Source organism: Panthera onca, chromosome A1, assembly GCF_046562875.1.
Source record: "Panthera onca isolate mPanOnc1 chromosome A1, mPanOnc1 haplotype 2, whole genome shotgun sequence".
Classification (NCBI taxonomy): domain Eukaryota; kingdom Metazoa; phylum Chordata; class Mammalia; order Carnivora; family Felidae; genus Panthera; species Panthera onca.
In genome coordinates, this window is record NC_138339.1 from 192,118,604 (window position 1) to 192,695,319 (window position 576,716).

Consider the following 576,716-nt stretch of genomic DNA (forward strand, 5'->3'; position numbering starts at 1 on the left):
TAAAAATATTGAAAAGAATTACTCATAAGCGCACATAACTTGCTTCAAATATATCAGGTTTCTGGCAGCTGACCATTGGTATTAATGCACTGTTCCGGAGCAATCAAGGAAGATTCTTTAGAACTGGCTGTAGTGGGAACCTAATTGCGACAGATTCCCAGTAACCCAAAGGGAGCTAAAATGGTCAGCTCTACAATGATCTGAAGCAATGATAACGTCTAACGCAGCAAGTACAACTAATTTAATTAATTCGATATCTGCTAAGCAGATAATGTGTGGACCGAGGTGGGATTGCTCACAAAGTAGACAGACTGACATAAAGCAGGAGTTCTCTTAAAGGGTTGAGAGGGAGGAAAAGGTGTAAGTATAATGAGGCAAGAAAAGAGAGAGTATAGATAAGAGAATAAGTTATCAGGCCCCTGAGTTTAGATTAGATATGGAAGAAAATGAAAACCCGAGGAGACTGACAAAATTGTGAGAAAAATTGGGAGATTAAGCAGCTGAATGTCTCAGTACAAAAAAATCAGTGCAGTGGATGTAATCAGTGAAAATGCTACAAGGGAGGGGCACCTGGGTGGCTCAGTCCGTTAAGCATCCAACTTCGGTTCAGGTCGTGATCTCACTGTTAGTGAGTTCCAGCCCGCATCAGGCTCTGTGCTGTCAGCTCAGAGCCTGGAGCCTGCTTCAGGTTCTGTGTCTCCCTCTCCGCACCGCCCCCCACCCCCCCCCCCCCAGACTCACACTTTATCTGTCTCTCTCTCAAAAATAAATAAACATTAAAAAAATTTTTTTTAGAAAATGCTATAGGGATCATGATTGGAAAACAGAAAATGTGAGTTGAAGGTTTCAGCACCAAAGCAGTCCCTGGGGATGAGTACATACCCTGAGCCATCATGGGCATGGAGTGGAATGAGATTGCCGGTCACTGAGGTGAAGAGGACAAGGCACCATGAGGTTAGAATATTGGGTTTGTCTACATGGACAGACAAGCCATCCAGAATAATGGCTGGATGAGGGGTGAAGACAAGGAATGTCAGTCAGATGAAAGGTTTTATCTATTTGTAGAAGGCCATCTATGGGGAAGCATAAAGGGTACTCAAGCTAAGTGGTTTAACCTCCACAGGACAAGGGGTATTTATGCAACAACGGGAGAACAATGCATTGGAGCGGTATTGGGCACGCCTTCCCCCTCCGTATTAGTCACACATATGTACCAAAGTTTAATGCTGAAAAGGAGAAATGATTAGTTTTAGCTTAAAGGGTGAAGGGAAATGGTATTCTTGGGAGCAAACCAGGTTTAGTTTTTTTGTTTTTGTTTTTTAATTTTTTTCTTTTTTACACTTATTTATTTTTGAGAGACAGAGTGAGACAGAGCACAAGTCAGGGAGAGGCAGAGAGAGAAGGAGACAGAGAATCCCAAGCAGGATCCAGGCTCTGAGCTGTCAGCACAGAGCCCGATGCGGGGCTTGAACTCACAAATTGTGAGATCATGACCTGATCCAAAGTCAGACACCTAACCGACTGAGCCACCCAGGCGCCCCAGGAGCAAACTAGGTTTAAATCAAATCAAGGAGATGTAATGAGTCTTGTGTAAAGATGAGTAAGATGATAGAATTTTTCTTCTTTATGAAATAGAATTTCTTGAAAACGTAAAATATTACAAGACAATTGAATAGTAGGAGGCTGGCCAGGGGAGAGGAAACATAGAAAATCATCAGTATAAAAAATATGAAGAGAATAGATGGCCTGAGGAGTTCCATTTTTCCCCAAAGGTGATAGGTTGTGAGGCACAATAAGTTAGCAAGCGTCAGATTTTCAGGGAAAATTAAGGACAAGTACTTGGAGGCCTGACTCAGGCAGAGCTTCAGGTATGTCCTAGGAAGGGAGGGTAAGCCTTCCGTGACTTTTGTTCTGGGATCATATGTGAACCTAATTGAGAATTTGTGATGTCTCTAAGGAAATTCTAACTCAGAAATTACATAGTTTTGGGGTGCCTGGGTGGCTCAGTCGATTGAGTGTCTGACTCTTGGTCTCAGCTCAGGTCATGATCTCACGGTTCGTGGGTTCAAGCCCCACATCAGGCTCCATGCTGGCAGCGTGTGGAGCCTGCTTGGGATTCTCTCTCTCCCTCTCTCTCTTCCCCTCCCCCACTCACGTTTTCTCTCTCTCTCTCTCTCTCTCTCTCTCTCAGAAGATAACTAAACTTAAAAAAAAAAGAGAGAGAGAGAGAGATAGTTACCACATACTTACTTTTGGTAGAAACCTCCCGGTGAGAAGGTAACTTAAGGTTTTGAAGGAGTGTGGTGTGGCCTTGATTGGGTCTCATCCTGCAAGGCTGCTGGCAGCATCAATCAGAAATGAGAGCCAGGAAAAGGAGACTTTCAAAGACATAGAAAGGTCAGAAAATCATAATCACTGTGTCTGACACAGAAAATAGGAAAAAGTGGGGCGCCTGGGTGGCTCAGTCGGTTAAGTGTCTGACTTTGGCTCAGGTCATGATCTCACGGTTTGTCAGTTTGAGCCCCGCATCAGGCTCTGTGCCGACAGCTCGGGGCCTGGAGCCTGTTTCAGATTCTGTCTTCCTCACTCTCTGCCCCTCCCCCGCTCATGCTCTGTCTCTCTCTGCCTATCAAAAATAAATAAATGTAAAAAAAAAAAATTTTTTTTAATAAAATAGTAAAAAGTATTTGTTGAATAAATTAATATGATTGTAAGTTTTAACTTACTGTTATTAAATAGAAACATTGGGGCTCCTAGGTGGCTCAGTGTTTAAGTGCCTGACTCTTGATTTCAGCTCAGGTCATGATCTCACAGGTTCATGAGATGGAGCCCCATGTCAGACTCTGCACTCACAGTGCAGAGCGTACTTGGGATTCTCTCTCTCCCTTTCTCTCTGCCCCTCTTTTGCTTGTTCTCTCTCTCACTCTCAAAATAAATAAACTTCAAAAAAAAAAACTGGATATTTTGGTAACACATTTTCAAATTGCTTAAAAGGACTAGAAGACGTACTTGTGGGGGCACCTGGGTGGCTCAGTTGGTGAAGCATCTGACTCTTGGTTTTGACTCAGGTCATGATCTCACAGTTCATGAGTTGGAGCCCCGCATCGGGCTCCATGCTGACAGTGCGGAGCCTACTTGGGATTATCTCTCTCTGCCCCTGCCCCTACTTGCTCTGTCTCTCTCTCAAAAAATAAATTAAAAAAGAAACAGAAAAAGGACAAAAAATAAATGCTTGTGATTCTTTCTGGCTGCCCTGTATCTGAGCCCCTTCTCTATGTGGGAGAGTTCCCATATTATAAGTTAAAGGTAAAAACTAATGCAGCTCCTCATTTTTCTAGCCTCCCTTGCAAGTCAAAAGCATGCATGAGACCCACGCTCAGCCAATGAGAGGCAACTTGCCAGGCTTTACTCTGGGATCTGGAATGCAGAACAACAAGGAAATATTTCTTCTGGCAGGGGCTTTGGGGGACAAGATTCATCTCCCAGAGCAGTATTGGTAGCAATGGCAATGGCAACACCTAGGGTTCCATGCTGGTGGCATCCACAGTGTGAGCTGCAGGACATCGTGCTCTGTGACAGTGGTAGCTGTGTCAGAACTAGCTGACCCCCACCCCCCACCAGTTCCGCATGTGATTTGTGCCATCGCTCCTGACTACACATCCTCTGCTCCTGGTTTCTCATCCCCACATGATTCCTCCCCAACATCCTTTCAGTAAACCCAGTGTCTCCTTAAATCAGATAAATTAGGTTTCTTATTTTGGCAATTAAAAACCCAACTGATCCAGATACTGGATCCAAAAATGGGATGCTAAAATGAGGAATTGAATAAATGGAGGAGGTACTGTACTTGGTAGTGAAAACACTGGGAAGGTGGTGACTCTTTTTATGTGGTTGTGAAGCAGTAAGTTAAACTACCTGTTGCCCTTAAACACAGATCATGGATGAGACAGTGCAGGCCTTGCTATTGGGGGAAATGGTAGGAACATCAATGGATGCTTTCCAGTGAGGTTCCATGGGAAAGAAACAAGTTAAGACTAAGGACGAACCATCTTAAAGAGGGGAGCAGCAGATCAATTTTAGCCAAAAAACAAGCTTAATCTTCCAGACCCGTCTTAAGCAATTTTTATAACGTTGTTTCTGCCTGACAAAGAGAAAAATCCAGATGGCCAAGATTGGATTATGGGTATTGCCTTCCCACCCAGGGTTATTGTTTTAAATTGCCTCAGGGCAGAGGTCATTAATCTGAGGTCCAGGAGGACAGGCATCATGTAGAAGTCCCTGGCATGGAGTCAGGAATTCTCAGACTCACAGTCTATTTCTAGAAAAGACCGTTGGCTGTGTTATTATCCCATGGAGTTGACTGGAAGCACCTGAAGCCTACTGAGTTCTTACAGGAATTGTATTACCAAAGAAAGCCCAAGGTTAATAAACAATAGCCTGTAACAGGCAATCCCTGGGGTTCCTAAATTCTCACCAATAGGACACAGATTAGTAAGGCTATGTAGCCCTAAAGAAAGAGCATGTCCCGATGTTCATCTCCAGAATTGCCATAAAGGAGAAATGTATTAGTCTGGGTGGGGTGAGTGCCATAACAAATAGACCCAAAATGTAAATGTCTCAAACACAATAGAAATTGTATTTCTTATTCACGCAACCAGACTGAGCAAGTGTAGAGGTAGATGGCGCAGCCTTTATCCGTGCAGTAATTTAAGGATCCAGGCTGAAAGATGTTCTACCATATTGAACACATTCTCTCAAGCTAATCTTATCGTGAATCTCCATTTCAGTAAGCCAGAAGGAGGGGGAAAAGAGGGCACAAAAGCATAAATGGCAGTGGTCTTATGAGCCCAGCCTGGAGGTGACACATGGCACTTCCATTAATATTCTATGGGCTAGAACCCAGTCCACACAGCTACAGCTAAGTGCAAGGAAGGCTGAAAAAGTGGCCTAAGGGTGTGCCCAGGAGGAAGAAGATATAGGTACTGGAGAGCAGCTAACCATCTCTGCTGCAAAAAAGGAAAGAAGACCATTCCTGATAGCAGATCGTAGCTCTACAATTGAGTGACCTCTCTCTACTGCCAGAATAAGAAGTCCTTGCTATTGTTATCCAACAGAATGTAAATGCTATGAACCAGTGACTGCTGTCAGTCACTTCCCGTTGTCTCCTTTTCAGAATCAGAGTGGATGGGGGCAAGGGGGTGAGTGGTGGATGGGTAAAGGGAGAATTTGTCCCATTTTGTATTGGCTATGCTAGTGATGAAAATTTGTTTTTAGTCCTAGCTAATGGACCCATTAGTCCACAGACCGTGATGGAAGAAGTTAAAAATAAAAGCCCAGAAATCCTGGATATAGGCTTGGGTGTACTGACTAATGAGACTTCTGGCAATCTTTCTTTACGGAGGAGGTGGGCACATTTTATATAGACGTGAGCATTTTCACCAAGGGTGAATGGTATGAAGGGTATATATTTAGATGTAAGTTGAATAAAGGGTGGACCTGAAGAGGGATTTTTAATTTCCAGCCCAACATCAATTTCCCTACTCCCTCCGTTCCACAGACCTAAAATTGTGTTCACATAGCCCATTCTCTCCTTGATTTCATTTAGTCAGTGATCATCTCATTCCCTTTGCCTGTGGTATAGGGAAGCGTATGTGATGCAATTCTGGCCAATCAAACATTAAGGGAAATCTGCTGGATGGATTCAGAAAAAAAGATTTTACTACTAATAAAAAAAGACTCATGGGGAAAAAAGAATCTCTTTTTCCACTTGACCTTGTTATGCATGCATACGCTATCTGGAACTGTGCCTACCGTGTGTGACGATGAAGCGAGCTGTACTGAGGCTAAGTCAACAGGAGCAAAACAAAGCCAAAGATGGAAAGAACCTCAGCTATAATCGTAATGTTATTGAGCCACTCAAGTAACTGGTTTTGGCCCCAACACATAAGAGCCTCCAGACCTCTTATTATGTGAGATAATACATTTTTATTAGTGTTTAAGACATTTCAAGTCACGGTTCTGTTACTTTTAGCTGAAAGCCTCCTAAGTGATAAAGATCCTTTGTGCTATATCCAATCCAAACATCTCATATCACACATGGGAAATCCAAGGCTTAGTGCTTTGTCATAGAAAATACCTTGTTTATATCTGATAAGTATACACTATTCTATGCAGATGACAGTAGTGCTAGGAGCACATGAGTGTGTGTGTGTGTGTGTGTGTGTGTGTGTGTGTGTGTGTGTTTCATGAGGGTGATAAATTTAGATTGATCTATCTACATTTTCTCAAACAGTTTTCCTTATAACTGGGAACATATAGTTGATAGCCAGTTGGCTGGGGTCAATAGTATAGTGCTTGGTTATAGAGTAGATTGAAATTAAGTCAGAGTAGAACATGTTGTCTTGGCCTGATTAGGATGATGGGCTAACCATCAGAAGTTATGCTCACTCTGAGAGTAAATAACTTCATTACAAGCCCTCTATCATGGAGGGACTTGAGAATTCTCCAAGGTTCGATTTTCCACCAACTTTCTTGCTTTGGACAAATAAATAGCAAAAATAAGCCTTTGCAGATGTGGGTGGCTTACATGGTATTTTAAGATCCAGTGTTTGTTTGGGGGGATTTTTTTAGCAGCTGAACATTTCCTATGAATGTTTCTAAATTCATGCAGATAATTTTCTTCCCATTCTATTATATTATACTCTACTTCCACCTTTCAGTTATTGTGAATATGTAATGATGAAAATAACTACCATAAATAATGCATTGACTTTTTATATCTTCTTTCCAACAAAGAGAAAAATTCACACTGAGCTGCAGGGGAACTGGGTGGCGGCTACCGCAGTATCTCAGTCGTCAAAGATGTATGAACCATTTGGAAAGAAGCACTTTTTCCTCCTATCTAGGATGAGATGGGAGGGAATAGGTACAGTAGCCATGTCGACGTCTCACAATCCCATCCCTCCCCACCCTCATTTTTTAACATGAGCAATCTCCAAACTGGATGTGCCGAACATCTGGGGGTGTCAAAGCAGGCTTCTTTTCCTTTCCCTTCTTTCTCAAGAGTTTAAGGATTCTCAGGAAGACAGTGGAGGCAACATTATAGATTTGCACAACCTTGGACAGAAAATGTAATCGTTTTACTCCTTGAGGCAAGGCATTGATTAAAATCTTAGCTCCCCTATGCGACAGGAATGGATCATTCTGGAAACAATATAGGGTGTGGAATCGGGAGACCTGAGATGAAGCCCCAACTCTGCCACTAATGAGCTTTACTTTATAACTTTGCTCAGGTAGCTTCACCAATCTCTAAAATTAAGACAATAATAGTCAAATTATGTAGTCATTCATTTCCTTATTTTCTCATATATACCATCTTAAAACATTTGAGGTAGGTTATGAAAAATTACATCTTCAACAACAACCTGAGGCTGATAAAGCAGAACAAAGGAAAGAGAGAGAGCCATGCTAACTACAAAGATTGACACAATAGCCATACATATTCATCACATTCGAATCTGAGGTTCCTGGAAGCCAGGGTGTGAAGGGAAAAATGAGGTTACATGTATTTGGTTTTTATTAGGGAGAGTGAACATCAGCTCGTCTGTGGACATATAGCATTTTCCTGGCACTGGTTCTCGAAGAAATTGAAGCCTTATAAAGATAACAATACCCACTCCCAGGGTTGTTAAGTGCATTAAAGCCTTTAGAAATTGAAAACTATTATTTAACACTAATTAATATATAAGTATTAATTAAACATATTTCCAGAGACTAAAGTTGAAAGCAGAGAGCAGAGTTTTAACATCTTAATTCTTTTCAGTGGAAAGATTTCTTTATACTCTATGCTTTCCTGTCTTCTTGAGCAGATCACACAGAGCATAATATCACTTGTAGAAGAGATTTGAGAATTTGTCATTATAAATATTAATGGTTGTGGTTTGCAGTATCCGTAGCCATGAATGTAGATACGGAAGGAATTATGTAGTGTATAAGGATGACTGGAAAGGACCCCACCAATGGGTCTGACACTGGCTTTCTAGGACAAACAAAATTACCAGTATTTGTTTGCTTTTCAACAATTTGTCGTAAAGGTGGAGCGAAGGCCATACAGCAGTTGACCCCTTGGGCAGTGTAACACAGCTGCTTCTCTGTAAAACTAATTAATGAACCTAAAGTTGAAGCAAGAAGCCTTCTCCCAAGTGATTTTCTCACCCCCCAGACAATCTGCATGGTCACTGTGTCTCTTGCTTGTCAACACCATGCATAACAATATTCTTTGTTTCCGCATCTCGACTCCAGGGATGGTCCAGGGATGTCTTCTCATCAAGCTGTCCTCTTTTACCTCACTGACCCAGTTTGAGGATGCAGTGTGGAGGAAGAGCTTACCTCAATACTGGACAACAAGAAGTTGTCCAGGAGCACACGGTACAGTTTGTTGTAAAGCCTGCCCACAGCAGTAATAACACCTAACAGTTGCATATCAGTTTAAAAGCTCAGTTAAGCCCCCAACTCTTGGTTTCGGCTCAGGTCGTGATCTCACAATTCATGAGTTTGAACCCCGTATTAGGCTCTGTACTGACAGTGTGGAGCCTGCTTGGGATTCTCTCTCTCTCTCTCTCTCTCTCTCTCTCTCTGTCTCTGCCCCTCCCCCACTCATGTGCATGTACGCTCTCTCTCTCAAAATAAATAGACTGAAAAAAAAAGCTCACAGTCACTCTGTGTGTTAGTTATTATTTTCTCTATTTTTCAGATAGAATAAGACATATCTGGATTTAAATCCTGCCTCTGTTCCTAATTAGCTATGGGAGCTCAGGCAAACAGGTTGAATATTTTTATGAATCAATGTCCTCACCTATAAAACAGGAATAAAATACCTACGGTGTTGGGTAAACAGTGAATGAGGTAATATCTGTGAAATACCTTCAGAGTGTCAGTCATAGAGTAGGCACACAATAATGTTAATTACCATTATTATGTTATCTAAACAGAACTCTCCCGGCCACACAAAAAAAACTTACAGTCATGTTCCATTAAAATCTTTTCTCAGATAATATTATTTTCTTAATAATATTTTGATGTGTAATTTGCATTCATGGATAAAATTGGTTTAAAAAAAAAAAAAGGCAGTCCTTAAACACAAACCTATGTCTCCAGAATAAGTATAAAATCTCCTGGGACTCTTTCTATGAAGTTATCAAACTGTGATTAAATCACTGAGAAGTGTTTCTGTCTCCTGCCATGGTTGGCTTATACTCTGTACTCAGTAAGTAAATATCAGGAAACTACAATACTCCAGAATTAGGAATTTTAATCCCTAACATTTTCATATTTTAAGAACCTTGACCCGTAATGCACAAAATCTTTTTTATTTCATTCATCCCAGAGTCCTCAGACTGTCTTCTAGGTATCTTCTGGGTTTGATATACCAAAATAGCCTAGCTTCTTCAGCCTGGTAAATTGTTTAAAGGTGATTTATCTGAAAATAAGCCAGAAGCATTCTTTAGCAGCCTCCTAATATGCTGAGTCTTTGTCACCAGTTATTTCCTTTTCTAATAGCACGCCTCATTTTAAATTGCCAGCCACAGCCTGGAGAAAGCGCACGAACCGTGGTCCCAGTGTTTGCTGGGATCGCCCGGTCTTTTCAGCCAGCACCAGGTCAGGCTTGGGGAGCGCTTTGATCTTTTCACTGCGAGGCACATGGTCTCTGTGTCAAATATCACCAGTGGCACTATTTCACAAGCCGTTGTACCCAAGTTGGCATGAGGACTGGGCAGGAACTAAAACTCAGAGTCAGGGATAGATTCACACAAGTAAACACGGAGAGCCAAGCACGACTGTGCCAAAAGAAAGTTGTCACCCAGGGAGCAAGATAAGATACAGAGCCAGAGTCCAGTCAGGGGTCAGAGGGCAGGAACAGGCCTCGTGGCACCTAAAACTGCCATCCTCTTGCTAAAGCTGTTCAGATTGGACCACCTGTGAGTAGAGGGTCTCACACAGAGGGGCATGCAGTGTCTCACAGATGCCGCTTACAGCGGCGATGACAAAGGGTGCATAGAATTTGAAGAGCCGCCATTTCAAAGCGTCGCTGTGTTATCAGGCAAGTACACGTAAAACTCACTGGCTTAAGGCCAGTTCATCCAATGATAAAGTCACCTATTTGCATATGAAATGAAATGTGCCTTTTAGTTTTGATATAACCATTCTAACCAACCTTGGAAATTTTGGGATTCTGATAGGTTTCCAATTTGTCTAAGCATTCTTTCACTTTATTGTCATATTTTAGAAACTTCCTCATGATAGCTTCATAGATGATTCATTGAATGTGTCCTTTGTATCTTGCATTCTTTAATGAGTGCTTTTACAAAGTATATAAATAGATTAAGTAAATTAACAAATACCCTGTGTTTGCTCCCTTTTAATGAGATAGCACTGTTTTGATGATAATAAAAGATCTGTTATGATTTTATTATGTAGATGTCAGGAACAATGGAGTGCAATGGAGGATTAAATTCAATGGAGGATTAAATTAAACATGAGATTAAGTATAAAATCATAGTACCTGGCATATGTTAGCTACTTGGTTAACACAAATTCCTTTTAGAGAAATGAGAAATTCATTTTCACTACCAAATTGACTTAGTTGGTATTTTATAGACCTCAGACTCACAGATTTTTGCTAACTTTTTATTTCACGTTGAATCCTACCAATCTGCTTTTGCTGATGTAGAGAGGTGGGAGAGGAGATGAAAAGAATAACCTTCTACTTCAGAATCAGTGAAGTCCCCGTTTAGTTATTTCCCTAACTCCAGTTAGAAACAGCCTCTGGGAAAAGGAGCTCTTTCCACTTGACCCTATACTGGTTCCAATGCGCCTAATACCAAACCTCTAGCCTTCTGTCCTCTCCCTTCTGGCTTCTGTAAGCAAAGGAGGGAGGTACACCAGATGTTCCAAGGCTTGCCTCTCCCCACAGGAAATGCTGTGGGCAGGGGAGCCAATTCAGTTATGCTCTAATGCATTCTTTGCTTGAGCACCTCTATGTGGTAGCTGGCCAGATGCAGAGGTGACGAATAAAGGGAAAAGAATAAATAAGGCCCAGAACCAGGGTGCATGTATGGATGTGGAAGAAAAGACTGGACTTTATGATGCAGAGGTGACGAATAAAGGGAAAAGAATAAATAAGGCCCAGAATCAGGGTGCATGTATGGATGTGGAAGAAAAGACCGGACTTTTTGATGCAGAGGTGACGAATAAAGGGAAAAGAATAAATAAGGCCCAGAATCAGGGTGCATGTATGGATGTGGAAGAAAAGACCGGACTTTATGATGCAGAGGTGACGAATAAAGGGAAAAGAATAAATAAGGCCCAGAATCAGGGTGCATGTATGGATGTGGAAGAAAAGACCAGAATTTATGAGAATGAAAAGGTTCAAGGTGAGCAGAGAGAAGGATCAATACTTAGTTCTAGTTTGGTGAAAGAAAAAAATATGGTTTTGTTTGCCTACACTTGTTTCTGCATAATTACAAAAGCACAGTATCGGCCGCAAATATCCATGAAGAGAAAGAATGGACAGAATCACAGCATGTGTAGGGCAGGGAAGACTGGGTGATGTAAATCAATGAGATAACCCTGCATCCGTGGGAGAAGAGCTAACTGTGTGAGTATAGATCTGGAAGAGGTTAGAGAAGGTATGGAAGAATACCAATGAACTCTTGTGTCAAATGTGCAGTGCTGTGTATTTGATATTAGAACAAAGTAGATGGTGAGTCAGAGTCCGAGAAATGGAACAAAACTGAAGGTAATTAGTAGACAAAGAAATGTAGGGGGAATAGTACAGAAATAGGATAAAGATAAAATAAATCATGGAAAGAAGTGTAGAAAGGGGAAAATATATGAAAAATGATATAAGGAGGACTTTTTATTGGTTTCCTCACAGGAGTGAGCTACTTAGGTAGGAGTGATCATTCCAGCCTTCAGTATCTTTTTTCTAGCAATTACTTGTTAATAGCATTCTTACTCATAATTTTACTGGAGGCTTTCAGTCTCCTAATCATTCTCAGATGAAGCATTGAATTTGTGATCTTTAAGAGCGTCTTTTAGTTTTTAAAAAGAAAATGTTTACATATTAGTCCAATATCCTATCCAATCAATACCTCCTAAACTAACAACCACCAATTAACTGCCTTCTCTAGATTTTGCCCCTAACAGTCTCTTAACTATCACAAGTCTTCCTGTTCATTGCCCACCCAGTGGTCATCATCTTTTTCCTCCCTGTTGAGAGAAACATGATTCTGCAATGGGCAGAGATCTCATTTCAGGCAATGTAGGATCCTGATTTAGCCCCAGGGAATGAGTCATGATTGGTCTAGGTCATTTTCAATAATTTCATTTTCTTCCATTAGTGGTAATGTCCAGAAGTGGGATATGACCCAGTTTTGGTCAATGAAACATCAAGTGAACCCGGCATTTCCCTTTTAATTTCAAAAGGAGCATACAGGAGCTTTTCCCTTCCTGTTTGTGGAACTGATGAAAAGACATAACACCTGGAGATGTGGCAGCTATTTTGCAACCACGAGGCAACAAGTACAGCAGGATGGCAAAGTTGCAAGATGGAAAGAGTCAGTCTCCAGATGATCCCATGTGATAGCTGTAGGCCACTTCAGCAACTGCCAGCTACCAGATGTGTTAGATGGCTACTATTTAGCTAGATTTTCTGTTATTTGAACCCAAAAGTATTAGTCTGTCAATCACATCTAGACTGGACCATCAACTTATAAACTTCGCCATGCTTTTCAGGCCTTAAAAGAATACATTTGTTTGCTAGTTAAAGAAACTATTTAAATGAATCATCTCAAAACTAACATTTAAAGAAATAAAATAGCACGTTCACTTGTTGCCATAGATCCAGACAGCTTAAACATAACAAATTGTCCTACCTATTTTCATGTGTTATCATTCTCTACTGGGAATATTAAAAAAGGATCTACAAGAAAATTAAAATGAGTAAATTGAAGTAAAAACCTATGTACATGAATAAATACAGATATTTAAAAATAACATTCCCACGTTGACTCCTAATGAATCATTTTATAATAATACATAAAGTCATGTCTTCTTCGAGAGCCAAAAGGTGATAAATATCTCTTGTTTTACCCAGGGAATAAATGGAGAGGTTAAGCGAGCTGTTAGTGATTATTCAACTAGGCAATAATAAGCAGGACTAGAATATAATCCTTTCAGATCAAAGTGTTTCCGAAATTCTATCATACTGACTTCGAAAGGATACATAGAAGCACCATCATATTATTGAAATCTGTTCACCAGAAAGCAGGGACCAGACGTGACCCTTTCTGAAATGCACCTGTTATCTTCAATTCTTCCCTCCTCTCTTGTTCTTTTCTTATGCATTATACCAATATTTCTTCTGTCATTTTTCTTTCTTACTTTCTATTTTATTTGTTTCCTCTGTTCTGATCACCTAAACTTTCCCTTCCCTCTCCTTCTGATTCCCCATTCTTACTCCACTTACTTCCATTTACTTGTATCTCCACTCTGCCACCGAATCCTGTTTCAAGTCACCTAGCCACTCACCCACTTTCTCCTCTGAACATAAACTCATAGGACTTTAGCAACTTGCATTACTTTCTTTGGTTGTTTCTATTATTTTTTGCCTGTTTTTCTAATATAGTCTATTTTCATTCCTAATCCTTTTTCTTATACATGCTTTTTAAAATACACACTCTAGGGGCGCCTGGGTGGCTCAGTAGGTTAAACGTCTGACTTCAGCTCAGGTCATGATCTCACAGTCTGTGAGTTCGAGCCCCATGTCGAGCTCTGTGCTGACAGCTAGGAGCCTGGAGCCTACTTCAGATTCTGTCTCTTTCTCTCTCTGACCCTCCCCACTTGTGCTCTCTCTCAAAAATAAATAAATGAAAAAATTTTTTTTTTAAATAAAATACACACTCTAAGTTTGTAATTATTATTTTATTCAGTATACCCTGCCATTTTCCAACTTTAGCAGAGCACTAATACTCTTAACCACCTCTATCCAATGCCAAGGCTGACCCACAGATCTTTGCCAGACTTTGAAAATGCTGAGAAGTAGAGTGAAAATAAGCAAACAGAGTCAAAAGAGGTAAGAGCAATGAAGGAGAGAAATAAAAGAGAGGCGCAAATAAACAGCATCATATTCGACTATTTCAGAGATACATTGTTTGACACACAGAGAAGAAAACGGGCAAGCCTCCAGGTTGTTGGGATGGACTGCTGGAGGAAGGCACAGAGAACCCCAAAATTAAGCATCTGGCTTAATTTCAGAACCACATCTGAAAGAACTGGAGTTAAAGGTTAAAGATAAAAGAGATGTTTGTCAAGGTCTCTTCATTGTTGATCAATCTGTGTTGCCAAATAAGAGGGTTCTTTGTAGTGTCATTCATCCACTGTGTTTGACAGGGGGGAGGACATTGGACATGCCACAGGGAGAAGGAGAATATTATTTTGGTGGGAGTAACAGCTGACCTGAGCATATAACTTACATCCTTTACGAGGGAAGTCCAACGTTCCTAACTTTGTTGCAATTACAGGTTTTATTGGTTGTGATTCTGCGGTACAAACCTATCTTTTGGAAATGGAAGTAATGTCTTTGGCTGCCACCTCTCCATCTTCACCCCAGCACAGAATTTGTATACTTTATTGAAATGAACTCTACCTAGGGGTGCCTGGGTGGCTCAGTTAGTTGAGCGTCTGACTATTTTTTTTTTTAGGCTTATTTTATTTATTTTTGAGAGACAGAGAGAGAAAGAGAGAACACAGGAAGGACAGAGAGAGAGGGAGAGAGAGAGAGACAATCCCACTAAGGCTCCATGCTGTCAGCGTGGAGCCCAATGTGGGGCTTGAACCCACAAACTGTGAGATCATGACCTGAGCTGAAATCAAGAGTCACATGCTTAACTGACTGATCCACCCAGGCATCCTGAGCATCTGACTCTTGATCTCAGCTAAGGTCTTGATCTGAGGGTTGTGAGTTTAAGCCCCTCATTGGGCTCCACACTGGACATGGAGCCTACTTAAACAAAACAAAACAAAACAAAACAAAACAAAACACCTCTACCTAATAGTCAAAGTATTTTCTTACAAAAGAACTTGCTAAAATGATAGAAATAAAAACATATTGGTTTAAAATACAGTAAATTAAATATCCCATCTCTAGATTAATCAGGGAATGAAAAGAACTACTTTGAATATTTCTCATGACTGCCCCTGACCTTTGAGTCTTTATCGCTGAATACTTTTTGGTGTGTGGTTTGCTCATACACATGGAGTGTTTGGGAGTGGGGAGGGAAGAGGTGGGGAGGAATAAAAATTAATCTCTATAACTAAACATACAACCCATATTTCCATGGGCCACCCTTGGCTGGATCTAAAATTAAATTACTCTAAAATATGAGTAATCTGCTAATCTCGTAGGGATGCTATAACAAATTGCTACAAACGTGGTGTCTTAAAACAATAGAAATGTATTCTCTCACAGTCTGGATGCCAGCGGTCTGAAATCAAGGTGTTGGCAGGGCTGGTTCCTTCTGGAGTCTCTGGGGGAGAACCCATTCTGTGCCTCTCCTCCAGCTTCCGGTGGCTTCTGGCAACCTTTGACATTCCTTGGCCTATAGCTACATCACTCCAATCTCCTTCATCTTCACATGGCCTTCTTCCCCTGTGTCTTTTTGTGTGTCTGAATCTTCCTCTCCCTTCTCTTACAAAGACACCAGTTATTGGACTTAGGGCCCACCCTAAATCCGGGATGATTTCATTTTAGAGCCTTAGCTAAATTACATCTGCAAAGACACTCTTTCCAAATAAGGTCACATTCTGAGGTTCCGGATGTACATGAATTTGGGGGGATGCTATGCAACCCACTATAGGGTATAGCAACAATTTTTTAAACATGGCTCACCACAGATGAACAAACTTGCAAAATCTCTAATCCAGCCACCATTCCCAAGTCCTACTAGTCCAGTTTAATGGCACCCCACCAGCTTATATCCAAAACACTCCATGAAGGTTTCAAACGGACACCCAGGCTTCATACTACAGACATTTCCCACATGAACAGCATGGCCTCGATTATGATCATAATTGTCCCCCATGGTTCCATCATGGCTGCTCCTCTGCTCTAGTGAACGCCTGATGAAGGGGCAAGAAGGAACTGTTCCTTCCTCGTGCCTATCAGAACCTTTCGAATGTCTCAAAACAGCAAGCCTATGTGCTTGTACTTTAAGTCAGTTAGAGCAGACCAACACCAGACTCAAATTCAAGCATTCTGGGTAAAAAGTTCTCTTGAGTTAACTACTGATAATTACTCCTCCCCACTCTCTTCTTCCAGTGTGTCCCACCTTTTACCTCCCCCAATCTCTGTAAACTCCTTCCCTTTCCAGTACATATACTTCTTTTTTTTTTTAAAGAATATCTTTTTTTTTTTTTTTCCCAACCTTTACTTATTTTTGAGAGACAGAGCATGACCAGGGGAGGGGCAGAGAGAGAGGGAGACACAGAATCTGAAGCAGGCTCCAGGCTCTGAACTGTCAGCACAGAGCCTGATGTGGAGCTCAAACCCAGGAACCACGAGCTTATGACCTGAGCCGAAGTCAACGCTTAACCTACTGAGCCACTCAGGCACCCCACGAGTGAACTATGTATTCTGATTTCTGAAGGTGGGGCTGCAGGGAAGGAGCCAAAACCTTAAGTGTCCCCTCATTTTTTATCTCCCTCAGCTCATTTGACACTTACAAAGACACTTTATTTGTTCTATGCTCTCTGTTCTCTGGAAATGCCTAGATATGTACATGGATCAGGCCGAGTACTTCCATAAAAACATAGAAGCTTCACGGTAGATAAGTTTCTTAGTTCCCTTATCTTAGATAAGTTTCTTAGTTCTCTTCTCATCCCAACAAAGAATATACAAGAATGTATCCCACTTGCTTATATTCAGGGAATATCTAGTTCCAAGATGACATAAATAGGATGGGTATGAGAGATCTACTAGCTGACTATTTTAAACTGAGTTCCATTACGTGTTAGCGTGTCCATGAGGTCTCCATGGGTCTGGAATATCCTCTTCAGGATACAGAAGAGACACATTACACATACAAAGAGCATGGGAATGCATACTATCATGCCATAGTCCTACACAAAAGAAGATACATTCTTTACATGTTTGAGTTGGATGTCCAGTTCTCTCTGGGGAGCTAATTCACATCAACCAAATAGCAAAGCATTGAGAAGCCAAAATGCAAATATACTAATTTAATCTGAAACATGTTAACTGCCAGGTAGACTGTAATGCTCACGTTGACTAGAATAACACCTTCTCAATAGAAACGCCACCCTGAGAAATAAAGGCAAAATTAGAGGATATCTAGTGAGTACTGAATGAAGATAAAAGACACTGAATGACATTCAGGCACACAGCAACTCCTCTACCTTGGGGTTATACATGCCTCTCAGATTTCTCAGTTGCTCCAGAGTGAGCTAAAGAAATCATGGAACATGTGTTTTGTCCAGCTCTCAATTTTCAATGTTCTTTATTATTATTTTTAACATTTGTTAATGTTTATTTATTCCTGAAAGAGAGAGAAAGAGACAGAATGCGAGCAGGGGAGGGACAGAGCAAGAGAGGGACACAGTATCTGAAACAGGCTCCAGGCTCTGAGCTGTCAGCACAGAGCCCAATGCAGGGCTCAAACTCATGAGCCATGAGATCATGACCTGAGCTCAAGTTGGACACCCAACCGGCTGAGCCACCCAGGTGCCCCTCAATGTTCTTTATTATTATACAAAAGTTCCTGTGACTCAAATGGCACTTAGCATCAGAATTTCTGGCATTATTACGTAACTCTATTTTTTTTTTTTAATTTTTAGTATACTTTTAAGATTCAGATTTCCCTGATGAGAATTTAGGAAGGTATTGTTATCTTACCTCTAGCATACTCTTATAACCCATCTTAGTGCGATGTCACATTTGGGGGGGGGGATACCCTTTGCAAAAGGCTAAACTCATTCATTTGTGTAATTTAGTTCAGTCAGACTGAAAGGTAAGCACCTTCTTGGAATCTGCAGGCCTGTGTATTTACCACGTAAGGTCTCAGGTCTCAAGGACACCATGTGGTCTCCAGTAAACTCAAACCCTAGAAGGAACATGGTCATTTGGGACATGCAAAGGACTAATATTCAGGATATCTGGGTTCTGGTCTCAACTCTGCCTCCAGGTACTTAAAATGTAGGAACCTCATGCCTGTTTCCTCATCCTTAGGCATAGATAATTGGGACAGCTCATTTTCTAATCCCTCTGACTAGCATGCGTAGGTACTCATGCTCGTTGAATCAATGAATCATCTCAAATAGTTCTTTCAAGTCTAAAAATTCCGATAAAAACTTGGTGAATTAAAATCTAGATTGGTGAATGACTTTTTTACAAATTCGGGTTTTTTTGCTAACAGTAGTTTTCCATTTATTCCTTGTGTGAACATTCATTGCAAACTACACATGTGTCAGGCAAAGTCCCTGACCATGAAGAATTGACTGCCGTTGATAATTTCAAGTTTTCCCCTCATTTTCCATATACTTCGTACTGAACACTCTATCTCTACATATAACCTTCTATTTATTCTAATAATCTAACAGTCTCTCTTTATGACCAGCTCCTTTTCTACACGTCTCCCTTTCGTGATTGTCCCAAGATTGATTTCTCTCTGGGACTCACTTGTTCGGAACTCTTTTTTTTTTTCTCAAGAAGCCTGCCTACTGCTTTCTAATCCCAGTTCAGAAGTCCAGGAAGAGCAGATTCTAACAGGAAAGCAGGAGCCTGAGTGAAGGATCCCAGTAGCTTTCCACTTACCTAATCCTGGACCGTGAATCGTGCGTATCTGCAATACCGGAAGGTCACCCTGACTTCTCCATCCTAGCGTTAGGTTGCTCCAAGAACTCAGAGTGACTCCCAGCTCTCCATCTTACACTGTCTGCAAATCCCCTACAGGGTGGTTGGGAAGGAATCCAGCCAAACATCCTGCAGCCGCACATGTGTCTTAACTCATACTCCGGCCCCCGCAGCCTTTACAGGTCGCTGCCCTCACGCGGACCTCCCCGGACCACCCACAGGGCCCTCCCCTGAAGCCCTGAACATACCTCCCCGGCTCTCCCTCACCTCTCAGTCATGCCCGAACATGCGCAAACTGTGCTCCGCTTCTTTCCACCAATATCACGAAGGAGATTTTAAAGAGAAACATGATTTTAAATGTCATAACATTTTAAAACCGAGCGAGAACGAACCAACAAAGTGCGGCAGAAGCAGCAGCAACACACAGTAATGAGCACAAGAATGAAGAGGAGAGGCACAGGAGACTGAAGGGGCCGGCCGGATCTATCGCAGGGAGAGGCGTGGGTTCTGAGTCGGCCTGAAGACTACCATCTGAGACAGCAGAAGGTCTACACACTCAGTGCCTTCCCTGGTCACAGTTAACCAAGACCCGAGAAGCCCCAAATCCCACATCACTTACTTCCTGTGCTTAGCAGTTTTCTCTGATCCAAACAATTGGCCTGTCTGAGCATGCTGACCTTCTCTGTTCTGTATCTCAGGGTCAGGAGAAGGATTAATAACAGGTCTGGGGTGCAGTTTGGGAGTGGATCCACGGGGAGCCTAAGGGATCAGGCAAATTATGGCCGTGAGTTGACTGTCTCCAGTGGCCACTTTGGGCTCCCCTTCTTCCGCCCTGTTCCAGTACCTGTGTCCACCACATACATCTGCTCTAGCTCAGGTGGGTGTGCACAACCAGCTCCTTCCCCAACCCAAAAAGGTAAATCATGGCTATAAGAAAACATGTGTTTTTTTTTTTTAAATATAACAATTGTTTCTTTATGTAATAATCTCTTGATCATTAGAATACTTTAATTTTATAGATGCCTTCACCCTGATATAGGTCTGCAGGATCACGTGAACTAGCGTTCGACCCTCTGAGCCCTGCCAGTTCTGTTTTAGAAACGTGTCACAAAGAGGCAATTGGGAAAACACAAAGGTACAAATACAAGAGTATTTATTACAGCATTTTATATATTTGCAAAATTTGATGAATAGACCAAATATCAATTGATTGATAAAATATTAAACATATATACAAGACACCGTGCAGTCATTAAAAGTACCTATATTCATGGATAAAGTCCCCTGTGACTCATTGTTAAATGCAAAAAGAAAGTCAAAAAGCAACATGCACGACCCCATTTATGATAAATATATACTGATAGATGGTGGCACAGAGAAAGGTGCTAACCCAAATATTGAACACTCCTTGTCAAATTTCCAAAGTGGAATTTCAGGTGATTGCAACTTTTTCATTTCTATCTTGCTGTATTGTTTGAATTTTCTAGTGTAAAATAAATAGTTTTTTAGGACTAGGGGGAAACCTTAATGAGCTATTTTTATTTTGCAAACAGGAAAAGGAAGAGCCTATGGGCTTCCAAATGGGATAGAAGTAGGTTCACACCCTCACTCTCACTAGCTATGTGACCCTGGGCGTGTCATTTAACTATGACATGAGCCTCCTGCACTCCACCTGTGTAATTACACCTTACTTACCACAGTGTTGCTTCAGGACAATATGACATAGTAGTGGTAAAATGCTTTGAAATGTTGTTCAATGTATCTTTCTCTTCTTTAACTCCTTTTTTATGCTGGAGCCCTCCTGCCACTAAAACTAGAGAGGAAAGCTGAGGCATGTCGCCTCAGGAAAGAGGAGACATAGGAGAAAATAGTGAGAAAAATACAGTGAAATCAGCGGTCACATTTTTGTGTTTGAATTCTAAAATAAATTATTGAAGTTTTTAGGAGACAACAGACTTGAAAAGCAAAGGACTATTTTAAAAATTTCATTGCATGCTCTTTTTTGTGCTTTGTGTTATGAGTATTACTTTTGAAATAAAATGCCTTTAATTTTAAAAGAGAATAGGTGATCTCAAACTTCCAAACAAATCTCCAAATAAGCCAAGTTCTATTATTTGTTACAGAGTGTAACACTTCATTCCTTTATTCAACAAATACTTTTTCCAGGCACACTTTTCTAGGCACTGAGAATGTAGGAGTGAGAAAAACAAACAAAAATTCATACTTAGTAAAATATGCAATACATTCTCTCTCTCTGTCTCTCTCCCTCTCTCTCTCTCTCTTTTTTTTTTTTTTTTTTTTTGCTTTGATTTCAACAAGAATTTATTGAAAACTTAGCACATAACCACCAGTGTTAGATTATACTAACAAAGTTTGTTAGGCAAGCCTTTTACAGTTGGTGACCTCTAAAATGTGATGAATCATTGGAAGCTCTTTTTTTAGTATTATTAATGTAGAACATTTTCTTTTTTGTTGAGATATAAATGACATACAACATTATATTAATTTCCGGTGTACAATATAATGATTCAGTATATGCATATATTGCAAAATTATCACCACAATATGTCTAGGTAACATCCATCACCAAACATAGTGATGTTTCTTTTCTTATACTGATGACTTTTAAGATCTACTCTCTTAGCATACTTTCTTCTGATGCATACATTTGCAGAGGGGGAGGTGTAGAGTGGAGAGGATGTGAAGTAGGTGGAACTAATGTATTTCTGGTGGGTGATTCTAAATTGATTCAACTCCTGTGGAAGATAATTTGCTATTATACTGCACAGTGGAATATCTGGGTACTCTGTGACACAGAAATTCACTCCTAGGCATATTCCTAAGAGACATGCACACATGTATCATGCACACATGTATCACGAGACTTATGCAAGGATACCTGTAGCAAAGATGTTCATAAGGGCAAAAAACTAGAAAACAACCCAAATGTTCATGAACAGAAGAATGGATTAATAAACTCAAGCATTTTCAGACAATGATGCGAATAAATAACTACAGCAACATTCAATGTTATGGCTAAATCTCTGAAAGATAATTGTGGCAGATGGTATTTTTCAAAAGCTGGCCACAATGTATTCCAGTCTCAAATGTTCTTCCAGAAACTCATCACTCCCCTCTCCACAGTCGCCCAGGTCAACAGGTAGAGTTTCTGTTCCCTCCCTTTGGATTTGGGTGGGTCTTTATGACTGCTTCAACTCATACAAGACAGATGCTTGGTGACTCCTGAGGGAAGGTCATAAAAGCCAATATAATTTCTGGCTGGCCCTTGGATTGTTGAGCTGCCTTGTATGGGATCTGACAACCCTCATGCGACCAGACCCCATAGAAAGAAATGGAGAGAGGAGCCCAGAGAAGCTCCACTTGCTCTAGTCCCCAACATCTCTAGTCTTCCCAGCTCAGACACCAGAAATGTCTGGTGTCTCGGAGATGACCCCAGCTCTAGAAATTACATGGCTCCTAGCACATGGAACCAGAGCCTCCCAACCATGATTTTCTTGAACTCTTAATTCCAGACACACTGGGAGATGTCCATTTGTGTCCATCAACTATAAATGATGGTTGTTTTACACCAAGTTTTGGAGTGATGCATAATACAGGGATAGATAACCAGGACAAGGACATTAGGTAAAAACAAAGAACAAATCCCAGGAAAGTTATTACAGTCTGATGTCATTTTCTTAGTGCTCAGAAATGAGTAAAACAAAACAATAAAAATTTATTTTAAAAATCATTGGAAAGAAATACAGTGTGTTCTAGATTTTTTACAAATGTTTTTATTTATTTTTGAGACAGGGACAGAGCATGAGCAGGGGAGGGGCAGAGAGAGAGGGAAACACAGAATCTGAATCAGGCTCCGAGCCGTCAGCACAGAGCCCGACACGGGGCTCGAACTCATGGACTGTGAGATCATGAACTGACCTGAAGTTGGACGCCCAACCAACTGAACCACCCAGGCGCCCCAGTATGTTCTAGATTTTGATGTTAGTTTCTGATTTTATTGTGCTAGGATTAGAGAGTTACTTGTATTATGCCTACTTTTCAAATTCATGAAGGCTTTCTGTGTAGCATAATATGTGACCAGTTTTTATGAATACAACTTGAGCACTTGAATGTATATTTGTTATTTTCAAGATACAATATTTGACATTTACATCTGTATGTATATATTGGATCTACCCTACTTATTATAATACTCAAGTCTTATAGACACTTAATTTTGATTTGTGAGAAAGGAGAAATAAGGACTTATACTGCTACTATGTATCTGTCTATTTCTCATCAGATCTTTGGAAATTTCTGCCTTGCTTTGGGGGGGAGCACAAATATTCTACCTGTACCTCCACTGTGAATTATAAAAACCTTCTTGGGTGGCTGAGTCAGTTAAGTGAGTCGACTTCAGTTCAGGTCATGATCTCACGGTCTGTGGGTTTGAGCCCCGTGCCCGGCTCTGTGCTCTGTGCTGACCGATCAGAGCCTGGAGCCTGCTTCGGATTCTATGTCTCCGTCTCTCTCTGCCCCTCTCCCACTCACATTCTGTATGTCTGTCTCTCTCTCAAAAATAAATAAACATTAAGAAGTTAAAAAAAAGAAATTTTGTATCCCTAGACTACTGGAGCTTGTATAATTATAATCACATAATATTCCTAGTTTTCCATTTTTTAGGTAATATCTACTAACTTTCTATTATGAGCAATGATAAAATTAGCATGCTTGCTCTTTCTCTCCCCTCCTTCCTCTTTATCTCTACTGCCTTTTCTAATGTTTAATATTATGGCTACAAATGCTAATATTTCTATTACTTGATCTGTCAACTTTAAATGCTATCTCTTGATTCTCAACTGTTACAGATGAAGTAATCAGTAAACTTACACTAACTCCCATTCTACCACCCCCCTTTCCTCTCCAAAGTTTCATTACTTAGATAATTACTAACTGGTCATGGCATATAACATATATCTGGTCAGTCACCAGGTTCCCTCACATTTGATTTCGTTTTTGCCTATAGTTAAACAGATTCTGTGCCCCCTGCTTACACATCTGCCAGTCTCCAAAGGTATCCCCAGGGATTTCATTGGGACAATATTCCCTGTGCTCCTGCATATTCAAACAGCCTGGACAGACTTTGGTCTTTATATCTGAAGGATAGTTTGGCTGGATATTTAATCTTTGGCTGACATTTCCCACTAGGAGTACTGTATATGTGTTTAAAATACCAACAGTTCAATGCATGCTATTTTTCTGCTGGGAAAATTGGCTGTTCTTTTATATATTTTTCTTTCTTAGAATATCTTTTCATGATGCTATAGCACTTGGGCATTTTGCTGGAGGTCATGAAGACTGGAAGGCTACACTGGGGGACCCTCCCAGCAGAAACTCTTCTGCTCCTGAACTAAGCACAGAGGTAGACTATGTTCTGCAGTTATGGCTCATCTGTGTGACTCCTTGTTTAGCCCTATGTCTTTTGCTTATCCGAACCAAGCGGATCAAGAGGGCCTCCACTATAGCCCTGCTCACCCCAGTTCCTGACCCATTCTTGTAAACAAGAGCCATAGTGTTTGTGCTTCAGTGAGAACCCCTATCTTTGGGAGGTGGTCCAATCTGAGCTCTGGTATGCTCTGGGCTTCCTCTTTCTACTTCCTCCTATGGCTTTTGACCATTCTTACATAATTTTAAAGATAGTAGATTATATATATGTATTAGACAGTAGATTATATATACATGTGTATGTGTGTGTGTGCGCGTGTGTGCGTGCACGTGACTGCATGTGTGTGTGTGTGTGTGCATAATTCATGAAAAAGTAAGCTTGCAAGGTTCATTTTTTCTTCCTTAGACTTTTGCCTATTTCCTAGGAGAAGAGGCAAAAAGCTGAATTATGCAACCCTTTTGTGTCAATATTGTGTCAGGTGTCAAAAGCACTTTTGGTTTGCAAGAACGGGACTTAACAAGAAAGAAAAGGATTTTTGGGTTCTAAAGATCCAGAGCTTATTTCACTCAGGGCATATATTTTTTTGATATTACACATTATACTGTAGAAAACTCAGAGAAGAATCAGATGGCTGGAATGAATTGATTTGGAGGAAACATGACTAGCTCACACAGAGGCCTCTGAGAAGTGCCCAGAAATCTGTCCTAGTTTGGAAACTAAATTCTGAGTAGAAATAGCAGCAGAAACCTTCTATTTGAGGGAGACTCTCAGAGAAGACAGGACTACAGTTTAAGTTCCCAAGATCTGACTTGGGAAGATCTGTTCTGGAGCAGGGGTCTCCAACATACCACCTGCCAAATGGGAAAGAAACGCTGAGGAAGTTATCTATGCAAATTGTTCCCATATGCAAAGACGTGGCACAAACAAGAGAGAAGCAAGAATGTGCAGACTCTGAGACTAGAGGCCACAGACATCAGTAACTGATGCCAGGGCACTACAGCAGAGATGACTCAGGTGAGCTACACGTCACTGGAGGCCAGCAAGTTCAGAAGGCATCGAACACCCCTCCCCAATGACAGGATAATGCAAAAGCAACAGCTTTCCTCCCAACACAGATTATCCCAAAAGAGAAGGAAGGAGAGAACATGAATTTAAAACTGACTGAATATTTAACTTGATTTGGCCAGACCTAAGTTGTAAATGACTGACTCATCTTGAATTACTCAGATTCTGTTTTTGCCATCTCCAAAATGGGAGGTACAGACTGAGTTAATTTCACTTGTAGAGAAATAAACACTATTAGAATTTTATACACATAGGTTAGTGACTGCAAAATTTTAAATCTGCTGCATGTGGGGCCTTGCCTGAAATTCCAAGGAACACTCATGCAAGGCATACTTGCACCATGAACTAATTCAAACCTTAGATAAGAATGGGAGCAAGTCAGAACCATGATGCTATGAGAGAACTGTTTGCAGAAAGCCAAAGTGTGGAACCCCAAACTGTGATATTAATTTCACTGAGATGATATTGATAGTCAGCAGAGAAAAACAAGGGGAACGGCATAGGAAGTTATATTTAGGGCCATCAGCTCTGACTCTGAGATGCCAAAGAAATAAATCTCCTATTCTTGGAGGCCAATTCTAGGGGTACCAACTTCGGCCATAAAAGTGGCAGCGGCAGTGTATTTAAAGAGTTTGACTTTGGAAGATGAAACGAGATCCCATATTCATGCTGTGAGGAGAACCCACACCTTCCATTGGAGAAGGTAAATAGACCAGGGAGGACCTTGAGACTCTGCAGAGTAAAGAGCACCATGATGTTGTAAGAGCCAAGGACGGATCAATACCTATCATCTCCTTAGCCAGGCTGCCAGGACACAGTTTAATGGACAGTTACTATTCTTGGGATCCAGTGGACATCCCAGAAGATTTAGACTGGGATTCCATACATCATCTCCTCCAATCGTAAGCAAAGACATTTGCCTACCCTTAGTTATCCCAATTTCAAGCTGGCTTCTTCTGTAGTATAATCTACCTAGGAGGGGAAAGTGAGCACAGAGAAATCTTTGGGAGAGCAGTGATGATCCCATAATAGAAACAAGTGACAACTTCACTCATGATCCCCATGTAACTCCATAATCTCAGAAACTCTGGGAAGTAAGTTATGGGTAAACAAAATTTGAACAGGGACGTAGCTATGATACTCTTGGACAAATATTTTCCCCCCTAGGGATGCAAATATTTATTAGGGGGATAAAAGAAAGAAGATAATGTTTTTGAAAATTAACCAATTCAGTTTATTTTTGCAGTCATTCTTAAGTTCTTAATGTTTTCAAGAGTCTATTTACTGAATAAATAATATTTATTGCTTCAGGAGGGGTTCAGATCCAATTTAGAACAACAACAAAGTCACCATTTCATTTTAGTTTGAAAGGAGAAGTTTAAAAATCCAGGGTAGGCAAGCAGGAAAGTAAATTGACAAGGGTCATGTCTGCAAACCCAGGACAGTGGGCAAAGGTTCAGGGGGATTCTAGAACAAAAGGGCAATAGCTTGGCTTCCCCAGGTAAAGCCCATAACACTTTGAAAGCTTTAAACCCAACATTGACCCAAATGCTGTTAACTAACAAAGCTGAATACAGGTCTCTGAGCTCTTGAGTTTTTGACCTGAGTGTGGCGTTGAGTGTGAGGGTGGGGGCTTGCGCTGAGAGGACAAGTGTATTAAAGGAGACTTCGTGTTTAGAACAAAGAAGATGAAGAAAGCATGGTCTGACAACCCAAGGCCATTGGAAGGGTATGAACTCAACAGTGTATGGGCCAGTAATTCAAGTTCTGGCATGACCAGCTATAAATTGCTGGACCGCGGGAGCACAGAGGATAACACCTGGATCAGATGACCTATACCCAGGCAGAAACGATATTTTTACCAGCCCCTCCTTGAAACCCTTTCTCACCAGGGTCTTAGTTCAACTCCTGGCTTCAAATAAAAATTGAGGGAGAATCACAAATTGATTTGAAACCTTAAATTGACCACAGTGAGTTCAGGAATTTACTAAGTAGACTTGAATTGACAATACAAAAATTTCCACCATCAGAGAGACTGGAAATTCTTAAGTAGTTTCAGTTATCATGGGGGGAAAAAGCATTTTCATCTTTAATACCCAGATTTTGTGACTCTGTGAAATTAAGCCCAATATATACATTAAGAGTAACAGGTATAGAGCAAACATGTAATAAATGACAGCTACTAATTACTCTTGTATTATTACACTTTTCCCATTTTTATCTGCACTTTATGCCTTGGTTTTATCAACTTGTATTCTTAAGAACCCTCCATAGGGGCGCCTGGGTGGCTCAGTCGGTTAAGCGTCCAACTTCGGCTCAGGTCACGATCTCGCACTCTGTGAGTTCGAGCCCCGCGTCAGGCTCTGTGCTGACTGCTCAGAGCCAGGAGCCTGTTTCAGATTCTGTGTCTCCCTCTTTCTCTGACCCTCCCCCGTTCATGCTCTGTCTCTCTCTGTCTCAAAAATAAATAAACGTTAAAAAAAAAAATTAAAAAAAAAAAAAAAAAAAGAACCCTCCATAAAAGCAAACATCTTTAAAATGTCCCGTTTGGGGCGCCTGGGTGGCTCAGTCAGTTAAGCGTCCGACTTCGGCTCAGGTCATGATTTCACGGTTCATGAGTTCAAGCCCCGCGTCGGCTATGTGCTGACAGCTCAGAGCCTGGAGCCTGCTTCAGATTCTGTGTCTCCCTCTCTCTCTGCCCCTCCCCTGTTCATGCTCTGTCTCTCGCTGTCTCAAAAATAAATAAACATTAAAAAAAAATAAAAATAAAAAAAATAAAATAAAATAAAATGTCCCGTTAGTTTATCAGGTGGCACAAAAGTACTGACAAATAAAATCTTTGGTTCTTAGGGAGGTAATACAAGTATGGGAATGTGGTGGAGTAAAAGACTGATGTTTGAGAAAGGAGCATTCTAGAAAAATTTATTTAGTTAATCATTTTGCCTGGAAAGGAAAACAAGCTTATCTGGCCCCAAGTCACACATGAATTATTTGTAGTAAGATGGCATTTAAATAATTAATAATGAGAAACTTAGCTTAATATTCCTGCTAACCAGCCTGTATTGAGGAACAAATTTTTAAAAATGGCTTGGGAAGTCCAGGATTAGAGTAAATGTGTTGGGTGGTCTTGCAAGCTATTTTCATCACATTGTAGGAGTCCAGTGGACTGCTTTTCTCTCCATTAAAGGACTGTACCAGAGCATCTATTTATATTCCAAAGTCAGGCCACCCTCTTTCTTGGAAAATACTGTCAAAAATGAAACACTCATCTATTATGAACTGCCTGTTTTTATTTCCTGGGGGTGTCACCACTCTTTACTTTGTATTTATTACCTCATCCTTTTCCTTTCAGTGTGCATTTTTATAGCATTGCAAATTAATTACAGATAATTTTTTATTCCTAATATTTTTGGTTGGTTCATTTTCTTAGCGTGTAAAGAGCTATCTTTGTTTTTCACGCCATTGCCATAATGAATCTAAGACTCACCAGAGGTAGGTTACTTCTGTCAAATCTACTTCCCGAATCGTGTGTTTATAAGCTTCAATCATTTCCTGGTCAGGATTTCTTACTGTTTCCTTTGACTTTTTCCAACATTTGAGGATCCTTCTTAGTTTGGGGGAGCTTTGTCTATTGACCGTAAATGCCTAATCACATTTTATTTTTACCCAGTTGGAATTATAATTTTAAATGTAAATGGTGGTATGAAAATGCCCCAGAGTACCACTTTTTTCATGCTCTCAAGATCTAGTTTTTAGAGCTACTAATCTTCGGTCTTTGGTCTTCCCTCAGACCCTAAACTAAAGTCCGTATCTACACTTGTAAAATGCCTAAATGACTTTATATTCATATAACTGTGAATAGACTCATCACCTGTTATAGATCCTGAAATTAGTAATTGGGGACAAGCAGTACTATTTTATTATAACTGATTAATGATGCTACTAGGAATCTTGTTTTTTGATTCATAGAAACAAAGTTTTCTTGTTAAAAACGCCAATGCTCAATGTATGAGTGTTAGCCTTTTCATGCATGATGATATTTGGGTAGGAAGAATTCTTTCACCATATAGTAGAGAGGTATTCTTTGATTCATTTAATAATGAATTCAGTAGATAGTTCTGGAGTGCCAGCTATATTCCAGGCACTCTTCTAGGCATTGTGTGTACATTAGCAAATAAAACAGACAAAAAGATCTGTCCTTACTGAGATGACAACCTAGCTGGGGGGGAGATGGAATGTAAAAAAATAAAAAATAAGTTATGTTAACTGTTGATGCTGATATATGGAGAAAAAATAAACCAGGGAACAGATTTAGGACAATGTAGGGAAGAAGTTGCTATTTTTGAAAAGGTTTCAAAAGGGAAGTTCTGACTGACTGGGTGAGCAGACAACCAGGGGCGAGGACATGCACAGGTGTTGATCTAAGCGCCAACCCCTTGAAGCAGAGGGAGTAGCAAGTGTATAGCTGTGGGGCAGGATGGCCTCGTGTGTTCAGGAGTAGCAAGGAGGCCAGAGTGGGTGAAAACTGGGAGGGAGAAGAGTGAGAGATGGGATGTGGAGAGGTAGCAGGTAACCTTGACACACTCTGGCAGTCTTTGCAAAGACTTTGCTTATAAAGAGTGAGTGGGACACCATTGTGGGAGCATTGAGCTGAGGAGGGAGGAGGTCAGATCTGACTTAGGTTTTAAGACGTTCTTTCTGGACAGTATCCTGAGAAACGTCTGTAAGGAGGGGAAGATGGAAGTGGGGAGTTGATGCCGGAGGATTCTGCAATAATCCGGGTAAAAGAGGAAGAGTCGTACCAGGGGAGGTGGTGAGAGAATAGCAGACTCTGCATCTAATTTGAAAGTAGAGTTGATTGCACTTGCTGACTGACCACATGCCAACTCTGAGAAATGATATTAAGATTTTTACCCTAACAGTGAGGGGAAGGAAGTGATTGCTATTGACTGACATGGAGAAGATGAAAAGGAATGGATTTAGGGCTAGGGTCTGGGGCTCAGTTTTATACAGTGTAATTTTAATTGTCCATATGCATATGAGTTTAGCTATAGAGTAGAATGTGGACTATATCAATCTGAAGTTAGGGGCCCCTTAATATACACATTTGAGAGCTATCAGGATATTAATAGCATCATTGATGGCATTTAAGCCAGAAGACCAGATGAGATCTCTAAGGGAGTAGGAGAGATAATTAGGAGACCCAACAGCGAACATAAGCACTCCAATATTGGAAAAAGGAGAGGGGAAAGAAAAGAATGAGAGAATATGGCGTTCTGGAAGGCAAGGGAAGAAAATGTTTCAAGGAGAAGACAGTGCTAAACTATCTCTTTATCAGTTAATATTAGTGTTAAACTTCACCTTCTTGACGTATCTGGACCAAGTTCTGCTGATAGGTCAAGATGATGAAGACTGAGCATTTGCCACTAGTTGTGTTTACACGCTCGATTTAATTTTTGTTGACCTTCACATACGTAGTTCGAGTAGAGTGGTAGGGATGAAACTGAATTGGACCCAAGAAAGTACAGGAGAAGTCAGAGTACAAAAAAACTAGAGAACTTCTTGGCAGACTTTCGTTATCGTGAAGAATAGAGAAATGGGGCGGGAGCTGGAGGAGACTGTGTGGTCAGGAGAAAGATTTTTGAATTTTTTTCCTAAGACTTGGCAAATGTCAGGATGTTGTGTGCTGAACAATTGAGCAGAAAAGGAAAATCTGGTGATGCAGAATTGAGGAGACAATTATTGGAGCAGTCTACATGATGGGGTGAAAGATAAGGGGTGGAATGCTGGATGGAGGAGTTGCCTTTACATGGGAGAATTGACAGTCTATTCATGGCATCATGAAGGAAGGTGGAGCTGTAAGAAATGGGTAACTGGGGTGTGAAAACATATGTGGAAAATCCACTCTTGAGGGCTTCATTTCTCTCATGAAAATAAAAAGCAAGGCTATCACTGGACAGTGAGGATGGAAGATGAGGTTTGGAAGTTTGAGGTGAGACAGGTATAAAAAAGTCACTGGGGGGCGTCTGGGTGGCTCAGTCAGTTAAGCGTCTGACTTCATCTCAGGTCATGATCTCAGGGTTCATGGGTTCGAGGCTCTGGATGGGCTCTGTGCTGACAGCTCAGAGCCTGGATCCTGCTTTGGATTCTGTGTCTCCCTCTTCTCTCTGCCCTTCCCTGCTCTCGCTCTATGTCTCTCTCTCTCAAAAATAAATAAATAAATAAATAAATAAATAAATAAATAAATAAAATAAGTAAACATTAAAAAAAAAAAAAAAGGTCAATGGGGTCAGGATATGTCCCAAGGTTGTTGGGCAGTACTTACACCCCAAAATAGCATTTGGGGACTCACATTCCTTGAGAAAAATATTCCCAGATTATCAAAAGATGTGTTTGAAAACTGGGTAAATATTTGGGGGACCTATTCTATACTATGTTGACTCTGTCTTTTACAATCATAGTGTCAATTAACAGCAAAACAGCTGTTGAAAAAACAGCTGCTATAGCATCCTCTTCAAAGAAATGTCTACTGTTGTATAACCAAGTTTTTTCCAAATGTTTGAGAGCACAGAACTCTTAGGGCAGCAATACCTATTAGCCTCTTCCAGAACACTGTTCCATGGACTCCAGCTGGAAAATCACTGCCACAACTACAGCATCATCAAAGGCCATCACCAGTGCCCTGGAGAAGCTCTTGAAATCATCACTATTCCATTTACAAGGGGCAACAACCGAAACTAGATGCACAACTTAAGACTCTAGGTAAATAGGAAAGAGCTCACTAATCTTTTTTTGAAGTTCCTCCTTCATGGGCCAGAATGGGGGTATAAAACACCTTCCATAATAATTCAGTCTAACGGGAAGAACAGTGTGCTAAGATCCAGGAACTCAAATCTGCCATGCACAGACTGGGAGATCCTGGCAAGTATCTACATTTCCACAAACAGGTTTCCTTCACCCATTGTGGGTACAGAATGCACAGTGATTAAGAGTACTTACCCGAAGGACATCTATGTAAAAGCAAATCTCAGCTTCATTTCCTACTAGCCTTGTCACCTTGGAAACAAGTTAACGTCTACGGATCTCAGTTTTCTTCTTTGTAAAATAGAGAAGATATCCCCTCCCTCACAGGCTATTGGGAGGAATAAATGAGATAAAACACATCAAGCACTTAGCACATTGATTTTTTACATGCGTACTGTAACACGAGAAGGCAGTAACTGATAGGGAGCACTTCTCTAAATTAAAAGTCCTCTGAAATTGTAAAGCAGCAGCATTGGTTCTCTATTAACGATGTGGCAAAAGAAATTAAGTTAAGAATGTTTTTAAAAGAGAACACATAATACAGATGGATTTGGTTCTTAAAAGTACGAAGCTAACTCATTTCTCGTCACCAATATTCTTAATCTGTGTTCTCCCCGGGATTCTGACAACAGGCTACATCAGACCTGTATTCAACTCTTGCAGCATTATTGCAGAAAGAAATGACTTTTCTGTTGGGGATAATAATAGTAATAAAATAATATTATTTTAGATTTGTGGTTCAGCATTTCCTTTACAAGCAGGGATTGCTCCTAATGGGAAAATAAAGGTTACTAAAGGGTTAACTGACTTAGTAAAGGTCAACAACATGGCACAATCATTCCACTCACAGAGCAGGCAGGAAAGCCTGTTTCTGACATATTTATAACTATGGTTAAGATGTGCGTTTAATGTTCTTTTTTATTCAAAGGTCTCTGACCATTTAAACCTTTCCTCTCTTTAACTTAGATGTGCTTTGCTAGCCATTAATGTCCTTTAAGTACCTGCTTTATGCTCACTCTAAGATAGGGCCCTACCAATTTTGAAAGAAATCTACCTTGACAAAATTCCAAAATAATGACACCATTTTTTAAAAAAACGAAACAAACATGTTTGAGTTACATAAAACTTTCCTTTAGATTTGAAATGTCAAAGAATTAACTTGCTTGCATATTGTAATAAGATAATGCTTAGACTTTGTGATGCTAAGAATAAGAAATACTTTTGCATATAGGTTTAAAATGTGCTTGAATATGTCTGCTCTTAACCTTGGAACCTGATCCAAGATGAGGTTCAGAAATAAGAACTAAAAACCTCAAGTCTAGGGTTTATTGCCAAATCCGTAGAGAGTTGTCTATCTCCTTTCTAACTTTGATGCTTCTAGATAAAATGGCAAAATATTTCTTTGCTGCTTGATTGCATGTTAGTAAATAAAAGTGATATTTGTAAGTATTTTAGGGGTTAAATTATATAAATATTTTTATTAGTAAGAAGTGCGGGTCCCAGATGTAGATATGCACGAATGGACACAAGTCAATACACGTGCACAAAAAGAGATAGAATTACGTGTGGTGTGCGTCTAGATTTTCTCAGCAGACCCCGCCATATGTTTCTTGTCTAGGGGGCTGCCCAGTGAACTCATGCATGTGGATAACAGTTCTAGCAGGCAAAAAGCCATATAAACAATGAGCATAACTCATAATGAAACAAAGAAGCATGCTAATAGCAAATTGTATCCTTATAAACCACTACTCAACCAAACTTTTTAATGAGTACTTTTGATAAATGAATAAATGATGTGTTAATATAATCATCCCGTTGAAAAATAATCAAATGTTTGATGGTGAAGGACCACATAGCATTTTGCCCTGTAAGAGGTGATAGTCACTTCCCCTCCTTGACTTTTGCCTGTATTGTAACCTCTCTGGAGTCGGCCAAGACAGTACCAAGCACAATGCCTGAGAAGCAGTGGTTAAGTTCTACGAAATATCTTATTTTGCCATTGCAATAGGAAAGAACTGCTTCTGGTTTCAAAACAATGAAAAAATATTAAACCCTTTAAAATTCAGGATTTGAATTCTTTGTCATTTTCTGTAATAACTAAAATGTGTACTTTCTGCGGAGGGTGGGGGAGGGAGGGGTAGTGTAACAAAGCTATAGAGTTTCATTCATGCAGGAACATTTTTATATGTTAAAAGTAAGCCTTATGCTTCACCTGATGTTTTCTCCTGAGAAAATACAGTCGCCCTGCTTAATTCAATGAGGAAAATATTTAATAATTGATGAGGATTTGTGGAGTTGAAAATTGTAAACAAGGCAGTATTTCAATACAACAGCTCTAAAATAACTAAATGGACTTCCTCTGTTGTATTTATTTACCCTTTCTATAGCACCTATCATCTTAATACTTAGGCATAAAAGTACCAGGCGTAATGTGAGGATGAAAATATTATGATTCCATCTAATTTTTCTCTCTTGGTAGTTAAAATATAGACAGTGTTCAGCCATACATTTATTTCCCCACGTTACGCTGCTTAGCTTCTGAGACTAAAGAATTCCTTACGTACGACAAATATGCAGTGATTGGTGTGAAAGAAATATGAAGGTGAGACACTGTATTTTAGTTCAAGAATCAGTAATTTGTGTAAATACAAATAATCTATGAATGTGTAGATATAGTAGCAATAGCCACTGGCCGTCAATTCAATTTTCTTTGCCTTGGTTTCATGCTCATTTTCAAAGACACTCTCTCTCTCTCTCTTCTCATGAACTTCACAACAACCAGTTGAGTTCCTGAGACCCATTCCCCTGCTGGGTCTGCCGAGGTTATTCAGCCCTTTCACGCTAATGAGATACATGGAAATGATTTATAGCATAACAATTAATAACAGATTGTAAAAAATCCTTTTAAGTGTTGGTTTGAAGATAAAATGATCTTAAAGCATCAGATGCCTCAGAATCCTCGTCTTTGGTATGAGAAGCGTATTCCTTTCCAATATTTAGTGGGTGCATACTCCATGCCAGGGCTGCGGCAGCGAACACAAGAGAAAACTCCTGTGCCCTTTGGAGCTCCCACTCTAGTGGAGGGAGGCTGCAGAGGGAGAGACAGAAGTAGGCAACAACAATAAAGCAAAATATACAATATTAGGTGGTGGTAAGTGCTGTACAGAGAAAGTTGAAGCAGAAGGAGGATCAAGAGTACTGTGGGGCTTGTAGCTTGTAGCAGTTTGGCAAGGCCCACCCTGAGGAGGTAGAAACAATAGTTCAAAGGATTCTTGTGGAAAAAAAAAAAAAAGGAAACTGTCTGCAGTGTGATTTGAGCAGTGTGTAGCCCACAGTAAAGGGTTAATAAATGCCAGTTGGAACCAGAGGTAGTGATGTTGAGTATTGTTTTGAGGAAGGCTTTTGTTTGCTGTGTTCCTTCGTTTGCCATGGCCATTTGTATCTGAAATTAAGAATGGAAGTGTTATTTGGATATCGCCTTAAAGCTTCAAAAAGCTAATTTGTAAACTAGCTAAAAACACAGAACTGAAAGATCTAAGTCTTCCTGGGTAAGTTATGCACAGTTTGTCCCTGTCTTAAAGAGAGAGAGAGAGAGAGAGGAAAAGGAGGAGGAAGGGAGGAAGGAAAGAAGGAAAGTTCTTTAGTTAAGAGTCTTTTTTTTAAGAATAAAATTGTTTTAAGTCACACGGTTTAAGTTATTTGAACTTTATATTTATTCTAACTTGCAAGATAGGTCAATTAAAACAGATGTATGTCAAATCTAGGAAGATACTAATCTTTGCTAATTGGGTTGACTAGATTCATTTTATTGAACTAATGTATAAAAATTTTATACATTCCTCCAGATTATTTTCCTTTACAAACAGCCCTATTATTCTAGTAGGTGTATTTTGATAGTAAACAATAAGTTATTTGCATTAAAGCAGCCAAGAAACTAACAAAGCTAATATAAAAGGAAAATGAGTAATTATAGGGTACCCACTATGTGTGGGTGTGGACTAAGCAATTTGGAAGTTGCTTTCATTTTTCTTTCAAAAATTTTTGAGGGAGGGCGCCTGGGAGGCTGGGTTGGTTGAACTTCCAGCTCTTGGTTTCAGCTCAGCTCAGGTCATGATCTCAGGGGTTGGTGGGGAGCCTGCTTGGGATTCTCTCTCTTCCTTTCTCTTGGCCCCTCCCCCACTCATTCTCTCTAAATAAATAAATAAGTAAATAAGTAAATAAATAAATATTAAAAAAATTTTTTTGAGGACTTGGGTGTTGGGTGCTGACTGAAGCCCTGGGGAGACAACTGAAGAGTGGTCAGACACATTCTTGCCAAATCTAGAGCTTACAGCCTTCTAGGTGAAGGTATGTAACGACCTCATTAGTTCTTCACGTCCTTGTAAAAAAGGTGCCCTCCCAGTTGCACAGGGAGGAAAACTGCAAGCAAGAAAATGAGCCAAACCGTCAAGAGTCACTCAAGGGTCAGTGATGAGACCCAGAATCAGTTGAGGACTTCCGGTTCACAGGTGGAAACCCTTACACCGATGACTCAGTAATATTTGAGTGTGAAATACAAACGCAGTTGGTGTTTACCTTTCTAATTATGGCTTGTTTATTCAACTTTTAAAAATTAATGTTCATTTCTCGATGCACATCGATGGAGTAGAAAGATGAGCCATAACCAGACTATGCAACTGGGCGAAGCTAAGCTGGGATTCACGTTTTGCCTTAGGTAAATCACACATGGATTAATCTGAAATAACTACATTATGGTTTGTGCACTTCGATGACTTTTTAAAATCACATTGTGTGGAAAAGTTCATGTAAAGGAACATCGTCAAATCTTTTTTTTTCTAAGTTTATGAATTGATGTGTTTCCAATGATGGTGTCAATAACTCATAAGCTTAATGGCATGTTTTTCTTTTAGCTGTCTGCCACCAAGAAGTCCATAGAGAGCCTCAGCAACATAATGGTTTTCATCTTAGGACTGGAACATTCTAAACAGTTACATAGCAAAAAGGCACACACTGTCAGTTGACTGGCCCAAATTCCATCTGAGGTGCCCTAATCCACGTCTACTTTCCTGTGATTGATTTTCATGAGACCATGTGACCCAATAATGGCCAATGAAATATAAGCACATGGTAATGGTAGGTGAGGCTTCTGGAAAACTTTCTAAAAGGAACAGACTTGGCCTTAACTTTGAGATTTTTTTCCTTCTTCCTGCTGTGGTGAGAAAAAGAAATTATGCCTTAAGAAGGGGAGCAGGAAAACAAAATGAGCTCGGGGAGCAGGAAAACAAAATGAACTTGGAGTCTTGGGGCACCAAAGATCACCTGCACGGCCTCCAACTGTGGCTGCCTCCCTTTGGGCTTTTTGTTTTGTTGAAGGAGGGGTTGGGGAGGAGACAGGGCAAAAAATATATATCTTAAGCAGCCATTAGTTGGGTTTTCTGCTGTTTGCCAATTAAAGTAAAGCAATACTAATCAGTGCTGATCTTCAACTTCCTTTCCTATCTCCTTTCCCTGTATTTTCATTTCTTGTTCTTTTATTCCCAAGTTTCTGACTAGGTTTTAATTTTTTCTCTGTATTCTTTTTTATCAGTTCTCTAATATACCATTTTACTTTCAAATTTGATAGAATGGATTTTCTATTTCCGTGACTTCCAAATTTATCAAAACTGTAAACAAGCTAATATTCCTGAATTCCATCCTTTTAAGACCCTTTTCTTTTTCCTTCTTATCAAGGCTTGAAATATGAGACAGAGCTTCCCATTTTCCTTCCCAGGGTGCACCCCTTTCCCAAAATAACAAGTTGTTGCATTTTAGTTTGAATTTGTAATGTCTTTTGCAGCTGTTGTAACGTTCATTTCCTATTGTAGTCAGACTCATCTCAGCCAAGCTGTGGCAAGAGAAATTGATTCAGCCCCAGACTTCTACCCACTGTTGTCAAGTTCAATTTCTACGAATCAGGGAACTAAAATTCAAGCCATTCTTGTTTTCAATTTAAAGTTTTTTATTTCAGAGTACCACCCAACTAACCAGAACACCACCCAGTTAGCCAGAACGCAGGGAAGATGGTACTCTCATATATTATGGTGTCCTGGTAAGTTGGTAGAATAATTTTGAAAAATAATCTGGTGAAATGTTTCTAGAACAGTAAAAACAAATTCATCATCTTTGCTTTGGTAACACAACATAGAGGACACTTCCGAAAAAAAAAATTTTTTAAAGAAGCTAAGACGTTCACTATAATGTAAGTATGATTGCAAAAATTTGGAGAAAATCCTAATGTGGTGATAAGTTAAATAATAGCAATTCACTACTAGGAAAAATGATTATGAATACTTTGTCAAAATAAAAAATATGTCTAAAAAATTGCAATAAAATAAATCCCAGGTCAGAAAGACATAGTTATTCCTGTAAGAATAGGAGAGGGATATGACTGGGTTGACCAGAATGGGGGGCTTAGAGTATTGGAAATATTCTATAGTTAAGCCAAGAAAAGGCCACAGGAGCATACCTTAACCTACGTATGTTGTATATTACTTTACACACATGACATAGTTCATATTAAAAATAAAATTATCTTTTGAAGAAATTTTTAACCTCCACGTCTTTCCCCACAGTCTTCTTAATGTTTCCTAACAGATATAACTTCATCCAGAGTATTATAATTGTACTTCATATTATAATTATTCATTGCTTTTATCTAAGCTCATCTTCATATACTTATAATACTGAGGCTAGTGTCTTGTATATAGTATGAAATTAAAGTATTCTGTAAACTATGTACACTGTAGATGAATTGAATTATTTCCATGGTGGCGTAATTTTTACTTATAAAAAATAAAAAGGCAAGGATAGCTATAGTTCAAATCTGATATGCCTCGATTTGCTATATTTAAAAAATGCAAACTATCTCTATTTACCACATTATATCTCCAACATTTGCAGTCTAAAAACTTGCAAAGTGCTATTTTTAAAAACAAATTTGCTATGAATTTTCCCTCTGGTTATGAAAAATTAAAATTTTATTTAATACAATTCCACTCAAAGGAGAGTGAAAAGTAGTATAATTGAATAAATATGAGAGGGACAATGCAATTAGGTAAATATGTTCCAAATTTGGTACATTTCTGTATGTAAAAACTTCTAATTTAAGGGAAAATTACTTGAGGAATGTTGCCTGGATCCATGTTCAAAAGGTGTTTGTCAACACATTTCAGAGTTTTGCTTATTATTTTTAATATGTGCACCCAAATGGAAACTCAGGTTTTCAGGTCTATAATGTTTTAATGTAGGTCATTCTAATTCTATTTATTTTTTAATTAGTTCAACAAACATTTCACTAATCACCCACTATGTGCAAAATAGTGTGAGGGGTAAAAGGAAGGCTAAATAAATGGCTAACTTACAGCCCTTTTCTCAGATGGTTACCTGTCTAGGGGAGCCAACAATATTTAATGAAAGCAGAAAAGTGTAAGTACCTAAAGAGTAAGTGAGGGAATTAACATTTGCTGGATGCCTACTTGGGCCAATATATTTCACACTGGCCCAAGTAAGGATCCAGTAAGTGTTAATCCTTCAAAGTATGGGAAATATTATTTACATGGGCAGAAAAAATGGAGAATCAGAAAGGCACTCTTTCCATTACGTTAACAGAAGCTTCAAGAATGGAAAGATAATTTTTTGATGAAGAGGTGGGATATATAAAATGTGTGCAGGGCGTCATGGAATCATTTTGGGAAGATTCCAGAGCAGACAATGGGGGTGGGGGCACTGAGCCAACTAGTAAAGGCAGCCAGGATGGATGGCGCATGGCAAGGTGTTCACCTGGGTAGAAGGTTACAAGTCTGAGATATATGAGAACCGAAGTGGGGCCCTTAAATGTCATGGTGTTGTTTTGACACTAATTTGTGTCACTTTGGGTTTTTAACTATAGATGTGCCATAATTAAGGATTTGCTGGAGGCGAGGTGGAATGGAGCTGAGGGAAGGAGGCCAGAGGTTCAGAAGTGCACGATGGGGAGGCGCGTGGTGGTAGCCCTGAAGGAGACTTGACTGCGGAAAAGAGACAACATCCGAGGGAGTGATGATCAAGCTAGAAGGACCAAAAACCGTATTGACTGCAACAAAACAAAGTTATAAAATGTCATTTTCCTCTAATTGCCAGACGGCTCCTCACACAAATCAAAACATGCTGTTTACCATGTAATCACATAATATCACCAGCTGTTTGCATTCATAGTAAGTCCTCTTACATGCCTTTCTCAGACTTAAACAGGAAAATTCCCCTTTGCTGAACATTATTGCCAAAATAGAACACATGAAGAAAAAAAAGGGCATTGAAACCTAGCAATACATATTCACTTCTGGCCCTAGGACTGTATTTTAAAATATATGAAAGCTTTGGAAATCACTTTTATTTTCACTTTGAATCAGCTCTAATCTTTCAACACAGCTTTTACTTCTGAAAATGGACTCCCATTTCCCCCCATCCCTGCCTGGAATTACATTCGTGTTAAATCATCCATGCAATCTTTGGCATCGCTAATCCTAAGGCTTAAGAACTTTAAATATACATAGATACTGAAGAGAGTCTTTACCTTAGAGAAATCAGGGTGTGGTGCAAGTAATACTCTTAATATTGTAAAAGAGTTTTCTACCACTGACACTAATTTTTCAAAATGTATCACCACTGGTGAAGTGGAAGTAAGATCTGACAAAAAGTTGCAGGTAGGTAACGTTTATTTTGACATTAGCAACTTAAAATCTCTAGTTGCAAGTTGTGCCTTATCACGTACATTGAATGAGATAGATGATCTGCTTTGGGGGGTGCTTGTGTGTGTTCTTCTCTTTTCTAGGATAAGATGTTAGGTAGAATACCACGGTTAAGAAACTCCGAATACCTACCTCCGTCCTCCTCGTTAATTCATTCTTCTTTTAGCATTTGCGACAGTGAACACTAAGTAAAATAGAAGTATATGAATTTGGGGAAATGAGTCATCTTTGACCCAAATTATCCTGGGTTTAAACAGAACTGAAATACGATAAAAGATGGGATTTGAAAGATACTTTCAACACTTTTTCTTTTTTTTTTAGAGTTTGTTTGTGTGTGTGTATGTATGTATGTATTTAAAAAGAGAGCAGAGATGGGCAGAGAGAGAGAGAATCCTAAGCAGGTTCCACACTGAGCCACCCAGGAGACCCTCAACATTGACATTTTACGATGTTGTGATTTCAAAATTTTTTTTGTGTGGCCAGAATTATACATTCCTGGTAAATTAATTTTGCCATGTTTACATTTCCTGATTTTTCATATTCTTGCACACACAGGGAAGTGGAGGGTAAGGGACTACATGTAAAGATATGCACATATTTTTGCTAAGCTATGTATGCTATTTTCCTAACTTCTCTCCTTCTGTTCACACCTTAGTTTGTTTTACCCTAAGTTCTATACAGGGAATGAATTACATGAACTGAATTGGAAATGTATGCTTGTACACAAACACACACATTTACTCCAGTATCCTAACTCCCAGTGATGACCACCTTCTTCATTCTTTGGTTTTGATCTTCTGCTATCTTTTCCCTTGCCTCTTTATATCTGGAGAATTGCCTTAATCAAACATTTCTATCCTTTATCTGTCAACAATTATAAAAAAAAAAAATCTGCAAATATTTTTTCCCCTAACTAACTTGATGTAGTTCATTTTTTCAGCCACATTACCCAGAGTCTGGATATTAACCTTGACTTTCCCCTAATTTCCTTATCTCTCTGGAATGGAGTCTTGTACTTTTTCTATCTTTTGTCATTCTATTAACATGCCTGTGGCTGTTGCCAAAAGGAGGGAGTGCAGCTTGGAATGCTTCTACACGTGCAGAAAAGCGCTGGCTACAGAACATATTTATGGTCAGTCCGCTACTCAGCTCTGAGAAAGAGCTGTTAGTACAAGAAGTGCCACGATGACATAATTTCTTACAGCATCCTTCACTCTTACAGTTAAACTCACTTCCTTCACTCTCTGCCCCACCTACAGGGAAACTTCACAGTGTTTCTAGTAGAGGCAAGTTTTTCATTTAAACATTGTACATTTGTCAATGTTCTACCATTTTTCAAACTTGTCTTTTCATGTTTCATCCAGATGTAGTGCAGTGTAAAGGGCTGTTTAACCTGATTAGCCCAGGGGATGGGGTCCGGAGCCCCTTCCCCCCCCCACCCCCCAAAAGAGACTCCACCCTGCTACCGCCCTTCTGCGTGCCCGCCCCATTTTGCTCCAGGGTTCCTGATTCCTGCCCCACCCACGTCTTCAGCCGTGGGCATCCCTCGCCTTCCTGCTCTCCCCACAGCTTTCCTCTTCTCAGATGACTTCACTTAAGGAGTGGTCCACGATTTTAAGACACTGTTACACTTATCTCATTTGTTCTTCTCCGGAACCCTAAGAGCCGGGCAGATCCCTCCTCGCAGTCCTGTTGTATGTCTAAGAGTCAGGCCCACTGACTCATCCCGTGTGGACTGGAAGTGGGCTGCTGTCGACTCAGCGTCCAGGCGGGACCACCTTTCCCATCATTCCTCACGTAGAGTGTGGCAGGTGGCAGAGGCCACACCAGGCGGTACCCTGCCTTTGTTTCCATTAATAACGCACACCCGGCCTTTAGAAGTGTTTGGAAAATGCCACACAAAATGTAGAGCACGGCTTTTCCTGGCTAGAAGTCGTTCCTTTGCTCTCATTTCCTGTTTCTCGGCCTCTCCCTTGTTTCTCTTCCCACCCCACTTCATGCCACATTACTGCAAATCTTGCTCTCCCTAACATAAACTTCCCCTTCGCAGCCTTCCCACCGCCGGGGCGGTTTCCCGCGCGGGGCGGGCTCAGGGGCACCGCGCAGGGGTGCCTGCGGGCTCGGGAGCTCCAGCGCGCTCACCTAGGTTTGCAAGAAAAGTGGCGCACGCATCTCCACCGCTGACCGCAGCGCCTGGCCAGCCCACCCTCGCACCCCGCCCGTCCGCTTCCGCCCCGTCTCCTCCCTGCCCCCGCCGACCCTCCGGCGCGGCGCTGACCCCGCGCCCTCCGAGCCGCGGCGGGAACGGCCGCCCCGCCGCTGCCTCCACTCTCCCGCCCCAGAATCCCGCGGATCCGCTCCCCCAGGCGCGAGGGCGGGGAGGGAGGGGCCGCAGGGGAGAGCGGCTAGGGCTCCGCTCCCGGTCGCCCGCTTCTCGTGCCTCCCTCCTGGGGCGCAGGGCCGGGGGCTGGACTCCCCTACGCCGCGGCTAGGAGCCCTCGGGGCCTCGGCGGGGGTCTGGAGCTCCAGCTTCCTACCCCTCCTGCAAGTTCGCCTGCTTTCCCGAATAACTAGCGCGGGCAGGCACCCCTTCTCCCGGGTTTCCCGAGCGAGGCATGCGTCTCCCCTGCCCCCATCCATCCCAAGGTGAAGCACTGGGAGGGAGGACGCCCCCGCTTCGCCCACAACGTGCGCTGCTCCCGAACCCAAACAATGATCCCTCTCCCTTCCTCGCCCAGCCCCCGGCCCGCCCCACCCCCGCGCGTACCCCGGCTCCGAGGGCACCGCCCGCCCGGCTGCCCCTGCTTTGGACCCCATTGTTGCCCGACCCGGGCGATGCCCGGCGCCCGGGGGCGGTCCCCGGGAGCCGCCGCGCCGCCGTGCCCGCAGCCTCGGCCGGCCGCTCGAGCCGGCTCCGCCCACACCTTTCCAAGTTAGCTGGCGGGCGAGCCGCGGGGACGGCTCGGGCGCCCGGCCCCCTCCCTGCACGCCCCCACCCGGGCCGGAGCGGGGAGGGGGCGGGGGGCCGGGCGGGCTGCGCGCTCGATTTGCCTCCGAATTCTCTCCCGAAGGCTGCCTTGCGCGCTCAGACACAAAAGAGGGGACTTTCTCGCGGCTCAGCGCGAGTCCTCGCCTGGCGAGTTGCAATCCGGGGGTTCCTCCCGCCGCGAGGCCCCGCGGGCCCCCCTCGGCCGGCGGCTCCCAAAGCTCCGTTGGCCATGTGTAGGTTATTTTGGGTGCCGCAGCAAGGTGGTGCAGGTGAAAGGGAAGCGCGGCCGAGGCCGGGGGGCGGGGGCAGGGGTGGGGCGGGGTGGGGCGGGGTGGAGGCTCCGCGGACCCACCCCCCAGCCCGGCGGCCCGGGCGGCGAGGCGAGGGCCGGGCAGTGGGTGTTGCCTTCTACCTCTGCGAGCGGGGAGGGGTTAGTTTCCCACAGGGGATTTCAACCATCACACTCAGAGCCCGCCTCCTAATCCTCGGGCGGAGCGGCTCGGGGGCCCCATTTTATGGCAATAAAGCGACTTAGCGCCTGCTGAGCGAGCCCCTCCCCGCCGCCGCCCCCGCCCTCGGCCCCACCCCGGGGCTCGCCCGCAGCGGCGGGGCTTTGTTTCTGGGGAGGAGGACCCGGAGCTCTTTTGTTTGGGGGTTTGGTGTTTTCACCCCCCCCACCTCACCTCACCCCACCCCACCCCACCCCCCACGCCTCTCCGGTTTCCTGAGCTGCGGGCTGCAAGGGAGGAGAAGCGGCGTCTTGCAACCCCCTCGGCTGGGCCCCGGGGTAATTCGATGCGGGCCTGGCGAGGCTCCCCACGCTAGACCGGGGCTCGCGTCTCGGCAGCCTCCACCCACCGGCCCACCCTACATTTAGCGCATCATGTGATCCGGGTAAGTCATTTGCAAGTACAACAGTTCCCTGGGTTGCCCCCCATTCATTTCCTGAGAACTGCAGAGAGCAGCTGAGAGGCTCTGCCTGTGCGTGTGCGAGTGTGCGTGTGAGTGTGCGCGGGTGACGCCGTGTGTGTGCGAGAGTGAGTGTGTGCGCGCGCGTGTGTGTGCGAGAGAGAGAGAGAGAAAGGGAGAGAGAGAGGGGGACTCTGTGTGAGGGAAAGAAAACAATTTCTCCTGCTCTGCAGCTTCTGTTCAGGTCTGTGCCGATTCCGTTTCTTATCAAAATAAACAACCCCCTCCTTTTTTTTTTTTTTTTTTTTTGCCATCCCAAATCAGACCGTGTTCTCTTAACATGTTTTATTTTCCTTCTGTCATCTGCTCAAGTTAAATCATTTTGGTTGGTCTGTGTTCTTAAAGGGGGAAAGTGTTGGGAAGCGGGAGGGGGCCGAGGGAGGGCGATGCTATTGCAAAGCAAGTAGCGTCGGTCGGATATGTGAAGAAGAAAGAAGGAGGTTTCTCTCTCCACCCCCCTCCCCCCGCACCAATTTTTTTTTTTTTTTTTTAAAGAACTTATCAAGTACCGTGAATTAAGCAAATGTTTTTCTACCCCTGGTGGAATTGTTGGTTGCAATGTTTGCCTGACGGTTGCCAAGGATGGGACATAAAACACCCGGGCTGAATCGGGGAGGCGGGGGTGGGGGGTTGTGGAAGTAGTTTGCCCCCAGGAAGAGAGCGAGTTCGGTGAATAGCTGCCGCACCGGGGCTGTGTGGGCTGTGGGTGTGCGCTGGAGAGAGTGGAGGGGAAGGGGTTAAGGCGGAGATGACACTGCTGGCATGAATAGTGGTCCTGGTGCTACATTCATTATTGTCTCTGGTCGTAATGATGTGTAACTGTCACTTGCTACAGTGCCTGGTCCGCGGAAGTAGCCAGGGGCTGGCCCGTGGCTGTTATTTTCAATTACGGGGGAGCCGGCCGGAGTTGACAAGGGGCAACTTTGCACGTCCACCCGAGCCGGGCAGCCCGCGGAGCTGGCCTGGGAGCCCTTTCTAGCCTCAGAAGCTCGCTCCCAGGACTCGGACTTGACCTCCGCGACATTAGTTGGTGTTCGTGTTAGATGCTCCCCTATGGGGAGAATCAACCCTGCTTTTGTTGGGTAGAGAGCTGCGTATTAGAACTTTGAAAAACTTTTATCTTTGGGGAAAAGGGTGGGGTGCACTCAACAGTTCTGTTTCGAAGTGCATTTGAGGCAAACGCTTGGAAAAAGTACCAATTCCTTTGTTATATGCCCTGCGGCTTCCCAGCCCCCCTTCACCCTGCGCTTCGAGTTTTGCATACTTTAATAGTAATACCCTTAATTCAGCTGATAAAAACTGACTGTGTTGAGTTAAAGAGTGTTAGTACAACGGAATGTGTAATCTGGATAAACAGTTTGTATGGTTAATATCGTCAGCTCTCTAATTTAACAGTACAGATGGTTTAAGTATCGTTCTGTATGGATTGTTTTAAGCAATCCCACTGGCTAATAGAATTCTCGGCCGAGCACTGGGATATTTTATTGTAAATCAGCTTTAATATTCTCTGTTTCCCGGTCACACCAGGGAGGTGAGCAGGTCTATTTACATTTGGTGCCTGTGCATCCAGTGGCCTCAGTAGACATCTGTCAATCAAATAACGTCATTGTGCAAATCCACCTAGACGCCTCCAGGCCCTTTTCTTACTGGAGGAGAGAGTTGTTTAGATAAGTAAATGCTTTGAAATAAATTTGGTGTCTTTTAAAAGGGAGCCTCTTGTGATGGGAATAGGAGTGGTCACTCTGGAAGAGTGGGTGTATTCCATCATGAAACAAATGCTCTTTGGAATTGGCATTTAATAAAAACAGTGACTCCCCCCCCCCCCCCAAAAAAAAAAAAAAGCCTGGTTGTGCTGTTTGTAGACCTCATTCGCATTTTGTTTACATTCTTTAAAACCACGCAGAAATTGGTTGCGATAAAGGGGTATACTTTTAGGCTAGAAGATGTTTAACTGTGGAAGCTTAGTAGACATGGGATGGTGAAGGGCAAACATTTCAGTTGCATAAGTTGTATCTTTATCGCTGCAGCCTGGTCAATCGATTGGAGACTAGCTTGAGTATGGTAAGCTTCTTTGAGTTGGGGAGGGAGCAATTAGAGCATAGAAGTATTGGCAGAAATTTGTAATGCATTTAGGAGAGAAGTTTATTATTCTTGTCTTGTAATTCATAACTATTATGAAGTATACCGAAGCTGGTGAAATTTGGAAGTTTCAAATTTATGAACCAAAACCATGTAACTAATATAGTTGTGTCAGATACACAGAACATTCTTGAGGAATTTCTGTTTATTTTTGAGTTGCTTCAGTTATTTATCTATTACTTAACGATGCATATTTAAAAGAAGCTTCGGTCAGCTAAACTTTATTTTGGAATGCTTTGTATTACTATTTATTGAATGAAAATTGTTGTGCCAGTGGGCCCTTAACATATATTTTTTTTCTCCAGAAAGTTCTTTTTCAGTAACTGAATGTCATTTGGGAGAAAACTGGTCCTGGTGTAGCATTTGAGACCTTGACCTTAGCAACTTTTGGCTGGTGGTTGTTTACTACAGCTGCAGCCTCTGTGTGTACAGAAAGGGAAGGGACTGCAAACACCAGTGTGCTCACTCTCCCCAGGCCAAGGGAAAAACAAATCAGGATGCGTGATGTTCATTCATTCCGAAGAGGGTGCATCAGGCATAGAATAGCAGTAGTGTTCTGGTCATTTAAAAATATATATGTTCCTCGGGGATTACTTCCCTGCCTCCTGTGAAAGGTAAACAAGCACTTGAACAGACTGAGTGAGTTTTAAATGTTCTATCATGAAGCAGGCTGTTATCAAGTGAATGAAATAATTTGGTCTTAACCATAGGTGTGGTTTTTTTTTTGTGTTTTGTTTTTTTCTTTTTCCTCTGCAAAGAGGACGTAAGTGCTTAGGCCTCTAGGCCTACACTGAGGGCATTTTGAACTCAAGCCAGTGTTGGTTAATCTAGAGTACTGAATCGTCTTACCAGTGAGGTGATATTGTTAAGCAGTTGCACATATGAAGGTCCTCGGTGTTTTCGCCATTGTACAAAATGGAAAGTGTGGAATTTCATATTTATGTGTGAATTTCATTAAGATAATCAATTAAATTGGGGGTGTCAAATGGTTTTCTTTAGATTGTGAGAGAAACAGTCTTCTTAGAGGGTTTACTTCATAAATGTAACTGTAGATGATTTGTGTATTGATACAAACTAGTTGTATTCTACAAAACTAGAGGTGCAGACTTACTTGAAAAGTTATTTGTTTTGGATAAGGAAGTCTTCCCGCTTGTGCTTTCACGCTGATTAATGAGCAAGAACTAAAAATCTCAAAACTGCTTTATTTAACAGTTTTATTTAACACCCATGGTTATCTTTTTCCTTGTAGAAAACAGCTTTCATTTTTATAAATAATTTCTAAAATAGGTTGCGGTTGCTTGCCTTTATCATTTATGTTTTGAAAATGCTGTATGATAGTAGGGTGGTAATATCTGTATTTTTGCCCCCTGTTCACTTATTTTCTTTTATGTTTATTTTTCAGCTGACAAATTACGCACAGCTTTCAGTCTTTAGTATGTACAAGATGTAAGGGTAAAAATATTAAAATTAAATCACTGGCGACACCCTATAAACCACAGCCTTAACTCATCCACCACAACCACAGCTCCCAAAATCAAAACGCAAGTAAACAGATGGGCCTTGCCCTATGCCCAGGAGGTCAACAGCCCTGGGCTCTGTGAGATCTGCTGTATTTCCAGATCCCAAACCCGTTCAGGGAAATGTCTGACTTCAACAGGCCAGAATTCATTTTCAGGGCCTGGACCAGCCACACCCCATCTGATGTCAGCTTTTGAGTTCTTGTGGCTGAGAACACATGCTGTGGATTAAATGGTTACTTTCTCTATATATTCTCAGTAATTATGTTACAAAAGGATTTTTCGGTTTTGGGTGTTTATTTCCATAAAAGTGGCTACTTGAGTAGTCCTGTTGCTCCATAAAAATTTGTTTGGGTCTGGCAGTAGGCTACAGGATATTCACCCAGAGAATTCTGCTCTTGGCGTGGTCTTTCTTCCTGTCTTTTTCTCCAGTGAAAGTCATATACTTCTGTTGCTGTTTCGTGGTATATTTTTTTGATTATTAGCATAATTGGACTGGTCTGAAGAGTATTGCTTTTTAGGTACAGATGGGGTAGCAGGAAGCCTTTGCTGCTGTACTGCTGCATGGAAGGTGAGAGAAACCATTGGAGAGCTTTGGGATAGTTTTCTCCGTCCCATCAGAGGTAATAGAAGCCCAGCTATTACAGTTTACTGGCCTAGACAGCCAGGAGTTGTGTTCCCAGTGCTACAGTCACAACACCTGTGGGTTTTTAGAATTATTCTGGGCGTAATGTATATGTGTATATCACATGTATGTGTGTTTGCTATTTTACGTATATTTTATGTATATATATGCATGTATATAGTATTTATGAACGTGAGTTTTTATATTCTGTATGTTGGTATATATCCCCCTGCACCCCTGACGCTACATATATTACGAGCAAGAATTACGGTAAAAAGTCCCCCTCCTCCCACTTGTATACAAAAGAAGGAAAACACACAGTTTGTTTTTTCCAAATCCTATGTTTAGTAATAATGTTCTCACTTGGTTTTGAGTTTAGGAAGCAAACTTAGAACGTGAAAACAGCCTTGCCCCAAAGAAAACAAACCAACATAACTAAATGAGAAACGAGATAAATGATTGTGAAAAAATGAAACAGCTAACTGTAAAGAAAATATTTATTCATTTCACAATCCGGTATCTGCTAAGATTATATATCCTGGAATCTGGACTGATTGAGGTGGCAGAGATATCACAATCTGAAGCCGGGTCTCTTGGTTACTAAAACTGGACGACCTTGGTTAAATTTCTTAACCTGAGTCTGTAAAATGGGAAAAATAATAGACATTTTACAGGGTTGTGGTGAGGGTAAAAGAAGATAGTGTGGGTACGAATCACTTTGTAAAACTAGAAAGTACTCGTGTGGCAACTGATTTGACAGGAAAACCACTCCCTCTCCATCCCCCACATCCCTACAAGGGATGAACTTTCCAGCCTCTCTAAGTGAGCATATAAATTACACTTATGGAGAAGGAATTTCCGAGTGTGGGTAGAAAACTTCTGGCAGTCAAAGGTCATGAATTCCATTCCTGTCTCACCAGAGATTTGCTCTGTGACCTTGAGAAAGTCATTCTTAAAAAGTTTCTCTGTAGCTGGTATGAAACTTTACCATTAACATTTGTATAATGCAGGTGAAGTATCTGAGCTTTTCAAAAGAATGTACATGAAAATACAGTTCCCATAATGATTTTACAGAAAACAGAAAGTGAAGATCAAGAGTGATTTCTTAGAGATTGTAAACCTCCTTCAGTGAGTCCACTAGTCATTAAAAATACCCTTATTTTTTTATAGAATCATTAATTTTGTGCTGTTATTCTATAATTTAGAACAGTCTTATTGAACTGCAAATCCCTAATTAAGCGAAGATTCTGTTGATTAAGCTATGTCTGATTTATGGCTTAAGCCAGAAATAAAGCGTCTTGGTTAGACTCAAACATTGTTGTAACACAATAAATGCACAGCCAAGAGAGGTAAATGATGGAGATATTACATGGATATTTGAAAATTTATTGAACATATTTTATTTATGCACACATTTTTTCTGCTGTGTACATTTCTTTACACACATACATTTGAGAAAATTAACAATATTAATTTACATAATTTCTCCCCAGCCACATTTTCTTCAGTTAAGAAACAAAAAAAAAAATATTTTTTCACACTCTGTGTAAACACTATTCTTGGAAGAGCAAAGAAATTGACTCACACTAGCTCATCAATAGAATTCATTTTAGACTCTTTCTGTGTCACACATACACCTTGCCTAACTCCTGTTCCTGTTACAACTATCACTGTAAACATCACTTCCTCTGGGATTCTTGCCATCCCTTACTTTGCAAAGTACTTGAATAAGAATATTGAATAAGAATAAGAATTCTGAATAAGAATATTCAGGGTTCCAGGCTGTGTTCTATGGCCCTATAGTACATGCTGTTTTTCTGGTGCAACTGCTTGTTGATTTGCTGGTCCCCTCCCAATAGTAAGCCCCTTGAGAGCAGGAAATGATTCTTCTTCATAGTTACTGTACTGGCTTCTCACCCGGTGCCTACCATAGTGACAGATCGCACAGTGCTAAAATACTTGTACAAGGAACAAATTAAGGAGTGCAATCTCTGTGACTAACCCTCCAGTAGCCAGTAGCCCAGTGCCAGTATCATGGATTTTTCCTTCCTAAGTCTTTTGATCTCTCTCTAGCTAAGCATATTAAACTCTATTAGCCATTCCACAATTCACTACCTTTTCCTGCCTTTTTTTTTTTTTTTTTTTTTTTTTTTCTTTTTCTCTTCGCGAAATAAAGCTTTGTGGTGGAGTCAAAGGGTGCTGGATTTGAAACCTCAGGCTACTCGGGTTTGGCTGTCTGACTGGACAAGTTAATTCTCCAAGTCTCCGTTTACGTATAAGTAAAAACAAAAACAAGAACAAATAATGTCAACATTGCAGAATAGTTTTGAACACTAAAATTGTGGTAATGTCCATAAAGTGTCAGGTGTATAGAACCTTGTACATATTTAGTGCTCAATAAATATTAGTCTGCTCTAGGATATTGGTGCCTCTCTCTCTTTCTCTCTTTTTTTTGTATTATAATTTTTAATTCCAGTTACTTAACATACAGTGTTGCATTAGTTTCAAGTGTATGATATAGTGATTCAACACTTCCATACATCACCCAGTGCTCATCAGGACAAGTGCCCTCCTTAATCCCTGTCACCTACTTAAACCATCCCCCCTCCACCCTCCCCTCTGGTAACTATCAATTTGTTCTCTACAATTAAAAGTTTGTTTCTTGACTTGTCTCGCTTTCTCTCATTTTCCCCCCATTGCTTATGTGTTTTGTTTCTTAAATTCTGCATATGAGTGAGATCATACGGTATTTGTCTTTCTCTGACTGACGTATTTTGCTTATTGTTTTACTCTTTAGCTGTATCCGTGTTGTGGCAAATGGCAAGATTTCATTCTTTTTTATGGCTGAGTAATATTCCATTATACACACACACACACACACACACACACACACACACATACCACTTCTTTATCCATTCATCAGTCGATGGACACTTGGGCTGCTTCCATATCTTGGCTTTTGTAAATAATGCTGCTATTAGTATTCTTGTATTCTTTGGGTAAATACAAGTAGTGTGATTGCTGGATCACAAGGTAGTGCTCTTAAAAGCAGCCATTCAGAATGAGTAGTAGCAGCAAAATAAAATAACTACTCTTTATTGTTCAGAAGTTAGGTACTGTGTTTTTCACATGTTAGTTTATTTGATATGTACTCTTTACTACACAGGTATGTATGGTTGACTTTCAAATAATTTACACTTTGAATACTATATGTGGAAACCCCTAAAGTACCTTCTATACACTGGATTTTGACTTAAGGATGCATTGCTTTATAGCAGTTGTGTGATGGTGCTCACTGCCCAGTAAGAGTTCCCCTCCCCCAATGACTTTGCTATTTTTGACAGTATTTTAAAAAATAATTTGAAAATTTGGGGCACCTGGGTGGCTTATTCTTATTCTTATAAGCATCTGACTCTTGGTTTCGCCTCAGGTCATGATCTCACGGTTCATGAGTTCGAGCCCCGCATGGGGCTCTGTGCTACTGGTGCAGAGTCTGCTTTGGGTTCTTTCTTTTTCCCCCTCTGCCCCTCTGCCCCTCTCCCTCTCTCTCTCTCTCTCTCTCCCTTTCCCTCTTTTGACTCTGAGAGTGGGTCTCCTTTTTTTAATTTTATTATTATTATCTAAAAAATTTTTTTAATGTTTATTTATTTTGAGGGAGAGAGAGACAAAGTGCGAGCAGGGGAGGAGCAGAGAGAGAGGGAGACAAATAATCTGAAGAAGGCTCCAGGCTCCAGGCTGTCAGCACAGAGCCCGACGCGGGGCTTGAACTCACAAACTGTGAGATCATGACTTCAGCCAAAGTTGGACGCTTAACCGACTGAGCCACCCAGGTGCCCCAAGAGTGGGTCTCCTTTAAAACATGAGTCTGGTCCCTTGACATATACAATTTTTTTAAGTTTTCAGAAGTGCATCACATATTAAAATATGGGATTCCTCTTTTTATTCATTAAGTATTTGTTGAGTACATATGTATGATATTACGGTTTCTATTTTATAGATGTAGGGGCTGATTTTAACCCAATTAATGCCAATAACCATGATCAATAGCCAGTTAGCTTTAGAGTAGATTTTTTTTTTTTTTGATGTTTATTTATTTTGAGAGGGAGAGCAGGTGGGGGAGGGTGGCAGAGAGAGAGAGAGAGAGAGAGAGAGAGAGAGAATGAGAATCTCAAGCAGGCTCCATGCCCAGCGTGGAGCTTAACACGGGTCTCTATCTCACCACCCTGAGATCATGAGATCATGACCTGAGCCAAAATCAAGAGTCAAATGTTTGAGCCACCCAGGTATCTCTAAAGTAAAGATTTGAACACTGGAAAGCCGTTGTGTTATGCCCTATTCCCTGTATTACTCTTAACTCCCTTCAGCAGTAAGTATGATAGTCCAGATTTAATCTTCTTGTAGAGTAGAGCAAAAAATGGGAGTATTAGATACTGTATTTACAGGCTGTTATTTGTTTGTAGATACTGACCTACTGCACTTACTAGCATATTTACCTCAATACAGAAGCCAATTTTGTGATGGTTGATACATGTGCTAAAACAAATTGTGAGACCTAATCCAAAAAATTGCTTTAGAAGGCAACTGCTATAGGGTATATCAAAGTGGCAGCAATAGACCAGTAACTTCTGGCCAGTATGCATTCTGTCATTTGATAAAGCTGTTACAGTCAGAGGCATCATACGAGTAACAAAAAAAACATTATCTCTATAAAAAATGCCTTACCCATTTGACCTACACTTATTTAGCTCCTATCATGTAATCCGGAATCATGTATGGAAATGGATAGGGCATTATCATTGATTAGCTGAAAATCAAAGAGGGAAGGTGAGACTTATGTGGAAACTTACAATACAAAGTAAGTTGTGATACATGGACCAAGTTGCTTAAAATTCATGGGAAAAAATTCCTTGTATCTGGGAATGAAAGGTTTTAGGTTTTTAGTGGATATGGCAATAATTCTTCATGGAAAATGTTTACTTTTTATGGAAAAGAAAAAGCAAATCTGCAAGAATAAGAAAGCAAATTAAAAACATTATTTTGGCCACTGTGGTGGTTTCACACATCCTTTTCTGTTATCTTTTAGAGCTGATGGCTTTATGGTGTTTTGGCAAACTTTTATCATTTGCCATAACACGAGAATATTGTGATTCCCAAAATTAGATCCTGGGATGTACTTGGCTAGTAGGACGTGCAGTGTTATAATGAGTTTAGAGAAGGTTTATTTGGGCAAAACAAAATAATAATGTTGATCGGTTAATAAAATTTTAAAAATACACTTTATATGGGGGCATCTGGGTGGCTCAGTTGTTTAAGTGTCAGACTCTTGATTTTGGCACAGGTCATGATCTCAGGGTTCATGAGTTCAGGCCCCATGTCTGACTCTGTGCTCATAGGCAGAGGCCACTTGGGGGTTTTCTCTCTCTCTCTCTCTCTCTCTCTCTCTCTCTCTCTGCTTCTCCCCTGCTTGTTCTCTTTCTCTCAAAATAAAGAAATAAACTTAAAAAAATAAGTTAAAATAATGAAAAAAATATACTTTATGTGAGGCTGTGTAGTCAAATTTTTTTCATATTGCTAAATTTAAGCAATGACCAAAAACTTTGAATATAGGAATAAGAGGTTTTGTTTGTTTGTTTGTTTTTAACATAAGAATAATGGAAGGAAAAACTTGGAAACTGATCAGTTTTCCGATCAAGAAGGTCGGAGTCCATTGTAATTTATCAGAGGTCTTGCTTGAAGGCATATTTAGAAAGAAACTTTACATTAAAGTGGTTGGTTATTTAAAGTGACATCCTCTGGAATGTGCATTAGCTTTCTGCGTTAGGTATAAATACAGAACACTTAAAGAAACACAAAATATTTCATTTTGAGATAATACATAACCAGAAGGAAATTCACTCTTAATGAGTCTATAAAGAGCATTGATGGAATTCTTATTGTACGCTGAGCTCTCTATTGAATATATTGGGATTATACCAAGGCTCTAAGCTGAGGCAGTTGTTTTTATTTATAAATAGCTTGGTAAATAAGACACTTTAGAATACTTGAGAAGTATGGGATAGCAAAAAAATATATATATATTATATTACATATATTATTATATTATATTATATATATATATGGTTAGTGCTTTTTGGTTAGTGCTTGGTGGTTTACAGAGTTGTTTTTTGATAATCTTATAAGGTAGATTGGACACATGTTATCATTTTATTCATGAGGATATTAAGGTCATCTGAAGGTAGAGTAACTAGAAGGTGGCCAAGTTGAAACTAGAACCTTGATTTCCAACACCAGTAAAATAATTTTTTCCATTTCATCTGATTGCTGTCTTCCTAAGTTTCATTTAGTTTAAGATAGTCTCCGTTGCTCAAAGGAGGTGCCAATGTCTAGTGTCTAGCTCATGTGAGATTCAGTGAATATTATTGGATGAATTCTTTTTCCTTCCAAAATGTACTTTGAAGGGGCATAACAAAAAACCCATAATGCTCAGAAAGATCAACTTAATTCTAGAAGACACTGTGCAAATAGAGGCATGAATACTCTGAAGAAAATTAGGGAGGTGGTTCATCACTTACCATGTACCAGTGCTTGTGCTAGGTGCTGAGAATACAACAGTAAATAAAACCTGGGCTTTGTCTCAGGTATAAACAGATCAGGAGGAACCGGCACAACTAAACCCAAAGAGAGGGCCTTGCTCTAGTATATTTCGGTTTATTTTATTTTCATTTAGATCCTTAGTGTGCCTAAAAATAGTACCTAGATATTTTTAGATTTATGTTTTAGTTTCTTTTAAGTACTTTTATCTTATCAGAAAATCTGTTTCCATTTAAGCATGTGATTGTCTTAGTTTTTTTTCCTTTTGAAAAAAATATTTTGCATTTATTGTACTTAAAATGTGTATGATACACTTAAACGCCATTATCTCATTTAATGCTTGTAACCAACCCAACGTTAGGTATTTATTTAAATTAATTTATTATTACTTTTATGACTCAGGTTTTCAAAGGACAACAGCTTAAGATCTGTGTTCCCAGGGATAAGCTTTGTTTTGCAGAAACTCACTCATTGAGCAGTGTTTACAAATATATTCTCTCTCTAATAAAAGCATGTGTTTGAAAACTTCATTTTTTTCTTTCTTCCTTTCTTTTCCTTCTTATCTTCCTTCCTTTTTACTTAGCTCCCCTTGTAGCTAGCGGTAACATTCCATTCCCCCATAACCCATGTTATCGGGACTATGTGTCTTTTTTACTGTTCTCCATATTCTCAGTGTTATAAACACATTCACACAAGGTTTTTTGATCACTGATTATAAAAATGGGATTATATTTTGGAGACTATTATCTACTTTCAAAGGGAAATACTCCCACTCAACCGCTATAGCTCTACTCCATTTACAAAACAAAAACAACTGTTGCATGATACTCTAAAGTATGGTTATTTCATAGTCTAGTTAACCATTAATTTACTGATGGGCAATACTTTGTTTCTACCTTTTTCCACTAAAAGCAATATTGTAATACATATCTTTATAGCTATACTCTGACAGACCAATGCGATAGATTCCCAGGATGCAGTTATGTTCTGCTTCAAAATGTTGCCACATTGCTTTGAAGAAAAAGGCTGTAACAGTTCATGTTTTTACCAGTAATGTGGGCAAAACCCTTTCCTTGAAAGTCCATCAGCAATGGACTTTTCCAGTCTGATAGTTTTGTAGTAGTATCTCATTGTTACTTTAAATTAGTATTTCCTGACTGTTGGTGACCTTGAAGATCTCTTCCTATTTGTAGCTACATTGGAATTGTTTTCTAAGAATGGCCCTTTCATACTTTTTGCTCATTTTTCTACTTGGTTGTTGTCCTGTGGGAGTTTATATATTATAACTATTAACCATTGGTCTGGTACCTGCATTGCAAATATTTTTTTTCAAAAACTGATCTTTTGGGGCACTTGGGTGGCTCAGTCGGTTAAATGTTCTGTTCTTGCTCTCAATTCATGTCTTGATCTCAGGTTCCTGAGTTCAAACCCTACATTGTGCTTCACTCTGGGTGTAGAGTCTACTTCAAAACAAAACAAACTGATCTTTTCTGTTTAAGAAGTATCTTTTGATGTGTAACATTTTTAAATTTTATGTAATCATTCTGTCTGGTTAACTTTTTTTTTTTTTTTTTTTTTTTTTTTTTTTTTTTTTGAGAAAGAGAGAGAGGAAGAGGGAGAGACAGAGCATGAGCTGGGGAGGGGCAGGGAGAGAGGGAGACACAGAATCCAAAGCAGGCTTTAGCCTTTGAGCTGTCAGCACAGAGCCCCATGCAGGACTGGAAACCAAGAACTGTGAGATCATGACCTAAGCTGAAGTCTGATGCTTAACCGACTGAGCCACCCTGGTGCCCCTGGTTAACTTGTTTTTTTCAGTGTTTTCTCCATTGGTAAAACAGATGTGTAATCTACACTTAGATTGTATTTTTCTTTCCACTTTGATCTTATCTTTGATGAACTTGGAATTTGTAGTTATATGTGCTATAAGAGAGGGATCCACTTTTATTTACTTTCAGATACATAACTGGTATCAGCACCATTTTTAAAGTAATGTGTCCTTTTACAAGTAAATACAAATTCCCTAATTGTATTGTCTTATGTTCTAATATATCCTATAATACTAGATTTTTTTCCTTTTAAAACAGTAGAGTGCAAATCTAAGGAATATTTCATCCATTGTTCCAACTTCCCTGGGCAAAAGATACACAAAAACTCTGTTGTGAATCTAATTAGAATTGCATTAAGTTATATATACTCTGGGAACAATTAACATTTTATTTATTTATTTTTATTTTATTTATTTACTTATTTTTTATTAAGAATACTTTTATTTTTATTTTTATTTTTTTCAATATATGAAATTTATTGTCAAATTGGTTTCCATAACATTTTAATACTTTTAGTGCAGAGTATCATCCCAATTCAAGAACGTGGATGTCCTTCTGTTTATATCATTTTTCATGTTTCAAAAAGATTTTAGTATTTTATTTGTAATAGTTGTTTCCTGTTTACTTGAATTTAGTTATAAGTAGTTTTATAGGCTTTTGGCTATTTTGTATTTATTGAGATGATATATGATTTTCTGTTTTAGTCTGTTAATTTAGTGAGTTAATTGTGTTTGATTTGTGTGTGTGTTGCTTGATTTTAAATGTTGTGTCAGCCTTTCATTCCTTGTGTAAGTCTTACTTGTTCTTGATGTGTCATCTAATTATATATAGTTGTATTTGATTTTCTTATATTTTGTTAAGAAATAAAAAATATATAAGTTCATGGGACATGGTGGTCAGTACTATTTATTCTTTTTAGTTTCTCTATCTGATTTTGCTTTCAGGGTTATTCCTCACCTCCTAAAATAACTTGGGAAGTGTTTTATCATCTTCTGGTTTGTTTTTTTTTTTTCTTTTTTGGAATACTTTGTGTGGAATTATTTCTTCCTTAGATGTGTGGAAGAATTCACAAGAGGCTCCATCTGGTTTGGAGGGTTTTTTGTTTTGTTTTGTTTTGTTTTTTTCTTTCCTTTGTAGGAAGGTTTTAAACTATAAATTCAATTTATTTAGCACAGAGCTATTCAGATTATATATTCATTTGTGAATGAAACTTCTTAGTTCGTGTTTTGAAGGAATTTGGCTTTTTCATCTGAGTTACAGAATTTATTGGCATAAAGTTGTTTATATTGTCCTATTCTTTTAATGTTTTTAGGATCTACACTGACTACTTGTTATACCTGATGTTGGTGACTTGTGATTTTTCTCTTTTTGTCTTGATCAGTCTGGCCAGAGGTGTATTAATTTTTTTGATGTTCTGAAAGGGCCAGCTTTTGGTTTCATTATTTTTTTCTCCAACTTTTACTTTTTCTAATTCTTTATTATTTCCTTTCTTATGCTTGTCATGGGTTTAATTTGTTCTGTTTTTAGTTTTTTAAGATGGAAGCTTGAGACCTTTCTTCTTATATAAGGATATGATGTTATAAATTTTACTTTGAGCACTGCTCTTTTAAGTTTAATTCAGTTCAAATACTTTCTGATTTCCATTGTGATTTCTTCTTTGACTTTAGATTGTTTAGAATTGTGTTTTTTAATATTTAGATACTTGGTGATCTCACAGATATCTTTCTGCTATTGGTTTCTAGTTTAATTCCATGGTTTTCAGAGTCTGTATGATTTTGATTCTTTAAAAGTTTTCTGAGATTCGTTTTATCACTCAGTATATGGGCTGTATCAGTAAATATTACATGTACACTTGAAAACAAGGTTTCCTGTCATTATTGGATAGAGCATTCTATGAATGTCAGGTTTATATTTTATAAATATGATTGAGCTAAGTTGGTTAATAATGTCTTCAAGTCTTTGTCAACTGATATTTTTCTCTCTTCTGTCAGTTATTGGGAAAGATGGGCTTAAGTATTTATTTATTTATTTTCAATATATGAAATTTGTCAAATTGGTTTCTGGCTTAAGTATTTAAAATACAATTGTGAATTAATCCAATTCTCTTTTCAGTTTTAGTACTTTTTGCTTTATGCATTTTGAAACCTTTGTTATTAGGTGCGTACATATTTAGTATTGTGTTTTCTTGGTGAATTGACCCCTGTAATATTACTCTTTTTCCTTTATAGACAACATATAATTCTATAAGTTATAATTGTACTATATGTATGTATATACACACACACACAATTATATGATATATCATGTAACATGTAATTGGGTGTGACTTTTTAATCCACTCTGTCTCCAACTTTTGTTTAGAATGATTTGTTAGCTTACATTAAACATTTTTATGTGATTGGTTTTCTATGTACTAACTTGCTATTCGTTTTGTATTTGTCTCACCTGTTTTTTGCTCTTATTTTTCCATTTCTAGCCTTTTTTGGGCTTGATTATTTTTTAGTAGTCAATTTTATTTCCACTAATGGCTTATTAGTTATATTTCTTTGTTTTATATTTTTAGTGGTTATTTCCGGGTTTGCAATATACATCATGAATTTCTCACAGTCAAATGATATAATAGCACTTCCTGTATGATGTTAGAATATTACAACAGTATACTGCCATTTTTTTCTCTCCTGTTGATGCTATTTTCCTAATATATTTTAACTTGCACATGTAATAAATCATATATTTCTTAGGTATTTGCTTTAAAGATTTAATTCCCTTTAATAGTGATTACAAATCAGAAGAGAATTTTTTTATATTTATGGATTTTTTTAAATATTTCAAAGGTTCTTTATTTCTTTGTTGTAAATTTCTATCTAATATCGTATTACTTTTGCCTAAATAAAATATTTCTTGAAATGTAAGTCTGCTGACAGTGACTTTTCACAGTTTTACTTATCTGAAAGAGTCTACTTGCCTTTGTTTCTGAAATATTTTAGCTGGGTTTGAATTTTAGTTTGACAGTTTTCTCCCCATTAGTTTCAAGATGTTGCTATATTATCCTCTAGCTTACATGGTTTCTGAAGAGATGTCCTTTGTCATTCTGGGTTTTGTTCCTCTATATGTAATGAATGTTTCTCTTTTTCTCTGGCTGCCTTCAGGATATATATATATATATATATATATATATACACATACATATATATATATTTCTTAATTTTTTTTAATCTTTATTTATTTTTGAGACAGAGAGAGAGTGTGAGTGGGGGAGGAACAGAGAGAGGGAGACACAGAATCCAAAGCAGGCTTCAGGCTCTGAGCTGTCAGCACAGAGCCCAATGTGGGGCTCAAACTCACAAACCTTGAGATCATGACCTGAGCTGAAGTGGGACGCTTAACCAACTGAGCCACCCGGGTGCCCCAGGATATATTTTTTTAACTCTGGTCTTCATTGAAACCAAATGTGCGTAAGTATGTAGTCATTTGTGATCCTATTTTGGGGTTGTTTTAGCTTTTTTGATTTGTAGTTTATTGTCCCTTCTGATTTTTGATAGGTTTATTTCTGTTATCTTTTTGAGTATTTCTTCTGCCCCCTTTTCTCTCTTCTCTTTCTGGACTATTTTGACAAGTACAGTAGTCTACCTCATGTTGTCCCACAAGTCTTGGATCCTCTGTAGCGGCCACCCCCCATTCAGTTTTCAGTCTGAATAATTTCTATGGTCTAGCTTCACATTTACTAATTCTTCCTGTTGTGGTCAGTTTTTTGTAAACTCAGTGAAAGAATTCTTTGATAAAGCTAATTCTTTGATGAAGCTATTTCTTTAGCATTTTCATATCAGTTTTTAAAAATTTCCACCTATTTACTGAATTTCTTCATGTATGCATGCTGTTTGTCTTTATCTCTAGATTCTTTTACATTTAATCATAGCTATTTTAAAGTCTCTCCTTGATAGTTTCAACATCTCTGCCATCTTGGCATCTGATTATGTTGATAGCTTTATATCTTAACAATGTGTAACTTGCTTTGTTTTTGTGTCTTGTAACATTTGATTGAGTCTATGACATTATGTATAAAAGAACAGCAGAGACTGAAGTAAATCATTATGCTAAGAAGCGGACATATCTCATATTCTGCAAGATACTAGTGTCTGTGCAGGGGGAGGATGAATCAGTTTGGTCAGTAGATGTGCTGAGTTTTTACTTGGTCTTTGCTCTTGAAGTCTCTAGTGATGTGATAGTTCAAGTTCCTTCAGGAATTCATTGCTTTTACCTTGACACTTCTGTGAGTCCTGGAATGTCAGAATTTTTCTTCTCTGTGTTCCTGCTATACCCTCAACTTTTGGTCAGCTCTGAACTCCAGTGTCATAGGAAACCTCCTTTTGTCCTTTTTCTCTATCCCAGCAGGTAGTCTGGGTGGAGGTGCAGATGGGTGGGAGGTGGGGAGGGGGGGGGGTCTCAGTTCTTTTACACCAACTTCAGCCTTAGGCAAGCCTGGTATACCTCAGTCTGAGTTGAGACTTTGAAAGCATGCCTGTACCTTCTTGTAGTGGCCAAATTGTGTTGTGTCAATGGCAGGCTTATGTTTGTGTGTGTTTTCTGTATACCAGTATGTCTGACTCCATTTTTGAATCATTTTAGAATTCTGGGCCTGAGTGAGTTTTCTGCCTTATCCCAGGAGCAGAGGAGTTTTACCTAGTGTTCAGTGCAGTGGCAAGTGTGTGTGAGTGCTCTTATCCAGCAGCTGCTTTTTTTTGAGCTTAGGGAAGGGGATAGTCAGAGAGTCTAGTCTCTCTTCCAGTGGCTTCACCTCCTTCTCTAGCTGTAGTCCATCTTTGCATGGAAGAAGCAGGAGTATTTACTGTCCTGGCTCCTGGGGCAGATGGCTTTTGCTTCAGTTGATAGTAGAGTCTGGGATGAGGCCAGTTTTTATCCTTGTGTCCCAGTGGTAGCGGATGTCTCCCTTTGTACCCCCTTTCAAGGCAGGGCTTTCTTAGGTCTGTTGTTACATTCTTTTGTCTTAGTACCTGGAGGAGACTTGCAAAAAGAGCAGGGTGATGACTGTGGAGCGTCTGTCCTTGCATCAGGGGCTTTCTGGAATACTAATTGACCGTGCTAGCCCATACTGAGCTTTTAGGAATTTGATAAAATTTTGGTCGCTTATATATATGTTTAAAAATTAGAAGAAAAAAATTTTTATTGCAATAAAAAACAACAAAAATACCATCTTAACTGTTTTTAAACCTACAGCTTAATAATGTCAATTCTATTCACATTGTGCGAAAGATCTCAACTTTTTCATCTTGCCAAACTGAAACTGTATACCCATTAAAAGCAACTCTATTTCTCACTCTCCTGAGTCCCTGACAGCCACCATTCTACTTTCTGTTTCTTACTTGCTTTTAGGACTGTTCATTTTTTTTTTTTTTTTTTTCATTATTATGGCCAAAGGCAATAGCCTGTTTCTCTGTGAAAGGGGCTTGTTACCCACTGGAACCTATCACCTGGTTGCCTTGTGACTTTAAAAGTCTTTGGCCTCAGAAGCATGATTTTATAGGATATTTATCCTAAGTATTTTCCTTCTCCAGTTTACTTTAAATGTGCTTGATTTATTTCCTTTTTTTTTTTTTTTTTGGAATGCTTGTTGAATTTTATATAGGTATTTTTAAAACTCATCTGATAAATCATCTTTCTCATTTAGTTGACTGTTATAAAGCATTGTAAAAGTTTATTTATTTATTTTTGGGGCGAGTGCAAGTGGGGGAGAGGCAAGAGAGAGGGGGACAGAGAATCTAAAGCTGGCTCTGTGCTGATAGGCTGACAGCAGTGAACCTGATGTGGGGCTTGTAGTCACAAACCGTGAGATCATGACCTGAGTCGAAGTTAAATGCCCAACCAACTGAGACACTCAGGTGCCCTTGTTATAAAGCATTTCATTAGAGGATTTATTAACATTGAACTATCTTTGCATTAGGGGATCAAACCCTGATTTTTCATAATTTATTTTTGTATAAGTTTTCTTGATTCTGTTTGATAAATTAGAATGATACTTAGAATATACACATCTGTATTCACAAGTGGGATTGGTCTATAGTATTTTCTTTGCTATTGAATCATATTTTTATACAAATATTTTGGTGGAGGATCACCTGGGTGGCTTAGTTGGTTAAGTGTCTGACTCTTGGTTATAGCCCAGGTCATGATCTCATGGCTTGTGGGTTTGAGACCTGCACCGGGCTCTGTGCTGACAGTGCAGAGCCTGCTTGGGATTCTCTCTCTCTCCCTCCCTCCCTCCCTCCCTCCCTCTTTTTACTTAAAAAGAAATAAATATGTTGGTGGATACATAAATTGAGAAAATATTCATGTCTTTCCATGAGCTACATTTAAAACTGTTCCTTATAGGCTAGTATTAAGTGCGAACCATTAGGTCATGGTTTTTACTGTTTTTTTTTCGAGTGGCAGATATATATTATTTTTTCTAATTTCTTCTCTGTACTTGTCCATTACAGTTGTCATCTTCTTTTTTGGATTACGTTTTGGGTAATAAATTGCTCATGTGGTTTTTTGGTTTTTTTTTTAATTGATTGATTGACATATAACTGACATAACAGTTTAGTAGTTTTAGGTATACAACATATGATTTGCTGTATGCATATATTGCTAAATGATTAGCACAAGTTAACATCTATCACGACACAGCTACAATCGTTTCTCTTTCTTGTGATGACACTTTTAAGATTTACCGTCAGCAACTTTCAAATGCAATACATTATTGATAACTGTAGTCACCATGCTGTACATTGTATGCCCAGAACTTACTTGTCTTATAACTGCAAGTTTGTGCCTTTTGACCATCTTTATCCATGCCATCCACACCCAGCCCCTGGCAACCACCACTTTGTTTTCCATATCCGTGATGTTCATGTCCGTCTCTACTCATTTGCTTCATAAGCTTTCAAATTTGTTGCCTTAGGATGGCATTTACTATTCCCTACTATGTAATTACATTTCTATCGTAAAGCTTATGTAACTTTAAACTCCTAATGTCTCTTTTTTAACTGTTTTTTTAAAAATGTTCCGTAAGTTTCTTTGCTATTTTATTATGCTTAAAAAAAAAAAAGCTTTTGAATTTTGCTTCATTTCTACTGCTTTTATTTTCTCTCATGACTTTTAGCTCATATTTTCTTAATTATTTGTCCTTTTTTTTTTTTTTTTTTTTTTTTTTAACTTAGTTCTTTAAAAGGTAAATCTTGGGGCACCTGGGTGGCTCAGTCGGTTAAGCGTCCGACTTCAGCTCAGGTCACGATCTCGCGGTCCTTGAGTTCGAGCCCTGCGTCGGGCTCTGTGCTGACAGCTCAGAGCCTGGAGCCTGCTTCCGATTCTGTGTCTCCCTCTCTCTCTGCCCCTCCCCTGTTCATGCTCTGTCTCTGTCTCAAAAATAAATAAACGTTAATTAAAAAAAAATAAAAAATTAAAAAAAATAAAAGGTAAATCTCCTTTTAACTATGACGGCATTCAAGTTAGAAATACTGTTCTGACTAAACATCCTTTGCTATATTCTATGCTTTTTTTTTTTTTTTTTGGAAGAATTATTCTTTTCATTGTTTGTAATTTTTGTGATTTTTGTTGTAATTTTATTTTAATTTAACTTATAATTTATAATTGATTTCTTCTTTGAATCAAGGATTTCTAGGACTATGTTTTAAAATTTCTGAGTATTAACTATTTTTAGGTCTTCATCTTGTATTTGTATTTAAATTTTGATTTATACTCAAAGACTTTGTTAAATAGTCTCATTTTAAAATAACTATATTTTTCTTTGTATCTATATGATTTGTTTTTAGAAATGTTTCATAGAGATTTGAATAAAAGTATTTTCTCAACTGAGGAATGTGATAACCCATTTTTCACCTGTTAAATTGAGTTTAACAGGTTGAAGTGAGTTGATTTGTTTTAGGTTATTTTAAGTTATAACATTTTTTTCAGTTAAATTGGATTAATTTGAAAGGTGGTGTATTAAGTTCTACATTCTGATCATGTTTTTGTATCTTCATTGGATTTTTAAAATTTATTTTTTATTATTTTAAATTATAAAATATAAGCAACATAAAATTTACCATCTCACCCATTCTTAGCGTACAATTAAGTAGTGTTAAGTATATTCACATTGTTGTGCTGTGCATCTCCAGAACTTACTCATCTGGCAAAACTGAAACTATATACTAATTACACTACTCCCACTACCTGCGCCCCCCCCCGCCTCCCCGGCAACCACCATGCTACTTTCTGTTTCTAGGAGTTTGACTATTTTAGATACCTCTTATAAGTAGAATCCTATGTTGTCTTTTTGTGACTGGCTTATTTTAGTTAGCATAATGTCTTCACAGTTTATTTATGTGCGAGCGTTTGTCCAGGTGTCCTTTTTTAAGGCTGTATAATGTTAAGTTGTATTTATACCACATGAACATGTGTGTACAAATGTCTTTTGAGTCTCTGCTTTAAATTCTTTTGGACACGTAACCAGAAGGGGAATTGCTGTATATTGTAATTCTGTGTTTAATTTTTTAGGAATTGCTATACTGTTTGCCGCAGCACCTGTACCATTTTGCATTTCCATCAGCAGGGCACAGGGGTTCCGATTTCTCTACATTCCTGCTAATACTTGCTATTTTCTGGAATTATTTTTTTTTCTTTTGATAATAGCCATTCTGATGGGTGTGAAGTGACGTCTCCTTGTGATTTTGGTTTGCATTTCCCTGATAATTAGTGATGGTGAGCATCCTTTCATTTGCTTATTGACCATTTGTATATTTTCTTTAGAGACATGTCTATTCATTTACTTTGCCCATTTTTAGTTTTGATTTTATTGTTGACTTTTAGAAGTTCTTTGTATATTCTGGATATTAACCCCTTATCAGATACGTGATTTGTAAATAGTTTTCTCCCATTCTGTGGGTTGCCTCTTCACTCTGTTGAGAGTGTCCTTTGAGGCACAAAAGCTGTTAATTTTGTTTTCGTCCTGTTTATCTGTTTTTTCTTTTGTTGCCCATACTGTTGGTATCATGTCCAAGATCTCATTGCCAAATCCATCGTCATGAAGCTTTTTACTTGTGTTTTGTTTTGAAAGTTTTGTTGTTTTATGTCTTCATTAAATTTTTTATAGCTTTACTTGTATGTTTATTTGTGTATTGTTTGGTACATATAACTCCATGACATTTCTTAAAATTATTATTCTTTTTATTGAATGCCTTTAAAATGAAACTTATCCTATACTGATGTTCATATTGCCATTCCTGTTTTCTTTTTGAGGAAGAGTTTAACTATATTGGATTTTACTCTACCAATCTATTTATTCTGTCATTAGCTTTTCCTTTTTAATTTGTTTTGTCTTATAAAGTAGTGTTGTTGTTGCTTTTTTTCAGTATCTAGGGTTTTTTTAAACTCATTTTCCCTGCTTTTTAACAGTTACATGTAACATAACAACCATATACTTTTTCTCAGTTATGATTTTTTAGCTATTTTTCCTTCATAATTCCTTTTGTGAATTTAATCAAAGTGGATATTTATTTTCTTTTATTTCCTACATGACTCCTATCAATTTGGAGGATGCTCTGTGCTTTACCATTTGACTAATCAATAGTCCTTCCCCAGCTTCATGTTTATAGCCACTGTTAGCTCATACAGTGCTTTGTGTGAGAAGGAAAATGCACCATTTCCTTAAGACTACTCTGATTGACAAAAAATTGTTGTAGTATACTGCCATCCAGAACATTTTGCTAACAGATACACAAATCTCCGAGGTCTACAATATGAAGGACTCCCTCTAAGATGTGATGCCCTTGGCTGGATATAACTTGCTGTGATAAGAGTAGGGAAAATAGATTTTTTACTACGTTTTATAGCAAGGTGACTGCCAATTTTCTTACTTTTTCTCTTTTGTGAGTTTTCATTATTTTGGTCCCCTGGTATGGTGAGGTATACTAGGGATGCTTTATTCTAAGAATATGCACCTATGGATATTGTACTGCTGGCATTATTTCATAATTCTCTAGAGATTTCTGTGTTAATAGAAGTTCATTGGTTTCTTCAGTTAATAATATAAGCCTTGGGGTGCCTGGGTGGCTCAGTCGGTTGAACGTTCGACTCTAGATTTTGGCTCGGGTTACGAGTCCAGGACTGTAGGATCGAGCCCCATGTTGGGCTTGGCAGTGAGCATGGAGCCTGTTTAAAATTTTCTCTCTCTCCCTCTACCCCTCTCCCCTGCTTATACTCTCTCTCTCTCTCTCTCTCTTCAAAACAAAACAAACCTTGGGCAGAAAAATTATTTCAGTCCTAATTACAGCTTATAGATGTTTTGAACTTGTTATCTTAGTTTTTTTTAAATACATATGCTTTAGATAGCACACTTTTTTGATGTTTATTTTTAATTTTTGAGAGAGTGCACGTGAGCCTGAGTGGGGGAGGGGAGGAGAGAGAGGGAGACACAGAATCTGAAGCAGGCTCCAGGCTCTGCTGTCAGCAGAGAGCTCAATGCCAGGCTCGAACCCACAAACCACGAGATCATAACCAGAGCCGAAGTCAGACGCTTAACCGACTGAGCCATCCAGGCACCCCTTGTTGTCTTAGTTTTTAACCCTAATTTGAAAAGCACAGCAATCTTTGATCTCCATATTGTTAAAATATTTTCTGAAAAGTCTTACTATAAAATCATAAACTGTGTGCTCGGAACACTCACAGTCATGGAAATCAACTAATTTTCATTGAGTGTTTATAATGTGCCTAAGATTGTGTTTAGATCTTGCCTTAGTTTGCTTGGGCGCTGGGTAGTTTAAACAACATAAATTTATTTTCTTACAGTTCTGAAGAGATCCAAGATCAGGATCAGTTCCTGGTGAGGACTTTCTTCTTGGCTTGCAGGTGGCTACCTTCTCACTGTGTTCCTATATGAAGGGGGTGGGGGGGCGGAGAGAAAGGGAGGGGAGGGAGCTTTGGTATCTCTTCTTGTAATTAAAGCCCTATCTATGACTTCACAGGCCATATTTACAAATACAGTTGTTGCCTTGGAGGTTATACTTTCAACATAAACGTTTTGGGCAGACAGACGTTCAGTCTATAGCAGATTCAGAGCCTAAGTTCTTGAAAAATAAGGCATTAAGTCTTAAGTTTACTGTAAGAGTGAGTTCTTAATAGTTTGACTTTGTGCCACAGTCATAAAATTATACATTCATGGCCATATGTAAAGAATTTAAAGAGATCAAAACCTCATCCAGAGAGCATCTTGAAGAATTACCACGTATTCAAGAGTATTGGTTTGTGGGGAAGGATATATAACCCTGGGCTTTTCTTCCTAGAAGTGAAGAAATGGTCTCCAAACATACGCTGTTGGATACCATGTATAGTAATACTAAGGACTTGGCAAGAAAATGCTGTTCAAGCTTCTGGCTGTGCCTCAGTGGCTGCTTTTCAAACAGAGCATTGGCAAAAATGGGGAGGAAATAAAGATTTTCTTTTCCCATTTTGGGGGGATAGGTTTTGTCTAGTATATGTTTATTTTATTTGGATCTAAAGCAATATGAGCATGTATTTACTGTATGTGCTTGGTAGTGGATTGAACGGTGGTTGTTAAGAAGAGATACCTCCCTGTCAATCTCACCAAGATCTGAATGTTATCTTTTTTGGAAAAAGGGTCTTTGCAGATGCAATTAAATTAAGAACATTGAGATGAGATCGTCCTGGATTACCTGGGTGAGCCCTAAATCCAATGACAAGTATCCTTGTGAGGGTCAGAAGAGAAGTCAGTATGAAGACTGAGGCAGAGTTTGGAGTAGTGTGGTCACAAGCCTAGGAACACCAAGGAATGCCAGCAGCCACCAGAAAAGCTGGAAGAGGCATGGATTCTCCCTTAGGGTCTTCTGAGAAAGTGATTTTTGGGATTCTCGCCTCCAGAGCTATGAGAGAGTGATTTCTGATTTTAGCTACCAAGTTTGTGGTAATTTGTTAGGGCAGCCACAGGGGACTAATCCCTACCCACTGTGAGGAATTCTTTCTGCCAAATGTGAGGGGTCCAGAATTGAGCAAGACAAGTCCTTGCTACCAGGAATGCAGACTTTTTTGAAAAGGAAACAAAAACATAATTACATATTACAATAAATTGAATACTCTAATTTGGTATAGGATGTTCTGAAAGCATTGAAGGGTACAGCTACCTTGGTTTAGAAAGTTTGGAGGATTTTTGAGGAAGAGACTTTTGATCTGGGTTTGAATGAGGAGTAAGAGTGTACCTGGACAGAGGGGCTGGAGGGAGAAATGCGTATCAAAGGGTGTGCCCTGTTCCTTTAACCCCCCTGTGACGTGAGCACCTCATCTCAAATCTTATTATCTTCAATTAGAGTAAAGCACATTGTCAATTTGAGGCTGCCTTATCTCATACTCTAGTAGTATGCCTCGGTGGTAAATAGAAAAGATAAAAAAAAAAAAAAATCACCCTCCATCCAGGTCCCATCACTTATTCTTCTGGCTCAGTATGAAATCAGTGGCCTACACATGAGGCCACGGGTATAAAGAGCTGCTTACTCTGTGATGGGGCAGGGGAAAGGGTTGGTAAGCTTCTGTATAAAGGGCCAGAAACTAAATATTTTATTTATTTATTTTTTGAAGTAAATATTTTAGACTGCTGTCTACATAGGGTGTCCAGGGCTGTGCATGTATATGTATATGTGTGTATATATATAAATTTTCAAAACACACATATATAAATTACAACTTTTTAAAAATATGTTCTACAACATACATATTTGTTGAATATGTATGTTGAAAAACTTTTCTTGGAGAGCAGGCCTTACAGAAACAGGTCCTGTGCTCTATGTGGCCTATAGGCCGCAGTCTGCTGACCCTTGTTCTGTGATATATTAAACTAGGGCTTTCTTTTTCTTTGTAAAGGAGAGTGAAATATTTCTGCTGTAAAGAAGAGATATAAATATGAACAACTTAAAATCTGAGCCAAGGTATTAGCGATTTAAATTTACGACTTTCTAACCTTAAACAAATATTGAACAAGCTTACAAATGGCCAGGAAATTTTCTTTAACATCTTAAGTTTTCTTTAACATCTTTGCCCCTTTAATAAATGGAACTTAAAAAGCATATTTCAAAGATTCAGAAGAAGAGGAAGCATGACATGTTAATGTTTCTCTAATAACACCACTTTCAAAGGCTACATTTCTAGTTTAGTAACTAATAACATTTTAAAAAGCCCATTTCTTTTTCATTAGCACAGATGTTTTCCTATGCGAGAGGTATTGTGTTTTGAAAGATGCTTTAACGACATTATGTTCTTTAGGATGTAATTGGACATTTTCGCTCGTCTTAGGAGGGAACTTTCTTTTTTAGGCTTTTTTTTCCTTCTTTTTTTCATTCATAGCTCCTGAAACTTCCCAAAGTGCTGTAGCTTCAGAAATTGCCAACAAATTATTTTAGGATTATTTTCAGTTCTCTTAAGGTAAGCTACTATAGGTATCTCAAAGATGACTTAATTTTAGTTCCTACAAAGCAGTTACAAATTAGGTGTTATAAAAAACTTTACTTTGAGCCTAAAATGAAAAGAATATTAAGGATATTTTCAAAAGATGTCTTACAGGTCAGACTTTCTTTCAGGCTATAGTACAGTTCTCATCTGTTCTTTTTTTTTCCCCACTGGGTACATACAGTTCAAGTGGATCAATAAAATTTGCTGAGGCAAAAGGTAATTTTGAATACAAATTGTATTCTGGAAGTCAATCTGAGATACAAAATTAGGATGCTTAGCAGTCGGTCTCTTGTGTTCCACGTGGTACTTGTATCTTATTTCTAGGTTACGAGCCACCGATTCCTTACCCTCCAACTGCTTGCTTTAGCTGCATCTCTCATCCCACTGACCTCCTTTCAGAGAAAGATCTCAAGTCATTTCGGTTTCATTCAGACCAACTGTGATATCATTGGTGAAGTCTGGCAAAACAATTAGAATTTTTGCATTTGTTGAGTGGATTACAGAAACTGCAGTCCATCTCCTTGGCGTAGACTAGGCCATTAGGTTGTAACACGAGTTATTATTTGTTCCCATTCCCCAGTCTAGAGGAAGAGACCAAGCACATTGGATGACCTCTAGAGTTACGCTGTGATAAGAACTGTAGTCCTGGCCATAGAGGGAAAGTCATGGTAACTCCTAAGAATGCTCTGTGGAGGGATGGCCTATGAGCCACACCTTGATGGGTGGGTTGCTTTTGAATGGGTGGAGGGAGAGGAAAGGGCTGTCCAGGAACAGGAAGCAGCTTGAGCTCAGGGTGAGGCAGGAAGTGCTGGGTGTGTATAGGGCTGAGGTCCACTGTGGCTGATTGAACCCACAGAAATGCTTTCTTTGGAAATATACAATGCTTTCATAGATTTAAGCCAGCAGAGAAACTTGAGAGACTTCACTTTAAAAATTTAGATTTCCAATTTCTTTTGAAAACTTTGAATATTTTATAACCATTGGTTGAAGCTTATCGTTATTCCTTGGTCCCACATTATTTTAATTACTATATTTTAGTCATTTTAATGTGGATTAAAGTCTTCCCTCCCCCCCCTCCCCCCCCTGCCGCCAAATGTCTTGGCTACTATGGCCACTTTATTCCATATCACTTTTTTTTTTAATGTTTATTTTATTTTAGAGCATGTGAGCAGGGGAGGGGCAGAGAGAAAGAGGGAGACAGAGGATCTGAAGCAGGCTCTGCACTGTTAGAGCAGAGCCCATTGTAGGGCTCAAATCCATGACCTGAGCTGAAGTCACTTAACTGACTGAGTCACCCAGGTGCCCCTGTCTTTTTTTTTTTTTTTTTTTTTTTAAGTTTATTTATTTTGAGAGAGAGGGAGGGAGAGAGCGAGCGAGCATGAGCTGGGGAGGAGAAGAGAGAGACAGGGACAAGGAGAATCCCAAATAGGCTGCACATTGTTCATGCAGAGCCTGAATCAGGGTTCCGTCTCACAGACCATGAGATTATGACCTGAGCCGAAATCAAGAGCTGGTGTTCAACCCACTGAGCCACCCAGGTACTCTAATTCCATAGGACTTTTATAATTATTTTATTTTACTAGAAATATGGTATGTATTTATAGTTTACTTAAACTTTGTTTTATGTTGTTTTTCAGTAAAACATAGATTTGAGTTCTATAGATATTTTATATTTGTAGTTGCTATTGTGAATGTACCCCTCGACCTTTTATATTTTTTAACTAGTCATTGTTGGCATGTTTTTGTAGGAAATCCCCATTGTTTGGATTGACATTTTTATTATGTTAAGGAAGTACCCTTTTCTGTTTTCCCTAAGAATTATAATCAAGAATAGATTTCAAATTTTATCAAATGTTGGGCATCTTATAATATTCCTTTTTGACATGTTAGTGCTTTGGATCATAGTATGTGGCTTTTTAGTAGTAAATTAGTAAGCTTCACATGTTTTTCTGTGTTCTAGAGTAGTCAGAGCATCAGAATGATCTGTTAAAAGTAATTTTGAAATCTATCATCTGTTCTTTGAATATTGGGAAACTTGATATCTGTATCTTTTTAAAATAAGTAATTATTTAGGTTTATTCCCCCCACTGCATCCCACATAGTCTGTTCTGTAGCATTGATCCATTCAGATTTCCTACTTCTTTTAAATCAATATTGATTGATATTCATGGTTACCTCTAAAATAATGTTGTAGTTGTTTTCAGATTTGTTAGCATAAATGTAAACATGTATTTAAAAAATTTCCATTTGGTGGTTAAAAGCAGTTCTTCATTTCATGATTTGTGTATTTTATATCCTTGAAAATTAGTTTATGTCTTACCATTTAAAAAATATTCAAGTTTAGTACTTCTGTTTTCTGTTGCATTTCCTAATTGGCTGTTTGAGTATGGTTAGAGTTTAAATTTAGTTATTCTTTTTCTTTCTTTCTTTCTTTCTTTCTTTCTTTCTGGAGAGAGTGTGTGAGCATGGAGGGACAGATGGGGGGGAGAGAGAGAGAGAGAGAGAGAGAGAGAGAGAGAGAGAGAGAGAGAGAGAGAGAGAATATGAATGAATGCATGAATGAATGAATCTCAAGCAGGCTCCACCTCAAGACCCTGCAATCATGACCCGAGCCGAAATCGAGAGTCGGATGCTCAATGACTGAGCCACCCAGGTGCCCCTAGTTACTCATTTTTAGTTAAAACTGATACTTTCTGTGTTTTAGGATTCACTGAAAATTGTTTGCACACAGTATATGAGTAGTTTAGATAAAATTGCCACATATATTTAAAAACAATGTATGAACTCAATGTAAAATTTGATGTAAAGGTGCTAACCTTAGTCTGTTGTTCTTAAAGAGTTCTTGGCTTCTGGAAGAAAGATCATATGTAAGTGAACATTTAGAGTTTTTCAGTTGTAGAGCAGTCAGTAGGAATTCAGCAGCCATCTGATACCCTAATAGTTTTGAAAAAGTTGATCTACGGAGATTCTCAGGAAACCGGGGTGATGTAGACATAGGTTAAGTTATTGCTACTGTTCCAGAGCACAGTGCATGTACTCAAAGAGATGGGGGGACATACTTCAGAAGAATGTGGAAAGAGCCTTTTGATAGGATCATTACTGGATGAGTATGAAGTGTCTGTGCCATCACAGACATGTGGATGCATTTAGTTTCTGAGATGGCTGATGCTATAAGAAGTAAAGTGTTAAAAAAAGGTGGGGTGGGGAGGAACAAAATAGCACATGGAAGATTGAGCATTTTTATCGAATGGAAAGTAAAGGACTATATGTAGAGTGGATAAGCCTAAACTTTGTTTTATCAAGACAAATGATCTAACATATCTCATAACTAAATATTTTTGTGAGAACAATTGCTTTTTCTCTTGAAACTTGTATAAAATGTATTTGTCTCGACTGTTTGTTGACCGGAATCTCAAGGCCTATATGTGGGCATTTCCACTTTGATGTCTTCTCTTTGCTCCTCAGCAACTCATGTTCTGACCAAGTGGATGCATCATTTTTCAGGTACAGGGCAAGTTTCAATGGCTTTACTGGGCTTTCCTTGATTTCTAGTGTCTGATAAGTGGTTTATTTCTCTAAGCTTTTTTTTTTTAATTCTTTAAATTGGTATACATACCTAGAGATCTCAGAGTTAAATAGGTAGAACATGAAATGATCTAAAAAGTGATGAATGAACATTCCTTTTTTATTTTTATCTCAATAGGGATTATTATCTTGAAATCCAACATATTTCTTTAACTTAGTGGTACTGTAATTACAAATTTTGATTGGAAAGTGTAGAGAAAAATTGCATAGAGACTCTTACCTGGAATATTTGCTCTTGGAAATGGAATCCTGAATACACATGTGTCCCATGTAGCCATCTTTAGCCTCTTTTTGTTCGAGTTGTTTTGAATTGGAACTAACTCCCTTGGCGAGGGTGTACTGTCCTAATACAGAAAAAGAATAAGAAAGTCTTTCTTGAATTGTTTGGCTTGGCTCTGTTATATGGTCAGTGGAGAGATAGTTTGAGTTGCTACAACACCGTATTGTCTTTATAGATAGAGAAAAATGCCTAACAATACTTGTGTTAGAGCAGATGTCTAATAATCATTTGCTTAGCATAATAAAATTATCTGTTTTCTAGATAGTTTTATTTTGTCGAATGTGACTTAACTTATGGTCTTCATAAACCAGTGAAAAATTCATAATTTATGTGAGCAGTTTTGTAAGTATGCATTTATTTTAACTCCAGAAAATGTCATTGCTTATCAATAATGCGAACGTTTTGAAAAAATGTTGAAAAAAAAAATGTTCAATTTGAAAATTGAAAAAACAATTTATGTCTTGAAATGTAGTGTTGAGTAAAAGAAATGGGAATTTAATTATAAAGTGCCCTAAATTAGTCTCACTTTTATTATGTTAGAAAACTTTTCATTTCCTCTTCTAGTGAAGTGTATTAATCAAGACATCACCAATATTTAAATTAATAAGTGAACTTTTCAGATAATTAAATGAAAATTTTATGTTAAATATTTAAATGCAATTTTAATGTCTAAGATGTCCAATTAAAAAATTGATATAGTTGTTGAAATACCTGTATTATCAAAACAGTCTCAAATATCAGTTTAGATAGCTACTTGTTTAAGACTCTGAAAGCATTTCCTATATACAGGTAAAGCATAGATGAAGCCTTTAATAGCTAGTAAGCAGCAAATGTGATTATGAAATATAATTGACTATGAGTGCCTTGAGGACAGGGACAATGCTTTATAAATAGCCTTGAATTCTTAGCTACTGTGGTACAAGCTATATAGAGTAGGGGCTCAATCAAGTGTGTGAAATTCAATTATACCATTTCTTTTTAAAGCTGACAGAAATTGCTATCTCATAACTACCTTAATTTTATTACAATAAGAGGTGATGCTGAGAGCATCAGTGTCTGGACTTGAGTTCCCCTCCCCACACACTGTCCTTACACATGATATGAAAGGCGTTTTCTCCCTCTCACTTTACAAAAGCCTTCTTCCTCCTCTCCTTGGGAGATAATTAGGCACAGTGTGTATTAGTTTTTATCCTTTTATTTTCAGTGCTTGAGTATTGAATTATTTGAACAAGCACTTCATCCTTTTATAGAAAAGGTCCTCCTTCAGAAGCTGTGTTTCTGTTAACATGTTCAGGTTGGAAGCCAAGTAATGCTGTCTCCTGCACTTGTGCCCTTGGTGAGAGAAGCCAAGAAGTCATCCTGTGTTTTCCATAGGAATCTATGAGTTTACTCTTTTGTCAAGGACCTTTTCCCTCTCCTCTCTACTTTTCCTTCCCCTTGCTGGCTTTCTCAGTACTTTTTTTCTCTTTGCTTTGTGAATACATTTACAGTAATGTCAAATTATTCTACTCTGTATTGTATGATGCTTCCAGTTAGACTATTTCAAATATGGTAATGATGTGATTTTAGTGTTTTTGCTTCTTCCCATTTTCCCTTCATTAATCAGGTTGATATTTTTCAAAAAATTTAAACAACTAGTCTGGTAAAGTTGGAGATAATTTGGGACAAAACTAAATTCTGTTTTGGAGATTTAAAATTCATTTAGTTGTAGTATTTCTAGAAAATACTTGAATTTTAAGAAGTCTGAAATGGCTAAGTAAGTTACTATTTTTTTTTTTTTTTTTTTTTTGGCAGTATATCTCCTGACCTTATGTTTAGACCATCGGAACTGCATAATTGTTACCAACTTTCTTAAGAGAGTTATGAATACAGTTATCCAGTAAACCTTGTATTTATTTAGTAAAAGAACAGGTGTCTTTGACCAGCATTGAAACAGTCATTTCCTTATGCTGCACTTGGCCCTGGTGATGTACCAAATATAATGGTGACTCAGTCCACTGTGAACTATGCAGCTTATGGTCCAGTAGAAAAGACAGACATCCAACAAATAATTTCAGAAATTAATTAAATTAATACTATGGGTAAAGGGCTATTGAGGAAAAGTATACGGTGCCACTATGGAACCTATACAGAGCACAGCAGTGGTCCTAACCTACTTGAGTAATGTTTACTCATCAAGTTTAAAGTATAGGCATCTCTTCACCATATTTCATCTCACAGTTTCCAATGTCTGTTAGTTTTGGTGATTCTCTTTTAAGTTGCTAGCCTATTGCTTCTTGAAATCTAATGAATTTAGGAGTCAGTAGATTTAATTAGGAAGACTGTGTGTGGTCATGAACTTCTACACTGAATGAGGAAAATGTTTTCTTTATAGAATATTATTGACTCCAAAATTATATATTAGCTATCTCTAGCTATATTATATTTTCAGTCTGTGTGACGGGGAAAATGGTGATGCCATGAACAGAAATAAGGAAGCTGAGAGAAATATAGGTGATCTGGAGACAACAGTAAAAGCCATATCTGACTTGACCAAGAAAGTCGGGTCCTGATCACTCAAAACCTTAGGTATATAGATTCACTGAAACCACATGGTATTGAATAGCATGTAATCTTTAGTGATTCAGAGGACATGCAAGTCAAGAAATTTTGGTACCATATTCATCTTTATGAATCTCAATTTATGTGAATGTGCAGAAATGTCAGGCTGTAAAGTTACGGTTGAATAAATGTCGGATAACAGAACATGAGTTTAATCATTCAGTGAATATCTCTACCTGTCCACAGAGGAATAATGATGTAGTACTCAAAACTCTCTGGAAACAAAATGTACAAATCATTGAAATAATGTAACAAAAATATGTTCAACTGTGATGATTCACAAGCCCCCCAAAAATACCTCATCTGGGAATTTTCATTATGTGTATATGCTTCTCTATTTTTGAATGGGGTGTGTGTGTGTGTGTGTGTGTGTGTGTGTGTGTGTGTGTGTGTGTCTGCCTGCCTGCATGTACGAACGTGTGTTTTAATAACTGGGTAAAATAATTTTGTGACCCAGTTTTGGAAGGGTAATTACCCCACTGGAAAAAATGGCTCTGAGTTTTAAAAAAAAAACTTTCAAAAGTTTATGTATTTTTGAAACAGAGAGAGAGAGAGAGAGAGAGAGAATGAAAACATGAGTGGGAGACACAGAATCTGAAGCAGGCTCCAGGCTCTGAACTGTCAGCACAGAGCCTGACCAGGGACTCAAACCCATGAACCGTTGGGTCATGACCTGAGCCAAAGTTAGACACTTAACCGACTGAGCCACCCAGGCACCCTGCTCTGACTTTTCTTGTATTAAATTCACTTTTTAGGATCTATTGCAATGTTATGTTTTAGCTAACTCCATCTACTTCTAACAAAACTTCTATCATTTGTCTTAAACTATTATGTAAACTGTGATGCTGTGATAAAGTAGGTCTCATTTTGTGATGATGAGTTATTTGTGTAATCATACTTTATTTGATAGTATCATAGTAGATCAAGCCTTTTGAAACTTGGCAGAATTGAATTATGGCTCATCAATACATATTCATAGTGGTTTTGAAATTGTCTCTTTCATTTCAAATCCTTTAAAGGAAAATGAAACATTTCCTTAATTTTGATTATTTATGTTTTTTCCTCAAAAAGATCCACAAAGTCAACACAAATAGCACATTATAGCTTCACCAAATACCTCTAATTAAAAATGTGGACTTTGGGGGCGCCTGGGTGGCTCAGTCCGTTGGGCGGCAGACTTTGGCTCAGGTCATGATCTCGCGGTCCGTGAGTTCGAGCCCCGCATCGGGCTCTGTGCTGACAGCTCAGAGCCTGGAGCCTGTTTCAGATTCTCTGTCTCCCTCTCTCTGACCCTCCCCCGTTCATGGTCTGTCTCTCTCTGTCTCAAAAATAAATGTTAAAAAAAAAAAATTAAAAAAAAAATGTGGACTTTGTTCTTCAGAATTCTCTGTGGGGTGTACTTAGGCTATTTAGGAGATTGTCTGCTTGTTAGTGACCGCTGATAGCCAGCATATCCCTGCTCCTGCTACACTCTGCTATTTTAGATTCAGAGTACCTTCGAATGGGCATTTTTCATGCTGCATTGTTGATATTTCTTAGCAGCTGGGTTAACGTCATTGAAATTGCAAAGTTTTCAGATCAAATCGTTGTTTTAATTTGACACCATGAAGAAACCCTCAAACGACCAGCTAAAAGGATCTTCCTAGTTAATAATCTTAGAAAATTAAAAACAAAAAGGAAAAAAAATCTTCAGTGAAATTTTGTTTTCAACATCTGGTGTGAAATTATACAGTGTCCTAGAAGTAGTTTTCCAATAGAATTTTTAGAAATAAAAATTTTTAAAATTATCTATTTAGAAATAATTTCAAATTTATAGTAAGTTGTATTATCAGTACAGTTGTTAGCATTTCACCAAGTTTGCTGCCTCATATGCCTCTGTCTCCCATTATCATTGGTGTCTTAATGAGACATTTGAGAGCAAACTCTGGACATGATGCCCATCATTCCTAAATTCTTTAGTGTATTTTTGCCCAAAAAAAGAACACTCATGCATAACTACCGTACATACGATGAGTTCCAAAGTCAGGAAGTCCACACTGATACAACACAGCCATCCAATCCACAGATTTCGTTCATATTTCACCAACTACCCCATTGCCTTTCCATTCTGGTGAGAAAGCCATCCAAGGACATTCACTGCAGTCAGTGGACATGTGTCTTCAGCTCCTCCAGTTGGGAATATTTCCTCAGTCACTTCGGTTTTTCATGTCTTTGACAGTTGTGTAGGATACAGGCCTTACATTTTATAGGATTATCCTGAGCCATTGATGGTGTTAGTTTTGATCATCTGGTCATGTTAGTGCCTGCGATTTCCCTTCCATAAAGGCACCATTTACCCTGTGTAATTGATTAGTGCTAAAATTATACCAGTATCCCTTTCCTCATCATAGTTCCATCCACCAGGCTTGTTTTCCATGAATGCTTTGCCTAATCAGCCACTGCAGTGATACTTGCCAAGTGGTGATTTTCATTTTGTGTCAGTTCTACTGGTAATGTGCTTTGTGGAAGAGCCTTCCCTTTTCCCTCACTGATTTATTTTTTCATGTATCGCAGATTCCTAGTTCTTTCAATGGGCTACGGTATGTTACTATCCTTACTTATTTTGATGCTCATGTATATTATCCCAGGCTTGGCAAATGGAAGTCTCTTCTAAGTAGCTCATGTGTCTTTTGGCCCATCCTCATCAATTTTTGAGTACTTCTTTATTTTGGGGCACAGTAGGTAGTGACAGTCTCACCTTGTGCTAGCCCCCTCTTTGTAATACATTATCTCTCTTCAGGCACCCCGTGTTCCTGTTAGTAGAGAATGGTACGTAGAAAGTAAGACTGGGGTGGGTAGTTGTAAATAAATGGCTTCTGGCTTTTGTCTTCCCCTCTGTAAAACAAAACAAAACAAAACAAAACAAAACAAAACAAAACAAAGGCACAAGTAAGTGGACCCACACAGTTGAAACCTGTATTGTTCAAAGGTCAGTTGTGCTTCTGATTTCAATCCAGCATTTCAGAGTTCTTTTTAGTCTTTGCCCTTTCTGTGTTTGTAAATACTGCTCCAGCGGTAAGAAGTCTAGGCTTAGCCTCAGCGTATGTTATTTATTTGCTTGATCATTTTACCAATTTCCCCTATCCTCTCTCTCTGTCTTACTGCCTGATATCACCTCACCCTCCATTACTGGTGCCCTGTGTCCTTGGTCTCCAATGGTCAGCTGCCAGCATGCCTCTGTGCTGCTCCGTTCTGTCCCTCCCCTCTCCAGGACGTTGGAGCCACTGCGCATGCTCACCTGCGCATGCCCTCCCCCTTCCCCCACAGCACTCCTTGTCCTCTAAAGCTGCTAGGCACAAATCAGTGTTTCGAGGTTGAATTCATACCATTGTATGCTGTTAACACTATTGTTAGAATGTGTGTATGTGTTTTGTTTTCAGTTTACATCCACCCTCAGCCCACCCCACGTACTCTGAGGCATCACGCGAGGTATACTACAGAAGTGAAGAAGGTAGACACAGTCTCCATCCATATGGAACCATGACTGGGGGGTGAAACCATTGAATTACGGATGATGATAAATGTTATAGAAGTACATTGGAAGTGCTTTCCTAGTACCCCTGTACTTAATGTTATCTTTGTCCTCCAAGATTTACTGAATGAATTACTTGGCATTTGTGGTGTGAGTATATGTATATAGCTAGGTTCAAGGAGAGGCTGAGAGAGGTACAGAATCTCTGAGTATAAGGCCATTACTCTCATGTGATGGTCTCACATAGTCTTCCTCTCTTGGTCGGAGGGTACTAGCTCATGTTTCTGAATAAGGTGAGGTTCATATTGTATAAGTTTATATGCTTTTGGGGGTTGGTGTAGGGCAAAGAGATTTCTTTAAAACCATTTAGAGAATAAGAATTAGGAATATAAGTCCAACAGCAGAACATGAGTCATCAAAATAGCCTTTTCTGACATTCAGAAAGTAAACACGTTAATGAAACGTCGCTCATTTGTGTTGTATAACATGGCCTATGGCATGCAACATTATCATTTTAAAGATTTGAAAATATTAAGTGTTCTGTGTGAACTTGTTTACTTGTTTGCTTAAATACAAACCTTTTTATGTTTTGAATACAATTGCATAATAATAGTGCAGAACTATATAAACTGCCTAGGAAAGTATTTTCTAAAAAATGTTAAGCAAGCAATGAAGACTCCTTGCATAAAATTTGAAAAACAAAGGTTACCAGAGTCTAATTTTTATGATGGCTCTTTCCTGTGATGTTAACTAAATAAATATCTGAGAAGTACACATTCCTGTCTTGTGTCAAAACCTACATATGAGGTTTGGTAAAGCCATTCATTATTCAGTCTGAGAACTTGAGGGCAGTAGGTCTGAAGAGTCCCGGAAGCTTGAAGGAAGTTCAGAAATTGTCTGTCTTCTGAAGACAAAAGTAAAGTGACTTGTCCTAGGTCTTTGTAGAGTTTGAATGCAATAGTGCCAGGGTCCTAGATAGGAATATAGCTGTTGGGACGCCCAGTCAAAATCTGTATCCCAGGACTCAGTGCTTCTGGAGGTGGTGGTGGTGGTGGTTTAATAATCATGATTATAATGATGTTTGTAATTATTATTATTTGATTGGGCTAGCAGTTTGTAACACCAAGCTGCTGCCAGGAGGTAAGCAATACTGACGGTAATTACCTGGATCATTTTTAGCACTTAATTAAAATGGGCCCGGTGTCCTCTCATTATCTGATTTCAAGATTCTGAGCAGTGAGTTCAGCATTAGCTGTGAGTGAGAAACTGAAAATCTGAATTACCTTTAGTGTTATGATTGAAATGATTACATTCTTGGGACCAAGATTTCTGGGATTCTAGGAGGAGGTGAATGCCACAGAGAGAAATTCAGAGCTGAGTGTCTAAATATCATTTGATAGTAGAAGCTAACTGAGGCTTATAAAATTTAGTTGAGCTGCTGGTTGCTTCCATTTCTTAGTTTCTTTCTTTATTGGGTTTATATGTGTCATGAAGGGAAGAGAATAGAAAATTGAGTTCTGAAGATCTGTGTGTAGGCCAACAGATGCACCTAGAAGTCAAAAGGAATATTTTTTAAAAGTACTTGGAGGAAGCAATTTGTGGAGTAGGGGCCTCAGTATGGAAAAATAATGAGTTGCTGCGTTAGAAAAAAGTTGCTTTGCAGACATTTAAATCCTAAAACACATGAATATATGTATAACATTTATATTTTAAAGTATGCTGTGTGGTTAAGTGTTTGTGAAAATACTGGAAACTTAAAAATGTGTTAAGAATGTTGGGATGTACTGTCTGAGTCTTGTTAGCTCAGCAGCATATGTAATATTCCGTCTTTGGGCCAAGGTTGTGATGCCTTAAACGTTACTGTGATTTAATAATAGTTTTTAGAAATTTGAAACTGTTTAAGCAGACTCTACACTCCCATTTACAACTCATACGTGATGTGATTTTGTGCCCCAGTTTTCCTCCTGTTTTTGGTTGTTAACTAAAGGAAAAAGCCAGAGCGAGCTTTAGTATTACAGATCCAGCAAAGGGTATAGTACACACTAATCACATTCTCACCGTTAAAAGTTCGTCCACAGATGTTTGTAGAAGTGATACTTCATTGTATTTTCTGAAAATGCCAGGTATCCCTGGAACTCTGAGAGCTCGCCAAATTAATTTATACTAGTCATAAAATCCTTGAGAAAACACCTGTTTCACCATCTCTGAACATGGCTCTCGCAGACTCTTTAAGAGCTTTGAATTTGAACTCAGAAATGTCTGACTTGTTGTTGCTTATGAATCCAGGTCTTTAACTTTTTTTTGCATCACCTTTTACATAATGAATTAAGCTTAAGGCCACAGACGGTGTCGGGCATTTCCTGAACTTGGTCATAAACCCCTTTCTAGTTTTTTAGAGTTCTCTGGGCAGAATTTTATTCTGTTTGCTCCTCCATCGTACCATTGGAGAAGAAGCAGGCTGAGAAGGTGGTGTTTTGGCTCCCTTCTTGTTTTGATTTTCAGTGATCCTGGAAGGTAATTTTTTCTTCTAATAAGTGGTAACCGCATGTGTGAGCCAAGGATAAAAGGAAAAATGACACTGGTAGAGTTTTCTTGCCGTAGGTATAACCTACTTAGTTTCCTAGGAAACAGAAACATGATTTACAAATACTGATTTGAAAAAGCTTGAAGGAAATCCCAGGCCATTGTTTCTGCCTTTAAAATAGTTTCTCTGAAGAGATCAAGTTAAATAATTGAATCTTGAATGATCACATTTTATTTAGAATGTATCTTGTATATTGAGAAATTCTTAATTTGGATTGAGGTTCATTATGGTTGCAATATTTGGTACCCATCTCTCATTTTTCTGTGCTGGAGAAATCGGCGGGCAGTAGACTCTCCTCACCCACCTTTTGCTTTTCTGAGCCCTGTACTGAATGCCAATGAAATGATCCAAAGGAAGATAAACTTAATTTAAGATGCACCTAAGAGTTTAGTTAGAATGTTGAACTCTTATAGTCCATTTTGTGGAAAACTTTTGGAGTTGTTTGAATTCTGCTGCTTTCAGTATTACCAAATCAGATGGAGTCTTTAAGTTTTATAACTAAAAGGGGAAGAAGAGAGCCACCAGAAACAGCCTCTGAGCACTTGTCAGCAAATTAACGTAGCTAAGAGGAACTGCTCAGGATCTGTGTAAAAGTTGAGCCTCTTCAGACAAAAAAAGGCTTGCTCGTAACCTGATGAAAGATGGTAGGAATCTGGGTGGGGAAGCCTACCTTCAGGGGATCCCATGAAGGTGTAAGAGGTACAGGGTGCGTTTTTGTGTGTGTGGAACTGGGTGTCCTTGATGGCATCACAATACCATGCTGAAGAGAACTCAGCACACCCAGTGCTATCCTGGAATCTGATATGTGCCCTGGCAGAGGTCATTCTCAAAGTAACCAGTGTTCAAAATGGTAACCTCAAGTCACTAAGAATAGTTAGTTGTTTTCAGCACATTCTTTATAAGCAATTGGAAATATGTAATATTGTTTATAAACATTTAAAAAATTACAATAAAAATTATAATACTTAAGTGTTCATTGTATCAAAAATTCAGCCATTTTCGAGGACTTATTCCTTGAAGATTCCAAATATTTGAGGTTTTACTAAATACAGTTTTATTGTCAGTAACCCCTGACATTTCTTCTTAAAATTTTTTAATTAAAAATTTTTTTGAACGTTTATCTTGAGAGAGAGAGTGAGAGAGTGTGTGCACACCCTAGAGGGGGAGGGACAGAGAGAGCGGGAGGTACAGAATCCAAAGCAGGCTTCAGGCTCTGAGCTGTCAGCACAGAGCTGGATGCGGGGCTTGAACCCTTGGACTGCAAGATCATGACCTGAGCCGAAGTTGGAGGCTTAACAGACTGAGCCACCCGGGCACCTCTAACCCCTGACATTTCTAATCTGAAATCCCATGTGGGGTTTTTACTTACATCCCAAGAATCTGGGGGGGGGGGGGGGGGAAGGAAATGAATTGATCTTTTGTGCAACCTGGAGATTTGAAAAAATGTAAACTTTTCAGGCTGGAGAATATATGATTAGAGTCTATAAAATGCAGACCTGTTGATCATATCTCAGAAATCTGTATTAGAACTGAGTTCTCCCATGAAATCTGAACAATATTAAGTGTAAAACAAGTGAAAGAAATAATGCTGCATACAATGAGTAGAATAACTATAAAATATATTATGTATGTGAGGTGTTTTATATTGAAAAAATCATCAAAAATGCTTTAAAGATATAGGCAAATCAATAGGACAATGAATATAAAAGCTTTTTTGGTTGTAGAAAAAAACATTTACTGAGTCCTTCCTATGTGACAGGCATGGTGCTTCATCTGGGGGTTCCTGGCCCAATCCTTTTCCCTTAGACACACAATCTGGTGAGGAGATAACTTATGTATGTGATATACATGTGCTCTATGAAGGAAGGCACAGAGTCCTTTGGAAGCCCATTGTGCTCAGATCATTTCTTCCCCTCCATGAAAGTTACGTGCATATGCTTTTTAAAACCTATAGTTTTCTAAATATCTTCAGATTGTATATATTTAGTCGTAATAAAACTGTCCATTTGGTTTCTCAAATGGTGAAGGATTAGAGGATACATCATTTGAATGAACATGATTTTAAAGTTTTCATGCTGTGTGTGTGTGTGTGCGTGCTTGTATGTGTGTATGACAGATATTTAGGAGTATAATTGTGTGTGTGTGTGTGTGTGTGTGTGTGTGTGTGTGTGTATATATGAGGTGTACTTAAAATATATAAAATTATATACATCAGAATCTATATACTGATTTAAATTCTGGAACTGCATACTTGTGTAACTTAAATCTAGAATATCTCTTAGCTGGCTTTTTTTTTCTCATTGTTTTTCACTTACATACCTAATGAGGTCTGAAATATTTGGGATAGATTGTCCTTCCCCAAGGAGGGAAATTGATATGCACGTGTTTTTAGTGACTAACTTATGTTGAAATCAAAGTGGTTGAAATAGTGGATTGCTATTTAAGTCAGAGTAATGCACCTTACATTAATTTGTATTTTTATTTATTTTACATACCTAGAAAAATTGACCTGAGGAATAGTGTGTTCATTATAGGCCCTCTCACTATATGTAATTTTTAGAATCCATTCTTGACTACATTTTCTTTTTTGCATAGGATATATTCTGAAAAACCTTACAATTAGAAGTTTATAGCTAGAATGCTCTTTAAAAACTAATTTCATCTAATTCCTTCAAGCTATTTACAAGCAAAGGACAATGACTATATTATGGTTATTCATAGTTTACAGAGTTAGTTTTTCATTGAATGGAACTCCAGCTTTGCCCAAATCTATGACTTCCATATTTTAATTTCTTTATTCTTTGTTTGATGTTATTTTGGGAACTAATGTCAGCAAAGGAAGCTAAAAAAGTTGCAGTGGAATCTCCATGAGATCTGGGACAGTTTTTAGATTTTTGTAGATATTTATTTCACTTATATAGATAAGTGGGAAGTAATTGTGAGAACTAAGAGACACCGCATATCATTTTTTCATGTAGATGGGAGAGGGAACAGGAGAGACCTGGTTTTGATGAGGAAAGAGCATGCGCATAGGCAAAGTAAGTAAAATAACAGAGTATTTTGTGTTAAAGAAAAATGAGGAGACAGAATGTGTTACCCAGAAATCACCTTTCTTTACCATGTTTTGGGTATATGCTTGCAATCTATCCCAAAAAGATGATTTTTGCCTCCTAAAGATGTCCATGGTGATTTTTTTTTTTTTTTTTTAACAACTTCACTAGCGCGAATGAAACAACCACTACCTTTGCTACCACTATCCACTTTACTTTTTAGCAGGCATTTACCTCAGGCTGGTTGGTGGTGGTAGGTTATGGAGCACTATTTTGTACTCCATGAGGGATCTAATGCAACTTTTCAAGTACAGCAACAATGTGGTGAAAACAGTAATGCAAAAAACTTAACCTGAGGAGCATGCAGATTGGATATAATGGGGGAGAAACTAGAGTCCAAGAAACCAAGTAGAAAGTAAAAATTGTGGTCTGGCCTAAAATAAGGGTGTTTGGGAATGCAAGCAGTAGATAGAATTAAGAGCATTTCCTGAAGAGTATTTTGAAGCCAGAGAACTACAAATATAGAGAAAGAGGGAGAGATTGGATGGTGAAGTTTCAGGGATGGGTGATTTGGAGAATGATGATGCCATTCCCACAGGGTCATTGTGGGAGAGGTGATTTGGGGTTATATTCTGAGTTCAGTATTGCTTAAATATAAGCTGCTAGTGGGGCATCTGAGTGCATGTGTACTCAGTCATTGGGATTAGGGAACTGGAGCTCAGGTAAGATTTTTGATCTGGAAAAAGACTTTTGAGCATAAGAGTTCTGGGCAGAACTTTAAGACATGATTCAGTACAGGGGTGAGGAAGATAGTTTGCCTTTATTCAGGAATAGCTATTTCAGCACTTGCTTCCAAGATTGTATTTCTGGTCCACTTATCCACTAGCATTTCCTAACCGTATGATTCAGGCAATTAAGTAAGATGTGTTTGATTATGAGTAAAGAAAATGAATTCAAATTGGCTTTAGTAATAAAAGGGGCTTTGGTTGCCTGATAAGAGAAAGTCCTGAGTTAGGTAGGTCTTCAGAATTAGTTTGGTTTAACATCTCAACAGTCTTTCTATCTCTCTGTGTCACTTTTAACTTCAGGCTGACTCCTGAAGTATACAGGAGTGAGAAGGAAGGTGTCTGTTGTTTTACTTGGAGAGTGAGAAGAAGTTGGCTTCTGGCAGCTCTCTTCAGAAGGTGAGGAAGCTTCTTTCTCAGGTGCCCCTGTGATAAAGATGCCATAATTCACCACGATTGTGGAATATTTTTCCATTCATACAGATCTTCTTTAATTTCTCTCAACATTGTTTTGTAGTTTTCAGAGTATAGGCTTTGTAATCCATTTGTTAAATTTATTCTCAAGTATTTCATTCTTTTTGATGCTATTGTAAATAGAGTTCCTTTTTAAATTGAGGTATAGTTGACACAACACTGTATTAGTTTCAGATGTACAACCTAACGATTCGATGTTTGTATATTTTCTAAAATGATCACCACAATGGCTAATTAACATTCCTTATCATACATAGTTACAGACTTTTGTTTTCCTTTGAAGGTAACTTTTAAGATTTACTTGGTTCGCAGTGTTAAATATGCAATATGGTATTATTTACTAGAGAGTAGAATTGTTTTCTTAATTTCATTTTTGGATTGTTTATGCAAGTGTATAGAAATAAAATTAATTTCTGTGTATTTATATTATACCCTGCAGTCTTTCTGAACTATTTATTCTAAGTTTTAAAATGGGTTCTGTAAGAATTTCTGATACACAGGATCATGTATTTGTGAATAGAGTTAGTTTTACTTTTCCCTTTCCAATCTGAATGGCTTTTATTTTTTTTTCTTGCTTAATTGCCTTGGCTAGAACTTTTAGTATAGTGTTGAAGAAAAGTGAGAGTAGATATTCTTGTCACTTTTTGATCTTGGGGAAAGCTTCTGTTTTTTCACCATTAAGTGTGATATAATCTATGGTTTTTGGTAAATGGCCTTTCTCATATTGAACACATTCCCTTCCATTCCTACTTCGTTGGGTATTTATATCATGAAAGGGGATTGGCTTTTTCGGATGTTTTTACTGCATTTATTGATATGATCATGTGGTTTTTGTTTTTTAGTCTATTGACATGGCGCAATACATTAATTTTCACATATTAAACCAACATTGTATATGTGGGATAAATCTCACTTGGTCATGATATGTAATTCTTTTTATATGTTGCTGGATGTGGTTCCACTGGTGTTTTGTTGTGGATTTTTGTATCCATATTCATAAGTGATAACAGTATGTAGTTTTCTTGTCTTTTTTGCAAATAATTCATTTTTAAATGCCTCTGTTTGGATTAACAGTGGAATTTTCAACAGGTTATTGATATTTTTTATGGACTTATCAAAGTACACACTTATTAAATAACATGGCTATGAATTAACAGTCTACCATCATATTTTGAAGATATATATATACACACATGTATATGTGTATATATACATATACGTGTATATATATATATATATACACACACACATGTATGTGTGTATACATATATACACACACACACACACACATATATATATATATATATATATATATATATATATATATATTTAAGGATTGGGACAAGAACACAGTAACATCTGTTTTTACAGGGGAAATACAGAATCTATTTTATTTATGAACCTAGTGTGTTTTCCACTTTTTTTTGCGTGGGTGGAAGTGTTTATTGACTGTGTGAGTATATGTGTGTGTGTGTGTGTGTGTGTGTGTGTGTGTGTGTTAATAGACTTATTTACCCCATCATATACCTGAAAAGCAATGGATATATTACAATATGAATAAAATAAAAATGAATTTTATGGAAATTAAACTTGGGTTTGTATTTAGAATTTTATTAACTTTTTTTGATAACTAAAGCATGAGAGTTTTACAAATGATAATTGCACAGTTGCACTAGAGGTGGTAGAATAACTTACTGCATATTATTTTTTAAGAACTTTGGACACAATACAGTTGTTTATAGCACAGTCTAAAAAATAAAGCCTATCTTGAAGCATCCTCATATGCATACAATTGAAGTTTGTATCTTTTTTTTTTTTTTAATGTTTATTTATTTTTGAGAGAGACAGAGACAGGATGTGAGTGGGTTAGGGGCAGAGAGAGAGGGAGACGCATAGTCTGAAGCAGGCTCCAGGCTCTGAGCTGTCAGCACAGAGCCCGACGCGGGGCTCGAACCCATGAGCTGTGAGATCATGACCTGAGCCGAAGTGGGACGCTCAACTGACTGAGCCACCCAGGCGCCCCTGAAGTTTGTATCTTTAATCATAATTACTTGTAAGTGATTGTAACACTTCAAAGAACTTTCACGTTTGTTATCCTATTTGGTCATCATCAGAGCCTTTTAAAAAATAGGAAATACTCTGATTCTAATTTGTCAGACAAATTCCGTTGTTGAAAGACCTTCAGGTTACAGATCTGTATAGTGATCTAGAATACCGGAAAGGTATTCGGAATCCCAGCCATATACTCTTTCTTATAAATCAAGTTAAGTCCATAAAAGTATCAGCTAAAGAACATATTCTGATTCTGAATGGCCCTCATTTTTTTCTCTTAGTCCTTTGGCATGCTAGAGTAGAAACAGCAGCCACCAGCATTTTCACTAGTGCAGGAGTCTCTGTGGTGGAGTACATTTCCCCAAAGGATGGTATTCTTAGTGGAGTTTCTGAACAGAAGGTTTGCCAGATACTAAGAGTTGTTTGCTCACCATCTTTCGTGGAGTTTTTAGTAGACCCCTTTCTGCTTAGGGTCCCGTGGTGTCGAGGGAGAACAGGACCGTGCTTTTGTATCTGGTCTGTAGGATATCACTCCCTCCTATAATCATTCATCCTTGTGAAGTTTCTAAGAATACGGGGTATGCTGCTAAAACTACCCTGGATCTTGCCCTCATTAGTGTTCTTGTTAAAAATGCACCTGGGTGTAGTAACAGGCAGTGCTTTCTTTTCTGCTCCTTTACTGTTTGTGCATTCAGCGGGGGCTTCCTGTAGAGCCCCCTTCTGTCTTCCTCTTCACGGTGTACTGGGAACCACCAATTAATTCTGTAGTAGTGCCTTACATTACAGAGGTTTTCATTTGACGCTAACAACTGAAGACCTTACTGCCTCTAATTTACAGATAAAAAACCCCTGAGGCTCAAGAACAACGTGACTAGAAGCTTAGAATGACGTGACCGGAAGAGGGTGGCATGAACTGGTCTAGAAGCCTCACTTCTATCAGATAATAAGCTCCTTGAGAACAGGGAGTACATTTTAATCAGCAGTTCAGCTGCAGCACTTAGCATGTTTCTTGGCCTAGACATGTGTTCAATAAATGTTGAGTCCCTGATCCCGGGCCGAGTGGTTGACCCCAACTCTGCTAGTGTGACATTGCTTATGCAGATGATTCTGAACACTTACAGAAAGTTGAGGCTCTCCTAGGGCCCAGGGGCCTCAGCTACTTTCAGAAGTGAGAACATCCTCCCAGGACTTTTTTTTTTTTTTTTAAACCACGTTGCTGTTCTGTCTCTGACCTGCGCAACTTCAGCAGCGGACCTGCGTCAACATTCACATCATGTGTGCTTGCTGCTTGCCAAGCTTCTGGTCCCGTGTGCTTCCGATGGCCGAATTCATGTGACTCCTGCTTCATGTCCGAACTCCCATCTTGGGCTGTGACCTACTCCTTGTCCAAGAAATCGTGTTGTCGGAAACTAACTCCACGTGACGTTATTGCCAAACAACATCCTAGTTCTTCTCCAGCATCCCCAGTGGCATGTAAGAAAAACGTGCTAGGCAGTTAAGTTTTGGAAGATACAAGGAGAAGTTGACATCTCTAGATTTACATCTTTAAAACAAAAATGCTGCTGATCATCAGTCAGCCTCTCCCTATGCCTAAAACATCAGTGATTTATTTAGCTCGGCATTTTAACAAAAATTGGCTTTTGAAATTTAAACCTCTTTTATATTTACCTCCGTATTAAAAACTCCATATAGCTTTCATAATTTTTAATGCGTAAAAATACAAAGCAGGCTGAAAGTAAGATTAGTTTAAAATCTACTTCAACTTTTCCCCATTGAGGGTAATCGTTTGCTCAGATTATGATTTTAGCAGGCACCAACAGTCTCTGTTTCCATACAGACACTTGGCTTTTGGCTTGGATGCTATATGATGGTGTAGTATTTTTCAGTGTGTGTTCCACTGACAACTTGCACCAGATTTACCAGAAGTATGTGTTAAAATGCAGATTCCTAGGCCTAATCCAAGGGGACTAAATCAGAACATTTGAAGGTGGAGCCCAGGAATTGGCATTTAAACAAGCCCCCTGTTGATTGTGCTGAATCCCAAAGTTAGAAGCCTGTGGGCCAGCTGAGGATCCAAGTCAAAGATCTTGGATTTAGTCCCTCCACCACTGAAGGCTCTTTGATATTTATACTTTGACCTTTGTAGCTGAAAATAGGAATGATGGTAACAGCTACCTCAAGGAGGTGTGAGGATTCGGGGAATTATATGTAATTAGTGCAGTGTCTGGGATATCACAAGCCTTCAAGAAATGCTGCTACTCAGGCTTGTTGTTACCAATACCGTTGCACCCAAATGATACAATAGCTACGAGGATTCGTGCTCCCTTCAAAATGAGGATAAGCTTGTTACCAGAAAGACCACTTCTGAGAGTTAAGAAGTCAGTGCCAGATGTTGGCAAATGATGGCCCACAGCCTGCTTTTATAAATAAAGTTTTATGGGTGCACAGCCACCACGTTTGTTTAAGTATCGTCTGTGACTGCTTTGGACTCTGCCTTACAAAGCCGAAGATACTTACTTTCTGGCGCTCAACAGAAGTTAGCTGACTCTTGCTCTGTTCTAATGTGGACTTTGGCGAAAGCTTCGACCATGTCAGTCTGTTGTGCAGAGGCAGTCAGGCGTGGGTAATAAGAGAGAGTGCTGGGAACAGTGGCCACGCCTGCTGCCTCAGATCCTTAAGAAAAGCCAGCCCTTCATTGTGCCTTTCTGCCACTGCCTTCTTGCTCCACCTAAAAATCAGTGATAGGGTCCTGTGCCATTTTTGTATCTGGGAAACCAGAAGGGTGAGTACTTTGGAGGCTCTCAGGACTGTGAGTTGTTATGGTCCCTACGAATAATAACACAGAAAGTAAAACAGCATATGGCGAACATCTAGACAAAACACAGTTGCATACCCTGGTGGGCTTCCTTACCATCGAGTTTGAATTCACACCATGCGCTAAAAATGTGTTGTTGTTCATCTCCCATCACCTATGAATTAAAAGCCAAAACCAAACCACACCCAACTCTCAGAAAAGAAAAAAAAGTGACACAGAATTGTAGAAGCATCTTGTAAACAATCACAACCTAATTCTCTAAACCTGAAACTCTAACTGGAGATAAGATTGTTGAAATTTGTGGCTACATTTCACAAAATAAGCTAACCTCCTAGAACTTTTGTGAACAAACTTTGTATCGTGCCCAGGCATACAAGCAATGATTAATTTATGATGTTTTGATATTTCCCAACACTTTTTTTTAATGTTTATTTTTGAGAGAGGGAGCGAGAGAGAGCGCATGAGTGGGGAGGGACAGAGAGAGAGAGGGATACACAGAATCTGAAGCAGGCTCCAGGCTCCAAGCTGTCTGTGCAGAGCTGGACATGGGGCTCGAACTCAAGAGCTGTGAGATCATGACCTGAGCCAAAGTCAGACACTTAACCGACTAAGCCACCCAGGTGCCCCTTTCCAACACTTTTAATAGGAATATTTCACTTTCCCAAAGGTACTAGTTATATTCTTCTTGCATTAGGGTCTAATGTTGTCATGGGCTCTAGCTGAGAAAGAACCTCTGGACTATGGGTTTATATTCAACCATTAACATAATTTTGTATGGTCTTTGAGGCAGTGTATATAAGGTATCCCCATTTTTTCAGTAAAACCTTGGTTTGCAAGCATAATTCGTTTAGAAACATGCTTGTAATCCAAAGCGCTTGCGTATCAAAGTGAATTTCAAGAACCATTGGTTCAGTTGTGATCATGTGACGTTTGGCGTCACGAACTACTCACGCAAGACCTCAGTGCAACACCTCGCTCGTTTATCAAGTTAAAATTTATTAGAAATGTTTGCTCATCTTGCGGAACACTCGCAGAACGAGTTACTCGTATTCATGAAACTACAGTAGACATCTAATCGTCAGCCAAAATGTTGTGAGAGATCAAACAGAACACTATTCTGTGTTCTTTTGGGTTTGATTATAGGTGTTTTTCTATGTATTCTGCAGTGTTTTCTGTTTTTCTCTGCGTGTGTGTCTCATTCCTTCTTCACTTGGTCCCTTAACTCTATTCTTCCCCTTGTCCTGTTCCTTTAACGGGTACGTAGTGCGTCTCTTGGGTCCAGTATTTATGCAGTGTAACTAGCACAGTTTCTGACATTTCTCTTTAAAAAAAAAAAAAAAAAAAATCCTGCCAAACAAAAATTTTTTATGTGCCCTTTGATTAATATTTTTATTAGCTTGCTGACTCTCTAATAAGAAAAAAAGTTCCCATCCCCTGTTTTCTTGGCTTCTTTGTGTTGCTGGCTCAGAGTGTTTTATTGTTTGATGGAGTAGATAAAATTCCCCTGATGTTTCCTACTCACTCTAAATTTGGAATACACCTACAGTATTCTTTTAGGCTTTATTGTTTCCTAAACCATCTATTTAAATGCAGTCCTAAAGCTTAAACGGAACACTGTTATTGTGGCTAAAAATAATATGTGTAATGGAGCAGTAGATTTGACTTCATTACCGTCTTCATAACCATGCAAAAGCCACCGTTCCCACAAAGCACTCAGTAAGGTCTAGTGATTATTAAATTTTGCCAGTTCCATAGTAAATGTATAATGGGTTACTTGCAGTGATTTGTAAATGGAATGGTGGGAAGAACTTGACCTTTAAAATTCAGTAGGGCCTTTCTGAAACCCTAATGTTTAGAGCAAAGGCAGAGGCATCCATAAGGACACTAGTCAAGGGGAAAGCTCTTGCCCATTACCGAACAGAATAGTATCTGATACACTCCGTCTATAGCAGAAGGAGGAGCTTTTAGTGTATTATTTTATATTGAATGTCTGTGAACCTGAGACTGTTTGTAGCTCTTTTATAGGGAATGGTTGATTTAATGTTCTTATTTAATTTTCTTTTTATCATTTCTCAGAAAAAATTTTATATTTATTCTAGAATTAAAAAAAATTATTTATTTTTGAGAGACAGAGAGAGAGAGAGAGAGAGAAATAGAGAAATAGAGTGTGAGCAGGGGAGGGGCAGAGAGAGAGGGAGACACAGAATCCAAAGCAGGCTTCAGGCTCTGAGCTGTTAGCACAGAGCCCGATGTGGAGAGTGCTTGAACTCATGAACCTTAAGATCATGACCTGATCTGAAGTCAGAGGCTTAACCAACTGAGCCACGCAGGTGTCCCATCCTAGAATTTTGTTTGCGGTTTTTTTTTTTTTTTTTTTGATTGTGAGACAAATAAGTTTCTCCAGGTTAATTGAATTTAAATTCTGGTGTTTTTTTAAAAATTTTTTTTTAACGTTTATTTATTTTTGAGACAGAGAGAGACAGAGCATGAATGGGGGAGGGTCAGAGAGAGGGAGACACAGAATCCGAAACAGGCTCCAGGCTCCGAGCTGTCAGCCCAGAGCCCGACGCGGGGCTTGAACTCACGGACCGTGAGATCATGACCTGAGCCGAAGTCGGCCGCTCAACCGACTGAGCCACCCAGACGCCCCTGTTTTTTTTTTTTTTAATTGAAGTTTTTTTTTTAACATTTATTCATTTTTGAGAGTGAGAGAGACAGAGCATGAGCAGGGGAGGGGCAAAGAGAGAGGGAAACACAGAATCTGAAGCGGGTTCCAGGCTCTGAGCTTTCAGCACAGGGCCGGACACGGGGCTTGAACTCACTGACTGCGAGATCATGACCTGAGCTGAAGTCGGACACTTAAGTGACTGAACCACACAGGTGCCCCCAAATTCTGTTTTAATAATGAACCTCACATACTTGCTCAATGACATTAAAGTAGATGGTTTTGCCATTTGAATTATTCTATTACACTTTTATGATCCTGTACTTATGTTCTTGCTTGTCCCCAGCCTAAAATTCCCATCTGCCACTTCTTCCTCACTATATTCCTTCTTCTAACTATTCCAACTCTCAAAACCTGATTCCTCGTTCATATGCCATCTGCTCAAAGAAGCTGTCCTGCTTTGCAAAGTCAAATGAATGAATTTGGGTTTTTTTTTAAATCTTAATTTCTGTACTTATAGAGACACTTTGTCTAGACTTGTATTTCATAGTTATTTTGTTGGCTGTCAATGATAGGCGTTATGTATTAAGTTGAACCATATGAAATTACCATTATTCAATTGTTTTTGAGGTACAGACATGTCAAGTTCATATGTCTGAACCTAATACTCATATCAACATTAACTGCACAAACCTCTGAAAATAAAGTATGGTCTGAGTTTATTAAAACACATTTTGGACTTGGGTTTATGTCTGTATCCTAGAGTACTTACAGAGTTTTGTACATAACAAATGTATTAAAGAATGTTTGTTGGAATGAAATCAGTTGGATTGTCTACATTACTGTTACTCTTTATGAGCTAACTAATAATTGCTTTAGAAATGATGCCTGTTCTCTGGGGCACACTGTTGTAAAACCAGGATATTAGAGGGGTGCCTGGGTGGCTCAGTCGTTGAGCATCTGACTGTTGGTTTCAGCTCAGGTCATGATCTCCTGGTTCGTGGGTTCGATCCCCATGTCTGGCTCTGTGTAGGCATTGCAGAGCCTGCTTGGAATTCTCTCTCTCTCCCTCTCACTCTGCCCTTCTCCTGCTTGTGCTCTCTCTCTTTTTCTCAAAATAAATAAATAACACTTAAAAATTTTTCTAAAACCAAGATATTTGAGTCCACTGTGTAATTTCATCTATTACCCACTCATTTCAGTGGTCATATACCTGAAGTTAAACTTCTTGTCTGAAAGTCACTGTTCCTCATGTTTTAGTTGTACACTATATTGCCTTTGTCGAAACTTTTTTCTTTACTTGGTCTATACTTGCCTTATTTTGCTTTACTTATTGCAAAAGTAATACTTCTTTCATTTCTAATTTTCCCCTCTTAAAAATTTTTTATCAACTTACTTCTTGGTTTGAAGGACTGTCAGTGCCCCCCACCTTGGAAAATGTTCCCTGGCTTGCTTTGTTTTATCATGGGAAAAAAACCTTTCTTTTGAAGTTATATTTTGTGCTTGCTAAAGGTCCAGTTAAATCACAGGAGATAAAAGCTGTACTGACAACCTTGGACATTCCCTGTCCTTTGCCAGAAATAGCAAACTAGATACTCATCTTGTACAAAAATATGTGCATGTTCATCCTCACTTAAAAACATCTTGTCTTGGGTCATTCTTGCAGCAAGTGGGAGGAGTCTAAGCCCATAGTGTGGAATCTGGGGGTTACAGGACATGAGGTAGGACTGGAGGGGAACAAAGTATGGTGCTGAACAAATGGAGAAAATGGTGCTTTTTCTTTATTGACAGGCTTTTTAGTTTTCAATACCGTACAATCTTTTTCTTAGCTCCTTACAATACCATACAATTTCCTCAAGATAGGTTTTTTTTTTTTTTTTTTTTTTTATCTCACTTAGGCTTTTTTCCTAACTGGAAGAAATTTTGCATGAGAAAATGAGATTTTGGAATTACAGAGAAAGTTCAATCTGTGAATATGTTGAAATATTTTATAGCATCACATAGAAAGATATTTTTGTGAATTTCTTTTGTCCTTGAATCGATGACTTTGTAGTACACTAATTAGGTAGAGTTTGTGATCAGCTCTCTTACAAGTTATGAGGCATGTATAGACATTTTTCACTTTTAGACTCCATTACTTGAGGTGTTTGAACATGAGACTATGGTCTATACAGTTAAAATTGGTAGTTTTAATAATCAACTAAGGTGACTTATTTTCTGATAAGAGTGGAGTAGGGGAACAGGTTATTGTAAATCTATGGGAGGAGTCTTTTTATGCCTGTATGTAGTGATACATATATGTGCGTTTCTGCTGTTCCAATGAATAATTCGTTAAAATGGACTAGATCTTACTGAGCATGGATTGTAAACTCAGGGGTAGAGATCAATGTATTCCCCATGCCTAGGATGTTGTCTTGCGTGTGACAAATCTGTAATTATTATCTGTTGAGTGAATGGTTGAATTGATAAAATATCTGTTGGTTGCCTAATACCATGTTTTGAGCTCCTAGGAACAGAGAAACAACGTAACACTAAACATAGTCTTTAAGGTTGTAAATTAGAAGTAGAGACAAACATCAATGCATATTAATAGAGAGAATGATTAGTACTGAGATCTGTAGTGCTCAAAGTAATTTTTTAATAAAAAAGGAGATAGATGGAAGAGGCAACAATAGGGATAACGTCATTTTCTAAGTACCGGACACCTACTTTGTACCATTTATTGCACTAGGTGTTTTATAGGTATTATCTCAGTGCATCTTCGTGACAGATCTGATTATTATCCGTGTTAGTCCTCCATGTGATAATCGAGGTTCAGTATCATTCTCAAGATCACCTAGCAGTTAAGTGGCGGTGCTGGGTTGTAAGACTTCTGTCTGCCTCTTTAACAGTACTACTGCTTTATTGCTTTGCTAGTTTTCTGGAGCTGCCTGGACCAGGAGTGACCCAGGTTGGTAGTTGGGTACCAGAGGCCCTCTGGACACCTGTAGACCTAACAGAAGCCATTGAGCTCTTCCTAAACCAAAAATGTAACACAAATACTGCTGTCACTGGAGCTGGGCTCCACCCATTGGACTGGGTTCCGTGCTGGGAAGAGGGAATACTACGTAGAGACTTTAAGGGGCTTCCTTTGTCTCTGCCCTCGTCAATATCAGTGTTAAAATCTACACACTTTTAGTGATATCTTCAAGCTGGCCAATTCCCACTATAGGCAGTATTTTATGTATACATACAAACAGTTGTTAAAAACAAAGTGTGGTATTAATCATGGCTGCCATTGTGTTTGAGTTGCTTATAATTAGAGAACTGGTATAATTGATAGAGCTCTGCCAGCTGGTTCTAGATTTCTCACCTGGGGAACTTTTTACAAATACAGTTGACTCTCTTTTTTTTAATGTTTATTTTTGAGAGAGAGAGAGAGAGAGAGAGAGCACATGCTCACGTGAGTGTGTGTGAGAGAGTAGGGAAGGGTGGGGGGGGTAAGAGGATGTGAAGTGGGCTCTGTGCTGACAGCATCGAGACTGATGGGGGGTTCAAACTCACAAACTGTGAGATCGGACACTTAACCGACTGAGCCACCAAGGCACCCCAATACTGTTGACCCTTGAACAACATTGGTTTGAACTGCACAGATCAACTTCTGCATGGAGTTTTTTTTGATAAATACAGTGCAGTTCTGAAATGATTTAACATTTATTTTTCTGTAGGTTACTCTGTTGTAAGAACAAACTATATAATATACATAACATACAAAGTATGTGTTCATTGACTATCTAAAATATGTTATTGGTAAGGCTTCCAGTCAGTAGTAGGGCATTAGTAGTAAAGTTTTTGCGTAGTCGGAAGATATACTTGGATTTTCAATTGCACGGGGAGTTGGCTCCCCTAACCCCTGGGTTGTTCAAGGGTCCTCTGCTTTAGTACCTTAGCCCAGTCTCCAGAAAATCTAAGTAGGTTTGTATGGGGGCTAAGGAAATCAGTCAACCTATTTATCTATTCAGATGATTCTTGATTTTTTTTTAAGTTTATTTATTTTGAGAGAGAGAAAGAGAGAGAGGGAGAGGGAGAGAATGAATTCCTAGAAGGTTCCGCGCTGTCAGCACGTAGCCTGATGCAGGACTTGAACTCACAAACTAGGATATCGTGACCTGAATCAAAATCAAGAGTCAGATGCTTAACTGACTAAGCCACACAGGGGCCCCAGATGATTCTTCTTTCAATTTTTTTTTTTTTCCATCTAGTGATTTTTAAGCATATAGGTCACATTCTCTCCTGTTTCCTCCTCACACACTTTTTAACATCTCTGAAGACAGCTTAATATTGTGTAATAGTTTAATTGACACAGTTTTTGTTTCTTGCATATAAGATAGTGGTACATATTACAACTGCTGGGAACTTCTAGTCAGTGATGGCTGGGCAGGTGATTTCTATAAGGGAAAATGGTCACCTAGAAAACATTCATTTAGGGATGCCCTTACGATTCCCAGTGTGTAAATGTTTTAATTTAACTAAAGAACAGAGAAGCTATTTCATTTCATTAATCAGTACATTCGAATCATTACACTGAATGATTATGCTTCATTTATTTTGTGTCAGAATGTTTTCCACACAATAATAGAGAATAAAAGTGCATCATTAATTATAGCTGAGCAGCTCACACATGTATGGGTATATATATTTCCATATCATCACACAATGAAGGAAATGTAATATAAGAAATAATTAATCCTTACCAACGAATTGAAGATTCAATTAAATAGTAGTATTAAATTCACCGTCATTTGTAATCATGCCTTGTAACAGTTTTAAGTAATGCTTGACAAAGTTTGTAGAAACATTTCCATTTGCTTGTGTCTTCCCCTTCTAAATGGAAAGCTTTTTTTTTTTTTTTTGTAAGAACATGGTTATCTTTTGGGGGCAACAGTTACTTGTTTTGGAGAAGAGTGTAACTTTTTTTTGGAAACAGAATTGATTCATTTGCAGAGCTTCACTGGGATGGGATTTCTGAAAGAGAAGGACTAATTACCGTAAAAAAGTTGCAATTCTATGCATGGAAATTTGGATTTGCTCCTCTCATGTGAATAGGGACCCTTCCTGATAAGACCCTCTGTGTCATGTGCCCTTTTAGTTATCAGAACTTCAAAGCTGCTTAATAATGTTTCTTCTAGTTCTTTCCCTTTCCCCTGGCTGGCTGGGACTCTTGTTAAAAACCCACAAAACAAACTAACATACAAAATCTGCTTGCCGTACATAATTACAGTATCCTAAAAACCCTCTGTATCTTCCTAGGTCCGAAAGGGGCAAAAGGACTCCAGGCACCAGTCATTTCATTGGCTGCACTTATTTTCCGGAATAAAGTAGAGGACTTAATTTATAGTTCAGTAACTTCTTTTTTTTTTTTTAATTTTTTTTAATGTTTATTTATTTTTGAGACAGAGAGACAGAGCATGAACAGGGGAGGGGCAGAGAGAGAGGGAGACACAGAATCTGAAACAGGCTCCAGGCTCTGAGCTGTCCGCGCAGAGCCCGACGCGGGGCTTGAACTCACGGACCGTGAGATCATGACCTGAGCCGAAGTCGGATGCTTAACTGACTGAGCCCCCCAGGTGCCCCTAGTTCAGTAACTTCTAAAGAGGCAAATATGTCTCTCCTTTATAGATGAGAAAATATGGAGATGGGAAAAATTTAAGCAGTTTAAGAGACGCTACAGGGAAAAGTGGGTGGAGAACAAAATTTTAGAGGTTCTTGGAACACGTCATAGACTCTCTGAACTTGGTGATCTCTCTTTTTGCAACAAAGCCAAAATAATTTCAACACTATTTTTTTAAACACCAAACAGTTTTCAAATGGTTTCTTAAACATTGCTTCAGCTTACTATTATAATGAATTTCTGACTTACAGTTTTTATAGCAATTTTATAGTTTGTCTAAGAATACTCACTTCACAAATGGTGGGGTCATATCTAGACCTTGGAGGCTTAAGACATTTAGGCCCAATTCATTTCCATCACATCACACTTAGTGATTCACTGATAATCACATTTTTTTTTTTTTGAGTTTATTTATTTTGAGGGAGGGAGGGACAGAGGGGGAGAGAGAGAGAGAGAGAGAGAGAGAGAGAGAGAGAGAGGGAGAGAGAGAGAGAGACGCACCGCAGGAGGGGCATAGAGAGAGAGAAAGAGAGAATCCCATGCAGGTTTTGCACAGTCAGTGCAGAGCTCAATGTGGGGCTTGAACTCACGAACCATGAGATAATGACCTGAGCCAAAATCAAGAGTTGGATGCTTAACAGGCCAAGCCACGCAGGTGTTCCACTTAATCACATCTTATCCCCTGCTCCCCAGTTATGACATCATTAATTGCAGTAATTTAATGTGACTTTTTATAATGTCACATTTTTGCTCCAGGCTGTGATTTTTTAAAAAAAATGTTTAATGTTTATTTTTGAGAGAGAGAGCGAGAACACGAGCATGGGAGGAGCAGAGAGAGAGGGAGATACAGAAACCGAAGCAGGCTCCAGGGTCTGGGCGGTCAGCACAGAGCCTGACACGGGGCTCGAACTCACAAACTATGAGATCATGACCTGAGAGCCAAAGTCACATGCTTAACCGACTGAGCCACCCAGGCGCCCGAGGCTGTGAGTTTTAAAAGCTGTTGAAGCCAAAATTCTTTCAGTATGGCTTGCACCCTTGATTTTAGGAGAATATGAAAAAGAAAATGAAATTTAACATTAAAAATGGATTTATACTAATAAAACAGCCACAGCCCATGTACAATTATGAAAAAACTCATTTCTAATTGAGAAGATAAGTCCACTTAAAAAATTTCTTTTATATGTAGAACAACTTTATTGACATAGTTGGCATGCTGATTCAACCTATCTAAAGTGTACAATTCAGTAGTTTTTGGGACAGTCACAGAATTGTTCAGTGTACCACCATCAGTTTTAGAACATAAAACCTACTTTTAAAAGTGGAGGTATTCAGGTATATCCTGGTTCTTTTCAATTTGGGCCTGTTATGAATAGAACTGCTTTTAAAAAGTATAGGTAATTGTAACAAAATAAGTAATCTTCAAATTAATGTCAGAATCATGTGTTTGAAAACTTTTAATTATATTGTAATTATTTCTCAGCTATTTAGAGACATTTTATGTCGGTGTGCTGAGCTGGGTATCTAAAGTTTTTTTGAAATTTTTGGTTGTATCAGTGTCTAGTGTTTCTCCATTCCTGTTTTTGGTCATGTTTGCTTAAACAAATGAGTTTCATATATTACTGTACAAGCTATAAACATACACATGGTTCTTAAATATAGGTTGCATTTTTGTTTTAGCTTGTCAAGTTCATAGTAGACCCTGGGCAGAAGACTTTATCATTATTTACGGAACAGTGGTTCTCATTATTTGTTGCAGATTAGAATCACATGAGTATTTAAAAATAGTAATACCTTTACCTCCTCCTTGACGATTGTAATTTAATTGGTAATTTAATCCCACACGGGACCCAGGTGCCAATAGCTGGCATATTTAAGTTTCCTACATAATTCTCATGTGTGGCCAGGATTAAAAACTTGTTTTAGATTCTTGTTTTCAAAACGTTTGCAGCAGGAGCCTGAAGCTTAATTTTTCTAAACTCGTTTACTTTTCATTTATCTGTCTCATATCTCAAGAAAAAGTTGATTAACTCAAAGCTGGATTAGAAAATGGGGGGAGGCCCTGACTGAGTCTCCAGCTAGCACCTCTGAAGTTCATTTGCCACTTTGTTCATCTTTGTGTTCTCAGTTCCAGCAAATGCCTACTCTGCCCAAGTTCCTTACTTGCCTGCCTTCCTTTTCTTTCTTTCCTTTTCTTCCTTTCCTTCTTTCTTCGATATTAAGTGCCTGCTGTCTGTTCCAGCACTGTTTTATATCCCGAGGACATAAACACAATTTGGAATCCTTCTTACATTTGAGTTGGCAAAAGATGCGTCATAAATATTTGTTGAATTGAATAGATTCACACCTGAGCCCTCTTGGCATACTGCTGTGCTGTGCCTCAAATCCTGTGTAGAAATTATGATTTTTTTGATATTCCAGGAACATTCCAAGCATTGTCTGTCACTTCCTCATTTGTTTGTCTGCTTCCCTGTTACATTCAAGGACATCCCAAATCTAGCCAGGCTTAAACCATCAGGATAAAGTTGGTTAGGACGTGTAATTCAGGTCCTCTATCTCCATGTATCCCAGACTCGCATGGAGACTCACAGACTCACCTACCAACAACTGAGTTTTGGGTAATCTCAGAGTCAAGTCAGGTGATAAAGACCAGATGCTGTGACTTGTGGGTTGTAAGTCAGTGGAGGCTGTCCTGAGGACTTGTACAGCCTGACTACCAGGTCTTAGAACCCTGTGTTCTCTTCATCCCCATGGCACGTTTTATTTTCTGGGAGCAAGGTAGAAGGGGGACATGGTGTGATCCTCTACCAGTTTATAAATTCTCACTGGGTTGATTATCTCTCCTACGCTTGGATATTTCAGAGTTGACTTACCCCAGAAAAAGAATACTTACAGGTAGCAAAGTATCCTCGCGAGTGCACCTGCACTCATGCACCCCCCACCCCCATATTTAAGAATGAGAAAACAGTAGCAGAAGACACAGTATTTTGTTTTAGTTTTTAATCATTGATTTTGTTTTTACTTATTTGTAGCTTTCTGCAGCCTCTCAGCATGTAGAAAATACCTTCTGAATACGATTAAACAGGTATGTGGTGCTGGGTGATGAGTCTTGTGCTGCTGCTAATGGAAATGTAAAATGGGGGGTGGGGAGAAAGATTGCAAAATTTAACAACACATTACTTCTTGTTGAGCCTTTGGTGCCACTCTTGGCATTATTAAAATATACATGAAGTACTGAATAAATGTTGACTAGAGTCATAGCATGCCCCGTGTTCTTAGGAAAATATTTTAAGAAATACATTCTGCCTTTAAAGCGAAGTAATGAAAGCTTAGGCATTGAGGTTTTTCCTTCACACTGCATTCCCTCCTGAATTCTTGCACTTTTTATTTGGGCTGTTTGACTTGTTTATTTCATTTTGCAAATAACACAGTCTCTGGACATGTGTGTATTTGTGTGTGCCTTTTCAAGGATTTGGTTTGTTTGAGAACTATAAGTATACCAAAGGAGCCTCTGTGGCCACCTTTAGAACAAAGCTTCCTAATTTCAGTGTCATTAAGTTAGCAGCTGGTGCAGCTGAATTCAAAGGCACATGCATGGTTATTGACTGTTTTCTCTGAAAACAGCCTGAACAAAGCATTTCCTTAAGCAATGTTGAGCAGGATTTGGAACTTCCTATGCCTCAGAAAAGTCTTAGAAAGGTTTATGGAATTGCAAAGGTCAACATTACTGCATGTGATTCACCTCTACCCCCAATCCATGGTATTTGACTCCTTTAAAAAAATCTTGTGTTTTAAAATCATATGGTCAGAATCCCTAAGCAAAGGAAAAAAAGAGAGAGAAAAAAATACAGTTAAATCCAGTTATATCAGTTACTCTTAGATAATCCTTAGTAATGGCATAGGAGTGTGATAACACACATGCTAGTTAGTTTAAGAGCAAGAAAGTTTCAAAAGTTGTAGCTTGCACTATAGCATTGATAGGCTACTCTTACATATTATGTTGTTTAGTTTCTTGTATATAGTTAAGGAGAGTAATCTTTTTTTTTTTTTTTTTAATTTTTTTTCAACGTTTTTTATTTATTTTTGGGACAGAGAGAGACAGAGCATGAACGGGGGAGGGGCAGAGAGAGAGGGAGACACAGAATCGGAAACAGGCTCCAGGCTCCGAGCCATCAGCCCAGAGCCTGACGCGGGGCTCGAACTCACGGACCGCGAGATCGTGACCTGGCTGAAGTCGGACGCTTAACTGACTGCGCCACCCAGGCGCCCCAAGGAGAGTAATCTTTTATATAAATGTGTATTCTATGAGTATCTTGGAAATGGTAAAGATCAGGAGTTGGCAAGAATTCATGCATTTTTATCAAAGTGATCATGCTTTTATTTTTTATCATAATGTTTTCATTAATTTTCTTTGAAAATATTGACATATAATTGACATAACATGTTAATTTCAGGTGTACGACGTAATGATTCAGTGTTAGTATATATTGTGAAACGATCATCACAATAAGTATAGTTAACATCCATCGCCACGTACAGTTAACACATTTGTTTTTCTTGTAATAAGAACTCGGAAGATAGACTCTCTTAGCAACTTTTGAATATACAATACGGTATCTACCTTTCTTTTTTTTTTCTTTCTTTCTTTCTTTCTTTCTTTCTTTCTTTCTTTCTTTCTTTCTGAAAAAGAGAGCAAGAGCATGAGCAGGGGAAGGGGGGAGAGAGAATCCCAGGTAGGCTCCATGCTGCCAGTGCAGAGCTTGATGGGGGGCTTGAGCTCACAAGTTGTGAGATCATGACCTGAGCTGAAACCACGAGTTGGATGTTCGACCAACTGAGCCATCCAGGTGCCCCTACAATACAGTATTTTTTTTTTTTTATTTAAAAAAAAATTTTTTTTTTAATGTTTATTTATTTTTGAGACAGAGAGAGACAGAGCATGAGCAGGGGAGGGGCAGAGAGAAAGGGAGACACAGAATCTGAAACAGGCTCCAGGCTCTGAGCCGTTAGCACAGAGCGCGACGTGGGGCTCGAACTCACGGACTGTGAGATCATTACCTGAGCCGAAGTCGGACGCTTAACCGACTGAGCCACCCAGGCGCCCCAATACAGTATTTTAAACTATATTCACTGGCTGTACGTTACATCCGCAGGACATGTTTGTTTTATAATTGGAAATTTGTATCTTTTGACCACTTTTACCCATTTCTCCCACTGCCACACCCTACGTTGTGTTTTCAATGAACATCTGCCATATACCAGACTCTGTTAAGTGCTAATAGGTATAAAAGAAAGGCATGATAATATGCAAACACTTAAGTAATAGTAAAGATGGAATGTAACTTGGTGAGAAGTTAGGTGGCATGGATCTGCTTTCCTCTTATTTCCAGGTAAATTTGTATTTTCAGATAAAATTTCCTTTATAGAGAGAGAACTCAGGTTGAGTTGAGAAGGCTGAACACTATTTCTGCATTTCCATAATGTAGTGTAAGTTTTTGTGGTAGATTGTTCAGTTCTAAGGGGAAGGAAAATTTGGGAGGTGCTATTTATTAGATTGACATTGTATTTTACATTCTTTTGTTTATACGTGAAGAGTTGCTCATAGTTTTCCATCAGCACCAATTTAAAATCATTATACAGGGTCAGAGTCCTGGCCAGTCAGGGAGAGTCTTGTCTCTGATGACGCCATGACGTGGTTGCCCTTTTAACATAGCCCACTGACATCTTGATGTCTTAAACTACCACTTGTTTCTGTTGAGTCATTTTAGTTCACCACCCATTAAAAATAATTCTCGCACAGATTAATTTTATGTAGGTTTGCTACCTGCCATGTAAAGTAGTGATTTTTCCTTTTGTATGTGTTATTTCTTTTTCTTTCTGGTTTTAATGAAATATACCCGAGTGTATCTCTGCCAGCATTAAATGGTATAAATTGTATTATAAAGTCCCTGGAAATTAGGATCCTATAGATTATTTGGCTTATGTTTCTAGACCAAAACACTATATCATTTTCATATAGCTCTCCCACATTGTCATAATCATTAAATTGTTACGTAGGTGTCGTGTGTCTCCCTCTCTCTCTGTCCCTCCCCAGTTCATGCTCTGTCTCTCTCTGTCCAAAAAATAAATAAACATTAAAAAAAAAAATTAAAAAAATAAAAAAAAACATGCATTATTTAGTAAGGTCTGGTGGTTAATACTATGCAGAGCATCACAACTCTGTAAAGGTGTAATGCTGTATGTTTTAGTTTCAGCTCTATTTGGATAGTGTTTATGTTTTATTAATATATTTTTTAATTTTTTTAAATGTTCATATTTGAGGGGGGGGGGGGAGGGTAGAGAGAGGGAGACCCAGAATCCGAAGCAGGCTCTGGGCTCCAAACTGTCAGCACAGAGTCCAACGTAGGGCTCGAACTCATGAACTGTGAGATCATGACCTGAGCTGAAGTCAGACACTTAACCGACTGAGCCACCCAGGCACCCCTGTTTTATTAACATTTTATGTGTTTCAAGAGTGTATTAGAAAAATATCTTTTTTGAGTTGTTCATAGTGACTTTTGGGTGCTAAGTTTATTAATAACTTGCCACCCATGATTCTATAAACATGTACACTGATAATTTTTCCATCATGAAATGACCTTGTGTTTTTCCATGAGGGAAATGTTCCAGACCCACTCCCAGAGTCTCAGGAGGTCCCCTGTATTGCCCACAGGGAGAGTTTTGAAACTTCACTGCCTTTCTCATTCCTTCTACCAAACAATGCCATTCTCACTGTCACCCGATTAATGTCTGTGTCCTGGAAACAATAGGTGTCTGTAGGTCAAGAACATCTCAGCTTCTCATTTGACCAGTTTGTAGCTCTGTCACTATCTAGTGCTATGCACCTCCTTCCCTCCTGCTTGCAGGCAGGTAAGTTTCTCTGGGTTAGGGGTGCCCTGACATCAGTGCTCTCAGAATCTGGTTACTTCCTGGCTTTTCTGAGGTCACTGCCATCACCATGTCTCCCATGTCTGTTTTCATCTCCATTGACTAAGCTCAGGCTTCTTTTGCTAGTAATCTCTTAACTGCTAAGTACAATAGTTTCATTGGTGATCTTATTTGACCTTGCTTTTGTTTTTGACATGGTTGGTTACTTCTTTAACTTCCCTTTCCGTATTATTTCCACGTTCCTGCTTGTTCCTTTTGGTTACTTGTTAGTCTCCTGTATTGGTTACTCCTTCTCTTTTTGGCCCCAAAGTTGGTATTTGGAAGTGTGTCATCTTTCTCTCTCCTTTCTTAGTGTGCCCATTTGTTTCTGCATCTTCGAATTTTATCCGTATGGTCATGAGTCCTAGAAAGACACCTTCACCTCTGGATTACTAGACCTGGAAGGCCAACACCCTATTAACTATCTCCATCTGGATATATAATAGCATTTCAAAATCATCATATTCACAACTGTGCTCTTTATGTTTCTTCAGAAAGCTTTCATTTCCTATTTTTGTTAATACATTTTTCACTGTCAGCTGCTAAATTCCCAACCCTTGATTCTCAATTTTTTTTTTATTAAAAAAAATGTTTTTAAATGTTTGTTTATTTTTGAGAGAGAGATAGAGCATGAGCAAGGGAAGGGTCAGAGAGAGAAGGGGAGACACAGAATCTGATGCAGGCTCCAGGCTCTGAGCTGTCAGCAGAGCCTGATGGGCTCAAACTCACCAACCATGGGATCATGACCTGGGCCAAAGTTGGCACTTACCCAATTGAGCCACCCAAGTGCCCCTTTAATTCTTCTTTTTTAATGTGTATTTATTGTTAGAGAGAGAGAGAGGAGTACAAGTGGGGGAGAGGCAGAGAGAGAGGGAGGCACAGAATCCGAAGCAGGCTCCAGGCTCTGAGCTGTCAGCACAGAGCCTGATGTGGGGCTTGAACGCCTGTATTGTGAGATCATGACTTGAGCTGAAATCGGACGCTTAACGACTGAGCCACCCAAGCGCCCCAGATTCTCAATTTTTGACTTGTTTTCACTCACCCTTCTATCTATCATCTGATTTTACCTCCTTAGTATTGTTCTGCTGTGATTTTATTTTTTTTAATAGATTATTTTCATAGTCTCATAACTGGTATCTTTACTTCCATTCGTTTTCTAAACTGCTTAGAAAAGATGCTGGGCTGAAATACAAGTATGACTCTGTCATTCTTTTGTTTAAAATATAATGATTCCCTGTCATTTATGTCTGAAACTTAGATAACTTCGTACCTCACAGGTCAGCTCCTGCCCTACCTTTCCAGCCTCTTCACAATTTGGGAACTTTGGTGTTAGGGGACCCCCAGCACTTTTTAGCACTGCCCTGCTTTTGCACATGCGCTCTGTCAGAATGTGTCTTCCCACCTAATACATATCACTTGTACTCTCTCTCCTGGCCTCATCTAAAGTCTGTCTGATCCATTGAACTCCATTGCTCTCTAGACTACGTTAGATTTTTTTTTTTTTTGACACTTAACATTTACTTATGATGCTTAGTATAATGGATTGTTATTATTTGTTAGCATTCCTTCTACCCCATTAAATTTTGGCTTTTTGGAGGGCCAAAACCTTTTTCTTTGTATTCACAGCCCCTGTTATAGTGCTTGGCACATAGTAGGCATACTAATAAATACAGTGGAAAGAAATAAATGAAAGAAATAAAAATCAATAGTTGGTCAGTTAGTCAAAAAAGTTGTAAGAGTAGAGGAGCATAAAAGTGATATACACATATCAAATATTTTATTCAGACATAAACTTGCAAATATATACTTTCTGACAACCTTTGATACAAGGCCTCGACTTTTTCTCCCAGTGTGGATCCACAGATGTTTCTTACCAAAACCAAACCCATAGTGGATTGTCTATTTTTTCTGACTTTGAAGTAAAAACTTGGGCACGCTCTTGCAGTTAATTATGATTAATTTTTCCCATTGTTGTACAATTATGAGGCCCGTACCTTATTCAGTGCCAGTTTTTAAAAAATTGTATCTTTTATGAACTAATCTTTGGAAGTTTTCCAGGCATTCAAGTTGCTTTTTATAGAAACCCACAGGCATCTTTTCATCCTCCTATTTCATTTATTTAAGTAACGCGTCACTTAAGAAAATCACATAAGGTGTGACTGCGTACGCAGGTTTAGGATCCGTGCTATTCTTACTAGAAGTGCGGTTCAACTGATTGCGGGAGAGGTTCTCAGCCTGCTCAAGAAGGAGCCCGCTGGTCGGACTGCTCCTGGGGCGTCAGTCAGTGTGACTTACAACGGGAATGGAGATCGTTGGTTCATCTGAACAGTTGAGTGGAAGTTGGTTAAAAACATTCTACCACGTTTGTCAGAGTGATGCTAAAAAGATGCTTATGTCTGTTGGCATTTTTGTGACTAGAAAAGTTTAATGCAAACTTGCCTGCTTTCCTGTGCATTTTCTCATCCACATCATTTATAAAAATGTTAGATGAGACCCCTTTGAGCACCCGTCTGCTTGGAGTCCTGCTTCTGCGTCTGTCTCTTGGTCATTGGTCTACCGCTTTAACCGCTGCAAAATGTGATTTTTAGAACTGGTCCTTGGTTTCTTCCAGTCTGTTGATTGCTCTCAAGTAGAGAGAGCGCTCGACCATGTTCTATCATTAATTCCTGTTTGTTTTTTGTCCCTCAATACGTTGTTTTCTTCAGTATTTGGAAGGTCTTCGTTTTGACAGCTCTGTGGCTGGGCACCCTGTTAACATCCTTCTGTGGAGTGGCTGGTTGCAATTAAAATTTTATATTTGAGCCAATGGTTTACAAATTCCACCTTGAGTTTTTAATTCTGTGATCATGCCGATCAGATTTTTGTTACATCTAGTTTAATAGTTAGGTTTAGACTGTCCCTTAAGTTAATTACTGTTTGATTTAGTTCCTGCAACCTGTTTCGAAATATACGTTGATATTTTCAGTATTAATACTTCTCCTAATAAAGACCACAGAAACAGTTACTCAGTCTCTCTCTTTTTCTCTCTCATCTAAAATATATGCTTCACAGAAAATCTTACTTTGTTTCCAAAGGTGTTATCTTTTTGAGCAACATTTTTTATTTGCTTTGGAGCACTTTGAGAGGTTACTCACAAATTCCTTCTTGTCAAGCCTAATTAGCAGTTTGTCCTTGACCTGCTAATTTTTGAGGGTTTCCCTGTATTCCTTGATAGGGCTCATCCCAGATTGTGCAAAGCAGTTGGCTATTTATGTCCCCTCCGACCCTGGGCTTTAAACTTCCACGATGGCTTGGTCATTTTGGTCCATAGCAGATGTTTATCTCTGGCTCTGGCTTAGGGCTTTAAGATGGTCTTCAAAGTACTTATGGTTTATTTTCTTAAATCTGCGTGTTTCCTTTTTTTTTTTTTTTGCAATAATGTCCCATTTGTAAGGGTTAACTAGCAACCTGTTACAGCTGTCTTCCAAGACTGGGGTGATGGTTTTATCTGGTTTGGCAGGACTTTTTCCCAATGGGCAGCTGTTTTTGATGTTTTCAGTGATAGGTCAAACTCTCCTGCCTGAGACCCAGAGGTATATATTCAGATTGCATTACCATTTTCTTGGTGGTTTTTTTCCCCCCACTATGTTAACTAAAACTGCGAGACTATTATCTAAAATGATTATAAAAGGAGTATCTCATAGTTTGACTCTACCGGCTCTTTCTTTATAATATGTATATGAGTTGGTAATGGCTAGATTTCATAATGAAGGGAAATTATTTATGGATGGAGAAAGCATACTAGACTATTAGAGCATGTAGCTTAAGAAAGCAAGTGTTCAAAATATTCACCATCTGCTTCAGTAGACTTTATTAGAATAACATAGTATGGTCTGAAACCCTCCCAAAGGCCTCTCCATTTCCCCTTCATAGTCTCCTCTGCTAAGTATTTTCTCTGGGTCCACAGGCCTTACTAGACTGTGGATGTGCAGAGGCCACATCACCCACAATGCGCCTGCCTGGATCTTGCAGGACTTCCAGCCCCTTTTAAAATCTCCTCTGAGGGGCGGGTCCTCAGGGCCGCCTTCTGTGTACTGATGAATCTTTCCATCAGTTAGTTACCAGGAAGAATCTCTTGCATTTCAATCTGTATTTGGGTTACTAGTCTACTCTCAAAAATGAGGCATAATTCCTAAACAGGAAACATGCAGCTTGAAGAAAATAAACCATAGGTACTTTGAACACCATTTTTGAAGACCTTATCCATAGGTATTCAGGGCCATTTAATGTGTACTGATGAATCATTCCATCAGCTAGTTACCATGGAGCGTCTTCTCAATTTCAGTCTCTTGCTCACTTCATAAAACTTCTGAGAGAACTTCTCCATTGCTAATTCTAACTCCAGTAAGAACGCTAATTTTGTATATTTAGAAGGATCATTCAGAGTGCTCTGAGTGGTCAACCCTTGAGCAGAAGAGGGAATGCCCCTTGAGGTCACACTCTGTAGCCAGGGTCCTAAGCAATGTGCCTCAGGCACTTTCTCCACATCACTCCTACACTGCTTTATGGTCTCAGAAAGTGGATATTTGTGCTGAAGCAAGGACACACAATACCGTTCTGAGTCTCTGGTGGCTGTGCATATCCACCCCCTTACCCGATAATATGGAGCACAGTACAACACAAACAGTTCTAAAATCCTCACCTTTGAGCCAAGAAACAGAAGTTTTCATGCAAATGGATACCAGAGGGGTCACCAGATTTCCACGTCATCATAAATACCTAGATATGTGTCATTTCCTGTGTAGTCCCTAGACACTGTGATGGAGGTAAATGAGAGTCCAGATAAATTGCTACATAATAGAAATATTAATAACTTTGAAATAGTCACGAGTGTCTTTCACATTTGAATTTCTCACTCTGAATAGTTTGAATATGAATGTGATTTATTATATATTTTAGTGTATGTGTGTATATACTAGGATGTAAGAATGTGCATATGAATTAGATACATGGTGGTATAGCGTGTGGGTATGTATATATATGCAGTAATACAAAATAGATTGATACGTATACGAGTAAGTTGTGTATATGAATCAAACAGTGCGGTGTACATATGTGTATATATGCGTGTTGTGTTTGCATGTGAATCAAACACAGGATGGTATAATGTATATGTGTGTATGAACTCAACACAGTGATACAATGTGGATGTGTGAATCAGACACAGTGTATGTGTGCATGTGTTTTTGTGTATGATTCAGATACATGGTAGTATAATGTGTGTGTGAGAGAGAGAGAGAGAGAGAGAGAGAGAGAGAAAGAGAGAAAGAATCAGACTCAGAGTAGTATAATTGGATAAGATGCAGGATGTGGAAAAAACCATATAGATTCCAAAATAACAACATCTATGTGAGTGCACAAATCGTGCGATCTTTCTAGACATCACTAATAAAAACTGAGAGTTTTACTAGCTCTAACTAAGGTCCTTTATGGTTTTGAGATTTGATGGTTAGTGTCGTCACTGTCACAGACTACCTAGCCCATTCTATCACTGTGTGAATCATTATATCTGTAATGACATTTAGAGTTGACCTTTCAGCATTCCGAATCTCCATTGTATCTTTGTTTATTAGCCTCTGCAGGAGAAAGACATAATAACTCTAATTTCATGATTATTTCTCTGAACTATGCCCAAAAAGGTCCTGGTTTTTATAATTAAGGGAATCTAATGCTTCCTTGGCTATACTATCAAAATCAAATTTTCTAAATCGTTGCATTAACATAAAGAAAAAATGGCAGCGATCGTGTGTCTTCTTGTTAAGGCTACGTGGCTATATAATACCTAACTAAAAAATCTTTGAGTGAGTGAAATCCGTGAGGGCAGTATTTGTCTTTGTTGGCTCTGGATAGTACTTGCCACATGCTGGATACTTAGCAGATATTTATGGAGTAAACAGATCATTGTAAATTGCATTTGAAAAATTCATTCTCATATATGTGCCCGTGTGTTCTCTCAAGATTCCTTTCTGATGTTTAGGTTGGGACTACTGGAGAGAGGTGATTTCCTGCCATCCTGTCTGCAAGAAGACAGTGCCATGGAGATGCCGTTTGTGACAGACATAGAGGGATTGAGGGGCAGTGAGAGAAGAATGTTAGTGCCTTTCTCTCTTTTGGGAACAGTGATTGTACCCCTTTTAGAGGAACCATCTTAAACCAGTGAACCAAATTATTTCATTAGTTCTATGTCCATACAATCATATGGGGGCTTTTTCTCCAGGCATAAATCTTATGTCCATTGGGCACTGAAGCAGTTAATCTAAACGCTCTCTTTTGGAATCGAAGTGCAGTGTGGACGTAGCACTGAGTTATGTTGCCAGAACATCAGAAGGTCCTTTTTTTTTTTTTTTTTTTCTATAGAATATTCTCTTACTAGCATGTGGTTACTCTAAAAGGAAGTGAAAAATTCTATAAGGGAAAATTATCAACATTATAAGAATATTTGGTGATCCCATACAGAGCACCTCTTCTGTTGCATGAATGCCTTACACATTTTTCTTTCAATTTCAGAAACCATTGACACATTAATTATTAGGTGTAGTGGTAATTAATTTTTACTTTGATACTGTATGCCAGCTTTCTTGTGGCAAAGGAGCAAACATGAGAAATAATGCTTTAAAAGTCTGATTATCGGTTATCACAGACATTCTTCAGGAAGATATTTGGCCCTAAAATGAATGAAATGAGAACATGTTACATAAGGTTAGTATACCTAGCAGTTTTGATGTCCTTGAAGTTTAGCACAAAAAATGCTAATACAGACTGGGGTGCCCGATACTGGCTATAGGTTGGCTCTTTTAGTTCAGGCCTCTTTGCAGGGTTTTGAAATTTTTGCATGAGGTTTGTATTGCACTTAACCTTACAAAGGAGGCTTCCTCTGGAGTCAAAATGAAACTGAATATTCATATTAGGGGTGGTGGGGAAAGAAAAAATGTCCTCCCGTTAGAAGCAGACTGCCTGAGAGTTCTGCCAACTGGCCTGTTTGTGAGAACTAGTGAAGTCATCAGTGCAGAGCTATTTTAATACACTGACACGGTGCTTCAAGGCAGCTGGAGGTGCGGCACAGAGGAAGCTCTGAGAGAGAGGTTTGCAGAAGCAGAAAATTTTCCTGCTGACTGACAGCATCAGCATTTCACACCGGCTGGGACTCTGACATCTCTGGGAAGCGTGAGGGCGAGTGTAATGGCCCAGGCAGAAGGAGGGGAAGAGGAGTTTTAGTTATTACAGGTTATCCGAAGCAGTGTCTCAATATCAAGATGCCAAGACTGTCCCACAGAATGGGTTGCCATGGGTAAGGAGAACGGGATGGCAGAAAGCTGGAGATGAAATCTTTTGTTTATAGAGCGAGGTGGTTTCTTTTTCTTTTTTCGTTTACTTGAAAAGGTTGCAGATGCAAAGCCTGCCCTTTTGCTGATGCAATCCTGTAGGAGATTGAGCAAAGTAAAGGAAGTGGGATATATATATATATGTATAATTTATCAGTATCTTGAAAACAAATGGATTACTGTGTTGGACAGGCCCAAAGTGGGAGAATATCCTGTTAGGTTGCATTTTCAAACCCTTAAGAAAAAGATCTATCACTTGTGAAGAAAAAAGTTTTTAACCTGAGATGCATTTTAATTTTCGGATTTTGAACTCTGCCGTGTGGACCCTGTCATTCAAGATCCTTCAGAAAAGCATAAATGAGTATTTGATTAGAGAATCATCTACCGGATGCTATTTTAACCACTTCCGAAACCATCTAAAAGTGTACACAGAGCCTCATCCCTTTAGAGACTGAGAAAAAGTCCACATACATCAACCAAATGGAGGTAAATTCAGACATAATGAGATACTGAGTTTGAGGGTGAGAAATGAACTCTTTTTCAGCTTCACTGATGCAGGTATTTTCAACCCCCAAAGTAAGGTGTTCTCTGATTAGTAGCTTCTCCTACAACGGGGAGTGAATCAAAGCAGACACTCTTTAGCGTGAGGGCACTCAGGGGTCACGACTGTGAAAAGCTGCCATGATTCAACCCCAGTTGAGCAATGGGAAGCCAGAGACAGGAAGCTGCCTTGTTTATTAGAAGTAGGGTAACCACAGTCTCAGACAACTCAGGAAGATTCTGCTGGCACTTTCATTCTGAACAGCAGGCCCTGGTGCAAAAGAAAAAGAAACAGCCAAGGTATTTGGCATAGATGTTTCTATATTACTGACACATGAAGAGCTCCTGTGTACTTCTTAAAATTCTTAGCTTCACAGGCACAGCCCTTGACGTTTCTTATTCATTGTTAAAAGTTTAACAAAGCTCTCCTATAAAGTCAAGGTTCAAGACACCGCATGGCCTTCATTTATGCAATGTGAAATCCAAGTAATGTAACCTTTATTTAGGTGACTGCTTCCTTCAGACTATTCCAAAAGACTTTTATCCAGAGATTTCCATCATGTTTCAGCAGGAAGATCAAAACTGCCTTGGGATTCCTAGGAAGGTGGGGGAAGGGATTGCAAAGTAATTTTTTATTTGACAAAATTTGGGGCATCACTTGGAACTTTTGCCCTTACAGATGAAAAAACTGAGACCCAAAAGTGTCTTTCTCACCTGAAACCTCACAGCCTAGGAAGTATCTTGGAAATTAGATATATGAATTGAATTGCAGATTACTATATGTCCACTAGTAGACTTGCCGTTTTGGGGGCAAATTAAGAAACAGTGCAGGGGGGTTAGATTAAGGCTTTCTGGGATGTAATTTATGCTTTCTCTGATACTTAGAAGGTACTTGAGGATTCATGAGATTTGGTGTAGTTTTTAAATGTTGGGCTTGAAATCTATCTCACCCATTATTGCTGTGGGACCTTGGACAAGTGACTTAATGTCTGTGGGCCTCAGTTTCCTCATTTGTAGGGTAAACTTAATAATAGAACCTATCTAAAAGGATTGTTGTGATGTTTCGAAAGAATAGATCTTGCATACCTTAGCTTGGTGCCTGGTTTGTAGAAAGAGCAAAAGAAATGTAGACTTGTGATGACTAATATTGTTACTTTGTTGTTCAGTACTTCAAGGCCCTTGTTTGAAAGATGCATTTTCCTTTGTGTCCTCTACACAGGGGACCAAGGTCTAGATTTGGCCCGCTGCCCTTACCCCTGCGTCCTGGAAAGTTAGTTTCCCTTCTGGTGGACTGAAATAAATGCTCTGTAAGGAATAAAGATTGAGAAATTAAAACCTGTGAATAGAGATCAATGAACATTTCAGAGAGAGTAGATAATAGGACTAATAGCCCCGAGTTCATAGTGGCAGGTTTCATTCATGGTCATTTTGTATGTTCAGATTTCCTTTTTCCTTCTACATCTAACTCTGGGCTGTGTATGGATACACACATACTTTCATATATTTTTATATGTTGCTTTTAAGTGATCAAATTATGAGAAACATTCCTTTGTATCTGTTTTACAGATGAGAAAACTGAGGCTCTAAGAAACTTAAAATAAATTACATACAGTTAGGAGAGGTGGTTCAGTTGGTTAAGTGTCCGACTTGATTTTGGCTCAGATCATGATCTCATGGTTCGTGGGTTTGAGCCCCGCATCGAGGTCTGCGCAGACAGTTTGGAGCCCGCTCGGGACTCTCCCCCTCCTCTGTCTCTGCCCCTCCCCCACTCAGTCTCACTTGTGCTTTTTCTCACTCAAAATAAGTAATTAAACTTGAAAAAATTATGGAGGGTGAATTCATCCACTGTTTCATTTTTTTTTTTTTTTTTTAATTTTCTCCCTCCCTGTGTCCCCATATCTCCTCTCATTTCATTTCTTCCTTCTGAGTGTATATTCTTGGCTTTTTTCCTTTTTGCTCTTTGTCTTTCTCTTTTCCCTTTGCATGTTACCATTCCCCTCTTTTATTTTCCTGATTTCTCTGATGTATAGCAAAAATAACTTTGAAGACGTTGCTGTCTCTAATAATATTTGAATTCTTATGCTAGTCTTAAAAGCAGATGATATGTTTTCTCTCAGAGGTGTTGAATTAAGTTGCAGTTTGTAGCAAATGATGTAACTCGTCTCTCTTGTGTGTCCATGACTAGCTGATAGGAAAAGTAATTTGCTACTCCTCTTTAAGAGGTGGAGGCAAGTCATTGACACAGCTGGAAGATTCGCTTCTTCAGTGATAGATAATTCAACTTACACTGAGTGTTCTGGTTCTAAAAGACGTCATAGTAGCCACCCTTTTGATTGTTTTGAATCTGTCTTTTTGGTACAAAACCTGCTGTAACCTGCTCTCTGAGAGTCCAGTGAAATTAGCCCGTTTTCAGAAGTAATGGGAGGAGGTCAGGGTTTTCTCTTGGTCTATGGGGATGGGGTGGAGACTGTGGACAGGAGGCCCCTGAGCTCTGCTTGTGTCTCACCGTCTCAAACTGGCTGTCCCTGTTGCACTTTGTACCTACCCATGCACACACACAGCCCCTTGCCCTGGCTTTTTTTTTTTTTTTTTTTTTTTTTAATTACAAAGACCATGTGGAATTACCTTTATGAAGACAAGGGAAATAGAAAAGTTAGATGTTCAGGAACAAAAAGCTTGAAATTGGGTCCTAGACCATGTTAGTAAAATTCCCTCATCAGTTTTCAACAGCTTGGGCCTGGCAGCCCAGCATAGTGTGTAACCCTCTTTCTTGCTCTCCTCAATGGCTCCCAGCAACTTGAATAACTGTGAGCTCTTAAGTTATGCAGAGTATTACAACTTTTCTCTGGCTCTGATGACCAGACCCAGCTCTGGACCTCCTTTTGCTCATGTGAAGACCGTATTTTCTGAGTCTTCTGTTTCCTTCTTTACTAGGCCCCACAATGGCAGGGGAAGAATGCAGACTTCTGTTACACGGAGTTGAATTTCACTCCCCTTCCCTCCCAGAGGAGGCAGACATGGCTTCTCAATATTTTCCCACTCCTCTTTTACATGTAGAATTATAGCCAAAACAAATTACGGTCATCTTGGCTTTTTGGTTGACTAGATTTTTGGTGAGTTGGAGTTGACTGTAACTTTGAAAGAACATTTTTTAGTTTGACAATATAGCTGGGTAGCCCAGTTTTCTTTTTCACAGATTACTTTTCTGATCCTGTTTGTAGACCAAAGCATGGCAAATACTTGAACAACTTTCACTTCTATCTGTGTAGGAAACTCTTCATGTTAAATAGGATTCTTCTACAGTCAAAGGGGTATACTGCATAATTTCACACCTAGTGCCATATAAGTTGGATTTCTTATTCATCACACACCATATGCGGTGTTATTAATCTTTACTGTAAGTAGAATGACAAGTGAGCAATAAAAGCCGGCCTTAAAAAAAAAAAAACACACACTACCAACAAACATACAAGAAAAAAACTCCCTAGCAGATGCTTCCGGAAGAAGTGACAGTCAGTGAAATGTGGGTTACATGTATGTTGCATAACTGATGCACTGATGTGTATGCTCAATATGGTCCTCGGTTTTCACTTCAGATCACAGTGTGGTCTCCGTTCTTTTCTCCTTCTCCCTCTCTGCTCTCCCTTCCTTCCTCCTCCGCACTTCCCACAGCTCTTAAATCCTATTCAAGCATCTTCTCTGGGTGGGAACCCCTGGACTCTTCTTCCTCTGCCCTCTTCCAGGCGGATGTTGCATTTGTCTGTCTGTGATCCCAGGCACACTCATCTTCGCTCAACGGGGTTGAGAATAGCCTTTGAAGGTGGTTGGCACTGCTCGAGCGAGATGGTTCCTGTTTCCTCTGCCTTTCTTGTACAACCCAGGGTGGCTCGTGGGGTTGTTTTGTCTGTTGTTTTCCATGCCTGCTCTGCCAGCTGCACCTGGAACTTGTTCCCGGGCCTTATGCATGAAACCGTTTATCCTGGCCCTAGGGTTGGTGCTTTAGAGCTGTTGCCTCCTGGCCGCCTACTGCCTAGAACAACTGTGTTTAGGGTAAATTGATGCTGTTGTTTTTCTTCCAACTGTCACCATTGCTTATCCATACCCTTCTCTGTTAAACGAAAAATATTCCGTGGACACATCTTGACTGTTTCATGTGCTGAGGCTTGGTGAGACCTGCCTACAGAGAAGTTAAGACCAGCCCAGAGGGAGAAGGGCTTTGTTATATCAACCATGGGGAGTAGGTTAATGGGTGCTGATTATGCCCACAATTTGTTTCCATACTCTGGGGATGAGCATCATATGTTCACGGTGATACAGAAACCAGAGCTGCTGGGGTAAGCCTTGTTGCTTTCTACTGCATCTTGTAAAGAACCAGGAAATTACAATTTACAACTATCTTCAAATACTCTGATGGCAAGGCAAATGCCTTGCACTGATTTGTTATTGTAGCCCATCAGCAGAAGGCATCATTTTTTCTTCTCCTTCTAAATAAATTGTGTTGCAGCCAAGGTTTTGCTTTTTAAAGACATTTAAGTGAATGGAGTAGCTTTGAGAAACTGATGTCTAAATTTCCAACTTTTGTGTTGCTAAGACTGCGAGGCATTTTGGTGAGAATGCACAGGGCAGAATTTGACTTATTAAAACTTCAGGTTAGCTTGCCTTTGGTAGTTTTTCTTAACATGATTTTTTCTGTCACTTTTAAAATATTTTTGTAATGTTGTCAATCGCTGGTATCCTGGGACTTGAGATGTTTTGTTCATTGTTGCCTATTCTGCTAAATGCTCTGGAGCAAGAAATTTAACTTTTGTCTTAACTTCCCTGTCCATAAGATGTTAGTTACTATGCTTATTCCCCACTTTTTCATAGGGATGTCAGGACGCTTTGGCACCAATGTCATGTGTAAATACAAAGTATAATATTTTAATGGAATTTTAATTTTCTTTAATGTCAAATCTTTGCTCACTGATTTTTAGTCAGGATAGATGTGCAGTGGAAATGTTTAAGCTCGTGAGTCATATTTCTTAGTAAGATCGTAGACCTATTCCTTATGCTTTGAGAAATGGGGCAAAAGCAATTCTATCAAGAATGGAAAGTACACTATCCAGTGAGTGAAAGACCCTGATGTTAACGTATTGTGTACGTTATACATAATGTATAATATGTAAAATATGTAAAATATATGAGCACACTGATGTGTCCAGAATGACACGAATGGGGAGGACACACAGCTGGGAGAAAATGTCTAGGCAGGGACACCTGGGCTCCAATCTTGACGCGGTCTCTCATTAGCTGTGCACTCCTGGGTAAGTTAGGGGTTGTTTTCTTATTTGTAAAATGAGTCGTTTAAGCTTGCTAATTCCAAAGTTCCCTTGTGTCATCTTAAAACCAAGTTTCTATTCCCTGCCCTTCCTTGCCAGCCTCTCCTGTCAGTGTCAGGTCTTGGGGCTGGGCCCACTGCAAAGGAGCTGATGCAGAGATGTCCGTGAGTGCCACACTCTGTGGGACGTATGTTGCCAGTGAAAAAGGAGTCCAGCTCCTGATGATAGTGCCTTTAGTGTTGTTGTTGTTGTTGTTGTTGTTTTGTTTTTTGAGAGAGAGAGAGCGAGCGAGCGAGCCAGTCGCATGTGCGTGTGCATGCTCGCAAACAGAGGAGAGGCAGAGAGAAAACCTTAAGCAGACTCCATACCCAGCTCGGAGCCTCATGACTGTGAGATCATGACCTGAGCCAAAATCAAGAGTCGGATGCTTAACCAACTGAGCCACCCAGGAACCCCTACCTTTAGTGTTCTTTAAATAATATTCTGTATCATGTATCCATTACTTTTGGCCAAAGTGTCTGGAAGCTTACATGATGACACTGAGTTAGTTGCTTTGACTTCTTTTTGTGAATTGTCCTAGCTGCTTTGAGTAGCCTAGTGGTTTTTAAATTTTGGAGTTAGGGGTCGACTTAATATGTTTTGTTTTTAACCCACTTTGGTCTAAGAATTTTGATACTGTGAGTAGTCTGAAATACCCCTTGAAGGTCTACTGGAGCAGTTTCAAATTCAGCATACTACCTTAATCATGTTTTATAGGATGGAATACATGGAAAATTTACTGGGATTGGAATTTTATTAAAAAAATATGACTCACGTTACTTTTCTTACAACTAATAAAGAAACCTTTAAATGTGCATAGCAACATTCTGTACTCTTTAATCCCACAAAGTGAATTTATCTCGTTTCTCAATGAATATGAGTTTCTAGGTCCCATTTTACCCTTTACCCTGAGCAGAATGCAGACGTGCTACAAGAGTTTCTTTTTCCTCCACCTCATTTTCCCTCTCAACAATGTACTAACAGGACTTTAAGCAATATTTTTAGCATTTTTTTTTGTTCAACGAGATTTATGTGATAATGTTAAGCTTTATAGCCATTCCTTTTACTTATGGAACATCTGTTGTGCTCAAGGTCCAGCATCCAGGTGTTTGACCTCCACTTTTTCTAAAGCATTGTCCTTGCTGTTACTGAAGCCAGTGGAGGCAGTATGTTGAGTGAGTAACAGCACCAACCTCTTACTGCTTGCTTGGCTTGTGGCTTTGAGCAGTCTTACCTTCTCTACCCTGGTAGGATTACTGAGAGCATTAAATGAAATAGTTGAGAATTCTGTCTATTACAAGGAATATGGGGGCGCACAGGTGGCTCAGTTGGTTGAGCGTCCAGCTCTTGGTTTCAACTCAGGTCATGATCGCACGGTTCGTGATCTCACGGTTCATGTTGGGCTTTGGCACAGACAGCGCACAGCCTGCTTGGGATTCTCTTTCCCTTTCTCTCTGTCCCTCCACTGGACAAGCTTGCTCGCTTATTCTCTCTCTCTCTCAAGATAAATAAACCTTAAGAAATGTAAAATATTACAAGGAATATGTATTAAATATGTTATGAAGTATGTTTTGATATAGTTTTTCACCACAAATGGCCGATGAAATTTTTTTCGCTATAAATATTTTATTTAATAGCTTATAGAAGATAGTAAGTGTACTTTGATACTTAATCTAAAGTGTACTTTGATGCCTTAATTTAGGTGTTGCGGTTTATTTTAGCAGGTATTTGAACATGCTCATTATGAACATATGGCCAAAAAAACCAAAAAAAGTCTAGATAATAGAGTTTCCTGATTGATGCAAGGGCTTTCTCCTGTTTAGGTATAAGTTAATATACATGAGCTTTCTTACTGATTGCTGGTATGGTGATGGTAGATGTAGAGTATAAGGCAGCCAGGGAAGACTCTGGAGGTTTTAGAGGGAAAGCAAGACTGTGGGTTGGCAGAGGTGATGAGAAAGGCCTAGAGCCAGGGAGTAGAGTATATTGGGTAGTTTATGAGGCAGAAGTGAGCAGAGTACATGCAAAGGAGAGAAAGCTAGTTGCCCTCCAACTTTTCATATGAGCCATAGTAATGGGAGAAATGGACAGGTACCAGGAGGGCTGACTTTATCTAGAGGGGGTGCATTTGATTCTGTTTAATTTATTTCTCATGGCTGTGATGTTCAAATAGCATTCACTTTAACACTTTGGAAACTGGAATAAGAACTTGCTTCAGGGGAAGAATTCTTCCTTTGAATTGTGTGTGATGTGATCTGGCCAAGATGGTGGAGTGTGGTGTTGGGCAGTGTAGATAGTCTGCTTCCTTGGAAGTTAACTTGATTCTCAGCTTTGATGGATGGACCCGTTGTTATTTCCTTTCCATGTATCAAAAAACTTATTTTCAGTACTAGTCTTCTCATGAGTGGGGCCAGTAGAAAAGCTTAAAAAAAAAAAAACTTAGAATAATTGATTAAAAAATGTAAATTCTCAGAATTACCTGATGGGAAGCAGGTTGGCAAACCATAAAAATGTGTATCTGCGGCACTATTTCCTAGAAAAACTTACACAGTATGTACCATGTTTCTGATATCGTTTAATCCTCACAATTACTCTGAGAAGTTACCGTATCTTCCTTTTTTTTTTTTTTTTTTTTTTTTTTTTTTAATACATAAGGAAACCGAGGCATTGAAAGGTAAAATAATTCGTTTTGGGCCACACACTTAGAAGGTTTGAGAGCCAGATGTGGAATTCTTATCTTCTTATTCTACTTGTCTTTTCTTTTTATTTGACCTCACTTCTACTTCTTTCTACTTGATCCCAATTCTGTCTTTCTCTCTCTTTCTCTCTTTAGAGGTCCGTTTGGTGTGAGTGGTGATGGTGCTTTTGATCTTCTGATGATAGTGGACTCCATCCCACTCCTCAGTCCATGCTCCACCTCCCTTCCTGGTACCCTAAGGCTCTTCCCCTGTTTCGCTGTTTCACTTTCTTTTTCTCCCATCCCTCCCTCTGTTCCTCTCTTTTCTTCCCTGCTCCTAACCAGCAGCCAAGCACACTCTCCCAGGTCCCTGAAATATGTCCCTTGATATGGAGGAGACCTTGTGGAGTTATCTGTGGTGTTTGTAAGTGTGTGTGTTTACTTTCTACAAGTGGTTTTATGCTATAAAACTCATTTCCTTTTCTTACAGTTCACCCAATTCTGTAAGTTCCGTTTATGTTGCTATTAGTTCTCACTTCTGGGTAGTATTCTGTAACATCCATCTACCATAATTTATTTTTCCATTCCCTAGTGGAAATCTTGAATGCCTTTAAGTCCCAGTACTACAGTCTTGCCTGAAACATTTCCCAGAATGTGTCCTTAGGAAGAGTGAAGTTACCTGATCATAGAGGGCATAAACACACTTCATTTCATTAATTACTGCCATATTTTTATTTTTTCCACAATTGCTGTACTAGTTTAAATATCTACCAGCTGTCTGTAAAGTTTTCCCTTTCCCCAAACGACTGCCCAAACTTGTTATTATTCTCTTTTTTAATTGTCTTCATTCTGATCAGCATAAAGTAATATGTGGTATTTTGATGTGTATTTACTTCTAGTGAGTTTTCACTTCTCCCTCAGTCTCTCTCCCTCATTAGAATATATCTTGCCTTTATTGAAATTCAGACCCTTATTCTTACTTGAATGGTTGAAATGCCATTCTGACTGGAGTCTCTGCCTCTCACTTGCCAACTTCCCTGCTTGCTAAGATTCATCCTCTTAAACTTGTCACATGGGTCCTCTGCTCAGAATCTCTAATGGGTTCACATCCTCTTTGGTGTCAACTCTTCTTGTGTAAATTGCACGCCCCACCACACCATGTGGTTGGACTCAGTGTGTTCTCGGTCTTGACCCCCGTGGCTCCCTGTGACCCCTGATACGTATTAGGTCTCCTCACTGTTCATTACTCCACGTGGAATACCCTCCTGCTTCTATCAGAAATCTTCTTCGTTTTATCTTTTAGTTTTGATGTTCATCAAGATTTTGTATGCACATAGTTTACAAAGTCAAAATTGACCAACAGAGATTGTGAAGACAAAGCAGCAATTCTTTGCTGCCGCCCCCCGCCCCCCCCCCCCCCCCCCCCGCCACACTGTTTTTCCATCCTCTAAGGAAATTTTCTCAACTTGTACAGGTTCTTTTGATTTTTAAGCATTGTATCTCTAAATAACCTGTTTATATTGCTTTTTCTTTCTTTTATTTCCTTTAGTGTTAGCCTTATCTGTGGACCTCCCAGTGTGTAACATGTGGATTTAGCCCTTTTCATCTCCATTCCCCCACCAAGCACACAGCTTTCTTGTCTCTCCAATGTAGTTGACTCAGCCTTGATGAAATCAGTGTTAAATGTTTACCTAAGTATACCTCTAGAGGTGCTTCTCACACTTGTGCTATGATGATTACTTTTCCTTTCCTATAGATTTTATCCTCTGATTTTGTTTGCTGAGTTTTCTTTTCTTTCTTTTTTTTTTTTCAAGTTCATTTATTTGTTTTGATAGGGAAGGTGCAAGTGGGGGAAGATCAGAGAGGAGAGAGCAAGAATCCCTAGCAGTTTCCATGCTTCCAACGTGGAGCCCGACATGGGACTCCAACCCACAGACCTGAACAAGACGTCAGACGCTTAATCCACTGAGCCACCCAGGTGCTCCATGGTTGCTGAATTTTGAGCATTCTCATCCCTGCTTAATCCCCCAGTTGTCTGATACTTTTCTCTGTGCATTCAGAGTCACAGAAAGTTGTGTCAGATCCTTGGGGCGTTCAGCCCTACTCTGCCTTGTGCACAGCTCTTGGCCTGGGGTCCCACGACCATCCTTTCCTTTTTTTCGTGCCCTCTGTCTCCTATCTTATGGTTCCTCCTTTGTTTGCTCCTTTCTTTACTATGCGTATCCTCCTAAGGAGCAAGATTGTAGGAGAGGTACATTTTTGACATCTAGCATGTTAAGAATATCTTTACCTTTGTACTTAATTGATAGTGTTGTCAGATCTGGGATTCAGGATTGAAAATAATTTTCCTTTGGGGTTCTGAGGGTATTCCATTATTCTGCCTTCTGTTTGGATGCCATTATGACCCCTAGTACCTTTGTTAATGGCCTTTTCTCCTCTGACTCTTGAGTTTTCTGTCTCTGAAAACTTGTAGTGTTCTTGTTCTAAATGTTCTGAATTTCTCAGTGATGTGCCTCTGCGTAGCCTCTTTTCTTCAAGTTTTTCAGGGTACTCAGCTGGTCCTATCATTTTGTAAATGACAAAACATAAATCCTTGTTTTACAGATTTTTCCCCCAAATACAGAAATCTCTTTTTACCCAAATTCACTCATTTCCTGAGTTCAGATAAACAAGCATCTGCGTTGGGACATGTCAGAGGATCCAGGGTACTGTTTCCTCCAAAGAGTTCCATCTCAAAATTTATTTTCATCACCTATTCAGTTCTTGAAGTAAGAGAAGGAAAATGGGGAGCAAGGGGGTCTGTGGCTGATGCCGTCCCCATCTCCATTTTCAGTTTTCTTTTTAACTCCCATATTCAGATGTTGGATATTATGGAATGATATTCCAATGTTTTTATTATTTTATTCCTATTTTCTTTTATTCTACTTTGTGATAGATGGTGTCTTCATAGTCTTCCCATCCTTTTATTTATTATCTCCCTTCTTTTACTACTATTTTTAATTTCTAAAACATTTTTTTGTTGTTTTGATTCTTAGAGTAATCTTTTCAAAATGACATCCTCTTCTTGGTTTCTGAATGCATTGATAATTGCTGTCATCTCTGGTTGGAGCACTCAGCAGATTCGTGGACACTCTCAGCAGAGTCACCGGCTGTGCTACCGACTTTTGAGCCCCTGTGGCAGGAAATATCTGTAGGCTTGATTCTAGGGCTAATTAGGTTCTCCATAGAACGACCTTCCAGACTCCTGCCAACAGGAATAGGCCAGGCATGAGGTTTGCAACCTGAACAAGAAGAAAACTGGACATCTCAACACACTGTTCCCTCTTTCACTGTGTTCTCTACAGGATTCCTTCATCCACGTGGTGTCCCTCATATCTCAGTAGAGGCCCCAGGTTTTACTCTATACAGAGAATAAACTGCTGGTCTTCTAGGATTAGGAAAGGTAGACATCTAACTGTGTTCACTAAGGTAGTATATCTGGAGATTAACTAATTTTTAGAGGGATTGCCAACCATTCTCCCTTGTTTTAGCTAAATTTTACCGCCATTTTTAGAGTCATATGGAGCTGACAGCTTCCCAGATTTTGGAAGGTTTTTTTGGATAAGTCATATTGCTTCTCGGTTTTCCTCACAATTGGCCTAACTGTATTCAGCTTTCTAGGGTCTGTTAAATCATTTACCTTTCTTCCATCTGTTTTTTTGCCTTTCCAATTCTTTTTTCCTGTTATTGACTCATCTCACATTCTATGCCTAAAGAAAAATCTATTACTTCTCATTTTATTTGAATTGGGAAGAGAGCGAAAGTCAATGTGTATAATCAGTCTGCTTTTTCTTTACCCAAAAGTCATATTCTTGTTGGCCATTTGAATTTCCCTTTCTGTCAATCATTTATCCATATGTTTTACCACTTTTTTCTATTGAGTTTCTTGTCTTTTTCTTTAGAGAATTTCTCTATATAGTCTAGATTTTAATCCTTACTGAATTTGTAACAACTTTGGGCCACATGATAAAGCTCTACTCCCACAATGTTAATTTTCTCACCTATGAAATCAGATATTAATATTGCTGAACTCTAAATGTGTGTCATTGTCGTGTGGGATTTCCAGAACATAAGTACTACAATGATTTGATGCCTTAATGTTTCTCTTGCTCCCTTTTTAAAAAATACAGTCATTGAAAGAATACCTACTATGTAGCCATAGGATTTATGTGAATTGTCTTGGTTGGAAATTATAGGACCCCAGCTGTGGCATAGACTGATTGTCCACACAATATCTATTCTTTCCTCTTTCTGTGATAAGAGTTTTTTTACTTGTGTGCCTGGCTGCCCAAAGTAAAGCCTTTGTATGTGGCCAGGTGAGTCCCAGCCAGTGAGATGTAAGCAGATGTAAGTAAGCATTCTCTAAGCCTCCGTCTCAAGTCACCCAGTGCACTCCCTTTGCTTCACCTCTTCATCCTTTCTTTATTTCTGTTGTGTGGAATGTCGATACAATGGTTGGAGGTCTAGCTGTCATAAACCACCACTGGGTGAGGTCAGACTCTGGGAATGGTGGTGTTTTCTATAGGACTTAGGGGAGCAGAATTGTGTTCCAGCTGTTGACTGCCTGACTTTGCATTCCAAACGCTAGAGACAGAACTACTCCAGTCATGCCCAAGCCACCGTCCTTTTAAGTATGCTGACACTCGCATCTGTATCCAACCTCAGCTGATACCCCAACTCAAGCTCGCTTAATTCAAAGCCAGTTTATTGTTTGTTGGCTCACGGAATGGGTTCATCCACGAGGTGAAGGTGTTTTTAAGTACTGCATTAGGGAGCAATTGAAATGATGTCACTGGTACTCTGTTTCTGTATTCATTTTTCAGGTTTGTTGCTTCTGCTTTATTCTCAGATTATTAAAATGTGACAACAGTGTGGCTGCTGATCGAGTCCACTATAGACCTTTTATATTCTTAGAAAAAGAGCAAGCAGTTTTTTTGATGACAACATTTGGCTTGGTCACCCATTCCCTAAATCAACCAAGGTGACCAGGGGGAGAATACTCGGTTGGGTTACACCAGGGTCATATGCCCACTCCTGGCTTGGAGGGGAGGAGACATCCTTACCCAAACACGTGGACTCAGCGGAATTTCTCTGGGCTTAAGGAGAGCTGATTCTGAAAAGATGCTGGGGAGAGACATATATGTCTGGTTGCATGAGATCCAAGTAAACTTCCTATAACTATGATTTTCAAAACCAATATGTATGTTAATTTCCGGTCCCCCCCCCCCCCCCCCCGTTTTTTAGCAGTTCTTTCCAAAGAAAGCAAAGAATGTTAAAATAACTTATAGGGGAATCAATGACAGTAAAGAGATAAAAAATAAAATTAATAGCTCTAGTGGCATAGCAAGGAAGTAGAAGTATTCTCTGCCTGTCTAGAAACACAGTAGTAAGGCGAGGAGATGAAAGTAGCTGCGGTACAACAATCATCATCATGTTTTCTGCACAGAGATTATTTCTGTTAGTGCTAAACATTCCTTGGTAGAGTGGTTACAGTGTATCTCTGCACGTGGTCTCAACTCTAGGCAAGAAGTGACCATCCTGACGTGATTCATTTCCAATTCATAATTTCTTTTGGGTAACTTCTTTTTCTCCTGCCATCCGCTTTGAAGGACCCGCCCAGTGTCGTACCGGAACCTAGTTTCTTTTTTCAGGTGGGAAACAAATCTCTAGTAGCCTTTCAAAATAAAATGCGATCGGTTGTTTCTTTTTGTAGCCTGTGAACAAAGTACTTCCATAAACTTCTTTTGTACCTTTATTGAGATAAGGTATAAAAAAGTGTATATACTAATTTGATGACTTTGAATATATGCATCCGCCCATGATACCATCACCTTAATCATTGTAATAAACATATTCATCACCTCCGTGAGTTTGCGTCCCTCTGCTTTTTTACCCCCTGTTTTGTAAGAACACTTAAAATGAAATCTACCCTTTCAACACATTTTTAATTGTATTGCTGACTGTACTGTAATGTTGTGCAGCATACCATATTGTACCACACCTTATTGTTAATTATATGCACTATGTTGTGCAGCAGATCTCTAGAACTTACTAACCTTGTGTATCTGTAACTTTATATCCATTGAACAACAGCTCCCCTTCCATAACTTATTTAAAAAGTTAGCCTTGTTTAGAAGGTGGGGCAGGCGTTTTAAAAAATAAACTTTACTTTTTTTAAGGTTTGGATTTACAGAAAATTGTGAAGAAAGAATTTTCACACTCCCCATACCCAGTTCTTGCTATTACTAGTGTTTTACATTAGTATGGTATATTTATTACAGTTAGTGAACCAACATTGATACGTTTTTATTAATCTGAAGTCTATACTTGATTCATATCTCTTCAGTTTTTATCCTTTGTCCCTTTTCTATCCCAGGATTCCATCCAGCATCCCATGCTACATATGGTGGTCATGTCTCTTTGGCTTCTTTTGGCTGTGACAGTTTGTCCGACTCTCCGTGTGTTTGATGACCTTGATAGTTTGAGAAGTACAGGCCAAATAGTTTGTAGAATGTCTCCAAGTGGTCTTTGATGCCCTTCTCATGATTAGTCTGGGGTTACAGGTTTCAAGAGGAGGACCACAGAGATAAAGTGCCACTGTCATCACATCAAATCAGTAGTACTGACTGTCAAAATGGCATCACTGTCAATGACCTTGATTACCTGCCTGAGATAGAGTCTGTCAGGGTTTTCCACTGTAAAGTTATTCCCTTTCCTTCTTCCTTACTGTTCTTTGAGTTTAAGGAGCCCCTATGCGTTCCTGACACTTAAGGAGTGGGGAATTCTGCTCTACTTTCTTGAGGATGAAGTATATACAAAAATTAGTTGGAATTCTTTATAGCTCATGACGTTTTCTTCTTATTTATCTGTTTGTCTGTCTACACATTTATGTAAATATGGACTTGTGTATATTTATTTTATACTTTAGGTTATAATCTAATACTACTTTATTTTGTTGTTTAAATTGTTCTAGGTTTGGTCATTGGTAACTCTTAGTTGGCGTTTGTATCTCTTTGACAAACTGCCATTATACCCCCTCCTTCCTTCCTCCCTCCCTCCCTCCCTTCATTCCTTCCTTTTCTTTCTTTTCCTACTTCTCTACACTCTAGCACTACAAGATGCTGCATAGTCATCTTGTATGTCTCCTGTCTCAGTCCTAGAATCAGCCATTTCTTCAAGGAGCCCTGGTTCCTGTCATTGGAGAATGGTTTTAAAAATGAAGATCTGGCTGTTAGGTGTGCTTGCAGTTGATGAGATATTGTAAAGCAGGCATTTAGTTATTCATTTTGTGGATACAGAATTAGAGATCCCAAATAGTACTGCTTGGTAGAGGCAGAGGGTAAAAGCATGTGTAGTCGGACTGTAGAATAAGAGGCCTTATTTCTGGGTGGTTTTCCTTTCATTCCTTTGCAGTTTGGGGACTGATAGGTTTTTCTCTTTCACTGATCTTTTTGTGAGGTAGTTTATTTTCCCCGGGCACTCTGATGAGTCATTTATCTGAGGGCAAAGTATAAGAAGGTTTTTTATTAATGTTTTGACTGGAGAAGTTATTCATTTATTGACCACATGGTTGGTTTTTTTTTTTTTTCATTTTGCCAAAAAGGCATAGAAATGAAATATGATCTGCTGAAAAGTATTGTGTATTGAATAAGAATGGATGCAGAATTCCTTATAAGATTCTCTATAAACATAGAACACTTAAGGAGTGTTTAATGGATATAGTGTTCTCCCACTCTCTTCTTTCAGCCTAAACAGCTGTGAGGACTTGCCAAATTTATTATAACTAGATCCATTGCCCAGTTTTTACAATTTTAGTCTTTATTGAAGACATAAATATTGCCTTGAATAGAGAAATACAAACCTTCCTCAAGGAACTCTTCCTAAGAGAAAATCTAAACCCACAATGTCTTTGTACAGTATCTACTGCTTGTGTTTCTTTGCATTAATTAATTACTCAGTGCTCTTTAGATAAGGGAGCTGGGTAGCTTTTGCTAGTTGTCATGGTTGAGGACCAAGAAACTCATATAATTAGAATTTACTATATTTTAGTAAAGTATCAAGAATCACTGAAACCATCACGAAAACCAAGAGTGTACGTATGTACACACACACACACACACACACAGGTAAATTTACATTTTCCCAGCGGTAACTGCTCTGTGTTTATCGGGAAGTTGGAAGGATTTTTGTAGTTGTCTCTGTTTCATTGCTCCTGTGTCATCACAGAATGGCCCTCGATCAAGCTACTGTAAATTATCGTTTCCTTGTCCTCCTTCCCCACACCCGTATTTAGCCATCGCTAAACATATTCTATTCTTTTGAAGCATTTGGGTGCATTAATTTTTGATGTTTGAAATGGTTTAATCTGTCAGAAAATGAGGGTCTTAATTTTATTTTCCTTCTGGCCATTAGTGGGATAATTAGAAAAGCTTGAGCAGCACTAGACCCTTATTTCATCCAATCTTTCAAGTTTATAGACTTAATGAAAAAATAATATTTCATGAAGGAAATCTCAGTTTAACCTTGTGGAGAGGTTTTTCATTCAATTAGTCAGACGTTACTTATCATGCATGGAATCTTATTTACCTTTCTTCCTTCTTTTGTTGTTGTTTTTTTTTAATTTGGATAATCTTGAGAAAGATCTTGACCGATCTTTGCTGCTTTCTTGAATCTCTGATTTGTATTTTACTCTTTTTCTTCTTACTTTGCCGTGTCTCCTGACATATCCATGTACTAGAAAGTCTTCCTGCCAGTGGAGATCATTGTGCTGTCTCAGGTTTAATTTGTGCCTCAGTTAATGCTTTGCTCATATTCATTTAAATGCTTTATGAGTTCCTGTTCTGTGAAGCACAGATCTTATCTGTTTGATTGAATGACACATTGCAAATATTTAATGTTACATATTTATGAGGTCCTTCTGAATTATTTTATTACTCTTTTGGACATACTTATCAGGTCTTATTTAATTGATGTTAAGACTCAGCAATCCATTAAGTCTTTCAGTCAATTCAAGCTCTGGCTGGTAACTAGGATTCATAGAACCCTACCTCCAACATTGTTCAACATAGCTGAATCGAAACAGAGATCCTGTGCTGGGTTTGCTTCTTTTGAGCAATCTTTGAGACTTCCTGACCTTTTGGTATCATTGTTACAGTAAAAACACGGAATATTCCTGGCAGGGAGAGATGCTACCAGGTCAGATCCATTTTCAGAATTGGGTCCTTAAGCTGCTAATTGCACGTGACAGCTTATGTATTAAGAATTAACCAGTAGATAATCTCATTCTAAATATTTAAGTAAGTTATGAATAAACCATTACGTTACAGAAAATAATAATAGCAAACACTTACATAGCACTAACTTAGCACATACATGTTTTATATGAGGAAGATACAATGTTACAATCTTTATTTTGCATATAATGAAATTACAGTGCAGAAAATGTATATACCTTTCATATATTCACACAGTAACACGTGTGGAGGCATGATTGGACCAGGGCATTCTGACTCAAGGCTGAAAAACTACTGAACTACTGTTTTGCCCTGGGGACTTCCTACCTCACTTTTGGGATATGTATATACGTGTGTCACTCAGCAATCTGGGGAATTCTGTTACTGTATCTTTGAATTTGGATCCTTTTTCATGAGGTTGAGCTTTGGATACTGGTGATTTTGATAATGAAGGTTAGGAAATCACAGTTGCTGTAATCAGCTGAACTACTGAAGTTCCTGTCCTCCTACTTATCAAAACGTTAGCCCCGTTTACATAGTGCTTGCATTTGAGAATAAGTCGGTATCTTAACATGAATATTCAAGGTCAGTTCCATTTGATACATGTTTATTTGTTCTTCTGTGTACAGTGCCCCAGCTGAGGCACAGTACTCACAAAAGAGCAATTAAGATACATCCTTGACCTGGGTGTGACAAGGGCAATCTTACCCTTACATAAATAATTCCATAATAAATAGTTAGGCGAGGGAACAACACTGCAAGGCTTATGAATCATACAGAGCATACTGTGGGGGTTCATAGATTAGGTAGAGTTAGGTTTCTTTGAGGAGGTTGCTTTAGAGCTCAGTTGTAAAGATGAGATTTCTTTTAGATACCAGGTGGGAGGAACAGTGTGAGCAAAGGTGCTATAAGAAGGAAAGGTATGCCAAAGTAGTATGAGTATGTTTGTTGGGTAAGATGTGTACGTGGCAGGGAATAACATTCGAGATGCGGTTTGCGTTGTTTTAATTTTTTTAGTGTTTATTTTTGGGAGAGAGAGAGAAAGATTGAGCAAGCAAGCTGGGGAGGGGCAGAGAGAGGGAGACACAGAACTAGAAGCAGGTTCCGGGCTCCAAGCTGTCAGCACAGAGCCCGATGCGGGGCTCGAACCCACGAACCATGAGATCATGACCCAAGCAGAAGTCAGATGTTTAACCGACCAAGCCACCCAGGCACCCCAAGATGCAGTTTGTGTCGTATTGCGGATTTTATTTAATGCCATTCTGGACGTGGTGGCAGTGCAAATAGAAAAGAAGGGCTCAATTTGAGAGTCATTTTCAGAACCTACAGGACTTGGCAACTCGCAAATGGGAAAGATCTGGGTGGAAGAGGAGGGGTCAAGGATGATGTCAAGCTTTCAAAAAAATTTTGGAGAGGGTGAAGGGAAATCAAAAGAGCAGGTTTTTGTTCTGGTCTGCTTTGCTGAGGCAAGGATTGTTAGATACTCGGCATGAACCGTTTTTGACTATCTCAGTCAGCTGTTAGAAACCTGGGTTGTATGACTTAATATTGTACGTAGTGTGTGTTTAGGCAGAGAGGGCAGCTCTCAAAGAAATTGTGGAGAAAACGCTTATTAATAACCATAGCTTTGTTATGTAGTGCAGTCAGTGTATCTAAATGAGGTACTCAGAGTGTCTCTTATTCATCGTAAGTGGTTTGAAAACAAGGGAGAGAAGTTGTAGGCATACTGATATTAGCACTGAGTTCATAGTACTGGAAATTGATTTTATTCCCGAAACTGTTCTTGCTTGGTAGGCTCCTGAGGTTCCGGAATCTGACCTGATCCAGGATTGTAGGCGTCCAGTGTATCTACTCAGGCATCAGTTGTTTCCAGGAGTGGTGGGTGGTACAGAGCATGGGGCCTACCTTTCCCTTTTCCTTGTAGGTGTTCTCCATGATGGCAGGAAGCTTGTCGACTCTGGATGACCTGTTGAATTTTTAGCATTTGGCACTATGCCTGGTACATGGTAGACTCAAAAAAAAAATTAAATAAATAAATAATAAGTGAAGTGATGATAAGTTGTTCCCATAGTCTGCGACAGATTAAGTTTTCACAGACGTAATATTCTAATGGCCTTTTTTTTTTAAGGCAAAGTTTATATGAAGGTACCTATATGTCTGGTTTACCATTTATTTATTTTAATATATGAACTCTTTCAACCACAGTGTCCGTTTAGCACCACACTCAGGTTTTGACATTATTGAGTTTGGGTTTTGAACAAGCCATATACTACATTCTTTATATATCAATAGTGGTAAGGCACAATTTTATATTGAATTTCTGGACGGTAGGTTCTCTGTGAACGTTTTGGGGAATTACAGGGTGGTGCTGCGTGTAAACTGACAGTTTCACGTGTAGGATTTCCATCTTTGCCTCCTTCCTTAAGTCCAGTGATCATCCAAGCTAAGTCCAAAGATATATGTAGAATTTTCATCTTTATCTTAATGGTATTACGTTCTTGAAACCTAACGTTGGTCCTTTATTTTTTCATTTTTGCCTATTTCCAAAAGTAATATTTTTGTAATAAATCTTCAGTAAAGCTAAAGCCTAATAATAGCATTATTTTCTTATTTTTAAATTTTTTACAGAATTATGTTTTCTTATGTCACATTTTTCAGATACAACATTAGAAGTGTGGGGGAACCTCAGGATCTGATTACACCAACTTGGCAGAAAGATTGACAGATTTAAAGTAAAGTATTGAAATACCGTTAATTCAGAATTAATCAGAATCAGAGAGAAAGTATCTCTTAAATAAAAGATCATATTAATTTAAAATGGAGTTGTCTGCTTTTACAAAACTTGTCCAGGGACACACATAACATAGAAAGTGAATCCATGGCTGTAGTTTGAAAAATAGTAACCTCTATTCCAGGTGAATGTTCTTTCATTAGTTACAGATGTTTAAATTTTAGTATCAAGGGGCACCTGGGTGGCTCAGTCAGTTAAGTGTCCAACTCTTGATTTCAGCTCAGGCCACGAGCTCACGGTTCTGGCCCCGTCAGGCTCTGCACTGGGTGTGGAGCCTGCTTGAGATTCTCTCCTTTTCCCTCTGCCCCTCCCCTGCTTGTTCTCTCTCTGTCTCTCAAAAAAATAAAAATAAAAAATATCAAGCATTTTTTCTTCTCCTGGGAGGCTACCCTCCCTCAGTTCCACATGCTTTAAACTAAGCTGTAAATTTTCCTTGAAGAATTTTAATAACATCTCAAAGATGTATCTCAAAAAGGAATTGAAAAGGAACATTGAGGTTTTGAAGTCAAACACCACCCCCCTTCTTATGAAAGTATTTACCTTATTGTAACTGAACGTTCTTTGCTCTTAAGATAGAAATACCTTCAGGAAAAAACTTCTCTTAAGGGTTGAGATTTCTAATGATGTCAACCTTAATTAATATGACCATTTTATACTGACCATACATAATCATTTATTTCATGAAGGGAACTGTGATTGGCAAATACATTTGCTTTCATGTCAAGCTTGACTATGATCTGGACCAATTACAGACCGTTATGTGTCGTCTTTATATGGAGCACCATTGTAACCTTCGCTTTCCTTTGTACACAACTTTCTTAGTGGACATCTGGGCTGTGAATTCCTAGAGATCAAGGAATATAATCATTTTAGTGTCTGTAGCTCCAGAATGTAGAGCAGTGCCAAGCAATAGTATATGCTTAATAAATGTTGGTTGAATGAATACATGCCTGACTAAATGTATGTATGTATGTATGTATAGCAAACAGTGTTTGCAACTGACAGGCTTTCTTCTCAAAAAATTTTATTTTTAAGTAATTATAAGTTCACAGGAATTCTCCCCCAATCCACCCCTACATGCAGGGTGATCTCATATCTTTTCACCCAGTTTCCCCCACTGGTTGCATCTTGTGTGACTGTATTGTATCTGAGCCAAGATATTGGTACAACCTGCAGAGCTTATTAGACTCTGGCAGTTTTACATGTGCTTATTTATGTGTGCGTATGTGTATAGTTCGTGCAGTTTTGTCACAGGTATTCATGTAACCATCGCCACAGTCAAGGTACAGAATGGTTCCGTCTCTGCCAAGCTTGCTTGTGCTACCCTTTCATTGGCTACCCCTGCCCCCAACAGGTTTTTAATAGTGCTGACTTTGTGCCTTACATTTGCTTATGCCTTCACCATGGCCTAGAAGAGAATTATGTTTCCGTTCGGGAAAAGAGAACAACAGGGATAGCATTTGTGACTATTCTCCAGTCCCTGGGTCATTCCTCACCCATGACTAGTTTACACGTTTTCTGTTTTAAAGAAACATTACCTTAAAGTTGGCTTCTCCATAATTGTGAACTGTCAACATTATCATAATGTTGTTCTCCTTAGTTGAGACCTAGAGACCACGGGATCTTTTCATTACCCGGAAAATGCAGGAGGTTGCAAAATGTAAATAGAATGCTAAAAATGGGGGTCTGCAGTGTTAATGAGTTAAATATTGGCAAGTGCGTCTTAGGAAATGATTTTAAGAGCAGAAGTTGATGCATTCTCATGTGCAATGAATTGGTGTGTCCCGTGGGTTTTAGCTGTGGCGACTGGATGTCTTGTGCGTAATTGAGGGTCTAAGGATGAACGCATGCACTTGGCCTAGGGTTTCTGAATGGGACCTTATGTGTTGAGAGGAAATCCATTCCTTCAGGTGAATTAGCAGGTTGGGTCGCAGATATAACCTCACATGTTTATGTAAGTATAAGGACACTATTGATATAGAAGAAGAAAAACAGATGCTTGTGGAAGTTTTTCTTTTAGGAAGTAGCTTGGGGTTTTGAAAATGAACATCTTTTACTCTCAGGTCACAAAGATAAAAATTGACACCATGGCAAAATTGACATCTGGGCTACAAATTCATCGACGCGAGAGCTGTCTTGTCTTGGGAGAGAAGGCACTGTCTCTCCTCTTCCCTTACCTCCTTACTCTTTCACATTTCATTGTGCTGGAAGATCCCATAAGGGAAGTTTTTGGGGATTTCATCTTTGGGAGGGAAAGGGTCTTTCCCAGCTGTCTGCACTTAGCACTTTTCTTCCTTCATCGCCTCTCCTGCCCCACCCTGCAGCTCCTGCTGGGGCAGAAGCTAACACGAAAAACCTGTTTTGTTAAGAAAGGCCTCCAGGCGCCACTCCCCTGGTCTTGGGATAGGAAAAATATTGCCACCTCCTCAGGTTTAAAAACCTCCAGCCTACCTTGGGAACGCTGTGTTCCTGTTGGGCATGTTCTTGTGTTTGTGCCCCATGAGCGGATCTGGGAGCCTGCAGGTGGGTGTGGGGGCACCGGCTCTGGGGTAGTATCTGGCACGGCCTTTAAAAATAGCTTGTTTTCATTTTTTGGAACATAACCTCGTGTTCCAGTTTACTAAAATCAGTTTATTTAACTCTTACATTAGGCACCGTGGGAAGTTAAAAAAGCTTTTATCTTTGAAGAACTAACGGTCTCTTCAAAGGATTTATCTACAAGTGGGAGAAAAAGAGATTTGCCCATAATGCCAAATAATAGACCGTGGAGTATTTACTGACAGAATACATTGGCAACATGGTCTGAGTGCAATCTGTGAAGATTTAGAGAACGTGCATTTCGAGATGGTTCCTAAGGAGGTGATGCATGCTAGGCATTGAAGAAGGGAGCACTCAGGGAAGCTGGAGGTGGGGTTGGGCTGTGTGCTGCGGCAGCTAATATGTGCCCACCTGGATGAGTGGCACGTATCCTGGGTTCAAGTTCTTCCACTTAGTAGATTTGTTAGTTCAGGTTGAGTCTCTTCCCTGAATGGAAAATCTCTGCCCTACACTAACTTGTGAATACTCAGTGTAATAATGTTTATAAAACAGCTCAGAAAACTGCAAACCCTGTACAGATTTGTGTCACTGTTCTTCGATTACCAGTTTTCAACATCAAATGTTTATATCTTTTGTATATAATTTGAAGCTGCAGAGCATCCGAAAGGATGCTGATATTTACATATTTTTAAGAGCATGAAATGATACAGAAATAACACTGTTCAGGGGCATCTGGGTGACTCACTTGGTTGAGCATCTGACTTCGACTCAGGTCCTGATCTCGCAGTCTGTGAGTTCGAGCCCAGCATCAGGCTCTGTGCTGGCAGCTCAGAGTCTGGAGCCTGCTTCTGGTTCTGACTCTCTCTCTCTCTGTCTGCCCCTCCCCTGCTTACACTCTGACTCTCTCTCCCTGTCTGCCCCTTCCCTGCTTACACTCTGTCCCTCTGTCTCTGTCTCTCTCAAAAATAAACATTAAAAAAAAAAAAAAAAAGGTAACACAATTCCGATCATTCTAGGATGAAATATATATTCCCTTTTCAGCCTATCCGGAATGAATTTTTAGAATGACCATGAGCCTCTTCAGCTTTTCTGAAACTGTGTAAGGAAGAGTGGTTACTTCCAAAGGAGGACTGTATGCCAGCTTTGTTTGGTTTCAATCTGACTTTCCATTTTTGTTAGAAAAATAAACACATGTACACAAACAAGACAAACTCCACTTCCTCCCTTGAGCACCTATTCATGTGTCCTGCAGTGAGGATCAAAAATGGTCATCTCTGCTGTGGGTCAGGGAATCAAATTAACAAAATAAATGTATCTTTTCCAACTGAGGTCTGCTACAGAATAAAGGGGAAAATTCTGAGCGCTTTATAATAGGCACCTTGTGAGGCCATTTTCCCTGAGGAAGTAATTTGAGTACAGATGTAAAGTAAGCTGTGGGATAAATAGGCCTGGAAAGCAGAACAGAGGTAGATGGACTGGGATAAAAGTTAATTGCTAAAAATATGAAGCCAGCGTATATGATGTGCCTTTTTATAGTATTCTCCTCTGGAAGCTTAGATAAAGCCGCTTCTATATCATCCTTAATACAGTGGTTTGGCTCGGCATTATGCTTTGTCCAACCTGAGATATTTTCAGAAATAATACTGTAAGATTTCAAATACATCTCCCTAAATACTTTGCCTCATAAAAACTGAATCAGAGTAATATATAAAAGGTACTGAAATAAGATTTAGGTGAATACCTTTATAAATCTTGTATGGAGAAGAAATTTCTAAAAAGTGACACCAAATCCATAAATCGTAAATTAGAAATAGATATATTTGACTAAAACATTAAGCTCATCTGTATAATAAATATTTGGTAAATTTAAATGACAAGCTATAAACTGGGGAAAAAAAACTTTGCAATATATGTGACAATGAAAATTGCATATATAAATTTTTTTTAATTTTTTTAAGTTTATTTATTTTGAGAGAGAGAGTGCAAGCGTGAGCAGGGAAGAGACAGAGAGGGAAAGAGAGAATCCCAAGCAGTCTCCACACTGACAGTGTGTATCCTGACATGGGGCTCCAACTCAGGAACAGTGACATCATGACCTGAGTTGGGATCAAGAATTGGACGCTTAACAGACTCAGCCAGCCAGGTACCCTGAAAATTTCAAATTTTTTTTTTTTAAAGAAAAATCTTTTTTAATGTTTATTTTTGAGAGAGAGAGAAAGAGAGAGAACGAGCGCGTGCATGAGTGGGAGAAGGGCTGAGAGAGAAGGAGACACAGAATCTGAAGCAGGCTCCAGGCTCCGAGCTGGCAGCACAGAACCCGATGCGGGGCTTGAACTCACAAGTGGTGAGATCGTGACCTGAGCCGAAGTCAGACACTTAACCGACTGAGCCACCCAGGCGCCCCTTTGACAATTTCATATTTTTAAGGAAGAAACCTCTTAACGAGAATAAGGCAGCTGCCCCAGTATAAAGATGGGAAAAGACCTAAACAGGGATTTCACAAAAGAAGACATACAAATGGCCAGTAAACCAATGAATTGATGTTGAATCTTACCGGTAGTCCAGGAAGTACAAATTAGAACCATTTTTTTCTGCTGTTCGAATGCGTAAATTTAAGAGATGGCCTTTCCAGATGTTGGGGAGGCTATAGTAAATATGCATGTATGTGCACTTTTTAAAAAAATTTTTTTTTTTTTAATGTTTATTTATTTTTGAAACAGGGAAAGACAGCATGAACGGGGGAGGGTCAGAGAGAGAGGGAGACACAGAATCCGAAACAGGCTCCAGGCTCTGAGCCATCAGCCCAGAGCCCGACGCGGGGCTTGAACTCACGGACCGTGAGATCATGACCTGAGCCGAAGTCGGACGCTTAACCGACTGAGCCACCCAGGCGCCCCATGTATGTGCACTTTTGAAGCATGTTGTAAACTTCTACTTTCCTGTGGAAGTATATATAAACATTTAAAATGTGAGTAACCTTTGGACCAAAAGTTCTATTTCTAGGAATTTATTCCAAAACTATAATTATGAATATGTGCAAAGAATTGGCTACAGTTAATGTCCACAGAGTATTGTTGTCATTAAACATTGTGAAGCAAGCAAAATGTCCAATAAATAAATATGGTACATTGATAGAAGGAACACTGGTCTGCTGTTGAAAACAAAATCTTGGGGTACCTGGCTGGCTCAGTCAGCAAAGCATGTGACTCTTGATCGTGGGGTTGTAAGTTCAAGCCCCAGGTTGAGTGGAGAGTTTACTTAAAAAAAAAAAAAAATACTGAATTTATTGACGGGCAAGCTTGTGAAGTATTTTCAGTTCAAGGAAGCAGATTACCAAATGGCATTAATATCAGGGATATACAGTTGATCCTTGAACAACATAGGTTTAGGGGCAGCAATGCCCTGTGCAATTGAAAATCCACATATAACTTTTGAGTCCCCCAAAACTTAACTGCTAATAGCATATTGTTGACTGGAAACCTTCCTGATAATATAAGCAGTCAATTAACACAAACTTTGTATGTTATACGTATTCTATACCTTATTCTTACACTAAAGTAAGCTAGAGAAAAGAAAATGTTATTAAGAAAATTGTGAGAGGAAACGCATGTGTGGTACTGTATTTATTGAAAAGAAGTGTGTGTGTGTGTGTGTGTGTGTGTGTGTGTGTGTGTGTGTAAGTGGACCCATGCCGTCCAAACCCATATTGCTCAAGGGTCAACTGTGTAACAGCATTGAAAATCTGTACGTTGGATACTTTGCCAAGTGCTTTACATGGATTATCTCATTTAATAATCACAACATTGCTCTGAGTAAATAGTATTGGCCCCATTTTACAGGTGAGTAAACAGAAGCATCAGGAGGCTAAATACTGCAGGCCACACCAATAGGGAGAGTGGAGCCACAACTTAAGAGTAGCTGCTGGAATTTGTACTTTTGTATATGTGTATGCATGTAAGAAAGGGCATATACCAAATATGGTAACGTTGCTTACTCTTTGCTACTACTATTTCAAGTGGTTTTAATTTTCTTATTTATACTTCTAGGCATTCTTTGAGGGTTTTAGAATATGCACATTGTATTTTTCCAATCAGAAAAAGAGGGCAAAACTTTTTTAATGTTTGCATTATACAAGAAATAGTAATTTTTAGAAGGGCTGGCAGTGCTAGTTTTATTTTGTGTCGTGCGTGTCAAGTTTTACTCAACGAAGAAGAGATAAGACAAATATTTGAATGGTTAGCATATATAGTTGGCACTTTTAGTAACAGGGCATTGCAGTCTAGGAAATTAGTAAATGATGTTTTCTGAGGCATTATTTAGGGTTGATACAAAAAGTTGAGTTTTGGTTTTTTTTTTTTTACAATTTTTTTAATGTTTATTTTTGAGAGAGAGAGAGAGAGAGAGAGAGAGAGTCACAGAATCTGAAGCGGGTTCTAGGCTCTGAGCTGTCAGCACAGAGCCTGATGTGGGGCTCAAACTGACAAACTGTGAGATCGTGACCTGAGCCGAAGTCGGATGCTTAACTGACTGAGCCACCCAGGCGCACCACAAAAAGTTGAGTTTTAAAGAATAAAAACAATGGAACATTAAACATATATCATATTTAAAATTCAGATATTTTTTTGGAAAACCAAAAAAGAAAAAGCGTCCATATAAACGTAGTTCTATTTTTTATCAATAAGCTATCAAGTATTTACTGAATACCAAGAATTTCCAAGGATAAAGAAGTGTCAGATGCAGAATTAACAGTCTTGTTGTGGAAACAAAACTTCAGACCTAGGTAATCCATATTTATGACAGTATAATCAGGAAGTAAATTATAAGCTTTGGTGAACATACTGAAGAAATAGGTCTGAGTTGGAAGGGTGGGGCTGTATATAAGATGGATAAGGTTGAACAATACTCAGGTGAAATATGTTGGGACATGGAGAAAGTAAGCATTGAGTTGACACTGAACACTGGATAGGTGGTAGCCGAGGGTGGCAAATGGCAGGATCCAGAATAGCCCAATGGGAAGAGGCAGTTAGTTCAGTCATGGTCGCCTAGGAGTCATGGGCAGTACAGTCAGCTGAGGCCAGGTTATAGAGAGCTTCCATGGTGAAGCATTTCTGTAGAAAATTTGGCAGATTAAAAAAGTTTGTTTCAAGACCTTCTCTAAGGCTTAATGATACTGGTTTTCCAAAAGTTTCTCTTCAGTTATATAGATACATTAAGGGAAAGTCCTTCACTCAAGAAGAGTCCATGTTGAACAGGTTTGAAAGTTCCTGTTACACATCACAGGGTTTTGTTTTTAGTTTTCAAACTGTATTTTTAAAATATATTAAAAGTGTTTTGTGGATTTTATGGAAGAAATAAGGAAACTGATCAGTTTGATTGGGGTTCTGCACACTTGTGAACAGAATTCTGATTAAGAAAGTCTGGTCTTGATGGACCCTTGGACATCATTTTGTTCGACTTCCCACCTCAGTAAGGAGATTACTTGGCTCATAATCCTCCCCAAAGGTGATCGATTATTTACAACTATTTGCCTAAAGTAATGGCTAGAAAGAGGAAGATGAGGACTTGAGTTTGTTGCTCAGCCCAGCATTTAAAGTAGATTTTTTTAATCTGTGGAAATATGTGTATTTATAACTAAATAAAAAATTTCAAAGCACACTTTTTTTAAATAAGATTTGTGCTTATTGGAAAACAATCATGTGGAATACTAAATTACCAGTTAAGTAATTTAATCTTGAAAATGCTTTTTAAAAAATCTTCTAATCTTTTACTGCAACATGGAAGAACATATTTAAATCTCTTAAATTAATCGCCCAAATTGAATATTGCTTTTTTTTGTCAGTGACTTTATATGTATTTTAGTTAATTTTGTTAAGTAACATAAATGTCACCTGATTTTTTGGTATGACTGTAAAAATAGTACATACTAAGTAATATTGCTTATATTCTACTATTTTGCTATTTTATTGTTGTTTTAATGTTCTCTTTATAGATGAAAGAAAATTACATCCGTGACTCAACAGGTAGCATATTAAAGATCTATACAAAAAGTGATAAATTCTGCCTTGGTAGAGGATCACATTTCTTTTACAGCAATGATTTAAATCAAACTGATTATTTTTATTAATGAATGTTTGTGTGCCTCACACAAGTAGATTATTACCAGTAACATATACACATTCTGTAAGTAAACTAAAAGAGACCTATGATTATTGTTTCTCATAAACCTAGAAAAAAGATTAATCCAGTTCTCTGTACTGGAGATCCCCCCTGTCAAACTGAATTTTATAGTCTGCTTGATACTCAATATGCCGTGTATCGTAGGCACAACTGGTCATTTAGAACAAAGTAGAACACACCATGTCAGTATTTTTTGAATGTTAGTTTAATGAACGAAGCCATTCAAACAAAAGAAATTCCAGGAATGAATTTTAAGTCACATAAATTAGGAACTACAACAGCATCGCTAGACTGATTGAGTAAATAAGGAGAATTAGTTATGGAAGGCATTCTGCAGAAAGTGAGCAAGAATTTTGAGAGAGCATAAAGGTGGAGGTTGGTGGACCAGAGAAAGTTTCCCTCTGGAAGGAATGGCGGACTGTGGAGTCTATGAACACATGAAGACTTGAACTCTCCCTAATCCTTTGTAGTTCCAGGAGGTAGCATAGTGCCTTGTACATGTTGGTACTCAGTTCTTCCCTTTTTCTTCCTTTCCTCCTTCTTCTCCTTTTTATTAAATATAGTGCTTTCACATATTGAAAGGGTAGAAAGTAGATTTTAACAACTTAAAGTACAATATAGCAGTTCAAAATTTAATTTGGAATTGCGGAGAGTGAAGTTGAGTCCTGCCTTAATCACGTGCTTTTATCTCTGTGATGTTAGGCAAGATTTTTACCTTCAAATTATAGTTTGCTCATCTGTAAGGTGGTGTAACAAGAGTACCTATATCCAAACTTGGAATTTTAATGAGACAAATCTTGCAAAAGCCTTTAGTACTGTGTTAGCTTAAATGTTGCCCCCAAAGAAGAGAGGTGGGGACTTGGGGGGGGGGGTGCTACTTTCGTGGTTTCCATTAACATGTAAATGTATTCTTGATGGTCTGCCCTAAGTTTCTAAGATGTGATGCTAAGTGGCTTGAATGTTATCTGTAGAATATGATTATTTTCTCTTTAGTTTATATGGATTGGAAGTGGGCCAGATAAAGGGAGGGGGTGGGAGGTGAGCAAATGACAGACAGGTTTTGTTCTCGAACAGTGGAGCTGTTTGGACTTTTTATCTCTTCCTCATGCAGGTGTTTTAAAATTTTGGTAAGGGCCATCTTTTTGTTGTTGTTGTTAAGGGCCATCTTAAGGGAGGGTGAGATATCCTTGTGCTAATGAAAGGAATTGGTATTTCACTGGACACAAAGATACAGAGTGGAAGCAGGTAGAGGAAATATGAGGCAATAATATGGCAGGGAAATCCTACAGTGCTGGGCAAGCACTGTCTACTACTCTCAATTCTTCTCCAGTGACTTCTTTTCAGAAGAAGTCACTTGTATGCTTTATCCCAAAGAAGCATCCCTTCGATCTTCAGTGGACTCCTGTTGGTAATCTCCTCTTTTGTTTTTGGTTTTCCAGTAAGCCCTCCAGCATCCTGGATAAAGCAAATGCACCCTCTTTTCCACTGTTCAGCCCTGCCTGGGGTTCATTCTAGTGCCAGGGTCCAGATCTCTGAGGGCATCAGTTTCTTTGGGTGATTCAAGACAAATAACGACTTAAAGCATTTAATGTAATATAAAAAGGTCTGTGGAGTTTTGCGGAGAAAATTCAGATCTATTTTTGAGAACGTACAGCATTCCAAATCACTTTGACCTCTCCGTGGATGACTCAGGGTCTATCTGCAGCACCTTCCTTCCTTTCCATGCTTTTCCACCCACTGCCTTTCCCGGTTGGCCTTGGTTGTGCATTTAAGTGTGGTCGAGAGCTAAGACTTGGTGAACCGTGCTTTTAGGAAATAAAGTTACAGAACTGAACTCATAGGGAACTGCATGTTTTACTTAGGAAGGGACCTATCTGCCCAGGAGATAGTTGGAAGGTGCTGCTAACATTGGAATGCAAGGCCCTTCCTAGAGGCTCAGACTCAGCTGGTGCATAGGTGAGACGTGTGCATAGAAAACTACTTGGGAACAAATAGTAGGAATGATACTGGGTACCCGAGATGCCCACATCCATGAATAGGTCTTCCTACATACTTATAAATCTCGAGTGGCTTCCACACTAAATAAAAAAATAAAAAGCATATCTCACCCAGTATATTCTGGTGAATTATTCATGACGTAGCTATGTCTGACCTAAGGGGAAATATGATCAGGAGACGTGCCTGTATTAATTTTATGATTTTGAAGATAAAGTTTCTATGTAGTTGGAAACACTTAATAGGAAACACATTGAAGATGATATAGATGACCAATCATGGTGAAATTTTCTTGTCCTCTATATAGTTAAGCAATTCTTCCATTGTAAGAGCTGATTAAAAATAAACTGAGGAAAGCAAATCTAGTGGGATTATATAAAGAAATATAAATAAAAGTCCTGGTTTTATGTGGTTTATAAGTTGTTTTTTTTTTTATTATTTTTCTTTTCAGCTATGGAGAAAGTAAGCAAGAAAGGATCAGAACTTGGTTCAAGTCCCAGGTTCACCCTGTATTTTTGGTTGGATGTCCTCCATGTAACCTTGGACAAGTTTTATTTCCTATGGGACATTCAGTTTCCTCATCTAAAAAGTGCAGTTACTAAAAGCATCTAATTAGTAGTCTTGTATGAAGTGGTAACTGGGTAAAACATCTAGCAAGGTGTCTGGAAATCAGTACTCAGGGAATGTTAACTACTACTAATGTTAGTGAAATTTGTGAACTCCTTTTTTATATGTCATCTATTATTGCGGGTTATTTCTCTAGAGTTTTGTAATTGGTCATGTAACTTATGTTCCTTTTAAAAAATTTTTGAGGGGTACCTGGGTGGCTTAGTCGATTAAGCATCTAACTCCTGATTGACTCAGGTGACTCAGTCATGATCATGACTCAGGTCATGATCTCATAGTTCATGGGTTCTGGCCCCACATGGGGCTCAGCACTGATAGCATGAAGCCTGCTTGGGATTCTTTCGTTCCCTCTCTCTGTCTCTCTGTGCCCCTCCCCAGCTCATGCTTGCTCTCTCTCTCAAAATAAATAAATAAACTTAAAAAAAAATTGAAAATGTTCTCACTTTACTTTATATATATAAAATAAGCTTATATAATGATGTGATTCTCATATACGTTGTAATTTTCTGCAGCACCTAGCACAGTGCTTTCTAAATTCCTGTTAAAGTGAGGACTAATTGAACATTTTAAAATCTTGATGCATTTCTATGTAAGAACCATGTTTGTTGTATTATTTATCATATTAAGACAAATTCTATGAGTGACCTTATTAATCTTTATATTCTTTTCAATAAACGTTGCTATCTGAAATCGATTAATATATTATTTATTTTTTTATTACTTTTTAAAGTTTATTTTGAGAGAGAAAGAGAGAGAGAGCGTGTGTGCTCGCAAGCAGGGGAGGGGTAGAGAGAGAGAGAGACAGTGAGAGAGAGAGAGAGAAAGAGAATCCTAAGCAGGCACTGAGCTGTCAGTGTGGAGCTCAATGTGAGGCTTGATCTCATAACTGTGAGATAATGACCTGAGCTAAAATCAAGAGTCACATGCTTAACCAACTGAGCCACCAGGCACCCCTATTAATATTTAAAACTAATATTAGGAAATATGCTTACAAAAATTTATATTGTATCTCTAGTTTCTTAGGAAAACATTACAACGTTTTATCAGTAATGCAAATTAAGGTGGGGAAAAAACTTTATGCAGAACACCACACTACACTTACTCAACAAATGTTTTCATATATTTTATTCTTCTTCATATGCAGGTCATTTTTACTTAATACTGCTTTTTTCCTATTTTTATTGATTGTAGCTTCTAAATGGCACCATAATAATCTTATTACATTGATTTACCATAATTGGCCATTTCCTTTTCATGAACTGGTTCTAGTTTTTAGGTTACAAATAGTGTTTCAATGAGCTTTTTACACACAGTTTTTCCTTCCTTTTTTTTTTAAGGGAGGAAAGAGGATTAATTCAGGAATGTTACTAGTGTGTCAAAGACTGTCAACTATTTTGATTCTTGAAACATAAGTGCTTGTAAAAGGGTTCTGGGTAGTTGGTGTTGCCAGAGGCAACCTAGGAATAAGGTTGTTTCTATCACTTCCTATCAATGGATGTAATGGGCATTAGTTGTAAATTGGCTGATTTAATTGATTCCAAGTGATATCTCACTTTTTCTTATTTCTTTACAAGGGACAGATAAATTTTAAAGTCCTTGAAGTTTAAAAACAAAACAAAAACCAGCCTTTAAAAATTCATTTCCGGCTTATAGATCCAATTACTGATTGTTTGACTTAATGTAACGTTTACTTTAAATTCTTATTATCTAAAGCTCCAGTCACCAAATGAAGAATTGGAAACCGCTGTTTTGGTTTTACGGGCATTTAAAAATAGCCTTAGGGGATCTTTATCTTGCGTTTTACTATTAAAACCAAATATACAGAGTTTTTCTCCTTAGCTTGCTTTGCCTTTTACCCAAGATGTAGGAGGACAGATCTTAAGTATTTACCTCTCCTCTCAAGCTTCTCCCCTCCCCAGCCCCAAAGGGTGGACTTGGTAAATGAATGTACATAATGGAGTAAGGGAATTTCCTTGAGATGCATAATTAGATGGAGAAAAAGGGGGGTGAGGGTGGTAAAGAGGAGAGTGTGAGAGCTAAAGAGAGAGAGAAAAAAAAAAGCACATTAGGGAGGAAGCCCTGAAAGTATGAAGGGAATAGATTTGCTTTGAGTTTCCATTGCCTTCAAACTTCTTGGCAGATTCCTCTGTTAGCTGCGAGAAAAGCTTTCCTTAGGTTTACTGATACACAGTTGATTTGTATTTTTGGTCAAACTAATTTTCCATCTCTTTGCCATTGCCCATTTCTTTGGTGGTTCTTGATTCCATTTTATTTTCAAGTAAAGCCCTGACTTGCTTGTTCTGTCTGCTCTGCTGTGGATGCAGTCTCAGCCCCCGTAGCTTCCCCTCCGTGTGAATTTGCACTTCGGTGTGGCACTGTTTCCTGTCAGAAACCTAAGGCAGGCCCCTGACATTTCTAGGTGGCGATTCACACAGGAAAGAACCTGACAAGTTTCACAGGGCACCTGACTTCATTGTGGGACAAGCTGATCGACATGGTGCACAAATGGGTCCCTCCTTTCTACACCGTTTGGCTTCCCGTGGGTCCTAATTTAAAAATTGCGTATCCCAGAAAACAAATGACAGAAGATTAGAATTGATGTTTAGATTTACCTGGATAGAAACCAGGGTGAATGATAGTGATATTTGCTTCCAGGTCAAGTGAACATAAAATTTACTGTTTCAGCCATTTTCTTTGTATGTGTTATTTATTTGGCAGGTTCCAGCTTTCCATATTGTGCAAAGCACTTTTCTAAATATTGGAAATTCAAAGATGAATAAGACCTGATACTTGTCCTCCAACAGCAAAAGTAGAGTTAAATCTGTGTATTTTCGTGTCTAACTTGGAAATATGTGCAAGTATATGTAAGTTACAGAGATGTAAACCATTCCTTCCCTATTTTATAAACACATCAACCTTTAAATCTCTCTTTATTTTTATTTTTTAATTGTGGTAAAATATACATGACATAAAATGGACCTTTTAGCCATTTTTAGTGTCTAAGGCGATTCTTATTCACTATGTAATTTAAGCTTCAAGGAGAATTATATGAAGTTTAATTTAAAAAAGCATGAAGCTAAAAAAGAAGTTGATTTGCAAATCTTTCACTTTTTTTTTTTTTTTTTGGAATTAAAATAACTGGTTTTCTTTCCTCTTCCGCCTTTCTTTATTTTTTACACATATATTTTGGTAGTTGAACTGTTGCCAAGTTCCTTTAAACCTGTTTTTCCTCTAATGTCAAAATCATTTCTTCTTTTTCCGTAAAGTCTTAAAGATAGTTTTTTAAGCTGCGTTTGCAATCCATGTGTAATCATTTATAATAATTTTATAAAAATACAAATATGAAATTGACATTTGTCGAAATGTTTCATTTGACAGTTATTAATAAAGTCATGTTTTGAATAAGGGTACCCAAACTTCAGCTGTTTTACTGGGACCATTTTAGCAAATCTAAATTATTTAAGGGAGTCACATTTGCATTTTTCCAAATACTATTTTCTTTCCTATCATGGGGACTCTGGAAGACTGATTGTATGTGGCAGTAATCAAACTGGATGCTTGATGTGCATACTTGATGTCTTCATTTAACTGTTTATCTGTAGACATTTGTTTATCTCCTCACATCAGTCCAGTGCATTTCATTGCCTTATTCATTGCTTATTGATTGATGATATAATCTACATTATTTTGTAGTTATGACAATGACTGTTTATGAAAAGGCAGAGCATGAATTTGTGTGATTCTCAATTCCCTGGAGTATCTTTCATGCTCAGTATATGTTAGTAAATTATTAGGGGTTACATAACCACGTGGCAATGAAATATCAGAACCTTTGCAGCTACTTAGACTATTCATGGATTTTTTTTTTTAACCTATGAAGAAACTGAAATGTCCAACGTGTGTAATTTACTAATGTTTATAGCCTGTTAGTTGCGCAATTAAGAACCGACTTTGAAGCTATAGCAGTAGATGGGGCATCGGATGTATTTGGATCCTTCCTCTGGGTAGGTCAGCAGCACAGATTATTCTTCTTGGAAAATAGAAGTAGTTGGGATGGAATGACATTTGCATAAAGGCACTTCCTTTTGCTGTCTTTGAATTTGTTTTTTTAGACATATGGTTTCAGCTTACTCTAGTTATTAAACTGCTTTCAGCTTCTTTCCAAGTACCAGAGCCAAATTGAACGATTTCCTCACCTGTATTTTAAAACACTGCTGTCAAACTTAGCAAAGGCAAGCAATAGAGATGCCTTCTTGTGTTTTCAGTTTATTTGCATTTGCTCATGACTTCTAAGGTATTTTAAATTCCCAAAGGAGTTTGCTTGCTTTTTAACTCTATTATATATATAAGTTGTTACCTGAAAGGGTCTGCAAGAGATCAAAGTAAATGTCAGCCTAGTAAACAGAAGAGATTTTTTTCTCTTCGAGCTATGTTATAAAGGGAGATTTCTTTCACCTTATTTATGCTGAGAACTTAATGTAGTTAGACACTGAGTTATTAAAGTTTGGGAAGAGTCAGGGAGGTGGGTGCTGTTTTGTGTAGAGTCTCAAATATTTGAAGTTTATTGAAGCTTAAATAATTTAATCTATAAAAATCTAATTACTTGGGCCTTTTACCAATTTCCTATGTTTTAAACTTTTTATTTTTCTTAACGTATTTTCATTCATAAAAACAAATTTGCCTAAAATAAATAATTTCATCTCTTTAAAGTAGTGTTTAAATGAATAGCACTAACTTGTTTATATTGCCAATTATTTTATAAGATACTTGTAAAGTCAAAGAAGATGAAATACATCTGGAGACCAAAAATTTCATTGGAAACTTTGTACTGCATGTATCGTCTACATGTTCACTCTCTCAAATGCCCATGTACTCTTCCTGCTGTAGGCCAGCTGATTGCTGCTTTTATCACCGGGGCTGTTAGCATATCACAAAGAAATTTTTGAGTTTGACAAAATGATACGTGTATTCGTCTATTGCTTTGGTTTTTGGGAAAACAAAAACATCTGTTGCATCTATAGCTAGTGAAAGACAATTAAATGTATAAACCATTAAATGGACACAAGGTGCTAAATCAAGGAGAGTTTACTATCTTGCTGGGTATTGGTTAGAATATGAAGTTGGAACTCAGGAAGTATTTTCTCTGAAATATGGTTGGTGATTGGGTATGAGTTTGTTAGAGATTGTTTATTCTACAAAGCATACTGCCTCTATAATGCCCCTTTCCCTTTACAATATAGTACTATGATTATAATCTTATATATGACAGTGTATCTATTGGAAAATGCTTGGATTTTTATATGAAAATTTTGGGGCATTGCTATAGCACTGACAGAAATATGAATATAAGAATTTCTAAACCATAGGGAACTTATTATTTTAAAAGCTGGACATTGGAAGAAGGGTTCCATTGCATTGGTGGTGATAAACTGTTAGGGCTTGAAATCTCTTTCTAGATCAGTCTCTTAGGGACACTCTTGACTCTGACTGTATTTTCTATACCCCTTTTATTTTCTTTGAGGTTCCTAGAAACTTGGCTAATCTACCTGCTCACTGTCAACAGCTGATGCTTCTTACCTATAGTTGCTATTTCCCCCCTCTTTTCCACTGTACTGGGTTGAACAGTGTCTCTCTGCCCAAAATTTATGTCCTTCTTGGAACATCAGAATGTGATCTTACTTGGAAATAGCGTTGTTGCAGATGTAATTAGTTAAGCTGATGTCATACTGGAGTAGGTTGAGCCCTTAATCCAATATGATTGGTGTCCTTAGAAGAGACATAGGCACATAGGGAGAACACCATGTAATGGTGGAGGCAAAGATTGAAGTGATATGTCTTCAAACCAAGGAACGACAAGGATTTCTGGCAACACCATTAACTAAGATAAAAGCATGGAACACATTCTCCACTAGAGGCTTCAGGGAGAGCATGGCTCTAATTACACCTTGATTTTGCACTCAAGCCTCCGGAACTGTGAAAGAATAAGACACTGTGGTTATAAGCCACCTAACTTGTGGTACTTCCTTACAGCAGCCCCAGGAATCTCCTCCATCGGCCAATTAGAGGGAAAGTTCAGTCCTGAGTTTCTCTACTACAGGCTTGTTTTTGAAGCAAGTGTTGAATGAAGTAATTTTAATATGTGTTCCTTAAGGGTTAGTACTAGAAACAGTATAAAAGTTGAATGTAAAATAGGGAAGGTTATAATAGTTAAAGGAATTCCAAAAAAAAAAAAAAAGCTAATGATCAATAGATCAGAGAACATTGGTTTTTCAGTCTCAGCTTTAGTTTAGTATCAGGGGAAGTGTTTCCATTCCCTGGAGATTCTAATTTTGTTGCTTTAGGATGGGGTCTGGGCATTTGTATGTTTAAAAGCCTCCCAAGGGAACCTGGGAGTATACAGCTAAGGTTGAGAATTAGGTCTAGAGTAGTGGTTCTCAGTTCTGGCTCCACATTAGGATCACTTGGGTAGCTTTTTAAATTTTTTTTTTTAAGTTTATTTTTGAGAGAGACAGAGATAGTGTGAGTGGGGCAGAGAGAGAGGGAGAGAGAGAGAATCCCACGCAGGCTCCACGCCACCAGCACAGAGCCTGATGCAGGGCTCAAACTCACAAAACTGTGAGATCATGACCTGAGCTGAACCCAAGAGTTAGATGCCTAACCGACTGAGCCACCCAGGTGTCCTGGGTGGCTTTTAAAACCTGTGGCTACCTGAGTGCCAACCCCACAGATTCTCTTGTTATTATAGGTCAGGCATTCAGATGGCTCAGAAGGAGTTTCAGAAGCTCCTAGTGAATTCTAATGTGTAGTTGAAGTCAAGAAATATGGCTCTACAGGTCTTTATGTTCCACTGAATAGCAGGGATACTTAAGATTTAAGACTTTTTGAGGTTGTGTGTGTGTGTGTGTGTGTGTGTGTGTTTGCATGCGCACGTGCAGTGGATAGATTTAGATAAAGTTAGTTTCAACAGAACAGAGACAAATTCATGATCTGATTCTTCCTTCTTCACAATGCATGGCTTCCCTGAACATCTTCGAGAAAGAGGGGGCCAATGAGGTGTGTGGGGTTGGGTGTGTTGGGGGTTAGAGTTGTCACTAGTGGCTGTATCTGAGTAGGGGTGGGGGTTGGTGTGCTTTTTAGATTTATGTTCTCCCTTTTTTTCTATGTACCATTCATTGTCTTTTCTACGACTGGAAAACCAGCCTTGGACCCAGCACATTAAGGAAACAAGAAAGAAAATGTAGAGTTGAAAAAAGTACGGAAGACGAGTGGATTCTACAAAGGAAGAAAACAACGGGAAAAATGTCATCTGGCAGAGGTGGGGACGCAGAGAGGTAGTATAGCCAGGGGGTGGCTATTTAATTAGGAATGTGAGGACTACCCACCAATTTTGTAGAGAGGTGACTTAATGTGTGTGTATGTGGACATATGTATGTACGGATATTTATCTGGCTAGGGAATAATATTCTTTTGTATGTAGAAATGTGTGCATACAGTAAGTTGTATTCTTTTTTCTGAAATTCTGTCTGCGGTGAATGTCACCATTGTATTTTGTGATGGTTTCATGAAGGTGCTTTCCTCTTGGTCTTGCAATTCACTGTTTTTAACGTAGACTTGACGTTTGGGTTGTGCTTCTAACGTTGACTGAGAGCTATGTGGTTGTTAATACTTCCAGAGCTTTCTAGCACTATTCCTTTGTGGCCATTTCTTATATAGTGCCCGCGTATTTAAAATATCTGTGAAGACATAAAAACACATCAGATTTAATATAGTTCTATTTCACACGGAAGGTTTGGAATGAATGCCACTGTGTTGACTTTGCATTTAGTGCTGGTTTCCTTGTCAAGTTTGCCTACTTCGCTAGCCTTCCTGTGATCATAACTATGTCCCTTTTTGTTTATTTGTTGGTTTCTAAACTTCACTACTCATCTGGCTGCTGCTGTTCAACTATTTTAGGCCTGTGGTCTGGCTAGTGCTGCCATTAAGGAGACGTCATTACTGGTGAAATTCTTAGAGGTTGGTTTCTATAATTTGCACTTGATGGCTGATTCTTAAATGTAAATAGCATTAGCTATCTAAAGTTCATGTCCTTTATGCACTTTTGCCTTATTGTTTTTAATTTTCATATGAAACCTTTGAGGTAGATGATAGCACTTATGTTTTATTGGTACAAGTCTGTCACTTGACATTGTAATTTGGAGATAAGCAGTGGTGTACTGGTAAACAGTATCTGGAATAAAAAGCCCTGATTAGTCGCATGTGCTGATTTCCTTGATATAAATACACTGACCATGATGGATTTCAAGGTATAGAAGTGCAGTTATGGGATTGTGTAGAGATGTCTACAGTAAGCTCTCACGTGCCTGTACTCACCAGCTCTAAGCTCTCTCAGTGGATCTTTTTTTTTTTTTTTTTAAAGTTTATTATTATTATTTGGGAGAGAGAGAACGAGAGCGCATTTGAGTGGGGCAGGGGCAGAGAGAGACAGAGAGACAGAGAGTCCCATTGCAGGGCTCCAGCATGACGTGTTCCGAGATTAAGAGTTGGACACTTGGGGAACCTGGATGGCTCAGTCGGTTGAGTGTCCAACTTCGGCTCAGGTTGTGATCTCACAGTTCGTGGGTTCGAGCCCCACGTTGGGCTCTGTGCTGAGATAGCTCAGAGCCTGGATCCTGCTTTGGGTTGCATCTCCTTCTCTCTCTGCCCCTCCCCCACTCATGCTCAGTCTCTGTCTTTCAAAAATAAATAAACTTTAAAAAAAAAATGTCAAACAAAGAAGAGTCAGACCCTTAACCGACTGAGCCACTGAGCCACCTAGGTACACCTCTTTCTGGATCTTACACCAAAGCTACTGTTGTTTCTATTATCCTTTCTTCTTTCTTCCTTCTTTCCCTCCTTGCCTTTTCTCCTTCCTTTTCCTCTCTTTCTCCCTCCTGACATCCCACCCCCCAACCCCTAGTCATTTTACAGAGATCTCCTGTATCACTATCTCAAGAATACCATGTCCTGTTTGTAGCTTCTTCTACTAAAAGTTTCTTAGAGACATGGACTTACCATCAACTGTCAACTTTCAGGACCCTTATTTCCTCAGACTGGAGTAGAATTAATAGACTGGGAGTTATTATATTAAGTCATCTCTTTTTTATTCTTGATAAGAACAATGTGAGTATGCTATCAAGTCAAATACCTGATCATTCCAGATGTGAGTAGCAGTTTTATGAACTTATTAGTAACAAGTCAAAGTGAATTTACTCCTGACACTCAACTGATCTTTCTGAGTTTAATTCAAAACACTTTTTTCTTTTCATGCCTCCCTTTTCTCTGCATAGCCTTTCCCTGAAAACACTTTTTCTCCGAGATAGGGTTTGCTTGACACAGCTATGTAGTAGCAGACTTGGAAGGTGCTGGATCTTGATGGTAATGAAAACCCATGAGAATTGTCAGTCATCTTTCTTCACAATTGCGAAGGAAGTGGCAGGTGTTAAAATCTTTTTCCCATTCCATGTTTTGATGGAAAAGTCTAAACACTTGTCTAATCTCCTTCCCCTTCTCTATCTCTACCTGATTATAAATCTCAGGAACATGTGTCTTAGAAAGTTTTCATTTATCCTGCTTCTGGCTCTAACACTGACTTGCTTAAAAATTGGAGTGCATTCTAAATCATTGCATTCTGTCATGTGTCCTACCCGTGCGGAGACCTCCGGTGTGATGTATTAGGCGTCCGTAACGTGCCGCTGCCTTTGTGGGATTTGTCCGGTAGTGATTAGGTACCCATCTTCTTTCGGGACGGGCTGAATGGGAGTAGAGTGCCTGCATCCATCACTGGCAGGGACTGCTTGCCTTTTTGTGTTACTTTGACTATATACAAGTTGCTTGAGCCCACAAGAACTGAGCAGTACAAAAGAAATGCTAAAATTTCTGAAATTTCTTCTTGAAGTTTATGTATGCATGAAAAGATATTTTAGCCAACATAAATATGAGGTTTGTAAGGTCTTTTTTTACAACCAAATTCCATGTAAGAATGACCTTGTTTTAAAGGCAGGCTGTGTTTTTCTTTTCCATCATGTCAAACCCCAGTAAGACATGGCCACAGGTCATGGGATTTCCCACTCAACAGAATGTCATTTTATGTTTGATCCCCAAAGAGTTTGGAATTGTTGAGATTTTATGACTGCCTGACACTTGTGTTTAACGTGCAGGCCATGACACTGAGCAAGGAGAGCAGATGGGCTTAGGGACCGGGGATGGAGTTTTTGTTACTTTTCCAGGGGAAGCAGAAAGAAAAGACCAGAGGGTTTCCACGTGGTTTGCAGTCCAGACAGTTTATTCTGATTTTGCTGAGGAAATAGTTAAAGGAGTAGATTTTTATCTTCTTAAAATGTTAAAATTGGAAGCATTTTCCCCAAGAAAAAGAAATTTCCCAGAAAAGAGGAAATTTTATTTTGTAGTCTAATTACATGAAGAGATGCAAAGTTATATTGATCTGTTTCCTACTTTGATTTAAACATATAGATCTTTGATTACCGGGGATGTGTAAGTTAAAAAGACCTATTTTCCATAATTTCTTGATGGAGAAGTCTGATTTTCAACACCAAAAACCCAACTGCATTCTGTGATAGTTCTGTAGTAATTGTACTGATTTATGATGAATATATTTGTCATCTGAAGAGAGTTTAAAATGAAATGGAATTACTTCATAGCCAAAAACCTCTTTTCAGTCTGAAGCCTTCATACAGAGAGTTAATAGTATGGGAATAGAAATATATACACATTTCATGATTCTGTTAGATGAAAAAAACATGCCTGACATTGGTTGGTTGTTGTCATTAGTAAAGAATAAAAACATGATGTGGTTTTTCACAGCAATAGGTCTTACTGAATGATCTGTTTTAAGACCAGGATGATGCCTAAATAGTGAATGTTAGAGAATTAAACATAATTTCCAATGAAACAGACAAAATACCTGGTAAAATCTACATTTCTGAATGTTTTGAACATTGACCCGTTCCCAAAGGAGGATTTGCCTTGTTGAAATTATATGTATGGATTTATTTTGTGTACCTTTTCAGCAGTGGTGAGCTCCCCCTTAGGGCATTTCTGCATATTAAGTCACTTTTGCAGGAGATAATTAGCCATGTATTATGCATAAGAAAGCAGCATAACCGGAGGAAGGGGGAGGAGAGAGAGGGGGATCCTGAAAAATTTCTAGTTAGTAAGGGTTTGAAAATGAAGAATTCATCCCGTAGCAACATTATTACTAATTTAAAATTGGTAAGAATCCTGTCAAAAGTTTGACTTATTGAGGATGTTGCCTTTATGTTTTTAATTAAAAAAAAAAAAATGTAAAAGGCGATTATCCTAAGGACTTTTAAAGGCTTTCTTATGGCCTCAGTTATTCCAACCCTAATTTCTCACATTTTCCTGCCTTGGCATGTACTGCTAAATAATCCAGTGCCCCGTGCACCTGCTCTGGCTGTAGGAGAGCTGGCCACACCTCCTGGTGACAGCTCTGGGATTGTCTGCCTAGATGGTTTCCTACCTCTTTTCTTCTCTTAGGGTGGGCCATCTTCCATATGCTAGGGCTCTGCTTTTCCATTTCTTTCACTGGCTCTTTGGCCAGTTGCTTCCAACTCAGACCATTTGTTTGAGACGTATGTGTTTACGTGTAAATATAAATACATGTATGGGTGTATCAATTTTATCTCTTGTGACAATTACCAACTTATTTTAGGAAAACCTCTTCCCTTCTTTTTTTTATTTGTAATAAAAAGATAATGACCCATTTCTGCTCTCCTATCACTTTTTATGGCAACGTTAGGCCTGTGTGTATATAGTCTATATTTAACAAATAGATTAAAATAGAATTTCCCAGTAAAGAGAAGAGTTAGAAAATAAGATCAAGATGAGATTTCAGATAGAATCAAGTGACTAACTAGTCAGGATTTCAGATTTCTTAGAGTTGTGGGAGTCATCTGTGTTGACTTATTTTTTTTTTTAGGTTGAGGACCTTTATTTATTCATTTATTTTTAGTTCACCTTTTCACCGAAGCACAGTTCACATGCAGAAAAGTGCACATATCGCAGGTGTACAAATGGATGACCTCCCACAAAGTGAATGTATACACCCAACAGCCACCAGAACAAGTCAGAGCCACTCCCACAAGAGTCAGCCACTATCTCTCTTTTGTCACCAAAGACTGTGTCTCTCAACCCCACACGAGTATAACGTGTACTCTTTGGAGTTAAGCCTCTTTCACTCAACATGTTTTCAAGATTTATCCATAGTGTTCTTTTGTTGCATTGCTTTATAATATTCCAGTGTGTGAATTTATCAAAAACTTCCACAGATTGACTTATCCATTTTACTGTTGGTGAACATTTTCTTGTTTCCAATTTCAGCTGTTAGGGATATTCTTGTGAATGCTTTTTGGCACACATATGTGCATATTTCTGAGTGGCATATTCCTAGAAGTGGAATTGCTGAGTCTTAAGGAATGTATTTTCATTTTAGTAGATACTGCTGAGCGATTTTCCTCAGTGTACCAATTTATTTTTTTAAAGGTTTTTTAAATTTATTGAGAGAGAGAGAGAGAGCGCCCGTGAGAAAGAGCACAAGTGGGGGAGGGGCAGAGAGAAGGAGACAGAGGATCTGAAGCTGGCTCTGCACTGACAGCAGCGAGCCTGATGTAGGACTCAAACTTACAAACGGCGAGATCATGACCCCAGCCAAATTTGGATGCTTAACTGACGGAGCCACCCATGTCCCCCAAGTGTACCAATTTAGATGTTGATCAACGGTATATGTAAGTTCCAGATGCCCGTATTCTTGCTATTACCCATATTTTCTTGCTGTTTTTCCCATTTTGATGGCTGTGTATTGGTGTTTCCTGGTGTCTTTAATTTACAGTTTCCTAACGATTAATGTTGATGCATATCTTTCCTATGTTGACGGCCATTTGGCTATCTTTTGGGACGAGTTTGTCTAAGCTTTTTTTTTTTTTTTGTCCATTTGAAAAGAAAAACCCATCTTACGTGTCTCTTTCCTTTTTGTTCATTTCTAAAATTGAACCAGATTCCAAATCCACTATGATGTTTTGGGGAAAGGTGAGAATCATAGAAATGTTACTCAGATAGAAATGTGTGTTTGTTCGTTCATTAAACAAATGTTTTTTTGTTTTTTTAAGTTTATTTGAGAAAGAGAGAGCGCGTGAGTGTACCAGAAGGAGCAGAAAGGGGGGAGAGCCCCCGGAGCTGATGTGAAGCTGAAGTCTCAGGGAACCATGAGATCATGACCTGAGCCGAAATCAAGAGTCTGACGTTTAACCGACTGAGCCAACCAGGCACCTTAAACAAATGTTTTTTAAACATCTCTTATGTTCTGTACCTTTACAGTGGTAAACAATGGTGTCTTCTTAAAGAGTTGGCAGTCTATTGGGGTATTAAGGCAAGTAAAAAAACATCAGGAGGACTTGGTGTTAACTGCTTTGATAGTTAGGAACAAGAAGAGAGTCCGGTGAGGAGCATCTGGGTGGCTCAGTCAGTTAAATGTCTGACTTCGGCTCAGGTCATGATCTTGTGGTTCGTGGGTTCAAGCCCCACATTGGACTCTGTGCTGACAGCCTGGAGCCTGCTTTGGATTCTGTATCTCCCTCTTTCTCTCTCTCTCTCTCTCTCTCTCTCTCTCTCTCTCTCTGTCACCTTCTCCCACTCGTGCTCTCTCTCTCTCTCTCTCTCTCTCTCTGTCTCTCTCAAAAATAAACAAACATTAAAAAAAAGAGAGAGAGAAGAGAGTCCAGTGAAAAAGCATAAGCAGGTGTGCATAATAGGCTCTCAGTTTAAGAAAAGACTTCCCATAAGAGAAGAAAGGGAGCCAGAACGTAAAGGAAAAGTAGGAGTTAGCCAGTTGAAAATTAGGATGGGGAGTTGTGTTTCGGGTGGAGGAAATAAAATCATGTTTGAGAGATAGCAGTGGCTGTGGAAATAAATATATGGGATAGGGGTGGGGGGCAGGGAGTGTTGTTTAAAAAGTCTTAAAGTGTTCTTTAATTTATTTAATTATTATTTACTGAGGACCTCTCATGTGCCAAGCCCATGCAAGTCACAAGGACAAAGGGTGGGTAAAATTGTTATCAACAATAATAATGATAATAACTAACATTTACTAATTGCTTCCTGTGTGCTGGGCATTGTGCTAAACACTTTACTTACATTTTTGCATTTCATTCCCGGAGCCATTCCAACATAGGCACTGTTATTATTCCTGTTTTATATTTGAGATAACTGGGTTCTAGGGAGGCTAAGCATCTTCAGTAAGCCCTAGAATGCCCCATGCCCCTTGAAAATGTAATCTAGTGGGAGCTTCAAGAAATTGCACAAAAAATTATACATACAAATTGTAATTGCATTGAGGGTTACAGCACCATTAAGTTATCATTAACAGTAAGAGTTGTAAGATATTGAAATAGATTATGAGAAGACTAAACATTTTTTATCATTGTTTAAAATTGTAGTTGGAGTGTCTGGGTGGCTCAGTTGGAGGAGCATGTGACCCTTGATCTTGGGGTTGTGAGTTCAAGCCCCATGTTGAGTGTAGAGATAAATAAAATTAAAAAAAACAAAATTATAGGTATGTAATACTAGATATACTGTATGTGCTGTATTGATGCTATATACAAATTACTATATATAGAAATATTTCCATCAACTTATGATAATGCAAAGGCAATAAACTATAATACTTAGGAGCATAGATTTGGAGTGAAAATCCCTGGGTTTGATTCCTGACTCCACCGTTTATTATTTAATGAACTATGGCAAACTCTTAGCCTCCCTGCTTCACTTGGAAAAGCATTGTCTTAAATCCCTACTATATTCATTTCAAAATTTAGTGGTCCTGTGAGGAAAAACATTCAAATTTGCCTTTGGTCTTTTCCCTGAAAGTTTCCATTGCTGAACACTACCAAAAAATCATTAGCAAACTGAAGCTTTATAAAGTACATTACTTTTGGGGCTGGAGAAAATTTTTGGTTTGAACTGAAGGCGCTGAAAATGGAAGGTTATAATTGAAATGTCAGCAAATATAACTTTAACAATTCCAGTCGATGCTACTAGAATATTAAATATACCTGTTAAATACATTTTTTCTTTTCAGTATATAAATTTTAATATGCATCCCATATCTCTCCAGCCATATTTCCTATATCAATAGTCCCCTGTGGCAACTTTATCTTTGAATACAAACTATTCTTGTTCAATATTTGAGTAGTGATAATGGGTTTTATTCTATAAATAACAGCCTTAGTACCCTAAACTACAGCCAGCATAACTTCACCATTTGTAAGAACTACAGTATTTTATATTCCAAATAGCAATTTTAATGTTTTATTCATTACTAGTAAACAAACGCAGAACATATGAAGAAAACTATTTATTGGTGTAGGATGGGTGAATGTGCTGTTGTGTTAGTGGGGTGCCCTCTGTCCACTGGGCTGGCAGGCCTCAACTGCTGAAGTTCAGGCTTCCAGGAGCCTTCTAGAACATTTTGAGAATGCAAATTACATTTGAAGTAGCAATCTAAGCCGCTCAGGGCTGATTAAAAATTTCAGACTCTGGGGGTGCCTGGGTGCCTCATTCGGTTAAGCATCTGACTTCAGCTGAGGTCATGATCTCGTTTGGGAGTTTGAGCCCCGCCTGGGACTCTCTCCTGTCAGCCCAGAGCCTACTTCTGATCCTCTGTCTCCCTCTCTGCCTCTCCCCAGCTCATGCACACTCACTCTCTCAAAATAAATAATCTTAAAAGAAAAAAAAAATCCAGTTGAATTCATATAAGGTCTAAACATGTATATAAATATTGATAGTTATAACTACACCATATGATATAATGTAGAAAAGATTGATATTCTTTTGAAAATAGGCTTTCAGGGGTGCCTGGGTGGCTTAGTCAGTTAAGCACCCGACTTTGGCTCAGGTCATTATCTCGCCGTCCGTGAGTTCAAGTCCCACATCGGGCTATGTGCTGATAGCTCAGACCCTGGAGCCTGCTTCAGATTCTGTGTCTCCCTCTCTCTCTGCCCCTCCCCCACTTGTGCGCGCGCGCTCTCTCTCTCTCTCTCTCTCTCTCTCTGTCTCTCAAAAAACGAATAAATGTTTAAAAAAAACACAAAACTTCAAACTATGGAAGAATCCTTGAAAATCTCCTTTTATTCAGAGCCAGTGTAAGAGATTCTCATACCTCTCAGATGCTTGTCCAGTAGGTTACTTCTTAAACTTTACCTCAGAAGAGGAAAATAACCCCAGGTGTGTGGTTGTAAGTAGCCTGGCTCTAGTAGGAGATTTATTCTGATTCTCTTGTTTTACTTTAAATCGTATGGTTTTTGAACTGTATTCATCATACACTGTTTTAATACAAATTTTAAAAAATCTACAAGTAAAAATGATACTTCTGTAAGAAACACCATGTTTTATTATGTGAATTTCTGTTCTTGTTGGTTCACCATGGCAAAGACCCAGATAAATCTAGGGGCTCTCTAATTTGTAATTTCCTTGGCCTCCTAGGTGTTTTGAATCTGAAGGTCAAAACAGTACAACACATATCATAAACTGGCTGATGTGTGGCTGGGGTTGTTGTTTTGTCCGGTTTTTGTCAGTCCAGCAGTGCAGCCATTTTTTTTTTTTTAAACTAGGAAATTTCATAAATGGACACAGATTCTACATTTCATTTGAATGTAACTGTAGGGCAGAGGTCAGAAATTGAGTAGCAGTGGCCTTCTCCAGAGAGGACATCCTTCTGCCTCCCATTTCTATGCTTTTTCGAAAGGCCACACTCCTGTTTCAATCTCCTGGCTCTAGTTAGCATTTAGATTTGTAGCTCCCTCGATAAATTAGCCCAGAGCTTCCCACCTGGTATGCGGTGGCTTGGTCGCAGGTACGCTGAGACACTGATTTTCTTTTTCCTTTTTTTTTTTTAATTAAAAAAAATTTTTTTTAATGTTTTTATTTATTTTTGAGACCGAGAGAGACCGCGCATGAGCAGGGGAGGGGCAGCGAGAGAGGGAGACACAGAATCTGAGGCAGGCTCCAGACTCCTAGCTGTCAGCACAGAGCCTGACAGGGGGCTCAAACTCACGGACTGTGAGATCATGACCTGAGCTGAAGTCAGACACTCAACCAACTGAGCCATCTAGGCGCCCCGACACTAATTTTCTCAGACAGTTGAGGATGACGTGAAAAGGTGTGGTAAGCACTGAATTTGCCTTTTTGGTAAACTTCACGCTTGGCCTGGCATCTCCAGGATGCCCTAGGTTGTGGGTTCAAGGAATGCTGTCACATGAGGGCCTCCCTCATGTTTATAGCAAACTGTAGAGTACAGTCAACTCTTAAAGGCCTTCTGCAGACTTAGAAGAAAGAAGTCCCTGTGCCCTTTACCAGGTAGATCCCCTCTCTGAGGTCAAAGATGTATTCTTCAGTGAGTCGGTTTCTGCTGAGTATAGCCCTGCTTCTGTTGCCTGATGGGGATGGGTCTCAGCTGGTGTTATGCTAACTCACAAAGTGCCACCCCCTGGACCCGAGCAGGGGAAGAGTATTTGGTGGAGATCTTGTGACTGAAAACATGGTCTCCATATGCAACTCTATGAAAAAAAAAAAAGAAATGAGGGTTGATAAAAGTTACAATATGTGATTGTTTTTTAGGTACTGTTACAGGTCTATAAAAGAGCTGGAAAGTTCATTAAATGTAGAATGAATTCTTCCACCAATTTATACATAATGAAAATCATAAACTCTATGATTCAAACTTGTTTACTCAGAAAAATGCCTGAGAAGAAACATGGAAGGAACAACAGTAAACACAGAACAGATGAAAATGTTATTGTCAGTAAGCTTGACATTTAGAAATTTAGGAGGATTGTTTGCCCTGAGTTTCCAAATGGTGCTGTAACTTAATATACTTGGCTGTGTTCAGTTTAATGATGTATATATTGTCCAATGCATTTCCCATCAGCAGTGAAGTGGATATGTGATGCAGAATATGTTACATTTTATCTTATCAATTGAAATACAGCTATGTCTCAGGATATAACAGTGGATGCTAGGTTATATTTCTGGTCCTCTGGGAATCTTTTAGTTTTAATAGGCTATGAGGATTATGGAAAGCCCTTGACACTTGAGTTCAGGCATGGCTGTGTGTGAATGACTGTGCATTTGGAAGACACACACAATACTTTTGAGATCACTTTGCAGAGTTTTCAAAGAACTGAAGATTAATAATCTGGTGAGATAAAAATCAGGTACCAGCAAGCATCAAATACATTCTGCACAATTATAGCTCTCCAAGGGGCTCAAGATTGTGCTCAATCAACAGTACATGTTGTGATACATTTATATCCAGATACATTAAACACTAGATTAAACAAGAAAACATACCTTTTGGGAGTATAATGGACAAAGTAGACATGTCATTAAGGTCTATATAAAATATAATTAGAAGCCAGGAAAATTCCTAGTGTGTTGTGCAAGGCTTTGAAATGTGGGAACTTGACCAGTACTGTCCAATAGAATATAACACAAACTGCTTAAGTAAGTTTAGCATTCTTAATTGTGACATTAGAGAGTGAAAAGACACAGGTGAAATTAATTTTATTTTATTTACCCCAGTAGTTCCAGAATATTACCCTTTCAACATGTAATACATGTAAGATGATAAATGAAATATTTTAGTGTTTATTTTGTTTTGTAAAATATTTCCAAAATCTGGTGTGTATTTCACACTTACAGAACAGCTTAATTTGGACCAGCCACATTTCAGATGCTCAGTAGACAGACACACATGACTGGTGTAACCATTAAGCAGTTCTTGTCCTTTTGTTTCTATAGTACCGTGAACAGAGATTTTATACTATTTCCTTTTGTGGCAATTGTTTTTATTATTATGCTGAACTCTGCTTCCTGAAACCTAGAGTCCTTTATTTTTAACTAGACTAGGGATTTAGTTGGAATAAGGTGGAAGGAGGATAAGTCCTTGTTGATTCAGTGAATGAGTGATTAAAGTTCATAGCGAAAGAGATCAAGATGTGGATTTCCTAATAAGGGAATAAGACCAATGATATTAAAGAGGCAATAAAAGAGAGACTGTAGAAGTTATTGAAAATCAAAGTCTGACTAATTCTGGAATAGCTATAATATTAAGTAATTAAGTTTTTAAAAATAGAGCCAAATAATCTCCATAAACAGGAATTCTGGATGATGGATTTTCAGAATGAATTCTACTCGGTGAGTTTTAGTTTATTTGGATCATGTTATTATGAAGAATCGTAAACCCATCTTCTGTCACCTCTCTCTTTGTAGAGGAGAGTATGACATATTATTGTATGTTTTCTGGAAATCTGGTTGACTTTAGTAACTACTTAAAAAAAATTTTTTTTAATGTTTATTTTTGAGAGAGAGAGAGAGAGAGAGAGAGAGAGAGCAAGTGGGGGAGGGGCGGGGGGGGGGGGAGAGACAGAATCCGAAGCAGGCTCTAGGCTCTGAGCTGCCAGCACACAACCTGATGTGGGACTTGAACCCATGAACCGCAAGATCATGACCTGAGCTGAAGTTGGATGCTCAACCGAGTCATCCAGGCATCCCATAGTTGTTGTTGTTGTTGTTGTTCTTCTTCTTTTTTTAATTGGCATGATTTAATAATATAGGATACCCAGAGAGGTTCATATGACTGCTTATGTGATCTCCTTTGGGCTCCAGCAGATTCTGTGGCTTAATAATATTACTTCTGTGTTTTAAAAACCAAAGTAGTATTTCTAAATTTAAAAAAAAAGGGTAATAACAACTAGTATTTTTCTCGAGTGCCTTCTATAAATTGCATTTCTTAGAATATCCAGACATGACAGATATCCTGCAAAGTGGGCATTAATATCAGCCCTTTTTGTGGTTGTGGAAAAACTGAGTTTTAGAGAGATGTGATTATGCCATGGCCGTATAACTTGGAAATAGAAAAGGTAAGTTTTGAATTGAGGGCAGCACGGAGGCTAATTTGAGCATGAGGTGAATAAAGTGATTTAAGGAAGTCTAAGTGCCCCTGACAAACTCTGCAGTTAGTGTTCATGGTCCTACGAAAACAGGAGGGTTAACTTTCCAGTAACTTCTAGGCTTCTGGAACTGCAGGAGGGAGTGTTCCTGCATAAAATCTCAGAAAAATATTAAAGACCTACATTGAAGACCAAATGCACTGGAAAATGAGAACTCTGTTACACTTTAATTTGGATCCTGTAGTCCACAGAGCAGACATGGAGAAATCCTGCCCAAGGAGTAGCAGCCGGCAAGCCTCCCCCCTGTCAGTGGCTGCTGCTCAGACTGGAGAACACAAACAGTGGTCTCTTCAGTGGCTGCTTGATCCACAAAGTAATGCTGCAGTGACGATTTGTGCCCTTTGAGTGCTTGGTGGCATTCCTGAAATCTGGCCACATCTGTAACTGTATCAGTTTGTTCTGGCATAGCACGTCCATCGGGCTCACGGCTCAGAAGCTTCTGGGAAGAGGAGCTGTGTCATGAGGAAAAGAGTGTGGACTTTGGGATAAGACACACGTGTGTTCAGATGCCAGATGTGCAGGTTGATAACCATAAAACTTCATTTCTTCACGTGAGAAGTGGAGGTTAATATCCTTTCTTCACAGTGAGGATCACCTAAGATAATGTGTGTAAAGCACCTGCTGCACCTCCTGGCACATACCTGATTTGTGGATTATAGTTTTACTGTGGAGGCACTATTGTAAATAATACACTTCTTTAAATTATACAAGACAAAGTGGCAGATTGATTTCTGAGCTTTCATTTCTGGCTGTGGTAAAACTGTAGGGAAAGAAATTGTTTACAGTCCCAGATAGACTGCGTTATACTGCGGTGCTTTATGGAACTGTGCTTAGAAAAGAAATACTCCCTGCCCACCTTCAGGTTCTCCAAGGCCACCTCCAGATCGGTCACTACTGGTGTGTCCATAGGCTCAGCTTTAGCAATAGTGAAAATACTTCACTCTGTTGTCCCCTTTCGATCCCCTAAGAATTTCTCTTCAGAGTGCCATATAGTAAAGCTAAGTGGCTTGCTAAGTTACAGTTGACACATTATCCATTGTATTCCTGTAGCAGGTTTGGAGTCCCTAGGAGGGAGAAATTTGGCTAAATTTCTAAGTTCACCAATTCAAAGTTAGAACCCAAACTCTTTGAACCAGTATTCATTTATTCCAGTTCATAGCTTATGTCTTGTAGACTTGCACATTTATTTATTTATTTATTTATTTATTTATTTATTTATGAGCGAGGGGGTAGACAGAATTTTAAGCAGGCTTCATGCCCAGTGAGGAGCCTGACGAGGGGCTCGATCTCATGACTGTGAGATCATGACCTGAGCCGAAATAATAGTTAATGGTAGTATTGCAGTACTATAAAGTTAAGGAAGAAGGATTGGATTGTTTTCTCCATCTAAGTTTTAAAAAAAAAAATGTTTATTTTTGAGAGCGGGTGATGGGCAGAGAGAGAGAGAGGGGTACAAAGGATCTGAAGTGGGGTCTGTACTGACAGCATGGAGCCCGATGCAAGGCTGGAACTCACAAACTGTGAGATCATGACCTGAGCCGAAGTCAGACACCCAACAGCTAATCCACCTAGGGACCCCTCCATCTAATTTGACATAAATGTTGAGTGGTCAGTTACAAGAATTCAGCATATTGCTATGAACAGCAGAAACTCCAAACAAAACACATCATATAATTTGCTTGCATTAAAAACTGCTGCTGGGTGTCAAGGTTATTCGAGAGAGTTGGAGTATCAGGTGTGTTTCTAATTGCTTGCCTTCCTGTGGCCAAGAATGCCTCATGTAGCTTCCCACTTGATAATTGGTCCGTAAGTGACAGCTCACTTGGGAATGACTATGCATACACTGGACAGCACTCAATAACTTGGATAATCTGACTTAAAATTACACATTGGTATGATCAACTTTTCTCATGTAGGAAAAAAAATTTAAGTTAGCTTTTATGAAATAAAATATGTGCAAAAATTATGTAAGTCATAGGGTGTGCCTCTGTAAATTTTCATCGTTGGACACACTGATATACCTACTACCAACCATTACCAACCTCGAAGTCTCCCTTGTATCTCTTACTACCCTCCACATGCAACCACCATCAATTAGTTTTGCCTTTTTTGAATCTTATGTGAATGGAATCATACTTGCCTCATTGTAACTGGTTTTTAAGTGGATTAATTTTATTCCATATTGTGTTACGAATTTTATTTTTCATATTCATTACTTCTCCTTGCTATGTAATATATCATTATTTGAATATGCCACAATTTATTCATTCTGTTGTTGATGGACATTTGGGTTTTATATAGTTTTGGCTATTATACATAGGTCAGCTGTGATCTTCTCATAAATGTACTTTGTAAATGTATATACTTAATTATGTTGGGTATGTACCGAGGGATAGGTAGTGGAATTACTGGGTAATTAGATATGTAAATGTTCAGCTTTAGAAAAACTGATGGCTTTCTAATTAGGTATATAGTTTACCCTTAATATCAACAGTATATGAGAGTTTTATTTCTTCCACATCATCACTAGAACTTGGTGCTGTCAGTTTTGTTAATTTTAGGCTTTCTGATGTGTTTGCAGTGGTATTTCATTGTGATTGAGTTTACATTTGCATGATGACCAAAGAGGTTGAGAATATTTTCATGTGTTTATTGGCCATTTTCATAGAGTCCCGTTTCAAATTGTTTGCTTATCTTTTCTATTGAGTTTTCTGTAATTTTTTATTGATCTGTAGAAATTCTTTATATATTCTGGATATTTTGTCAGATATATGTATTGCAAATATCTTCTCTGTGCCTGTTGCCTTTCCATTCTTTCTATAATGTATTTTGATGAAGAGAAGTTCTCGATTTTAATATTGTCCATTTTATTAGTCTATAATTTATGATTAGTGCTTTGGGTATCCTGTTTGAGGAATATCTGCCCCTCACAAGATTATGATTTTCTTCTCTACTTTTGTTTCTAGAAACTTTATTATTTTACCTTTCATATTTGTATCTGCATTTACCTGGAATAGATTTTTGTGTATGTTGTGAGGTAGAGGTCAAAATTCACATTTTTTCCCAGCATGGCATTCTGTTGACTGAGTACCATTTATTGACAAAGGCATCTTTTCCTAGTTGCAGGACAGTACCACCTTTATCTCAATTAAGTTTTTGGTGATGTGTGAGCTTACTGATCAGTTTATCTAGGCCTATATATTTCTAAAATATTTTAATTATTAGAACTTTATTATAAGTCGAGATATGAGAATATAAGTTCCCCAACTTTGTCTTTTTTCTTTAAGATCACCAAGGCTATTCTTATTTCTTTCCATGTTGACTTAAACTTTGGAATCTGGGGGCACCAGTTAAGTGACCGACTCTTGATTTTGGCTCAGGTCATTATCTCACGGTTTGTGGGATTGAGTCCTGCATGGGGCTCTGTGCTGAAAACGTGGAGCCTGCTTGGGATTCTCTCTCTCCCTGTCTCTCTGCTCCTCCCCCGTGCTCGCTCTCTCTCTCTTAATAAATATATAAACATTAAAAAAAGTAAAATTTGGAATCTGTTTCTACTGCGCGCACACACACACACACGAATATACACACAAATAGTAGATTCAATTTTTATTGAATCTACAGATCAATTGAAGGAGAATTTGCATTTTAATACTGAGTTTTCCCTCCCATGAACATGTTTATCCCTCCATGTGTTTAGGACTTCTTTAATGTCTCCCAATAATGTTTTGTTTTTTCAAGGTAGATGTTTTCAAGGTCTTTCATATTTTTAGTTGTTCAATTCTTTAATGTGAGAAATTTTGTTGGCTTTTAAATTTATAATTATAGGGTTTTGTTTTCTGGTGTATTGATTTTTGTGTATTGACTTTGCTAATAAATTCATGTGTTAATATTAATTTTGTGATTGTAGATTCTTTGGATTTTCTGTTAGTACAGTCTTTCTGTGAATAATTATCCTGTGAATAATCACAATTTTACTTTTTCCTTTCATTATCTGTATTAAAAAATTATTTATTCTTTATGATACCGGCTGAAACCTACAACATAAGTTGTATTGACATAGTGGTAACAAATATCCTTTTTCTGATTTCAATGGGGGAAGAAAACTTTAACATTTCACCATTAAAGGTGATGTTTGTGGTAGGTTTTAAAATAGATACTCTTCAAGCACCTGGGTGGCTCCTTCAGTTGGGTGTCCGACTTTGGCTCAGGTCATGATCTCAGGTGAGATCATGGTTCTTGGGTTCAGGCCCTACATCAAGCTCTCTGCTGTCAGCACAGAGCCTGCTTTAGATCCTCTGGCCCTCCCCTGCTTGTTCTCTCTTCCTCTCTTTCTCTCTCTTCCCCCTCAAAAAATAAATAAACATTAAAAAAAATAGATACTCTTCAAGTTAATGCAGTTTTCTTCTTTTTCTACAGTCTAAGGTTGTTAAACAGTGATTACCGTGTGTTCATTTTATCAAATGCTTTTTTGTGTTTATGTGAAGAGGTGAGCCTGCTGAAGGAATTTGCCTGGAGGGAGTGATGAAACTCCTCCTAGAGGAAGGAGAAGAAACCTCAGCTTCTCTTGAAGGGTCATGGTCATCAACAGAAATTTAGACACTGCAATTATAAATAACAAATTCTTGAGACCAGGAGTAACGTGATGAAATATTTTAAATATTCGTCTGTTTTGTAATGTGCATTGGAAAGAGCAGAGGCTAGAGACAACATAGATTGACAATAATCCAGATTTGTTAAATGAGGGCCAAAGGGAGCTGAGGTGGTGAAGGAAAATTACAGAAGTCAACTGGAAGATTCTGGTTTCGGAAAAAAATAAGCAGGATTGTTGTTTTATGTTGGTTAGAAAAGAAACTTAAAATTGATTCATAAACAAGGTCCTAGGGTCTGGATGTTAATGGTTTCACAAACTGCAGTGGGAAACTGGGAAAAGGATTTGAAGGGGAGAAAGAATAATGACTTCCATATTGGGTGCTAGTAAGTGAGGCTTTCTGCCTGTGGTTAAGATGGTAAACCAATTGTGCGTAAGGGAGCTGTTTTGGCTGCAAATCTCTAGTGTCTCTCACCATTCCAGACATGATAAGAATATCTGGATAAAAATCCTAAGAACCTAAGTGTTTGTTAGATTATTCAGTGATACCTATGTGGGAAAAAGAGTCACATTTTGGTGGGAAATTAGGTGTAGAGATATTCATTTGGGAATAATAATTGAGTCTCTGGTCATTGAACTTCCTCAGAGATCAAACAAAGGAAAGCACACCATCTTAAAACCAGGGAGAATTTTGGAAGATAACTATGCTCTGTGTGTCATAAAGCATTTTGTGAACCTGAAAGTTGAAGCATATTGAAACTGGAGAGTTATGAGTGAAAATCAAAGAAATGCTATTATGGAAGTAAGGAATCAGCAACCTTCAAGTTGAAGGAAATGAGTATGTTTCAGACAAAGATTGGCATCCAGAAAGGTCTCTTGTGTGACCCTTGTGTTCGTTTAGGTGAATGCAAGTTGAGTGCTGTTTGCAAATTAGAGTTGAACTACAGATTTGTGTGTGTACTTCATTTTAACCCTATTCTTGATTACTAGCAAGTTGTCATTTCCTTGGTTCTCACGAACAAAATGTAATTATTTTCATCCTCCATATCATGAGCTTTTGCAGAGATGAAGTAGGTGTGAAACCACAGCACCTGGTATCTCCTGTTCCCCAGATTTACCAGTGCTTTTTTAGCAGGCTCCGTGGTTTCTCAAATAGCAGCAGGCCGCCTCCAGCCTTTTTTTTAGTTTTAACATATATGATATGTGAGGGCTTTTTCATTTCTGAATCGCTAGTGATTGAAAAGAATATTTATTATATAAATGAGGGAATTAATAACAGTACATATGATTATGTAGGGACTTTATATTATATATTAATATAAAATTTATTTGTTATATTAATGGTATTTTAGAAAATGACCTGTTCAAAAGCATGATTTATTTCTGCTTAGCTTTATGTATGAGCGTAAGCTTTTTGTTATTTGGTTAATTTATTGAGATTGTTCAGTATTAGGTTATGTTTAGTATCTTCAGAATCAGAAAAGAAACTAATGTATTTCGTTGCATTTAAGGACCTTGAGCTGATGGAAACATATTTAGCCAAGATTAGGATAAATTAATCTTTCAAATTAAGTATTTTAATAGCTGTTTGAGGTAGCAGACTCCGACACAGGTCAGAAATACTCCTTTGAAATGCATTTTCAGAGGGGGCTATTTTACATTGGATACATTATCAAAAATACAGGTTATTTCTGATGTGAAAAGTTAAGTTTCTTTTGTATCTTTGCATATATTTAGGTATCTCTGGTGAGGAAGAGGAAGAAAGGATTTTCATTCCATTCAATAATCTTTGGTTTCATGTAGAAGAGTGTACAAAAATTCTAAAATCTTAAAATCTCCAAAAACTTAGATGAGTTAATGAAAGTGTTATTTTTTAATTAGGGGAAAAACCTTTGAAAACATTGGCTTTATTGGCGTATTGGGCAAGATTTAAAATGACAATCAGATTTGGAATATATTTTCCCTTTCTTTGATTGGAAAAGGCTTTGAGATTGTGCTTTTAATTCAGAAATACTCATTTTAATCTGTTTAAGAGGAAAATAACAAAACTATCTTGTTTCAGTTGGCTTGCTTATTTATTTTCCACAAACAGAGATGCCATTGCATGCAGGATAATACCAAGTTTATAAGAACCATCATAGCATAATATTTAAAATTATGAAGACTAAATATTAACTGCTTATTTTAAAATCCTGGATCTGCTGCTTAGTAAGCAGATTACTTAGCTTGTGTGTTACCACATCTGTAAAATGAGGACAATAATACCACCTACCTCACAAGGGTGTGAGGAATATACATATAGAGTAGTTAGAAGTTAGAACAGTTCCTAGCATGTGGAAATCAGTGTGTTTGCTGATGCTATAACCATTCTTTCTCCTCCACCTCCTCCTCCTCCTCCTCCTCTTCCTCTACTACTGAGAATTAATACCATTATACTCAGAGAACAATTTGAATTCAGTTCTTTGGCCAGCAGCTTTCCCTCATTGTATTTCCCAAGATGTAGTTAGCCACCTTTGGGAGTAAAGTTAGAGTATTTAAAGGACTGTCTTTTAAAAAATCAGAGGACTTTTTAAAGTTTTATTTATTTATTTTGAGAGAGAGAGAGAGCAAGAGAGGGGGAGAGAGCGTGTGCATATGCAAGTGGGGGAGGGGTAGAGGGAGATGGGGAGAGAATCCTAAGCAGGCTCTACACTGTCAGTGCAGAGCCCGATGTAGGGCTCGAACTCACATACCATGAGATCATGACCTGAACTGAAGTCAGAAGCTTAACCGACTGAGCCACCTGGGTGCCCCAGGTGTTTTTTTGAATGACACTGTATTTAAATTAAATACATTGCCCATGCATATTGGGGAAATACAGGTGAGCAGGGAACCTGCATACTCATGATAATTATTTGATAGTTGTTTCACTTGTGAACATTTCTTAAAAATTAGAATGGAGGTTAATCCATATATTATTTACTTATAGGGCTAATCCTGGTTTTAGTGTTTTAGTTTTATGTATGTCTCCAAATAGGTTTTAAGGCTGCACGTGGCCAACTTTTGTTTTGAGAGTATTTTTCAAAATGCTTTTGATACTCCTTGGCTGCTACACCATTATTTTTCAAAATCATTTAAATTTTCTGGAGTGTTTTTTTTATTTTTATTTTTTTATTTATTTAAAAAATTTTTTTTTAACATTTATTCATTTTTGAGACAGAGAGAGACAGAGCATGAACGGGGGAGGGGCAGAGAGAGAGGGAGACACAGAATCGGAAGCAGGCTCCAGGCTCTGAGCCATCAGCCCAGAGCCTGACGCGGAGCTCGAACTCATGGACCGTGAGATCGTGACCTGAGCTGAAGTCGGACGCTCAACCGACTGAGCCACCCAGGCGCCCCTGGAGTGTTTTTTTTAAAAAGATAAACTATGTAACTTACATCCACTTCAGGAATATTTCTCCAGTCAGAGTTTTTAACTAGTGCTTGGCTCTGTGTGTGTCTGCACACATGCACACACACGTGTGTTTACTCTCTGTGGGCATATTTTCATGGATTCATAATTGAATAAATATTTTGAAATATTTTATTTATGAGTATTGGAGATGTTTAGAAATACCTTCAATCACAGAACATAACATTTTTCATGAGAAAAATCTTCGAGTCATTTTTTTTGTAGCATTACGTTCTTGAAATTGCTTTAGTGTTCCTGATTTAGCATACATCATATAATTCCCTTTACACTGTAAGACAGCCTCCCTGAGACACAAGAAGTCACACTTGCAGAATTGTTTTTATTATTTACTTGAAGTAAATCTTTCCAATGACAGGCTTCTTTTCCATATTAGAGCCCCTCTTTAGGTAGCCTGGGCTGGCTCGTGTAAATACGCCAGTTTCTAGGATGTTCCTCCATAGGAGTGTCCCGAAACTCAGATTGAAATGTACTAATTCCCAGTACCTCCCCTTTTCCTGATATGTCTCTGCTTTCCCACTTTTCAAGACTCAACTTTGTTTTATCCTCTGTGAAGTCTCAGTGGGCTCCCTCAACTTCCCAGGATACATCGTTCTTTCCTCAAAGCTGCTGTGGGGTTCCTCAGGAGGTGACTTGATACAGGTTAGAGAGTACGGACTTTGATCACAGTTATTTTTATTGTAAAACGTGGGAATTAAACCCTAGGTCATATGCTTTATACATGAATTTATTAAATAATAAAAGCACCTAGTCAGTGTTAAACATATGGTAAATATTCAGTGGCTGGTAGCTATCATTGTTATAATTATTTTACTTATATTTGTCGCACCTTTGTTTTCTGGGAGCTCCTCTAAATCAGGTATTGTGGCATACAGGCAATTTGTGGATGAATTAATAACGGAATTATATTTATATATATGGTACATGTATGTTGTACATATATATATACAGTATACGTTGTACGTATATATACTATATATATATATGTATATATATATATATATACATATATATATATAGTAATAGAAATTACTATTAAAAGTCAGTGGACCTTCATCATCTGCTAGCAATTACTTGGATTAGATTTGTGTTGATTTCCAATTTCAGTATTTTTCAGGTTTTAAAGGAGTCTTTGAACCTTGTAAACAGCGATCAACCTAATATATCGTGTCATTCTCAACAAATAGTATTTTGATTTTCTGTTATTATTTAGTCATGAGAGAAGCATATGGTTATGCAGTCCATTTGACGGTTTACTAATTTGCTCATCATTGAGAAATACTAATTGATAATGTATTTATTATGACAGCTAGCTATCTGTGGTGGACCAGATTATGAGCTATATAGGGTAATGATTGTGATGTCTGAATGCACAAACTGGATTGATGAGTTCAGCTGGACAAAACTCTTGTTCAGTAAGGCACACGGCAAGACCTGTAAGACATTCATTAAAAATACCAAATAAATCCTTGTGTTTCTGTATCACTGTATCAAAATGTCAGTAGCACAGATCTATTAAGTTCTTTGATCCGTCTTTCACGTCCTGTTTTAAAATCTGCATATCTTAAATTCCTCTGGGTTCAGATATTTGGAGAGATTACACATAAAAGCACCCTAAAAATATCTCAAGTCTGATATTTTCTAATTATTGTTAAATATTTTGAGATTGCAAATTTCATTTAAATGTCAACTGTAATTAAATGTGTGCCATTTGTTTTTCTACTCAGGTTTTACAGTTTGATGGAATGTTTTCCCCCACAATTTAATAAATATTTGTTTTATTTCACATGAATTAATTCAAAACTGGATAAGAGCAACATATTTTAATCAACTATTGTTGTGATGGACTAGAAAATAAATGTACTCCCTAAGCAAACTGTTTACTATGCATTTGAATGGAATTTATCTTGCTTAGTATTGGCAAGTTAAACATAGAAGGCAATAATTAATAGGAAAACCAAATATGTATACTGCATACTAAATAAGGCAACTTATTTTTCTTGCCTCTGTCAGAGATCCTTAGTGTCTAAAATTTGTAATGACCCCATAATATATATGCCTTGTTGTGGTCAGACAACACCCACTGAAGTGAAATAGTAGAGAAATTCTTAGGCTTGTGTGAATTATGCATTTTTAATTGGTACCAAATATGTGTTTATCATGATTTTCTTTTCATTTGTTTTCAAAATTGTCAGCTTGCTTTTTTATGTATACATCACACAACCACACTATACTTACATAAAATGTTGGGAAGTGAACTGGCACCCTATTATTTCATTTCTCCCACCAGCCCCTTAAAAACTCCAGGGATTTTAGTATGTTTAGCATGATAGAAAGGATCCTGATAGAAAGGATTAAGAGAAGGTTGTCTGTGTTCTTCATATGGGAATGCAAATGTGTGTGGCCAAGTTCCTTTTGGCAGAGTGGAGTGTTCTCTGCCATGGTTTGATGTGCAAGTACAAATTGCACATGCTCATATTTGCGTTGCAGTCTAAATCACGTAAATTAGACATATGAAGACAAAATTTAATCATCTTGTCAGTCCTTTACAATACAAATCAGATTTTTGACTGTGCAGTCCCGATAAAATGACAATTACGCTTGAATATGAGCATAGCATAAATTACTTTTCAAACCATTCTATTGAGCACAATATATGTAAAAGAAATGCTTAATTCATTTGCTATGGTTACTTTCTTTTAAAGGTTTATTTGTTCTCTGCATAGAATGATGCGGTGTAGTGGAAGTCGAAAACAGATTGAAAGAGTAATTTCCATGTCAGTGTGCTTTTTGCTTTACCTCTTCCTTCTGAAAATGGGCTGTTTATTCAGTGAACTCTGTTCTTAAATGATTGCTCAAGCTTTGAGGCATACCTTCCTCCAAGTGGGACCTTAATTCTTAAAGTTTGCTCTTTCTGTATTGTCTGTTCTTGTTGATAGTGAAACATTCTTGGGCGGGGAGCATAATCAGAGAAACATAAAGCTGGAAGCAGAGAAGAACAATTTTAAAAGCGGAGCATTTTCAGTTGATTTCTATGTAACTAATAGAATTCCATAGGGATTATTATTGAATTTAGGTTATTAAGGACCTCAGATGCCCTTTCTCCTATTTCTATTAGCAGTTACATCATTGAATTCTCTTAATTGATGAATTGGAGACACTGTATTGTGAGAGCCTAGTGTGGAGATTCTGTCTCGTGTGTATTCCCGGGACCTTCCTGTAGCAAACGCACAACCGTGGTTGACAGTGGTATCGAGGAAGTGTAACTTGGATTCCAGTAGCTCATTGTTCCTTGACCATTGTTCATTGTTCCTTGACCATCGGGTGCTTGACTGTAAGTATGAGGGATAGGGATGGTATGGACATTTGTTGAGTAACTAGCTTGTGCCAGATTTTCTGGTGTATACATTGTATGCATTCTTGTTTCCAGTGTCCGTAGCCCCTGTCCCCTAAAAAAGGAGATTTTATGATATAACTTGAACAAATGAGGAACAGGGGCATAGGAAAGTTAAACAGCTTGCCCTAAGGCACATTTTTGCCAAGTGCTAGCGCTGGTGTTGGTTCTGTCTGGGTTCGTGTTTGGATCCTTTCCGCGGCAGCGCACAACCTTTCTCAGATGGAGTAGAGCATGCCGTTTATTCTCGTGAGATCCTGAAATTCTGGGTATAGAAGAGTTCTTGATGTCTGCATATCGTCGCTTGAATTGCCTGATGAGTCAAAGAACAGGGGTGGAACTTTGTGCTCAGGGAAGGGAGGTAACTGTAGAAAGTAGGTGTGTAATTGTAAAATATACCCAGGAAATAATCTACATTGAAGTTTTTTGTATTTTCTTTTTTAATTCATCAGGTCTTTGCTATGCTGCTCTTAATTTTCCATTAATAAACTTAATGGAAATTGGATTACTTATTATAGAAATAATGCTTTCTCTGTGGACTCCACCTATCCTAGTTGAGGTGATTTCTATTAAAAGTTTGAAAATGCATAAAGTGAGGTACAAAAAATAACGATCACTCTTTCATTACAAATCATGAAAATTTTATGTATTTCCTATGTAGATGTTATTTAGAAGGTAAAACCATATACCCCAAATGGAAAATAAAGAACTGTTTTCCTATTTGTGCTGAGAGGCATCTCTAAAATTGGATATTCATATAGACATAAATTGCTGACTCCTTACAGCCTATGTTAAAGAATATCTGAACACGAGTTTGCTTCCATATAGAAAATGATGTTTGTGCCACAGAAATCTGTGTGTCTTTTCTCAGCAGTAAGATGTCTCATGTTGTACAAGTTCAGAAGATACGGTAGATGTCACCTGTCACCTAGCAACAAGCTCCCTGCTTTGTGTCTTCAGCATCTCTTTTCATTTTAAGTCAAAATAGCTATGAAAACGTAGCACTTAGATTTGCATTTATCTCCAGAAATATTTAGATTAACCTTCAAATATTTTTAGTTCCCAAGATAACTCACTGCAGCAGATAAAACAGAAATAACTTTAAATGAAAAAAGGCAACTTATATATCAAAAACCTTGATGCACAGGAAGGCCAGGATGGATCGGTTACGTAATACCTTCAACTTAAATGCACCAAGCCTGCCTGTCGGGTTCCCTAATCGGCTTTAAAAGTTATGTGAATATGTATATAAACCTTATTACTTGACTTTTTTTTTTTTTTTTTTTTTAATCAGCCCTTGAAAACACAAGATCACAGCTAATGAAGCAGTGATTTGTAAAACTGAATCTAGAAGACAGAATTCCAGATGGGATCGCAGTACCATTACCAGAATTCAATTTGCTTGAAACAGAGCAACTAAATTACCTTGGGGCAGAAAGTGAAATACCCTGACAAGTCAGGCGTCCATAAACACCTTGGAAACTTGTTTCTCTGTCTCTATTTAAAGATACGTAAAGGGATTTTCAGAGGAACTAGCAACAAGTGTACTTATGGGTCCTGAAGTATTTAGAATGTATTAAACACTAACCTTTTAAGATTGAGAACCTAATAGATCATTTAAGATGTGATGAAGAGCTAGCGGCCTGTTACTACTGGGTAATATAATGCCCGTACCCGGAGGTCATTATTCTGAAGTGTAACTCCTTTTTCATTAAGTTGGGTCGCATCCACTTTCATTCTGGCGGTTTCTGTTGTCCAGGGTCCTTCCTTTGAGTTACAAAGGAAGCTTAGAATTCCTTTTAGGAAATTTTAAGGGAGAAAACAAGAGTTAGAAAGTAACAATTTAGAAAACCATTCTCTTTTGCTACAGTTTGTCCAGACTCACCATTTATAGATGAATATTTACTAATACTATAGGCAGCAGTATTTGTTTTTAAAAGTAAATCTAAACTTTTTTTCCAAAATGTAATATTCTGTGTCTTTTCTTCTTTCTCATGGTTTTTTTTTTTTTTTTTTTTTTTTTTTTTTGTATTGAAATAAGTTACCAGCTCTTTTCTGCTTCTTCACCCGACAATGGAGAATCATTTTTGAAGCTAGGAAAGTAAGGACCGAAACCATGTGTGATGAATTTTTGATGAGGACAGTGGCCTTTAAAACTTCTGTGCTTTGAGAAGACTTATTGGATATATTTACAAACCTATTTGGCAGAGTTAAAGTGATCTTTTAGTTGGGAAATTGATGAGATATTAACTGTTGTTGGAAATGTGCCATTTCCCCATTTTATATCATGGCTTGATTTTGAAGGGGTTTGGAGAACAACCCAAAGGCGCCTGAGCATGAGTAAAAGAGAGAGTCATCTGTCTATTTCGTGGTCTCAATTTTGGGAAATCCTGTTGTTTTCTTGTTTAATATCTGGGCCATTGACTGAAGAGCGGTATTTCTTACGTGGATGACAACACAGATGGCTGTACAGACACTGCTTCAGTTGAGGTAGATGGGGTAGATAGAACAGGCTTTATGGTTAGCATTGCTTCTGCAGAGAAGGGAATGGCGGCTCAGAGCGGTTGAATGAATTGTTTCAGGTCAAATGGCCAGTGGATGACAGAGGTGACTATAGGGGTGTGAGGTGGGAGCTACAGTGCAAGAGATGAGCTTGCGCACTCTTTGAGGAGCTTGGATTAAACAGAAAACTAAGTTTAGCATTATACCGGGATCTCCTCAGATTTCAAACGTAGGTCTACGTGTAAGTTGTAGGGGGTTGCAAAGATGAACCACAGAGAGGCCTGCTGAGATGCGGAAATAAGGAGTTTTGTAAGGACCCTGACATTATCCAGCTAGTTACCTTGGGTGCAAAATTAATCTCTGATCGTCATTGTCAAATGGATCTGAAAATAGTCCATGTACTCAAGTCACAGAACTGCCTTTAGTACAAATTACATCACTGGGCTACTTTGTAAATCCGAAAATGCTGTCAAAATGTGGGATAGTGTGTTATGTGTAGTTCACATAATTTACTGTTTCTTTAAGTCACCAGATTAATGTTAACTAAAAATACAAATTATATAATGAAGGCCCTAGTTACTTGGCTAAGAAAAATCCACATGATTGATAGAGGGGTTTACTTTATTTTTCTTCCATTAGTCATTATTACCCTCACTTGCTCACTTGACAGGCGTTTACCGATTCCCTGGAACGTGCCAGGGAGCGTGCTGTATTTCAGGAAATAAAGTTGGGAATGGCGCTATGTTAGCATGTGCTGCTTCTTCTGTTGGGAATATAAATTGGTATAGTCTACTTTAAAAAAGATAGTTTGAAAATTGGGGGGAGGGCAGTTTCTATTATTTTGATCCAGTAATTATACTTGTAGAAGTATATTCTAAGGCAGTAATGAAAGGTGCAGACTAGAGCAGCCATGCACAGGAGTGTAGGCTGAGGGTGCCTGGCTGAGGGGTGAGCGCTGGTGACAACCTACCCTGGGCTGTCCTTGCCAGGCCCTCCCTGCTGAAGAAAGCCTGTCCGTGTCCCAGAGTCCTTCTGTGTCTGCCCAGAGAGGGCGTGCTTTCTAGTTGCTTAAAGGCAACATCCAGTCTTGCGGAGGCCCCAGTGTATGCCAGATTTACGCAGGAGGATGTTTAAATGTTATCCGTAGTAGTACGGAATCATAAATTATTAGACAAAAACTAGGGAGTAAGTTATCCCTACAGTGGAGTATTACGAATTTTGGATTGATCATTAGTAAGGTGGGTATCATGTGAAAATAGCCAGAGTATATATCAAAGTATGGGAAAACAAATTACAAAACTGGAATGTAAGATTGAAGCCAGTTTTTGACATACCTGATACCTTCTGCTAAGTTGGGACTGATTGAGTTAGATCTGTTTTGAAGACTAGAAAGAACAAGACGTGTTTGATAAGAACGTGGTGCTATGGATGACTTTTTAATTCTTTCCAGGGATACCATATTATGATTTCAAAATGTAAGATAGAAGAATTAGACACTCTGAATTTCAAGAGAATTTTTCTAGTTTGACACGGTAATGTTAAAGTATTGCATTTTTATTGCTTTTTAGTAACATTTCTAGTAGTAAAAGCTGTAGTATATACGAGAAGATGCATTTTGAGACATGAGACATATATCTTTTTATATAAATATAAATATAAATATAAGCATACACACAGAAGTGGGGAGGAAGAGAGCGGATGGGGGGAGAGAAATTGATTGATTGATTTAAAACTGGAATAAAATTAAAGGCCAGTCCCCTTACAGACCAAGCCCATAGAGTTGTGCCACATTTCATTTAAGGCCCTATGAGTGAGTGAACCCCTTTTCTGTTCAAATGTATGAAATTACATGCAAAGGAAGCTTGGCCCAGGGCTACACTGATTACACACTGGCACGGAATGGGTGCAGGTAAGAACAGGAAAACGTGGCCCCTCTTGAGTATAATTCCGAATGAAGAAAAAAAAAGTCAACTATGCCTACTAAGCTGGCTTAACGGAATGCCAGTGAAAATTTGCCTCATGAAATGGAAATTCTGAAGCACGTTACATAATGCTGAGTGAAAATAAATAGGACTTTCGAGATACCTCCAAGTGGCGCAAACGGTTTATTGTAATCAGAACCTTCTAATCCAGCGATACTGAATTATATTTGGTGAGATCCACATGATCCTGGGGGTATGGGAGCTTTTAAGAAGCAGCATGTATCAGATCAGTTTTTAAAAAGTTACTTGGGTATTAACCAACATGAAGGCACCAGAAAGTATTCATATTAATTATGCTGCATATTTATACCAACTGTAAAGAGGAAAAAAAAAAAAAAAAAGATCATTTCCTCTGGAAAACAGCATTACTTTAGAAATCTCTTGATTGCTAAGAATAAGGGAGCAAAGTACTCCAGTGGGGAGTATTTGTGACTTCTTTCATATATTAAATTTGCTTTACACCAATTCCTGCCATTTTCTCCTCACCTTTCTGTCTCTGTTACCTCCCTTTCTTTTTCTTCCCTTCCTTTCTTATCTTTATCCAGATCTTCATTATCTTGTGCCCAGGAGCTGTCATAGTTGGAGGTCCCGCTCCTATCCCCTCGTCTCTCCACTTTGCCCTTTACATGGCTGGTAAAGAGCAAGCAGAAGACAACTAAAGACAAAAATATTCTTCACTTATGTTTTCATGACGTCATTCACTAATCAAGAGTGTAAAGAATTGCAGAATAAGTGTTTCACCCCCAGTGGAAGGATGTCCTCAACATGTGGAACTTACTCTCATGATTTGTTTCTGTGTTCTTCTTGCAGGATCAATGTGACTCTGGAGACAAATGGATGAATGAATACCCATATGAAGAGGAAAACAATAAAGGTTGGTTGGTCACATTTTCTAACTCTGGTGAAAATCTTCTGTTGCACATTACTTTGTGGCAGTTATTCTCATTAGAGCACTTCTGCGTCTGTGTAGGAGACAGAGGTCAATACTCTGATCCATACATCTGTCTGTAAAGTGTAATTTTTAATTTTTAAACCCTTAAATATTAAGACCTTTGTAAGGAGGCAACCCTCTTTTGTGCAAGTGTGGCTGTCATCAGTTTCTAGGACTTAAGCTGGAATTAGAGAGTCAGCTTGTTGATGAATATTAAGAAATGGAGGACCACTGAATACAACTCCTCACTGGGACAGAGAAAAACCAAAGAAGCCAGAGTCTGTGTAACATACATTGGTTCCTATGAGCGTAATCCTGATACCAGCACCATGTGGCATAGTATTGATTGCTGTCAAATGTTGTCCTCTTGCCAGCCCGTCAGCTTTGCTCAGAGGAGGGGGATGATTAGGAAAGTCTTCTCACTTTGGTTCCTTATAGACAGGTGCCACACTAAACTAGAGGGGAAAGAAAAAATCTTGTGAATTTCAACAGTAATCAACTGCTGGCCATCACTTTTTGTGTGGCATTTATTTGAGCTTTTCTCAGACTTCATGCTAGTTATAATATAAAAATCATAGGTGATACAAAGAAAAGTACAGTATGTTCAACGATCTCCATTTCGTAAGGTTTTTATACTGAACAGGTTTGGTACACAGACATGTGTCTCATAACCCTTGGATAGCTGCACAACACCTGCAGTTTCATATTTTCCTTTCTCCACTGCTCCTGCTCTTGTCAAGTCTGTGTACATCATGCCATGTCTTTTTCTGCCAGCCCACCCTCACAGTTGCTTCCAAATGATTTTCCAGGTTATATGTTTCATTTAATGTTCTCTTCTTCCCTCGTCGTTGCTAAAATTACTCCTTTCTAGTATTTGTATCTGGAAGATTTGCAGACACCTAGAGGGAGTATTGATTCACGGATGATACAAGGGAGACTTCTGGTTTTATGGTGATGTTCTTTTTCTTGACTCTAGTATTGTCTACATGGGAGAATTTACTTTGTGAGAATTAATCGTACTGTGTATTTATTTCTGTGTGGATCAGTGAGGTTCTGTTAAAGGGGCTCTGGGTGGTGGGGTGTGGAGGTCCAATCTGTAGTGCTTGTCAATTCCCATTGTGGCTGGTTTCAGTGATTTTAATAACCAGCCTGCAAGGATCCTTAAAATTTAACAGTTGGTACTCTTTTTTTAAAAAAATGTTTTCTTAACATTTATTTATTTTTGAGAGACAGAGAGAGATAGAGCACAAGCAGGGGAGGAGAAGAGAGAGAGGGAGACACAGAATCCGAAGCAGGCTCCAGGCTCTGAGCTGTCAGCACAGAGCCCGACACGGGGCTCAAACTCACAGACCGTGAGATCATGCCCTGAGCTGAAGTCAGCTGCCTGACCAACTGAGCCACCCAGGCGCCCCTAACAATTGGTACTCTTGAGCTGGGCATCAACTAACACCTGCACCCCATTGATAATTCCATTCGTAAAGTTAATATTATGTGCTCCTTAAGACCAGTGGGGCAGAGGTAGTAACTTTAAATTGTCCTGTCTCATCCCTATGTAAACATGGAAACCTTTTTCACTCATTATCATGCCAGATGTATTTATCCCTTTTATATGATGTTGATATCCTATCACTTTATGTTTTCATTTGATGGTTATTAAATTTTTATGTTTGAATGGATCAGTATTAACTTTGTGAGTTTATACATTTTGACAGTGTCATTGTTCTGTAACTAATTTTATGACAACTAAAGATGATGGCAAAGAGAATCATTGTGTTGCTACTTACCCTGAGGATAAACTCTGAAAATATCATCTTGATTGACTATAACTTATGTGATTCATTCTAAATGATTTTGCCTCTTAGCTTATAAAAGTCTTATTCAAAAGTCTGTATAAGGGAGGGAGCAATGAGTATTTCACTTAATGTGTTTGTCACAAAGAATTCTTTTTTTTTTTTTTTTTTTAAGTTTATTTATTTATTTTGAGAGAGACAGAATGCAAGCGAGGGAGGGGCAGGGAAAGAGGGAGAATCTCAAGCAGCCTCTGAGCTGTCAGTGCAGAGCCTGTGCGGGGCTCAAACTCACAAAACTGTGAGATCATGACCTGAGCTGAAATCAAGAGCCAGACAGACACTTGCCTACTAAGCCACCCAGGTGCCCCAAGGATTATTTTTTTCTTATTACTGTTTTTCATATTTTTGATCTGTATTTTCAGTTATAGATGGCCTTAGAACGGAGAATACATTGGTGCTTCTTTTTAAGCCTGCTGAAATCGGATGCTGTTAGTTTTAACAAAGCCTGGGATTTGGGAGATTCTGGGAGAAAATTCTGGGAGAAAATTGCAGAGTTTGAAAATTTTTATATACTTTAGGTGTATTGACAAGGTCACTATTAAGAGGAAGTTTTAAAATGTCCGCTGTGGAAGAAACATCGCCACTGTCTAATAATTGAAAAGAGATTTGAATGTGGCTCTTAAAACTATATAGTACATTTCTGGTTTGCCAGTGGTGATAAAATCTTGCCAAGAGCCACAGAATATCATGTTGTGCCTTTCTGCCTAGGTTCTAATATTTAAATGGCCTAAATAGCATTTGCAGAATTCCTTTTGCGGCCACACCGAGAGTTTTATTTCCAGGAACAGATGAAGATCTTCTCTGTCCTTAGAAAATAGATATATTTGCATGAAGTTTTTTCCTTTACTCAGTTTTTAAGTTCCTTTATTCAGTTTCATTGCACTTGGTTTTGTCCCCTTACCGTCTGTCATTATTAAACTTCAAATAAATTCAGAAAAGATTTCATCCTCCATTATTTCCTGCTCACCAGTATTGGCATAAAATATGGTATATGTGCTCTTGAATGTATTTCAGCAGTTGCTGTCCTTGTGAATGAGGTGGTTTGTTTGTGGACCCATCTCCACAAACCTGGCACTGCTCCATTTGTTTTCCAGCCGCTTCAATATGTTTACCAAGTGCTTCTCAGCTGCTGGCGTAGAGCAGGTGTCCAAAACACTCATGCATATACGTTAGCCCAGCTCATCAGAGTTCACAGTAAAACTTTTGCTCTGTGCCTACCTCTGATGAACAGCTGCTTAAACCATCCAGCATTTGTAGTGGATGACTTTTACTTCTTATATTTGGAAACTGTGAGGACAATAGCAAGCTTTTCTGAGAAAGCTTTAATTTCCTACAAAAAAAAAAAAAGTTTATAACGTAGTGATGGGCGTACGTAGCGTGGTTGTTTTAAATTTCTTTTCTGTGACGTTCCGAGGCTCTTTCCTCACACAGGATAGAAGAGATAGCAACAACCTAGTCTTTATTCCCTGTTGAACTAAGTAGGCATAGTTGCTCAGAAAGCTCCAGGTAATGTAAATGCAAACACGTGGTCAGCGCTGGGCTCCTCTACGTGTATGTAGAGTGGCTGCCTGGGCAATAAACGTGGAATAAAATAAACAAACAAAACAAAGAAAAGCAAGTCTTGGCTCTGCAGTGATCTGTGTGTATGATCATGGACCAGTGACGTCTTTCTGAATTTTAATTTTCTCAACTGCATACTGGAACTAAGAACACGTGTCCTATGTCAAGAGTTGTTATGGGGGGTACCTAAGTATGACATATTCGTGAAAATGATTTAAAGGATAGAGTTGTAAATGTGAGTGTGATACTGATACTATAATTTCTGTAGCAGAAGACAGAGGTTCACAGCTTTGTTGTATGACATCGCACCACAAAGGCAAACATTTTCAGAACTGAAGTGCCCTCAAAGCTCACTAACTCTTAATGTGTGACTGGTGTGTGATCACCTTCTAGAAGAGTTGGTTGGTTACTTCAACCTCACATTGAGCACACTTTGGAATTTCCTACTGTATGAAGCAGTTAATCTATTTCCAGACATATATAATTATATTACAAGTTCTTCCTCTTATTGAGCCAAATCAGTAGATTTGATAATGATCAAAACTATTAGGTATATCACATATTTATTAAAATATCATCCTGAATTGGGTCACTGTTTCATCAAATCCTTTCACCTTTGCATGTTTAATTTCTCTTATCTGGGAAATGAGAACAAAATGATATACAAGGATGGGAGAAATATCATGCGATTATTGAAGTAGAATAATGGCTTTATGATTTGAAAAGACCATGCATTGCTCATTTTTAAAACATTAAAGCAGGCAGAGCCCCATCATCTCCTTGCCTCATACCTTTTAACATATGGCGAACATTATTTACTTCTCTGTGTGCATATATACAAGTAAAAGTAAATACAAGAGTTGGTTTTACAAAAAATATGGTATTTATTCTTGGTCTTTCTAATGAGTTATTTTTTCAGTCTGCTTCTGATATAGTAGAAGAAATAGAAACTGAATTTATTTTATTTATTGTGTGTATATATATATATATATACATATATATAATTTATTGTCAAATTGGTTTCCATACAATACCCAGTGCTCATCCCAATAAATGCCCTGGATGGCCATCACCCACTTTCCCCTCTCCCCTCACCCCCCATCAACCCTCAGTTTGTTCTCAGTATTCAAGAGTCTCTTATGGTTTGCCTCCTTCCCTCTCTAACTTTTTTTTTTCCCCTTCCGCTCCCCCCTGGTCCTCTATTAAGTTTCTCAAGATTCACATAAGTGTAAAAACATGATATTTGTCTTTCTCTGCCTGATTTATTTCACTTAGCATAACACTCTACAGTTCCATCTACGTTGCTACAAATGGCCAGATTTCATTGCCAAGTAATATTCCATTGTATATGTAAACCACATCTTCTTTATCCATTTGTCAGTTGATGGACATTTAGGCTCTTTCCACAATTTGGCTATTGTTGAAAGTGGCCACTGTGTTTTGGCTATTGTTGAAATTTGGCTATTGTTGAAATTTGGCTACTATAAACATTGGGGTACAAGTGCCCCTATGCATCAGCACTCCTGTATCCCTTGGGTAAATTCCTAGCAGTGCTATTGCTAGGTCATAGCATAGAACTATTTTTAATTTTTTTGAGGAACTTCCACACTATTTTCCAGAGTGACTGCACCATAGAAACTGAACCTAAACTGAAGGAACTTATTAATTTCAAAATAGTGTCCTTTCACCAATGTGATGCTATTACTTGACGAACTTTTTAAAAAAAAATTTTATTGAGAGAGCGCACACACGCTTGCACAAGCAGGGGGAGGATTAGGGGCAGAGGGAGAGAGAATCTTAAGTAGGCTGCGTGCTCATACAGGACTTGATTCCATGCCCTGGGATCATGACCTGAGCCGAAATCAAGAGTCAGAAGCTTAATCAGCTGAGCCACCCAGGCACCTCTAGACTCTTAAATATAGAGAACAAACTGGTGTTTGCTGGAGGAAAGGTGGTTGAGGGGGGGATGAGTGAAATAGATGACGGGGATTAAGAGGTGCAAACTTCCAGTTATAAGTTAAGTCATGGAGATGAAAAGTACAGTGCAGGGAATATAGACAATAATATTGTAATAACATTATATAGAGACAGGTGTTAACTATGCTTATCACGGTGAGCACTGAGTAATGAATAGAATGGAATTGTCTGATCAATATGTTGTATACCTGAAGCTAATATGTATGTCAGCTATGCTTCAATTAACAAAAAAGTTAAGGGGATAAAACCCCTTTCAGTTCTGGGTTTTTGTTTTTTTGTTTTTTTAAATGACTGAATTTAACTTTAAATAGCATCGTTTGACTTTTTGCTAGGAAAAAAATGGGAGAATTGATGACATTACTTTCTACACCCTTTTTCTCTCCTCTTGTTTGACTACCCTTTTAAGATTAAGGTTATTACCATTTATTTCTTTATTATTAGGGATTATGAACCATAATTATCAAAGCTATTTAGTCTTAATTCTTATTTTTCTCAGAAATATGGAAACATTTCTATCTGGCATTTGGTGTCACCGTGAAGACTGGAGCAAACTGACATCTTACTTGTTCTTGTTTTGGTTTTGTTCAGACGTCTATGGACTATTTTTAGTTTGCTAGAAAGTTCAGTAACTTCATCGATTTTGTCTTAGCTTTTATGATTCTGTGTCGGTTTTTCCTGGATCCTAACATTAAACTCTGAGAAACAGTCTCTTTTTATATCTTCAGACTTTTAAATTATATTTAAAATATATTTTCTTTTTGTTTTGTTCTCCTCTTTGGTAATCCTGAAAATACATAAAATGTTTCTCCTTGGTTTTTCATATCTGTAGTTTTCATCTTTAACTTTATATTAAAAAATATATATATGTGTGTGTGTATTTATATATATATAGATATAGATATTATAGCTTATTTATTTATTTTGAGAGAGAGAGAGAGAGAGAGGCAAGGAGGGGCAGAAAGAGAGAGGGAGAGAGAGAACCCCAAGCAGACTCTGCACAGTCAATGCAGAGCCTGATGTGGGGTGCGATCCCCGAGACCATGACCTTGACCTGAGCCAAAATCAAGAGTGAGATGTTCAATTGACTGAGCCTCCTAGGCACCTCTTCATCTTTAACTTTTTGATTTCACTTACTGTGTTTTCCCAGGATCCTTTCTTCTTATAATGCATTCAAATTCTTCATTAATGTTTAGTTCCCGAGGTGGCTTTTTAAACAGCATCTCTATAGTATCATCTCTTAGCATTTTATAGCTATCAGCTGATTTTCATCTGTTTTAGTTGTATTTTATCATTCTAACCCTTGTACTTCTTCTTGAACATTTTTTTTTTTATTATTATTATTTCATGGAGTGTTATTTGTCCAAATTCTTCATCTGTTTCCTTGGGTAATTCCTCCTGTTGATGTTTGTCCTTCACTGGCTTTTTACTTATATTTCTCTTTTGCTTTTGACATTTGCTGCTTTTATGCACAGTTCCCTTGTGGCCTGTGGTCATTACCCATCTTTGAATGGGGCCAGTATTTGCTACTGTTGCAGGTAGTGTCATGGGCAAGGTCACCAATAGTTTGGGTATGAGCCAGAGGAGTCCAGATCTTTGACTTGACTTTGTTATTTCATATACTCTTTAAATAAAGCTGTCATTTCCAGAGTCGTCCCTGTTTCCATCATACAGTAAAGGACTCTTGAGATAAAGGCTCCTGACTGCCTTTCCATTTCAAGTGGACTCACTTCATGACCGAGCTGGACTTGGTGGAAAAAAGATAATGCTGTGTCTGTGTATTTGCTCTTTTAGTACGACTGTCTCTACTTTCACTGGATAGGCCGGTCATAACTGTGATTTTTACCTTTAGGAAATTCTCTGTTTTGCTCGAGGTCTGAGGAGGTGTCTGTCAGTTCCCAGGAGCTTCCCAGATTTCACAGTCTTTGATAGCTGTGCTTTATTTGTCAGTCTGGGTTTCTGACTGTTTTTGCTCTCACAGAAGGTGGAGTTTCTTTTTTCATTTTTTCTAAATTTGCTTTAAAATTTTTCAGTGAGTGTTAAAGGAAGGGTATAAAAAATCCTTAACATTGCCGTTTCTAGTAAGAAATCGTTTATTTTTTATTTTTATTTTTTAATGTTTATTTATTTTTGAGAGAGAGAGACACACACAATGAGTGGGAGAGGGGCAGAGAGAGAGGGAGACACAGAATCCGAAGCAGGCTCCAGGCTCCAAGCTGTCAGCACAGAGCCCAATGCAGGATTTGAACCCGGGAACCATGAGATCATGACCTGAGCCGAAGCTGGCCGCTTAAATGACTGAGCCACCCAGGCGCCCCATCAGTAAGTAATAGTTAGATGCCGTAGAGTTTAAGAGCTTGGCTGTGTCCTCAAGCCTCCTGGTTTTTCACTGTGGCTGTGTCAGGGATTCACCTGGCTTCTATTCTTGATTGTCCTGTCTGTGATGTGGAAATGATGATAGTCATGCCTTCTCTGCAAACTGGTTGTGAAGGCTAAAGGAGAAAATTCTTGTGAGGGTTAAATGAGAAGGTTAAATGTGTTTGCATATTGCTTGGCAATTACTAAGTGCCCATTAAAATGGCTGTTTTTATTATTTTAAGCCATGTTAATTGTATTTCGGAAAATTTGCTACTCAGGCCAGTATTTGTATATATTTTTTCCTTTGAGGATCTGTTGGGATGTAGCAGCACACCTGGGGGGTACTGGGTGTCCTACTTAATATTGTCAGCTTCTGGTTTTGGGGTTTGACTGAGGACTTCCAAATTATTCCTCTCTGTTGATAAGGAATAGATACATTGGGCTTTTTCTTGGAGGAAATAAAATTCCTGAAGACATTGGATATGCTGTGGTGGTTGGTTCATGCATAGAATGCCAACACCTCCTCTCCTATTAATCAGGGTTCTCCAGAGAAACAGAACCAACAGGAGGTGTATATATCCTGGATGATAGATATGATTTATTATAAGGAATTGATTCATGTGATTATGGAGACGGAGAAGTCCCATGATCTGCCATCCATAAGCTGGAGACCCTGGAAACCCAGTGTACAATTCCAGTCTGAGTCCAAGGACCTGAGAAGCAGGGAGCCAACGGTATAAAAATCCAGGTCCAAAGACTGAAGGCTGATGTCCTTGCTTAAGTGTGCAAGGACTGGCTCGTCTCTTCCTTCACTTTTTGATCTCTCTGGGTCCTCAACCGATTGGGTGATACCCACCCACATTGGGGAGGGCAGGCTACTTACTAAGTTCACCGATTCAAACGCTGATCTCCTCCAGAAACACCCTTACAGACACACTAGAAATCATGTTTAACGTGGGCACCCTGTGGCCCAGTCAGGTTGAACAAAATTAATCATCACACCTATCCTGCAGTGTGATTAATCCAGCAGACCTATATTTAGCATTTATTATTTGCTAGACACGGGGCTGCACATTCAAATTAAATTTAGATCTGACCTCAAGTCTTCGTCATCTCAGGGACAGGCAGAATAAGTTACTACAATTTGATGTGATTAATACTATAATATATCTCATGAAACAGAGTTGATGTGGGCCATGGATGGGTTCGCATATGAAGCGACGTTTGGCCTTGAATGACGGTGTCACGTTGACTGGAGGAAATAGGCGCAACCAAGAAGAAGTTACAATCTTATATTTAAAAAAAAATTCACAGTAAATACGAAGTATATTTTCTTTTCTTTGGCTGAGCATAGAAGTGCCCTGTACAGTTTCCTCTTGCAGTTCATGGTAAATGTGATATTCAGTGATGTCATTAAATATTTCGGCTAGAATCTGTTGAAGCTCATTTTTGTGTCCAAATAATTTTCTCTTTCCTTCTCCTCTGTCTCTCTCTTGCCTCATCTGCTTTCATGCTTTCACTTGCTCACACATTTTCATTCTCTGGACACTCGATTATAGTCATTTTTCTGCTCAGCTTTATGTCATCCTATTTAGAGTACATTATCAAAGTCATTATATGATATATTTTACCAGAAAATTTCAAGAGTGATCATAAAAATGATATGAGCATCTTTTAAACATGACCATTTTAGTTAAGCAGTGTTGATTTAATGAGAACGTTATAGTATTAAAGCAACATAGCAATTGATTATTAAAAGCATTTATGGAAGTGTAATATCTATGTGGTTAATTTTATATTATCAACATATGTACATTAAAAAAAAAAGTAACCTCTTTTCCCTCCCCTAAGCTGATGTTAGCTAAGAATTAATTTCTCACTCTTCTCTAAAGGGACTTTTGTTTAATAAAATCATGAATAATTATTGACTCTACAATGAGTGCAGTTCTTTGTCTTATACATAATTTAGTCCGTCAGGATACCTTACAGCCTAATGGAAGTAGAACTCACAGAGATTCCAATTTGGAAGTCCATTGATTGTTAACATTCAACATGCTTTGTTTTCCTGAATTAGTTCTGGTACCAAATTCGGTATCAGTCATGGTTTGATCAGGGAAATGGGGGCATGGGAATGGTACAGAATATGGGATTTAGCATCTGGATTTGACCTCATCCAGTTGTAGCAACTAGTTAAGCATGATATATATGGTTGCTGTTGCTTCTGTATATTTGGTGATAGACCTGGAGTCTGCAGGGCAGGAAGGAAGGATGAGCAGGAGAGTGAGGGCACACTGGAGGATGAGCAGACCCCACGTAGATTCTTCACTGTGGACAAGCTTCCAACCTTGGGGATGCTGCAGACTGGAGGAGAAGCTGGCACCCCGCCCCGAGTTACACACATCATGGCCTGGTAATCAGATGAGCTGATGGAGAGATCTTGCGGGAGCTGCGGCAATATGGGCAGACTTGCCCTGGACCCGCAAGGTGCGGCAGCACACCAGCAACCGTGTGTGTGAGTTGTGCCTGCATCTGGAGCTCGGTATTGACCTTCTGCGTGTGAACTGGATGTGACTGCCGCTGCACGTCTCCCTTCTGTGTCTCAGCAGGCCGTCCTGATAACCCAGGGGCTGGGGCATCGTGGGGGGAAGGCAGTGCTGGGAAGTGCCCGTCGAGCTCAGCTAAGTTGTGGCCATTCAGATCCGCTGTCTCCCATTGCTTCTCTCCCTTCTCATGTGCTGGTCTCCTTCCTCCCCTGCCCTCCACCTGGAGATCATAGATCATACACCTTTTGAGTTCTGTACTCGTTGTGATCCTGCTGGTTCCGTCTGAGGACCTGAAGCCCTGTCCCTGGGATGCAGCCTTGTCATGGAGATGAAGGCCCACACAGAGAAGGCTCATCTGCTCTGGAAAACCATCTGCCCAGGCTCACTGTTCTCCAGATTCGCTCATCTGGTGAAAGAGTGCAGGATCAATTGTGGCCTTGTGTGGTCCTTGACACAGTTGTTAGTGTCACTAGGGGCTGAGACTCTGCTAGATTTTGACCGTCCGTCTATAATGCGATAGACTGATTGGGCTCAGGCCAGGGCCCTGAGGCTGCAGGGAGCTGCAGTGGAGAGCGCAGGAAAGATAAAACATAGCACAAGAAAAAAGGGGCGGGGGGCTGATTTATTTGTCTGCCTGGTAGAAACATGTGAGTTGTCTTGACATCGAGGGCTTACCCAGGTACCGAAGGTTGGAGCAAGATTGCGAGTGTGAGTGATATGAAAAGTTGGTATTCAGTGTATGAATGAAAAATACCAGGTACAGCGGTAGGTTAGAGGCTAGGTGGGGGGGCAGTAGCTGGCGGTCACCATGTCTGGGGACGGTTAATAAGGAGGCGGGCGTTAATTCAGACCAGGAGGCACTAATAATACAGGAGGGAGATACAGTGTGGGTTGTTGGAGGGCAAAGGGCTGCAGCCTGCCGTTTCCGAAGTACAGGCAAGCTGGTGGTGCCCCAGGCAGCTTCTCCGCCACAGAGCTGGCCTGGCAAGTGGTTTCCATCCCACCTGTCACCTCTCATATCCTGGTGAGATTTCCTGGAGGTCTGTGTTGAGCCCCAGCACAGGACTAGCAAATCCTGTACAATAAAGGAGCAGTTGATGAAGTGAGTGAAAGTAGAGAACTAGCCTCTGATTGGATTCAGAGAGAAAAAGAAAAGCTTTTGAAAACGACCTGCCTTAAATTCCTAGAACTTCATCTATAACCCCAGAAAGGCTCTGACTCTATTTTGCGACTTTGAGCAAATTCAGAAGTAGAATTCTAAACAGAGAATACGAACGATTAGATTGCTGAAAAAAGTTCAGTTACTTGTGGGGATAGACCAGTTTATATATTTACACATGTATGCCGTGTGTGTGTGTGTGTGTGTGTGTGTGAGAGAGAGAGAGAGACAGAGAGAGAGACAGAGAGAGAGAGGGAGAGAGGGAAGGAGGGAGAGATTGATTCTAGTTTATGGGTAGACGCTTGCTAGATTTTTCTGAGTTTTAACTTAAAAATTTTAATTTAATCATTCGATTACTTTTACACTGAATTGCAAATGTAATTCCTATTTCTTAAACATCAGGATCCTATGAATGAAGATATTTTACCTGGTTATTTCCATTGTAGCCTCTGTTTTTTCCAGTGGCGACCACTTCTGGGGATTAATGTTGCCAAACTATAGATAGGAAGGACAGAAAATGTTACCTGCAGAATGTATCATATTTGTGCTTGGAAATTCCTTTCTTCCCCATTATATCCTCATCCTAAGATGGAGAAAGTGGTAGAAAGAGGTGGGAGTGTGGCTGCTGGCCAGATTTGTTATTGGTGACTGTGACAACGTTTATCTGTCTCTGAAATGCTGAGGGACTTACGGACGGTTGTGCAGCAGTTAGTAGGAAGGCTGCATCAGTCTAAACTCTGTATTGTAACATTTATTTGTACATCATTTCTAAAAGTGCCACTTAAAGTGAACGGCCCCAGTAGGGAGATGATTGTAGAGATGGTCCTTGTGAAGCTGTCTGCTTGGGAAGAAAAGAGACTGATTGCAGGTACAGGAAGGGAAGCAACACTTTTTTTTTTTTTTTCTTTTAGGCAATTAAATGATAGATTTACATTTCTGAGTTCTGGTTCCACACCAGGACTTGAATGCATCTTAAATGCTCACTTGTCTAACTGGATAATTACCACAGCCCCACCTTACCTCTCCTCTCTCCGCACAGAGTTTGAAGAAAACTGGGATATCAGTCAGATATTTGCGGGTGGAGCTGGCATGCACTTTGGCAGTTGTGCAGCCCACTGCTGGCCAGTTGGGCGCACATAATCCAGGGGAGGCAAAGAGGCAGAAAAGGCTATGAGATTTCTGTTGCGGCTAAGAGGGAGACAAACTCCTTTTCCCCGGTTCTAATCAATTATACAAAAGCTGTTTGTTTTTTGTTCTGCCGGAAACCATGCATGTGGTTGTAACGCAGGAATTTAATTATAGTGGAAAAGTCTCTAATGCTTTATGAGTGAGAAATTGAATCTCAACCGTACTTTGCCTTTAACTGTCGAATCGAGGTACAGCTAGAGCCCCAGCAGTTGCTCTTTCCACATTGAAATAATGTTGGCCGGGTGAGAGCAAGACCAGGTGGGAGGTGGGACCAGTGGGCTAGCTCATTGTCATTCTTCTTCTGTCATCTCAGTCTTGTTAAGTAGTCCAGGGTGGCATGGCTGTACTTCAAGGAGATGATAATATTGTGGGCATCAACAGCAGCTTCCTTTTAGCTTTTCTTCTTAAGTAATGCTGAAAATCTCAAACATATATCTTGGAAATGTAGAAATTTGGAGTTGGACAGTACTATAAGAATTATCTCATTCAACTGGATAACGCATAGGAAGAAAAAGATCAGTAAAAATGAAGTTACTTGCTCAAGGTTACCTAGCCCATTATGGACTGGGAGGTTTGGGAGAAAGAAAGGCAGAAAGGGAACATGGTTATTTGCAATTCACAGGTTCAAAAATCCAGTTGAAGCAAGTACTTTTGCCCGTTTCTGAATTTAAAGCCAAAGGTACCAGGTACATATCTTTTTAGTGAACGTCTAAATAAACGGATGGGTGGAGTATGCATGAGAACCGAAGAAAGAATGTGAGAGGGAACATGAGAATGGATTTCTCTGATACTTTTTTCCTTCTTTGAAGAAAGTGTTGGAGTTGTGATCATGTGTGATGGAAGAGAAAGACAGAGGGGATCCTGAAAAATTGAGAAATGGGTCACACGAAACCTGAAACATGTCTCTAATTATGGTTGACTTTTCTAGTCAGTGGTGGCCGAGGAAAAGGTCTGGTTTACAGACTGGAAAATGGCAAGAGAAGGATTTTCGTAATCACACTGATGTTATGGTAGAGGTATTCTGAATTCACTGCTTAGGCTATGGTTAAATATAAAAATATAAAAATATTACTCCTCTGTACTAAATATATTTATGATTATTAATCTCTGCATTTGTGATAGCTCAATACTTTTATCTTGAGGCAGCTAGCAACATAGCCCATTTGTTGGATAATGCACCTTTTTTTCTTTTAGTTTGGTTAGTTGAGTGTTCTGAGGATTTCTCTTCTACCCTCTACTTCTTATGCTTTCAGTAAGTTTCAATTCTTGTGTTAAAACAATTGCTTGTGTTATAGGATGACTATATAGTCTTAATAAAGCAAATTCTAGCCAACTGTGTCAATTTTTTTCATAATCAGTGATTTTGAAAATTCTTATTTAATCACTTAGAATTTTTTCTAGTTGAGAAAGTAAGGGTAGATACTTTCTTGAAGTTATGAAGTATTTGATAGATATAAAAGAATATATGTAATCGATATATTTTATAAGACATGTAACAAAGAGAAACCCAACTTGAGAAATAGAATGTTCCCTATGTTTAAAGACTCGTTTTAGTCTTAGACATGAACATGATCCTGAATTTTGTACTATAATTTCTTTGCTTTTTATCAATTATTAAGTATATTTCGATGAGCTATATAGTGTTTACTTTTGTTTGTTTTGGAACAGCGTGTAAGTAGTGACGTACTATTTATGTTGTTTTGTGATTTGCTTATGCTATGCAAAATTTTTGGTTTTGACAGTCATGCATGCATACTGGTGAGATTACTGATTTCCACAGCTGAAAAGAATTTTATCTTAAGCTTGCAAACCGAAGACATCAGTCTTTTCCTTAGTCAACCACACCTTCCAAACCTGGCTTATAAGAAGCTAAAAGGCAAAAGTCTGGGAATTATCTTCATCCCTGGCTCTATTTCTAATATGAATGATACAGAAGCATTGTCAGTTGAAGAGTTTTGCACATTTCTAGGTCATGCCTATACCAGGGGCTTTACATGTATTTTGATAGGCCCACATCCTGGGTTTGGAAGGCAACTGTAAAAAGTGTAGCAAGTAGAGATGGCTGATTGCCCACCAAGGAAGGGAAAAGGAAGACTAGCTGGTGCCTTTCTTCCCTCCTTTCCTGGGTCTACCTTCAGTATTCCTGGATTGAGGAGAAATAATAACAGTGATGGAAACTTCGGCAGCAGCCTTGTTACACAGTTTTCCAAGGGTCCAAAATAATTTCGCTTTATACCTTGAGAAAATTTTAATTTCTTCTTCCTCCAGGATTTATAAATCCCTACAAAAATGTGTATATGCTGTATATTACATATATATGCGGTAAGTGTGTGTGTATGTATATATATATATATATATACATACATACATATACGTATATGTATATGTATATATATATATATGTATATACATACATACATATACGTATATGTATATGTATATATATATATTCTTACGTGTACACCCAAAACACTAGGTTTTATTAGTTTCACCAGATTTTAAGAAAAAATTATGAAAGCTTCAAATTTGAGTAAAGTGATTCTTTTTACTTCAAAAAAAAAAAAAATATGTACCATACTTTATCCCTTCTCTAGCAGTAGGAATTTCTATTCTTTCCACCTTTTTGATACTCATTTTGTTACTTTTTTTTTTTTAGAAAAAGTGTAGTTGACACACAAAGTGACATTAGGTTGAGGTGTACAACATAGTGATTCAATAACTCAGTATGTTATTATTATGCTCACGACAAGTGCAGGCCCTGTATATTACTGTTGCAGTATCATGGACTGTATTCCTTGTGCTGTGTCTTTTATTCCTGTGACTTATTCCATAACTGGAAGCCAGTATCTCCCTCTCCCCTTCACCCATTTTGCCCATCCTGTCACCTCCCTGCTTCTGGCAACCATCAGTTTGTTCTCTACATCTATAGGTCTAATTCTGCTTTTTGTTTATTCTTTTTATCCCTGCATGTGAGTGAAGTCATAGGGTCTTTCTCAGTCTGAATTATTTCACTTAGTGTAGTACCCTCTAGGTCCATTCATGTTGTCTCAAATGGCAGGATCTCCTCCTTTTTATGGCAGCACAATTTTCCATTGTGTACACATACCACATCTTATCCATTCGTCTATCAATGGACACTTAGGTTGCTTGCATATCTTGACTATTGTAAATAATGCTGCAGTAAACACAGGGGTTGGCATACATCTTTTCGAATTAATGTTTTCATTTTCATTGGGTACATACTCAGTAGTGGAATTAATGCATCATATTGTATTCCTATTTTTAATTTTTTGAGGAACCTCCATACTGTTTTCCATGGTGGCAGTACCCACTCAAAGTCCCACTGACAGTACATGAAAGTTCTCTTTTCTCCAATTTATTGGTGTAAAGATCCTGTTAAATTTCCACAGCTGCCATAACAAAATAGCACAGACTGAGTGGCCTTAACAGAAATGTGTTTTCTTCTCTGGGGGCTAGAAGTCCCATATAAGGTGTGATGGAGTTGATTTCTCCTGAGGCCTTTTTTCTAGACTCATACTTGGCCGCCTTCTCCCTGGACTATTCATTGGATCTTTCCTTTATATCCCTCTGTGTCGTAATGTCTCCTAAGGACATCAGTCGTGTTGCCTTAGGACTCACCCATTTTACCTCATTTTACATTCATTACCTCTTTAAAGGTTCTGTCTCCAAATACAGTCACATTGTGAGGTACTGTGACTTCACCATGAGAATTTTGGGGGGACACAGCTAAGCCCCTAACAAGGATGTTCACAGTTGTCCATTAATTATATACACACACACACACACACACACACACAAATTTTTTTTTAATGTTTACTTATTTTGAGAGTATGAACAGGGGAGGAGCAGAGAGAAAGGAAGTCGTAGAATCCAAAGCAGGCTCCAGGCTCTGAGCTGTCAGCACAGAGCCGGATGCAGGGCTTGAACTCAAGAACCGTGAGATTATAACCTGAGCCGAAGTCAGATGCTTAACCAACTGAGCCACCCAGGTGCCCCATATATATATTACTCATAATACTAAAGTTTTATTTATTTTTGAGAGAGCATGAACAGGGTAGGGGCAGGGGGCGGGGAACAGAGATTCCAAAGGGGGCCCTGTGTTGACAGCAACAAGCCCCGTTTGGGGCTTGAACTCACAAACTGCAAGATCATGACCTGAGCTGAGATCGGATGCTCAATCTACTGAACCACCCAGGCACTCCCTATTATATTTTTAATCTTGTTTCTGTACTTTTATCTCCCTTTTCATTTTATTTATTTCACAATGATTATTTTTACTTTCTTCTTTTTTTATTTCCTTTGATAAGTCTTGCCAGGAATTTATCAGCTTTTGAAAGAGCTCCTTTTTATTTGTTGTTTCTTTCTATTGTGTTTTTGTTCTACAGTTTGTTAATTTTTTATTTGTTTTTATTTTTCTTAAAATTTCCCTGTGTTTATTCTCACATTCTTGTCTTACAGATTTAGTTGCTGAGCTAATTAATTTTCAACATTTTTATACTTGAGACATTTCAGTGTATAATTTCATTATATCATTTGGTCCTATTTATTTTCTGTATTCCATTCTAATTTCTTCTAGAATCATGAATTATTTAGAAGTTTGAATTTCTAAATGTACTCATAGTTATTTTTTAGTTACTAGTCACATAGTTATTTTTTTAGTGTTACTTCATTGTGTTGTATTTATAGCATGTTGTTTACTTGATCATAATTCTGTACGGTCTTGCTATATGGCCTCACTCAAGAACAGTTTTTTGTAAATGCTTTGTATGTGTTTGAAAAGAATGTATGTTTTCTTATTGTTGGGTACATCATTTTATGTTTGTCCAGTAGATAAAGCTTTTTAATTATTTTGCTCAAAATCTCTCTGACCTTACTGATTTTTGCTTGGCTAATCTACCCATGAGTGAAAGATTCAGTTGAAATCTCTAATGAAAATCATGGCTCTGTCAGTTTCTTGTTATTTCTGTTTATTTTGGTTTTATGTATTTTGAACTATGTTAAGTAGGTGTGAATACTCATTTAGAATTGTAATATTCCTAGAAAACTGACCCTATGTCTCATTACGTAGTGATCTTTCTTTTTTTTTTTTTATAACCCATTTTGCCCGAATGCCTCTTTTGTTGGAATTTAATATACATACTCCAACCACTTAGTTACTTTTAGCGTTATAAGGACGTGATTCAGTTTTACTTTAAATGCCCGCAGATTCTTTGAAAGATTGCAAGCAGGAAATTCACATGGTCAAGAGTTGTGAAAAAATAACATGGGCTTCTGTATGGGAAATGAATTCGAAAGTTGGCAAAAAACGAGTCAGTGAGGCTGTTGTAGGGCAGCATGAGATGGTGGTGGCTTGTCTTGGAGTGGTCACACCTGAGATGGAGATAGAGCAAAGTTCTGTTTCATTGGAAGTCTTGAGGGCTATTGGTGAATGGGTGTGAAAGGCGATAGAATGTGTGAAGCTCCATTTTCTACCTTGAGCCACTGTTTCCTTGAAATGATCATTTACCAGGCTTGAAGTGATAGGCATGCTTCTAAGTTCGTACCTGTGAAATTTATTTATTTTTCTAAAGTATATTGATACTCTCTGAAACAGTTTTCATCCTTGCTGCTTTAGGGGGGATAAGCTTAACACCGTATGGGTATGCTGTGAAAGAGCTTTTCTAAACAGTCCTATCCGTAAACTTTCTTTCTTTTTTTTTTTTTTTAATGATTCACTGTGTGCCATGCACAGTGCCAGTTTTTCTGGCCTTCCAGCAGCGAATACGGTGAGAGTAGGATGTGATGGCACCGAGTTTAGTAGTAAATGCGGACCAACACAAAGGCATTTATCAATACAGAGTGAGAAGAGCTTTGTTGGTCAGAGAAGTATGTGGTTCTGTGACAGCACAGAGCAGGGGCACTCGACCTAGATTTACTCGGGTAATTATTGTGAAGGCTTCCCAGTGAAAATAAAGCATGTGGTTCAACTCATTTACTGTGAAAACAGAGAAGAACTTTTGAAGAGGTTTACGGAAGAAATTGGCATGATCAGATTTGCATTTTAGTGAACTCCTGAGGGTATGATCAATGGGTTGGAGTGAGAAATAAGGGAAAACCACCAGATAAGGGCTGATGATGATGCCATCTTGAAGTTGGTCTAGGCTTGTCTGTGGGGATGGAGAAACTGGATGGACTTGAAGGAAATTCAGGAGATAAAGTCATGAAGATTTAGTTATTCAGTATATATGATGTTGAAGAAAATAAGGCCGTAAGAAATGATATAAAGGTGCAGCTTGGGCCACTGGGGGCGGCGGGGTGGTGCTACTAGGAAGACCAAGTTTGCAAAATACAATGAGATCTTTTTAACCCATGAGATTGGAATTTCCTAGGAGATACCCAAGGGGATTTTCCAGCAGATGTATTTGAGCCTGTTGCTCAGGAGAGAGTTCCAGGATGGAAACTTAGGAAGTCGGGGCTATATTGATAGGCTCGAAGCTGTCAGAGTAAGATTTCATTCTTTTTTATGACTGAGTAATATTCCACTGTATATTTATGCTACATCTTCTTTATCCATTTGTCAATTGATAGACACTTGGGCTGTTTCTGTATCTTGGCTATTGTAAATAATGGCTGCTATAAACATCGGGTGCATGTATCCCTTTGAATTTGTGTTTTGGTATTCTTTCAGTAAATACCAAGTGCTATGATTGCTGTATCACAGCGTAGTTCCATTTTTAATTTCTTGAGGAACCTACAAACTGTTTTATACAGTGGCTGCACCAGTTTGCATTCCCACCAACAGTGCACAAGTGTTCCTTTTTCTCCACATCCTTGCCAAAACCTGTTGTTTCTTGTGTTGTTGATTTTAGCCATTCTGACAGATGTAGTTTTGATTTGCATTTCCCTGATGATAAGTGATGATAAACATCTTTTCATGTGTGTGTTGGCCATCTGGATGTCTTCTTCAGAGAAATGTCTGTTTATGTTTTATACCCATTTTTTAATTGGATTATTTGGTTTTTTGGGGGGGCATAGAGTTTTTTATTTTCTTTATGTATTTTGGATACTAACCTTTTTTTTTCTTTTCTAATTTTTATTTAAATTCTAGTTAGTTAACATACAGTGCAATATTGGTTTCAGGAGTAGAATTCAGTGATTCATCACTTACGTATAACACCCAGTGCTCAACATAACAAGCGTCCTCTTTAGTACCCATCACCCATTTAGCCCATCCACCATTCACCTCCCTCCATCAGTCCTCAGTTTGTTCTCTGTCTTTAAGAGTCTCTTATGGTTTGTTTCCCTCTCTCTTTTTTTCCCCCTCCCAAACGTTAATCTGTTGTCTTAAATTCTACATGAGTGAAATCATATGGTATTTGTCTTTCTCTGACTGATTTCACTTAGCATAATACATTCTTTTAGCTCCATCCATGCCATTGCAAATGGCAAGATTTCATTTTGTTTGATGACTGAGTAATATTCTATTGTGTGTGTATGTGTGTGTATGTTTGTGTATTAGCTGCCGTGGCCAAGGTCAAAGAGGGTGCAGCTTATGTTCTCCCCTAGGATTTTGATGGTTTCCTGTCTCACATTTAGGTCTTTCATCCATTTTGAATTTATTTTTGTGTATAGTGCAAGAAAGTGATTCACTTTAATTCTTCTGTGTGTTGCTGCCCAGTTTTCCCAACACCAGTTGTTGAAGAGACTGTTTTCCATTGGATATTCTTTTCTGCTTTGTCAAAGATTAGTTGGCCATAGATTTGTGTGTCCATTTCTGAGTTTTCTGTTCTGTTCTATTGATCTATGTGTCTGTTGTTGCACCAGTACCATACTGTCTTGATGACTACAGCATTGTAATACAGCTCAGTGTCCAGAACTGTGATGCTTCCAGGTTTTGGTGTTTTTTGTTTTTTGTTTGTGTTTTTTTTTTTTTTTTCCTTTTTCAGGATTGCTTTGGCTTTTTGGGGTCTTTTTTGGTTCCATACAAATTTTACGATTGCTTGTTCTAGCTGTGTAAAAATGCTGGTGGTATTTTAATGTGGATTTTATTAAATGTGTAGCTTGTGTTGGGTAGTATAGTCATTTTAACAATGTTTGTTCTTCCAATCCACGAGCATGGAATGCTTTTCCATTTCTTTGTGTGTGTGCTCTTCAGTTTCTTTCATAAGTATTCTATTGTTTTCAGCGTATAGATCTTTTACCTCTTTGGTTAAGTTTATTTCTAGTTGTCTGATTGTTTTTGGTGCAGTTGGAGATGGGATTGATTCCTTGATTTCTTTTTTCTGCTGCTTTGTTATTGGTGTATAGAAATGCGGCAGATTTCTGTGCACTGATTTTATATTCTGTGACTTTGCTAAATTTATATGGATACTAACCATTTGTCGGATATGTCATTTGCAAGTATGTTCTCCCATTCTGTAGTTGCCTTTTAGTTTTGTTGTTTCCTTCACTGTGCAGAAGCTTTTTATTTTGATATAGTCCCAATGATTTATTTTTGCTTTTGTTTCCCTTGCCTCCCACATCTAGAAAAAAGTTGCTACGGTCTGTGTCAAAGAGGTTACTGCCTATGTTCTCTAGGATTTTTACAGTTTCAGGTCTCACATTTAGGTCTTTAACCCATCTGAATTTATTTTTGTGTAGGGTGTGAGAAAGTGGTCCAGTTTCTTTCATTTGCATATTGCTCTCCAGTTTAATGAAAATAAATTTTAGATATATTGTATTTATACTTGCCAGATTTCAAATATTAACCAAAAATTAAGGGTGAAAAATAGATAAACTTTTATCTTTTTAAATTTTCTGTATACATTTTTATTAGGATAAAGGAACTTCTGGAGTTACAAGGTTATTTTTGTATTACATACTAAATAGGTTAGTTGATTCAAATTTTAGATTTTTAGATGAAAATACTTGTTTCACTAATGGAAGAACTAATTTTTTTTAATGGGCGTACAGTGAATTTCCAATAGAAAATTCAGTTCTTGAGTTTCAAGGTTTTCTTTTACTGAATGACAGAACAGTTAGCAAATTTATTGGTTATGTAGAACTCTCTACCTGGTCCTCTGGAGGAGAAGACCTGCACTGTGTTCTTAAAGTTCACTGAGTAATAAAGTAGCTAAAGATTTAAATTGGTTTGATGTACATCCTGGTTCTTTTCCATGGCTTTTCATTGAGCTATTTCTTATAATTTATCTCCTGGTCAACTAGATTTCATTGTCAAGTGATTTTCAGAAAATATCATATCCTGCATTCCCTAAGATATTTTATACTTGAGCATATTAATTGACTACTTTTATACTCTAAGATCAGATTGATTTAATAAAACAATTGGATCGTACTTTTCTTCAGAAGTTTCTGGTAACTTAGTACCAAAGTAGTCTTTTTGCCACAACTTCTATATTAATGATTGTTTGGCTAGATTCCATTGAATATTTTGTCAAGGACTCATGGATGCTGTATTCCTTGACCTGTTGCTTGTCTAAATATGTTTCTTTTATATTTTAAAGATATTTTGCTTTGTTGTAAAATTCTCAGGTTCTCCTCAGATATCTATAGATTACTTCTTTGTCTTCTGGCATTGAGTATTCCTCACAGAACAAGGAGACTGGTCTGATTTCCCCCTTGTTAGTAAACTGCTCGTTTCTGCCTGAACACCTGCAGAGTTTTTTTTTTCTTTAGCTTGAAGTTCAGTGACCTAAGGACGTAACTTCTTTTGGATCGTTCTGTATCAATTTTTCCTGGAACAGTGTCTGTTATTTCAATCTGTTCTTCCTTCATGTTAGGGAAAATTCATACTATATTATTTGAAATATTTTTTCTAGCCAGTTTTTGGGTCCTTTTTACAGGATCAGCATTTTTCAGTTTGTTCTTTATGCCTCTTCTGTTTTCTCCATTAAGAAAAATGTATTTGTCTTCCTTTGTGTTCACTGGATTAATTAAACCTTTTTTTTCTACATCAGTATTTAAATTTCTTTAGCTATATCTCATTTTTAAACATGTTTCCTTATTCCATTGCTGTTTTTCTTCTATTTATTAGTACTAAATTGATAATTTTTTGGTCTTCAGTACATTTGGATCACTCTGCAACACCTTTAAAATTTTTTTCTATTGTTTTGTCATTTCATCTTTGAGTCCTTTCCCACTAGTAATCATTTTTTGAAGTTCTCCCACCATGTGAAGCTTTTTGTTTTTAGGTTGTGTGTTCTTTAGGAATGAGAGCTTTTTTTTTCTCCTTTGCATGCTTGTTTCCTTTCCTTCCTCTCTTTTCATTTTCTCCTTCTTTACTTCCATTTATCCTGTGATAGGTTTATACGTTTTATTTCCTCTTGTCCTGTTAGTAGATATTCTATTTGCTAGGATACAGTATTGGTTAATCTTTCTTCCCTTCTTTCTTATAGTTGAGACCTATCTGTTTTCACTTGGATTTTACTTTTTGCTTATTTTTGTTTTTTCGAGATGGGGAGAGTGAGAGCTAGAGCAAGTGAGAGAGTGAGAGAGTGAGCAGGGGAGAGGGGCAGAGGAAGAGAGAATCTTAAGCAGGCTCCACACTCAGTGCAGAGCCCGATGAAGGGCTTAATCCCACAACCCTGGGATCGTGACCTCAGCCGAAATCAAGAGTCGGACCCTCCACGGGCTGAGCCACCCAGGTGCCCCCTGGTTTTTACATTTTGAGAATTAGTTATTGTCGGTTCCATTTTGCTATCATTCATGGTTAGCAGTGGCATGGGGCTTATTCTGGGGAAGTGGAGGAGGAAAGGGCTTGGCTGAATTGTCAAGGTGTATCAAAGTGTCCTCCCCCTTTTCGGCCATGTGTGGACAATGATGCCCTTTCAAAGGAGCACTCAGGGATAAAACCACCTTACAAAGGCATGCAAACTATTTCTGCACCTTTCAGCTGAGTGCCATGAAGCTACTCCTCAGGGAGCTTCGTGATATTTTGTTTCCTACTGTGGCTTCCCTCTTTAGACACATGAGCCCTGTTGTATAGATTCTAACGTAATAAAGAACTGAAATTTTCTCCATAGGATCATTATTTTAAATATTTAAGGTTGTACTTCAGGGCCAGTAGGAACATCTTCTATGTTAAATAACAAGGCCATTTGACATATTTTCTGGAGCAAACCATATATGGAAATAGTAAACAGACTTTCCATTTCTCTTTTTTGTATATCTTTCCATCTCTCTTCCCGTTGCCAGCACAGAAGCACCTTCCTATAAAGTGTATATCATTTTAAGTGATCTCTCACTGGGCATCCACATTTTCTGTTGTTCTTGATGTTTTCGTTTGAAAAGATGTAGTATTTGTGGGGCGCCTGGGTGGCTCGGTCGGTTAAGCGTCCGACTTCAGCTCAGGTCATGATCTCACGGTCCGTGGGTTCGAGCCCCGCGTCGGGCTCTGTGCTGACAGCTCAGAGCCTAGAGCCTGCTTCAGATCCTGTGTCTCCCTCTCTCTGTGACCCTCCCCCGTTCATGCTCTGTCTCTCTCTGTCTCAAAAATAAATAAACGTTAAAAAAAAAATTAAAAAAAAAAAGATGTAGTATTTGTAAAATCCATGCATGAATTCATTGTGTCCAGTGCCTTGTAGAAACATACTCTTTACTTCTCTGTGTTTATCTCACACAAGGGGAATAATTCTTTTTTGTTACAGATATAAATTCACTTCTCACATGGGCAAAACATACACACTCGTCAGTGTCCTCCTGGTGATTCATTAAGTCTTTAGGGTGCAGAAGGGCAGTGGTGGGTCACACTAGGGCAGGATTTTAGCCAGGAGTGTGTCACCTTGGATCGATCTACCAGTTACTGGTTTCATTTATGTTTGAAGTTGCTCTACTGTAGCTGTGATTACTGTGGATTCCATCTGAGACATACAAGATGATAAAAGTAAACTGAAATTTATAAAGTTTACAAGTATCTCCAAATTAACCTTGATGTCCAGTGTATTATGTTATGTTTAAATGTTATTGGTGTTATACTTACTTCTTTTGAGACGGCAGTAGAATCTTAAGGAAATTGTCAGTTACAGGTGTCAAAGACTGATTATCTGTGTCTGAGGAACTACGTGTTCTAAATGATTATTATTAATCAATTGCACTGCTAATTTTATTGATTGGATTAATTATAGGGAGTCAGACTTTGAAGACTATTTTAAAGACATTCCATGATTCTTTAGTGGAACATTCACAGTGAAAATGTGTCAGGATAATGGGCAAAGTTTCATTTGTTGTCAGCATTCCTTATCCTGATATGCTGAAAACTCACAATGTTTGAACAGGCTTAAAATTCTCATGCAATAATTATGTTATCTTTAACAGGTGGCTGTGATTTTATATACTCATGCATATTAATTTTTCTTTCCTTCTTTTTTCCAAAAGGTTTTTAAACCTTTTGGAAAGGTTTTTCCAAAACCTTTTTTCCAAAAGCATTTTAAGGTTTTCTTTGCCATTATAACTTAGCATTTATTTTCCTGAGAGTCTTTTTGTACCATTCTCTTTGATTTGGTAAACCTTCATTGATTGTGTAATATGAGAAATGGGATTGTTTAGCCAGTGTAATTGTGCAACCAGTTATTTTGTGAGTGGAAAACAAACTGGCAAACAAACAAAAACTTTTAAAATCTCTGTCAATTCAGGTAAAAAAAAATCTTTTAGCTCTGTTTTTTCATAGTTCCTATTACTATCATGAATGCAGTATTTTCATTAGCATCAGTAGTTATACACAAGATCTGCTGGAAAAATGGTGGTAATGAAACCTGTCTAGCCACAGTTAATTAAGGAGTTTTCTTCTTTGAGCCTCAGGAGAAATATTCACCATGCATTTCTTAAAACATGGCCTTAAAGAAACCAGCTTCCTCCTTACAATTCAGTAACTTTTCTTGTCTTGAGGGATATCTTCACGGAGGTGGAACTAAACTGGAAAAGGGTGATGTAGCCCAGATAAATTATATATGCATTACATCGTTGCCTAAGAACAGGGGTCAATAGTTCTCTTGTCTGTTAGAGTATATAATTGTGCCTGCATTAGATGCTGGCAGCTTATCAGAGGCTCGGGCTGGCGTTTGGTCTCAGTTTATTTTATTAAGGAAGTGCATGTATTTGGATTTCATTATGTCTCTCCCCCAAATTATTAACTTCAGTATAAAACTCTTAAATGTGTTTGCAGTTGATTACTTATTAAAAGATTCCGGCAAGTGAAGGGTTTAATTTATAATGTTTAACTTCTTGACTCCTTGCTTGACTGCATCTTTTTTTTTTTTTTGGCATCTATTTTTATTGATATATTAACATATTTCTTAAAATAGCCCAGTTTTTTTATCCCTTGCCAAGTTCTGATAACTTTCTCATTTTGTGGTATTTATGCTTATAATATTTTACCATTTGCCGTCGGTATAAATTTAACTTTGAAAACCCCTAACAATTCTTTTGTTTTTTTAAGGGTACCCTCCCAGTTGATACTAACAATTTTTTTTTTTTTTTTGCAGCTTATATAATATTGTTTAAAAAACATTCTCTGCCCTTCTGCTACTTCCAGCCCTTGATGTAACCCACTGAAAATGGGTACTTTTGACAGCATCTGTACTGGGAAATGCTTTCCAAATTAAACATTTGTTAGAACACACAGTTTATTTGGATACATCTAAGATCCTAAATATTTGATTCAGCTGCCAGTATGTGCTTTATTGGCTAATGTTTTTAGAGTGTTTCCACATTTTTATAGGCTAGCGGCCAAGTTGTCCCAACAGTCTGGTGCCTCTTGGGGAGTTGAAGTGGTTGTGGACATGGGGAGGTGCTGGCACTAGGATGCTCCTGTGTGTAGTCCGTTGGCATGTTAGAACTCACAGAAGTTGACCCCTTCAACCTGGAAATGTATAGATGCTAATGAGCTTCCTTAGTCTGTCCAGAGTGACTTGAGGAAGCCCACTCAGATCCCCGGTGACATTGATTCAAGGAAATCAGAACTGTTAGAGCAACTTAGTCATGTTGGACCTAAGGTCATCGAGAAGTTTAGTACAACTGAGATCTAAAATATCATTATTGTACAAAGATATATTATGGTTAAAAAAATATTGTGTAGTGCTTATGGTTTATAAAGCACATTCTTCAGTGTCTTCTCATTTAATCAATTAAAAAAATACTTGGGAGGTAGATGTGTTATATCTGTTTTACAGATAAGAAATCACACAAGCTGGAAATGCTGGTCTGTGGGTTTAAATCCTCATCATTGAACTCTACCTTCTGTGTTCTCTCACGGTCCTACATGGGAAATAAGGCATGGCCGATGGAAGATGGACCGACCTCATGTGACACAAAATTGCACCAAATGTATATCAGATTAATGACCTAGGAACTCTGCTTGTGGTACCAGCATCAGAAGGTCAATCAGCAACAAGGATTTGCTGATCCTAACTAAGCACTATGGAATTATAAAGTTTTGATTAAATGAGATCTGAAACTACAAGTAGGTGTCTATACAATGAGAACAAAAAGTGGATAAGTGTAGATGCACATTTGCACATTGTCTACCAACAGGTAGACATAAGTATGTTTTCTGTGTGTGTTTGTATATGTGGCATTAAAAGGAAAAAGATTGGACGGTCACCCTTTGAGGAAGATTTTGAGAATGGTGTATGTTAATTAACTGAGACCAGTTGCAAAGGCTTCTGTTCCTCAAATGCAGAGTGCTTTTTATAGATGTGCTTGGTGGCAAGCAATATGCTGGGGTCTGGGGGATACAAAGGTAACTAATACATAGGGTTCAGCCCTGAGGAGGAATTTATAATCTAGCAAACACAGTAGAGGAAATGACTCCTTCAGTTTGGCAAGGGGAGTGAGTTAGAATTCATGTGTTGAAACCCTAACCCCCCAGTGTGACAGTATTTGCAGGTGGGGCCATTAGGAGGTAATTAGATCATGAGGCTGGAACCCTGATGTTGAGATTAGTGCCCTTAGTAGAAGAGACGTGAGAGATTTCTCTCCTCAAGTGACAACACAGCAAGAAGATGCCATCTGCAAGTAGAGAAGAGAGGCGTCACCAGGAACTAAATAGACCAGCACCTTGATCTTGGCCTGCAAAATTGTGAGAAACCAATTTCTGTTGTTTATCCCACCCAGTGTATGGTATTTGGTATAGTAGCACGAGCTGATTAATATAGTAGAGACAGAGGAGTCTTCACAGACCCATGTTTGGATGAGGATTTGAAGGATGAGTTGGAGTTCTGCCACCAAATAAGGAGGAAAGGGGTATTCTTCCCAAGATAAACCAAGTGTGGGTATGCCCTAATGTGTACAAGGGAATGTGAAAGATTCTAGTGGTTGTATGTTGTTGAAGGGATTTGAGAGAGGTTAGAACCCAGTCTGCTGGCTTTTGACTTTTTTTTCTACTTCTCTATTTTCATATATTCAACTTAGTTTGGTCAGGATAAATTTTCATTATTTACAGTTGTTATCTAGGATATGCTTTAGAATCTCTGAGAAGATAGGCTTTGTATTCTGATGCTTTGTCAGTTTTGATCCATATTTCTTGGCCACTGCTATCCTTCCCTATCTCCCCCCTGCCCCCCCAACACACACTGGGAATCCTAACTCAGCAGCAGCCCAGTATTTCCCTTGGATAAATATCCTCCAGCTCCGATATAACAGAAAAAAATTGAGAACAGCTGCCGTAAGCAATAGGAACACTTTTAAAAATTATATATATAAATGTAAATATGTATTGATGTATGTATATATTAATTGTATGTTGTAGTCGTATATAGAATTTATGTACAATACGCATATTTTAATCTTTTATTATTTCTCCCATATATATATATATAATATAAATATAAATATGTATAGTAGGGAATATATATATAAAATGGGGAAAAAACATCAACCTTATGTGTTTTATAGCAATATAATTCATTGCTGATGTATATATAAGTTGGAAAGGAAATTGCTGGCAGCCGGGAAGCAGAGGGTATTCAATAGTCAGGAAGAGGTGATGACCCGATATAAGGCTGCAGCAGTGGAGATAACATGAGTGTAGAGAGAGATTTCAGAGGTGGCATCAATACTACGTTGCCACTGATCAAGAAGTAAAAAGGGTCAAAGGTGCTCCTAGATTTCTCATTTGGTGCAGGTTGATATCATTAACATGAGTAGAGAATAATGGAGAAGGAAAAGAAAGGAGGTTTTTGGAAGTATGAAGTGGGAAGAGAAATGAGGAAGTGAGGAGACTTCATAAACTTTCTTGGACACTTCTTAACTCCTAGAGATGCATGTAGAGGTTAGGATAGGGAGTAGGGACCTAGAACTCAGGAGGGAGATGTGAGCCAGAGGTAGATTATCTGTAGAGAGATGGAGTTACAGCAGTGGGTGTGACTTGGGTTTCTCCAGGAGGAAGGTGTACCTGGGAGAAGTGATGCAGCCTGAGGTGTCGCGCTCAGGTCCTAATGGTGATCCTGAACATGTGATGCATGCTCTAGGGGCTCCAGGAAAAATACAAGAAGAACAAGTCACCTCTTAGAGTTTACACCCAGAAATAGTCTTCCCATCTGTACTTGTTTTATGTTTTATTAAGTGTTTTCACAAAACCATCTTTTAGAAAACTTCTGTCATCTAAACAAACAATAAAGCAAAGAACGTCTCAAATTAGAGTATTCATTTTGCAGTTAGGTTACTGACCGGCATAAATGATGACATACACAGATTGTGTTCTTGGGGGCGGGGTGTGTGTGCAGAAATAGAGGCATGTCAGATAATTGTCTCCATTGAGAATATTTGGTAAAGTAGAGACATATAGGAGCATAGTAACATACCACCATTGAGGTCATAGTTGTCCAGAAACCATGGCTATTTGGGATTCCACCAACGATTCGGAATTACACAGGTAAGACTTCTGAGAAAACAACTAGACGACACAAGGTATATTTACCTCACTTCTACAAGACTATGTTGCGTGCTCAAGTTTCTTACTACTTTCCATGCAAGTTTAGCTGGCTATTTTTTTAAATTAAATATATACAAAAATGAGAAACAGCACATTTGTAATCAGCATTTTACAAAGGACCTTAAGACTTATCTGGTTGAATTTCCTCATCGTACTTAGGCCCAGAGATGCCAAGTGACATGTTCAAGGTAATTTAGCCAGAATAATAAGCTAAATCAACTTGACTGTTGGTCCAGCGTTCCTTCTATTCCACCATAGGGCAGAAGGAGCATCTATAAAAAGAACATGATGGCATGAAGAAGTAAAAGGCTGACAGACTATAAAATGCAGATACAAGGAGCACAACAGTGTATGCAGTATAGACACTTCAATGGGCCCTGAAGTTATCTCTGTATGCAGCATTGCATAGCCTTTGAGGTTCGTAATTATTGGTCTGAGTCATCAAGAAAACGTTAACTTATGTCCGTTTCCGTGTGTATATATATATATATATCTTAGGAATATTTCCATCCCAAGTGGTTAGTACTTTTTGTTTTAAATTTGGAGTTAAAAGAGATAACCCCTTACCCATCCAGAAAACTAAACTCTCCAGAATACAACATTCCAAGAAGACTGTATATGTGAGGCTTATTGATAAAGAAACAAACCTTTCTTGTGACCTGCTCACTCTTTCATTACGATGACGAGACTTAGATGTTTGTTGCACGGAATAATATGCCTTAATCGCTTCTCAGCCTTTTGGCTAAGATCAAGTGCAGAATAATTATGCCTTAAAAGTTGCATGACCTTATTTAGAACCGAAGTCCTCGTGATGCTTACAGGAAGGAGTTGTCTGTGTCTTCTGCTGTGCTTGTATAAAGCTGATGGCTTACGGCTCATTCTTGGGGGAAGGCATGAGAGCCTCAGGAGAATTTCTTTTTTCACTTTTGTCTTAGAACCAGGTCCCTTAAACTCTTATTCATATATTGTCCACCTCATTCTTCTGTCTTTGAACACCACCCTACTTGAGTTCTGTTATGTAACCGTGTATTCCAGTCTTGGCTGATTTCTTCATCTTGGCATTCCGTGGCTCTCTGCACTCATTCAAACCTTATTTTCTCAGTTTGGGTGGCTGGCACGACACTATTTAACCAGTGTTCTTGGTTCAGCCCACTTGGCTGTCAATCTCTGCACCTTCTATCCTTTTCATTAGGCCAGGAAACAAATTCTCAAGTCAAAAAGCATTTAACTATGGGCTAGGAAAATGTTACATTTGTATTCATAGGAAGTTATCAGAAAACAAAATTGGTAGGGTTTTTAAAGCAAAGGAACTTGTTAGAATTCAGCATTTTTACTTGTCTTTAACCATATTGCCACATTATTTATAAAATCTCATCTATAAAACTTGCAGGTAAACACACACATAAAATTTAAATGGACACGCTCATTTTCTTTATCTCAGTTTGGGGTATTTAAGTGGCTGAAATTAGTTAGAATTTTTTATCAAGGTGGAAAAGACAGAAGTTGTTTGTATACTGTGGAATATTTACTAACATTTCACTGTATTTCCCAAGTAAAGTTCTGGAAAATTGCTGGGCGTATAAATTGAGGGCTGTTGAGTTTCGGGGCTGCTGTGAGACCTTAGGGGTTACTTCCTCTTGAATAGGGTGAGAGATTGTGGAGGATTGGGGCAGTGTACGGAATTGACTCCCTTGTGTGTCACTGGGTGAAAATTGTATTTTGGCTCAATCCTTTTGCACATGGCACTGCAAGAGGCCACAGAGGTTAGGACTGCATTCAAGCTATTCTCAGAGGAGACCTGGCTGCCCTTTGCTTACAAATCCCCAAGGAGAAGAGAGTCCATGACCTCCACTGGCTGCACATTTCAGGGCCTCACAATCGCAGTTGTAAGGAGTTCTTCCTCAAGCCCATCCCTAATCCTTCCTCTTTCAGTTTCTTTTCTCTGGCATTTTTTTTTTTTTTAACTTTTACAGATTTCCCCCCTTTTTAATTTCTTTATCAAAACAGTACATACTTATTATGTGTTCATTAGACAAGTAACAGAAAACTTAAAAAAAAGTCAGAGACAAGATAAGTAAAGCTACTATCGTCTTCATTACATCCAAAATAATGAGATAATTTGCGATATGCCATTTGTGTTTTGGTTTTTATACTGAAGGATGTATAGGGCCAACCTGTTTGTGTCAGTGGATACACTTCTCTGTGTTTTGAAATGACCCTTCGTAGGATTTTATTTTATGGCTTGATAATTTATTTAACCACCCTCCGACTTTTGGATATTTAGGTTGCTTCCAAGCTTTAGTAATTACAAACAGCAGAGAAATAAATATTCTTTTGCACATCCTTAATTATTACCTTAGGATAAATTCCAAGAGTTAGAATTGCTGGAGCTAGAGGCCATGCGCATTTTATGGCTTTTAATATTTTTGGCCAAGTTGCTCTGTGGTTTATAGTCCCACCCACTAGAAGATGAGAGTGGCCTGCTCTTAATTAGTTTACATTGCAGCTGCATTGCAAGAACTTGGAAAAGAGAACTCAGTGGTATGAGATGCTCAGGTCCTAGCTTGAAGAGCATGCCATAATGGGGCTAAATAACCACCATCCTTTTCCTCTACGGGTGCCCCTTCCTGTCACCTCGTGCCTTACGGTTATAGTGGGAAGTTTTTGTGTATTTGGTCTTTTTTTAGAGAGGAGAAATGAATGGCGAAAAAAGGAAGGGGAATGTTGGATCATGTGTGTGAGTGTTCTCTGCATTCCCAGCCCAAGTGTGCAGCGGGATCATGAACAGCCGTGTAGATTGAAGGCAGGGTCTTTGCATGGGTGATAACCGGCATTCCTATCTATCATCCCGGTCTGCAAACCTGATCAGTCTTTGTCTGTATGGGACTGTACGGAGGTAATCAGAGGCTGGAAGCCTTGCATCTGTTAGTTAGGAAAATCAAATTAGCACAATTTATAAATTTTGTGGAAGAATGGACAAAGTGGGCTATCAAAAATAATTTGTGCTTATAAAATATAGTATTTCCTGTGGCGACTTGATATAAACATATTCCCCTGAAGATTCTTCCATCTGAAGCAAATACATGAGAAATTTATTGTCTTAGAAAAATGTACTTATAATGGTGGTAGCACTTACCATTAAAGTATAAAGATACTGACAATAACTTAGTTCACAGCACTGCTTTTCGTGGTTGTTTTGTTTGTAACCTAGTCATGTTGAGAGTATTTGATCCTAAGGCAAAGTCTTTGGACTGGCAAGTCACAGTGGTGTCCTGAGATGGGTTACAGGTGTGCCTGAGGTGTCCCATCACTTGAGCCGCCGGGATTGTCTGCAAGGCCAGCCTTGTCTGATGACCCCACTGTGAAGTAGAATCATTACCTGTTCTATAGATCCACAATGGAAAAACAGTTGGGAAACACTGCATATAGATCTGTTTTGGCCTTTGGCTTCCCTGAAATATTAAACTTCAGGTTCAGGTCAACGGTAATGTGTCTGAGCATCCTTTTACTCCGCCTCATATAGATTACTCTGATACTATTTTGGGAGAATTGAGACATCTAAAAAGTTTGGGGTATCTAGTAGAACTAGACCTACCTAAGGTTCTCATAGAGTGATTCTGAAATTCTAATACAGACTCCAGTGCTCTTTTGCCCTTGAAAAATACACCGAGGTAGGCTTGGTTTTGCACCTATGAACTGTACCATGAACAGAGATGCGCAGATAGCCGTCGGTAATAGCCATTGAGGAGCTTACTGTTGCGTGGACCTGCTTATTAATATTTGCGTTTCCTTGTAAACTGTGTTGCTCTGCATCCTTGGCTGCAGTTCACGTAGGTATGAAAAAGTACCGAATACCTAGGCTTCCTCTTTAAAGTTACACCGTAGCACAGACCATTTTCTCATTGTCTCAGCTTTGGATGGAGGATTCTGAATGATACAAAATTAGACCTCAGATATTTGTCCTGGTAGTTTAGGAGGTGCTATCAGCGCTTTCGAGTTAGTTTCTCTATTTGTTGGCTTCCCTGGTAATAAATCGTAAAAGCAGGCCCATGAGTCGAGCCTCAGGGGCTGTTAACTGCTTATGTTCCTCTTTGTAATTGCACAGTGCTGGGTTTTTCCTCCCATGCATCATGAAGTAGTGTGCTCCTTTTTGCCAACCCTCTTGGATCTTTGCACTTGTCAACCAGGGAACCAGATCTTAGCACTCAAGCTGTACATGGTTTCTTACTTAAAAACTAATAGCCCGAAGAAGTGTAAATGTAGAATGCTGTACCAGGTGATTACATTTAGACAGCTGTATTAGCATTGTATATTGCTTCTCTGTAACGTTTTCTGTCGAAATGTTAAAGGTGGCCCTATCCAGTATTTTGCATGAAAAAATTATCTATTGATGTTATTGCATCATATCAAGTACTAAATCATCAAAAGACTTTTCCATATAGAGAAATGGGATTATTTTGTTGAATACTTTTTAACTTAATGGATGGCTGGTAGAAGGAAAGTTTCCAAAAACATTGTTGAATGACTTCTGCTATTTTTTGGAAGTAGGAAGACTCACTACCTAAAACTGTTTTTTTTGGTGTTCACATAATGCATTATAAAATTGGAAACAGACTGAAAAGTTAAGGTTAGTCAAGGCAGAGTGCTGTGACTCAAAACCTGCAATTGTTTTTCCCTTCAGACATTTTTCAGAGACATGCAAATCAAAGTCAGATAGGTACTTATAACAGATACAACTTATATATGAACATACACACACACACACACACACACACACACACACACATATATCCATATCCTTCTGATATCTTCTGGCATAAAAATAACTTTTATTGCCTTATTTAGTTGTATTTTAATCTTAAATATAACAAATACACTGGGTGACACTTTTCTTTATTGCCAGGAGAAAAATGATTAAATGCAGAATGATCTATTTGCCTGTATTTTAGATTATTAAACAATCCCTTCTACTGGTCTTGGCAAAATGTTCATAGTTAATGTTGGATAATAGAGTAACATTTGAGTCACTGTTTTAAGCATGTTTAAACAATATAATATAGTGTGGGAGACTCGTCTGTTTCTTCAAAACTCTCGGGCTAGCATCTTACTACTTTGGTGGTTTTATAGACTTGGCAATAATGGTTGTTTTCAGGAATCACCATTCTTGCATGTATCTAGATATTATTTCTGATGTCCTCTGAATAAAGTAAGCATGCATTCTTGAATTATCCATTTATTTTTTAACTGCTTTTTTGAGGCTACTCTAAAGAATATATTCTTGTTTTCAAATTTAAAACATGCAATTTGAGATTAAACTTAAACCAGAGAATTTTTTAAATTAGCTTTATTTTTAGAGCAGTTTCAAGCTTACAGCAAAACTGAGCAGAAAGTATGGAGAGTTCTATGTCCCCCCTGTCTCCTCCACCCGTGCACAACCTCCCCTACTATTGACATCCTGCCCCACAGTGGGATATTTGTTAGGGTCAGTGAACCTATATTGATACATAAGTATCATTCAAAGTCCACAGTTTACAGTGCGGTTTACTTTTGGTGTTGTGTATTCTCTGGGTTTGGACAGATGTATAATGACATGTACCCACATTGTACTTTCATATAGAATAGTTCCACTGCCCTAGAATTCCTCTTTGCTCTTCAAGTTTATCCTGCAGTCTTCCTTCACCCCTAGAAACCATTCTTTTTTTTTTTTTTTTTTCTTTTTTTACTGTCTCCATAATTTTACCTTTTCTGGAATATTATGTAATGGGGATCATGCCATATGTAGCCTTTTCAGATAGGCCTCTTCCACTTAGTGATATACGTTTATGTTGCATCCATGTCATTTCATGGCTTTATGGCTTATTTCTTTTTAACGTTGATTAATATTAAATTATTGAGATGTACTACAATTTATTCATTCACTTACTGAGTGACATCTTGGTTGCTCTCACATTTTGGCAGTTATGAATGAACACTATTATCAACATCCCTTTGTAGGTTTTTGTATGGACATCCATTTTCAGTTCATTTGGATAAATTTCAAGGAGTGTGATTACTGGGTCCTATAAGTAGTATGTTTACTTCTGTAAGAAAGTAGCTATACCATTTTGCATTCTGACCAGTAATGTATGAGAGTTCATGTCACTGTACATTGTTGTCAGTATCTGGTATTGTCAGTGTTTTAGATGTTGGCCATTCGAATAGATGTAGTGATCTTGTTCCAATTTGCAATTCTTTAAAAAAAATTTTTTTTTTTTTAATGTTTACTTTTCAAGGAGAGAGAGAGACAGAGTGTGAGCGGTGGAGGGGCAGAGATAGAGGGAGACACAGAATCTGAAGCAGGCTCCAGGCTCTGGGCTGTGAGTACAGAGCCTGACGCGGGGCTCGAACTTACAAACTGTGAGATCATGGCCTGAGCCGAGGTTGGATGCCCAACCTGCTGAGCCTCCTAGGCGCCCCAATTTGCAATTCTTTAATGACCATATGATACTGAACATCTTTTTATATGCTTTCTTGCCATCTGTTTATCTTCTTTGATGAAGTGTCTTTTAAGGTCTTTGGTCGATTTTTTAATCAGATTGCTTGTGTTCTTATTTTTGAATTTTAAAAGTTCTTTATATGTTTTGGTGCTTGATGCCCATACAAGTGGGGGTGGATCTTTTTTACTCTACTGATTCAAATGCAATCTCTTCTGGAAACACTCTCACAGATACATCTATGAATAATGTTTTACCTGCTATCTGGGCATGCTTTAGCTAAATCAAGATGATGTATAAAATTAGCCATCATAAATATTCTTTGTCAAGTTGAGAAACTTCCTCTCTAATCCTAGTTTATAGATGTGAATTGTATCCAGTTGGTTGATGGTGCTGTTGAATTCAATTCTGTCCTTGCTGATTTTCTGTCCACTGGATCTGTCTACTTCTTTTATCTATCTTTTATCTTTCTTTCTTTCTTTCTTTCTTTCTTTCTTTCTTTCTTTCTTTCTTCTCTCTCTCTCTCTCCCTTCCTTCCTTCCTTCCTTCCTTCCTTCCTTTCTAGAGTTTATTTATTTATTTTGAGAGAGACTGAGTGTGAGTTGGGGGCAGACGGAGAGAGAGAGAATCCCAAGCAGGCTCCACCCTGCCAGCGTAGAGCCTGACTTGGGGCTTGAACTCATGAACTGAAAGATCATGACCCCAGCTGAAACCAAGAGTCGGATGCTCAACCCACTGCGCCACCCAGGTGCCCCTGTTCATTTCTGATAGAGGGGCGTTAAAGTCTACACCTGTAATAGTGGATTCACTTATTTCTCCTTGAAGTTTTACTTATGATTTTGCCTTATATATTGTGATGTTCTGTTGGTAGACACATACAGATTAAGGATTGTTTTGTCTTGGGGAGTAGTGATTCCTTTATCATTATGTAATATCTCTTTTTATCCCTAGTAGCTCTCCTTGCTTTAAAGTCTGATCTATTTGAAATAATAGATACCACTGCTTTCTTTTAATTAGTGTATGATATCTCTTTCTCCACCCCTTTACTTTTAACATATATGTGTCTTTATGTTTAAACTGGGTTTTCTGTAGGCAACATATAGCTTGGTCTTTTTTTTTTTTGATCCACTCTGACAATTTCTGTCCTTTAGTTGGTATATTTAGACCATTAATATGTAAAGTGATTATGTACGTAGTTGGATTAAATCCACCATGGTGGTTACTACTTTGTATTGCCATTGTCATGTTCTTTGTTCCCATTTTTTTCTTCCACATTTTTTCTAGTTTTTGTGGTCTTAATTGAACATTATATATAATTCTATTTTCTCTTCTTTCTTAGCATATTAGATTTCTTTTTAAATTATTATAGTGGTTGCCCTAGAGTTTGCAATATACATTTACAACTAATCCAAGTCTACTTTTAAATAATATTATTCTGTTTCATGGGTAGCGTGAATGCCTTATAATATCAAAGGATGCCTAATTCCTACCTTCTGTTCCTTGTATTAGCCTATCCAAGGGATTGTTCATTTCTGTTACAGTGTTTTCTATGATCACTAGCATTTGTTTTTGAGTCTTTTTTTTTTTAGAAGTTCCATTTCTCTGCTTATATTATCCATCTGTTCTTCATGTTGTCTGCCTTTTTTATTAAAGCATATTAAACATAGTTTTGGGGCACCTGGGTGGCTTAGTCAGTTAACTGTTCAACTCTTGCTTTCTGCTCAGGTCATGATCTCACAGTCAGTGAGATCAAACCCTGCACTGGGCTCTGCACTGAGTGTGGAGCCTGCTTGGGATTCTCTCTCTCCTCCCTTCCCCCACCCCCCCCCCCCCTGCCTCCCATCATACCTCTCCTGCTTATGCATGCACATGTTCTCTCTCCCTCAAAATAAATAAATAAACATTAAAAAAAATAAATCATAGTTTAAAATTTTCTGGTCTCATTACTTCAGACTTCCTGCATATTTGACTCTGGTTCTGATGTCTGTTCACTCTCTTCAAATTGCCTTTTAGTATGCCTTGTAATTTGTTGTTGAAAGATAGACATGATATAAATGAACTGTAGTAAATAGGCTTTTAGTAATGGTGAGGTATAGGGAGAAAAGAAGTGTTCTGTAGTCCTATGGTTAGGTCTCAGTGTTTGGGTGAAACTGTGCCTCTTGACTATGAACTTCACCAGTGCTTCTCAGCTTCCACCCCCCACCCCTCTTCTATGAACAGAATGGTTGGAGGGGGCCGCAGTTGTGTATTTCCCTTCCTGCAGGTAGGTTAGGTGCTGATAAGACCCTAACAGGGGAGGCTCTGGTAAGGACTTATCCTAAGGGCAGGCCTTGTTAAGAGGAATTTGGTGCTCTGACATTTTTCAATTGAAACAAAGGGATAGTATGAAGGGACTTTTCTCACATTTACTGTAAGGACATGGTACAGCTCCTGGAGATAAGGCTCTCATAACTGCATTCCCTGGGAGTTTTTAACTCAGGCTGTCCACCCTGAGCCTCCAGTAACTCTTCCATTACAGTTCAGCTTTTCTTCCACATTCTTCCACTGTCCATCACTGGGTCCCGCAGGTTTTGTTCAAGGGCTTTTTGCCCTGGTAAGGCGTGATTCTCTACATCCTTTTGTCTTTACAGTTTTTAGGGCAGCAGTTGGCCTTATGACCTCACTTCTCCGATGGATCTAACAAAGTTGCGATGTTTCTTTATTTGGCTTTTTACTTGTTGTTACGACTGCTTGGTGACGTTAAACTGGTTATGTGGTGGCCTGGAAACTGAAAGTCCCTGAGGATACTTTTAGTTCTTCCAAAAATGCAACATTGAGAATCCAGTTCTTTTCCTCTTAACTCTCTAGGAATTTCCTCAAATAACAATTCCAGGATCGTTATGTAATCAGAGATCTGTACAACAAGCAGAGAGTGTAGTTGTTGGTGGTTATTATAAGATACTACACTTTGTTTCAAAATCTGAGTGGAAAGCTTTCTGTTCCTATACTTTTTCACACAAGAGCAGAAAAGATTGATATTTCAAAAGACTAAAATCTTTTAAAATTTACTCACTGCTGCTCTATGTAGTAAAAATAAATAAATAGAAGTATTTGGCCCATAACTGCTTTTTTCAGGATGCTAAATTCTTGGCACAAGATAATAGTATCATGTGTTCATTTTTCTATTGTGGAATTGCCTAGACCATAATTTGCAGACTGAATAGCAGTATAGCACAGATCTCTCTGCATAATGAAAATATTTGCAAACAATTGATAGCCCACGTGAAGCAATATAACAGGATTCAATGCCTCAATTACACATATAACTTAGACACTAACTTACTTTCAATTTCACTTACAAGTTTTTAGATTTGCAGTAGTTAAATGTTAGCTGTAGCACGAACGTACACATGAGTGACTATGCATATGTGTGTGTGCATGCGCTTTCCTGACTAGAGAAATGATGTGACACTTATATACTTTATGAGAGAATCTGAAGAAAAACATTGATTTCTCTCCTTTGGTTTCTCTCATCTGTTCTTCTTTTAATCTGTTTCTTTTTTATCTCAAAATTTGAACACTCATATATTTCTTTTAATTATACAGAAACGTGAAATTCATAAAAAGTGAGAAAATTTGTCAAAGCAAAAATGAAAACTAACTCTCCATGCCCTTTCACCTGTAATGTTGAATGTGTATCCTTTTAGTTCTGTCCGTCTCCCTCCTCTTTTCTTTATCTCTCTTGCACTCTCTCTCTTGGTATGAGCTTTAGTTTTAAACATGGCAACATAGTCTTCCGTCATCCCTTTTTTCACTTACGATCGTCCACCAACTTTAAGACAAAAACCTACATGTCATAAATTTAATGCATAAATATTCTTCAGTGGTTTGTGTATCCCATCATCCATTCAGCTAGTTTTACATTGTTTGGCATTTAGATGGATTCTTTTTGCTTTTTTGTTTAAATACCGTAAGCAGTTTGGTGTTATACACACTTACATATGTGCTTGTTTGGTGGTTTTCTTAAAGAATATCATTTGCTTTCATTGTTTTTACAGAGATGCTCATAGGCCTTGATGTTTCTCATCTACTTGTGTGTTTTCAGCTTTTTACAGAGTTTAGTAAGCTTTTAGGTTAATGTTGAAATAGAAAATAGCTTTTTGTGGTATTTGAGGCTGTTGTTCCTATAATTTTATAACATTCAAAAGGTGGTGATAGTTTACAGTGATCTGATCGTTAGGAATAAACCATGTACTTGTGAGCACGATAAACTTTACCTTGCTTTGCCCTTTTAAATCTAGCAGCAATATCTTTAATTTTAAAGATAGCGTTTATCTGACATTATGTTGAAAAATAATGCTTCTAAAATAAATCTTTGTATTTAAGTAATCATACTTGTTAATTATATATTTAAATATATTACATGATAAATATAGTACATAACCTCATACATATATATAACCACATATATGTAACTTATATATAGTACTTTACCTCTTTTATAAGTCACTTTTAATTCTTATGTACTAATAGCCTTATTTTATGACTTTTCCATTATTTAACTCTCTTTATGATGCAGTTGAATTTTCTAAGGGTTCCTTGTGGCCTTAGAATCCTGATATCTATGAAGAAAAGTAAAGTGTAAAACATGATCCAGTAAACCAGATATAGAGCTAAGAATTAAAGCTCTGTCTTCTAGATTCTTGTTGCAGGTTGCATTGCCATATTTGGGTAATTACAGTTTCTTTGGGGATTTTTGAGGCTACTTGGGTTGGTTCTTACTGGCCATGTCTAAGAATGGGTCAGGAGAGCTTCCTAGAATTGCTATATTAATACTGAAATTCTCCAGGTTTCTTTCAGGCCCTTGTAGCTTGAACTAAAGAGCAGATTCATAGCTCCTTCCTGGGATCTTTGCATTTGTTTAGTGGGAAAATTAGAAAGGGTTTTGGAAGGAATTTAAACAAAATAATAAAACCATCTTAGAAAACGTTGCTAATTTCCCAGCAGGTGTGTTTTAAAGTAAACTATAGATATTCTTTATATCGGATATTACTTTCTTTTAATATTGCGGTAGTGTTTATATTATTGGGCAATAAAATTCAACATAAAATTAAGATTCTTTCCTAATGAGTTCATAATATTAGTAATTACAAAATAGTGCTTCTTAAGTAGGGGCACCTTCCTCCTCTCACCATCCCCCCCCCTTTGACATTTCCCCTCCCTTTGACATTTGGCAATTTCTGAGGACATTTTTGGTTGGTACAACCGTGGGGGTGAGAGAGTGCTACCAAGGTCGGGCGGTAGGAGGGAGGGAGGCTGCCGAACATTTTACAGTGCACAGGAGAGCCCCACCAACAAAGAAGTCTAAATGTCCATCTGGTCTGAATGTCCATCTCGCAGATGTTGAAAAGCCCTGGTCTAGAAGAATATTTGAGTGATGGCATTAGACTTCCTAAGCAGGGCATATTTACTCTCTTATATGCAACATTTATGTTAGCCATATTCAGTAGCAAGTAGCAGAAAAAGGTAATAGAAACTTCCTGGGTACAGTCAGTTATACAGGTTCAAAATTATACTGTTTCTATTTTTATGGGTCCAATTTATTAAGAGGCTGGCAGGATGTTCGAGGCCTGAGTAAATGCCATGCACTTCTGTAATTCCTTAATAAAAAACGTGTACTTCAGATTTCTGTTGAATGTATTTTGTTTCTTTTTTGACTTCCATTGTGTTACATTTTAGAATTTGGAAAGTACCCATAAAAGGGGAAGAAAAATAGCCCTGGATTTAATTTATATACACATGCACACATACACATACCTTAGAGAAATTCTAAGATGGGATAAGGATGGTTGATAAAATGAGGAAGTACAGGGATGGGGGGAAGGACGTTGATGATGACGGCAGCATAGATAATGACATGAAGGTGTTAATATCACCGACTTCATACATTTTAAACTTTCAGCCATTTGCATTTATTGTATCTTCTCTGTAGTTCTTTTGTTTTCCCCCATATAATTTTGAAAGTTTTACACATTTCAAATTACAGGCCCCTCTGTAGGTATCTTCTCTAGTAACATACATGTGAGATATGTTGTGGTAGTAAATATTTTTCTTTAAAACAGTGTACTTCTGGGCAATCATGTGAAGGGGAACCAGAAAGAAAGTTTACTGTAGCACTGCATCAAATAACATTTGGTTGCTGGGAAGGGCTATCTGACGCTTTGTGGTTGTGTTTAGTAGTTAGAGATGTTAAATGCCCTCATTGGGGCGCCCAGGGAGAGGCAAGTTGTGACCTTATCTAATTGGTGCACGTCGTCAGTTTTAAACAGACAAAATAGTTCATTCTTGCCATTCTTCTGAGCAAATATATTTTAATTGTGTAGCTCAGTTGTCCTTCAGTTTCCATCATCAGTATTTTTAAATAAATTTACCATTTCCATTCTACTTTTATAATAACTATAGAGAACATATACAGAAAACTGAACGGGTTCTGCAGAATCAAGCAAAAATCAGATTAGAACATCCATACTTAAAAGTAAGTTTGGAAAGTATGGGTAAGATAGTATTCCTATTACTACTACTAACTAAAATTAATTAATATAGCTATTACCATAAAAGACTTGTGCTGAAGCATTTTCTGTGATTATCTCACTGAATGAATCCTTAAAACAGTTCTGTGAAGCAGAAAGTTATCTGCATTTTACATATAAGAAAACTGAAACCATAAGAAGGTTAAACACCAAACAAGTGTGTTGAGTCTAACCTAGGAAGCGTATTCATTGAGCCCGTGTTCTAGGCAATATTCTGTTCTTATTCACACTTGTGTGCAATTATGAAAGCATCCAGAAAAAAAGCGTAGAAAGGAAGAGAGAGTGCTTTTCAAAGGTAAACGATCAGGTGGTGTGAATTCTTGGGAGACGGTATTGGGATAAAATGAAAGTAGGTGTGTAATAGTATTGCCAATAACAATGTTGACTTAGGACAGGATTTGGATTAGACATCAATTTTAATTATTACACCTGAAGACATCATTTGGGAAATGTGGAAGAATCACAGTTAGAGGTGAATATACTTGGAAACTGACAGATTACGTTTTGAGTTCAGCCCATGCATTTGGCAGTCAGCCAGTAATGTCTTCACTGCATTCCCAGGATCCAGAGTATTGGGGCGGGGGTGCGGAAAATGGAGGAAATGCATGGCCACTTTGTGATATATGTGACATGACTGGCCAGACAATGCAAACTATTGCAGCTTCATTGTTGATACAATCTTTTAATAGCAATTACTTTTGCTGCATTTTTTTGACAACATGGCTAACACTGCATAGTGCTTTTACATGCTTTGACAATCTTTCTTGGATGGAATAACCTGTAAAATTCATTGTTTTCTACCGTTACTTTTTTGAAATGTGTTATGAACCAATATTGTGCCTAGAGTTTTCAAGTAATATTATATTTGGTACAAAATCTTAATAAATGTTTACAGTATAAAATAAAGGAGTGAATAGTAGATTCTTTGAGAAAAAGACAAAAGCTAGTTTACACATCTTTCTGGCCATGGAGGAGACTGCTAAGGTCAAGCTTTCTCTTTTTGTTTTCATTAGAATAGTCATAATAAAAAAAAAATTAACTTGATTTTTAATCCTCCCCAAAATTCTTTTACTTATTCCTAACTTCAGTACTGTTTCTTCAGGCTGTGCGGGAGACAAACACTCAACAAGCCCATGTTTTAATAAGATAGTCCATTTGAATTTGATAAGGAGCCTTTTGACATCATCGTAGACCAGGAAAGGTGGAAGTATAGGTCAATAGTCATTTCCCTTGTTTCCTGCAGAAAATAAATGACTCAATACTCGATAGTAATCTTACTTTTCTCTAGACACAGAAGACCAGTGTTGTTATTTCATTACATAATCCAGTCAGTGTTCTGGATGTGTTTTCATTATTATCCATGTGATTTTCATAAAGGGCAATGGCTGATGAATATATTAATGTACGGTCCTTTTAAACTTTCTTTGGCAAATATCTGGTTTTGTTTTTTGTTTTTGTTTTTTTAAGTTTCAGGAATCACAGAAATCTGTAAAACTTTACAAATCCTGGGGACAGTGTTAGTAAAAGCGGAGTTAGTTCTTGTCTTGAATATATAGCTAATAAAATGATATATGTTTGCTTTATTTCAACCAAACCTGTGTTTCTAAGTTTGGATAAATCTGACTTTCTGTATCTCTTACAAGATCTGAACATAATCTGTTTAAGAGAAATCTTCCTCTGTGTGTAACAGATCTTGAGTATGCAAAAATGTTGAAATTAAATGATATACCCAAATATTCGTGTTTCCCAGAGTACACTAGGTCCTTTAATAAGGGATATTGGAGGAATATATGATATGGTTGGCTTTTCCTATTGAATTTCCTGCCTTCACCTCCGTGAACAGTCTACAAAAATCAGCGCCATTCTTGACACTCCCTCTCGCTCTATTTTATCACCACACTCTCTCCTCCTCGTCAGTCATCAAAGGTGGTTCATTCTACCAATGAACTATTTCTCAAACATTTTTCCTCCTCTCTCTTCCCATTGCCATGGCCATCAGTCAAACCCTGACCACCTCTCCCCTGGGCTGCTGGGGTAGCCTGTGAACTGGCTCTTCTTTCTGCATCAAGTCCTGTATGTTTAAAAGGCATCTTCCAAATGAATTCTAGTGCTGTCTTTCTAAACACAAAGCTTAAACATATCGTGTTTTGCGTAATAAGACTTCACAACTCTCAGTCACATATTGCCCAAACACATTGCTTCGGGAGCTTTTCTGTCTTGTTCACTTAGGCCCCTAGTAGCTAGCATATGGTGGCATTAATGAAACACGTTGTAATGAATAAATGAAGATGCCATAACGTATAAGACCCCTTACCACCTGACCCAAAGTTACCTATCTGATCTCCTCTTGAGTTTCTCTTCCAATAAGCAGTATGTTCCAGCCACACCAAATGTTTTACCATTCTTCCTACATGTGGGGCATTTTATAGCCCTAACATTGTGCTTGTCCTTTTCTTCTCATCTGTCAGGAATCAATGATCACCCAGGCAGTTAGACCCAGGGAATGAATTGACCTTATGTCTGCCTATAGTTATTGTTTCATTAGCCCAACAAATATTTACTGAACACATACTATCTCTTAGACACAGTTATCAGTCTGGGGGTAGGGATACTGTTAATGAACAAAAAGATAAAGTCATGCTCTTTCTGGAACTTACATTCTAGTGTAATAGCAAATCAAGAATTTGTCAGGTGATGATGGATATAAAGATGGAATAGAAGACACAGGCCCAGATGAGAGAGCATTTTTTTTAATGATTATTTTTGAGAGAGAGTGTGCTTGTGCATGTGAGTGGGGGGAGGGGCAGAGAGAGTGTGGGATAGAAGGCCCAAAGTGGGCTACATGCTGACAATAGAGAACCCAACATTTGACATGGTTAAAATGTAGTTGAGGGGAATAGTACCAGATGGGATTGGGTAGTGGGTTTGAAGTACATTGGACAAATAATCAGAGGGACCTCCTGTAGGACAGGGTAAGGGCTTTGGACTGGTCTCAATACTCTGCCTTCAGTGTACCCCTAATCAGCCTGACTCTGCCTTGATGCTCCAGCCCTGATTCCAGCCTTTTGTTAGATCAGGAGCCTGAAGCGCACTAACCAGAGTGGCTTTGGTGGCTCTGGGCTCATGCAGCTTTGCAGCTAATGTCTGACTACTCAGCAGTTGATGCTCTCTATCCCTGGTAGCAGTGGGAGGTAGACTTAGCCCCACCTTTAGACCACCTACCATCTCGGGCAGGTTCCCTCATCTCTCTGAACTTGTATTTTCTTGTCTAAAATGGACATAGTTTTTAAAAAAAAAAAAAGGCTGTTAGAGGAATAAATGACTAGAATGTAACCCTGTAAAACTTTCTCTCTTGTGTTCACTGATAGACCCTAAATGCCTAAACCATGCCTTGTACTCAGTAAGTGTTTTTTGAGTGAATCCGGAAATGTATGGTTGAACCGTGTGTAAAGCACATGAAACAGCACCCAGTACATAAATGCTCAGTGCATGGCAGCTGTTGTTATTATAGTTGTTCGTGTTTTTATTTTTAAAATTATGTTCCCTGTGATCATACTGTAGTTGTGTTGCAACTGTTTTTCTCATGTGTGGGGCTTGTCTACTGCAATGGCCATTCTGCCTGGGCTCATGGTACCTGCTTTCTGTGTCTATACATATGCCCAGGGAAGCAGGCTTGGGCTGGGCACATGCTTTCTAATTCCTGTTCGCTCTGTTCGCTCTGACCTCAGAATTAGTTTCTGCTAGCCCTGGAGAGACTCTTGTTTCTGGCTTCCTTTTCCAGAACCGAACTCACTTCTCTCTCAGGTTTGTTTGTTTGTTTATTTGTTTATTTATTTATTTATTGAGATATCATTGACAAACAACATTCTATTAGTTCCAGGTATATAACATTAAGTGATTTGATGTTTGTATGTATTGTGAAAAGATCACACAGTAGGTCTAGTTAGCATCGGTCATCTTACATAGCAAAAAATTTTTTTTCTTGTGATGAGAACTTTTAGCATCCATTGTCATAGCAGTCTTCACATATGCAATGTTTATTAAATATAGTCACTCTGCTGTGTATTACATCTCTATGACTTACTTGTTTTATAACTGGAAGTTTGCACCTTTCGACCACCTTCCCCCACTACACACACATACATACTCTGCCTCTGGCAGCCACCAGTCTGTTCTTTGTGTCTATGAGCTCTTTTTTTTTTTTTTTTTAAGATTCTATGCATAAGCAAGATCGTTTGATATTTGCCTTTCTCTGACTTACTTCATTTGGCATAACATCCTCAAGGTTTATCTGTGTTGTTGCAAGTGGCAAGATTTCCTTCCTTTTTATAGCTGAGTAATTCTTTTATCTTTACATGACATCAAGACTACTTGTGCGCTCATCCTGATAGCCAAATACCTGCTCCTGCGCTTTAGATCTCTCCCTGCAATGTTAACACCTGTGTGGCTACACTGAAGTTTTGTCCGCCGCCCCCCCCCCCCCCACACTCCTGGGGAGTTGCTGGTGGGTTGGCACTTCTCTTGCCATGATATTGTCCTGGATTTTTACCTGGTTTCTGTGCTTCCATCTTTGGCTTGCCCCTGTTATTTGCCACAGTGCCTCATGATTCACAGATGTGGCGTGGATGGAATGAAGTGACTTTGGCATAGCAGAGACCCTCACTGCATGTTTATGGAGAGATTTGGCTAACTCACAACCCCCAAGTGTGTGCAGTTCTTCAGAATACGAATGACAAAAATAACATTTGACTACACTTTGTATTAATGCTGGGGTGGAGTGTTGTTTGGAATCTCAGTTGACATTTTTAAAATATCAGTGTGAACTGCATCGTCGTGGTAATTTAACACTTTGCCAACAAAGGAAACCGCGTGATCCTTACTATCAGGAAAATATAAGTTGCTGCATGGCAAATACTGTTTTACCAGTCCTTATGAGAGACATAATGTGAGGTATTTATGGAAGGGTTTTGTTTATAAGAGTAAAGACAGATATTTTGGAGTAAGGTGTGTATGGATCATTGAAATCACTGAAGGGGATTTCAGCTGAGATTCCACTGGGTCTCTAGTTTAGCTCTTAGTTCTGCCAGTACGGTCATCAATGTGATGTCCTCTGCCCCATGCTGCAAAGCAGTGGAAGATGAAAGGCTGGGACAGAATGGCAAAGTAGGTTTGAACTGATGTTTATTTTGTACCATTTGAGGTACTTTGATTGATTATGCATATGCCTGTACCAAATTGATTAGTCATTGTGAGGATATGTGAGCTTAGAAAAGTATACTTTTACACTTAACCTAAGTGATTATAAATTAAATGTGATGCCCAGCTATCTCTCTCTTGAGTATCTGTCCAATGTAGGAGATGAAGTTCCTGTATCATGCAGGTACATGAAGCTCTTGCGAAAATATTGAATGAGCCACCAAGGGCATATGAATATTTTCAAAACACTGGGTAGCAGATGAGATTACCATAGATTTTTCTGGATGTTGAAATCAGGATGGGATTGACTCGCTAAATTAATTATGAGATATTTCTAGGATAGGATGTATAATCTCATAAAGCCAAGAAAATATGTTGAAAGTTTAAAGAAAGAAAAAAAAGGAAATAGCTTTGAAACCATGGTTTTATTTAACCTGTTACTGGTATTTCCCCAAATGTTGATTCTCATCAGTGACCAGAAGGTGTACATTCAGTTCACCTACTAAATCAACTCAATTCTGAGAGGAGCTGTGCACTGAGGTCCCAGAGCTCCTGAGGGAGAGATGGCGGGGGAGGGGGAGGAGGGGGCAAGGAGTAAGTATGGGGGAGGGCAGAAGAATTGGTTTGGAACAGAGGTATAATGCTCAATAATCTTGAGACCTTGGACAGTTTAACCTCCTTGTGTCTCAGATACCTCATCTTCAGATAATACAGCCTTGACCTCTGAGGTTGCTGTAAGGACTAAATGAGTATCTCTTAGTACAAGGCCTCATCCTTAATAAATATGCAAATATTACGTTTTATTGTTATGTTTGGTACCAAGATAATAATAAAATGACTGTTTTTGTATGCTATGATGTGTTTTGTTGCATAGCGTTAGATATCTGAAACTGTTGGCTGAGTGTAATTCTAATTTCTTAGGTTTGTTGATCCTCACCTATAAAAAGCAAGAGGAATTCACTGATTCTCTAGTGTTTCAGCACAAGTTTGGGGTTGTGATAAAATAATTGCGTTTTCTCCAAAGAACCAGATAGCCCACAGTCAAGAGGAGGGAGAAGAAAAGACTTGTATTTTGGGAGGACGAGGGCAGATAGATTGTAGTAGTTGCCCTGGGAAAGTTACTTCCCCATTCTGTGATTGATTGATTGATTGATTGATTGATTTTAATTTTTTTTTTTTAACGTTTATTTATTTTTGAGACAGAGAGAGACAGAGCATGAACAGGGGAGGGGCAGAGAGAGAGGGAGACACAGAATCTGAAACAGGCTCCAGGCTCCGAGCCATCAGCACAGAGCCCGACGTGGGGCTCGAACTCACGGGCCCTGAGATCATGACCTGAACCGAAGTCAGATGCTTAACCGACCAAGCCACCCAGGCGCCCCCCCATTCTGTGTTTTTATGAGATGATCATTGAGTATCGGTCCCAATTCCTGCACATTCCATTCAAAATATTTTGCGATGTTAGGATCACTGAAGTTTGTGCTTGTACTGGTTGAATTAGGAGAGCTGCCATCAGCTGGACTTCTGTGTTGCAGATCTTACCTGGCAAACAGGAAGGTCCAGACACAGTTCTCATTCAGTGCACATGTAATTGGTCAACAGCCAGCTAATAAATCTGATGGTAACTTTTGCTTTAATTAATAAAATGTACTCCTGCAAAACAAGTAATTTAAGTGTATACGCATACGTGTGTACCTGATAATATGCATATATACACACGTATATAAATTATATAGGGTTTTATAATATTAAAATGCTTATTACAACATAAATATAGGAAGAGTACCATGTTACTAAAATTGATGACTGTAATTTTATTTACCTCTTGGGAATCAATTGAGCTATTGATTCCACGGCAAATGTGTTTTGATTAAGATCATGGCAAGATATGTTTGACAGCAATTTCAAATTATTAGAGTTTATTACATATTCAAAGTCTACAGTCAACTGAGATGGTATGTATCTGATTTTAGCTTAGATAAATCTATGATTTTGTTTCAGGTACTATATCCTCCATACTGTACAATTACCATGTGCCTTATAAAAACCCTACCCTTTCTGGGCTGGTCTGGAATATGGTATGATGCTCAGTGTCTATGTTTATATTAAATAGGGTTAGAATCATGAATGTAGAGATTAATGTGCTTTATAAATATTTACAGTATTGCTTTCAGGCATATATACAGATTGAATCTGCACTAGTTGAGTTTAGTAGTTAATGATTGGTTTTTTAGTTGTGAACATTGTTTTTTATGGTGTTTTATTATGACTGTGGCAGTGGATGATCCTGGAAAATCACGGAAAGGGAATTATTTCCAGAGAAAGCTTAATTCCTTGAAAAACTTTCAGTAGGTTTTATTTTTCCACTTTTGAATGAAACTCAAATGTACATCCTGTCTTTAACACATGTAGAATTATTCAAGAATAACAATTAAAAAATCATGAAAATACAGTGATATTTAAATGTGCTAAATGGAACATGGGCCCAATCAGGTTTTCATGATTTATCAGTTTTTAACTTCAAAGACTCTGGTTAGCTTGCATTTTTTAAACTAATGAGTTTATCACAGCCCGTGAGGAGCGTGGTGAAAGTATATCAGCTGTAAATTGGTACAAAGCACTAAAAGGGACATTAGCCTCTAATCAGATTCCAACAGTTCATTAAACCTGTCTTTCCAGAATCGCTCTTTGTCTTTTCCCTGCCTTTGCAAGGCATCTTCTTCCCTTTTCGTCTGGGCAAGACCTCCTCTGGGGTAGGAAGCAATATCAACTCATTCTTCATTGTCTACCAAGCAAACAGCCTAGGGGATGCTTTGTTAGGGTAGGTGTCTGGCCGCTGTGAAGGGCAGGGGTGTTGAGGGCTGGCCGGCTGCGGGAAGGCTCTCTTGAAACTGGGTGGTTGCAAGCCAAGCTGGCTGCTTCCAATCATGGAAGCAAGTGGCACATTAGGATTTGAGATCCATGCCTGATGTGTAAACAACTCACCAGCCTCCATGAAAGGATTTCAAGCTTGGAACAAATTAACTGAGCTTGCCAGGGATACCACAGTTCTCTCTGCTCTGAGCTATTAGGATGCAAAATGCCTACAAAATATGGACGAGTCAAAAGCACAAATTTAAAAAAATGTATCCTGCCAGTTTTAATAATACTGCACATTTCTAAGAAAAGAACCTGACAGTAATTTTTCTTCTTTTTATTACCTGATAGGCTAGGTAGCATGGAATTTTTAAATGCTCATTAGTTAGCTCAAGAGTAAATTTGCTTTTTCTTCCTGTTGATGTCTCAGAGCAAATATTTGTGATAAGAGGCCCTATAAATTTTATTTCTCCTTTTTTCTTAAACAAAAAGGAGTGGCAAGAAATAGAGATAATTAGAGCTTTACTATACTGCACTCTGTCGGTATTATTTGGTAATAAAAACATTTATGATTTGTCGAAGTGGGAGTTGTTTTTACTTAACTGTCTATTTGATAGAAAAGCAGCTATGTGAAGGGCAAAAACCTGCAGGTTTAGAAATGCTATTAACCTTTGTCATTATGTAGGCAAAATATTTGGAAACAGATCTCTTTTTCTTGTCATGAGACCACGTTAGTATCATGTGCTTATGTTCTGTGACTGAGTAAAGAAGCCATTCTAAAAACTCAAGTCTAGTCATTTTTGTTTCTTAGTTTGGACAGGATATGAAGGTAAAATTGACATTCTAACCATGTTTTAAAACATGATTTTGGCCTGAAGCAAGCACTGGTAAGTGTCTTTCTGACTCCCTTCATAGATTATTGACTTTAGAAAATCCCCAAAGCAGTGAAAATTAGTAGAAAATAACCTTGATTTAATCTGTTTGTAAATATTGTTTGAAATTCTATTGAGTCACGATAGAAACAGGTTCTCCTTTAAAGAAGTGGCAAATTCAGCCAAACATACACCAAAACAGAAAACAAATTTATTTTCTGGTCACGACTTCAGCTTAAAAATTCATTCTGAATCCAAAATTTATATTAGTTGTTCTTGAAATAGATGTTTGGGGTGGATATATAGAAATTTTCATTTGATCTGAATTGTCATATCACAATTTAGTGTCCAGAATTATATTATCTTGGTTTTTAAATTATGACGACTTTGATAATAATATGAGAGCATCGTCATTATTTTTATTTATTTTCTCCTTTGTGGATTTCTGCACAATATAACCTCCAGAACTCAGGAAGAAGGAAACTTGTCTTCTGTGTCCCTCCGCTACTGCGAAAGTGTGATGAATTGTTCCAGCCCTATATATATTAATGTTAAGGTTTCTTTACTCCAGTTTATTATAGTCTGACCTCCAACCCAGAGGTCAGCGAATCAGACTGATTAATTCAACTTCTTGGTCATTATTTCAAATGATAGTTCAGAAAGGGGGCATAATTGGTTATACTGCTATTCTCATTTAATTATACTTCATTGTTAAAAAATTAGGTTAGCAGTACTAAACGTACTACAGTGAAGGAAGACTCTACCAGATGTCCTGTTTTGAATGCTGTATAACGGACTTTCCCTCTTTCTCTCTTTTTTATTCTCAGAATATCAACACCTTTGAGAACAGAATGTTAATGCTTGATGGGATGCCGTCAGTCAGAGTCAAAACAGAGCTTTTGGAATCTGAACAAGGGGTAAGTTTCAATGACGCCCCACCCTCTTCTCTTTATGATAGTGGCAGTCATTTACAGGGCATATCGAAGTTTGCAGAACGGTTCCGATTTGCACTTGCCTGGCTTTTCTCTCTTGAGTAAAAATCACCAGAGACTGATTCTCATCCATTTGTGACTCAAATATTCCTAACCTGGAGAAGATAACTTCCTAAAATCAGGAAAGCACAGTGACCTTGTAACAACCATATGGTTTTATTTAAATTAGTGCATGTTTTGAAAAGCTATTAAAAAATTCAGAGCAAAGAGGGAAGTATTAAAAAATAAGATGGGACTATAAACTCCATGTCAAAATGGCTTCTTTCTTTCTTGGGAAATTACAGAGTACAGGTATGAGAATGTTACTGTTTGTTGGATTGATTTCCCTTTTGACATTTGTATTTACCCTTTTAAACTTCATGAGGGCTAGAGGATAGTTGAGGAAATACAGGTCAGTGAGTTTGAAATGTGCACAAAAGCAAAAAAAGGCTTACTTAAGGATACATAGCGAAATTGACAAATTAACTCATGGCTACTGAAAATATGAAGACTTAAGAACACATCTGTAAAAGGATGTGTGGGTGATTTTATCATTAACATTTGTAGCTTCGCAAGTTAAAATTATAAGGGCAGTATGACTGCAGCATTGGCTGACCATGTTTTGTATTGAAGTGAGAAAGCATTGCTCCTGTGCCTGGGTACACACTGCCTACCTATGCTGCTAACCTACCACCGCTGAGACGGTACAGATGACCGCAAAAAGTACATAAATTAGATACTTGATCTTATTCGTATAGCTCTTATTCAAAAAACGCAGAACATTGGCGATATTTTGTAAGTGAGCCATCAGAAGAAATTTCAAATATGAATAAAATTTCACTTATAAGAATCTGTGTGCATGTGGGACCCCATTCAAGGGGTTAGGATACTATTAAATGTTAAAAGGACTTGATAATGAGGAACTGAGGTCATGGATCCAGCTGGTAGCATGTGGAGGGTTTCTCTAATAACTTCCACATTCCTGAGCAATATAGGGCAGGGTGTATGGCATCCCAATGTATATTTCTCTTCCTCGCTCTAAGCCTGTGTCTGAAACAGACCCCCATCATGGGAGGGGATATCATTTCACCTTTATGTTCCGTGTTCGTTGTAGTAGCTGTGCAATGAACTTGGTGGGGTATGTCAACCAATAACGCACCTTCCCAGTTCTGTGTATGACATGATGACTCACCTGGGCTCATCCTAAAACTTAGGCAGTGGAGCATCGTGAAAGAAAGACTGTGTGGCAGCTGTTAACATCATTTGTTCATTGTAGACAAAGCTTCGGAAGAAGTCATGTTCACCTGGATTTTCTAGCCTGATTCATCAAGTTAAACTCTCTGTTCTCCCAGCCAAGTAGTTTTTACCTTTGCTGTTTACCCTAACACAGGAAGGATTTGTTTTATTTCTTTGGAATTTCTGTTTTCTTAATCTAGGTGCATGAGCCAGTTTCATAAAATTTCCAAAACCCCCTCATGTAACACACCACATAGACCGTAGCATCTCATTCACAGAGGATAACTTTTTTTCATTGTCGATGACAAAATGAAAAAGTGGCATATTGCACATTGTTGCTTTTTATTCCACAATATATTCTTCAACTTGAATAGCGGTAAAGGTACTCAAGTCATGTGTGTTGGAGGAGGGCAGAAAAGTACAGAAGGCAGTCAGAGACCGGTAGTCAGAGCCACGATGGTGCATTGTGGTCACTGGTTCTGGGAATGTTTGGTGACATCAGGATGTTTCTCTCTCCTTTATTATCAATTTATAGTTTTATGGTAAGTTTGAAAGATTGAGATGCACAAAAAACAAAAGCCAATAGTTCCAGAGGTTTTACAGTGTGAATAAGAACCTCAGGCCACATCATTTATGGAAAGTATTTCCTGCCCTTAAATAGAGACAGGAAAAATGGTAGGTTCATAGGTTTTACTTAATGCCTACTCATTAAAATCAATTTTTCCTTCTTGTGAATGGAGCTGATGTTAGTATTTTAACCCTAATTTAGATTATGTACATGGAAGGAAGGGAAAGAAAACCCTGATTTTAGTCTTTTCTTTAGTTTTGTATGTATTTCTTAAATATGTGGCAGATATAATTTCATTCTCTTTCACAGTAAAGCTTCAAGAGAAGCAGCCCACAGTGTTTAATGACCTAATTATTTATGGAAAACAAGAATTTGTATTTAGTCATTTGCAATACTGTACATCAGTTCTTCTTTAAAGTTAGAGTTAAATCTAGATTTTAGTGAACTTCACTCTTGGTCATTTTACTGGAGTTTTTAATTGGGGATAATGGGATGGGTAATATGCTGTATAATTTCAGAATCAGAACTCTTTTTAGATAAGGAATGTTAGTAGTCTAAAGATTTCTTTATTTCAATCTTACAGGATTCTTTATTTTTTTAACTTTTAAAAGTGTTTTCATTTATTTTTGAGACAGAGAGAGACAGAGCATGAGTGGGGGAGGGGCAGAGAGAGAAAGAGGGAGACACAGAGTCAGAAGCAGGCTCCAGGCTCTGAGCTGTCAGCACAGAGCCAGACGCGGGGCTCGAACCCACAAACTGTGAGATCATAACCTGAGCCAAAGTTGGACGCTTAACTGACAGAGCCACCCAGGCGCCCCTCAGTCTTATAGGATTCTTTTCTCATTTACTGATAAAAGCTGGTTGAAGTTTGATTCTTTATAAGAAAATGTAAAACTTGGTGAAATGAAAATAGTCACACGTGTGATTATCGGCTTCTGAAAAAAGATGAGCTGTTAGTTACAATGGACACAAAGTTAGAGGAAACAATCCCCGAATCACAACGATGAATGAGAAAGCCTGAACCGGATGCCAAGGATCGGATCCCATAATCACTCTGGAAAACCTACTTTTGAGGCTGTTTTTTAAGACATGACATTTAACATCTATCTCTTGGGGAAGAAAAGTTTAGTCTGCCATTCAGTCTCTAGGAGGCATCGCAAAGATACGCTACTTCACATGACATCCTGTTTCAGCGATTCACCACGAAGGCACGTATGCCCTTCTCCCCTTCTGGCTAAAAATAGTTCCTTAGGTCTTCCACTGTCAGCTGCTCTATACATCTCCCCCCACCCCTCCAAGGAATTCAGGACCCAATGACCACATTTCAGAGTGGGAAGACAGACTATGGACTGGGCCTAGGTCAGCCACTCTGCTTTCTCTCTTCTCTGAAAAGTTCTGGCTACCTTGCCTCATTCTCTTTAAGTGTGTGTGTTTTATAGTGTGCGGATGTGGTCAGATCTCTTCAGTCAGACTGTGAGCTCTTAGAGGACAAGAACTATTTCACGTATTTTTCGGGTAGGCCCTGGCACATGGTAAGTGCCAAGGAAATCCATGCTTTACTTATCCGGGCATTATAACTGGCATGGTGAAGAACTACGAGACCAGTCAAGAGCTTGTTATAAACCTGCTCTGCCTACTTCATCCAGTTGTTGTGAACAACAACAACAAAATTGGAAATACTGGCAACACACATGCTCACTGGTGACATAGTCTTCACCTTGCAGCCACGTGCACTTGGATAGATAGAGGAGCATATTGACACCGACTGTGCCTTCCTTCTGTTTGGGATTCTAGGACTCCTGCATCCTTAGTTTTGTGACATCTGAGTAGATTATTATTGCAGGCTCTTGAAACGTGACTTCCGTGTTCTCCAGGCTTGTCGGTAATACAGCACACGCTGCTAAGCAGTCCATGGGAAGGGCATGTGCTCTTGTGATACACTTCAGGGGCACAGCAAGGAGTGTTGGAATGACTTTGACTGTGACCTTTGGTGCTTGTGTCCTGCTGTTACAAGAGCTTCCCGAATGCTGTCAGCCTTTGGATGTTCTAACATGTTACTAAGCAAAGGACTAAAGCAGGAAGAGGAGGACTGGAACGATTCCACCCAGAGATAAGGCAGTGGCAGAGAAAGGGTACTGCCTCAAAGACATAAAATGTGGTTTTGTTCCTGGCCTTGCAGCTTACCGGCTCGAATGGCATTGGGAAGTTACTTCTGATCCCTAGGCCTCTATGTCCTCATCTGTACAGTGGGGGTATTAGAAGCCTGCCCAGGATCCATCTGACATTGTCTGAGTCTGGTAACGGGCTAGGAGGGAGAGAAAGCATTTCCCATTATGAGTTGAACAGTCCTACTACAGTATACTGCCATTATAGGAAGCTACCCATTTGTGGAAGTAGAAATGCATAGACTTTAAAGACGGACAGACTGGAGTTCAGACGCTCAGTCAGCCAGGGGCCGGCGGTGTGGGTCCCGTTTGGTCTCCATCCACCTGTTTCTCCTCTTCTGGGAAGTGAAGTGAATCACCCAGCCTCATGAGAGCCTGCCTGCATGTAGTGGGTGTTGAATAAATGTTCTCCCTTTGAAGAAAAGCAGGAATAAAAAGGGCACCATTTCCTCAAATTTCAATAGTTGCCAATTCTCCTATCGTATTTAGTAGGGATTAAACATCTGAGTTAATTTATAATTTTAAAAGAACATTTAAGGGAAATCTCAAACTGGAACCCTTATTTTTTTATTTGAATTTTTATTTAAGCATATCTGGAGAAAAATTTCAAGATCTGATTAGATTTTATCATGTAAAAAAAAAAAAATGGAATAATGATGCCAGAAATCCATTAGTTTGTTAAGACAAAAAGATACCAAATTTTGGTGTGGCAGTGGTATTTGGCCACATTTTTTTAAAAAAGGAATTCTGAGTTTGTATACTTCAGAGATAACTTATTGATATATTTACAGGTGAGATGATTGGTTGTCTGGGATTTGCTGCAAACGAAATGGGAGAGCAGAATGGATGGGGAGAAAGATAAGACTGGCCAGGATTCAGTCATTATTGAAGCCGCACAACAGGGGGCTCGTGTAACCATTCTGCCTGATTTTGTGTATGTTTGAAATTCTTGAAAGTAAATGTTTAAGAAGGAAAAGAAGCTCTCTAAATACAAATATAAAAATACATGGGTGCACAGGTGTCAGAGGGAGACATGAGGGAAACATGCCTCACTCAGTTAGCCTCACTGTTTTCTGAGTCTGAGGGGAAGGAGCTGACCTGAGTCCCTCACCAACCACAGCAGTGCTAAAGCCTGTGGTTCCCCTCCCTTTTCCTTCCCTTGTAGAGGCCGGTGCAATTCTGACCTGCGTGCACGTAGGCAGAGTAGTGGCAAGAGTGGAGCAAAGAGAGAGAGAAAGACGTTCGGTGTTTTGCCAGTTTGAAGTACTCTAAGGGAGTCAGTGACTGGGCTGTAAAAAGACCCTGTGTGTTCCACTGGGGGACGAAGCCTAACACCTCTTTACGACGGGTGTGGAGTGGGGAAGGGTGCAGGTATGGCAGCAGACAGATTTAATTGTATTCTCCCTGGCTTCCTAAAAAAAAATGCCAGGCCAAAGATCCCTCTGAGCTCCCTAATTTTAGAGGCAGGACAGAAGGGAATAATGGCCCTTTTCCTAGCTTGCAGTAACTTTTGCAAACCATTCTGCAGGACATTCATAATGAGGTGGTGAAGGCATTTCTGTAACACAAAGAACTGACTAGTACCATGAAGTCAGCTATATCGAGTTTTTGCTTGATGTTTCTCATTATTCCTCATCATCCCAGTACAAGGAGCTTAGAGCTAGTCAGGGCTCAATAAATAGTGATTCAGATGCTATTTATTGTAAGTGAGAGCCAGTGCCAGACTGTAGAATATTGAGAATTTTGAGACAGGTGCTATTTTGGAAAAGACCTCAATCTTTAGGCTTAATAAAGAAATAGAGACAGGTGCAGGTATTGTAGCCAGATGTACCCATGGGCTAGGGAATGTTTAAGACAGGCAGTTACATGAACATTTAGTAGCTTTAGAGAAAAGGAAAAAAAAAAAACAACCACCCAACAACAAAGCCTTTTCTTTACCTCAGTAAAGCATTATGTTTAATTTAACATAAAAGGTTTAATATGTATCTGTGTGTAAAAGCTTAGTAAGACAGTGTTACTTTAATGACTTTATCAGAAGGAAAGAAAAGACATCATAAAAATGCCACTTGCGTTACCCTTTAACAGAGCCTCATTATTACCTCCCCTACTGGGGAACAGGAGCCAGCATAGCTAGTAAATTGGTGGACTTATCTTAGACATATGAATTTGCTTATCATTTAATATTTTCTGATGACCCACTGCTTGAGATCTTTTGATCTGTAGTGAAATCTTTGCATGTCGCTACCTGGCTTCAAAGAAAAACATGCAGGAGCTGTCTTCTTGCTAATACAAGAAGACCATTAAAAAAAAAAACAAAAAAAACAGGAAAGAATCTCTGTGCTTGCAAAACCCATTTTAAGGAAAAGCTATCCTCCACTAAAGAAGCAGTGTTGGACTGATTTTAATAATGTCAGAATGGCCAATAAATGTATTAATAGAAAGAATTGAAAATCAATGAGCTGTGATGGTAATTACAGATAGTACCCAAGGGAAATATAGCAGGCAGACAAATCCTTTCCCTTGGGGCCTGCCCTGGGCAAAGCTATGAAGTTGATAATTCTGCCCTCCTTCTTTCCCGTTAGCAATGTACTTTCTCCTTCAACTTAATTCTCCTCCACTCACAACCCAGACCCTCCCAACTCCCTCTGCTGTGATGGCTCATGCTACCCACAGATGACCCATTCTAACTGTAGTCTTCTTAATTGAGGAAAATGTAAAGTGCTATTCTCTCCAAGAGTTATTTGCATTTTTATAGGGTCAGTGCTTTGTAAAAAGGAACACTTCTTGAAGAGATTTCATGCTCTGAGTAATTTGGAAATTTTGATTTGGGGAAAATTAACCTCTCCAGAATATTTCAGTTTATGTTCTCCCTTGTGAACTAGTCTTTGTGGTAGAGTTTTTTGTTTGTTTGTTTGTTTGTTTGTTTGTTTTTTAAACAAAAAAAGGAAAATCTGGATCCTGAGGTAAGTGTTTCTCTTTACCTAGGTGTGTTTTCATGTGCTAACATTTGCATACTGATTCACTGTTTATAACTGTCAATATAGCTTATTTAACCCTTGGAGGACTTTTGCTTCTGACCATGAGGGATTAATTGCCATGGGAATTGACCTCTTACCATAAACAACTAGAAAACCAGACAAAAGGTATAAAATGTTTTTACATATTGAACAACAGGCAGATAAGGACTATGATCCTGGAGAGTAAGGTGGGAAAGGAGGTGAACTCTACTGGTGCCTTAGCCTACAACCTAAGGGCGAAGCCAGAAGGAAGAGTCCAGATAGGGCCTAGCTGTCACTGTGTTAGGCGGGCAGTGATTGGGATTTGGGAGAGGTCAAGGCAAACTGGTTTTTGAGGGGAACAGTAATAGCGAGGGAGAAGTTGTACAGAGAGCTCTGGAGATCTTCAGAGTGGTCACCTTGAAAGGGTTTGCCTAAGTAATGATCTACCTATGTGTGCAGGAGGACAAGGAAAGAATAAGGAAGGCAACAAAGTGGAACAGTTCTTAGAGCTCACATACAGTTCACACATACCCAGAATGGAGAGACCCCTTCATACATGAGGCATTTGGTAGAGGTCTCAGAAGGGTCACAGGTTAGTCATGGGGCTCAGTTAGTCCCACGGTAGTCTGGTCAGGGGCTTGCCATGATGGACACGAGAGGCAAATCCTGAAAGGGTCCAACTGATCTGCAAGTTACACAGTTGTGCCGGAACAAAATCCAGCACTGTAGAGAAAGACACAATAAGCTATAGTCTTCGATAATGTAAAAGTTGCATCATCTGGCATTTGATGATAATTGATTGGATTGAACAGTTAGAGAAAAAGACTAAGAAAATGAACAAAGCCTTAGTGACCTATGGAGCAATCTTAAGTAGTCTAACGTATGTACAATTGAACCGTCAGGATGGGGAAGGTCAGAAAAATTATTTGAAGAAATAATGGCCAGGCTGTGATTGTATAGTGGTTAGTACTCGGTGTTGTGAAGAAATAATGGCTGGACATTATCCAAATGTGATGAAAACACATAGATCTAAGAAGTTCAGTTAGCCCCAAGCCGAAAAAACCACGCCAAAGCACAAAATAATCAAATTGCTGAGAACAGGTCTTGAAGAATAGTCTTAAAAGCAGCCAGTGGAGAAAAGGAGAATGTGTATGTTGTAAATCCTAGAGCAACCACACACATGCACATACACACACACACAATAAAACAACCAAATATAGTTAATAAACCAATGGTGAAAATGAACTGGAAACATTTTTAAAACTACTCAGTTTTATCTGAATGAAGGCAGCAAAGAGGAAGGATGAACAAGGAACAGATAGGAGAAATAGAAAAAAAAAAAGAGCAGGTTGGTACCTTTATTTAATTTTTAATGTTTATTTATTTTTGAGAGAGAGAGACAGAGGCAGAGACAGAGAATGAGAATGGAGGGGGCAGAGCGAGAATCCCAAGCAGGCTCCGGGCTCTGAGCTGTCAGCACAGCACCCTATGTGGGACTTGAACTCATGAGCCGTGAGATCATGGCATGATCTGCCAAAGTTGGATGCTCAACCGACTGAGCCACCCAGGTGCCCCAGCAAGTTGGTACATTTAAACACAGTATGTTGATAATTCTGTGAAATGGGAAGAGTTTAAGCACTCCCTTTAAAAGATAGATTGTCAGCTGGGAAATAAAAGCAAGTCCTAACTACATGCTCTCTGTAAGATGTTCTCCTTAAATATAAAGATACAGGTACACTGGGCGTAAAATGATGCAGTCAAGAATAGTCAAAATCGTGAAATAGAAAAGAAAATGGTGGTTGTCAGGGGTTTGGTGGTCGGGGCTATGGGCTGCTGTTTAATGGTATAGTGTTTCAGTTTTGCAAGATGAAAAAAAGATCTGTTACAGAGTAATGTGAATGTGGTTAACACTACTGAGCTGCACATATAAAAATGGTTGAGAGTGAATTTTATATTATGTGTTCATTACCTCACTTAAAAATAAGTTTAAAAACCTGCAGAACTGAAAAAAAAAAAAAACAAAAACCAAAAACCTGTAGCACAGATGATTCATAACTATACCAGAGAGCTTATATGGATCACTGAACTGAGTGGCTGAAAGAAGACGTTGGCAGCAATGTTTCAAATGGCCTCACATGGGATGTGACTCTTTTAAAAACATACTTGTTATAGCAGCAGCCACTAGTGAGTAAATGGGCCTATTTTTACCTACAATGGCATGCTTCTTAAATAAATGTTGGGTTTAATAACACCCTTCTTCTGACGCTGGAGGAAAAAGTTTTGTGTGAAACGTGAGGTCATTTGTGTGTAATTTGCCCTGCCTTAGTGATTGTGGGCCAGGCTTATCCTTCTGCAGATCAGACACTGGAATTCTTCTGTCTGATAACATTTTTATTATTAAAAAATTGAAATATGTGAAAAAAATCCTTTCAAGAAGAAAATGAAAGGCATGATCACGTTACCTTGAAATAACAGCCATTAATAGTTTAAGATATTTTCTTCCAGGAACGTGTAAGTCTCTACCAAACATTATCTTAAACAAAGTAAAAGCATAGAAAAAGATACGTATGTATAGACTAAATCACAACAAAAACAAAACTGTGGTCCTGTATTAATATTAGACAAAATAGACTTCAGAACAAGGAATATAAATAACCAGGATAAAGTGGACCATTTCATAATGATATAGGAATCAATTTATTAAGAGGACATAACAGTTCTAAATGCTTTTGTGCCTTAGTAAGCCCTTGGGTATATGTAATATCATCCCCATTCCTAAGGAAAATCACACAGATGCTGTGTGTCAGGATCATACCACCAGTAGTAACAGAGATGGAACTGGAGTCTGTGTCTTGTAAATCAGAATCTTGTCACTATTGCAAGCTGTCTCTGTGGCTCAGTTTTCATAGCTATTGTAACTAGGACATTGGAAATGATCTGATCTAAAATAACTCCCACTATAATATTAATGTTTAACAAGGATTTAAGCAGATCTTACAGAAAATTTTAGTTCACGCCAATAAATGCAAATTTACCAAGAGAGATTCAGTGGCCATTCTAGTAGTCTACAGTAAGTATGAGCTTTCGGATGTCTCTTTTATCTTAATTGCATAGGATTAAAAAAATTTACTCTGTAACATGTTTTTATTTTAATATACAGTAATGTTTGCGGGGCTCCTGGGTGGCTCAGTCGGTTGAGTGTCTGACTTCGGCTCAGGTCATGATCTCTTGGTCTGTGAGTTCGAGCCCCGCGTCGGGCTCTGTGCTGACAGCTCGGAGCCTGGAGCTTGCTTCGGATTCTGTGTCTCCCTCTCTCTCTGCCCCTCCCCCGCTCGCACTCTGTCTCTCTCTCTCTCTCTCTCTCTCTCTGTCAAAAATAAATAAACATTAAAAAAAAATTTATTGTACAGTAATGTTCGCAAGCACATAACAATAGGTTAAAATGTACAAAAATATTCCCTGGTTATCAGATGGGCAAAGTTTTATTTCACTGTGTTCCTGTCAGTTTCAGAAATCTGATTGAGCAGAGCTGACACCACATATCAGATTCACTTTCTAGAAAACTTCTCTGTCTCTGTCATAGTCTTAAGAACCCAGAATTTTATAAATATGTAACAACAGAAAGATGTCAAAGTCGCCTTTTTTTTTTTTTTTTTTTTTTTTTTTTTTTATTGCTTTACAAATTATGTCTTGCTACCAAGGTACATTCCAGCTGGTGGCAACTTTGATCAATTTAATATCTTCCTCCCTGGTCATGTCTCTGGCCTGTGGAAAAATGAATCTGTCTCTGATCCACTGGTCAGTCCTTTTTCTTGTCTGGAGGGAATATTATCAGATGATTTTCTTAGTAAAAATAACCTATGTCTCGTCAGTCGTAAATGAACTGTGACGTTAAGATGACTGACTCCTGGTTCTTATGACCAGTTCTGTTTCTGACTCTCAAACTTCAGTTTCATTGCTGTGGTTTTGTCCTAAATAATTATATATTTTTCAATAAAGCCAATAAGATGATGATTCATTCTTAAAGCCTATATTTGCTAAATAAGAAAATCTTACTATTGTTTAAAATTAAGAGAAAGAATGTACTTATGTTCTTTTTTTTCGAAAACCTTAGTTGTATACTTTTTTCGTTTTCAGCTTGAAAGGAATTAGTACAATTGTAGGTTTAAAACCTCTGACCCTTTGTCTAAGTCAGCTGTAAGAAGGTAGAACAAGTCTCTTGGATCACTTCAGGTTTTATTATAAATGTCATATAAAGATGAATATTCAGAGGCGCCTGGGTGGCTCAGTCAGTTGAGCATCCAACTCTTGATTTTGACTCAGGTCATGATCCCAGGGTCGTGGGACTGAGCCCTGCATCAAGCTCCATGCTAAGTGTGGAGCCTGCTTGAGGTTCTTTCTCTCCCTCTCTTTTTCTCTCTTTCTCATTCTTGCTCCCCCTCAGTTTCTCTCCCCCACTCATGCACTCTCTCTGTCTCTCTCTCAAAAAATAAAAAATTTAAAAAGGATGCATATTCAGACATAGATCATCAATATATTAAATGTAGATCATCAGTATATTACTGTATTTACTAAAAAAACAAAGAAGCGAAGCATCTGAGGCGAAGTATTTTCTATGAACAGTGCAGTGGCTTCTGGCACATTTTAGGGACCTGACAGTTTGGACATTGTTTTTAGGCCCATACACTTGATCTTATCATGTACAAGATACATTTTCCCCATTAAATATTATACTCAATAAATTTTTTTTTATTTTTTTATTTTTTTTAATTTATTTTTGAGACAGAGACAGACCATGAATGGGGGAGGGTCAGAGAGAGAGGGAGACACAGAATTTGAAACAGGCTCCAGGCTCTGAGCTGTCAGCACAGAGCCCGACGCGGGGCTCGAACTCATGGACCGCGAGATCGTGACCTGAGCCGAAGTCAGATGCTTAACCGACTGAGCCACCCAGGCGCCCCTAAATTTTTTTTTTTTAAAGTAAGCTCTTGAAATTTTTTTATGTAAGCTCTACCCCCATCCTGGGGCTTAAATTCATGACCCTGAGAGCCAGAGTCACATGCCAATTGAGCCAGCCAGGCGCCCAAGTAAAACCTTACTATTTTGTTGGAAATTTCAGTTTTTTACCTTAACTATTTTGCATGGGAAAATGATTTTCATATACATCATTATTAATATGATAAATGTCAATAATATGTCAAAACTCTTAACATCTGTTGTTTTATCAAATCATAAGTTAGATATAAAGGCAGTTTTCTCTCTCTGTTCTCATTGCATGGCTGTCTGCTGTCATTTGTTCTCATATCCCTCCCACCAAATTATATTTGCCACAGTGGCTTCTGATTTCCACATTGACATTCCATATACACATATCAGTGGAGATTTTACCTTCATCTGTCCTCCTTGGATTATTCTGGGGGTATATGTTCACATTTATGTGCGAGATTTTGAACTACAAAAATATTTCTGAGAAGGATGTGAAACATCCTATATTTAGTCACAGGAAGGGATATAGAATTCAGCTAGAATAAACGAAATTGTATACATAATGTCTAACATAGTGCTCTATGTTAAGTAAGCAGTAAAAAGCAACTGCTCTAGGGGCACCTGGGTAGCTCAATGAAGCATTCAACTCTTGATTTTGGCTCAGTTCATGATCCCATGGCTGTGAGATCGAGCCCTGCTTTGGGCTCTAGGCTGGCTGTGGAGGCTGCTTGAGAGTCTCTCTCTCCTTCTCTCTCTGCCCCTCCTGTTCTTCCCTGCTCACTCTCTCTAAAAAAAAACCAAAAAACAAAAAAACCCATGACTCCTCTTGCAATTGTTACTGTAGTCTGAATTTCTTCTTAATTTAATGATAAAAGATAATATTTTATATATGTAAATTAAGATGCATGCCTAGTAAATTTGCATAGATCTTGAAAAAAAGACAATATTAGTTATGCTCCAAAGCTACACTGTTTCATAAGACTCTATTATCAATTAAAAATCATACTGTCAATCCATATGTTTACACAATAAAAATAATATATGTTGATATTGTTCTTATATACCTGCCTTTATCAAATTCGCATTTAAAAGTAAGCACCTGGGTGATCAGTCGGTTAAGCATCCGACTTGATTTTGGCTCAGGTCATGATCTCACTGAGTTGTAGTCCTGCATTGGGCTCTGCTCCTCACTGTCAGATTCTCTCTCTCTCTCTCTCTCTCTCTCTCTCTCTCTCTCTCCTCTCTCTCTCTCCCTGTGTCTCTGACCCTCCCCTGCTTGCTCTCTCTCTCAAAAATAAATAAATAAACTTAAAAAAAATAAGTGTCTTTAGTTATTTATTCTTGGTCTTAACTCAGTGATACTGTATCCCATTGTATATAGCTAACTGCCTAAACATAAAGAGCTAAAAACACTTGTTACTGTAGAAAAACATTTGAAATATTATTCACAAACATACCTGGCCATGATAGTTAAAGGAATAATGGTTTAAAAATTGCTATTTTATAAAACAAAACGAAACTCTTTTCTAGTGAGTATTTATAAAGGATTTTATTTTAAGTTTCTGTTTCCACAAAGATAGTTACATTGCCAGCATTCGAAAGTCTCCATTGTCTTGGAAAATGATCCTTACAAAAATAATAAGAGAACTAGGAGGCAAAAAGAGTATACGATATATAATGTGGCTAGTTTCTTAAATTAGTATCTTTTGCTTTTTTTATATAGGAAAAATGACGCATATTGTTATGCTATAACATTGTGAAATAGTTGGGGGGGGGGAAGTCACCAAGTAATTGATATCCCTAGTTTTTGAATTACATAAATTATCGTCTTTATGCCCTGAAAAATGACTTGCTGTTTTAAGAGACCTGTGGCCTTTGTTAAAGGAGTAAATTGTTCCCAAATGAAGTGACGTTGTGCCTACATGATCTGACCCTGTTTTATGAAGCTGAAATTACTCACCAAGACTCAGCCCATTATCAGAATATGTATATTCTTTTGTGGTTGCTTGACATCTTTTGTTTATCATCTTGAATTTTTGCTAGCTTCCCCGTATTGTGATTCTAATCCCCCCGAAATAGCATCTTTAAAAACTAATGAAAACACCCCCTCCAGTGCTAGACTTTCTTAGAGCTAGGATACGACCGACCGACCGACCGTTGGCCAGTCATTGCCCCACCCACTGGAGGGATGCAGAAAGTAGTGCAGGGCCGCCTGATTATGGCAGGACTGCTCTTTGGTAAGTGCAGGGGCAGGGATGCCTGGCTGTTTGGAGGAGGCTGTGACAGACGTTCTGGCGTCAAACACTGGAAGACGGCAATAGTGGTATTTTCACTGGATGTGGCTTATGTGGTTTGGCTTTCCTCCGCCTGTATTGTTCCTTGCTACTGTAGGATTTAAGTATGGTTCTCTGACCTACCAAGAAGCTTTCTGGACCGATATTTAAAAATATACATATCTCCACTTAAACTAGTCAGAGTGTATTCTGTGGTTTACAACTGCTACAGTGAGGTATATACTCACTTTCCTGCTTTAAATATGCTGGGACTTAGCTCGGTAAGTCTCTGGTTAAGTGTGTGGACTCTGGAGCTACACTGGCTATATTTATGTTCTGGCTCTACCATTTTGTCTGTGACCTGGGCAAGCTACTTAATCTCTCTCTGTCTCAGTTTCCTTATCTATAAAATGGGGATGATAATAGTCCCTGCCTCATGGAGTTTCTGGGAAGATAAAAGAGTGAACATATGTAACAGTTTATTACCTGCTAGCTGTTGCTTCATCCTGATACCCTCTCTGTTCCTGTAGCTTATTTTGGTCGTGGTGCTGCCACACAACTCAGGACAGCATCTCCCTTCCATAAAGCATATTCCCATTGATCTCTCTCCTCTGCACTTGTATGTAATTAACCTGTAGTCACTACCCATCTCATGTAGCACTCAATTGAGTTCAAATTGCATTCTGCTTTCTTTTTTTTAAGTTTATGTATTAATTTTTAGAGAGAGAGAGAACATGCAGGGAAGGGGCAGGGAGAGGGGGAGAGAGAGAGAATCCAAGAAGACTTTGTGCTGTCAGGGCAGAGCCCGAAGCAGGGCTCGATCTCCCAAACCATGAGATCATGACCTGAGCCGAAATTAAGAGTTGGACACTTACCAACTCTGCCACCCAGATGCCCCTAACTATCTGATTTCAAGCACATTCATTTGTGAATTCCGTCTCAAACCCCTGGATGGGGATGTAGGTCGGCAATAGCCTAACTGAAGGAGCCCCACAGTTTATTTGGAAGATGATTCTAATATTAAATATCCCAATAGGACTAGCTGTGGGGGGTAGCATTTAAGGACACTTCTATATGTATGTGTCTGGTCATTAATATCCTCTCATCTAATGCCTTTGGTAATCCTACAGTACTCATCTCTACCAGTGAGGGCAGTTGTAATTAACAGTGGTTAAGTCACTTTTCCAAGATCACACTGCTTCTTATTGTCAGAACCAGCTGTGTTTGAACTAAAAAGAAAAAAAAAAAAGAAAGAAAAAAATAGATTTTTTTCTGGGATAGTAAGCTGCCAGTTAACAAATGCTAGAAATAGCCTAGGTGAAGGAATCATGGGAAATCACTGCTTTTTGCAAGTCTTGAAGAATCATTTAATTCTCATGTTTCATGAAAAATTTCTTGAAATAATACCATCCATTGATTAGTTGACTGAGTCTGATTTGGTTAATGTAGCCTTACGTTTATTGGCGTTGGAAATGTATTTTCTTCTGCCTTCTTCAGAGTTCATAGTCTGAAGAAAAGTGGTGGCAAAGTACTATTTTGCGTCTGTAACTATCCCCTGCATAATTCAGAGTACTTTATTGTGTGGTATCATTTGAGGTGTGCATAAATTTGGTGAGAAGATAGTGGTGACTACTGTGATCACCATTTTTTCATGTGAAAAATTGGCAACATGATAATGCAATCACTTGCCTGGAGTCCAGAGATAAACAGTGGCAGGAAGGCCTGGCTCTCACAACTCTTAGCATTGAGCTAAAGGGTTTAACTGTATGCATATTTCAAGTGCTTTTATATGTCCTATATACACTTTAGGATGTTCAGTAGAGCTATGGACAGGCAAGATCCCCAGAAATCGTCACGGACTTAAGTGATATATGTTACTGGGACCAGGAAGTGCTGACCTGATGATACAGATGGAAATAGAACTGAGTCTTGATGTAAGAGTTTGGAGAACAGTTATAGAGAAGGCGCAAAAAGACAGTCTTGGTTAGGTAGAGATAATGTGGAAGGACATTGATCGGTCTGGGGCTTATCCTTGTTTAAATGGCCATCCGAGGGGCGCCTGGGTGGCGCAGTCGGTTAAGCGTCCGACTTCAGCCAGGTCACGATCTCGCGGTCCGTGAGTTCGAGCCCCGCGTCAGGCTCTGGGCTGATGGCTCGGAGCCTGGAGCCTGTTTCCGATTCTGTGTCTCCCTCTCTCTCTGCCCCTCCCCCGTTCATGCTCTGTCTCTCTCTGTCCCAAAAATAAATAAAAAACGTTGAAAAAAAAAAAAAAATTTAAATGGCCATCCGAGAGCAGATTTTTCAGAGTAAAAGAGAGTATAATTCATCCTTTTGTTGGGACAGCAGAGCTCCATTACTTGTAATATAAAGGAATAATGTTGGCCTATCCTTTTTTTGGGGGGGGTGCTGATCCATTGTCTCTGGGGCTGTCCTCACTCTCAGCTGACATATTAGTGTGTCTCCTTTTTTCTCCCGCCTTCTCATTTGTGCTCTTCTCCACTTCTTGCTGTGGCACTGAATTTTCAAGGCTGTTCAGCTGTTCCACAGTTCATTTAGATACATTTGGGACTATTGATATTTGTTCACATAAAAGCTGTGTTATAGTTAAGTGGTTAGACATTTGAGTTTCATGCTTCACACCCTTTCAGATTCTTTATGTCATTTCATTTATCTAATATGATTTCATTGTAATTCTGTGTAACACTTTGGGAATAATCCGTGGGATTACTTTGGGCCCATTATTTTTATGGACCCGGAGAGTTATTTGAGTGCCGTTCTGTCATGTTCTCAGTTACAGTCTTAAAATGGTGCGTGAGTCTAGAGACACTCTTATTTTACTGAAATCATTCAGTACTGTAGATATGCAGTGAATTTAACCCGATTCTGCATAGCTACCACTACTTGGGTAATTCGAGCAGAGAAACAACATGTTCTTAAAAGTGAATCAATTGTTCTGTGTCTTCGATAAGTTAAAAGTGATTTCGTCTGATTAGTTTTGCAAAATAAGTTATCTTTGTATAACATCTTTCGTTCCTAGTTATTTGTTCACTCATTAAAAGAAAAACTGAGCAAGGAGGGATATGGAACAGATATATACAAGACAGAACCCTGAAAGTATGAAGTTCTATGTATAATTCAAGTTTTAGGTTTTTACACTTTGTTATGCCCTCATGTGGCTTATCATTTAAAGCATTGGTCATGTGATACCTAAGTACCGTTTTAGGTCTTGTGAATATCCTTTGTGTGCTTCTGAGCATTTTCATGTGCATTATTATTTGATGTTTGTAATAAGTCAGTGAGGAGCTGGAATAGAACAAGTATTGTGAATGTCATTTTTCACACTGGAAAACTGAAAAATTAAGTTTTTACTAAGATGTAGTCTGGTTGGATAATTGTTTCTAAGGAATGGTCAGAGAATGCAGATGTTCTTGTTTGACCTTGATGATCAGATGGTGAACTAGGGGGAAGGTATTAATCACAGGACTTAGAAACCTGAGGTATGGAAAGCAGCACTTTTCCGAGTGTGATCTGCTGACCATGGCTGCAAAATCTCCTGGGCTCCTGCCTCAGACCTACCTAGTCAGAATCACTGGGAACATAGGGCACCTTGGTGGCTCAGTCGGTTAAGCATCCAACTTTAGCTCAGGTCATGATCTCGTGGTCAGTGAGTTCGAGTCCCGTGTGGGGCTCTGTGCTGACAGCTCAGAGCCTGGAGCCTGCTTCAGATTCCTTGTCTTCCTCTCTCTCTCTGCCCCTCCCCTGCTCACACTCTGTCTCTCTCTCTCTCTCAGAAATAAGTAAACATTGAAAAGAATTAAAACAAAACAAAACAAAAATGGGATGGGATGTTCCCATCTCTGGGAACAGGAAAAAGCAACCGGGGTGCAAAGCAGATCCCCTAGGCAATCCCCATGCTTCCCGCATTTTTAGAACTGGTACAGAGTGAGGTAATATGGGCTGTGGTTCGGTAGGTTCCTTTTAACTATGATTTCCAAGGTGCCACCATCTAACCTGCAGAACCTCCCTTCTGTCAGGGAGTGATGGAAGTCCTCATGTGGTGGCTGTGACCCTGTGGGACAGTCAACCCTGGCTGATGAGCTGGGCTCTTCAGGGGAGTGCGTGGCGATGCAGTCTGAAGACATCCTAGCAGTTGTTAGTACCGAAAGTTGATTAGTAGATGCATGTGAATTCTGAGTGACACATAATTCCTTTAAAACTCAGTGAGACTTGTGAGGAAATTACACAAGAGGTAGGGTCAGTGTAATACAGATAGTACATGGGCCCACTTTCTGCAGCAGCCTTCGGATTCCTGTGGAGCCCAGTGAATTCCCATTGTCAGGTGCGGTATTGTATTTTCAAGTTCTAAGCCAATTACCATTGAATCGCAAGAAATGTACTTAACTCCACCTTTGAAGAAGTAGTTCACATTTTAGTCATTGACATTTTATTTTACCTCTTCTCTGCTAAGAGAGTGAATGACTCATTTAGAAGTTAAAAAATACTTGAACTGTTTAAAATATTGATGGTATAAGTGCCATAACTTAGAAGAGGAAGCATGAAAGTTGGCATTTAAATGATGTCTCTAAAGATTCCACATCTTTTGTGCAGAATGAGAGTCGCTATAGGAGTAAAACGGTGGTGTCGTGTCGGGTTCCAAGTTCACCTCGGAAAGCATGGCAGCGGGGGCCATGGGGTGGGGGGTGCATAGAAAGCCGCCCTGCAGAGGGGGGGGTCTGGAGGGTCATAGTCACTCTGCACTGTCCTGGCTAGTCAGGAGCCCTAGCATGTGATTCCTCTAGGGGAGTCTTTCCTAATTACCAAAGAGGTGCCTATTCTAATTTTTTTTTTTTTTTCCAAGTTTGAACTGAAGGGTCTTTTGGGTTAGCTGAAGACTTCCACACCTGGGACGGTACATAAAGTAGGTTCTCAACAAATGCTGATTTCGTTTTAATTTACTCAGCCTGACTCGAAATCTGCGATTCTGTGTTTGTGTCTCTGTGACACAGTGTCATGGGCCTGCTCCATAACATCCTAATCGTGTCACCTCTGGCGTGGAGTGTGCCTCTCTCCTGACTGCATCCCACCCCCTTCCCTCCAACAAAACAGACGAACACATTTTAATATCTTTTTTTTTTTTTTTACATTTATTTATTTTTGAGAGACAGAGAGAGACAGAGTACAAGTGGAGGAGGGGCAGAGAGAGAAGGAGACACAGAATCGAAAGCAGGCTGCAGGGCTCAGAGCTGTCAGCACAGAGCCCGACGCGGGGCTCGAACTCACAAACCGTGAGATCATGACCTGAGCCAAAGTCAGACGCTTAACTGACTGAGCCACCCAGGCGCCCCTAGACAAACACATTTTATAAGATCGGACAAGACTCCTGTCACCCCCTTCCTCTCTCTCACTACCCCCTTGTTTTCCAAAACCCAGTCTCTGATTTCTCGTGGTTTATCTGCCTTGGTCCTTCCTTGGCGATCAGAGATGTGCATATGTGAAAGTTGAATTATTGATTTAAAAATCAACTTAATTATCAACTTATTATTTCTGTTACTTCTAAATAATAGCCTAATTCGCTGTTTTACTTTGAATCTCTGGCAAGTGACTTTCTGTGTAGCCAGCATAAAACAGCCCTAACCCATGAACACCCTTTGGAGATAGGGGATAACTGATGGGCTGTCTCCCTTAGTATTATCAAGCCATGCTGAAGTTTTCTTGAGGCGAGAGTGATGCTGCTGCTGTCCGGATTTTTAGGAAAATTAAAATCATTGAGGAAAACCCTGGCAAGGCCCTTGCTCATCAAATGCCTTAGAGCTTTTTACACAGTAGTCTAGCTTCTTGATTTTACTGGTCTTTTCTATGGATACAGAGATGGTAACCTCATCTTCAGTCCTGTGGTATACTTGAAATACACAAGTAGTGATCGATTTTTACAACAGGAGGATATCTGTAGGGTTTCCAACATAGAACATTAAAGAAAAAAAAAATGCAAACACAACTTTGAACTTTACTTCATAGGTAAAAGCTTTCAGGCAAGGAAGGTCTGGTAAGAAACCATGAATTTGTGGCATATATAGAATATGAAGGTTTTATTCCTTGAAGGTATTACCAGTTTAAATGGAAAGCAATGCAGTTGAAACTGGATAATAAATTCATTCAGTTACATGGACACTAGGTACCAAAAAACAGCTCCATTCAATAGTCCAAATCTCTCAGATTCTTTGCACTCCTCAAAGCACAGGTCTTCCCTCTGGAAAAAAAAAACTTCATGCAGTTAAAAACATAATGCTATTTATTGGTCCTCCAGGCACATAATAGGAAGCCCACAGATTCTGAAGGTCCTCTTGTCTTTATAACTTGTGGGTGTGATAATAGAGGTTTTATATATATATAAGATATTATAATATAAATAATGTATAATATAATAATATACTTTATATATATTATGTATATGTGTATATATATATATATATATATATATATTTTTTTTTTTTTTTTTTTTGATCCTTCCTCTGTCCTGAGGGTATGATATAGAGGACAGCTGATACACTGAGAGACATGGTATCCAGAAAGTTTACCTGATGGGTTTGCAATATGTGTGTTATTTAGTCTCTAGGGGAGATACTTTTAAAGTCCTTGAGTTACTTTAAAACTTTTCGAACTAGGAGGCACGTGGGTGGCTCAGTCGGTTAAGCATCTGACTTTAGCTCAGGTCATGCTCTCAAGGTTCATGAGTTCAGGCCCCACATCCACCTCTCTGCTATCAGCACAGAGCCCACTTCAGATCCCCTGTCTCCCCATCTCTCTCTGCCCTTCCCCCACTGTCTCTCTGCCCTTCCCCCACTCTCTCTCTCTCTCTCTCCCAAAAATAAATAAAACATTAAAAAAAAAGGAACACATCCAAAAAGAAGGTATATTTAAAAAAATAAAACTTTTCAAGCTAAAAACGTGAATTTGTTAGGCGATACTATTGAATTGACAGACCAGGTCAGAACAGTATTTATTAACAGATACTTGCAGTCTTTTAGCATATACGGTTATGTTTGAGTCTTGCAACATTTTTAGTTGAGGAAATTAAGTTCCAGAATGTGTGTAAGTGTCCATCTGACATTAAAAGTTAGGAACGTTCCTTCTAGTAGGTAATGAAAAAATGGCTATCTTAAGCATATTTTTCATAGGAATGATACGTATGAGATAGGCAAACGTACTAATGTGGAAGTATTCTGAGCCTCTCTCCTTTTTTTGCCAGCGTCTTTCTTGTCGTGGGCTGCTGTCCCACTGAATCTGGACTCTGGGAGAGAGATGACTTTTTGAGGATGGTGGCAGGGGTGGAAGTGAAGAAGTAGGAAATCTAGCATGTTCTAATTTGTTCTGGAGACGGTAGGGAACTGTTGCTCAATGAGAGAATAATTGATTTTGAAAGAGTGTGTGGGGATGGCAGTAGGGAGATGGAACCCAGGAACCGAAATAAGCTTTGGCAAGTTTGGGTGGAGAGGTAAAAAGTTTGGTGGGCGGGGAGGGATAGATCTGCCATGTTTCAGAGGTTGAAAATGGGGAAAAGGGCATTTTAGAATGTAGATTGTGCATTACAGTCACATTTTAATTTTTTGTTGAGAGACTTGACTAAGTACCTGAGTTATTCATTGAATGCTGGTCTGGAATTTTCCTTGAATAACACATTGCTATGCCTGGTCCGTAAGGCAGCTCACTTCCACTTGGGTGTCAGTGTATTTAAAAAAAAATAAATGTGTACATGTGTGCCTCACACACTACATATATACATATGTATATAGTTACACATATGTAATATAGGTTATATATACATGTAAATGTATACATATAAATATACGTGCCTATATTTGCATATATGTATATTCATAAAATGTATACATACATATTGTTATCTTATGCATAAATAAACTTGTAGTCACAAACACCAAGTACTTCTCACAGCATTTGCAGTGCCGTGTCGTTTAGAACAGGCTTTTTAAACTACTTTTCATTTTGCTGAATTTGAAAGGGAGAAGATGCCAGCAGTGTAGCCCCTGAAGGGAGATGAGGTGTATCTTGGCAGTGAAATTCCTCAGTGGAATCGGGAGTTTCTGGTGCTGCCGGCTGGATTTCCCTTCTGGCCACATCGTGAGGAAGCTTGGGGGGGGAAAGATCTGTACGACATAAAAACTGATAGTAGCAATCAGCTCGGTGGTCTCTCAGATCAGGGTTTAGAATCCAAGGACATATCAAAGCCTGTTGGAGCGCATCCCTGATGAAGACTAGAACAGGTCTTCGGTGAGGAATGAAAGCGTTTGCTTTTCAACATTGCAAATCCTTGGGGATTTATGGGAGTTAAATTGGGGAGTTATGTTGCTTTTCATGGCCTATGGATGACAATCCCCAGAATTGTGGTTGCATTCAAATGGGATGTTAAGGATTAATTCATGACAGTATGGTGTATAGTGTTAATGATGTAGCTAGAAATTGAAGATGAGTAAAGCGCAACAGTAAAACAGAATCATTTGGCCCATTAAGGCAAACTGCAGAATGATGCAGCCGATTTTAATTTTAGGGAATTTGAAATGTTGAGGGAATGTAGGCTTCTTAAAAAATGGGTTCATTTAGTTTATAACTACCTTGTTGTAGATTTAGGACGTAGAGAAAGGCAGCTTTCTTACCTATCTCAAGATCAGCAGGGTCAACCGAGAAAATCCAGGAAATCTGTGCAGCCTGGACACATCAGACCCATGAGTCACCATGGGGTAGTCAGTGTTAGGGCATCCTGAAACAGCCAGACAGAACTCTGTCATGGGATCAGCAGATATTCTGGAGTATTGATCCAGTTTGTGGATAATCATTCTAGAAATTTTCACGGTACTTCGTGAGTGGCTCTTTCTGCATTAGAATTCTTGATTCCTAATCTGTGGTTCCTCTTTCAACTTTGGGTTTTGATAACAGTGACCCTTTGGCCTCTGGGGGCCTCCTTCAACTTGGGCCGCTCTCCTGGGGCAGTTGCCGGGACTTCCCTTGGCTCTCCAAAGATCAGGGCGAGACCTGCTCCATGACTGACTACCAGTAGTTTGCTTAGAGGGCAGCCATTTAGCTTGGGGCATTTTGTGGGTGTTCTCCAGAAATCTGCTCGGTTCTTGAGAATAGTCCAATCGACCATCTATTCAGAGGCAATGGCGTGTTTCAGATCTTCAGGAGTTTGGCAGCACAACTCAAAATAGAGGAATTAAGAGTAAATCAAGCAGCATTAAAGAGTCTAATAGGAAGGAGTAGGGTTTAGAGCACATCAGTGGAAAACCTCAATAGCAATTAGGGTTCCCTTAACAATTGTGAGGTTCTGGCAGGAGAAACCCTGTGTCTAGCCAAACTCAGGATCAGGTGGTAGGAAATGAGTCCTTGTTGGATAATTCTTTTACTGGCAGTCTTTCTTTTTTTGGTTTTGATTGTTAAGTAGCTCTCTAAATGTTCTCTTTGTATTGGGTAAAGTGCTTGAATCTGAACAAGCTTGAGTCAAATGTAGTTTACATCACAGAGTCTGTGTTTATTTCTTTTGTTATCAAGTATTAAAATGCACCTAAAATTGTCCTACAGGAAGACTCGTGTCCAGTACAGAAGGCTGAGGTTAGAGATGTGCCTTAGGTTGGTAGACATTTATGTAGTTCATATACATCACAGAGGGGAGAATGGAATTTTTCTAGGAGCAATTTAAGAGAGAGAGCAGCAGAAATAGTTGTAGACTGAATGTAGACATTCCAGTGATGGAATTTCAAGGTGGAAACATATTACCATGGAAACAAAAATTTGAGTAGGAGTAAGAAATAGGAAGAATTGCAGAGGGAAGTCTATTTGGAAAAACTGAAGGAAGGAAAAATAAGTTTTTAAGTTTAACTCATTTATAATTGTGTTTGCCAAGTGAGCATTCACATTTTACCCTTTTTGCTCTGTTTCGTGAGGGAAATATATGTGCATATGTCTATTTTAACTGGTAACGAAACACTTAAAGATTAACTGCCCTTTAACTAGACAAGTTTTTTTTTAACCAGACTACACCCTTTAAGACTTAAATGGAGGTCAGGAATGCCTCTTCTTCATCTCCTGTTGTGCCTTCAGAGTGGAAGAGCTCAACAGATGTTCTTTGATTAGTATTTTTCATTCAGTTTCATTTACAAAATGCTTTCTGAATACCTATGATGTGCCACGCATTGGCCTAGAAGCTTCAGGAACGCAAACCACAAAATACGTAATCTCTGATATGAAGAGAGTTTCACTCAGAAAACTGAATGAGATTGCAGCAGGGAGAGTAAGTAATATTAGCTAATGTGTATCGATGATTTATTCGCTGGATTTAGCATTTTAGATACATTACTTTATTTATTTCTTCTGGCAAACCTAGAGGGTCAGATGTTGTCCTTTTCTTCCTAAAAGGAACTGAGCGTCAAAGATATGCCAACCATTGTGGTAACTACATGTTAATGGCGGAGTCTACCTGGTGCCCAGTATATACCAAAAGCCAGGCTCTTAAATACACCTCTGGGTTGTCATCACATATGTGTGTGATGAGCAGTATTGGCTAGTACAAAAATATGGGTATTTAAAAATAAAAAGAGATTTCTTATTTTTAAAGTTTATTTTTTAGAGAGAGAAAGAGAGAGAGCATGAGCAGGGAGGTGCAGAGAGAGAGGGAGAGAGAGAATCCCAAGCAGGCTCCACACTTTCAGCAGCACAGAGCCTGACACAAGGCTTGATCTCACGAAGTGTGAGATCGTGACCCGAGCCGAAATTCAGAGTCGATGCTTAACAAACTGAGCCATCCAGGCGCCCCTCCAATGATAAGAGATTTCTGACTATGCAGTGATTATATCTGTTTTAGAATGATCTGGAAAAGCTTCAGAGTGGTGACAACTGATACAGACTTTGAAAGGATGAGTGTAGGCATGAGAGGGAACATTGTAAGCTGAGGGAATAGCACCGGGGAGGTGTTGAGATTTAGTACTGTATTAAGTGTCTGTCTGTCTCCGAGTAAGAATGCTATATATTGAATATTTTAATAGCACTTATAAAATAATCATATTTCTAGCATATAAAGTGGACGCTAAGGAAACGGAGGTTTTTTTGTTTTTTTTTTTTTTAAGGCATGACCAGTCAGACACGTGGTATGCATCCCATGCCGGACTTGCGTGGCATGTTTTTGGTGATGCTTATTCAAATTTGGGCAGTAGTTAGTTACAGAGTTTTATTTAAAGACATGACTATTGTTTGACTTAGTTGGGTGCAGTAATAGCCCAGGGAATATCAGTGTACTTGTTCCTGCCTTCAGAATAATTCCTGACAACATTTTATTGCTTTGAAAATGTGTTTTATACCTGTTAACTGGGGACAGATGAAGTTAACAATTAAAACAGTTATATCATCGCAAGATCTCAAAGCCAGTCCTTATACCGCAGCCTAGAATGCTAATAGCAAGATACAGGTATCCTGATCCCTTTACCTTCCATTTCTTTGTTAAATATTAATACGTTAATTTAGCTTGTCACTAAAGCTTCTACTTCCTCACTCCTTACATCAAAGTTAAATGATAGTGACAGTGGTTAGGCTCCATTTACAAAGTAACTTGCACATTCGACCTAATTCATCATAATACTTCATAAATGATTCTTATTTAAATATTATGATTACTAGTTCATAAACAGAGAATAGGAGGCAAAGATATTGAGAGTGTTTATTTACATTGACCTTGTAAAGCATTATACCTAGAGTGCTATGTTCAACAGAAGGACATAAATTTCATTCACGATTTTTTTTTTTTTTTTTTACTTTTTTGGGTTTGGGGATCGTGAAGGGTAAATACTTACAGAAGAGATGATCTCTTGTGGCTCTTTGCTATAGCCAGGTAGAGGTATTTACTAGATATTTGACAGCTCTGGTCCTTGTGGTCTGTGCCAGTTCTGGAATTCGATAGCTCTGTAGTTTAATTGGTTGTTATTTCTATGGTAATTCTAGCCATTAGGTTAAATTATTAACTTTTTAAAGCTCTTTTTGTGTAGGTAACAGATCTGCCCCAAATTGGAATACTGTTTATTTGCCTGTTTCACAGAGGATTTATGCTTCTTAATTATGGCAGCCAAATTGCTCCACAAACATCATCTAAATATCAATGTAGATCAACAAGAACAGATAAAACCGTAAAACTGTGTGCTTCAGGCATAGCAGGAAGAAAGAATCCAACAAACTTCAAATTTTCTGTAAGCAGAAAGTTAAATGCCAGTGTCTAGAGAAGATATTTCTTAAGTTCCCCTCAAGCCTTTGTGGAGAACTGAGCTTTTGGAAAAATTATACGGAAGACAGAAGATGTAATTGAACTAAAACTCACCCCTCAACAGAGAAAATCAATCCTAAATTCAAATGTACTGAGTAGATCAGAGACTGACAGCAGGGAAAGGATTTGAAATGTGTGTGTGACCCTTCCAAGCAATCTTGGAAAGGCAACACGTCTGGGGAAGAGTGGGAGGCTGAGTATTTGTCCCTGAAGATCTCTGTGCGGAAGTCCCTGTGACGTGGGCGTGATTACTTGTTACCTGCAAAAGGGACCCTGCAGATGTGATTACTTCAAGGATCTTGAGATGGGGAGATGATGCTGGATTATCTGGGTGAGCCCTAGGTGAAATTACAAATGCTTTTCTGAGAGGGAGGCAGGATGAGATTTGACCGCAGAGAAGGCAGTGTGAGGACACAGAACAGAGATTTCAATGATGTGGCCACGAGCCACGGGAGACCAGTAGCCCCCAGGAGCTGGAAGAGAGTGAGAATAGATTCTCACCAGTAGCCTCCCCAGAAGGAGCCAGGCCTGCTGACACCGTGATTTTAATTACATATGACTTATTTTGGACTTGGGGCTTCCAGAAGTATAAGAGAATACAAATTTCTATTGTTTCAATCCATTACATTTCTGGTGAGTTGTTCAATAGCATCAAAAGGAAACTAATACGGAGGGTAAAATTGGAAAATTACTGTTGGGAACTCTCTGGTGAAAGCATAAAGAAGCAAGAGAGGAATTTATGAGTCTGAAAGACATAAAAAGAATAAAAAGTAAATGGAAAACACACATCCCTGCTGCCCATCGTACCCCACGAATCGTGTACTAACGAGACTACATTTTGTTTTCTACACTAACCAAAGAGGGCACTATTAATCTCACAATGGAATCAACCAGTCCAAACTGTTACCCTTGCTCATGAAATGCAGTGATAAACTGTCTTTAGAACTATTCTAAGAAAATAAACTGAGAGTTCAAAATCTGTGGCCGATGAAAATTCCCCTCACGGTGCCAACCATAAAGCTGGAGAAAACTATAGCAACACTACAAACAATTATTTGGGACTGAGAATGGGGAAGAATACCCTTAGGCCACAATTTTAAATTTAAGAACAGAAATGGACTAAAAACAAGAAGGGAAATACAATTTTATTTAACTTAGTAAAGAAAGGAAAAGTAGGTAAGCAATAAAGACTAAATTCCAAGATGTTCAAGGAGGGAGTGGATTCGAAGGGAAACTTAATAAGGGTCATTGAAGAAATGTAGGTAAGAGAAATGAAGTAAGACGAGGGTAAAACTGATTTTGCAGAAAGTTGTTGAAATAAAAGACAGGCAGGCAAAGAAGGTCTAGTTTATAGCTCTGTGGGGTCCTTGGAGAAGAAAAACAAAAATGAATCCAAAAACACTTCCTTGAATTAAAAGAAGATCTGCAGGTACATGTTGGAAGAAGTTTCCACCTGAGAGAGGGATGAGAATTCTGTCCTGGTAACGATAGAAGGAACGGATTCTTCCATTTGTAGGTAGACTCAGAATGCTTCTTCCATTGGCCTGCCTGCTCATCAACAGCACAGACAGTCAAAAGCTGAATGAAATACAGACCAGGATTAGTAGGTGATGATTAAAATCATGGCAAACCCAAGGAACAGCCTAGGTTCCTACATGTGGGCTCTGGATCTCAAGTGCTGCAGCAGTGGGGTTTTCCTAGAATTATACCCAAGGATGTTCTCGAAGGAAACCCTAAAATTATTGGCTAAATTCTAAGTTGATGGTTAAGTGATACATAGGAAGGAGGCAATGTGAAGAAAGGAAAGCACTTGAAAATGCAAGATAGAAGTTCAACGGGGCATCAAACCCCGTGAGCTGAATATTGTTTCGTCCTGGGCCTACCATGATGAGAAACGGTCACTGTGATTTAAGGACTTGCAGCCTAGTGGAGAAGAGGGACATGTGTCACAGAAGTGTGTGTTATGCTTGAGGAAAATGGGAGCTCAGCACAAAACCCAGCCTGGAAGGAGATGAAGGAAGGTTACATGGAGAAGATAACTCATGAGGTGAGTATTGAAAGATCAGTCAAAGAAGTAAGGAAGTAGGGGAAGGATATTCATGTGACAGAGAGAGAAGGCACAGGGCCGCATACACCTTGGCATTGGAGGAGGAAGGTAAGACAATGAGGAAGAGCTAAAAGATTGAGTGAAGATAGAAATGTGTTGTATGAGTTAGTATATGGACTAGTTTTCTCCAGGGCTGCCTTAACAGATTACCACAAACTTTGTGTCTTGAAACAACAGTTGTTCTCTCACAACTCTGGAGTTTAGAAGTCCAAAATTAGAAGTGTTGGCAGGGCCATGCTCCCTCCGAAGCCTATATGAGAAAATCCTTCCTTACCTCTTTTAGCTTCTGCTGTTTGCCAGCATCCTTAGTGTTCCTTGGCAGAGGTATTACTTCAATCCAGGTCTCTGTCTTCTCCTTTTGTATGTCTGTCTGCGTCTCATTTTCTCTTTTAATGACACCAATCATACTGGGTTAAGGACCTGCCCTCCTCTAGTATGGACTTCATCTCAACTAACTACATCTGAAAAGACCCTGTTTCCAAATAAAATCACAATCTGAGGTATCAGAGGTTAGGATTTCAACGTATCATTTTGAGGGACACAATTCAAGCCAAAACAGGATGTTTAAGTTTGTATTTTTCTCTTGGGATTTGCTTAAAGGAAGACCACTCACTGGGAATCACCCTTGTGGCCTGATAAACCATGGTGAATTTTTAATGGCATATGGAAGAAAAATGAGCAAACTTCAACATAATGAACTGAGAAAAAGAACACTAGACATTAATAGCTTTAATAGCCCTTGTTAATTAAACAGTTAGTAGCATTTTTTTTGAGAGGCTATTTTAGAAACTACCTTTAGGGAGTTATTGTGAAGGAACCGTAAGCAGTTGGGCCTTCAGCAGATCCTTACCTGAGGCAAAAAACAAAACAGAACAAAAAAACAACACCCATCCCAGACACACCCTACCCTAAATCATTGTACCTCATAGAACTACAAAAGAAATCAACTTTGGAGTAAACTGTAGGACTTCTGACATACAAACCAGAGTTTTATTTAAAAGGTTTTGTTTGCTTTGAAATAGGAGAGTTATAGAACGAAAGCATGAACACAGTATACATTTCTGTGGTTCAAAGCATAGGGAATGCAAGTTTTGGTAGAGTGTTTGTACTGTGTCTCATTATCTGAATTTTTTTGTTGTTGTTTCTGTAATCCCTGAGATATATATATATATATATACGTATATATATATACATATATGCGTATATATATATATATATACGTATATATATACGTATATATATATACATATATACGTATATATATATATATACGTATATATGTATATATATATAACATTCTAGGTACACTTAAAAAACTAATTTTTCAATTAGAATAAATGAATGAACACCTTCCACTTTATATAGAAATTCATTACATATGCACTTTTTCAAGAACATTTCTATGAACTAAAAAAACCATTCTTTTGTAAGTGTTTCTCTGTTGCTGACTGTGGGAATGTGTTTGGCTGTTAATCTGCTGGGTGCCTGGGCAGTGTTGAGGCCTCGAATAGCATTTAATTGCATCTTCAAAGATTAGCTTGCAAGTTCACCAAATTTATATTATTAGACTGGGACCATTACTTCCTTCTTAAGATCTTAAATTGGCCTTGGGAACAAAAGTTGAAATAGCTTCCTAATGTAACTTTTTCATTTTAATAAGCCAAGAGATTTGTGAAAAATTCTCATTCATTTATGTACCACCATTATCTTATCCTCTTCTTTCTTATTAACTATTATAAGGTTATTTTTTAAGAGTGAAGAGTTTTAATTCATTGCCATAAAGTTCAGTATTCCCATTAGCTAAAAATTTTGTGGCCAAGATTCAAATCGCCTTACTACAAGTAGCAGAAAAATCTGTAGCTATAGCTTATTAAATAATGTAACATTTGCATTTTGATTACAGAATTTTGCCCAGTATATTTAGACATTTGTTTATTAGAGGACCTGAGGACCAAAAGGCAGGACTAGATCTACTTTTAGTTCTATTGAGTGTTCTACCCTGCCATCAGAGGCAAATACATGGATTCCAAAAACTATAGAACGTCTTCATTGTTGTCAGTTCCTGCCAGTTGTGTTTGAAGAATAATAATAAATAGATTGTGTTGATGTGAGGCATGCTCAGTAGCTGGGTTGGCTGGAAGAGATCTGGAACAAATGAGGAATCAAATGCTTTGGGATTTAATACTAACCACACACCTCACTAACATGACCTGTGTGAGCTCCTGATCCCCCTTTTATAACTGGAGTTGGTGGTTTCTGTTTTCATCACATTGCCAAGTCTTTGGATGCACCCAAAGAAATAAACTTTGAAATCTTTCAACTTAAAAATGTGCAAATTACAAAGAACTATACAAGTATAGGATGATGATATATAGAATATTGTGATGGAAAAGATTCTTGGAACAGTAGGTCAAGAAAATACCAAAAGGCTTTTGGAGCAAGCCATTTAAGAAAATCGTAAAAGAAACTTCCTTTAACTCATTTTTTAAAATTTATTTTATTTTATTGAGAGAGAGAGAGAGAGAACACAAGCGCATGAGTGGGGGAGGGGGCAGAGGGAGAGAGAGAGAATCTCAAGCAGGCTCCATGCTCAGCACAGAACCAGACATGGGGCTAGATCCAACAACCTTGGGATCATGACCTGAGCTGAAATGAAGAGTTGGGTGCCCAACTGACTAAGCCACTCAAGTGCCCCTAACTCATTTTAAGATAGGAAAATGGAGTCTGAGTGAGAGTAACCTCAAGTAGATGTATAGATAAACATCAGTATTCAAGTTTTTTCTTTTTTTGTTGGGTTTTTTTTTTTTTTTGGACAGAAGTCAGTTCTGTGTGAGACATAACGGATGCTCACTGCATGCAGATTGATGATGAATGCCGGGCTGGATATCACAACTCAAAATTTCTTTCCCTTATGCTGGAAATGCTGTATCTGTCCTGTTAGAGCAGCACACTTTACTTTGAGAAAATGGAATCTCTTCAGATACTACAAGTGGCCAGGATGGTAAGGGATTTGAAAATCATCCCATATAAACATAATTGAGGTAACAGAATATTTAGCTCACAGAGAAACAGACATATGAGAAGGTTCAACAGATTTTCATATTTTTGAAAGATTATTGTACATCTATTTTCTGCATATTTCATTATATGTAGTTCGGAAGGTAGTATAAGTATGAACTTTGGAAGTTATAGGAAGTTGAGTTTGGCAACTATGAGGAAGCAAAAACCTGGTAACAAGTAGAATTGCTTGAACAACAAGATCCCCTTTCTGACAGGTGCTTTATGCTCTTTCATTGTGTTCAGAACAGAGTCTAGATGAACACTTTGTACAACTTTTACTTGAGATTCTTTGGTCTGGAGAGTTTGAAGGTGATCTTTTAAGTTTATCTCTGAATACTTTGTAATTCCATGAAAGATCTCACATGTAAGTCCTGGGTCTGCTGATCAAGGGCTTACTATTGGTCCATTTTCCCTTGCGCTGTGAGCTGTGTAGAAGTAAGCTTTGTGTGATCTCACTCTGTGGTCATGGCCACAGTGCTAGCACAGACTACTGCACCTGTGTTGCCATTCATTCATTTGTTCCTCCAGTGAATATTTTATTATGCTTCTACTATGTCCCAGACATTGTTTTAGGGAGTGAGGATAAAACAATGAAGTAAACAGTCCGTCATGAATTCAATTCTTGGGGAGTGAGGCAGACAGTGTAGATGTCAACAGCTAAATGTGTATCAGGTGGTGAGTGCTATAGAGAAAAATGAAAACATTGAAGGTAACTGAAGACTGATCAGGAGGGATGATTTGTAATAAGATGCATAGGCCTTTCTAGCAGGGAGATAGTGGCTCTAAGACCTGAAAGATGTGGAAAGAGGTGGTGGAGTCAGCCAAGCAGACGTCTAGATGACATCAGTCCAGGCACGTGGGTAGCTAGTACAAAGGTCTGAAGGAGTGTGTTTTTATGTTGAAGTAAACACAAAACAGTAGAGAGGTACAGTGAAGAGGTCATTGTGTCTGAGGTAGAAAAGCCATAGTGAGAGAGGTATGGGAAGGGATGTGACCAGAGAGGTTGATGGTTGCTAGGAGAAAGGGAGGGGCCAGATACCGTGGGTCGTTGTCATCATTTTGGCTTACTTTCTTTGGGGAAGCCTTTGCAGAACTCCTGTTCACAGGGGAGAAAGAGGCATTGAATGGCCAGCCAAGTGTAAATGAAGAAGAGCCTTGGATTTGTGATGGGGAACCAGGTCTTTGCCATCCAGCACCCGGATGTCCTTCAACACGTTCTTCTGGGTCTTGATGGTTTTTAATTTTAGGATTGAAATAGGTGACCTATAAAGATCTTTATGCTTTAAAAATTCCTTGAAGATCTGGGAAATGACCAAATAAAATCTCTAAGAATGGAAAACACTGTTGAAATAAAATACGGAATGGAGAGGTTAAGAAGCAGATAAGTTGTAGCTAAAGAGGGAATTGGTGAATGGAAGAATATTTGTAAAAATTACCTAGAAGGCAATACAGAGAAGAAAAGAAATGGGAATAGAAAACATTGGGTGATTGAATGTACGTGTTTTCAGACTTTGCAAAAGGGAGAGAACAGAGGTAATAAGGGAGAATCATGTTGGCTGAGAATTTGTAGAGCTGGCTAACCACCTGAACTTAAAGATTCAGGTTATACAAAGTATCCCAGGTAGGATAAAGAAAAATATGAAAATGGCAGTATTTGTCAAGAAAATCTGTGTGTGTGTGTGTGTGTGTGTGTGTGTGTGTGTGTGTGTGTGGCATTTTGGGACTAAAAACTGGAGTTGGTGACAGCAGCTAAGAGTTGGGTTGTCATAGTGTAGTAGGGTCACTTGAATTAATGGTATAATGATGAAAATGCAGTTAGTACACATTTTAAATCAAATTCCAATGTGATAAATAAATGATCTGATATGATGGTAAAAGAAAAAAACTGAAACAGTGACTTTCATTCTGGATCTTATGACTAGAGCAACTGAATTAAGAGAACCTAGGAAGTGGAGACGAAATAATTGTGGGGAAAAGAGATGTTTCATTTTGGATAAATCAAGTTCAGGGGGGTAGTGGCAGCATATGGAAATGAAAATTTCATGAAGAGGATGCATCTTTATAAACATTAAAATTTTTTTCTGGTGTTTAATCTGAAGAAAAATATATTACACAACCCCAAAGTTTGTTTCGTTACCTATCCAGAGTTTAAGATACTACTTTCAGTGGAGGGTTTCAGCGTGTTCTCTGTTTTCTGTATGTATTGCAATGATGCAGTGAAAAGGGGACAATACAGTGTAAGTTCAGCAACTGAATTAATTGTGAATTAAATACCTGGAATTAGAAGTTTCTTTTAAACAGAAATTAACAATGGCAAGAGTACAGGAACTAATACTTGTAGAAATTCTTGGACTTGGGCACAGATACTTTGGTTTTACTCCGCACTATGTATTTCTGAAGCTATTGTACTGTTACCTGCCCAGGTTACTAATTTAGCAATGGAACAGTTTACCATGATGGAAAGATATTTCAGCAGAGCCTCATGAAAATTTTAAAAAGCTTAGGACTGCCTCAGATTTCAGCTAGGTGACAAAACCAACCAACCAAACGAACAAATAGAAACCCAAAGCCTTTTACTTGGACAGTAAAATAATAATTTGGAATTCAGAAGTGACTGAATAACGGAACGATGGAAAACTCCAGGTTAAATGTGAGTAATGATTATATTCCTTTTGAAGGGAGGAAAAAAAAAAACCCTTCAGTATCTCTAAAATTGTGATATTTTTGTTCATAATATTGCATTACATAAGTATATATTAAAAACAGGCGTAAAACCTTTATGTAATAGGTCTTGTATCACCATATAAATAAAACAGATAGGCAAATTAAATAAGATCAACATTTCAGAAATCTGTGAAATTCAAATTAATGTCACTTCTGTGATGGATGATGATTTTTTGCTGAATGTAAATCGCTGTCAACAAGAATGGCTCCTGACTGCTAAAGCACAGTTTGTTTTGAGTCTGACAATCCCGGGCTACTGAATTCTGTGTATTCCTGTTAACGCTCCTCAATTTGAACTAGTGGAAACCATCATTATCACAACCATTATGGCTGTCATTTGGCCTGTGCTTGGTTCATAGACATCACTCTTCAGTTTGCCTCCATTCCTTTCCCACTGAATTAGGCCCTGGATGTGAAAATTGTATCTTAACGTGTTGCTAGTATAATGGTAAACACCAGGTACAACTCTAAATCACAGGACAACCCTGTAATAAAGTAATCCAGATTATAGTTAAAGTAATTTTTAAGATCATCACTGAAATGAAGTGACAGAATTTTCTTAGAGATAGTTAGAATTTCTGACCTTATGCCATGGGTCCTCTTTGGACCCAGAATTCACAGGGCGGTCATAGAATGAAAATTAAACTGAGTGAATGATTAAAAAATACAAATGAGAAACTACCTTTCCTTTAGTTAGTGAGGTTGATAAAGTTAAATAGTGCCTTATTCTGTCCTCTCCAAAAAAATCCCTGCATTTCCTATACTGTATATCGAAAAATCCAAAGAAACAGGGTGCTTTAGAGATTTGGAGGAAATGATGGTTACGTAAATTAACTTGTACATCCCAGAAAACAAATTTGTGGCATTTGTGCCAGGAGGAAGTGTAAGGTAGTGGGTTTTAGTAATGATCCTTAATAGCTATAATTAATGTGTAGAACCTTTATGACTAGCAATTTTTCCCCCAAAGTCCATGGTTGAGCTTATTTTGTTTATTTCTGATCTATTGAGTCTGCATTTCTAGCTTTGTCTTTGTCCATAACTGCTGTCCAGAGGTTTGCTTGAAGGTTATTGATTGCATGTATTGTAATTGTCATTAGAAAATTCCTGGTTGTGGTCTTCCTTAATGTAGACCACTCCCTTATATTCTCTAGTATATCTTTAGCTTGACTTTGTTATATACTGAGTCCAAGAGCAGTGGGACATTTTGAAACTTCTGGGGCATTAGCTTTTTCACATACCCAATTGTTGAAATCCAGTTGACCTACGTATTGGAGAATTGTAAGGCTTGAAATGTGGATAGGAACTTGAAACTTAAATAATTACACAGTCCTATTCTTGAATTTCACTTTAGATACAAACCCTATTATTCTTCATAATAACATGAATATGCTAGAAAGATGGCCAGATTTTTATCCTTTCAGTGTACTTTCAAATATCATGTCAAATTTATCATTCCCTTTTATTTTCTTTGTACTGCTCTACTTAGAGACTTATCATGTATTTGTGGAATGCCATAATTAATACGACTCTAGACTCTGTGGTTAATTTTAGTGTTTATTGCCCATCTCTTGATGTGAAGATCACTTCATCACTCTCTCAGCATGTTCTGGCACACTCAAATGCCACACACACCATCTCTTTTTAAAAAATGGTATTGCTTTAAAAATTAATGTAGCAATTAGACATTGGCCAAGTGAGAGACTATCTTCTTTTAGATCATGTTACATAAAAACTCTTGTTAGTACAGATAAAAAGTATAAGGTCTTGATTTGTGGGCCAACTTTTTTGTTGAAGAAATTATTAAGATCGTTTTACAGTGGCACATGCAGAAGAGCTGATCTGAAGAAAGCAGCTGTATCCTATTAGGGATAAACTAATGGAAACTGTACAGATGGATGCCTTTGTGGTTTTCCAAAAGAAATGACATTAAAAAACAAAAACCTAAACCAAAGTCAGGGTCATATTGCTGCAGTGCACTTATTTTTAGGTTTTTTTTTTGTGTAAGACTTTCGCCAATCCTAGTAATATCATCATCTCCCTGAAAGTAACTTAGGGCTGTATTGATGGGTTGGATCTTTAGTACTTACACAGGAATTATCTGTGAGAATAACATTAAGAGGATAGAAAGAATCTTTAATATTTTTGATTGAACAGTGAATCATTACGGTGTGCTGAGAAAGTTTCCTCACTGTGTGAAGAACATTTTAGAATGACATGTGTGGGTATTATGCTAAATAAAGTAACACCTAAAGTAATACCATAATGAAGTCCTGGAGAGAGCACAGACTAGAGAGTTAGAATTATTTTGCTTCTTGGCAGCCCTGTGTTCACGTCTGTGAACTTGGGCAAGTCACTTAATCTTCCTGAGCTTTCGTATCTGCTTCTGTAAAAATGGAAAGATACTTCACTTCCACCTCCTCCCATGGTAGTATTTTAGAAATGATTGAGAGAACGTATGTCAACGGGCCTGTTGTAATGCCTGAGAATCTTGAATTAAACTGCTTAGCTGTGTAAACTAAGAAACACAATGCCTATCTCCAAGTAGTTCCGGCATTAAAACTTTACACGCCCCCACCCCCCCCCACTGTTTTTGAATCTCTTACCCTTCTAATGCTCTTTTCCATTCCTTCCCTCCTTACCTTCTCCCTGACCTACCGTCTGCATTTGGGGATCATAAAACTCCCAAGTAATTATATTTTTGTTATTTTGCTTTTTAAATTATCCTTTATATTTCATTAGAATTTTGTGTTCAAGTGGCCTTAAAAATATACACATTAAAATAAGCATTGTAGATCACTCAGTTCTATTTTGTATTCGTGGTTCCAAAAGGTATCCCATACATTTCCACTGAAAGTATTTACAGATACGTAAAATGAAATTGTATCTTTTAGCCATTAGCATGCCTCGGGGAGGTTCATTTGATTCTTTTAAAAACAACCTTTAAAATAATTATAAAACAATATTCCAGTCCCACCCCCAATTAATGATTCTTAAAAGGTTTTTCACGTTTGGCTTTACAGGATGAGATTTAGTTCCCTGTTTTACAGGTGTAGCCGGTACCTTTACTTGAGGAAGCCCCTCACCCTTGAGCTTAGAATGAAGAAGGGGGTATGGAGAATTCTTTGCTGATCCTTATTGCTTTGCTACATTATGGAAGTTTTCAATTGAACCAAGGGAACAAGAACCCATTAGGGGCTGCTGTCACTGAGAAGATTTGTGTTCTCCATTTTGGGGAATGTTTTAGAACTGAGCACCACATATCATTTATAACCATCAGGACAGGGTGAGTTATCCTATAATTTGGGCTAATACATACCCCAGCGACACACACACACACACACACACACACACACACCCCTAATAGCAGGTTAATGTGAAGGTAATGTTTCATACTGAGGACAAGGTGGCCTGAAGATATTTCTATGGCAACAGAAAAGCCCCTACAGATATCTGTCTTCTAAAGTTGCTGTCCTTTATTAGAGGCTGCCTGTTCTATAGACTGTAATTATCATTAGGTAGAGAAAAGGTTGTTGAACGTGGGTGGACCGCTTGACTGAAGCTTTCTGACTGATTTGTTTAGCACAGCTTTGAAAAAAATTCCAAAGGAATATTAAGAACCTGAGATCACTGTGCTACTTGTCTCTGTAGGTGAAGCCATAGCTAATTATAGGATGTTTGCCGAATGTGGATGAAGTTTGCGGGCAGACAACATAAACAGCAACACAAAAACACAATTAAGAGTGATCAGTCTACGTTAAACGATTTTTGTGTGTACGTAGTTCTACTGTTCAGAGAAATCCATTATTCCCTGTAGAGGAAAAGAGACTTCAATCACAACAGGCTTTGAATTAATCAAGTTGTCATTGGAGTGTTTTTCCAGGGCTAACAGTCTATGATTCAAAATTTATCTTCTGTTTTTACAACCAGGACTTAGAACTTCCAAGATTTTTCTTGGTTCTTGGCATAAAATTTAAGGCAGATGGGCCAACAAAAATCTTACTCTGATTAGGACGTGTGTGGAGTGTTTTGTATGCCTGAGTTTATAGTCATGAGCGGTACATCTAGTAAGCCAATATAGTGTCCTTGCTAAAGGAAGAAAGTGTAGAAATTAGACTAATTTGGCTTCACAATTGAATTGTCTTTACTTTTTTTTTTTCAAGAATGAGATTTCAGTTATAGTGTTGCAAAACTCAATTTCTTGCTTATGTATGATTACTTTTTCTTAGAAGTCAGAAACTATGGTAGTTTCAGCATCATTAATCTGTGTACTTCCTGAGATTTTTTTCATGAGTAATAATATAGTTGCAGAAGACCTTTTTTGCATACAATGTAATTGCCTTATTAAGATATAAAACCCTGAATGATTTTCCCTGAAGTTTAAAATTATTCTATAATGTAATATTTTGGAAAAAATCTGTTAAAAGATTTAGGAGGTGTTCTCATGTTTTGTAGGCATCTGTTTTGATTGTTGTGACCAGCAGTTAATAAAACTTACTGGAAAGAGAGGTGATTAGAAACAAAAGGATTTGTCTGAGGATTAAGGAATAGCTTAAATAAATTTTGTCTTTGATATGTGGAGGTCTAGCAAATCGTTGTCTCTGTTGGGTGGTTTACTTTCACGTGTGTGCTCAACCCCTTACAATGACAGATCTCTAACCATTACTGAACAATCTGAATTTGGTAAAGCATTAACATGAAATTTACATGTTTCCTGAGTCTCCTGGGCTCTCACTCCTATCCCCTAATTGATATCTCATTTTGAATGTTTTCTGTAACTTATTAGTGAATTTTAGTCATTTTATGAGAAAAATCTGGAGTTCAGTGTCATGCTGCTGCCTCCTCTCCAACTTTAAGCTCTTTTCTTTTGCAAATGGCTCAGAGGAGGGAAGTAAATTCTGTGTTTTTACTTCCTTCTCATTTGTCACCTTGGAATATATCTCAGGGTGGGGGAAGGAGGCAGCGTGGGCCTCTAGGGCATTTTCATTTCCTTCTTCTAATAGGTGGGAATAGGGGGTAGGAGGAAAGAGGCAATAATGAGAGGTGCTCCAGTTTGACCTGGCTTGGTCTTGTTCTTTACTGCTGGTGGCCTCATTTGACGTGGAGTTCTCGATAAAGACGATGATCACTTCTATGGCACCTTCTCAGAGAACCTTCCAAAGCAGGGCAGCCATGTTTCCTTTCAGTCTGCCAATGGCGCATCGCTCCAGTACCCTCTCTGGGCAGGGTGCCGCTGGCTGTCGACTTCCTGAGCAACTCCGTAAAGTGGGACATCTGGTGCTAGCATGACGTTGTCTACCCCACCTCCCTTGACAGCTGCCATCAGAAGCATACCTCATGGCTGCTTCCTGCCGCAGTTGTCCTGCATGGCTGGATAGCTATTTTGAGGTGCTAGTCTGACTTCCTTCTGCAGCGTCCCTTAATTCACAGGACTGTCACATATTGTAATGCCCAAAAGTAGGAGGGTAGGCTGTGTGCTCATACCTCCCCCTTCTCTACCTGTTGGTTTCTCATTTCTATTTTTCCCATTTTTTGGATAGGTAGGAGAATAATCAGTAAGTGGATCACCTAAGTATATGTCTGGCCAAGGTTTGAGATATAAAATTTCCCTTTCTTGAAAGGGTTGTCATATTTACAATAGATTCTGTTTCTGTCCATCCCTTTTACCTCTGGTTAAATTGGTCCTTCTCCTTTCCCTACCCTGACAGCCTAGGCAGAGGACAAATGACTCCGTGATTCTCTCCTTTTTCTCCTCTAATTTTTTTCTTAAGAACTTAAGAAGTGGGCCAGACCCAGATTATGGTTATGAGTAGCAGCGCTTTTTCAGCCACATTTAAAAAAGCCCAGAGGGAATTGTCTGGCACTAGGTATTTATGACTCTGTTTAAATAGGAAGTGGTTTATCTTTCTTTGTCTTCAGCTTGGGGTTAGTGGAGAAATCAAGTACAATAGAAGACATCCTACAGATATCCTAGAATAAAGTTCTTTTAAAAAGGGGGGGAGGGAGGGAGAGAAAAATATGTATTGCTGTTATTTGTGTCTAAAAACTATTAATCTGATGACCACTTTTTAACATAGGTTAATTTACTCTTTGGACATCTTTTAAGAATTTATTGCATGCCAAGCGCGGATCATATAAAAGAGGAATGAGATTTTTAGTAAGATGAAGGAAAGCACTTCAATAGGAAATATACATTAGGGAGAGCTGCTTAACCCAGATTTCGGAGGTGAAGTTCTTTCTCTTGGTGGAAGTGAAATTTAAGTAGATGACTAGAGGAGGAACAGGAGTTAGGCAGGTGGCAGGAACAGAGGAGAACAGTGTTCCCTGGCAGGGACCACCACCTTTACAAGGGCCCAGAATGAAGAGGGAACATGGAATCTTGAAGGGCCAGAATATTCAGAGTTTATAGGGCAAGTAGGAGCTGATAGGAGTGGTGTAATATAATTCTAGAGAAATAAAAGAAACCAGATCATGAGAACAGGTTGAAAATTATCCTAAGAGATTTGGAGACCAAATGAAACACTTGAAGAAGAGGCATGGCATCGTGAGATTTGTACTGTGCCATGACTGGTGGTATGTTGTGAGATTCGAGACTGAAGAGGGCAAGCGTCATGCTACCACCAGATGTCCCACTTTATGGAGTTGCTCAGGAAGTTGCCAGCCAGAGGCACACTGCCCAGCTGTTAGGTGAACAGCTTGTGCATGATCCATGTGGGATATGATGGTGGCTTGGGATAGGCTATTTTAGCTGGGTGAATTGAAGTAGACGAAGTAGAGAGCAATTTGGGGTGTGACATAGTCAGCATTTGAAAACCAACAGCATGGGGTGGGGGGGTTGTTGAAGGAGAGGGAGGAGTCAAGAATGAGGCACAAATTTCTGCCCTGAGATGCCAGGTAGTTTGATGTTAGTCTATACTGGGATAGAAGACTCTGGAGTGAGGAAGACCTGATTAGGGTGAAGAAGTTGATGGTTTTAGTTTTATACCTGAGTGGGATTGGAAGTACCCAAGAGTACTAAATATGGAGATGTCACATAGGCATTTGAGATACCAGCAGACCTCTGGCCTTCAAAGATAGCTTTTGCTTGGAAAGCTGAGTTCATTCCCAAAAGTGTTTGCTCCCGTAAAATAAGAATAAGGGGCCACTGCTCTTATTGGAATGTGCTTGGGTTAGCAAAGTCAACTTTCATTTGAGGCAGTTCCCCCCCCCCCCATAAAAATGGGGGGAAAACATTATTAAATGTTTTCAGTATCCTGCAAGTTTGATATTCTCTCCTTTCACCACGGCTTAGAAATTTTAAGATGATGTTGCCCTGGGAAACACATCGGGAGCCTAAGTATGAGTGTACATAAACTTTTCTACCCCATGTCACCGACAGACATGCCAGATATAAAAGTATCTATTAGTCTCACAGGGCTGGTGCATTTTGAGATTAGATATGAAATAGGACACAAGCCTGTGCCCAGGAGAAGTACTTTTTGTACTATCAGCTTAGAAATTTTAACCTGATAAACCACAGATAAAATAAAGTAGAAGTCTTCACTTTTACAAATATTCCAGTCAGTGTCATTCCCTTGGGGAGAACCAACCGTTAGCCATTGCATTTACAGCAGGAGAAAATGTGAGTCCATCATTCAGGGTCCATATTTATGGACTTCATGATCTCCATGAACAAAAAGAGTTTTAGAGTTTTAGGGTTTTAGGGTAAAGAACAAAATGTGACAAGAATTGCTAATTCTGAAAACGAGAGCCTATATTTAGAGAAATTCTTTTTTTATTGGTAATATAATTTATTGTCAAATTGGTTTCCATACAACACCCAGTGCTCATCCCAACAAGTGCCTTCCTCAGTGCCCATCACCCATTCCCCACCCCCATCCACCCTTAGTTTGTTCTTTGTATTTAAGAGTCTCTTGTGGTTTGCCTTCCTCCCTCTCTGTTTGTAACTATTTTTAACCCTTACCTTCTCCTGTGGACTTCGTTAAGTTTCTCAAGATCCATATATGAGTGAAAACATGGTATCTGTCTTTCTCTGACTGACTTATTTCACTTAGCATGGTACCCTCCAGTTCCATCCACATTGCTGCAAATGGCATGATTTCATTTTTTCTCATTGCCAAGTAGTATTCCATTGTATATATAAACCCCATCTTCCTTATCCATTCATCAGTTGGTGGACATTTAGGCTCTTTCCATAATTTGGCTATTGTTGAAACACTACTGTAAACTTTGGGGTACATGTGCCCCTATGCATCTGCACTCCTATATCCCTTGGGTAAATTCCTAGTAGTGCTATTGCTGGGTTGTAGGGTAATCCTTTCTTTAATTTTTTGAGGAACCTCCATACTGTTTTCCAGAGCAGCTGCACCAGCTTACATTCCCACCAACAGTGCAAGAAGGTTCCCATTTCTCTACTTCCTCGCCAGCATCTGTAGTTTCCTTATTTGTTCATTTTAGCCACTCTGACCAGTGTGAGGTGGTATCTCAGTGTGGCTTTGATTTGTATTTCCCTGATGATGAGTGACATTGAACATCTTTTCATGTGTCTGTTGGCCCTCTGGATGTCTTTTTTGGAAAAGTGTCTATTCATGTCTTCTGCCCATTTTTTCTGTGGATTCTTTGTTTTTTGGGTGTGGAGTTTGGTGAGTTCTTTATGGATTTTGGATACTAGCCCTTTATCTGGTATGTCATTTACAAATATCTTTTCCCATTCCATCAGTTGCCTTTTAGTTTTGTTGATTGTTTCCTTTGCAGTGCAGAAGTTTTTATCTTGAGGTCCCAATAGTTCATTTTTGCTTTTAACTCCCTTGCCTTTGGAGATGTGTTGAGTAAGAAATTACTGTGGCTGAGGTCAGAGAGGTTGTTGCCTGCTTTCTCCTCTAGGGTTTTGATGGTTTCATCTCACATTTAGGTCTTTCATCCAAAATGGATGGTGTATGGTGTAATAAAGTGGTCTAGTTTCATTCTTCTGTATGTTGCTGTCCAGTTCTCCCAGCACCATTTCCTAAAGACACTGTCTTTTTTCCATTGGATACTCTTTCCTGCTTTGTCAAAGATTAGTTGGCCATACATTTGTGGGTCCAATTCTGGGTTCTCTGTTCTATTCCATTGGTCTATGTGTCTTTTTTGTGCCAAATGCCATGTTGTCTTGATGATTACAGCTTTGTAGTAGAGGCTAAAGTCTGGAATTGTGATGCCTCCCGTTTTGGTTTTCTTCTTCAATATTACTTTGGCTATTTGGGATCTTTTGTGGTTCCATACAAATTTTAGGATTGTTTGTTCTAGCTTTGAGAAGAATGCTGGTGCAGTTCTGATTGGGATTGCATTGAATGTGTAGATACTTTTGGGGTAGTATTGACATTTTGACAATATTTATTCTTCCAATCCATCAGCATGGAATGTTTTTCCATTTCTTTGTGTCTTCTTCAGTTTCCTTTATAAGCTTTCTGTAGTTTTCAGCATACATGTCTTTTACCTCTTTGGTTAGGTTTATTCCTAGGTATTTTATGGTTGTTGGTACAACTGTAAATGAGATCAGATTCTTTATTTCTCTTTCTGTTGCTTCATTATTGGTGTGTAAAAATGCAACTGATTTCTGTACATTGATTTTGTATCCTGCGACTTTGCTGAATTCATGTATCAGTTCTAGGAGTCTTTTGGTGGAGACATTCTTACTAGACATTGAAATGCTTCAAGAAAGATGTGGATTAGATGGGGGTGAAAACTATAAGATCTACTTTATGCTGTTGTAATGATTTTTATGTCAACTACTTTTTCATAGATTAAGCTGAATATGCCACACTTCTACTATCACCTTTTTGTTATATGTTAGTCACAGTCTTGGAGGCTCTTGCTTCTGTAGAAGGTTCAACAGTCATCCTCAGCATATTGTATTCAGAAACTATTAATTCCTTTCGTCACATCTGCTTTGCTTTTGTTCTCGGTGTGACAGTTTGATTTTATCAGAAATTGTATCTCATCCAAAGATTTAAAATCAGCTAATTGGGGACTATTTGTCCACTATAACCTACTCTCTGAGTTACAAGGAACGTAAAAGAGGCAACGCGTCTTGCCTTCTAGCAAATAATTTTGAGTCTACTTCTTTTGAATGTGAAGTACGCTTGGAACATGATTCCTCAGAAACCCATCTTCTGTTGTAGCCACTTTGTATTCTTCCCTTTTATAGAATCCTGTGGTAATTTCTCACTGACCTATTTCATTATGAAAAAACTTGGGATCTAGGGCTGAAAACCTTGCTACATCAGTGTGCCTTATTCTCCATTCCAATAAGATAGTCCTTTACTACTTTCTGTCCTTCATTCTTCTCTGGCGTATCCCTTACACTCCTCCTGTGCCCTGGGTACCACCAGCCGGTCTTTGACACATGGCTCCTAATTCCCTCTGTAACCTTTCTCTTCAGTGTCAGCATTACCAACTGCCTACTGTGAAGATAGTAGGATGGTTGGTATAGATCAAGGAAGTAATTTCCTTTTCTAATATTTCAGGTCTTAATTATACTTTCATATGGGAAGAGTTCCATTGCCCAGACCAAAGAGGCAGTAGAATAATTATGGCATGTGAAAAATATTACCTGGTTGGCAGGATGAGGTCTTGGCCTAAGACTACTAGAGACTTCTGCATACTGTTAGAAAAAATGACTTGATTCTGGGTTTCGGGTGATTTTTTTCTTTTTTGTTTTCACTGTATAATGAGAGCAAAAGAATTCTAAGTTCTTTAGCAGTTCTAGGATATATAAAAATAAATTCCTTTATGACACAGAAGTTAGGCTTTAAGTAACCTCAGCCGTTTAGAATAGCTCTGAATCTGGAAACTGAATAAAAGCAAGGACTTGGCAGCAAAGAAGAAGCTTCTCATTATCCAACGGTGATGGAACTAGTGAAGAAATGTTGAAGAACCACAGATACAACTCAGGCTGTGACTGCGTGGTTCGTAAACAGGGGAATAACCACAGAGAAAGAAAGAAATACTTTTGTTGGCTGACTTTACCATAATGCCAAGACATCTTGGATATAGGCCAAGAAATATAGGAGGATTAAGAGGAAAAGGAGCCAGAAGAATGAATAAAAAGGAAATCCATTGTTAAATAAAAAGAACTATTACTCTATAATACTCTCAATAAATTCTGACATTTGATAGAATTCAACAGCCATTCCTTATAAAAATACTGAAAAATGGAATTTATTTAATATTAAAACAGGAACTTCTTCTAACCAATAGTCATCATTGTGTTTAATGGACGAAAACCAAGAGAGTTTACATCAAAATCAGAAAACAACCTATTAGCATAATAATAATAGTAATTTTTCTTCTTCTCCTTCTTTTTCTTCTTCTTCTTCTTCTTCTTCTTCTTCTTCTTCTTCTTCTTCACCGAATTTTTATTATTATTATTATTATTATTATTATATTTTGTTTTAGAAAACCTACTCAGTGTATACATGGAACACAAAGAGTAAGCAGTTGATATGCTTAGATAAATAATTTAATATTTTAAGAGAAAGTGAGTATCTCAAATTGAAGAAAAACAGTGGTTAGAATTAAATGAATTTAGTAAAGTAAGGGTGCTTAAGGGAATAGCACGTCTAAGATTCATTAATAACTAAATTAAAAATATAATGGCATTTATGGTAGCAACCTATTATGAACTACCTAGCGATAAATTTTAAAAGAATAAAAAATGTAGGGGCGCCTGGGTGGCTCAGTTGGTTAAGCGTCCGACTTCAGCTCAGGTCACGATCTCGCGGTCCGTGAGTTTGAGCCCCACGTCGGGCCCTGGGCTGATGGCTCAGAGCCTGGAGCCTGCTTCCAATTCTGTGTCTCCCTCTCTCTCTGCCCCTCCCCCGTTCATGCTCTGTCTCTCTCTGTCTCAAAAATAAATAAACGTTAAAAAAAAATAAAAAAAAAAGAAAAAATGCAATGAAATTGGGGGTGGGGGGGTCAAGAGAGTCTTTTAGATCCCCCATAAGCTCTAAAGACTATACTCGGTATGCTCCTTATAGGGCAGTATTTCATTGCCAGTGTGGTTAGGCACATGTATACATAAGTTGTGCCCTGGTACACACTTGTGTCTGTGGTTTGTATACATCTGGAAAGTGAAGGCAGTTTTACAGATTTTTGAGACTTGAAGTGCTAATTAGCCATTACTGAAGTCTGAATGCTTCTTAGCATTATCCATTCTGTTGCAAATTATCTTTTCCAAGAAGTTTAGCCAATGGGAGGCATTGGCAGACAAGTAGAAAGACTAAAGGAATGGGGAAACCAGGGGTTCTCTCTCTTTTACTTGGGCAGCATTTTTTAGCAGTGGCTGGCTCTTGTCTCCCAGCTCCTGGGGCAGTCTCTACTGTTGTTCCAGTTCCATTCAGATGAAGCCAGCCTTGGATACTTAAACATCATCTCTTCCTTTGTCTTTCCAGTTCTTGGGATGAGACTGGCTTTGGGGGCTTTTGTTGTTGTTCACATGGGTTGCTTTACTGTTCTCCTTTTGGTTTCTCAGCTCTCTTGTCACCTGTATTACATTTGCTCTGTTTAAATACCCAGCATGGCACGTGTTTCTTTTTTTTTTTTTTATCGAGTTCTTATTTAAATTCCAGTTAGTTAACATATAGTGTAATATTGGTTTCAGGAGTAGAATTCAGTGATTCACTTACATATAACACCCAGTGCTCATCACAACAAGATGGCACCTGATTTACAGAAGTGCATTAGTGTATTCATTTCTTTTTTGTAAAAAAAAAAAAATCTATATAAAATACTGTCTGGCACATAGTAAACACTCAATATTATTAATTGGTTGAATTCTGAAACAGTGAGGCTTAGGAAAAATGAACTGAGCAAATTATTTTCAGATATTCAGTCAACTAAAGCTAATGAAAAGATCTGTGCACCATACCCATAATTAAATTAGATCACATGGATTGTGTTTGTTTAGTCATTAGAAAAGAGATTGGAAGGTGCCCCTCTCTCTGACCCAGTGCTAATTGGAAGAGTAATGCAGAGGTGTGGGTCATGGTTTTTTTGAAGTGTGCTGCTTCAAAATAAGATGTTAGGACGTCAGCTTTGGGGCTGAAGAGCAGTCAGCAAAATAGGAACAACTAGAGTTTTTTGTGTGGTTTATTTTATTTTATTTATTTTCAAAGTTCTTTCCCAAACACTGTATTGTCTGAACACATTTACATTGGCAGCAAAAGTGGTTGATTTCAATTTTCCCTCTATTTTTTATTTTAACAAAAGCAATGTATTCTTATGATAAGAAAAATTCAAAGAAGGTTGTGGCCAAAAATAGTAACTTCACCCCCCTCACTACCAAGGTAGATAGTGCCTTATACTGTCTTTTTATTTTGCAACTTTTTTTTTTGTCTTGAACATTACTTGGACATCTCTCTAGCAATTCACAACCCTAAGCCATTTTCTTTTCTTTTTTTTCTTTTCTTTTCTTTAAGTTTATTTATTTTGAGAGAGAGCGATACAAGAGCATAGCAGGAAAGGAATAGAGAGAGAATTAGAATCCCAAGCAGGCTGCACAGTGCCAGCATGGCGCCTGATGCAGGGCTTGAACTCAGGATCTGTGAGATCATGACCTGAGTTGAAACCAAGAGTTGGTTACTTAACTGGCTGAGCCACCCAGGTGCCCCATAAGCCATTTATTTCAATAGCTGCATAGTACTCTATTGTATGAATGTAGCCTAGTTTCTTTGTCAGATTCCTAGTTGATGGGCATTGAATTTTTGGCAATGGCTTCTGCCCTAGCAGATGGCAACCTAGACAAAATAAAGAGTTTGATTGTTGTTGTATGTATGTGTGTGCTGCCATATTTCCCAACGCTCCTATTTTACATAAACATCTTATCTGCTAGAGTAGATAAAAACCTTCGTGGCTGTGAATTTATATACTTCCCTTTTTTTCTTTCTTTCTTTCTCTTTTTTTTTTCTTTTAAGTTTATTTATTTATTTAGAGAGTGAGTGGGAGAAGGGCAGAGAGAGGGTCAAAGAGAGAGTCCTAAGCAGGCTCCACACTGTCAGTGCCAAGCCTGACAGGGGTCTCAAACTCATGAACTGGGAGGTCATGACCTGAGCCAAAACCAAGAGTCAGAGGCTTAACCAACTGAGCTACCCAGGCACCCCTCCTATAGTTTTCAAACACACCTAAATATATATATAGACATAATGTCGATTCTGGCATTTTTAAAAATCTTCACTAAAAGTTCTTTTTGCTGTTCTATTGGTGTAAGGAGTTAGAGCTCATCCTGAAGAAGTTAGATCACTATTTTTTAAAATTATACTCTCTTTGTCTTACATTGTTGCCCCGTTATTTTCATAGGTTATTCCAGAGTAATGTTTAGATTACGAAACCATTTAGAAGAGACTTCTGATGATGGAGAATAATTTGTAGATTTTAAAACAAGGCCTTCATAAAATATCCAAGTCCCAAGTCTTTGAATTCTTATATTAATGCCATTAAAACAACAAACTGGGCCATAAGATAAATTCTTGCCACTGAGTTGCTTTTTGTACTAACACAGAAACAAGATATTGTGCTATTGACCAGTCGACCACACATGGTAATAGTAGGATGCTGTATTCTAGAAGGTTAGTGACTACGTGGGAAATTGGTACTTTGGTTTTTGATTCAGTATTTTAACTCAGTAATTCAATACTTTAACTTTTTGTTGGAAGATAATTATATTGCATTGTGTAGGAGTTTGTACATGGTTACTCTGCTTTACTAATAAGAAAGATAAATGAGGGACGCCTGGGTGGCTCAGTTGGTTAGGCGTCAAACTTTGCTCAGGTCACACTCTCACGGTTCGTGAGTTTGAGCCCCACATTGGGCTCTGTGCTGACAGCTCAGAGCCTGGAGCCTGCTTCAGATTCTTTGTTAAAACGTTAAAAAAAAAAAAGGAAACAAAAATTTAAAAAAAGAAAGATAAATGATCCAAAAATGGAGGCTATCCACAGAAACTTATTGAGAAATGAAACTTAGAGGAAAACTCTAGAGTTTACCAATTTCTGCCTGTATAGTGATCTCCATGTGCGACAGCAGCTACATCTCCAGAAGATAAAAATTGATGTATACAAATGGGTGCTACCCAGGAAAAGATGATAATATCCCCATTTTGGTTAAGTAGGTGGAGAGATGCAGAAGTATCTTAGAAATGTTTTCTTCTAAAGCTAACTTTGAGTATGATTATTTTGAATGTGTATTTGTCCAGAACTCCTCATTCCCCATGGTTCTTGAAAATGTATTTCTGGACCTTCATTTCATTTTTAAATTTCATTTTTTAGGCCAGAAGCAATTCAGTTACTACATGTATTCATATAAGAAATTATTGAAGAAGTGACCTTTATTTGTCCCGCTTTAATGTATTCAGCTGTTAGAGGAGAGGAGAGGTTCTTACTCTAGGTCATTCTAGACAAGTGGGATTTTTATCCTTATATAGCAACATTGTAAGAGGCAGTCTACATTTTCTGAAATATATGAAAATATATTTTCAAAAACATACGATTTTTAATATAAAAATGTATATCTTTTGACCATAGTTTATTTTTGTAATCTTTCCTGACTTACCCATCCATACTCATGAAAATGTATTTGTATATATGTGCATATCTCTTAAACAAGCAGAGTGCCCCAGCACAGTATTTTTTGCTTTCAGCTTTCTATTGGAAATATTTCTGTTTCTGTCCTTTCGTTTTTAGTTTTTATTCATGTGTGAAGAAGTCCTGGAATAGTTTAAGAAAATGCATTCCGTATTTTGATGTTTCTGCTAAAAAGTTGTAATTCAGATTCTTTGAGATCTTTACAAGTGTCTTGAGCACTTTCAAAAAAATGTATTATTTCCATTTTCAATATTTTGTCTTTAAAAGTATAAAATTGCTAGTTTGTTTTGAATTATTTTAAGACAGTCCATTGTATTACACATAAAGTCTGTTAAAGGAAGTGTTAAATTTTTTGAAACGTCCATTAAAAAATTAAAATTGGTCTAGGGCACCTGGGTGGCTCAGTTGGTTAAGCAGCCGACTTCAGCTCAGGTCATGATCTTGCGGTTTTTGAGTTCGAGCCCTGCGTCCGAGCTCTGTGCTGACAGCTCAGAGCCTGGAGCCTGCTTCGGATTCTGTCTCCTCCTCTGTCTGCCCCAACCCCACTGTGCTCTGTCTCTCACTGTCTATCAAAAATAAATGTAAAAAAAAAAAATTAAAATTAGTCTCCCTTCAGTCCTCATTGCTTACAATTATACAAAAACAAATCCACTTCAAAGTATGTAACATGATTTTTTTTAAAATAAAACTTGATAGGGGCGCCTGGGTGCCTCAGTCGGTTAAGCCGCCGACTTCGGCTCAGGTCATGATCTCGCGGTTTGTGAGTTCGAGCCCTGCATCGGGCTCTGTGCTGATAGCTCAGAGCCTGGAGCCTGCTTCAGATTATGTATCTCCCTCTCTCTCTGCCCCTCCCCTGCTCATCCTGTCTGTGTCTCAAAAATAAATAAAACATTAAAAAATAAATAAAACTTTGAGGGGATTAAGCAGATTATTTTTCTTCATGAGAAAATCTTGATGTCAGGTAAGTTTTTCCCCCTTCTTTTTCTGGAAAGAGTTTGAGGGGTTACTAGTCAGAAAGTTTTAGCAAACACATAGAAACTTTATAAGGTTAACTGCTTAGTGTGTGGTAGATAGAAATGTTTTGGGTGATAATTTTTCTGATTATTCTTTTTTTTAATGTTTATTTTATTTTTGAGAGAGAGCACACATGAGGGAGGGCAGAGGGAGGGAGACGGAGGGTCTGAAGCAGGCTCCACACTTTTAGTGCAGAGCCTGATGTGGGACTCGAACTCATGAACCATGAGATCATGATCTGAGCTGAAGTCGGAGGCTTAATGGACGTAAGCCACGCAAGTGCCCTGATAATTTTCTGAATTACAGCCCACAGTGAGGCTAAAATCCCTGACTCCTGATGCTTACATGAGGCAGAAGATAAAGGATGCTGCTAGTGAGTGGGGATGAGTCAAAGGAAATTTATCATTATTTATTCGATAATAAACTACAAATAAGACATCCTCCTATGGCATGTTCACAGACAGTGTTTCCATATGTTCTCTGCCTTGAATACATTCATGGTGAATATATGTCTAATATGTCAGATGATCATATTTTAATGCTACTTTCAACTGAATTCCATAAACCATTACTTAGAGCAAATCTTGTGAAAAGTAGCGCTAGAAATTCACTGTTTTAATTAATTTTTTGTTTTTTATTTTTGAAAAAATGTAAAACCTATTTTGAATTAGAAAGATTCCCTCACAACCTACAGTTTGAAAAAGTGTGATTATATTTAGTTCCTTTTTTCTTGCAGGGTTTTTTTTTTTTGTTTTTTTTTTAAGAGGGAGAGACAGAGAGAGGGAAGCAGGGATTGAACTCATAAACTGGGAGATCATGACCTGAGCCAAAGTCAGATCCTTAATATCTGAGCCCTCCAGGCACCCTCCTTGCAATTTTCCAAAAAAAAGTAGAAGCATAGTGACATTTTGTTTAAATAATTTTTTAAAATTATTTCGTTCTTGACCTAACTTTTCCACATTTTTTTTTTTACTGTATTAATCCTTTATTTTACATTTATCCTTGCTGATAATTTTAAAATATAAAATGTCTCAGAAAGTTAATTATACTGTTGGGTCTCTTGGATGAAAACTAATCTTTCAAAACTTGATTTCAAATTTTTTTTTAAATGTTCATCGATTTTTGAGAGAGAGAGACAGAGAGGCAGACAGAGTGTGAGCAGGGGAGGGGCAGAGAGAGAGGGAGACACACAGAATCCAAAGCAGGCTCCAGCCTCTGAGCTGTCAGCACAGAGCCCGACACGGGTGCAAACCCATGAACCACGAGATCGTGATCTGAGCTGAAGTTGGACACTTAACAGACTGAGCCACCCAGGTGCCCCTCAAAACTTGATTTTTAAATGTATGTTTATTTTTTTAACAAGAGAAAACAAACAAGTTCATTAACATGTATATCTTATGTATACATGGGAGTTACATAGGAACAATGAGTTAACTCCTTGTTTTTTAAACTTAAACCACAAATCTCTCTTTAGATTTTCTAAAGATAAGTTTTAGCAATCAGGCATATAATCGTGGCACTTGGTCTTTGAGAAAAACAGAATAATTGCTTGGATTCTAAATTTGTACATTGGGAATGAAAAGAAAGTTAACCTCTCAGATTGCTAGTTCCTGGATATGTTTAGCGAACAATTCTCACATGGTAGATGTTAAGAGGTTCTATACAGCCTGTGTATTCAGGTGTTCAAGAACACTGCTGTCACCGATCCTTAGTGTAATTTGAACTTTTGACTCCTAATGTCATAAGTCACTTTAAAGGAAGTATGCAGATAAAATGGAAACTTGCCTCTGTAGATGTATGTGTGTACATACACATATATACACACTTAAACACATATATCCATACACTGATATGTGTATATATTTACACATGCAGCTTCTGCCTATCTTGTGGCATTCTGTGCCTCTACTCAACCCTCCATCTCCCTTCTAAAACTAGGGCAGAGGTACATCCTTTGATTCGGATCCCATTAGAAACCATAATGAAAGAAGACTTGTGATATAGAAAGATTCTGACAAGTCTAAATAGATCAGTCTGGATCTAAAATAATCTGTAAAGCCCATTAGCTTACAGGATCAATGTGGCTACTATCCTGCAGATTTATAGAAACACGGTTCTAGAATGTTTAGTGTTGAGTGCAGTTTTTCACTTGTTGACCAGATTTTCTAAGTGACTTTTCCAAATGCAGTGGAGCCTTCATAGTTAAGCTTTTCGAAAATAAAGGAAGAGTTCAAAGCATGACAGACAGCGGCAGAGAAGCAGATTTTGAGTCCTCTGAAGTCCCCTAAAACCTGATGAGATTTCTTACTTTTCAAAAGGCATTTTATTCTTGTAAGAAAGGTTCATAAAGCATAAAAACATTTATTTTCTGTAGATTGGTTGTTTTCTTTCTTGGCAGTTCCAGTAAGATATGTGCATATCTCTTTTACACTTTTCTTTTTTTGGATAATTACTTTCCATATTTTTAAGAAATTGAAGCACAATAACCTTCTTTTTAACTAATACAGATGAAAGACAAAGAAAATCTATTCTTCTACTGATCAAGTTTTCATGAAACAATAAATGATAGAATTATGCATGCCAAAAGTTGTCTTTAGTGCTTTGAATAGCAGCAAGATCTAATTTCCCCAGCAAAAGCCTTCATAATTAAAGGCAGTCTTAATGATTTAACAAAACTATTAGAATAAAAATATTAAAAGAGATAACCTAAAGTCATTTTAGTCTAAATTACTTTTATCAAAAAATTATAACATTTTTCAACAGACATTTAAATTTAATGATCAGTATCAGTGTTTGTTTTATGATAAACAAATTTACAAAAGGCCATCATATTATTATATATGCAGTTACTTGTCATACAATCTCTTATTTTGGTTTGCCTGAGACAGCTGTTTCAGAATTCATGTTTCTATTCATGGAAATAAAATTTGACCAACTGTAGATAAATGTTTATTTGGAGTTCACAAAGGTTTTAAAGGTCAATTAGATGAATTGGTGGATAAGAATAGTATTTAAAAAAAATTTTTTTTGTTAACATTTATTTATTCAGAGACATAGTGCAAGCAGTGGGGTGGGGGTGGGGAGTGGGCAGCAGAGAGAGAGGGGGACACAGAATCCGAAACAGGCTCCAGGCTCTGAGCTGTCAGCACAGAGCCCGACGCGGGGCTTGAACTCATAGACCGTGAGATCATGACCTGAGCCGAAGTCGGACGCTTAACCGACTGAGCCACCCAGGTGCCTGTATGGTATAGTATTTTTTAAAATCAATTTGAACAAAATGAATCTTTCTGAAAAATGAAGATCCCTTTTTTATTAGCTTTGCTATCTTCATTTTTTTTTTTTACATTATTTATAGTGTTGATGGATGGCTTCAGACTATATATCTAGATTAAAATTGGATAGTTACACTTTCTCGGTGGCACATATGTCACCACTTTCCATTTTTGAAGATATTTAGTGTCTTTGATGATGATTAACTGTGTGAGTGTGTGATCAGACCTAGTGATTTTGATCTTGACACTAACAAAGAGTACACTTTGATTTTCTTTTTTTTTTTTTTTTTAACATTTTGGCATTTTGAAGGCTCTAATAGAATTGTCTCTCTGTCTTGTGATATGGCTAATGCCCTTATACAAAAAGAGCCCTTGCTGTGTGCCATGTTACTACTAGTTAATTTTGTCATTTGGGTACGATTAAGCACAGATTTTCCAGCACTTGGCACAGATTTAACGCAGAATTAAAGGATGTCCTGGAAGGTAATTGGAGAAAATCAGAGAGATTCTGTGTGCTCTCTGCTCACGTATAAAACTGTTAGGCCTCTCTACTTAACCATCTAGCCGGAATGGCAGACCTCCCAGATCCAGAATGTCCATGGCATATTGTAGGTCCATGGCATCTGGAAGCTAGAATTTCAAAGACTTTCATCTTTGCGGCACTTCCATAGTTTGGTGCCCGGTGACCTTTGTCCCTCTTTGGAACCTGCCCAGGTGATATTCCTGTAAACCTTCTACCACCAGCATCCATCTAAGTGATTGGCTCCTTAGTGTGCCTTCCTCATCTCTGTAGGTAGTGCCAGCCGTCGTTGAGTTCCTTAAGCCAAAATCACAGGAGTTATCCTTGATACCCTTCGTTCCTTCATGACTTCTGTGAATTCATGACTTCTAAATATGTCCTATATCTAAAATCCTCTCGACCTCCCCAGTTGCTTACCCTAACTGCACTGACATTCTCCTAATGGGTATCTAACTTCCATTCTTTCCCTTTCAACCCACTTTCCATATAGCAGGTTTTTCTTCTTCTTTAAGACTTTCCAGCATCTTTCCCTTTCTCTTAGAATAAAAGCAATTTTCCATTCATAGCTTTAAGGCCCTTGCTTGTCCCTTTCCCTGGACTTCTCTTTTCCTAGGTATTTGCACAGCTTTTCCCTCCATCTCTTACTTCAATTCTTCATTCAAATGACCATTGTTACTAAATCCTTCACCTCCTGTTTGAAAGTACATTTCACTTCATTGGCTGTGAGGCTTGGGGGGCTGGCTGGTGATAAGAGCAGCGTGGACGCAGAAAGACGAGTCTGGAGACTTCTGTAAAGACTTAAGACTAGCGATGGTGGTGACTTGGAGTAGGTTTGTGACACTAGAGATAAAGTCATGTAAACCAACTGGCGATGTGTTTTGGAAGTTTGGTTAAAAGTTCTCACTCATAGACTGGGTTTTGGAGCTGATGAAGGAGAGAAGGTTATTTTGTCTTGATCTTCTCAGTAGATGTTGATGGTATAGTGACATAGAGAAGACTATAAGAGGAGATGGCCTTTTGCAGGGGAGAGAAATTAAGAGTGTTGTTCTGGATTTGTTAGATTTAGATGCTAAGTGAAGATTTCAAATATACTAGTGGCCATGGGGTCCTTGCTTGGAAATGGAGGTTTCATATTGACATATGAGGTTGCATAAAAGTGGAAACAGAATAGAGGGTATAGGCCTAGGCCCTGAGGAATTTCAGTACTGAAAGCTGGAGCACAGTAAGTAGAGCCAGTGCAGAAGACTGCCAGGCACATAGGCAGAAGACCAGGGAAGTATGGTTCTAGAGCTCATAAGAAGCAAGTACTCAAGTGGTTGCTCAGTGGTGTTGAATGGTATGAAACATCAAAGAAGATGAAAATAGGCAAGTAAATAATGGTTGGCAGCAAGGGGATCATCTATTGGTAGTATTGGTAGTCTTTTTTTTTTTTTTTTTTAATCCATTGCTGGTCTTGAAAACAGTATTCTCAGTGACCAATATTGTGGTCACTGGCTCCATGTGGCTGTTTAAGTTTAAATGTACATAAAATAAAATGATTAGTCATACTGGTCATATTTCCCATGTGTACCAGTGGCTAGTGGGGCTAGTGGCTACCACATGGGACAGTGAAGATAACTAGCATCTTCACCACTGCAGAAAGTTCTACTGGGTAGTCCTGCTCCAGAGGGCAAGTACAGCTCTCTACTCATCCTCTTTTGGCCTCACAGACTCCCCTCCCCTTGAGGAGGGCTGTGGCCAGAGGAAGACCAGACCCAGAGCCCTTGAAACCCTGGTCCGGATCTAAAGGGAATGCTGCCCTGTAGAGCAGTGAAGTTGAAAGCGTGATTGGTTTAGAGGACAATGAAAGTGATTACACAGGTCTTTTCTTTTATTGAGTGTAACTGTTAAATTGTTTTGTGCACCTATGGGAGGAGGTCAAGGACACTGGAGTGAGTGGTTGTGGGGGCTTGTTTTTGTCTGAGAAAATTTGAGTAGGCAGTACTTAAGGCTAGTCCAAAGATGAATAAAATTGAGATCCACAAAAGGATATTGACGTGCTCTTTAGCTGAGGGAAGAGAAAAATACAGGTACAGTTGTGTTCTACACATAGCAACGCATGAACAAGTTTAGGAGGTAATGCTGTTACTATCCTCATTCTCCAGATAAGAAAGGAGTTGCATGTTATTCTGAGAAATGAGATGGATAGGTAAACCGTAATGTCATTCTGTAGACCTTTGAAAACCAAGTAGGGACTTAAACTTTTAACATAGTGTTCAAAGAAGACTTTGGTTTTTTTTCAACTGTATTAAATTTGGAGAAGGTGCCCTAGAAAGGCCAGTGCTTTCTCCAGTAACTTGTATCTATAATGAAGTTGGTTGTCCCTCCATTTTCTCAGTTTATCCTTTAGAGTAGAATAGCCACTCAATGGGGAAAAGGAATGTGGTCTATCTCACACATTGTCGTATAACACAAGCTCAAATTTTAGTTTTTCTGACAGAATTTAACTTCGTTAAAATATGAGTGAATTTATCAATTTTCTCTTGGAGGTAACTATCCTACCTTTTGTCAACTTGTGCCTTGCAGGTGAGTTTGCTATATACATACCTTTTCTTCACACTGGGTTATAAGCTCCTTGTGGTAAAGATGGTTATGGGTTTCTCTCACCCTTCAGTGCCCTGCCCAAAGCTTTGCAAATAATTGGATGTTGAGTAGATATGGGTTAGACTGAACGGACTCCTGCGTTAACTGCTGCTGAATCACTTTGGGCCCTCAGTACCCCCCTGTGCTTTCCTTTGTGCTTAACATTATGGTGTCCTTCCCTGTCACCTCTCTCCAGTTTACAAAAAAAGAAAACTCCCTAACTATTCCACCTTGTATTGTAGCCTTCGACTGAATGTCATCCTGTTTATGTAAGGGAGTTACCAATTTGGCAAGGACATTTAAATTTATCTGTGTTCTGGAGCACTAAGCCACACACTCTTAAGGCTGGTGTGATAAGAATTGGTGCTTTGTCTTCTTCAACAAAGAGAAACTTTTGAGACTTTGATAGAATCAGTCATTTTTTCTCATGCAAATAACTGTTTTAATTTTCATGAATGTACTGCTGTTCTCATTAATGTTGCTTATTCATAAAAAGTTGGGTAATAAGCCATAATCTTTTATTTAAGAGCTAACAACAAACTTCAGAATGTGTTAAAAACAGGAGGCAAAGTAATGTTGATGTTAGCCATGGTAATAATTATTTAGAGAAGGTAGTCTTGATTTGGCGTTCATCCTCACAGTTACCGGATTAATAATAAATTTTGTATTCAAGGTGGATATTTTCTTTTCACAGAAGACAGTTTACAGAGGCACTAATATAACAATAGAATGAAAAGGAACATGAAGGATGAGTTATGACTCCTGCCAAAGAGACTGTTTGCCTGAGCTTAAGATAGTTCCTTAAGGCAGTCTACACACAATCCTTCCATAATTGTCTCCTTCCATAATTTGCTTTATAGTATACAAATGAACTCTGTTAATGTCCATTAATTTGTACCACTACTGGTTCAAGATATTTGCAGGTCTTTTAAAATGATTATAAGACAACATATCAACACATGAGAAGCATTGATTTGGGGTTTTATCATTGGCTTTCATGGTTCAAGTACCATAATTTTTATTTAAATCACCTCTGGGCAATAAGACATGGGCTGATGCTGTATGATTACTTACATATTTTTTTGTCAGGAAAACAAAAACTCAAAGTCCATAAAATTGAGTTCTGCACTTGACATTTCTCATATAGACGATTTTCCAAACACAAGTATTATTAATGATTGAAAAAATATTTCCATGTTTAGTCACTAAATTCATTTGCTTGTATTGTTTTTGTTTTGTTTTCATTTGCTTGTTTTGACATTCAGACTTCGTTCTTTAAGTCCACATACATTTGATAGAATAACTAAGTACACATTTATTTTAGTGTATTACTTTTCTGTGCATTCTGTGTGACCATAATTTGGATGAAATATCAGTGCATTCTGTGTGACCATAATTTGGATGAAATTATATCTATGTCTATATCAGTGCATTCCATGTGACCATAATTTGGATGAAAATCAAAAATGGACTAAATGCAAATTATTTAGGAAGATAAACTTCTGAGAAAATGTATTCTCTTTCTCTCTCTGTCTCTCCCATGTGCGCGCGCGCACACACACACACAAAGAGGAATAGTATTTAGTTAGAAAAAAAAAAAAGAAGGAAATCCTGTCATTTGCAACAATGTGTATGTACCTTGAGGGCATTTTATACTAAGCGGAATAGGTCAGAGAAGACACTGTATGATCTCACTTACCTGTGGAATAAAAAAAAAAATTGAACCCATAGAAACAGAGCAATTTGGTGGTTGTCAGAGATGGGGGGTGGACAGTGGGGGAAATGGGTCAAAGTGGCCAAGAGGTAAAAACTTCAGCTGTAAGTTCTGGGGGTATAATGTACACATGGTGACTATCATGAATAATATTGTGTATTTGAAAATAACTAGGAGAGTAGATAACTTAAAAGTTATCAGAGTTAACTGTGTGAGGTGATGGATGCTAACATTACTATGGTGATTATTCTGTATGTATTATGGTGACATTCTGTATGAATATCAATTCATTATGTTGCACACCTAAAACAAATATGGTGTTATATCTCAATAAAACTGGGAAAAATACCGTTCTGGAAATTCTGAAAGTTTGGGCCCTTCAAATATTAAAGAATAGCAATTTTTAGGGTTTCCTGGGTGGTCCAGTTGGTTGAGTGTCTGACTTTGGCTCCGGTCATGATCTCATGGTTTGTGAGATTAAGCCCTACATCAGGCTCTTTGCTGACAGCGTGGATCCTGCTTGGGATTATCTCTCTTCTCTCTCTGCATCTTCCCCACTCATGCACACGTGCTCTCTTTCTCTTTCTAAAAATAAATAAATAATTTTTTTTTATTTTAAAGCCACTATAAGTAAAAAAAAATTAAGAAGAAAATTTGTGACCTTGTGCTAGGACCATGATCAAATTTCCAAAGTTATTAGTGAAATGGAATGGGAAAGCTAATGCAGAGAATTGTTTTAACTTTTAGCATAAATGAGGTCTTATGTATAGTGAGTACTTTTAGTTCTGTCTTAAACATTTTAGATGAACAACACTACTTGCTTTTTCAAGAAATCATAAGGAAAAGCACCAGGGTGTGCAAAAAACAATGCCAATATCTAATGTATACAGAGGAGGCAACGTTTATATGACAGAAACACTCTTTGCAAATCTTTCTATATAGGACAATAATTCTACACAAAAAATTAGAAAGTGAAATTCTCTCTACCTTGCTAAACTATAATTCAGCCTGTATTGTCTAATTTTTTTGTATTAAATTTTTCCTTAGATTCATAAATCAGGAGAGCTTTGAGTATGTTTCGTTTTGTGTGTGAATACATTGGTTGAAATATTTTTTACCTCATCTTAAATTAAGAAATGTACCTTGCTAAGTAGATGAAAGCAATCATTTTACTTCTTTAAACATTTAAGAAATTTTAATGAGAAAATGTTAATTTAAATATTTTTCCTGTTCCTGTAGAAAGTAGCATTTAATGATTCTATGTGAATGCCAAAATACAGACATAAAAATGAAATCTATGGCTTTGTAAACAATAACTTCTAAATCTTCAGTTGTCAAAATAGAATGGTTTCCCCTAATACACCTTCCATTTCCAGAGCTGCATTTTCCTAATTTCTGTTTAATTTTCACTTGGCAATGGCTCCTGAAATTTTACTTTTGTTATCTCTAGAGAGTATGTTCAGGAATTAATGATTATAAATAGGTACATAAAAGAGGTCTAATCTGTTTTAGACCTTAACATTTTTTAGGTATCAGCCTTGCTTAAAATTGGGTTCATATTTTATTTTCTAGCATAATGATAGAACATCTGTTTGCTAATCAAGTCTACTCCTTTTAAAGGCAGAAGGTCTTTATAAATTTTTTTTTTTCTCTGAATGGGTCAAGGTGCAGTTTTCCATTCCATAATAGTTTAGTTAATTGTACTAGGTTTCTGATTCAAGACAAACACCATTTAGAACACAGCCAAGAATCTGGAATTCAGAAAAAATTATCTTTGGAAGAGCAGCCCTGTTCATACACCTGTGAAAGAAAATCCCACAGGTCCTTAAAAGCCTATTTATTCTAATTTTAGACACTAGTTTTACCACATGTTTGTTTTCTTTTCCAGCTCTGAAAGTAGTTTTGAAGCAGCAAATTAGGAAGGGAATGGGTGAGTCATGGCTAGAGGCATATGGAAGCAGCTGGAAGTGACAGAGCAACCTCCATCACAGGTTGGAGGCAATTCCTCATAAGGACCAAAGACCCTACTTCTATGTTTTATTGGAATAATTCGTTATAAGTATTTTCTCTTAAACTTATGGCATGCAATCAGTTTACCGTGCTGATTATAGTATGAGGCAGTGAACTAAATTTGAATTTCCTTCCGACTCCTTTAACTCTCAGAGTTTGTCTCGGTCTAATACCAACTATGTAAGTGGCAAAGTTTAATATTTGTTCATTTGGAGTAGACATGCTAAGTCCATAAAACATTTCCTCTTCTCAGCAATCTAATATTTAATTGGGATGGCAAGAAAATAAACAGTCAAGAGAGCTGTGTGTGAAGTCCCAGGCATGTGTGAGTTGCTATGGACCCAAGAAGGGTCTCTTTGTGTGCACCGGACAGAGAGGAGCATTTTGTTAGACGGATGTCCTGAGCTGAGTTTTAAAGGAGGAAAGAGCTTAGCTGGGCAGAGTAGGTAGGGAATCCTGCTCCGGGCAGAAGGAATAGCACCCCTAGTCACTGAGAACCTAAGGAACAGGATTTATTTAAGAATCTCCAGTAGTTAAGGAGCTTCTGGTAAAGTGGGGTAGAGCAGGGGTCAGCAAACCTTTTCTGTAAAAGGCCCAATAGTAAATATTTTAGATTCTTCAAGCCTTACGGGACCATATGGTCTGAAGCAATGGCTTCACTCTTCTGTTGTCCTGCAAATGCAACCATAGGCAATATGTAAATGAGTAGGCAAGACTGTGTTCTACACTTAGAATTTACAAAAATTGTCACCTTGGATTTAGCCCAAAGGCTCCAGCTTGCCAGACCCCAGGTGTAGAGCTTGTGTAAGCCCCATGACCCTCTGCGTCTTTAAATAATTTTCTTGTTGTTTTTGTTAAGAACTTCGTAGATAGACTTATTAAACTGGATGGCATGGTGTTCATGGAATTTTTATGAAAAACTTCGATATACCTCCTCTTAACACCATTTTTTCCCCTGTGTTTTAAGTATTGTGATTTTACTGTGTGTTTTCATATCTGACATTTGCTTTTATGGAGTTCCAATATTTGTTTGTGTAGAGTTATGTATGGTAATTGTCTACAGTGCCTCATTATCTTCATATCTCTTGTCTATTTTCTTTTTGTTCCCAAGTTTGTGTCACATTCAAAGTGTCACGATAGAAGAGTAGCAGAAAAAACATTGAATATCCCAGGATCATGGAGGTAGGCTTTATGAACCAATAATACTTGAACTCACCCTTGAGGGATAAGTAGAATTTTGCCAAGCAACGAAAAAAGGAAACGATATTTTGGGCATAAGAAATAACATCAGCAAAAATAAAGAGGTGTGAATGGCAATGCAATACTCAATGAGCAACAGGTAGTCCAGAATATCAGAAAACCTGGAGGATTTAAGTCTATCCTTTGTTTGAGTGTCTTGATTGACATTCTCAGTAGTTTGGATATTTCCTGCAGTCTGTGAAAAGTTCTCACTCCTCTGCAGAGTCTGTTATTCTCATCACAGCCAAAACGGTCCTTTTCCTACCCACCCCCACCTCCATGGGCCTCCACTGAGTTTCTCAAGTAGACCCAGCCCATTGCCCTCTCCTGGCACTCACAGATCCTCTGGAGCACTCTTCACCAGTATTTCCCTTATTTTTTCCAGGTTTCATGTCCCAATTCACTTAACCAGGCAAGCCTTTTATGAACACCCCATCTAAACAGAGGCTTCTTCCATGCCGCTCTCTGGCCTCTTCCCCTGCTTAGTTTTTCTGGCTGGAAAATCTCTCTTGTAGAAAGTTAAATCTGATGTCACTGTAGAAGTTGGACTGCAAAACAGCAGAGGACTGTAAGTCAAATGAGATAACAAGAACTGTGGCTGAGGAATTCTGTGAAGTACATAGCACAGAGTATTTCAGGCCAGAAATTTTTTTTTTTAAATTTTTTTTTTTTTAATGTTTATTTTTGACAGAGACAGAATGCGAGTGGGTTAGGGGCAGAGAGAGAGGGAGACACAGAATCCGATACAGGCTCCAGGCTCTGAGCTGTCAGCACAGAGCCCGACGCGGGGCTCGAACTCACGAGCTGTGAGATCATGACCTGAGCCGAAGTCGGACGCTCAACCGACTGAGCCACCCAGGTGCCCCCAGAAATATTTTTAAATAATTAATAGAAGCTTTGCACCCTCTTTACGTTTTTATTGTTCTTTGTTCTTCTTTTAGTTTTGCCTGCTTAGAATAGCTCCCACAGCATGTCCAAATGAGAAAGTCTGCTTTTTATGGAAGAAACATCAAATTTCTAAGGTTAAATTTTATGTCTATTTAGCCCTTATAGGAAAATGAAAAAAAGATTTTTTCCCTTTTTTATTAGCATCTGTATAATTTTATGTGATTATCTGTCTAGAATGTAATTTTCCCTTGTGAATAGAGGTTGTGGAGTAGGTAACTTAATTAAATTTGCTTCGAGTTTATGTTTTTCCAAAACCAGGTAGAAGGTCAGTGCAACTCGAATGATCCATGAAGAGCCTAAGATTCATAAGAGATCTCCATTAACACCTTTTCAGGTTTGAAGGTCAAGAGAAAATACCAGTAGAGTTATTACGATTTTATCATTAAGTCCTTTATGACAGCTGAATTACGAAGAAAAGTAACAACTAGATTATATAATAAGGATTTATTAACTAGATAAGCATCTGTTTGCAGGGAAAGTACTCCAGATCCAGGAAAGGATATACCAAACAACTATTTTGTATCAAGTAAGCAGTTCTAACACTTGGGCACAGGATGAGATGTGAGAGTACCAAATGAAGTTTAGAAAGAAGTGAATTTGTAGTAATTTCTGATTGAGAGCTTAGCAGACTTTTTTAAAATTTATTTTTTATTCTGTACGTCTATCCATAAAGCAAACAATGAACCATGGTAGAGAAACATTTGGGGGAGAATACTACAGCAGCACATTACTAACTATAAAGTAGTGATTTTTTCCCCCTGCCTTTGTTGCCTGAATTACATAGTTTTGCCTAAAGGAAATTTTGCCTAGGATCACTTTAATGTTGCAAAGGTTGCTTTCATGACCTATCTAGCTCTATCAGGCAGGTGAGATTCAGTGTGCCGGGTCAGCTGGATTTTGTAATTGGCATGCACTTTATTTGAAATTGGGAAATAACTTAGTATTGTGAGAAATTGTATTACTATGGTACAAACTGCAGTAATAAAACAATCTCCGAGAGCAATGAAGGAAATAACTTTCAGAAACACCCATGGTTAATGAAAACGAGTTGATGAGTTGTTGTTTGTGGACAATGCTACTTCTAGCAGTATGGAGGACTGGATACTCTGAAAGGTCATCCTGCCACAAAACAATTAGAGAACAGGGAAGGGGGATCTCGAGTTCCTTCCACCATTCCCAGTTGTTCCCTTCCCAGTCAATACCATGACAAACGCACGTGTGCATGTGTGCACATACACGCACGTGTTAAAACATCATGGGGCCATAAACTGGAATTAACCTGAGAACAGTGTCAGTATTAGAGCTAGGGCTAACCAAGAGCATGAACCAAATAGAATTTTTGAAAATAAAAAAATATAAGTGATTCAGTGGATAAGCTACACTTTTGTTAAAATGGAAAAATGAACAAAAAGAAAACCTGAAAGATGACAAAGACAAAGAAGTTCCTAAGAATAGCAGGATAGAAATATGACTGTACAAAGAAAACATCAATAGACTGACATCTAACTTCTTGATATTAACAGTGGCAGCTAGGAGAAAATGGGATAATATTTTCAAAATGCTGAGAGAACATGTCATCATAAAGTTGTGTGGCCGTCACACACCATAATTCTGTGAAACATCATTCAAATATATGAGTAGAAATAAGGGTATATTTGAGTGAACAAAAGCCAAGGACTTAAGTGAAGGAAATTCTAAGTATTCAACTGAAAGATTCTGACGTATTAATACTTGAGGAAGAAATGAATACCAAATGGATTACCTGAAATGCCAAAAAGAATGGTGATCAAAGAAATTGGTAAACATTTCATAAATGTACACATTAAAAAAATAACACTAATATTTGATCTGTAGGATTGTTACTAAGTGACAACTGAAATATTGCATTACAGTAACATTTAAGTTTGGAGAGAAAATTGGGAGTTAGTTTCTGATGTTGTTCGTCCATGACATTGTTAATTATGCTTGGTAAGAATTCAGGAGTAACTACCCAAAGAATAGAGGTACAGTACATAATTTTCAAAACTACTAGAATGGGGGGGGGGGACATATAGAAGACACAGCAAACAAAAAAAGTGTAAGCATCTCTTTTTCTTTTACTATGTATTTTTTTCACGTTGGTACTGAGAACAAATAAACAGAAAAGACAAATAAAAAGCAAAAAGTAAGATGATAAACAACAAAAAAGATGATTTTTTAGAAGTCAAATATCACTAATAATAAATGTAAATAAATGTGGTAGGCTGAATTCTGTCTGCCTTCATGATTTTCTGCCTGGCTCCACCCTAAGGTACATGCTAGTTGAACCTATAAATGAGAGCTTAATCAACTGAAACCTTGATTTTAGCCTGTGAGCCCCTGTGCAGAGCACCCAGCTAAATATGCTGGATTCTTGGCCCACAAAAACTGCAAGATAATAAATTTGCATTGTTTTAAGTCACTGAGTTTGTGATAAATTGTTAGGCAGCAATAGAAGACTAATACTATAGACTAAACACAAAAGCCAAAAGATGGAGATTGTTAGTTTGGATTTAAAAGCCCAGTTATATGTGGTTTATCAGAAACCCATCTAAACATAAAAACAAATATTGAAAGTAAAGGAATCATGACAGGTTCACAATGGAGATTTATCCATTTTATTTAAGACCATTTAGACTTCAGTACACAAAATATAATTAGGGAATTTCCCTGCATATTTTATTAGGATGATATAACAATTCTAAACTTGTAAACAACTAAAAAATGAAAATATGTAAAGGAGAATTGATTGAACACAAAAAATTGAAAAACCTTTTCCGATATGCAGGGAGATTTCAGTATCCTTTGTCACTTGTTTTTATGTCAAAGAAAGAGCTAGTAAAGATAATGATGATTTATGTAACATAACTAATAAAGTAAATGTAATAAACATATAGATCTCTTGATCAGCAATTTAGAAAATAAGTATTTATTCAAAATTTTCAAAACTGCAAAAATGTGCCAAAAATATGCAATAAAAACAAGTCTCATCAAGTTCCTAAAAGTTCCTATCACACCAAATGCATTTTCTGACTACTGTATTTAATTTGAAGTCCTAATGTAAAAATACAGATTTTTTAATTTAACATATTTATAAGTAATTCATGAATCAGACAAGAAGTAATGGAAACTAAAAACACTGTATGATAAAGGAAATTCTTTATATCAAAATTTGTAGAATGCTGTAAAACTGTTATTTATAACTCCTAAGGGAATAGATGCATATATTAGGAAAGGGAAGCTAATTATGGGTATCTATTTTTATTATGCTTTATATAAATTTATTTACTAAAGTATTTAAATTATTGCTTACATATCAAGCTTACCTATATTAATTGTATTTTTTGCATAGCTTAAATATTACAAAAGTAAATCTGATCACAAAATTTTTTTAAATATTTAATATTGAGTAGTTAGTGGTCATTTGTCAATAATTACTATATTCTCTTCAAGTAAGTATTCTTTTACAAATGATAAAGATTTTACAAAAGATTAAGATGAACAAGTGTTGAAATAGAGATGGTCAGTTTTGAGACAGCAGTAAACAACACTCAAATTATTATTAATAATGTTTTTATTTTATCTCTTATCATTGAAATTCCTAACTCAAATGTGGTATTTATCGATAGCTTTAGATGTTTCCAGCTTGATAAGGAAAAAGAGCCATGTTGTTAAAATTTTTTTTAGTTAATACTTAATCCAAGACATTTTTATGAGGTCTTAAAGCTTTCACTGGAAACTCAGAACTAACACTTGATACTAAAGGAAATAATATAATGATGAAATTGTGATGTCAGTTGTCCCACTTTTCTTAGTTCCAGTGACTTGAACTAGTGTCAGTTAATGGTTTCACTGAAAGTAGCCATTTGCCAGCTTGGTGGGTGGTATAATAGGGAGTGTCTGTCTGCTTCCCAAGTACTTCACTTGTGTGTCAAGTCAGTGCTCTGTGCTAAAGAAAGCAAAAGTCCATTATTGAGCAGATTATAATTCAGAATAGACTGATATTGCTGCAGTTACATTGTCCTAAATAACTGAATTTATCAGTACTAAATTTTATTGTAAAAAGGGCATCATGTCATTTATTTGACATGACTATACTGCTTCTAGGAAGATTGATTAATTGATTTATAATCTGTTCTAATTTACTATAGTGCATAATTGCTTAAACTTATTGAACAGACATGAAATGTTTCACAGGGGATATCCCCCCCTTTCTTTTTTGTTAATCTGAATGATTTACCTTTATAGAACTGCCCATTTTCCCCCATAAAAAGCAATATATCTAGTATCCATAAAATAGCCCCAAGGTCAAATACTCAGGCAATTCATAAATACCTTACCTGATATCATCACAGTGTGAGCAAAGCTCAGTAATAAAAATTCAGAACTGCTGCTTCCTTAATAAGTAGTGCATGACTCTGGAGGCTGCACTTGACCTCATCAGAATTCTCCCCTGTGAACAGTCTTCAACCTTGCCTTTTCCTCTGCTGTAGTAGCCTTTGGTTCCCTGACATGACTTCTCTAACCAAGTTCACTTGTGTTCATTTGCATTGTTAATGAATTATTTGCTTCAATGCCTTTTTTTGAGGGGTGCCATATGTTTATTATTCATATTATAAATTCTGAATATCTTCTTGATTTAAACACTATAGTAGGAGTTTGAATACATCCTCACTGTGAATTATTTCTAGATATTTTGAAATACATTACTGATACTCCATAACCCTACATTTTCTTTCCTCTGAGAATAGTGTATTAAATCTTTTCATTTCATTTATTTTTACTTGGAACAGAAATAGAACACATTCAAGTTCGTGTAATATTATTATTATTATTTTAATAAAATAGTACACTAAGGAGTTCAGGCTGAACAAAGGTTTGTACGGTTTTCAGGAAAATCTTCAAAACAAATGTGGACATAGGGAAAGAATTATCAAGTAGGGTTTTAGTAACTCATTTCCTAGTGCTTTGATTACATGATATAATTTTGATCAGAGCCTTACCCTGATTATAAGCTGTGTTAGACGCAGGTTGTTTCTAAATAGTAAGAGCACAACAACCACATCAAAACAAAAGCAAAAGAAAATTTGACAAAGAGTATTTGAGAATTGCCATCTATTTTAAAATTAGGCTAATAATACAATGATAGAAATCTCAGACTGTATTTAATAAAGCTTTATTAGGAAGTCGTTCCTCACTATGTGATGGATGATTCTCTTGGCTCATTTCATGTTTAGGCTTTTTCTCTCTTGTGCTTATTTTTAGAGGTTGAATCTACTAAAGCGATTTCTCTCTTTATTGAAGTTCTCACTTAACAAGGAAGCAGAGATGAGAGCAATACAGGTCAAACTGATCATTGATTAGATTGTTTTAGCGGGCTATTATCAAATGGCCAAAGCTAATAAAATCACTCATTTAGATCACTTGCTGAATCCATTAGAATGTTCTTTGGTAAAATTATGTGATTAGTTTTTCACCTTTCATTTTAATATGATTCAACTTATATTTGTTATTAGACATGTGTGTGCACACAGACGCACAAACACAAAGATTTGACATAATGAAAATTCTTGCTTTAGGTTTAAAACCCTGAAAATGTGATTGGTGCAGTGGTCATTTCAGTGAGTGAAGGAGATAATCAAGAGAGAAATAAGCAAATAGGATAAAGAAACATATAACAGCACCAGCCTCATTTCATTCATTTATTCAGCAAATATTCTGGGTACTGGGGATATAGCAGTGAAGGAAATAAAAGTATCTACTCTTAGGAAGTTTCATTCGTTTCTTCTGCCTCTGACTGTTTTGGTTCCCACAGGTGAACGTTTCCAGAACGTTTCAAAAATTTATCAGACAGTGATTTAAAAAAAATTTTTTTTTTTTTTAAGTACAGTTGACCTACAGTGGTACATTAGTTTCAGGCGTACAAGTGATTCAGCAACTCAATGCATTATGCTGTGCTCACCACAATTGCAGCTACCATCTGTCACCGTACAAGGCTGTTCTAATACCATTGACTGTATTCCCTGTGCTGTACATTTTATCCCCATGACTTACTCATTCCATAATTGGGGGCCTGTGTACCCCACTTTCCTTCACCCATTTTGCCCATTCCCCTACCTCCCCTTTCTTCTGGCAACCATCAGTTTGTTCCCTGTGTTTATAGGTCTCATTCTGTTTTTTGTTTGTTTATTCATTTTTTTTTTAGATGCCACATACGAGTGAAATTGTATGGTATTTGTCTTTCTCAGTCTGACTTATTTCACTTAGCGTAATCCCTTCTGGGGCTATCCGTATTGTCGTTAATGGCAAGATCTCATCCTTTTTATGGCTGTATATTATTTTAGTGTGTGTGTGTGCCCACACCACATTTTATTTATCCATTCATCTATTGATGGACACATGGGTTGCTTCCATATCTTGGCTGTTGTAAATAATGCCAATAAATAGGAGTACATATATCTTTTGAAATTAGTGTTTTTGTTTTCTTTGGCTAAGCACCCAGTAGTAGAATTACTGGATCATGTGGTATTTCTATTTTTAATTTTTGGAGGAACCTCCATTCTGTTTTCCGCAGTAGCTGTATCAATTTACATTCCCACCAAAAGTGCTCAAGAGTTTCTTTTTCTCCAAATCCTTTCCAACACCTGGTATTTCTTGTCCTTTTGATTTTAGCCATTCTTTCAGAAAAATGTAACTTCCCTCTTTTCCTCACTCCACGTACCTCTCTCATACCCACTTACAAGGATATCTTGGCCAAGCGGGATATCCAGTAATGGCCAGTGGCTTCCTAGCTACTCCCAGATTTGTATCTCTCCCCCTTTTTTTCATCAGTGGAGTCTGACCCACATTCCCTATTCTATCTTGGACCATGGTCCAAGTTCCTGGGTCTAATCTCATTATCTCCCCATTACTAGTTGTGTCAACAGTAATTGCCCGCCTGCCTTATTATACCCTGTCTTCAGGTAAGGCACTGAGGAGTCTTGGCAATCTGTAAACTGTCTGCAAAAACTTGAGCATTCAGAATACTGAATAGATAACTTTATTCTTCAGACAATGTACACATCATTTTGTTTAAAGGATTAATGTTGACCTGCAAAAGGATCTAAACTAAGGGGTTGGCTCATTCATTTGAGTTATTTCTTAATCACTCCATAATAATATGTTTGAAATAACTAATTCATGAAGCCAATCCAGGCCTGGAGTTTCTTTAGTCAGAATGTTAAATCAGTTTCTGAAATAGACACAGGACCCTTCAGATTTTCCATTTTTTTCTTGTATCCGTTTTGGTAAATTATACTTAATAAACAATTTCACGATTTTATCAGAATATTAAAATTTGTTAGCATTAATCTGTTTATAACATTCTCTTGTGTTTTGTCTGTGGGCTTAAATCCCTCTTTTTCAATCCTGATATTGGTAGTGACTGCCTTCTCTCTCTCTTTTTTTTTTTTTTTATCAGTTTTGCTACAAGTTTATGAGTTTATTAGTTTATCAAGTAAGTTTTGGGTTTTGTTGAGGTTCTCTGTTGTATATTTGCTTTCTGTTTAATTAGTTTTGCTGTTATGTTTACTATTTACGTCCTATTTTGGAATTTGCTTTTTTTGTCTGACTTCTTTCAATACTTAGATCATTGATTGTCAGCCTTTCTTCTTTTCTGATAGTATGTTGTAAGGGCAAACATTTTGGGGATGTTTTGGCTGGCTTGGTTGGTGGAACATGTGACACTTGATCTCAGGGTGATGAGTTCAAGCCTCACATTGGGCATGAAGTTACTTTAAAAAAAAAAAAACAACTAAAAGTCTCTCATTAAAAATCTTATTAAAAACTACAACTGATTTTTTTCCAAAAAGTTGGCAAAATTTAATCTAATCATGCCTTTAACTATATCCCACAATTTCACATACCATATTTTTGTTCTTATTTGATTCAAAATAAGCACAGAGACCAACATGGGGCTCAATCCCATGACCCTGGAATCATAACCTGACCCCAAATCAAGAGTTGTATGCTTGACTGACTGAGCCACCCAGATACCCCATGATTCAAAATATTTTCTAATTTTTGTTGTAATTTCAGCCCATAGACTGACTTCAAGGTGAACTGCCTGATTTTTCCTTTCTTTTCCTTCCTTCCTTTCTGTACCACCTGATTTCTAAGTATTGAGGAATTTTCTAGTTATTTTTTTGTAACTAGTATTTAGCCTAATTCCATTGTAGTCAGACAACATATGCTGAGTAATGTTAACTCTTTGGATTTAAGACTTACTTTATAACTCACGTTATGTCCAAATTCTGATAAATAGCTCGTATTTGGAAAACACTGTTTATTGGGAGATATTAGGCAATTTTTTTTCTAAAAGGGTCAAGTGAAGTACGTTTATTAATTATATTTTCTTTTTTAATCTTCTATATTACTACCCATTTTTTGTTTTCTTGTCATACTAGTTATTGAGAGAAATTTGTTAAAACCCCACACTTTTTTATGGATTTGTTTATTTCTCATTTTAGTCCTTTATATTTTAAGTATTCTTTTTCTATATATTTTTTTTAAGTTTGTTTATTTTGAGAGAGAAAGAGAGCAAGAGCATGGGAGGGGTAGACAGAGAGGGAGAGAGAGAGAGAATCCCAAGCAAGCTCCACACTATTAGTGTATGACCTGAGGCAGGTCTCAAACTCATGAACTGGGAGATCATGACCTGAGCCGAAATCAGGAATCAGATACTGAACCAACTAAGCCACACAAGCGCCCCAGTCCTTTATATGTTTGCTTTTTGAGGCTATTTTTTAGGTGTACAAATTGAAAATTATTATATATTTTCATGTTGGAAAAGTCTTTTCATCATTATGAAATGTCCATCTTAGTTCATAGTAATTATTCTATCAATTTTTTTCTAGTATTCGTATAGCTATACCAGCCTTTTTGGCTTAGTATTTGCCTAATTCTTTTCATTCTTTTAGTTTCATCTTTTATATTCTTACATTCAAGATTTGCCACGTTTTGGCTGTTAAAAAATCTAAACTATAAAAATATGTAAAAACCTTAAAAAGCTAAACTACTTAATTGCAGAATGTAGGATATTTTACATTTAAATATATGATACTACTTTCTTTGATCTGTCATGTATTTTTATTACCCTTCCCTTTGTTCTCTGTATTAATCAAGAAACTTTTTTTGGTTTATTTTCCACTTTTATTAAGTTTTTAGCTTTTTAGTATAAATACTGTTTTATTGATTTTAATGGCTTTTCCTAGAGATTGTATTGCCCCTTTGACTTGTTAATGCCTACCATAGACCTTTTGCTTGTTTCTAGACAATGCAAAGATGTTGGGACATTTTTTAAAAAGTTTATTTATTTTGAGAGCGTGCATGTGTGCGAGTGTGAGTCGGGGAGAGGCGGAGAGAGAATCCCAAGCAGTGTGGAGCCCAGTGCAGGACTCCATCTCATAAACCGTGAGATGATAACCTGAGCCAAAATCGAGTCAGACATTTAGTTGACTGAGTCACCCAAGCACCTGGAACATTTTAATTGTCTGTATCCCTCTCTTTCTTTGTCCTACATTTAAAACCCAACAAGGTACAATTATTGATATATTGTCATTATTTAGTTAGATTTACCTACATATTTACCTTTTTCTTACTGTTCCTTATTGTTTTCCTTCCATATTTTTATATCTGAGATTATTTTCCTCAGCCCGGAAGAATTCTTTTAGTATTTCTTTTGGTGTGGTTCTGATGGCTATGAATTCTCAGTTTTTGTCTAAAAAGTCAAGTTTATTTTGCCTTGATGTCAAAGTTGTCAGCTATTTAATTGTTTTCTTTCAACAATTTAAAGATGCCCTTTTGTTGTCTTCTGGCTTTCATCATTTTTGGGGAAAAGTAATTCTCTAGTCAAATAGTAACTTCTTTGCAGGTCATTCTTTCACTATTTTTGAGTAGTTTCCCTTGAACTTACATGGGTTGTGATCCATAGAGATTCTTGAATTTACAACTCAGTGTCTATCATCAGGTTAGAAAATTCTTGGCCGTTATGTTTTTCAGTGTTACTTTTTGCCATTCCCTATTCTCTCTCTGCTCCTTCTGGGCCCCCAGTTGCATACACGTAAGATCTAGCCCATATGTCTAGTCCCTTTTAAAGTATGATACTACCTTACAACACTTTTCCATTCCAGACTTCATTTTGGCAAACAACTTCTCACTCATGTTTCAGTTCATTAATCCTTTCTTTTGCTGTATCTTTTCTGCTGTTAAACATAGGTATCAAGTTTTCAGTGTCAGGTATTATGTGTTTTTTTTCCTCCTAGAATTTATATATGGCTTTTGTGTATATGTGTTAGATTCTGATTCTGGAGTAACATTTTCTAGTATCTAGTATTTTCTTAAGTATGTTGGTAGTTATTTGAAAGTTTGTGTTTGAGAACCATAAAAATTATAAATCACTTGGTGAGTTTGTTTTCATTGTGTATCTCTCTCTTTTTAGTTTTAAGTGATTTAGAATAGTGTCCTATAATATTTTATAATATTTAAGTGAGTACCAAACAGTGTGGCCATACATCAAAAGATAGTGTAGACAACAGCTGCTTTCATTGTATTTCTTTCTTTCTTGGATCTTGGGCCTTCAGATTGCTTGGTTGCTTTATTTACTCTCCAGAGTTTTAAAATTGTGTTTTTTGAAGGTTAATCCAACTTTTTGGGGTTTTGTTTGTTTATTTCTTACTGTTCCTAGTAGGAGAGTTGGCCTTATATGAACTGCTCTGTCTTAGCAGAAATGAAATTTACCCCTTTCTCTTCACACATTTTATCTGCTATAAATTATCTATATTTCTTTAGATTATTTTTTATCTCATCACTTTGAATCTTCCCCACAATGCTCCTCATGAAACAGTTTTGCAGTTTAATGCATGTTTTGAAATAGCGGTGGAAAATGTATGCCGTCCTCTTTCAAGATCATGTGCTGTGTAGAGCTACTCATATGTTACTTTATTATTCTAATAGCAAGCAGAAAGTCATATTTAAAATTCACCTATCAAGTTGACTTTAACTTGCTTTATTTATAGATTCCTCTTTTTTTGCCTTTAAAAAAATTTTTTTTAATATTTATTCATTTGTGGGAGACAGAGACAGAGTATTAGCAGAGGAAGAGCAGAGAGAGGGAGACACAATCTGAAGTAGGCTCTAGGCTCTGAGTTGTCAGCACAAAGCCCGATGCAGGGCTCGAACTGAAGAATCATGAGATCATGACCTGAGTCGTAGTTGGACGCTCAACCAACTGAGCCACCCAGGCACCCCTGTATTTTTTAATTATTATAATGTAACAGTATATATGTCTGTCATCCTCTGTTTTCTATCATTGTTACCTTATACATGAACTTGGACAATTGAACCTTTTAAACCTGTTAATTCTCATTACTCCTTAATGTTGGATTGAATTGAAACTATCGCTCATAACCAAGCTTATTCAGAGTTGCCAATATTGTCTTCTTCGGAATCCTTACTTTTATTGTCTTTCTTTATATAGCACTTGTGTTACATGCATATTCCATCATTCCTCTGAACATCTCATGTCAGATACTCTAGAAAGTTTAGCACAGCCTGAGTGATGGACTTTGGGTTGATTGATGTTCTTTTGGACAGAATTTTTAGCAAGTCTTGCCTTGTCAGTCAGACTAACTTCTGAACTTCTTTGTGATTTAAAACTCTTCTGATTGGATATATCAGATTTATAGTCAATAATGTTTTCCTTTACTCATAATAAAAATCAGGGAACAGTATAAAAACCCTTTCCTTTAATCTTTTGCAAATATAAATCAAAATGTCATCTTCCTACTTAATCCCGGGGTATATTTATATCCTGGTATTTGCGTGTTTTTGTGGGAAGATACAATGTTGGTTATGTTTTTTCCCTAAGAATCAGCTCCCTTTCCCCTCATTGCTTATATTCTACCTCATCTATTGCCTGGTGAAAGCATCAAAAAAAAAAAATTAATAGCTTTTTAAAACTTGAACTTAATAATTCACTCATCAGTGATGTATGGTTTTTAAAGAAATGAATTCCTAATTGAACTACAAGGGGAAAGGGACAATGCCATCTATATGTCACCTTTCTACCAATCAGCTTGTCTGCTATATTATAATTAAGGAACGATTATTTGAGCTTGAATTACTGTTCAGAGTTGCATTGACAAGAAATTACCCAGGACCATTTTATGCAAACCAAGAGGATTTTTGTTTTTATTCTTCAATTATCTTACCCCTTATAATTTTGTGATAGGTAGCGTAGTATTAATGAAACACTATAGAATTGATATTATTGGTATTTTACTCTGGTCTCACAATCTCTTGTCAGTAATTATAAAATCCTTAAAAGTTCTGAAAAATAACTTTTATAAAACTCATTTAAAATTGAAACCTGAGGGCACCTAGGTGGCTCAGTTGGTTGGGCATCCAACTTTGACTCAGGTCATGATCTCACAGTCTGTGAGTTCGAGCCCCACGTCAGGTTCTGTGCTGTCGGCTTAGAGCCTGGAGCCTGCTTCAGATTCTGTGTCTCCGTCTCTCTCTGCCCCTCCCCCACCCATGTTCTGTCTTTCTCTGTCTCAAAAATAAATAAACATTTAAAAAAATTTAAAAAAAGAATAAAATAAAATTGAAACCTGAACTAAACTGGTATGTGGATATTTACAGTTTTTATGTAAGCACCGTGTAAATGCTTGTTTTACTGCACAAATATTCATGTGTCTGTGAACACAGCTTCACCTCCAACCTTATTGGCAGTGTGCTTTTTACCTTCCCCAAATCCTCAAGGTTTGAAGTCTGAAACATGTGGCCTCAGAGGGTTTATAACAAGAAATTGTGCATCTCTAATTTTTTTCCAGTTAGTTTTGTTAGTTATAATATAAATATATCCCCAAATGTTTTCTGCTGTAGCAGATGATGAACAGATTTTAACATTTGACCTGACAGTGTGTACTATAATTTATTGAATAATAAAGGCCGTGTCATTTTATGGAAGGTAGATGGATATAAACTATCCGATGTAAGTAATCTCTAGTTTTAGCACTAGAATAAAATAGGTAATAGCTAGAACAAAAAAATACAACCCCAACTAACTTTAATTGAATGCTTTGTGTCCAAAAGTGGGCATTCAGCAATTATTCTGCAGAACTCCCTTCAAATGGTACAAGTAGATACAAATATTAGTACCATTTATAAGTGATGTTCTGACATTTAGAAAGGTAAGCAACTTGCTTGTGGTTACAGAACTAAGACAGAGCCAGCGCACAATCTTAAACCTAAGTCTCTTGACATCTATAACCTATACCCTCACCCCTCTGCTATTGTGTTGTAATATATCTTTTAAAATTAATCAGATAAGACATTTAATAAATGTGGAATACAATTTCATGATCAACTCTTGATTATCTTTGTGTTGATTACAGGGAAAAAATGCTAATAGCAAATCAACTTCCTTTTGTCATTCACCATGTATCTGGGATCCTTTCTTCTGCTGTCACTTGGCTTATGCTCAAGAAATACAAATGAATTTTAATATGAGCCTGAGAAAAAGAATATAATGATGGCGGTAAATCTGCTGGAATCATATAATGAATTTAAAACCCAACATAAATGCTTTTGGGATTATCTGCCAGTTGGGATTACTTACTCTGTGATCCCTTGTAAGACTGCAGATAATTGAACGTTGGCTATTTTACTGCAACTGAAAGTACTGATGCTGAGAAGAAAATGAACCATCTGAATGTGAGCTCATTTATTTATTTAATAATTAATTTGGGATTTCATCATGGGAATCATTTAAAGCCAAAAAACACAGAATAGCTTTATGTCATGGGAATCAAGGTTCTATTATTAGAATCAAAGAAGTAATCAATTGTGCCTGATTTTTTTTTCTTTTTCTTATTTATTCAATAAATAATCAAGTAATGTATAGTTAATGCTTTCTTAGAGATATTATAAGGAAAACTAATAAAGGAGAAGCAATTCTGCTAATATATGTTCGTGAAGTCCACGAAAGCTTTTACTTCACCTTTTTGACTCTACTTCATGAAACAAGATGGTCTTCAAGTTGCACAAAATAAAAGAAAAATGTTTTAAGAGGGGGTGATTACTGTGATTTTAGTCTTTCCTGGTCTACTGTAGGCATACGTTATAAAATCAGTCATGGGAATCAGTATTGTATTATAGTTGAGACCAGGGGTTATGTTGTCAGAGATTTGCTAAGAATTATCTTGACATTGCCATTTGCCACCTGTGGAGCCATTAGCACATTTCTTAACCCCTCTCAGTTTCAAATTCCTATCTGTAAAATTAATTAATAATAATTTCCTCCATTGGGATGTTGTGAGGTTTAAATGAATATACCATAATGCACATACCCATGTCTGTTAGATATACATGACTTTACACCTTTTTATGTGGTGAAGGTGATTCAGGTCCAAGGCTTATTAGACTTAGCCAGCGGTAGCCACCCTTTAGCTGATATCGAGAAGCCTTACTGGAAAGGCAGATCCTTATTATATTTGGGACCATCAGTTGACTTAAGCTCTCCGAGTCAACCTGAGCTCCCCGTTGACTTTTACAAATATAAACATATCTGTATTCTTCTGTTCACTTAAGCACAGGTATGAAAGCTAACCAATATTAAATACAAAAAGAAGGCATATGAACTCACACATATACACACATCTAATATATAGGTCATAAACTCCTCAAGTAATTTTTGTCTGTATGCTCACTACACACACACACACACACACACACACACACACACACACACACACCCCTGTAATTTTTAAGTGTGCTACATGCTAGGAAGTCACAAGAATATATACATGCTAACTAAGATTTATACCAGTACATAAGCCACACCCACAGGGATGCACATACTAATGTTTGGATGTTACAGATACATTTACATGATTAACACATATGGAAGAATTTGTGGAGGAGAAAATGAAAACAAAAGAATCCAAAGAAAAAAGGGGAAAACAGGGAGGTAGAAGAATAGAAAAGGTAAGAAAGAGGTGATAGCTTAGTGTAGAGTTTCTCAACCTCGGCACTACTGATCTTTTGTCTTTGTTGTAGTCTTTTCCTGTCACCCTTGCCCTCATTTGTGATCATCAAAAAAGTCTTCAGACATTCATTTCTTGGTGTCCCCTGGGAGACACAGTTATCCTGGCTGAGAACTCTGTTAGTGTAAGAGAAAACGTCAGATATGTAGATAGAATTAGGAACCGTGGAATGGAGGTAGGCAAAAGTTCTAGTCTTTTAAGTTTAAAAGAAAGTTGGGGGGGCGGTGCCTGGGTGGGTTAGTCAGGTAAGTGTCTGACTTCGGCTCAGGTCACGATCTCACTGTTCTTGAGTTCAAGTCCCACATCGGGCTCTGTGCTGACAGCTCAGAGCCTGGATCCTGCTTCAAATTCTGTGTCTCCCTCTCTCTCTGCCCCTCCCCTGTTCGCACTCTGTCTCTCTCTCAAAAATAAATAAAACATTAAAAAAATGAACGTTTAACAGAAATGAACTGAGCATAATAAACAAATAGGAGGAGAAAGGGAAGTAGAATGAAATACATGGAAAATGTACCGTGGAGTTTGGAAGGAAGGAGTAAGTCAGGTTTGCTGGTTTAGGGCATCACCACAGAAGGAATTAGAGTAGTGTTTTTATTACTGCAGGATGGAAAATTAGCCGGATCAGACATATGCATTTATCGTTGTATCTAATTATAAAATGTATAACCTGCCATTCATGTATTATTTCCTAACTGACAGAAAAAAATGCATACAAAATCATAACTAGCTTTGTGGAATTTAATAGACATTAAAACTAAATTTTACAACCAGAGAGCACTTTATCTTTTAACTGTTATTGTAATATATTTAGCAATTCTGTGCATCTTTTAGTTGTCCAAAACAAAAGCAAAGCCCCAAAAGTAATGTACTTCAAATGAACAAAAATAGAAAGTGTGACTCAGCCATTATTAGGTATTAGGCCCACTGAAAGTGTGCGTCTTTAATCTCGTCTTAAAAATTATTTTGTGATATCTGGAAACTGCTCCCCTAAAGTTCTGTAGTAAGAGAAATTACGAAAATGGCAATTAATGAATTAAATTCTTTTTAAATGAAGGATTGAGCCAATATAAATGTTCAACTCTAATGTTTGTATATATGTTATAATTAAGTTAATGTATTTACTGTTTGTTAAGTTTTAGACATGGGGTAATTTCATAGATTTATTCAATTTCAGAGTTAATAAGGGCTTTAGAGAGCAACTGGAGCTTTACTAATGAGCTTTAATTAAGAGCTTACTGTGGACCAGGGACTGTGATAGGTGCAGGGCTGCAAAAGAACTCGAAGAAATGGTGTCTTCATGGGCACACAGCCTCATTAGACAAGGACCCGGGAAGCTCAGAGTGCTTGGAAGACTGAGGGTGGGATCTTATTCAGGACAGGTGGAATCTGATAGGGCTGGAGGAGGTAAAAGACCCAGGAAGTATGCAAAAGCATCATCAGAGTCATTTCATTAGACATTAAAGGGAGAGAGACAATAAGTGAACTGGTTGCATAAAATAGAACCCAAGCTAGAACCTAGGTAAGGTGGCCTTTTATAAAACCCCCCTGCCTCTCCTTTATTACTGTAACTTTTACAAAAGTTACACTTTATAACACTGCTTTTATCAAGAGACATGCATCCTTGGTCAAAAATAAAATGTTTATTTCTTTATTTCTGAGTTGCCTTTTTTTTTTTTTTTTTTTTTTTTTTTTTTTGCTTTTTAAAGAAAAGGAACAAGAAAGTCAGTAAATGGTGAACTGATTTATCTACTTACATTTCTAATGGAACTACTTACAAATGTATTTAGGCTTTTGGTTTTCCATTTTATTATTTTTTTTTAATGCTTATTTATTTTTGAGAGAGAGAGAACACAGGCAGGAGAGGGACAAAGAGAGAGAATCCAAGCAAACTCTGCACTGTCAGCCCAGAGCCTGACCACGAGATCGTGACCTGAGCGGAAATCAAGAGTCAGACGCTTAACCGAGTGAGCCACTCAGGCGCCCCTTGGTTATTCCATTTTATTCTCCCATCTTTTCTCCTTTCTTTCAAACTTCTGTAACATACAGTGTGGCCAAGGCACAAAATTTGGGATGCTATTTTTGTTAAGAATGATTGTTCTAGTTGCTGTTATCCTAAGGCTTAATGTGAGAACAAACAAGAGCTAAAGAAGAAATAAACATCGTGATGCGGGTCACTGATGCCTGCCTCATGCCATTAAATTTGTTATGTGCCAGGCGTATAGGGAAAGTGGGTAAGTACTTACTGACAGGTATCCAAGTAGTGCTCATTTTACCCCTTCTTCAGTTGGATATTGCCATGTACTGATTTCACATGAGCTGCATAAAAACATTTCTCAAATAAAGACACAAGCTTGCTCTCTCCCTGTTCTAGGGCTCCCATAGGAAAGCACTGGGGAGGAAATTTAGTCTTAGGAATTACTCTTGGGCTTAGACCACAGATCTATATAATATCCTGGCCTCAGATGACTCAAGTTCTTTGAGAGTGAATTTCTTCATTTAATGTACTGCAGGAGAAAATTCTGCCAATTATTGTTGTACGAAATATTATATAAATGTTTATTCTTCTGCATTCTTAGAAATTATTTTAATTAAGTATTTGATTTGTGGTCGTAAGGTCTCTATACTTATTGGGATGTGTGTTTGTTTTCTATGTACACTCTGAAGAAGTTGATTTAAAGAGCACAATTTTGCTTCCTCAGATTCACTTTTAATGCCCTCTCGTTGACAAGGCACAATGCTTGAAACATTCCCCACTCCATATGCATCTCGTGTTTTCTGAGTGCAGTTCGCTAAAAAGTGATGACACTTTGATTACACCTCTGGGGTGGGGGTGCGAGAGTGGCTTCTTTCAGGGTAGGCATTAAAATCCTTTGTGGCATCCTCACATTTGTCCGAGTGCAGTGCTGAGTATATAGTAATGTGCATAAATACTTATTGATTGAGTGAAAGCTTTTCATCAGAAACATAAAAAGCTTTTTTTCTTCCCACATACTGGCATATAAGTGTTTTCAATAATTTCTCAAGTATGAAAATGTTTTTCCAGTAAACTGTAATGCAGCAGCTTGGGATTTCCAGAGGAATCCATAGTTTCAACTTACAAGGGTTACTGCAGTTACATACCTTTAAATATAATTGTTACCAATTGTATTTAGCCCTTGTCTTTAGTTTCATTCCAGCTATACAGACCAAGACACAGTTACATAGGTAGAAACACGGTTATACAGGTGGAGACATTAATTTCTGTAGAGTAGCCATGTGGCCCATCTAAAACTGATACCAGGAACACCATTGGCAGATCAGGCTTTTAACAGAATTTGCTATTTTCTTCTAACAACATTATGGTTCACTAGAATCTAGGGAGAGCCAGATTAAAAATTAGAAATGCCTCTGTTCCTTTTTCAGATTTTTTTCTTAAAATATATATTCTACACTCCTCATATGTGTATCTTCCCTAAATATAACACATTTCTTTTTATTTTAAAAGTAGCACAGGTTCACTGTAGAAAATAAGGAAAACTTAGGGGAAAAGGAAATCTAGATCACCCACAAATTTTCCAGATGGAGAAACCATTATTAACATTCTGGAGTATTTTCTACCTTTTTCTTATTTTCATATGTAAATAAAAACGGGACGGGGGGTGACAAAATGAAACGTATTCTTTATATGCAGTTTTGTATCCTAACATTTTTTTTAGCTCAACATCATATAGATAGTATTCTTTCATGTCATTGAATATTGTTTCTCAAACCTGCCTGGTCATTGGAGTCACATGATGCTTTTTAAACTCCTGGCATCTGTACCATTTCCCAGACTTACTGTGTCTCTTGCCTGTGTACTTTTGAAATGTTCCAGGGTGGGGCTGGGAGGGGGGAGAGGATTCAGTTTATCATCAGGGCTAAGGCCTTTGTTGCAAGCTTTCTTCTGTTTTTATGCCCGCCTTGTTGTGTCTAATGTTCACTCTTATAAATAAGACAAAAATGAGGATTCATGTATATTCCTTTGTCAAAATCCCAAATTGCTATCTTTGTCTACATACAAGTCCCTGCATTAACATATCCCGTTTTCTCAGGAGGAGATTTTTATAACCAACTTGAATATATAAACTCATAAATAGCTTAATGATAGCAGTATAATATTTTAATATGTTAAACTACTTATAAAAAATCATACTTTATGTTAAATAGTGTATACATTTTAAAATATTAAATTTTTCCAGACTCCCAAATTTTATATTTCATTCGTTGTCTTCACATGCAAGTTCAACATCAACGGCATTGTCCTCACTAGAGCCACTTTTTAAGTCATCGTTTTCTCAAATATGTCATCTTGACTCATGTCTAATTTGCTTGATATACAACATAGTTTAAATCAGTGATGATGATGTTGCCACTGGGATTTTTCTCCAAAGCCACCTAAAGTACTTATGTGAAATTGAGATGGTTGGTATATATGTAATCTTCCTAATAGAAAACCATCTTTTGGAAGCTTCTTTACAGTGTCAGCACTTTGAAATCGTGAGGTCATGCCACATCCACATCCATATTCCAAAGGAATCATGACTCAATGTGTTAAGTTTCCTTGACTCCCTCCCCTTTTATGAAGCACATTCTGTCTGGTGATTGCTGAAAGCCAACACTGGTATTGATTGAAGATTTTAATTCCAAATGTTATTCTGTTTTTACAATTAGAGTACTTAGGGGTAAACTGATCCTGAATATAAAGGGTAAATAGATCCTGAATATATGGTCCCTCTTCAGCATTAAGAGAGAGAGAGAGAGAGAGTGTGTGTGTGTATGTATACACATGCATACATATGGGAGTGGAGGGAGGAAAAAAGAGGGGGGATAGCAATGCCCTAGAGGCTTAAAAATGTTATTAGTTGGGGCGCCTGGGTGGCTCAGTCAGTTGAGCGTCCACCTTCGGCTCAGGTTGTGATCTCACAGTTTGTGGGTTCAAGCCCCACGTCGGGCTCTGTGCTGATAGCTCAGAGCCTGGAGCCTGCTTCGGATTCTGTGTCTCCCTGTCTCTCTGCTCTTCCCCCACTCATGCTCTGTCTCTTTCCCCTTCAAAAGTAAATTAAAAAAATTTTTAAAAATGTTATTACTTGTTTTAAAGTGTTTTTAAGACTCAAGACAAAGTCCAACAGTATTCCTGAAAGTATGTACCCATTCACCCTGTTAGCCTGCAGCATAATACAGGGTCCATTTTACTGCGTTCTTGACAGCATTACTATTAACATTTTTAAAAAATCCTTATGTCTTATAAATAAGTATCCCAGCCAATAGGAGTAGTGAGCTGAGATGTCCCCTGTCATTGTAAGTCTCCTCTGATTTGCAGGGGTCTTGGCTGGCCGGCAGCTTATCTTTTTCAGTCACATGAATTGTCCTTTCTGGTTTTCCTGTCCCTGCCTTTGTGGTCTCTGGGGCTCCAACCTGCCCCTTCTCCCCTTTTCCTCGTATGCACTTCCTGTTTGGTAGAATCAACAGGGGGCATGATTGTACAGGCCATCCTCCATGTAATCGTGTTAATTATGTACACCTGACCGTGCCTTGTAGCAATTGCGGTTGAATGGGGGACCACTTCCAAAACCTAGCCACGCTTTCATCCTTTCAGATCCTTAGACCTGCGTGCATCTATACTTCATTTAATAGGAAGCCAGAGGATGAGGCTAAAAGTGTTGCACAAGAGCATTTTAGTGACTTGATAGTGAGCTGAGCTAGAATTAAATCCTGATTAAGTTCTGGGGCATTTAAACTCTGTTGCCTTTCTACTTGTGCCATTTTCCCATTGCAGCTGCCTTCGATGCCAGGGCTAGGTGGAAAAAGGTAGATTTCTGTCTTTGCCATTAGTCTTGTTTTGTCTGGTTGTTGATCTCTCTTTAAAGGCATTTTCTCTGAGAAGAGAAGCATATAGAGGCAATTCTTGACTACTTGCTTGCTTAAAGATCCCACAACGACCTGCATTTTGCATACACACCTCCTTATACAAAAAAAAAAAAAAAAAAAAAAAAAAAAGATTGCATTATTGCTTTATATGTTGTAAGGTGTAAGGGTTTCCAAATGTATCGTTTGGCTCTCTCACCCTCTTTGGGTCAAGTTTTCTTGTCTCTGCAATTTGATGTACTCCACCACTGTGAGCCGTCACTGTAAAAATAACTGGGGTGAACATTTTGTGAAATCAAAAGCAAGATCCATCTGGTAGCAGAGAAGATTAATCTGTTTGAGAATGGTAAACATTAGTGCATATTTTAAAATCTGTAATGAGCACAGGGAGAACATTCTTAGGATGAAGATTCAAGTGAACGTTTTTTTCCATAAGAGCCTATAACACATGCTTTCCTTTAATATATTGCGAATGTGAAATTTTATCATTAAAAAAATTTTTTTTAATGTTTATTTAGTTTTGAAGGAGAGAGAGACAGAGCATGAGCGGGGGACGGGCAGAGAGAGAGAGGGAGACACAGAATCTGAAGCAGGCTCCAGGCTCTGAGCTGTCAGCACAGAGCCTGACGCGGGGCTTGAATTCACAAGCCGTGAGATCGTGACCTGAGCTGAAGTTGGCCGCTTAACCGACTGAGCCATCCAGGTGCCCCTAAACTTTATATTTTAAATCAGTCACTGAGGGGCACCTGGGTGGCTCAGTTGGTCAAGTGTCCAACTTTGGCTCAGGTCACAATCTCACAGTTCATGGGTTCGAGCCCCCGTTCGGCTCTGTGCTGACAGCTTGGAGCCTGGAGCCTGCTTCGGATTCCGTGTCTCCCTCTCTCTCTCTGTCCCTCCCCTGCTCATGCTCTGTCTCTCTCTGTCTCAAAAATAAATAAAACATTAAAAAAAAAAATCAGTCGCTGAATAATAAAAAATAATTTAAAAGTAAAAGATTAAAAAATTCTAATGATGAGATAGAAAAACATAAGCCCAAAACAGTTACCCCCGTTTTTTTATTCACAAGTGTTGTGATAATAGTTTTGGATTATTAACTTTTGTGCAGAATGGTAAACAAAATAATAGACAAAATTGGATCTCACTAACATCATTAATACTGAATTCCGTTTCCTAAAAATAATTAGCAGGATTTATTTTTTAGTACAAATTTAGGTTTACAGAATAATTTAGCAGATTGGACTCAAACATTCCATATTCCCACCTCGGCCTCCCTCCCCCCTGCACGGGTTCCCCTAGTAGTGAAGTCTTGCATTACTGTAGCACATGGGTCACACTTCATTTAATGAACCTATATCAATATGTTGGTATTATCTTCGCATTAAGGTTTCCGGTCTTTGTGTGGTACAGTTCTGTGGGTTTTGGCAAGTGCATAGTGACATGTGTCCACCACTGCAGTAACATACAGAAGAGTTTGCCTCAAACATCCTCTGTGCTTTCTCATTCTTCCCTCCCCTCCCTTTCCCAAGCCCCTGGCAACTACTGATCTTTTTACTGTCTCCGTAGTTTGGTCTTTTCCAAGATGACATATAGTTGGAATCATAAAATTTATGTTTAAGACATCTTTGTATGCTTTGTAAGGTTCACTGTGACAGCAGTTGTAAAAAAAAAAAAGTAACAATAAGGAGCAAAACTAACTTCCTAGACTTCTTTTCGACATTAGTTTTAGTGACACTGCTTCTTTACATCATTTGGTCAGGTGAATGGGATTTAAGTGGCTTCATATCTTCAGCACAGTATTCACATCTCGCAAATGTGATGAGTATTCACTGATTATTTTATATGATAAAGTATTACTTATTTGCTAAATATAAGTATATTGATATAACATATAACACATTGTGTTTGTGTCCACACATTTTTGTCAGTCTTTTCATTGCTTAGGAATGTCTGTTATTAAAAAAAAAAAAAAAAAAAAAAAAGGCATAATCCCCTCTATCCTTCACCAGCCTATACGAGAGGAATCCTTGCCATTTCATACCACCCCAACTTTGCCACACACACGTGCCAAACCAGGGTTTCGAGTTTGCAGCCAACTGATAACATAGATCCCGAGTGCTTTGGATAAATGATACGATTCGTGAAAGTCCTAGGAAATAAATAGGTCATAGAAAAACATGACCACTAGGAAATAAGGAAAATTTGGGATAAATGTAAATGTGTATTGAACCCCTTTTGAAAGGCTACCATTTTCAATTCAAGTGTGAAAGCATAAAAATATAAATGTAAAAGCACACAGTCCATTACGTTATGCATATGTTGTGAATTTTCTTAAGGAATCAGTCGTTTCCTAAACTAACTCTTGAGATACTGACATAACACAGTTGAACTAAATATTCATTCAAATATCTTCCCCTTGAAGGCAGGAGATAGTTCATTTAATGCTTTTCAAGTCAAAGTCATTGTAGCATATTTCTACTTATTTGCTTTTATTCTCTCATCTGTACTTTTCTCTCTCTCTCTCTCTCTCTCTTTTTTAAGTATACTTTGCTTTAATTTTTTTTGGCGAGTTTTATAAATACACACTCTTACAGTATTTGTATTTAAGAGTTTGCCCTTGAACATGTAGAGTAAAATCAGAAAATCACTGGGCTGAAAGTAAGACAAATGATGACCAACCGGGCCCATGTAAGACAAATCTTGAAAAATGGGTTTTCCTTTTTAGTAAAATAAAACAACAGAGAAGAAAGTACAGTGCATGCTTTGCTCACAAGTACTTGTTTGGTGACTTTTACACTTAGAGCAAAAATGGCCAGAGTTGTAGATGGCTTGCTTTCGGGATGGTGCTCATAGCTCTAAAATTCCATTTACTTAGGAGGGAAGCCAAGGCACAAAAACTAAGCATGTATCTACTGTGCACTTCGTGTAAAAAAAAAAAAAAAAAAAAGGAATTTTGCTCTTTAAATGTACTTACATCTAAAATAATGCTGTGTAACTTAAAAGCTTCTGTTATCACAGGATATAGGTTCATAGATATAGTTTATTTCCTTGTTTTACATGACGTGCACAGTAAGTTTCCTTAACCCTTCCCATAAAAAATAAATGTCAATTAATCACCAATTCAGACAGTGAGACTTATACAAACTGATCTCTGCTGAGGCATAAGAAACAAATAATGATCTGCTTTTTCATCCCCTGGTAAGACTGGCGAAGAATGGTCAACATCCCAAAATAATTATTTTAACACAATATATACTGTGATAATGGGTACAAACTAAACTATGGATTGATGCAGGTTACTTATATTGTGGAATTAAGAAATCAAACCAATCAATTAAAATGTTTTCCATTGTACACATCATCCTATGGGTCAATCTAATTAAGCAAGAAAAAAACCACAGAATCAAATTTAACAGTGTCACATGACTGTCTTTTGTATTTTAAGAGAAGATATGTTTGTTTAAAATCACATGAACCCTAAACAATATGCATAATGTTTTGACTTGTAGCTACTTTTGTAGTGTATGTATCCATTTGATTGGTTAGCAAACACAGTACCTCTACAGTAGCTATATTTATGCAATCCTTCATCAGAATATTTTATGCTCAGTGCATGGAATCAAGTCTCTTCTGAGAGTTATAGTCATAGATGAGGTTGTATTGGAATTTTTAGTTCTGAGAGGGGGAGCTCATTTGCTTCTATCCCACACTAACCGGTATTATTTAAAAGCTGTTAATACCCTTAATACAATCTATAAAATAATTGTATGAGTTTGGAATCGTATTACTCTTTTGTAGATAAATAAATTCACTCCTAGAAAATTTTAATGATGATACCAAGACGGCACAGCTAGTAAGTGACAGGGTAAGTCATGAATTCTTTGCGTCCAAATCGAATTTTCTTTCTATAATGACCAGACTACAGGCTATAAAGCAAAGATTATTGTAAAAGTTAAACCACAAGCTATGTCATGTTAGGTCACTTTATAATCTTTCCTAAAAACAACCTTGAGACTATTTCTCAACAAGTTTAGAAAGATAAAATTAAATATACTTTATTTAAATGCTGGCTGGCTGGATGAATAGATGAATGGATAGATAAATGGATAGTTGGGGACATCCCGTTTGTGTGTGTGTGCAGGGGTGTGTAAATGCTCTACTTCTCTGAAGATCTTGGTGCCATTAAAGATAAAACAGATGACATGTAAATCTTGGAAAACATGTAGCAAAATATTGTCTAAGCAAGTCCTTAACCACGATTACACATAATCTCTGGAGGGCTTTCCAAAGATGTGATTGCGTCCAGACATTTTTTGTCACTTTTTGAGATTACGAAGTGATTAAAAGATACGACCAATATTAAAAGCACTTTTTATTCATTATCAGACCATAATAAGGTTCAACTGATGATAATGGCTGCCTATAGGAAACACGTCTAATACTCTGGATACTAACATGTAGGAGGTTTTAGATTAATTTTTACATTCATTCAACAAAATGCCTAAAGCTAAAGCTACATTTTTAAAATGTTTATTCGGGAAGAAGATTATCTTATTAGGAAAGTTCATACGTGATCCCCCAGATTGCCGAAAAGAACATATTCACTAGAATATTATGTATAATATTTTATCAAGTGGATTATTATGATTAAAACTGGCTTTCAGACTTTTTAAGAAAATAGTAGACAATATAATCTTGTCTGTATTTATCTTTAGATTTTCAGATATACATTTTATTAAATATATTGTTACATTTACCTTGCTGCATTTGGCCTGTATTCAGTAATTTGTTAAGAGATTTTTAAAATATTTTATTATTACCCTTCAAGCGATATTGTATAATCCTCTGGAAAGATTGTGTATAATCATTTACATTATAAAATGTTTCTGCAGTGATGAATTATACCTCGGCCCTTGGTTTTGTCTAAGTGAGAATCTTGTGTCTAACTTCATATGTAGGAGGAGAAAGATTTGTGGTGGAAATAGTCGTGATTTCCCAAAGTAGAATTCTGGATTGTCTAATACAAAAAATAAAAAGAAATTAATTAAACCATTTTTAATGATAGCATATGCTTAAAGACATGTTTTATAGTTTCACTGATAAATCAGTTGAGATATTTTATGGCATTCATTACTCTCATTCTCTTTGACAGAAATCCAGTATTCCCTTAAAATCTTACACATCCTTAGAAGGACATCAACAGCAAAATTTAGCTAAAGTCACCACTCCCAGACAAAAATCTTGGTGGACTTTTATTTAAACAAGCAGCAACAGCAGCACTCAGTTGACAGTGCAGTGAATATTAGTGTTGTATCAAGAATTGAGTGGTTAGTAATCAAAGGTAAAATTTTAGCACGGAATGCTTTGTTTTTGTTTTTGTTTTAAATATTTATTTATTTTGAGACAGAGAGTGTGTGCACGCACATGTGCATGGGAGTGGGGGAAGGACAGAGATAGAGGGGGAGAGAGAATCCCTAGCAGGCTCTGTGCTGTAGAGCCTACATGTCGACCTGCATGTCAGGTCATGAGATCAGGACCTGAGCCGAAAACAAGAGTCCGGCGTTTGAACCAACAGTCAAACAGGTGTCCCTGTTTGTTTCTTTAACAGAAGTTTCTCTTCCACGTGGTGCTTAAAATTTCCAACTTTTGTTCATTTCTAATCTTTTCAGCATTCTTACCCCTTATATGTTTCCTGGTGAAATACCCCTGTCTTCTTTCACTTTTTTTTTTTTTTTTTTTTAAATTTTTTTTTTTTTAACGTTTATTTATTTTTGAGACAGAGAGAGACAGAGCATGAACAGGGGAGGGGCAGAGAGAGAGGGAGACACAGAATCCGAAACAGGCTCCAGGCTCTGAGCCGTCAGCACAGAGCCCGACGCGGGGCTCGAACTCACGGACGGTGAGATCATGACCTGAGCCGAAGTCAGACGCTTAACCGACCAAGCCACCCAGGCGCCCCCTTTCACTTTTTCACTGTCTCAAATACTTGTACAAGCACACCTCATGTTATTGTGCTTCACTTTTTTGCACTTCACAGATACTGCTTTTTTTTTTTTTTTTTAACCAATTGAGGTTTGTGGCAACTACATCTAAGCAAGTCATTCGGCACCACTCCTCCAATAGCATTTGCTCATTTTGTGTCTCTGTGTCACGTTTTGGTAATTTTCATGATTATTAAAACTTTGCATTATTATTACATTTGTTATCGTGATCTGTGGTCAGTGATCTTTGATGTTACTATTGTAATTGTTTAGAGCACCACGAACAGCATCCACATGGGACAGCAGACTTAATCAGCACAAGTTGATTGTGCTGTTGATTGTTCCGCCGACCAGACATTCATGGTCTCTCTCCCTCCTTGGGTCTTCCTATTCCATGAGGCACAACAATATTGGAATTAGGCCAGTTAGTAACCCTACTGTGGTCCCCTTTATGTTCAAGAGAAAGGGAGAGTCACCCACTGTAAACCAAAAGCTAGAAAGAAGTAAGCTTAAGTGACGAAGGCATGTCAGAAGCCAAGATGGGTTGAAAGCTAGGCTTCTTGCACCACACGGTGAGCCAAGCTGTAAATGCAGAGGAAAAGTTCTTGAAGGGAATTCAGAGTGCTATTCCAGTGAATACATGAATGATAAGAAAGTGAAACAGCCTTATTGCTGATATGGAGAAAGTTTTAGGGGTCTTGATAGAAAACCAAACCAACCACAACATTTTCTTAAGCCAAAGCTTAATCTAGAGAAAGGCCCTAACACTTGACTTTTGCAAAAACTGACAGAAGTGAGGAAGCTACAAAAGAAAATATGAAGCTAGATTGGTTCTTGAGCTTCAAGGAAGGAAGACGTCTCCATAACCTACAAGTGCAAGGTGAAGCAGCACGTGCTGATGTAGACGCTGCGGCAAGTTGTCCGGAAGATCTGACTGCGATCACTAATGAAGGTGGTTACACGAAATAACAGATTTTCGATGTAGACAGAACAACCTTGTATTGGAAGAAGATGCCATCTAGGGCTTTCATAGCTAGAGGCGAGGAGTCAATGCTTGGCTTCAAAGCTTCAAAGGACAGGCTCACTATCTTTTTAGAGGCCAATGCGGCTGGTGACTAAGTTGAAACCCTGTGCTCATTGACCATTCCAAAAATCCTAAGGCCCTTAAGAATTATGCTAAATCTACTCTGCCTGTGCTCCATAAATGGAACAACAAAGCCTAGATGACCGTCCATCTGTTTACAACATGGTTTACAGAATTTTTTAAGCCCACTGTTGACACCCGCTGGACAGAAAAAATAGATTCTTTTCACAATATTGCTGCTCACTCACAGTGTACCTGGTCAGCCAAGAGCTCTGATGGACATGTACAATGAGATTAATGTTGTTTTTGTCCCTAACACAACATTTATTCTGCAGCCCATGGATCATGGAGTAATTTCAGCTTTCAACTCTTATTAAAAACTACATTTGCAACGTTGTACCTGCCATAATGATTCCTCTGATGAATCCGGGAAAAATAAACTGAAAAACTTCTAGAAAGGATTCACTGTTCTAGTTGCCATTAACAGCATTTGTGATTCATGAGAAGAGGCCAAAATATCAACATTCGCAAGAGTTTGGAGGAAGTTGGTTACAACCCTCCTGGTTGACTTTGAGGGATTCAAGACTTGAGTAGAGGAAGTAATTGCGTATGTGGTAGAAATAGCAAGAGAACTAGAATTAGCAGTGAAGGTTAGCAATTTTTTAGCAATAAAGTATTTTTAAATTAAGGTATGTATGTTGTTTTTTTAGGCGTAACGCTTTTGTACACTTAAGACTGCAGTTCTAATGTAGACATAACTTTTATATGCACTGGGAAGCCAAACAATTCACTTAGTGTGCTTCTTGCAACATTCACTTTATTGCCATGGTCTGGAGCTGAACCCACAAGATGTCTGATGTATGCATGTAGTCCTTTCGATTTCTAGCTGCTCCAAACACTTCTCATTCAGCGTTTGCCTTGGTTTCTCAGAGCTTTTGTTGTCGCTCTTGGCTATCTCCTGTGTTCCCGTCACCTCACTACAGCTATACATTTATGGATTCTCACCTGAGAACCCGTGCATTTCAATTTTCCCCCTTCTGAAAACAAGGAAATGAATTCCATATGATGATTTCAGGATCAAGTCTTCAGGTGTTTTTTCTTTCCAAAAAGGAGGAGCAAAAGTATGCCACAGATGTTTTGAAACCATATTTAGGCAATATTGCTAGCTTTCCATATATGTACGTGCAGCCTGAAGCAACAACCATGGATGGCTTTACCTGCCTCATTATCCCAGTAGAAGAGGTAAGTATGGCTGTAAGGATATAATAATATGTCAATACTGTAAACAGGTGAATGGTAAAGTAAGGATTTTGTCCTCTTTATACTGATGAGGCATTGCCTGGAGACATGTTGGCTACATTTTTACCTGCTACATATGAAGAAGGAACCAACATGTGTCTCTGTGATGGTGATGCTTATAAATTCATGCATAATGTGTCCAAGGTTCCAAAGTTGATGTGTGCGGTTCAAAGATTTGGTTTGTCTTTGTGATCTTTGTGATCATTTTCTGTATTTTGGTTTAAGCTCATGTAAAAGCTATGTAGTTCTCACATATTTGAATATACCTAGCGACTCCTAATATTTGGTCCTTCATAGCTTTCCTGGTATATGCAACAGAATTATAAGAGGAACACTGTTTATTTGTTGTTATAAAACAGCGTTTAAGGAGTAAATATTTTTCTTAGTGGCAGATTAAGCAGATACCTACAAAAGATGGACTCCTGTTCATAATCCAAAGAAGTCGAAGTCATTTGCAAAGCTTAGTAACACTTGAAGTCTCAAAAGCCATCTCTACAAATAAGCTCCATATTGACTACCTCCCGTATTGCTGTAATTTGCTAAAGTAGTCTTTTGTTTACGGTATGAAATGTCTCTACAGTGATGACTTGCACCTCAGTCTTTGGTTTGTAAACCTATGTAGAAACCTTATATCTGACTAGATAGGTAGGAGGAGAAAAATTTGTGGTGGAAATAGCCTCTACTTCCAAAATTAGAATTCTGGATGTATCTAATACAGTTCTAAGAAGAGAGAAATTAAGACTATATTTGAAGCCAAACAGTGTTTCATAACATGTACTTAGTGACATATTTTATAATGTTAATGACAAACCAGTTGGGATATTTTGTGAAAGCAGCCTCAACAAAGAATTTCTATATGGGTCTAACATACTAATAAGAAACATCTTCTATTGTTCTAAAAAGAAATTAAATGATAATGCTGAGAACCAATTAAAACACTGTTCTAGTTATAATAATAGATAATGCTAATAGCTTTTTTAAAAGTAGCTCAGTGTTTGTGGGGTTTTTTTTGTTGTTTGTTTCTTACTGTCTGAGAAGATTAAAAAAGTTACTTCTCAGTTTCAACACATAGAGTGAAATCTTGGCACTGAGAATTTCATGCAGTAGATATTTTGTATGGTTTATTTTTAGGCTTTCTAATTCTTAACTTTTTTGTGGGTAAGTAACCATCTTAGCTTAGAAACAAATTTAAAAAAATGAATAAAACATTAACCCATTTCCCTTTTAAGATGATCTGGTACCATTGTTGACTTATTATCTTTCTTTTTTCATTGCTGTTGATCGGAAATCCCTTGCACTACTGCTTATTGTATGTTTTGAATGGAGCTCTAATTTCTTTTCTGTAAAGAAAGGTTTTAAAAAGCATGTTTTGTTCCTTTAAGTGTATGCTCAAATTTTAGGGGGAATAGCAAACAAAAATCTTTTGTTAAACAAAGAATGAAATGAAACAATTTAAGATAATTTCAGACATTGTTGTTTCGATACCATAATGAAGCTGAAAAACAGTTTTTCGTCTTCATATAATATTATAACAGTGCCCATGTTAGCCTGGTCAAATTAGATGAAATCAAAATAATCTGTCACCGTCTCATTCTCTCTCATAAGGCTAGCCTGACATATAGTAATAGAATTCTTAGGCCATTTTAGGCCTTGGAAGTGGGTATTCAGTGACTACTTGTTGAATTTATGAGTGAATAAGTCTAAGAGTAAATTATATTCATGCCCAGTAATAAAATGTTAAGTCCATTAGTCTGGGTAGAATCTTGGATTTTTTATTATTTAAAATTTGCTCATTAAAACTGAAAAGAATGAAAATGAACTTGTACAAAGTTATCTTTATCTTACATTTTTAAAAATTCATAAGCAATTTAATATTTCCAGAATAAGTTTTTCCTAAAATTATTCTTTCCTAAAATGTATGCTTGTAGTAGTTATGTACATTATTTTGAGAAAAACATGTCGTAACTAAGAGTTAAGATATAACCCAACTGTTAAAAAAATTTATATTTAATAATTTAACAATTGTGCCCTTTTTCTCTGCTGGTAATGAGAATGGTATGGGAGCTCTTGCACCAAATATGAAGTTGAAATGTGGTGATTTTTCCTGACTTTGTTGCTAGGTATTTTCACTCCTCCAGATTACGATCATGTTGAGTAAAGGTTGGAATCATGAAATTGTAGAATTGTGGGGCTGGAAAGGATATTTAAACTAATTTATTCAAAATCTCTTTGCTTTATAACTGAGGAAGATGAGACCCATAAATGTAGGATGGGTCAAGCCAACAAAATGAATAGTTTTTTTTTTTTTTTTAATTAAAAAAATTGTGATTTTAGATGAATAAGCTATTGTATTTACTCAGTTTTAAGTAGGTAACGCATTGCATACTATGCTTGTCTTTTAGAGATTTTATGTAAAATTGCCATTCATTTTTGGGTTCTTATGGCCTCTTTTCTGCTCCATAAAGCACTTGTTTCACTGGATTTTAACAGCTGTGTCTGTCTCTCCCAGTAGGATGAAAATGTCTTTCTAGCAGAGGCTTTGTCTTACACTGTTGTGTACTTTTGTACTCTCAACTCTAATCACAATGACTGTCACAGAGCACTCCTTCAACTACTTGGGGAATGAGTAGTATCTCATAGCAATAAGAGAAAAATTAATAAGCACTCCAGTAATAAATCTTGCACCTGTTAAATGTATGATTAACAAAGATCAATATGTGTTCCATTTTTCTCCCCACAGTCTCCAAACGTCCACAACTACCCCGATATGGAAGCTGTTCCCCTGTTGCTAAATAATGTGAAAGGGGAGCCGCCGGAGGACTCGTTATCTGTAGATCACTTCCAAACACAAACTGAGCCAGTGGACTTGTCGATCAACAAAGCCAGGACATCCCCCACAGCCGTTTCATCCTCACCAGTTTCCATGACAGCATCTGCCTCCTCGCCTTCTTCAACTTCAACCTCTTCATCGTCTTCTAGTCGTCCAGCCTCATCCCCAACTGTTATAACATCCGTATCTTCAGCATCATCTTCGTCAACAGTATTAACTCCAGGGCCCCTTGTCGCCTCCGCGTCTGGTGTGGGAGGCCAGCAGTTTTTGCACATTATCCATCCTGTACCGCCTTCGAGTCCCATGAATTTACAGTCTAACAAACTGAGTCACGTTCACCGCATCCCTGTGGTGGTACAGTCGGTGCCTGTTGTCTACACAGCTGTGCGGTCACCTGGAAATGTGAACAACACTATTGTAGTGCCGCTTTTGGAAGATGGGAGAAGCCATGGCAAAGGTAAGGGACACAAGCGAAGCCTTGATTTATTTCAGCGCTAGAGGTAACTATTCTTTTATTCAGTGAGCAGATCCTAAATCGTATACAACTACACCATATCCAGAGGAGGTCTGTGCACAACACCACAGAGACCCAGCTGATCAGCCATTCAGTAGAGCAGTTTAAAAGAACTAACTGCATGTTTGCATAAGTTTTTGCTTCAGTATTATTGAGTCTGTATTTTTATGTACCCTGTCGTTTAACGTTAGAATTCAAATATCTTAATTTGCAAAATAATGTTTACCTTCAAGTGCTCAGATGGAGAGGACAGTCTATACTTAGCGTAAGTGCTTGTAAGTTGAGTTGCCATTAAAAGAATTCTGAAGTTAGGCGTTTGACTCCAAAAGCTCCATGTAGCTTGAGTTCTTACCTTAGTGTAAGTTATTGTCATTTCAAGTAACAGGATGATTCAGTATGATGGAATATTTCAAAATGCAGTATTAAAATTCCCTTCTAGGATTTAGAAGGCAGGACGATGCTTTGTGTCTATTTAATACTCTAACAATACCGACTTACCTAATTCTATATGGCTGTTAGGCAGTTGATCATTAAATTACTTTCCTATTGCTGAGCTCTTATTTTTTCCAATTTTTACTAGAAGGAATTATAGTAACATCATGCTGCTGAGTTTATCTTCCTTTGTCATGAATCTGAAAACTAAGTCACCCTTCTGTAGAAATGTAAAATACTGATCATCATTGACTCATTCCCTCTTAAACTAAGTATCTGTGTATGTATTTTGTCTGTAGGACCAAGAAACGATGATGAGTTAAGACTTAATGTTGTATTACTTTTTGCTTTGATACCATATTACTACTAAATATACGTTGATACCATATTTTAGCGCATAATTAAAAAATGACCGATGACTACATAAACACCACCTTCTCATAAAATGCTAGTAAACATGGATTGTTATAGTTCTTATAGAAGGCAGGATTCAGTGCATAGAAATAGCAGTTGATTGCGAAGTTAGAGAAGTTTTTACAAACATTCACTACAAAACTGTGCATTCATCTTTGGCAAGTTATTGTTTTACCTGCATCGAGTTTCTTCATAGCCAGAAAATCAACTTTCCCTTCTCAGTATTACCAAGTGAGAAAATCACATGATTCATAGCACTCAGAGATTTTAGACTGCACACTTGAGATGCAGACATTCTGATCTTATCTGTCAACCTCTGTCTTTTGTGCTGTTACGGGGAAAGGCCAGGAACTAGTCCCACCACTATCATAGTGAATAGGTAGATGAGGGAGTCTTTTCTTGGATTTTACTTTAGTTTGACCCCCCTCTGGTGTTACTAATACTCCTGATCTAAAGGAGCTAACCAATTTGAATAATAACATAACTGAAGGCCACATTAGGTGTTTATTTTCTTTTGTAATTTAAAGATGTGTTTATAAATTGTTTAAAAATCAGGAATTTTTAAATAGAACCTTGCACATTATATTACTTTATATTACTTTATGTGTGTGTATGTGTATACCATAGAATCCAACCCTTGTGCCATACCCATTAAGGGAAATATTTCTTTAATTATGAAGTTGATTGATGAGGATTTTAATTTTGTTCATGACTTCTTTTTTTTAATAATTTTCATGTACTAATGAAGGAAACAAAAGAGAGATCTCTTTTATTTGATATTATCCTTTTATGGGAGAGGTTATTTTTATTTTTATTTATAAAAATATCCTTTTATGGGAGAGGTTATTTTTATTTTTATTTTATAGGGTGATTAGTATAGAAAGTATATTGCCAAAATTATTTTCTGGAAACTGTGTCTCTGCAGAAGAATTTGGTTAAGACTTACGGTATAATTTGCTCTCAAGTGTATTTGTTAGTTTCATGCAGTGTTTTTTACTCATTAGTCTTCTCATGTCAAGGAGAAAAATTGATACAATCATAAATCCCCTGGACTGTGATATGGACATTAGGAGCATGAGATTCCAGATCAGGAATCTAAAATCTTAGCACCGTCACTTACTGCTTTAGATGGGAAGTTTTCTTCAGTGATTAAATGGGGATAATAACATGATCTATCCGTGAAGATTACTGGGGAGATTCAGTAAGAGCTTAATGTCTAGATTAATCAACTATCAATAAAATGTTTGTAATTATATATCATTATTACCTCCTCTCCAAAATACTTGAAGTAGTAATATTGAGAAGTTTTTTTTTCTGTCTTATAAACATGAAGTTGGAAGGAAAAAAAAAATGACTGAATTTACACATGAAAAACTGCTCCCAAGAACTTAGTATAGAAATGCTTCTCAAAGTCATTACTACAGCAGGTTATAAGGGATGAGAGTTTACTATGAGAAATTATCTGGAAACATCCCCTATTTTCTATTTTTATTAGTTTGTAATAAGTTTTTATAATCACCATATTATTCAAATATGGCTGTGGCATTTTCTAAGTTTTTTTTTTATTTTTATTGTTTACCTGATTAATTAGATGATGGTAAAACTGTCTAGTGGAGGAGGCCTGCCTACCTCACAGAATGAATAAAAGAAAGGGCATTTCAGTAATTCTTCAGGTCTTTATTTTGCACATTTGCAGCCGGGCACTGGGCCAGCATTGAAATGGCTGAGTGATAAAGGGAGCCCTTTTCCATTCCCACGTAGGACTTGTATATCTGGTAGGGATAAGCAAAAGAAAATACGGTAGGGGAGTTGGGTATACAAAATGCTAATAATACAATTACAAAACTAACTCATATAAATGCAGATGATTGTACTGGCTAATTATTTTTAAAGTTGTTACATCTGGTCTCTGATAGAGAAATAGTTTACCTTATCATATGTTACATTACACAAAGAACTGTGAATGTACCCATCCATGTTATAAGTTGACGTATTATAAACCGAGTCATTTGTCCATTCAAGTATTTATAGAGCATCTATCATGTAACAGGCGTTTTTTGGTACCATGAATGCAGTGTTGAACAAAACAGATGCTGTTTCTATCTCAGAGTGCTTATAGTCTACTGGGAGGTATCGACATTAAACAAAAAATCATATAATTGATAATTATGGACATTCTGTGCTTAAGTTGGATTAAAACATAAACCACTCATGGATTTGCCCAGGGGAGAGAGTTTAATTATAATTTCAGGTAGAGAAAGGTGTATTTGATGAAAGTATTTTCACAGTGGGTGTTATATATGATTAGAAATGTTTCTACCAGGATGCTCAGAGGGGGTGGTTAGGGTTTAGGGATATGGTAGGGTGAAACCTCCACCCGACCTTGCTTGACTAACAACAGAAGGATGTGAGAAAGCTTTCCAGTGAGGATAAAAACCCAGCCCATGCAAATATTTAAGGAATATTGGTCTAAAAGAATGGCAAGTTGTTAGCTAGCCGTAGACACTGACATATCTCAGTTGGGCCTTGAATGTGATATATGATCTGAAGAAATATGGCATGCTCTCTGGAAGGTATAGCAAACGAACGCAGGTTAGGCTAGAGAAGCCAGATGTCGGAGCAGGTCTGAGGAATGTCTGGGGAAGACATTTTTTCTCTTAATACCAAAAGGACAAAGAAGTTAGCCCCCAAAGCGATTGTACGGAGAAGGGGGAGCTCTCTATGTAGAGGGAATAGCCAATAGACTGATCTCACCCGAGTTTTGTTACTATGTAATTTGAGACACATTATTTATAAACAAGACCCTAAAGGGATTATTTGACCTCATAAAGGAATTTCAGTCCAGCCTGGAGAAGTTTTTGGTAGATTTCCCAGGAGATTTTCATTAGTTTTTACAGATACTTAGTAGCAGAAAAACATAAGGGTCATAACAAATCACAAGCAAAGTTGTTCTTAGTTTGTTATTGCCTGGATGAAGGCAAGTTTAGGATTGTTTCCTTCCCTCCCTCCCTCCCTTCCTTCTGAAAAAACTATATGCCAAGTAAAATTCTGAGAATTGGGGTTCCAAGATGAGCAAGTGCCTGCTGTCATGGACCTTACTTTCTAGTGCAAGAAACAAACAATGTATGTCAGATGGTGTAAGAGCTATGAAGAAAAATAAACCATGATAAGGGGATGGGAAGTCCAAAGAGAGAAGTGCAGTTTTAGGTATAACCGCAGAAGGCCTATCTGAAATATAAACCATGATAATAGTACCTGAGGAAGACCTCTACAGAAAGAACTCCTAAGTGTAAAGACCTGAAGCATGAGTGAGCATGACTGGTTTGGGGAGGAAGTACAAGGCAGCTGGTGGAACAGGAGGGAATGGGCAGTAGGAGAGCAGGCCATGAGCAATTGGAATAGCAATAGGCCAGGTCATGTATGGCATCAAAGAACATGGTAAGGTCCTTGTCTATCTTCCTAAATATGATAGGAAGCCATTGGAATGGGAGCTTTGAGCAGGAAAGTGACATGACTACTTTTTACATTCTTCCTTTTATAAGAATCACTAAGACACTGCTTGAAGAGGACTGCGAATTGCACATTTGGCAAGGACGGGGTTGTTGACACAGACGATGTGTCATTGGGAGTGGTGGGGACAAAGGACTGAATGAAGTGAGTTCGCTTTCAGATGGGAGGTGAGGGGGTGAGGGAAGACTGAAATTCTAGGCAGCTCTTTGCAGTAGCTCTGCAGGAAAGAGTTGTAGAGAAATGGATTGATGGCTGGAAAGGCTTTTAGGCTCTCGAGGGAGGGATTTAAAAAAGGAGATATTATAACCTATTTGTATACTATCAAGAATAATCCAATAGAGAGTCGAAAACGGGTAATTCTAGAGAGGGAAGAATTGTAGAAGGAAAGTCTTAATTGCATGTTAGTTCCTTATATTATACTGTGGAAGTAACCTACATCTTGCAGTAATTAATATGAATTCTAAAGTCAACTTACTGGATTGGCAGAATATTTAGAAAAAAAAAAGATACATGATGGAAAATGAAAGGAAATGCAAAAACAGCAGATAATGATCTAGGGTTGACAATGAAAAGCAGATGAATGAAAGTTCAGTACAATTTGGGTTCATTGAAAATTATAAAAATGATACCAGAATTCAGATCAGACATTTCTCATTCATCACCTAGTGGAAAGTAAAGAATAATTCAAGACAAAATATAAACTCCAAATAATTTGCATTTGTCACTTAAAAACTACTTTTTATATTTGAGTATTAATAGATGTTACACTTTAGAAATTCACAATACTTAAAGAGCAATACCATAACCAGTCTGTGAAAACCCAGCTAATAAGCCAGAAAAAAGTGGACGTATCTCCTCCCTCCCTTGTCCCAGATGGTCCTTTTCTCCGTGTAGCTGAAGAAACAGGTAATAGCACCATGATGCCCAGGAATGAGGGTCAAGCGAGGGCGTGATTGATCCGGGGCTTTGGAATAATCAGAACTGAAAAAGCCTCATGCAGCAAGGTGGGTACTTCACCGTTGCCCAGTTTTTCTCCTTGACCACTATCCCATTCTTCTGTCCATGTGACCATCATAAATAGATTGCCTAAGGACCAGAGTTTGGCTCCAGTTTCCTGTGCAGCCACATTTTCTCCCATACAAATGCAATCCCAACAGTGCAGTCTGCCAGAATTTTACACAACATATTTATTGCATTAAGACTATTTTTAATGGTGTCATACTTGAAAAACAACTTATTATGGGTGATGAGCACATTATTCCTGACAAAGCAGTTATGCTATTAGATCCTTGAGTAGAAAGTACTTTTTTCCCTAGAATATCTGAGTAGATTGTGTTGATACTGCTGTAAAGAAACCAACCCCATTTCGGCATGTACTTCCTTTGGTCATCTTTTTTAAGAGTGGGTTTTTTTGTTTTTGTTTTTTTTTGGATGCAGTGAAGAATCCTCCAAAAATATACTGTATTTTCATAGCACTCATTCAGGAGTTTCAAAGGGATGTGGTCGTGGGCAAATTTGAAATACTCACACCCCATTTTCTTCCCTACAAGCTGTTGCTTTTCTCAGCAGCCAACAGGAAGAAGCCACAAGTGTATTTTTAGTCCTGTGCCATTTCTATTTGTGAAAGGAAATATGGTCATTGCAGTGATTGCTGCGAAGCTAGTTGGAGAGGATGACTCTACTTCCCCTGACCATTGAGTGTGGCTATAGTTTTGCTCCCATGAAACTCCCCATTTTCAGATCTCCACATCTTCCATTGTCTGCTGCTGTCACCTCTCTCACTTGGTGGTGTTAAAGATGTCTTATTTCAGGTGATGATCCGTCTGTCACGGACTCGCTTCCTCTGTCTCCCGTACACATGCATGTCCTCTTTTTGTTCACTGTTCAGTGGAATCCGGTGTCATCTGTCCATATGACCAGAATAGTGCCAGGCAGCTGACCTATGCCTGTGTGTATGGTTGTCTTCTTGAGTGATCGAACTACCACAGCATCCTTTGGCAAATGTATTCTTCTACTTATGCTTAATTATGAGCACTTCTAGATAGAGATTCATCGTTGAGGTCTGCATTTGGTTTTTGTTGACAAACCATTTAGTTACTTATGTTCTTTCGTTAATATATATTTTTTAATGCTGCCTTTTGGGAAGTGGGACTGGCATGTCACTGACTTTGGTTTATTATTCTTAAATAGAGACTTTGATAGGACTTGAGTGTTTCACTACTGTTATTAAAAGTAAAAGCAGGAACTTGTTAAAGAGTGAGAAAAGCAGGCAGCTAATACTAATGAAAGACTGAGTTGTAAATAGGAGTTCAGAATATTTTATACAGATGCATAAGTCATTGTGTTTATGTGATTTTCAACAAGGAGTAGAAATTTATCTTTATCTTCACTTCTGGGCATGTGCAAGAGCTTGAATAGCTTCCTTCAAAAAAAAAACTGGCTTCTACTGTTCTTGTTGATCTGAAATACTGCAGTCTTCTAATTCCTCTGCTTCTTCTGGCATAGACTGGTTTGGTTCTAAGAGTTGACAGTAATAACTAGGTCACAGAGAAGGCAGAAATTGTCTAAACTATTGTAAGAGAATTAGCAGAAAAGAGAAAACTCTAAGTAAACTCCTTGTAAACTGTAAAATGTCGAAGAGTGAGTTTGATTGGCTTCTCCGCGCCACCCCGCCCCCAACCTGCCCCCACCACCTCAGTTAAATAAAAGAACAAAGGGGAAACAAGAGAAAAAGGAGAAAGTAAGGAAACTGGGTGGAATCCACATTGAGAGAGAGATGAGACTTCACTCAGAGATCGATATTACCTAGGGAGGGGAAGATCTAAATCAGAAAAATCATCTATTAAAGTAGTTAAAGTAAGAGGTTAACAAAATGGTCTTTGTATTCATTCTATTACAAACTGTTAGCTACCACAGCATTTTTAACCTGTTGGATAAGTTCGTTTTTTAATACAAAGATTGAATTTATGTTGAAATGAATACATGCTTAAATATGATATTTTACTAATAAATATTCTCATGCAGTTGCTACATTCATTTTTCACCACACCTGAGAAGCTTCTCAGGTGATATTTAATACGTTGAACATTAGGTATTGGGTTTTGAAATACAATAGCTTTCATTTCCTTTGCGGTTTCATTTTTCAGAAACAAATTTTTTCTCTTCTGAAACATATGAAGTTATCATATATAATAAATATAAAAGTATAGTTCTCACTTAAATATAAAGCTTTTGATTTCAAATAGTACAGGTGCTAGCATGCCAGAAGGAAGTTCTTACTTTGCGTATTAGATTGCAGGTATTTATAGAATTATTTTGATGGTTTTTGAATGTATATACTCATTGCAAGAGACCTTTGGAAACCTATCCAGCCATCTAAATATATCTGCATATCAAATGACTCTTAAGACCTATAGTAACAAATGAAGAAGGAAGACCGTAAGATCTAAGAGGGAAACTTGGCCTTAAAATTATTGCTGGCACTATTTTAAATTGGCCTTTTAATTATTTACAACTCTCTGGCTGTAGTTTCTCTTCCTTATTTTTTCTTATTCCCTTAATAATACTTTTTCTGTTCCAAGCTCTGTAACTGTTTTCTCAGTTCTTTCTCTTTGCCTGTTCTCCATTGTTAATTGAGAATTTGATTAACTGATATTCTTTGTGTTCTTTAGAAACGAACAAGATGATATTTGCCTATCTAATAAATAAAAGAACTACCAATTTACAGAGTAATAATCACATACTCGATTTTTCTCCAGCTACCTTTAAATTTTTTTTTTAATGTTTTTATTTATTTTTGAGACAGAGAGAGAGAGCATGAGTGGGTTAGGGGGGTGAGAGAGAGGGAGACACAGAATCCAAAGCAGGCTCCAGGCTCTGAGCTGTCAGCACAGAGCCTGACACAGGGGTCGAACTCACGGACTGTGAGATCATGACCTGAGCTGAAGTCAGACGCTCAACCGACTGAGCCACCCAGGCGCCCCTCCAGTTATCTTTATATAGAGGGAGATATGCTACCCTGATTGACCAGTTGTATGTGCTCTTCATGACCAGTGGCTTCACCATCTTTTTTCTTCTACCTGTTAATTCATTTATTCAACAGATTTTTATCGAACTGATTATATGGCCAAGAATATCCCCTGCTCCCAGATATGGAGATTTTTCAAATAACTCCTCTTAAAAGTCAGCTCTACTTTACAGCACACTGAAGCACTATTGTTCATACTGTGGGTGTTTTTCCTGTTGATGAATCTTGAAATCAATTTGGTAGTTCATAATCAGCAGTTTTAAAGAAATAAAATGGAGATTTCTTAAAAATCTGAGCATATCACCCAAATAAATGTTATATCATGAAACTTTGTTGAGTAATCTATTAATTTACATACATGTGAATGTGGTACTGTAAGAGTGTATGTGTGTGCACTGAGTCATGTTGAGATATGTATTTCTTGCTGTGGTTCCTGTCCAGAAAGCTTGAAAAACACTGCAGTGGATTTCTCACCTTTGCCTCAGCCCCTTTCTTCTTCCTTTCTCCTTCCTGCACCTCCTGCATACTCTCAAAGTATCTGCCATGGCTCCACAAATTTTTTCTCTGCCTCTCACTCTTCACTTCCTTCCATTTACTTATCTTCCTTCTCCCTGTTGGTCTTTTCTGTCTCTCCCCACTACTCACCATTCTACCTATTTCTGAATCTCTGTTCCTTTTTTTCATCTGTATCTCACCAAATCACCAATCCTAGAACTGTAAATTATGGAACTAAGCCACTTATGTTGAAAATGACAGTCTTTGTACTGCCATCTAGTGGTAGAACTTAAAAGAAAAGCAAGAGTCTATAGCCTAATTATTTTGATTGCTCCCAGATTTTCCCGTCTAGCTTAGGGTTGTGAGGGAGTACAGTGACCATGCCCTTTTCAATTAAAACTTGAACCTAAATTTGAAACATAATTTACCTACTTCATTTTTAGAGCTCTAGTATATGAAATACATACTTTTTAGAAGAGACTATATTTAATTTGGACAAGGAAAAAAAAAAGTGTGGCTCCTACCCACTTGTCCCACTTTCCGTCTTGTAGATTTGTATGTGACTTCTGTTTAGTAGAAATAAAATGTTAAACTCTCTGTGTATCTATGCTTGTTTTTTTTTAAACTATGGTTTATGTTTGTTGGATAAATGGAAACATACATATGCCAACTTGTGTGCTACTAACAAGTTTTGCTGAATGTCATAGAAGAAAAATAAAAGATAAGTGGAGAGTTATTTCTGAGACAGCAAGAACTCAAGAAGACAAAAAATAGAATTTGGTGAAACTGGAATAACTTGGAGAATTCATCAGAGGAACTTCCTCCTCAGTAACTAGGGGCTTAGAGGAAGTTCAGTAGAAACAGGGTAGAATTAGAAAGATAATCTCATGGTTTATGGGTTTCTCAGTTTCCTGGGGGAAAGATAGACTTATTGGGACATAATGGGGGTGAACCACACCAATAATAAGCTCCTCAGTTGACAAAAACAAGTTGTTTGTATGTGTATGTATGTTTACGTAAACATAAGTTTATATGTGGTATATACTGCTAGATTAAAATAGGTTGGGGTCTCCCAAAATCCATGTAAGCTTCATTAGCTACTGTTTTCCCAACACATTTCATTGTGCCTAACACTAGTTAGTGCTCAGTAAATATTTATTGAAGATATGAATGAACAAATGAATAAATTAATGTAGTCTGACATATGTACAATGTTTTATTCGAGATGCTAAGGAGTGCTGTGGCAGTGTTGGTCTATAGTCCTGAACCCTAACCATAAAAGGATGTCTCATGTCCAAGAATGGCTCATGTCCCACCTACCGTTTCCATGGCTTTCCGTGATGACAAATCTACCTTTGTCCATACACTTTCCTTTCCCTGGAAGGCCCTTTCTTTCTCTGGTAAAAGACCTGGCATGCAGAAAGAAAGAAAGAGAGAAAGAAAGGGTGGGGAGAGGAAGGGAGGGAGGGAAGGAGGAAGGAAGGAAGGAAGGAAGGAAGCAAGCCAGCCTTTTTTTCTGGAAAGGTACATACTAAATTATAAGGCAAGTATATATATATGTATAATATATATAATTATATGTATATATTATACATATATATACATTATATATGTACATATGTACATACATATACATTATACATATATATATGAAATTTTATTTATGTGTGTGTGTGTGTGTGTATATATATATATATATATATATATAGGCTCAATATATTTGACTCAATATATAACATAACGTATAACTATATTATAATGATATCTGTATCATTGTGTTACTGCCTTATCCAGTGTCTGGCGTTCAATAAACAGTTAAGTGTTTGCAGACTGAATGAAAACCATTCCCAAAGCTGTTACTATTTTATGTCATTGGGCCATCTGCAATTCCCTGGCATTCTTGAGCATATTGCTGTTTCCAAATTTGTTTTATTTCATAGTACTTAATGTTAAAGAATGATATTTGGTGTACATTATAGATGCTTGCTGTGATTTTGATTTTAATAGTTTCTAGAATTGAGCCCCCGTGGGTGAGAAGTATTCATATGACTTCAACATGTTCTTAATGAAAAGATATTGCCGTGTGAAAATTATAGTCAGTTCTTATTTATCCTTTTACCCTCAGGTAAAATATTTTACCTGTGAAACTAGGATAAATAGTGTCTTTGATTGGAGCCAGGCAATTAATAGAGTCTGCTATAGGTTTCTTATATAACAGTAACACCAATTTCATTTCCTAGTCAGGAAGAAACAATTATACCTCCTACCCCACTGCAGTTAACCATGTCAGCATCGTAGTACCATAAAATCTCAATAAAATCTGAAAACTGTGGAGTATGGATAATCCCACTATAAATTGTAATAAAAATTACCCCTCCAGACTCTATATTCTCTCCATTAAGTTCATAGACACTGTCTCTTTGTACATAAAGTTTTATGAAATAAATCGACCAGTTCCCCCGTCCTTACCAGATAGCATGCTGTTTTGATTTAAAAGCTGATAATGGTACAATCAGATTTTGGTGTTCGCAGTGCATTTTAAAAACATAAATTTCATCTAACGAACCTTAAGTAGAAGGAAAATGCTACTTTTATTTGCACTACGCAGTGAATATCTCTTGGTGAGAAAGAATAAACGACATATTTACCGTGGTGGGCCTATTTGTTGCAGCCATAAAACAAAGATTTGGTTTCCTGCCACAGATCTCTAATCTTAAAGGTATATTAAGCAAACCCGAGCACAAACCTGAAACAGCTTTGTCTGAATTGTTTCAAATCTGTGTTGAGAAGGAATTGTCAATTTTGTGATTGCATTTTTGTCCCCCCCGTGCTAAATCCAAGGGTTCCCTAATCATTTCTGGTGTGGCCTTTGTCAGGAGTGGATGCTTTAAATCAGTCCTCTATAAACACAGAGCCCTTTAAGACAGAGGAACCATTCGAGAGACCTAGGTTGTAAATCCCCAGAGAACATGAATTAGACTCTAGACAAAGTCATCTGTTATAATGAAGGTAGAGTAGGTCGCATTTGAGGTCGAAAGTTAAAGAAGCATAAGGTTTTGCTACTCAGAGTAGGTGGAAGTGTTCCAGACCAGGAAAAGTGAACAATGAGGGCAGAGAATGGAGGGGACATAAAGAATAAAGAATCGTGTGGTTTTACTGAATTGTAGGCTGTAATGCACTCATACACACATGCGTCGCCTAGAATATAAAACACGTACCGCTTGCATGATATATGCTACGAATTACTTACAGAAGAGGATCTGAGATCCTTTCTCTGAAAAGTAAAACCTTTTAGCCCCTAGTTTAGATATACTTCTTACATCCTTTGTGAACGTGATTTTCCAGCTGGGCATAGAGAGAAAATAGCGAATAAACTGCAAAGGAAAAATAGCTGAGAGGAATATTTCTCAATTTTTATTTTTATGACTTGGATCCCCTGAAATGTTGTCTCAGTAGATGTTTTCATGTTTTCCCAGTGGCCACAAGAATGCTGTAGCTTTTCACTTTCTGTAGTTTCCCTTAATAAAGGAAAATAGACCGACTGGTTTTGCATTACCAATCTACCAATGCTCCATACCCTCGGAGATTCTCATAAGCCAGCCCCCTGCCCAAATTAGGAAACTCCCTTTAGTAGGTGAGCTGAGAGCAAAAAGTGGCACCTAACAAAGAAGGTGTGGAAATTATTATTAAAATAAGAACTTGAAAAATCCCAGCAAGGTCTTTTGGGATTAGAGTAAATAGGCTCACACAGCTCTTTAGTCCTTGGAGATAATACTTTATTACAGCACAATAATTGCTTTTGAAATAATGACCATTAGTAATGAAAGAAAGGTTAAATTATGGTCAGTCTATTTGAACTAGGCAACAAAGAAAGTAGGTAATAAATCTTATACAGATATTTATTAAAAATCATTTAAATAATTAACCTTTATTGAATGCCTATATGTTCTTTGTGCTTTACATACATCATCTTTAAGTCTTACAATAACCGATGTATGGGTATTAGGGCCTGTCTTTTACAGATAAGAAAACTGAGACTCATGTCCCTTCCTCTGCTCCTTATAAGGAGCACAGCTTCTTAGTGATAGAGCCTTCAATAAAATCAAAATATCTTAATGCCCTCAAGCTACTGGCCATAGTTGGACTTGATGCTTAAAGAGGTATGCCTGGGTTATGTAGAAAATTCATCAGTATAAATCCAATTCTATCTTTTTTCAAGTTAGATATGTTGTATTTTTAAGGAATGTTAATTTTTGTCAAGGCTTAAAATTTGTTATGTATTAAATCTATAGCTCTGTATCTGCCTATCTATAAGTTGCATGAAGTAATTCCATGTTGCTAAATATTGGCATTACCGTATTCTGTATTTTCATTTGTCCAGCATCTCGCAGCATTGAAAACAGCCTCGAGCTGTAGGTTAACATTTCTAGGTGTGGGGGAATTTTGTCAAAGTGTGGTTCACTGAGTTTCAGAGATCGACATCTCTGTCACTTTTAGACATATCTGGTCCCTGCCTGGAGCTCTCTTGAGCAGAGAATTGGTTCGACAGACATATACAACACAGACATGCCTGTTCTGTCTTGCCTCATTTGGGGTCATGGTTATTTTCTGAAAAACACAAATGGAAGCCACAGAATAAAAATGCAGCCAGCATTTATTATTACTGTTATAATTATATTTATTTTTCTTAGATTAATGAGTTCAATAAAATTCCAAGCGCTAGCCAATAGCTAATAATCATTATAGCATTACAGTTTTAGAATTATCCTAGCTTATACAGCAGATGTTCCAGAATGCCTTTTTTAAAATTGGAAAATAAATTCCATAAAATGTGTGTTTGGTTACAGAGAATAGCTTCATAGTAAGATCTGACGTTTTCCCATTTTTGTTTCTCTTCAGAGTCTCAAATAGTATCTTTTCTATGTTTTTTGTAGATCTCATTTTATTAGGTGTATCAAAGAGTAAAGTACCTTATATGCTGTCCAGAATTGATTGGTATCGTGATATGGGATAGCAGGTATTTTCCAACACATTCTCAAAGTGACGGTTATAATGGAACAGAATCCATTTATCATCCAACAAATGAGCACTAACTGGTGAGGCACTGCTTGCTTAATGGCGTTGTTGTACCCATTGGTATAATCTACAGTAATCAAGGTGGTATAACCTCCAATTACATGTTTTATCGTCTCATTATCCACCTTGCAAGTAAAATAACGACTAACAGGCCCATTTCTCTCCTTCCTTGGCCACTTGTGATCATTTTTTATAGTAATCATCATCATAAGCCCCTCATACTAAAAAATAACCCCCTTTCAACTGTAACTTAAATCAGCTTTAACTGTGTAATTTTCTATATCTGATATAAATGGAAGATTACAGCTTTTTCAGTTTACAAGCCTAAATAAGCCACTGAATGGTTTATAGCTATTTTTCAGGGTTGTGCTCTGTATTTCTAACTACGATAAACATTGGGAGTAGAATTATCCTTCCTAACAGCAGAGTAAGCCATCACAGACTCCTGTACTACTTGATAAGATTATACCATTGCTTTTTCACAGAAGATGTAAGGAGCATCAGCCATATTGTTACCATCTAGCCAGTGGGTGATTTGTGTAGAGGTCTTGAATATTTGTAGGCTACAAGATGCAGTGGCCATCTCCTATCCGGGCATGCTAGAGTAGGCTCAAAGAACACCTTGGTGTACTATACCTTATTTACGCATGTATATATAAATGCACACACGTGAACATACACAGACACATGTATTTGTGTATACATGTTCACACGTTAAAACTGATACCACCTAGAAACTATTGTACTTTATAAACTAAATGAAATTGGTTGGCTTATCATAAACTTATTTATTGCCTATGGTATGCCATTTATATGGAGGAAAAGTCTTCATATTTATTATTTAAATTATTTATTATTTAAATGGGATGAGTATAGCACCGATCTGTTTTCTTTCTTGCTTTCTTTTTATCAAAACCAAACCAAACCAAACCCTGAACTTCCAGTAGTGTTACTGAACGGTAATAAAAACATTTGAGCTGCTTTTATTAAAAAACAAAAACTTAATCCCCATTTTTTTTAACCTTTTGCCTTATACAGGAATTGTTCCATGTTTTCCTATTTGTTTACTTAGCCATTTGATTCAGTGCACGTATATGATTCAGCCACATTTACGATGCACAGATGATGCCCACAAGAAGCTTATAGCTGAGTGAATGGAGGAGGCAAAGCAGCTATAATGGGAAGTTCTGTCACACAGATAAGTGTAGACACACAGAGGCCGGTCACAAAGGAAGGGGCACAAAGCTCAGTGGTTGGGAGGGGTGGTGATCATTTCAGAAGGATTTTTCTTAGAGGACAGTGTGTGCTTGCCTTATCCACATAGGTAAAAGGAAGAAGGAAAGGCATTTTAAAAAAAAAAAAAAGATGCAGAATCCTGGAAATATGAAAGAAGGAGTTATTGTGTGCCAAGCTGGGGCATCTATATGAACGGGATGCTACAGGGGCGAGCGCTTGTAAGTCGGTGGGTTAGCATATGGGGGCAGGTGAGAATTTGCAAAGGCCCACCCAGAGGCAGTGCCAGTGCAAATCCAGTGGACAGAACTTGTTGCCCAAATGGATGTTGAGGACAAGGGAGAAGATAAATGTAGAGAATTCCCAAGTTCTTGTTTTGGCAACTGCCACATGTTGAGAAAGGTTAGTGGAAAAATGTATGAATTGAAAGATGGTACTGAGAATTTTACCCAGGAAACAACATAAAGTGGAAAAATCAACAAAAACAACAACAGAAAAAGATGCAAGATATGAATTGACGTGTTCCAAAGTTGATCTAAAAGGATGTGTATAAAATAGGAGTAGGTAGAACCTGTTACTCAGAAAGCAATATTCAGAGAAATACGGGGATTTGGAAAATTAGGGAAGCCATGACTCTTAGAATATAGTTGAATCAGTAAAGATAAATCCGCATCTAGACACACAGCCCTGAAATTGGCAGGCATGAGTCCTAAAGAAAATCTCAAAAGTTTATCAACAAAGGAATTAAAGAAAAACAAAGACTGTCAACAGCAACAACTGCCAGAGAGCAAGTCAGTCATCTCTTCAGAGGACTGAGTGAGGGATCCTGGAATTCTCTTCTCAGCTAGATTCACTTGCCAGCAAAATAAAATTTATTTCAGGCATATGTTGGCTAAGAGTTTACCACGCACACAAATTTGCTGAAAGAACTTAAGGGTATGCTTTTGAAGAAAGAAAACCCAGAAGAAGAGGTGAGCCTAGAACTGGTTTTAAAAGTATAAGTCAATACCTACAAAAAAGAGAAGAAACAAATTTCAATTAACTCTTGGAAATGGAACATGAATCAAAATTCCAAATTGTAATGAAGAAGAACATGGGGGAAGGTGGGAGTGTTCACTGGGTAGTGCTAGCATGCTAAGTCCTGCTTGTGTTTGGGAGGAGAAGAGATGCACAGACTGACTTGAGACTTTAGAAAAATTTTAAATGAAAGAAGGTAAAGAAATCTCAAATGCAATTTTAAGTGAACATAAATTGTAGAATATGATCTCCCTATATACAGTTTTTCAAAGAACAAAACTGTATTCATTTATTGATATATATGCAGTTAAAAGATAAAAACTTAAATACACCAGGATACTATGGAAGAAGGAAACGAATTAGTAAACAACAACAAAGAACCAACTTTTTCTGTAATATTTTACTTTTTTTAATGACCTGAAATACTGAAAATGTTAGGATTTTTTTTTAATCCGTTGGGAGAATAAATAGGTGTGGAATTCCATATTTGTGGGGAAATTTCTTAAATAAAAATGATGTGAAAGAAAGCTATAAATAATTTATAAGCAAGTTTATGAGAAAGAAAATAATGGATCGTATGGTAAATGGTTCTTAATGTTTTATCTTTCACACCAAATATTGTTGGCTGTGAGAGACAATGGAAAGAAGAACTTTTCAGGATTTGGAGTAGCTGAAAGAGAAAAAAGAATATAAATGCTGAAGAGTTGATTTGGCCCCTGACATCTTTTTTAATTGATCGTATAAATGTGGTAGACACCAAGGAAGATCCCCGTCATTAGCATGTGAACTTGCGTGGATTATAACGAACCATCCTGGCCTCTCAGATCTCTGCTTGGCCTCAGGGACAGCTCATGCTTAGTGCTGAGGAGGTGACTTGGCAGCTTTGATTAAGGAAATCAGGGTAAATGATGTTTGGAATGCATATTATTAGCACATTATAAATTTTAGAAGTAATCCAAACGTAAGTGTCACTGGCTTTTACCAATTAAAAAAAATCTACATTTCTTTATTACCATGTTCAAAGAAAACACACTATCACACTTTGTGTTTAACACCTAAATATACCATCCTCAAGCATAACTCAGTCTACCAGACATTTGCCTTGGAAAACCCAAGACCTCACCCTCCATGATAGCCTGTGTCTTCTTCAGAAACTCTCTTTTCACAGAACCTAGATGGACTTTCATAGAGAAGTTAGTTGTAAACCCAGCTTAAAGTTAAGAAAGCAAAAAAGACTAATGTGTACTTTCCATGTTCTCTCTCAATATAGCGTATATTAATAGTGTTCTCAAAATATTTATGCTGCCTGGCCCATCTCTAGGCAGAATTACAGCTTTGACCTTGTTCTTCCAGAGTCATTTCTGGAGTCCACATCACCTGCCTGTATGGGCTTCTTCCCTACCCCATGTCTGAGGGTTGCATCTCTGGACTCAGAAAGAGGTCTGAGCAAATGAGCCCCAATGTAATGGATGTACCTGAGGCCAGAGGAAGTATGATCCGTTTCTTGGTGTAGGCATCTCACCAAAATCCTCAGAGACTTGCTAATTTATTATCTCAAGGGGAGGGGAATGGTTAGTAAAGCGTCAAAATAACGTCTCTAAAATCAAACAAAACAAAACAAAAAAGCTTGTTAGGGATCGGTGGAAACTAATAGACTTAATCCTTTCTTACAAAAGCATACCAAACATAGACATGACACGGAAAGCACCTTTAATCCAGTTTTACAAGGCAAATTCCTCTCTTTGGAGTTGGCATAAAATGAGGACATGAACAAGCACACGCTTCAACCTAGATGGAAACAGAGGAAAATATGTAGCAATACTTCCTTTTTGGCGCAAAGATATATACAGGTCATTTTCAAATACAAATTCACCCCAGGTTAGGACAATGCAAAGCCATAAATTAGAAAGAGAAGAGTCAGCACCTACATTTGCCCTCATAAAGCAAATTTACCTTCCATGATTTTAACACAGTAGACATCACAGTAGCATTCACAGATAAAACGTCTAAGATTTCTATATTTCTCAAGTGTCCCCCAGAAGTCTGGTATGCAGTATCGATATTTTGCTAAATTACAAGTTTGAGTCATGGGAACATGGGAGTCTGTTCATGAGTGAGCCTCCCAGCTACGGGACTCGTCTTAGTGGTGCTTTGTGCCCTCTGCTTGTGCCCCACAAAGCAACTCTTGTGAGTTGTTTGTGGAGAAGAATATATGCATGGGTATGTGTAAATTACCAATCAAATGAGAAAGAAAACGCTCATATATATTTTTTAATGATTGATGTGAGGATGAGCACAAGAAGTCTAAAACTAGATGGAAATGTGTTACAGGGTGCGAGGACAAGTGTGACCATTTTTGAAGCCAAGGAGAGGGAATGTCTTTTTTTGTTGTTGAGGGAAAGAAAGCGTGTGCGGTCGGGAGTGAGAGCATAGGTGAAGGGCAGAGAGAGAGGGGGAGGGCAGAGAGAGAGGGGGAGATAGAATCTTAAGCAGGCTCCATGCCAAGCGTGGATCTCATGACCATCACTCTCACGACCATGAGATCATGACCTGAGCCAAAACCAAGAGTTGGAGGTTTAACCGACTGAGCCACCCAGGCACCCCAGGAAAGAGAAAGTCTTAAGAAGAGGCCAGAAGTGACAGTGAAAAGGGATAACGGGCAGCCTTGGAAGCCATAGAAAGGTTCCGTGGCATGTGCAAATAATTCACAAATTCGAGAATTTTTGATGGTCTTAGAACATATCTTCAAGAATTTTAAGGGTCTCCCACATGTCTAAGAGGACAGGTGAAATCACTATTATAGATTATGACTTACTTGTAATCTAGCTGGCTTAAATATATCCTAAAAGGAGGCATGGAGAGCAAAGTATTTGAAAGGTAGGATGGCAACAGCAACACTGATTCTAAATGTGCCATAGTAGTTGTGCATGCCAACTTTGTTGGTTTTCTGCAGGCCACAGCACCTAAGACAAGGACCATGACTCAGTGGTACTTAAACTTATTATAGCAGATCTCAGTCTGTTTCATAAAAGATTTAATTGTATCCAGTCTACGAACCAATAGAGCAAAAAGACCAAGTGAAATAAGAAGAGTGAATTAAAAGGCCATGGTATAATGCCTAAAATCTCTCCGCATTCCACATGAACATGAGTTTGGTGATTTCATTATCTACCATACGCGCTCACCACAAAATCACTTTTTTAGTAAGCGTTTAAAATCATCCCTGCTTAAAGTGGATTCACTTGAATAAATTGATGGAAGCTGGTTAGCTTGGGTTTTGAGCAGTAATGAATTGACAAAATGGAAAGAAACAGGAAATGGTGGTGTCGTGATTATCTCAGAGGGCTCCTAGAGTTCAAGGCTCTTAGCCGACTCTGGAGAGTTGTATAAGGTTACCAAGCATAGTGTAAAAGCCCACTTATTAATGGAAAATTTTATGAACTCTTTAATCACAAAAGCCTTTTGTGCTCTAAGACATATTTCCAGTGAACACAAGACAGTTGTAAATCTGTGTTTTCTTTTTACAAATATGAAAAGTAGTTTTAGTCATGATTCTTTAGAAAAATGAAACCTAGTCACTGTTGTAATAATCTCAACAAACGTTAATTTTTAAGCTGTATTTTAAATGATTAAATTCCTTCATTGAAGTTTCCAAGCAGTAGTTCATATTATAGAAATGACAGGTATGTTTAACTATTTAAAATATTTTCCTGAAGGGAAAGAAAAGCCTGTTAAATGTAATTTAGGTAAAAAGTGACGAAAAGTTACAAACATTTCCATTTCTATGCCATTCATTGGCCTAGTCAAGCCCAAAATATAATTATCTGAGACTTTACCGAGTAATAGAAATTTAATGATTGTGACTTTTCCCCCAACAATGTTAATATTAGAATATAAGCCAGAATGTGATTTTTAAAATAAAATGTGAACTAGACACTTTCATCGTTACATTGCAAAGTCTTTGCCAACTGAGAACCACTGTGACCATTTCAAATAGGGACCTGCATTTATTACCATCATCATCATCAGTCAATGTTATATTTCACTGTGTACAAGAGAGTATAATTGATATGGCTCTCCTCTCAAGGTGTAGACAGAATAATAAGGGATGTAAAATAACTATACTATGCTTAGGTATAATTCAAAATGGAAAGTGCAAGGGTTCCATAAAAATGTGTGAGTACAAAGTATGCATGTTTTTTTTGAAAAGGAGAGATTATGTACCGTTAGAAAATGAAATGAAGTCTCATGAAGAAGACATCGTTCTATAGGAAGGGTAGATTTTTGTTGCCTGAATGTGGATGGAAGGGAATAGCCAGATACAGCTGATTAAGGAAGGAGCCTTGAGGATAAGATTCATCAGAATTCCAAATGAAAAATGAATTGTGGAATAATTGGGGAGGGCTCTTGAACTGTATTTGTTAGATCGTGGGAAAATTCAAGGTTTTTAAATAGGGAATCTTTTGAGGAAAGCCCTGCATCCATTCAGTTACTGGAAAAATGCTCTATGAGACTTATGTATATAGCGGTACCTTGAGAAAGTTCATTGGGAAGGAGTACAAAAGGGAAGGAAGCAGTTCCAGAAAAATTTAGGGGTAAAAGCAGTAGCAATTAGTTGCCTTAAAGGAGTACAAATGAATGAGAGTTTTGAACCTGGGTGACCAAGGGAATGATGGGTAAAATCAAGACTCTAAAGAAGAATAGCACTTAGTCTGAAATGACTGGAATAATCAGGTGGAAGTAGGATGCCAAAAATAGAAGACTGGAATTTAGGGGAAGGATCAGAGGTGGGAACGTGAATTTGGTATTCATTTCCTCGGAGATAGTCACTGAGATTGTCGGAAGTGTGGAATTGTGTGGAATTAATAAAAAGCTCGCCCATAAAGAGAAGCAGAAGAGGGTAGGTAGTGGAAACTCCGGAGGAAAATGAACATTTGGATGTATGCAGAAAGAGGAGATGAAGAGGAAGGTAAAAGAAAGAGGGGGAGGTGTGGAGGGAAAGAGGGATGTGGGGAGGGGAGGAGGGAGGAACTGACTGACTCAAGAAAATCGGTGTACAATAGAGTCAATAAATACTTTCTCTGAAAAGCCAGATGGTATTTTATGGTGTACCATGTGAGTGTCTGTGACGGTTACTCAACTCGGCCATCGAGTCACTAAAGCAGGCAGAGATCAAATAAATGAGCATGATTTAATAAAACTTTATTTACAAAAACAGTGACAGGACCTACAGGACTTAAATGTGCCCATCATGAAACCAAGGGAGGAAAGAATTTTAAGAGGCTGAGAGTGAAAAGGAAGAGCAATAATCAACAGTCTTGAAAGCTGTAGAGAGGTCCAGTGGCATCATAACTGAGAAGTGGTACTTGCAACTAGAGAATTATAACATTATGAGGTTATTTTTTTTAATATGATGGGAGCAGAAGCCATTACTCTGTCAAGTGCACAGATAGGAATTGAGAAAAAAATGAATAAATTGCATACTGTATCTACACAGTACCAACATTCTAGAATTTACATAATTGATTACGTTTTTAAATCTTCATTTGGGGTGATGTAGACAATCACAGTTGCCACTGTGTAGAGGCATACCAGTTCGTTAGCAATAGCAAAAGTAAAGAAAACAAAGTGATTTTAATCAAAACTTCGGTAAGTAACGTGGGACCCTGGAGAGCTGGCTCTGGTCTTGGAGTTCACCGTACTTGAAGTTAAGCTTTATATACTAATGAATTCTTCTCTCATCGTATATCTTGACCTGCTAGAAAGATCAGGCATCTATTTGAACAGTGGGTATTCTGAAAGCAAATGAGGTCAGGATAGCAGTCGGACAAACATATTAGGAAAAGCATACCTCGTAGGCCTTCAGGTAATGAAGTCCTGAGTTTTCGCTGAGTGCTCTATGTGCAGCCAGCATGAAGTGGCCAAAGAGAAAAAAAGCTGGCGAGGTTTTCAGAGAATGTTAATGTCACTGGATGACTCTTAACGCCTGTACCCCTGGTTGGATGTCCCCCTGTGCTCCAGACTCAATAGCCAGGGTGATTCTTACCAAATGGCTTCCCTTCCCAGTCAGAGCAAAACCCAGAATCTTGACATGGGCTGTGCATTTCTTCATCTGTCTGTCCTCACCCCTTTTTCAGCTTGAGCAATGGAATAAACCTCCTTGTGGGTCCTTTGGCACATAACACACTTTGCCACCTTCGAGTTCTTGCACCTGTTGCTTGCTCTGCCTGGAATGCGCTGCGTTTCTCTCCAGTCTCTATCTGCTAGCCTCCCCTCAACTCCTGCAGGTCCTTGCTCAGCTGCCATTCTCTCCATGAGGCCTTCCGGGCCACCCTCTCTAAAACTGTTCACCTACCTCTCAGCAGCCTCTAGCCCCCTCAACCCCTCTTGCCTACTTTATTTTTCCTCCATGGCACTTATCATTATCTGACTGAGTATATGTTTTTCTTGTTTATTTTTTATTGTCTGTCTCCCCCCAGGGTGAAAGCATGAATTTTTATTTGCCTTGTTCGCTGCTCTCTCCACAGCACCCAAAAGACTGCTTGATTTCTCATAGGTGTCCAATAAATATCCGTTGGCTGAATATATAAATGAATGTTCGGATCAAGAGAAGTAGTGGTTTTATATATTATCCAATATGTACTCTGCCTCTGTGACGGTACTTTCAGTTTAGGTACATTTCAAAAGAAAACTGTTTACTTCGAACAGCCCGGGAGATGGGAAGGGATTTAGCAGTAGTGTCATATAAGGGGTGGTTGGAGAAGCGCTACATTGACGGCCAGGGTAAAACAGAATGATGCTGGGGCACCTGGGTGGCTCAGTCAGTTGAGTGTTCACCCAGCTCTTGGTTTCTGCTCAGGTCACGATCTTGTGGTTCGTGAGTTTGAGCCCCACATAGAGCTTTACGCTGATGGCCCCAAGCCTCCTTGGGATTCTCTGTCTCCCTCTCTCTCTGCCCCTCCCCTGCTTGCTTTTTCTCAAAAATAAATAAAAACATAAAAATTTTTAAAAAACAGCAGAATGGTAATGTGCTACCAAATTCCAGGCAGGGTAACAAGTGCTTTGCATGCATCATCTCATTTACTGGCACATCAGCACTGGCAAGGAGGAAACTGGGTTTAAGAGGGTGGGAAATCTATTGCCCAACATCAGAAGGCTGCCAGTGATGGGGCCAGAAGTCTCACCCATGTTCTCTGAAGCCAGAGCTCTGTTTTTATCTAAAGAAACACTGCAGCTGTCCTTCTTAGAGCAATTCCTGCATAGAATGTGGTGCAAGAGGACTCTTTTAGCCTATAATGCTCTGAGTGTTCCCTCTGCACATTCCCCTCCGACCACCATGTGTTCATTTTCCTCCCCTCAATACTCCCCATTCTCCCACTCCCTTCTTTCGAGCAGAAAGCAGCAGCGCTTGTGGAAGCCAGTGTTTCTCTAACTGGGACATGCTTCAGCCTTGGTAGGATGAACAGCGAGGGCTTCTGCAGGCACCAGGCAGCCTAGCAGTGGCTGAGAGAGGGGGAAGGAAAGGCTGGCAGCGCCACAGCCTCTGCTCACCAGCTGCCTCCTGCCCTTCCCTCTGCGGGTGTCCCCTGTCCTTCAGCCTGGGCAGGCCAAGCTGAAAGGGATTGAATAAATCCTTCTGTGAGTCACTTTTAGGACATGTTAGTCTTAAAGTTTCAATGTATGTTCATAGATTGTTGTATTGTTTGCATTTAATAGGGTGACATATGGAAGAACTTCCTTTCCTTGAAGAATAGCTGAATGGGCCAATTTATTTCTGCGTAAGATAGAGCATTCAATCTTTTGTCCACACCTAAGCTGAGGTGGGGGAGGTGAGAATGGACATTGGTGTCTCTGTGTCTATGTCAGTTTACTGTTACTGGGAGGGGAAATAAAGTTCAAGTGCCCCATGTGAGTTGAAGAGAGGCAAACGTATGAAACTAGCTTTGGCTAGCCACTTACTTGGGACGATCTACCCATATGACCCTCCTATCACTAGGAGTTTGAGAAAAGGGATAGAAAAGCTTTGTTCACCCGAATGGTAATACCAACTGATAGACCCTTCCAGTAGAATCCTGCCTGAGGCAGGTCAAGGATCAAAGATTCCTCTAAAGCCAAAGTAACTGTAAATACATTTTGAATGTTTTGGATTGAGAAGTAAATAATACAGAATATGTGACTTTTATTTTCCATACTTCTATTAATAGCCGACTTAAATTTATGCTGCTTAAGTCTGGGTTGCCTCCTGGGAGGAGATTAGAGAGGAGTGTGATGGGCTCACTGTAATCGTAGTTACACATCATTCCACATCATTGCCCGGAAACCTCTGGAATAATCTGGGAGAGTGCATTGATTTTGTATTGCCATATAACAGAGCACCCCCAAATCTGCTAAATTGATACAGCCACTATTTATTTGCTTTCCATCCTGTGAGTCAAAAATTGGGGATGGGTTTAGCCAGGCGGTTCTCATGCTAGTTTTACCGGGGTCACTCATGGCTACAATCATCTGGTGTCTGGAAAGTCACCAGTCATTCTAAAATGAGTCACTTACCTCAGGTGGTGTTGGCTTCCAGCTGAACAGCGTGTATTTTAGGCTTTCTTGGGTTCCTTCACATGGTGGCTACGTTCTAAAAACAGTAACAGATCCAGGGGAAACCCAATATGCAAGTGCTTTACAAGCTTTTGCTTTGTGTCGTGTTTGCTAATATTCCTTTGGCCACGTCAAGTCATATAGCCAAGTCTGGAGTCATTATGGGAAGCAGCCACACAAGGGCATGGATATATGGAGACATGATTTATTGGGAGGATCTTTACAGGAATAGTTTATTGTACATGCATATTAGAAAATTAGAGTGAATATGTTCAACTACAGGTGTTAGGGTTCTGAGGTTCCCTTCTTAGGGATTTGTCACATGGTATGAAACTCACACCCTGTTCCACAGCACCTCCAACTCAGCAATGACGCCACCATCAACAATGAGCTGGGATACCCAAAGCTGTATGATCCCTTTATCACTGAAAAGGAACAAAATCTCAAATGTAAATCATTTTCAGATGTTTATAGTTGATTTGCTGCTCTCTTACTTAGAGGAGTAGATGGGTTTTTAGTTCTGGTGTCCAGGTAACTTTTCCGTTTTCTCTGAATGGGTGCCTCAGAGAATCTGTGCTTCTGAAATGAGCTGAGGAACTGGAAGACTAATAGAGGTGAACTAGGGTAGATGTTCCTATCCCACGTTTAATAAAAATAGAGTAGAATTATGCAAGTATGTAGATAAGCTAATCATCTGACCTAATCAGCAATGCAGATTTTAAAAAGCCTTTCTAATTACTTCCTCAGCTTGGCTGAAGGTATGGGTAAAAAGAGTTTCCCAGCATGATGGTAGCAGATGTATTTCATAATATTTATTGAAAATATTGGAAAGAAATCCTCAATTATGATGTTCCTGAAAAGTACATCAAAAGAGATACCATGTTTAACATATTTTAAACTTTCATTAAGTTATAAACATAACGTAATTGAGATGATCAACTCTCACACCAGTTGTCTGGAATCATTATTACAGTTAGGCTGTCAGAGCCAGAGAGCTTATTGGTGAACTGCCCGTGTCTTCCCTGAGTTGTATTACTTCTCCACAGAGGCTCTAGTTCTCTTGGGCAAAATGGGACCACCAGGATATTCTCTGTTCTTTAGCTGTTTGTTAATTTGGTATCTTGGCACAGGCAAGATGATGTTTCAACAACTTTAAATGTTAAGTTGCTGACATTTACAGGCGTATGTAACACCACACAATATGTGATTTGGAAGCCTAGATAGATCTGATACTCATTTTCTTGGCTCAATTTGAGTAGTCATGAATGACTGTCAAATGAATCATTCTACTCTAGGGCTGCCCAAAAAGACGCTGTCTATGAATTCCTGTTGAAATGCCTATATCATTCCTGTGTGCTGTGCTGCTTGAGTGATAGCTGTTCATCTTTACCTCCTTACCTTCCATTCTGTGAGCTGCTCAATGGCTTTCCAGTGCATTCTGTTTAATATAGGTTGGCCTGAGTCAGTTTCTGCTGCCTTCAGTCAAAATAAATCTTAAATGATTCGGTGCTTTCAGTGCCTTCGGAGTGACTGAATGCTTAGGTGGCTCTCTGTTGTCAGATGCTTGTGGAACTGGTTACTTTCCTTCCTGAAGAGTTTCCCCAACATCCTTCATTTAGGGAATCTTCTTTAGAGATCAGATGGAAAATAAACAGTGTTTTTGTCCCACTGTGTATCATACAAAGAAAACAATAACTCTTGATGAGTGTCACTGCATGACTCCTGGCATTTGAGAAACTGAATACTGCATTTGGAGAAGTTGTGAGTGCTGAGTCACATGACCGTGACTTGATTAATTTGAGGACAGGACTAGAAAATATGAATAATCCAACATATAGTGTACGTCATTGGATAGTGGCTTTGAAATTACAATGTAGTTATACAACCAGAAGTCATAAGATGTGACACTTTTATACATCCAAAGTTTTTTTGTAAATGTTTGTTTATTTATTTTGACTTAGGAGGGGGGACTGGGAGGGACAGAAAGAGAGGGAGAGAGAATCCCAGGCAGTCTCCACACTGTCAGCACAGAGCCCAACACAGGGCTCGGGGCTCGATCCCAGCAACCGTGATGACCTGAGCCGAAACCAAGAGTCGGACGCGTAACGGACTGAGTCACCCAGGCACCCAAACTCTTAAATCTCTGGATCAGAGTTTCTCAATTTGCATGCTCTTGGCGTTTTCGACTGGATAATTCTCTGTCATGGGGGACTGACTGTCCTGTGTATTGTAGCGTATCTAGCACCGTCCTTGACTTTTGCCCACGAGATCCCCTTCCCCTTAAGTCATGACAAATCAGAATGTGACAAGCCAGACATTGCCAAATGTCTCTTAGGGGGAGTGGGGGGCAGTTTTGTCCTTGGTTGAGGACCACTGCTTTAGATTGTTTGAATTGATTATTTTCTCTTTTAACAAACATTTACCAAGCCCTTCCTTTGTTCAGAATATATTCTGGTATGTTTATATTTACAGGCAGAATGTATGTCACATACACTAGGGTAATGGATTTAACAGATGTAAGTTCCTTCCTAGCCAAGTTTAGTTAGAATTATGTTGAAACTCTCTAGGTTTTTCTATTCATATTGTAAGTATTAAGTAGACTCACAAGAAATGGTCTTTTTGTGGGTAAAAAATGGTGAAATATCAACATTTCCCAGTGGTTCTACCTAACGTACAATTTACAATACAAAAAAAAATGATTTAAGAAAAAAAGAAATTGTAAAAAGATGTCATTGTAACCATGATGTGAAGTTCATTTTGTTTTTCTTTGTGAGCAGTGGTGGTTTTAGAAATCTCTTGCAGGCAGGTTTGAAGGGCAGAAGTCTGGCTGCAGCTGGCTGGGGCTGAAGTCATGTATTTTAATAATGCAGTTGTGTAGCTAGTCCAATACTTTTAATTTAGAAGGTGTGCTTATTCTGTGCTTGAGGTGAGGGCTGATGGAAATCCTAGACAGTGGTGGATGCTAAGGCTGTTCATAGGAGGAAGTGGAAATGAAATCTAACTTTTAAAAATATGCATTGACATACTAAATGCTGATGGTAATCCTCTCATTTGGAAGGATCTGATGGTCCCGGTCAGCAGGGGTCACAGAACATAGGGCTATTTCTTGCTTTGCTGGCAAGTTCACGGTGGGAGGAGAATCCTAGCTGGAAATGCCTTTCTGAAAAATGAAATCAGTGTGGAGACGAACACTTTCTGGCACATAAAACATACACTTAAAATGCTGCTACTTCTGTCATTTTGGGGCACTCAGATCTCCACTTAGAGCAGTAATGAACTGTGAGACAGTATTCACTGAAGTATGAGAAATACCTACAACTTTTAGTCTTGTAAACCTTGCTCTTCTTTAGGCTTATTAAGAGAGCTATATAGGCAGGTAAAATCTGTGCTCCCCACCTTCCAGGGAACGTGCTAATGAGCAGTGAAATGGCCTGAATTCTGGCAGCAGAAGCAAGAAGGAAGAGCCAGGGGGTTGCACAGTAACTGATGAGCTACCTAATCAGCTTCTGACCACTCAGGAGTTAATAGTATTGTGGATTTTATAGTTTCTGTTTCTGTAGTCATCCCCTGAAACTGTTGAGAGCTGATTGAGGTTTTGTAAATCAAGTGAACAAGGGAAAAGTCAGTGAGCGCTCAGTCCATTAAATGCGCCACTTTCACGAATTCCTGGGATTTCTAGAGAGTTCCATTGTGCGCGATAGGCACAGACGAGACATGCCGTGCTTGATGTTGGTCCAGGACAAGGTTATCTTTCTGCACGCTAATTTTAATTCATTATATATGCCTTTTTTTCCCAGCACAAATGGACCCCCGAGGCCTATCTCCCAGACAAAGTAAAAGTGACAGTGACGATGATGACCTGCCAAATGTGACCTTAGATAGCGTTAATGAGACTGGATCTACGGCCCTTTCCATAGCCAGAGCAGTACAAGAGTAAGTACCACATTCTCAGGATGAACTAAGAATCGCCACGGTATTCAGTGGGTAATGGAAGCAGCAGCATCTCTGGTCCCAGGGCTTGTCATTCTAGCTCTGAATGGGCACACGTGTCAGCACCCTTGCATCCGGCCTGACGTTCTTCGGGAGCAGATTAGGGGAAAGCATGGAGTATTTTACATAGCTGAAAATGTGTGCTTGTATTAGAAATGAGACTTCTGTGCCTCTTTCCTAATATCTCTAACCTCTTCTCCTTAACTCTGGAAAAAAATATATTGTTCTTTTTGAATGTCAGTTATCATCATCATTGTTACTATTCACACACAACAGTCAAGAGAAATAAAATATGGCAAGTATTATGTATCTTGTTTTGATAGGAAAGTACAGAATAGCTTTTTTGAAATTTTAAATATGGAAGATGATGTTTCATCGCTTTGAAAATTCAGAATCATATGTAATTTTTAAAGAGATCTTGTCTCCATTTTTTAAAAAAATTGTATTTATTTATTTTGAGAGAGAGTGAGAGAGAGCACAGGCGTGCACACGCTTGAGTTGGGGAGGAGCGGGGGTGGGGCGGGGCGGAGAGAAAATTCCAAGCAGGCTCTGTGCTGTCAGCACAGAGCCCGATGGGGGGGCTCGATCCCATGAACTGTGAGATCATGACCAGAGCCAAAATCAAGAGTTGGATGCTTAACCGACTGAGCCACCCAGGTGCCCCTAAAGAGATCTTGTCTCTCTTCGTTTATCTAGACCATAAAGTTAGGTTTCATCCCTTGCTTATGGAAGATAGTTGCTTTTCCATCATTGGTAATTCTGTATCTAGAATTGAACCTATGACCAGTCTTTGTATATTTTTTTTCTATAGAATAATTTTAAAAACATAATCTTACATAAGAATGGGATTTAAATAGCCTCTGTTATTGCTGATACATGAATTAACAGTTCACTCAAAATGATCTTAGTCGCTTCCCATATTTTAATTCCTTTTCCCAAATATTGACTAAGTACTGACCCTGCTCCATGCCTTAGTCTTTGTAATCTTTAACACACACACACACACACACACACACACTAGTATGGCATTTTAGAATTGAAAACATATGTGTATATATAAAATGAATAATATGTTTCTGTGTTCTATAGGTAATACATATTATATGTTTATATTATATATATGTTTGCATACACACAAATATATATGGTATATTAGGGGAAACAGGATATAGTGGATCTAAAATGAAATTTGGAGTCAAAGATCTGAATTCAAATTTATATTTAAGCTCTTAATAGTTGTGTGGCTTTTGGCAAGTTATTTAACTACTCCGAGATGTTTCTTCGTCTGTATAAAAAATCAGAGCACTTACCTTATAGGACCATTGTGAGGATGTGATATAAAAATATATATAAAGTTATATAAAAGTTATATAAGTTATATAAAAATCGAGCCATAAAGTTTTGGCACATAGAAGGCTGTTCAGTTAATTATGGAATTAGGAATATAATTATTGATGGTAAGAGTAATAGTGTGTAGTATAAGACAACTAGGAAATTAAAATGTTGCAAATACTGTTATTCTAATTGTACAAATGAAGGCACTCAGGATCAGAGAAGTTAAATGACCCCTACAGAGTCATCTGATAAATAGTAACAAGGCAAAGTTTTGGACTTCTGACTCCAAAAACGGATCTTTTTCTAAGAGTACTTGTAATGTTTGTTTCCAATGATATTCTTGCATTTCAACCCCTGTAAAAAAACTTTTTTTCACTCATGTGTTCAAATAACTGGTTGTAGTCACTTAGTTTCTCCAAAGCAAATGTTCATTTGAGCCAAGATTGGTATTGAATCAAAGGGGTTGATGAAATCCTGTTTAAAATGGTGGCATGCTTAGTCACCACTAAATCAGTGATCAGGCCTGGTTTGTGTAATCTAAGTCTTAAGATCCATGTCTAAAATTAGACTAAATAATGACAAGTTTCAATTCTAAGGTGAATAGTAGGTTTCATAGACATTTTAATCATATCGTTTTCCTGCGTCATTATGAGACATTGTATAGTTTATGTGTACGTGTGTTTATAGATGTGGGTATGTTGCTTTTAATTCAAACTTTAAAGTTCGGAACTCTGATTATGAAGATCTCAATTGTGCTTACTTTATTAAGGACTTAACAAATAACGGTATTAACTTGTCAAGTATAACTGTTTCTTTTAATATTATGAGCTTATAACATATAGCATATTTTAATGTGAAATTTTAACAGCAGCTTCAAAACCTGGAGCTTCATTTTCAGCATAACCTCTCTGACTTGATTTGTGAAAACATTTTCAAGCCACAGTATCTTGTTTAACTGCATATGCCTGCCTTTATTACTATTACAAAAGTTGCATGTGTATCTAGGGAAATGCCAGATTCATTATTCATGTAAGTGTTTTCATTAAACGATTAGTAAAGAATATGGAGCCGTCACCTGGGAAGCCCTAGAATGCCAGGACCCATCAATAGTTAATTAACCATCGTTCAAGATGGAGTATGTGTGTGTAAACACCAGGAAGTACAAGAAAGTGTTAGAGGAAGCACAAAGTGTGCTCTGTAGAGACCTCTTAAATACGGGTGTATTTCAAAACTTACAGTAATATACTGAGAACAATTTTATTCTGGGACAAATAAATATATAATCCTTGTTAGACACTTTTAAAAAATCTGTACCTAGGTTTACCTAAAGTTCACTTTCAATGTGTACAGTCATAAGCACATCTTTCTGCTCCTCTCAGTTTCTCCTTGATTCTTTAATGCATGTTGCTGTCGTTTATTTTCTGTTTTCTCTCTTTCTGTTTTGCCTTTGGATCTTGATGCCTTCTCAGAAGCTATCAGTTATTAACTCAAAAGCTGTCAAACAAGCAAAGATTTCAGTGTACTATGATCAATAAAATAACATGTTAAATAATAAAAGTCTAAAACATCAGTTTGGCATATGTGAGATGAGAGGATTCCAGAAGACATCAGTTGACCTATTTCCTGTGCTTGCAAAACTTTGTTGGGAGAGTCATATTGAGAAGCATGTCTACAGGTAGAGAGACAACAAAATGAAAGATTTATGTTTATTAGAGATAGCATATTATAAATTCTTGGTTAACCAGTACACATTTGACGTTCCAATCAAAGGCAAAAGGAGTCATGATTTAAGAGGATTCAAAGGCTGGCCTCTTAATTCATTGGCCACCAATGTAGTGGTGCCAATGAATTTCTTGTCAATCAAGAAAAAGAAGGCAAAGGATGAGAAAGGAGGATATTAGGGAAGATTGACACTAGAAATGGATGAAACTGCCTTGTCCTTGAGCAGTCCTTACAACATGGTAACCCACAGGGTAAATACCTCCAACAGATGATCCTCTTTCTCTCCCTTCCCATTCAGGTTCATAGTCTTGCCTCATGCCATAATCATCATAGTTTGAGTTTTCAATATGGTGCCTTACTTTATTGACGTTGTATATCTACAACAGCATAAACCTTAATATACTAATAAATGTTTTCCTAATGTCTGGTATTCTGCATTTTACTGGCTTGTAAAATGAACTTTTAAATCTTCAGTTTAAGAAAGGTTTCCTTTGCTTTGAAATGCAGTTGTTAGCCAGAATTGCATCCTCCTCTCTAAATATTCAGATATTCCTGTCTGTAGATAAAAAAGCATTGCTTGGGATTAGAGCGGAAAGTGAGGTTACTTCAGTGTGTATAGTTCGAGAACTGCGCTTGAACTTATCATTTCTACCACCTTCATTGGTTCATTTGATTGCCATTTATCAGCTTAGGCTCAGCAAATTCAGATACATTGGTAAAAGCCACAGAGAGGCCCACAGGCAGGCTCTGCCCTTTTCTCATTTTAATTGTGGAGATACTGTCCAAGTCAGAAACCATGTGTTCAGTAATTGTGACAAAACTAACTTCCAGCAATTCATAGAACATCTGTTTTGTTTTGGTCTGTTTTTTTCCTCGGATGGTAAAATAGGGTTGTTACCCTTAACAACTTGACAAACGTAATTATGAAATAAGTGTTTGGAAAAAGAGAAGTACAGGCGCATGATTAGAGCAAATTATTGTAATTAACTCTAACCCCAGGCAAAACAATGATATTTTTAAATAGGTACAGTTTGGCTGTGTTACCCAGACCCTCTAATTTCTGTACCCCCTTTTTTTCTTTTTCTCTTAATTCCAAACATTCATACCCCTCATTTGTTACTGGGAGTAGGATAATCAACTTTGTTCAGACTAAAGTGTAAATGAATTAGAACATCTCCTGAGAGAAATTTCAGCATAACCAGGCACAGACCTTAAACTAGAAGAATACGGATCTAGATACAGGCATCCCCTGCTTTCAAAAGTTCCCATTATGCCACTTTGCTTTTATGAAAGACCTATGTTAGCACCTGTTTTTGCTAACTGAAAGGAATCCAAAGAGGATTTTCATCTTTACAAAAAACCGGTGAAAAGCAAAAATGGTGTTCAGTACTGTTGTTGGTTTTTTTTCCCCCAATACTCTTCAGCAGTGAGAGCAGCTCCACCAGGCTCCCTCCTTGGGAACCACACTCAGCATCTCAGCACCAAGCTTTCAGAGCTTTGAGCTGTGTCTGTGAACAGCTGTGCTTTATCTCCATTAATTGTGTGCCTTTGTTAGCAAGACATGCCCTAAGGCATCACAAAGGCCTAAGAGAGGTTATTTGGGGGGTCTGGGAATGCTCAAAAACTTTTCCATAAAATTTACTGGTCATTCTTCGCTCTACACCATTTTGGCTTACCAAAGGTTTCATAGGAGAATGTTCTACTTTCTGGTGGTGGGGAAAACCTGTATAGTAACTCAGTAACAGTGAGTGAGAAAGGGTAGGGTGGGGGGTGAGGGAAGCAGATGACGATTTTCAGGAGACGTACCTGTTTCTCAGTGTCAGTCCTTTGAGAATTGGTGCATGCACGTGACTGTTGAACTCCTACCATATCTGAGCAGTCTGCCCTCACTGATCTTCATTATGATTCTCAGAGGGAAGAAAAGCAACAAAATTAATAGCATTAGTAACTTTTTTTTCGGCTAGCATCTCTGATGTTGGCACTTGATGAAAGGATATTCTTTTTAAATGGTTCATTGTCAAGTACATTTAAGCTTAATTAAAACACTTCACTGTCTTCCTCCCGGTTTTTATTGCAGTTGACCCTTGAACAACATGAGCTGGAATTGTACGAGTTCACTTATACATGGATTTTTTTTGATATATACGGTAGAATCCTGTAAATTTATTTTCTCTTCCTTATGATTTTCTTAATATCTTCTTTTCTCTAGCTTACTTCATTGTAAGGATTTAGTATGTAATACATATGCAAAATAGGTGTTAATTGACTGGTTCTGTTATTGATAAACCTTTCAGTCAGCAGTAGACTATTAGTAGTTAAGTTTGGGGAGAGTCAAAAGTTACACGTGGATTCTTTCCCACAAAGGGTGTCAGCCTCCCTAACCCTTGTGTGGTTCACATGAGTGTTGTTCACAGGAGTATTGCTCATGTGAAGGTACCTTCTTAAAAATTGCTTGAATTTCTGGAAATGAAGAGCGTTATCTTTAGCACATTTTCACCTAAGTGTTCTTTGAAAGAACCGATATGGTAGCAAGTTAGATACCCTATTCTTATTTCAAACTTTGCTGCTAGTTCAAACATGGTTCTTCATTTAGAAAAGTGCATTTAATGATAAAAAAGGGTCAGAAATCTTGAGTGGTTTTTGTTTGTGTTTTTGTTCTCATTTTTCTCATCCTGAACCGTTTGAATACCTCCTCTTGTTTCTCTTAATCTCTTCCTGTATGATTTTGTTAATGTCTTTTAAATTATAGTAGAGAACAGTGCAAGAGATGAGGAAGAAAGTGAAAACAAAGGAATTGTAACTGACACCCTACTTTTTGGCAGAACTATGAAAATGCCATACGCTGGTCCTACCAGCGTAATTTGCTGGTCATTTGCAGAGCTCAAGTTCAAATCCAAATGTGTCTTTCTATAAACCCATATTCCTTTATGAAGGCAGCTTCTGTCTTTATGCTGTGGTTTTAATATCTCTAAACTGCCAACTATCCAAAATTAGCAGTTTTTTGAACCTCGAGTCCCACGTATCCAACATTTAGGAAATAATTTCAAATTTTTTATCTTTAAACTCATTGTTACTTTAAATATAATCTGACAGAGGGAAATAAGTCTATCGAGTGCCTTCTCAGAGTTTTTTTTTTAAAGCTATCCCATTTCTATAAATCACATACATTATATTGAAGTGTAAGAAAATAAAATACAAAGATATTAGTGTTTTTCATACAAACTTCACTGATACTATTTTATTTAAAGAATTTATTGTCGGGAGAAACATGGTTTTCAAGTGTGTTTTAATATAAACATCCGGGCTGATATTCCCAAACCTCAAAAATGAACATTCCTTGTAGAATTGGCTTTTTGTCAATCTATAAAAGGGAAGTTTGTCCACGGCTTAAAATGGTACTGTGTCATCTTGTTTTGCACCCCTTGAGAGTATTTGGATCATGTCTCTCTTCTATCTGCTGATGAGAATGAAACCAACTGAGCTGATTGTGCCCAGAGAAAAAGCCAAAGAGCTCAACATGTCAAAGGACTTCTCAGATCTTTCCTAGATTCTTGTCTCATTAAAAGAAGCTATATTTTTATTTAGTAAGCCTAACACGTTTGGGACACCTTCAGATCCCCACTTGTGTCCTACCAAAGAAGCAGCTATGATTCACATCATTAGATAGAAGTCGAGATCTCTGATAGTGACTGTCATGGCTACTGACTGGTGAATCCGAGAGGCATTCATTCTCTCACCAGGGGAGGTCAACGCTTTCGGGTTGCTCTTCTTTTGAAGGAGCTCAGAAAAAGCTACTGACTTTCAGTAAATGAACACAGATAAACCTAAAGTGTATGCTTAGCCTGAATCAGCCCTTCAGTGTCCCAACCCTAAAGAACAATTAACTCAGTTTCTGGGTGTTTAATACCAAGATGGAGATGGTGTATCCACACATAATCCCTTATATCTGCTTCAGTGGGACACTGTTGCTCCCTCTTTAAATTAAGAAAAATGTGCTCAATGGGGCGCCTGGGTGGCTCAGTAGGTTGAACATCCGACTTTGGCTCAGGTCATGATCTCACGGTCTGTGATTTCCAGCCCCGCATTGGGCTCTGTGCTGACAGCTCAGACCTGGATCCTGCTTTGGATTCTGTGTCTCCCTCTCGCTCTGCCCCTTCCCCACTCATGCTCTGTCTCTGTCTCTCTGTCAAAAATAAAATAAACATTAAAAAAAATTAAAAAAAAATGTGCTCAGATTTGGCCAATAATTTGGTATTTGAATTGTTTTATGGATTACCAAGTTAAGTGATGTGTTCATTTGTTGAGTAGTTAATTGACTTATTCGACCCCATGTTACATGCTGAGGATACAGGATGAGTGATGCAAAGTGCCTCAGCACAGGGAGCTCAGAGTCAGAATAATACGAGGTGAAGTAAATCACGGTAAGATTAAAGCATACGAAGGGCTGCAGTGAGAGAGCAGAGGGGTACGCATAACTCAGTCTGCAATATGTAAGAGCACTGATGGGCGGTAGGGGTGCACAGGTTCATAATGACTGCTGCATGGGTGAATGTAGCAGGGAAATGGAGATGAGGTTGCTTGGGAAGGCAGTAGGGACCTGATCAGGAAGGATGAATTTATTCTGTAGATAATCGGGAGAGGTGGATAGGCTTTCAGTGGGAACAGCATGATCAACTTTGTGTTTTGCAAATACCAGTCTCAAGGAAGCTGCACATGATGGTGCAGGGTGAGCACTATACATCCCAAAGGCTGCCGTTTGCATTCTTGTGGGTGTGTGGATATGACTAGTGCTGCCTAGATGTCCACAGTTTCCGTGGTTAGACACAGACTCTTGTGGTATGAAGGTATATAGATATATGTATAGACAGAGAGATAAATAGAGATACATGTAAAGTAGAGGAAGCAGGATATGGATGTTAGGCTGTGTGGAGGTGGAAGAAGTTGGTCACTATTACATTAAGATGTTCTGGGAAGAACTGTCTAATGAGACTGTGTTTTAGGAAGAGACCTGAAGAGGTATGAGGTCACATCATCACAAGGAGATCTAAAGGAAGAGCGTTCAAGAGAATAACAAGTGCAGAAAATCTAAAGACAGGAATGTTCTGGAATGAGTAAATAGGCAAACAAACTAGCTGACCAACTAGAGAACATTGCTTAGAATTCCTTGATCTTACAGAAGAAAATGAGCTCCATAGATACTATTTATTCCAGAATTCCATCCCTATGGGGCAGGGGGCAGAACTGAACCTTTTTATCCACTCATACTTTTCCTCTGGGCTATGACAAAAATTCTCTTTTCCTAAGGGAATCTGCAGTAATTTAACCAAACCAAGAATCAAAAAGCAAACAAAAAGTGCAAAACAAATTTTTCCTTTCAAACATTTGTTTATTTCTTTTTGGCCTGGGTTCTTGAAATCTAGTTTTGTAGCCCCTGATCATTCAAAAATTTCTATTATCCTAGAAGGTCTTTAAAAATATATTATTACTGTACCTTGTAGTAGCCAGTAAGTACTTTTTCTCTAAAAATGATGTAACTATTTTTCTAAGTACGAGCTTATCGTCAAAACTTTTTGTGCATGAATCTTTTTGATCATTAAAAAAGTAAAATAAAATAAGGTATCATATGTGAAAGCCACTACCCTGGTGTTGCTGTTTTGAGAGTGATTTATATCTCTCATTTCTGTGGTAGGCATTTTCTCCTTCATGTCTAATGCTAAATCATCAGTTTGACCTCCCCCCAACTGAATTGAACATCTTCTGTATGCTATAGATATACACTGCTTTGCTTTCCTAACCACTTGGAAATGATTGGGTTAACTGTGTATTGATTTATTTTTTTAAACTGCCATGACTCATTTTAGTATGAATTTACTACTTCTTGGTGACCAATTTAAAATTAGAAATCAGGCCTTTTAAAACCAAACTTTTGGTTTTTATATCTTAAGTAGGGGATTCCAAAGTTACATCATGGATAGAATTGATGAGCCACTTTTATTTGAGAGTGGCTACATAGTTTTGCTACTTTTATGTTTAATTTTTTTTTTTAGTATTAGTAATTTCTAAGATGATTCATAATTTGAAATATGTTGGTATTTTATGTGGTCATACTGTATACTGCAAACTGATTGCAAGTGTTAATTTGCTTTTAATTGCTTGACATACTTCTCCATGTGAGATCTTTATGTAGCTTTTTTTTTTTTTTGCTATACATCCTACCTATACTCACATTGCAAATTTATGTACACCATTTATATTTCTCATATATATTCCTAATGGGTGTAACTTGTGAGTGTAGGTAGTCATTTCTCATGCATTTTTGATGTGTGTTGACATAGATACTCAGTGATAATGTTGAAATATTAATAAGTTTCGCTACAAGTTCCCAGAACTATTCATCACTCTTTCATTTATTAATGTAGTCCGAGAGAGTACACATGATAGAAAACCATACTGTAATATATTTGAAATTAACTCAATTCACCAGGATATAATCTTTTCTATTTTCAGTCAAATGCTCTAGACACTCTCTCTTCTTATTACTCTTTATGAGTTATAGCCATTGTACCATAATTTTCCTTTACTTTATAGCACTTTCCCACACACTTGAATCTCCTTGAATACATTTACTTACATGCATCAATTGAAAATAAAAAATTGAAGGCTACATTTTCATGGAGAACCTGCTGCTATATAGGAAAATCTAATACAGATAGAAAAAGATAGCTTGGATAAGAGTGAATCTTATCAGGTTGACGTTTGACTGTGATATTTTGCCATCCACTTACACAATTGCATTGCTGAGGATCACCAGCCAGCTGAAATGTAATATGCATCATAACTTATCTTAAAAATTAAACCTCTGGGGCGCCTGGGTGGCTCGGTCGGTTGAGCGTCCTACTTCAGCCCAGGTCATGATCTCGCGGTCTGTGAGTTCGAGCCCCGCGTCGGGCTCTGTGCTGACAGCTCAGAGCCTGGAGCCTGCTTCAGATTCTGTGTCTCCCTCTCTCTCTGCCCCTCCCTCGCTTATGCTCTCTCTCTCTGTCAAGAATAAATAAAACATTTAAAAAAAAAATTAAACCTCAAACCATGTGCAGTTAGTATTGTAAAAATGCCAGCAAATTTTGAGAATATTTCTGCCTGTCTGAAAAATTATTAGTGTGCAGGAAAGAATTCCAAACTTTAAATCATAAACTAAAGTTAATTCCATCAAAGTGTAGTCTAAAAATTACCTGATACATGATTAATGTTATTTTATTTCTACTTACAGAAAGACAAATCTAAATATATAAAAACGGAAGCTGTGACTTAATTTAAATGTAATCGTATATTCTTAGCTAAAATGATCATTTTATCAATGTGACTTTTAATATTAGACTGAGTCAAATACTACTTCTAGGTAGAAGTTTGGATCTTTTTAAAATAATTTGAATGAAATTCTTTATGTCAGTCTGTTTACTTACCTGCCTATCTATCCATTTACATATCTTTCCAAATACTGGTTACTTTTGGCTGAAAATGACAATAAGCCTGACTAGAGAGCTTAAACGTGGAATATGGAATTACTTTCCTGGTAGCAGAGGAAGTCTGAGGTAAACAGGACAGGTTAGTGGATATGCTCAGGATGTTCTGAAGCTGTCTTCTTTCTTTCTGTTTTGTTGTCCTTCAGTTGTGGCTTTCTTTCTAATGGTTGTGTGAAGTAGGCTCCATCTCCAGGCATCTTGCCCTTATTCGAGTCAGAAGGGGAGTAAAAGTGCAGAACAAACTAACCAGAGGAACATACCAGCCAACTGTGTCACTTTTCAAAAGCTTTCTCGGGAGTCCCCACCCTGTGACTTCTGCCCATACCCCATTGGCCAAGACTGGTTCGCATGGTCCCAATGAGCGGAACATGGCTAAGGGGGAAGAAAAATATGGACATGACTGAGTCAGTAAACTAATAGTCTACCACCAAGCTTAAAAGTGAACACTTAAGAGAAATATGTCTTCTCTTGTCAAGGTACGTTTGTTTTTGTTTTTGTTTTCTTTTTTAAAAAATTCATCCTCTATTACCACTATGATGCTGTGTAGACAGCCATTCCAAAACTCAGTGGCATATTACCATAAAACATTTACTTTTCTTCCATGCATCAGCTGGTCAGCTGGGGCAGGTCCAAAGGTTGTTGGAGTAGCACTATTCATGTCTCTCCTTTGTCTAGACCCAACAGACAACCCCTGGCATGCATGTATTTCTCACAGCAATGGCTGCAGCGTAAGAGGGCAACCCCAGTTGTACAAACACATTGTAAGCCATTGCTCGTGGCACTCATCTGCCAGCATCCCATGGCCAGAGCAAAGTCATATGACCTAGCCCAGCATCAGTGTGTGTGGAAGCATATTCCTCTCTGGGGCGATGGGGGCTCTAGGAGAGTGATGACTAACATACTAACATTTTAGAAAAGAAAGGCTGTTAATTTATAGAAGCAATGGAATTTAACTAACATACCTATTTTAAAAATCGAATTTTCTAAGTCTTGGTAAATTTTAGTCATGTTTTCTTAGGTGGTTCTGGTAGATCTCATAAAATTTTCCCCCTAGATTCCTTAATGATGTATTTTTTTTTAATCTGTAATAACGGGTACATTTACTATGTCTTAATACCTGAATTTCACAGTGTAAATTCTGATCTCCAGGGTTTATACTCTCAGAAGTGTTTCATTTTGCTAAATGTAATAAAGGGTATTACTAAAACATATTGATTAAGCAGTTGATTCCAGCTGAATAAGCAAAATCTGTGAAGTGTAGTTATGGTCAGTCTTTAAACTCAAATTAACATTGATTAATCTTTTATAGCGTACAAAATAGCTAAAAAATAACATCAGCTATTTGCCTTTTCCCTCTGAATTCTGGAATTATATAGCTATGGGCTACCATAGTGACAAAACCCAGATAAAATTTTACAGATAATTGAAAACAAAATCTTTGAGCTAGAGTTTTATAACCTTTTAGCAAAATGTGTATTGCTGTCCGATTCTGTATCTATTTTCCATTTTGTTCTGTATGTGTAATCACTGTTGCAACTGAAAGACAGCATGGAATTGGTTCTGATACTTTCCACTTTCTAATGCCAATATAAAACTAATTTTAAATTGTACATTTAGAGGAACTTTTCTAATCCATGACAGGAAAATGCAAGCGAGAAAATTGATTAGAAAACATAAATAACTGGGGCACCTGGGTGGCTTGGTTAAGTGTCGGACTTCAGCTCAAGTTATGATCTCATAGTTCGTGAGTTCGAGCGGCACATCAGGCTCTGTGCAGATGGGTCAGAACCTGAAGTCTGCTTAGGATTCTGTGTCTCCCTCTCTCTGTCTCTCCCCAGCTTGTGGTCTCTCGCTCTCTCTCAAAAGTAAATAAACATTTTTTAAAAATTTTAAAGAAAAAATAAATGACTTTTTTAAATCAAGGGATTAAGATATCTTCTTGTCAGCTTTTTTTTAACATTAAAAATTTTTTTTTTTTAATGTTTATTTTTGAGAGAGAGAGACACACACACACACACACACACACACACAGAGTGTAAGTGGAGGAGGGGCAGAGAGAAGGAGACACAGAATCCAAAGCAGGCTCCAGGCTCTGAGCTGTCAGCACAGAGCCGGATGCAGGGCTCGAACCCACAAACCGCGAGATCATGACCTGAGCTGAAGTCGATCACGTAACCAACTGAGCCACGCAGGTGCGCCTCTTCTTGTCAGCCTTTATTGGGAAGGTTGATTACATTGTGCGGTTAAAATACTAATTTTTTACTATAGCTTTATTTATTTATTTATTTATTTATTTATTTATTTATTTATAACGTTTATTTAGCTTTGAGACAGAGAGAGACAGAGCATGAATGGGGAAGGGTCAGAGAGAGAGAGGGAGACACAGAATCTGAAACAGGCTCCAGGCTCTGAGCTGTCAGCACAGAGCCCGACGCGGGGCTTGAACCCACGAACTGTGAGATCATGACCTGAGCTGAAGTCTGCCGCTTAACCGACTGAGCCACCCAGGCGCCCCTACTATATCTTTTAATGAGGCTTATTATCCAAGTCAAGTCACAAGACCAGTATTTTACAACGTAAGAATATTGAGCAAAATTGGAAATTATCCAAGAAAAAGAAAATAATTACTAAATTAAAACCACATTATATCTTTACATGCTAAAATCAACCAGGTTTTTATTTTTATTTATTTTAATTTTTGTTTATTTCTGAGAGAGAGAGAGAGAGTGTGCGCACAAGTCAGGAAGGGGCAGAGAGAGAGGGAGACACAGAATCTGAAGCAGGCTCCAGGCTCTGAGCTGTCAGCACAGAGCCCGACATGGGGCTCAAACTCACGGACGGTGAGTTCATGACCTAAGCCAGTCACACACTTAACCGACTGAGCCACCCAGGCGCCCATCAACCAGGTTTTGAAAAGTATGTTTTATATCTCTGGCTTTTTTACTCCTACATTTTTACCCAAACTTACAAATTGATACCACTTTGAAACACATGTGTAGTTCCATACATCTTGCCTCATGCGTATATTTAAAAGTTCAAGATGATGCTAGTTTTTTAAAAAGGGATTGCATTAAATTGCTAGTCATAAATATAACAGATTGGCCGCCTGCCCCCAAATCAGGAAGAACAGATTGGAAGTTATGGAAGTACTACAGACATGAGCGACTCTGGGGCCAGGCGTCAGTGGCGGTTTTTGAATAAGTGTCAGTAACAATGACCTCTAGTGTTATATTAAAAACGTAGTGAATCACAGTTTTCAGTGTATGCTGATGCATCTATCTCACAATGTTCCTTAATACAGCAATGTCTGAATTATCTCCTGTTTTGCAGACGAGGGAAATAGGACTCAGGAAAGTTAAGTGTGACTTTGCTGGTGTCCTACAACTGATAAGGAGTGTGGTTGCTGCTGCCCAATCAGATGTAATTTTCCACTACACGTTAAAAGTACTCTTTTCCTCATTCTGTCTTGAAGGGAAAGGATTTATGATACGTGTTTTAAGGAAATAATGAATAGTTTTAGAGATAACTAACTAGACCAAAGGATAAGATGGAGGCAAAAGGAATGACCGTGCTTTTGAGCTGAAGAAATCATTGAGAGGAGTGGGTGTAGGGGTTCGATAGAACAGAACTCCCGAACGGAGCAGTCCTGCTGGTCTGTGGAGGTCGAGAACTGGAGCTGATGAACGAGGACTGGAAATATAGAAAGGGAGTCATTGGCAGAGGGACAATTATTGAGGTTTATTTTTATTTTTTGAGGTCTGATTTGCATACAATAAAATGCTTGTTTAATTATCCTTGAAATGGTTATTTATTTTTGAAGGCGAGAGAGACAGAGCATGAATAGGGGATGGGCAGAGAGAGGGAGACACAGAATCCAAAGCAGGCTCCCGGCTCCGAGCTGTCAGCACAGAGCATGACAAGGGGCTTGAACCCACAAACTGTGAGATCGTGACCTGAGCCGAAGTCAGATGCTTAACCGACTGAGCCACCCAGGTGCCCCTAAAACACTTAATTTTAAGAGTACAGTTCAAAGGGTTTAACAGTTGTATAGACTCATGTAACTGCTACCCACATCAAGATCCAGAGCATTTCCATCAGGTGGAAAGTTGCTTGCATCCCCTCACCCCCACGCCCCCAACCTCACTCCTGCCGTCAATTCACTGCTTCCTCCCACCCTGGAAACAACCACTTTCTGGTGTCTGTTCTCTCAACCTTTATTTATGAATTGTGTTCTGTGTATTCTTTTGTTCAGTCTTCTCTCGCTTGCTCCGTGTACTTGAGATTCTTGCACATTGTTGCCTTGTTAAGTAGTATTCCATTGAGTGGATGTAACATTTGTTTGTGTGTTCACTTACAACTGATGGATATTTAGGCTGCTTCCAGTTTGGGGTTATTATATGCAGGCTGTATGAACATTTACGTGCGACTCTTCTGTGGACATAATGCTTTCATTTCTCTCAGGTAAACACGTAGGACAGGAATTGCTGGGTCAAAGGAAGATGTGTATTTATCTTTACCAGAAACAAGCCAGGAGTTTTCCAAAGTAATGTGTCCTTTTATATTCTCACCCGTGGTGCACAGGAGCTCCGGTCACCCCAAAGCTTCAACTACCTTTGGTATCCATAGTCTTTCTTTTTCAAGGCATCTATTGACTCATATTTAAAATAGGATCTATTCCATTCTTCACAGTCAAGAATAGGATGCCAAGGACCCAGTTTTGTGGGAGGATCTGCAGCGAGGTGGCAGATAAAGGAAGAAGAGTTCATCAAAGGGACAGAGGGGCTAAGAGAAGCATCAAGAGAATAGGGGACAGGCTGATTTTCAGGAGGGTGAAAAATGAGAAGTCTAATCAATTTAGCAAAAAATGAACTAGAGACTGCACAGATCTGCTTGAATTGTGAAGAGGACATACAAGTCTGGATGAGACAGGTTAATAGGAAGGAATCATGAGCGCTTAGGGAGTAGGTACCTAGGATTTGGGGGACGCAAATGTAGAAATGGAGCTGTGAGGGAGATGAGAAAAATAAGATGATAATCAGAATAGTGACAGTCATTTGTATAGACTAGAGATCTGCCCAGAGTGAAAATAAAGTTTGAGACAGTTATTCAAATGATTGTGTTGAAAAAAATCACTTTAATTACAACATATTTTTGTCTACATATGTAAAATAAACTTGCTTATCTAATAATCACCCAGATAAATCAATGTAGGTAACGATTATGAATTTTTATCCATTCAAAATGTGCTTACTAAAGGCCCAATATATGCCAGAATCATTCATCTTCTTCCCGTTTTCATTGTAGGTATACCTTTGTCTTCTTATCCCCATGAACTCTGAAACTTTTTCCTTTCATCTTTCAACTTTAGACATGAATAAATATTTGTAAACTGTAAACCCAAAATGTATTTTGGGTCTTGGTTCATTCCAATCAAAAAATGAGCTTTTCATTTAGTAATAGCCCTTTTATTGGCTAACGCCATAACATCTGATAACTCTCTAACCTTGTACCTCTTATGGATTAGAGATATGAAAATCTTTTAAGTACTTTCCAGATTTCTGTGCTTATAAAGTGCCTAGCAACCACAGAGTTACTTCTTTATTTTTTTAATTAAAAACAATTTTTTTAATATTTATTTATTTTGAAGGGAGAGAGAGTGTGTGTGAGTGGGGGAGGGGCAGAGAGAGGGAGACACAAAATCCCAAATAGGCTCCAGACTCTGAGCTGTCAGCGCAGAGCCCGACGTGGGGCTCAGACTCACAAACCATGAGATCATGACCTGAGCCAAAGTCGGATGCTTAACCAGCTGAGCCACCCAGGTGCTCCTAGAGTTACTTCTTTATATTGCGTAGAACTAAGGTCATAAAATCAAAATTGCAGATAAACATTACTGGTTCATCATGGTATGCCTCACAGATGACTTTGAGTGACTGCATTGTTCTACATAGTGACATGACCAACATCAAAGGGGGATTACTTCATTCCTATCCTCCACTCATTCAATACTTATTAAACATTTGCCATGTGTAAGACACCATGCTAGACTTTGTGGAGGAAGCAAGTAGAGAATATTCCAAGAAATCACTCTTTAACATGCCAAGAGTGACTTCATTTTCTGTCTGCTACAATATCTAGGATATTTGTATTCAGGGAAGATTTCAAGTGAATTAATGTTTTTCCATGCATTGCAGTAATTTCTGTTATCTTTCATGGAAGCTCACATTTATGGAACATTGAATCTCTGCCAAAAGATCAGCAGTCATTCCGGAGGGTCTCTGTGGGTCAGGGAAAACCATCCTTATCATGGGAAAAAGCGATTCAAGATGGTCTCAAATGTCTTCCCAACTTAAGGGGAATAAAAGCATCAGTACTTTCTTTTTAGCACATCTGATGCTTGTGAAACCCAGACTTTGTTCATTTTGAAACCAGTTTTAAAGAAGCAGAGCAAAGCAGAACAACGTGGCTCTGACCGGAGACAGAGTGTACGAAGATGTTTACCGTGCAGGGCAGAGTGTAGAGCAGGGAAGCAGTCTAACAAGTTGGTTAACTTAATTGTTTCTTTTTTTTTTTTTTAATGTTTATTTATTTTTGAGAGAGAGACAGAGCATGAATGGGGGAGGGGCAGAGAGAGAGGGAGACACAGAATTGGAAGCAGGCTCCAGGCTCTGAGCCATCAGCCCAGAGCCTGACGCGGGGCTCGAACTCACACGAACTGTGAGATCGTGACCTGAGCTGAAGTCAGACGCTCAACCGACTGAGCCACCCAGGCGCCCCGTAACTTAATTGTTTCTTAATTTTGTGGGCTAGTTAAAAAGAAGGTAAACTCTGCATAGGACAGGTCAATCTAAACATTCCTGCGTGATCCTTATAATACGCTTTAAGGAATATGGGGGATTAGAGATGGTGTAAAGGTCATAATGACCCACTGACAGCGTCAGAAAGTTAAAGTTTTTGAAACTGCTTCATCAGAAAAAGGAGAGCCTAAGGATGTTTTCAAAGTTATATTTAAATACAGTGAACATTATCAGACAACAGGCATGGTTGAACTGTTTCTATTTATAAATACATAGAGAAAGGGGGAGAGAGAGAGGACTCCCAACTGAATGCTTGAATCCTCTTTACTAAATATATTCATAGGTGTGTATAACTATGCACTTGGAGTTTTTTTAAGGGTATTCCAATATAGGGCCAAAATAGGTTCGGAGGTGTCTTGAGTAGCTGAGTTCCGTTGCTATTAAGCGGCAGACCTACAACATGTCACCTGATCTCTGTAGATCTTTTCTCTAGCCAGAAAACAAGGGGTTTAGACTAAATTCTCTCTCAGGTCCTGTTGAGGTCTATTATGTACTGAGTGAGTGATGTATTAACATGCTTGAAAGACCTGAGCCCTCCTCGGTAAATGCAACTTCTGGTAACCATCCAATATCTTTTGCCATTTAATTGTGTGGCTTTACTGTTAAGTTTGCATTTCTATAATGATGCATGATAACTATGCCTCGAAGGATAGCTTCACCCTAAGTTGGAGAGCATGTTGATTGTGGTGTAGCACAGTTTGATTCACATGTATATATATTTGTTCTTCAATAATCGATCACCTGAATTTAATCAATTTAGAGTTTTGGGTCTAAAAATGTCAAGGGAGATTTAATTTAATGATAATAGGTGATTTATAGGACATACAATAAAAAGTGTCAAGAACCTTACATGTGAAAAATATTAATCATGAAGACAGTAGTTGATTTAAAAAAAAAAAAACAAAAAAAAACCGCAAGCCTGATTCAGGAAATTCATTTACATCACAGCTGCAAGCCTATTCACTATTACCGCCAGCTAACAAAAGGAGTTTGTGAACTACCAGCCCAGGATGAAAAGATACGCATCCACTGTCAGAAAAGTTGCTTGGGTGGTGCTTTTCGAGATGGTACTGGCAGAGTCTTCCGTTTTAAGTGTTTAGGGTTTGTTTTAATGAATTTTAATTTCTTAAAACTGCAGTTACAACAGAATCACACAGAGGTGAACTGCCCACCAGTATTGTTATAAACTTGGAGCCGAGAAGTGTGCTAACTTGTACGACCAGATCGTCTCATTTGAGGGCAGGTCGCAAAGCAGATCTCCTGCCGTCTCTGCTCGTACGTGTACAATCCCCATGCATGCAGCTCTTGAGATGGTGAACGCCAGACCCTGGCACGCGGCCTGTAACGTAGGAAAACCTCAACACGTGTCCGTTGTCGCTGCTTCCTGTTACCACTCTCTTTATTATAGATCATTGGTTATAAAGGTTGTCACTTTGCACTAGCTCTTTTCAAATTCCTGTCTACAGATGTCTGCTCACATAAAATTGCACAGCTGAATACGTTACTAAAGCTCACATGTGCCACACTCAATTAAACATCAGGCAGAGTCAGGCACATGTGTCCAGCATGTGCCCTCCCCATAGCCTAACAGTCACTTGTATGATGACACGTGAATGTTTGGCATATGTGGCCAAGGTAAGATATTGGAAATCATTTGGGCTCTTATTTCCTAACTTTAATAATAATGATAAACAATACACACATTCACTAGAAATTTGTGTTAATTCACTTTGAAACAAAAATCTCCATTACTCTTTATTAGGCTTCTGGACCATTGTTTCAGTACGAAGGTGTGACACAGATGTTGTTACACATACAGATCTTAAGTGTACAGTCTAATATTCGCATATGACCTTCGCACAGATCAAGATACAGAGCACTTCCCTTGGAAGATACTTTATTCCCTTCTGCCCAATAAGAATATAGATTATTTAATACTTCTCCACCCAGGGATAATCCCAATGATTCTACTAGAAGCAATTCTGAGATTGCAAGAAGCCCTGTGAAGCACTCTGACATCTATCACCAAATTTCAGTGGGTACAGATTCATTCATACTCTAATTGAAACAGAATGCGAGATAATTCGGGTGCTGCCATTGTCATTACAAAAACCGTAAGATTTTAATATTTATCAAAACACATCATTGTTCTTTTTATATTCGCTTAATAATTAAGGATTTTCCTTTATTCTAACTAGATAATTGCTTTTATCACTTTTATACTTTGGAATTCTATGTACAATTTGATTGTAAAAAGACCTCTAGAATTAGCAGTTTTCATCTAAGTAGCAGGTACACTTGGGGGGGAGGGGTGGGTTAGGACTCACTGGTATGTTGGAATCGGTGGAGAGAAGAGTGGAATTATAGCTAAATGGCTGGAAATGTATAACCTGCTGTCTGTCCCAGAGCCACAATGAGTGACCTAAAGCTGGGTTTATTTATGCTTATTTGGCTGTGTCTGCATAACTGTGTATATGAACGTGGAAATTACGTGGGGAGTAAAGCAATTGAAAACAGCTGATTTTGGTCAGTGGCTTGCCATGTTAGTGCATTCTACTAACTAAGGTAGCAAATTGTGGGGAATAATTTTTGAGACACTACTCCAGCATGATGCCAGGAAACTGGAATCCTGCTTTGATGATTATATTCCTTAGTCCACAAGGATTATAATGCCAGAGCAATAGCCATAACATTTGATCTGACAACAGAATTAAATATCTTATTTCTTTACTTATTCCTTTTCCCATTTCAAAAGAAACTTGGGGATAGTTTACATAAATGTGTTAGTATAGTATAATTGGAAGATTAACAACTAGGCAAACCCAGGTATAGGAAAAGTAATGCAAGAACAATTAGTTAAGGTGAAGGAACTGGGTACCTGCATACGCAGGGCACAGGTCTCTGCATAATAAATAGAGGCAGGAGGCTAATAGGATCCATATATACCTAAAGGTCACTTCTGTAAGGCTTTACTCTAGGAGAATAGCCACAACATTGCCCTAAAGAAGACAATGAATTTTTGTGACCTGACAGCTTATTTGGAATGACAGACATTTAATGTGGCAGAAAAAAAATGTCAATCCAATGAGGGAAGATGAAAAATTGCATTGAAATTCTGGTACAGTATCACTTATTTATGTAAAAATACTCTAATTTTAACTGCATCATTAGACACTAGTGTAATAAATCGTAGCTTTTGCTCCATGAGTAGACATGTGAATATACAGTTGCATTAATTAAATCCAGAAAAAATGTCTATTCGGGCTTTATAAAATGTGAAATACACATACCTCCTCTGTCTGTCATAATATGTTTCTGTTTAAGTTTCAGATTACTTGAAGAAAACAAAAAAAGTGAAAGTGGGGCTATTTTAGGAATCTTAAGGGGAATGAAAATGAATTCTTTTAAAATTTATTTCCAGTAAATTTGAAATGCAGAACACATTTTCCCAGGGGCAGTTCCCCCTTTTCAACAAAAATTTCAAGATCAGAATACAAAATGTTTCTATCCATGCAGTGTGTTTTTTGTTTGCTGGAAGAATAGCAAGGACTTCCATTGAAGAGAGAATGTGATTTCGTGGAAACCCAGGGACTGGATGTCCTTACTCCTGAATTTCAGTTCTACCTCTGTGCTCTGCCCGTTCTGTACACAAATTGCCCAGCCTCAATGCTCATGTCTGCAAAATGGAGATAAGGACTCCCCCTTCCTCTCCCATTAAGACTGTGAGGTGGAGAGTTCTGCTTCTTTGTAAAATTGGTCTGCAGTGCCCTGTCGCATTCCATGAACATTCCCTAAGGATGCTTTTGGTGCAGTATTTGACTCTAGGACCATGCCGGCACTGCACGCAGTAGACAGAACGCACTCTACAATGACATGTATCTGCGTTACTTGGTTGTGAGCACCACCGCCCTGGAGAGCATTGGCTTTTTTTGCTGCAAAGTAGTGTCAGCACGGGTCACTTCACAAAATACTTAATAATTGGAAGGATTAACTTCCATTCTAATCACTAAACAGTGCAATTAAACGACAGTCACAAAAATAAAGTTGTAACAAATGTATTGGCTGGAAAAGACTGATGAGAGTTTTCATGTACGTTTTGAAAGCGTAAATTAAAACAATAGTAAATTTTACTGTTTGATCTAGTACTTTGATGAAAAGGACTATATATAATGAAAATTTTGAGCAATTAATTTTTTTAAATGTGAGGATTACCTGTAGAAGTCAAACGAAGACACTTAAAACCTGTTTTTGTAAGCGACTGTGGATCACGAAAGTGTTTTTAGTTTATGAAATGAAATTTGAAATGTAAGTACCTACATGTAAACAATGAGTTGGAAAGAAGCAAGGAAGGAGAATAATATGTGCCGAGCAGTGATTATGAGCCAGGTCTGCCACAGCTCTTACCCTCCTCGTAACTATGTAAGGGAGGTATTAATATTCCCACTTTGAGGATAAAATCCTAAAGTTGAATGAGGTCAGGCAACTTACACCAAATCACAGGTAGTGTGTTTTGGAACTAGGGTCCACACCTGACTGAAATCTCTTTTCCTTTACATTCTGGATGAACACAGGAGTTCGTAGTCCCTGTGTGGGCAGAATCTCACTCAGTGACTCTGCACAAGTCATGCCTCAGTCTGGTTGGGGGTGAGGTGGGCATGGACCACACGACCTCCGAAATGCTTTTGGCTCCAAACTCTATTTGGGTGGTAGAAGAAGAAACTTGTTTAGGATGGGTGCTCATTTCTGACCAGCACTGGTGACACCCAACAAGCTCCCACACCCCTAAGAGTGCTCATTTACAGGGTATAATATAATCGTGCCTCTGTTCTTGCTGCAGACTTCTATGAGGGTAGGATGGGATAGCACATCTGAAGGGGTTCCGTGGACCCTAACGTGCTTCCCAAATGTAAAGTATCACATGACCAGCAGTCCTGGTCCCACTTACCAACAATAGAGACTTTGTAGAAAAACAAAGACGTGCAAACCTTCCCTTTTTACGGTGCAATTTGTGAAATCTCTGTGTATTATCAGGAGCATTTTTTATACTCTTATATCACCATATACTCTTAACTCACCATGTGAAACGAAATGTCATGCTCAGTAGTTTTGAGTTTTTTTAATGACTTGAATTGTTGCAGTTTCATGAAAATGGAGTCTTAATGGCTTTCAAAAATAGCAGCGAACTATTTTGAAATGTACACAAAGTATGAAAGGAACTCAAGAGTTTGGTGAGACTACAGTATAATATTGACTATGAAGGCATGAACACTAGTCAGTTTTCACTGAACTATGACTTTTATTCATATTATAATTAGCAGAATATGTAGGTGTAGGGGTGCCTGGGTGGCTCAGTCGGTTAAGCATCCAACTCTTGGTTTCAGCTCATGTCATGATCTCACAGTTCGTGAGATCGAGCCCTACATGTGGCTCTGCACTGATGGCATGGGGCCTGCTTGGGATTCTCTCTCCCTCTTTTTCTTCCCCTCCTCTGCTTGTGCGCTCTCTCTAAATAAATAAATAAATAAATAAATAAATAAATAAACTTGAAAAATATGTAGGTACAAATTCCACATTTTATAAGAAAATTAATTGCAGAGAATTTCCATTTGTCTAGCTGGTTACTTAATTTTTAATTTAATATATAAAGTTGAAATGTTCTGAAACAAATGCAAAAAGAGATCCAACCAATTTTATGGAAGGAACAGAATATTTTTTAAAAGAACTGGAAAGCAGATGTGTACACAAAGAGAACATGATGTTTGTTAGATACATGAGCACAAAGGTGGTTTCTCCATGCTCATGCAGAACCGTCCTTGACAGAATTGTTCTTAGCAGCCACTGAGGACCTCCCTGTGTTATAGCACTCAATGTTTGCTCCTAAAACACCTCTGCCTTCACCTGCATTTGAGATGTAGGTATATGTGGGTTTTTTTCTATGTAGGTCATCATTTTGTGTCTTCATTGATTTCCTGAATGACAAAACTTGTATAGAGAAAGAAGGAAAAAGACCCTCATAAAGGGATGACAAATATGGATTGAACTAGAGCTAACTTCTCAAATTCCCTGCTGTAACTTCTAAATCAGTTGCTTTGAAACCCAAGATTTAAAATAAGTTTAATTATGTGAGTTCCCCAAAGAAATAGAACCACCTGTATTTGCCAATTACATGTAGCGATAATTTTACAAAGGAAAAGCTACTACAATAACAAACAGACTGAAAATGTGCATATTAAGACTAAGTTAAATAGGGGAAAACGTGGTAATTATTTTTAGTAAATAAAATGTATGTGGGCTAGTAGGGGGAAGGCTAACATGTCAGTTGACATCCTATCATCTTTTGAGATTATTTAACCCCAGCTTCCTCTCGTTCTTCCCACCCCTCTCTCTTCCATGACTTCTTATTAAATTTTCAGTCATTGGCTATTCCTACCTCTTGCAAATGAGAAATTTTAAATTGTCACAGTAATCATGAGAGGTCCTATATAAAGAAATACTGTGATATACCTAATTTTTACTATTTTTTGCTTAAAAACACATTTTATATGAACCATATTATTGAATGGCCTCCCGGTAAAATCACCATTTCCTTGAGAATGGAGGTGTTAGCTCTGTTACACAGGGCATGCATACTGGAGCCAAACTCTTGGGTTCTAGTCCCAAAAATGCCATGTATTGGCATGAAGATCTTGGCAAGTTACTTAATTTTTCTATGTGGCAGTGTATTTGTTTTCTTCACCTTTTTAAAAAAATTTTTTTTTCATGTTTATTCTTGAGAGAGAGACAGAGACCAAGTGTGAGTGAGGGAGAGTCAGAGAGGGAGACACAGAATCTGAAGCAGGCTCCAGGCTCTGAGCTGTCAGCACAGAGCCTGATGCGGGGCTCGAACTCACAAACTGTGAGATCATGACCTGAGCTGAAGTCGGATGCTTAACCAACTGAGCCACCCAGGTGCCCCTGTTTTCTTCATCTTTAAAACATGTGAAGTATTGGGGCATCTGGGTGGTTCAGTTGGTTAAGCACCTGACTTAGGCTCAGGTCATGATCTCACGGTCCGTGAGTTCAAGCCCCACATCGGGCTCTGTGCTGACAGCTCAGAGCCTGGACCCTATTTCAGATTCTGTGTTTCCCTCTCTCTCTGCCCCTCCCTGCTCATGCTCTGTGTCTCTGTCTCAAAAATTAATAAACATTAGGAAAAAAGAGAAACATGTAAAGTATCCAAATCACATGCTGGCCTAGTGGATTAAATAAAACAACACTTACACTTAGCAGAGAGCCTGGCAGATAGAAAGTACTCAAGAAACGCTTCCTTGAAAAACTGGTTATTCAGTCAGTAGTTGGATAAAGTATCTATGAGTGCCATCTTTGTGAAAGGGACTCTATTTTGCCCCAGATAGATGACAGCTTGGGCATCCACCTAAGGTTAGAAACCGGATCCTGCCTCTTCACTAACTATGTGACCCTGGACAAGCTATATAACTTCTTGGAACTTGTTTTGCCATCCATAAAATGAAGCAAGGTTGTCCCATGGTTGTTTTAAGGATGGGATATGAAAAGTGCCTAGAACAACACCTGCCAAGTGGTAGGTGCTCAATAAATTAGCTGTATCGTTGTTAAGTGTGGATGATATAACTTAAGGTTCCTCAAGAATGAAGACTAGAGAGATAAATCTTCTGAATATAAACAAATGATCAAGAACACAAAACATTAAGTGAGAAAAATAAATTCTAATAATAAATATATCCTGTCTGTTTAAATTTTTTTTTTAACGTTTATTTATTTTTGAGACAGAGAGAGACAGAGCATGAACGGGGGAGGGTCAGAGAGAGGGAGACACAGAATCCGAAACAGGCTCCAGGCTCTGAGCTGTCAGCACAGAGCCCGACTCGGGGCTCGAACTCACAGACCTCGAGATCATGACCTGAGCCGAAGTCGGCTGCTTAACCAACTGAGCCACCCAGGTGCCCCTATCCTGTCTGTTTAGAGGAGGTGAGACAAAAATCCCGCCTGCCTAAGTGGTCATGGAGGGCTTCGTGGCAGAGGTAGGGTTTGTTTAGTGCTTTGAAAGATAGGAGTTTTATGTGAGAGGTAGAGAAAAAGCATTTGTAACAAGTGAAACGGGGTTAGCTAGAGCATTGTAGGAGAAAATTAGAAGCCTAGAGGGAAGGGTTCTGTTAGAAAGTGGTGTGAAATAGTACAAGTGGGTTAGGGCCAGAACGTTGATCAGGGTCATTCATGTGATATCAAGGAGTTAGAATTTTATTATTCAGACATCAGAGACCCCCTTGATGGTTATCGAAATGAGGGTTGATATAATGAAGAGAGTGGTTTAGGAAGGTGTTTTAGGCTTCTTAATTTGATAATAGAATCCACCCTAACAGTTTATGGTGAAAAGGAACTGTGATATTATGTCAACAGAACAATCAGAGGGTACTTCTAGCAAAAGATTTCTGTTACCCTTCCACTCACCAGTTGCACCTCTAAATTGGAACTCATTGCCAGAATCTCCCAGCTGCCCCAGAAGAACGAAGTCATCTGCAGTCATGATTGCCAGAAGACACCACCTCCTCATATTGGCCTTGCTTTGCATTGGTGGAAGTTGGCTCACACAGAGATCCATACTTACAAGGGTCTGTGGGAAATGTAGTTTTTAACTTTCCAAACTATTTTAGGAAGTTAAAAAACAAGGAGCTGGAATGGATCCTGAGTGAGCTGGCTTCCTTATCTGGCCAGGTGGCTCTGTCTCAACAGTATGTCAAGTGCATTAGTAGGGACGGGGATTGATGTATGGCATCTGTCGGATACAAGCGTACTAAATGTATGACAATGACTGCGTCATTTAGAGGGATTGCAAGAGCAGTAGAAAATAAAGATGAGTTGAGACATTTCAAAGTTGAACAACAAGTGTTATTGGCTATATGGGTAAGAGAAAACCCCTTATCAAGAGTACTGACGCAACTCTGAACTCTGGTAACTTGAAAAGCATTCATCTTACTAACAGAAGTATAGGTGGAGAATTGGTAATAGGAAATAAGTTTGCTTTTAGGTATTTGAGTTTGTTAATAGTGAGATATCTCAGTGAACATATCTAGTAAGGAATTGGAAATACAAGATTAGGATTTGGGCAAGATTAGAAGTAAAGATGTAACTTGGAAAGAAATGAGCATGATGAACCTTGAGAAAACCCATGGAATCTTTTTTTTTTTTTAATGTTTATTTGTTTTTGAGAGAGAGAGGGAGAGCACGAGCAAGGGAGGGGCAGAGAGAGACAGAGAGAGAATCTGAAGTAGGCTCCAGGCTCTGAGCTGTCAGCACAGAGCCCAAGGCAGGGCTGGAACTCATGAGCCATGGGATGATGACCTGAGCCGAAGTTGGACACTTAACCGACTGAGCCACCCAGGCACCCCCAGAAAGCCTGTAGAGTCTTAAGGGGAGAGGAAGAGTGAAAGGAAGTAGCATAGAGACCAGAGCACCAAGAGAAGTACAGATTTCAGGCCTGGTGTAAGGGAAGTGGGGGGGTGGGGTGAGTGTCAACAAGGCTAGTTACTGAAGCACCCTCGTACTGAATAGAACCAATACTGAAATGGTAAAGGTAGAAGCCAGATCATAAGAGGTAAGAAAAGAGTTATATAAGAATTCAGGTCGGATAGAGATCACCCATTGCAGAGATTAAGCTGTCAAAGCAGCAACAGAATTGTGATTTCCCCCCTCTTTTTATTGAAATCAGGCATTTCTTACCAGGAATAAAAATGTTGACGTCTGTTTTAAAAAATGCAGTTGGTATTCCAAGTAAATTGAGCAGTATTCTGTGAGCTTGTTACATTGAAGGTGGTTTGGAATTAGCATACATATACATGTGGAGATTTAACACATGATGGCCAATATTAAGGATATGTCTGTGTTAGACTTATGTAGGGTTTACAAAACAAAGTACGTTAAAGTTCATGAAGATGTTAAGGTTTTATAAAAGATAATAGGAAGAACAAGATGGCATAATTTGAATTTAATACTGTGCAAATGTATTTCCAGACTGCATACTTGTGGATTAATTCATGGTCAAGATAAGAAGGTAGGGCATATACAAATCCTAATGAGACTACGCTGGCTTTCCATAGTAATTCACATTGGCAAAATAGAAATATTCTGTTTTTGAAACCCTTGAACCCTTACGTTGGTCATGCTGTCACCTAAAAAAGCCATGATTTAATCCCCATCCATGATTTGCTTTGCACGGTATGAATGATTCAAACACGGGAGCAGATATGTTTAGCATAATGATACATATGTGACAGGAAGAGAATTTTAAGGCCTCTGCTCTTCAGCACTGCTCAGCGTACAGAATATAGTAAATCAGTCCAATTGACTGTCCTGTTTTGCCCTGCCCTAACTGATGACACTTTTATAAACACAGCCACATTTAGGAGATGGCTTGGCAAATGAGAGTCCCTGACACCAGTAAACTGCCTTGCTTCCCGTGCCAGCCGCTCATCTGAAATGAAGTCAACACCAAACTTGAAAATGAATACACTCAAAAGTAAAAAAAAAAAAAAAGAAGCTGAAGTCACCTCGCCACCACTGGGTCATACTTCCTAATCAGCAGATAATTTGTGTCGTTGGTTTAACATTGCATTTCTAAAATTCTGGTTCTTCTGGGATTCATGTAGAATGCAGTCTACTACAGATACAATGATTTGCATTTTTCTTGCTATTTAAAAGGATGTTGCAATACCCTCATTACTTTTTATTCAAAAATTAAGCTTTTACATTTCTTCATGATGAATTTCCTTTAGTTACGCACAAATTGAGAGCTGGCTGTTTTGAGATAGTCTTTATTGTAGTCTCTTAGCATTTGGCCCATACTGAATACCCAGAGACATAGAATCCTCCCACTAGTTACTGCCCTTGCTGAAGAGAAAAATGAGACACCAAGTCACGGGGCCCCTGAGCAGACATCACCACTCCAACGTGGGGACTCTAGGAAGCAAGGATGAGATCATCATGGCAGCCAAGGCTTGTCTAGCACATGCTGTGCTCAGGCATTGCTCTGAACGAGAGGATGTAAGTACCCCCAGTGTAAAGATGGCAAAACTGAGGCATGGCCACTGACCATGCAACGAGTAAGTGATAGAACCGGTAGTGGTTGAAGCCAGGTAGCCAGCTCCAGAGTCTGACCTTAGCCATGCTCTGTGAAGCCCTTCGATACGGTCTCTGAATGTTTGAACTCTTTAGCCTGGGAAGTTCCTCAGGGTAGAGGCAATATTTTACGCGTTTTTACCTTACTATCAATGCCTAGCACTGGACATGGAAAACAATAGAAAGTAATAAATTATTTAATTATTATTTTTCAAATATTGGACTATAATTTTATCTTTTGCATAATTAACTGAATGATAATGCTTTTTTTTCTTAAATCTCCAAGGCAGGAATGCAAGAGTGAAAACCTCACTTGGTTCTATTTTCATTTTATCATTCGTTTGTTTTTTCAGTCATGGTATTTCTACTTTACTGTTTGGTCATGTGCAGTTTTTAGGCCTGTACTTTGTGTGTTGTTTAGTGCAAGCATGTAATTTTTATTCTACTTTTTTTTCTAGCTTGATTATTTTTATTTCTGCAGGGATCTCAGGGACTCTGGGAAGATGCTTTCCTTCTTTCTTTCTTTTTTTTTTTTTTTTAAAGCAAAAAAGAATGCTAAATAATAAGGATGTACTTGTGGGCAGTTTCCAGACCCAGCCTGTTTTGTATAACATTTGTATTTAATCAGGGATTACAAATTTAAGCAAACTGCTCTAATCGTATCTTGTAAATTCAGTTTCTCTTGATTATTTAAAAGAGAGTATCATGATCGGTAGATTAAATGTGGGGTAATTCTATTTTATGGCCATTCATCCTTCCACATTTGCTAATAATAATGATTGAGGGAAAATCGTTGAAACAAAAATTTTGTGGAATTTTTCAAGGACACTTTAATATACAGACTTCAAAAAATCTTAATCTCACTTGTTGACCGTGGTGCTATATGCATTATTCTCATATCTGGCCAGCACACACGGGAAATACGAGGATTAAAGCCCAACATAAAATTGGATAGTATATTGTGTGCTTTTTTCAAACACAATCCCCTGATGCCAGTGAGGCGTCTAGCACTTTAGTTCAATCCGATGCTAAGTATCCCAAGTTAGCACAGACCCTACAGGTCAGGGACTCCGTCCGTTAGGACTGCCCGACTGCAGGCTCCAGTCGCATAAGGGGTCCCCAGACTACCCACACTTCTTCGTAGCCATCTACAAATTTGATGGTTCCCATAACCCCTTCTCAAATTCAGTATTTTGCGAGAATGACTCAAAGAATTTAGGAAAATGCTTTACTTATTATTACCAGTTTATTGTAAAGGATGCAACTCAGGGACAACCAAACGAAAGAGATGCATAGGGCAGGACATGCGAAGTGCGAAACGTCCTTGCCCTGTCCCAGTGCACCATCCTCCCAGCATGTGTGGCTGTTCACCGTCCATCCAGCGAGCCGGCTCTCCAGATCTTGTCCTTTAGGGGATTTTAAGAAAGTTTCCCCACACATATGTGGTTGATGACATCATTGGCCATTGGTTTGAACTCCATTTCCAGCCCCTCAACCTTACACAGGGTGAGGCTGAAAGTTCTAACCTTCACATGCTTGGTCTTTCTGGTGACCAGCCCTCCTGCGGGAGCTGTCTGCCCCCCCCCCCACCCCCGCCATGAGTCACCCCATTAGTCTCATGACTCATATGTAGTCAAAGGGGCTCATAACAAAAGATACTGCTATCACTTAGGAAATTCCAAGGGTTTTAGGAGCTCAATGCCAGGCACTTTGGGCAAAGAACAAATGCATATATTTTTAACACATCATATATATGAAGATATACAAATTAAATTGCCATTTAAAGAACTCAGACTACTTCATGACTACTTACAAATGTAATTCTCAATTACAAGTAACATCATATGGTAAAAATGGAAGTATAACTAACTTTTTTTTTTAATTTTTTTTTCCTTAAGTTTATAGCCAAATTAGTTAGCATATAGTGCAACAATGATTTCAGGAGTAGATTCCTTAGTGCCCCTTACCCATTTAGCCCTTCTGCCTCCCACAATCCCCTCCAGTAATCCTCAGTTTGTTCTCCATATTTAAGAGTCTCTTATGTTTTGTCCCCTTCCCTGTTTTTACATTATTTCTGTTTCCCTTCCCTTATGTTCATCTGTTTTGTCTCTTAAAGTCCTCATATGAGTGAACTCATATGATAGTTATCTTTCTCTGACTAATTTCAATTAGCATAATATCCTCCAGTTCCATCCACGTAGTTGCAAATGGCAAGATTTCATTCTTTTTGATTGCCGAGTAATACTCCATTGTATATATATACCACATCTTCTTTATCCATTCAACCGTCAGTGGACTTTTGGGCCCTTTCCAATAGTGCTGCTATAAACATTGAGGTGCATGTGTCCCTTCGAAACAGCACACCCGTATCCTTGGGTGAATACCTACTATTGCAATTGCTGGGTCGTAGGGTAGTTCTATTTTTAGTTTTTATATTTTTAGTTTTATATCCTGCAACTTTGCTGAATCTCCATACTGTTTTCCAGAGTGGCTGCACCAGCTTGCATTCCCACCAACAATGCAAAAAGGATCCTCTTTCTCCACATCCTCACCAACATCTGTCGTTGCCTGAGTTGTGAATGTTAGCCATTCTGACAGGTGTAAGGTGGTATCTCATTGTGGTTTTGACTTGTGTTTCCCTGATGATGAGTGAACTTGGGCATTTTTTCATGTGTCCATTGGCCATCTGAATGTCTTCTTTGGAGAGTGTCTATTCATGTCTCTTGTCCATTTCTTCACTGGATTATTTGTTTTTTGGGTGTTCAGTTTGATAAGTTCTTTATAGACTTTGGATTCTAACCCTTTGTCTGATATGCCATTTGCAAATATCTTCTTCCATCCTGTCAGTTGCCTTTAGTTTTGCTGATTGTTTCCTTTGCTGTGCAGAAGCTTTTTATTTTGATGAGGTCCCAGTAGTTCATTTTTGCTTTCATTTCCCTTGCCTCCGGAGACGTGTGGAGTAAGAAGTTGCTGCAGCAGCCAAGATCAAAGAGGTTTTTGCCTGCTTTCTCCTCAAGGATTTTGATGGCATCCTGTGTTACATTTAGGTCTTTAATCCATTTTGAGTATATTTTTGTGTATGGTGTAAGAAAGTGGTCCAGGTTTATTCTTCTGCATGTCACTGTCCATTCTTCCCAGCATCACTTGCTGAAGAGACTGTCTTTATTCCATTGGATATTCTTTCCTGCTTTGTCAAAGATGAGTTGGCCATACGTTTGTGGGTCCATTTCTGGGTTCTCTATTCTGTTCCATTGATCTGAGTGTCTGTTCTTGTGCTACTACCATACTGTCTTGATGATTGCAGCTTTGTAGTATAGCTTGAAGTCCGGGATTATGATGCCTCCTGCTTTGGTTTTCTTTTTCAAGATGGCTTTGGCTATTTGGGGTCTTTTCTGGTTCCATACAAATTTTAGGATGTTTGTTCTAGCTCTGTGAAGAATGCTCGTGTTATTTTGATACGGATTGCATTGAATATGTAGATTGCTTTGGATAGTAAGGACATTTTAACAATATTTGTTCTTCCTATCCAGGAGCATGGAATCTTTTTCCATTTTTTTTTGTGTCTTCTTCAGTTTCTTTCATAAGCTTTCTATAGTTTTCAGTGTATAGATTTTTCACGTCTTTGGTTAGATTTATTCCTAGGTATTTTATGGTTTTTGGTGCAATTGTAAATGGGATCGATTCCTTGATTTCTCTTTCTGTTGCTTCATTGTTGGTATATAGGAATGCAACTGATTTCTGCGCATTGATTTTATATCCTGCAACTTTGCTGAATTCATGAATCAGTTCTAGCAGTTTTTTGGTGGAATCTTTAGGGTCTTCCATATAGAGTGTCATGTCACCTGTGAAGAGTGAAAGTTTGACCTCCTCCTGGCCGATTTGGATGCCTTTTATTTCTTTGTGTTATCTGATTGCAGAGGCTAATATGAGCAATACTATGTTGAATAACAGTGGCGAGAGTGGACATCCCTGTCTTGTTCCTGACCTTAGGGGGAAAGCTCTCAGTTTTTCCCCATTGATGATGATATTAGCGTTGGGTCGTTCATATATGGCTTTTATGATCTTGAGGTAATGATCCTTCTGTCCCTACTTTCTTGAGGGTTTTTATCAAGAAAGGATGCTGTATTTTGTCAAATGCTTTTTCTGCATCTATTGAGAGGATCATATGGTTCTTGTCCTTTCTTTTATTGATGTGATGAATCACATTAATTGTTTGCAGATGTTGAAGCAGCCCTGCATCCCAGGTATAAATCCCACTTGGTTGTGGTGAATAATTTTTTTAATGTATTGTTGGATCTGGTTGGCTAATATCTTGTTGACGATTTTTGCATTCATGTTCATCACGGAAATTGGTCTATAGTTCCCCTTTTTAGTGGTGTCTCTGTCTGGTTTTGGAATCAAAGTAATGCTGGCTTCATAGAAAGAGTTTGGGAGTTTTCCTTCCATTTCTATTTTTTGGAACAGCTTTAAGAGAACAGGTGTTAACTCTTCCTTAAATGTTTGGTAGAATTCCCCTGGAAAGCCATTTGGCCCTGGACTTTTGTTTTTTGGGAAATTTTTGATTATTAATTCTATTTCCTTACTGGTTATGGGTCTGTTCAAATTTTCTACTTCTTCCTGTTTCAATTTTAGTAGTATATATGTTTATAGGAATTTGTCCATTTCTTCCAGACTGCCGATTTTATTGGCATATAATTGCTCATAATATTCTCTTATTATTGTTTGTATTTCTGCTGTGTTGGTTGTGATCTCTCCCCTTTCATTCTTGATTTTATTTATTTGGGTCCTTTCCTTTTTCTTTTTGATCAAACTAGCTAGTAGTTTATCAGTTTTGTTAATTCTTTCAAATAACCAGCTTCTGGTTTCATCGATCTGTTCTACTGTTTTTTTCCCCCCCTTTGGTTTCGACAGCATTAATTTCTGCTCTAATCTTTATTATTTCCTGTCTTCTGCTCTTTTGGGGTTTTATTTGCTGTTCTTTTTCCAGCTCTTTAAGGTGCAGGGTTAGGCTGTGTATCTGAGATCTTTCTTCCTTCTTTAGGAAGGCCTGGAGTGCTATATACTTTCCTCTTATGACCGCCTTTGCTGCATCCAAGAGGTTTTAGGTTGTGGTGTTATCATTTTCATTGGCTTCCATACACTTTTTAATTTTCTCTTTAACTGCTTGGTTAGCCCATTCATTCCTTAGTAGGATGTTCTTCAGTCTCCAAGTATTTGTTACCTTTCCAAATTTTTTCTTGTGGTGGATTTCGAGTTTCATAGCGTTGTGGTCTGAAAATATGCACGGTATGATCTCGATCTTTTTGTACTTACTTAGGGCTGATTTGTGTCCCAGTATATGGTCTATTCTGGAGAATGTTCCATGTGCACTGGAGAAGAATGTATATTCTGCTGTTTTAGGATGAAATGTTCTGAATATATCTGTTAAGTGCCTCTGGTCCAGTGTGTCATTCAAAGCCATTTTTCCTCGTTGGAAATTTATTAGATTATCTGTCCATTGCTGTGAGTGGGGTGTGGAAGTCTCCTACTATTATGGTATTACTATTGATGAGTTTATTTATGTTTGTGATTCATTGATTTATATATTTTGTGCTCTCACATTTGGCGCATAAATGTTTACAATTGTTAGGTCTTCTTGGTGGATAGACCCCTTGATTATGATATAATGCCCTTCTACATCTCTTGATACAGTCTTTATTTTAAAGTCTAGATTGTCTAATATAAGTATGGCTACTCCGGCTTCTTTTGTTGATCATTAGCATGACAGATGGTTCTCCATCCCCTTATTTTCAATCTGAAAGTGTCTTTAGGTCTAAAGTGGGTCTCTTGTAAACAGCATATAGATGGATCTTGTTTTCTTATCCATTCTGTTACCCTGTGTCTTTTGATTGGAGCATTGAGTCCATTGACGTTTAGAATGAGTACTGAAAGATATGAATTTATTGCCGTTATGTTGCTTGTAGAATTGGAGTTTCTGGTGGTGTTCTCTGGTCCTTTCTAATCTTTGTTGCTTTTGGTATGTATGTATGTATGTATGTATGTATTTAATATTTTCATCTTTTCTCCCCTCACAGAGTCCCCCTTAAAATTTCTTGCAGGGCTGGTTTAGTGGTCACAAACTCCTTTAATTTTTGTTTGGGAATCTTTTTATCTCTCCTTCTATTTTGAATGACAGCCTTCCTGGATAAAGAATTCTTGGCTGCATATTTTTCTGATTCACACACTGAATATATCCCGCCACTACTTTCTGGCCTGCCAAGTTTCTGTGGATAGGTCTGATCTGTCTTCCCTTGTAGGTTAGGGACTTTTTTCCCTTACTGCTTTCATGATTCTCTCCTTGCCTGAGTATTTTGTGAATTTGACTATGATATGCCTTGTTGATGGTCGGTTTTTGTTGAATCTAATGGGGGTGCTCTGTGCTTCCTGGATTTTGATGTCTGTGTCTTTGCCCAGGTTAGGAAAGTTTTCTGCTATGATTTGCTCACATAACCCTTTTACCCCTATTTCTCTCTCCTCCTCTTCTGGGACCCCTATGATTCTGATATTGTTCCTTTTTCATGAGTCACTGATTTCTCTAGTTCTTAAATTGAGCTCTTTGGCCTTAATCTCCCTCTTTTTTTCTGCTTCGTTATTCTCCATAAGTTTGTCCTCTATATCACTGATTCTCTTTCTGCCTCATACATCCTTGCTGCTGCCGCATCCATCCGTGATTGCAGCTCAGTTATAGCATTTTTTATTTCATCCTGACTAGTTTTTACTTCTTTTAATCCCGCAGAAAGGGATTCTAGTCTATTTTCGACTCCAACTAGTATTCTTATTATCGTGATTCTAAATTCTGGTTCAGACATCTTGCTTGTTATCACTGTTGGTTAAATCCCTGGCTGTCGTTTCTTCGTGCCCTTTCTTTTGGGGTAAATTCTTCGTTTCGTCATTTTGAAGGGAGAAAAGGAATTAATGAGGTAGAAAAATTGAAACTAAAAAAATTAAAATTAGAAAAATACTAAAATTAAAAAATTAAAAACACACACAAAAAATTGAATAAATGATGCTAGATCCTAGGTGTGTATTGGTCTGGATGTTGAAAGTGGTTTGATAGTTGAGAGAGAAAAGGGGGGGAAAAGAAATCACTTGAGAATTTGAAAAAATGAATACACTGGAGTGTACAAAATGAAATAATAGAAGTAAATAGAATTTGAAAATAATTACACAAAAGTAAAGAATATAGTAGAAAAAAGTTTAAAATATTTTTAATAAAAATTAAAAATAAAAATGAATTTTTCTCTATTCAAGAAATAAAAGAAACAAAAAAAAGAGAAAAGAGAAATCATTTGAAAATTTGAAAAATTGAATACACTGTAGTAGACTAAAATAAAATGATAGAAATAAAATAGACTTTGAAAAAATTTACATAAGTAAAAAATATAGTAAAAAAATTAAAGAAAAATATTTTTAATGAAAATAAAATGAATTTTTTTCTCTTTCTGTATTCAAGAAAAAGAAAATAAACTAATAAGAGAAAAAAAAGAAAAAATAGTTTGAAAATTTGAAAAAGTGAATACACTGAAGTAGACTAAAATAAAATTGAAGATAGAATTTGAAAAAGTTTACACAAAAGTAAAAAGTATAATAAAAAAATTAAAGAAAACTTTTTAATAAAAATTGAAAATAATGAATTTTTTCTCTTTCTGTACTCAAGAAATGGAATTGAAAAAGAAAAAAAAAGAGAAATTTGAATAGATGGACTTGTTAACAGATTGAAATACGTCAGAAATTGCTTCGTTTTCTCCTAGAAGTCAGACAAGAAGTGCTTTATAGTCCATAAACTAAGCAGGCGGTGAGACTTGTGTTCTTGAAGAACAAAGTTGGACCAGTTGGGTGGGACTCAGTGTAACGTCTCCGCTCTCCACTAGATGGCGCTGCTAGCCTACTGGGGTGGAGTGTTTCAGTGCTAGTAGGTGTGTATGTGCATGCGCGGGAGTGGTGAAAATGGCATCACCCATCTTACCCAGTCTCTAGTATCCGAACTCTGTTCTCCCCTATCGGCAATTGCGCACCCATCTTCTGTCTTCAGCTTTCATCCACTCCCCGCTTTTTCACTGTCCGTGACCAAGCCCCCAGCAGTACCTCTCTCCTGAGTTTTGTCTCAGATGCTGCTATTTTCCCCGGCCCCTTACTTCTGAAGGACTGCGGCTTTGACCCGTACGGCCCCTCTGCGGGAGGGTCTCACCGAGCAATGGCCGAATGAGCAATGGCCGAATGTCGGCTGCACCCAGGAACGCTTGCTGGACCCTGCTGCTGCCCGTGCCCCGACACTGTGGCCAGGTGCCAGCCCGCCCCAGAAAAAGTTCGTGAGACAGTGTAGCAGCAGCTTTTCAGGGATTATGGAAAATCACAACACACATCTGGCACCAGACTTTACCCTTAATGACCTTGTTCCAGCACCAGTGATGTGGCTGTTCTCTGGGGTCTGCTGGGACCAGGTGTCTTCAATAGTCTCTACCAAATGTCCTTCCAGCAGTGGAGCCGCTTTTCCCTGTGTGGCTGGAGAACCTCCTGGACCCCACTCTGTTCCTGGGGATTCGCCCTTCCCACCAGAGCACCACCAGGTATCGAGCTGGGGAGTTGTAGCCTTTGCACTCCCCTTGTTTACAGTCTTAATGGAATTTGAACCCTCTCCTTTTTCCCTTTATAGCTTAGTCCCTGTGGCTGTTTCCAGTTTTCCACTTTCTCTCCAGCTGCTTTTGGGGAGGGGTGCTTTTCCCGTATTCTCCCCACCATCTCCGTCCTGTCTCCTCCTGCAAAAGTACCTCTCTGCCCTCCACAGCTTCTCTCCCCAAATTCAACTGTCCGCGCTGCATGCCTGCCTAATTCTGTGGTTCAGGGTGTGCAGATTGTTGTGTTAATCCTCAGGTCAGTTTTCTAGGTGTGCAGGATGGTTTAGTGTTGTTCTGGCTGTATTTCATGGACTGGAGACACAGAAAAAACTTCCAAGCTGTTCCACCATCTTGGCTCCCCTCATAACTACTTTTTGATATATATTCTATTCTAGCTAGCTCATCTATACTCAACATTTTTTGAAAAACAGAGTTACTTCCTTGGTCGTGAATAAACAGCAGAACATTGTTTAAGAGTGTGATGTGGGGGCGCCTGGGTGGCTTAGTCAGTTGGGCTTCCGACTTCGGCTCAGGTCATGATCTCATGATTTGTGGGTTTGAGCCCCACGTCGAGCTCTGTGCTGACAGCCCAGAGCCTGGAGCCTGCTTTGGATTCTGTGTCTCCCTCTCTCTCCCTGCCCCTCCCTGGCTCTCACTCTGTCTCTGTCTTTCAAAAATGAATACATGCCAAAAAAAAAAAAAAGAAAAAATGTGATGTGGGAGTCTGTTAGGCCTGGACTTGAGTTTCAACTCTGTTGTGTGACCTTGGGCTGGACAGAACAACCTCTCTGAGCTTGCTGTTCTCATTTCCAAGGCGAGAGTGATGATATCTTCCCCTCGGTTGCTGTGTGGACCCGTGAGACTATCTTGTAAAGCTCTTAGTACAGCACAGAGTTCACAGCAAGCTCGAACTTTGAAGCCAATACTTGCATACGTGTGACTGCTAAGTGTCCCGGAATACCTTCTAGGACATGTCACTCAGTTCTTCCTTCTTGAGCATTCCAGGGCCTTCTTTTCAGTTGCATCTTACACCTAACATACAGAATTAGTTTCCATTTTCTTAAGAAAAAAAGAAAAGGAAAAATCAGTTTCCTACTTTGTCCCAGCTGGTTCTTGCAGCGATTTCTCTTTTTTCACGGGGAAAAGCTTCTCAAACACATTTTCCAACACTGTCTCCTTTAGCCTCAGATTCAGGCATTAACAATCAAGGGCCTGGCTCCCACCACTTCTGTAGCAAAATCTGTTACCAAGAATCTGTTGTTATGTTGGTCCCTACCTGATCCGTGTAATGGTCTTTTCTCCATGCTTGTTCTCATTCTTTTTACAAAATTTGACAGTGACTCTGTTTACTTCTGATAGGATCTTTTTCCTACTAGTTTTCCTCTTAGCTCACCAGCTTTCCTCGATTCTTCCTTTCCCACTGGCCCCCCACCCCTAAGGCACGGCAGACTGAGTACCCCCACTCCTCCACCTCTAGCCTTTCTTCAGACACCTCAGCTGCTTTTTTCAGCAGCAGCTTTCAGTGCCACGTTTATGAAAATCAGATCCATTCCCGACATCTGCCCTCCTGAATTGCAGTCATTCATTTGCAGCTGCCTAAAATTAAAACCACATTTCCCTCTGTTCCTGTAGGCTCTCAAAGTGTTAGTATTCCCTTCACTTTCTTCTATCGAGCATCGCTAGACTGTGCCCATTCCTGTTATCTCATCTCTTCTTTTCACTCCACTCCCTAAGGACCGCTTTGGCCCAGACTTTTGTCCCTTTACAGGCGAGCCATTGCAGTATCCCCAAGATTATCTTGACAGGAGTCTTCCTCATTTTTAGTCATTCTGCACACCACTTGCAGATGAGTTCTTACGTGATAACGTTACTCCTCTCACGTGAAATCTTCCAGCAGCTCTGCAACTTTCTAGAGAGGAAAAACCCCAGAACATCTGTCACCAGTCATCAGACATTCCCCTTTCTGGGCTGCACCCTTTTGCATGAACTCAGGCCACACGCTCTGCTCTTCTTCCCACCTCATCCTGTTTGCTCATAGTGTTTTCCTCACCTGCACACCTGGCCGCTTCTCCATGCCTCCTCCAAAGTCATATCCTGTGAGACCTGGGCCAAATCTTATATCATCACCTTGAAGCACTATTTCTTTTCTCTGCTCTCTTGAAATTTTCAGTGTTTCTGTTATTCCATCATCTACTATTTTGCAGTAACTCTTCCATTTGGAGAACTAGTGTTCTTAATCTTCTGCTGTTATTAACCTTTCCCATTCTCGTAGATACTCAGCCAATTGGGCAGTAGTCTGTCCTTAAAGGTCATAGGCCATGTCTTAGATTACTTGACTATTGCCCGATTTGGTTGGCATAGTAATGCTACTTTTCAATCAGTTCTTTTCTCTTTATCTTTTTTTTCGATCACAATAGGGTGCTTCATAAGCAATCAGAACAGTAATGTTGGGATCTGTATCAAATTCAGAAATAACCAAGATAAGTAAACCAGCTCTGCGTTGATTTGCCCCTTTTGTTATATAGTAAATATATAAAATAATAGCCAACACATGTCTTTGCAGGACGAACCCTGTAGCCTCTTGGGCCAGCACTACATGAAACAGAGAAAGGAGAATACTGGTGGCTGAGAGTGGGGCTGAGGGAGGGAATAGTGAATTTGAACTCACTAGCGTAAATGATGCTGATCAGCTGTAGAGGGCCTGGTGCAATTTGGAAGTGCCTGCATGGTGGGCACATCGCTGTTTGTCCAGTTCTGTAAGTGAGCTGACGAGCTGATACTTCATGTACTCTTTCCCAAATCTGCACAGGCGTCTGTAGCCCGTGGGCATTGATTGATGTATTTGGCAGCCCTTGGCCTCAGATGCCAAATTCTAAAATGAACTGTCTCTGCATAAGCTAGTAAGTCAGTTCCTGGCTCCTTTGCCTTAAGTCCTCTGAGCTTCTTGACCATCAGTTCTGGCAGTAAGGGGACATCCTCTACAACTGTCTACAGATCAGACTGTTCTGTGATTAGTATTGAATCCATCTCTTGAATACCATTCCCTTTGATTTATTTGATGTTCACTTAAAAGCATGTCAGGATTTACACATACATGAATACACAAATCCATTTCTTTTAAACACATTATTTAAAATAAAGATAATGGTTACCAGATTGGAGTCTTTCTAGCATTTAAAATTTTACTGTAAATGAAATGTAAGCTACATTTTCTCCTTAGAAGATGAGGATCATCTTTAGATTCTAGTTTATGCCGTTTTCATTGTGCTTGTGAACGAACTGATGTAAAATTGTGTCCTACTCGAAAAATGGTATAGCCCGGTGAGCTATAACACCTTGAGACAATGCTAAGTTGTAATAGATCTAATTAGGGGTGGAAAAAGATCCTAGTACATATTTTAACTTTGCCTCTTTTTTTTAGCCTAAATGAGGTATTTCAAAACTAATGCAGCTGGAGACAGTAAAAGCATTTGAAGTCATTCTTTGGCTGTTTACTATACTTTCTTGAGCACACTAAATAAAAGACATCACCAGTGTGACAAATAGAATAACTACCAATCAGAATGTCTTTCAGTTCATGAAATTCCTTCAACTCAATCCACTCTAACGACAAAGTCAAAGGATTTCAGTTCACATGCAAACGAAGTGGAAAATTGAAGCAATTATCGGGGTATCTCAGGTGAAGGCATGAGTTTGGGGTCTGTATCACCTCAATAAATGTCAGCTCCATAATGTAAGTCATTGCTCTCTAGACATAATCTAAATTTCACCCCCAGAATCTCATCATGGCATAATTTCTATTAACCTTTTAATGTGTCTTCATCTTTTTTTCTTTTACTCTTTCCTCTCTACCATTTTCCACCATTCCTGTTATTAGCAATTCTTTACCCAATACATACAAAAACCATGATGGTAAAGTGGAATCGGTTGATGAGTTTATTTGCTTTAAAAAAAAAAAGTGTGCAAGAGTATGTACACACACATATACTCCGTTTGTAAATGTATATAGAATGCATATTATCAATAGTAGCTAACTGTTGAATGAAAAAAATACATCACTAAATAGAAAAAAAGGAGTTTTTAGATGATCTGAATCGTTTGTATTCTTATCCCAGCAAAGGAATAACACTTCAAAATGTTTTATTTTGAAATGATTTTTGGAATTAAAAGTTGCAGCAAGGGGCGCCTGGGTGGCTCAGTCAATTGAGCTTCTGACTTCGGCTCAGGTCATGATCTCACGGTCTGTGGGTTCGAGCCCCGCGTCGGGCTCTGTGCTGACCGCTCAGAGCCTGGAACCTGTTTCAGATTCTGTGTCTCCCTCTCTCTGACCCTCCCCCATCCGTGCTCTGTCTCTCTCTGTCTCAAAAATAAAATAAACATTAAAAAAATTAAAAAAAAAAAAAAGTTGCAGCAATACTGTAGAGAGTTCACAGATACCCTTTACTTGGCTCCCCTGTTGTGTCTATCTTCTATCATCATGGTACCACCGTTCAAACTGAGAAATTCTCACTGGTTCAACACTAAACTACATACCTCAGGTGAATCTCTCCAGTCTCTTCACAGTGTCAGCTGCGTTTCCACAGATTTCTCCAGAGGAGAAGCTATGGCCGCATCTCCTTTGGCCTCCTGGCCTGGGGCGGGCCCTGTGTGCAGACAGTGCTGGACATGGGCTGATGTGGATCTAAAGAACCCATTTCCTGTGGGGCCAAAGCTTTTTTTGGGTGACACTCAGGCCACATCACCTTTCACTCAGCTTCCCTTCCACTTTATACTTTATCTGTAATATATATTAAAGATAAGTATAATAAAAATTAAATGCTAAAATATTATATACATTTACCTATTTATTTTTCTCTATAGTGCCAGAACAAACCTTAGGAAAAATTAGAAGGCCACTACTATGAGTTTCCTTTATCTCCTTTTATTTATAGAGCAACATTTAATATATTCCTGCTTTGTACCAGGTGTAGGGCCTACTTCTGGGCATATAGTAGACAGCTAAGGAGAAAAAGTTCCTGCTTTTCATCAAATTATCATTTCTTTTTAATTTTTTTAATGGTTTATTTTTAAGAGAGAGAGAGACAGAGTGTGAGTGGGAGAGGGACAGGGAGACACTGAATCCAAAGCAGGCTCCAGGCTCTGAGCTGTCAACACAGAGCCCAACATGGGGCTTGAACTCACAGACCATGAGCCGAAGTCGGACGCTTAACCTACTGAGCCACCCAGGCACCCCAAATTATCACTTCCGTATTTAACTGTATATAACCCTGATAGGTGCTGTGAAGAACAAATGGGGAGAATAACACAAGTCTGTAACATAGAGACATGGTCCAGTTTGGTCAGTCAGGGACATGAGACTGAGGAAGAGTTACGTAGGTGAAGGGGTGGTGTTGGAGGTTCTGTGCAAAAGGAAGAACACACACAGGCACTGAGCTAAGAGAGGGAAAGTGAAAGAAGACCAGGCCGACTGGATCACAGAGCAGGATGTGAGGAAGAGTGATACTGTGGGAGAACAAAGCTGGAGAGGTCAGCGGGCGCCAGATCATTGGCATGTAGGCCAACTTGAGATTTAGGTCTATTTCAAGAGCAATGGAAAGCCACTAACGGAAGAGCGGAGTGAGAAGAACAGATCTGCTCTTTTAAATGTATCATTGTGGCTCTAGTGCAGAAAATGGACTGAAGGAGAAGATTTGGGGAATGGTCCTGTGAAGAGACAGGTAGGAGTTAAAATAGGTCGATGACTGTGGAAATGTAAAGCAGATAGAATGGAGGAGGTGTAGTGGACAGGCCTGAGAATGGGCTGCAGGTGGAGAGCGAAGTTCAGTCAAAGGCGACTCCTTATTTTGAGTTGCTTGAGAGAATTGATGTTGGGGCCATTTACTGCCAAGACAATAGTGAAGGAAAAACAGATTAATTTCAGCTTTTCTGACATGAAGGGAAGGGTAGAAGAGATCATGTCTTCCCTCTCTTAATATTGGTTATGAGATCTTATGAGGTTAAATTGAATCATGAAGCTCCAACTTCCCATCAATAAGTGGGGATTTCTGGCGTTCTCTGAATGAGTAGGAAGAGAGATTTAAAGTCATGCAAGAAGATGTACAGTTTCCTCGTGTCTTGACCTTCGTCTGCTGGTTTTCTCACTTAAATTCCGCCTCTGGGAAATTCAGGGCTCACTGATCATTTATCTAGTAAGGGTGCTCACATCTCCATCTCTCATCTTAAAATTGTCTGCTGAACCCCAGATGTGTATATGCAATGGACAGAAACTTACTGTATTTTTTTAATCCCAAAACATAACCTTAATTCCTTCTATTGATTCCTCTGATCAACCAATTCACAGCCCTCGTTGTTAGCCATAAATTGTTCCCTTTTTCTGCCTTGCCTCTCGACATCTTGCATATATTTATACCAAGCCCCAGGGTAACACCTCATTTCGTGTGCATCTGTCTTCCTCTTCCTCATTCTCCATTCCCACTCCACTGTGTCTACTGCTGCCATCTTAGATCCTGCTCGGCCAAAGTTTTACAGTCGGCCTCCAATGGCTCTTCCTGTGTAATGATGCATTCTCTTCAGGCCACTCTCAATACTGCTGCCAACATGACTTTTCTAGTACACAAATCTGATTGTGTCAATTCTGACCTTAAAAGCCTTTGGTCATTGTCCTTTAACTCTTTTTGCATTTACTACTTAGCACACTACACGAGACCGTCCCTGATCAAGGCCCTGTTATTACATAATCTCTTGCCCCTGTAGACCTGCCAAATCCTTTACTCTAGTTACCCAAAACAATTTGTAGTATTTTTGCTGCCCATTTCCATCCTTCATTGCCTGTCCATATTATCTTAGGGAAACTTCTGGGTCTACTCCAAAGCTTAACTAGTGCAGACACCCTTTTATTTGCTCCCATAGCCACTTATCACATTGCACGTGATGGCCAGTTGAACAATTATTGAACAATTACTGTTCAAACTCATGGTTGTACTATAGGCTCCTTGAAGTCGAAACATTTCTTCATAGGTGTAATATTCCGTCATCCAACACAGTTCACAGGATTGAAGAATCTAGAACAGTGTCTGACACGATAGATGTTCAATTAAGATGTGAATGAATGAATAAATAATAGGTATACAATAAATAAATTAAAAATGTGAGTGATGCATATATGGTTCTGACCGATAGAGGAAAGATTGATATTATTGTTCCCCAGCTGACTGCCCCAGTGACTAACTCCTTAGTCCCGCGTTTATTTGCTAATAATAATGACATGCTAAGCTCTGAGGATGCAGGTGTGACTTAGCCATGGCTGTTGCCGTCCATCCTAGAAGTTACAGTCTAGTAGGGAAAGAAGGCTCATCCGGCAATAATTATTTATTGAGTGCCCACTTTGTGGCAGGTAAGAGAAATACGACAGCAAAAAGAGAAAAGCTCCCTTGTCCCCCTTGGAGCATACTGTCTATTTGGAGAGACAGACAAACATAAAAACAAAATTATCTTCAGTTATCATGTGCTGAGTACCCGTGCTGTGAGAACTTACAGTGAGTTAACCTAGACCTGGAGATTGGGGTGGCTTCTTAGAGTTGAATGTCTGCTAACTAGGTAACGAGAGAAGGAGGAGGATCTTCGGTGTCACTGACACAGAGAGAGTTACTAGGTAACGAGAGAAGGAGGAGGATCTTCGGTGTCACTGACACAGAGAGAGTAGTTGGAGATGTTGGGAGATGAGACTGGGATGAATTAATATGATGTAATTGTGCAGACCAAATGGTGTCTTACTAGAATCGCTCATTCTGTTGATGTATGGCAGAAATGCATGTTGTTCCCTGCAAAACACTGTATTTTTAACAAATTTTATACTGTTAGAGTAAACAGTGAAAACAGTTATCACATTCACTCAGTATGTTTAAGGTTAGACCACTCTTCTAACAATAGTATCAATGGCTGCAGGAGAGAGAAAGACTACAGTGTAATGAGAAGAAAAAAAAAAAACTTTTAAAAGATATATGTCATTCCAGGGGCAGCTGGGTGGCTCAGTGTGTTAAGCATCCGACTCCTGATTTTAGCTCAGGTCATGATCTCACGTTTGTGGGATCAAGCCACACATCAGGCTCTATGCTGACAATGTGGAGCCTGCTTGGGATTCTGTCTCCCTCTCTCTGTCCCTCCCTCACTCACTTGTTCTCTCTGTCTTTCTCAAGTAAATAAATAAACTTTAAATATGTGTGTATATATATATGTATATATGTATATATACATATATATATATATATATATATATATATATGACATTTCTAATGTTCATCTAATCACTAGCTTGATCAAAGCTGACAATAAATAGGGCTCACTTAATGTAAATGCTGGAGTCACACACATATCTTTATTTGGTCAAGCGTAGTATATATATTTTACAATAAAAGCATCCAAACTAACCTGAGTAATCTTGAGAACTTGTATTCAGTACAATTATATGTAAGAAGGAAGCAATACCAAGAATTACTTTAAAAGTACTTTAAAATTATCTTTCATGTGATTGTGTATAAGAAAATTCTGAGATTTACAAATAGTTGTGGAATTATTTCTAGACTAATCTCTTCTTTCACAAATGTAGGAAGCTGAGGTGTTACAGTGTGTATTATGTTGAATAATTAGAACAGTTTATGGATGAAAATATGGACTAATAATTTTATTATATAATAGGACAAAGTGGACTGAAGAGTAGAAAATGTACATTATAATTTCTCATGTTCTTGATAATGAAAATCTATAATCCTACTAGATGAGTAATTACCTACAATAAATATTTTATTGGTCTGTGAAATAATAATTTATTCTGATTGTCCTCAGTATTAAGCAGGCTGCCTAACATACGAGGCATGAGAGCATGAAGGAACTCAAGTGTTATTTCAACGTTGCAACTGTGTGAATGATGCTGGCATTTTTATGTCTGGGAAGATATGGAAAGAAATACGTTTTAAAAAAATTTTTTTTGAAAGGGGTAGATTAATATTGAAAAACCCAAGTCTAGTATTTAGAGAAGATCTAGAGATTGGGCTGGAGATAGAAATTTGAGAGTTATTATAATATGGATGGCATCTAAGGCCCATAGAGGGGATGATGTCATCAAGGAGGTGAGGGTAGCCACATTGGAGACTCTTTCAAGTAGGGAGTGAGTTGAAAAAAGAAAGAGGAAGGTCATAGGAAGATTATCCCCAGGCCACACCAACAGTTGTGGTTCAAAAGAATGAGAAAAGGAGGTTCAAGCAAAGGCAAAAGGAAGAGGGAGAAAGGCAGAAGAATGTCCCTGATGCTGAGCAAAAAAAGCTTTGCAAAGAAAGTGATCAGTTACAGCAGTTGCTACCGAGAGTTTGAGAAGATGAGGACTGAGAATTAACCATTAGATTTGAAAACATGGAAGCCGCTGATGACCAAGAAAAAGATGGTTTCATCTTTGAAGTTAGATTGAATTGGGTTCTAGAAAAAATGGGAAGGAAGTGGATGTAGCTGGAATTAATTATACCTATTTATAATTAATTTATATTTAGATGTACATGTATATCTAAAACTTACACGTGGGGGCGCCTGGGTGGTTCAGTTGGTTAAGCATCCAACTCTTGATTTTGACTCAGGACATGATCTCATGGTTCGTGAGTTTGAGCCCTGCGTTGGGCTCTGTGCTGATGGCATGGAGGCTGCTTGGGATTCTGTCTCCTTGTCTCTCTGCCCCTCCCTCACTTGTTCTTTGTATCTTTCTCAAAAATAAATTTAAAAAAATAAAAAATAAAACTTACACTTGTCATATATAATGTATTTAAATAGCAACACTGATAAGAAATTTTCATAAGCAGCTGAAGGATGATCAGTGGGTAAACCAATATGACTTTCTTGTGAGTACCTGAATGATTAATTTTTCATTCAGTGCCAATTTTAGTCCAGGAAAACTAGTATTTTCCCTTTGCATTTACTTACACTATAAAATATTCAGTTGGCCCTAATTAAATGCACAATCTCTCATAAAAGCCCCTAGTACTAATTCACTTTATTAGCATCCTTTAGGGTAGTGTGGAGGGAATATATATGAATTCATAGGATTGGTTCACACGCAGTAGCATAAGTCAAACATAACTGTGTTCAAGTTCCGATTTTGCTGTTGACTAGCTGTGTCACCCTGGCAAGTAACTTAACTCTTCTAAGTCAGTTTTCTCAACGATAAAATGTGGATAATAAAGATATGAGGATAAAATAAATGTGTCTGATGAAATTAGCATGGTGTTTGGCACATAGTTAGGGCTTAGTTAATGGAGTGATTTCGTCTTGGTGTCATTACTGGCTTGTTCTTGGATGGGAAATAACTGAAATATTATGAAATTTTAGTGAACAGAAGATAGATCTTCTAATAAAAAACAGAAAAATTAGATGCCAGAAAGTAAGCCATACCTTAGAAACCACAGTTGTTGGTTCTTAGTACTCTATATGTATTCATTTCTCTTTGTTACTTTCTTGCCTTTAGTGAAGTCAGATAAGCATAGTAGTGAAGACCGCAGGTCCTTACAGCACATTTGTTATCTCAGTCCCCTGGAATCAGTTAGATATTCTAGGTTCATCTTCCAGTCTTTTCCAGTCCAATCAATACTGCTAGTGATAATAGGCAATGTGTGTTCACTGCTTCCTGGACACTACGCGGTGTCCTAAATGCTTTACAACTATTAACTCATTTTAGTCTCACAGTCTTCGGAGGTGGCCATCTTTTCTGCCTCCATTTGTACAGATGAGGGACGTGAAGCTCAGAGAGGTTAGGTCGCTTGCCCTAAGAGGACATGACTCTCTTGATAGGTAGTGGAGCTAGAATTCCATCCCAGGCAGGCTGGTTCCACAGTTTGCACTTTTTGTTTGTTTGTTTATTTTGAAAGAGACAGAGCTCAAACAGGGGAGGGGCAGACAGAGCAGAGGAATCCCAAACAAGCTCCATGTGCTCGCACAGAGCCAGATGCAGGGCTGGAACCCACAAAACCGCGAGATCATGACCTGAGTCAAAATCAAGACTTAACTGACTGAGCCACCCAGGTGCCTCCCACAGTTTGTTTTCACATCATCCTAATTTCATTTGGGACTGTAAGATTGGATTTAAGCTGCATAGCTTTTCCCTGGTGGGGAGAGTAAAAAAGTAGATGGTATCTTTCCCCAGCAGTTCATTAGTAATCAGTAATTCATGTTGAGTATTGGATTTCCTATCCTACCTCCAGCCACTAGCCATTCAGGAATGTTCATAAAAACATTGAAAAGCAGAGTGATCATATTCTCTTGATTTACAATAAATATTAGTCATTAAAATACAAAACTTGAGGGTCAGGTTCTTTGCAGCTTATACCCAAAGAAGAAAGAACCATTTTTGTATTAAGATATTTAAAAAGTTCCCACATGTGTAGCAAGGAAGCTAAATTAAGCCCTGAGTTGGGCACAATTATAGACATGCTGTCTGCCTTAGATGAGTAAGTGTATGTAAATAGAACAGTTGCTATACACGGCCTTAATGGTATGGCTTCCCTTTTTTCTATGTAATGTAAATCACCAAATGTGAGCATTTCCATCTGACAATAACTGTCAGTCTCAGAAGAGCACGTTGTAGGATTCAATACATGTTGCACAACAACCAAAATTGTTCTTTTCTTCAGCATGGTGATTTTTTTCTTCTTTCCATATCCAGCGGTTAGTACTAAGGCCTGAAACCCTTAGTTACAGAACAAAGTGGCTTAGCAGTAATCGAGCCTGTGTGAGGCTAAAAGAAGAATAATGAACTTTCCCTGCAAGCTTCCTGCCTAGATGCAGGTGCAGGAATCAGGAGGTCATGAATAATGCATGACATGCAGATGAGGTGGTGGTTTCTCCTACCGGGGTTTTGACTTTGCTACCTTGCCTGGCTGCTATTTGTGGAAAGAAGGGAGGTGGTGGCCAGAAGTGCCACAGTGTAGACTGAGCTCACAAAAACACTGCGTATCCTTTTAAAGAAATAAAATTTGGGGAGTAGCTGAAATGCAAACCTTTTATGGTCTACTTCATCAAATGAAGCAAGCTCCAGGTTATCAATTTACTCCCTTTCAGAAAGGAAAAAAAGCTTTCTTGTTTTACTATTTTCATTTAAGAAACTTTGTAATTATTTGTCCATACACACACTGTCATGAAATTCTTTGTAGACCGCTAAACCATGATAGAAATTATCTACTTACAGTATTTGAACTATGGATCAGTGGGATTTTGTTAAAAGATCTAAATACCTAGGGAATATTTTAATTATAAGTTAAACAAGCCCATTTTTTCCCCACTGATATATGAATAAGAAGCTTCAAGAAGAATATACTTCTGTCATGAAAATTCATCTGGTCAGAGGATGTGGAGTGAATTAAAGAATTGTGAGTGTTTGGGCTGTTACTCCTTAGAACTTTATTTAGGCAATAGGACTCTGGCACCCTAGTGGGGATGTGGAGAAGGTTAAGAGGACTTAGGTCAGGGGGGATTTAACTGAGGAGACGTTTTTTGGCTCACAATTCCATTATGATGTTTGTATTTCAAACAGATAGAATGAAAGAAAGAAGAAAGAAGAAAAGAAAAAAAATGAGTCTTGCTACCTTTTGTATAATTCTTATGCATTTCTGTGGCGTGTTTTTTTCTCTCTCCCCAATTTGGGGTGCCGGAATATGAGCTGGCTTTCATTTCTAGCTGAGTCTGTCATTTCCGCCAGGCCCCAGTTTGGCCAGATGCCAAGACCAACAGGTGATCCTTGTAGCTGCAAAAACAGCAGGAAGTGGGCCGTGCTTGAATGAGACAGTTCACCAGAGGGGCTGTCTGGCCTCTCTCCATCTTTCTGCATAATTAACATCCCCTCCCCCATGCAGAGCAGAAAATCTGTGCTGAGCCGCCCAGCTGCAGCAGCCATTGAGAAGCGCTGTGAGGAAAAGAATGTTAATAAGGGATGTTGGAAGAAATAAGCCTTCCGAGTGCAAAGTGCAGTCTGCCTCTGGATTTACAGGAAGTTTGCATCTGGCCCTTCTCAGGGGCTGGAACAGTACTATCTGTTTGGAAATAATTTTCACGTGCTAAACAGCTATAGAGAACTGGGGTTCTAATGAATCTTGGAGCCGCTGGTTCTGACTTAAAGACCAGCTTAAAATTTCTGTTTGCTCTCTTGCAAATAAGAGAAATGTGTGGGATGTAATGATAACACAAGCCGAAAGACTGCCTAGATCTCACAAATCCTAGTAAAGATAGAACAAAGCAGGAAGTTGGCCAGAGGGAAGCAGGAAGTAGGGCATACTGTGTTGCCAGTGAGTGACCCACAGAGAGGTGGAGTTTCAGCAACTAGCTCCTGATTGGAAGATATCAGCAGTTCTTGGAAATACAAACTTCCAGCAGATGACTCTAACCCTGAAAGCTTGTACAACAATAGTTTTTGCTTCGCCATTATTTAGCTAAAGTTTCGGATTGACTGCCTTCCTCAAAGCCTAGCTGCAGAGCATGACACCTAGAAAGCTTTTCTCCTGGAAGTAACTGCTCACCCTTCCTTCCTCCCCCATTTTCAGATTCTGTTCCTGGACATTTGGATGAAGTTACTTTGGTGGAAGGAAAAAAAAAAAAAAACAACCTTTTCTTTTATCTTCTCAGGTTCTAGGTCTGCGGACCTGGAGATTAAACTGACAAAAGACCAACTGACTAAATACACACACATACAAACTGACAAAAGACAGATTGGTGAGAAGGGGGAAAAAACCTGTTTATACACATAACATGCATGCATGCAGGAATACTCTGTGAGGAGTAACTCAAAGGGGTTAAAATTTGGATCTTATATACCATTTAACAAAGAGTGAAAAACTGTGAAGTGATGAGTCAAAAGAAAAGGTGGGGTCTGAAGTTCTAGTCGGGTAGATGGTAGGAAGGTAACTAGGAAACAGATGGGGGAAACTCATGGCAAATAAGGATTGTTGACTGAGCCACATCTCAGTACCATCACAGGTGAAGAGTTGTGGGTTGCACTTCACGGTATTAGAGGTGGGGCGGGACCCCTTTACAAATGAAAATTTCCTTTACTAAAGGGAAATTTATGTCCTTATTTTTAGGCATATAAAGGGAGAGTATAGACCTCCTCCTGTGTCTGCTGTTTCTTGTCTCCAACTCAAAATAATCCTTCTGCCAAAGTAGCGTATTTGGGGGGTAGCATATTCTGACCTCCTTCATTATCTTGCTTCTTAGGGTTTGAATTCTACTAGTTGACTCAGGGAATGTGCACTTAGAGTCCCCCTGATATCCCTTGTGGGAGGACGTAGCAGACGGGACTCATTGAAGGCAAACATCAGACCTTGCATTACTTTTACCCACTTCTGAACCTGGCAAAGATTAGCTAGTCAGTAACTTTTTTGTTGGACCGAATGAATCTGTCATTCAACTAAAACTGGTGGTTCTGCATTTGGGGGGTCTTCTCAGTGAACCTTGTGGCAAGTCGTTATTATGTCAAAAGCGCTACAAGAGGAAAGAGAGACTGCAGGTGTGAATGCCTAGGAATGAACTGCATTCGTTTACTAAGAGGAGATTATGGGGCATTTTGCAATAAGCATACCTACAAGAGATCATTTATAAATAAGATCTTTTTTTTCTTTTGTTCATTTGTAATCAGGGATGTGCTTTTTTAATGACTGGATTATTCTCATCTGCCTACAGAGTACATCCGTCCCCAGTATCAAGGGTCCGGGGAAATCGAATGAATAATCAGAAGTTTGCTTGGTGAGTATATATCTAAGTTATGAAAATTGGCGAGTCTTATAGGAAGTTTCAGTAGGGCTCTGTTAAAACGGAAGAGAATTTTTCCCGCTTCTCTGTAAAGAATACATTTCTGCCAACTGAACCAGAGTCTCCTTTTCCTTTGGAAAGTTCTAAATAAAAGCGATAAAGTTCCTTCTCAGCCAAAACTCACCAAAACCGGAGTGCAACATTTTTCTCCTAACAGATATGGTATATTTTCTAGGATTATGAACTGTTACATTTTTAAAGAATGTTTCCCTTTTTTGGAAGATATTGTAAGCTTTTTAGTGATGTATAGGCAACAACTCAGATTTTTCTCAGCTACCAACTTTCAGTTCTTATAAAGATTTTCATAGTAAGTTCATCTATTATATTAATTTTGATGATTGCTATTTAGATTATTTTTTCCCTGATCTTAGACATAAATATCTAGGGATTTTTTTTTTTAAATTTAGGGCGTATGAAGACCTTTTTGTCTTCTTTGTCTTTCTTTTCTCTTTCTCTCTCTCTCTCTCTTTTTTTTTTTTTTTTTTTGGCTTAAAAGAATATACTCTTAAAAGAATTTATATTCTTAAAAGAATTTATTCTCTCAAAGTTCCAGAGGTCAGAAATCCAAAAGGAGTCTAATGGGGCTAAGTCAAGGTGTCAGGTGGGTTGATTCCTTTTGGAGGCTTTAGGGGACAATCCATTCCTGGTGTTTTCTGTCATCCAGAGACCATTCTCATTCCTTGACTTATGGCCCCACATCACATGGCTTTCTCCACCTGCTTCCCATGCCACCACATTGTCTCCTTCCTTTCTGTAGTCAAATCTCTTTGTGCCTTCCTTTTACAAAGACACTTGTGATTGCTTCTCACGCCCACCTAGATAGCCTAGAATAATCTTCCTATCTCAAGATCCTTAATCACTTGTACAGAATTCACTCTTCCATGGACAGTAACATTCATGAGGTCCAGGGATTAAGACATGGATCGAAGATCTTCTTTCACTGAATAGTTCTTGAAAAAAATAAAAATAAATGGAACTTAGAGGAAATGACCTAAAAAGTTATTTCAGTCACAAAACTTCAATTACTAATTCTTTAAAGAAGTAATTTAAAGTGTTTCACAAACGTTTCATGTGAAACAAAAAATTAATGTACTTTGTTTACATGACTCCATTCCACAAAATTAACCTTTCTACACATCGTGTAGCTTCAAAAAAGGAAAGAAAAGGAAAATAAAAAATTGATCCGTGTACTGTATTCCTTCAAAAGTCTGTGGAAATTCACAGATCTCCACTTTTACTTCATTGGATTGTGCTTAGAATGGGATTGTGATTAAAAACTTTTTTCTAAGTATGGGAAGATGATTACCAAAGATTGAGCTTCCAAATTAATTTTGTTCCTAAGTCAGGATTATTTTTAGACACAAAATAATGATTCTTTGAATTTGAATAGTGCGTAATCAGCTCACCTCCCTTCCCCCATTAAATCTAATTAACCCTCACAATAGCCTGGTGATGTTGTTACATATTGTGCTTTTCTTTTTCATGGAGGGGGAAATAAGAGCACAGGGAACATGCTGTCTAAAAGCTGGGGCATCCTCATGGTCTCTCTCAGTCACTAAAGCATACTGTCCCCTGTCAAACCTGGAAAGCTGAGAGAATAATGATGCCGATGCCCATTACATAAAAGGAAAGGGAGAGAGCACGTTCTTTCTTGACCGCACAGAACTGATACTCCTTCTCAGTACAAGGCATACTGTACTAAAGGAACTTTACAACATACAGAGAGTACGAGATGCTCCAGTGAGCAACGTGAGCTAATGGGTAGAGTACAACATGGATAGTTACCACATCGACGTTCTAACAACTGATTTCTCAGTGGCTAAGTGGCGATCGCTGAGTAAATAGCAAATAGTCTTTCCTTCACTCGTCCTTTCTGAACTATTGGAGTAATGGTAATTCGTTCCTACATAATTCATAGCACGTTATTTGGTGAGTAAATTTAAACCACTTTTATCTCCAGAGAAGTAATCCATGAAAAACAAAAAGGATTTTTACTACTAGCCTTGAGAAAATTCAACTTTTATTTATTCAGCAGCATTTATTTACAGTCCCTGGCACTATGAAAAGCACTAGATTAGAAAGATAAATAAAACCTGGTTTCTGTCCTCAAGGAGCTCACTCTCTTGCAGGTGAGGGGTGTGTGTGTGTGTGTGTGTGTGTGTGTGTGTGACATATATATGATAGATCGAGAATTAGTAGGAAAAGCAGAGGGTTGAGTTACTGCTTTCATATATATTGAAATTCATATACAAGGACCTGGAGATGTTTCTAAATTAACTATTGTAGGAGCATACGTGGATTTAAAATATGTGCTTTATTTGGTCACGAGTTAGTTAAAATCCCCATTATATATAGTACCTTGAATTTTCCTTAAGTAAATGCTGTGAGGCTGGTAGATGGAAATAAATCACCTAGTTAGGAAGAAGCCCAGTGAATCACCCAGTGTCTACATCTAGTTGAGTGATAAACACTTCCTATTTCTTTGTGAAAGATTGGCTCTGGAAATTCAGAAAGTTAAAATACTCACACTAGCAATGGAGATAAAGGGAAAGTGACTGTTGATCTTCCCCAAATAGAAGTTTGGGACACTTAATAGAATTATGAGGTATATGCAACACTAGCTTGGCTCTGGCTTGAGTTAGATCTGCAAACACCGTATGTGAGTGATGTTGGGTGATGTTGTGAAGTTGGATTAACAAATGCTCCAATCAGTTAAAAAATATTGTTCATTAGAAAAGCAATTAAGCCTCACTAAAACATGAAAAGGCTTGAACTTATAAGCTATGCACAGGAAATGCATGACAATTGGTACGTTGTAAATGCCAGGGGCTGTGGTTGAGCTATGAAACCAGTGTTTATTATTGAGTGAAGATGGTTTAAAATTTTAAGTAGTGTTTTCCTTTGCATAATGTTAGTATGTGAGGACGCATCCACTGACCTCATTCCTGTGGCAGCATTTCTTCTCTCTGGAACTGAAGAAATGTGTGGAAAGAAAAGAACGTCTGTTCAAGGCAAACAAACCTGCTGGAATGGAAAGAGGATGTGGTAACAAATGTAGGTATCCAGGGAGGAGATGAAAGCACCAGGATGTAAGGGGTGCAACGACAGATGTTAGGATGGAGCCAGGTTTGCTGTAGCTGTCTGCTGACCTCCAGGGATTAAAGAGTGATGGCAGTAAGAACTTCATGACAGGTATGTTCGCACCCCAGTGAAGAACATGAGATCAGTGTACAACTCATTTAATATTCACTTAATCAAAGGTAGCAGTCCAACCAGACATAAACTCTGTCCATCAGAACGGCTCTCCCCTCGCTGCAACTCCACTATAGGAATATTTGTGGATTCGAGGATTGATGAAGCATTTGAGGTTCAGCATGTGAATTTCATTCTGTATTTCATGTGCATATCCCTTCTCTTTCCCTCTTTCCTTCCTCATTGACACTAAGTAGAGGTAATCATACCTTCCTTTGTCCAGTAACTATGAAAACCTTTTTTAGGGCGTTTGCTACTCTCTTGCATGGAATAATGCCAGGAAAAAAAATATTTTGCTCCACTGCGGGGAAAGGAGGCAAGCTTTGCTAAGAGAATTTATTGTGCAGAGAGACTTGTTCTTTACAGATTTTTGGGGGGTAAAGGTGGTATATTCTGATATCAAATGCACAGAGTGGCTGTTTCCATGTCATCTTCCAGTTGTTTTATACTCAGAGATATGATAGAGATCTGGAATCTGTGTTTGGTGTGTATGTGTAGGTTGGAACAGGACAGGGAGGGGTTTGGTGGGGAATATCTCTGAGCTGAACACCGGAGTTGATATACAGCTCCAGAAATTCCCAGGATCAGCTTGAGTAGCCCAAAGGCATATGTATGGATACATGCTCATTTTTATCTTTTTACCCTTTCTTCCCTCCTCTTCACTTCACCCTCTGTCCTGCTGCATTCCTGAAATTATAGGGGACTTGGGTATATATCGTTCTTTGGTGATTGTTGTAATGGTAGTTGTGCTTGGTACCCAAACATCCATCCAGGGCTCTTAATGTAAGAGTAGCTATGAGCATTACATAATAGAGATTTTATGGGCTATTTATATAATGACAGAAAATAAAGTATTAACAGGAATTATCATCAGTATAATAGAAGTAATTTGCTCTAACCAGTTGGATGCTGTCACCACCCGTCTCAATTATGGTTTATTTCTTACCAACGTGTCTGAGATGTTATGTAGCTGTATACACAAAGAAGTCCCAGTTTTAATAGTGTATGCAAATTATGACACATTCTGAGTGTGAATCACATTTCACATTTGGATATGAGAAAGTTCTGTGTCACAAATTCTTGTGGAGAGCAGAAAGAACCTTTTCACACTGCGATGCTTTATTATTGGCTGTATAGTGCTACAATGAGCTCAAATATTTAAATGCCTACAGTTGCAAATGTTAGATGTGATTCCACAGAATCTTCCTGAAGGCTATAACTAGTATGTATCTTTTTCATAAAAGTAAGAGCACTTCTTGTTTAAACCTTTTGCCTTAATCGTTAGTGGAAGACACTGAAGTTGTTGATACTGGAAACCTCTCAGAAAGCTGACGCAGAAACCTCTCAGAAAGCTCCCCTTTAGGGAGGGACAGAGCATTTCCAAATATAGTAGTTATCAGTTTCAGAGCTGAAGGAAACGTAAGCAAGTTTATTTCAGCTTCTCACTTTCCACATGTAGAAATGGAGGCCCAAAGACAGCAAGGTGACATGTCAGACATGGGCATAAACCCAGGTCTCTTCAAACCTGTCCAGTCGTCTTTCTGCTACATAGCAGTTGCTACCTATGGGTACAGCAAGAGAAATGCTAATGATTAAGTAAGATAGATAGCTAATTCATCACTAATTAATAAGCAGGAAGCTTTCGGGAAGTTCCCATGATGTTGGTATGATGCCTGGAGAGAAGGGGGACATTGGAGAGGCCCTCATGAAGACAGTGCTGCCCACTCTATGTGGCAGTTACTTTGCCAAAGTGTTTACGCAGCATCTCGTGGATCCTTGCATGCTAATTATTTATAGATAATATTGATTATGTTACATTAATTACTAGAGCATTCCACTGTTTTGCTTCTTGACTGACAGAGCAAAGATTGTGGTAATATGTATGGACATGAATATGTGTAAATTTTAGTTCCCAGAATGCCTTCCTGGCCTTGTGGATTTTTTAATCCATACATGTTGGCAAATAACTGACAGCAGGTTGCCTGTAGATTTAATTTGGAAGCATACTCTCTCCAGTGTTTGATAACAGATTCGGAAAATGGGCCATAGTTCATGTAATTGTGAGCCAGTTTGCAAGTTCTCTGTATTCATACTGAATTGCCATGAAAAGAGTGCCTCCAGGGTGTTGCTACATTTTAATTCCCTCCAAATTCACATCTTTTTGTATTTCATAACCCAGTCTCAGCTATTAAGTTCTTTAATTACTTCTACCCCCTCGTCATAGCTTGGTGACGATTATGTATACTTCAAACCTGTGTACCATCTTTCAGATTGACCTTATTAAAGACCTTTGTCTAATTTTCCTGAATTCTCCATTACCCAGAATTTCAACAAAAAACCTCACGATAAAAGTGTTTCACATTCCTGTCAGTATCAGCTGAGTTTTGTCTCTCATATTGCTTCAGTCACAATAAAGATGGTTTGGGAAAAAAAATTAAAGAAGGTTATTTTCTGCAATTATTTCCTTAATTATAGAAGAGTTTGGCTAGAAGATCATGCTGGGCCACAAAGGTCACCACTTCGGAGACATTTTTCTATTTAAAGTCCATGGGCATTTTGTTTTTACCACCGTGCTGCTCAGAAGCACATGAGTGTCTTACTGAAAACCTGATAGAAGACCCTGTAGGGCCTGTCATTATACTCTTTGTGGATTCTAGCATCTTCTCAGCTAGGTGTGACCCTATCATGTAATAAAACGTCTCCATTCTATTAACTAATTTTTTTAAATTTTTTTTAAAGATTTCTTTTAAGTCATCTCTACTCCAACATGGGGCTTGAACTCATGACTCTGAGATCAAGAATCACATGCTCTTCCAACTTAGCCAGCCAGGTGCTCTTACTAATTAATTTTAGCATGGCCAAGAGATATTACTTCAGTATTCAAATGGACTTGTTTGGAAAATGCAAAATTTGTGGAGTCTGAACAACTACTTCTAAATAGCACATGGGTCACAGAAGAAAGCTCAAGGGAAATTTAAAAATATTAAGTCAATGAAAGTAAGAGCACAACTTACCAAAATTTGTGAAATGCATCAAAAGCAATATTTAAAAGGGAATTTATAGCATCAAGGTATCTATTAGAAAAGAAGAAAGATCTGAAATCGATAATCTAGGCTTCCATATTCGGAAACCAGAGGAAACTAAATCCAAAGTAAACAAAAAAACCAAAAAAACAAAAATAAAAAAAAAGGTTGTAATTCTGGGATTGATAACATTTTCCATGTAATTACTTTTTTAGGTTGGTTTTATATACTTAAGGATATTTAAAATTATGCAATCTGAAATCATGAGTTACTTTGGGAAAGGTACTTAAACCATAGCTTTTAAAGAGTTTTAAATTGCACAGTGTGCATTATTCTCTATCGCATTCTCCTCCCTGCTAAACTTGTTCTTGCGTAGAACTTTAAAATAATGGTTGCATGGTAAGGAAACATGAGGAATAGGGAACGTAGGGAGTCGTTAATGAATAATGCAAAATAAGGCCATCCCAGTATGAAAAAACTATGCATCTCTGAAAGTACCAGCACAAGGCATGTTATAATTAATACATAAAATTAAAATGAACACTTTTTTTTAAGGTTTATTTAATTTATTTTGAGAGACAGTGAACAAGCAGGGGAGGAACAGAGAGAGAGAATCCCAAGCAGGCTCCGTGCTATCAGTGCAGAGCCCCACACAGGGCTTGGTCCCACAAACGGGTAAGATCACAGCCTGAGCAGAAATCAAGAGTTGGACTCAACCGACTGAGCCACCCAGGTGCCCCAAAAGGTCTTTTCTTCGTTTTAACTTTAAAATTGCTAATTCACTGCCCGTGTATATACAGAGAAATCACCGTATCTTAGAGATGCATTTGTTTTTAGTCCCTCCATAGTATTTTCCAGTGAATATATTTGGAATGAAAAATTGATTAATCATAGTTGTCTTCTAAATATATATTTGAAAGATAAAATGACTAATATTGGGTCCCAATCAAAAATCCTAATGTGTTTCCTTGAGTATGCTGGAAATACTACTGAGGCTAATATATCTTAAGGGGATTTCTTTGTGAGAATGCAGGATGTGTCCGTAGTTTTATTCTGATTTTCATTTATCATGCAAATTTGCAAAGTCATCTTTCTAGCCATGGAGATTTCTTCGTCTACATGTGGACAGTGAACTAGCAATTTTGTTTAAGTATATTCTCACTTTACTTTAATTTTTCTGAACGACCACTAGATTTTCATAAAGTTTCCTGGTAATTTCCTTAAAACTAGCTATTTATTACATTTCTTTCTTAGTACAGCACTAGGTTTTCTAAGGTAGGATCAGTATCTTAATTAATATATTTCTTTTAATCAGTTTCAAGAGAGCAGTAGATGGTATGTGACGTATTTATCCCAAAATTAAAACCTACCAGTATCACAAAGGCTTTTAGTCACAGCTGCTCCATATAAGCCCACAGCCGAGAAGTAGCTGGAGGGCCCCAGACGCTGCTGGAACCAGCTGTCTGCTTGTAACCATTTGCCTCTGCTGCACCTTCATTCGGTTGAATCTCCTTTATCAGGTGAGGTTCTTTTGTCAGAAGCAGTGGAAGCTGACGGAGTCTGGCCAACTTGAGCAAAAGGTAATTTTGTAGACAAGGACATGAGGTGGGTTACGAAGTCAAAGGAGAAACAGCAGAGCTGGGCCTCAGGAAACACAGGAAGCAGGACAGCACCTGGGGTCTCGGAGCAGGATGTAATAAGCAGGTGCAGGCTTAGAGTGACTTAGCTCCAGCTCCTTGATGTCACCTCCTCAAAACCACAACAGAGCGAGGCAGAGTCTGATCGGCCTCAGGCTGGCTCAGGTGCCCAGGCCTTGGCCGGGGGAAGAAGAGGGCCTTGGTTACCAACTCCATCATGATTCGGTGAACTAGAAGCTGCCGTTAAAGGCACTTAATGAGCGTTAAATGTTATGACTTGGCACCCAGCTCTTCTTAGGTTTTGGACCATGAAGATGATCCACAATTAGTCACTAAAAGCAGTGGCTTGTTTTAGGTCTTATTGGCGATTATTGAACTGGGCGAATCATAACAATGGTCAGTCCAACTAGACTCCATTTACCTTAAAACTTTTAATTTTTTATTCTAATCCCCCCAAACCATCTATTTCCTCAGAAAGCCTACTTTGAATCCCGTATATAAAAAGGTAGTGTTTAAAACCAAACACACATAGTCACTGTGTTTAAGATACAGAGAATAGAGGAACCCCCTGTGAAAGGAGGAAAGCTTACATCTACAGCTTGGGTTCTGGTATAAATTTGTCACTCAGCCTAAATTAGTCTTTATACTTTTCCACTTAAGCATTTCTTTTTTGTTTCTTTCTTAATTTTTAAAGTTTATTTACGTGTTTTGAGAGACACAGAGACAGCATGAGTGGGGGTGGGGCAGAGAGAAAGGGAGAGCGAGAGAGAGGGAATGAGAATGAATCCCAGTCAGGCTCCTCACTGTCAGCGCAGAGCTCCATGTGGGGCTCGAACTCACGAAGCCGTGAGGTCATGACCTGAGCTGAAACTGAGAGTCGGACGCTTAACCGACTGAGCCACCGAGGCACCCCTGCACTCAGTATTTCTAATTAAGTGAATGAATGAATGGTATCTGACCCAAACTTTTCAGATTAGGTCTTGGGAAGAGTGCAAAAGAAGTAATACTCATTAGTATCACCTTGGATGAAAGTGTTTCGTAAACCCTAGGTATTAGCGCACAGTCCGCTGTCAACTTTACATAAAAGGAATCTTTCCTACCACCTGGGTGATTCTCTGACACACCCAGCATTTGTTCTACCCTCAAAGAAAGCTGTAGTTGAACTCAGCTCTCTTTAGTCCCTCTTAAACTGTAACCATTGAGAATCCTAGGGTGTCTGAGTTGCCCAGTCAGTTAAGCATCCAGCTCTTGATTTTGGCTCAGGCCGTGATCCCAAGGTTGTGGGATTGAGTCCCACATTGGCTCTGTACTGAGCATGGAGCCTGCTTAAGATTCTCTATCTCCCTCTGCCCCTCTCCTGCTTGCACATGTGCACACACACGTGTGCTCTCTCTCAAAAAAAAAAAAAAAAAAAAAAAAGATTTTACAACCCTGAGCAGGTAAATATATGTGGGTAGGACTGTGGTTCAATGCATTAGGTAAATATGTACTCCAGAAAGCCCACATACTACATCTAAGCAGAAATGGTAGCTTTTTAGGATAAAGATGGAGCTTCGGTTTCTGGGAAGGCCAAATAAACAGAAAGGTAATTCTCTGTATGTTACCAATTTTGTGTGATCATTGAATCTTCTCCTCATCCTGTGATATATTTGGAATGCACGACTCAGGTTACATCCTTCAGAAAAGCAGTTATTTAAAAATCACCCATAAAATTAAATTAGCATTATTGTAAAATTGAAATCTCTCCAGTTCCATCAATTTTCTCATTCCTCTACTCATTGCCTTTTTTCCTCAGAGGACCGTAAAGAAAAACATTGCTTTCCTTAGAGTTTGCGGTTGATAGATACGAAGAAAGAAAATCGCTTTCTATTATTTTTTCACTTTAGACCTGAATTATTTTGTACTCTTTGAAGAACCCTGTAGCTTAACGGCAAGAATGGACTGATTTCTTGCAGGGAAAGTAGCTTACAGTAATCTTCCCCAAAGTTTACAGGCTGTGAAGTATTTATTTGGGAAAGGGAAGGAAGTGTGGAATTACAGTGGAGGTAGGAAACAAAGGCCAAAGGCGACCACGTTGAGAACAGCAGGAGGTTGCTGCCACCTAGAGGTAGGAGTTGATAAATTCTGAGCCTGCTGTAAACACTCAAAAGGACCTGAGGTAGGCGTTGATGTAATAGTATCATAAAACTGAAATGCAGCCAGTGTGTTCAGTCTCTACATCTAAATGGGACTGGGCTCATTCTGTCTCCTTCCCTGTTGGTAGTGTGCCAATATTTCCTATGAAATACTTCGGACCCTCGTGGGTTTTTCTACTTTTGTGGACAGTAACCTTGTTTTCGATCATAAAAACTTATGTTAAATCATCAGAAGTCCTCCTCCCAATGCAAATTGGTGCAGCCGCTCTGGAAAGCAGTGTGGAGGTTCCTCAGAAAATTAAAAATAGACCTACCCTATGACCCAGCAATAGCACTGCTAGGAATTTATCCAAGGGATACAGGAGTACTGATGCATAGGGACACACATACCCCAATGTTTATAGCGGCACTCTCAACAATAGCCAAATTATGGAAAGAGCCTAAATGTCCATCAACTGATGAATGGATAAAGAAATTGTGGTTTATATACACAATGGAATACTATGTGGCAATGAGAAAAAATGAAATATGGCCTTTTGTAGCAACATGGATGGAACTGGAGAGTGTGATGCTAAGTGAAATAAGCCATACAGAGAAAGACAGATACCATATGGTTTCACTCTTATGTGGATCCTGAGAAACATAACAGAAACCCATGGGGGAGGGGAAGGAAAAAAAAAAAAAAGAGGTTAGAGTGGGAGAGAGCCAAAGCATAAGAGACTGTTAAAAACTGAGAACAAACTGAGGGTTGATGGGGGGTGGGAGGGAGGGCAGGGTGGGTGATGGGTATTGAGGAGGGCACCTTTTGGGATGAGCACTGGGTGTTGTATGGAAACCAATTTGACAGTAAATTTCATATATTAAAAAATAAAATAAAATAAAAAAAAAAAAAAAAAAAGAAGTCCTCCTCCCATACAATAAAAGCTCAATTATTTGAAGGTCACGATTACCCTGGCTAATAGATAATGTGTTTCCCATAACCCACACCCCATCTCTTTCATATACTACACCAGGAGTATACATTCCCTCTGAATTGTGTGGCTGATGCTCTCCTGTCTCTCAGGGAAGCGCGGGTAGGAGAGACACTTTTGAGAGGAGAGCGGAGAGTCCCTGGGATACCATTCAGAGGAAGGGACCCTGAGACTTAACCCTAAGTTAAGCTAAAACCTAAAACTGTCACAGCACCAGCCTCAAGAATAATATGCCGTTTGGTTCCTTTTCATCTTGGTTATATTAGGAACTGACTGTACATAGCAATGACATTTTTTTTTTCATTGTATTGTGAAGACATTTTTACCAGAAAAGCACCCCTCATAAAGAAGCCTCCACAGCCACAAATGTTGTGCTGCCGCATTTGGCTTGTGATTCTCTCTTTTGAGGACTGTCATAGTGCACAGCCCCAGGGGGCACTACTCACATGGTCGTCTGTGTGAAGGGTGCCTTCTATAGGACTAAAGAAACACAAAACCAGGAGCGCCTGGGTGGCTCAGTTGGTTAAGCGGCCGACTTCGGCTCAGGTCATGATCTCGCGGTCCGTGAGTCTGAGCCCCACGTCGGGCTCTGTGCTGACAGCTCAGAGCCTGGAGCCTGTTTCAGATTCTGTGTCTCCCTCTCTCTGACCCTCCCCCGTTCATGCTCTGTCTCTCTCTGTCTCAAAAATAAATAAACGTTAAATAAAAAAAAAAAAAAAGAAACACAAAACTGGCTTGGAAAGGTGAGAAAATATGAAGAGAACGTGTGTGAGTTTACACGTCTGCCCCTCTCTCCGTTCCTGAATAGGAGACTTGATTGAATGTGGTTGATGATTGTGATGATGGTTTTCAGGGGGGAAAGGGCTTCAAAAAATACCAGAACATATTGGCAATACCTTCTAGAAAATGAGGATGGCAATCAGTGCTCCTTGTTTATTTTAAATCCTACTGCTGCCTTAGAACACATTAACTGAATCTGTTCTTTCTCTTAGCCTGTATTTGATTTCCAGTTGCAATTTAAATATTTACATTATCTGTCATTTTTACAAACCTGAACACTTTTGAAATTGCCAGAAAAATTTTTTTAACTCAACAGCATCATCACTTTTCCAGAATATGTGTGCTCATTCATCGGTTCCCTCATTCCATAAAATTACGGCACCCACAATGATCTGGCCACTTGTCGGCACTCTGGGGATGGTGTATTTAAAAAGACAAACAGGTCCTCTGCTTTCCCAGAGCTCAGCGTCTGGTACGGTGAGGCAGACAACTAACAAACGTTTGGTAGCGATGAGTACACCGATGAAAAGTGTAACCAGGATATGAGTGGAGATGACTGGAATGCCATCCGACAGGCTTGGGCACAAAGAAGCCTCTTGAAAGGAGTTGACACAGAAGCTGGGAGCTGGATGGGAAGGAGCCAGCTGCGTGAGGATCTGGGGGAAATTATTCCAGGTGCTAGAAACAAGGGCCCAGGGATGGGAACAAAACTGGAACATTCGAGGAACATTAAAAAGTGAGTAGGGGGTGGGTGTAACAAGATAAGGTCGGAGAGGTTGGCTGGACAGAAGCACACAGTCTACAGTCTGTGGGTGTCACAGGAGCTGCGGAAGGAGAATGAAATGATCAGGTACATATTTTTAAGGCTCACTCTGGCCGCTCTGTTGGAGAAAGGATTAGAAGAGCAGAAGCAGGGGAATGAGGAAAGGGGCTAGACCAGTGGTTGAGGAGAAAGAGGATGATGGTTTAGGGTGGTGTCGGTGGAGAAGTGGTGTCAGTGGCACCTGGTTTTTGTCTGAACAAGTTGTGGTTATTGCCAAGAGCATAGAGGAGAAGGCAAGTCTATAGATACAGATTGGGCAGCACTGGCATATAAATGGTATTGACCGACGGTGTGTGTGCATCTATCTTTGATGGCGAGGGACAGAAAAGGTTTTGAGATGAAGAAAATGTGGAGGTAAAAATTTTTGGCAAAATACAGGCCGGTGGCTCTAAAGTACAGTGCTTGAGCCACAGATACCCACAGGTAAGTCAGACAGAAGCTGTAGTAGCACCCGTAAGACATGTGTCCTCGTGGTGCAAACAGTTCGCTTTTAGTCCATTTTTTTGCCCCACCTCTGCATGTGTCAACTGCCCATCGTAAAATGACACCTGCACCATTATTTTTCCAGCCCAGGGCTGCTTGTAGACATCCAGCCCCAGCTAAACAAATAGGTCTTAAATACAGGAAGGCATCTTTTTGCCAAACACCAAGTCCCCTGACTTCTTTTTTTTTTTATTTTTTTTTTTTTTTTATTTTTTTTTTCAACGTTTTTTATTTATTTTTGGGACAGACAGAGAGAGACAGAGCATGAACGGGGGAGGGGCAGAGAGAGAGGGAGACACAGAATCGGAAACAGGCTCCAGGCTCCGAGCCATCAGCCCAGAGCCTGACGCGGGGCTCGAACTCACGGACCGCGAGATCGTGACCTGGCTGAAGTCGGACGCTTAACCGACTGCGCCACCCAGGCGCCCCCCAAGTCCCCTGACTTCTGAAGACCAGCACTGGAGAAGAGTCTATTTGTTCATATTTTCCAAGCCCAGTCTTCTTCCTACTTCCCATCCAAACTGGAAGCCTGAGATTAACCCTTACTCTGTCAAAACCAGCATCCATTTGATTACCCAATCCAGCATCCTTCCACCTAAATATCTCTTGGCAGTGTTGGCTCTTCATTCCACATGCCCTCATCATCTCTTGCCTGAAATACTAACCTACACTCCTGACTGGTCTCTTTGGATTCAGACTCCTTCAGCTCCCACCCATATCCGATCTTTGCCATGCCTGCAGAGATGCCTGTAAAATGCAAAGGGCATTGCTCCTCTCTTTACAGTTCTGCCAGACCTGGCCATTGTTTACAAGTCCAAAGCCCTTAGCACAGCTCATGAGACCCTTTGCAAGACGACTCTGCTACTGCTTTCCCACCTCCACGGACCCCGCGTTCCAGCCACGCCGAATGTATGTTTTCCAAAGTGTACACTGTTCACTAAGAAAACCATTCTGAAAGACTCAGCTTAAGAATGCTCTCCAGTGCAAAATCTTCCCTACAATCCCCATTCTATCAGCCTCTTCTTCCTCTCTGATCATACACCACCGTATGAACCAAATTTTCACCTTCATCATGATTTATGGTCATCATTCTTTTTGGCCTGTGTCTGTGAATCAGCACAGCACAGCACACGTCACATTGGGCTAGGGCACATATACTGATCGATGAAATGAATCCTCTTTCGACATCCCCATCTTGTTGTGGTGGGAAAACTGAGGCCCGGTTTTCGGCTTCATTTGCACAGCGAATTTAACCTATAGGATCAGAACTTTGATCTCTGGACTTTGGTGGTTTCCCCTTTTTCATGGCTGTTTCCCACCCCTTATTCAGTATTTTAAGACGAGTAGAAATATTCAGATTCCGAGGACAACAAGAATTTTTTTCATGTTAGCAACATCTTTAAACATTGGCTACATCATTTCTACCCTTTCTCTGCTTCTAACTATTATATTTGACAAAATGTTTAAAGGATAATGGTAGAACACTGACCTGAATTTCCGAGATTTGGGACTTGTTCTGTCACTCTCTAATTATGTGATCTGGGGCAAGATTGAGTCCCTCATGCCTGTTCTTGTCTATATATTTCACAAGAATGATATGAAAATAAATGGAGGAGATTATGTAGGAAAGTTCTTTATGCTCTACAAGGCAAGATGTTACAAAATGCCTCAGTGGTATTATTTTCACTCTTCACTTTCTTCTTAAATGTAGCCTCCTTTACCGATGCTTTAAAAATGTATAATTGATGGCTTTCCTTTTCTCTTATTTCCACAAACCATATAGTATTCTATGGGATTAGGGTTCCAATTCTTACCTCCACCTGACTTTTCCATGTATGCCCTTCCCTCTGATCCACTTGATTCTGAATTTAATTATCAGGCTACATTAACACCCTGTCTCTTTGCTTTCTTGCTGCCTAGCAGTTCTTCATGGCTGAGTGAAAAGAGCTTGATTAATAAAAGCTTGCCCTTTTATATTTCCTTGTAATTAGTCCTATAAAAAAGGGTCACCTCCTGGATGGGCTTTGTGTGGGCAATTTTGTTTTAATTCTTTGTCCTTTGGATGTGCTAATTCGATGGCTTTTTTTGTTTCTTGTGTGTGTATTGATGGATTTGAAAACCAGTCTTCTAGTTTTTATCACCATGCCTTCCAAGACACAAGTACCCACAAACATCACAACTCTGGAAATAAGATTTGGAACAAAATTTAAATGCGGGTCTGTGGTTTGACAGCATTAAGGCATATGACATTCTCAGATGAACAGAGAATAAATATCTTTTTCTCTTTAATCTGTTGGTTGACTCAACGGGTACGGAATTTTAAGTGGTACTGTGCAAAGTGTCAATCCATGTTGGTGTAAAAAGTTAAATCATTTACTTTCTAAGCACTAAGGAGCTGGACCTCACCACGAGCATAGCAGCCATGGGCCCATGGGCCCAAAGCACACATTGGAAAGCACCTCCTGATGAAAATAAGGGAAGATCATTTACTTTATAGGAAATGTCCATCAAAGCAGATCTAGTGGTGTAATTGGCCACAGAGGGAGATGTGGCCTCTGAAGTACTCAATGTAGATTTCTGTTCTCCAGTAATTTTTTAAGGCCTTTAAAACTGACCCGGGGTGAATAAGTATTAAAAAACAGAAGTCTGAGGAACTCCATGGAAAAGCAGAAGCTTTGGGATCAGGGGATGCTAGTTCAAATTCTGTCTGCTACATTTATTGGCTGTTTGGCTTAAGGGAATCATCAAACTCCTCATCACCATTTTCCTCTGAGGTACAATACAACAAAAATATCTCTTTCTCAAAACTCAGCAGATTGAAATTTAAATGTGTTAATTCAGGTTAAAGGTCTGGACGGGGAAGGATCATGTATGTCAGCCATTATTTTTATTAAAATGCCAACTCTCTAATTAGCCATGTCCTCAAGGACAATCATCCACGTGTCATTTGTGTCTGACTTTGCCTCGTGTGGGCTCTGTGCCACCTGATGACAGAGGGAACCAGATATGGAATTAGAAAGGGGCGCTGAAATCAATAATTTGCTCCTAGGCATGCCTGGTTATATTGCTGGTAAATAATTCATCCTCTGGTGGGAGAGGGAGGTCTCCAAAGTGATTCTCCACAAACTCCTCATTTTTAGTATTTCTCTCCAAAGGGAAACACTGAAGTCTGATTTCCTCAGGAAATGGACAGTGTACTTTGGTAGAGTCACCTTTCAAGATATTTTACATTTTGAAGCTTTTTATAGTTCCATGCAGTTGCATGCATATTGTTTCGTTTATTCCTCATAACCATCCTTGGAGAAGTCCTGAAACATATTATTATCTTAATCTTTAAAATGAAGAGAGGCAGAATAGAGATTAAAGAATCTGCCTGCTTATTTTCATATGTCAGTTACCCCATAGTAACTCTGTAACCTTAAGCAAATTATTTAATATCTCTGTGCCTTGATTTCCTAATCTATAAAATAAGGCTTGCTATTAATACCTGTCCCCTGGCTACTGGCAGGATTAAATGTGGTAATACATATAAAGCTCTAAGGACAGTGTTTAGCAGACTCAAGAAATGTTGACTATTATTATTTGAAGGAGATGGCAAAACTAGTTTATGTAAGGACAGAGCTTATATATAGCTAACGTCTCATTAACATCTAGAAAATATTTTACAGATAACGAAATTGTGACTTAGATTAACAAAATTCCCCAGTATGATATGCTCAGCTGACCTTGATACCTCTACCGCATCCCTTCTGCTCACGCCTCTTCCTTTACCTACCTTTTCCAGGTTCATGTTCTTCAAAGTTCCATTTCATCTTACATAATCTCCTTTAATGAAAACATCCTTCTCCACAATGTAAGCCTCCCCGCCCTGGTTTTTGCATTGATCACTTCCTCTTCTGGGTCCCCATCAAGCAATTCTGTCACAACCCTTGAGAGTGTGTGTGTGTGTGTGTGTGTGTGTGTGTGTGCGCGCGCACGCGCGCAGTAGGTTCTAAATCCTCAGTACCTTGCAAAAGGCCTGGCCCATACATAGTAGGCACTCAAGAAATGTGTGAAGAAGGAAGACTAAAAGGGATGGGACATAGTTTTAAACTGAAGTGCTCAAATTCTTGTGGAATGTTTTCTGGAATGTTCTGGAATATTTTAAGAGTTTTTCCAAATTTGCTCGATTAAAATAATCTGTATTTGGAAGTCTGACATATTTTGAGCACCTACTCTGGGCCAAGCACTATACTGAGACTGGGAGTATAAAGGTACCCCAGAGGGGCTTCTGTCTTTAGATGAAGAGTTCAAACTCGGGAATGAATTAGCAGTGAAGTTGCTGCTGTGTGTTGTTGGTCTTTTTTAGAGACTGTCACCTCTTTGTCACAGGTAGGGCTCTCTGTGCCTCACCAGTTTAACATTTAGATATTGCCTCATGTGTTGGCCTTCAGAGTTAACATCACTGGCGATAATGGAATTCATGAGTAGAAGTTATTTACATTTTCACTTTTCATTTATAAGTCTTAAAAAATTGTGTCTGTCTCTATTACTTTTACCCCTTCAGTCCTAGTGTGGTTTACCATGTATATAAGTTGAAAAATAACTGAACTAATGGAATCCCTTCATCATTTGCCCATGTGCATATACACACTTTTAATTGTGGTCATGCAGTGTTTTTGTTTGTTGTTTTCATCTGTGGATCGTTACCAACCTGATGCTACTCCACTGTGAAGTGTCACTAGGGTGCGTATTTCTCTTTGGGTTTAGAGACCCATTTTGAAGGTGTCAGACATTCAACAACAACCTTTTACGCGGTATAGGCAGCATGTACTATGTGCTTAGTAGGATATTGCTTTCCTTGAAATATAGAAATGATGCATCATTTATCACAGGACCACTCGTGTTTTCCCCTGTTGTTGATTCAGTTGTGTAGTGATATGCCCTTGACTTGTGTGCTTTCAAACTGTTGGGTATCTTGAAAATAGCAGTAAGTGAAATCAGAATCACGGTGTTGTTCCTGCTCGTCATTGTCTGAAACAGTGCCTTGCGCTTGCAAGTTGGTGCTTATCGATGCACCTGGACCCTGTGATTCTAGAAATTCTAGATGTGCAGCACAATAGCAAGTGTTGGCAAAGAAGCATTTTCTTTTTGTCTTTGCACTTGGGAATTTGACTTAGTATATGAAATATAGTAATTTTCACACATGCTTTCACAAACTATGAAACCAGTCATTGTCACAATCTGGGTTTAATATAATAATTGCATTTAATCATTTAATATTGATAAATGTGAGTGATTGTAGTTATATTGGTTAGAGTATATCCTTCCGCCTTCATTCCAGTTGGCCTAAATATCACATGATGTAGTACACTGGAGGAGGAAAGCCAGAACCTACTGCATGGCTGTTGGCAGAGCCCCATTCATGGTGAGCTCTTTTATAACTGCTTGATTCCTTACTCACAACTGGGTAAGAGTAGGGTCACCTGTTTCCTACAAGAAACATATCATTTAAATGAATGTGCATTTGCAATATGCATTGTCTATTCCCTTATGTCCCCAGGGGTCAAAGAGCACATGTACAAAAATAATCCCATATTGTAGTTGATTTATGATAATGAGCGATGTTTTTAAAATGAATACAAATGCATTAACCCCAACATCTCTTAGGGAATAAATGAATAAGTTGTTTCTTCTAATCCATAAGTAATTGCTATAATTGTAGGTACTCATAAAAATGACTGATTATATTAGCAGGCCTTGGTCCAGAGGATGTAGCTGGCTAAAGCTAGCAGTCTGTACCTCTGGGGTGCAAATGTCACGTCAGGATTTAACACCAGGATGCATACATATCAGCATTCTTCATTTCTGAAGAATTAGCCTTCCTTGAAGGTAAACTCTCAACCGGTGCCACTCAGAAATAACAAGCTCAAATATGGAAGTGGAGGACGCACAAACATTCACCTATGTGTGTAGATCTATATCTGTATTTGTATCTGTATCTCACACTGTAGTTTTATTTCATAATATCCTGATATAAATTTTGCAAGTGATGACCACCCTGGTGTCATGCTAGACATAGGCAGCACGTGCTGCTCTCCTTTCCTTTCTTACATGGTTCTTCCATGCTTGCGCACCTGCTCCTGTAGCAGATCCCCCTCTGTTCCCCGTCTGGAGTGGCTCACCAGTGCAGCCACCACCCCTCCCCATACCAGACAAGCTCCTGAGTAGCTGAGCCAGCCTCCAGGATGTCTACTACCCAGACCCCTGCCACCTGTTCTCCACTCCTACCACGCGTTTGCCAAGAAGGGTTTTATAAACACCTGTCTTGAAAGGACCCCTACTAGAAGGGGCGTACATCTATCCTTTTAAAATCCTATTTCAGGCATTCTTTTGCGGGAAATTCACAACCAACCTTTGGGACATTAACATCAGGTATTATTGACCGCATTTTGTCAGTGATGTAATTAAGGGTCCAAAATAGAGATTTGGTGATTTCATGCTATGTCACGAAGCCACTGTGCAACAGAGCTGGCACATGTAGATCTTCTCATTCCAAATTTAGCCCTGGATCACCTAACCTATGCTGCCCAAAGTCGGAACTGAATTACTCTTTCTGTAAGGAAAATTTAAAAGCAGACAAACTGCTCTATTTTATTTCAGTACAAAGATGCCTTAGATCTTGGCATTTGGGTTTTTTTGTTTTGTTTCATTTTTTGTTTTTTTTGTTTTGTTTTGTTTTGTTTTTTTGAAGTAAGGAAGCATATTTGTAGATGGAGGAAAGAGGAGTTTCCAGATAAACATGAGAGGTCACAAAGGTTCTTGATACTGCTTTTCAAAAACCTTTTAAAAGTATAGATTGATTTTCCCTCTGGAATGCTTGAAATACAATTCTGCCTCAAGTAACTAGCGACTTAGAAGAACTCTCAGTGCACTTTCTAGTCATGAATTCTCTCCTTTTCTTGAACACCACAACCTTCTTAGAAACCACCTTGGTTTTTCTCATTAGCGCAGCAGGACCTTAGGGAAAAAAAAGTGATTATTATGAACTTAACAGTGGTTCTAAAGCAAGCTGTTACCAAAATGATTTTTTAAATGTGCTTCTAGGGGCTCCTAGGTGGCTCAGTTGGTTGAGTGTTCGACTCTTGATTTCATCTCAGGTCGTGATCCCAGGGTCATGGAACTGAGCCCAGCATCAGGCTTTGCATTGAATGCGGAGCCTGCTTGAGATTCATTCTCTCTCTCTCTCTCTCTCTCTCTCTCTCTCTGCCCCTCTGCCCCTCTGCCCCTCCCCTCGACTTGTGCATGTGTACATTCTCTCTTATAAAATAAATAAAATAAAATGTACTTCTAAGATAAGCTTTTTCCAAACACACATGAGTGCACATAAATTATGCATACAACATAATATCACGCCATATCTTTTGGTAGGTTTTTTAGAAGCCATTTCAAAAGAAGTTTCCATGTAACTTTAATCAAATGAGAAAATGTTTCTCCTGGTACTTTTTTCCCCTCTTAATTTCTAAATACAATATTTAAATTGTTAAAGAATTATGTAGTAAGTCCTTAGGCAAAGCTAAATTCTCTGGTGCTTTCAGGATCTGAAAACAGTAATCTATTTTATAGAAGATAGCACTGATCAGACAACAGAATTTAAGACTCTACCTAAAAAAGAGCCAATCCTGAGGGAAGTCCTGGTAAACCCTTTCTGCCAGTATTCTGCAAGAGTAATAGTAACACCTAGCACAGGCAATTTGTAATTCAGAGATGAATAGGCCTCTTCGAAGTAGCTCATCTTCTAAGCTCAGACTTTGGAAATAAAGTGCAGCCGGAGCCGAAGAAAGAGGAATCTGCTGTCATATAAGGGTAATGTCCTCAGTCCATTGGAAATGTAACCTGCTACTTCCCGCCTTCTGTCTGGGGATTTTTCTCATTCGTAAGTGGAGAAACTGATAGAACAATATGGGCTTTTCTTATATAAGAGAACAAAAGAGCAGAGAAAGGATGAGATTGAAGGCTGACTCTTTTCCTCCGTGGTCAGGAGAATGCGACTAAACTGTGGCTCTCCCTGACTTAATAAGAGGGTGATGTGAAAGAACTAAGAAACAATCACTCCTTTGAGCAGTTGGGGAGCTGAGCCACATCAGGTCCCTCACAGAAATAGCTGACTATTGTCTTTTCTGGCTGAAATGTCTCCTTAAAGGAAATATTAGATTATAATACTGAGCTCTCATTCAGAAGTAAATGCTCTGCCATTTCACATCCTCAATGCTAAGAGAATTGATGTTAATTACTAACATTCTGTTTGACTTTATTCATTTTAAGGTCATGCCTAAGCTTTATTTTACTCATCTGTAAAATGGGAATGATAATGTTCTCATCTTAGAGTGTTGGAAGAACTAAATAAGATGACACATGTCAAAGATTTAGCAAAGTATCTGGCAAACGTTAAGTTGCTCCATAAATGTTAGCTGCTGTTAGCTATTATGATTTGAATATCAAAAAGTTCAGAGAATGGAAAATTACTGTTTGTCATGCTCTAAGTAGAGAATGAAATCTGTATATGCTTTATCTTTTGAACTCAGATTTGACTGGAGTAAAGTTAGCAAGTAATTTCAGAGATTTGGTTCAGTTCTTAAAATGTTCTGCTTTTCCAAGTGAAAAATTGTGCATGTTCCACAGAATGCCTTAAATATTCAGGAATCTTCCCCAAGTCTAATGCTGATAGCAAGACTAGGAAATAATATGCACTGTCCTTTGCCTCTATCACTTTTTTTTTTTTTTTTTTTTGCTTTATCTTTAAATACTCAGCATTTTATTAAATTGACTCTTTTGGTTCTGCTCAACACCAGAAAGCAAAAGAATTGTGGGTGGGTTGAGCTTGAAACCCACTATATCAATAGGCTTTGCAACCTCTTTTAAAAGGTCAGTGTAAGTGGCTATAGGAACATGAAGTTTCTTATCACTGGTTTATGTTTATTACATGTGTAACAGTGCGTTTCTCATGGCTGAATCGCTAGAGTTTAGTGCTGTGCTCAGCCATAGTAGGTGTTCAGTAAATGCTTGTGAAATACTAAATAAGTAACAAATCTCATGATGACCTCTTCTTCCAGAAATCTGTAAAAACTAAACCTTACAGGGGTGTCTGGGTGGCTCAGTGGGTTAGTGTCCAACTTTGGCTCAGGTCATGATCTTGCAGTTTGTGGGTTCGAGCCCCACGCCAGGCTCTGTGCTGACAGCTCAGAGCCTGGAGCCTGCTTCAGATTCTGTGTCTCCCTCTCTCTCTGCCCTTCCCCTGCTCCCACTCTGTCTCTGTCTCTCTCTCTCAAAAATAAATAAACATTAAAAATTTTTTTCTTTAAATCTAAACCTTACTTAGGAATACTTAAAGAGATCAGAGTGGTGCTTTGTTAGTATAAATTTACTTTCCAAAAAATAAATTTAGATTTCTAATTTATTGTTTTAAAGTCAGCCACTGAGAGTAATGAAGCTATTGATAAATGAATGAAATTTATAATTGGAGGTCAAAGATGAGAGTTATAGTCTTGTTTTATTAGCCTTACGTACTTGAAATTGAAATAATCCAAAATAATAACCCTGAGGCTCTGAAAGTTCCACGGTATACGGCTTAAGAGAGCTGCCGTGGAGTTAAGAGGGAAGGTGTTGTCGACCTAAGAATCATAAGAATAACTGTGATCCAGTGGGCTGCTGTGAGAACTCTTTACTGGTATTCTTTGTAAATCTGAAAGCAAGGTTCTTGTCCTGCAAGGAAACCAGGGCTTAAGGCTGTGAAACCACAGTTCTATCTAACCAACCCGGAGCTTTTGTGGGTCTTCGGAGCATTGATGGTACAACGCATCTGAGGGCCAGCCTTGCAGGCTGCTAATTGCACTTTGGGTTTTCTCTCCTATAAGCTTCTCTCTGTTCCGAGGAAGCATTGTCAGGATGAATTGGAACATTACAAACAAGTAAAACATCTTTAGAGGAAGTTTAACTTCTCAGAGGAAAGATGCTGTGGCAATGGAAGGAGTTATTATAAACTTGAAAACAAATGAGATATGTAAAAATGTTGTTAACACTTGAGACTGTGTCCCATTTTACGCCTTATGTTTTGCCTTTGCTCCTGGAATTTTTAGGCCTGTCTCATGGATGTGTAAATCGCATTAGCACTGGGGAGGATTTCGTACATAAGTTGTACTGTCTGTCAGAGCAGATTGCTCTGCTGTTTTTCCTGCATTTTCCTAAAAGTCTGCCCACACACGGATATGCTACAGAGGCTCTCACACTCAGACATATGCTAGAGCACAAAATGCTTTCCCCTCAGGACTCATAGAGGGTGTTTCAAGAATGCTTTCCTTAACTCCTGCTCCTTGAGACAAAAGAACACTTGGCAAAGAAAGTCCAACTGGTTGCTTTGAAACAGTAAATCAGGAATTGAACTCACTTAATAGAACTAGAGGGTGCATGACACGATGAGTTCGAAATCATCTTCCGTGCTAAGGCTGAAACAGATGTGCCTTGCAACTCTCAAATGTAGGAAAGTTTTGTTACTTTGAGAGCATGCACACAGGTCACAGGTTCATGGTCACGCAGCCTACCAAATTGCATAATTCTAGAAGTGCTGGGCCCCTGTAGCTCACCAGACCAGCTCCAGACTATCCATTCCTGTGCATCGTAGCAATTTTTACCTGCCTCAGAAGGTAATGTGCTTCTGCTAAAAGGAAAAAAGTATTATTTGACCCTGAAATCTAGCTTGTTTAAAAAACAAAATGATCCAAGAAGGTGCCAACCCCAGATAAATTTACAAATGTTTTTATCATTGGCAAAGCTACTTTAAAATGTTTTCTGATTATGTATCATCATCTCTATGTAAATGTAATAATGATTCAGAAATTAACAGTCTACAGTGGTGCCAGAGAGTCTCTGGAGAATATCAGATAACAATAATGAGAAAAGAGGCATAGACGGCGTGTTTATTCTCCCAACCGTTGCTCCCAAGCACGCGCAACCTTTTTAGAAATATAAAGCTCCTTAAATTTTTCCTGACTTTGTGCTTTCACTTTTATATCCTCTATGGGCTATCTGACATACATTTCATTATTTTTTATTGAGATTTAATTGATGTATACAGTGTGCTGGTGTGATACATTTATGTATTGCAATATGATTGCCATCTTCGCATTAGCTAATACCTCTATCATGTCATATAATTGCCATTTCTTTTTTTTTGTGGTGGAAACAATTAAGGTCTAGTCTCTTAGCACCTTTGAAGTTTACAATACAGTATTGTTGACTATATTGACCTACATCCTTTTAACTGAATTGTATTTGAGCACTTGCACAATTTCCCTTGAGGTAAATAATAATATTTAGTATATTCCCAGCCAAAAATTGAGAGTGAGGGAAGATTTACTGGGGCCAGCCAACTAGCGAAGACTAGGCAAGTAGCAGGAACTATCTTAAATGCTTTACATGTATTAGCTCATTTAATGCTTCCAACAGTCCTATAAGGCAAGTACATTATTTGTCCCGTTTTATAGAAAGGAAAGTGAGGTATTGAGGCCTTCAGGTACTTGTCCAGCTGCACAGTTAGATGTGTGGGGCCAGGTGATGTGACTACAGCCCCAAGCATTTAACTACAAACCTCCTTCTCTTGTAACAGATGAGCAGCCTCCAGAGTTAAAAAGTGGTAAGCATCATAAGTGGTAGCTGCATGAAAACCGTCGTGACTGAGTTCATCATGGTCTGGGTCCTCCATGGCTTGTCAACTGTGCATCCTTTCAGGGTGATCTGACATTCTTCTATCCCTCGGCACTCATAGATTTTGTCTGAATCGCCCCGTAATTGCTCACACTTGGTCTTTGGATTACTTTTGTTATCGCTGTTGTTTCCCAATCAGAAACAACACCCAGATTTTAAGTTCTAAAAATCAGAGACAGTATCTTTTTCTATTTGCCCATTTTACACACACACACACACACACACACACACGGAAAAACATATAGAGTGAGCATTTAAAAATGTGTGCTGAGTGAAGTGGACTTAAGAAAGTTAAATAATCTTAGGGTGCCTGGGTGGCTCAGACGATCAAGTGTTTGACTCTTGATCTCAGCCCAGGGTCGTGAATTCAAGCCCCGCTTTGGGCTCCACACCCAGTGTGGAAAAAAAAAAAAAAAGTTAAATAGTCTTGATTGATTGTAACAATTAAGTTATTCCCCACATCCACCAAAGTGTAATTTTCAGATATTTTGGTATCCTTGGTTTACACTCATATATTAATGCCAAGGTGCATTTGGCCAATTCAGTCATCTTCAAATTCATACAGGAATTTTTCCAAAGAAGATGCTTAATTAGTTCCCACTGATACATATTCTTTAATCTTCTTGCTGTGAAAAAGAAAAATGGGTTTCAGATAAAGCTAACTGAGACAGTTTCATTTATTTTCACAAATGCATAATATTCATGGACAAAATTAGAAAAAGTCAAAGTCTTGCTGTTCTACATTAAAGTATGTTTTAATTACCCAATAAACAAGAAAAATTAAAGTGGTAATTAGTATGAACTTTATATCTGATTCACAGATGTTTTCTGATAACTCATACTTAATCCTTCATTGCCAGTAATAGATACACTGAATACATTGAATACATTAAGAGTGATTTATTAGGTTTATGAACACATCAGCTTCTTGAAGGGTCTCAGAAGTTGCTTTCAGGTAGTCTAGATAGAAGACAAAAGAAAGAGAAATATATTGTATTGATTGGAAGGAAAACTGGGGAAGAAATCTCAGAAATCAGTGGTACATAACCTTTTTATTAAAGCATCAATTTATTTTTAGAATTTAGTATTTAATAAAGAGAATTACTAATCAAACAAAATGTTTCATTTATTGCTCTAAGTTTGTTTTTTGTTTTTTTTTTTTTACTTTTTTTCATTTATTTTTTAAGAGACAGAGAATGAGCTGGGAAGGGGACAGAGAGAGAGGGGGAGTCACAGATTCTGAAACAGGCTTCAGGCTCGGAGCTGTCAGCACAGAGACGGACGCGGGGCTTGAACCCACGGACCATGAGATCATGACCTGAGCTGAAGTCGGCCGCCCAACCGACTGAACCACCCAGGCGCCCCTCTAAGTTTTTTTTGTAATGAAAGCTAGAAACTGTGATATATACTAGAGTATATCTATTAGTCTGTAATTTTCTACCGGGAAGCACTTCTGTTTGGGTCACTCTTTTTTCATAACAAGCATTAATACCTCATTTTTCTGCCTTAACTGCTTTGTGAGTGAACCTGAAACCTGCACTGATGATTATTATCAGGCACGTTTGAACAGTTGATGACAGCAGACCCCATTAATCGTTCGTGCCATCGACCCATCTAACAGTCATCCTCAGTGTTAATCTACAGAAGCCATGCTATCTATAACAGAAGCACCACAAATGCTTGGTAATACAAGTGCCTGCTTGACAATATGATCTTCAACATGTAGACATATCACCTGATATAAACATGTGGAAATTATGAGATAATGGAGAAGATCATAAAACACTGATTTTTTAAATTTTGTAAATCATTTTATTTTCTCTTAGAGCCAGATAGTCGTAAAGTACTACAGTTTATTTTGGCAGCTGGTAGAATCAAATATTTATTATATTGATAATTAACTCTCTAAGTTAGGAGGAATAGATTATAATTCACAGAAACTCTGGGCTTTCTGGAAACAATATCCTTAATTAATGTCACTAGTCCATGAAACAGTTCTCAAACTGCACACCCATTTTCCCTATAAATGAGTTACATTATATAGGTTTTAATGACTGGAAGATAGGTCTTTGAATGAAGGAACCAGGGAGAATGTTAGGGGCAACTAAGGAATTTCAGTTAATAATAGGGCTATAGGGTGACAATCTAGAATGAATGGAGGCCAGCAGACTTAATGAATGCATGCTTAGGGTGACATTCAGGATGGCTTTGGGAAGGAGGGAGGAGATCATGCTTAAGGCCACACCTGGGTAACACTGTGGGTGATGACTGACGTTAATCACTTCCTTCGCAATGAATTCTACCTTCACAAGCCAAAATTCTCCTCCTAAAACAAAACAACACAACAGAAATCCTGATATTCTAGGACCTACAAAATGCAGTTCTATAGAAGAGAACCCTCACAGTTGGTATCTGGGCCTGGTCATTCTGTTCTCTTCTCTTCTGCTTTCTCTTCGCCTCTCACGTGGCTGCTTGTCTGTATTCTCCAACACCCACTTGTTGGTATCCTCCATTAAGCTTCCCTGATCTCAACCAGAATGAAATACTCCCTCCCATTACTCCCCTAGTACTTTAACTCCTCTCGTTTTCTGGCTTGTGTAATGTGAATATACTGAATGCCACTGAAATGCACACTTAAAAATTATTAAAGGGGTAAATTCTATGCTACATATATTTACCATGAAAAAAAAAAATGTGGGGAAAGGGGAAAGGGTATGGAAGGACAAAGGATTCTGATTAGATGCTACAGCGGGAAGCCAGATAAGAGAGGAGTGTGGTGGTGAAGCTAGTGAGAAGTATCGAAGTCTGGATACGTTTGGAAAGTTGAGCCGTTCGGTCCTATTGGCAGATTGCAGATGGGAGATAATGAGCCACCAGGAGAATAGTGGTCATTTCCTCTGATAGAGAAAACTGGGGGAGGAGGGAGTTTGGGGGAGAATGTCATGTGTTCAGCTTTCACCATGTTCGAGATGTCTGATGGACACACAAGTGGAAGGTCAAAAAGATACATGAGTCTGGAGCTCAGGGAAGAGGGGCTATAGAAATAAAAATGGGTAGCATGCAAAAAGATGGTGTGTAAAGCACACTGTACAAGACATAGAAATGAACACGATCAGCCGGAGTAAGAGTTGAAACAGAAAAGAGAAGTGGCCAGAAGACTGAGCTCAGCAACCCTCCAGGATTCAGAGATCAAGCGAAAGGGAGAAACATAGATACAAGATACTTTTCATTAATATTCAGCAAATTTCTGTTGAACATCCCCTCTGCCAGGAAGTGTTTTTAGATGACTGGAATAACAATGACTGAAAAAAAAAAAAAAAAAAAAGTCAGCACCCACCTCTTAACCCTTGTGCTCTCTGGTGAGTTACTTAACTTGACTGAATCCCAGAGTCCTCATCTGTAAAATGAGGCTAATAATCGAGGTTAGCACAAAGTGAAACAACAGTAACTTCTGTTGTCCTGAATATCCCCCTGTATGTATACAGGATTTTATTTTCATAACCCTAATCTTTCTTATAACCCTGCAAGGTAGATATTACTCTCTTCTTAAAAAAAAAAAAAAAAGAAAAAAAAAAAGGCAAAGTTTAGGGAAGCTACTAAGTTTTTCTAAGACAAAGCTAAATTTCAACAGCGAGATTCTTACCCTGGTGGTTCTGAACTCTTGTCTTTCAGTCCATCCACTATTTCAAGCTATTCTTCTATGCAAAACACCCAGCAAGCTGCCTAAGGCAATAGCAAGAGCTTCCAAATGTGTTTCTTTCATCCTTGTGCCCTCTTCCACTTAAGTGGATCTCTTTGAGGTCCAGGAAAACAAACTCCTATAATTAAAACCAATCAGAAAAGCAATCACCTAGGTCATCAAGTATATAAACTGCCAACTATAAACTTAGTAATATCCCCAAACAAATTTAATGAATGTTAATTGACTGAATAAACAAAAACTATCATTTTTCGTCTAATTTTCTCTGCAAAGTACCTGGCCTTTACAATTACAGATTGGACAGCACTTAATGAAATTCCATTACCATTAAATTTGTTTTATGAGCTTTCTTTTATGAAATCCATTCAAGTTATCCTTGAAAATACTTCTTTATTACCTAGTTTCTACTCCCCTTTTAATTTATTACTTGCCTAGCAAGTGAAAAGAAAGTGCCACTCTATTGTCTTTGAAACATGTATCTATTGTTTATATGTGCATTAATTTGAATCATTAGCTTTTCCTATCTTGCCACTCTCCTGTGGACTCTAGGTTAGCTAATGACATTGCTCTTATCCTGGTCACCCAGGCTCAGCCATTGGGCTCACCTATCATTCCTCTTTCCTTTATCCACCATTTTCTAACCGGTCACCAAGAACTGACAGATCTACTCCTGAAATGCCTTGGAATTGGTCCTCTTGTGTTCAGATTTAAAGACACTAGTTTGGCTCAGGGAGAATCTACTTCTTAGGTCATAGCAGTTAATGGCTCTCTAATTGATAAGGGCCTTGACTTTAATCACTTCCTCACCAATAAATTTTACTTTCATAAGCCAAGATTTTCCTCAAAAAAAAAAAAATCCTGATTTTTTTCTAGGACCTACAAAATGTAGTTCTCCATAGGGAACAAAGTCGATGGTATCTGGACCGTTGTCCTCATCTTTTCTGTTCTCATCTCTTCTGCTTTCTCTTCACCACACACGGCAGCTTGTCAGTATTCTTCAAGACCTACTTGTTGGTATCCTCCATTAAGTTTGTCCTGATCTCAACCAGAATGAAACCCTCTCTCCCTTTAATCCCATAGTACTTTATTATTCTTTTCTTTATCACAAATCATGTTTATGCCTTGTGTAATTATGATTTGCATATATAATAAGTTGAAGAAATTTTTATTATCTTAACAGCTGGCACCAAGTTCCTCCAGAACAAAACTCTCTCGGTATGGAAAATGTGTCCTTAGGAATGCTTGGAGGTGGACTTTAAGCTATAAACCCTGTTCTCACCCTCCAGCCAAAGACTTGTATGTAACTGGAGCCACAAGGCTTTAAGTAGGGGCAAGCCACTCTGCATGCACAAAGGGAAGGAATTTATTGTTTTTCTTCTGAATAAAGATGAGCTAGGGATGGGAGCAGAAACCAGAGAAGAGAGGAAGGAGAGAGAAACTGCCAGTAAAATGAAGGATTGCCTGAAGCCGGATGGGACCAGTGAGCACCACAGAGGTAGCCCAAGGCATTTTACGAATGCTGAGAACACTAGAAAAAGAGCGCCAAACTCTAGGAGCCTATAGTAAAAAGGGCTACTAAACCCTCAGATGAGTTTATGTGGTTGTTCTTGATGTGAAAATTGAAGGTGGTGCTGGTTTTAGCATCAGGATTGATGCTAGAGATCTAGGAGACCCTGAGAACATACACCTCCCAGAAATCCACATACATCTTGACTCGGTTGGGGGCTATATTTCCACACGTCATGGAATTGGCAAAGGTTTGAGTCTTTTTTCACCTTCCTGAGGGAGATAAATCTTCAAATCCTATACCTCACCAGATTATAAACTTTTTGGGGATGCCCACTTGCTTTGCTATGGTGAACTCACAGAAAATATTTGTTGTTTTATTTTTTGTAATTTTTTAAAAGTTTTATTTATTTGAGTAATCTTTGCACCAACGTGGGGCTTGAACTTGCAGCCCTGAGATCAAGAGCCACATGCTCTTCCAACTGAGCCAGCCAGGTGCCCCTGCTGTTTTATTTTATTGAATCAATAGAGTTAAGATGAAAAATATGTATACGACAGACTGCTACTAATTTAAACTCTCTTATCTTACTGATTTTCTCAGCAGGGAAAACCTGGTTAAAAAATATCAACAGTACAAATGATATTTAATCATCAGTAAATAGATGCAAGAGATTTAGTATTTCCATCATGATATATTAAAGGTTCTTCATCTTTCTGTAGGAAAGATGTGATGTAGAAAGAGGCATAGACTACTACTCTTATTATTTCCCAGGCATTTAACTGTCCTGAGCTGCTTTTCTCTCCTATTTGTCAGCTGTCAGACTGCCCATGTTGATCCTGCCTACCTTTCTGTGATGATCTTCTAAGGTTACATATGACAATATATAAGCCATTATTATGCCACCTGTAGTATTTTACAACACACAGCAAGTTTACTAAAACAATACCATACACATTAAGAGACTACCAGTAATAACGAACAATACTTTGATCCTGGGAACCATAGATAGTGCTATACCAATAATGGAGAAAAGTGAAATTGGGAAAGTAATATTTGCATGATGCTCTAAAGCTTGCAAAGCTTTTTGTTTTGTTTTGTTTTGTGTTTTTTAATCTAATCCTTCTTCTTACGGGAACAGGGATAGGCCAGGATTGTGCATTTGGTGACCCCAAGACTTTAGTAGCATATGAGAACTTCTAGGTGAGAGTAGGGCCAATAGCTTAGAAATGTCAGAAACATCAGCTCCATAGAAGCAGGCTAACAGCAAGACTGAGGCTGAAGAGAAAGGGTATTAGCAAATAGGAATAGTCAACATAGTAAGGAATGGTTCTTGGTGTAAATATGGTATCATGAAGCCCAAGGTCAAGAAGGGGCACAGAACATTCTCTTCCCAACTTCTGCAATGAGGACAACATTACCCTGATACCAAAACCAGATAAAGACATCACAAGAAAACTACACAACAAAATCCCTTGTGAATATCAACTCAAGAGCCCATAACAAAATATAAGCAAACTGAATCTAGCAACCTATAAAAATAATTATATACCATGACCAAGTGAGATTTAACCCAGGAATGAGGCTGGTTTGACACAGGACTGTCAATCAGTATAATACGTTATATTAATAGACTAAGAGGCAAGACCACGTGATTATCTCAAGAGGTACAGAAAAGGCATTTGACAATTCAGCATCTTTTCAATGATAAAAACACTCAGCAAACTAAGAATAGAAGGGAATGTCTTTAACACTGAACATCTTGGAACACAAAAACTATGAAGCATCATTTAAAAAAATTAAATCTTAAATGGAAAGATGTCCCTGGGGCGCCTGGGTGGCTCAGTCGGTTAAGCGGCCGACTTCGGCTCAGGTCATGATCTCGCGGTCCGTGAGTTCAAGCCCCGCGTCGGGCTCTGTGCTGACAGCTCAGAGCCTGGAGCCTGTTTCAGATTCTGTGTCTCCCTCTCTCTGACCCTCCCCCGTTCATGCTCTGTCTCTCTCTATCTCAAAAATAAATAAACGTTAAAAAAAAAAAATTAAAAAAAAAAAAAGAAAGAAAGATGTCCCATGTTCATGGATTGAAAGACTTAATGTTGGTAAGATAGCAGCATTCCACAAAATGGTAAATAAATTCAGTGAAACCCCTACTTAAATTCTAACTGCATTTTATTTTGCAGAAATTGACAAACTGACCTTGCAGTTCATTTGAAAATAATCTCGGGAAAAGTCTTGAAAAAAAGAACAAATTTAGAAGACTAACAATGTCCAATTTCAAAATTTACCTCAAAGCTATAAAACCTAGACAGTGTGGTACTAGGGTTAAAGTGTACACATAGAAATGAATGGGGCAGAAGCAAGAGTTGAGAAATAAACCTTTTCATTTATGGTCGGTTGATTTTCACAAGGGTGCCAAGACAATCCAATGAAGAAAAATCTTTTCAGCAAATAATGCTGGGGCTGCTGTCTATCCATACATGGAGAGAATGAAATTGGACTCCATACACAAAAATTAGCCCAAAATGATCATAGATCTAACTGTAAGAGCTAAATCTATAATGCTTTTAGATGAAAACAGAAGAGTAAATCTTCAAGACCTTAATAAGTTAGTTAAAGCCTTCTTAGATATAACCACAAATACACATAATGGCTAAGGAAGTATTAAATTGGACTTAATCAAAATTTAAAACTATTATGCTTTAAGGACACAAGAAAGTGAAAAGGCAGGCCACGGATTTGGGAGAAAATATTTGCAAAGCATGTATCTGAGAAGAGTCTTGTATCCTAGAATAAATAGAAATCCCACAACTCAACAATACAAAGGCAGCCCAGATTTAAAATAGGCAACATATTTGAATAGACATTTCTCCAAAGAAGATCTACAAACGGCCTATGAGCACATGAAAAGATGCTCCACTTCGTTAGCCATTAGGGAAATTGCAAAGCAAAACCATGATGAGATACACACACTGGGATGGCTAAAATGAAGACAACAGACACAATGTTTGATGAGGATGATGAGGGATTATAACGTCCATTGCTGGTCAAATTACAAAATGGTGTAGCCACTTTGAAAAAACAGTTTGAAAAATCCTCAGTATTAAACATAGACTTACCATATAATCTAGCACTGTTAATTCTGCTCCCAGATATATACCTAAGAGAATGTAAAACATGTCCACCAAAAACGTGTACAAATGTTCATAGCAGCATTTGTCATAATAGCTGAAAAGTTCATCAGCTAATGAACAGGTAAGAGAGTGTGCCATATCTCTATGATGGAATATGATTCAGTTGTAAAAAGGAATGAAGTGTTGATGTATGCTACAATATGGGTGAACCTTGAAAACTTGATGCTAAATTTAGGAAAGAAGCCAGGCACAAAAAGACACATTTTGTATGATTCTGTTCCTCCTAAATGTGCAGAATAGGCAAATCTATGAAGATGAAAGCAGATGAGTTGTCCCCAGAGACTCGGTGGGGGAGGTGGATTATATGGAATTTCCTTTCCGGGTGATGAGAATATTCTGGAACTAGACAGAGGTTGTGGTTCCATAACATCGTGAATATAATGAATGCTGCTGAATCGTACATTTTATAGGTTGAATTTTATCACATGTGAATTACGTCTTTTTTCTTTTTAATTCATGTTAGTTAACATATAGTGTAGTATGGGTTTCAGGAGTAGAATTTAGTGATTCATCACTTACATATAACACCCAGTGCTCATCCCAACAAGTGCCCTCCTTCATGCCCACCACCCATTTAGCTCATCCCCCCATCCTCCTCCCCATGTGTGAATTATATCTTAAAGTTATCAACCGGAAAAGGAAGAATAAGGAAGAGCCTGAAGTTAAGAAGTGTTAAAGATATATTGACATTGAGTCAGGTTTACATTACTCTTGGCAAATCGTTCTGATGGCTCCACATTTGAATTTTGGGAATCTGAAAATCGAAGAGATTAAATGTCTAAAATACCATCACTAATAAATTATAATTTATGATTCATATTTAGATTATCAGGTTAGAGTCTATGCTTTTTCTGAAGGAACAGCAACAAAAAATAGTCTTGTTTTCTCTTTTTTTCTTAAAGATAAAAATATGAGCTTAGAATACAAAACTTTAATTTAGAGGTCTGCGTGTTAAAACTCAGATTCAGATTTCACATGTTTTTCTCCATTTTTAAGTAAATGCTCTTTTGTTTTGTTTTCCTTGTTTAACATAAATATTCCGCGTAGTGCTGAAAGTAATTCATGAGATCTACATTTAAAATTATAGGATAAAAACTGTATAGTTTTAGTTTGGGAGTTGTGTAATTTGAGTAGAAAACAAGCACCAAATCCTAGGCTATCGTGGCTGAGTTTCCTGGCAGCCAAAGCAAAAAAGTAAATAGGGTGGGGAGTTCTTTAGTCTATTTGATGAAAGAAAAAAATGACTATCAGTGTTGCCAAGCAGATTTGCCTTCATACTAAGTAAAAATTATGACACAGCTTTTTCTACAACCTTATTGGAGAATGGAAGAGTCCTAGCTTGAGGGGCCAGGAACTGGGCATGTGGTTCCAACTCTGCCAATATTTAGCTAGGTGGCTGTAGCATAGTAATTCATTAACTTTCTGAACCTGTTTCCTCACCTTCTACATGTCTTTCAAATATGAATGTGGGTCACATTAATATATTTTCTTATTTTTTTTCAACATTAATTTGGTGGGGTATTCAAAAACTAAGTGAAATTTTCAGGAAAGGAAGTACAAAACAGGTAAAATATTCCCTCCGTAATCGGGAAGATTTTATTTTTTTCCTCAAATACATGCTGATTTGATGGTAGGAGAAACGCCTGTCTGTGGCACCAGACAGCCCTTTTGGCCAACAAAATTCAAGTGGAATACCAATGAAATCTACTTGGTTTTGTTATTTGTATATCCCCATACGCGCAATAAAAACTGCTTCAATAATTTATGTAAGCTTAAGTACCAGATAGTTAACTGATATAATTTCAGTGTTAATAAAAGAAATCTCTAGTGTAACATAGACCTGGTTAATGATCAGCATAAAATAGATGGAGGCCTGTTTTGGTGGTCACTTCAAAAGTTTATTTATGATTTACATTATACTATCTCATTAGAACTGTATGTTTGAAACATTTTATACAGGTTTTATTTTTTAAAGTTTATTTATTTAAGAGAGAGAGAGAGAGAGAGAGAGAACACATGCATGAGCCAGGGAGGGGCAGAAAGAGAGAGAGAGAGAATCCCAAGCAAGCTCTGTACTATCGGCACATGGAGCCCAACATGGAGCAAGAAATCTCATGAACCGTGAGATCGTGACCTGAGCCAAAATCAGGAGTCAGACGTTTAACCTACTGAGCCACCCAGGCACCCCAAAACATTTTATATATGTCTTGATATTTAAAATACAGAGTTTTATATCCTGCCGTTGCCTGGAGTACATCCATAGGGCTATCTTGTTAGTGAATCTGCCTTACAATAAGACCTCCTGATAGAGAAAAACTAACTTCTTTATATAAAATTCTGCCCTCGAGCAGTGTTAGGGTGAGACTCCAGTGTCCACATTTAATAAAGTCCTCACAGGCCTGACTGTGTTACCCAACCTCCTATCCCTTCCTTGTTTGTTTCCTTCCTCCCTTCCTCCCTTCCTCCCTCTCTTCCTCCCTCCTCCCTTCCTCCCTCCTCCCTTCCTCCCTCTCTCCCTTCCTCCCTCCTTCCCTCTCTCCCTCCCTTCCTTCCTGCCTCCCTCCCTCCCTCCCTCTCTGCCTCCCTCTCCCCTCCCTTCCTCCCTCTCTCCCTTCCTCCCTCTCTCCCTTCCTCCCTCCCTTCCTCCCTCCCTTCCTCCCTCCCTTCCTCCCTCCCTCCCTTCCTTCCTGCCTCCCTCCCTCCCTCTCTGCCTCCCTCTCCCCTCCCTCCCTCCCTCTCTCGCCCCTCCTGTTCTCCCTCCTGTCCTCCCTCCATTCCTCCCTCTCTCCCTTCCTCCCTCCCTCCCTCCCTTCCTTCTTCCCTCCCTTCCTCCCTTCCTTCCTGCCTCCCTCCCTCCCTCCCTCCCTCTCTGCCTCCCTCTCCCCTCCCTTCCTCCCTCTCTCCCTTTCTCCCTCCCTCCCTTCCTTCCTGCCTCCCTCCCTCCCTCTCTGCTCCCTCTCCCCTCCCTCCCTCCCTCTCTCTCCCCTCCTGTTCTCCCTCCTGTCCTCCCTCCATTCCTCCCTCTCTCCCTTCCTCCCTCCCTCCCTCTCTCCCTTCCTCCCTCCCTCCCTCCCTTCCTTCTTCCCTCCCTTCCTCCCCTCCTTCCTGCCTCCCTCCCTCCTTCTCTCTCTGCCTCCCTCTCCCCTCCCTTCCTCCCTCTCTCCCTCCCTTCCTCCCTTCCTCCCTCCCTCCCTTCCTTCCTGCCTCCCTCCCTCCCTCTCTGCTCCCTCTCCCCTCCCTCCCTCCCTCTCTCTTCCCTCCTGTTCTCCCTCCTGTCCTCCCTCCATTCCTCCCTCTCTCCCTTCCTCCCTCCCTCCCTCCCTCCCTTCCTTCTTCCCTCCCTTCCTCCCTCCCTCCCTCCCTCCCTCCCTTCCTTCTTCCCTCCCTTCCTCCCTTCTTTCCCTCCTCCCTCCCCCCTTCACACTTCCAGGCACCTGTTGATAGGCCAACTTCAAGAGAGGCATGCATCAGACCATATCTGCATTCTTGACAAGTTTAAAGTTTATCTTTAAGGAAGTAAGTAGAACTTTTTTTTTTTTTCTAACCTAGCAGGATTCTAGAGGATCTCCAAATCAGATGGGTTCATTGACAATACCCTGAAGATTAATGTAAAGCGCTGCCTTGTAAGGCAATAGGTAACAGTAGGACTTACGGCAACTGGAGAGAACAGGGCCTGCCTTAAAGGCTTTCAGGTTTAAATAATTGCTCCTTTTTACACCTAGTAAGTGTAAGATTCAGATGATCCATTAAGCTACAACTCCTGGCATAAAACAGAGTTTCAACCCTGATGTTTTCTGAAGAAATTCTGCGGAAAGTTCATTGGAATATTTCAGTACAATGTGTCTTCTATTCAGTGTCCAGTGTAATTCAGAAATCCACACTTGTTTCAGCCGATATTATGAATTGATTTGATGGGATAAAGTCTTTGCAATGCATACAGCATTTCCCCAAACTAACTTTTTAAATTTTTTTTAACGTTTATTTATTTTTGAGAGAGACAGATAGTGGGGGAGGGAAAGAGAGAGAAGCAGACAAAGAATCTGAAGCAGGCTCCAGGCTCTGAGCTGTCAGCACAGAGCCCAAAGTTCGGCTGGAACTCTAGGAACTGTGAGATCGTGACCTGATCTGAGGTCAGATGCTTAACCGACTGAGCCACCCAGGTGCCCCACCCCACCCCACAGTAGCTATTTTGAATAGATACTGCCCTGTGAAATGGATCTCTTTTGTTAATGAACAATCCCCTCTCACCTTGTAATCTAAATTCATCCTAAATTTGATGATAAAACCAATCACAGCTAATGCCGTTAACTGGTTCCTTTTTTTTCTGTTTTATCTTTAAGCCTTTTGTTACTGCAACTTATGATCTTAACTTGCTAAAATGTGATGAATCAAAAAAAGAGCAGAAATATAAGCCCATAACAGTTTTGAGTATTTTAATGGTCTAGCAAGTGATGAAAAAGACTTAGTAACAGCTGTTATACTTAGGTAAAAATCATGATATACTGAGTCTATCCACAAACCCACCTCCCAAAAAACCTCATTCATAAAATTATTATCTGTAATTAGTAGGAGACTTTATTAACATAAAACAATAATTAGAACTACATTTTGGGCATATTCTGTTCATATGAAAAAAAGTGCCAAGTTCTAGTTGAGTATATGCTAAGATTAAGCTTGTTGACATATTTTAGCAAATGTATTACTCTTTATACATTTTGTGAAAATGGATTTATTTTTATTGAATCCAGATTTGAACATGAAGCGGTATAATGCCTTAGTCACAGCTTCTGGAAAGGTCGACAACTACTAATCTTACAATTTCAATCTGTTATCAAAAGTAGTTTTCCGTAGGAATCTGCAGGCAGCAATGAAAGAGGAACTTCATGCTGGTGAATCTGCACTGCCTTGGGATGTAGCTTCTAGGGAATAGATAGTGAGTGTATCTAAATAGCACCTTTTCCCCAATTAATATCCTAGAAAAACACTGATTTGGTTTGATAGCAGCTAGACAGAATCTGTTACAGTATGGAAGGACAGATACAAAGATTCCTGCTCCCCAGTGCCATCTAGTGGCTGAGAGAAAGCCTGCAAAAAAAAAAAAAAATGCAAATATCTGGCTTGTCCAAGTGAACAGAAGCTCTATTACTAAGATTTATGTAATGTCTGGTTAACTGAAAGTCTCATCAACTTCTTTTTTGGCTTATGGCCTCGATATTTCATTCCCAGTGTAGTGTTTGATTTACTAACAAGGGAGTGGTTCGTTCTTACTTGTATTCTGTGGCAGAAGCTAATTCACAATCCCAGTAAGTAATATTTAACGCCCCATTCAAAATAATTTTAAAATAAACTTCCGAAAATGGCATAAAGTGTATTTTTAAAACTGAATGTTCTCCCTTCCCTTAAGGTAACTCTATCAGTGCAGCCAACTCAAAATCATTTTTGGTACAATTGTAAATAAACTGGAATGTCAAGGAAAACACTAGTTCTGTGGCCTTGGTGGTCAAGGGAGACATAATCACATACCACTGCCAGGCTCAGCCTTCGAAAAACATCTCCCTGGAAATAAATATTTTTTTCCACAACAACTTAGGAAAGTATTTTCTTAGGTAGATTAACAGTAAGTAATTATAGTGAATACCTCTACTGGCAGTATTTATAAAGCTGTTTACCTTAAAATTCTCAAGAGAAAAGTATATGTCTTATTATAGCAGAGCACATTTAAGAATGCTTTTATGTGCTGTTGTTTTCTATAATTGGGCTAGAGGGAAAATTTAATTGATACAGATTATTTTGTTGCATTTTCACATTTTATCCTAGGCTGGTTTATGTTACCTGTATCTATCCGAGTCCGAAGAAGGTAATCATTAAGATTGGGTTCTAGAGTCACCCACTTGGGTTCAATTCCTGGTGTGGCCACCTACATTGTTTTGGCCTTGGCCTTCTCTATGCCTCCGTTTCCTTACCTTTAAACGAGGGATAGTAATAATATCGACCTCACAAAGTTGCTTTGAAGCTTAAAGCCTTTAGAGCAGCGCCTGGAGCATGGTAAGCCTTCTGTAAATGTCAGCTATCGCTGTTATCCACAGCCATGCTCCTTGGAGGTCTGTTGAGACTGAACCTGTGAACTTGCTAAAGCACCTTCTACGCCACTGTTTTCTGTTCTTGTTTTAAAATTTGGGATGCATGTGTCCTCTTTCTTTTTTCAGCCTTAAAAGAATGTCCTGGCTTTCTTTTCTTTTCTTTTTTCTTTTTTCTTTTTTTTTCCAAACACCTATAGAAACTTCAATTTCAGTGAAGGGCACCTCATCACACTAAGGTCACACGTGACAAATGGTCTTTTATTACCTGCTGATTACAGTTAACCTTAATTTCTTTCATGGCAGGCACGCGGTGCCTTCTATTTAAATAGAGCTGTTCCTGGATGTGACTTTTCGAGCCTCTCTGGGTTTAATTCTAATTTAACTTGCCATTCCAAGTGGGACTGTTGTGCAACCGAAGTCATGATTCACTCATTTGTTCTCTGTAGATCTAATTATTACAACGCAGTGCCTGTGAGGCCCCCTCAGGCGCTCATTCACTACTCCAAATGGTCTAACCTTCTGGGGAAGGGAGTGGGCCTTTAGTTATTGTTCTTTTGAACTGTGCAGATGCCTTTCGTACAGTCTCTGGGAACACACTGGCAACCGTTTTACCTCTACCATTTTCATCATACCAAGCTTATTACTAAGGATTATTGGAAGAATCCTGTGCTGGTGTAGGCTGCAATGTATTTGCGCATTTCCATTCTTCAGAACAAGACCAACTTTCGAAGCACAGGACCAATTTGCATGTGTTTGGGGATACCTTAAGGGCCTTCTCAACAAAGGTCACATCGCTCAGAAAGCGTGGAAAGGGCAGAATAGAAACACCCAAAGCATAAGTACAGCTGTTCTGTTACCAGATGCCCCTGCTGGTGAGCCTCAGAGTAGGACAGGACAGGACGCTACTGCTGAGGAGGAAGGTCACTGTTCACCCTCCCGTGTTCAATACATGCACACCAGCATCAAAAGGAAGATTTTTATTTCATTCACCAGCATCCTAGACATGTTCCGGGCGGTCTCAGTGTGGTTCCACTGAGAATTTTAATTGTAAGGAGTGCTTTAGAATGCTGCCATTCTCTTGACTTAGAGCAAAGAACTGAGACACCTACGTACATGCGGTTTTAATGGTTACCCAGACTGTTCTGATATTCAATAGCCATTCATAATAGTGTTAAAAATATGAAGTTTAGGGAAATGAGAATAAGAGTAAAGAATTGAATGACCATTAACCAAAGACTTGAAATAAAAGAATCCTAGTTAGGATTAATTAGCCAAGTAAGGATTAATTGAATGATTATTTTAATTTAAAAATTAGGAATACCTGACTTAATACACTCATTCATTCATTCATTCATTCATTCAATTTAGGAAACATTTCTTGAATGCTCATAGTGTCCTAAGCTCTAGAGATGCTTGGCACCAGTGCCTTGACTGTCCCATTTCCTGCCACGAACTTGGCTTGGCCCAACCCCCAATCTCTGGTTGTCTTCCCCCTCCAGTGCCTGCCATCTGGGTTTGTGCATGAGCCCCAGCAGAGCAGCGGTCCTGCATGGAGTGGGACTGTCCTCACGTCTTCCTGCGTTCTTGAAGTCATTTTGCTCTTTTGATCCCTGTCTACTCCAGCCCCACTTCTTACTTTTCCACAAAGAGATACAGCAAGTGGTTCTGAAAGGCACAGCCTAGCCAAAGGTTCTTCAGCATCTTCGGAGGATGCCTCTGCCATGTGAAAAGGGGAGCCAGGAGAAATTTTCCCCACTGGATATCGTTTCCAAGCCAGCTCAGCCTGGTGCAGCTCTTCATTCTACATACTTTTTAGAAAATTCTTTCTTTTTTTTTTTATTTTAAAAAATTTTTTTAAAATGTTTATTTATTTCTGAGACAGAGATCATGAATGGGGGAGGAGCAGAGAGAGAGGGAGACACAGAATCTGAAGCAGGCTCCAGGCTCTGAGCTGTCAGCACAGAGCCCCACGCGACGCGGGCTCGAATTCGAAAACTGTGAGATCATGACCTGAGCCGAAGTCGGTCGCTCAACCGACTGAGCCACCCAGGCGCCCTGAAAATTATTTCTTATTTTCATGGCATAGATACCTTTAGGGGGTGGTTCTTCATAATGGACTACAACAGGCCATTTCCTAAATGAGGAAAAACCAGGGGGTGAAGTTTTTAGCATTAGGGCCGTCTGCCTAAGATGTCTTCATTTTGGTGTAAATTCAGGACTCTTGGTGTAGTAATATCATGCCATTCTGTGGCCTCTGCTTTCCTTACCCACCTGCCACATAGTTCATGATTGACAGGATTGGAAAGCAGCATTACACCATTGGTCCCTTAAAGACATGCTCGGTAGTTACCTGGTTTTAATTTCAGATTTATTTTTTTACTTCTCTCTGCATACATGAATACATCTCAAGATAAATAGCTAAAATAAACTGCGGGCATAACGATATATGTGTGTGGTTATGCATAGGTACATTTAAACTGGTGCTTATGACTGTGTAGCAAGTATAACTTTAAGTTATAATTTGAAGGAAACAGATACCATATCATTTTCTCTTGATTTAAAAGACGTCAAAATGTATCACAACACAGAAGTTTCTGTTTTTGAGGTCCCCGGTGCCAAGATCCATATTTATTTTCATGACCTGATATACAAGAAATGAATTACTGTTGCCCTGTCGTCACACATACCATTTTGTTCATCAGAATCGCACCTTATGCCAGAGCGTACCTTGGCAGGAGTGACCGAAGCTGTTCTTTCATGGACAGGCCAGTCACACTATTTTGACTCTTTTCACAATAGGCTCCAGTCACCACAACTGAGTCGGTGTGTGGAAAACCACAAATCCACATTGATTCATGGGAAAGCTGGAAAAAGTGGCTAAGCCACCCCATATTTTCTTTCTTCTACTAATAAAGATCTTGCATAAAACTTTTTAAGACACAAGTAGATAAACACCACTTATATTTTGTCTTAGCTACTAATAGAAAGCTTTGGCTGCTGCCCTGTTATTTGTCAAAGGGAGAAGACACATCGAAAACTTAAAAGGCAATTACCATAGAAGGAAACATTGGGGAGCAATGTTACAGTGAAATACTAGAAACAATTTAGGGGTGCTTGGGTGACTCAGTTGGTTAAGCAACCAATTCTTGATTTCAGCTCAGGTCGTGATCTCATGGTTCATGAGTTTGAGCCCTGCATCAGGCTCTGCGTTGACAGTGGGGAGACTGCTTAGGATTCTCTCTCTCCCTCTCTCTCTCTGCCCCTCCCCCCTCATTCTCTCTCTCTCTCTCTGTTAAATAAATAAACTTCAAAAAATAATCTAAATGTCCATCCCTTAGGAAATAGATTTTAAGACTCTGGGATAAATATTCACTGGACCATATTTCATCTAAGTCATGTGTCAACCACTGGACGCAAGTGCAACCCACTGTTTTGTAAATAAAGTTTTATTGGAACATTAGCCATGCTCTCTTGTTTATGTATTGTAGCTACTTTCATGCTACAAGTGCAGAGTTGATTTGTTAAATGTATGCCGTATGGCTCTCAAAGTCAAGACAAAATATTTACCGTCTAACCACTTACTGAAAAATCTTACCAACCCCTGAAATAAGTTTAAAATACCACATATTGTAAAATGCACCATTACTTACGTACCGCTAACAAAGAAAAAAATTATGCCATTAAACTATGACAAGCTATCAAATTGTAAGAAGCTACTGATTTTAGAGACATTAAACTATAAAAAGAAGGGGTGCCTGGGTGGCTCAGTCAGTTGAGCGTCCGACTTCGGCTCAGGTCATGATCTCGCGGTTTGTGAGTTTGAACCCCGCATGGAGCTCTGTGGTGACAGCTCGGAGCCTGGAGCCTGCTTCAGATTCTGTGTCTCCTTCTATCTCTGCCCCTCCCCCAACTTGTGCTCTGTCTCTCTCTGTCTCTCAAAAATAAATAAATGTAAAAAAAATTTTTTTTAATTAAAAAAATTTTTTAAATATAAAAGGAAGATATCTTAGACTGGAGGCGTGGTGGTACGTAGCACTACAAGTATAAACTCCAGTGTTGGCATCAGCGTGGATAATCTCAAATGCTTCATGCTGAGTGAAGAAAAGGCAAGTGTAGAGCACTTTGCAAAATGATGTGAACAACATGATATTTACACGGCTCTTAAAAAACCAAGCAACATTATGAATTTCTATGACTGTAGATATGTATAGGTAAGGATCATTTGGAAGAATTGGAAGAATTCCGAGAAAACTGGTAGCAGAAGTTTACGCAGAGAGGAAGCGGATGGAAGACAAAGGCGGGGTCAGTCTTCATCTGTGATCTTCTTAGGTAAAGCTTCAACTTCACTTCAAAGAACTCTTGCTCAGAGTCATTCAGCTTTTTAAAAAGAGGTGATTTACTAATAAAAATGAATTTTAAAAAGCGTCAAGACACGAAAAAGCTGGAAGAAAATATTAACAGTGGTAAATTTTGTGTGGTAGAAATACGGATGATTGCTTTTGTGTTGTATTTCATAATAATAGTAAAGAACTCCATGGATAACTAAAGACGATTAGTCATATTCTTCGTTTCTACCTCAAGCAAAAGAGATTAAGGTTTGAAGAAGTACATGTTAATCAATTACCTGACGTTACAAACTAATCCTGTTTTTCTACTGTGGCATGAAGATTAAAGAACGTGCAAGTCAGGGCCAAATTTCATAGTTAAAACTTTCTCATAATGGTGGTACAGCTAATCTTTAAATACAATGTACTTTATTCCTCACCATGAAAAACCACCAACTGGAAAAGTTAAATGTCAGGTGCATGTTAGTGAACAGAAATAGCTCGTCGTGAGTCATGTTATTGACGTACTGATGTCATTTCTTTCAGCCTGACCTCACTTGTTTTGAGATGTACCTTGTGATTTTACACAATTTTATATGTTTTCACGTGCAATTCAGACCCTTGTGTTCCTTATTAAATGCATTCATTTTGTCTGTCTATAGCAGGGCTTCCAAAAATATTGTCTGTAAGTGTCATTCCGAAGTTCCAGATTGTTTCTTTTGATAACAAGGATCCCTACCACTGCTTTCACTCAGTTTTTGTTTTGGTCTTGTTGTTTTAGCATAGCTTTCTCTCTAGAGGAGCGTTCCGTCAGAAATAGGTCAAGCTGACTGTCTTCGAGATTAAGAAATAAAATATGTCCAAGAGAGTGACAGTGGGAAGTAGGGACCTGGGGCCTCGAGTTTATATGAGGCTATAGACCATGAGACGGAGGTCTCATGCCACTAGAACAAAGCAGAGTGCTGTGTGTTTCTCACCACTTAACTCCGGTTTTTCTTTTTCCAGTTCAATTTCACCATTTAGTATTGAGAGCACAAGACGCCAGAGACGGTCTGAATCCCCAGACTCCAGAAAACGGCGCATCCACAGATGTGACTTTGAGGGATGCAACAAAGTATACACAAAAAGTTCTCACCTGAAGGCTCACCGAAGGACACATACAGGTACCGTGTTACAGGGCTTCTCACTGGGGTGGGGGGTGGGGGTGGGGTCAGTGAAAATCCCGAGGGGGCCACTGATTGCTTCCGGGGTCGTGAGCGTGCTGGAATGCTGTGTTGCTTGTTACCCAGCCACCTCAAATTGGCTTCCTTTCTGAGTGGAATGATCCCCTCTCTCAGCTGAAAAAGGTTTAAGTCTTAGTGAACTTTAGCAACCAATGAAGGAAGTCTTCTGTGTCTTAAGGAGGTTTACGATGGTATGACACAGGGATCTAGCCTTCTTCTATGATCAGTGTTGCCACTTAATCACTGTCTAGTTTAGCGGGTTTTAAAATATCCACAAAGCACATTGAAGAACAAGCTGAACAAAATTGTTCTGTTTTCTTAAAGTTAGCATTTTAACCACCACTTAGATCACGCTTTTCTCCCCCCGGTCTCATCCCCCAGATAACCCAATAAGTAAACCAAAAAAATAAATTAAATCGACCTACACATAGCACTGTAAAGAGTTTAAAAAATATTTCCACATGATTCCATTTCATCTCACTGGCATTGTGGATATAGAGAGAGGAATTTTAGGAAATTGAGACCACATATGATTTACTGACTTTGTCACCATCCACTCATCCACACACCCACCCATCCCCCCAGCCGTCGCCCTCTCCACCCGTCCATGTATTGATCCACCCACCCCTTCCATCCTCTGCCTTGTGTGTCCCTTAGCTGGCATCCCCTGGCTTCCTTGGCTCCTGAATCCTGTTGGGAGCCACCAGTGGAAGGCGGAAAGCTCTGGGAAGAGACTGGAGGTATAAGGAGGGCCCCACAGTTACACTACCATTTCTAGGAAAAGTGGTGACTAGAATGTGTGAAGCTCAAAGAAGCAGGTAGAAGAGGGAAACCCATTCACACACATTCCTGGAAATTCCTGATAGCAACATGCTACATGTGGAGTAAGGGGAGTCCAGTGACTCTCCTCAACAGGAATCAGACACCAGCACCTGCCTCTAACTGGAAACTTCAAGTGTAACAGACTCCCATTGGGCTGTGTGAATAGTATTGCCATCTCAAATATATTAAAATAACCACACTATGAAAACCATTTCCCAGCTGAGGTAGCAAAATCATTTAAGCCAGCATTCTTTGCCATTTATTTACTCATGGTATTAGATGGTTTCCAAAGGTACTTTACAGAATCTGCTCCATGACTCTGCAAACACTGAGACCGGGCATCGTGTGTGTGTGTCTGTGTGTGTGTGATGAAGTTATGGCATAGGAGGCTTGCCTGAGGTCAAAAAAGCATTGTAGAATCTGAAGCTTACTTTTGCTCATCTAACATATAACATATACTTTTAATACTTCCAATAATTCAGCATATTTTGCATACTTCTCCTCATCTTTCATCCCTGTTCCCAATCCTTTTCCTTTTTGTACTTAATTCCACATTCTTGCCTCTCCATTGATTCCGAGCTTCCCCAGGAGAGGTTTTTATTTCATTTCTTAGACATTACTTTTGAATCCGTTTCTTTACCATTTAGGCAAAGAATGAATATAAAAACATGAAAATCAAATAAGCATGTTCCATCCTGTCCGTGGATAATGAACATAAATCATAGTCGTTAAGTATGATCAGGTCATAATACTGAGTTTTAAAGGGAGCATTTCTACTATTAAAAAAAAAAAAAGAAGGGTCTGTCTACAGTAAACCACCATATATTTCAAGTTATTTCTATTTTCCTCAAGCATACTGAAATACATATTAACGTCATTTGTATACAGACGTCTCTATTCCGTTTATCCGAATGATGAACAGTGAACAAGAGGAAGTGGTTTAATTAGGTACTATTAAAGGATCTAACTTCATGGCATTAAGGGATTTGACATAGACTATGAAGGTAGGGGAGACATGATGTATAATTCAAAGCATTATAAACTTTGAATGTTGAAGCAGAATTAATTAGCTTGGGTTATTAATAAGATGAAATCATAGACTCCTAGGGTCCAAATGGACCTTGTACGCCACAGAGTCTACTTTGTTCCCTAACTAGGGGAATCCCTTGGGTGTCATCTCTTACAAAGAACAAGTCATTCCGATGCAGTTTTCTGCACACGCACACATCTTTTCTTTTATTGGATCGTCACAACACCAGGTGGTTGCAGCTGTTGTTACCTCCTTTGTATAATGGTGTCTCCTGGTCAAGTATTGTTCCCGTAGCAGTGATTTTTAGTAACTTCCAAGTGGCAGACGGTTGATTCTTCTGCAAGACAAGTTGGGTGACATTTCTGAGGACCAAGTCCTCCCCTCATACGGTATTGAATTGCCTGTTATGACACTGTTCGGCTCTCAGTACTTCCTGGGTAAATGGAATAGCTCCAATTATCATGTTCTCATTTCCACTTCCTGGCCCTGGTGCCCCTCGAAACCCCACCATCAACCACTTGCATCTTCATTTCTCCAAACCAGGTGTCCTCAGTCATCTTAGCCACGTCTTTCTAGCTGTATTCCAACGCGTCACCGTGTCTTTTAAAATTTTCACACCACAAATGGAGGAAAGAGGTTTTAAAATGCAAAAAGTGTATTAAGTCTTCTGGCAATTGACTCTCTTTCTTAAGTCAGCTAAATCAAAATGTGCTGAACACTACATCTTGCCCATCCCTTGTACCTATAACTGGTTTCTTTTAAAACCTAAACATTCAGGGGCTCAGTCAGTTAAGCATCCAACTTTGGTTCAGGTCATGATCTCACAATTCATGAGTTTGAGCCCCACATCGGACTCTGTGCTGACAGCTCAGAGCCTTGAGCCTGCTTCGGATTCTGTGTTTCCCTCTCTCTCTGCTCCTCCCCCACTCACACTCTGTCTCTCTTGCTCGCAAAAATAAATAAAAAATTTAAGAATTTTTTTTTTAAACCTGAACATTCAATGTTGTGTTTGTAGTTAGACCTGTCCCTCAAGGGATGGCTCCCTTGGGAGTAGTGTGTTTCTTCTCCCTGGACACTTTTCACTGCAGGCTGGCTGATCTCTTGTAGGAGATACAGGACAGAATTGGTATTCTGAGGGCTGCACCTGCCCTTTCAAGTCTGGAAAATAATTATTCTATATCCATTTGATATTGGGGCCCATTCTCCCAATAAGTTGAAATGACATTGAACTCTCTCCCTGCCCGCCTTGCATTTAGTATTTTAGTTCTGTCCTTCAGCTTCTCCATATTTGCCAGGTATTAAGTAGGACAGGTTCAAGGACAAAGCCCTGAGATCTGATCTTAGAGACTTCCGTCCAAGTGGGTCTTAATTCATTAACGAATAGCTAAACATCCACCTAATCGTCCTACCTCCAACCCGTCTTTCTTGGTCTCACAGCTACATCAGGATGTCCTTGTGAAATCCCTGCTCCAAACCAAGGCATCCCAAATCCATTCATCGACTTCACAAGGAGATTCTTACTCTGCGAGACATAGCCTCCTAAATTAGCAAATAATAGTACTTCTAAAAAGAAAGAATGGGATTTGGTTGATTTACTGCCACTTGGTTCAGAGGGAGCCCATACTTGTTTCTGATTTATAATTCTATGCGAGATTTCTCAACTTTGCGTTCAAGATGAAATCAACACTAGCTGTATAGGGATTGAGGTTGGCTTGCTTTGCTTTTAACAAATATCTTAGCCTTACCTTTGCTCCAGGCACATTGAGTAAGTTATTTGTGTGTGACCAATCACAATGAATGTGGCGTGTGGGATTATAACATGACTTATAAGATCTACACACGCTATAGGAGGTGAGCAAGTAGCCCTGAGAAATTTTCTTTGATAAAGTCACATTAATTTTACCTTTAACACTTGATCTTTTGTGCATTATTAGCACATGACCAGTCATCTATTTAGGACTCACGCAGTAAACTGAACACATTGGTAGAAAAGAGGAACATTTTCTAGATAATAGCGATTTAGAGTAAAAAGAGAAATTCTGCAGAATGCCTTTTTAAATTTAAAAATGATAGGGGCGCCTGGGTGGCGTAGTCGGTTAAGCGTCCGACTTCAGCCAGGTCACGATCTCGCGGTCTGTGAGTTCGAGCCCCGCATCAGGCTCTGGGCTGATGGCTCGGAGCCTGGAGCCTGTTTCCAATTCTGTGTCTCCCTCTCTCTCTGCCCCTCCCCCGTTCATGCTCTGTCTCTCTCTGTCCCAAAAATAAATAAAAAAAACGTTGAAAAAAAATTTAAAAAAAAAAAAAAAAAAAAAAAAAAATAAAAAAATAAAAATGATGTAAGTTATTGTCATGACTGTGCAGTTTAGATAATAACATAAATACTTGCCCGAACATTTTTAAATGCCTTTACTAACACTCGCCTGTGGTAAATTGTTTAAGGCACAGTAAAAAGGAGGAAAAAACTGTATCTCAGCAATCCTATACAGCAATCCTGTCAGCAGGTACATTGTTCCCCTTCACTGGTATGGATTGTGTCTCCTCTACGTGAAGCAGTGGACAGTGTATTTAAAATGAATGTGCAGTATAATTAAATTAATGGCCATCTAAGCCTTTGTTATACATAACTAGCATGTTACTATGATTTTCCCTCATGTCAAGAATTTTATTACTTATTAAATGATCTAAATATAAGTTTTAGAGGGAAATAGTCTTACAAATCTGGAACTGCTATTTACAATTCTCTTATTTTCTAAATATATCATAGTGTTTCGAAAATGCAGTACAAGAAACATTCAGGCATCTGTGATTCCTTCAGCCACTAGATGGTGCACTACAACCAGCTGTTGGGTCTACTCTAAAAGGGTCTGAGGGTCCCCTGGAACCCTCTGGTGGTGTGTGGAACATGACGTCATTATCACTGTTCTGCAGAATATTGCAATTTACTTATGAACAAAGGAAAGAAAATGTAAAGATACTTTTTAAGCCAGACTTTTTAAAAAGTAATTTTAGCATATAAAAATGCTCAGTTTCAAATGAATCTGGGAATACTTTATACTCCAACTCGATATCCTACTCTCCAGTAAGTCTGTGAGCCTCATTTAGCCGTGTTGTCCAATATTCATTTTAATGCATATGAAAACTATCTGCCTGAATTTTAATCATCAGTAAATGTAAAGCAATCACATTTCTTATCTATCTGGTTTTATCAGAAGTAACTCATGTCTGAATTTTACACATCAAAGAAATTAACTTATATGGATGCTTTAAAATTATTAACCAATTGCGATTTAAGTCTATAAAATGTGTCCTTCCCTACCTCCACAGATGAAGGCAATGATACATTATTTACCTCTTCCCTTGAGGGATGATGCTTTTGTAATTAATATCATTCTATAATTAACATCAGATAATGATTGTGCATTTGGAGAACACACATGTGTGCATGCACACACATTCAGACACAACATCTATGCTAAATGCTTGCGGATTCCATGCTTTTTCACCTTTCTTACTTGCCTCATCACTTTTCACTGCTATTCCTACATTTCTTGCTTCTAATTTGACATCGGGTTTAACTGCGTGAGATTTCGAAATGGGTTCATGATATTCCTACAAAGACATTCGTGAGTTTTGTGACAGCTGTGCACTTTAGTGGCCTTTTGTTCAGAGGTCTTGTAGTTGCCAGATCAGGTAGTGGGGTGCTGCTTAGATTTTCACATCTATCTTCATTAATTAAATAACTCATTCGTATAAAGCTCTGTGTCAGGTCCGCTGTCTAGATTTGTTGTTAGATAAAGCATAGGGTTTAGTGATGCCAAGATCATTAATCACTGAAGAGCTAACCAACATTTTTCAGGCACAAATCCTTTCCCAACAAGTTGTTGGTAAGTCTCAGGCAAACAGCTCACAAGTATGAGCACATTGGTACTTGCTGAGAAATAGGAAACTATAATAGAAATAGAACTAAATTGAAGTCAGGAGACAACAGTCTGAATCTGTCCTTGGCCCCTAACTGAGAGATTCACTTCACTCTGTGAGTCTCAGGTTTTCTGTTTCATTTTTGTCTCTGACCATAAACGTAGCCCATTGTTGCATAATTACCATAGGGGACATTATTTTTATATCCCCAGTAAATACAGTGACTAACACATCTCAAGGGCTCAAGAATTATTTGTTGAATTGAAATTGTGTACGTATGAATATTGACGTGGGTATATGTTGTTATTGTAATCATAGGTTCAAGGCAAAAAAGTGTGCATCATTTAGTATACAGTCATCATAAGCAGCTATAATAATGTCATCTCTGTACTTCAGACTCTCCTAATTTAAAAATTTTGTGATTCAGAAAAAGTTGAGTGAAAGCTGTTACTTAATAAGTCCTCTTTATCATCATTTTGATAAAATGATAATGTAAATAATCCTATAAGGAATATATATATAATACTTAGTAAAACATAGTTTTTCATTTGTAACTATGTCAAGAAGCATATGTACAAAACAGATTCAACATGACCCATGTTTATTGAGCATTTTCCACGTCTAAGGCATTATAGATTTTTATCTTGAAAAAGGCAGAAGGAGGCATAAGCCCCCATCTTCAATGAACTTGCCCTTAAGTGTACTAGATAAGAGTTGCATGGATAGTCATAACAGAGGTCAAGTGTGCAAAGCCCTATAATAAAGGTCCAAGCAAAAGGACAATAGAACGCAATAGGAGCTGTCTATGATGGCCAGGGAGTTTGGGGACACCTTTTTACTCCGACATAAGGCCCTTCTCCTCTGACTCCTGTTAAACCTCGTTTGCTTGACCCTAATCCCAATCTCCCCCTTTCCTCAGGCAAACAAAGGAATAGCTCTCCAACTGTGCTCCGTGTGTGGAGCTCATTCACACATTTCCTCCTACCTGAAATGGCCTGCCTGAGGGGCCTCCTTTCTTCCTGCTTTGGTAGAAATGCTATTAATTTTTCAACACTTATCTCAGTGTCCCCTTGTCTGTTAAGCCATCTGACTACCCTCCTTCCCTAGGCAGGTAGAACCTTCCATGACCCTAGAGCGCTGGGGCATCTCTGTGTCACACAGAAAGGAGGGTATGTGGGAAACACTGTGGCAGTAGAAACAACAGGGCCTGGCATCTGATTGGACAGGAGGGGAGGGAGAGGGAGGCTTTGAAGACCGCCAGCGTGTGTGGTTAGGAGGGGGAAGTGCTATGAACAGACATGGAGACCACAGATGGGAGAGAGCTGGCATTTCCTGAGGACCTGCCAGATCCCAGGCACTGTGCTCAGCTCTAGGAGTAGTGCCTTCCCTATTCCCTATTCTAATTGTATCTCTAAATTCCCTGAAAGGTGAGAGTACTTACCCACTATCAGCAGTGGCTGAGCAGTGGAGCTGGGATTCAAACACCAGTTTCTCTAGAACCTGTGTTGTTGTCACGACACCCGCTCTCAGGCAGGTTTGCTGATAACCTGCCAGCCTCACCACTCAAGCCACATTCTCATGCATGTCTGGCCAGCACTACCTAGGTACCTGTTTAGCGACTGTCATTCAGGTGCTTTGAAGTAATAAGATAACAAGTGACTTCATATTTTTAAAGCTTTTCATTAATGTGAACTGGTCATTCTTCGGAGTCTATTAAAATGTTACTTTGTTAGAAAGCCAGTGAGAAGGCAGGACCAGAAGCATTAATAAATAGGCAGCTTCTGAGTACTTGTGCAGTGTGCAGCACTGTGCACAGTAATGGGTATGCTGTGAAGATGTGGACGGCAAGGAGTTTTAAGTGTGGTGGGGGAGACAGCCATGTCTGCAAATATCTGCTGGTGTGAAGCAGGATAGGAAAGCCTTGAGTGAGCTTGATACAAGTTTCCACAGCAGCACAGCCAGGGTGATGGGTCCTGATGGCACGGGTGTGGTGAAAACCACCTACCCCAGCGAGCAGGCATTCAAGTGCCGTCTGTAAAAAGGAACTGGAATAATCTGGATGGATGACAAAGTGCTGTGAAAGTTGTACTTGTTGTACTTGTTTTCATTTATGGAGGAGTTACTCTAACCTGTCCTGGAGAGTTACCATGTGGAAGCATGCTGAACCTGATAAGGTTCTGATCTGAATCTGAATCTGAATCAGATTAATGATCTGAATGCGGGTACCAGTGCTGTACTTACTGTATTTAGGCATCTTATGACCACGCTCTGCATTTTCCTTCTTTTACTTTTGGGTTTATTTTTTATTTTTATTATTTTTTTTAATGTTTATTTATTTTTGAGACAGAGAGAGACAGAGCATGAACGAGGGAGGGTCAGAGAGAGAGGGAGACACAGAATCTGAAGCAGGCTCCAGGCTCTGAGCTGTCGGCACAGAGCCCGACGTGGGGCTCGAACTCACGGACCGTGAGATCATGACCTGAGCCGAAGTCGGACGCTTAACCGACTGAGCCACCCAGGCGCCCCTACTTTTGGGTTTATTTTATCCAGATACCAATGAAAATTGTGTTGTAGGCAGGAGTGGGATAATAATTTTCCCAGCCCTTGTACTTTCTTGTGTTCTATGGAAGAATGGCTAGATTGTGAGTTTGGGTCATCTTATCCTGAATGGCAAAATTAACTATTACTGATACAAAATTGGCGGGTTTAATGGAACGATTAAAGGTAATGAGGAGCTGTATTTTTACAGAAAATATACCCACCACTAAAGAATATATAAAAAATAATGTTTATTATACTTATGATAATTCAATAAAAAATCTTCATAACTAAGAATAGAAAGAATTATAAAGTACATACATTGTTTTAAAGATTACAATAATTAATGCTCATTTGAGTAGCAAAATAGAAGGCTCACTCACAGGTCATGTTAGTAATTTCACAGGTTTAAAATGAGATATTTGTAGACCAACCCTTTAAATAGCACTAGTTTTAGATAAAATCTCCCAAACTTATTTTCCTTTTCAAAAATACATACTCTAATTCATTAGAATAGAAAAGATGATAGAATGAGTAGAATGCTAGCAGTGGCTCTCTGCCTCGCAACATAGATTGCTCATTTTTTTAAGTAAGCTCTACACCTGCCATGAGACTCGAACTCTTGAGATCAAGAGTTGCACACTCCACCAACTGAGCCAGCCAGGCACCTCCCTTAACCCTCTTAAGTTAACTGTGGCAAGTTATATTTTAAGGGAATGTAAGCTGTTTGAATTTAAATAGTGTCATTCATTTAAGCAACAATTACCAGCAAGGAGCTGCTGCCCTAGGTAGTGAAGAAAGCTCGAAGCCACCCTCAGTACTCAACCGCTGAGGGGCGGACAGACAGTAAAACCAGCAGTCACAGTGGGGTGTGAGGAGAGTTTAACATGGGCATGTCCAGGGTACCAGGCAGCCATGTGATCAGATTGTCTTTGAGAACATTTTCCTTCAATGTATTGCAGATGTTATTGGAGAGGTTAGGACATGAGACAGGGACACAGAACCATTAAAAGTTGGTGTCAGTGGAAGGTGGCAAGAACCTAAAGAAAGGCCGCTCACAACTGGGGGGTAAACTGGAGAGGACAGCTGGACAGGTATTTGGAAGGCAGAGCTGGCAGGTGTAATGATCAGGTCGAAGCAGGCAGAAAAGTCCAAGAAATCCCTCCAACTAGAGAACTTTATGACTTGACACCCGAGTAGGTAGGATTGCCTTTTTCTCCAGAGAGCAAAGCAGAAGGAGAAACTGTTCTTTTTTTTTTTTTTTTTTTAATTTTTTTTTTCAACATTTTTTACTTTTATTTTTGGGACAGAGAGAGACAGACAGAGCATGAACGGGGGAGGGGCAGAGAGAGAGGGAGACACAGAATCGGAAACAGGCTCCAGGCTCCGAGCCATCAGCCCAGAGCCCGACGCAGGGCTCAAACTCACGGACCGCGAGATTGTGACTTGGCTGAAGTCGGACGCTTAACCGACTGCCCCACCCAGGCGCCCCGAAACTGGTCTTTTTTAGGGGGTAGCTGCTGAGTAAAGTTTTGGTCATGTTGAAATAACCTTTGGACTACCACCTCTGTGATCGATCTCTCTGTAGTGCTTAGGAGAGAGACTGAGATGTAGAGACTTAGGAATCTTTTCCGTACAAGTCGTGGTGGAAGCCGTAGGAGCCAAGGAGAACTTATGCAGGTGAGAAGAAGTCAGAGTCAAAATCTTGGTAAACATTTCAGGGACAGGTAAAGGAAGAACTCTCTGCAAAAGAAACTAAAAGGAAAATGTAACCAGAAACATAGGAAAATAAATATTGTCACTACGTGGAAAAATAAACTCAGAATAGCCAAATAAAGTATTACCCTTAGACCTTGAACATTTTACTTTCAGTAAAGTATGTTTTTATTATAGGATATTTTAGGTCATTTATATTTGATTTCTGGATGAGAAGGGCTAGCTAGTCTCTGTGTTAACACATTGTCCTACAAGTACTAATTCACATTTTCAATCTGCACATCCGGCTCTGACCAGATATCCTGGTTTATTAAAGCAGTGACTTAAAGCGTTGAGAGGCAATATAGAGGAGAGGTTAAAACTGTGAGCTCGGGGCGCCTGGGTGGCTCAGTCGGTTAAGCGGCCGACTTCGGCTCAGGTCATGATCTCGCGGTCTGTGAGTTCGAGCCCCGCGTCAGGCTCTGTGCTGACAGCACAGAGCCTGGAGCCTGTTTCGGATTCTGTGTCTCCCTGTCTCTGACCCTCCCCCGTTCATGCTCTGTCTCTCCCTGTCTCAAAAATAAATAAAACGTTAAAAAATTAAAACAAAAAACAAAAAAACTGTGAGCTCTGGAGCACCTGGGTGGCTTTGTCGGTTGAGCGTCCAACTTTGGCTCGGGTCGTGATCTTGCGGTCCGTGAGGTTCGCTGCTGTCAGGAAGAGCCTGCTTCAGATCCTCTGTCCCCCTCTAGCTGCCCCTGCCCCACATGTGCTGCCTCTCAAAAATAGATGAACATTAAACAACAACGAAAAAACCCTTGTGAGCTCTAGTATCCGATTCCCAGAATTCAAATCCTACCTCTATCACATACCAACTCGGGGTGAAATGGAGTTGGTTACTGCAAAGCATACGTCCGTAAAGCTCTTAGAACAAAGTGCTGTGTGTGGAAAGTGCTATATGCTTTGGCAAATATTGTTTTCATCAAAGATATGCGTTATGGAATTGCATGGGGAAGAAAGAACAAATCCACTTTGTCTCATTTACACATAATGAAAAAAGACAGTTAATTCAGTCCAGACAATTCAGTGGGGCAGAGACTAACATTGATTACGTGTTTAATTGAACTGACAAGATCAAATGGATCAAACAAATTATAAAATACTAAATTATAAGATACTACATTGTTCTGTTCGTAGTTTTATAATTAAAATGTTAGGAAAATCAAGATCAAGATTGGCATCCAATTACCAGAAAACTCTTAATTCTTTTTTTTTTTTTTTTTGAAACACAGCAAACAGGATCTATTTTTAACTTTATAATTTATATTTCCTAGCAAAAACAGAAAAACCTTGAATTTCATAACTATAAAATTAAATATTTTATTGAGCACCTGTCATTTCTCAGGCACATGCCATGTGTACTTTTAGTTTCCCGAGTGTAGGAACAGTGTTTCCATTTTACAGATGGGGAGGCGATGTTTCAGAAAGCCCAACGCTCTAGCCTGAGATCTGATTGCAGATCGATGACTGAGCCAGCATCTGAGCAGGCTTTCTGCCCGATTTCAAAGCCTATGCTATTTCAGGCCACCTTAACACCACCAATAAGGAAGGCAGCCTGGTCCACCCTGAGGACAAGTCAAGAGCCTTGTAATCTCAGCTCCAGGTTTCTGTTTCCTCATTTTAAAAGCACCTAATTTCCTCCCAGATCTAAAATTGTGTGAACTTTTATGAACTAAGGTAATAGAAACCAGAAGACAAGATAGGAATCTTGATTCTGCTCCCCACCACCGCCCCCCCCCCCCCGCCGTCATATGCAAATACCATTCCTCAAGTGAAACAGATTGTCACAGCAAATATGTTGAGCCTTGAGTGTAATGAAGCTCATTTGTCAGCGTCTGGGGCCCCATAACTTCATAAAAGTTAAACAGGGACACATTTCAGAAATGCACTTCTGAACTGGAAAAAAAAAAAAATGCCTGTGCTTCCTGCTGCAAAAGGTGTTCCTTTTCAGTTGCTTGAGAAAATAACAGAGAGTAGCTGATGTGAGAACATGGGTGTTTTGTTTGACCCAGACTTTTCAAACTGCACATTCCTCTTATGTGTATTGCTTACACGTCATTTTAATATGAAAGGGCACCTGTCTTTTGTCTCAGTACACATTTACCTTTCAGCATTTCAGATGGGAAGATGGGAGGTACCTGAAAAAGTTATTTTTGTTTCGTGGGTTTTGGGAATCCATTCAAGACCTGGTGTTTTCTTTAGACTTTATTATGCTTCTGCTGGGTAAATGTCATGGAAGTGCATTTAGTGACTCTTAATCCTTTTCTTTAACCAAAATTGAAAGAGACAGGGGTTCTCATAATAAATCAGTTTGTTGACTGTTTCAAGAAGAAAACCCTGACGTGAGTTTTCATTTTCTCAGGACACTTAATTAGACTTCTGTTTAAATAACGCCTGTGAATACACACACACACGCACACACACGCATATAAAATTGTATTTAGCTTGAACTCTGAAAGCGGAGTTAAAAAGAGTGTTTCATAACAAAACTTAACAAACCCCCTTCCTGGTTCTTTTTTTTTTTTTTTTTCTCTCTGTTTACTCTTTATAGGACTGTTCCACTTTAAAAAATAGAAGCTTTTTTGCTATTCGTTTTGGTTAACATTTTCCTTTTTCAGAGGTTTTCATAGTTTAGTCCAGGTTTTTTAAACAACAGAGGAGGACGGATTGTGCTCAGAAATAGCCGCATTCTTTTTTTTCAAATACAAAGTGTGGAAATGGCTTGGATTTGTCATGGGACATGGAGAACTTCACGCTTCAGAACTGAAGACCTGAAAGTTAGTAAACTCCCCAAGGTATGGCATGGGATTAAGCTACCAATTAATTACCTAGTTCATGTCCTTCGGTTTTTCTTAAACATTAGTAGCTTAACGTCTCAACTTAGCAAAGAAAAATCATCTAAACTATGACTTATTGGTAATGACATGTACCATGTCATTTTCTGTCATTTCATTATTTCATGGGATGAGGAGAAGAAACAAAAATCACAGGTGATCTGATGGTGGAATCAAAACTTACAGGTTTTTTTTTTTTTGAAAAATATTAACTATTCTTTCAAAGATTTTGCCACTAGGGATTCAAAGTGTACTTGTGAGTTAGACAAAAGAAGGAAGAAGGTGGGCATGCTGTTTTTCTTTTTAGCTTATTTCTAGAGAAAACAGTTTTGAATAACACATTTGCAGAAATCTAATTCAAATGAGTGTAAGGACAGTTCACGATTCCTGAAGAAATTACTGGAAATCGTGTTTACTCTCCCCATCATCCTCCTGATGCACAGCAGCTGTGTACAATAGAAGCATAGACCCAGGGAGATGCCTGACTCCTTTCATTGTCCAAGCCAACGCTTTCCATAGGAAAATTGTCATGGGACATACACTCCCTATTCTGTGCCTACCACTAACTTCTTAGTAAATTTAGTTTTCTACTTTCCAGCAAGATTTTGGAGGAAAGAAGACAGGATGGAAGAAAGATTCTGTCTGTTCATTATATCCTTTCAGGGCTCATGTCTGCATGCTACAATATTTCTTACAAACGTATTTATCATTTTAATAAGCTTTTCCTCACATCATGAAGTTTCTGTTACCCTAATTTGCTTACAAGATTGTATCCTTTAAATTGCTTTAAAGCACAAGCATAAAATAAAATACAGAGTTTAATACAATGCAGTGGCCACTAAAATTGTTCTTCTATCTACTTCTGGAACTGACTAGTCCAAAAAGAACATTTATTGATTTTGTTTTTAATAGAATGCTAGGCCCTGGGCAGGTATAATCAAAACCTAGGTCTCTCTCTCTCCCTCTCTCTTTTGCTAATATATATGAGTTTTGTTCTTACGGGTTTAAATATAATTTTTTGTCAAGTTAGCTAACATACAGTGTATACAATGTGCTCTTGGTTTTGGGGGTAGATTCCCGTGATTCATCGCTTGCATACAACACCCAGTGCTTATCCCAACAAATGCCCTCCTCAGTGCCCATCACCCATTTTCCCCTCCCCCCACCCCCGCACCAACCCTCAGTTTGTTCTCTGTACTTAAGAGTCTCTTATGAAAACCTAGGTCTCTCTGGAGTGAAGGGCAGAAGCCAGCTCTCTGCCTGATCAGAACAGCCATCTCCTCTTCTCACCCCCTATAGCTCAGCCTCTAATTTTTTTTTTCCTTTTTATTGTTTTCTTTTTCCCTTCTGTTTTTTTTTTAAGCATGGAGAGAAAATACTCAAACTCTAATTTTATTAATGAGGCAATAGGGGCAAAGAATATTATGCTTAAGTTTTCATGGATATTAAAAAGAAAGTATACCTTTTTATAAGAAATTTTCAAGAAAAACCTCACTTATTGCTCAATTAAGTTTACTATTTTCTGATACACTTTCTCCTTCCCCACTGCCGACCAGAGAAGGTTTGCATTCTTCATTATATGCCTTCATTCATCACCTAGCCCTTAATAACTTAAAAACTTTTATCATTTTCATTGGTTTTATTCAAGAGTAGGGACATGTCTGCCTCTTGTATTTTTGAGACCTTTTCCTTGACTTCCTTTTTCTTTTTGAGATATAATTGGCATACAATATTAAACCAGTTTCAGGTATACAACATGATTCGATATTTGTATATGTTGTGAAGGTATCACTACGGTAAGTGTAGTTAACATCTATCAATACAGAGATACAGATGGCTTTTTTGCATGACAAGAACTTTTCATTAAGATCTACTCTCTTAGCAACTTTGAAATATATAACACAGTATTCTAACTACAGTCACCTGCTGTTCCATTACATCCCCATGACGTATTTTTTCTATAACTGGACATTTGTGCCTTTTGACTCACTGCACCCATTTCACCCAGCCTTGTCTTTCATGATCACTGATTGTGCTCTGATTCCACCTCACAGAATACTTCTCAGATTTTGCACAAAGTTTTCCTGCTCCAAGTCTGTGGGCTCACAGAAATCCTTGCTACCAGTTACTGCCTTCCCTGTGCCCCACCCCCTAAAATAGCCATGTCAGGAACGATGCCAAACAGCTAAGCTACTTTCTGATCCTTCCCTATCAGTGTTCTCTCCCCCAGACTCAGTAGCTAGTCATAGAAACTCATCATGGTTCACAATGGCCTTGTAAGATGACTGTAGTGAAAGGGATTGGAGAGGAGCCTCCATCATCATGTAGAATCACTGTTCTACACTGTGGAATCTCTGTAAAGTTTACAGAGACATGCCTGACCCTACCCCATCCTGACTCTCATAGGAAGACCCTCCTCATTTTTTAATGAGCAGAAAAGACCCTAAAGATATTTTTAAAACTCAGATTGGGTTGGGTGAGCCTTTTCAGAGAGTCACTCAATCCAGAACTTTCAGAGTATGTGGTGTGAAATATCATGTGTTTATTACTGAGTGTGCTGTTAGAATTTTAGTTGGGGTCCTTAATGGAGAGTAAGTGATTATTCTATAGCCAAAATAGTCCCTCACCCACCCATCCCAAATTAACAGTGTGTATTATATACCCCAAGTCAGTAAGTTAATGTAATCAGGAAGCCTACGCAAAGTTCAGGTGCCTTCCTAACATCAAGGATCAGTAAACTTTGTGTAAAGGGCCAGATAGTAAATATTCTAAGCATTTCAGGCCTAGATGCTTTATTACATTATTCTCTCTTGCAGTGCTCAATTCTGCCGTCACTGGAAGACAGCCATAACCAATATGTAGACAAATGAACATGATTTGTGTTCCAATAAAAACTTATTTATGGACACTAAAATTTGAATTGCATGTAATTTTCATGTGCCATGAAATAGTGCTCTTGATTTTTTTCAACCACGTACAAGTGTAAAAGCCATTGTAAGCTCAAAGTTTGCACAAAATACAGGCCAAAGACTGGATTTAGCCGGGGAACCACAGTTTACCACCCTCTGCTATAGATTTTCAAGTGTAAAGGACATAAATGCCATAATTCAACAGCCAAAATGAAAGTAAGACTATTATAACTGTGAGGAAGAAATTAGAGAATATGAAGTGCCTACTTTGGAGGTGCAACGAAGTCCAGAGAGCACCTGAGACAAGAAAGTGTCCCCAAGGCAGGCCATCCAAACCTCTAACATCCCTCCTGAGATGAAATAGAAGCCCCTGTGTCCTCCTTGCCTCTGCTTATTTTCCAGGCTCATCCCAGCTGTGGGCCCTCTTCCCCTCACTCCATCTGGAACGGCAAGGGGAGTCGGATGCACATGACCCTTCTCCATCCATCCTTCAATTTAGAAAACGCTGTCTTCTTTCCTTCATAACTTTACACTCTCTGTGGCTGGTTCCTGGTGACACAGGAGAGAGCTAAGAAATGCCCGTTGGTGACTGAGTCCGCTAGCTGAGCTCAGTGCCCCAAAGATGGATGTGTTTTTGAAGACATGATTTATATCAAGCTCAGCTCCTTATCACCCATGCTCGTGATATAAACATCACAAACATCTAGGGATGGCATGTAAATAAAAGCATGTTAACAGTTGCCAGTGATATACTATGGAGGAGACACTCAATCTTTTCCAGTTAGGGGTTTTGCTGATTTTTATTATTATTTTAATTTCTGTTCAACTTTGGTCAATAGACACCTGCAAATGAAGATTTTTCTGTCTGTAGGACATCCAGAATGTGTCAGAGGGTAAGGTTTTGGGTTAATCCACTCAGTAGGCTTCTACTTGAAAGGAGTTCTTTCAGAACAACCTGGAGCTTTCTGTGGCCCACAATTAGAGCATCAGCATTTCTAGATTTAATGGGTCTGTGCCGTTCACTCACTTCTGAAAGGATCTCCTGATCCTGAAAGGGCCCATAGGGATAGCATTTATTTCAGGGTTGAGTGAAAAATGTTGGGTCCAGTTCAGGCTAGTTCTCCCATGTAGGTGTCCCTTGTACTCTCATGTACAGAGCCTCATAGTTCTGTGTGTGTGTCTCTGTGTGTGTGTGTGTGTGTGTGTGTGTGTGTGGCAGTTTTGTTGATTCATTCAAGAACTTGTCTGATATTTATTCTATCCTTTACCCCAAGGATACTGAAATGGTAGCGGCCTGGTCCTTGACCTCCACGTATTCAGAAACTGGTTGAGGAAAAGGCACCTAAATAAAATCTTTATGATACCTTGTGATAGATGATATAATAGAAGTAAGAAATGAATAATTTGGGAGTTCCTGAGAAAGTAGAACCAACTTTGAGGATGTGACAAAGTTTACATGGGAAAAGAATTCTACATTCCACTGTAACATGGTGAAAAGGGCTGGATTTGGAACCAAACGCTTCTTTTTTTCCGACATTGGGCAAGTTACTTTACTGCATTGAGCCTCAGTTTTCTCATCTGTAAGGTGGGGTTAGTAATACTCACTTTGCATAGGAATCAGCCAAAAACTCCCTTCCCTGTCGTAAGTCCTTTTCACCAAAGACTGTGTGTGGCCAGGAATTCTGTTGACTATTGGATGGAAGGAACAGAAGGAGAGATCGCTTTTTGTGGGGTTGCATGGGGACAGGGCATCCATTCTGAGTGAGAGCCAGGAAAAAACACACCTGGGTCAACCATTGTTTCTCTCCCCCTGGGAGTTCATTTGGACAATGGGTAGTGTATCTTTTCCCAGCAAAGCCTTTGCATATTTTACTGTTCTTACAAGTTGACTGAAGGACCTGGTCAAATTACATACTTCTTCAGACTGCTTTTCACCATGAGTTTCAACACTAAAACCAACTTGATGATTCCTCAGGGCTCGCTGTAATTAAATCACTGAAAAGGGTATTTAAACTTTACACTCTTAGCTATCTAGGATTCCTTTCCAGTAGACAAGCAAAAAGTAGATGGTTTATGAACGATAGGTACTTCATACCTAATTTCTGGGGAGTGGTGGAGTGCTTTACCTTTTAATGAGACTCTGCGCATATTCTCAGTGACTGATAAATGGACATTGTGTCCTGAAATAGCTTTAAACCATCCAAGTGGTATACATTTTGGGAGGAGTACTGAAACAAAACGTAACTAATTACCCTTTATAATTCTTTGTGAGTCCCAGCATTAGAGCCCAATCAACCCTAAGTAGAGACCTAAAACGCCTTTTTAGTCACCCAGTCGTGATGATATCCAGTAGTGATCAGTTTACGACTTTCCGTATTTTGACCGGAAAGTAACTCCCCGGTAATTGAGGGTGCAAGCGTTAACTAAGTCTGCCAGATGTCCCAACAGGAGAGACGGGATTGAAACCCCCACCTGGCTGACCCCAGACCCGCTGGCAGGATGGTAAGGTTTCCGGACAGAAAGGTTACCAGATGGAAAATCCCCTGAGAGCCGCAGTTGCCCCACCCCTAGTGCTGGCTTGCTTGTTCTGGAAAAGTGATGGAGCACCAAAGCGTGTGTCCCTTTTTCTTCCAGGAGAGAAACCCTACAAGTGCACCTGGGAAGGCTGCACCTGGAAGTTCGCGCGCTCGGACGAACTGACAAGGCATTACCGCAAACACACGGGAGTGAAGCCATTCAAGTGCGCGGACTGTGATCGCAGCTTTTCCCGGTCAGATCATTTGGCACTGCACCGCCGGAGGCACATGCTGGTGTGAGGAATGCTACCCGTCCAGCTGAGCGTAAGAGCTGGATCTCTTAGCGGCACCCAATTCAGCAGGGCTGAATCCCCTTCACAGTGTTAACACAAAAGGGCATCACCATCCCACGATGTCTGAAACCAGAGCAGGAAAAAGAAGTAACACTTCTCCTTTCGGTCTGAAGGTAACCCCCATCACGACTACACCAGAAACGTCTTCTCGCTGGCCTGGGAGATCCGTGACACAAATGCTGAAGAGACAGGCATTGTTTCCCGTGCTGTGTACTCTGCCATTTCAAGATGTTTGTAGCTTGTACGTTTTCTGAGCTGTCAGACGTTTTGTTATCAATACCGTAAAGGTCGTCTACCACAAATTGATGGCTAGCGCAAGACCTTTTAAATTTGGATTCTTCTCCCGTCATCCCACCCCTTACCCTCTTTTTACTGAAATTTTAGTTACTGTCTCAGTAAGATAGAACACACATCCAATCTGTTACCAGCAAGCAGCATGAAAGTAGAGAAGAAGAAGCCTGTTGGAGAGGTTCCATTACCTGAAAATAAAGGGGCGCTCAGGCAGCCCTTTGCAATAGTGATGACGGCAACTAGATATCACCCGCAACTTGTCATTCTGCCATGCCCTGAAGAAAACCAACATTGAATCTCTCATTTGTTTGTCGTTGATTGTTTTTGTTTTGTTTTGATTCTGTTTTGTTCATCTGTTCGAGCAGAGGGGCAGCGACATTTCAGTTGGAGCCTAGTCTCGGTGTCTGCCCTGGCATGGACTGGCACAGAGGTGTTCTGTAGTTGAATAGGAAGAGCCTGTCTAAAAAACTACTGCCCCACTTCAAATTGCAGTGTTCTGTCACCTAGGCATCATCTCTTCCTGCCCCTAGTATTTGATTACAAGGAATCAGGGGGAAAAAAAAAAACAACAAACTTTCTTAGACACACTGGCACCAAGGTAAGAGGTGGGGCTGCTCAGGCAAAGTCAGTGAACATGAAAAATCAGACAAAGCAGAGATGGAATAATGCGCCTCTTGAGGAGAAAAGCAATAATGAATAAAAGGACTTTCCTACAATAACTTCACTGAGGACTCACGTTACCAATTTTCATACTTACTAAAGGGATTGTAAAAAACACCCTAGCATTTTAGATGTCTTGGTTACATTTAGAGCCCTGAGGTAATCTTTCTGCTGTTTGTTGTCCTGCTTGGTTGAGTACCACAATTAAAGATTATGCTCCCCTTTTCTTGTTTGAAAACAGTTATTTGGTGACGAGAAAGGCCAAGGAGGCATAGCAGGGAGTTAACCCTTGGGTTAATGGGTCAGTTCTCCTTGGAACCGAGTCAGTGGAAAGGGAGCGCTCCCCGAGGAAAGCCTGACATGGTGCTAGTTTCCTCACTTGGAGAGCCAAGGCCAAGTGACTCTCCAATAGGTTCTTCTATATAGACTTCATTTTCTAAACTGTATCAGAACCCAGGGGTTCTGCGCTGGCATCTACAGGGATGTTGAACCCACTCATCCTGTGCTGAGGGTGAGAGGAAGGAGATGATCATCCCGTCAGCCCCCTAAACTCACAAGCCTTTCTTGCAGCTAGCGAAGTACACAGGAAACAAAGCAATACATCACCAACAAGCATTCTTTCAGAAAAATTATCGTATTTTGTTTCTCCACTAAAAGCTGGGTTGGTTTTTTTGTTTTTTTTTTTTTTTCAGCTTTATGTGGCTAAGGGGCTTGGTGAAGTTTTTTTGTTATTGTTGTTGTTGTTGTTGTTGTTGTTAAGATTTTTTATAGCTTAGATATAAAAGGTTGCCAGCATAGGCCTTTGCAATATATTTTAATCACCAACACTTGATTTGGGGAATTGCACAAATTAACCTCACAATATTCCTAGCTCATGTTTAAATGTTTGAACATTCTGAAATAATTTCCGGTTGTAGAACTATCCTTTTTGGGATCATCTTCTTACTCAGAGAAACTTTAATGATGAAGCAAGAACTATAAACATTGAAACAAGGACAATTCGTGTTGGATGGTATTAAAAGGAATTTGTTTTAAATGTTCAAGCAACAGCATAATGATTTTCAGGTCAAATTCTGTCTTCAAAAATACGTGCTCTGCATTTTCTGCCAGGTCTGAAAAATTCATCAGGCAATTTCCTTCGAACAAGGGCTGCGATTCTGTTGATAAACAGCTCCTTTTGCTACACAATCTTACTACCCACCAAGCACTGGGTTTTTTGGTTGTTTTTTTGGGGTTTTTTTTTTTTCCTCCTCTTTCGTTCTTTTTTTTCTTTTCTTTTCTTTTTTTTTTTTTTTTACCAACTGGAAAGTTTTTTTTTTTATCTGTACTGTATACAATTCCTACTTCTCATTGCTTGTGACCATTTTGGATAGAAAAAGGTTTCTTGCTACACACCGGCGTTGGTTACTGGTCAGTGGCAAAGAACACAGAGAGTGGCCAGCATGGCCTGTGATGTCCTCACTGCCGGTCCTAGAACCTGGTTGGCTGTTAGTAGGTGAATCACCCAGGTGCAGTGTAGACTTGATTTCACTCTGCCCACTCTCATAAGAGGGGCAATCTTTTCTCTACGGAGAGATATCTTGAGAGTGTTACAAGTAGAAATGGTTTTTAGAATTTGTAGAACTGACAGGCAGTGGGAGCTTCCTGAGTGACAGCTTGACTTAAATTTAGCACAGAACTAAATGAGCTGCTCCTCTCTGATCACATCGGAAAGGTTCAGGGAAGTGAGCTTTTTCTCCACCCTCTGAAAGTAGAAACCAGACTGAGATGGAGATGGTAAGTTAACTGATAAAACCTGTCAGCATTATGACATTTCCCCCTTTCGACATAATCGATACTTCTAAAGAGAGATCCGAGCACAAGCAGTGAGTGAGTTGCTGATCTCCCCCTCAGGACGGAAACTTACTTGGGGCTCATCCCGGGACACAGCAAATTCTTCCTGGTGAGTTTCCTACCAGTGTTTCCCCATGGAAAGGAAAGTGATTTGGGAGAGAAGGAATTGGATTTTTAAGTAGGAATATCTTCAGGCATGGAAAAGCCTCCTCCATTTCATCTATATCCATTCTAGCCTCTTTTAAAAAGCACAGTAGTAGACGATGAGCAACAGACAAGGGGCAGAATCCAAAGGATTTGTCAGTTGCCTAACTAGAAGCATTCTTTGGTTTTAAATTTGGAGCTGTTCAGTTTGCATTTGGACACATGTGCGTGTTTGAGAACTACACAGACAGCTGGAGTGACTTGAGGAGCTATAGTAGACTTGACTATCTGTTTGTGGTGTCGAGATGGGAGCTCAAGAGACTTAACATTATTTGAAAGAGTTACAAGTTCCTCGGAGGTTTTAATAGATGCCCTCCCCATATTCTGATCATAAGTTGTTAGGAAAAAGATTCACGCTTCCCTATCCACCTCCAGCCCCATCCTGTCAATTATGTGTGGACTCTGAGAAGCCTGCTTGATAACTTGTCTTAAGTTGTATTAAGACATGTAGATGAAAATCCCTAATGGCTTTCCCATAAAGAATGTACTACTGCCTGGCATTACTTCGACAAAACACTATAGGACATTGATTTGCAAAAGCAGTTGACAATAACGCAAACTGCATTTTTAAAAAGAGCACTTTTTATTCACTTTAAGTGGAAAATAGGGGAAATTGTGAGGTGGGGAGAAAACCTTACAAAATGCTACAGTGTTTACAAATGCCAGTACTAGGGGATGAGAAAGGCCATTCTCACTCTGGTTGAAATTTGGAACAGCTTATACAAAGATGGTGTTCATTTTTATACAACTTTTTTTAAAACTTCAAACTTTGCCATTTCTGTTTTAAACGTAAATCTAATTCTGCACTTTGAAATCAGTTCATTAGAATAACATGTATATGGATAAAGATGCAGTATTCCTTATTCTGTACTTTATTTATTTATACTTACCAAAGCTGCAAATGAATAAATCTGGTGAGGTGAGGCCTTCAAATGTATTCCTACGCCTTTGTTATGTTGTTATGACTGCTAAGAAATGTAGCCATGATGTTGTTAGAAAGGTGTCTTAACATTTATAGCGAGGATTGACAGAATTTAAGCAGTGTTAAGAACACCAGCACCCATAATACACTGAGCTATAGTCTTCATGTAAGGGACTGAATGAGAGAGAACTCTCATGCGTCCTTTTGGGCCCAGGAAGCCTTAATACTCATACTGCATAGTCCCGTCTCAGATTTTGCTCTGTACTCACGCCTGTAAATCTAGGAGGTTCTATGTATTCTGTAACTTCGTTGACCAAATCTCTTCCTTCAGTTTTTCTGAGGTAGTGCATCTCATTCAAAAATCTTTCCATTCAATATGCTTTTGTTCTGAAAAGGGGTTTGGTAAGTCACGTCTTCCATATTACATTTCTACTTACCCCCACACTGCCTTCCACTTACCTGTACAGGCACCCCCACCACATACACACCTGTATATGCAGCAGCCAGTGGGCTCGTAAATATCAACAAAGAACTTTTTTAAAAGAATGAATTTGTAATAATCCATGCTGTCTAGAAATGTAAGTTATTTACCTTATTAGGGAATCAGCTTATAATGCTATGTATGACTTTGCCTGCATTTTATAGTCAAGAAGTGTACATAAAAATTAAAAATGCTATATTTTCACAGTTTCATTATAGAGTAATGTCTGTTTAGCGACCCATGTCCATTGGTACTTTAAATATGCTGAATACTGTGCAGTTGCAATAGAAATTCAGATTTTCGTAAGAAAATGACATAGGAGGATACTGCATCTTTAAAAAAAAAATAGAGTGAAAATATTTTGCTGTATTCGTAAACGTATGTGATAGTGGAAAAGTATTTTCAAACTCACAAATTTTACAGAGGTTGTAAATAGTTTGATGAAGTATGTTGGGAAAAAAGAGCTTCTAGTTTTCATCACAATAAAAAAAAAAGAAACTTGTTCAGATATGCCTTGTATATCGTACAATTAGCAATATTGCCATGGGAACTGTGTTCCACTGTGTCAGAGCACATTCTTTGTGCTCTGACCAAATGGAGTGGTCACTTGTCTCAATTTAGCCAGGACGGTTTAAGACACAGTGAAGTCATTTTAAGTTGCAGACAACTGATTCCAAATTCAAAATGTCTTTGCCTGAAGAGGAGAAAATAGCCGCATAGGATTTTACTTGTGCTAAAGAGAAGCATCTAGCAATTATTCTCTTTTCTCAATTATCTTCCTCCTCAGTGAACTAGTTTTTGATACCAAACAAAAAGCAAAAAAGCAAAACAACTATAAGGTGTTGGTTGATTCTTGTTTAATTCCAGAGGGAACGAATACTTTTAAGAGTAGCTACATGTTGACAAGATGAAGTGCTATGGATATGGCCACATGTTCAACGAATCTGTACTGGCAACAGGAGTAAGCTAATGCCCATTTTCAGAAATGAATTAAAAGCTGAAAGTGCCTGTCAATAGACGTTATGACCAATGAGATATTCCTATGCTTTTACACAGCAATAATTCTTCATTAGACCGGGTCTTTCCTCCACATTTGGGAAACACACACACACACACACACACACACACACACACACACAGAATGAATATATGCACATCGTAAATTGAACAGGTTCTAACACCCACGAAAATTCTTTTGTGATTTTTAAATATACCCAATCTTGTTTTACGCTAGTATTTCTTAATTTAATCTTACAGAATGTAAGAATGCAAATCTGAACATTAAGGTTATCTTCAACATACACTCTGGAATATGGCAATTATAATCTTAAGGTAAAAACTTCACTGATTTGCCCCAAACTTGCAAAGCACTGTGTGTAGCTCAAAAGGTTTTGCTCAGTTAACAAAAGTCAAGTTATGCAGAGCAAAACACTGGAGATACTTGTTTGTTTTACTTTATTTTGTCGACTAATATCAAATGCACAAATTCATCTTTACATTTCTTCATTTTCTTTTTCCCTAGTATTTTCTGTTATCCTACAAGAACCATTTTGGAACGAATATCGACACAATCATTTCTCTCTAAAATAGTCTACTGAAGACTGCTGACAGTAAGCCTAGCTTTGACCAAGGTTTGCAGTTAGTCCTGGAAATTACCAGATTTACATTCAGAACTTGCCTACTTTTTCCTGTAATTATTTTACTGCTAGAAGTGGAGTCATGAATAGAAATATACAATGAGATTATACGAATAGACAAGAGCCCTGGAAATTCTCCAGCCTTACCATCTCAGAGCACAAATCCACCCAAACAAGCTATTGAGGGCTATCAGCAAAATTATACTCTTTCAGAGCCAAACATTTGGTAAGAGCAATTTTAAAAAATATAACTGTGATTAAACACTCAGGCTTTAGACAGTGAAGGCTACCACGATGGACAGCGGTCTACATATTTCTCCAGAACCAGACCACAGGCCTAGAAAACCATTCACTGTTTCCTTCTCTAAGTTACAGAAAGAACAAAAAGGAGAAGGAAATGTGCCAGGATAGGGTGTAAAAGGGCCAATTAAGTGTCCAAGGAAAGCTGCTGGGTTCTGAAATCTCGCTGAAGTCAAATCTTCTAACTGGGCTGTTTCCTACAAGTTGTCTCAAAGTACTGAATGAAGTTGAAAGGTCAGAAATTCAGCAAACCGTGGAAACGATAGCTGTCCTTTACTAAACCCTTACTATCCACCCAGCATTCTCCTAGGCAATTTTTGGACACATTGCCTCTATTCCGTAAACAGGTCTACATTTTATAGTTGGGCAGATGGGGCACAGAGAGTGGCTGAGTCAGTTGCAAACACAGAAATAGTGAACAGCAGAGTGGGAATGTGAAGCTACCTATCTCTAGTCTGAAGGCCGTGTTCTTCCGACTGCACCACACTGCATGTGGCTTCCCTGCAGCCAAGTTTCCACATTTCTAACTCTGAAGTAGTTTTATGGCTGGGTAGTCCTATTTTCCAAGTAAGATATAGCACATGATATGACAGTGGTACCTAATATCTGAAATCAGGCTTCTCCTGGGAAGTCCTGCATTAAGGATCATTCTAAACAAACAGCAATGATCAGCTGTCTCCCTGAATTTGTCACTTTCCTCTGAAATGTTTGGCCTAGAGATCCCAAATCCTGAAAACTCTCCCCTACTTGGTAGCATTTTAGCCAGAGTGGGTTTTCTCAAGTCTATGTATTTATTTGTAGGTATAGTAAAAGCCTTTCCGCCTGTAGACCTTCTAGAATCTGCTTAAATTGCTTTTGAAAGGTACACCTCCATAGAACTCGTGAATATCAGCCCACTCTTGGCAGTTGTTAACGGGGCGGCAATCACAAACATTCAGATGACAAGCAAGGAGAGAGAACGAATAGTTCCTTTTCAGATTTCTCACCTGAAAGTACCACCTTGGAATGTTTTAAATAACCTTATGAATAATTTGCTTATAGTATTGTTAGTTTAATTGAATTTTATGTGAGAAGCTGTCCAACATCAGAGAAATCAACCGCCCCCCCTTTTCTGTGTAGAACAAGGTCTTTGACAGTATTGATCCATGGAAGCACTAATGGGCTTAGAAAACATTAAGAGAATGTCATTTCTCATGGTGTTTCTTTTTTCTGAAAATGAATCCCCTGAATTATGATCTTTCTCCCTGTTACTTGGCTGAGGGAAGAGATAAAACCTGTATAAACAAATTCCCTTCCGTGCTGAAAGCAAGTGTTCTGTGTGCACAAGCCACTGCGGGAAGGGGCTCTCTTCTCCGTTAATTGGGTTTCACAAGCAACAATTTCTCAACAACAAAACCACAACTTTAAGTGAGTTGAAAAGAGATGAATAGTGGTAATAGTCACATCAGTACTTTTTTTTTTCTTTCTTTCTGGGTTTCATCTCTAGAAATTTTAGATGTTTGGGACAATAGAGTCTGCCCTTTGTGCAAAGCAAGAACCAGACTCTGTGAATTATATCTTGCTTTTACCAAAGCAGGCCTATCAAGACGTTCACAGAGATTCATTTTTGGTGAAAAATGAGGGTGCATAGGAGGGTAGAACTTGGGTCACATTCTAGTAAAAGTGCTCAGGTAATCAAAAAGTAAGACATTTTAGGGACACACCGACATCTTCCCCTTGCTAATTTCATGCTCCAAAGATACAGTGTAAAACCTTATAGAAAATGCTTTCTCCCTACTTGTGTTTCTAGTTTTCCTATGGCAGAGTTTTTTAATTACACCCAGACTGCAATATATATTTTGTTCCTCAGGCTTCATCATGTTGGATGGGTATTGTTGAACTGGGGCACTGGTGCCTATATTCAAGGCTCTTTCCTATCAACTTGTCTGTCCACAATTTGTTGTGTTTAAAAATTCATTTAAAAAAAATCACCATCCCCCCCCCCCGACCCCTCGCAGAATGGTAGTTGTATTGTTTTGTCCATGTCTATGTGGGACACGTTGCATCCCATGGCAAACCAACTCTCTGTGGATGTGAGATAACTACTTACAAAACCAGCTTGAAAACATCGTCTTACATATTATGTCATCCTGCATCATAATGCAATTATGTGTATCATAACATGCTCATTTTAAAAAAGAGAAACCAGCAAATTCATGTTTGTCCATTGAAGAATGTACTCAGAACTTTCTGTGTTGTGAAACGATGAGAACAGACCACCTTTAAGATACCCACCTGCCACTTAAAATGACTTAGTTATAATTAGTAGTAGTCTAGACATTGCTCTTGGTGTGTGGGGGTCAGTTCAAACGTCATATTCTTTTAAATAAATCTCTCACTCATATTTGAAAAATATATGGGAATAAAGAAAAATATCATCTTTGGCCAAATCAAGCAGGCATCTTTTTCCTTTTCCTTGACACTTAGCTCATTATACATGATGACTGGATCACAAGATCCATCTGTGTAAAAATACAAAAACATCCTTTGGTTTACAAAACAGTTATTCTAGGCTTGAAGCCTCTGAACAGCAAATTGAATAGATGTGCTGCGTCTGACTCACTTTACAGATGTAATTTTACAAAAGACTCTCGGGTCCCTGACCCCAGAGAGTTACAATGCCCAGAGGAGGTCCTACGCATTAAAGGATAAAACCCCCCAATGATGCTGGCAAGCAAATGTGTTAATTTCTTAAATCTTCATTTGGTTTTCTGTTCAGAGTTTTAATTGCAAATGAATTTATTTCTCCAGCTTATCTAAAGATCTAATTTCCCAATAGTTTCCTCTGCATTTATATACTCTGTAGTGTTTAGGCAACCCCTGTTATAAGTTTATTAATATTATGTAAGTGTTGTTCTTGTATTTATGTATAGTGTATGTATTGTAAATATACTCAGAGCTTTTTTCCTTTTACTGTAAAATGGTGATTTTTTTTTTTTTTGCCCTATGATAATGTAAAGGGAGACCCTCCTAATGAGCCTCTCTCAGAGGATGATTATTCCAGTCTATTCTCAGAGATTTAAATGAACAAGTGTTATCGTTTTTAATGGTGTCTCAGACATATTCTGTTGGTGCATTGCTTTTCTGTATTCAACTTTCCTATGAATTGAGCTGTGAACCGAAATAGAGTTTAAACCTTTAACTGTATGCATTTGTATAATTATCTGAATGAAGGCATGAAGGTTAAATAAAGCATTTTGTATGGAACAAAACTCCCTAATTATTACTAAGGGTGACTCAGACACTTTGGAAATCATGGTTATTAACCATTCTAATTAAACCTTTGTTATGAAAAGTTTTACCACTTGTGTACAGTGATTTGAAACACAGAACGAGATATACTTGATACTAAAAAATGAACAGGTTTTTATCTCATAACAGCCGGCACCCAAAGAAGGATTCCTAACAGTATTTTACTGAATATAAAAAGTGGTCCAGGAATATAAAGTGATATGGAAAAAAAATGCATCTTTCCGAGCCTAGAATGGACTCTATAATTGAATTCTTTTTTTCAGGTTTTGTGTATCATTTAAGTATAGAAGGATCCACCTGGCACGTGCCAGCAAGTTTATTTCTGTACGTTTTTAAGAAAACTGGATTATGAGGTTTTTGAAAATAAGACCATTAATGAGGAGAATGTCTTTTGAATAACTGCTAAATTAAGCACTTGAAAAACCTATTTATCCTCCAGCGTGATGTCCTTCAGTTGAAGATCTACTAGGTAAATCCACTCTATGACGAGAATGGTAGTGAATGCTACTGATAATTATATAGAATGGTGATAGATGATAGGTGGTAATTCAAATAATAATTGAGTACTTCATAGATGCCAGGCAGTATTCTAAGCATTATATCTGTTCCTTTTAATTCATTACAAAAATTCTGAGTTAGGTCCTGTTATTATCCTAATTTTTATAGATAAAAAAGAGTGGCGCTGAGTTTAGGCAATTTTCCCAGTCAGTCTGGTTCCAGAACTGGTGTCCTCAGCCACTAGGGGGTTGTGGGTTAAGAGACTGGAGAAAGGATGGAAGGTGGGGATCAGGGGCTAAGGTGGGAGAGAGAGTTGAGAGCAGTGAATATCAAAAACATTCAACAAATACTTTGGTTATGTATGTTCGCACCGATATAAACCCAACGATACTGCCCTTCGTCTCATACTCAGCAAATCATAGTGTAGTTGAATCACTCATAAAAATGAGAGACTAAAATCGTTTGAGGCTTGCTTTATTACAGACAGAAGTCCATTTCCAAATGAACGTGGTGTTCTGCAGAATCACTCTGTTCCACTCAAAGACACTGTGGAGAGAGCCACGGGGGTGCACATTCCAGCCATCCCCATCCAAACACGCTTCTTCCTCTTCAGCTGGGAGGCTCAGTGCACTGTGGCTCTGACTTTCCCAAACCTGGCTGTTTCGAGCTCTATGAAGGGGGTCCCTCCCAGGGGGGAGTGATTTTCTCTCCCAGTCAGAGCTTTCTTGGTATTGGTGTGGTGATCACAACCCCCAATTTACGAAGGAAATCACTCACTAAAAGATAGCAAGGTATTTTTTTGAAAACTGAGGCAATAAACCATAAGTACATTTTTACTAAATTATTTGTGAAGATTTTCGTTATGCCATCTTAGAAATACTCGGTAAAGGCAGAGGCCAATAAATTAAGGAAGTCCGTCTTGTTCTACTCTGGGTGAAGCATGGTAGCAAATTGTAAGGCTGAACTTAATTCATTCAATTACTTCATTTTGGATATGACTTTGTAACAAAATGGTAAGTTGGAAATTAATTTTATATGTCTCTGGCCTGATTTTCTGAGAGTGCTCGTTAGGCCACGCAAACAGCCAAACCAGCCCTTTAGTGATGTTTTTTGTTTGTTTTTCAGTTCATCCCAGGAGGCTTTATCATAAAGATAGACCAATGGGACAAACCTCAAGGAATAGATCACATGCTATTGTTTTACTCTCAAGGTAATTTATTTGTTAATATTTTTTTTGCTGAGTGATTCCTGGATACTTCAACAACAGGAGGAATTATATGGGGGCTAGATAATCCTGTAACTTTCTCAATCCTCTCCTTGACTCTGGGTGTTTCATCACAGCTAAGATTTCTAATCTAAATACCGTTGGTTTAGCTGTTTCTTACTCTGTCCAATATAATGACTAGAAAACAACAGCACGAAATGGTTAAAAGTACAAAAATGGCAATGTGCTTAGGATTAGAATACCCTGGGGCTTTATCAAAGAAGAAAACATATTTCAGTGCTAGAACAAAATCATGCTCCCTAAACAATTATTTTAGTCCCAGATGGCCATTGATGGTTTTCATACCATATAGTACATTGTCTTCCCACCAAAGTTGCCTGGTTTCCTTCAACACAATGAGTTCCTTGTACTTTGTTTGAGTGCTGTCTGGATTTAATATATTTCTCTCCCAGCAGTGCAATAAGTATAATTTACATCACTTCCTGTTTAGTCTGAATTCACCAATGAACACCCACACAGCTCATACACTTGAGTGATTATCTATCTCTGAAATAAATTATATTTTCCTTATACAGGAACAACTTTTACACAATCGAAATTCGTATGTGTGTGTGTGAGTGTGTGTGTGTGTGTGTGTGTGTGTGTGTGTTGGAGAGAGAGAAACTCAGCTTTATGAGGCAATGATGACATCAGCAACATTAGACTTAGCTACCCTTTACGTGAATATATTGTAATCCGTTACGCTGGAGAGGTTTGCAAGGCACTGCAAGTTTGTGTCATGAACTACTGTGATATCCAGTCCATAAGAGCTGTCAGACTGTACCAAAGACTCAGGTCAGTTCCATCGTCTAAAGAGTAGCCTTGCTGCAGCTCCAGACTCCTCTGAACTCTTAAAGCTTGATCAGAGACCAAGTTGTGAGGTAGATGCGGTCATGAGGATTAACATTATTGATCATCCTCAGGGCCCTTTAAGCTGGCATTAGTGTGGCCAGTACATTCTGTTGCTGAACTCGGTAGGGTCTACGGACCCTGCTTCACCTTTCATTGCTGATTTGGAGCCAATGATTTGTAATACATTTAGCAGGAATGTGCATAGTCACTTAGGCATTGATGTTGATTCTTTTGTAATCTATCTAATGTTATTATGTGTCTTAAGTAAACCTGTAAGTTATATTTGATATGTCTAAAATATGGGCGAATGTTTAGGAAATATCATCAAGTTTTTTAGTCAGCCACTCATGCATGACAAGTCAGTGTTATTATGTTTACTAGTAATAATTTTTATATGCATAAAATAAGGAAAAACACATAATTGAGTTACTAGTCTGTGTAGGTATTGCTAATTGATACAGGACATAAAAATTGTACCTAAGATATAATCTCTAACCAAAAGTCCTACTACGGTAGGTAAATACAGTTTCTATGGTAGAAAACATAAATGGCTTAGCACCACTGGAACTGGCTAAGGTGTCATGGAGGCCTACAGGTAGAGAGAATAGCCTCTGTAACACAAGTAATGAGCTGGGCCTCCATGTCCCCTGGAACAGATCCCCAGAATGTATTTAAGGTTTTTTTTTTTTTTTTTTTAAGGCATAGCTCTGTTCACCTTGCATACAGATAGATGCTCAGATTCCTAATTCCACACCAAAGCCCTCCGCAAGATTTCTGTGAACTTTGGGGATGTAAGCAGCACTGGGGGAAAAGGAGGCAGGGCTGCTTATATAATCACTATCAACTCTCTCTCTTAGTTTAGGGATCATTTTAAGGTCTGATGTATTTTCTGACCTGTTAGCCTCTTCCTTGATTTACTACACAAATGCACATGTACACACACACACACACACACACACACACACAAGTATGTGTAAATTGTATGTTTATTGTTTGCAAACTGAAGCTTTGTGCCAATTAAATTCATTTAGTGGGTCAAGATGAACATTTTCAAAAATGAGGTATAGGATGGAATGGAATAGAATGGGATGGCATAGGGTGGAATGGGATGGAATGGGATGGGATGGGATGGGATGGGATGGAAGAGAAGAGAAGAGAAGAGAAGAGAAGAGAAGAGAAGAGAAAGAAGAGAAGAAGAGAAGAGAAGAGAAGAGAAGAGAAGAGAAAGAAGAGAAGAGAAGAGAAGAAACAGCAGAGAAGATGAAGAGTAGCTTTTTTTTCAGTTTTGTACACATGGGCATGCACATAAGGAGGCACAATGTAAAAAGTTAAAGTTGGAAAAGCCTCTGGTTGGCTAGTCTATCTCTCTCCTTTTCTCCTGCCCAACATCTCTCCCAAGGCAAATCCCAGCGTGTTCATTTCTCATGCTGAGCAGTTTATCCATTGTAATGATTAATTTTATATGTCAAATTGGCTGGGCCATGGTGCTCAGATATTTAGTCAAGCATTATTCAGGATGTTTCTGTGAAGGTAGTTTTTTGGATAAATGTAACATTTAAATAGTGGACTTTGAGTAAAGCAAATTACCCTCCATAATGTAGATGGTCCTCTTTCAATTGATTGAAGGCCTTAATAAAACAAAGAGTGACTGCCCCTAAGAAAGAAGGAATTCTGCCAGTAGATACCTTTGGATTTGAACTGCAACCATTCTCTGAGTCACTAAGTCTGTAGCCTGCCAGCCCACCCTATGTTAGACTTACCACACCTCTACAATCGTGTGAGTCAAGTCCTTAAATAAATCTCTGTCTACAGATAGAGATATAGAGGATAGAGATAGAGATATAGACACGCACACACACACACACACACACACACACACACACACACCCTGTTGGTTTTGTTTCTCAGGAGAACCCTGACTAATGCCTCCTTCTATTTGACTACTCAGGCTAGGTTTCATCTCCCCGACCTCAGAGTCTCACCTTTCTCCCTACAGGGCCAATCAATCAAAATATTTTGCTAAATAAAGGTAGTTCCTTCCTCATGAAAACTCTGCTGTCAGTTGCAGTTTGGAATGGAGATAGTACAGTCACATCATGAGCGATGTGGCTCGTATCAGATAATATGTTTTGCTGCAGTATTTCAACTGGCTTAAATCAATTGATTCCCAAAATTGGAAGACCAAAGGAACCATAACCTTGCCAACGTTGATTTATCCCTGAGACTTTTGTCATCCCTGTTCCTTTCGGTAGCTTCTACATCAGACTGGCAGTGAGATGGTTGCAAAAGTCCCAGGACTCATACACATGTACAGGTGTAATAGAAGGAAACAGAAACTTGCTCCTGGAAGCAGAGAAAGGAAGGAAACCTGTGGCAAACCACTCTTCTTGTTTCATTGGTCCAAATTCAGAAACAAGCACATTCCTGAGCCAATTCTTGGCAAGAAAACTCTTAGACAAGGCCAGTTCCCTTGTGCTGCACCTTCCCTTCCCTTCCCAGCACCTCCCTTGTGCTGTAGGTGGGGGTCTACTTATCCTGAGAATCATGAGCACCATAAGGGAGTAAAGCAGGTTCAATGTGAGTTGACACTTTTATTCAACTGGGTTTTTTTTTTGACAATTTACAAACCTACAGAAAAACTCAAAAATAGGACACTGAACATCTGTATACCCTTCAGCCAGATTCCCAGGACCCTGTGTATACACATTTTTTAACTGTTTAAGTGAAAAATTGTGGACATCTTTTAGACTTCTCCTCTGAACATTTTACCACCTATTCCTTAAGAACAAGGATATTTTCCCATGGAGGTTGTAAAAATGTCTCAATAGTGCCCTGTACAGATTTTTAGTTTGGGGATCCAGATCCAATGAAGGTCCACACAATCATTAGCCTTCCCCACTATCCCACCCTTTTTCCCTATTGATTTTGTTTTTCTTTGTTGGTATTTATGTTTGTTTAGTTTTTTGTTTGTTTTGATGGTGGTCTTTCATGACTTTGACAGTTTCAAAGCATCTAGGCCAGTTGTTTTGAATGTGTCCTTCAATTTAGATGTGTTTGTTTACTTATGATTAGATTTAGATTAAACATTGTTTACCGGGGACACTACCCAGATAACATAAACTCAGTGCATTGCACAGGAGGGATATGGGGTGCAGGATTCTCCATAATTGGTAATGTGAAGTTTTTTCACCATTATAAGATTATTTTATTCTTCTATGTGGATTTTAAAAAATTTTTTTTAATTTACATCCAAATTAGCATATGGTGCAACAGTGATTTCAGGAGTAGATTCCTTAGTACCCCTTACCCATTTAGCCTTCACCTCTGCCCACAACCCCTCCAGTAACCCTCAGTTTGTTCTCCATATTTAAGAGTCTCTTATGTTTCGTCCCCCTCCCTGTTTTTATATTATTTTTGCTTCCCTTCCCTTATGTTCATCTGTTCTGTATCTTAAAGTCCTCATATGAGTGAAGTCATATGATATTTGTCTTTCTCTGACTGACTAATTTCAATTAGCATAATACCCTCCAGTTCCATCCACATAGTTGCAAATGGCAAGATTTCATTCTTTTTGATTGCCAAGTAATACTCCATTGTATATATATCCCACATCTTCTTTATCCATTCATCCATTGATGGACTTTTGGGCTCTTTCCATACTTTGGCTATTGTTGATAGTGCTGCTATAAACATGGGGGTGCATGTGTCCCTTCGAAACAGCACACCTGTATCCCTTGGTTAAATGCCTAGTAGTGCAATTGCTGGGTCATAGGGTAGTTCTATTTTTAGTTTTTATATTTTTAGTTTTATATCCTGCAACTTTGCTGAATCTCCATACTGTTTTCCAGAGTGGCTGCACCAGCTTGCATTCCCACCACCAATGCAAAAGAGATCCTCTTTATCTGCATCCTCGCCAAGATCTGTCGTTGCCTGAGTTGTGAATGTTAGCCATTCTGACAGGTGTAAGGTGGTATCTCATTGTGGTTTTGATTTGTATTTCCCTAATGATGAGTGAACTTGGGCATTTTTTCATGTGTTGGTTGGCCATCTGGATGTCTTCTTTGGAGAAGTGTCTATTCATGTCTCTTGCCCATTTCTTCACTGGATTATTTGTTTTTTGGGTGTTGAGTTTGATAAGTTCTTTATAGATTTTGGATACTAACCCTTTGTCTAATATGCCATTTGCAAATATCTTCTCCCCTTCTGTTGGTTGCCTTTTAGTTTTGCTGATTGTTTCCTTCGCTGTGCAGAAGCTTTTTATTTTGATGAGGTTCCAGTAGTTCATTTTTGCTTTTGTTTCCCTTGCCTCCGGAGACGTGTGGAGTAAGAAGTTGCTGCAGCCAAGATCAAAGAGGTTTTTGCCTGCTTTCTCCTCAAGGATTTTGATGGCATCCTGTGTTACATTTAGGTCTTTCATCTATTTTGAGTATATTTTTGTGTATGGTGTAAGAAAGTGGTCCGGGTTCATTCTTCTGCATGTCGCTGTCCAGTCTTCTCAGCATCACTTGCTGAAGAGACTGTCTTTATTCATTGGATATTCTTTCCTGCTTTGTCAAAGATTAGTTGTCTATACGTTTGTGGGTCCATTTCTGGGTTCTCTATTCTGTTCCATTGATCTGAGTGTCTGTTCTTGTGCCACAGACTTTGATGATTACAGCTTTGTCTTGATGATTACAGCTTTGTAGTATAGCTTGAAGTCTGGGATTGTGATGCCTCCTGCTTTGGTTTTCTTTTTCAAGATGGCTTTGGCTATTTGGGGTCTTTTCTGGTTCCATACAAATTATGTTTGTTCTAGCTCTGTGAAGAATGCTGGTGTTACTTTGATAGGGATTGCATTGAATATATAGATTGCTTTGGATAGTAAGGACATTTTAACAATATTTGTTCTTCCTATCCAGGAGCATGGAATCTTTTTCCATTTTTTTGTGACTTCTTCAATTTCTTTCATAAGCTTTCTATAGTTTTCAGTGTATAGATTTTTCACCTCTTTGGTTAGATTTATTCCTAGGTATTTTATGGTTTTTGGTGCAATTGTAAATGGGATCGATTCCTTGATTTCTCTTTCTGTTGCTTTGTTGTTGGTGTATAGGAATGCAACTGATTTCTGTGCGTTGATTTTATATCCTGCAACTTTGCTGAATTCATGAATCAGTTCTAGCAGTTTTTTGGTGGAATCTTTAGGGTCTTCCATATAGAGTGTCATGTCACCTGCAAAGAGTGAAAGTTTGACCTCCTCCTGGCCGATTTAGATGCCTTTTATTTCTTTGTGTTGTCTGACTGCAGAGGCTAAGATGTGCAATACTATGTTGAATAACAGTGGCGAGAGTGGACATCCCTGTCTTCTACCTGACCTTAGGGGGAAAGCTCTCAGTTTTTCCCCATTGAGGATGATATTAGCGTTGGGTCGTTCATATATGGCTTTTATGATCTCGAGGTAATGATCCTTCTGTCCCTACTTTCTTGAGGGTTTTTATCAAGAAAGGATGCTGTATTTTGTCAAATGCTATCTCTGCATTTATTGAGATGATCATATGGTTCTTGTCCTTTCTTTTATTGATGTGATGAATCACGTTAATTGTTTTGCAGATATTGAAGCAGCCCTGCATCCCAGGTATAAATCCCACTTGGTCGTGGTGAATAATTTTTTAATGTATTGTTGGATCCAGTTGGCTAATATCTTGTTGAAGATTTTTGCATCCATGTTGATCAGGGAAATTGGTCTATAGTTCTCCTTTTTAGTGTGGTCTCTGTCTGGTTTTGGAATCAAGGTAATGCTGGCTTCATAGAAAGAGTTTGGGAGTTTTCCTTCCATTTCTATTTTTTGGAACAGCTTTAAGAGAACAGGTGTTCACTCTTCCTTAAATGTTTGGTAGAATTCCCCTGGAAAGCCATTTGGCCCTGGACTTTTGTTTTTTGGGAGATTTTTGATTATTAATTCGATTTCCTTACTGGTTATGGATCTGTTCAAATTTTCTACTTCTTCCTATTTCAGTTTTGGTAGTGTATATGTTTATAGGAATTTGTCCATTTCTTCCAGATTGCCCATTTATTGGCATATAATTGCTCATAATATTCTCTTATTATTGTTTGTATTTCTGCTGTGTTGGTTGTGATCTCTCCTCTTTAATTCTTGATTTTATTTATTTGGGTCCTTTCCTTTTTCTTTTTGATCACACTAGCTAGTGGTTTATCAATTTTGTTCATTCTTTCAAAGAACAAGCTTCTGGTTTCATCGATCTGTTCTACTGGTTTTTTGTTTTTTGTTTATTTTTGGTTTCAATAGCATTAATTTCTGCTCTAATCTTTATTATTTCCTGTCTTCTGCTCTTTTGGGGTTTTATTTGCTGTTCCTTTTCCAGCTCTTTAAGGTGTAGGGTTAGGCTGTGTATCTGAGATCTTTCTTCCTTCTTTAGGAAGGCCTGGAGTGCTATATACTTTCCTCTTATGACCACCTTTGCTGTGTCCCAGAAGTTTTAGGTTGTGGTGTTATCATTTTCATTGGCTTCCATATACTTTTTAATTTCCTCTTTAACTGCTTGGTTAGCCCATTCATTCCTTAGTAGGATGTTCTTCAGTCTCCAAGTATTTGTTAGCTTTCCAAATTTTTTCTTGTGGTGGATTTCAAGTTTCATAGCGTTGCGGTCTGAAAATATTCAAGGTATGATCTCAATCTTTTTGTACTTACTTAGGGCTGATTTGTGTCCCAGTATATGGTCTATTCTCAAGAATGTTCCATGTGTACTGGAAAGGAATGTATATTCTGCTGCTTTCAGATGAACTGATCTGAATATATCTGTTAAGTCCATGTGGTCCAGTGTGTCATTCAAAGACATTTTTCCTTGTTGATTTTTTGATCAGATGATCTGTCCATTGCTGTGAGTGGGGTGTGGAAGTCTCCTACTATTATGGTATTAGTATTGATGAGTTTCTTTATGTTGGTGATTAACTGATATATATATTTGGGTGCTCTCACATTTGGCACATAAATGTTTACAATTGTTAGGTCTTCTTGGTGGATAGACCCCTTGATTATGATATAATGCCCTTCTGCATCTCTTGATACTGTCTTTTATTTTAAAGTCTAGATTTTCTGATATAAGCTACTCCGGCTTCTTTGTTGACTATTAGCATGACAGATGGTTCTCCATCCCCTAATTTTCAATCTGAAGGTGTCAGTAGGTCTAAAGTGGGTCTCTTGTAAACAACATGTAGACAGATCTTGTTTTCTTATCCATTCTGTTGTTACCCTATGTCTTTTGATTGGAGCATTGAGTCCATTGACGTTTAGAGTGAGTACTGAAAGATATGAATTATTGCTATTACGTTGCTTGTAGAGTTGGAGTTTCTGGTAGTGTTCTCTGGTCCTTTCTAATCTTTGTTGCTTTTGGTATGTATGTATGTATGTATGTATGTACGTATTTAATATTTTCATCTTTTCTCCCCTCACAGAGTCCCCCTTAAAATTTCTTGCAGGGCTGGTTTAGTGGTCACAAACTCCTTTAATTTTTGTTTGTCTGGGAAACTTTTTATCTCTCCTTCTATTTTGAATGACAGCCTTCCTGGATAAAGAATTCTTGGCTGCGTATTTTTCTGATTCACACACTGAACATATCCCGCCACTACTTTCTGGCCTGCCAAGTTTCTGTGGATAGGTCTGATCTGTCTTCCCTTGTAGGTTAGGGACTTTTTTCCCTTACTGCTTTCATGATTCTCTCCTTGCCTGAGTATTTTGTGAATTTGACTATGATATGCCTTGTTGATGGTCGGTTTTTGTTGAATCTAATGGGGGTGCTCTGTGCTTCCTGGATTTGGTGTCTGTGTCTTTGCCCAGGTTAGGAAAGTTTTCTGCTATGATTTGCTCACATAACCCTTCTACCCCTATTTCTCTCTCTTCCTCTTCTGGGACCCCTATGATTCTGATGTTGTTCCTTTTTCATGAGTCACTGATTTCTCTAGTTCTTAAATTGAGCTCTTTGGCCTTAATCTCCCTCTTTTTTTCTGCTTCGTTATTCTCCATAAGTTTGTCCTCTATATCGCTGATTCTCTGTTCTGCCTCATACATCCTTACCGCTGCTGCATCCATCCGTGATTGCAGCTCAGTTATAGCATTTTTTTATTTCATCCTGACTAGTTTTTACTTCTTTTATCTCCATAGAAAGGAATTCTAGTCTATTTTCAAATCCAGCTAGTATTCTTATTATCGTGATTCTAAATTCTGGTTCAGGTATCTTGCTTGTAACTGTGTTGCTTAAATCCCTGGCTGTCATTTCTTCGTGTTCTTTCTTTTGGGGTGAATTCCTTCGCTTCATCATTTTGAAGGGAGAAAAGGAGTTAATGAGGTAGAAAAATTAAAATTAAAAAAATATTAAAATTAAAAAATTAAAAACACACACACAAACAAAATTGAATAAATGATGCTAGATCCTAGGTGTGTGTTTTGGTCCGGGTGTTGAAAGTGGTTTGATCGATTAGAGAAAAAAAGGGGGAAAATAAGGAAATCATTTGAGAATTTGAAAAAATGAATACAGTGGAGTAGACTGAAATGAAATACTGGAAGTAAATACAATTTGAAAAATTTACACAAAAGTAAAGAATATAGTAGAAAAATTAAAGAAAAATATTTGTAATAAAAATTAAAAATAAAAATGATTTTTTTCTCTTTATTCCAGAAAAAGAAAAGAAAAAAAAGAAATCGTTTGAAAATTTGAAAAATTGAATACACTGTAGTAGACTAAAATAAAATGATGGAAGTAAAATAGAATTTGAAAAAATTTACATAAAAGTAAAAATATAGTAAAAAAATTAAAGAAAAAAAATATTTTTTTAAATCTTGATTTTTTTTTTAATGTTTATTTATTTTTGAGAGAGAGAAGAATGCAAGTGGGTTGGGGCAGAGAGAAAGGGAGGCACAGAATCGAAGCAGGCTCCAGCCTCCAAGCTGTCAGCAGAGAGCCTGATGCGGGGCTGGAACTCACGAGCTGTGAGATCATGACCTGAGCTGAAGTCGGACGTTCAGCCGACTGAGCCACCCAGGCGCCCCTAAAGAAAAATATTTTTAATAAAAATTGAAAATAGAATGAAATTTTTCTCTTTCTGTATTCAAGAAAAAGAAAAGAAACTATAAAGAGAAAAAAGAAAAAGAAAAAAAGGAAATCGTTTGAAAATTTGAAAAAGTGAATACACTGAAGTAGACTGAAATAAAATGGAAATAAGATAGAATTGGAAAAAATTTACACAAAAGTAAAAAATATAGTAAAAAAATTAAAAATATTTTAATAAAAATTGAAAATAAAAATGAATTTTCTCTTTCTGTATTCAAGAAAAAGAAAAGTGAAAAAGAAAAAAAAAGTAAGAAATTTGAATAGATGGACTTGTTAACAGATTGAAATACATCAGAAATTGCTTCGTTTTCCCCTAGAAGTCAGACAAGAAGCGCCTTATAGTCCATAAACTAAGCGGGCGGTGAGACTTCTGTTCTTAAAGAGGGAGTTGGCCCAGTTGGGCGGGGCTTAGTGTAACGGCTCTGTTCTCCACTAGATGGCGCTGCTAGCCTACTGGGGTGGAGGGTTGTGGCGCTCGTAGGTGCGTATGCGCATGCGCGGGAGCGGTGAAACTGGTGTCATCCAGCTTACCCAGTCTCTAGTATCCAAATTCTCTTCTCCTTGATCAGCAATTGCGCACCCATCTTCTGTCTTCAGCTTTCATCCACTCCCTGCTTTTTCACTGTCCGTGACCAAGCCCCAGGCAGTACGTCTCTCCTGAGTTTTGTCTCAGATGCGGCTATTTTCCCCGGCTCCTTACTTGGAAGGACTGCGGCTTTGACCCGTACGGCCCCTCTGCGGGAGGGTCTCACCGAGCAATGGCCGAATGAGCAATGGCCGAATGTCGGCTGCACCCAGGAACGCTTGCTGGACCCTGCTGCTGCCCGTGCCCCGACACTGTGGCCAGGTGCCAGCCCGCCCCAGAAAACGTTCGCGAGATAGTGTAGCTGCAGCGCCTCAGGGTAATGGAAAATCACAACACACATCTGGCACCAGGCTTCACCCTTAATGACCTTGCCCCAGCACCAGCGAATGTGGCCGCCTTCTGGGGTCTGCTGGGACCAGGTGGCTTCAACAGTCTCTACCAAATGTCCTTCCAGCAGTGGAACCGCTTTTCCCTGTGTGGCCCGAGAACCTCCCGGACCCCACTCTGTTCCTGGGGATTCGCCCTTCCCAGCAGAGCACCGCCAGGTATGGAGCTGGGGAGTTGCAGCCTTTGCGCTCCCTTTGTTTACAGTCTTAATGGAATTTAAACCCTCTCCTTTCTCCCTTTTTAGTTTAGTCCCTGCGGCTGTTTCCAATTTTCCACTTTCTCTCCAGCTGCTTTTGGGGAGGGGTGCTTTTCCCGTATTCTCCCCACCATCTCCGTCCTGTCTCCTCCCGCAAAAGTACCTCTCTGCCCTCCACAGCTTCTCTCCCCAAGTTCAGCTCTCCGCACTACGTACCTGCTGAATTCTGTGGTTCAGGGTATGCAGATTGTTGTGTTAATCCTCAGATCAGTTTTCTAGGTGGGCAGGATGGGTTAGTGTTGTTCTGGCTGTATTTCATGGACGAGAGACACACACAAAAAACTTCATGCTGTTCTGCCATCTTGGCTCCCCCCCACGTGCGTTTTGTTATATCCTTGAGGTTTTTTTGGTCCTTGAGAGTGAGTTTATATCCTTAGAATAGATTCTGCAGAAGTTATTTCACTTTTAAAATATATATGTAATTTTTAAAGAATCCGAAGCTTAGTTCTTCCTTAACCTTTTGCTTCAACATCCAAATAATATTATATTTATAAATCTAGCAAATGTAACATTTGTTTGTAAGGGGCTCAAAACATTTAAATTCCTTTAAACATTAAAAACTGATTTTGTAAATTTAATATATATGCTTTCTCTTTTAAGAACTTTAATGGATTAACAATGAGCCATCCCAAGAACTAAATATTTTCATAAACCTATTAAATTTTAGATATGATGATTCTTAAATTCTCTATATGTCCTGATTTTGCATATAAGTTTTATAAGATTTCAACTTAAAATTTAAAAAAATTTAAATCATTGCTTAAATCACATATTTCCAATTAGATTCAGCTTCTAGTAGGACATATTCTATTAGTTATTCTCTTAATTATAACACGTGTATAAACTACCAAATAAGCACAAATCTCTTACACAAAAATATTAACACCATGATTATGATTCTCATATATTTCCACATTTAATTATAAATTGTCTTGGAGTTAAAAGGAAACAATTAGAACATTTCTAATAGTTTGGGGGTTATCTTCTCAGGTGATTGAACTTGCATTTAGACTAGAGATCTCATTTGAGACACTGATACCGAATTCTCAGCATGGATGGGAAACCTATAGGGTTATTAACACGGACCTCTATTTATAACGTAGAATAAGAAAACTATAATTTAGCAAGAGTGTTTAACTGGATAGTTGTGTACTCCACGTCCCTAGGCTAAATTTTTTTATTACCTAATTTTTCCACATTCTCAGGAAGTCTGTACATAGTCCTCTATACACATGCACACTCCCAATGCAGTTCTCCTTGACTTGATTTGCATTTAGTTGGTTCTTTATACATTTAACTACATCCAAAGTTAACTACCTCCAAAGTCTTAAAGACTTTGGAACATGATGGGTTTTTTCTTATAATCATTCTTATCAAGTAGGGCTATACCCCTTTCCAATATTAAAGTGACCATATGAACACATAAATCCAAGACAGTGGTTCTCAACAGGGGAGGGATTTGCACACCCAAGTGACATTTGTCAATGACTGGAAACATTTCTTATTGTCATGACTGGGACAAGGGGTTCTACTGGCAACCAGTGGGTAAAATCTCAGAACACTACTAAACATCCTACAGTGTTCAGGACAGTCCCCCCCCACCCCCCCCATGACAAAGAATTCTTCTGTCTAAACTGTCAGTAGTGCTGAGCTTGACAAACTATGGTCTAAAGTCATAGGTGAATGTCATTAGGTTCCCATGAGCAACTGACGTTCTCCACTATAACCTGCAGAAATGGCAAAATGAGTCATAAATAAAGAACTTAATAGGTGGATGATATTGGGGAGATGGTGAACTCCTGCACTCTGTGTTCTACAATAGTCAAACATCTATAGTGGAACAGACCTTCATTATTCCTATCTCCAACTTTCATGCCTGCCTACATGCTCCCCTAGCCTAGAACATTATTTTCTGTGGGTATATTTAGTGAATTCTAATTTATTTATTACTTCCCCTATATAATCTTCTGTGAATCTCTTATCTGTCTGGCTAGGAAGTGACTATTTCCTCTTGTGCCTTAAACATACATCAAATATTGCACTTACAATACTATAGATAGCTGGTTATATATCTTCTTCTTTGCTAGACTGTGAGCTGTTTGAGAGCAGAAATTGTGCCTTATTCTTACTCATCTTTGAAGCTATAGAACCTGGCACATGGTAAGCACTCAATATATATTTGATGACTACATAAATGATCCAATTCATAGATAGGATTTTCATGAGGGGAATAGAAACAATAAAATTGGAAGGGTACTTTTGAACTAGATGACAGAGGGCCATAAAGGCTAAATTGTGAAATTTGGGCTTTATTATGTAGGTAATAGAGACCAAGTGATATTTTTATTTCTAAAGATGAATGTTCTGGTAATTTTTTTGAAAATCAAGTCATATGTTAAGTACACTATACATACACGCACACGCACACATACACACACACACACACATACACACACACACGTATTTGATTTTATTAAAGGAAGAGCATAATAAAATAACTAATAATTAAAAATTTGGGGGGTTGCCTGGGAAGCTTAGTTGGTTAAGTGTCTGACTCTTGATCTCAGCTCAGTTCTTGATCTCAGCGTTGTGAGTTCAAGCCCCACTTGAACCTATGGTAAAATATTCATTTTTTTAAATTAGAAAATACAATTTTATCAACATATCAAAGCACTTTATGGGTAGTGAATATTATAAAAAGTTCAAAAATTATTAAAATTCTAGGGTGCAAATTTACCTGAAAGTTTCTGCTCACACTCCCTGCTAGTGCCTATCCTCTTTTAGCATCCGAATTTCTTTTCATGATTTCAGTCCACACAGCTTTATGACAATTAAAAAAAAAAGTCTTTTTATTTCTGTTACTTTAGTACTTTTGCATCTTTCCAAAAAAACCTTCTAGACAATTCACATCTGGAAAGCCCTACCTTGGTACTATACCTTAAATATGAGTCTTTATTTAGAAATAGATTTCAGGGTGCCTGGCTGGCTCAGTCAGTTGAGCATGCGATTCTTGATCTCAGGGTTGTGAGTTTGAGCCCCACATGGGGTGTAGAGATTACTTAAAAATAAAATCTTTAAAAAATAGTTTTCATTTGATTATTTGCTTATGATTGGGTTTGAAAGACATATTATATGGTAAAGAATTCAGAATGACAGCTGGTATACAAAATTCACTGCAATCAGAAAATAGATTGTTTTCTTCAAGTAGAAAAAAAATGTGTTGACTGTCGCTCTTGCTGAGTAGGTAGAACTGTAGACGGGAAGCTTAATTTTCTAGTCAGAAGTGTTGATTTCCCTCAAGTCATAACATTCACGTGGCTCGGTAGCTTGCCCCTGTGACAGTAGGCACCTCAGGAACAAGAAGCCACGAGCTTACAACCAAGGCAAGTGTGAACAGGCCACCTCCTCACCCTGTTAATTGATGTTTCTTTCTTCTTCCGTATTACCGTATTTTATTCTAACATTGTCATTTCCTGTCTTTTGTGAAGGATTCTGTGATAGTGGAATCATTCAGCCCAGATGGGGCCTAAAACCCTTTGCATTTTCTTTTTAAAAATTCGTCTTCTGGGGCACCTGGGTGGCTCAGTTGGTTAAGTGCTGACTGGATTTCAACTCAGGTCATGGGCTCACAGTTTGTGGGTTCAAACCCTGCATCGGGCTCTGTGCTAACAGTGCAGCGCCTGCTAGGGATTCTCTCTCTCCTCTCTCTGCCCCTCCCCCCCTTAAAAATAAACATTAAAAAAAATCATCTCCTGTGCTGATGTGGCTGCCTTTATTCACATCTAACCAAGCAATAGTCCCTTTTGTACAATGAGTAACTGTGATGTATTTATTTACCAATATGTTGATTGCATCACATGAGGTATTTATTTAGATTTTGTGCATGTGCAATGGGCTGCTACTCCTAATCACGGGTTAGTTATTTTCCACCATAACCCTGGAGAGCTACTACTTTGACATTTTCTTTGCCTTTATCTGGAGACTGTGACTTGTGAAATGGTCATCACCCTTGTAGGGGAGACGGGTGGCATTTTCTGTGGATCTCTAACTGGTGGAAGGTGTGACTCTCTCTTAAAACCTTTAAGACATTAAAGATGACAAAGGAAAACTTTTGGCTCCTTTTTCATTGTTTAATCTCTTGGCATTCTGTGTATATAAAGACTATCACGGGACAGAAAGCAGTAATAAAGTCCAGAAGTAGATAAAAGCACAAATAGTGAAACCAAGGTATTTGTAAAGCTCTATAAATCTGTTAACCAGGAGCTGCAGTTTAATCTTTACATACAGCCACGTCTCAAGGTTAACTGCTCCATAAAGCTGTGAGGCACTAGTATTTGATGTCTCTTTGCTTCCTTATCAGCTAAAGGACTCTCCCATCCTATTTCTTATAGTCCTACTTCTTTTGAATGTACTACGGATGAGAGATTCCTCTACCTTAGATTTAAGATAATGCATCCATTCACAAATAGGACACGTTGGACATAAACCTAAAGAAGATTGAGAGTGGCCTCAGCCGGTTATTGATAAATGGTGTGATTATGGCATTTTTGGCTTTATGATGAGAGCGACAAGACTTTCTACCAAAACTGGAAGTGGATTCTTCGTCATTTGTGCCAAAGGATCTAGGCAGAATATTGTAACTGTGAATGTTTTCAGGACAGAGGTTAAAAAAGACACTTCCGATAAAATACATCAGTAGAGCTACAGTCTTAGTCTTTGTTATAGAAAGTTGAAGATATTTAAAGTGTTGGCACCATGAAAGAGCATTTGCTTTAAGGCCAGAACAAACTGTTTTTAGATGGTTGTTATTCATTTTACCAGCAAAATGATGCCTACAAGTTGCTTGCCTGAGGAGACACCTCTTTATACAGAGGGTAGTCACACCGCCTTTCCAGACCTTGTGAGCTATACAGAGGAGAGCATATGCAAAGTGCACAGTGCAGAGCCTGTCCTAAAGTTGGCTTTCTTTTTTAAAAAAAAATTTTTTTTAATGTTTATTTATTTTTGAGACAGAGAGAGACAGAGCATGAATGGGGGGAGGGTCAGAGAGAGAGGGAGACACAGAATTGGAAGCAGGCTCCAGGCTCTGGGCTCTGGGCTGTCAGCACAGAGCCCGACATGGGGCTCGAACTCGTGAACCACGAGATCATGACCTGAGCCGAAGTCGGACACTTAACCAACTGAGCCACTCAGGCACCCCTAAAGTTGGCTTTCAGGAAGGGATTTGTTGTGATTCCTGGCTCCCCAAGTCCATAGAGGGAAGGGATTTCCACTTTACTCCATGGGAGGGAAATTTCAGGAGGAACCGGCTCCTGCTATTCTACCCTGCTACGCATCTTCCCCAAAGGAGCAGGAATAACTTGTGTGTTTTGTGAACTTGAGTGAGCACACAGTGAGTGGCTTAGTCCCTCTATCTGTCTCAGAACACCCTGCCCTCAGGGCCCCCAGGTTCTTGATTGGATTGAAAGCAGAGATCCTTCTACAATCATCATTGCCTTACGAGGAGTGTGGGGCCATCTCCCTGTAATTTCCAGGAACGTAAAGGTGATAGTTTTCTTTGTGAGTGTGGGATTGAAAAGTTGGAACAAAGATCATAATTACTTAAGTATGAGACAGCACCTGCCTCAAGCATACACAGATTAGTAGCTACTTTACTGTGGCTCAGCTACAAATGCCTCTTCTAGCCCACCTCCCCCGTAAATATATTCCATATCTGTGCACTTAGTGTTTGAAATTACACATTAGTCTTCATTTATTTGCCTAAGGCTTCTTATCACTGACGATATACACCTGGAAGGGCAAAAGTGGTAGCCTTATCAACAGTAACACCCGAGTGTGAAGGAGTCTACCTGTGTATTTAGAAGAGCAGGTTTGGGTTAAGAGGAAGAATGAAAATAGTACCAAACGCTGCCCTCATGTGATTGTGTTCTTTCTATGATGGTGGTTGTGGTTGCCGGCAGTACTTGGGAGTTATAGAAGTGGCAAGGGGTAAAGCGAAAGGTGTACAAAGGTTTGTGAAGGAGAGATAAGAGCCCTGGAAAATAAGCTTTACCTAGTTTATGGTTTTGCTCAAGGAAATTCTGCCTAAGAAGTAAAGGACATGTCACTCAACGGCATACTTCCTGTTGAGTAGGAAGAATTGTCAAAACACGTGTACATGCACAAGAGTCCACACTATGTAATACCCAAGTAGATTATTCCGTACAATGCCTAGATGGAAAATGTTTAGAAAAGAAGTTTCCGACAAATTGCTTTGTTCAAGGTTTACCTCTTATTTGAGGGCTGTGAGCAAATCAAACCTATTTTGATACTAGTTTTCACTACTCAATCTGCTATTCAATTGCAAACTGCTAACAAGTGAGGGTTTTTTGTTTTGTTTTGTTTTTTGTTTTTTTTAAGAGCAATGGGAAGGAGACTAAAAATGCAAAAGCATAAGTTTGGAGAAGTGTAGAGTACTATTATTATTTTTTTTTCTGTAGACTTCTGTTCTTTCCTCTAGGAGAATTGAATGTATCTCAGGTAGGGTGTGGTTGAGAACAGGTCAAGGCAGCAAAAGGATTAATAAAAACTTTTTTAAAAATTTGCTAATGTCTTGCCAGGAATATTGACATTAAAATGTTGCATCATGAAACAGATTTTAGATTATATATTTTATCTATCGATCTACCTATCTATCCCATATATTTATTTATTCTTATATATGAAGAATAAATTCATATTTCTGAATTTATAAATAAATTCACTCAGCGTCCTTCTTTGCTTCCTCAACCATTCTGTCTGTCATTTGGGAGACACAATTTGTTTTTCCTCATCCTTAAACAGAATATCTGTGTGATAATATTAGTGAGCTGAAATTCAATGGGATGAATTTTAATGCTGTAAACATTCCATTTTCTATGGAATGATGATTTTTTCAGGTATGTAAAATACACATTTACTCAGCATACAAAATCCAATCCTTCCAATGTCTCTTCTCTGTATTAACAAAACCCCTAAGCTATATCTAAAGTCATGTTCTCTCTATCTTCTGGCCAATTTCCCCAAGGACAATAGTCTAGTTCAACTTTTATCCTCTATAAGCACCTTACCCAAAACCTTGAGCACAGAATGCACTGATAAGCAATAGTTAACATTTATTAGGCATTTATCATTTGCCAAGTATTCTGCTTAGGGCTTTGCATAACAGTTATTTTTCTCTGTTCAACAATCTTTCTCCTAATATTATCCCATTTTACACACAAATTTTCAAAATTTAACAAATCTGCCAAAGGTCACATGACTAGTAGACAGACCTAGAACTCAAACTCTTGTCTAGACCCTAGATGCTAGTGAACTCTTCTACAGGTGCTGAGTGGTACAATGAATAAAGAAAACACATAGATGCCCACAACATGTTTTTTTCTGAAGAAACAAACGAAAAATATCATATTATGGAGGACAGCTCAGGGTTTGACCAGACTGATAGACCCAAGCTTGGTGATAAAACCAGAGGCTTACTAGCTGGGTGGGTCTTAAGCAAATAAGTCAGGCTTGCTGATCTTCAGTTTCTTTATCCATAAAGTGGGGATAATGCATAACAACAGCTTCATAGGGTGATAGTTTAATAAAATATGATACCCAAAGTTTGGGGTTCTGCCCTTTTTCTTCTCACTTTACTCCCTTTTACACCCTCTACATGCATGCAAAAGTCCATCTCTGTGGCTCTAATAAAAGCAGAGGGCACCACTTGACGGTCCTGCTTTTTTGTCGTCGTTGCTTACATAATTGAAATATCTGCTCTTTGATTTGCAAGGTGAGAAGCCATTTCTTGTTTCAAGACAATGGATTTTTTTTTTTTTTTTTTTTTTTTTAACAGTGAAATACGTTGGTCGACACTTGCCAAAACTTGCCATCCTTGTTTTAGGTTAGTTCCTGATTTTTACCAGTGACCTTTTATTCAACATAGGAGTGAATAAGCCCTGGACTTTCCCAGATTAAAAATACACATAAACCTGGAAGCAGCCGTCACAAAATATCACTGTGTAAACATGATAAAATGCAGAAGTAGATCATTTACATTCAATGAGTAACAAGGTATTTGCAGGAATTAGCTGGCCTTGACCAGCTCAGTTCTGTTCATGCAACTTATGCTTTCACTTTATTGATGCCTATAAATGAACAGTTCTTGTCTTAATGTGCCCTGGATCAGCATTCAGCACACAAAGGGCTGTATTTTATAGCTGAGGGCTGTAACTCAGCCTCTAGGGAAACTGTATGACTCCTTTCCTCTTGATAGCTTGGTATCTGCTGTGGAGACCGACATCCTGGGACTTTCTATTCAAATCAATAATTTGTTGCTTGTGAGTCAGTATTCCACGAATGAGCCCTCCCATCCTTCTTTTCCTTCTGGCCGTCTTTTGGGAGTTTTCATTACTTTGCAATGCACCTGTTGTTTTGGAGCAAGAAGTGGAGCTAATATCTCTAAGAGCATAGATAGGTTTGTGAGAATGGCAGTGAAGGAGTAGGTGTGAGACAGAGTCAGTTTTTGCTCATGGATAATCAGGAGTTCAATGGAAAATGCAAAGAGCCTGAGGAGACCAAGCTTATATTTTAAGAATAATTTGGGGGCGCCTGGGTGGTTCAGTTAGTTAAGCGTCCTACTTCATTCAGCTCAGGTCATGATCTCAAAGTTCATGAGTTAGAGCCCCGCATCGGGCTCTCTGCTGTCAGCACAGAGACCACTTCAGATGCCCTGTCTCCCTCTCTGTCTGTCTGTCTGTCTCTCCCTCCCTCCCTCCTGAAAATAAACATTAAAAAATTAAAAAAAAAAAAAACAATTTGCTCAACAAAGATGGTACCAAACTCCACCCACAAGTCTAAATGGAATTTAGAAATATTCTATTAGCTTTTAGCTTCCACAGGTGGAGCACTTATTAGGTACCAGGCATTGTGCTACATGCCTGAAAAATATTGTGTCATTTAAGCCTTACATGTCCCTGTGAGGCAGACATTACTATGCCCTCTTTAGAGGTAAGGCCCCTGAGGCTGAAGGAAGTCAAGGAGCTAAGGAGAGACACACAATGGGTAAATGGCACAGCTGAAATTGTCTGCCCCCAACTCAGGCTCTTAACCACATCGGTGCTATATATAGTCATCAGGCAATCCAGTCTTAGTCAGAACCCACATCCTGGCCCCGGTGAAAAATAACCCAATTTACACAATGTGCAGCGCTCATTCAGCAGTCAATCAATGGCGTTATCCAAGTTTCCTTAGTTTTATTTTCCCCTAATTTTCCTATATCTATAACATTTTCTGGCTTTATTTGGGGGCTTTTAAATGAAAAGAGTTCCTTTAAGAAGCAATTATAGAAAACTCAGTTAAGCATTTTTTGACAATCACCAAGAAAGTAGAAGACACACTCTCTACCCTCATTATGTATTCAACAAATGCTTGCTGAGCCCCCCTCTTTTTGGTGCCAGGTCTTGTCAAGACACAAGGAATGAAACAGTGCATATGGCTGGCTTACCACACTCAGAAAGACTATAACTCCATGAGGAAGACAGGTCAGGAGAAATAAAGTGGATGCATGTGAGAACCGCTCTGGTTCCCACATAGGTACATGGCAGAGGCATTATTCCAACTTTGGCCGTCAGAGAAAACCTCCAGCAGGAGGTGATGCCTGTGCAAGTTGTAAAAGGCAAATACCAGTCAGTCGGTGAAGAAAGGAAAGGTGAGAGAGGGGAAAACAAGGGGTTTGGTTCAGAAAAGGAGATATCTTTGTAGGTTTGGGTATGGTTTGGGTGTAGATCAGCGGTCTCAAACGTGCTGAAAATTAGAATCACCTGGGGAGTTTGCAACCTCCCCAGTGCCCCGGTCCTACTCCATATCGATTAAGTCAGAATTCTCTGGGAGTGGCATGCAGACATCAGTCATTTCTAAAACTCTCTGAGCTATTTCAATGTATAGTAAGTTTAGGAAACTGATATAGACCAGTAGTTCTCAAAGAGTGTTCTAGAGGTAGATAGTATCTGCAACACCTAAAATGGAAATGCTGTGCATTGTGTTGGAGGAGAAATGACAGAGCCATTAAAACACAGATTGCTAAGAACACCACCCCCAGAGTTTCTGATTCAATAGGTCTGGGATCCTGAGCACGTGTATTTCTGATGAGTTTTCAGGTGATCAGCGATGCTGATGCTGCTGGTCTGGGAGCCATCTTTGAGAACCACTGTCAAGACCAGCATTTCTCTTGGGGCACCTGGGTGGCTCAGTCAGTTAAGTGTCCAACTCCTGGTTTCAGCTCAGGTCATGATCCCACAGGTCATGAGATCGAGCCCCATGATAGGCTCTGTGATGACTGTGGGGAGCCTGCTTGGGATTCTTTTTCTCTCCTCTCTCTGCCTCTCTTCCCATCACAGGCTCACACATTCTCTCTCTCTCTCTCTCTCTCAGTAAATAAATAAATTTTTTTTTAAAAAGGCCAACACTTCTCAAACTCTAATGTGTATATGGTCATTTAGGAATCTTATTGAATGCAATTCGATTCAGTAGGTCTGGGTGAGACCCGAGGTTCTATATTTCTAACCAGTTCTCTGGTGATACCAATCCTGCAGGTCCTCAGATGACACCTGAATGTAAACAGACAAATAAGGAAAAGTGCTACTGGAAAGGTAATTAGGGACTAGATCATATAGGGAAGAGCCTTATAACGTTTAGGATGATTTCAAATCAGCTTTAAAAAAAATAAGTCCCAGCATGTTCAGAGGTGGTTGGTTCCTTCCATCATTTTGCTTTGTTTTCCACAGTATAAACTTTAGCCTACTAAGGTAGCAGCCAAGAGTAATCAAGAGTAAGGTAGCAGCAGCCTATTAAGGTAGCAGCCAAGACTACATTCTTTTTTTGTTTACTGCAACATGGGAAGAGAAAGAACTCTCCTAATTGTGGAATGAAACTTTTCGTTTCAGTCTTAGATTGGATCAGCTTAGTCACCATATCCACTGCTCCAACAATAAATGTTACCAGCAGGATGCCCAGCATCAATTGTCTCAGCCCCGGGTTCCCAAATCAGTCATTGACAAGGGAGATGGGATCATCATTTTGGGGTAGACTAAGTAGGATCTACCTCTGAAGTAAGTGTCAATTCCTAAAATCACTTTGTTGTGTAAGAGAAGGTGTCAAAAAGAAAACTACAGGTGCAAAATGGAGTCACTCATGCTAGGCCGTGTCCCAAACCAGGACTTGGTACCTAACCTAGTTGCAGTTTCAACCTTCTCCAGAAATATAGTCTTAACCAGTCAGTCAGAAATTTTCTGGGCAGTACCAGTGAGGTAATCTGTCACAGGGGCCCTCTCTATCTCCCCAAAAGAAGATGAGGTAATCTTCATAATAACCCCTGCTTGCTCTTCCTCCTTAGGGAGTTGTCTGGAAAAAAAAACCCTTTCTTTTCTTTAGCCAGTAACTCCCTTGCCCACCCTTCTTCCTATAAAAACCTTCCATTTTGTGCAACTCCTCAGAGAACCTTTGTATTTGCTGGATGAGATGCTGCCCGATTCACATACTGCTTAATAAAGCCAGTTAGATCTCCACATTTACTCAGTTGAATTTTTGTTCTTTAACAGAGGATAGGATTGGAAATGGATGTTGAGGGGTCACAATTAGCAATACAAACCATGGATGTCTTGCTAAGGTAAATTTTTTTCTGAGCACTTTTGGAAATCATTGAAGGATTTTAAGTAGAAAGGTGGAGATATCAGATGTGCCATTGCATAAAGAACATTAGGTTTGGGGGCAAATAACTTATAGTGGGGCAAGAAAGCCAATGAAGAAGATACTGCATTCACCAAGAGTTAATGGTGGCTTCATCTTAAGCCTTGGGATTGCAAATGGAAGAATCTGTGAGAGTTGGTGATAATTTGATGTGAGTTAGGGAAAAAAAGGGCTTGAAGACCACTTACATGGTTCTGGTTTTAATAAGGAACATACAAGGAAAAGAAGGTTTCGGCTTGGGAAGACAGAAGAGGGGAGGGGGTGGAGCAAGGAGTAAGATGAGTGGAAGGTGCGAGGTTCAGTTTTAAGCATGTTAAGTGTGAAGTGCCAAGGAGACTTCCAGGTAAAATTACCCACCCACCTCCCCCCCGCCCCCATCCCCCTCAAGAAAAAACAGTTTAAGCTACTTGTGTAGCTCTGGACCTCAATGGAAAGAACAAGGCTGAAGATACAGATTCTAGACAGTTGTGTAGAGTGCCAAGAGAGACCAAGATGGAGCCATGGGGAATCCTGGCATTCAAGGGGAGGACAGGAAAAGGGAGGTTTTATAAAGGAGACTGAGAAAGACCAGTTGAGAAACAGACCACTGAAGAATGTGGCATTGCAGACACTAATGGAAGACTTTTGTGGCACAGAAGTTCGTGGTAGAAAATGCTACCATAGGTATGGAAAGTGTTCCGGGCATGCAGCCACCACAACCTAATTAGATAATATATATTGGAGTGGATGGACTTAGGGTCAAGGTGAGGAATGAATGACTTGAGGCAGTGGAGTTAGCAGGTGTAGACAGTCTTTCCATTATAAACAACTGTAACGAAAGGGGAACAGGGTTTTTTTTTTTGTTGAAAAGGAAAAATCAAGCTTCTAACGATCATACTTCTTGCAGTGGTGTTCAGGAGCCGGCACGTACCAACTCATGAGAGAGGATCGAGTTCATCTTTTCCCAACTCTGTTAGAAACATCACACTGGTAGCTTGAAATTCAACATAGTGGGATACTTTCACCTAGAAATTGGCAAATGCTACAAATCAATGCCTTTTCCCTCTGGAGTGCCAATTGTTAAACATTTACTAGCATGCTACTACCTTTTAGTAAAATTTTAGAAGCTACAATGTTTTGTTTTGTTTTGTTTTTTCATGTTTTTGGCTGCCCAGCATCTGAACTCCCATTGATGTTTGGGGAGTTCCTGATTTCAAAAGTCCTGGTGAGGACAAGAGCCCATCTCCCACTTCCAAAGCTAAAAAGATCCATGCCTGTGACAACCAGGATTATATGTGATACTCCTTTCTGGACTTTAATTTTGAAATATAATTCTGAAAATATAACTTTATTCTATGCTATGAATAAAAAATAACAGTGGAGGATTTCTTTCAGCAGGGAAGACAGCAACATGTGGAAACTATAAATTCAGAGGCATTAGTGCAAATGAAGTTGCCCATTGCTATGGCAATGTCCTCACCATATGTTTGGGTTTGGCCATGGCCCTGGCTTCCAAATCTCCTTTCATTTTTTTCTGCTCTTCCAAGCCTATGTCTTTGGTTCTCCCTATCATTTCTTTAAAAAAAAATTTTTTTTTTAAATTAATCTCTTTTTTTAAGTTTATTTACTTATTTTGACAGAGAGAGAGAGAGAAAGAGAGAGAAAAAGAGAGTGTGTGTGTGTGTATGTGTGTGCAAGCAGGGGAGAGGGAGAAAGAAAGGGGGAGAGAGAGAATCCCACCAACACAGGTCCTGAACCCACAAACTGTGAGATCACTACCTGAACCAAAACCAAAAGTCGGGCACTTAACTGGCTGAGCCACCCAGGCTCCCCTTCCCTATCATTTCTGAACTAACCTATATCCCCTCCACACATTTTTTTTCCCCTTTGTACATGAATACAGTACATTGGCAAGTAAAAGAGATGAATATCCCCATGTTCATGGAGCTTACTTTCTGGCCAGACAACCCAGAGGCATACTCTGTTGCTGGTAACCCAAATTCTGATTGATGGTGAGGTACTCCCTGCAAAGCTCAAGGATGCCCACAGTCACTGTATCATAGTTGGTGTTCTGGGAATCAGATTCTGAGATGGATTTTGACATGCCAGATCTTTATTAAGAAGTGCCTTTGGAATCAATGCCAATGAAATAGTGGTGAAGGAAGCAGGATTGGGTGAGGGAAACATTGAACTGTGAAGTAGACCCAACAGCCACAGCAATCCCCAGAAAGCTATGGAGCTAGAATGGCTCTGAGCTGTCCCAGACAGGACAGATCTCATCACCATTGGATGTGGGCCACCTAGGAAGAGGTTTGACCTTGGACAAGGTGGCTTGGCAGCTGAAGCAATTCTGGAAGGAAGGGGCTTACCAACTGAAGGCTGCCTGTTGACAGTGCTCTCAGCAGGTGGTAAATAAAACTCAAGTTGTCATTTGCAGTCAGTAGGATCGTGTGTCAGTACACACATGCACACAGACAAAATATTCTAGAGGCAGCAAGACTTTACAAGACTACGTGATAAGTATCAACATATAAAAATTGATAGCCTTCCTCAGCGTCAGTAATAACCAAGTAAAAATCACAATAGGAGGATCCAATCTGCAACAGCAATAAAAGCTATAGATGCATACCAAGGAATAAATCTTAAAATATTAAAATGATGTGAAGGATCATTGTGAACGGAGACCGAAATAAATGCAGAAATACCCCATTTTCAAGAAAGAGAAGACTCAATATCATAATGATGTCAATTAGTCGGAAAATTCAATGCAATTACAGAGTCTCAACAGAATATTTTCATCAGACTTCACTAATTGATGGTGACATCCATAGGAAATAGAAAAAGTCTAAGAATAGTCAGTTCCAGTTCTAGAAAAGAAAAACAACATAAGGAGTAGAGCTATAAACTGAACCCAGGTAGTGTTGCCCAAGAACTTACAAATTCAAAAGACTAGCAACAGACTATATTTACTTTGTAAATATAGAAAAAGATTGCTATAAAGAATATAATTTGAATAGCATCTATAAATCAATAAGAAAAATACAAATACACAAGCAGAAACATAGACAAGAGATGTGTGCAAGCAACTTACAGAAGCAAAAACCAGAAGGGGAAAATAGGTGAAAAAATGCTCCACCTCACTACTAATTGGGGTAAAAACAAAAGTCATTTGAAATACAATTTCACACCAGATTGGGGAAAATTGAAATGTCTGACAATACCACATGGTAACAAAAAAGCAGAAAAAAAATATCTTACCATACTGATAGGATAGAAGACAGGTACAGCTACACGGGAGAGCAGTTGTGCAATGTGCAGTAAAGTGAGATGTGCATTCCCTCTTACGCAGATTTTCTCCTCCTCTCCTTGAGCCACGGTTCTCAACTGAAGCTGCTCATTAGACTTGTCTGCAACGCTTTTAAGAAACAGCCTTGGAGGTTTTATCTTAATAGGTCTGGGATAGGACCCTTGAGGACCATTGCCCTAGAGAAACTGTCACACTTGTGTGCAAGGAGACAGGAACATGTTTATAAGAGCAAAAATTTGTTAACGAACCAAATGGCTATTGACAAGGGAATATCTAAATAAGTTGCAACATACATGGGTTTGTGTATATAATCATATGTATATATGTGTCCACACACACACACATGCTCCCATCAGAGGAAAGAGCTGAAGCATGTTTGTTAATGGGAAAAATGGAAATTGCCAAGAGAGATGAAAGTTATAGGAGGGAATGATTTACTGGTGGAACCAAGTCCCTGATGAGGGAGGGTCCAAGAACTGCCTTGGAGGATGGAGCCAAAGCACAGGTGGAAGACTTGGTCTCCAGAAGGCTTAGTTAAGCAAGAGGAGAGGCTTTTTTCTACTTGACGGAAATAAAGGAGTCAAGAATGGAGCTCGGCATTCACCCGTCCATTCCTCTTCCAGCAACCATTCACGGAGCACCTTCAGGTAAGGTTTGGGAAGTGAGTTTGAAGGGATTTTGCCTGGGGTGGTCTATTTTCTCAGTGAAGTAAGGTAAACTATCTACTGAGGGCTGGGGAGGAGAAGGGAGGTAGTTAGCAATTCTATTTCTAGAACTGAAAAGTGTTTTAAATTAATTTTTATATCGAGGTGCCATGGGTGGCTCAGAAGGTTAAGCGACTGACCCTTGGTTTCGGCTCAGGTCATGGTCTCATGGTGGTGGGATTGAGCCCCACTACGGGCTCTGTGCTGACAGTGGGGAGCCTGCTCAGGAGCCTCTCTCTCTCTCTCTCTCTCTCTCTCTCTGCCCTTCCCCCACTGGCGCTTGCTCTCTCTCTCAAAATAAACAAACTTTAAATAAATAAATAAACAAATAAATAAATAAATTCTTATTGTTTTCGATTTACTTGTTTGTTAATCCAATAAAAGTGCTTTCATTTTTAAAATTAACCTTCTGTTTTTAATTTTTTTCACATACAGAGCCAAGTTTTATTTTGTTTTGTTTTGTTTCACTGGAGCAGCTGGCATTTTGTAAACTGTCCATGGGACAATCATTTACAAAAGAATCCGTTTCTGCATGTGGCTCGTAACATCAGACACATACGCATTTTTAAATAACGCTACCCAACTAAACTTCATAGTTCCTAATATAAGGATTTCACAATTAATCTTAGGCAAAAATAAATTTATTTTTGGAATGCTATTTATTGATATTTTCAGTTTTATTGGCATTTAAAAACTGAACCAAAGCAATTGAACACAGTCGGAGGCAGAGTCATGTTGAGAAACTACACTTCCTGATTCAAAACTGAGGCCACACATCTTTTCCCAAGGGCATCTACAAAGGTTTGAGATCTCTGAATAGGCCAGCCAACAGCATATGGATAGAATGTATTAAACAAAAGAACCAATAACATGACTGCAGTTTTGGAAGGCTCCAAAAAGAGCAGTTACACTAATTTTGGCATCAGCTACTTAACAAGAAAACAAACTATGAGAAAAGGGAGATCTAAAAATGTTCTTTCACTGGAGACCTATTATCAATTGCACATACAGTTATTGAAGTTGCTCTTACATTGTACACCTGCAGCATTGTGTGAGATAATTATTTTATTCTTTGCTCGTTAGTACAAGCAGACCTCCCAGACAGTAATGTGCATTCTTATTTTTTTAATGGATTTATGGACTCAAAGTATTGAATACCAAATTTTCTGTGGGTTACTGAAAAGGCACAGAGGGATTCTAGAACAGACTGGTTGTCAGAGTCCAGGCGCCTTGTATCCAAGGAAATGGACTTAATTTAATCCAGGTGACTGGCTATTCAACACAATCTTTTCTTAATTAGTGATACCTTGACCTCTTCTTGTGGAGTCTCTTTCATGATCTACATTTCTTGCAGTGAACTAGTCTTATTTTCCCACATGACTTCCCACAGTTTAATTGTCACACAAAGTCTATTTAAAAAAAAAAAACAAAAAAAAAAAAACAAGATCCTGAATTTGAAGAATATCCAAGTGGCTACAAAGAGGCAACTTTTCTCTGCACTGGTTTTGTAAAGATAATTTTTCCCCAAAATGGAAATAGTGAAAAGCAATTCTTGTATCTTCAAAGAATCTCAGCAGCAACACTAGTAGGAACAAATATTTAAATACAGAAATGTTGGGTGCCTGGGTGGCTCAGTCAGTTGAGCCTCTGACTTTGGCTCAGGTCATGATCTCATAGTTGGTGGGTTCCAGCCCTGCGTCGGGCTCTGTGCTGACAGCTCGGAGCCTGAACCTGCTTCAGATTCTGTCTCCCTCTCTCTGCCCCTCCCCCACTAGCGCGTGCTCTCTCTCTCTCGCTCTCTCTCTCTCTCTCAAAAATAAATACACATTAAAACAAATAAGTAAATAGGGAAATTCTTTCTATTTCAAGTGTGGGGGGTGGAATTCTAAGATAGCCCCCAAGATTCCTGACTGCTAGTATTTACACATTATCCCAGTTATTCAAACAATAGTCTAGGTACGGCTGTGAAGAAATTTTATAGATATAATTCAAGTCCCTAGGAGCTGACTTTAAATTGGGGTTATGCTGAGCCTGATCTTACCAGGTGAATCCTTAAAAGAAATCAGAGAGAGTCTCCTGTTGGTCTTGAAGAAACAAACTGCCATGACATGGAGAGGGTCACATAGCAGGGGTCTGTGGGGGGCTCTAGCTGCTGAATGCTTCAGTTCCAGAGGCACAAGGAACTGAACTCTGCCAATAACCAGCGAATTTGGAAAAGGACCCCGAGCGTCAGATAAGATCAGAGCCCTGGCCGACACCTTGATTTCAGCCTGGGAAGACTCCAAGCAAGGACCTAGCTAAGCCATTCCCAGCCTCTTGACCTGCCAACATTGTGAGATTAACAATTTTGTTTTGTTTTAAGCCACTGAGTTTGTATGAATTTGTTATGTAGCAACAGAAAACTAATATGCTAAATAAAGAAGTGTCAGTCTAGCTTCTTGACTTAAAGATAGAATATTCACTCTTTACTGGCCTTCTAGTTTCCAGAGCACATGGATCCAGTCGCCGTATGAAATATGCTTCTTAGTGTAACTTCCAATTGTCATCTTCATGGTCCTGTCCAATGCCTGAGTGAGAGAAACAATAGAGATGATCATCTAAGCCAGAATTCTCAACTCTCTTCTCCCATCATGCACACAATGGATGCAACTCACCGTACAGATACTCTCCCGTGACTGTATTCAGTTCAATTCCCACTCACGACTATAACTACACCTCTTCCTCTGCTTAAAGAAGCAAATGATTGAAAACAACATCATAATAGTGATAATCATGAATTCATTCTGATTTAATTTTTTGTTTTCATTGTTTGTGACAGACCTCTCAACTAGTGTTTCTTCATCAGAACTGAAAGCTTCTTTTTTTAACATTCAGTGAAGAATGAGAATTTATGGTGAAAGGATTGTAGTATAGAAGTGGCTTCCTATGTTTGCTACCCAAAAATATCCTTATTAATAGAGTCAGGGAGATCTGTGATTACCAAATTCTTTTCCACCTATCAACACCTTCTTTAACTTTTTTAACTTTCTAGCCATTTCTTGTCTTATCAAAACCCAAGATGAGGCAACTACAGTCTGCAAGCTCCTTTAGGCTTCTCTTATTTGTTACTGGAACATACACAGCATTTGATAAATATGGTTCTGAATGAATGAGTGACTGGTGGCTAGTGGAAAGTGCTTTTTCCCCAGGAGCATCTGTTCTGACATTTTTGTTTGATTATTTTACAGTTTTTATTAATATTTAAATAAATATATACATATATTACACTATGTACACTCTTTTGTTTACAGATTCATGTGCAAGAGCAGAAAAGAAAAAATATATAGTCACTAAAATGCAGTAGAGGAGTGGCTTCTGAAACCCAAAGAAGGCATAAGAGTATTGTGTTTTGAAATTAAAGGCACTCTTTAATATCAGGGAGTGAAGTTGTAATGCCATTAAAAGCTTGGATTGTATACAGGTATTAGGTAATTGAACTGAGTTAAATTAATGTTTAGCCTTTGGCATGTTTCATTAACTATTTAATAAGATTCTTCTAAAAAGCAAACCATTCCAGGAGAACAATATAAAACAGAATAATATTTCCATTCATCACATCCAAAGTAGCAGTTCTCTCCTACTCATTTTTGTGTTCCATTTCTGTTTTTTGTGAAACCAAAGGGAAAAGATGAAGAAAGAAGTTTGGGGCAAACATCAAATTTATTTTTATTGCAGAAATTTGAGAAAATACCCTTCTCAATGACAAATATTTTGGATCCTTGGTGGAGTACTTAAGAAAAAAACAACCCCTTTTTTGAGGTATAATTCACCTACACAAAGCTGTACACATTTGAAGTACACAGTTTGATGAGTTTGGAGATAAATATGCACTCATGAAACACCATCAACATAAACATATCCATCACCTTCAAAGTCTCTTATGTATGTGTGTATCCCCTGTGTGTATGTGTGTAACAGAACACTTATCAGAAGATTTGCTTTCTTAGAAAAAACTAAGTGTGCAGGATTGCTAACTGCAGGCACTGTGCTATAGGGTACATCTCTAGGGCTTGTGCATCTCCCATTACTGAAATGTTGAACCCTTTGATCAATACCTCCTTGCTTCCCTCTCCCCCTCACACCACCCTGGACCTAGTAATAACCATTCTACTCTCTGCTTCTATAAGGTTATTTTAGATTCCTCATGTAAGTAGGATCATGTAGTGTTTGTTCTTCTGCATCTTGCTTATTTTACCATAATGTCCTCCAGGTTTATCCATGTTGACACAAATGGCAGAATTTCCTTCTTTTTAAAGGCTGAATAATATTCCATGTCTGTAAATACCATATTTTTAAATCCATTCTTCCATACATGGACATTTATGTTTCTTCCATATCTTGGTTATTGTGAATAATGCTGTAATGAACATGGGAATGTAAATATCTCTTTAAGATCTGGATTTCAATTCCTTTGGATAAGCATCCAGAAGTGGGATTGCTGAATGAAATGGTAGTTCTATTTTTACTTTTTTGAGGAGCTTCCATACTGTTTTCTATAGTGGTTGCCCTGATGTACATTACCGCTAACACATATGAGGGTTCCCTTTTCTCCACATCCTCATCAACCCCTAATGGATGTAAAGGACCTGTGTCTATTCAGGTCCTTTGCCCATTTTTAAATTGGGTTATCTATTTATTTATGTCGCTATTTCATAATAGGAGTTTCCTATATATTTTGGATATGAATTCTTTATCAGATATATGATTTGTAAACACTTTCTCCCATTCTGCAGGTTATCTTTGCACTTTGTCAATTGTTTCCTTTGCTGTGCAGAAGCATTTTAATTTAATGTAATTCCATTTGTCTATTTTTTACTTTTGTTGCTTGTGCCTCTGGTGTCATATCCAAATCTTGTCAAGGCCATTATCAAGATTTTCCCCTATGTTTTCTTCTAGGAGTTTTATAGTTAACTCTTACATTTGAGTCTTTAACTCATTTTGAATTAGTTTTTGTGCATGCTGTAAGATAAGGGTCCAGTTTCATTCTTTTGTATGTGAATATCTAGTTTTCCCAATACCTATTGTAGAAGAAACTATTCTTTCCGTATTGTATATTCACAGCACCTTTGTCAAAGATCAGTTGACCATACATGAGTGAATTAGTTCCTGGACTCTCTATTCTGTTCCGTTAACCTATGTGTCTGTCTCTATGTCAGCACCATGCTATTGCTAACTGTAGTTTGGTAATATAGTTTGAAATCTGGAAGTTTGATGCTTTCAGCCTTGTTTTTCTTGCTCAAAATTGCTTTGGCTATTCAAGGTCTTTTGTGGTTCCACATGAATTTTGGATTGTCTTTTTCTATTTCTGTAAAACATACTACTGAGATTTTGATAGGGATTGCACTAAATCTGTAGATCACTTTGGGTAGTATGAACATTTTAAACATATTAATTATTTTGACCCATGAGGACAGGATATCTTTCCATTTATCTGTATCTTTTAAAATTTCTTTCATCAGTGCTTTGCAGTTTTTTTTTTTAATGTTTATTTATTTTTTTGAGGGAGATAGAGAGCAAGTTGGGGAGGGGCAGAGAGAAAGAAATCCCAAGCAGGCTCTGTACTGTTCGTGCAGAGTCTGATGCAAGACTCGAACTAATGAACTGTGAGATCATGACGTGAGCTGAAACCAAGAATTGGATGCTTAACCAACTGAGCTACTGAGGCGCCCCCATAGTTTTCATCTATCAAGTTCAACTATACAGTTTTTACCTTGTGATAAACAACAAGGTCTCCCACCTCCCTAGCTAAATGTATTCCTAAAAATTGTTCAGGGAAGAGAGCTGGTAATAATATTTTCATGGTTTTCTTGTGGAACTAGAGTTGTAAATGGAAGGCGTAAGGATAACTGAGTGATTTTAGGGCTCAGAGCTACAACCAGGGGATCAGTCTAAGTGTGGTTTTGTCCTGATGGACCCTAGACAGCAACAGGGCATGAGATGCCTAGGAAAGGTCATCTGGATGAGACTCAGGAAGTAGCAGAGTATTCTTACCACACACATCTGCCTAGCATTTAAGGTCTGATAAAGGGCTGGAAAGAAACAGTCCACAGGTTGGGTTAGAAAGCATGAAACCTTGCTGGAAGGAACACAGATTTAGTGCCTTTGAAAATTTGTTGGAGGGAACACAGCCCACAACCTATCTGCTAGTTTTGTTTCTCCAATGAACAATGGGGTTTCTACTTACCAAGTCGTGGTGTTTGGAGCTGAGAGAAACCTGAAGAAAGTCATTTTTTTAAGGCAAGGATCAGGGTTCCACAAGACTCAGTTCACTGTACAGATGCCACTTGAGCTAAGCTCTGGGCCCAAGTGGATTTTTCAGGAGACTTGGGAGCCCCGCCCCTCCAGGGTTTCAAAAAAAAAGGAGGCATGGACTTTCACAGTAGTAGGGGCTGAGCTGAGACAGAGCACACCTAAGTTTTTAGGGACTGGATGTGTGTAGATTGCAGGGATGTGGCATTGGTGGAGTGCAGAGTCATGGCTGAAGCGAAGAGAAGGGCTGAAGGAGTGTGGCAGTTATGAGGGAGCAGGAGCATGGCTAGATGAGAGGAGCAAGACCAAAAGGAAGGAATGGAGTATGGTCATGGTGGAAAGGGAGTGACCATGGACAACACAGGAGCTAACCAGGAAAGTGGTCTTAGAGGGAAAAGAATGGTGGGTGAAGGAGGGGACATGGTTACGAAAGAGAGCGTTTGCCAAAGCCCAGTAGGTAGGGGTATGGCTTTATGATGTAATGGGTTGGAGAAGGCATGTTTATGATCGAGCATGAGGAATGAAGCCCAAGGAGCATGGATGTGTCCACAGCTGAGTTCAAGAGACCCAGTCTGGCCACAATAAAAGGACAGTAGGAGGTAGGAAGCATCTCTGAAGGAATGAAAAAACCTTGCCTGGGAGACTGTGATAGGACCAAGGCAGAGTATGGAGAATTGGTCTGGAAAAGAGAAGCATAATGGATGGGGGAAAGGGGTGTATCCCACTAGGAAAAGCGTAGTCCTGTGGAGCCAAGGGGTATGACCTCAGAAGGTTGGACATAGCCATGAAGAAGCACCAGGGTAAATGGCTGGGCAGTGCCGAAGCTCAGAGAGGAGTGGGATAGGGGCCATGAGAGAGCATGGCCCAGTTTAGTGCAGGGGTATAGCTATAATGGAGGGTATATGGTTCCCACAGGAGGGACCAGAAAAATCCCAGAAGGCCATTTATCCATATCTACAATTCCTTCTCTTCCCAAAGCCTGTGCTTCTTCCATAATTCTTCTTACCCACAGTTCTCTATTGTCTTCCACAATTCTCTCCCCAAACAAAATTCTCTGTGCTCTCCCCCAAGTCCATGTCTTTCCTACAATTCTCAGTGGCTGTGCCAGAGGGCTAGGTCTGGCCATGGAAAACTACTGTATGTAGTCCCAGCAGAAGGAGTTGTGGGGCTGGAAAGTAGGTGGTGTGGCTTAGGAGAGAGGTACATGACTCACAGACTGTGAGGGTATGTGTGTGAAGGGGTGTGGAAAAGAGCGCAGAAGACCAGCAGGTAAATTTTGTAATCTCACCCACAATATCTTCTTTTCTGTAATTCCTTCTCCCACAGTTCTCTGTGATCTCCCACAATCCTCCATGTTCTCCCACATTTCTCTTTTCTCTCCAAAAATGCTCCATTCTCTCCCTAAATTCCCTACTTCTCCCAGGATTGTCTATTCTCTCTTACAGTTCTCAGTGGCATCTCAGTAGGAGGTGTGGCTTTGATGCTGCACCACTGGCCCTAAATGGAACATGTGGCTATCAAAACACCTGGTGGAGTGGCCCTAGCTGGGGAGGTAGGTTTTCAGAAATTTTGGTCCTGATGGTCATGAAGGACCCAAGATGGCATGGCAATGCAGGAGAAGTAGGTCAAAATACCCAAAGCTGAAAACTTCTAATTTAGGATTCATCTCTTCCTAGCTCTCTTCCTTAAAGTATATATTTTTGTATTTGATCTTAAAAGTGTACACAGTTAAAGTAAGAGGGTCCCTTCCATATTTAATGTAATTGGGTCCACAGTTGACAGAGAAGTTGAGGTGGTTCTTTAAATCAGCTATCTGGGGTCAGCTCCTGCATTTTTGGGGACTACTGCTGTTGAAGACAATTTTTCTTTCTCTCAACAAGCACTTATTGAATGATTCTCTGTGACAAACACTGGACTAAGTGCTAGGGACAAAGTACTGAATAAGACACACTCTCTAACTCAAGAAAGTATGACATGGTTTATGGTATAAGTTTTCCAAGAGGCACATCCAGGGTGCCATGGGTGGCCTCATTCAGCCTGGGCATCTCAGCAATGTTTGAGCTGTATTAAAGAAGCAGTATCGGGGTGCCTGGGTGGCTCAGTCGGTTGAGCGTCCGACTTCGGCTCAGGTCATGATCTCGCCGTCTGTGAGTTCGAGCCCCACGTCGGGCTCTGTGCTGACCACTCAGAGCCTGGAGACTGTTTCAGGTTCTGTGTCTCCCTCTCTCTCTGACCCTCCCCCGTTCATGCTCTCTCTCTCTCTGTCTCAAAAATAAATAAACGTTAAAAAAATTAAAAAAAAAAAGAAGCATTATCAAGTGAGGAAACTTGAGTGGGGTGTGGGAAGTGAGAATGGACAAAGGGAATTGGAAACACAGAGCACAGAGGAATAAAGATGATGTCTGCTCAGGCACTGGCAAATGAGTCAGTATGGCTGGAGAATAGGAGAAGCCTACTGGCAAATGGTGGGAAATGAGACTCAAGGCATGGATAGAAGACTGTGATCTTTGAGATAATGAGGAGCCATTAAAGATTGTTTACTCAGGAGCTGACGCAATCATATTTGAATTTTAGAAAAGTCAGTCCTACAGAAGTGTAGAAGCAAGGAAGGAAGGGGTAAGATTGGATTGAGAGAAACTGGTTATAGGTGGGCCCCACAGTGTATCTAGACAACGACAGGTCTTAAACTGAGGCAGTAATGTATGTTATGAAGAAAAGAGATATTTAAGAGATTTAGAGTATCCTTCATTGTCCCCTATGTCACATTTTAGAAAAAAGTTTGTCTGCTTTGAGTCGGAATTGGCATGGATTTTAGAATCAGACAGTCCTTAGTTTAAATTTCATCTCACCACATATTATCCAAGTAGGGAAATATCTCAAGTCTTCAATTTCCTTATGCATAAGATTGGAATAGTAATATCCAGCTCACAAAGCTGTAAACATTAGTAACAAGTATAAAATGCTTAGCATGTAACTGGAACTTTGTGGTTGACCTGTCTTAGTTACTCACATATTTTAATTTTTTTTTTTTTTTTTGGTTTAGATTTCAGGAAATTCAGAGTTAAATGTACAGGCATACCTCAGAGATATTGCAGGTTTTGTTCCAGACCACTACAATAAAGCAAATATTGCAATAAAGCAAGTCAAATGAATTTTTTGGTTTCCCAGTGCATATAAAAGTTATATTTACACAATACCGTAGTCTGTTAAGTGTGCAATAGCATTATGTCATGAAAAAATGTATATACCTTAATTTAAAAAATACTTTATTGCTGGGGTGCCTGAGTGGCTCAGTCAGCTGAGCATCCAACTCTCAATTTTGGCTCAGGTTGTGATCCCAGGGTCATGGGATTGAGCCACCTGCATCAGACTCTGTGCTGAGTGTGGAGTCTGCTTAAGATTTTCTCTCTCTCTCTCCCTCTCCCCCATTCACAGTCTCTCTCTAAAATGATTTTTTTAAATATGATATTTATTGTCAAATTGGTTTCCATACAACACCCAGTGCTCATCCCAAAAGGTGCCCTCCTCAATACCCATCACCCACCCTCCTCCCCCTCCCTCCCCCCATCAACCCTCAGTTTCTAAAATGATTTTAAAAAATACTCTATTGCTAAAAAATGCCAACCATCATCTGAGTTTTCAACATGTCATAACTTTCCTGCCCCAAAGTTGATGGCTGCAGACTGACCAGAGTGGTGGTTGCTGAGGTTGGGGTCACTGTGGCAATTTCTTAAAATGAGACAACACTGAAGTTGCCAGATTGATAGACTTTTCCTTTCATGAGCTATATCTCTGTAGCACGTGATCCTGTGTGACAGCATTTTATCCCCAGTAGTACTTTTTTCAAAATTGGGGTCAATTCTCCCTGCCACTGTTTAATATTCTAAATTCTTTGTGGTCATTTCAACAATTTTCACAGCATCTTCACCAGGAGTAAGTTGCTCATCCACAATAAGGGAATCCTTATCTGTTAAAGTTTATCATCAGATTGCAACAATTCAAATACAATAATAATGAAAACATTTGAAATACCATGAGAATTACCAAAATGTGACACAGAGACATGAAGTGAGCAAATGTTGTCAGAAAAAAATGGTGCTGATAGGCTTGCTTCACATAGGGTTGCCACAAACCTTCAATTTGTAAAAAAATGCAATTATCTGCACGGCGCAATAAAACAAAGTATACCTGTAATGCTAATCAACAGAATTCATATTAGGCCTCATGACCAGGATATATGCTTTCTCTTTTAATACTTTTATTATATTAACTTTATTGAATAGCCAATCCTTTGTTGTAAACAATCTCATGTTCTATTTGGAAAGAAAGGTGAATAAGAAATAGGGGGATAGATAGATAAATGGATGAATAGCCAATCTGTGGATGTCATTCAGTATAACCTTGATTATAGACCAACCCCAAATTTAGTGGTTTTAAAACAGCAACTCTTTTTTTAGCTCATAACTCAGTGGGTCATCAATTTGTGCTGGAATAGCTTCTACTAGGACAGCTCATCTCTGTCCATTTGGTATTAGCTGGAGCCGATCATCATTTGTGGCCGGGTAGAAGCCAATGTCCTCACTCATATTTCTAGTTGACTGTTGGCTGTTGGCAGGGACAAAGAAAGTAACTGGGCTAGCCTAGCATCTTGCATATGGTGGTTGCAGTAGGGTTCCCAAGAGTAGCATATGAGAACTACTCCCGCTGAAAGCCCTTTTTAGATCCTTTCGTCATGTTTGCTGCTGTGGCACTAGCCAAAGCAAGAAATATGGCCAATTCCAAACTCAAGGAGTAAAGAAAACCTTTCTTTGATGGGAGGAGACACCAAGTCCTACTGTAAGTAGATGGGAACAATTTGTGGCCATTCTCTGTAATCTACCACCATCTGGGCTAGCTTCAACTCTTTCACATGGTGGTTGTTGAAGAGTTTCTTAGGCTAAATTTCCCTGGCTATTATTCAGTTACTTTTGCCACTTGTATCTCTGCCACGTGAACATATCCAACTTTTTGTAAAGTCCTGAGGTTCCTTCCTGGAGTCCCCAAAGGGTATCTCATTGTTCTCAGTTGCCTCCTACCCAAGGATATTTTCCCCTTTGCACCAGCACTTTGTCTCATTGGGCGTCCCGGATTTACCAGACGCTGTTCTCCTCAAGTGCATCTCATCTTGCTAATAGCAGGTCCTCTACCACTGATGCAGCAATCTTTCAGGCATAAAGCTTCCCAGTGTCTGTGGCACTGCTGGAGGTACTATACTTCCCTTTCCACAATGCCACTCTTGGCTAGTGGGATACTAGTACTCCTTGTGCCTCAGCGTCTCATAGTGTTTTGGAAACACATTTATGGAGTTTCCATGTAGCCTACCTCTCACACCAATCACAGATCCATTGGCTGTAGATGAGGAGCTATAAGGAACACTGAATCAGAAGATGCATCCAAGTTTATGACCAATTGATCTTCAGGTCACCCCAACTAAGTCTTGTCCACTTGACTCCTTGCCTTATTGTGAAGTTTTGTTTGTTGCCTATAGATTCCTTGAGATAATGTTATCAATTCACCAAACACAGTCAGACATGTCTCACACTGTCTCCTCAACTTGTAGATGAGGAAACTGAGGCTTAGCAAGAAATTCAGAAAATCGCCCTGGGTGTCGTAGCAGGTCCAATGCACAGCTGAGATTTGATCCCAGACACTACGACTCCAAAGTTCATTCAGTTAATGGCCTCACGATATTCTGTTCCCTAAATGTAAATCATTTCATGAGGTAAACATTTCAGAATTTTTGCTTTAAAATTTATGTCCAGGGGTGCCTGGGTGGCTCAGTCGGTTAAGCGGCTGACTTCGGCTCAGGTCATGATCTCGCGGTCCGTGAGTTCGAGCCCCGCATCGGGCTCTGTGCTGACAGCTCAGAGCCTGGAGCCTGTTTCAGATTTTGTATCTCCCTCTCTCTGACCCTCCCCTGTTCATGCTCTGTCTCTCCCTGTCTCAAAAAAAAAAAAAAAAAAAAAAAAAAAGTTAAAAAAAAATTTATGTCTGAATATAATGCAGACAAGCTATTATTTCTTTCTGCTAAAAGAGGATACAACTGAAACCCACCTGAGTAGACACAGGCAAGTTTAAAAGGAGAAATTCAAATATAGCTATTGTAACAAAATAGTACCTGTCTGGCTTTGTCTCTGTACTTTGTAATATAGTAGAGTATAGCAATTTTGAATATGCTGCTCTGCCTAGCCATGGATGAGACAGCCTTGCCAGAAAAGAGAAGGAAGAAAAGGAACTACTCAGGACATGCCTCCAATTTTTAAAAAATATCTATTTATTTTTGAGAGAGCAAAAGCAGGGGAGGGGCGGCGGGGGCACAGAAGATCCAAAGTGGGCTCTGTGCTTACAGGCTGACAGCAGCAAGCCTGGTGCAGGGCTTGAACTCATGAACCGTGAGATCATGACCTGAGCCACAGTTGGACGCTCAAATGACTGAGCCACCCAGGTGTCCCCACACCTCCAAATTTTAAAGGCCTTATGTGGTGTGATTAAAAGAGCATGGGACATGGATTCAGATTCTCATGGGTCCAAAACCAGATTTGCTCATTACTAGCTGTGATGTTAAGCAAAGCACTTAAACCTCGTTTTTTTTTTTAACTGAAAAATGGGGTTACATCGCCTTCTGTATAGGGTTGTGAATATTAAGTAAGTTAAAGTATAGAAAACATTTTAGCCCAGTATCTGGTCCAGGATATGTTCTACTCAAAACCCACAACTATTATAATACTTAAACTTTTTGAAACAAGGTGGAAGAAAATAAGTAATTATTATAATACCAAATAAAACTAAAGAGTTTCCAGCCAACAAACACAGCTTTCTTTCTCCTTTAGTGCTCATATAATCAATGTGTTCTTAGCCTGTTTCCAATTTCTTTTCCATATTTTTTTTCTGTCTTTGCTCCATTCATCCATGGGTTAGTTCTTATTTACCCTAAGATCAGTAGAATTATTCTTTTACTTTCCCTTTTCTTTTTCTTTTTTCTCTCTTTTTCTTTCTCCCCTTTTTTTCTGAGTACTATCCCATAAAGTCCTTCTCTTGATGGTGACATTTACACTGGTTCTTGAAGGATTTCAATGGGTAGAGAGCACAACAAATCTGATCATCTATGATATTTGCAGAGACTAGTGATCAGTTTCGTGTGTCTGGAACACAGGATATTACTGGAGAAATTTTTTGTAAAGGTAATTAGAGGGAAAGTGATAAAGGACTATGAATCCCAAAGTAAGAAATGCAGATTTAATGTAGTCAGTGAAGGCTTTTGAAGGTCTCTGAAGAGGCAGATGACATGACAGATGTGCATATTAGGAAGGTAACTTTGGCACCTGTGTAAAAGTTAGATAAAAGTGAATAATGGATTCTAGTGAAGAGAGGCTGGAAGTAGGGAGATCATACAAGATCATTTGGGGTCGTGGCAGTGGTCCTGACAAGCTATGAAGATGACCCCAGGCAAGGCAGAAACAGTGGGAATGGAGAAGGCACCTTGGATCCAAGGGGCACTTGCCAGATTGAATTCACATTCGTCAAATACTTACAAGTATCCACTCCGTTGCAGTAAATGTTCTAGGTACCAAAGTGAACACAGTTGCCAAAGGTCCTGCCCCTTGGGGGCATGGTAATGAACAGTGCTGAAGGGTAAGATAGCTGGGAAGGGGGACTGTGCACTGTGCGAGGGCACCCAGAGTGGGGATCTCTAACACAGTGACACAAAGAGTCCATAAAGGAGCAGGCTTATAGACTCCCAGCAGGGAGGTGCTTCCAGAAGAGCAGCCGGCAGGTGCCAAGCCAGGAACTTCAGGGTGAACTCTTGGATCAGCAAAATGGTCAGACTCTGGGACAGAAAATAGGATGGTGAGAGCACTAGGACATAAGTAAGGAGGGATGTCTAGAGGCTAGTTCTTGGAGGTCAGTTAAAGTCTGTTTTGGTTTTTACTCTTGATGTGATAGAAGTCATTTTTATGTCTTATAATTTCATTGATTATGTGAATTAGTTTAGCCATACTTAGGTATGTAGCTTGAGCCTTTCTGAACCTTAATTTTCTCATCATTAAAATGGGTATAAAACTAGGGGTGCCTGGGTGGCTCAGTCAGTTAAGCATCCCACTTTGGTTCAGGTATGTGAGTTCGAGCCCCGCATCAGGCTCTGTGCTGACAGCTCAGAGCCTGGAGCCTGCTTCAGATTCTGTGTCTTCCCCTCTCTGTCCTCCTCTGCTGCTCTGTCTGTCTGTCTGTCTCTCTTTCTCTCTCAAAAATAAACAAACATTAAAGAGTCTATTTCTAAAAAAAAAAAAACAAACAAAAACATGGGTATAAAACTATAAACCTTGTATGGTTTCTGTGAGCATTAAGTGACTGTTGAGAGGCACCTGAGTGTTGCCTGGATGTGTGGCTTGAACGGGTGGGAGAGTGACAGTTTCTCCATTTCTGGCGGACACAACTAGATTATGGTGATAGTTTCCGGGAGGAGACATAGGAAGGAGCTAGCTCAGTGAACAGGAGAAGGAAATAATGAGACCGTTTTGTATGCCAAGGTGCTGTGTGACATCCAGGTGGTTCTGTGGGTGCGGATTCAGGAAAGAGGTATTGCCTAGCGCTGTGGATTTCAGAAAACAAAGGCAGAGAAATAGAACATTTTTTACATAACCTCTTTCTAACTGTTTGCCTTATGCTCAGAGGCCATAAAACAGATGTCCCCGTGGCGACCTGGTAGCAGACAAGGCTTGATGGACTTTGCCCTCTTTTCTATAGCAACTTCCAAGTCCCCCCACCATGAGGTTCTTTTCTAGTTTGTTTGTTTCTAGTTTCCCAGTTCTCTGCATCTTCCTCCCCTTTCAAGTGTATGGTAAGGAACTATATATACTTTCTCCATTCTTCCACTTGCGACACTACTGTCCCTCATTTTGATGGACTTGCCTTATGTTTAATTGATTCCTGGTCTCACAAGTCACTGTCATTCAAATACACATCCAGATGTATTTAAACATTGCGGCAGGACAACACCGGCCAAAGAGACAAGGGAGTGGTGTCCGGGAGAGAGTCCCTTATCTTTATCTTTATCTTTCTTAGGCAGCACCCTTAGAAGGGCTCTTGGGGAGGATCCACAGAGCACAGAGTCGGGAGCTGGGAGGGCTGAGTCCTGCACTCCCTCCTCCAAGAGCAGATGCACACCCACTGTGTGATCGACATCCCCTGTACTCTTGCAGTTTAAGTCCTCTACCTGGAAAGCCTTAGTTTGCCCAACAGGCATTTTTTTGATTGAGCCATAATAAATATCCATCCCACCTTTCTTATTTAAGTAGACCACGTGATTTTCCCTAAACCTCCATCTCTTGAAGTGACATGTCATGTCATGATTTTCTAACCAAAGTCTATCTGTTTCTCTTACCTGCCTTCTGTCCTTGTCTAACCCTCACCCCCAGCCAGAACTCCACTCCTTATACGAGGAGGCTGGTCGTTTTCATTTTTCTCCCTTTGCCTTTAAAAAGGTGGATGAAGCTGTGGACAGGTAGGCAATGCTTCCAGGGGAATTGAACACTGGTGTCAGCCAATCCAGGAGTCTGCTCCTTTGCTGGGATTTCTGCTCCTGAATCATTTGCTTTCTCTTGTCTATGTGCTTTTGTTACAAGATTGAATACTGAAACACTTTCCTCCCCCAACCTGCCTCAATCACTCTTTTCTTTGTTGGGCTATCTCTTCCTTGCTCTCAGGTTTTGTAACCTCAAAGGAAGCTTTTGCTGGTAAGTTCAACATCCACTTCCTCCCAAGGCTGGGATAGGTGCTTCTGCCCGTGTGTGAAGAACACTGTGTGTGTGTGTGTGTGTGTGTGTGTGTGTGTGTACACACATATCCTCCCCAGTTGCCCAATATTGTATTGTCATTGTCCTTGGGCTTGTCTGATTTCCCAGGCTCCTCAGCACTGACCCACTGTTGAACCTGAGTGGATGCTGAATAAACTCTTATGGAATGAATATGTACATTTCTTGATCCTTTCATCCTAATATTAAATAAAATGTTGTATGTTAAATATTCCACGCACACAAGACTTTTTTTTTTTTTTTTTTTTTTTTTGAGAGAGAGAGAGGGCACACACTCGAGCATGCATGAGCAGGGGAGGGACAGAGGGAGAAGAAGAGATTATCTTAAGCAGGCTTCATGCCCAGTGTGGAACCCAACGCAAGGCTCTTGATCTCCCAATCTGGAGATCATGAACTGAGCTGAAATCAAGAGTCAGATACTTAACAGACTGAGCCAACCAGATGCCCTGAGAATTTTCTTTGTTCTTACCTTTACCTTCTGAATGTCATTCTCCTTCCCCAAAATCATTTCTTTTTTTTTATTTTTTTTTTTAAATTTTTTTTTTTTCCAACGTTTTTTATTTATTTTTGGGACAGAGAGAGACAGAGCATGAATGGGGGAGGGTCAGAGAGAGAGGGAGACACAGAATCGGAAACAGGCTCCAGGCTCCGAGCCATCAGCCCAGAGCCTGACGCGGGGCTCGAACTCACGGACCGCGAGATCGTGACCTGGCTGAAGTCGGACGCTCAGCCGACTGCGCCACCCAGGCGCCCCCCAAAATCATTTCTTATAAGAATTTTCTATTATATGAAATTTCCCTCTCAATGACACCATAATTTGTCTATCTTTTTACATGTCAACATGAGCATCACTTTTTTCTCTTTTGTTCTTGCATACTTTGAAGTGTTTTGAGGTGTGCCTTCATCCTCTTGCCACGAGGAAACCAGTGTCCTTAAGCAGTATAGCAAGTTGTCTCAAAATCATTATGCTTTTTTCAAACCGCATATCCTCCTCAAGAAACCTGAAAGTCTCCAGGACTCCCCCACCATTCACTCCACCCGAGTCATATGTTAGAGCCAGTCACCAATTTCAGATCGAATTTTGTTATATCTATGAAGTGTGCTGGTACTAGAAAAATAAAAAAGTTGACAGCTACTCAGGAATGTATAAATGTCTCCAAACTGGACTTTTATTTTGTGAGTGATTATGAAACTCAAATCACAAGTTCAATTTGCAAAGAGGGAAAACTTTCTTTGTTTAATCTAATACTTCTCACCAGGGATGGTGGGAAATCAACTGTAATCTCTCTCATCCTCTTTTTTCCAGAATTTGAAGTAGAAGGGCTCTGGGTCCTCTGACATTTTCCCTACATTTATTCATTCAAAAAATATTTATTCAGCACTTACTGTGTGGCAGGCAGTGTCTCGGGCTCTGGGATATAACAGTGAACGCAACAGTTTCTGTGTTCATAGAAACAAATACATGCACATGCATACATACATAAGTTAATATTGTTAAAAAAAACAAAATTCAACTGAGGAAACCTAAAGAATTAATTGGCTTCGTTCAGTGACTCATGGATCGGGCAGCATCTCATCCAGCAAAGAGAAGAGAGCTTGGAGGGTTGTAAAAAATAGAAGGTTTTGAAAGGCAGAAAGAGGGTAGGTCAAGGAAGTCATAAATAAAAGGATTATTTCAGGCAAAGTACCTTCCTTTGGGAGACCGATGGGGGTCTATCACACACATTCCTTCACTAGTGCTGATCAAGTCATTCCAAGTTGACTGCTTAAAGGTTACATTCCTAGGAGTGGCTGAAAGTGCAGTTTAGTCTTGCTTTGCTGGCTTTCATAGGGGCAAGGAACTCCATTTGGGGCTTGTTGTTCTGTTTTTAAACAATGTGTGTATATATATGTGTGTATCTATCTATCTATCTACCTAGATATGTGTGTATAGATATAGAAATAGATGTAGATAGATATAGAGATAGAGAGATAGAGATAGAGAGATAGATACTGTTAGATGGTGATAAATGCAAGGAAGAAAATAGCTCAGGGTATATGGGTCCAGGAAATCCCAGGTGGGGGCTATGGTCCCACATAGGTTGTCAATTCTATCCCTAGAGAAGAAATTCTGATGTGGGTCTGTCTGATCCCAAGACATTGAGTGGAACATGTTTTTTAAGGGATAAGTATCGCGGCCCACATCCATAGAGCTACCTTCTCTCTCAGTTTCTTCCAGCCAAGGGCCAGGGCTGCTCACTTACAGGAAGATACAGGATCTTCTGATCTCGCTCTGGTTCTGGGGCTCCCTCCTTTGATGTCTTCTCTTCCTCCAGTTTGGTAGCCAATCTAAGACGTCTTCTCATTCCCAGCTTAAGCCAACTTGGTCCTGGACACTAGGTAAACATACTGCTTGTAAATTCAGCTTTCTTTTTGTCATACTGTTTTTTGTTTGTTTGTTTGTTTGTTTTCTGATTTCATTTTTCCCTGTTGCTAGCTGAAAGATAATGACTCTAGTGTCTCCTTCCATTATAGCGGTAGAGCTGAGCTGAGTTTTGGCTTTGGAATGGGGGACAGAGAAGAAAATGAAATAGCTTCTGAGAACTGCTGTAAACCAAATCTTTTACTTTTTTAAAAATTTTATTGAGATATAATTCACATAAGAAAGCTCACCGTTTTAAAGTGTGCAGTTCAGTGGTTTTGACTATATTTACTATGTTGTGCTACCATTGTCACTAAGTCCAGAACATTCCCATCACCCCAAGAAGAAACCTCTTATTCACTGAAAGTTGCTTCACAATTTCCCAACCCTCCACCCTTGGAAATCCCTAATCTAATTTATATTTCTGTGGGTTTGTCTGTTCTGGACATTTCATATGCACAGAAGTATACATATGTGGCTATTTGTGTCTGGCTTCTTTTAGTTAGCATCATGTTTATGTCTTATTAGTTTAGGGCAAAGGAGTCCTCTCTGCTTCACCCCGTCCAGCTCATTGGAGGTTGGTGTTGGACTTCAGAACCCAAGACTCAGCGTGTCAGGGTGCAGTACTCTAGCTTCTGTGGGGTTTTTGCCTTTACTCTATCAATATCAGGGAACCTGCAGTGAAGGCTGACTGGGCCTTTGGGTATTTGGGTATTTGAGGTCATCTTGGTCATAACAAGAGATACCCCATCCTGACAGAAATGAAATGCTTCATGCCTCCTGTGGAAATCACTTATCAGACAAGCATAAGTACATATCTTTTGAACATTTTCTTGTTATGTATTTTATGTGTCCTATTCTAATAGGATTTTCTCATCTTCCTAAATCTTGGCCAAGGTACTCAGGGTTAAAAATAAATTAGCATAATTACATATTTGGAAAGTGCAGTCTTTACTACCTTACATTTTATACAACCTTGATTTTTCCTTGCAGCTTTTCAACAAACCTGGACCACTTATGTATGTAGTGTTCCTGGTGTATATGTGTGCAGGTGTGTCCTCGTTTGCATCTACGCAGTGTACATTATTGATTTCAGACACGTCTGGGCATATGTGACACACTGGTGGGAAAATCCACGCCACAGAAATGTCTCCTTACATGGAAGCATGAGGTACATCATGAGACCAATGTTAGCCATGGATTCAGTCTACGAAGGATGCCTCTGGTGGACAAAAGCCGGCATGTTCCTGCTTCCTGGTAACGGTCAATCTGGTCCATGACACGGGAGTCATGCCAGAAGCTCTGGCAGCTCTGAGGGCACCGGAGAGCCATCTGTGCCCTCCAGGTAGGCCCGGGTGCTTGTGAGAGAATGAACCCAATTCAAGCAACTCTGCGTGTAGCATAGAGGACCCAACCGCTAACATCACCAGAGCAGGAAAGAAGAAAATAGCGGATATCACACAGTAGATGAGAAGAATTACTTCCTAGTGAGCCCACATGAGATACCCTTGGAGACTCCATAAGAACTGAAGGAGGTCGTGAGGGGGCCTATAATAGTACATGAGTATGAAAGCCAAAAGCCAAAGAAGAAATTGTCATTATGATCTCATTTTTACCTCCAGACAGATACTTTTGGGAAACACAGAAGGATTCATATGTATATTATGAATAATATATAATAATATGCTCTATATTTTATTAATATAGTGATTATCTAAATTCATAGGCTACTTTTTTATTATTTCCAACCAGAGATGTAATCAGACTCCAAAAAGATCACTTAAAAAAGCAATAATTCAAGCAACTGAAGAAGTCTAATCTCACTCAAAAGTTTCCTATTTAGTCTGTGGAAATAGCCCTATTCCCTAAAACTCCCTATTCTCCTCTCTCCCTCCCATCATTTTAAGAGATGGCATCTCATATTAAAAACAAACAAAACAAAACAAAACAGAATAAGAGACATCTGAGTGGCTGTACTTCCTACCAGCTGATGATCCTAAATAAGTTAATTAACATCTCTAAATCTCAGGGTAAAATAGATATTTGGGGAAGTTCTACCGGATTAGATCTGTAAAGTGAGTAGCAAAATGCCTTTCACTGTAAACACTCAGTCAATGTAGCTCTTTGGTCTTTCCAACTGCCATGGGGTCTAGGTCCCTGGAAGAGACCCCCTGGGATGGTGTGGAATAGGCAAGTCCCCAGGAGAGCTCTCAGAGGAAGCCACCTCTGTTAGGACAAATTCTCCTTGGGAGCTCCATCAGCTGTTGCCTCCTGAGCATGAGCCATCTGCTTGTCCTTGCCTTTTTTTTCAGTAGCAATCATGCAGCCACAGGTGCCATTTAGCCTCAGACTTCTTCCACCTAGTGGAGTAGATAAGCTTCCCCAAGGGCACACATCCAGTTCCAGAGCCACCACTGGCACCTCGACTGCATGCTCTCTGCTGAGACTCTGACCAGGTGGATCTCAGTGTGCCTTCCCACTCCTACACCTGCAGGGAGAAGACTGAGGACCAAGCACCAACATCTGAGGACCAAGCACCAACATCTGACACCTTTCCTCCGCCTCCCTTCCCAGATCCTGCCTTAACATATTCCTCTCTTGCATTTTCTAAGCTCTCTTTTGAGATTGATGAGGGAGAAAATAAATCTCAAGAAACAACGGATACCATTGTCTAAGTATTTCCAGAAATGACTGATTAGTAGCAACTCTGCCAAACCGAAAATGATCATAGTTTTTGGCACTCGCCAAAGTTTATGTGGACAACACTAAACAATTTCACCCTTGCATGAGAAAAGATCCAAAGATAATTCTTAAGGAAAAATCTGACCTCAACATCAGGCATCCCATGACCCTTCTCCTGGGAAGGTGCTTCACTCTCTATGTGAACGTGGAGTTGGGTCAGCTGCATAGACTTGCTCACACGTGCCCCTCATTGTATGGCTGGGATTCAAAACATAAGGGGTTTACCTTCAGGCAGGGGCTTGCCATTGAATCTGTCTCACACAGCAGTTAAAAGCCCAGCTCTGGCATCAGGCTACTGAGATTTGAAACACTGGCTTACTGACCGTAGGAAAATATAATAAAATCCTGGTTTTCTGACATATGAAATAGATAAGATAATATTTTTTGCTAATAAGTTTGTAAGAGGCTTCCGGGCTATAATCAAGGCCTAGGACATAGTAAGTACTCAAGAGCATTTACTCTTATTGTTGTTGTTGTTGATTTGATTATTATTTTCTAAGATGAAACTGGAGAACCTTGGGCTGACTATATTAAGCTAAGCTGAGAGACATAGAAGACATGATACATAAAGAAGAAATGTGAAGACAATTGTTTGAGACAGTGGTTCTCAAACTTCAGTGTATATTAGAATTACCAGAAGGCCTGTTAAGATACAGATTGCTGGCCTCCACTCCCCGAGTTTCTGTCAGTAAGTCTGGGGTGAGGAAAGAGAATTTGCATTGCAAACTTGTTCTCAGTTGATGCTGTTGTGACTGGTCTGTGCGCACAATGCTTCGGGCAGCACAAATTTAGAGTATTTCTCTTTTAGAAAAGTTTGATTTTTTTTTTTTTTTTTTTGCCAACGGTTCATTCAAAACATGGCCACATATTTCTATATTTTTCTTCTGAGAAAGCAGGGTTGAGGTGTTGCCCATGTGTAAATTACCCATGTTAGGTTGAGGCTTCTCACTTAATAGATTTATGAATTGAGAGTCTGTAATGTTCCAGACACTGCACTAGGTCCTGGAAAATATCAGTGGGTAAGACAGACACCCTCCCTGCCCTCATGGACCTAATGGCCTCCTGAGGTGATAAGCGTTAAGCAAATAATTACATGAATGCAAAATTACATTTGCTTTTGAGTCAAAAACAAACAAACAAAACAAAACTTTAATTCCCATATCAACTCTGAAATAGATAGTACAGATATTATGGTTCCTATTTATGGCTAAGGAAAAAGTACAGAATCAAACAATTTTCATTTAAGGCTAGCATTTGAATTCATTTAAATTATTTAAAAAAATTTTTTTAATGTTTATTTATTTTTGAGAGAGAGACAGAGCATGAGTGGGGGAAGGGCAGAGAGAGAGGGAGACACAGAATCCCAAGCAGGCTCCAGGCTCCGAGTTGAGCTGTCAGCACAGAGCCCGACGCGCGGCTCAAACCCATGAACTGTGAGATCATGACCTGAGTGGAAGCCGAAGTAGGTAGCTCAACCAACTGAGCCACCCACGAGCCCCTGAATTCATTTAAATTCTCAATGCAAATAGAGTTAAAAGACTTTCTTAAAGTCACAGGAGTAATTGGTGTCAAGGCTGAAATTAGACTTTTATTTGGATTTTCTTTTCATACTGTCTGAAAACTAAAAGCATGGCCTTGGTGTTTTATAGCACGTATACTATATATAACATCCCAGCTATGTTAGTAGGAACAAAATAATAACAAGGGAGCTAGCAGGCAACATAAATAGACTTTCTGCCACACTGATGTAGAGCATTGTGTGGTATTTATAATATAACTTCATTTCTCCTTCTCTTGGTGGCCTAGAAGCCAGTCATTATTCTTTTATTATATTACTCGGTCACTGTTTTTCTTGCCGGATTTTAGAATGTATTGTCAGAAGTACACTTGACCGTGTCTGATGGATTAGTGCAAGTCATTTATTTTTAAAATTGGAGACTTTGTTTAAAATAGTTCACAATTTCTGAAAGCAAGTCACTTTTCAAAATGTTCGTAATATAATTGTAATTCTTCTGCAAAACACCTCTCAGTCAGGTACTCACTGACCTTGTCAATTTTTTTTCTCAGTTCTAAAAACAAGGAAACTAAAAAGTTCATAGAAGTAAATAAGGAATATTGCTAATAATACACATTAAAAGAGCATGATGAGAAAGCTATATTTAAAGTCAAATTTTAGGGAATTAAAATTTAAGTTACATAAGACATATCCATTATATGAATATTTTAGCTCTGGAAATTAGATACTAGCCTCAATTAAATAATTCTGAACCTGGGTGCCAGGAATCCTACTTCTAGATGGGTGGGAGTAAGGTGCAAATCATGGTGCCCTTCATTACCATGAATATATGATCACAGAGTTTTAAAGGCACAGAACCAGATTAAAAACTCAAGTTAAAGTAGCATTTCTAGAGTCCAAAGAAAACATGGAAAATCATCTCCTCTTACTTCTCATTACATCAATGAAGAAACCAAGTCCCAGAGAAGAAATGATCACATGGGCAAACTCCCAATCTCCTGACTCCCTGTCTGATGTTTGTCTCCGAACTATGGCAGTGATGTAATGTTTTGTAAATTTTAAGGCATCCCTACCTCTTCTTCACTCCTATGGCTGTTCCTTTAGCCCAGGCAGATTGGAAACTTCTTGTACACAGTGCCAAAAGAGACAAGAAATTATCAAGTTGAGAAAGTCTATTCTTGGCTTTGGTATCTTATAAACCTAGACCCTAGAATGAGACAAAAGATTTGGAACAACGCATAATGATGTAAGAGCAAGACTTCTTGCCCTAAGCTAGATAAAGATTATCTGGGATGAGGAAGGAGAAATTCAGAAAGTAGATGCAGAGAACTTACATATTGTTGGTTTCTGAGAAGGGGGCCAGTGATCTGCTTTTCCTTAGTCAAGCGTCTAGCAAATGCCATAGAAACCAGGGATGGAGTTGGAACGTCCAAGAGCAAAGTGGATCTGAATCCTCTGCCATTGGAGAGGGAGAAAGTTTCCAGCATCTCTAGCTTTCATGACTGGATACAGGAGCAGTGTTGGGCAGACAGGCCCCAAACAACCTCACCAAGTTCTCCATCGTCCTGTGGAACAACAATGCACAAGTTCAATTGTAACAAATAGAAATAAACATTAAGTTCACTTACAGAGAAATTTCTTGTACAAAAGAGTCTCTGGGTGACTTTTGCCCACTCTAAATATTACTGCTTATTTGGCATAAAATGTAGTTTTCCCAAATGGCAAAATAGTTGCTTTTCTGAATTCCACTAAAAAATAATGATTTGATCCAATAAGTTGACATGTAAAATGGCCTTAAATATCATTTTAGGAAACGTGGCAACTCCTCTTTTAAATGAAAAACTGTTGTGAAGAACAATTTATGTCTTGAAACATTTTAATGTAAAACTCGTGTTGGTATTACATTTTGGATTTGAAGACCAACTCAGCCCCCATACATTCCCATCTTACATCCTGTGTTATGAAGCTTCCAGAAATTCTACTGTAGTGAGGGCCTCTAGACAGGACCTCCCAGCTTCCTTAGGGACACACCCCCAGCTCACTTGCAGCAGAGTACATTATCATTTCCTATTTTAATCCAAGTTTTTCTTCTTACTTTGCAGTGCTATTATTATTTACACATTTCAGATGTTCCTATATTTATTCCTGAAGTGCATGCAATTAATTTCCAGCTAACATTTACACATGCCCTTGAAGGCTACCTTTGGTATCCTCTTTTTTTAAAAAAGGACTGTGGGTCTACTCTCTATATGTGTAGGAGGCATCAGTAAGCAGCATGTCCTGATAGTTTATCAGGCTTTGGAGTCCCTCCAGGCTCTATCACCGACTGGCTTTGGGTCTGTAGGCAAGTCATTTAACCTCTCTATACCTCTGTTTCCTCATTTATAAAATGAAGATCATGATAGTTCCTACCTCATAGACTTGCAAGAGTTAACTGTAACTGTAAAATACTTAGTGCAGTTTCTGGCAAATGGTTAGTGTTCAAGAAATGTCAACTATTACTATTGTGTTACCTAGGAAGATGTGTTTGCCACATCTGTTCCCCTACCTACCTACACACACACACAGACACACACACACACACCCAGACACACACACACACACACCCAGACACACACACACAGACACACACACACATACATATTTTCTTCCCCACTTTGTGCTATTTTATTCCTTAATAAATACTTGTTGAATGTGTTATGAATGGACCATTTGCTTTCAGTTTTCAGTTCAATAAACCTTAATTAAACCCACACCATGTACCAGACACTATGGTAATGAGACAACAAAATGAATAAAATGTAGCCTCTGTTCTTCATCTTACAGTGTAGGAGAGACTTAATTAATAACTTCACATTTGCACACGTTGACAGGGAAGGGGCACTTGAGAATCACTGGAGACTTCCTGGAGGTGGCAATCACTGACTTGAATCTTGAACCATGTGTAAGAGTTGGGCAGGTGAAGAATGGTGAGTAGGTCCTCCACAGGAGGAAACAACATGAAGACATGGTATGGGGGGGGGACATTTGCAGGGATCAAAGCAAGGGTGAAAATGGAGGCTACATACCTTATGTCTAAATATATAGAAGTAATCATGGTAACACCCTGCTACATATGTTTTATCCTCCTACCTTGACAAATGTTCCTTCATAACATCCTAGAAAGCCAAGCTATATGTGGGAATACTGGAGCTTATTGGAATTCCAGGCTAGAAATGTGACTGTGAAGAGGGAGTCAGCCCTTAGCCTGTAGCCTACCTTTCTCTTTTCTCACCCCTGGCTCCATCTTCCACCTCCCTTTCTTCAGAAACAGTGGTAAGATTTGCCCCCGGCCCGCCTACCTCAGACCTGCCCAGGGTCATAGTCTATTGTTTGGAGCACAAACCTTGGGTAATCTGTCCAGGGAATTCAAGAGAGCAGACATCAGTAGTCTGGTTCACAAGGAGGAAGGATAGACTGTGAGTGAGTTCTTCCTTAGTCACCTGGACAACTCATCTGTGAGGAAGACCAGAGAGCATCAGAACCAGGCCCCTGGAAAGCAGAGATCGTAAAACAGATACCCTGTGTGCCTGAGTCTAAGGGTTATACTTAAGGAAAATCACACTTCTCCATCATGAAAGCATAAAGGATAAGGCAGAGAGTGGGATAGGACACTGGAGGGGTTACATAAGAGCCATGCAAAAGACATTCTTTATATTCCATGAAGACTGAACTTGAATCTGTTGGTTTAGTAGAGTTATGGAAAGATTTGGCAAAAAAGAAATGCTATGATTACATTTTTAAAGTAAACTTTAAAGTAAAAATTTGGAGGTCAGATTGGGGATCAAGAGTCAAAATAAGACAGAGGTAGAGGGTCCAGTTCTGGGACACTCCAGTTGAGAGATGAAGTTAAATTTGTGGAGATGAGAAGATGGGTCAATACACATTTTGGAGGTAAAATTGATATGAATTACCAATTGTCTGGAGTTGAGGGTAGAAGAGAGTGAGAGACAGAAGATGAGAGAGGGTAGGGGTTGATGCCATGTCGTGTATGTTGGTTTTCTATTGCTGTCACAACAAATTATCACAAATTTAGCAGTTTGAAACCATACCCATTTATTATCTCCCAGTGCATCTCACCTAGGTCCCCTGCTTAGATACTCATAAGGCTGGGTTCCGTTTCCTTCTGGGAGATTCCGTGATGAATCTGCTTCAGGTTATGTGTTCAATTCAATTCCTTGAGTTATAGCACTTAGGCCCTCATTTGCTTGCTGGCTGTTAGCTGAGGATTGGTCTTTGCTCCTAGAGGATGCAGGGATTCTTTCTTATGCTTTTCCTATGGGACCCTTCCAGCAACAGCGGATAAAGTCCCTCAGCTCCAAAATAATTTTTCTACTTTTAAAACTAATGGGATTAGACTGTGCCCATTCAGATAATCTAGGATAATCTCCCCATCTCAAGGTCCTTAACCTTAATCACATCTGCAAAACTCTTTGCACCCTGTAACACAATGCATTCACAGGTTCCAGGGATTAGGGGAGCCTAAAGATTAGGGGGTAATATTTAGGGGGGCCATTCTGCCTATCATAGACTGTTAAAAAGCTCCTGGAGTTAGTCTAACCAAGCAGCTCATTTGACAGATGTTTCTTGTCTGACGCCAACCAGCTGGTTGGTGGCAGAAGTTGGGTAAAAATCCAGCCTTCCTGATTTCTGAGCCAGGTCATCCATGACCATGCAATTAGTAGCCCCTGACTCTACCTCCTTCAACCCCACCCAATTGCTCTCTATCAAATCACCTTGTTTATTTCCTTCATTGAGTCCATGAGACCCTCAGATTACATTATCAAGTTTATTCATTTATTGACTGTCTTCTTTTACAAGTATTTAAACTCCCTATTGAGCTAGAAATCTAAAGTAAGGATTTTTGTCTGATTTGCTCACCACTGAATCTTCAGTGCTGCAAATAGTTTTGGTACACAGTTGAATCAATAAGTGAATGATGATGATAAGATTTGGCCTGAGTTTGTGAGTCTAGAAAAACAAACAAAATTATAGTTCAGAATATTTTCAGTCGTCACGTTGTTATTCCAAAACATGTCCAGTTATCCTCTAATTCATTTGGCAAACGCTCTTGATTTGAAATATGCATTTGCAGTATAGCCACTCAAATAATAATGTCAACATCCAAGTCAGTTGAGATGGACTGTGGTTGGATTTTCCTTGACTGTTGTATTGAATTGTGCATCCAAAGAGGCCGTTTTAACCTTCTACGATAATGCATCTTCCATGAGTGGTCTTATGAAAATAAATCAGCAATATTAAGGCATCATTTTGCTTTATATTTAACATATTAATGAGTATTACTGGGGCCAGTTGGACATTTGCATATGTTTGTATTTCCTATGGTGTTTTTTAATAAATTTCACCTCTATTTAAACCTTACTTGTCACTGGGGCTTGGAAATAACTCAAGAGGTCATGTTGCCCACCATAACCCTTAAATCTTAAGTATATGAAAACCATAAAGTCAGCTGAGTTGCTATTTCTTAAATTGCCTCCAAAAAATAAACTTCCTTACTAAAAGTTACAAGTTGCACAACTAGTAAAGCAAGTATATTCTTTATAAGGCTTACCCTTTTTTTGCACTGCTTTTTAAATTGCATTGACTTAATTATCCTCTTGTATTTATTTCAGTGAACAGAGTAACATCAAAATAATTTATATCCTTTATTCTTCTTCAGGCTTCCAGCATAGATGACAGCAATAAAGTTAGCTTTTATTCACTGAGAGTTTTTTTTTTAAAGGAATGACTACATAGTCTTCCAAGTTACATCTCATTTATGAGACTTCAAAGTGAACATAGTATTTAAAATTTTTTTTAATGTTTATTTATTTTGAGAGAGAGGGAATGTGTGGGAGAGGGGCAGAGAGAGAGGGAGAGAGAGAATCCCAAGTAGGCTCCACACTGTCAGTGCAGAGTCCCACGTGGGGCTCAAACTCACGAACCAGGAGATCGTGACTGGAGTGAGATCAAGAGTTGGATGCTTAATCAACTGAGCCACCCAGGCGCCCTGTGAACATAGTATTTTAATGAAGCCCGAATTAATGATGTGTGTAGCAAGTGAGTGCCTTCTCCTACCCGCATGCGTGTTCCTCAAGAAACACAAGCATTTCCTTTCTGATCTCTGACTCTTCTTTGGATCTACTGTGGATTAGAAAGTAATAGTGCCACCTGACGCGAGTTCTAAGTGTACTTAGGTAGGAATTAATTTAAAATACATTCCAAAAACATGAAAACAGGCAACACAGTCAGCTCATCCATATTTCCTTGAATATCTGATCTCTGCAGTCAGTTATTTGCTTGCTTATAGGCCAATTTTTAAATCTCATTACATACGCGTTTTCTGCCGTTGGCATTTCACACATTTCTGATTCCCTTTTAGTGAGTGTGTGCTCAGGCATGGAAACTCATTTTATTCAAGAAATGTACACAGCTTCGTGTAGGGTGAGACCTCACTACTGAGGGGCTGCTAGGGGACAGCAAACATGGGGCTCTGATGCTGGGCATTGCTGGTGGTGTTCCTTGGATCCTGCATGGTCTTAATGGACAATTGCAAGAAGGGTTGTACAAGCCGAATTTAGGTTCAAGGTTTTTTTGTTTGTTTGTTTTATGGGGTATTTATTTATTTATTTAGAGAAAGAGAAAATGCAAGTGGCGAGAGGCAGAGACAGAGAGAGAGAGAGAGAGAGAGAGAGAGAGAGAGAACCCCCAGCAGGCTGCAGGTTCTGCATTGTCAGTGCAGAACCCGATGTGGGGCTCGAATTTAGGAACCAGGAGATCATGACCTGAGCAGAAGTTGGAAGCTTAACTGACTGAGCCACCCAGGCACCCCTGTTTGTTTGTTTTTAATGAGCTATTTTAGAAACAGTTTCAAGCTTGTCTAGAACTATAATTCCTGGATACTTCCCACCCACCCTCCACCCCCATCTGGCTCTAATTTTCTTCTTGTAGCTTTACATTCTGCAGAGGTAACTTGCTACTCTGTACTATTAAAGATAGAACTAGAAAGCAAGCAATGCTAGGTGTGGAAACAGCTCCACAGTTCGCTAGTCAATATTATTGTAACCTGATTTAGGAATAATGCACAGAGGAAAAGGGAGCCGGGTATCACAGCACATATCTGTAACCTTAAGGTTCTATCACTGTTGCTTCTTACTGCTACACTTTCAGATGTCCCCTTAATGGGATTGTGACCACAATATAATCAGATGCACATTTTGACTTATTCTCACTTTTCACGTGTAATTAATTCAGATTTTATTAGATTTCACAATTTTTTAAATATGAAATTATGACTTCTTTAACCCTGTGTCAATCCTTTCAGTGACAGTTTGCATGGCTACCATTATGGACTAGGTAAAACATTGTTTGACCCAAAATATAAGGAAATCTGTGCCTTTATTGCATAAATATTCTAGATTCTCCTTACTCCACTTTGATGAACGTTTCTAATTCAAAGACCTAAAAAAGTGTATTAATTCTATTCCTAAATCCTTACATTTTTCCCTCTGGGAAGTCAGTGAAGTTTTTCCTGCATTTTGCATATTGTTGAACAATTGCTACTTGGAAGTTTTGCTTTTGTTCCATATGTACAGCTTTTCACAACTAATGCCAAGACTCACTTTCTTTTTATATCTACAGGGCTATGTGCCCAGAAGTGGAGTGGTTACTTGTTATCAAAAATGCCCCTTAGGGAAATATATGATTTCTTTGAAAATAATATCATCACCTTCAAAACCAGGTTCTTTCCTATATGACTAAATAAAATATACATGTGCATTCTTTTTACACCCACAATTGGCTAGTTTCTTTAATGGATAATAAACCGGTCCCAACCTTCCCAGATCAAAGGAGACACAATGGATAAAGATATTACAGACACAGAAACATATCATAACCCCACCCCACCCCCACAATTTGGCATATTACTAGTTACATATCACTTATTGCTATACTTTTTTCTCTATTTCACAGCTTTCTCATACCCTCATGCCTTATCAGAGAGTCTGGTGTAAATTAAATCAGATAGAAAAAACTACAAAAATCTAGACAATTGTATACATAGGGCAAAATATTTTCACCCTGTTGACTGAAACATTGGGAAAATGTACCTCTTTCTGAACGAACTCATATTCTAGTAGTGTTTTTAAACATTTTAAAACATAAAATAATTAAATTATTAGAAAGCAAAAAAAAAAAAAAAAGCTCACCTTGATTAAGGAGCACAGTTATAGGAATCATTTTCCAAAGAAGACAAATATGTGTGGAGAAGTACTGCATAAAAAAGAGAAATAGTTACTTTAATAGCACTCAGGCAAATGACTGAAAGAGTAAAATCTACATCTTGCTCTCTCTTGTGTAATTCTTTTTTTTTTTTTAATTTTTTTTTTTAACATTTATTCATTTTTTGAGACAGAGAGAGACAGAGCATGAATGGGGGAGGGTCAGAGAGAGGGAGACACAGAATCTGAAACAGGCTCCAGGCTCTGAGCTGTCAGCACAGAGCCCGACGCGGGGCTCGAACTCACGGACCGCGAGATCATGACCTGAGCCGAAGTCGGCCGCTTAACCGACTAAGCCACCCAGGCGCCCCTCTCTTGTGTAATTCTTTTTTTTTTTTTTTTTTTTTTTAATATATGAAATTTACTGTCAAATTGGTTTCCATACAACACCCAGTGCTCATCCCAAAAGGTGCCCTCCTCAATACCCATCACCCACCCTGCCCTCCCTCCCACCCCCCATCAACCCTCAGTTTGTTCTCAGTTTTTAACAGTCTCTTATGCTTTGGCTCTCTCCCACTCTAGCCTCTTTTTTTTTTTTTTTTTTTCCCTTCCCCTCCCCCATGGGTTTCTGTTATGTTTCTCAGGATCCACATAAGAGTGAAACCATATGGTATCTGTCTTTCTCTGTATGGCTTATTTCACTTAGCATCACACTCTCCAGTTCCATCCATGTTGCTACAAAAGGCCATATTTCATTTTTTCTCATTGCCACGTAGTATTCCATTGTGTATATAAACCACAATTTCTTTATCCATTCATCAGTTGATGGACATTTAGGCTCTTTCCATAATTTGGCTATTGTTGAGAGTGCCGCTATAAACATTGGGGTACAGGTGCCCCTATGCATCAGTACTCCTGTATCCCTTGGGTAAATTCCTAGCAGTGCTATTGCTGAGTCATAGGGTAGGTCTATTTTTAATTTTCTGAGGAACCTCCACACTGCTTTCCAGAGCGGCTGCACCAATTTGCATTCCCACCAACAGTGCAAGAGGGTTCCTGTTTCTCCACATCCTCTCCAGCATCTATAGTCTCCTGATTTCTTCATTTTGGCCACTCTGACTGGCGTGAGGTGATATCTGAGTGTGGTTTTGATTTGTATTTCCCTGATAAGGAGCGACGTTGAACATCTTTTCATGTGCCTGTTGGCCATCCGGATGTCTTCTTTAGAGAAGTGTCTATTCATGTTTTCTGCCCATTTCTTCACTGGGTTATTTGTTTTTCGGGTGTGGAGTTTGATGAGCTCTTTATAGATTTTGGATACTAGCCCTTTGTCCGTTGTGTCATTGTAATTCTTAATTAACACATGAAAATGAGCTGCGTTAAGAGTGCAAAAGTCTGGAGAGAGAAGAGTGGGGCTGGATCTTGGGAAATAGGATTAACTGGGCTAATATCTTCTAGTCACTGATGATACCTGTGGACGGTCAGGAGCTGGGAGAAGGAGAGCGATATGGATACTAACACCTGGTTGACTGAGTCCTGGGTCTTTAGCACTTGGTTTGTGAGTCCCTCCCAAATCAGTCCCTCCTAAAAGTAGTAAGTAGACATCATATCCTAAGCTTCATAAGGCCAAAAACCTAATGGTCACAATCCACACTGGCAACAATATTATGGGTGAGTAAAAAAGAACACTGAGACCGTGAAGTGTCAACACACCCACAACTATTAGCGTGCATCTCTCATGTAAATGTGGAGGTCATTGGATTGTGTTCTGATGTGGTTTTTCATCTGAGACATACAAGGGTCCAGAAGCCTCACCAGTCAGAGTTGGGAGTGGATCTCACATTTGAAAGAATAATAATAAGCTTATTCTTTCTGTCCAGCATTAGGGGGAGTTGGATCTGCAGATAGGACATTAGGTAAATGAAAGAAGTCAGACTTTAGGGGGATTTGGAATCTCTGACTATGTTTCCAGCTACTAGGAAATCCTCTACCTTTAGGAATTATGGCTTTTTGGGTCCTGGGGTAAAAACAAACAAACAAACAAACAAACAGAGAGATTTTCCTGAATTGAAGATTCTCAGGAGATTTTGTTGACTTAATTACATCTTCATACATTCTAGGAGCAGATCATGAATGTGTCAAAAATACTTCTACAAGTTTTCCCTTCCCTTCCCTTCCCTTCCCTTCCCTTCCCTTCCCTTCCCTTCTCTCTCTCATGCATATGTGGGCACACACATATGCAAAACAATAACCCTTCCCTCATTTTAGCATATTCCAGTTTCTCTCAGTTCCTCACTCAGCCGTCACCATTATAGAGCACATCCCATAATAAGCAGCAAATTATCACCAGAGATAACAATGTGATATTTACCACCAATTTGGCCCTAGAGATCTTTCTTATCATTTTTCTTGTGAGCTTTCAATCTTATTACAGAGAACACATGTCCTTGACCACTGAAGTTATTTCCAGATAAATCTACACCTGAATGAATATCTGTGTACTAAAAGTATCTCCTGGATTCTGCCTTGTGTCCCACGTCAGTAGGTCAAGTGAATATCCAAATTACACTGATCTTTCATGCCACCTAGGCAGAATGGGAAGGCAGCCGTTCTCGGAAGGAATGCACCTTATCACTGTTTGATAGAGAAGCACAAGTAGTGTGGAAACCAGCTGTTACAGTGGTGGATCTGAAGAGCATAAGGAAGAGAAACCAATTCAGATCTTCCTGCTTAAGTAGCAGACCAAGAGAGCTCCTCCAGTTATAATAGAAGCCTACCCTCAGCACTGTTCCAGCATGGGAAGGGGTGTCAACCACTGTGTCAATGGGATTAGAAGCTCGGGGGAAGGGGAGCCAAGCAAGATGTCCTTTTGCTTCCTGGGGTCTCATGAATAGGACAGATGCAGCATACCTCTCAACCAGGAGAATTTTTTTTTTTCAATAAATCACTTTATTAACATTCTTTCTGTTTTGTAATATTGATATTTCTGATAACTAATGAGACTCTTTTTAAATGTATTTTTTATTTATATTGAAGTTAGTCACCATACAGTGTAGTCTTGGCTGCAGGAGTAGAACCCAGTGATTCATCTCTTACATATGACACCCGGTGCTCATCCTGAAAAGTGTCCTCCTCAATGCTCATCACCCATTTAACCCATCCCTCCACCCCACCTCCAGCAACCCTTAGTTTGTTCTCTGTATTTAAGAGTGTCTTATGGATTGCCTTCCTCTCTGTTTTTATCTTATTTTTCCTTCCCTTCCTCTGTGTTCTTCTGTTGAGTTTCTCAAATTCCACTTATGAGTGAAATCATGTGATACCTGTCTTCCTCTGTCTTTGATTATTTCACTTAGCATAATACCCTCCAGTTCCATCCATATTGTTGCAAATGGCAAGATTTCATTCTTTTTGATCACCAAGTAGTATTCCATTGTGTGCATGTGTGTGTGTGGTGTGTGTGTATATGTATATGTATACACGCATATATACATACTCTCTCTGTATATATCACTTTTTAAATGCTTATTTATTTTTGAGAAAGAGAGAGTTCATGCACAAGCAGGGGAGGGGCAGACAGAGAGGGACACAGAGAATGCCAAGCAAGCTCGGCGCTGACAGCAGAGAGTCTGATATGGGGTCCGATCTCATGAACCATGAGATCATGACCGAGCCGAAGTTGGTCACTTAACCAACTGAACCACCCAGGTGCCCCGTACCACTTCTTCTTTATCCATTCATCAGTTGATGGACATTTGGGTTCTTTCTATAATTTAACTATTGTTGATAGTGCTGGTATAAATATTGGGGTGCATGTGTCCCTTTCAATCAGCATTTTTGTAACCTTTGGGTAAATTCTCAGTAGTGTAATTGTTGGGTGGTGGGGTAGTTCTATTTTTAGCTTTTTGAGGAACCTCCATACTGTTTTCCAGAGTGGCTGCACCAGTTTGCTTTCCTACCAATAGTGAAAAAGGGTTCCCCTTTCTCTGCATCCTCGCCAGCATCTGTCAGTTCTTGAGTTGTTCCTTTTAGCCATTTGGAGTGGTGTGAGGTGGTATCTCATTGTGGTTTTGATTTGCATTTCCCTGATGATGAGTGAGGTCAAGCATCTTTTCATGTGTCTGTTTGCCATCTGGATGTCCTGTGTGCAATTTCACCTGACTTCTACAAAAGTAGACTGCACTTACAATCATAAATTTCTCCTCCATTTGCAACCAAGTTGGCTCCAGAGATAAAGCTTAAATGAGACTTGCATTGGTTTCCCAGGATTGCTGTAACAACCTATCACAAACTGAGTGGCTTAAAAAACAAAAGTTTGTTATCTCACAATTCTGGAGGCGAGAATTCTAAAATCAAGGCATCAGCAGAACTAGTCCTCTCTGAGGGCTGTGAGGGAAAGATCTCTTCAAGGTCTCTTTTCTTGGCTTGTCAATGACTGAGCTTCCAGAGTTGTTCATTTTAATCATTCTGACCAGTGTGAGGTGGTATCTCAGTGTGGTTTTGATTTGTATTTCCCTGATGCTGAGTGAGGTTGAGTATCTTTTCATGTGTCTGTTTGTCATCTGGATGTTTTCTTTGGAAGAGTGTCTTTCATGTTTTCTGCCCATTTCTTCACTGGATAATTTTTTTTTGGGGGGGGGGGTGTTGAGTTTGGTAAGTTCTTTATAGATTTTGGATACTAGCCCTTTATCCAATATGTCATTTGCAAATGTCTTTCCCTATTCTGTCAGTTGCCTTTTAGTTTTGTTGATTGTTTCCTTTGCTGTACAGAAACTTTTTATCTTGATGAGGTCCCAATAGTTCATTTTTGCTTTTATTTCCCTTGCCTCCAGAGACATGTCAAGTAAGAAGCTGCTGCGGTTTAGGTCAAAGAAGTTGCTGTCTGTTTTCTCCTGTAGGATTTTGATGGTTTCTTGTCTCACATTTAGCTCTTTCATCCATTTTGAGTTTATTTTTGTGTATAGTGTAAGAAAGTGGTCCAGTTTCAACCTTCTGCATGTTGCTGTCCAGTTTTCCTAGCACCATTTGCTAAAGAGACTTTTTTCCATTGGATACTCTTTCCTGCTTTGTCAAAAGATTAGTTGGCCATACGTTTGTGTGTCCATTTCTGGGTTCTCTGTTCTGTTCCATTGATCTAAGTGTCTGTTTTTGTTCCAGTACCATACTGTCTTGATAATTACAGATTTGTAATACAGCTTGAAGTCCGGGATTGTGATGCCTCCAGCTTTGGTTTTCTTTTTCAACATTACTTTGGCTATTCATGGTCTTTTGTGGTTCCATACAAATTTTAGGACTGTTTGTTCTAGCTCTGTGAAGAATGCTGGTGTTAGTTTGATAGGGATTGGAAGAAAATGTTAATAGTACCTGTTCTAACGTCTAGAGCCAGGCACTGTCTGTGTTTATTTCTCTTATTTTCATCCCTTTGCCAATGGTCAGTTCTCAGTGAAGCCTGAGTATCAGGATCAAATGCCAACTGAGATGCTTCCTAAGCATCCAAGAGTTCTGGGCCCCACCACAGGCTTACAATATATCTCAGTTTCTGTAAAGTGTGAGGTTAAATTCTGTTATGGATTGAGTTGTGTTTCTTTTCCAAAAACGGATATGTTGGTAACTCCTAGTACCTCAGAATGTGACCTTATTTAGAGACAGAGTCTTTACATAGATAATCAAGTTAAAATGCAGTTATTAGTGTGGGTCCTAATCCAAAATGACTTGTGTCCTTATAAAAAGGGGAAATTTGGACAGAAACAGATGTGCATAGAGGAAAAACAATGCAAAAAACACAGGGAGCCTGCTAATTGGATCCATCATGTATTTTCTAGCTAAGTATATTCAAGAAATGATTTTATTTCTCAGAACATTAGTCTTCCTGCCTAAAAGAGGGTTAAAATACCTTCCTCTAGGTACTTGTTTGGTTTCAACTGAACACCAAGTGTAATATGCCTCAGTGTGCTAAGCACTCAATGCATGTCGGTTCCTTTTTCCTTCTGTTCCACTTTTTCCCATCAGTCAAATTTAGTAAACACTCAAATGTCTCTGTGACGCAAATTCCTCATCTAAAAATGAGGAAATTAATAGAACTGATTTTAACTTTGTAGCATGGTTGTGCGGATGCATGAGTAACTAAAAGCAGGGAGCGCCAACTGGGTGCATTAGAGCAGCCAAGAACCGTTAGTACGATTTCTAGTGTACCCTCAGAATGACTAGCTCCCAGTGGGAACAATAGCTACCATTTAATGGCACAGCCATTCATCTGAGAATAAAAATGTCAATAGGCAAAATCTAACCAGTTAGACAAATTAATTTTTTTTTCTCTAGACGCTTATATCGGCAAAATCTAACCAGTTAAACAAATTAATTTTTTTTTTTTCTCTAGACGCTTATATCCTTTACCTATTCATTCAGCTAAACTTTATTTTCCTGTGTCAGGGACTGAACCCGCACATGATGCCGATCCAAGATATACAAGGTATCCAATATTCCACTTTAGCAACTCTCCCAAGTCCTTTTTACACAATTTCACCTTATACATAAAGAGAAGGGAAAAGTCCCTGATGTAAAGGACATGGGGATCTCCTGATTTCTATGGAAGTAGAGTGTGTTTATGATCAAAATTTCTCCTTGATTTGGTACCAAGTAGGCTCCAAAGATAAAGATTAAATGGAACTTAATATATCCAATGAGTCTAAGCACCAGTAACTGAAGCAAGACCATCAAAATTAGGTCTCACCTTAGATTTCAGGTAATTCTTTTAGAAAACAGATAAATGTAAACATCATCTGTCAGGTGTGAAAAACTTCCACGTAAAAGATTTTTCTTCTTTCTTCTTGATTTAATTCTATGAAGTAGTGTGGTTCAGAAATGTCCACATAATTGTACTAATTTCCATAATAAAATTAAAATGGGAAAGAGGAAAAATAGACAGTCTTGAATGAAGAAGAAATGGAAGGGAAATGCTTCCACAGTTTTAATCTCAGGTCTATCTACTTTTGCAAAGTTACACGGCTTTTAGGAAATACTCTAGAAAAAAAATGAAAAGTCTACTGGCTTTTGTTTCAAATAAGCTAAATACTAGCCAGAATGATTGGGTAGTTAACTCGATTCTCCATTTTTTGGTTTATATTTAGTTTGTATTTAGGCAGGCATCAATACAGTAGGAAATCTTTTTCCTAAGTAAAGCAAAGAATGTTGCCCACAATCATGAATGAGCATCATTGCCAAGGGATGAAAATCCCTCATGGGCAGTGTTATTTAAGTAGTTCTATCACCATGGGGACGTCAGAGTGGAGAACAGTGGGCATCTTGTGAGATCCTCACCTGAGGGAATGAAACTTGCCAGCACCTCTGCAAAGGAAAACATTTAGCATTCTACTTGCACAGGTCAATCGTGGACACAACAGAGTTTTATTCTTTTTTCAAGTCTAAAGGCAGCTTCTGTGTTTGAGATCTTCCATACATCACTCAGTAACTTCAACATAGACTCTGCTTCCTCATGGAAACTTCTCCTCAAGTTACAAAGTACACAAAAACAAGAGGGAGGGCGCCAGGGGGGAAATTGCACTCTATAGTTGGTTCACTTGTAGAATTTCAACAACAGTGACATTGATCAGATTTACTCCTATGGGAAAATTACAGGAGATGGAATTATTGCCCAGTGGTATAGGCTGACTTCCACTTCTCTATTTTGGGAATAAGAACTCTTTAAGAAATCCTTGAGGTGAATGATTAACACATGCAGATTGCCAAACAACAAGACAGAAGATTTGCAGACATGGGCAGTGGAACTTGCCATCTGCTGGCTCAGGTTAAAGGGGGCAGAGTCCCCTCCAACTCGCACAAAACATAATTTCCCCCATGGAGCTCCAGAAGCACTTCTGTTGACCTGAGTTTTCTACTAGCGGTCTAAAGAGACATAATGCTTTACTGTTTGTTGGAATTTGTCTCTAACTTTTAAAAGAGCAATTTCATTCCCACTAAGAGAGCATTTTCCAGCGCACTTAACCAAACTGGGGGCAAGTTGGACATAAAAAAACTCCAGAAAGATCACATTTTATAGAATATTACTGTGTGAACTTCCTTATGAGATATTTTCTTTAACAAAATTCTGTTCTGCAAAAAAATGTAAGATGAGCAACAATGTGAGAATAACTAAGCTGAGCCTAGAAAAAATGCAATTAGACACAATGATGCCTATTTAAAAATGATGTTTAAGGTAAAATTAAATCAATCTAGAGGATCCCTGTATAGACTGGGTGTGTAGCCATGGTATGTGCTCTTGGTGTGGTCTTGGGTAGATGTTTAACCTGTCAGGGTACCCATTTCTTCAACTGTCTATTGGGGACAACAAAAGCATCTCTCACCTGGGGTTGAGAGGATTGAATGAAATGATGCCTGTAAAGGACTCAGGACAGTGCCTGCTGTATGGAAGGTGCTAAATCAAGATTTACCCATATTATTATTTAAAAATATGGGAATCAAGTCTATTGAGAATGCTATCGACTGCCTGATAGAAATATGAAACGTGACTAATCTTGAGGGAATACAAAAATCTAGCCAGTGATGCCATGTGCATGTAGGATTGGGCAAACCTAGACATGTCTATGGGATAACAGAGGTGAGCCCTTTAAAGTTGATTGAAGGCCCAAGGGGAACCATATGAAAAGACTCATTCTAAGTAATAGAGAATGACTCAACAACACAGGGCTGGTGTTTGGGAGGGAGGATTGTGAGAGCCACACCATGCCTTCCATACAGATATTTGGCCTAGTTCCTAAAGAATCCTTGACCAAAAGGCATGGCGTCTCAACAAAAAGGTCAAAAAATCAAAACAAAACAAAATAATTGGGGAAGGATTTCCTAAAAGATGCTTGAAATGTTAGGAGCGCACAGTGGCAGCCTCAGTGTAGCAGCATTGGCCATGATGAAAGACATCGCCGGGAGCTCTGGAAGATCGAGACAGCCTTACAGAGAAATCAATGTCCTGGACATTCACAGCTTCAGGACAGACACCGCAGACGGCTGTAGTGTGGGCACGAGCTGTGGGCCCTGGTGAGGGATCATTCTAAGATCATTGGCAGCATAACTGATGTGGTTGGTGACAGTAGCATTAAAGGTTCTCTCTCCAGGGACCCAGAGCAGGGGAGGAGGATATACTAGGCGAGTGCTGGGTTTCACTGCAGCAATCAGTACAGAGAGCTGTGAATCGCCAGGGGGCTTCGCCTGTGCTCAGTCAGTTGGCCCTCTTTTTTTTGCCACATACATCTATCCAGGTGTTAACACTCATACAACTGTGCGTGAAACACTGAATTCCACTGTCTATTATTTTTTTAAATGACATTTAAAATTTTTCGGTGAAATGTTCATCAGTGTTCTTGTAGCCACTGCTTCATAAGTTTCTAAACGATGTGTAACTTTTTCAGAAAATAATTAACACAGTAAAACACACAAATCTTAATTGTTGTCGGTCAACAAGCTTTTACAAACAAAACAGATGCGCAACTTTTGACATACAGTTCTAGATCTGTTTCTTTTGAGAAACATACACGTTTTGTGTCATTTTTTTAAGTCATGAATGCTATTTCAGCACATCTCAGTGTTGCGAGGACATCTTATTTTCTTATGATTTTGCGTTTATTTGTCCTATGTACTCTATCATTTATTTATTTATTTTTTAATGTTTATGTATTTTGAAAGAGAGAGAGAGAATCCTGGGCACTTTCCATACTCAGTGTGGAGCCCCCATGAACCGTGAGATCATGACCTGAGCCAAAATCAAGAGTCAGACACTTAACCGACTGAGCCACCCAGGCGTTCCTGTCCTATGTACACTATCATTTAACCAAGAGTAAAAGGCAATAACTTAGTCTCAGTTAATCCATCTCACCTGAATGAATTCTTTAAGGTAGTATTTTACTTTTTCTTGTTTCATCCACAATAAGACCCTACATTTTCATTTTATTTTTAATACAGTAAATACATTCACATTATATTAATTTATAGAAGTTTGGAAGATTGCATTAAAACTCTATAAGATCAGTGTTCACCATAGATCTGAGATGGTAATGCCAGCTGTATAAGTATAATGGAACATAGTAAAAAGCCTTTCTTATATAAATATATGTCAAAAAAGAAACTTCTCAATCATATTGCATTTATATGTCTATGATGCTTTCAAATATATTGGTAGAACATTAAGTTTTTTACTCAAGATAGTTATAAAAATATACAAAAGTTTTATAACCAATAACTTTCAGCATCTAAAGCATGACCCCCCAAAATCTAACTCGATGGCCAAGAAAACCGTAAATAAACGTTGGAGCCTATTTTAGCCAGACTCAAATGGATTTGTAGTCAGAAAGCAGATAATTAACTTGCTTAAAAAGAACATAAATGGAAAAAAATAAATTTTATTCAGAGATAGTGAGAACTAAACAGGAGCCCATTCAGATAAACCTAACTGTTATATACATTTTTTCACATTTTTAACCCTGAAGAAATCCAGGGACAGGACCAAACCTGTTCTTTAACCAGTCAAGCAAGTAAAAAATATGATCGATACTGTAAAGAGAGTTTCTAACCCCAGCAATTCTTGGCGAACAGGCAGGACTTCTCTTTGATCGATAGTTTAACACTTCCCAGCATCTGATTTAGCACTTTCTGAGATCTAGTGTTAACCTGACCAGTTAACCTGTTTGCCTATTCACCCCTTCTTTCCAGATTCAGAATGGGCTGAAAATGAAGGGGGCATTTCTAAACATGCAGCCTCTTCTTAGTTTCCTGGGAGCATAATATAATTGGGTCCCCCCTCTGGCTTCCTTCTTTTACTTTATCCTCCAAATAAGACATTGTACATACACGATGAAGTATTCCTGAATGAGCTTGGTTCAATCAGATTCTGTAAGAGGGGCCCATTTCCCACCCCTGAATCCTGGCGGCTGTCGTTACATGAGGTGCCCCTGGCCTGTTCACGCTACTGCTTTAAAAACACCGAAAGAAGTTCCTTTATTTTGGCACTTTATAAACAGAACAAAAGTAATTAGTTGATTGAGTGAATCTCTTCTTTGAGATCAATATATGGTACATTAATCAGTTTACCTGAGTGTTAGTATATTTAAAATAAAATAAGAATCACATATAGGGCTGTTATTATTTTAACCCCTGTCCCTCTCTACAAAGGAGTTAATGTCCTAAGTCCTCAGGCAGGATGGCGCAGGGAAAGGTCTGTGTTCTGTTCTTGTCTTGACCCTCTTTGTTTTCAGCCATCCTGCTTTTATGACATGTGTTAATCGTCTTCTGGGGACTATATTGTTTAATTTACCATACTGACCCTTTATCAGGGCCTTCCTCCTAATGGCAGAGCAGTATCAGGCTCTTTGCAAATAATCAAGGTTCAAACTTCAGGTTCTCTATTCCTTGTGTGAGACCTAAAACAAAACAAAACCCTTTTTGTGCCTCAGTTTCCTTGTCTGTAAAATGGTGATAATAGGATCTGCCATATAGATTTATTGTGGAGATTTATATATAAAAGGTTACAACAGAAACCAGCAGAACATGGGTACCACATACATTTTAACTACTTTTTTTTTTCTTTTTGGCAAATTGTGGTCCACATAAAGCCTATTTATAACTAGAGTTCTGGGTAGCATGGGCCCAGGGAGGAAAAATGTGGGGGGAAAAAAAAGGAAACAGGATATGGAATAGAACTCTGTGGTTCAAATTTTAACTCCTGTGGGATTTCTCTTCTATGAGGAAATTTGTCTGCTGCTGGGAAGATGTTTCTGAACTCTCACCTTATGTGTTACTTCAACACATAGGAGTGACAGCAGAAGAGGATCTTACGAAGCTTTGTGTCCTTCGTCCCTAAAACAGGGCTGAATATATAATAAACACTCACTGGCTGTTCCTTGAATGAAAGTTGCTGCCAGTATGGGTGGGACACTGGCCATGGAAACAATGATCCTATTCTTAGGCCCAGCTCTGCTTTCTTTCTATAATTGGGGGAATGTTAACCTCCATAGACAGGATCAAACTGAGCAGTTGTCGGAGGGGTAGGAGCCTGCCCACAGAGGTGTAATTCCAACAAGTTGACCAAATGAAAATGTCACAAGATGCAATCAACACAGGATCCAGCTTGAGAGGCTGTTGACATTCTGTGTAATTATTGCAAGTGCACCCTAGGTAGTCCGCATTATTATAAACTGCATTTCCAACACTGTATGGCATTAAATTAAAAAAAAAAAAAAAAAGAAAAGGCAATGAAGTTATAGCCATTAGCAAAGCTGAATTGGAACTCCTAGAAAATGTCAAGGAGATCTTAATTGTACTTTATATAATGGTCTCCTAGGCTAATAAGATATGATCTAAAACCATTAGGTATGAGAAGGTAAACATTTTAAGAGCCCTTTTTTTGCCAAAAGGCTCTTCATCTCTATTTGACAACTCTGGCTTGGCCTTGAGGTAAAGCATTACAGCGTTCCAAAATAACAGATATTGTTCGTGACAGAGGCAATGAGGCCCTGTGGTGTGGGAGAGTATTCAAAGATAACGTATATAGAGCAAGGGTGTCTTTAAATCTGATTCTGAAGTCACACATCAGTGTTCCCCACCTCCCACCCCTGGCAGCGGGGGGAGGCAGGTATGCTCTAAAAGTTACTCCTCTGTCACGTACATGCAATTCCAAAATGCTGGGAAACACCTATTATGCTGACAAGCTCCAGAGCACATAAATCTATTTAAGCTTACAGGTGACTGAGACTCATTCTCTCAAGGTCGGAATCTCGCACACAGAAAGCTGTATATTAATGTCTTGTTTTATCAATGAGCTTCTGAGCTAAGGCTGTGGTAGATTCATGAATCCCTGTAGCTGCTGGAAATTTTATAGAGTCCCGGCTCTCAATTATTGATGAAAGTCACCAGCCATCAAATCTAGAGGTCAACGTTACTCTGCCCTGGGAGCGCCACAGTTTGGTCTTCTTACGTCTGGTTTAAGGAGTACACTGTTTAGCATCATTCTTACTTTTAATTAATTTAATGTTAAAGTCACATGAAGAAATACTATCTACTCCTCAATAAGACGTGTGCCTGAGTGAGAGACAGTCTCTTCCACCTTTTTAACCGTGCAGTTAACAAAAGGGACTGTTGGTTACCCCTAGAGAGGTAAATACGTGAAAATCACCAAAAATTAGTGTGTTTTCATTTTACGAATGTGTTCAATTAAAATTCAATAAATGAAAACACAATCACCAAGGCAGAACTTCACTTAAATAGATACTTCAGTTAGAAACGAGTGGCTACAATTTGTAATTCGGTTCTGTTTGTAAACACAGCATAGAAATCATTGTTCAGACATGTGGGCTATGGTTCCAGTTTGTCTCAATCTTGTGTGTATTCTGGCAAGCAACCTAATGCTTCTATATACCTTTCTTTCTCTATTTGTACAGGGAGAACATTACCATTAAATGAAATTTGTATAGTGCTTTGGGACACCTGCACAAATTGTGCTGTTTCAAACTGATACTAAGATGACATTTGTTTAATCTACTGCAAAATCAGATTAATACTTTTTTTTTAGATTAATACTTTCTTTAATGCTAGTTGGTAGTGTTCACTAAAGTGTGTTTGTTTCATTAAACATTAGGTCTTCAGGATTAGATGTTACCTGAAACGGCCTACTTTTGTTAAATTTATGGAACCCTAAGGTAAACAAATTAAACAAAGGCCTTTGCTACAGGACTTCTCAGAGCCTTTAATATGCTGATGAGCATTATGAATCTCCTGGATGGGTATGGTATGTGGTATTTCCCAAACTTATCTAACAATAGCATTTTTTGAACTTTTCTTTTGAGGCCAAAGGAAAGCTTTTATGAAATGCTCAGTAGAAGGATAAACACCCTTAACAAGTGTAGTCCAAAAATCTTAAAGAGGAAGCACAGTGTTGAAAAGAAGCTCTGTTCTTTTTTTTTTATTTATTTTTTATTTAAAAAAATTTTTTTTAACATTTATTTATTTTTGAGACAGAGAGAGACAGAGCATGAACGGGGGAGGGTCAGAGAGAGAGGGAGACGCAGAATCCGAAACAGGCTCCAGGCTCTGACCTGTCAGCACAGAAGAAGCTCTGTTCTTTTATCATATATTTATTTATTTATTGTATTCATTTATTTATTTATTATTATTATATTTTAATTTATTTGCTTTTGTAACATAATTGAAGCTGCCTTAGTTGACCTGCATCACTCTGTAAAATATACTAGTTAGAATACTAGTTAAACTGCTGGCTTTGTAGGTCAGAAAATGATGGCATGCCTGAATTTTCATGTATTTTCACCTAACATCCATGTCCCTGGTCAGTTGAATCCTTGAACCCAGCAGGCTAAATTCTAGCGTGCCTGCAGACTCTTCCATTTCCGCTAGTTGAATTCTATGTTGACCAGGATCAGTTGCCTTTGTTCCCATTTTGTGACCATTGTGCTTGTGCTTGTTGTTACACAGCTTAACTAGATATTATGTAAACCCATAGAATGTGAATATGAGTATGAAAAGAAAGTTTTTGATTCTGTGAAAGCTAGGTTGAATGCTTCATCAAGACTCATCATGGTGAGATTCAAGACTTGCTGTTAAATGAGATCAGGGTGAGATGTTCTAAAAGTGGGGGGGGGGGGAGGGGAGTGAGTCTTAAAATTGTGGATGTCTAAGCTGCATTTTAACTGACTTTTTATTCTCGATGTACACCAAAAAAACTAAAATTGGAAATTCAGGACGGTATGTCATGGGTGTGGTTTATGGGAAGAAAGAGACAGAATTCCTCTCAGAAGACCGATACTCAAAGAAATGGTTTTGATCCTATGTCAAAAGATTGATGAATATAGAGGGGTTGTATCCAAATAGTTTAATAAGCAGTATTGTTTTGGCCCTGACCAATTAGTACAGATTCCTGTCCCACCAGAAAGGATACTCAAATGATTACACAGCCATGGGTGCATGCTGGCTGAATGTCAGCTATGTCTGCAAATGTCTCAGATTAAAATGTAACATTTTGATACTTCACATCATTTTTAAAACAATTCCTTGTTTTAGACAAATGTTCTGATTGTCTGGCCAAATGCCACTCCTGATCACTTCAGAAGAAGACTTCTCTGGAATTACTACTACCGACAACAATAAGGGTTACTGACTAGTAACCTAATACGGTTACAAGGTACTTTCCACAGGTATTATCCCCTTTAGCAGTCAGGAACTGAAGAAAAGAAGGTTGGCTCCTTCCTGTAAGCAAATGTCTTGGAAGAAACCCCATTGAAGCCACCACACAAGCAGGCGGGCGTTGTAGAAATCAGAATTTAATTATATAAATAATTTTCTTGTTTTTAAAAAAAAAATTTTTTTTTAACGTTTATTTATTTTTGAGACAGAGAGAGACAGAGTATGAACAGGGGAGGGGCAGAGAGAGAAGGAGACACAGAATCTGAAATGGGCTCCAGGCTCTGAGCTGTCAGCACAGAGCCCGACGCGGGGCTCGAACTCACAGACCGTGAGATCATGACCTAAGCCGAAGTCGGATGCTTAACCGACTGAGCCACCCAGGTGCCCCAATAATTTTCTTGTTAATCAATCATTTGCTGAAAGGAAGACACAAAGAGAAAGGGGAAAAAAAAGTTTGGGAATCTGAAATCCAGGTTTGGGCAAAATAATCAAATATCTGCTGCCAGAAGACAGTTCCTGGCCAAGATGAGAAATTAAATGGTGAAAACAGAGAAATCGAGGGATAATTTCACTGATTAGGAGACCGCCCTGATGTCTTTTACATTCTAATTATCGTGAACCCACAGTGGTATGTGGAAGGCTGTCTAGCTGTGTCTCAGAACCACCACCTGCAGCTTAACCAGCACACTGGGAGGCTCAGAAACCAGGAATAAATACAAAGACGAAAGATATCACACTAAATTCTGACTCTCACATGACAAAAACATAAGAAGGTCTGTCTACAACTGTCACTTTTTTTTTAATTGATTTTTTTATTTGAGTATGGTTGGCACACAACGTTACATTAGTTTCAGGTATACAACAGTGATTTGACAAGTTTAAACATCATGCTGTGCTCACCCCAAGTGTAGCTCCCGTGGGTCCCCACACAATGCTATTACAATACCACTGACTATATTCCTTATGCTGTACTTTTTCTCCTGTGACTTAGTAGCCCGTTTTGTGGTCTCTGCATCCTCCTCCCCTCTGGCAACCATCAGTTTGTTCTCTGTGTTTACAGATCTGATTCTGTTTTGGGTTTGTTTATTCATTCGTTTTTTATCTTCAGATTCCACATATGAGTGAAATCTTATCATATTTGTTTTTCTCAGTCTGATTTTTTTACTTAACATAATACCCTGGAGGTCCATCCACCTTGTTGTAAATGGCACAGTCTCATCTTTTTCATGGTTGTGTAATATTCCACGGGGGTGTGTATGTGTGTGCACGTGCATGCAAGCATGCGCACACGCGTGTGTGTGTGTGTGTGTGTGTGTGTGTGTGTGTGTGTTTACCACATCTTCCCTATGTATTCATCTTGAGTATATCCTTTGAAATCAGTGTTTTTATTTTCTTTGGGTAAATACCCAGTAGTGAAATTATTGGATCATACGATATTTCTATTTTTAACTTTTTGAGCAAACTTCACACTATTTTCCACAGTGGCTGCACTGGTTTACATTCCCACCAGCAGGTGTACAGGGGTTCCTTTTCCCCCACGTCCTCACCAGCACACAACCGTTAGTTTTGAATGAGCTGAAAATAATGGAGTGGGGAGTGATTCCAGTGCTCTTTGAGGCAATAAAATCATTGTAATTTTTTTTTTTATTTCACCCCTTTGAAATTAGTCATCTCTTCTTTTGAAATATCACTTACCATTAATCTGTGCCTGGAGAAACTCTGTGAGTTAGAAGCCACTATTTCCACTGGCAATGGCTACTGGCTTTGTAGCCTCGCACCTAGCTGTGTACTGGAATCACGTGGGAGCTGTAGAAAAATACTGGTGCTAGAAAAATACCTGCTCTGTGATGCTCCTGTAGCACTAGATTTTAAAAGCTTTCCACTTCAAGTGTTGCCAGTGGGCCATATGTGTTCGTTCACGTTACCTGGGAACCTGTTAGAAGAGCTAAAAATCAAGTCCCGTCCTGAACCAATAGGGAATCAGAATCTGCATTCTAATAAGACTCCATGTGAATCATAGGCACATTAACGTTCGAAAATCTAGAAAACTACCTCTCAAAGTAGTGCCAGAGAACTTACATTAAAATTACCTTAAGAGCACCTGAGTGGCTCAGTCAGTTAAGCGTCCAACTCTTGATTTCAGCTCAGGTTGTGATCTTATGAACCATGGGATCATGATAGGAGCCAAAATCAAGAGTCAGATGCTTTAACCAACTGAGCCACCCAGGTGCCCCATAAGCATCCAAGTCTTGATCTCGGCTCAAGACATGATCTCACGGTTCCTGAGATTGAGCCCCATGTCAGACCCTGCACTGTGAGCACTGAGATTCTCTCTCCCTCTCTCTCTCTCTCTGTCTCTCTGCCTCTCCCCTTGGCTCGTGCTCTCTCTCTCTGTCTCTCAAAATAAATAAACATGTAAAAAACATGTTCAGATTATCAATTCTGGGTCAATCTGTGTCCCCCCATTTTTAGGAACAAGTCAGATTTCAGGGTATAATCAGGTACTTTCCTCAAGTGCTAATAGTTAAGTCTGGGACAAGTTCCAATGTTTTTGTTTTCCATCTAAATTTAAAATAGCCATTCATATAAATAAAGTTTATTGATAGGGACCTAAGAACTTCTTTTGGAATATATTGCCACAAACTTGTCTAAACAACTTTTTCTACTCCTACCCTGATGAAGCAAGTTGGGGCTATGTTTCCAAATACAGAAGGAGTACCCTTCTATGGTAGCTTTTCTTAGCTACAAAGGCAGCGTAAATCAGACCACAGCCCTGGCAAAGAGCAATTCTATGCAGTACAAGTCTTAGACAGCACAGTATTGCCTTCTCATATGGGTGTTAATATTGTTCCCCAAATCCAGAATAAAAAAAATTCCACTGTAGCCTCTATTTTAGTAATATTAGCTCATGGTCATTTTTGTGGGTCTGGGCGGGACTTTTTGTTTTTGTATTAGTTTGCTAGAGCTGCCTTAAGAAAGTACTACAAATTTGGTGGCTTAAAACAACAGAAATTTATTGTCTCACAATTCTGGAAGGTTAGATATCTGTAATCAAGCTGTCAGCAGTGCCATACCTTCTCTGAAGGTTATAGGTGAAGATCCTCTTTTGTCTCTTCCTAGCTTCTGGTGGTTGTCGGTAATCCTTGGCACTCTGTGTGTAGGTACATCACTCCAGTCTGCCTCTATTGGCAAATGGCATTCTCCCTGTGTATCTTTGCATTGCCTTCCCTCTCTGCATGTCTGTCTCTTTGTCTCTACTCTTTTTTTTATGGTTTTAGTTCATTGATAGTTTAGTTCATTTTTAAAAAAATTTTAATTTACATCTAAAAGTTAGCAGATAGTGCAATAATGATTTCAGGAGTAGAATCCAGTGATTCATCCCCTACATATCATACCCAGTGCTCATTCCAACAAGTGTCCTCCTTAATGCACCTTGCCCATTTAGCCCATCTCTAACCCAAAACCCCTCCAGCAACCCTCAGTTTGTTCTCTATATTTAAGGGTCTCTTCTGTTTTGTCCCTCTCCCTGTTTTTATATTATTTTTGATTCCCTTCCCTTATGTTCATCTATTTTGTATCTTAAATTCCACATATGAGTGAAGTCATATGCTGTCTTCCTCTGACTAATTTCGCTTAGCATAATACCCTCTACTTCTATCCATGTTGTTGCAAATGGCAAGATTTCATTATTTTTGATTGCCGAGTAATACTCCATTGTGTATATACACCACACTTTCTTTATCCATTCATCTGTTGATGGACAATTGTGTCCCTTCTCTTCTTAAGAGAACATCACTCACATTGGGTTAAGGGCCCACCATAGTTCAGTATGATCTCATCTTAATTAATTACATTTGTAACAATCCTATTTCCAAATAAAGTCACATATTGAGGTTCTGGGAAGGACATGAATTTAGAGAGGGTACTATTCAACAAAGTACAATTTTGATGTTATTTCATTATTTCATTATTTATTATTGATTTCCTCTTTTTATCTTCCTTTCCATTCTTTTCCGTCCCTATTGATAGCAATTTCTAATTATATTCAACATATGTCCTTTCGTTCCATTTTCCTTCTTTATTTAGATAAATATGCATCCTTGAAAATGTAGTGTTACTGAATGTACAAAATGTTGTTTTTAAAATGGAAAATAAATGGATTTTTGCTACAAACTTCATTCTGTTCCATTCTTATATTATGCTGTATTTTATTTTTGTGATCTCCTATGTTGACAAGTATCCATTTAGTAAATTTCTTCTCACTGCTACATACTCCATCAGGAACTATGACTTTTCCATGCAGAATCACTTATAAAATCAGTAATATCATATATTCAGTAATTATTTCTAGTTGCACAGTACACTGAATAGAACTTTTTTTTTCTAAACAATTATACAGTATATTAGGAATTTAAATTTTCTTTGAGAAAACAGGTGAAAGAAGAGTATGAGGTATTTGTAGTGTGTGATTTGTAGTGTGTGTATCCGTGTGTGTGTGTGTGTGTGTGTGTGTGTGTGTGTGTGTGTAGGTACAGGCTGTGGTGTTAACTAGGGTAGAGTAGGCTTCATTGAGATGAGTTTAAAGCAAAAAGTTAAAGGAGACAAGGGAGTTAGCCATATACATATATATATATATATAAATCTCTGTCTCTCTGTCTTTCTGTATCTGTCTCTCTCTCTCTGTCTCTACACATACACACACACACACACACACACACACACCCACACACAGTCATTTAACATGGCCTAATCCACAAATAATTGTGATTTATTGGATTTAGTGTTAGGGATAATACTGTAGACAGATATACAGGACATGTAGAATGACAACATGGAAAAACAAAACTTCCTATTGTCTCAGTAATAAGAGTTTTTAAATTTTGTTTTAATTCCAGTGTAATTAACATCAGTATAATATTAGTATCAGATGTACAATATAATGATTTAATAATTTAATATATTACTCAGTGCCCATCATGTTTATCAGTTCTAGCAGATTTTTGGTGGAGTTTTTCAGGTTTTCTATGCATAGTATCACGTCATCTGTGAATAGTAATAGTTTTACTTCTTCCTTATCAATTTGGATGCCTTTTATTTCTTTTTCTTGTCTGATTGCTGTGGCTAGGACTTCCAATACTATGTTGGATAAAAGTAGTGAGAGTTTAGGGGAAAATTTGTTCCTGATCGTAGGGGAAAAGCTCAGGTTTTCACCACTGAGTATGATGTTTGCTGTGGGTTATTCATATATGGCCTTTATTATGTTGAGTTATGTCCCCTTTAAACCTATTTTGTTGAGAGTTTTTGACATGAATGATGTACTTTGTCAGATGCTTTTTCTGCATCTATTGAAATGATCATATGGTTTTATCCTCTCTCTTATATAATGTTCATTGATTTATAAATTTTGAACCATCCTTGTATCCCAGGAATAAATGTCACTTATGATTTATGATTATGGTGAATGGCTTTTTTAACCTATTATTAGATTCCATTTGCTAATATTCTGTTAAGGATTTTTGCATCTATTTTCATCAGAGATATTGGCCTATAGGTCTCATTTTCCCTAGTGACTTTATCTGGTTTTGATATCAGGGAAACGCTGGTATCATAGAATGAATTTGGAAGTTTTCCTTCCTGTTCTATTTTTTTGGAATAGTTTGAGAATAATAAGTCTTACCTCTTCTTTAAAAAAATTTTTTTTAACGTTTATTTATTTTTGAGACAGAGCATGAACAGGGGAGGGTCAGAGAGAGGGAGACACAGAATCTGAAGTAGGCTTCAGGCTCTGAGCTGTCAGCACAGAGCCTGACCGGGACTCAAACCCACGGACTGTGAGATCATGACCTGAGCTGAAGTCAGACGCTTAACTGACTGAGCCACCCAGGTGCCCCAAGTCTTCCCTCTTCTTTAAATATTTGGTAGGATTCACTTGTGAATCCATCTGGTCATAGAGTCATGTTTCTTGGGAGTCTTTTGATTATTGATTCAATTTAATTACTGGTAATTGGTCTGTTCAAATTTTCTATTTCTTCCTGATTTGTTTTTGGGAGGTTATATGTTTCCAGGAATTTATCCATTTCTTCTAGATTGTCCAATTTGTTGGCATATAATTTCTCATAATATTCTCTTATAATCCTTTGTATTTCTGTGGGGTTGGTTGTTAGTTCTCTTTCATTTCTGATTTTGTTTGAATCCTCTCTTTCTCTCTCTCTTGTTTCGGTTAGTCTGGCTAAAGGTTTATCAATTTTGTTGATCTTTTCAAAGAACCAGCTCTTGGTTTCATTGATCTGTTCTATTTTTATATTTTATATTTCATCTATTTTTGCTCTTATCTTTATTGTTTCCTTCCTTCTACTTATTTTGGGTTTTGTTCTTCTTTTTCTAGCTCCTTCAGGTGTAAGGTTGGGTTGTTTATTTGAGATTTTTCTTGCTTTTTGAGGTAGACCTGTGTTGCTATAATCTTCCTTCTTAGAACAGCTTTTGATGCATCCCAAAGATTTTGGACTATTGTGTTTTTGTTTTCATTTGTCCCCATGTATATTTTGTTTCCTCTTTGACTTCTTGGTTGACCCATTCATTATTTAATAACATGTTGCTTAACCTCCATGTATTTGTGTTCTTTCCAGATTTTTTCTTGGGATTGATTTCTAGTTTCATAGCATTGCAGTCAGAAAAGATGCATGGTATGACTTTGATCTTTTTGAATTTGTTGAGACTTGTTTTGTGGCCTAACATGTGATCAATTCTGGAGAACATTCCATGTGCGCTTGAAAAGACTGTGTATTCTGCTGTTTTATGATGGAATGTTCTGAATACATCTGTTAAATCCATCTGGTCCAGTGTGTCATTGAAAGCCACTGTTTCCTTATTGATTTTCTGTTTGGATGACCTATCCATTGATGTAAGTCGGGTGTTAAAGTCTTCTACTATTATTGTATTTTTATCAATTATTTTTTTATGTTTGTTATTGGTTGCTTTATATATTCAGGTGTTTCCATGTTGGGTACATAAATATTTACAATTGCTATATATCTTCTTGGTGGATTGTTCATTTTATGATTAAGTAGTGTCCTTCTTTGTCTCTTGTTTCAGTCTTTGTTTTAAAGTCATTTTGTCTGATATAAAAGTATTCCTACCCCAGCTTTGCTTTCACTTTCATTTGCATGATAAATGCTTTTCATCCCTCACTTTCAATTAGCATGTGTCTTTATTTTATGTATGTATGCATTTATTTATTTATTTTGAGAGAAAGAGAGCATGTGTGCACATGGGATGGACAGAGAGAGAGAAAAAGAGAGGGAGAAAGAGAATCCCAAGCAGGCTCTGCACCACCAGCACAGAGTCCTGCATGGGGCTTGAACGCACAAATAGTGAGATCATGATGCGAGCCAAAGTCTGACACCCAACCTGCTGAGCCACCAAGTTACCCCCACCACGTGTCTTTAGGTCTGAAATGAGTCTTTTTTAGATACCATATAGATGAGTCTTGCTTTTTTATTCATTCCATTACCCTATGACTTTTGATTGGAGAGTTTAGTTCATTTACATGCAAAGAATGTACTTACTGCCATTTTGTTACTTGTTTTATGGTTGGTTTTGTAGTTCTTTTCTTCCCTTGCTCTCTACTCTCATGGTTTGCTGGCTTTCTTTAGTGATATACTTAGATTCCTTTGTTTTTATTTTTTGCATATCTATTACTGTTTTTTGACTTGTGGTTACCATTGGGTTTATATGTAACATCTTATGCATATAGCAGTGTATATTAAGTTGATGGTCGCTTAAGTTTAAACCTATTCTAAAAGCGCTAAATCTTTATGTCCCTCCCCATTTTAGGTATATGGTGTTATCTTTTACATCCTTTTATTTAGTGAATCACTTGACTGGTTTTTATAGATATAAAATTGTACTGCTTTCGTGCTTCCTACTTTTCTTACTCCTGCCTATGATCTTTTCTTTTTACTCACAGAGTCCCCTTTAATATTTCTTGTAATTTAGTGAAGAATTCCTTTAAATTTTGTTTTCCTGGGAAATTCTTTATCTCTCCCTCTATTCTGAATGGTAGCCCTGCTGCATAGAGTATTCTTGGTTGCAGGTTTTTTGTTTTTTGGTTTTTTTCTTTTAGCATTTTGAATATATCCTCCCTTCTGGCCTGCAGTTTCTGCTGAAAGATCAGCTGATAGCCTTATGGGGTTTCCCTGTATATAACTGTTTTCTTTTCTCTTGCTACTTTTAAAATTCTCTCTTAAACATTACTTTTTTTTTTTTTTTTTTTTTGCCATTTTAACTATTATGTGTCTTGATGTAGACCTCCTTGGATTGATTTTATTTGGGGCTTTTTGTGCCTCCTGGATCTGGATTTCTGTTTTGTTCCCCAGATTTGGGAAGTTTTCAGCTATTATCTCTTCAAATAAATTTTCTGCTCCCCTTTTTCTTTCTTCTCCATCTGGGATCCCTATAATGCAAATGTTACCATGCTTGATGGTATCACTGAGTTCCTTTAATCTATTTTCTTTTTTATTATTCTTTTTTTCTCTCTCCTGTCCAGCTTGATTGCTTTCAATTACTCTGTCCTCCAGGTCACTGATCCATTCTTCTGCTTCCTCAAGTATTCAACTATTTATTTCCTCTAGTGTATTTTTTATTTCAGATATTGAGTTCTTCATCTCTGATTGGTTCTTTTTTATGTTTTCTATTTATTTATTGAGGATCTCACTGAGGTTCTCCACTCTTACCTCAAGTCCAGTGAGTATGTTTAGGATGATTACTCTAAATTCCCTATCAATCTGATTACTTATGTATATTTCATTTAGCTCTCTTGCTATAATTTTGTCCTGTTCATTCATTTAGGAAATTTTCCTCTGTCTCATTACTTTGTCTAACTCTCTGTCTCTTTTTCTATGTGTTAGGAAAGTCAGCTCTGTCTCCTCTTTTTGAGAGTAGTGGCCTTATGAAAAAGAGGTCCTATAGTGCCCTGCAGTGCAATATCCCCTGTCCACCAAAACCAAGCACTTCAGGAGTGTCTCCTATGTGTGGTACGTGTGCCCTACTATTGTAGCTGAACTGCATTTGTTTTCAGTCCAGTCATCTGCAATGGCTCTTGTGGGCAGGATTTGGTCCCTGTGTTGTTAGTGGGCTAGTCAGGGGCCTCCTTGGGCTTCAGTTGGGTCAGATAAGGTATTTGTCAGAGATGTGGTAGCACTAAACTTCAGGGCACTCTCCCTGTATTGTCCCCTGAGAAGCTTTCACTGGTGGGCAGGGCCCAGTTGTCTGCTCCCAGCCCACTGCTGGGGCAACAATCAAACTGGTGTATGTGGTTACCTTCCCCTCTCCCTGGGGCAGGAGTCACTTTGGAGTGGTGCTGGCCTCTTGTGGGGCTGCTTGCCCGGTACCAAGTTTGTGGCATCACTTTGGAAGGTTTCCTGCCACAGGCATGTTGGAGAGTGGGGATCCACAGGAGAAGGTGGGAATGGGGTATGAGGTACTGAGCATGTAATATACAATCAATACACTAATTTATTGAACTAAGGAATAAAACTTTAAACTCTATAGGCCTTGACACTTGTTAGTTTTGTTAAAGATTTAATGAGAAAGAGATAAAAGAATAAATGAGTAGAATTTCCACTAATAACTAACAACTTAATTTATCTTTTTCATCTTCCCCCAAATGGCTGTAATTAAGGGTTGATGATGTCACATCTATAATAATACCTCTATTTGTATCTCTCTTTCAAGTTTGCAAAGCCTGCTACATCTATTATTTCACCGTATCCTCATACCATACAAGTTATGGTAAGGCAAGCATTATCCTCATTTTGCAGATTAGGAAATTAGGATGCTGTGATGTAAAATGAGCCACCTAAGGTCTGCAACCAGTCCTGATGTTGTCACTGGAACTGGATCTCCTAACTTCCTGTCCTACATTTTTTCCTCAACTAGAACATAGAGGTTCTACAAATGGAAATCATCCATAGAAGCAATAATAAAGTCTACTTTTTAAACTTTAACATAAAAAAAATCCAAGTTGGTTATAATAATGTAATGAAAGCATAACTTTCAAAAATTTCATCCCAATGACTGCAGTTTTATAAACCATTCTGGAAGCAAATGGAGGCTTAGCTGTACAGAGCCATCTATACAAGGATCAGAAAAGTTTTTCTGTGAAGGGTCAGAGAGTGAATGTTTTAGTCTTTGAGTCATATGGTCTCTGTTACATACTCTTCTCTGTTATTCTTTTATATTTTTATTATTTAAAAAAATTTTTTTAATCTTTATTTATTTTTGAGAGAGAGAGACAGAGTGAGAGCAGGGGAGGAACAGAGAAAGAGGGAGACACAGAATCCGAAGCAGGCTCCAGGCTCCAAGCTGTCAGAACAGAGCCCGACATGGGGCTCAAACCCACAAACTGTGAGATCATGACCTGAGCCGAGGTTGGACGCTTAACCGACTGAGCCACCCAGGCGCGCCATTCTTTTATATTTTTAAAATGTAAAAATCATTTTAGTTCACAGGCTTTTCAAAATAGGCTGTGGGTTGAATTTGTCCCAAAGGCCCTGAATTTTTAGGTTATTTGTCCATTAAAGGTAAGCTGACAGTGACCATGAAACTGACTACTTGTTGGTCCTGCAGGCATTCAGCCTGCCTTGCATTACCTGCTTGCCAATTTTCTTTAAGGTCACAAATTACCCACTTTCAGTAATGTGAGATATGTAACATTTTGCCTCTGAATTTCTTGCCCTGCCAGCTGACATACAGAGTGTCCCTTCTGGTACATTGCTGGATCTGTGGCTTGGCCTCATGGACTATCTTTTGAGTTCCACTTGCCATTGGGAACCATGGAACATGATGCCCCCTTTCTTCTTTAAAGAGCTAAACTCCTGCTGCCTGTTTGCTCAGGTTGGGCCTCTCCAAAGTGCCCCCCCCCACCTCATTTTCTAAACGTGTCCCTCTTTTTACCCTCTTTATTTTCTCTTGGTAAAGCCTATGAAGGTGGAGCTTGGGGTATCTAGGAGGTCCATCAAGGGCACTGAATATAATACAGGTGATCAGAGAGGCTCCCAAAGTCTCATCCTCTCTTTCCCTCTGGAGTCCTGCAGTAGCAGAAGGCAAGAGCAGTGCTAGAAGAGGAGGTCACTAATCTTGGGCAAACTAGGTATGCCTATCAGAGACGCACGAACTGCATTAATGTTCAGATGCTCTGTGATGGAAACCAATCACTTCTTTACAAGTTTATCCTATGACTCTTTCCATTTTGGCTATTTTTCCCCCTCTGTGCTACAAGTCAGGCACTGCTATACTAGCTGCCAGGGCACAAAGAGAATCGGTATGTAGCATCTGCTTAAGGAGCTTACATCCTTGAAGGAGACAGATGCATACATGAGCTGTGAAAATACATAATAAGTACAAATAGAGAACTTCGTACAGGGTGCCACAGGAGCATGGAAGAGATTCTTAACTCTTTAGGGGAAAAGGACAACTAAGAAGGAGTCAGAAAGGAAGCAATGTCTGAGCTGAGTAAAAGACAGAATGGGAAAAAATGGCCAATATGGAGCGAATAACATAACACAAAAGTGTGGTAGAGGATGATGTGATTGGGAACTATTTGATGAATAATGTGACTTTCACATGTGGTATCTGAGGTACAAATATAGAAATGTTCCAGAATGTACTCCGTGCCAAACTGTAAAGTTTGTTTGTTAACCTGAAGGCAGGGGTGAGCAAGTGTGGCAGGGCAGTCGCTTCATAAGGTTTGTGTTTTTGAAAGATCTCTTGGGCTGGGAGGTGTAAGATGGACTGATGAAATCTAGGACTGGAGCAGGAGGTTATTCCATTTGTCCAGCAAGAGATGGTAAGTATTGGAGTTATAGCAAAAGGGAACGAGTTTGAGATGATTAGGAAACAACCACACTTGGTGACTGATTATGAGTACAAAATAAGGAAAGTCCAGAACGATCTCCAGGTTAATGTCTTGGAAGTTGGGAAATGATGTTGTAATCCAACAACGTTGGCGACATTGAGAGAGAAGAGGAAATTAGAAGACCAGATGATTCATTCCATTTTAGGCACGTGAGATCTGAAAATCCTCTGGGATGACCAAATGAAGATGTTCGGTATATAGTCAGAACAACTGGTTTGGAGGTCAGCGACAGTGACTCAACTGTAGATATTTGGGGAACATTGGTAACTAGTCTTCAGGTTTAGATATGATTATCTAAGGAGAAATTGGGGCTTGAGAAGTAAACAGGACCAAGGACAAAACCCCAAAGAGCCCCAACTTTTTCAGATGCAGAAGAGCCTGCAATGGAAATAGAAGATCAAGAAGGAATGGACAGGGGCGCCTGGGTGGCTCAGTCGGTTAAGTGGCCGACTTCGGCTCAGGTCATGATCTCGCGGTCCGTGAGTTCGAGCCCCGTGTCGGGCTCTGTGCTGACAGCTCAGAGCCTGGAGCCTGTTTCAGATTCTGTGTCTCCCTCTCTCTGACCCTACCCCATTCATGCTCTGTCTCTCTCTGTCTCAAAAATAAATAAATGTTAAAAAAAAAAAAAAAAGAAGGAATGGACAGGGCGCGGAGGGAAATTATTGGAACTGTGTGATGTTATGGAAGGCAGCGTGGGAAAGAGTTTGAGTTTAATGAGATAGGATGAAAAAGCATTGATTTTATGTAGAAAGTAGGAGGTCACTTATTAAAAACAATTTAGTAGAGTAGTGGAAGTAGAAGCTGGATGGGAGTGACTTTACGAGGGAATAATTAAAGGAGATAATGTAAACATTAGATGTACAGTCTGAAAAAACACTTTGTATACTGTAAATATACAAATATACAGAATTTTATTAATGTACAATCTTAGGCATAACCTCTAGTTTGAACCATCTTTTGTAGAATCGGTAGATTCATAATAGAATCTGCAACAACCCTTATCCTCAACACAAACCCCTCTACAACTTTATTCATCCTATGCAGGGAACACGTTACCTTAAAAATACTCCTGTCCATTTATTAAATAATTCCAGTTACAAGAGGCCCTGTCAGGATTTTCTGTTTTCACACCCTGGGTGCCCCCTTCCCAACTCTGGACAGTCTGTGGACCTTTCTTTCTTGCCTGCAAGCGGACTTCAGACCTCAGACACTTGGCCTCAGTCACCAGTCACTCTGTTTCTTAGGATCTTTCCATTACCCCTGCCCCAGAATTTGAGGAACAAGAAGCTGTATCCTCAGCACATCTTTACTTGCTGTTTTCATAGGCTATGACATAGATCCTTTGTGATCTCAAGGGTTTGGGACTTTTCCTGCTGATGGCCACAAAGAAATAAACAAGATTTTTTAAAAACAAGAAAATTTCAAAGATTCTAAAGTCTTCTAGTTAAGATTTTTGGTTCACAAGTGAGGTGTTAACTTGGCCTTATCCCTCTATGTCTATATTGGAGTTTACTAAGTCACTTCTTTCATATCTCTTCCTTCTGATTCCGTGTCCTCATGTTCTTCATGACCTTTCAACCAAGAGGACTGGAAGGTGACATCAAGACAGACCAGGAGACCTCCCTTTGTAATGCCCCTGAGAATCCACAGGCTAAGTGATCCCCATTCCACTGGCAGCATTGTGTATTACCTCACAGTTGTTTCCCACATAGAGTTGAAATACAAATTCTAATTCGAAGATACAAATATTTTCCATCTTTCCCAGTTCAATCTCATTTGTTCATTTGATAATCTTGCTTGTTTATGTTCTTATGTAAATCACTGATTTAAATATAGACTAGAGTGGGACCAGGGAAAGAGGCCCGTGACATGAAAAGTGGAAACCATGTTTCCATGTTGTAATCAATCCACTAGCTAATGTTCTTTAGGAAGAGCCATTCAAAATTTATAGACCTGCTTAATTGTTTTATAATTCAGTTTCTATTATATCATTGTGTTCGTGAGGCATTCTGAGAAGTGCTTTGCTGAACTTCAGATATACTGTGTTGAGACAGAATGGTGCAGTGGTTAAGAACATTGAATCTAGAGCCAGATATGCTGGTTTTGAATCCTGGCTCTTCAATTTACTAGCTTTGAGAGCTTGTGCAAATTACTTAACCTCTCTGGGCCTCAGACTTCTTATCTATCAAATGAGGATAATATCTTATAGAATTGTCTCATTAGATTTTCATGAGGATTAGATAAAATAATCCACATAAAGCACTTAACAGTACTTGACAGATAGAAAGTGTCCAATAAACGTTAGCTTTTAAAAATGTCTAATGGTAGCTCTCAGCTGGAGCAGGGGGAGAATATTGAATAATCAGAATCTCCATGTGGGTGGTGGGGACAGAGAATATACTTTGGAAAAATATTCCAGTTGATTCTAACACACCTCTCCTACATTTTGGTTAAAAACCAGTGGTATTTAGTTTTCCTCTTTTTAGCTGTATTGTTATTAAGAATGAAAAGAAAAGTCTGACTTAATCTGTTAGGGGCTGAATTGTATCCCCTAGAATTCATTTGTTGAAGTCCTTACCCCCGGTGCCTTAGAATGTGACTGCATTTGAAGATAGGACCTTTAAAGAGGTAATTTAATTAAAATGAGGTCATTAAGCTGGACCCTAGCCCAATATGACTGCTATCATTACAAGAAGAGGAAGTTTAAACACAGGCAGTCTCAGAGAAAGGACCATATGAAGACATAGGGAGAAGATGGGCCATCTATAAGCCAAGGAGAGAGCTCTCAGGAAAAACCAACCATGCCAACACCTCGATCTCAGATTTCTTGTCTCCAGAATTGTGAGAAATTCGTATAGTAGTCC

At 38.7% G+C, this 576,716-nt stretch overlaps 1 protein-coding gene and 1 long non-coding RNA gene across 9 annotated transcripts; both read left to right on the top strand.

Annotated features, from left to right (window-relative positions):
• Positions 1–37,181: 37,181 nt before the first annotated feature.
• On the top strand, positions 37,182–40,724 carry LOC144612896 (uncharacterized). Of its 2 annotated transcripts, XR_013550032.1 has the most exons (3): positions 37,237–37,380; positions 38,251–38,331; positions 40,171–40,724. It is a non-coding gene; the product is annotated as an uncharacterized LOC144612896 (long non-coding RNA). The 2 variants fall into 2 exon arrangements; XR_013550031.1 differs by lacking the exon at positions 38,251–38,331 and having other exon boundaries at positions 37,182–37,380.
• Positions 40,725–43,925: 3,201 nt separating this feature from the next.
• Positions 43,926–482,612, top strand: KLF12 (KLF transcription factor 12). Of its 7 annotated transcripts, none has more exons than XM_060636987.3 (9): positions 43,926–44,891; positions 68,507–68,566; positions 184,329–184,392; positions 236,802–236,891; positions 332,415–332,961; positions 361,609–361,744; positions 413,720–413,782; positions 458,497–458,654; positions 477,155–482,612. In XM_060636987.3, the coding sequence occupies exons 3-9, from the start codon at positions 184,360–184,362 to the stop codon at positions 477,334–477,336; spliced, it is 1,209 nt and encodes a 402-aa protein (XP_060492970.2). In that variant the 5' UTR covers positions 43,926–44,891; positions 68,507–68,566; positions 184,329–184,359; the 3' UTR covers positions 477,337–482,612. The 7 variants fall into 7 exon arrangements, with proteins under 7 accessions (XP_060492970.2, XP_078288965.1, XP_060492958.2 ...); XM_078432839.2 differs by lacking the exon at positions 68,507–68,566 and adding an exon at positions 325,109–325,175; XM_060636989.3 differs by lacking the exon at positions 43,926–44,891 and adding an exon at positions 44,899–45,150.
• Positions 482,613–576,716: the final 94,104 nt, after the last annotated feature.

What these genes read in the sequence shown, in the direction of transcription:
- KLF12 (XM_060636987.3), top strand. Translation starts at nt 184,360, where the DNA reads ATGAATACCCATATGAAGAGGAAAACAATAAAG. An exon ending in TGAAGAGGAAAACAATAAAG is followed by an intron (nt 184,393 to 236,801) that starts GTTGGTTGGTCA and finishes TTTTATTCTCAG; the next exon opens with AATATCAACACCTTTGAGAA. An exon ending in AATAATCAGAAGTTTGCTTG is followed by an intron (nt 413,783 to 458,496) that starts GTGAGTATATAT and finishes TTCTTTTTCCAG; the next exon opens with TTCAATTTCACCATTTAGTA.